Source organism: Erythrolamprus reginae, chromosome 4, assembly GCF_031021105.1.
Source record: "Erythrolamprus reginae isolate rEryReg1 chromosome 4, rEryReg1.hap1, whole genome shotgun sequence".
NCBI classification, from domain to species: domain Eukaryota; kingdom Metazoa; phylum Chordata; class Lepidosauria; order Squamata; family Dipsadidae; genus Erythrolamprus; species Erythrolamprus reginae.
This window is the reverse complement of record NC_091953.1, coordinates 27313480-27890195: the sequence shown is the minus strand read 5'-3', so window position 1 is coordinate 27890195 and position 576716 is coordinate 27313480. Positions and strand designations below refer to the sequence as shown.

Genomic DNA, 576716 nt, shown 5'->3' with positions numbered 1-576716 from the left:
GTTATTATGTACTGTGCTGTTTTTTTATTATTGCTGTGAGCCGCCCCGAGTTTGCGGAGAGGGGCGGCATATAAATCCAATAAATCTAATCTAATCTAATCCAACAGCACAGGGTGAATTGCCAACAATATGCTGATGATACTCATTGCAATACATTTCCACCCCTGTATATTTCCACCTCTTGTCAATTCAGCGAAGCGGGGGATGTGATGTGCCAATACATGGATGCCGTAAGGGTCTGAATGGGAGTGAAAAGGCTGAAACTCAACTCCAACAAGACTGAGTGGCTGTGGGTTTTGCCCCCAAAGTCCATATCACCTGTCCAGCTTTGGTATGGGGGGGGGAGAAATAACCCCTTCAGGGTCTGCAACTTGGGTGTCCTCCTAGATCTGCAGCTGAGGTTAGAGCAACATCTCTCAGCTGTGGCTAGGGGGATCCAAAGGCTTCCCTGGAGCTGGGGGAGGGTAAAATTGCCCTCCCCTAACCCCCAGGAGGCTCTCTGGAATCCAAAAACGCCCTCCCACAGCCTCTGTGCAAGCCAAAAATCAGCTGGCCAGCACACACGTGCATGTTGGAACTGAGCTAGGGCAACGGCTTGTGTGCCAGCAGATTTGGCTACGTGTGCCACCTGTGGCACCCATGTCATAGGTTTGCCATCACTGCCCTGTATCATTTCAGAAAAACAGTTGCCAATGTTTTCTTTGAAACTTCCAGGATTGGACCATCCATAACTTCTAGAGGCAACTCATTCCATTTATTAATTGTTCTAACTCTCAGGAAATTCTCCTTAGTTCTAGATTGCTGCTCTCCTAGATCAGTTTGCATCCACTGTTTCTTCTCCTCCCTTCAGGTGCTACAAATCTCTAAGGAATTTGCTGTGTTGTTTTCACTTTTTATATATATTTGGCTAGAAATATTTGGAATATCCTTTTGAAAAGCAAGCACGTGATAGCCAGACAACTACTTTTATGAAAGAAATCCATTTTACTAAAAACAAGTATGTAAGTTTGAAATTAACAATAAATAAATTGAAATAATTGAACAGGGGGGGGAGACTTTTATGTGCAAAATAAATAAATATGCATCAATTTTGCCAGTTCAATTTTCATATCATAATGTTCAGAAATGTTCAAGCTACCAATCCCACACCAACTTTAGTAAAATGGAACGCATTTTGCAAGCAAACCTATCCATAAATTGAAAAATATTTCACAAAAACGGGGGCGCGCATTTCATCAGCAAACTAAACCAATATGCCTCAATTTTTCCAGTTCAATTTTCATATCATTATGTTCAGAAATGTTCAAGCTACCAATCCTACACCAGGTTTAGTAAAATAGAATGCATTTTGCAATCAAAACTATGCATAAATTGAAACAAAAAAATCACAAAAACGGGGGGGCACACATTTTATCAGCAAAATAAACCAATAAGCATTAATTTTTTTCATTTCAATTTTCATTTCAATGTGTGCAGAAATGTTCAAACTTGTTTCCAAGTGAAAAAAAACATTCAAAAAGACCAAATATAAATACCTAAAATGATCAATTTGTGGTCCGGGTCAAATAGACCTGGGAACAGTACAAGTGTATAGTGTTTTTGAATAGTACAGCAGGGTTTTAAAGAAGAATGGCTTGACTCCCTCTTCTTTGTAACAACCTCTTAGATATTGGAACACTGCTATCATATCACCCCAGTCCTTCTTTTCATTAAATAGACATGTCCAATTCCTGTAATCATTCTTTCTATGTTTTAGCCTCTAGTTCCCTAATCATGTTTGTGATCGGTTTCCACTGTTGAATTTAGTTAGGGCTCTGATAATTATATTTCGGCAATATTTGGAGAAGTCCAGGTTTCTCATCTTGCATAAGAAGTCATAGCCCCCGGCTTTTCAGCTTTAAAGCAGAACCATTATAATATCCTATAATAATTCAGAATCACTATAATATCCTATAATAATTCAGAACCACTATAATATCCTATAATAATGGTTAAAGCAGAGCCATTATAATATCCTCTAATAATTGAGAAATCCAGTCATGAGGGCATCAGCATAGATTTAGTACAAGATTGGGTGTATTACCCTTCTGTACTCCTGAGCCTGAAAATGAGAGTGATTTCCAAAGCTGGCTGACTCAGTGCAAATATTTCAGCTACCCTACGTTTCTACGTTAGCTGTAGACATAATGCATCGTGCTGCAGAGTTAATGTTGCTTAGAAACAGTTCTTCTCCCCCCCCCCCCGCAACAGCTAGGTAACACATTAATACATACTGAACAGCATACTGAAGCAGAAAACACACTTGAGAAATGTGAGGAAATATTTCTTGATATTCAAATGTTCCTTAATCTTTAATCCTGAATAAAGTAGAAGGAGAATCAACCTGAAATACATGGTTTAAAATTAGTGTTGGGCAAATCGAACCTGCACAATTTGGGTCCGTACTGAATTTTGCAGTGTTCGGCATACTGGACCTGAACCCTTTTTTTTTTTTTTAATTCGTGCTTCGGTTCGGCATTTGTGCCGAGCACCACGAAGTGCCACCGCCTCCTCCTCATCTGCTGAGAAAAGGAGGAGGAGCCGGGCGCCGGTAGCAGCAGAGGAAGGTGAACACCGGGGAGCTGTCGGCCGGTTGGGAGGCTGGGAGGGAGGCACAAAAGGAGCTGGGGAATCCCATGAAGAGATTTCAGGGGCGGAGCTTTGACGTCACGTCTACCGGCAGGTTGCTAAGGACGCCAAGGTGATCACTTCCTGGATTCCATCCTCCCTCCATTATTCTAGTGCCGCCCCTAGAATCCAGGAAGTGATCACCTTGGCGTCCTTAGCAACCTGCCGGTATACATAACGTCAAAGCTCTGCTCCCAGAATCCCATCATTTTTTATTTTTACGGATTTTTTATTTTTATTTTTACAAAAAAGGACGCCACAGCGGCGCCACAAGCAAAGGGAGGTCTTTCCACATAAAAATAAAAAATATTATTATTGTCATCTTGATAATGTTGTGGAGGGCTATGTCTAGATCGGGATCAGGTACCTCAGCACTTATAACTTTGTCAATGGACTGCGGTCTCTTTTCTTCTAGCCACAGAAGAATACGAATGTGGGGGAGTCCACGTTTCTGCCATTATTATTATTATTATTATTATTATTATTATTATTATTATTTAGATTTGTATGCCGCCCCTCTCCAAAGACTCGGCGCGGCTCACAACATAATACACAATGTACAAATCCAATATTAAAAACAGAATAAAACCCTTATCATAAAAAAATAATCACACAATCCAACCGAACCATACATAAATCATAGTAGCTAAGGGGCATTTCAACTTCCCCATGCCTGGCGACATGGGTGGGTTTTTAGGAACTTGCGAAAGGCAAGGACGGTGGGGGCGGTTCTCATCTCCGGGGGAAGTTGATTCCAGAGGGCCAGGGCCACCACAGAGAAGGCTCTTCCCCTTGGTCCCGCCAGATGGCACTGCTTAGTCGACGGGACCTGGAGAAGGCCAACTCGGTGGGACCTAAAAGATATTGGATAACCATTTGTGTGAAGTACTATAGGGCAGTGATGGCGAACCTTTTTTTCCTCAGATGCCGAAAACGTGTGGGCGTGTGCTATCATGCATGCACAAGTGCCCACACCCATAATTCAATGCCTGGGGATGGCGAAAATGGCCTTCCCCGCCCTCCTTGGCGGCCTTCTGGAAGCCTAAAACAGCCTATTTCCCAACCTCTGTTGGGCCCGCTAGGCCTGTTTTTCATCTTCCCCAGGCTCCAGAGCAGTGGTTCTCAACCTGGGGGTCGGGACCCCTTTGGGGGTCGAACGACCATTTCACAGGGGTCGCCTAAGACCATGGGAAAAGACAAATTTCCCATGGTGTTAGGAACTAAAGCTTCTATTCTGGCGCCTTGGAACATATTTTTACAATCCAGCCAATCAGGTGTTAACAGTGGGGGTGTCCCTCTGACCTTCCTGCCAATCAGCTTAAAGCTCTGTTGGGAGAGTTGGCGCTAGACTTACGGTTGGGGGTCACTACAACATGAGGAGCTGTATTAAGGGGTCATGGCATTAGAAAGATTGAGAACCCCTGCTCCAGAGGCTTCTCTGGAGCCTGGGAAGGGCAAAAATACCCTCTCCCATCCCCCAGGAGACTCTCCAGAACCCGAAAATGCCCTCTCAGAGCCTCTGGTGGGGCAAAAAATCAGCTGGCCAGCACACACATGCACATTGGAACTGAGCTAGGGCAATGGCTTGTGTGCCAGCAGATATGGCTCCACGTGCCACCTGTAGCACCCGTGCCATAGGTTCGCCATCACTGGTGTAGGGTGTCCTGGGTTGCTACTGGTACGGTAGATGATGGCCCACTTATAGCACATCAATAGAGGTCAGTGCGCTGTGCACGCAACTTCAGTTATCTTGCGTGTGTCCTTGCGTGTCCCAGCGCATGCGCGGAAGCAAAAAAAATTGCCAAAATCTCTTGTGTGCGTGCATCCCCTTGCAATATTTTGCTTCCTGTGCATGTGCAGAAGCTAAAACATGCTAGGATACGCATGCACACACACAAGAGAACTGAAGCTGTAGCCCACTGGTAGCAACAGGCATGGTGCAGCCCACTGGTAGCAACGGGAATTGCAATCCACCCTTGGTTATGCAGATATTTTCTGGGTCACATGATCAAGAGAAGAGTGGCCTTAAAAGTGGAACAATAGCCAACATTCCAAAGCTGCTGGCCAATTGCTTCTCCTATGAGAATCATTATCTTTTCCTCTGGATTTTCCTCTGGAGCCCTTAGCCCACATCCACCAGCTTTTGAGACCTGATCTTTCTTCTGCTGGCTTCTCCAGCCACACCAAATTTGGCCCCGTGCTGTTTAATTTTCACAGAAAGCTTAGAATTAAGATGCCTTAAACACGATCTAAGTATTGCCCACAAGATTATATGCTGCAACGTCCTGCTTGTCAACGACTACTTCAGCTTCAACCACAACAACACAAGAGCATATAACAGATTCAAGCTCAACATTAACCGCTCCAAACTTTACTGTAAAAAATACGACTTTAGTATTTAGAATTCATTACCGGACTCCGTAGTATCACCCCTAACCCCAAACATTTTTACCCTTAGACTGTTCACGGTTGACCTCTCCAGATTCCTAAGAGGTCAGTAAGGGACGTGCATAAGTGCACTATATCCTATATCCCATATATCTTCTCTTCTATCCCTATATCTTTCTTCTATTCTCTCATTGATTTATTTTATCCTATATTCTCTCTTCTATTCTTTCTCTAATTCTATTTCCTCGAAGGTGTCCTCTATTACCTTCATTGTGTATTATTGTCAAGCCCAAGGTAAAAATGTGAATTCAAAGGCTGGCCTGACACAGTAAAAGAAAAAAAAAATTTTTTTCAAGTGAGAGAATATGCCATGTAGCACACATTCTTTCACACAGAATCTAAAATAACTGAACACAGGAAGGAATTAGAAATCTCTGCATTGGATTTGTCCACATGATTGTCCTTGTGGGTGTGGGGATGGTAGATGAGCTTTTTGACATAGAAACATAGAAGTCTGACGGCAGAAAAAGACCTCATGGTCCATCTAGTCTGCCCTTATACTATTTTCTGTATTTTATCTTAGGATGGATATATGTTTATCCCAGGCATGTTTAAATTCAGTTACTGTGGATTTATCTACCACATCTGCTGGAAGTTTGTTCCAAGGATCTACTACTCTTTCAGTAAAATACTATTTTCTCATGTTGCTTTTGATCTTTCCCCCAACTAACTTCAGATTGTGTCCCCTTGTTCTTGTGTTCACTTTCCTATTAAAAACACTTCCCTCCTGGACCTTATTTAACCATTTAATATATTTAAATGTTTCGATCATGTCCCCCCTTTTCCTTCTGTCCTCCAGACTATACAGATTGAGTTCATTAAGTCTTTCCTGATACGTTTTATGCTTAAGACCTTCCACCATTCTTGTAGCCCGTCTTTGGACCCGTTCAATTTTGTCAATATCTTTTTGTAGGTGAGGTCTCCAGAACTGAACACAGTATTCCAAATGTGGTCTCACCAGCATTCTATATAGTGGGATCATAATCTCCCTCTTCCTGCTTGTTATACCTCTAGCTATGCAGCCAAGCATCCTACTTGCTTTCCCTACCGCCTGACTGCACTGTTCACCCATTTTGAGACTGTCAGAAATCACTACCCCTAAATCCTTTTCTTTTGAAGTATTTGCCAACACTGAACTGCCAATACAATACTCAGATTGAGGATTCCTTTTCCCCAAGTGCATTATTTTACATTTGGAAACATTAAACTGCAGTTTCCATTGCTTTGACCATTTATCTAGTAAAGCTACATCATTTACCATATTACAGACGCCTCCAGGAATATCAACCCTATTGCACACTTTAGAGTCATCGGCAAATAGGCAAACCTTCCCTACCAAACCTTCCCCTATGTCACTCACAAATATATTAAAAAGAATAGGACCCAGAACAGATCCTTGTGGCACACCACTTGTAACCTGACTCTGCTCAGAATACTCGCCATTAACAATAACTCTCTGATGTCTATGCTTCAGCCAGCTGCAAATCCATTGAACTATCCAGGGATTAAGTCCAATCTTCACTAATTTATCTATCAGCTCTTTATGTGGAACCGTATCAAAGGCTTTGCTGAAGTCCAGGTAGGCAATATACACGGCACCACCTTCATCCAACACCTTTGTGACATAGTCAAAGAAATCAATGAGATTAGTCTGACATGATTTGCCTCCAGTAAAGCCATGCTGATTTGGGTCTAATAAGTTATTGTTTTTTAGGTGCTGATTTATCCTCTTTTTGAGTAGAGTCTCCATCATTTTAACTACAACTGATGTCAAGCTAACTGGCCTGTAGTTACCAGCTTCTTCTCTACTGCCCTTCTTGTGAATAGGCACAACACTGGCCATTCTCCAATCCTCAGGAACTTCTCCTGTTAACAAGGATTGGTTAAACAAATCAGTCAGGGGGGTAGCAATGACAGATCTGAGTTCTTTAAGAACTCTGGGGTGGATGCCATCTGGACCCATTGCCTTATTTATCTTTAATCGTTCAAGTTCTTCTAAGACATCGGCTTCTAAGATCACTGGAGCTGAATCCGTACAGCTGGAAGCAATGCTATATCCCTCTATAGTATTATTTTGTAAGGTGTCTTTTGAGAAAACTGAACAGAAGTAGCTATTGAAATGGTCAGCGATCTCCTTATTCCCATTAATGCATGTATTATTCCCGGTACTAAGCTTCGTGATGCCGCAGTTTTTCTTCTTCTTATCATTAATATATCTGAAGAAGGTTTTATCCCCCTTCTTTACAGATTTGGCAATTTCTTCCTCTTTTGAGGCTTTAGCAGCATATATTATCTGTTTCGCCTCCTTCTGTCTCATTTTATATACCTCCCTATCAGCTATACTTCCAGACTCTTTATACCTCCTATAGGCAGCCTTTTTTTCATTGACTATAGCCCTTACATCATTGCTAAACCATAGCGGTTTCTTCTTCCTTTTACCTTTAGTTATTTGTCTTACATACAGTCCAGTGGCTTTTAAGATGGCCTTTTTTAATACAGTCCACTGGATGCTCGCTCCTGCCATTTTATCCCTCCCCTTTAATTCATTATCTAAATATTCTCCCATTGCATTAAAATTTGTTTTTCTGAAATCCAATACAGTACTTTGGTTGCATTATAGGATTGCTCACAATGAGTTTTTACATCAAACCACAAACATAGATGGTCACTGCAACCTAAATTTTCTCCCACCTTGACATCTGAAACCCAATTCCCATTCGTAAAAACTAAATCTAGAATATTCTCCCCTCTAGTTGGTGTCTTAACCAGCTGTGCCAGAGCTGCTCCTGTAAAGGCCTCTACTATATTCTTACTTTTGCATGTAAGGGCACTGGGGATATTCCAGTCAACATCAGGCATGTTGAAATCACCCATAACCACAATATCTCCCTTTACTGCCATTTGGGTAATTTCATCCACCATCTTGTTGTCATATTCCTCGGATTGCCCTGGAGGCCTATAGATCACCCAATTCTAATGACAGAACCTTCTTTATTTTGCATGCAAATCCAGAGAGTCTCTAGATCTTGACACGTATTTTGAATTAGTGTTGTTTTTAGACTTTCTTTAATATAAATGGCTACTCCACCTCCCCTTCTCTCTATTCTATCCTTCCTATACAGTGTATATCCTGGTATGGATATTTCCCATTCATTAGAATCCTTAAACCATGTCTCAGTTATGGCAACCAGGTCCAAATTATCTCTAGATATTATGGCCATTAATTCACAGAGCTTGTTGCTCAAGCTTCGAGCATTTGTGCACATTACCCGAAGAACATTATTTTCGTTATTAGTTTGCCCCTTATCATCAACAACTACATCTATATTATTTGCAGCTCCCTTTTCATAAGCTTCCAAAAACTGCTTTATCCTCATTGGTCGGGGACAGAAATCACCCACATCAGTTACATCTCTGTCCCCTTTACCTAGTTTAAATGCCTGTCCAAAAAAGTTCTGAATTCCTCACCGAGCACCTGGGTACCTCTGTATGATGGATGCAAACCATCCCTCTTAAACAACTCCCTATTAGACCACCTACTGACATCATGACTTACATAGCCAAAACCTTCAGCTTTACACCACTGCCCTAACCACACATTAAACTCTCTGATACACGTTGTTTTATCCTCTTGGCCACAAACCGGTAACACCTCTGAGAAAGTCACTGAATCAGTTATTTTACCCAGCTCCACACTTAGACATTGAAAATCTCTTTTTACTACATTAACATTTCTCTGGGACAAATCATTTGTGCCAAGATGCACCACCACATCAACGTTATTACCTTTACTCACAGTCTTAACAACGTTTGTAATCCGCCTCCTGTCCCTGCTGGCAGTGGCCCCTGGGAGACACCTCAGCACCTTAACCACATCCTTGCTCTGTCCCAAATCAACACCTCCCACAAGAAAATGTGTCCTCTTTTTATTTCTACTAACTGTACTTGATGGTTTGGTGACATTTACGACAACTTCCCCTTTGAACATCCCCTCATTCTCTGCCTGAGGAGATATTACAACATCCTTACTATTTAAATCCGCAAGAACACTATAGGAATTCGATACAGAGAGACCAAAATTGCTATGTTTTTGCTCAACTGCACGCAATCTTCCTGAACCGACAGTTGTCCACACAGCCCTCCTCCTCGGGGGGCGCTGTGGAAGTGGAGGCTGGACACATGGCTGCATTACAGCATGTGGCTGGGACAATCTTTCCACTTCTGACTGCAAGCTACAAACTAAGGACTGCAATCTAGAGATCTCGCCATCTAACCTAGATGTCCTTATGCAAAGAGGGCAGTACCCCAAGTTCCACAAGGTACTACGGAAGACCTGGATGTAATCTTAAGGGACCTTAAGCTGGAATGAAGCATGTTGAATCTAATTTGGCTCTGTTAATAAATATGACTCTACGCTAAAGAAATAAGTTCAGTTATTTTCTCAGATGTCTGAATTGTTCACCTGACAATTATTCTGTATTGGACTGACTGACTGACTGACTGACTGACTGACTGACTGACTGACTGACTGAAGAAAGAAAGAAAGAAAGAAAGAAAGAAAGAAAGAAAGATGTAAAGCTGAAAATAGTGGAAGGAAAGAGGAGGAGGAGGAGGAAAAGAGGGAGAGGGTGAAAGAAAAGAAGAAGAAGAAGAAGAAGAAGAAAGAAAGAAAGAAAGAAAGAAAGAAAGAATCCTCCTGACAGATGGTGTCTGGAGCCCCTTACACAATTTATTTTTTGGTATTTTGGGGAATGGAACGGGTAAAAATAAAAGGGAAATAAATAATTAACCTTTTACTACAGTCTACAGAAAGATATTGCTCACATAACCCCGAAGAGCTAGCATCAAGTATAATTGCAGCATCTCCTTGACAACTATTGGCGCAGTTCCTCTAAGCTTTGCACGAAGTTAACAAATGAGCACCTTAGGAGAAATAGCTGGGGGAGGAAAGAAAGCAAGGAATATGAATATAGATAAGTCACCGAAGGGATTATTGTGCGGTTTATTAATCCCGCTAGTATTTGTTTTAAGTATTTAATCCTTCATTATATTTCTGCTAGCTTTCAAGAACACAGTGTATGGGGGATTTTTTTTTTATTTTTGGTATGAAATTAAAGCAACTTATTAATGTTTGTCCTTTCAAACAAGCTTAATTTAACCCTTAATTTCCCCTGACATGGTCCACTAGCCTCTTTCAATTAAAAACTTTGATTTACTAACCATCTATGTCCCTCATGACAACAGAATAACAGAGTTGGAAGGGATCTGGAAGATCTTCTAGTTCAACTCCAACAGGAAGCTCTATACCACAGGTGCAGTGGTCGGCTCCTACCAGTACCGCTAATTGTGCGCAGCTCTGTGGTTCCGGTGCGTGAGTGCGTGATTGAGCACAATTTTGCTTCCTGCTTCTGTGCAGGTAGCAAAAACTCACACGGGGATGCAAGCAAGGTTATTTGCTAATTAGGATTTTAATCTCTTAGCCAATTTGATAAGGAAAGCTGCCAAAATGGACTGAAAGGCTTGAATTGCTTGTATAAAATCCTGCTTTTCATATAAAAGTGCTTGATTTGAAATTTCACCACATGGATTCTTCCCTTGTTCCTGTTCTGCCGGGCTCTCTGATAGGAGCCTCCCGAAAATTCAAGGGTACAAATTTCAGACACACACACGTTTGAAAATTCAAAACAATGTTCTTTATCACAAAATTCAAAATAAACTAAGCACTCTTTTTGTATTGCAAAGAGCACTCGTCCCAAAACAACTGGGTAGTCTGTACAATTTCCCTTAAGCAGTCATTAAGTACTTAGCTAGCAGCTGTGAAGAAACTACACACGCACACACACATACACGTTGCTCTGCTTTGTTTTCCAAGGCGTGAAAAAGCAACAAAGTCCAGAAAACACAGGATTCCTGACGAACTCCAGTCAGATATTCTTCCACAATGTTCTATTACTATATCTTCTCTTCTATTCTTTCATAGATATATTTTACTATGAGTATCTCCTCTATAACCTTCATCATGTATTTTACTATGTGTATATATATATATATATACCCACTAAAACTCTCATTGTGTATTGGACAAAATAAATAAATAAAATAAATAAAAATAAATAAACTCGGTGGTCCACTATTTCTTCAGCTTCTTTGCAGAGGTGACATTTGCTTTCTGCTGCTGTTTTGTCAAGTCCGGCTTTGTATGCGTTTATTCTTGCGCTGCCATAATTGGTCCCTCTGACTCTTCGTTTAACTTTCCTGCTTTTAGTCATTGCCAGGTCTTGTTGTTATCTGGTTTGTCTGTTTTTGTTTTTAATGTTCTGGCCATGTAAGGCTTTGCCTCATCCGATCTCCTTTTTATTGTTTTGATCTTTCTTGTAACCCAGTTTGGTCTCTCAAGTACTCCAATACAGTAAGCATTTCTGGTTAGCATTTTTGCTGGAAGAGTCCACACTAGGGCCTTGTTTGTTTTGAAAAACAGGAGATTGATTACAGCAGTGTCTCTAAAGATTTTTTTATCTCTCTTTGCTTAACCTCCTTAACACAAACACTTTTTTCATTTGTATTATATACCCCAATGCTGATAGAGGGGAAAACCCAGCCAAGGCAGGGGATAATGATGTTTTAAAAATCTTGTGTCCAGTAGATAATTACTGATTCAAATTCCCAGATCACATCAAGTCAATAGGAACACATTAGCATTTCAAGAGCAACTGCTTGGTTTGCTTCAATAAGTGTAGGGGTTAGAATTCAATTATAAACACAGCAATTCTGATAATTAGTAGTTTGAAAAGGGAAACGCTAGAGACCAACAACTTAAGAAGGCTACATTCCTTTCAGCCCATCTTCATGAAGTCTCTGAATGCATCTGAATGGCAATCGAGGGACCCAGAAGGTTGGACAAGGGCTCCCTTATCTGAAACGATAAGTAAAATTCTAAGTGACTGCTGCTGCTAAATATTTCTTCAATAATAAACAGTCACTTTAAATTCAATAAGCATCTTGAGACTTCTTCTGAAAAAATATCTCTTTCACCAAAAAGTTAAAGAGCATATGTACCAATAACAAATTTCTTGTGTGTCCAATCACACTTGGCCAATAAATCAATAATCAGAACTGCAGAAAAAACAATTGCTGCCAACCTGCCTTCCATTGAGGACCTGTATGCTGCACGAGTCAAAAAGAGGGCGGGGAAAATATTTACTGACCCCTCACTTCCTGGACACAAATTGTTTCAACTCCTACCCTCAAAACGTCGCTACAGAGCACTGCACACCAAGACAACTAGACACAAGGACAGTTTTTTCCGAACGCCATCACTCTACTAAACAAATAATTCCCTCAACACTGTCAGACTTTCTGCTAAATCTGCACTTCTATTCTACTAGTTTTTCTCATCATTCCTATCACCCATTTCCTCCCATGTTGACTGTATGACTGTAACTTGTGGCTTATATCCTAAGATTTTTATTAATATTGCTTCTTCATTGCTTATTTGACCCTTATGACAATCGTTAAGTGTTGTACCACATGATTCTTGACAAATGTATATTTTATTTTATGTACGTTGAGAGCATATGCACCAAGACAAATTCCTTGTGTGTCCAATCACACTTGGCCAATAAAATTCTATTCTATTCTATTCTATTCTATTCTATTCTATAAAGAATTCTATTCTGTTCTGTTCTGTTCTATTCTGTTCCATCCTAAGTCCTACTGGATTGGGCGGCAAAGAAGTCAAATGAATTCAATTCAATTATTCTATTCTATTCTATTCTATTCTATTCTATTTTCTCTTCTTAGGTTCTTACGTTCTTATGACTTCCAGCTGTTTTACCTCCTCCACCCCGTTCTTCCCGATCACATTCCTTAACCTTTTATTTTTTTATCCTATGTCTATCTTGACTACATTAATGCTTTTGATGGCTTTGGCGAGATAATTTGGTTAATAAATGGCATAATCAGGACAATTAGCTACCACTACCAGTATTCTACAATGTTCGGTGCCAGTAGCCATTTATTAGTTTTAATAATTCAATGTGAGGTTCTAAACTCCACTCAAGGACAACAAACTGAAAATCAGGAAAGCACATATATCTCAGTGTGGTCAATACTTGAATAATCCAGAAGAAAATTATTATGGTCTTTTTCTGGAATGCTATTTTCAACCAGCTAGTCCATGCAATTTCTTGGTTGTCTCCCATTCAAGTACTAAACAAGCTTTTTGGGCAAAAATCTAGATGTTTTCCATTCTAAGTTTTTAGAAAATGCAATTTAATTCCTTTAAAATTTTATTCCAGGACTAATAACATGGACCCCATTTAAGAGGATAATGTAAATAGCTTCCCCCCTTTTCCCCACTGTCAAGTCTGCAGCCTTTCTAAGTTGCTTTTGATTTACAAAAGCCAAAACATGCCACATATCATTTCAATCTCCATTTCCATATTTCAAGCGCATGACAGTTTGTTCTTTTTTTCTGAGTTAAAATAGCAAATAATGCTGCTGATTGATGCTATCACTCTAAAAACCAATAAAAGCTTTATTCTGTGTCCTTCACTTCATCACAAACCCAAACAGCATGCAGATACAATTTATCATCACTACTGCTGAAGAATTCACATTCATTGTGTTTCAATCACTCACTGGGAAGCCAATATAATCAGCATGTAACTTGACAAGACATAAAGTAACAATTGCACAAAGTTGTTATGACAAGAGAAGGACTGTGCTTAGACAGGGTTAGGGGTGTCAATGGGTGCCAGATTTGATGACTGTTAAAATCCTTTGCTCTTGATTTTTTAAAAACAGAAAGAGGGATGCTTCATATCAAAAATATTAATATCCCATCACTCTTTATTACCAGAAAAGCTTTTGGAAGTATGAGATGCTAGAATTTCATCTTGAAGCACGGCTGGGGAGAAAAATGGAGCAAGTTGGAAGCAGTGAAAAAAGGAAAGCTTTATTTGTTTATTGTATGTAATGCTGAAATAAAGGATGGTGTCATTGACATAGTTAATTACCCAAGGATATTGTTGAACACGTGGAACAGGCTAAATGTCAGACATGTACATTATAAGCAGTGTGGCTATATGTCCAGTAAAAGGAGGTTGTGCGATTTATTCACATATACCGTGTTTCCCCGAAAATAAGACATGTCCCCATAATAAGCCCAATCAGACTTTTCAGAGCATGTGCTGAAATACCCCCCCCCCCCAAAATAAGCCCCACAACTATAGTACTTAAATGCATGTGCAGCCATTTTCTGCCATTTTCACTGTATTTCACATATACTTCAGAAGAGAAGGATTTAGGGGTAGTGATTTCTGACAGTCTCAAAATGGGTGAGCAGTGTGGTCGGGCAGTAGGAAAAGCAAGTAGGATGCTTGGCTGCATAGCTAGAGGTATAACAAGCAGGAAGAGGGAGATTGTGATCCCCTTATTTAGAGCATTGGTGAGACCACATTTGGAATACTGTGTTCAGTTCTGGAGACCTCACCTACAAAAAGATATTGACAAAATTGAACGGGTCCAAAGACGGGCTACAAGAATGGTGGAAGGTCTTAAGCATAAAACGTATCAGGAAAGACTTAATGAACTCAATCTGTATAGTCTGGAGGACAGAAGGAAAAGGGGGGACATGATCAAAACATTTAAATATGTTAAAGGGTTAAATAAGGTTCAGGAGGAAAGTGTTTTTAATAGGAAAGTGAACACAAGAACAAGGGGACACAATCTGAAGTTAGTTGGGGGAAAGATCAAAAGCAACGTGAGAAAATATTATTTCACTGAAAGAGTAGTAGATCCTTGGAACAAACTTCCAGCAGACGTGGTTGGTAAATCCACAGTAACTGAATTTAAACATGCCTGGCATAAACATATATCCATTGTAAGATAAAATGCAGGAAATAGTATAAGGGCAGACTAGATGGACCATGAGGTCTTTCTCTGCCATCAGTCTTCTATGTTTCTATTATTATTATTATTATTATTATTATTATTATTATTATTATTATTATTATTATTATTATTATTATTATTTAGATTTGTATGCCACCCCTCTCCGTAGACTCAGGGCGGCTCACAACAGTGATAAAAACAATACATGGTAACAAATCTAATACTTAAAATCTAAAATAACAGTTTTACATTAAAAAGTCTAAAAAGGTAAAAAAAAAAACCAATAGATAAAATACATACACACAGTCATATCATGCACAAAACTACATAGGCAAGGGGGGGATGTCTCAGTTCCCCCAAGCCTGACGACAGGCTTGCTTTGTGGCTGCATCTGTTCCGTCATGAAAATCACCCTCACCCCTAGTTCCCATAAACATCAGGCCTTCTATAGTGTGGCAAGCCATTACTGTAATTTATCACCAACGTCTGCATCGGCTTAACAGCACGTTGTTTGCCCTCCACTCTTTGTGCGTGGTCACTCTTTGTATGGCCATCAGCCCTACTGGTAGGTATGGTAAGGGCATGTGGAGTGCGTGTGGCATGGACCAGTGGAAATGGCAGGGATTGGCTGCACATGCGGTTTAGTACCTTGGTTGGGGGGAGGTTATTTTTTGGGGGGACTTATTTCAGTGCATGCTCTGAAAACCCTGACTCGGCTTATGATGGGAAACATGTAATAACCCAAAGAGATTCCCATTTTCACCACTATCGGTGCACTGCTTCGGATGTCCTGCATGTATACGCACATGTCCCTTAGGTACCTCTACCTAAGAACGCCTCTACTTACAAACTTTTCTAGATAAGAACCAGGTGTTCAAGATTTTTTTGCCTCTTCCCAAGAACCATTTTCCACTTACAAACCTGAGCCTCTGAAACTGTAACCAGAAAAGGCAGGGAGAAGCCTCCAAGGGGCCTCTCTAGGAATCTCCTGGGAGGAAACAGGGCTGGAAAAGCTGGGGAGAAGCCTCTGTGGGGCCTCTCTAGGAATCTCCTGGGAGGAAACAGGGCCTCCACCCTCCCTATGGTTTCCCCAATCGCACACATTCTTTGCTTTTACATTGATTCCTATAGGAAAATTGCTTCTTCTTACAAACCTTTCTACTTAAGAACCTGGTCACGAAATGAATTAAGTTCATAAGTAGAGGTACCATAGTATTGGTGGGAGTCGTCTTGGTGTTCCTTGATCCACCTTGTCTACTGTTGGTTTTGGTGTTAATCTCTGCTCATTTGGGTGTTGATTACTGGTGAGGAGACATTTTGGTCTTTTTCTTTCCTTTTTTTGGCTTTCTGATATATATATATATATATATGTAGATTGTTCTGAGTTCGGGTTTTGCCCTGTGTAATATTTTGCATGTTTATGCGACGTTTCGGTGAAATCACATCCACCATCATCAGGCTGAAGTTTCCAAGCTTCGTGCACGAAGCTTGGAAACTTCAGCCTGATGATGGTGGATGTGATTTCACCGAAACGTCGCATAAACATGCAAAATATTACACAGGGCAAAACCCGAACTCAGAACAATCTACATACATATACCCGTGAAAATTTACGAAAACAAATATATATATATATATATATTCGTAGATTTAATATATATATATTTATACACACACACACACACACATATACAGTAGTCCCTCGCTAGACCGCGCTTCACCTACTGCGGCTTCACTTCATCGTGGGTTTTCAAGAAATATTAATGAGAAAAATCATTCGCGGATCTTTGCTGGTTCGCGGGTTTCTGAGGAAGTCAAGCAGCAGATTTAAACAGCCCGCTGAACTCGGATCGGCAGGTTTTTAAAAAAAAAATATATCTAAAATTGTAAATGCTGTATTTAAATACTGTATCTAAAATACTGTGTGGGAAGGGTTTATAAACACTTAAAACAATGAAAACTTACCAAACAATTACAATATAAATACTTAAATAAGTACTATCAGTCGATAAATTCCCCATCGCGGATTTCACCTATCGCGGCCAGGTCTGGAACGTAACACCAGTGATAGGTGAGGGACTACTGTACACACAGTGATACCTCGTCTTACAAACCCCTCGTCATACAAACTTTTCAAGATACAAACCCAGGGTTTAAGATTTTTTGGCTCTTCTTCCAAACTATTTTCACCTTACAAACCCAAGCCGCTGCAAAATCGCAGCATCACAATAACATGGAAGTCTGGAGATGGGGTTTCGAGGACTTCTGTGTTTTTGCGATGCTGCAATTTTGCTGAGGCTCCCCTCGCTGGGAAACCCCACCTCCGGACTTCCATTGCCAGCGAAGCATCCGTTTTTGTGCTGCTGGGATTCCCCTTCTGGGATTCCGCTGCAGCATCACAAAAGCACAGAAGTCTGGAAGTGGCATTTCCCATGGAGGGGAGCCTCAGGGGAATCCCAGCAGCGCAAAAACGGGTGCTTCGGCTGGCAAAATGGGTGAGTTTTGGGCTTACAAACCTCGTCCCAGAACCAATTAAGTTCGTAAGACGAGGTATCACTGTGTATGTGTGTGTGTGTGTATACATACATACATACATACATACATACATACATACATACATATAATCAAAGTCACACACATACTATGACACCAGATACATTCATTGGGCAGAGGCTGGGGTCTAATGACCCCAAGCCTGGTGACATAAATGTGTTTTCAAATTCTTACAGAAGGAAAGGAGGGTGGGGGCAGTGTGAATCTCTGGGGGGAGTTGATTCCAGAGAGCTGGGGCTCCCACAGAGAAAGCTCCTCCTTTAGGCCCCGCCAGCCGGCATTGTCCGGTTGACGGGACCCTGAAAGGACCAACTCTGTGGGACTAACCGGACGCTGGGATTTGTACAGCAGAAGGCAGTCTCGGAGATAATCTGGTCCTATGCCATGTAGGGCTTTTTAGTTCATAACCAACACTTAGAATTGTGTCCAGAAATCAATTGGCAGCCAATGCAGTTCGCGGAGTAATGGAGAGATGTGAGCATATCTTGGAAGGCCCAAAACTGCTCACGTGGCTGCATTTTAGATTTGAAATTTCTGAACACTCTTCAAAGGTAGCCCCATGTAGAGAGCAGTAGTTGAACCTTGAGGTGATAAGGGCATGAGTGACTGTGAGCAAAAACTCCCTGTCCAAATAGGGCCGCAACTGGTGCACCAGGCAAACCTGGGGAAACGCTCCCTTCGCCACAGCCGAAAGATGGTTTTTTTTAAAGTTAGCTGTGGATCGAGGATGCCCAAGTTGCGGACCCTCTCTGAGGGGGTCAATAATTCTCCCCCCCAGGGTAATGGACAGACAGATGGACATGTCCTTGGGAGGCAGTACCCACAGCCACTCTGTCTTGTCTGAATTGAGCTTGAACCTGTTGACACCAATCCAGACCCTGACAGCCTCCAGACACTGGCACATTACTTCCACTGCTTCATTGAGTGGACATGGGGTAGAAATGTACAGCTGAGTATCATCAGCGTACTGGTGGTAACTCAACCCATGCCCCTGGATGATCTCACCCAGCAGTTTCATGTAGATATTAAACAGCAGGGGCGAGAGGATCGACCCCTGAGGAACCCCACAAGGTAGGGACTTAGGAGTCAAACTCTGACCCCCCGCTAACACCGACTGTGACTGACCAGCGGTAGAACCATGGTGCCTCCCACTCCCAACCCCTCCAGTCGGTACAAGATACCATGATCGATGGTACAGAAAGCCGCTGAGAGGTCAAGAAGCACCAAGGCAGAGGATAAACCCGTCCCAGGCCTGTACCATTCTTATGAATGGTATTTAGAAGTTGCTTATATCTACATGCCTGTTGGTGGCCAATTTGTCTGAATGCCAGACTTCCAAGAATTTTCTAGCATTTTTGGAACTGGCTTGGCCTAGGACGCTCACTATTTTCCCAGTTGGAACTATGGTTAATTTTGTCCATGTGTTATGAAATTGAGCAGTTTTCATCATGCAACAATAACAGCTGTTCTGTAGGACAAACCAGCAAGGGAGTAACAGAGAACAGCTATGAACACTAAATAGAAAATTTCATAATATGCAGCTAGATAAGCTAAATTATTTTATTGTAAAGTTGCACTAATAGAAGCTTGCCAAATCTGAAAGTAAAAATGTCTTACCTCCATTTTTAAGTACTTGATCCATTAGGGCAGGTCCTTCTTTTGTCTGACCGTAATCGATGGTGAGGTCCTATCTCTCGTCTGAACATTTTTCCCTAGACAACAACTCTTCTCCTTTCCTCAAAAGACACCCATACATCCCATCACTCCCTGTGCCAGCGATTCCCAACCTTTTTTTTTCTTTTGGCCATGTCCCACCTAACCATCGGATAACTGTTATGTATTATCACAGCTTTTAGGAGACACTTTCTTCCAGAGGTACCGGAAAAAGTCTGCATCTTTGAAGATCATTATTTTCATGTAGGACAATGTTTCATCACATGCGTTGAAGGTCTTAAAGATGAAAGGATAATGACACGCCCCCTTTACACACCCTGAGACCTTGTGGGTCCTTCTTAAACGGGAAGTTTATAGTGAAGGAAAACAGTACACCTCTCTGAACAGTGTCTGGGAGACTTTGGTTGCTGCTGCACAAAAAGTTGACCATCAACACATCAAAAAACTGACAGACCGCATGAATGGAAGGCTTATGACTGTTATTAAAAAGAAGGGTGGCTATATTGGTCACTGATTTTTTTCGAGTGTGCGAATTTTCAGAAATGTCTATTTGTATATTTTGAGTTGTTTGTTTATTATTCTCCCTTTTAACAGATGCAAATAAACAAGATGGGCAAATTTTAATTTTTCAATTAGTTGCACAATAATTATGCACACATAGATATTCTCTTAAGAAAGCCCAGACCTCACTTTTACTTTTTTAAATGTTCAGGTTTGAGGTTTATTAACATTTTGGACTGACTGAGACCATTGTAGTTGTTCAATAATGAAATTAATCCTCCAAAATACAACTTTCGTAATAATTGTGCAAAGAATCTAGACTGTTCATCACAGGCATAACTGTAGGAAGATGTAATAGTAGGAAAATGTTTGCACTACATTGTAGTTAGGCAAACTATGGGGTTTTTTTCTGAGCATCTTCCAATCTTCTGAATGAAATATATATATTTAAAAATTCGTTACAAAAAGAACAATGCAATCTAAACACTTGTCAAACATATTTGTATCTGCTGAAATTGGTGTAAAGAAAAATATTAGAAAAACAAGCCAACTTAGAAATTAAGCAACTCAAAGAAAACAGCCAATTTAAAAATAAAGTAATTTATATGTACAAGGCTGCAGTCAGCAGCAAGATATCTTACTGTAATATAAGAATTTCATGCTTGAATTTAACAGTGAGCTCAATTTTTTGTTTAATGTAATATAATACATACCAAAAAATGAACATAATGAAGAATACTAACTTAATTTTAGCATCCAGTTTCTTTATGTATTATTTTACTCCATTTACTGTATGCCAAAGTGTTAGTACATAACATGTGCATTATTTTTGTATGAGAATAAAACCTAAAAGGTTTAACATATTATCCCATCTGCACCTATTTTCCCAAGTACAGAATATATTTCAAGAAATAAACATTTCAAGTGTCAAATTATATATTTAATTTACAGTAATATCTTATGATTAATTGATTTTCAGCAATATTAAAGAAATATGATCAAACCATGTTCATGCAAAGAAATCTTCAAAAGCCTGTGAACAGTTTTAATGTTTCATACTTCATATAAAATGGTTTAGATATACTCTGCAAAATGATGTCAGTGAAATGTCATCAGGGATGTCATACATTATGTTTTTATTTTATGTAGATATAAAAACTGTAATTTGCACTGCTAAATTCTATGAACCACTGAGGTTACACTGTGTGGGCAATTTTCTAGTCTTCAGAGCCACCTCTAGCTAATGTTTTTCTGATTGTTGTTATCCAAAATTATGGGAATAAAAATACAATATAGCTCAAGAACAATAATTACTAGCTAAAAGAGCTACTAGAAAAAGCACTTAAGTAGAACAGTTTGATAAACACAAACTGTTTGCCTTTGTGTATTGCTGCTGCTTAGAAAAAAAACCCAATACAAATTATAATAAAAAAGCTTAGAAAAGAGTTGGTTTTCCTCTAAAAAATATACCTGCAAACATGTTTTCAAATCACTGTCTCTTTTCATCTTTTCCCAGGATATATATATATTCCCTTGGAATTATAACATAGATGTCTTTGTTAATTTATGACAATGCTCCATTATTCCATGAGATACAATATTAATAAGTTAAATTTTAAATTCCTCACATATACTGCAATCGAATAGGAGGAAAACAGCATGGGAAACCGTAAAATGTGCATGGCTAAACATAAATAGTAACCTATACATTTTGGTTCAAATACAGTTTGGAAAACTGCATATATGACAATAATAGTTTCTCCTCTATTTTCTGTAATTCCACCCAAGAAACAAAGTTCAATCACTTCAATGTAAAACATAAAATGTCATACAAATTTTGAATACCCTGACTGAAATATTTTGCAGCTGATCATTCTAAAGCAAACACATGTCTTATTATTTCAATCTTTCAACTGTCCATGCTTATACCCAAGCACACACACACACAAAAAAATATTGGCTAACCAACAAAGGTACAATAGACTCTTGGTAATTTTTTTCTCATGAGACAATGTAGCATCTTCTAGTTAAGTCTTCAAAAATTACATTGCAATTCCATTACATTTCTTTCATAAACATGCAACTTACTGTGATATACAAAACACTTGGCTCTGAAGAAAAAACAGCTTTATAAAGACAGACTGCATCAATAAAATTTTCTGATTTACATGGTAATAAAACCTGTATTTTCACTAAAGCTCAGATATTAGGTCTAATATTATAACATAATAATTTGTTTGATGAACATAATGTTCAGGAGGGAATATACACATTGACATACTGGACTATTAAAAATTCAATTACAGAATTTTATTGATACAGCAGATTAACAAAAACTAATCAGGAAAATATGAGGATCAGCTTTCGTTACATTATTTAATAACACATTTTAAAAATTAAAATATTAAATTCTTTTAAATGCTCAATGCCACAAGAAGTCCAGAGAAATCTGTTATCAATACTGAGGTGCATTAAAAGACTATTCTTTCACACATCTGCAGCTGGATGTACTGTTTTATCCCACATTGTTTAAAAGCAATTTGGCACCTCCAAAGACAGACAACTGCCAAAGGTAAACACTGAATTAGATACACAAAGAGAATGTATTTTTTTATTTAACAAATAGTGTCAGAGCAAGTGTCACTATTTTGTCAAAGTGATTTTTTTTTCACAGTTAAATGGCAAGAAAAATAAGAATACAGACACTGACAAATATTGCTTGATACCCATTCTTATTTTTTTTTTGTCTTTCCCCCCAAATCAATAGCTCTACCAAACAGTTTGGTACTGATGTGTAAAGCTGTGATAAAAGCTATACAAGCACTTTAAAGTCAGAAATATTTTTTCAAAGGATTATTTACAGACAGGGTTTTTTAGCTTTTTGTCTATATAGCCAGCATACGTTACATTTCACAAAACCCCATAGTTAATGATATAAACATATGTGTGGATTATGCTCATGACATAGGAGCTTCAAAAAGCAGAAGCAGGAAATAGAGTGATTTAATTTCTTCAGCAATCCCATTGTGAGCATCAACATTTCTCTTCAGCCTAAAAGTTTGCAATGATAAGAGAGTGACATTATTTAAAAATGGCAGGAGCATGGCTTTTCATCGCCTTTCCCTTTTAGATGTCCTCCGACGAACCTAAAAAAAAATCAAATATCAAAAATTAGAAGTCTCAATTCTGCGTACAGTCTTCCATATTCCAAAAATACAAGCTGCCTAAACCATACATTGGGTGCAACATCAATAGTGTTGATATTTTATCTAGCTGTTTTGCTCTTTTAGTAGACAATGCATTTTAATCAGCATTGATTCATCCACAAAATGCCTCCATTAACTGGAAGATCATTTAGATGAAGACATTCCATGATATGACCAGACAAAAAGGATTAGGCAGAAAAGCTTACCCCACTAATTGCTAATTGCATTTAGATGCACAGTTGAATTCAATGATATTAAGCACAGTCCAGAGAATGATGATCCTATTGATTGCTAAAAAATAATTATTTCCCACTTTCGCTGCATAGGTGTCCGCGTAGATAAAAGCTGAGAGGCGTAGGTAATGCAAGTTCCCCTCCCACCCACATTTTGTTGTACTACGTGAAATGAAATTGCCTATTTCTTCCCAAAGGAAAATTCTATCACTTTTAAAATAGGGAACTGCCAATCCTGCTTCACTATATTTAGTAATAGCATTTTACTAAACTTTTAGCTTCAACAGCCTCAAGGCCTGACTTATCCATACTACAACTAATCCAATTCACTAACTCCAAGCAAATCTCAAAAAACATCAAGACCAAGGACAAACCAACCTGTACATTGAGTACCATGCTGGCTACATCAAAACTAAGACCCGCAATCCACCATCCAACCTTCAAACCACCATCACCCAAAACCATCCTAACTTCCACTCTACCTTCAACCAAAACCAACCTCCCATAAAACAAAACTTGGTATGCACGCCCCTTACTTCCTCAGTATCAACCATTGCTATTCTTAAATGCAAACTAATGAATTCAAAAAGCATCGTTAACAAAATACCTGAACTCCTTCTCTTACTAAAAACTGCTAAATTTGACATTACAGTGATCCCCCGGTTATTGCGTCCCCGACCATTGTGAATGGGCTACATCGCGATTTTTCAACCCGGAAGTAAAAACACCATCTGCGCATGTGCGCCCTTTTTTCCTATGGCCACACATGCGTAGATGGTGTTCCCCGCCGGGCAGATCAGCTGGGGGGGCGGCTTCCCTGGGTCTTTCCCCTCTTGCTGGCGGGAGGGCGAGAAGCCCCCCCCCAGCACCCGCTCGCCCTCCGTTCGCCCGCCCTTCGCCCGGCCACCCGCCATTTGCTCGCTGCTCGCCTGGCCACCCGGGTTCGTTTGGCTTCGGGACTCAGTTGGGAAGCGGCACGGGTGTTTTAAAAGGTCTCCGCCGGCATGGGGGGCTTCTTAGCACCCCCCCAAACCCGGGTTGGGGGTTCGGGGGGGGGTAGGAAGCCCCCCATGCCGGCGGAGACCTTTTAAAACACCCGTGCCGCTTCCCAGCTGAGTCCTCAAGCCAAGCGCAGAAGTTAGCCTTGAATCCCTTTGAATCCCGCCGCTTCTGCTGGATACGGGCGATGGGCGGGGCGAGCTGCCACAGCCCCTGGCTTCTGCGCCGCTCGTCCCACCCACCGCCCGTATCCAGCAGAAGCTGCTGGATTCAAAGTGCTGGGGTGGGGGGCTGTCCGGACCCCGCCCGCTCAGCCCCGCGGCGGCCCTTTCCCTCTCCAGGCTGCTCCGATGCCCGAGCTCCTTTCACCTGCGGCTCCCAGCCCACCGCCTCGCTGGTTGGCTTCTCCTCCTGCTCAGCCTCGCCTCGGCCTTTGTGCGCGGCTTGTCCCGACAGCCCCCCACCCCAGCACTTTGAATCCAGCAGCTTCTGCTGGATAAGGGCGATGGGGGGGCAAGCTGCCACAGCCCCTGGCTTCCGCACCGCTCGTCCCACCCACCGCCCGTATCCAGCAGAAGCTGCTGGATTCAAAGTGCTGGGGTGGGGGGCTGTCGGGACAAGCCGCGCACAAAGGCCGAGGCGAGGCTGAGCAGGAGGAGAAGCCAACCAGCGAGGCGGTGGGCTGGGAGCCGCAGGTGAAAGGAGCTCGGGCATCGGAGCGCGGCGCCAGGCATTGTTCTCCGGACCCCGCCCGCTCAGCCCCGCGGCGGCCCTTTCCCTCTCCAGGCTGCGGGCGGGGTCTGGAGAACAATGCCCGAGCTCCTTTCGCCTGCGGCTCCCAGCCCACCGCCTGTCTCCTGCTGCCCGGTTTAGCCAGGACACGAGCGGCGAAATGACTTGGAGGAATGTGAAGCTGAAACCGGCCGGTTTCAGCTTCACATTCCTCCAAGTCATTTCGCCGCTCGTGTCCTGGCTAAACCGGGCAGCAGGAGACAGGCTTTGAGTTTTTGGCTGCGGGGGGAGAAGTAGGACTTTCCTAACTCCCTCGCCCCGCAGCCAAAACTCAAAGCCTGTCTCCTGCTGCCCGGTTTAGCCAGGACACGAGCGGCGAAGTGACTTGGAGGAATGGGAAGTCCAAATCGGCCGGTTTCAGCTTCACATTCCTCCAAGTCATTTCGCACCCCGCTTTAGGAGTCAGCGGAGAACGGCGCAACTGTTTTAAAACGATCGGAGCTTTCCAATGAGTCCCGAAGACAAACGTGTCTTCGGGACTCATTGGAAAGCCGCGCGGGTGTTTTAAAAGGTCCCCGCCGACATGGGGGGCTCGCTAGCACCCCCCCAAACCTGGGTTGGGGGTTCGGGGGGTGCTAGCGAGCCCCCCATGTCGGCGGCGATGTTTTAAAACAGCCCCGCCGCCCCCAATCTTCGGCTCCTCGCTAGCGCTGCGGAAGTTAAAAACATAATCTGCACATGCGCAGATGGTGTTTTTACTTCCGCAGCGCTACTTCGCGAAAACCCGCTTGTTGCGGGGGGTCCTGGAACGGAACCCTCGCAACGAGCGGGGGATCACTGTATATTTATCTGCGAAACATGGCTTAAAGCATCCCTTCCCGACTCCATTATCACAGTAGGAGACTATCATGTTTACCGATCTGATTGCGTAACCCATACAGGAGGTGGAGTTGCAATGTTCTATAAGAAATCACGGAAGCTAAAAAAAGGTGCAAGTTAAACACGTACTTGATCTTCCAGAAACTATCATCTGTGAACTGACCTTAAATACCACACTTCGCTTCCTACTATGTTATAGAGCCCCTGATTACAACATCACACTTGCGAACAAGCTAACGTTATTATTAACATGGGCCGCCTCCTACCCAATCCCTCTTATATTTCTTGGAGACTTAAACCTACCACATATAAACTGGACCCTAAACAAATGTACAACTGAACTCATATATTAAACCCTTTACAATGCTATTTCTAGTCTATAGCTAGATCAACTAGTTACAGACAATACTAGACTCAATAATTGACTTGATCTCATCTTCTGCAAGTTTACACTCAATTTACAAACTACAAATAAAAGAACCCTTTTCTAACAGTGATCACAGCATGATTGATCAATATATGACTCAATATATGACTCAAAACTTTTGACTCAATATATGTCCTTACAGAAACCGCCTTGATGGGATACCCAATTATAACTTTAAAAAGGCCAACAATGATATCATAGACGCCAACCTCTCATCTCTTGATTGGCATACAATATTCTCTGACTATAATACTGCTGAAGATTACCACAATATATTTTTGCTTGAAATCCAAAGAGTCATTAAATTATATACCACTAATAATCACCAAAAACAAGAAAAATAAATTACCCATAAAAATAAGGAAGCTCCAATCCAAAAAAAGATCTCTTTGGAGAAAAAATAAAACAGGCTAGGTTATAAACTTTAAAAGCCCTATAAAAATTTGTGTCAGCAAATAAAGACAGAATGTACCAATTATCACATCAATCAAGAAGTAAACCTTCTTCATACGAAGTCCACTTGTGTCTTCTATAATTTTGTAAACAATCAACTCAAAGACTCTAGATCCATCCCAACCCTTAAAGGACCAAATGATAAAGACTATAATGATAAAACAGTTAAAACCAACATCTTTAACACATTCTTCAGGTCAGTCTTTGTAAACAGCAATGGCTCATGCCCAATATGTCCTAGTCGTACCATAATCAACTTCAATGATCTAACACAAATCGATTTTACAGAAGAGAACATTAGAAAGACCTAAAACCATCTCTATCTATTGTTCCTGATGGACTATGTACATATTTCTTTAAAAAAAAGCTGTCCACAATCTTGTCTAAACCTCTAAGCATAACTTTTAAAAAAATGTTTCAGGACTAGCTCCTTACCCAAACTAAGGTCACTAGCCACAATCATACCTATCTTCAAAAAAGGAGATCCAAGTAACGTTGAAAATTACAGACAAATCTCTTTGGGTTGTGTCACTTGCAAAGTCATGGAATCAATCGTAAACCAATCCATTACGCTCCACTTAGAAACTAATAATCTACTTTCCAACAAACAATTTGGTTTCAGAAAAAAAAATTCCTGTAATCTGCAACTCTTACACTGCAAAAAAATATGGACCACACAATTTGATCAGGGTAAAACAATAGATGCAATCTACATAGAGTTTTGTAAAGCATTTGATTCAGTAGTTCACAACAAACTACTTCTGAAACTAAAATCCTATGGCATCTCTGGACCCTTACATGACTGGATAACAGTGTTCCTATCTAACAGACAGCAGGTGGTCAAAATAGGAAGTGCCATATCTAATCCTACTCCTGTCAACAGTGTTGTCCGTCAAGGCAGTGTTTTAGGACCAACGTTCTTCATACTGTACATATATGATCTTTGTGATCACATTATAAGCAACTGTATTCTCTTTGCTGATGATGTTAAACTATTTAATACCATTGACAATGCTGCTGGATCTTGGCCATGTAGCAGAATGGTCAAGCAACTGGCAACTTCAAATCTCAACCAACAAATGCTGTCTTACACATTGGCAAAAAGAATTAGAATACAAAATACAAACTTGGAGGAAACGAACTTGTAGATGACCCTCACTCTGTCAAAGACCTTGGAGTAGTCATATACAATGACCTAAGTGCTAGAGCCCACTATAAGAACATTGCCAAAAAAGCACTAAGAGTTATTAATCGAATTTTACATAGCTTCTTCTCTGGTAACATTGCACTGCTAACCAGAGCATACAAAACATTTGTTAGACCAATTCTAGAATAGAGCTCACCAAGTTTGGAACCCGCCTTGCATATCAGACATTAATACAATCAAGAGAGTCCAGAAATATTTCACAAGAAGAGTCCTTCAACTCCTCCGCTTGCAGCAGAATATCTTATTCCATCAGACTTGAAATACAGTGGTCCCTCGATCATTGCGAGGGTTCCGTTCCAGGACCCCAAGCGATGATCGATTTTTCGCGAAGTAGTGGTGCGGAAGTAAAAACACCATCTGCGCATGCGCAGATGGTGTTTTTACTTCCACCGTCGCCCGCCCTTCGCCCGCCCACCCCGTTGCTCGCGCCTGGGGTTTCCCCGCGCGCGTGCCACCCGCCCGCCCACGCTGTTGCTGGGGCCGCTTCCCAGCTGGGGAGCGGAGCTGGGGTTTCCCCAAGCGCGCGCGCGTTGCTGGGGCCGCTTCCCAGCTGGGGAGCGGAGCTGGGGTGTCCCCAAGCGCGCGCGCACCGCCCGCCCACGCTGTTGCTGGGGCCGCTTCCCAGCTGGGGAGTGGAGCTGGGGTGTCCCCAAGCGCGCGCGCACCGCCCGCCCGCCCACGCTGTTGCTGGGGCCGCTTCCCAGCTGGGGAGCAAAGCTGGGGTTTCCCCAAGCGCGCGCGCGTTGCTGGGGCCGCTTCCCAGCTGGGGAGCGGAGCTGGGGTGTCCCCAAGCGCGCGCGCACCGCCCGCCCGCCCACGCTGTTGCTGGGCCCGCTTCCCATCTGGGGAGCGGAGCTGGGGTTTCCCCAAGCGCGCGCGCGTTGCTGGGGCCGCTTCCCAGCTGGGAAGCGGAGCTGGGGTTTCCCCAAGCGCGCGCGCACCGCCCGCCCACGCTGTTGCTGGGGCCGCTTCCCAGCTGGGGAGCGGAGCTGGGGTGTCCCCGCGCGTGCCGCCCGCCCGCCCACGCCGTTGCTCGCGCTGCCGCTGGGGTCTTATCGGGGCAAGAGGGGGAAGACCCAGGGAAGCCGCCCAGCTTCCAAGCTGGGGAACTCCACCATCTACGCATGCGTGGCCATAGAAAAAAGGCACGCATGCGCAGATGGTGGAGTTTACTTCCGGGTTGAAAACTCGTGAAATAGCCCTTTCGCGATGCTCGAGGACGCGAAACTCGAGGGTTCACTGTACTACAATTAGACAATTTACAACTATGTCGTCTCCAATCTGATCTAACTGTATTTCATAAAATCATATACCAAAATGTCCTTCGTGTTAATGCCTACTTCACCTTCAACTGCAGCAATACACGAGCACATAATAGATTCAAACTAAATGTAAACCATTCTAAACTTGATTGCAGAAAATATGACTTCAGCAATAGAATGATCAATGCCTGGAATGCACTACCTGACTATGGTTTCTTTCCCAAACCCCCAAAATTTTTGATCTCTCCCTGTTTTTAAGAGTCTGTAAGGGGCGTGCATAAGCGCACTATTGTGCCTACCGTCCCTATCCTACTGTCCTTTTTTTATCATTACTTTTTATTTATGTTATGTTTATACAAACTACTATCCTACACATGTTTGACAAATAAATAAATAAAATAAATAAAAGTATGAAATGCATAGTCATTCAAATGAATCTATGTGCAATTGTGCAAAAGCATATTATTTACTCTGATTGAGGACACTTCTTCTTCCTCCATTGTTATTTCTTGAGGAATATCGTGAATGGGGGAACTACTTTGAAATACATCCATCTCTTCGCCAGATTCATTTTCTTTGCTTGCTGTTTGTTTTGATCGTCCGGCTCCTCTAAAATAGAAAGTCGCAAATCAAGGAATCACTCAACACTTTAAGTAAATTTAAAGCAATGAAGAAAGATTTGGGGAAAGAATTACACTATCTTAGCACCTAATAATTAATATTAAAGCCTAATATTAAATTTTTATTTTTGTGAACCTTGTTATACTTACAGGATCACCGAAGTTGGAACATTTTAAAAATTAATTTAAGGAACCCTTTGTTAAATTAGCATCACATTCATACCCTTTCTTCTGCTGAGTGGGTGTAACTTTTGGTGGTCTTCCTCGTCTTTTTTGTGGTGTAGACTGGTTGGATTCAGCTGTGCTTATTTCAGATGATTCAGATCTATTTTGGAAGGATATCCAACTCAGTCACCTTGTCAATTTAAATTTAAAAATAGCAGACAATTGAACAAAGGACTTACCTTTGTTGTGATTTTTTGGGTGCTTTGTATTGTCGACCTTTTGGCTTCTGTTCTATGCTGTCTATCTGCCTTTCTTCCTCCTCTTCCTCCTCCTCTTCCTCCTCCTCTTCTTCTTCCGCCTCCTCCACAGGTTTAACTGGCACAGCTTTTTTTCTCCCTCTTTTAGATGTTTTTACTGCTGATTCTTCTTTTTGTATAGTTCCTGTGGCGGCTTTTGGAGGTCGCCCTCTTCTTCCTTTCTTTGGTGGGCTGTTTTGTTCATCTTCACTTTCTAAGATACTCTCTTTTAACCTCTTTTCCTCTGGCCACTGGGGTTCCTCGGACTCTGAAATAACTGCGGCCCTTTTTCTGCCTCGCTGGCTACTTCTAAGTTTTGATTCTTGTCCCAATTTGCTCAGTTCATCCATGCCCAACTTTTCCTCGGGATCTGTAATCATTTTTTTTCTACTTCTGGGCTTTTCCAGCTCTGACTGAGGAAGAAAGAGAACACCACTTCATCCATCAAATATGTCTAGATCGATCTTACATAAGGAAATACTAACTCATTCTACAAATATGCGGAAAAAACCCACCATTATTTTAATACTCCCGAATTGTATTTCTTATTTATTGATTTATTGATTGATTGATTGATTGCATTTGTATGCCGCCCCTCTCCGGAGACTCGGGGCGGCTAACAGCAACAATAAAGCAGTGTACAATAGTAGTCTGATGTTAGAAATAATTAAAATAATTAATATAAAAAATAATTAATATAAAAAACCAAACATACATACATACATACCATGCATAGAATTGTAAAGGCCTAGGGAGAAGAGGGTCTCAATTCCCCCATGCCTGACGGCAGAGGTGGGTTTTAAGCAGCTTACGAAAGGTGTTTTAATATAAAAACTGGCCAGAAGGGCAGAATAAAAACTTTAAGGAAATACATGTTTTTAAGGCACTCTTTCTAAACCTTCTATTTTCAGATGAATAATCATCAGGCACATCTCTGATTACTTTGATTTTGTATTATTTTAAAAAATAATAATATTACAATTAATGGAAAAGCAATGCTATTAATTCTTACAATTTCAGAATCATCTCTTTTATCATTCTTCTTTCCTGGCAGAGATGGCATCATTGTATAGTCTTCATTTTCACTGTGGTCTAGTTCAGTGCTATCGAGCCTATTATAATTAAAATATGCATAATTATTAAAATACATAATTTATACCTGCTTATATTTTAAAATTGACAACAAATTCAGGGTAAAATACAGGGTAAAAAGTTAAAAATAAAATTATTTTTATAGGTAGTTATTTTGTCAGCTATATAGTTTTTGCCTTAAAAATATCCCTATCATCTTGAAACGGTCAGGGAAGTACTTTATTTATCCTTACATTGTATTTTCACTAATATATACATTGTCATTGTGGAGTACTTTTTGCAACTTGGTTGTTTGCTTCTAGACATTTCATTACCTGAAAGGGTGATCAAACATCCAAATTCAGAGAGCAACTAGGACTCCAAAATTGTAGCTCAACTGGGCAATAAATATTCTCTTCCATTAGAACTGTATTGTTATTACTAAAGTGGAAGTCAGTAATTTATAAAAAAAATTAAGGAAATGTGAGATAGTTTGATGCAGTGGTTATGGTATCAGATAGAAATGAAGAGACCATGAATTCTAACTCTGCCTTTGGCACAAAGCTAGCTGTATGAGTTTGGTCTTAGTGTAAAGGTCTGAAAACTTAAACACCCAAAGAGCCATTTGGGCCCATTTCCCACAGAAAATGCTGGGAGCCACAAAATCTGGGTGGGCGTGGCCAATTTGATGTCAATCATTCCCACCCAATCACATGAAACCCCAGCCAGGCCTACCAAGGTTTTGTGGTTCCCGGTTTTCTTTTCTGTGGGAAACAGACATATCTTTCTCTCTTTTTCTGTCTCTCTCTCTTTCTCCCACTCTCTCTTTGTCCCTCTCTGTCTCTCTCTCTCTCTTTCTCTGATCACTCTGTCTCTCTCTCTCATTGTCTCTGCCTGTTTCTCGTGTGTGTGTGTCTGTGTGTGTGTGTCTGTGTGTGTCTGTGTGTGTGCCTCTTGAACGATTTCCAAAATCAGGCGAAGGTTGGGGTTTTTCCTTGTTGCTGATGTTGTTCTTTCTTCTTCTTTGGGTGCTTTTTACCATGATTTACATCAAGGGACATTTCAGGTTCCCAGATAAATGAAGTTCTTTTATCCCCCTGCTGTAGCTCCCTACTGGCTGAACCCATCACTGGCTTGCCACACCCCTCACCCTCCACTCCGTGTCACTCCTCACCTGGCCTGACAAGGTAAGGGCAAAGGTGGGCAATGGAGACTCACTCCATATTCCAGAGTGGGAGCAAAGCGCCCCTGTACCTGTCTCATCTCGTGGGCGCTTCTTCTGGCCCTTGTTGGTGCTGAGTGCACCTTGGCCACTCGGGGAGAGGCACGACTTGCTCTCCATTCCAAGACACTAGTTACAGCCAATGCGGCTGTTGTTGCCACCTCCGAGCCCACTGTTCTCACAGTGACTTGCACAGCAGAGTTAAATTTAGCTCACTTTACAATGGGGGAGACTCTGGTGACCTTTGTATTACTTACCTTCCTTTGATTCTTCCAGGTGAGCTTGGATTTGAATTGCTACTGGCATTGCTTACAGTTTCCATCCGAGAAGATTTGGATTGAGATTGCTTGCCTGCTGATGAAAGGGGCTTATTAACTGCTCCAAGAACATTGGCTGCTTTGGGCTGTAAAACATAGAAAAAACAGTTTAATCTATATATTCTACGTTATGTAGAATGTGAATTTTATACTTCCTAAAATAAAAGACAAAGCCTCAAAATCTAAATTTGCAAACTCTTCAGTATATCTTAACATAGTTTGAAAAAAAAGTTTTAAGTCACAATTACAGGTGAAACTTGAAAAATTAGAAATATCGTGCAGAAGTACATTTATTTCAGTAATGTAACTTAAAAGGTGAAACATAATATATGAAAGAGGCAAGATAGTTCAAGCCATGATTTGTCATAATTGTGATGATTATGGGGTACATCTCATGAAAACCCCAAATTCCCCATCTCAGAAAATTAGAATACAGTAATCCCTCGCTACTTCGCGGTTCATCTTTCGTGGATTTGCTACTTCACAGGTTTTCAAAGGGGGCCTAAATCCATTGAAAATTTTAAATCCATTAAAAATTCATAAAATTCTTCTACAGTACTATTGTATTCTATTAAAGAAACTGGTAGGATATCACATGTAGTTCCAGCTGAGAAATATTATAGAACGACTGTTTAATGCAAAGGATGGGTTTTAAAAGGATGGTTTTTTAAAAAAAATACTCGTTAAATACATAAAAAAATATCTTTTCTCTACTTCATGGAAATTCGTTTTTCACAGGTGGTCTTGGAACGCATCCCCCGTGAAAAACGAGGGATCACTGTATTACATGTGATCAATAAAACAAGGATTGTACATAGAACAATTTCGGACCTCTGAAAAGTACTGTGGTACCTCTACTTAAGAACGCCTCTACTTAAGAACTTTTCTAGATAAGAAGGTGTTCAAGATTTTTTTGCATCTTCTTAAGAACCATTTTCTACTTAAGAACCCAAGCCTGGAAAAATTTCCCAGGAAATTTGAGAGTGGCACGAAGGCCTGGCCTGTTTCCTGCCATTTCTCTCTCTGGTGCAGTGTATGGGAGGCACGTGCTCCACCTCGCCGCCTAAGAGTCCCTCTTTTCTTTTTTAAGCGTTAAAGTTTTGGAATTTCTTGATTCCCCTCACCTCACCTTCTTTCTTTAGCAGCGACTGTCCTCCTCCTCTTCTTCTTCCTCCTTCTCCCACCCAAATTCTGAGCTTTTATTTCTTTCCTAATGGGTTTGCACTCATTATTTGCTTTTACATTGATTCCTACGGGAAAAATTGCTTCAACTTAAGAACCTTTCTACTTAAGAACCTGGTCATGGAACGAATTATGTTCTTAAGTAGAGGTACCACTGTATAAGCATGCATATGTACTCAGTACTTGTTTGAGCCCCTCTTGCAGCAATTACTGCCTCAATGCAGCGTGGCAAGCTGAAGGCTGCTATTGAAGGATCCTGGTCTTCCATATCACTTCAGCAGTGCCACAGGCTGATAGCCTGGATAGATGGAGGGATGGATGGATAGGTAAGTAGATAGATGTGCGCATATTTGTATATATGTGAAAACATATGTATATATATGTGTGTCTGTATCACATTTCTAGCTATAAAATTATGAATGCATTAAATTAAATTCAATATATTCCCTTAAAAGGCAAAATAATTAGATGCTTTATTTCAGAACTGAAATTACATGTGATCCATGCAGCAAATAAGTAGTCAAGATTTCCAAGTGTTTCTACATCATTTAAATGTACTTATGTCATCAACATCAGCAGTTCAGCAAGACACTGTTGAATTCAAGCAGCATATATGTTCCTGCAATATATAGTACATTACTAAGAGGCTTTCCTGAAGATCTGGCTTATTTCTTAAATATCTGTTTGATACTGATGCCCTTTAGTTTTAATCCCTGTCAATATTCCCCATATACTATGTATGAAATCAGTTTCAGCTCCACTAAATCATTACCAGGTGAAATAATGTAAAATGACTATACTAATCAGAATATTAATAGAGTATCTGAAGCTATGCCCTCACTATATTTTGAAAATCAATATCCTCTTAGGCTTCCGTCACTAACATCTTTCAATCTTTCTATTGTTCGAAGATTTCCAGGTTTTTTTTTAATGACATGTAATCTCTGCAATGCAGTATATGTGGAATTGCCTTTGAGTGAGTAGCTAAATATTAACATTAAAAACTAAACAGCTCTCATTCTAATAAATAATTTCAAAATAACATTATTGTAAGAATTTTATTTTAGTTAAACAGAATTATTTTGTGCAGATCCTAAAAATATACAAATGCCTACCTTTCCTGGAGTAAAAAATGATTTCATTTCTGGAGGCAGATAGTTTTTGGTATTACTGAAATTCTGCAAGTAAAGGAAAAATAAAAGATTCCAGTTTAAAGATTAAACTGAGATTGAATAATCAATATGCACTTGCATAACCAATCATAAAACTGATATAACATTTAATTTCATAATTGATGTACAATTAAGGGCAGAATTACACAAATGAAAATTATAAATTGCTTTTGACACTTTAAAAAAAAATTTATTCCATGAAAACTTTTGTGAACTATGGTTTATTGAGATCCAGTTTGATGCTAGGGCAGGTCAAAGCAAGGAAATAGGATATCTTTATTTCCAGTCCTTTTTAGGCTTGAAAGCCAATTAACATATTTTTCAGAGTATAAAACGCATCGGAGTATAAGAGGCACCTAGATTTTAGAGGAGAAAACAAGGAAAAAGGTATTCTGAACAAAATGTTGTAGAAATATATTATTTAACAAAATACTAGTGTAGCAAAATACTTTTTACAATCATGTATACTTTTTACAACCGTGTACACTTTTTACAACCATGTACACTTTTTACAAACTTCAAACTTGACAGCTTTAAGACTTGTGGACTTCAACTCCCAGAATTCCTTCTCCACACATGCTAGCTCAGGAGTGGGAGTTGAAGGGCAAGTCTTGCCAAGTTTGAAGACTCTTGCACCCCTAACGCCTAACCCAGGGGTCTTCAAACTTGACAGCTTTAAGACTAATGGACTTCAACTCCCAAAATTCCTCTTCCAGTCATGCTAGATGGGGTAATTAGAAGGCAAAAACTCCCTTGTTGCATGGCCTGTTTTGCATAAACGGGGCATGTAGAGGGTTTGGGAAGCCTGCAGAGAGCTCCTAGGGGGTGGGAGAAGGCAAAAATGCATGTTTTTGCTTTCCCCCACCTCCTAAGAATGATCTGCAGGCTTCCGAAACCCTCTGGGTGCCCCATCATTGCGAAAAACGGGCCCATTTTTTGCAAAAATGGGACACAGGGGTGGTGTTTCGGGAGGCCAAAAATTGCTGTATTCAGTGTATAAGATATACCAACATTTCCACCCTCTTTTGGGGGGCAAAAGGGTGTATTTTATACTCCAAAAAATATGGTAAGTGACTTGGGGCCAATAACTCTTTTTCTGCCCTTCTTGAAGGATCTCTGTTGTAGAGAATATAGGAGGTAGAAGCATTGGCTATGTATGCTGTTTTGATTTGATTCCAAAGAAAAGTTTAATAAAAATAAAATAAACTACATAACACATTTCATGTCACATTAAATTCATAATCCTTTGGGTTACCATACTATTCACTTTAAAAAAACACAGTATTTAACATATAGTTCCAATGAAATTTGTAAGAAAAAAAGCACCTTACTTTGTCAGGTTGAGTGAAATATCGAGCTGGTAATACAGGGTCTTTGGGAGATTCCAAACTATATGTTGTGCTCTTTGACATGATGATGTTCATTGCTATATCACATACTGTATAAAGTTTCTGAAAGAAAAAGTGTGATTTTGTATAAAGTCAGAAAATATTTTAAAAAGACAGGAAAAGGCAAAAGGAACGCCATGTTTGTATAAAAATTGAACATTAATATCAAACAAAATAAACTTACCTACATCAGAAATATGTTATACTATGCCTAATAAAAAAGCTTTACAATTGTTTGGAGAATTACAGTACAGTGTTCCCTCGATTTTCGCAGGTTTGATTTCGCGAAAAGTCTATACCACGGTTTTTCAAAAATATTAATTAAAAAATAATCTGTGGTTTCCCCCCCCCTATACCACGGTTTTTCCTGCCCGATGACATCATATGTCATCACCAAAATTTCATCCGCCTTTAATAAATATTTTTTTAATAAACTTTAATAAATAAACATGGTGAGTAATAATCTAAATGGTTGCTAAGGGAATGGGAAATTGTAATTTAGGGGTTTAAAGTGTTAAGGGAAGACTTGAGATACTGCTCATAGCCAAAAATAGTGTATTTACTTCCGCATCTCTACTTTGCGGAAATTCGACTTTCGCGGGAGGTCTCAGAACGCATCCCCCACGAAATCGAGGGAACACTGTATTTATAAACAGTGTATAATCACACAACTTAAGACAATTTCTACTGGTTATCATAGAATAGAATATAACACCTTTCATAGGACCTATCACAGATATATTATATTAAATTCTGTTTTATATCTTGTATTCTTGGAAAGGACCAACTATGCAGAAGTCCAAATTTCTGAATAAAAGAAAACTAATTATTATTGTATAGTCACTGTTCAGTCATTGTAGTCAACTGACATACAGTCAATTTCATTGACCTAGATATTCACTATGTCTATATAAATATGAGCAATACTCAATACAACTTACTTCATTCATTTTTGTGTCTTCAGGTCCTTGAGCATCTTTTGTCTGTTTAATATTTTCCACCATTTTTCTGATAAATGCATGACTATTATTTTCATTTTTAACCATTAATATTTCTAGTATGAACCACAGACATCTGAAGAAACATAAAATATAGATGTCAAATAACCAATTGATTTTCCCGGAGAATAAATAAGGTACTGAATCTTGAAAAAACATAGTTGTACTGAAGGTTTAATAAAAAATATAAATTAATAGGTTAATATATGGACATATTTCATTTTAAATACATTCTTACTCTTTAATATCTTTCAGTTGTTCAATGTCTTGGATTTTGACATAATCAGGATCATGTGCCAGAAGATGGATAGTGTATGGAACAACATACTCTGGTAGAAGAGACAAAAGTTTCTCTGAAAGTGTAAATTCAAGAAAAATTATAATATTTGGATGTATCATTATAACAGTAATCAAAATAAAAAATTACATTAAATATACATTGGATTATAGAATACAGTGATACCTCTACTTAAGAACACTTCAACTTACAAACTTTTCTAGATAAGAACCGGGTGTTCAAGATTTTTTTGCCTCTACTTAAGAACTATTTTCTACTTAAGGATCCGAGCCCAGAAATATTTCCCAGGACATTTGAGAGCGCTACAAAGGCCCGGCCAGTTTCCTGCCATTCCCCTTTTAATCCTGGCGATCTGAGCTGCCAGAGGAGCCTTTTGGTGGCGCTTACGGAGGTTTTGGCAGTCCAGAGTGAACAAAGCATTTTCCTTTCTCTGGGCGCTTGGACAGAGAATAAACCTCTGCTAGTGCCCACAGAAAAGAAACGCTCCCTTCGCTCTGCACAGCTGAGGAGTCACCACAGCGAAGGAAAGGCGCCAGCTACAAAGCGAGTGAGCGAGAGGAGAGGGGAGCCCTTCAGCATGGGAAGGAAGAGGCAGCAGGTAGCAGCAGCAGCAACCAGTGTATGGGAGGCAGCCTTGCGTCGGGTGTATTGGAGGCATATGCTCCTTCTAGCTGCCTCAGAGTCCTTTTTTTTTTTAAGCCTTAAAGTTTTAGATTTTTCTGATTCACATCACCTCACTTTCTTCCTTCGGCAGCGACTCTCTTCCTCCTTTTCCTCCTCCTCCTCCCACCTAAATTCCAAGCTTTTATTTCTTTCCTAATGGGTTTGCACGCATTATTTGCTTTTACATTGATTCCTATGGAAAAAATTGCTTCTACTTAAAAACCTGGTCACGGAATGAATTAAGTTCTTAAGTAGAGGTACCACTGTATCTTCAATTGCATTAAATGAAGAAACAGTCATTATGTGCCAAAAATAGTTCAAGTTCAAGGAAAGTTAGTCTGGTGGATATATAGCTTCAAAGCACAATCAACATGTATTGAAACTCACATACATGTTCTAATTTAAACAATTTCTTGGTTTAAAATTGAAGTATGCCATGAAGTTTCTAGAAAGATGGATGTATTTATTTAAGCCTCTCAATTGCAATCAACAGAATCTGATGCAAAAAGCTTGAAACCAAGCTATAGAAAAAAATTGTAACATACCACCTATCAAGGTGGATGAAAATACATACATGGTTTAAGAAAATGATAAAGCAACACCTATACTTAAAACCAGAAATATTTTTGTTAGGTATATTATCAGAAAATTATAATAAAGGGATTACACTTTTAATAATATAGGTACTGACACAGCAAGAATTGTATTTGCATAACATTGGAAAAATAAGGATACACCTACAGATGAAAGTATAATTAGAAAAATATTAGACTGTGCAGAGATAGATAGATTGACAATAATAATAAAAGATAAGGAAGAAACAATATTTTTTAACATTGGATTTGTTTTATCAATGGTTAGTTAAAAGAGGGAGAAATTAAAGGATGAAAGATTACTGATGTGCATAAGTAAATGATGTAAGAATTTCATTATATATAAGTAGACAATGGTATTATTATTATAGTTATTATTACTATTATTACCATCAGTATTATCATTAATACTTTGTATAAGCAAATTGATTTGGACAATACACTTTAAGGACACGTATTTCAAAGAGAAATGTATAAATAACATTCAAAATAATAATAATTAGCAGTCTGAATTGGGGCTAGAAGCAAATCAAGACTCAATGGAATCAATATAAAATTGTTATTTCACAACCACATTCTTTCATTTTGGAAAAACATTTAAGGCAAACTGTATTGGTACAGAAAATAAATTTAAATACCAGGAAGACATGGTGTTAACATTGAACTTTATTCTGCTATTGTTCCAAGATTTCTTACCACTAACTGCTGCATGCTGCTTTAGATATTCTCTTCTCACATTTATGTTTTTTACTAGGCACTGTCTAGCATGAGCTCTTCTCTCCTTTACTGGGTCCTTAGCACAAAGTGCGCAAATAGCCATATATTCCAGTGGTAACCTGAGTCTTGATAGGCCTTTGTGAAGTTTCTGAGCAAATGCCTGTCTAACTTGGTAACACTCATCCTAAAAAGAAGAAAAGAAATTTTATATAATTATGACTCTTCAATAGCACTTTTAGGAAAGAAAAAGCCAAACTGCTTACTACAGAAATTTGAAATTTATATATAATAAGCATAAAGAGCTAATATTAATTAGAAATAGTGTTGGGCGAACCCATCGAAGTTCAGGTTCGGCGGGTTAAGCCAAGTTCGCCAAACCCGAACCCCAACCCTTCTGGCCCCACCCTCCCGTCTTCGCCGAAGCAGCCCGCAGCCACCTGTCTCCTTTTATTTCTTACGGAAAAGGCTCGGACACCGCAGCCGTGTCTCTTCCGTAAGCCGAGCTTTTTCCATAAGAAATAAAAGGAGACAGGCAGCCACGGATTGCCCAGGGCAATGGGCACAACAGGGGGAGAGAGCTGCGCCACCTCCGAGCCTGTCAGCTTGCTTGGCGACGTGGCTGATTTCATTGGGAGGAGGAGGCGCTGCTCTGGCTTCGGGTCCTACCCGCCTTTCTCCTCCCCCTTTCCCCGACGAGGAGGGATTGACAAAGGCATGCAGCAGGTGAAAAAAGAGGAGGGAGATGCCCGTCGCCTGCCAGCCTTCCTTCCCTGCGTGGTCTCTCTCCCATACACACACCACACACCTACACACATGCACCCTCTCTCATACACAACTTTCTCTCTCTCTCTCTCTCTCACACACACACACACACACACACACACACACTTTCACACACATATTTACACAACACTCTCACACACACTCTCTCTCTCTCTCTCTCTCTCACACACACACACACACACACACCTTTGAAAGCCACCAGCTGGGAACCCACCCACCCTCGTCTGTGGGAAATCTATACCGCCCCTCCCTCTTTGTGCTCCAATGGTCCGGATTTCTTCTGCCCCTTTAAAGCCCTCCTCCTCCTCCTCCTCCTCTTCCCGTCTCCCACCTTCCTCCCAGCCTCCCGACCGGCCGAAAGCTCCCCGGCGTTTGCCTTCCTCCGCCGTCACCAGTGCCCGACTCCTGCTCCTCTTCTCAGACGATGACAGCTGGACAGCGGCGTGGAGGCTGGGAGAGTGGGGGGGGGATTCCATTCTACCTGCCACTGCCGCCTCCCCTTTCCAAAGAGCGCCGGGGTGGACTTCAACTCCCAGAGTTCCTCAGCCAGCCAACCTCACTTTAAGACTTTGTGGACTTCAACTCCCAGAGTTCCTCAGCCAGCTTCGCTGAGTCAGAGCCCTCCCCGCTCCCCCTCCCACCCACCGTGGTGTTTGAGCGAACGCCGAACCTGAACATGGACTTTCGTTAAAAGTCCGGGTTCGGGTTCAGTATGCCGAACACCACAAAGTTCTGCATGGACCCGAACTATGCAAGTTCGGTTCACCCAACACTAATTAGCACCCATTCTTTCAATTTTCTTACATTGATAGCTAATGCACACAGCTGATATTGTTCTAATGCGATGATTTCATGATAACAAGGTTCCTGTGCCAGCTTAACAATAGCACTAGCAGCAGCTAGTCTTAGACGAGACATATCAGGTTTGCTGAAAAATAAATAGAAGATATGGATTAGTTAGTATAGTACTTATTGAAGTAATTTGTGCTTATTTCCTTGTTGCCATCACTAGATATACTAAACATAATAATCATATCTATCTTTGAACATGCATATTTTAAAGGGTAATGAGTTTAGAAGATATCTTGTTTAACTGAAATATGCATAATGATTTTGCCTTTCCATCTTCTCTGCATTTATTAAGATGAATCAAAAAGTTTCCCATCAATCACAATATCTAATTTCATCTCCTTTAAAATGATTTGTTTTTGAGATTATAATGGCAATTAGGATTAGAATTTCCACTGTTAAGCAATATGGTTAACTTAGCTACAGCAGTACCAGCCGCCATCGTAATCCGAAAGCCACACAGGTAGTTAAGTGAGGACCAGTGTGACCATGACACAGGAAGAAGTGAGAATCTCAGGCAAGCAGGTCAATAGATAAGATTGGTAGGTGTGCAGGTAGATTTATGGGTAAGGTTGTTGAGAAGGTGGTGGCGCTCTAGCTCCAGCGGTCCTTGGAAGAAGCCGATTATCTAGGTCCTCAACAGTCAGGGTTCAGGCCCTGCTACAGCACGGAAACTGCTTTGTTCGCGTTGATGATCTCTGGCGGGCCCGGGACAGGGGTTTATCCTCTGTCCTGGTGCTTCTTGACCTCTCAGCGGCTTTCAATACCATCAACTATGGTATCCTTCTGCGCTGGCTGGAGGGGTTAGGAGTGGGAGGCACTGTCCTTCAGTGGTTCTTCTCCTACCTCTCCGGTCGGTTGCAGTCGGTGTTAGTGGGGAGTCAGAGGTTGACCTCAAGGTCTCTCCCTTGTGGGGTGCCTTCCCCCCTGCTATTCAATATCTACATGCAACCGCTGGGTGAGATCATCTAGGGGCATGGGGTGAGGTATCATCAGTACTCCATGTCCAGTCAACGAAGCAGTGGAAGTGATGTGCTGGTGCCTGGAGGCTGTTAGGGTCTGGATGGGTGTCAACAGACTCAGACTCAACCCTGATAAGATGGAGTGGCTGTGGGTTTTGCCTCCCAGGGACAATTCCATCTGTCCGTCCATTACCCTGGGGGGGGGGGGACTTATTGACCCCCTCACAGAGGGTCTGCAACTTGGGCATCCTCCTTGATTTCAGTTTACATTAGAGAACCATCTTTCAGCTGTGGCGAGGGGGGCGTTTGCCCAGATTCACCTGGTGCACCAGTTGCGGCCCTATCTGTACCGGGACTCACTACTCACAGTCACTCATGCCCTCATCACCTCAAGGTTCGACTACTGTAATGCTCTCTACATGGGGCTACCTCTGAAGAGTGTTTGGAAACTTCAGATCGTGCAGAATGCAGCTGCGAGAACAATCATGGGCTTCCCTAGGTATGCCCATGCTACACCAACACTCCAAAGTCTACATTGGTTTCTGGGCCCAATTTCAAGTGCTGGTTATGACCTACAGAGCCCTACATGGCTTAGGACCAGATTATCTTCGGGACCGTCTTCTGCCTCATGTATCCCAGTGGCCAGTAAGGTCCCACAGTCGGCCTTTTCCAGGTCCCGTTGGCCAGATAATGTCGACTTGCGGAACCTAGGGGAAGAGCCTTCTCTGTGGTGGTGCCAGCCCTTTGGAACAAACTCCTTCCAGAGATACGTACCGCCCCTTCCCTCCTTTTTGTAAAGCTTTAAAAACCTTTGTCGGCGGGCATGGAGGCCGTGAGTGATGAGATTGTCTCCGGCCGATATGAGATATGATTGGATTGGATGAATGTGTGTGAGTGTACACGGGGTCTTTTAAAATGTTTTAGTAAGTTTTCATATTTTATAGTTATTAAATTTCTTATATATTGTTATATTTAATGTTGTACGCTCCCTGAGTTGCCTCAAGAAGGGCGGCATAGAAATTAATTAATTAATCAATCAATTAATTAATTAAATAAATAAATGTGTTTTCATTTCCTGTATTATTCAAAAAAATGTTTGTAATGTTGCCTTAAAAGTATTTAGATACCTAATTCTCCCTTGTTCAGTTAGATCTCCATCACTGTGCAAGATTGTTGTTAACAGTCTTAATGTAGATTTTCCTGATTTATTGTGGCTATTCTTCATTCCTAGTAACCATCGAACCATCATCTTAATTGCCTGCATCTGAAATAAATGTTAACAAATAATCAAGCCAAATTTTATCACACTTATTGGATCATTATAACATCTCAAGAAATTTTATCTTGAACAGGGGGTTTTTTTGTTCTCCAAAAGCATTATAAGGAAAAATATAACTTGGCAAGTGAGAAAATTTCAAATTTATATTTTCCTTAACCAAATTAAAAGGTGATTCATGCACATTGTTCTCCTTTAAAGGAACTGTTAACATTCTCCAGGGACTCTCTACTTTTATCACATCATTAGGAAAAGATCTGGAGAGCCTTAAAAACATGGTTCTTCCCCAGTCTTTGCACTGTTGGGTGTATAATATCTACTTTATGATCAGATTTGTCTGATCTGATCATAAAGTAGGGCTAGGCAACTGTTTTCTTTTAATTTGGAAGAATGTTACAGATTCCGTTATAAAATTCGCTTTGGAACTTAGATTTCAAATTGAGACAGTATAATATAATATTTGGCACTTTTGTGAACAGGGGAGAGTTGTAGTATTACTTCATAAACTGCTAATAGGAACAATTGTAGTTTTCTGTACCTGCAAATTCCATTGTATTATAAGGCTCTGCAGATTAAAGCTAAGCCAATCCACAACTACAGGATAAAAATTACATTACTCCGCATTATACTTCTAGAGTTACGTTTTTAAATGTCAGCCATCTAACTGCAAAAGGGATAATGTCTAGAAATGTTTTCCTTAACAATGACTATATAAAAGTGAAATAGAAGAAATGCATGCAAACAAACATCAAATTGATATGTTAATAGAGTATCAATATGTATTATATCAATATTTTAGTATACACAAAGTTGCTTCATTTTAATCCAAAAAGTAAATCAAAATGTGCTACTGTTATTACATCATGTTTTGAAAATAAGATTGAAACAGCACTTAATTATGAAAATATAAGTTTTTAATTAGTATACCTTTACAAGAGTCTCAGGAGAAACTTCTTCATCTGGCACCCATAGCTTAGTTGTTTTTTTTCCTGGCGTCTGAAACAAATTATATCAGTTGCTATTTTAGTATCATAAATGATATTTATACATTCTCCCTTGAAGACCACACAGCAAGGTTTACAGATAATTCCAAGCTTTTTTCAAAGTCTAAGAACTGTCCAATCATCTCCATAATATGTAAGCAGTCTCAATCAAAGCTGTTTTAGAAGGTGGGTATTTCAAGGACCAAAAAATTCTACTTTGTTCAGCTGCTTTGATAGTTTTAATGTTAGAGCTCCTAGACCTACAATAATTGTTATTGATTATAATAACTATTATTTTTTTGCAGCATTGCAGTATTATTTCTCTAGTTCATCTTGTAACACAGCTTTAATATTGATACATTATAGTCTCTAATTTAGGCAGAAATCAAAGTATTAAGGTGTTTGGTGTGAACATCTGCCCTTAAATAGCTTAGCATTTCTTTTTGGTTGGAGCAAACCAGTAAATATTTTAAAGATACTGAAACCTTACTAGGCTTTTTACTTTGATGATGAAAGTGAGTTTATTTTATTAAATTAATGATATTTGCATTTGATTTTTTTGGAATACCTTCTGAACAAGTTAATCTTAAAAAGGCTAATCCTCACTTCCTCCTAAAAGTAACAGGAGCAACAGAATATTACTTTTATAAGAAAACAGTGGATGGTGAAGACATGGAGTTTGCTGTGATGGAGAAACTAACAACTTTAATTAAAGAAAAAATGCTGACTGGTTTTAATACTGGATAGAAACCCCTTTTGGACTATTTCACAAAATAGAAAAAATGAAATTATGATATATGATTTTGATGGCTGGGAAGAAATAAAAAAATTAAAGTTGTGTTGTCACTTTAGAATAAGAGGGCAATTTGAATTTATACTTATAACTGATGTAAAAAAATCAAAAGTCATTTCTTTTTTCATTCTTCTGGCTTTGTTCTTTCTTTGCCTTTTCTCTTTCTGTAATTATTAGTTACTATGAGTTTTTATCTCGTTTAAAAATTCAATAAAGTTATCATAAAAAATAATATGGTATGTGAGATAATGTTCAGAGAATCTTAACCAATCTGGTGCCCTCCAGATAAAGTAGAAGGGATAACAGACATGACCAAAAGAACTGGTACTCTATTTTTAACCAAAGAATTCACATTTGACATAGAATAAATTGAAACTGACACAAATAAATGGCATCGATCATACTTTATTCATACAGCAAGCTTTTAATATATAACTAGACATATTCTTAAAAATTGAGGCAATAATTGCAAGCAGGCAATTTCTGAAGCTCTGAATAAGATCTCTACACTTCCCAACCAACAATATGTTCCACTCTCCTTCCACCTGCAAACTGTTCCTGTTGTCTTAGATTTGATGGCTCTTCACAACTGTGAGTTTCAGCTCTTTCCAAACATGTTCAGATCAGGGCACACAGCAGTATGCTTTAAAACACTCCAATGTTTAATTTTCAACTTCTTGGATTGTATTACAATTGTAGTCTTGGATGGTATTTTGGGTCAATATCCTGTCGGAAAAACTATGACTGAAAACTGGGCATTACGTTTCAAAATGCGGTGATAATCTTCATTGTACCCAGAAGATTCAAGGCACCCAGTGCTGGAGCAACCAATAACATTATGGAGCTTCTTCCAAATTTCATAGCAGGGACGGCATTTTCTTTACAACCATTGTTTTTCCCTTCTGTGAACATAAAGCTGCTGTGACTTACCAAAACGTATTAATTTTATTTCACCTCTCCAAAGGACATTGTTCTAGGATTGTGGGTTGTCAACATGCATTTTATTGGATTCCAGTCTGGAATGGGGTTTGAAAGTGGGGCGTTCCCAAGTTTGAAATTGTTAGTACTTGATGCATAGTTCTTGATCTTACAGTCAATAGCTTCTGTCCTGGAATTTTCCTTTGCTCTTACTCCTCCATTCAAACTATCCTTCTCTTCTATTGGGGATCAATTTTTTTCAGATGGCCATATCTAAAGAGGCAGATTACCATCTAAATCTCTTGATAACATTAATAACTGTGGTCAAAGGAACAGGAAGCTCTTTGAAAACAGTTTTGTAGCCTTTAACTTTACTATGCTTACTATTACCTTCTTCCTTTCCTCCTCAGATAACTCTCTGTTTTTCTTTCTCTTGTCCATGTTCATTGTGTTGCACACAATGACAAAAACATCTGAGTACTTTTCCTCATACAAACAGGCTGAATGACTGATTATGAAATTGAAGATACCTGTGACTGCAATTAAAGAGTCCATTAAGAGATCATTAAAACCCAATGGTGTTTTCATTTGTAAGGGTGCCAATAATTTAATCATGTTCATATTATTTTAATGGCAAATAGTATGTTAAGTTTCATATTCAAAACAAAGTGTGCCCTCAATGTCATAAAGAATAATATACAAATAGTTGTGGCAGTTTAAATTTACTTCATAGGAAATTGAGATTCTTTGGAGGAATAATAATAATAATAATTTATTAGATTTTTATGCCGCCCCTCTCCAAAGGAAAGTGGAAGATACCAATATTTTTGACCATGTCTGTATGTGAAGCCAAAACAATATGAAGTAATCAGGTGGTGGAAAGCTGGATTACAATAGATGGTGTGTGTGTGTCAAATTGGATTTCTTTGAGGGCCAATCAGCACTGTCGTTCTCTTCTGTGAGCAGGGAGGGAGGTGTTGCGACCTAAGCATCCTGCAGCACTTTGCTGGCCAAAATGGGGCATGAGGGTACACACAGCCACCCGAGCCTCATTTTCGTCCGTCATTTCCTGCAGCAGTCTGCCGGCCAAAAACAGCTACCTGGAAGTGTTGCAGGGCCTCCGCATGGCCTGTTTTTGGCCAGCAGAATGCTGCAGGAGGCCAGGGAGGCTGAAAATGGGCCATGCAGGGGCCACATGCCCCCCCAACACATTTTGGCTGGCAGAGGCACCACGGGCCAGTCCTTTTATATTTCCAGGCCAGTACCACAGGCCTTGAGTTTGACACCCCTTAAATAGATACTACTATAAGTTCACATTACTTAATATCATAGAGTTTATATACAAAATGTGTGCATCTATTTTTCTAGAAAAGGGGAAGAAATTGAATAAATAGGAGGAAAAAAATCTATTTTATATTTCTCAAGGAACTTATTACATTCTTCATTACCCTTCACAAGTTTACATTTTATGTAAGCTGAATACTAACCTAAGTAATCTTAGTATGTTGAATATACTAAGAACTGTATAGCTGTTTTTCTCTTGTTAAATGCACACAATATAATGTACAGTTTAGAGATATTTTATTATTTTTCACTGGGTTTTTTTTACTGCAAAAAGCAAAACAATTCTTACCCTGTCAGTCATTAACAAATCTTTAACTATAAATGTAGCCACCAAAGATTTCAGTGGAGCAGCAAACTGATCAGGTGCCAGCAAGGCTATGTGGCCAATGGAAACCAGTGGTGTAATCAGATGTTCCAGATTACTTGGATCGAGACTCTTATGTAGTGGCTAAAATATATAAATGATGGTAAATGTTAACATCAATATGCCCTTAAAGAGGAGTCAGCTGCAAGCATTTAAACATTTCAAACTATAAATCAAATTCTTCAGAATTTTCTACTATAAATGCACTATAGATATAAAATTAAAGACACAATACCTCAAATATCTGTGCGAATTGTGTTTCTTTACTGGAGAATATTGCATGGATGCAATGAATGGCGTACTTGGCCTGTCGAGGAGGACCTTTTTTAGCTTTATGTTGCAAAACTGGAAGCAAAGCTCTAGAGTTTTAAAAAAAAGCATAATTAATACTATATAAGTAGTTTTGTTTCATGAACTTGAACTATTGTATATTTAACTTGAATCTTTGTGTATTTAATTAGAATTTTGGTACAATAGGCTCTGTTTCTAACTATACGGGACTTCCTGCATTTGCAAACCAAAACTTCAAAAACCATCATACATAAGTACATAAATCAATTAATGAATGTAGGATGTATGAATCTGTTTGTTTAGTTTTTAACTGTGGGTTTTTTAGAATGCAATTTTATGTAGATTTCTAATATGCAGAAAAAGCAATTGCTGCCAACCTGCCTTCCATTGAGGACCTGTATGCTGCAGGAGTCAAAAAGAGGGCGGGGAAAATATTTACTGACCCTTCACATCTGGGACACAAACTGTTTCAGCTCCTACCCTCAAAACATCGCTACAGAGCACTGCACACCAAGACAACTAGACACAAGAACAGTTTTTTCCCGAATGCCATCACTCTACTAAACAAATAACTCCCTCAACACTGTCAGACTTTCTACTAAATCTGCACTTCTATTCTACTAGTTTTTCTCATCATTCCTATCACCCATTTCCTCCCCTGTTGACTGTATGACTGTAACTTGTTGCTTATATCCTAAGATTTTTATTAATATTGCCTCTTCATTGCTTATTTGACCCCTATGACAATCATTAAGTGTTGTACCACATGATTCTTGACAAATGTATATTTTATTTTATGTACACTGAGAGCATATGCACCAAGACAAATTCCTTGTGTGTCCAATCACACTTGGCCAATAAAAATTCTATTCTATTCTATTCTATTCTATTCTGTTGTCAGCCACCCTGAGTCTCAGGAGAAGGGCCGCATAGAAATCGAATGAATGAATAAATAAATAAATAATAATAAAGGCACCCTGAGTCTCCGGAAAGGGGCGGCATACAAATCTAATTAATAATAATAATAATAATAATAATAATAATAATAATAATAATAATAATAATATAAATAAATATAATTTGCTCCAGTTTATATGCCTTTCCAATCATAATGACTCTGTATCCAATATTGCACTTGCACATGGACAGCACCTCTCTTCCCGATTCTGTACAAACCTACTTTAACAAACCTGAATTGCTCAGGTTCCAAATCATTTCTTCTAAACCATTTTTGAAGCATCCACAATCCTAGTCTATAAAAAGCTCGTACATGCAACAATGCACTTACATTTTAACTACAATATCTAAAATCTGTGACAACATATCTAATTCCTAAAAATAACTTCATACAGAGGGAAATATTTCCTTCTTTTTAATTATCATCATTCTTCAGCATTAAAGACAATGCAAATTCCAGGAACAGAAGCATTAAGCAGTTAAAAAAATACAACGGTAAAGTGAAAGTTTCAGGACCCTCATCTTTCAAGAAAAACATTTAGGAATGCTACTATAAGTATACTTAAAATATACTTATTTGCTTAGTCTTCATCTAATGAGTGATGTGCTGGCCTAAACAACAGGAAACCACTTTAGTCTAGCTCCCTGCCTTAGGCTTGAAAGTCGTCTAGGTGACTTTGGGCCAATATGAGCCGGGGTGGCGCAGCAGGTAGAGTGCTGTACTGTAGGCCACTGAAGCTGATTGTAGATCTGAAGGTCAGCGGTTCAAATCTCATCACCGGCTCAAGGTTGACTCAGCCTTCCATCCTTCCGAGGTGGGTAAAATGAGGACCCGGATTGTGGGGGCAATATGCTGGCTATGTTAAGAAGTGCTATTGCTAACATGTTGTAAGCCGCCCTGAGTCTAAGAAGAAGGGCGGCATAAAAATTGAATGAATGAATGAATGAATGAATGAATAAAAGAATGAATGAATAAATAAATAAATAAATAAATAAATAAATAAATCACTCTCTCTCGGTCCAACCCACCTGACGAGGGAAAGATTATGTATGTTCACTGCCCTGAGTTATTTATAAAAAATAAATAAAACAGGACGGAATTCTAATAGAGTATAGAATTAACTCACGATCTGATGTGTAAAAAATTCTCCTCAATTCTGCTTCCTGTGTTCTTAAAAATCTGCAATGCAGCTTCAGCTACTTTTTCATCCTCCATTTTTAAACAGGCCAGGAGTGATTCAAATGTTTCAGCTGAATGGAATGAGATAGGGTGGGTAAACGAAAGAACCTGCAAGAGTAAGATTAAAATGGATTTTTAAATCATTCTTATGTTAACCTTGCCCGTGATGGCAAACTTTTGGGCACTCCATCCGGAAAAGGTTAGCCATCCCTGACCTATGCTGATATTTCATTGAATCAGTCTTGACAATTTTAACCTCTTCAACACATTATTTGGCTCAGTCTTTGTAAACAGCAATGACTTATCCCCAAAATTCATTAGTCGCACCTCAAACATTCAAAACAACTTAACCCAAATAGGCTTGACAGAAGACAACGTTGGAAAAGCACTATGCGACCTTAAACGTTCTCTATCAATTGGGCCTGATGGTCTATGTGCATACTTCCTAAAAAAGCTCTCCATAGCCATAGCTGAGCCAGTAAGCATAATCTTTTTAAAAATCATTCAGGATCAGCTCACCACCAAAGCTATGGTCGCAAACAATGGTAATCCCCACCTTCAAAAAAGGAGATACCAGCCTAGTTGAAAACTACAGACTAATCTCACTATGCTATGTCACATGCAGTCATGGAATCAATCATAAACCAATCAATTACCCTCCACCTAGAAACTAACAACCTACTCTCTAACGAACAATTTGGTTTCAGAAAAAAAATTACCTTGCAACCTGCAACTCCTTCACTGCAAATACATGGACTACACATCTTGATCAGGGCAAATCAACAGATGCAATTTACATTGACTTCTGTAAAGCCTTTCACTCAGTGGTTCATGACAAACTACTTCTAAAACTCAAATCCTACAGCATCTTAGGATCTCTCCATTGTTGGATAACTGCGTTCCTATCAAACAGACAACAAGTTGTCAAAATAGGGAGCGCCATATCTAATCTTGTTCCGGTTAAAAGCAGCGTACCCCAAGGCAGCGTACTTGGACCAACACACTTCATGCTCTATATAAATGACCTTTGTGATCACATTACAAGCAGCTGTGTTCTCTTCGCTGATGATCTAAATATTTTCAACACCACCGATAACACAGCTATTCTCCAGGAAGACCTTGACCATATGTCTGAACGGTCAAACATCTGGCAACTCCAAATCTCAACCCAAAAATGCTCTGTCCTACACATTTGCAAAAAGAATCAGAACACCAAATACAAGCTGAATAAACAAGACCTTACAGACAACCCTCACTCCATAAGACCTTGGAATACTCATATCAAATGACCTAAGTGCCAAAACCCACTGCAACAACATCGCCAAAAAGGCCTCAAGAGTTGCTAACCTAATCCTACATAGCTTCTGTTCTGGTAATCTCACACTATCAACCAAAGCATACAAAACTTTTGCCTGATCGATCAAATACATCCCAGCTGCCTAAAACCCACACTTAACTTCAGAATTACTTCCTTTTCTTGTCCATCATTTCATGAAAGTCACTATTATTATACTTAGTTTTTTCTAAAAGTAAAAAAAGATAAAACAGAAAAAGTATTGCAATAGTGTTTTCTATAGAAAAAATTACCTTAAGCAATTCAAGACCTGCTCTGATTGCCAGATCAGTAGGGACACCTTCATCTTCATCATCTGCTGTTCCGTCTATGGATTTGTTTACTTGTTTAATAAGGGCACTAATAAAGGAAATGATAAAGAATCATGTTGGACATTCCATTTAAATGTGATAATGTGTAAGCAGTATATTTGAGCCAGAGACATTTTTCCTTTAATAAAGCAATAGCACGTATTTAAGATATACATTTTTCTTCTCATTAATACTGTTGTAATCATTCAGTTATGTTATGCTTAGTAAGATGCTGAGTGATAGCATCTGTTTTCTTTAATTTTCTTGTCTGGTATGAAATAAGGTGTCATTACAACCAAATTCAAACATCTTTCCATAGTAAATACAGTCTCTAGCAATCAGCAACCAAATGTTTTTCTCTTTCTTGATTAAGCTTTTTCTTCCCCTTCGTACTTTGATAATAAATGAAATAAGGTTAGGAAAGGAAAGTAAGGAATCAAAAGCCTTCAATTAATGTCAAGAATACGTTCACCCCCCAAATTTTCCCAATACAGTGATACCTCGTCTTACGAACTTAATTGGTTCCAGGAGGAGGTTTGTAAGGCAAAAAGTTCGTAAGACGAAACAATGTTTCCCATAGAAAACAATGTAAAATGGATCAATGAGTGCAAGGGGGGAAAAAATGCAAAACCGGCACTCTGCTGGGCGCTGCTGCCTGGCTGTCACCTTTTGAAACAGCCAGGCGCTTCTTGCCGTTCTCCTGAACGCCGAACCCGAAAAGTTGGGTAAAAGTTTGGGTTCGGGAGGCCGCCGAGAAGCGCCGCTGCCCGGCTGTCACCTTTATCGGCTGAACCCGAACACCGAACCCGAACTTTTGACGAACTTCCGGGTTTGGCGTTCACGTCAGCGGGTTCGTAAGGCGGAAAAAGTTCGTAAGAAGAGGCACAAAAATCCCGAACCCCGGGTTTGTATCACGAAAAGTTCGTAAGACGAGGGGTTCATATCACGAGGTACTACTGTAGTTTCCTTCTCTAATTACTTGGGTTACTTTTTGCCACATCCTATAACACACATTACAATATAAGATTCAATGGAGAGAACACTACAGCATCTTAATTTAAGCACTTTTATAGAATGTATTTTCTTGGTTTAATTTTATTTTAATTCCAACATAAGTGAAAAGAAATACCTGATGGATTCGGTGTCAATGTGCACAGGAGCTATCCTCTCTAAAAGGAACCTAATCATTTCCAAAAAAGGGTTTGTAGGTTGCTTGGGATTGCCTAACTTCTTTGTAATTTCACGCTGCAATAATAATTAGGAGCACATTAGAAAACAGACAATTTAATAAGCCCAAATATTGCAAGTTATATTTTAACATATATTCTTACCACACATCCTTCAGCTTGCTTGCATGAACAAGTTGGGCTAACAAGCATTTCCAACTGGTGTTTTATTTTGTCGTCATCTTCCAGAACTTGAGTGAATTTTTTCATGAAATCCTGTGCTTTGCCAGGATCTGGCAAATTTCCTTTATGGGAATAAAAAAAGTTCAACAGAAAGCTAATAATCAAATAAAGCTTTTCTAGTATAAGTGGCATCATTTACTGATAGAATACAACATAAAAGTAAATCAATAGAAGGAACAAAGCACATATATGTATATAAATTATATCTTAATTATTTAGCTATTTCATAAAGTGACGTGTAAACAGTTTCATAGAGTGTAAGACAAGAAAAAGATTCTTGTGCTTTTAAAGTTTTTGCCACATAGCAAGCAGAAATAAAGTTCCATGCTTTGGGTTGTATGTGATTGAAGCAGCATGAATACGTAAATAAAAAAGATGAGAATGGATTATACAAACAGAAAATATATTTTGTTAGATTATAAATAATCCCACAGCCCTGTGGGCAGATGGGGCAAGCTATCATAACATTTAAAAAATGCTGAAATACTTTTTCCTAGCAGAATTTAACTAATGTATTGCTATCTAGTATTTCTCTGCCATTGTTAAAAAATACATAACAGATCTACATAGCTTTAGCATAATAGATCTACATAGCTTCATTATATTCAAATCTGAACACAATGTTGAATATCTTTAATAATTCCAAACAAACTAAGGAAGGCGAATTTTCAATTAAACCAATCAAAAAATGAATCTTATTAATGTTTTAATATATTAATGTACTAGGTTGCAAGACAATATTTTATTCAACTTGCTTTAATCCGTTTCAAAGGTAACTTGCTCAGGAAAAAACAGACTAAAGCATCAATATATAAGTAATATTTTCTCAAATATTAAGCTTAAAATATAGAAAAAAACTTACTTGTTATTACCATCAGTTTGGAAAATATAGCTTTACTGCTGGCATCTGACTGAAAATTTAAAAAAGGTCTTCAATGACAAGCTTTATAAAGCAATTCAATACTTTACACATTTCAGTAATAGGTAAGATAATTCCTTTATATTAATATATATACGTTATACAGAACTAGAAGTATGTCATAATTTAATTTAATCTATTGTATACAGTGTTCCCTCAATTTTCGCGGGTTCAAACTTCGCGAAAAGTCTATACCACGGTTTTTCAAAAATATTAATTAAAAAATATTTTGTGGTTTTTTCCCCTATACCACAGTTCCACCTTTAATAAATATTTTTAATAAACTTTAATAAATAAACATGGTGAGTAATAATCTAAATGGTTGCTAAGAGAATGGGAAATTGTAATTTAGGGGTTTCAAGTGTTAAGGGAAGGCTTGTGATACTGTTCATAGCCAAAAATAGTGTATTTACTTCCAAATCTCTACTTCGCGGAAATTCGACTTTCGCGGGCGGTCTCAGAATGCATCCCCCGCGAAAATTGAGGGAACACTGTATTTTCAAGTGAACCAGACAATTGTGCATTTGTAATTTATACAACATAAATTATTTTTACTGAAATTTTGAAAAACAGTTTTTAGCTCAAGAAATAGCAGAAAATATATATCGTATTCATTAATAATTTTTACATCATTTCAACAGACGCCAACAGTCTCACCTTTTTTATAAAAAGTAACAAAAGCAAACAATAAAACATGTATTTATTTAAAGCAAGATGCATATGTTACGTATACAATGCTGAAAAATTACACCAAACCCCCCCCCATCTTGAACTGAATCTTGACTTTTAATAAGTATACCTATGTGGTTTACTTGGCACCATTATGGGAGTAGTTTGCCTATGACTTTTTCTGAATGACAGCCTATAGCCTTGGAGTTTCCCCAACCAATCCTGCTTAGTTTCTGAGATTAGCAAAGGTCAGCTAGGTGCTGCCACCTATTGAATCAAAGGCTTTTAAAAATGCTGAAAACCATGGTAAAATTTCATTAATGTCACTGATGGGAAACACAGGAAGAAATATATAAAACAATACATGGATCAGATGGATTTATCATACAAAATGAACCCAAATAAAGTTAAAATTCTGACAAAAAGCAAAACCTTTCTGCCTAAGCAGTGATTCTGGATTTTCCAATTCTGGGAACTGACATTTATACATCTTAAAAGTTGCCACGGTTGAGAAACATTGCCATGAAGCATGCTACTGCACCTTCTAACCACTGAAGATCTACAGCTAGTTAAAGAATTCTGATTGACAGGATCCAGAGCCTTCTCTGCTGTTACCCAACCCTATGGAATATTCTTCCTCCAGAGCTGAGGCTGGCTCCTACCCTCCTAGCCTTCTGAACAGGAATTAAAATATGGCCCTGCTGTAGAGCATGGGGAGCTCAGAGGAGGACATAGCCGTTCGTTAGTCAGAGCACCCCAATTCTGTTTTTAAATTAATTTTAATAGTGCTTAATCATTATCCTTTTCTATGGAGATTCTCAGTCATCCAGGTCATGGTTGTCCCAAAGATGCCTTTACAAGTGACAACTTTGTAATTCCTCCATTTCGCTTCTCATCCAAGGAGCTTCTTGATGACCGCCTTCTGCTGCACGAATCCCAGCGACCAGTTAGGTCCCACAGAGTGGGTCTTCTCCGGGTCCATTAACTAAACAATGCTGCTTGGCGGGACCCAGGGGAAGAGCCTTCTCTGTGGTGGCCCCGGCCCTCTGGAACCAACTCCCCCCAGAGATTAGAATTGCCCCCACCCTCCTTGCCTTTCGTAAGCTACTTAAAACCCACCTCTGCCGCCAGGCATGGGGGAACTGAGATACTCTTTCCCCCTAGGCCGTTACAATTTTATGCATGGTATGTCTGTATGTCTGTTTGGTTTTTATTATAATGGGTTTTTAATTGTTTTTAGTATTGGATTATTATTATATGCTGTCTTATTGTTGTTGTTAGCCGCCCCGAGTCTTCGGAGAGGGGCGGCATACAAACCCAATAAATGAATGAATGAATGAATGAATAAATTAATTAATTAAATGTCTTAAAAGAAAAACAAAGAATGTCCAGTTGCCTCTTGAAAGAGCATATTTGGGGTAATCGTTATCATTGTCTACTTATATAATTTTAACTTTTATATATTCTTTTTATATTTTAACATTTTATTGTACAGTGCCCACAGCCCCTCTCTGAGGAAGATCAGCAACTCATGAATATGGAAAACCAATCAATCAATCAATCAATCAGTAAATAAATAAACAAATACGGAAAAATACCAGCATTGTTAAAAAGTATTTAAAAACAGTTTGAATTGAAAACCCAGTTTTTCCTACTATGAATATTTCTAGAATAAAAAAAGTATAATGATTTATTATTTATTCACATATATTTATTTATTTCATCAAATAAATTTATATACTAATCTATCTCACAGTCATGACTATGGGTGGCATACTGTAAAACAATCCATTAAAAGAAATATAAAACAACAATTAAAAACAATATAAATACAAATATAAATAAAACTGTGAGGGAATGGACTAACATTCTACAGTGTAATCATCTCACGAGCTCCCTATAATTTTTGAATCTCCAATGTCAATAGCATAATATATATGGTAAAGCAGAGGTGGTATTCAGCAGGTTCTGACCAGTTCTGGAGAACTTGTAACAGAATTTTTTAGTTCGGAGAACCGGTAAATACCACCTCTGACTATTCTCTGTCTCCTAAATCCCAACTGATCTGGAGGAAACGGGGCTTTTGCAGTACCCTTCCTCTGGAGTGAGGTGGGAATGGAGATTTTACAGTATCTTTCCCCTGCCACGCCCACTAAGCCATGCCCATAGAACCATCAGTAAAAAACAAATGTGGCAACCAAGAGGAAAAAAGATGTGTAGATTATCAAACCTGGAAATCAAACATGCAGCAATAGGAAAATTAATTACACACACACACACACACACACACACACACAGAGCAGTAGTCTAACTAAATTTAAGCAAGAAGGGCTTCCATATATTGCATGGCACATAATAAGGCAAACTTATTTAAAGTAGGGTTTTAAGCAGTAAGGTAAATATGAAAAAAAAATCAAAATAGTATACTTTCAGTAGTATGTTAAGATACTACATAATAAATGAATTTTCATTCTACTAAATAAAGTTCTAGAGTCAAAAATATCTTGGGACTCTGCAACACAAATGCAACACAATTCTAATAACTCATTGAGTTTTTTCACACTCTTTTTAGCTGTATATATTGTACTATTACAAAAGCTCAAATAATCCCCCACCCCCACCCGGAAAAATGATGGCTATGTAATTATGGTGGAAATTAACTCCTTGATTAACTGGGGATGCTGGGAACATGCTATTTAGTCAGAATACCGTAGAGCGATCAATTTACAGTTTAGCTGATATGATCAGTAGCAGAAAGCTGTTGGGATTTGTTATAATATCTTGCCTAACCAGATTGGTATTAAATTTCTCAAAATGTTAAAGTTTAAATATACTGAGGAATGTACTCTGTTTTCATATTTTCTGCCAGTAGAAAAAGATAAAAGATACTATTTCTAGTGCAATTTTTAATGTTTTGGGAGCATGAGTTAACCTGCAGAACTGCCTAACAATACAGACCACCGTAAAAAGCCTATAAATCCTGAACTTGTAATAGGAAAGGATACGTCTACAAAGTCTTACAGGGGATTAAACATAAATGGGGTAGTTTCTTGAAATTAAATTCTATTTCTTATCAGAAAAAAACAGACAAAATAAAGCATGATTATCTGTCAAAATTCTGCATGATCTGCTTTAAAGACTTTCAGAGATAATTTAGGTAAACTACTTCATGGATTCTGCTGCTTTAACAGGCTGTAGGACATCAAATATTTTTGACATTTCTATAGCCCTTGATAGGCTCAGGAACATGATAAATGTGAAAATATTCCACATATTACTTTTCATCTTTGAATCCATAACAAATCTCCTTAATGTGAGCTAAGCAATATATTTCAACATCTATGATTCAATGTGTAAACATACAAATGCATATATGTGCTTTCACAAATTAAAAATATCCTACTATGACTTGACATCATCTGACTGTAAATATTCTTAACACAGAAATAATACATATCAGATTCAATATTAGGAAATAAAATGAATAAGGACAGTTTTATTTTACTGCTGACGTGTAGATGAAATGTATTACTCTGAAACTAATCCAAGATCTGTTTCAATCATATTCTCAAAACTTATTGAAAATCCTTGTTTAATGTGTAGTTCTTTATGGAAATTCTGTAGACACTTTCTACTGGATTATATTAAAGTTCTAATATAGCATCCCAATTATTATTATAAACAGTGGTAAAATTCAATTTTTTAAAGTACCATTTTTGCAGGCATGGCTTGGTGGGCATGGCAGGGGAAGGATATGGCAAAATCTCCATTACTTCCCCACTCCAGGGGAAGGATAGATAGATAGATAGATAGATAGATAGATAGATAGATAGATAGATAGATAGATAGATAGATATTTATTTGTATGCCGCCCCTCTACGAAGACTCGGGGCGGCTAACAACAATAAAAAAGACAATGTAACAAATCTAATATTAAAAAATAATCTAAAAAACCCCAATTTAAGAGACCAATCATACAAACAAGCATACCATGTATAAATTCTATAAGCCTAGGGGGAAGGGAAAAAATTTCAATTCCCCCATGCCTGACGACAGAGGTGGGTTTTAAGGAGCTTGCGAAAGGCAAGGAGGGTGGGCGCAACTCTGATATCTGGGGGGAGCTGGTTCCAGAGGGTCGGGGCCGCCACAGAGAAGGCTCTTCTCCTGGGTCCCGCCAAATGACATTGTTTAGTCGATGTGACCCGGAGAAGGCCAACTCTGTGGGACCTAACTGGTCGCTGGGATTTATGCGGCAGAAGGCGGTCCCGGAGATATTCTGGTCCGGTGCCATGAAGGGTTTTATAGGTCATAACCAACACTTTGAATTGTGACCGGAAATTGATTGGCAACCAATGCAAACTGCGGAGTGTTGGTGTAACATGGGCATGCCTTGGGAAGCCCATGATTGCTCTCCCAGCTGCAAAATCCCCATTCCCTCCCCACTCTGGGGTCAGCCAGAGATTGTATTTGCCAGTTCTCTGAACTACTCAAAATTTCCATTATCGGTTCTCCAGAACCTATTGGATTTCACTCCTGGTTATAAATCTGAACCCTGATAGTTTTCAAGCTACAAGAGTTATTGAGACTGGATTTTCTGTTGCCAACGATGCAGTTCAACAGCACAATGTCACATGACTGCATTGCTTAGTTACGGCAATCCCAGCAGTCCCTATTGCTGCTGTTAACCAAATCCCACTGATTGTTAAGTGGGGGGCCCCACATGATCCAAGCCATTATCAGACCCGGGTTTTAGTAAGGTAAAGGTCTGCCTCCCCTTCAACGTCTTCTACCCACCTATATTAAAATATCCTCAGCACTTCTCAGCAGTGACACTGGGACTGAAATAAAGGCCAGAATGTCAGCACAGCCACCACCAAGGATTACTACCTCAACTCCCACACCGCAGCCGGTCAACCAAGCACCACAGTGGAAAGTTCTAATCATCCTGTGCTCTGCATGTCCTGCCATGATCAGCTAACTTTCTTTGTCATTTTCCTATTGCTGACAAAGAACATCTGACCTGGACCAATGTGAGGCAGGTGTTGGCCATGCCAAGTTTTCTTCCCGACATAGGCAGTGCTGTTCTCCAAATAGTGCACATCATTCTTGTAACGCTTTGTCAGGCTTTTGAGGCCTTCTGAAACCTCACAAGAAGACTGCACCTACCATTCCCCAAATTGCCAGTGTTGTTCTTGTAATACTTCAGAAAGCCTTTGTAAAACTTCTACAGCCTTCTGAAAAATTAGAAGGATGGCATCCATGATTTGGAGAATGGAAGGTGCAAATATTGCTTGAAATTTCAAAAGGGCTCAGAATCTTACAAAGCAGACAATTTGCCAAGGGCTGCCATGGTGCAGGGTGACCAAAAGAGTAGAGTTGGGAGGGTGGGAATAGTAAGGTGCTGTAGTTAAAGGGTCTCTGTGGTTCTAAGTATGGGCCGGCTTTGATTACATGACCACGACTGTAACTTCAGAGACTGGGTATAAAGTTCCATGCATTCGGCATCACCCTAACTTGAAATAGTCATAAATGAAAATTTATGGACTTTAAAGGGACATTTCCTATTTTATTAGTGGCAAAATGCTGATAATCAGATGAAAGTTATAGTGACAACAGTCCAGCTACATGTGAAGAACCCCCCCCCAAAAAATTATATATGGATTAAGCCATTTTTTAAAAAATAAGTTTAGTCTAGTGTGGTGATGGCAAACTTTTTTCCTTCAGGATCTAAAAGTGCTTGTGCGTATGCGTGCGACAGCACACACACACACGTGCCAACACTCATAATGCAACGTTCCCACAGGCCCTGCCCTTGCGCCTGCACATATGACACCCACGATCCACATGCCATCATGCTTAGTTCCAGGAGGCTTCCTTGAAGCCTCCTGGAACTAAAAATGAGCTGCAGGGGGGGACTGCCACATCCCCCACACTCTGTTTTTGCACTAGCAGGCTTCCCTGAAGCCTCCTGGAACTAAAAACTGCACCTCCCATGTCCTACATGCACGAGACCCCCCTCCGCGACCCCCCCATGCATACATGACCCCCATCGCACCCCCACACATGCATGTCTTCCAGCAGAGACCCGAAAATCAGCTAGCCAGTGGGAAGAGAGTGGGCATGTGCAGTGGAGCTGACCTGGAACATCGGCTTGCTTGCCTGGAGAGATGGCTCTGCGTGCCACCTGTGGCACGCTTGCCATAGGTTCGCCACCAGGTTTTTCTCCAAAGGGTGGGAAGGGAAAGAACAGACAGCTTGAAAACTGGTATAGGTTTTCTTAAGCTGGCATTATTTCTAGCCATTTACACATGAGAGACAAGCAACTGAAGACTGGAGTGTAAAAAAAACCCCTATTTTATTTAGAATTTGAACCTCTTATCTTCTTGGTCCTACGTTAAAGTTTTTTTTAAATATAGCTTGGCTGTTTGAAAATAATTCTTAAGACAGGTCTTTCAAAGAAGATCAGGCCATACCAAGCAGAAAAAAAATGCAACATATCAATATTCATTGAAACATAATATATTGGGGGCTGGTTTGTCATTCCCTAATGATGAGTGCCATATTATAAAGCATCTCTATTTTATAGCACAAATTGGATATGCTTACAAAAGGTCTGTGAGAGAAGCCTTGTTTATATAAAAATGGCTTCCATGGAGAGAATATCCTTTATCAGAAAATAAATAATTCCCCAGGATGCTCTTGCTACTGCAGAGAATCTTATATTGAGATGAACGTCTTTGTTGAAGAGAGATATAACATTGGAGGCAGAGGTGTTGTTTTACATCATTCTATGTAATTTTCAGGGCAAGGACATCAAAGAGACATTGGTTGCAATTTGCTGCCTAGATTTTTACCTGTTTATTTATTCATCTGTAAACTGCCTTAAGGATGAAAAAACATGATATTAAACTAAGTCAAAAATATAAAATGGGCTTAAACGAATTTCCCACAAAATTAAGTACACTAAAATTATTTCAAGTATTTAGGACATATAGCACAGTTTCACTTACATATTATCATTTTTTTAAAAAATCAGAAAGTATTCCTTCTGTCATTGAAATAAAATTCAAGCTGAAGTCTTGAAAATATTAGTGACATATAAAATTTCACAAGGAAATGAACCTACCTTTGTTTGTTTGATTAAATCAACCAAATCTTTTACTTGAAGCCGCAGTAAATTTTGACATTTCCACATTTCATTCAATGCCCTAATCATAAAAATAACAAAGTATAAGCAATAAGTCATCTTTGCAACTGACTAGAACTTATAAATTTCGTAAGTGAGAAACTCTTCCTGTTGTTGCTAAGCAATGTGGTCCCATGATGTCATGCTTTACAACTGGACTGAAATCCAGTCCATGTTTTCAATGTAACTTGAGGACTATATGTACTACAGATACTAGATAAAAACACACTTGTCCTTAATTTCATTCACTACCAAACTCTTTTTAGATGTTGTCTGGTAGGTTCAACATATGTTGAATTGCTGCTCCCATAATACTGTAGCTAGTGATATAAAACCATGTACAAGAAGTATTATTGGGTCCGAGGATTCTACTGCCAAATAATAAATACTACCATCTTTTGGGGCTTATAAATTTAACTAGACAAGAAAATAATTAATAGCTTTAGGGTTTTTTAACTTACAGGCAAATATGATATCTAGAATCAACTAAAGGTTTTGGAACAACGTGGTCCTTAATTGAGGACTACCTATAAGGCACTTATGCTACCAATTATGCTACCAATTAAAGAATAATAATAAACAGCTGCTATTTTAAATACATAAGTGAATTCAACTGAAATGAAGAAGTGGGCTATATGAAAGTGCATGTGTTCACTGTTGCAACATACCCCCCATTGGCAAAAACAGATTTTCCATCTACCACCGTTTTCTACCACTTGCCTCCTTCCAAATCTATGCATAACTAGTAATGTTGAATAGAAAATTAAAGAGGTGGAAAGAGATTTTTTTAAAACTTGGAAAGATAAGGGCACGATGCGGATATATTATACTTTTCATGAAGCATTTTATTTACTAATAAGAACTAAAAATTTACTTCCAAATAGAAAATATAAGAAACAATTGAAAACCAAGATGAAGGCCTTTGTAAAAGTAATTGGCTTTAATCTATATTTGTCTTAATGAAAATTATCAATTATATTTGCAATGAAAATATTTCATATCTGTAACTGAATACATACTTAACAGCATTAGAATCAAGTGTTGCGTAAAGATAGTATAAGCATTTCATTCTTTCATTTGTTTCCAAATTGTGTGGAACCATATACTGAGCAAAGATTCGTTCTACCAGCAATCTAAAAAGAAATTACCAATAACAAGTTTCAGAAAAAAATATCAAAATTAATCTTAAAGTCAAAACGTAGGACATGATCAACTGCAATGGGGACAATGCAATGGAAGTGGTTGAATAATAACAGATCCCACCCACCCCTATTCCACCCCATGTGTCTTGGTTTTAATGGCTGATTTAACTTTTTATGTTTTAATTGTATATGTGATTATAAGCTGCCCAGAGATATCCTCAAGTAAGATGGGCAGCCGGTAAAATTTATAAACAAACAAACAAACAAGATCAATTTGATCATTTTCTTTATAGAAGAATGAAAAGAATTCAATTAAGATTTAATTGAATTATATACATTCTTTTATAAAGAAAATGATTAATCAAAATTTACAAAATTGAAGCAGCTATATCCCACTAAATTATTTTGCATGCAACAAATGAATGAATTTTAATTTCCATATGTTTTGTTATAAATACATATCATAGCTACAGTAATCCAGTATTGTTCGGGACCTAGTTCGGGCATAAGGGAAATTGCATTAACTTGTAGAATTTGCTTGTATAAGTTACAGCAATTTTCAACTTAAATAGCATGAAAAAGGGATTGGATAAAATTAACGGATACCAGTCAGCAATGGTTATTATTCTAGTCCTAATGCCTTAGGGGCCCTCATTTTTCCCATTTTCACTCAACAATTAAAATTTATTTTTTCTAAATTAGCCACACTTCTCAAAGATTTTAGGAGTGAATAAATTTGGGTTTTTTAAAGCTATTGTCAAATAATGATTTTATTGAATTTCAAATTCTGACTTATTTCAAAATCATTTCAACAACAGAGTTAAAATACATTATAGAGTTGCTTCAAACGTAAATTGAAAAATAATATAAATTTATAACTCTGATATTACAGCACACAAGCTCCGAGTTTGGACAACCTAGTTAATACAATTAAAAACCTTAAAAATTCTATTGTATAATTCAGGTGTATTGATTTAAACAAAGATTGTACATAGATTTAGAACAGCATTATAATATCTCAGAGCATATCATGAGTCCAGAGATTTACTTTAATAATGTCTAGTTTCTAGAATTCTAAAATAGGTGATCATGCAATGTTCAGAATAAATAAATGAAATGAATTAAATGACCTCCTGACCTCCTAGAATATTTCTTCCTGCATTATATCTCACTTTTTCTTTTTTGTCATTGTTTTCCAAACTTTGGGATAGAAGTTTCTTTTTTATGTAAAAAACTGAAGCTAACTTACCGATCATCAATACTGTTTTGGTAATATATATGTAATAATTTGTCCTTAATCCAAGCAATTTGTTTAGCAGCTTCTTTTCCAGCTTCTGATTGTAAAGAATATTTCTTGTATATCTGTGCAAGTCCCATCATAGCTTCTTTTCTCACCCTCCACTAAAATAATAATATATAATGAGAGCCACCCCAATGTTTATTTAAAAGGTTACCATAAACATTGAAAACATACAGCAATATTTTTACTATGTGCATAAAAAGAATCATGCAAAATGGCCAGTTTCAAAGTACATTTTCTAAAAATTGTTCATTTCAAGGTCAGCGCATCAGTTTTGACCAATAACAACTTTTTGCACATCTCTGATAAAAAGTTATTTTCAAATGGATCAGTTTTTCAGAAAAATAATCTTTAATACATATGGAATGCACAGCATGCTGAGTAAAAAAGAAGGCAGCGCGAAGGAGTCACCACAGTAAAGTAGTTTATTCCCTCTCCAAGTGCCCAGAGAAAGGAAAACACTCCGTTTGCTTTACTGCCAAAGCCTCCTTAAGTGCCACTGAAAGGCACCTCTGGAAGCCCAGAAAAGCCAGAGATTGCTGGGATTAGAGGGAGAATGGCAGGAAACTGGCCGGGCCTTCGTGCCACTCTTAAATTTCCTGGGAAATTTTTCCGGGCTCGGGTTCTTACATAGAAAATAGTTCTTAAGAAGAGCCAAAAAAATCGTACCACTGTATATTAAATGATAATGATGATGATGATGATGATGATGATAATAATAATAATAATAATAATAATAGTAATAATAATAATAATAAATTTATTAGATTTGCATGCCGCCCCTCTCCGAAGACTCGGATAATGGTGAATTGAAAACCAGATTAGAACTAAAAAAAAACACGGAGTATAATTAGAGTGGTGATTGTACCTGCAGATACAATCATGTTACATGAAAAACGTGAAAACATGTGTTTTTTATACAGAACTAACAACATTGGACAAGATATTAGTGGGGACTAATGACAAATGAATTAAGATACTATACAATTACCTATTAAATTATAAAATGGAAGAAGAAGTTAAAGAGACAATGATAGTATTGGCCAAAAACTTTGGATATAATATAGACTTGGATAAATGGCAAAAGCTGTGGGATAGAAGCAGAAAACAGACAATGGCCACATCATAGAAGGAAAATCTCTATAAAAAATTCTATAGGTGGCATCTGCCCCTGGCAAGATTGGCTAAAATGTTTTAACAATATGTCCCCAAACTGTTGGAAATGTAAACAAATATCTGACACATATTACCACATGTGGTGGTCCTGTAAAAAGGCAAGGAAATTTTGGACACAAATCCATACGTGATTAGAAAAAATGATCAGACAACATATAGATTTTAAATTTTGTTTTTATTAGGCATTATATCAGACGGCTATGATAAAGGGACAATATATCTAATATTACATATCTTGATCGCAGCAAGACTTGCATATGCAAGTGGAAGAACAAAAACAGCCCCCTCAGAGGATGAGCCAATAAGGAAGATACTAGATTGTGCAGAAATGGACAGACCAACACTAAAAATAAAAGATGACGGAGATACATAATACTATTCAACATGGAATGTATTCTATCAATGGTTAGAAACACGAGGTAGAAGTTGGAGTGTGAAAGAATCAGATTATGTGGACATGGAAAGAGATATTATTTTTAATATTGATATAGGAATGTATTAACATGATATATAAGTTGACATATTAGAATATGATGATCAGAAGCTATTGTACAACACTAGCACTATTTAAAATAGTATACAGTGATCCCTCGATTTTCGCGATCTCGTTCTTCGCGAAACGCTATATCGCGATTTTTCCACCGATGAAGTCACTCTCTTCCTTCCTTCCTCATCTTTTGTTTCTCTCTCTCTTTCTCTATCTTGCTTCTTCCTCTCTCACACTCTCTTCCTCCCTCTCTCATCTCTTTCTTTCCTTCTCTCTCTTTCTCTATCTCTCCCCCTCTTGCTGGCGGGCGGCGGGCAGGCGAGCGGGGGCATCAGCGAGGAGCTGGGGTTTCCCCTTTGCGTGGGCGGCTGGGAAACCCCGATCTTCGTCTGCTCGCTGCTGCTGCGCCGAGCAGATCAGCTGCTGGGCGGCCGAAGGAATCTTCCCTGGGTCTTCCCCCTCTTGCTGGCGGGCGGGCGGGCGGCGGGCATCAGCGAGGAGCCGGGGTTTCCCCTTTGTGTGGGCGGCCGGGAAGACCCAGGGAAGGTTCCTTCGGCCGCCCAGCAGCTGATCTGCTCGGTAGCGCAGCAGCAGCGAGGAGCCAAATCGGGTTTCCCCTTTGCGTGGGCGGCGGGGAACGCAAACTCCACCATCTACGCATGCGCGGCCATAGAAAAAAAGGGCACGCATGCGCAGATGGTGTTTTTACTTCCGCAACCCTACATCGTGAAAAATCAATTATCGCGAGGGGTCTTGGAACGGAACCCTCGCGATAATAGAGGGATCACTGTATATGTTATTCTATATGTTATTTGTTTTATAGTAAGTGGAATGCCAAGACAATTGCACTGATTTAAGTATATTTATATGTAAACAATAAAAATATATCTTTAAAAAATGGTGCAAAACCCACAACTGTCTTGCTTAGCAACAACAATGTTGGGCTCATAGGTGTAGGACTGACTGAATAAAAAGTGTCCATGCAGATTAGAAAATCAAAGTATATGAATATACTATTGAAGGCCTTAATAATAAATGAATTTTTAAAAAACAAATGTAACAAACTGATTACTCTTGGATTAGCGGTCCATCAAAACCAACAAACTTACCCGTTTGTCAAGTGTTCGTTCTCTCACAAAATTAAGCAGATTATCATTCACAAGTAGGAGATCTTTCTTAGCAGCAGTAACTATTGATACAATAACATCATGCCTAATAGCTTCTTCAGGGTCATGAGATCTCACTTTAAGATATTCTGTATATAATACATAAAATATACATTGTACGTAAATTACGTATTAATTGAAATGTAATAGCATTAAGGTGAATATTTGCGATATACACTTATGAAGATAATTCCTCTTAAAAAGAGTCATATATTATAAAACACGCCATCATAACCATTTGCTTTTTTCTCTAAATAAAATCAAACTTAGTTGTTGTATTATTATGAATAACAATGTCACTAATGGGAAAAATAAATTAAGCCACTCGGAAGGAATTATAACAACAAGAATCTATTAAATAATTTGTGTTGCATGGTAATTTCCATCACAAAGAAAACCAATAGATCAAACCACCATATTAAATCATTATTTCCCCTCTCTCTGATAGATGTTTAAATTTATAGCGCCACAATTTCTATCTTAAGACATGTGGTACTTGTTCTTTCATGGGATTAAGAATTCAGCACTGCAAGCTACTTTTGCTGATTACCAGCTGCCAGCAATTTGGCAGATCGAATCTCAGTAGGCTCAAGGTTGGCTCAGCCTTCCATCCTTCCAGTCAGTAAAATGAGGACCCAGATTGTTGGGGGCAATATGTTTACTCTCTGTAAATCGCTTAGAGAGGGCTGTAAAGTATTTGCTTATTACTGAGTGACACTTAGTGACAGCATTGCCAGTCCCAATTACCATTGTTAACGAAGGTGTGTATACACTTTCATTGTAATTTGACTAGATAAAATAACTAAAAGACAGAAATTATTACCTGGTTTATTTTTAAAGAATAAATTTATGACAATTTTTTAGTGTTTGAAAAATGGAAGTATATTTATAAAGTGATGATGCAATATTTCCTAATATTTATCAGTTGGATTATTAGAAAAACAGAAAACTGACAGCAGAAAAAGACTTTGTGGCCCATGAAGTCTGCCCTTGAATTTATTTCCTTTTGGTTTTATTTTTAATAAATTTATTTTTAAATTATTTTATTTATTAATGTTCTTATTTAAAGGGCTAAAGTGAACTGTGTGTCATAAATTGGCATGCTTTAGTTTTAGAAAATAACAAATAATCTTGAAGAACAAGTCTGGGTAACATCTATGTAAGAAAAATCTATAGAATGGATGGATAGATGGCGACAGACAGACAGACAGAAATAATGTATTAAAACTGTGTCAAACCTGAACATCTGATTGCCTTAGGGACAGAGACTCATAGGGAGAAATAAAACTTGTAGAGGACACTAAGTATGACTTAAAGCACACTCTTTATAAGTATTTTATATTTTAAAAGTATAGTTTTTTCACCATAAAACTAAAAATAGAAGAGAATTTCTTTTACTATGAAATTTATTGATACCTGTTAGATCTTTCGCTAGATCCGGATGGTTCATAAGGCAGTGACTGGCAAATTTCACACATTCAAGACGGATAGGTACATGTATATCATTAAATCTGTTTTTAAAAAATTAAAAATTTTAATAACATGTTGTCTCTTATTTCAGTTTTCACCAAACTATTGTGTACAAAGCTTGACCAAAAGATGCATACAGAGTATTTCAATATTAGACAGAACTTTGCAAAAGAGGACCCAGAAAAAAATTATCTCTTTTAAGTTCTGTGCAAAAGAATACTGTGTTTCCTCTATAATAAGATGTGTCCCGATAATAAGCCCAACAGGGCTTTTCGGGACATGCCTTGAAATGAACTCCGTCTGAAAATAAGCCCCCCCCCAAAATATTTTTCGGGGAAAGGGGGGAACTGCCTGGAGCTACTCTTTCTCCGGTGACATTCTTTTGGCCGGGAAAGCAAGAGCAAGAGGCAGGTGCGCACTTCAGCAATTTGAAACGCGCTCCTACCAGCAAGGAAGAGGAAGTAAGCATATGGTAGATCCCTGCCTCGTCGTCTCCTTGCAGGCGGGAGTGTGTTTCAAAATGCTGCCAAAGGCAGCCTAGAGCAGCTGAACCAGTCCAGCAAGAGGGAGACGGCGGTGGGAGGCGGAACTGAAAAGGCAGCAACAAGGTCATCTGCTTCTCAAGCCCTGCACTCATATGGGCTTTTGTTCTTTGAAACGCGCTCTTGCCTGCAAGCCCACAAGTGCAAGGCTTGAGCAGCAGAAGTTTTATTGAATTCGCAAGACTTCTATTAGAATGGACCGGTCTGTACACAACGCTGAGAAACACAACGGAGATACCTGTGTCAGGTAGAATGATCTTGCGGCCCACCCCGCCTCCTGCACCCTCCCCCCCAAAACAAGCCGTCCCCGATAATAAGGCCAGGAGCATTTGGTTGTTTTCTTCAGGCATTTTATTACCAAACTAGGTAACATCATAGGTGCTAGAAGTTAGTATTTCTCTCACTAGTCGCTTGATCTATCAGTGTTGATGGGAATGGTCTTGGTGGTTACTTGATTAGGCTTTTGTTTGCTATTAGCTTGTCTCTCTGCACTGGTAGTTCCTTGATTGGAGTATTGTTTACTTATTGATTGTTCATCCCTGCTCAACTGGGGTGTTGAGTTTTTGCTATATTCTGTTCCTCTATTATTGTGATATTATTATTTTTCTGTGCTTTTAATTTGCAAAACACTCCAAATTGCTGGAGAGTGTAAAAATAATAAATAATAAAATAAAATCTGTACTTTTTTAGCCAAAAATTGTGAACTAGAAATCCAGTTGACATTTTAACCAAAATAAAAACATAATGGAAAAGATATACATATGTGTATTTCTTTCCATTGTTTTTTAATTGTGAAATGTATTTGTAACCTAATTGCAATTCGACTAGTGAGTTTCTAATGTTATCTTTGAAAAGGATATTATTAATGAAATGCAATATATCAATTGAATTATACAATGCTTTGGTATTTAATTCTGTTGATAAATATCTACCTTATTCCATATAATACAATAAATTGAAAGACATTTGCTATGTTTATATATTTCGTGGAGCTTCACTTTGTACCAAAGATAGTTGTCTGAGCAGTGATAACTCATTGAGTCAGTAAATGAACGAAACAATCATTGTGTGTTTTGTCTATTTCTTGCTTTCTTTTCCTTTTTCTGGCATTGTGCCAGAAAGGAATAGTCAGTATCTCAAAGCATTAAAAATATTGAAGAAACCACAAAGCCTACTAAGTCGCAAATGCAAAAAGAAAACAAATTATTTAGGCTAAATAAATCACAATTTCTTCACTGACTTCATTTATTATATTAACCAAAACCAAGCAAACCACATGATAGTTTACTAAAATGTAGAAGCCCAAAGTTTACAGTCTAAAAACTACTATAAATATGTTGGATCATAATCATCATCTATGGAAGCACAAATGCAGTTTAATTCTTTCTTAGGATACTTAAGAGTAAGCAGGATAATACTTACTACTCAAATTTATGGCTAATATTAATATTTCTAAATATATTAAATGCTGAATAATTACAATACATTAAAATTAAATTACAATTTATTGTGAAACAAAATGAAACAAAATATACCTTCCCAAGTAGCATTGCCAAAGAGGTTTATTTTGAGATGCCAGTTCCGAATCTTTTGCTCCAAACATTTTTGCAAGAAGTTTTACAACCTGGAGTCGTTCCTCATTGTCATTGCTCTAGAAAATAGTATTTTTTTAAAGTATACAAATCTACACAAATAAGCTTCAGAAAATTGCTTCCTCATACACTAAAACACTGATGGAAGTCCGTTTTTCTGAACTTCCAGTTTGCCGTTGGGCTGTTTTTTGCTTTCTGGGACTTCAGGAAGCTTACCTGAAGCTTCCAGAGTACAAAAAACCATCCAACAGGTAAATCGGAAGTTCAGAAAAATAAACTTCCAGTTTGCCCATTGTGCTGTTTTTTGAACTCGACGCTTCAGGAAGTTTCCTAAAGGCTCCGGAGTGCGAAAAACAGCACAGTTGGCAAACTAGGAATCTGTTTTTCCAAACTTCCATTTTGACTGTTCGCTGTTTTTTGCACTCCAGAGGCTTCAGGGAAGCTTCCTGAAGCCCCGGAGTACAACAGCTTTCCTGTACTATTTTTCCTTCTACTCTAAGCAACTTTGTGATGGAAATGCACCATTTTGTTGATTTAAGTTAGGGCTATCAGATCTGGATTGTAAATAAATTTGTTTTGTTTGCTGGTAGTTACAAGGAAGGACAGCCATTTAACACTGGAAATTAAGATAATAAAGTGTATATTTGTGTTACTGAAGGATAGTTAAAAAGAGAAAAGCATTAGCATTTACTGGGATATTAAAACATTTCTGAAATGTATAGTGAGGGCTGTTCATCAGAAAAAGGACTTTGAAAGAGTGGCATTCTCTACAGAATTAAAGTTCTTATTGAAAAATGGTGCATCGTCCATGCTCACTATACAGATTTAAATCTTCAATTAATAGCGATGATACTTTTATCTTAAGTGATAGACGTACCTTAAGTTTAAACTCAAGCTGCGGCAAAACTGAGAGTAAAAGATGGCTATCAATGTTATATAGCTCCAAAATTAAATCAAAAACATGCTCTGAGAGATCACTGATGGATGTTTTTCCTAGCATAAGCACTTGATTAAAGAACTGTGAAAGAAACAGAACAGAAATCATAAATTTTTTATATTTATTTCAGAACAATTCTAATTTTCTAAGAAAACCAAGATTTACTATTAAAAATTGTCATTTTCACAATCACATTTAATCCCACATTACTTCATTCATTAAATTGGAAGCTAACCTTTCATCTATTTCATCTGTGCAATTAAATTAATTACAGGAAAATTAAAATATTAATGGTAATAGGTATACATACTTAAAAAGCTAGTATCCACTGGATTCTGTACATACTTAAATTCACAATCAAATAACCTGACATTTAAAAATCTAAAAATAACTATAAATGTATAAAGATTCCTAATGGATCTTCAAAAATAAGATACAATTTGAAATAAAATGTAATACATTTCTCTATCGCTAGTAGATCAATAATATAAATGTCACTTATTCATGCTGAAAGATTATGTACATATTACAATTTGAAAAATCAATTATTTTTAAAATTACTGATGTTATTAAAATAAATGCTTCCTTACTTCAGAAGACATGCAAGCCTTTGCAAACTGTAATGTCTCTTACGGTAAAAACTCCACTTTACATAATACAGATCTATTCTATGAATTATTTTGAAGTACAGTACTGTACTTTGAAATGGTTTTCCTAGACCAATTCCAAATCAAATAGCATAAAAAAGAGTACGAGAAAATTCTATTTCCAAAAATGCCTGACTTTCAAAAGATCATCTCCATATATAGATTTCACATGGATTAGAATAAAATATGAAAAGCAATTGTCATTTTTTGTGACTAGAACTACTTGGAAAAGTTCAGCTGCAACTAGAGATGACTGCTAGATACATCTTTTATCATTCAGTTCATAGAATGGCTAGAATTCAGTCTCCTGGTTTCCAAGCCAGCACCTTTTACCACTATCGCAAATTGGCTCTCAGTACTAATTGCATATTGATTATCAATAAATGAATACCTAGTTTCATGCTTCAAAGCTATCTGTTATAGAAAGACAGTTAACAGAAACATAAGATACTAATTGGATCTGACAACCGATGTAATTAGCTACTGTTTGATTTATGAATTATGTAAGTTCTAAATAAGAATAGTTATTATTATTATTATTATTATTATTATTATTATTATTACTACTATTAATTAGATTTGTATGCCGCCCCTCTCCGTAGACATAGTTAGCTATGGTTTGATTGTAGAAAAGTCCTAAACTATTCAATTTGCAATACAAAGATATATTGACACTTATGATATATTATTCAGTTTCTTTCTACATGGTCATTTTAAATTACCACTTACATTGGTAATGTATGGTTCAATAGCCTGGGCTGTTCTCTTCAGTAAAGCCTTTGCCAAGTCATATGCTTGTTTGTTTAAATTCTGAAAAGTATATTGGACACAAAATTATATGTTTATTATAAAAATGTTATATTCAATGCAAGTAAATCAACATACCGGCAATTGCCTTTTTTTCCAAAAAATTTAAAGAACAGGATTGGTAACATTGGTTAAATATATTACAACTATAAGAGATTGCAACCACTATAGATTGAGTACATAAAATACAAATGTACATTACAGTTAATGTTGTGTCCAACTTTTAAAGACAGAAGCATTCAGGCTTCAAATCTCACATGTCATCTATTCCTTCAGGATACCCCAGAGGACAACAGGAAGTACATTTGATTAAGATGTACAATATTCCACTGTCAATCATCCAGTTTCATTTTTATCCTTCCTCCTCTGTTAGCCTAGCGCCAAATTTTTATTATTCACCATCTCACAATCTGATCATTTGAACCCATTCCTATTAAACTTCGTGTATTCTAAGATAATGACAATATTCTACAATTTTATTTTCATACACAAATAAATATGGCATATTCACAATTCAGACTGTCATTTTTTTTCATTTTAATTATAGTAAGCATCTAGGTTTAGGTTTATTGGATTTATATGCCGCCCCTCTCCGCAAACTCGGGGCGGCTGACTTGTCTTAAAATAAAACTGGTCTTAAAATAAAACCTATAATGCAAATTAATTAAAATGTGTCCAGATTCACTGTTCCCATGCTTTCTCACTTCTCTCCCACTCACTGCTATGGCAATAACAATATACTTCAGGTTTTATTTAGGCAAACTTTAATAATAATAAAAGTAACTATTTGATAGCAAAAGAGAATGAATGCAAGTATGAATATAATTTATCTAATGATCCTCCTCATAACATTCTTTTGTTTCATGCTTTAGAGACTCTCTAAGAAATAGGGAGCTAATTGGCTAATTTCACTCTTTCAAATAATCAACCTACTCTTTGTGTTAATACATTGAATAAAATAGGCGTTGATTGCTTACCTGAACGCCTCTTCTCGTACGGTGAGCGGGTACAGCAGTCACATGGGTTGCTCATGTCCAATCCGGTGGAACTGAGCCTAGTATTAAAAAAGCTTGCCGGATCCGCCCCTTCCCCAGAATTCGCGAATCCATAGACTAGGCTCAGTTGTGAAGCTCTGTAGTGTTCAACTCTCATTGTTAGAGGAAAAAGGATTATAGAAAGGTGAAGAAGACACATACAAGGGCGGGAAGTGACTGCTGTACCCGCTCACCGTACGAGAAGAGGCGTTCAGGTAAGCAATCAACGCCTATTCTCCGTACTGAAGGAGCGGGTCCAGCAGTCACATGGGACATACCCAATAGATGGTCCCTAGGGTGGGATTAGATTGCTATCGTGGGAGATAACGGATTGGAGTACCCTTCTGCCGAAGGCAGCGTCCGCCGAAGCGTAAGAATCAATCTTGTAGTGCCTGATGAAGGAATTTGGCGAGGCCCAAGTGGCTGCTTTGCAGACCTCCTCCAACGGGGCTTGAGTCGCCCAAGCGGCCGAGGTGGCTGCGCTCCTGGTGGAATGCGCTGTGATGTTCCTTGGAACTGAGAGGGAAGCCGACTCATAGGCCTTAGATATAGTCCCTCTGATCCAACGGCCTATTACTGTTGAAGACACTTTGGCCCCCATGACTCTGGGATGATAGGCTACGAAAAGTGCTTCTGACCTCCGAAAGGGTCCTGTGCGTTGGATATAGATCCTCAGCGCTCTGATGAGATCCAGGGTGTGCCATCTAATTGCCAAGGGGTGATCTCGTTGGAGGCAGAAGGAAGGTAGGACAATATCCTGAGATCTGTGGAACATGGAACTGACCTTGGGTAAGAAGGTGGGGTCCAGTCGCAAGACTACCTTGTCCTGATGGAATTGACAAAGGTCCTGCCTGATTGAGAGGGCAGCCAGCTCCGAAATGCGTCGGGCAGAGGTAATAGCCACCAGGAAAGCTACCTTAAAGGATAGGTACCTGAGGGACGCCGATTTTAGGGGTTCGTATGGTGCCTGCGTGAGGGAATGGAGAACCCGTGGCAAATCCCAGGATGGATACCTGTGGACCTTGGAAGGTCTGAGGTTGGCTATGCCCTTGAGGAATTCCTGAACTTCAGGGAAGGATCGGAGAGGCTGTCTGCGGGGACCCCCTAGGACAGATGAAATGGCTGCCAGATGACGCCGGAGGGTGCTGGTGGAAAGCCCTTTATGGAAGCCTTGCATAAGGAAGGAAATAATTCTGTGTATGGGGATGCACAGAGGGGATAGACCTTCCTGTAGACACCACTGGTGAAACTTGGACCACGTGTGGTCGTAGATTCGATTGGTCGAACCCCTTCTGGCCTTTAAAATGACCTCCACCGAATCGGGGTCATGACCACGCAGTTCTAAGTCTCTCCTGATAACAGCCAGGCGGTGAGGTGGAACCACTCCGGGTCTGGATGAAATGAGGCCCCCTGCCGCAGCATATCCCCCGAAACGGGGAGTCGCCAAGGGTCCTGGACGGACAGCTGTTGGAGGTCCGCGAACCAAGGCCGGCGGGGCCAATGAGGGGCGATTAAGATTACTCGGGCCCTCTCGGTGAGAACCTTGTGAATCACGTCCGGGAGAATTGGAATTGGAGGGAATGCGTAGAGTAGGCCTGGAGGCCCTGGACTCCGGAGGGCATTGATTGCTTCCGCTCCCGGGGATGGAAATCTGGAAAAGAAGCGAGGGAGTTGGGCGTTCACATTGGTCGCGAAGAGATCCAGGACTGGTAGGCCGAATCTGAGGCTGATTTGATGGAACAGGTCCTGATGGAGGTTCCACTCTCCTGGGTCTATCGTTGCTCGAGATAGCCAGTCCGCCTGGACGTTGAGGCTCCCCGAGATGTGGTCGGCTAGGAGCGACCGAAGATGTTTTTCCGCCCAAAGGCCTAACTTGAGGGCCTCCCTCATGAGAGCTTTGGATCTCGTGCCCCCCTGTCTGCAGATATGGCTTTTTGTGGCAATGTTGTCGGTGAGAATGAGAACGTGCCGGTTGGGAATGCGAGGAGAGAAATGCTTCAGAGCCAGGGAAACGGCTCTTAACTCTAGCCAATTGATTGGCCTGGAAGCTTCCTCCGGGGACCACGTGCCCTGGGCTATCATCCCCTGGGCGTGGGCGCCCCATCCCGATAGACTGGCATCTGTGGTGATGACAAATTGATCCGGGCATCTGAACGGGGATCCTTTGTCCATGGCCGGAGACTTCCACCACTTGAAGGATCTGCGAACACTTGGTGGGATGACAATGCGCCGATTTGAGTTGCTGTGCCCCGATCTCTGAAAGGGTAATAGGAGCCACTGGAGTTCCCTAGCATGAAGGCGAGCCCAGGGAATGATGCCTATGCATGACACCATCTTCCCCAAAAGGGAAGACAGAGTTACTATGGATACAGAAGAATTAGATAGAATGTTAGAAATTAACTCCCCTATACTGAGTTTTCTCTCAGGAGAGAGAAAAACCTGGGAAGATTCTGAATTGATAATGGAACCCAGGTGAGAAATGGATGTGGAAGGTTGGAGGTGACTTTTTTCAAAGTTGATGGAAAAACCATGGTCCTGAAGGACTGACATGGTGACAGAAAGGTCTGTTTTCACTTTCTCTAGGGAGTTCCCATGAATTAAAATATCATCGAGATAACATAAAATGTGAATGGGAGACGACCGGATATAGGCCGCCAGGGACCCCAAGAGCTTTGTAAAGACCCGAGGGCCGAGGAAAGGCCAAATGGCATCGCCCTATACTGGAAATGCCTGCCTTGAAAGGAAAAACGTAAAAACTTCCTGTGGCATTTGGCTATAGGAATGTGAAGGTAGGCCTCAGTGAGGTCTAGGGAGACCATGAAATCTCCGGGGTGAATGGCGGCCAAAATAGAAGATAAGGAATGCATTTTAAACTTCCTATATTTGATGAATAGGTTTAGTTTCTTTAAATCCAAAATAGCTCTCCAACCTCCAGAGGATTTTGGAACCATAAATAAAATGGAGTAAAATCCTAGGCCCTTCTGACCGGAAGGAACCGGTTGAATGGCTCTGATGGACAATAGATGAGAAATGGCCTCCTCCATACGGTTACAATCTGAGGAGGACCTGGGAGAAGGGCAGGAAATAAAACGTTTGGGGGGAGGAGAAATAAATTCTAAAAGAAGGCCAGTTTGAACAGTGTCAATGACCCAGGGGTCCTTGGAGGTGAGACGCCAATTTGAGGCGAAATGAGCTAGGCGGCCCCCTATGGGAATAGAGGGAAAATTACCATCTAGGTTTTTTTGAAGCCCTGTTAGAAGAAGCTCCCCTTTGGAAGCGAAAACCTCTACCCCTGGAGTTCCTACTTTGGGAACGAAAGCGGGGGGAATACTGACCTGGAGATCTCTGATAGGACGCCGCTTGATCTTGCTGGCGCCCCGGGCGACGAAAGGACTGCGTTTTGGTAGCCTTTTTTGTGGTTGGACCCAAAACTTTCTTCTTATCCGTGGTTTCCGTGAGGAGAGGATCCAGAAGATCACCGAAAAGAAGGTCGCGCTTTAAGGGTCCCTGGGATAACTGCCACTTCTGGCGTACTCCCGCTTGCCAAGGGCGAATCCATAGGAGTCTCCTTGCCGTTGTAGAAGCTGCAATAGACTTAGCAGAAAATCTGGTAGATTGCAAGGTGGCATCAGCCACGTACTGGGCAGCTGCAAAGACCTTGTTGAAGTCTTGTTGACCTCTCAAGTCATCGGGAGGAATATGCTGTTGAAGTTGGCGAAGCCACAGCAGCGTGGCTCTGGAGAAAAAGGAGGCTGCTGCAGAACTTTTAATGGCCCAGGAATCTGCCGTGAATCCTCTTTTGAGCATTTGTTCAATGCGCTTGTCCTCTGGGCGGAGGACTTCCTCCGCCTCTCCCGGCACAGCCGCTGCCGAATGAAGGATCTTGACAGGTTCATCCGGTTTGGGAAAGGATAGAAGCTCTTCATAGGAAGAGGAAAGTTTGTACAACTTCCTGTCTTTAGTTGAGGGATTAAGACTAGAGGCTGGGAAATCCCACTGTTTGAGTAAGGCATCTTTAAACAATTTAGGCATAGGAATTACCTCGTTATCCTCCTGTTCCTCAGTGAAATAAGGTAAATTCTCCTCCGGGGGATCAGTGGAAGTGGAGGCTTGTTTCTCCTGGGCCGCTAATCCCGTAGAAATCCTAGCTTTGAGGAGGAGAGATTTGAATAATTGAGAAGGGAAAATGGTAATTGGAGAAGGAACCTTTATTTGGGATTCTTCATCATCTGATAGCCCTTGGAAAGGGTCCTCATCATCCTCCATATCCTCATATTCGTCCTGAGAGGAATCTGAATCATCCTGAATAGGAGCCCTAACCGCTGGGGAAGAACCCAAGGGGCGGGAGGGACGAGGAGGAGGAGGAGGTAAGGGAAGCTCATTGATGGAAGAGAGTTTGGCATCAATGGCCTTAGACAACACAGCAAAAATAGATTGGAACTCAGGAGGTAAATTAGAAATATCAGCAGGAATGGCAGAAGAATCCCTAAAGGCCTGGGAGGATCCTGGCTGGGAGGGATCTTCAATAATATCTGGTTCCTCTGGCCCTATGCCCCATAGGTTAGGTTGGGGTCTGTCTAGGTTAGGCTCATCCAGAGATAACACAGGGACCCCAGAAGGAGGTAGACTAGAAGCCTCTGGGGGGTCTTGACTACTGAGTACTTGGGCCTGCACTTTTAAACGTTTTGCTGATTTGTCATGGATTCTTTGTAGGGCTAGGTCCCTTCTCTTCTCGGCCCTGGTGACCTTAGTCGAGGGGCGGGCCCCAGGAGAAGAGGAGGAAGAGGCCTGGGGGATACTAGTAATCTCATCGCCTGTAGGCCTGGCCTCTCTGGGACCTTTAGTTGTGCCTCTCTTGGGAAAGGAAGCCATAGTCTGAAATTAAACAGAAGACAAGGCTGAGCCAATAACTGAATAGAAAGGGAGAAGAATTTTAAGGACTTCCCAAGAGGAATGGATCCTGCTTCGAGGCCTCGAAGCTGCTGAGACGTGAGGACAATCTGGGCAAACCCAGAGTTCGTGCCCCCAAATCCAGCGGGGCCAGCCTCCCTAAACTTTTCAATTAAGTAAACCAAGGCACTCTGGTTGGAGGCTTAGCCGGTGGAGAATTTAGCCTGGGACCCCCAAGGCCCGCTCCGGGATCCACGCGGTGGACTGAGGCCTACGCGGCTGGCAGGAGGCCAACACGAGAGGCCTAGTTTAAAAAGGGCGCGAAGGCCTTCGCGCCTAAAAATCGCTCCGAATATGCCTTAAAGGGGAAGCGATCGACTAAGTCCAGGAGACTAGAAGCCGTCTCACTCCGCAGGAGGTATATTTTAAGCCCTTTAATATATATGCAATAATTAGAATCAATAAGGCAATCAATTAATACTTGCACTAGAACCTCCAGGCCAAGGGATTAAAGGAATCCACAAGCGGCCGCGGGGATCGTACACGGCAAAACCGCCGGGGGAAAACGAAACCGCAACTTCTCCAAGGGAAAAAAGCCGAGCCGCAAACGGCTGGCGCTATTAGTGCAAGTAAAACAAATAAGGATAAACAGTCTTACTATTTTTGAAGGAAAAGATCGAAGGGAAGGTGTTAGAATGTTGAACGAATGTTGAACGAGCTATCACAATACAACCGCAGGATATGCGAACTGAGCGAATTCTGGGGAAGGGGCGGATCCGGCAAGCTTTTTTAATACTAGGCTCAGTTCCACCGGATTGGACATGAGCAACCCATGTGACTGCTGGACCCGCTCCTTCAGTACGGAGAAAGGTAGAATAGAATAGAATAGAATTTTTATTGGCCAAGTGTGATTGGACACACAAGGAATTTGTCTTGGTGCATATGCTCTCAGCGTACATAAAATAAAATATACATTTGTCAAGAATCATGTGGTACGACACTTAATGATTGTCATAGGGGTCAAATAAGCAATGAAGAAGCAATATTAATAAAAATTAATAATTAATAATTAATTAATAAAAAGGTAGCTGCAGTATATTTTGCCAAGCATACTATGTATCAATGTACAATCTTTTTATATTAAAATATTAAGTCTTACCTTATGTGCAGGGACTAGATTAACTAAAACTGTATCCAAAAGCTCTTGAGATACTGTATCACCTTCACAAATGATCGAACTCATCAGATCTACCATATGCATATGAACCTTCTGGTTATGACCATTGCTAAAATGAGAACAGTGTCAGCTCAGCAACATAATGTAAGTTATTATGGCCCAACCTAAATTAGAATTAGAATTTGGATAATGAACTATTTCTTTGAGACTGCAAAACCACAATTCTTATCTGGCCCTCAAAAGCTTTCCTACTTGCCAATCTCTTTTCATTGCTGTTTCCCCTGCCTGTCACGGCAAAAGGCTGCATGTGCCATGTTTTCCATTCTGACCAAACATTTAAGAGTCCGTCCCAAACACAATGAACATCAAGCTCCCTGAGAGCACAGCATAGGACAACCTCATTCAAATCCACCAGTAATCCTAACAATATTATTTCTACCTTGTTGCTAGTAACAGTCATTTCAGCTGTATTTAAATTACTGGCCAGAAGAGGTCTTAACTTGTATCCTAGAAAATCCCACTTAGTCAAGATTGCAAGGCAAGTACAGTGATACCTGGTCTTACAAACTTAATTGGTTCCGGGACGAGGTTCTTAAGGTGAAAAGTTTGTAAAACGTAACAGTGTTTCCCATAGGAATCAATGGAAAAGCGATTAATGTGTGCAAGCCCAAAATTCACCCCTTTTTCCAGCCGAAGCGCCCGTTTTTGCACTGCTGGGATTTTCCTGAGGCTCCCCTCCATGGGAAATGCCACCTCTGGACTTCCGTGTTTTTGTGATGCTGCGATTTCGCTGAGGCTCCCCTTGCTGGGAAACCCCACCTCTGGACTTCCGTTGCCAGCAAAGCGCCCATTCTTGCGCTGCTGGGATTCCCCTGAGGCTCCCCTCCATGGGAAATGCCACCTCCGGACTTCTGTGTTTTTGCGATGCTGCAGGGGAATCCAGCAGGGGAATCCCAGCATCGCAAAAATGAGCGCTTCACTGGCAACGGAAATCCGGAGGTGGGGTTTCCCATGGAGGGGAGCCTCAGGGGAATCCCAGCAGCACAAAAACGGGTGCTTCGCTGGCAATGGAAGTCCGGAGGTGGGCCATCCCAGTGGCGGCGGTGGGTTTGTAAGGTGAAAATAGTTTGTAAGAAGAGGCAAAAAAATCTTAAACCCCGGGTTTGTATCTTGAAAAGTTTGTATGACGAGGCGTTTGTAAGACGAGGTATCACTGTATTGTGTGGGTTTGAGAATGTTACTCATCCATGCAACTTTTTTCACCTCCATGTCAGTGGTGGGTTGTTACTAGGTAGAGCCCAGATATACAAACAGGTAGCAGTGGAAGGCTCTGCCCACCTGCCCCAAATGCTTCTGCGAACTGGTAGTGGCAGAATTTGCAACTGCTCCATGCTTACACATTTTAAGCCTACTCCTAACACTCAAAACTATCTTTCACTCCCATCGTGTATTAAAATTGCTGTTGAAGATATACTCACTTGATTACAGAAAATAACGTTCTGTACAGTTGCGTAAAAATTTCATTGCTATCTTCTAGTTCAAAGCATATGTTGTAAGATTTAACCCATGCAATATTCTATTTAGGAGAAAAAGATACAGTAACTATAATTTAATAAAGAATGGGCAAAGTCAGTACTGAATAGCTTTGCATCATAAATAGAGATCTGTTTCAAATATACATAAAATGCTATTGTATTTTATGCAGAATAGACATTTGACTGACTAAAACTTTAATGAAACTAAGATGAATATGAATGATAATTGTTTACATTTACCTCTAATAAATAAAAATATCTGTTGAATTGTGGGCTTTTTGTATCTTCTAATCCTTTTAGTTGTCTTGTGATGAACATAAATATATCCTGGAGGGAAAAATATAGTATATGTTTATCATTTAAAGTAAATACTTCCTGCATAATCGTTCAATTCAACTGAAGAAAAAAAGTCACTACACTAGTGAGCATTTAAAATATTTTAACTAACCCTTCCTTTTTATAATCCAATAGGAACATCATTCAGGATATTGCAGGACCAATTTCCATTCTCCTTTGTTGATTTTATTTTTGAAGAATTATTATTTTTTCAGTTTCCCAAGTTTGCCATTCCTCCCCCCCCCAACTACCACCAGATTAACATATTCCAAGCCACAACCATATATGGCCTTACGTTGGATATACAGTGGTCCCTCGATCATCGCGAGGGTTCCGTTCCAGGACCCCAAGCGATGATCGATTTTTCGCGAAGTAGCGGTGCGGAAGTAAAAACACTTCCACTGCCGCCCGCCCTTCGCCCGCCCACCCCGTTGCTCGCGCCTGGGGTGCGCGCGCGCTTGGGGACACCCTAGCTCCGCTTCCCAGCTGGGAAGCGGAGCTAGGGTGTCCCCAAGCGCGCGCGCTTTCCCCAGCAACGCGCGCGCGGTGGGGACACCCTAGCTCCGCTTCCCAGCTGGGAAGCGGAGTTGGGGTGTCCCCAAGCTCGCGCGCGCCGCCCGCCCGCCCGCCCACGCTGTTGCCGGCTCCGCTTCCCAGCTGGGAAGCGGAGCTGGGGTTTCCGCGTGCGTGCGTGCCGCCCGCCAGCCCACGCCATTGCTCGCGCCGCCGCTGGGGTCTTACGGGGCAAGAGGGGGAAGACCCAGGGAAGCCTCTGCCCGGCGGGGAAACTCTACCATCTACGCATGCGTGGAAGGGCACGCATGCGCAGATGGTGGAGTTTACTTCCGGGTTGAAAACTAGCGATATAGCCCTTTCGCGATGCTCGAGGACGCGAAACTCGAGGGTTCACTGTATTAATAATGTAACATTGTTCATGGATTTTGTAAACAACCAAAGTGGACATATAAGCACTGTTTGCAATATGTTCCAGTACTACAACAAAAAAGCACTATTTGAGAAAATAGAAACTGTAACTCAAGCAAAAAACCACCTTGGAAAACGATTCAATGATTACTTTGGAAAGATTTGTTGAAATCTTCTCTCAATTACAGGAGGGAGGGGGAATAAACTATTGAATCTACCACAGGTCACTTAAATTAGTTCATGTTTAAAGTATCTGGAATTCTTCAAATAATTCCCAAAAATATTCCAAACAAAAATTATGTTCAATGTGAAGACATTTGTATTTGTTTCAACATATCTTGATCTGATAAAGTAATCCGTAACAAAGAAAATTAATAGCCAATTATCCTTAAGAGTCATCCAATTGAAAAATTGAATTGATTTGTTACCAACAGCTATATTCAGCTTTATTTATCTATATTATAATTTCAATAAATATTTGAATGCATATCAGTAATTTACAAATATATAACCTTTGTTAATTTTTTCATTCATATTTTAATTATTTTATTCATATTTCTCAGAAAATTCAAAGCTATTGTTATTACTAATAAAGTAGTATTACTACAGTATACTGGTTACCATCTAACCAGCCCTCTGGCATAGACTATTCTCATTAATCATTTTTAGAATATACAGGTGTGAGACTTCGATACTACACCTATTTAAATATAAACCACCTGCATCAAATATTTTATAATGAACAAACAAAAATAGTTTTATAATAATGTGTAATAATGTATAATATAATAAATGTATACAAATTAGAAAGCATGTGTAAACATATGATAATGTACTTGTAAAATGGAAAAAATTAATCACGGAAAGCAGCAATGATCAGATGTTTTACTTAATAGTACTAATAAATAAAAAGTATAAATTCATTGCTTTTGTTCTTTTTGAAATAAAATAGATAAACACTGTTCTGCAGGAGCTGGGCAAGAGCTAACCACAACAAATACTAATGTTATTACTTATATAAAAATTTATATTAATTTTATTCCTACAATCCCTACATATAAAATACTAATGTACATTGCCAAAAAAAGAGGTAAAAGATCAAAATCACTGATCCGTTCAATTAATCTAAGTTAGACAAATTAGACATTGTATCATATGAAAAGAATAAACATAGAAACATAGAAGACTGACGGCAGAAAAAGACCTCATGGTCCATCTAGTCTGCCCTTATACTATTTCCTGTATTTTATCTTACAATGGATATATGTTTATCCCAGGCATGTTTAAATTCAGTTATAATTGGAATAGCTTATGTAAAAACGCATAAAATATATTGTATTTATGAATCTATAGAAATTACCCATTATCAAATTTCTTTAATTCACAAGAAAATGTCTTAAAACAACATTTTCCAAACACAACCACTAGGCGGCTTTATTTCAAAACCCTTGTTCATCCTAGCATACCATACAAGTCACTATTGTTAATTCAAGAGAAGAAAGCAGGAATAAGGGAATAAGGTACAAGAAAGAACTAATAAGAAAATGGAACAATAAATGAATACGTAGATGAGAAATGAAAGACTCATAATACTATAGGCATGGTATCCTTCTACATATCGTACACTATTTTGATGAACATTATATGAAGTATTATTTTGAAATTCCTTTGCACATCAATTTTCTGTTCCTTTTTTTAAAAAAGGCTTCTGAGGTTTCCAGCAATTAAAAAAACCATACTTCCAATTCTACAAATGTACAGGAAAGTGCAGAAATCTTTTCTAATTGGAATCAAGGGTTGAAGGTAAAGAAAACGTTTCAGTCAAGCACAGTGAAGTTTCTTTAGATTCTTGATAAGATCCTAACTATTGTAGGAAACCAATAATTGCCTAACAGTAATCAGATTGTCTTAATGTAGTAGCAAATCTTTGTTTTATCTACTAAATTGTAATTTATTTGAATATCTGAACTTACTCATAATGATCAATTACAAAAATTTTAAAGCAGGATAAAAAATATTTGCAAATTTAAATTAGTGCTAGCTACATTTTGTCACGTTTGCATTTTTATTGTTTTTAGCTTTGCAGTTTGTTTCCTCAATCCATTCTTCTTGCCCACCTTGTTAAGGGCAAAAAGAAACATTGGCTTAAAAATGACACAAATTGTGCAACCCTTACTAATATACTTCCTTCTCCCTTTTTTTTTTTCATTCTATCTCCCTATTAATAAATGTTCCCTCTGTGGTTTGTTTCTTTCTTCTTCGATGAAACTCTATAAGGAGAGTGAAAACAATTTAAATAGGCTGTACTAAGCCAGAATTTAAGCTTTAATTGGCTGCTTTCTCCTTTTTTGAAAAATCAAATGTTTTTCTGTCTCTCTCTCTCTCACACACACACACACACACACACACACACACGCACATCACCAGAAAATTTAAGTGCCTAATTTAAATCCAAATAAAGAGCTCAATTTCCTCAGGAATACAGTTGATAAACTACCCCCTATTCTTATTAAGTTAACCTTTATTCCTATGGAACTAGCTTTTCTTAATGGCATGACATGTAGAAGGGCTCCAAGGTGGCTCATACATTATGTCATTTTCTATAAAAAATATTAATAATAATGGCTACCAAAATGTCTGTTGGCTCCCTATATTTCACTAACTAGAATCATCTCATTATCTCAGCCTTCTGTCTCCTATTGTAATGAATCCGATCAAGTTGGTCAAAGCCCACTTTCTACCAATTGACCACCAGTTTTGGAAAAATGGTGGGAAACAGAATTGAATAATGATTAGCCTCTCAGTAGTATGCAAAGACAGCCCTTCAAAAGGAAGGAGAGAATAATAAAGCTAGAAGAGATAGTTTAATTTATTTGGAAGTCAACTGAAATACTTAACTTCATATACAGTTTATCTGTTTACAGTTTAATCCGGGCCCTGGGCTCAGGCTATTGCTACTTAATGCCAGATCGGCTGTAAATGAAACTTCCCTCATCCAGGATTTACTCCTGGATGAGGAGGCCGACCTGGCATGTGGGACTGAAACCTGGCTGGGCCCAGAGGGAGGAGTTCCTCTCTCGGAAATGTGCCCAGCCAGGTTTCAGGTGTGACACCAGCCGTGACCCCAGGGAAGCGGGGGGGAGGAGTGGCTATTATAGCCAGGAAGACCATCAGTCTGTGTAGGCTCACTGTTCCTCAGATAGCAGGTTGTGAGTCCCTACTTGTGAAGTTGGACGTAGAGGTACAGGTGGACTTGTTGCTCACGTACCTGCCTCCCAGCTGTGTTTCAACAGCCCCGCCTGTGCTACTCGAGGAGGTAGCCAGGCTGGCGGTGGAGTTCCCCAGACTTATTGTCTTGGGGGACTTTAACCTGCCATAGCTCGGCAAATCCTCTAGGTTGGCACAGGAGTTCATGGCCACCATGGACCTGACTCAAGTAATTCAGTATCCAACTCACGCGGGGGGATAGGCTCTCAACATGGTATTCCTCACAGGGCAGTTGAGTAATGATCTAAAATTAAACAAAGCCTAGAGACTTTGCCTCTGTCATAATCAGATCATTTTCTATTGCGGCTTGATTTTAAGGCTCCAATCCTCACCCACAGGGAGGCAGAATCGACTAGATGGTTCTGCCCCAGACGCCGGATGGACCCAATGGGCTTTCAGAAGGCGCTTGGGGTTTTACTGGATTCGCTTGTACGCAGTTCGTCAGAGTCCCTTGTTGCTGCCTGGAATACAGCGGTAGATGGGGCTCAAGATCAAATTGCACCTTTGCGACCTCTCTATGGTAGTAGACCTTGGAGATCTCCTTGGTTCACTGAGGAACTCTGGGGGATGAAACGCCACAAGAGATGTCTAGAGAAGCGCTGGAGGAGAAGTAGATCTGAATCTGACTAAACACTTGTAAAAGCTCATAGTGGATGATCAGATAGTGGATGATCACTAGTGGATGATCAGATATGTCTAAATTTGGGGCTGGAAACACAAGAATGACACGATTTACAAAGTGGTGATTTACAAAGTGGTGATCAGAACAAGAAGATGTGTGTATAATGTCGCCTTGATTGTGTCTGCGGAATCTCACCCAGCCTCCCTGTTTAGGGTGACTCGTCCCCTTGTTAATCAGGGGGTAGTTGATGAACCCTTGCAGGGTAGTGTTGAGGACTTTAACAAGTTTTTCGCAGATAAAATCGCTCAAATCCGGACAGACCTCTACTCCAACTGGGATGCAGTGTCGGCTGACAATGAGTCAGTCGAGATGACAGGGGCCCGTCCTAGTCCATGTGTGTGGGAGGAGTTTGACATGGTAATACTTGATGATGTGGACAAGGCCATGGGAACTGTGAGTTCCGCCACCTGTTTGTTGGACCCGTGTCCCTCCTGGCTGATTTCTGCTAGCAGGGAGGTGACATGGAGCTCGGTCCAGATTATTAACGCTTCTTTGAGGGAGAGTCCTTTCTGGCTCCCTACAAGGAGGCACTTTTGCGCCCCCTCAAGAAGCCTTCCCTGGACCCAGCTCTATTTAACAACTATCGTCCTGTCTCCAACCTTCCCTTTATGGGGAAGGTTGTTGAGAAGGTGGTGTCACTCCAGCTCCAGCTCCAATGTTCCTTTCATGAAGCCGATTATCTGGACCCTTGACAGTCAGGATTCAGACCCAGCTACAGCACAGAAACTGCTTTGGTTGCACTGATGGATGATCTCTGGCGGGCCTGCGATAGGGGTTTATCCTCTATCTTGATGCTCCTTGACTTCTTCGCGGTTTTCGATACCATTGACCATGGTATACTTCTGTGCCGACTGGAAGGGCTGGGAGTGGGAGGCACCGTTTTACGGTGGTTCTCCTCCTACCTCTCTGGTTGGTTGGAGTAGGTGTTAGTGGGGAGTCAGAGGTTGGCTTCTAGGTCCCTCCCTTGTGGGGTATCTCAGGGGTCAGTTCTCTCAAAAATCCTATTATTACAGCGATCCCTCGAGTTTCGCGATCTCGATCTTCGCGAAACGCTATATCGTGATTTTTAAAAAAATATTAATTTTTTAAAAACCCACTTCCGCGTTTGGCTTCAGGACTCATCTGGGAAGCGGCGCGGCTGTTTTAAAAGGTCGCAGCTGGCCTGGGGGGCTTCCCACCATCCCCCTAACCCCCAACCCGTGTTCGGGGGGTGCTGGGAAGCCCCCCAGGCCGGCTGCGACCTTTTAAAACAGCTGCGCCGCTTCCCAGATGAGTCCTGAAGCCAAACGCCAAAGGCGAACTTCCGCGTTTGGCTTCAGGACTCATCTGGGAAGCGGCGCGGCTGTTTTAAAAGGTCGCAGCCGGCCTGGGGGGCTTCCCAGCACCCCCCCCTAACCCCCAACCCGGGTTCGGGAGGGTGCTGGGAAGCCCCCCAGGCCGGCTGCGACCTTTTAAAACAGCCGCGCCGCTTCCCAGATGAGTCCTGAAGCCAAACGCCAAAGGCGAACTTCCGCGTTTGGCTTCAGGACTCAGCTGGGAAGCCGCGCGGCTGTTTTAAAAGGTCGCAGCCGGCCTGGGGGGCTTCCCAGCACCCCCCCTAACCCCCAACCCGGGTTCGGGGGGTGCTGGGAAGCCCCCCAGGCTGGCTGCGACCTTTTAAAACAGCCGCGCCGCTTCCCAGATCAGTCCTGAAGCCAAACGCCAAAGGCGAACTTCCGCGTTTGGCTTCAGGACTCAGCTGGGAAGTGGCGCGGCTGTTTTAAAAGGTCGCAGCCGGCCTGGGGGGCTTCCCAGCACCCCCCTAACCCCCAACCCATGTTCGGGGGGGTGCTGGGAAGCCCCCCAGGCCGGCTGCGACCTTTTAAAACAGCCGTGCCGCTTCCCAGATGAGTCCTGAAGCCAAACGCCAAAGGCGAACTTCCGCGTTTGGCTTCAGGACTCATCTGGGAAGCGGCGCGGCTGTTTTAAAAGGTCGCAGCCGGCCTGGGGGGCTTCCCAGCACCCCCCCAACCCCCAACCCGTGTTCGGGGGGTGCTGGGAAGCCCCCCAGGCCGGCTGCAACCTTTTAAAACAGCCGCGCCGCTTCCCAGATGAGTCCTGAAGCCAAACGCCAAAGGCGAACTTCCGCGTTTGGCTTCAGGACTCATCTGGGAAGCGGCGCAGCTGTTTTAAAAGGTCGCAGCCGGCCTGGGGGACTTCCCAGCACCCCCCCTAACCCCCAACCCGGGTTCGGGGGGGGTGCTGGGAAGCCCCCCAGGCCAGCTGCGACCTTTTAAAACAGCCGCGCCGCTTCCCAGATGAGTCCTGAAGCCAAACGCGGAAGTTCACCTTTGTCGTTTGGCTTCAGGACTCAGCTGGGAAGCGGCGTGGCTGTTTTAAAAGGTCGCAGCCGGCCTGGGGGGCTTCCCAGCACCCCCCCAACCCCCAACCCGGGTTCGGGGGGGTGCTGGGAAGCCTCCCAGGCCGGCTGCGACCTTTTAAAATAGCCGCGCCGCTTCCCAGATGAGTCCTGAAGCCAAACGACAAAGGCGAACTTCCGCGTTTGGCTTCAGGACTCAGCTGGGAAGCCGCGCGGCTGTTTTAAAAGGTCGCAGCCGGCCTGGGGGGCTTCCCAGCACCCCCCCGAACCCCCAACCTGGGTCTTCCCGGCCGCCCACGCAAAGGGGAAACCCCGGCTCCTCGCTGATGCCCGCCGCTCGCCCACCCGCCAGCAAGAGGGGGAAGATCCAGGGAAGGTTCCTTCGGCCGCCCAGCAGCTGATCTTCTCGGTAGCGCAGGAGCAGCAGCGAGGAGCCGAATCGGGTTTCCCCTTTGCGTGGGCGACGGGGAACGCAAACTCCACCATCTACGCATGCGCGGCCATAGAAAAAAAGGGCGCGCATGCGCAGATGGTGTTTTTACTTCCGCAACCCTACATTGCGAAAAATCGATTATCGCAAGTGGTCTTGGAACGGAACCCTCGCGATAATAGAGGGATCACTGTATTATTATTATTATTATTATTATTATTATTATTATTATTATTATTATTATTATTATTTTCTATTATGTTAAATATTAGTTTGGCAGCACTAACTTTTGTCTAAACTTTCAGCTTTTGATGTTGCATGTGCCTGGTACCTCAATTTCAAAATTCTACAGTTCTATGCAGCAGCCGATTCATATTAACAAGGAATGGAACATGAAAAAATATAAAATCTTGTCTATGACCTCCCCTCCCCATTGAGAAGTCATCAATTATTTTTAAAGGGTCTTCTTAAATCCATTTGCCTTGTTTTCCAAATTGTGTAAATAGATATATTTATATAATTTATTTTTTGTCTTTAAAACAAATTATACCTAGAGTTGCAAATAAATTTAATGTATTAATTAGGAGCTGATTAAGCAATGCAAGCTTTTGATATTACTTGATAAAGGTAGTATTTCGATTTTTTAAAATACTGTTTCTAAATAGACAGGATGTTAATGCAGTAAGTTATAAAAGAAGTTTCAAGAGAATTCTTGCATTCTGCAATTAATAATACTCACTGTACATATTTGATATGTATAAACAGAATCTGCCAATTTACTACCTAAGAACATCTTTAAATATTATTACAGTTTTTAAAAAATGCTTTATTATTTTATATTATCTAATTAAACATTATCTATTTGCTTAATAATTACCTAGCTTTAAAGTCACTAGGAAAATAGAGCAAAAAACAGGAACCCATTTTTAAAGACAGTCAGAGACAAATATCAAAGAAAGGTTGAGATGAATAATGATCATGCTGCGCAAAGGACAAAGTTTTCATTATTAATATAATAGAATTCAGCTCATCTGCATCTTGGAATTATTGCTTTTGGAATACATGAAAAAAGGAATTTCTGCTAATTCCTAACTAAACATAAATGAATAATGTTCCCATTTATATTCTGTCATAAAAGATTTTACTTAAATTAAAATTTAAAAAGACAGAACTCTGATGATCATTTTTAATTTTATAGCTTCCTTGCTGAGGGAGGATTTGACCACCCATTATTGAAAATTAATATTAGGAATTTGCCACAAGTAGCATATAAATATTTGCCACAAGTAGCATATAAATAAAATCAGATATGCTAAATACTATGATTATCAGATATGCTAAATACTATGCAAAAATCTACCAAACTGAAAATACACATCACAAAACATATAATACAGAGTTTCATATGCAATTGAAAATTATGATCTAGTAGGCAATTTGCTTTCAATTGTTTAGAAATAAATATAAAATAGCATTGTTACACATCCAGATTACAAAAAGTTAAGTAAATCATACAACTTTACCTTAAGTTTATCAGGTGAAGTATACGGTGCTTCAGGAGCATATATTCTAAAAATATCAGCAAGACAACATGCAACAAGCAAGCGCACATCTTTGTCAGGATGCTTAAGAAAAAAATCAGAAGCAAGATGTAGAGCAAGATTTAGGTACAGCTCTTTTTCCTCTTCAGAGTCCTGGTCCATATCCATAAAGGTTTTTACAACCATCTGCAAAAATAATGTTTAAAATTTAGCAATATATTCTAAACAAAATATATCATTCATACATACATACATACATACATACATACATACATACATACATACATACATACATACTTCATGTTATCTTCACCTTTGCTTGCCTCTTCTTCTTGTTCCACTAACCATTCATAGTACCATTTCCTTTTCCAATTAATTTGCATGCATGACGTGGCCACAGTAAATCAGGCACAGTCTTGTGATTTTGACTTCTACGATATATCTGGTTTTATACGTTTTAATACTTCTCTGTTAGTTACTCTGGCTGTCCATGGTGCATGCAATAATTTACACCGGCATCATAGTTCAAAGACATCAATTGTTCTTTAATCAGAATGCACACACACACACACACACACACACTAAGAAACTCTGTTTTACCTTTAATCAACTATAACATCAAAAATGCCTTCAATACTTTTTAGTTATATATCAGTTTATATTTCCGTATTAAGAGGTAACTGATATATGCATCTGAAATAAAAATATAGTTTATAAACCGAAGATTAAAATAAATGGTGAAGCACACTGGTGCTAAAAAAATCATGTCTATCATATTTTAAGATGCTATAAACTCATGCTGAAAGACTGAAATTGTAACAAAAAAAGTCTAAAATACATCAGAAAGTGTTAATAAGAATTTGGTTTCAGAAGATGATTTGCTTTTTAATACTCATATTTTTAATATTTCTTAGCATAGTATGAAAGGTATTAATGTACAGTAGTCCCTCACCTATCGCTGGTGTTACGTTCCAGACCTGGCCGCGATAGGTGAAATCCGCGTTGGGGAATTTATCGACTGATAGTACTTATTTAAGTATTTATATTGTAATTGTTTGGTAAGTTTTCATTGTTTTAAGTGTTTATAAACCCTTCCCACACAGTATTTATTTTAGATACAGTAGTTAAATACAGTATTTACAATTTTAGATTTTTTTTTTTTTTGAAAAACCTGCCGATCGAGTTCGGCGGGCTGTTTAAATCTGCCGATCGACTTCCTCAGAAACCCGCGATGAAGTGAAGCCACAGTAGGTGAAGCGCGGTATAGCGAGGGACTACTGTATTCCACTTTAGACTGATAGCAACCATCACATTAAAAAACTCTAGGTTGATCATTTTGCTACAACTCTGAAAGACAGCAATGAGATTCAGTTTCAATCCAAATTTTAAAAAGCAGCCTAATTTGATGGAATCCAAACGTCCATGTCTATCAAACAAACTCAGTAAAGGGTTTTAATGTTTTGGCTTGTTTCTTTGTCAAATCTGGAGATTCTTTTAATCAGGAGGGTGCAAGAAGAATCCAAAATGCTACGGTATCACATTCAATTTCAGATAAGTGATACTTTTGTTTAAGATTTAAACAACCAATAACTCTGAATGGTTGAGGCTGGAGTCCTACGCTAATATCTATAGTCCTAAAGATATTTACTACTTTAAATCCAGTGTTGTCCAATCAATATATCATCCAATATGACCCTGATAATTAAGAATGTCACTGACAAATCTACCTCCTTAGAATATTATGACTATTATTATATATTTACAAATATAACTACTGAATGTTCATGCAAATATTCAGTTTATTTTTTAAAAGAAAACAAAATAGAAGATATAAATAACTTGAAATGGCTTCTTTTAAAACAAAAATGCCTACTTTATTTTATCAAAAAACTCCACAATACAAAAATCACAGCCACACAACACTGCCCCATACAAAAATCCACTACTACAAATGCCTGATAGATGGCCCTTTAGCCTGTTTAAACACTTCCTAAAACAAGTCTGTTTCACTGCTAAACAGCTCTACTTTAAAATGGATTTTTCCTGATGTTGAACTATTATTTAGTTATCAATTGTGCAAGAAATGAAATGTCATTGAATCATAGAACTTTCCTAGTATCTGCAATGTTCTAATCTTTTCATCATTCTTACCTAGAATTATATTTTATAATTGTCAAAATTGCATAACTGCTCCTCCCAAAAAACAAAAAACCCAATCAAGATGGAAATTATATGATTCCTTTCCTTCTCCAACAGAAGACTTCTCTTCCACAAGAACTATTGTAGCTATGACATTTTGCATTTAGATGGGGATGTGATCCAAGGATTGACTAAATGGTGGCAAAATGAGATACAAGTAGAGGTGCAAGAGATGGAAAATACAGTAGAGAATATAAGGAAAATCAAGACTACAAGAGTTAGGGAAATGAGAAGGAAAATATTACATAAGTGGTATTACCCACCCGTTCAACTTGCACACTTTCAGCAGAACGTTAAAGGTATCTGTTGGCATGGGTGCCAAGATAAAGGAGTGTTTATGCATATGCTCTAGGAATGCCCAGTGGTGCAGCACTTTTGGCAAAAAGTGCAAGAGGATATTAATAGGAAGATGGACGATTACTAAGGAAATGGCAGTATTAATAAAAAGTAGTGAGATGGGAGAATACAGAGAAATAAAACAAGCAGCGATAGAAAGCACTCAGGCGGTAATAGTCTTGGGGTGGAAAGATGCAACAAAATGGACAATGCAAAATTGGTATAGGTATATGGTGGACCACATTCAATTCGAGATTATGGATAAAAAGATGAATTCGATTAATGAAACTGATTTGCAACAGCTGATGGGGCGATGGGACAAGGTAAGACGATATATGGTGAGTAGGATCCGAGACCAAGCTATAAGAAACAAGTTGGAATCACTCTAAAATATGTAAAGAAATATTTCACTCTTGGGTTTAAATGATTTATACAAGAAATACCCGCAACTGGTGGTGGGGTATGATTGATTGTCTAGTGGCGGGATCACTGAGCACATGTTATATGTTATATGTTGTGTGTGTGTTTTATATTATAAAAATCAATAAAAATATTAATTAAAAAAAGACATTTTGCGTTTATTTAAATAAACTTACTTTTCTGATCTATGTAGTATCATTTTAATGCTATACTGCTATCACAAAAAATATAAGAGGAAAAATAGATTTCTCCTCTTATCTAATTAAAAATGATCAAGGATGTTTCTAATGTTTACTTAGCAATATTGAATAAAACTTAAACATTAAGATAGAGAGCATGAGGCAGTTTAAAGGTTGTCAGAGAGAAAAGATGCATTACTTATTTTAGGAAGGAAAATGATAATCACAATTCAGTTTAACAAGCAACTAAAAGATGCTTATAAGGAATTTTGTTTCATTGAATTAGTTCTCCTAACTTATCAGAAAAACATCAACAACTTATTTACATGATTAGTCTTTTCTGTTTGAGGATAAACAATTTCACACACATCCAATTTTGGGCTGTCTAAATAAACATCATAATATATTATAAACTACCCACTCACTTTTAATCTTCGTACCATTTCTTCTTTTGAAATTTTGTCAGATATTTCTTTAACTCCTGGAGGGTATGTAATTTTTCCATCATTGGCTCTTGTTTTTGAATGAGCCATAGTGCTGTTTTAAACCTAGTAAAGAAAAAAATAATAATTAGATATAGATCACAAAATATCAAAACACAGACAAAATAGCCAATAGGCAACTGTATGTGAGTAGTTGTATATTATAGCATACATTCATAGTTTGGCTTTAGAATATCTTGCTCCATGTAGAACCTGCCTGGTCCATATACATTTGCAAGCAGACAATGTTTAGAATCGCACATAATCTCCTATAAATGCAAGGGGATCCTATTCCTTAAGCAGTCTTGCTCTGTTATTGCTCCCATATTATGAAACACTTTGAGCAAGAGATTAATCTAGCTAATCCCTATTAGCTTTTGGCAAAATGTTCAAAACTGTTTTATTTATGCAAGTACATTAAATACTGGCAACTGATTATGTGAGCATCTATTTCTTCCTATAGCTAGAAGTATATTATGTTGATTTTATGTGGACTTTGCATTTTACATAAACCACCAGGACTGTGTTTAATCTAGGCATATAGAAATACAGTGGTACCTGTACTTAAGAACTTAATTCGTTCCATGACCAGGTTCTTAAGTAGAAACGTTCTTAAGTAGAAGCAATTTTTCCCATAGGAATCAACGTAAAAGCAAATAATGTGTGCAAACCCATTAGGAAAGAAATAAAAGCTCGGAATTTGGGTAGGAGTAGGAGGAAGAAGAGGAGGAAGACAGTCGCTGCCGAAGGAAGAAGGTGAGATGAGGAGAATCAAAAAAATCCAAAACTTTAAGGCTTAAAAAAAAAGAGGGACTCTTAGGCAATGAGGAGGAGCATGCGCCTCCAATACACCCGGTGCACGGCTGCCTCCCATACACTGGCTGCTGCTGCTACCTGCTGCCTCTTCCTTCCCATGCTGAAGGGCTCCCCTCTCCCCTCGCTAGCTTTGTAGCTGGTGCCTTTCCTTCGCTGTGGTGACTCCTTGACTATCCAGAGCGAAGGGAATGTTTCTTTTCTCTGGGCGCTGGCAAAGGTTTATTCCCTGTAGAAGCACCCAGAGAAAGGAAAATGCATCGTTCGCTCTGGACTGCCAAAGCCTCCTTAAGCACCGCCAAAAGGCTCCTCTGGCAGCCCAGATGGCCAGGATTAAAGGGGGAATGGCAGGAAACTGGCTGGGCCTTCGTGCTGCTCTCAAATTTCCATTGAAATTTTTCCGGGCTCGGGTTCTTAAGTAGAGGCAAAAAATCTTGAACACCCAGTTCTTATCTAGAAAAGTTCTTAAGTAGAGGCGTTTTTAAGTAGAGGTACCACTGCACCTTAAATAAATAAATCCAATAATTATTTGCAAATTATTGTACAGGAATTTTGCAATCAACTGCATAGCTGAAATACAATTGCAACATACCCATTAGACAACTTTCTATTGAACAATTATCTATTTAATAAGGTTTTCTTAGAAAAGATGTAACCAAAGCTTTACATCTCAGCAAGTGTATCTATTTTTCCCCAAAGAAGATTCAGAAAAAATAAAATACTTCATAATTATTCTAATACTAGATATTTATCCAAAGCTGGGTCTAAAAATTTATAACATTGAATTTAGTAAGAAAGCAATTTTGATGAGAGCATAATTATAAATAAATGTTAAAATATATCTGAAAATAATATTCCAACAATCCTTTCTCAAATGTTAACATTTGAGACTTTCTCAAAAAAAAAAGAAGTTAAATAATGATAAACGTATATACTGCAATAGAGACTAAAGGAATTTCAGCTACACATGAACTATTACTTCCAGGAATCTATGAATTTATATATCCAGAAATTAATATGCTAGAATAAATAAGCCTACACAAATTTCTCCTCTCCCTTGCAAACAAAAACTTTGTGGGGAGGATAATTTTCAGGAAAGGGTCTTGAGAAGAATAGAAATCCTCTACCCAATTAAAAGAATGGCTGACATGCTATAGTGCACATTGACAAGTAATTACAGTGATACCTCATCTTACAAACGCCTTGTCATACAAACTTTTCGAGATACAAACACGGGGTTTAAGACTTTTTTGCCTCTTCTTACAAACTATTTTCACTTTACAAACCCACCACCGCCACTTGGATGCCCTGCCTCCGGACTTCCGTTGCCAGAGAAGCACCCGTTTTTGCGCTGCTGGGATTCCCCTGAGGCTACCCTCCATGGGAAACCCCACCTCCGGACTTCCGTGTTTTTGTGATGCTGCAGGGGAATCCCAGCAGGTGAATCCCAGCAGCGCAAAATGGGCGCTTCGCTGGCAAAAGAGGTGAATTTTGGGCTTGCACGCATTAATTGCTTTTCCACTGATTCCTATGGGAAACATTGTTTTGTCTTACAAACTTTTCACCTTAAGAACCTCGTCCCGGAACCAATTAAGTTTGTAAGACGAGGTATCACTGTATTGTAAAGTAACAGTTTGAAAGGAGAAGATTCTTGTTTACATGCATTTTCATACTCTCAGCCCCACCCACCCCAAAAAAGAGCACATGCAAAAAAGAGTGGAAAAAAGTAATATTGTACTCTAATAAATTAGAATAAAAGAGAAATAAATTTAAAATGTACTAAAGTCTCACTCAAATAAACAATGTTTATAAATAGCCACTACAATGTTCCCTTGACTTTTGCGGGTCCGACATTCGTGAAAAGTCTATACCACGGTTTTTCAAAAAATATTATTTAAAAATACTTCTCGGTTTTTTTCTACACCAGTTTTTCCCACCCATGACATCATTTGCTAATAAATAATTATTGTTAATAAATAATTATGTTAATAATTATCAGGATCATTAAGTATCTTCTTCAATGGTGAGTACCAGTAATAATGGTGAGTAATAATCTAAAGGTTGTTAAGGGAATGGGAAATTATAATTTAGGGGTTTAAAGTGTTAGGGGATGTCCTGCGATACTGTTCATAACCAAAAATAGTGTAATTACTTCCACATCTGTACTTCACGGAAATTTGACTTTCGCGGGCGGTCTTGGAACGCATCCCCCATGAAAGTCAAGGGAACACTATATATTTCTTAAGAAGAGTTGACTATAACACACTTATACTTTAATAAACCATTTCTCAATATTTTCCCTTAATTTTCAGGCCTCAAAACTCTCTGCATCATAACAACATACATCAAAATTTCATAATTCACAATTCACTTCTAAGATGCACAATTCACATGTGATTCGTGTGAATGATACAGCAACAAAGCAATAGGTCAATTGCTGAGTCATGTGTTTAAAATTTGCACCACTTAGAATACTAGCAATTTTTTATAAATCACAATCTCTCACAGACCCCTTTATGATTTCTCTTAAGAACCTACAGTTCCATGGATGACCAATTGAAAATGGCAGCTTTAATTCTATCAAGCATTCACAAAATACATCATTTAAAGAGTCGCCCTGAGTCCTGGAGGATTGGGTGACATAGAAGTCGAAATAAATAAAATAAATAAATAAATAAAATAAACATACAACCTTTGATGTTGCACTCACATACATCAGTATTTCACAGCCAAATAAAAATTGGAAAATAGCACCTAACGGGAAGTAAATAGTTTCCATAATTTCCGAGATGCCAAGACCATACACTGCATAATAGCTAAGTTGTATTTACAGAAGTAAAGTAACACAATTTCACTTGAAAATAACAGGGAAGCTATTAAGAATGATTTCTCATGGCTGTATATATCCAACTTTCTGTGTTCCTCCAATTTTCTTGTACAATGCAAATTTTTAAAAGCCTTTTAGTATGACTTAGCTTTATAGTACTGTGTTTCCCCGAAAGTAAGACAGTGTCTTACTTTCTTTTTACCCCCAAAAGCCCCACTACGTCTTACTTTCGGGGTATGTCTTACATTGGAAAAAAATTGAAAGGGTCGCGTTCCCAAAGGCATCTCCCCAGAGTCCAGAAGGGCAGCCGCGGGACAGGAGTCTCGTGAGCCCTTTTCCAAGTTCAACCTCAGGGCTCCAAGCGGCGTGCACGCGTGGAGCCACAGACGCGTGTCGGGGAAGCGTGTGTCTGGAGGGGAGGAGCCGCTCTGCGCAGTTGGGCAGCCCCACCTGCCTGCTGGAAAGGAGGCGGGCGAAGGAGGGCGCAGCTCCGGCCGCTCGCCTCGGAGCTGGTCAGCCTCGCTGGCTGCTTGCAGCCGAGCCTCGGCAGGACTCGGTTGCTGGGACAAGCGCCTTCGCTGCAAGCCGCCGCCCGCTCGGCTCACTTCGGACCAGCGCCGTCCTTCGCTTTGCCAAGCCGGGGAAGAGGCGGTGGCGCCGCGGTGAGGCGAAGGTGAGGGGGGCGCGGGGAGCTTGGAAGCGACGTCATCGGGTTCCCCCCCCACGGCAATACCCCCGTGTTTCCCCGAAAGTAAGACATATGTCTTACTTTCGGGGTACGGCTTATATTAGCCGACCCCCCTGAAACCCCCGATACGTCTTACAATCGGGGGTGTCTTACTATCGGGGAAACAGGGTATTAAATGCAATGTAGTGTGGTAGCAAAATAATGATTGTGCAGTGATTCAAATTCAGTTCCAAAAAAGTACTCAAAACATTTGGAAATATGGACAAAGCACTCGTCTGCAATTTATTACAACATCTGTGTGTTTTCTTGGAACTTTATGGCAGCAGTAGAGAGAAAGTGCTGATTCTTAGGACATAGTACAGATTCTTGAAAACATTGACGACAGATGCTTAAATTCAGTCATGTATTGTCTGAAGCATCTTTACTGAATTTAAGGTTTTGTACAATTCCCATATTTTAAATAAGGCCCTGTATTGATAATGGTGCTCTGCATAGTAAAACCTCAGTGCGATGATAGTATGGGAGTGTGGAGGTATGCCTCTGTCAAGTCTACTGATTTTAAGATGTCGTCTTCCCGGATAGTCCCCAAGGATGGACTCGGGATCCCATTCATTGCTGACAGATTGTCTGGATGAGGGGATTGATCTACAGAGCCCTCTGGTGACCAGGTTGGGAGGCTGAATTGATGCTCATCCCTAGCTGTCTCTGAATGTCTGGGGGAATGGAGGATTTTCTTGATCTATGTTTGTACGTATGTCTGCTTAATAATGGGGGTTTTAAAATATTTTAAATTTTAAATTATTAGATTTGTTATGAACTGTTTTATTGTGTTGTGAGCCGCCCCGAGTCTATGGAGAGAGGTGGCATACAAATCTAATAAATAAAATAAATAAATCATGCTAGTTCTCCTGACTGAGAGCAGGAGAGCCCAAGAACAGGCAATGACATTGTCCTTTCTGCCCAGGGACCAAGTCATAATTGAAGTTATGCCCCGTTGCCTCTCTCCGTGGCCCCAGTTTTCAACTTGTCTTGCCCTAGAGAGAGGCTTTTTTCCAGACTGGACATTGAAAACCCATTCTTAGACTCTGTCAACTGTGGTCAGCTAATCACTGCTAGTTGGACAGCAGCAGAAACAGCAGGAGCTTCACCTTGCATTCCTGCAGCCTGAGTTCCTCTCCCAATGCTGTCCGGTTATGCTGGCCAATCCAGATCATATGGCAATGCCGATGATCTAAAAGCCTCTCAGCTGGGAATTGTGGGAACATGTGGGCTAATCCCAGCTTCTGGCACAGCCGCCGACCCATGCAGCAATATATCCATGACCCAAACGGATTGCCAGGCTTCGGAGGGACTCTGTATGTCGAGCCATGGTCAACGCAACCTAATTTGGTCTGATAGCCTGCTGAAGCCTTGTTAACTTTTGTGATTTTTAATTATTAGATTTGTTATATATTGTTTTTGTTGTTGTTGTGAGCCGCCCTGAGTCTATGGAGAGGGGTGGCATACAAATCTAATAAATAATAATAATAATAATAATAATAATAATAATAATAATAATAATAATAACAACAACAACAACAACAACTGCAGCTTGGAGCGCCTTTCCCTAGCCATTTAACGTGATAGCCAACCCAGCGCTAAAAATCTTGCCATTGGCAATCACGCCACTCCAAAGAATCCCTGCCTTTGTATTCAGGACATACTCTTCTCCGCTCTCAATGGCGGAGTGTGACTCTGGTGACAGGAAAGACTCAGCTGGACACTCCCCAGCTCCCCATTATCAAGGGAGCTGCTAAATCCAGGTTGCTTCAAAGAGGGCAGCAGCCAAAATTAAATCCAAGGCTCTCAGACCCTCTAAGCATTCTTGACGCTTCCAGGTGCTTGAAAGCTCTGGAAAAGCAATTCTTAAGAGCAGCAAAAGAACATGGCAACCAGGCAGCTTCTCCCAACAACTATGAATCTTTCAAATCAGCCACAGGCTGCAGTTCCTATTGAGTCTCCACCAGAGGGAGCAAGGAAACTTTCTCCTCCTAGCCCTGCAATCTGACAGAAGGGAAAAGAGCCTGGATCCCTTTGCCTACATAGCAGCAGCCAGAGCACCTGAGATTTTTGGGAAATCCCCTCCTACAACTACCTTTACCCACCACTGCAGCTTGGGGCCCTACCCAGGGCTCAGTCAGGGGCCGGGGATTTCTCAGGAGATGAGACTAATAATTTCTCAAGCCATCTCCCAAAGTATTGCTACAAGCTTGCAGCAATATTTTCACCCGGATTCTCTTCCTCCAGCAGGACCTTCCTAGTCTGACCATCCTTCATTGATTCCTTCAGCCAGGGGCCCAAATTTCACAGCCCATCTGAGAAAACCCTGGACTCCTCCTGGGGTGATAAAGGTGGCAAGGAACTTGAGCTGTCAAGAGGATGAGGATATGGTGCCGGAAACACCGGCATTTACCGGAGTCTTCCCTCCGGCTCTTTTAAAGCCCTTACTGCATAAGGCCAGACCCACCACCAAGGTGGGAGCCCAGTCTCCATCTCCGGCAGCTCCTCATGATCCTTCTTTGAAGGTTTTTCCACAATCCTAAATTGATATTGGAAGAGATTTATTTATTTAATTTATTTATTTATTTGTTTGTTTGTTTGTTTGATTGATTGATTTTATGCCGCCCTTAGATTCAGGGCGGCTTACAACATGTTAGTGATAGCACTTTTTAACAGAGCCAGCCTATTGCCCCCAACAATCCGGGTCCTCATTTTACCCACCTCGGAAGGATGGAAGGCTGAGTCAACCTTGAGTCAGTGATGAGATTTGAACTGCTGACCTACAGATCTACAGTCAACTTCAATGGCCTGCAGTACAGCACTCTACCTGCTGTGACACCCGTTAGATCCCCACTCCAACCCTTTTTGTGGAGGTTATCCAGAAACAATGGGACTTTCCTGGGGCCTTCTCCACCCCAACCAGCATGACAGGCATTTTTTCAATGCTGGCCCCGAACTGTCTGATCTTTTGCAGTTGCCCATGGTTGATGGGCCAGTCGCAAGCTTGGCTTCATTCACCTCCATTGTGGCAGGGGATTTGACTCACCTACGCAAGACTTATAAAGTTGAGGTAAGGGAGGTGAAGGTGGATACGGCTGCCTGGTTCTTTAACTGCACTTCACTGATATGGCTCAGGTAATTGCAGTTAAAGGTACCACCATAGGATGCTCGTCTGAATCAAGACATCAATAAAGTGGTGGCTGCCACCCAATTTTCTGCAGACAGGGCACCAAGAGTGGTCAAATTTGCATCCCGCATCCTATCTACCTCTGTTGCATCAAGGAGCCTGTTATGGCTCTGCAATTGGCAGGCATCCACTAAGTCAAAGTGGTGGTTAGCCTTCCCTCCATACAAAAGGTCCATGCTATTTGGGAAGGTGCTACATCCAAGTTTGATTAAAAATAAGGACAGGAAGGCCATGCCTGGTCCACTCAAGAGGGCAGATTGCAGGCCTTTGCCCTATTACTCCAGATTTACCTTTCAGTCCTTTAAAACTGATGTCACTCTGCAATAGAACTTTGGTACACAACGCCAGGATAGCCACTTCAAGGGGGTTGGGCCTCGTGACCACTCCAGACAAAGCTTTCAAAGCCAACAGCCCTTTCATGGAGCAGGAAGTCACCCTTTCCCTAGAGCCAAGTGACTGTCAGACCAACCCTCCCATTGGGAACAGATTGGCCCTCTTTGCCTCTCAGTGGGAGGAGACTACCACAGGCAACTGGGTACTCAATACAGTGAGGTTAGGCCTCACTCTGGATTCCTCTCCATGCCCCCAAACCACCTTGTGTGTTGCCGTCTCCAAAACCTCCTAAAAATGACACCGCATGGAACAAGCTGTCCAACACCTATTGAGCATACAGGCCACAGAACTGGTTCCTCTGGACCAAAGGAGACAGGGGCTTTATTCTATACTCATGCCAAAGTCTTGCCAAAGTCTTCCGGTGTTTCCCCAAAGTTCTGGCTGCACTGGCAGCCCACCTCTGATCCATCCCAATGAGGATGCAGTGCTAGCTGGATGACATCCTCATCCAGGCATCAACTCTATCACGATCAACAGAGAATGTCCGAACAATAATGTGGGTACTGCAGGATCATGGCTTCTCTATAAATCTCAAGAAAAGCCATCTAGTGCCAACCATCGAATCCTGCACATGGGCGCAGTGATTGACTCCGAGGTCCAAGCTTCTGTCTCTGTCTCTAAAGCTGTGGCTGTACTGACTCAACCTCTGGAGAATGTGGCCTCGTCCATAGTCCCCTGGTCACAGCTACATGCCAGGCCACTGTAATGGCTTCTACTCCTGTTGCAGCGGTAGAGCAGGAGCAACTTGTTGATCAGGATTCAGGCTCCTCCCTCAGTTTTGCTGTCCCTCCTGTGGTGAACATCACTGGTCCTGTCCAGGGGTTACTTCTTCAGAGAGCAAAACAAGTTCGTAGTGACATTGGACCCACCTGCAAATTCATATGGCCCAGGGTCGTTAGACACAGACAGAGTTTGCGAACAACAATTGGCTGGGGCTGCACCACTTCCAGGACATTGTTCAGGGTCATGTCCTGAATTTAACCAACAACTTAACTTGAGCTTCACTCAAACATATCTTCAGGGAGATCTCCCAGATCTGTACACATCTCCAGCAAATGTTCAAGTACTTTGCTTCTTTACCAGATTTCCAATTCTGGGAGCGGAAGGGACCAATGCTTTGCACAACCCTTGGTCCAGGGGACTCATTTGCCTTCCTACCCTTGCCCCCCATATCTGTTGTCATCAGGAAAGTGCTTCTAGAGAGGGCAAAGATTCTGCTGGTGGCTCCGCAATCGTCCAGGCATCCATGGTTCGTAGACTCAGTGAGTCTGTTAGTGGCCTGGCCCCAGATGATCCCTCGGGAGAGGATTTCCCTCAACCGGGGGGTCCTAACCCATCTTGGGCTCCAATTGTTCCAGCTGACCGAGTGGCAGTTGTGGGGAAGCTCTTGAGGAAGGACGAATATTCCTCTAGGATAATCCAGACCATTCAGGGCTCCAGAAAGCTGTTGACTTCCAAGATTTAAATGCTACCTGGAGGTTTTCGCCGCTTGGTGTTTGAAGAGACCTACTGACCTTTCGACAGCTTTGGTGTCCCAAGTCTTAAGACTTCCTCTAGCATGGTCTGGACAGGAAGCTGTCTCACAACACCATCCGCAGGCAAGTGGCAGCCCTCTCCACAGTGTTGGCCTGTGAGAACTGTGACTCCTTTTTTCATCATCCAGTGATCAGAGGGGTAGCTAAATTATGCCCATTTATGGTCCATAGGTTTTCCACTTGGGACCTGCCTACAGTACTGCAGGCACTCGCATCAGAACTGTTTGAGCCACTAAGGACAACTACTCTCCATTTTATGTAATTGAAAATCATCTTTTCGATGGTATCACCTTGCCCAAGTGAGTTTCGGAGTTAGCAACCCTGTTGTTTAGAGACGACCTCTGCATTTTCCATGCAGATAAAGTGGTCCTCAGAATGAATTACTGCTTCATCCGGAAATGGTTCCTTTGGAGTCAGGAGATTATCCTGCCTAATTTTTGCCCAGGGCTTTCCTATGCTCTGGAAAGACAATGGCATACATTGGATGTCTGCAGGGCTTTCAAATTTATATCAAAAGGATGACCAAAGATAGAAAGACAAGTCTCTCTTTTATTTCATTTTAATCACTACTAGGAGTGCAGCCACGATGGCAGCCTCGGCAACCCAAGCCTCCATTGAGGAGATGGAGTTCTAGTCCCCTGTGCCTAAAGGCAGGAAAATGGCAGGGATCTCGGCTCTGTCCCTCTGAGCCGGATTGAGGTAGCTATGCTGGATGGACTGGGGGAGCTAGCCAAGCCAGTCACTGTTTTGCAAAGGCTTACGTGAAGAATCCAAGGAATGAAACTGTCTTTTGTTTGAAGGAATGGTCTTTCCACATGTCTCCTCTGAGCCGAGACTAAGTCAAAACTGGGCATGTGTAGGCAAAAGAGGTGTGACCAAAAGACTGACTGACTCAGTCTCCGAGCAGAAGAGCAGAGTTAATGAGCCAGGGTGGCGCAGCCCGTAGAGTGCTGTACTGCAGGCCACTGAAGCTGACTGTAGATCTGTAGGTCAGCGGTTCAAATCTCATCACTGGTTCAAGTTTGAATCAGTCTTCCATCCTTCCGAGGTGGATAAAATGAGAACCCGGATTGTGCGGGCAATAGGCTGGCTCTGTTAAAAAGTGCTATTGCTAACATGTTGTAAGCCGCCCTGAGTTTAAGGAGAAAAACGGCATAAAAATCGAATAAATAAATAAATAAATAAATAAATAAACCCATTCCTCACTGGAGAAGGGAACGTTTTAACTTGAATGAAAAGTATTACATTTGGCAGAAGACAAACACTGAATTGTTATAATTAATTGTTCATGTCATAATACTCAATCATACTGATAAAAACTGAAGCTTTGCTCGTATGGGGCAAACCACATTATTGAAATGGTGACAGAAGCAGCCACAATACAGGTATAAGTATGTCGTGATCAGTGCAGAATGAATCTCACAAAAAGGAACATAATCCAAATTCACACTATTCAAAGTTACATAGAAAATAAGGAATTGGTTCCATCTTGATAGAAATAGACAATGAAAAAAATTAAACAAGCTTTTATATGTATATTAATGAAATATTACAGCAAAGAATAAAAATAATATTTTAATTTTAATTTATGACTAATAAATTTATTATTAATAAATTAATAAATACAAAGTAGTATAAAAAGCAAAATATAATCATCTACTGTAGATTCAGGCATGCTAACAACTCCTCTTATTTTAGCATTGCTATGGTCATGTTCGTATTATTCAATTATATCATTTTTCCCCTCCAATATAATAAGCCTCTTCTTTTTTTAAATTAAGTGTTTCATTATTCAAATTCACACAATTTGCCACCTATCTATATAACATGCAACGGGCACATACATTTTAACAAATCACAGAAATCATATTAGCACCCTGCCCTGTCCAATTTATCCTTCTTGGAAGAGTAGTTATGCTATACTTTATTATAAAACATTTTAAGATTATCAACATTGATATCATTTTGTTTCTGTAGAATTATCTTTTGCAACTTAAACATCTCAAAAGTCAATTACAATTCCTCTAATCTTTAAGAAAGTTGAACAAGTGGGAGTTATTTAATAACATGCTTGGTAACATGTCTTCCAGATCTTGCAGAAGTAAATTTAAATTGTCCACAGCTGAAAAGAAACACAAAGAGGAAGGGGAAAAAACCCAAACCAGATTAATCTTATCTTTCAAGTATTTCTAAATTCCTTAGACAGAATCAATTCAACACTGATTAATTTCTCAAACTAGAACCTTAAAATCAAGTTCCAAATTTGTTTTATAAAACAATCTGTTATACATTTTTATGCCTACAGATCAAAACTAAGATAAAAACTTGTGCTGAGTGTATGTTCTGAATTTTAAAGAAATTATTTTTATTTTATTGGTTAATGCTTCCTTGCCTTCAGGCTGTCACAGGGAAAATTGTGGAGTATTCTCTCATCAGCCTTTGCACTGGTTGCAAAAGTTGTGGCTGCCTTAAGGGGAAAAAACTGTAAAAGACTGATGCAAAATATACTTCAGAGTAATGTTGGTGATTAATAGATACATTAAAATGTTTTATAAGGCATCCCGTTTTCCCCTAACAAGGTACACAGGGGAGAGCCAAGAAATTATAGGTTAGTCAGCTCAACATCTGTTCCAAGCAGAAAGGGTAATCAAAGAAAAAATAATGAGGTACACAGAACAGGCCTCACAAAAAAGTGGGGGGGATCATAATGGATTCTCACCAACCTTCTAAAAACATTTGTTAAGGGTCAACAGGAGGTGAGGTGAAAGTAATATCCTACTGACATTGTATATTTGGCTTTTAAAAAAATAATACTGATTCAATTCCACCTGAATCAAAGCCTCCTGAGTATACTTGACAGTTATGGAATAAGAGATCCTTCCTTGTATGGATTGTTACTGTAAGTGTTTAAAAAACAAAAAGTAAATAGTAGGACTAAATGAGCAGTTTGAGCTCTTCTCAAAGGAAGGGAGGAATAAAGCTCTTCAAGGTTTTACATTGAGATTAGTGGTTTTAAATTTGTTCTTTCATGATCTTGATTTAGAGCAAGCTCACAAATCTACTAGCAATGCCATACTGCCACATTCTTCTCCTTCTCTACTTTAGGTTTTGCCAATTCCAGGCACAGAATTTGTTGCTCCATGACACCAAGGCAGCTAAATGGCAGCCTGAGGATGCAGTGAGCATTCTTGAGCAGCAAAAAAAATGGCTGCTATGTCCCTCTCTCTTACCAACCAGGTGGATATATTTCTATGGACTGGATAGATTTGGGCAGTGGGCGAGGTATGGCCCACAAACCACAGATTGCCAACCTCTTTACTAAACTGACAAAGTTTTCAAATCCTATAAATTATTTCAAGGTGATGAAAACCACAGAAGAATCCCTATTAACTGGAAAAATAGCAAAAGAAATAGAAAATGCAGTTAAATGTCATTTTAAATTGAAGCATATTGGAGGAAAATCCTAATTTTATACACACATACACATCCTTTTAAGGGTTATAACTAATTAAAAAATATATTTGACTCACACAAAGTAATTCAATAAAGATGCAAAGCAGATAATCATACAAAAGTTCATTAAAATGCTAATATTGTAAGGCTTTTATATAAATAAAAATGCATTCATATTTGAATATTGTGTATAGTTGTATTTATTTGGAAAAGTATATACCAAAGTTGGAAAAAGTACAAAAGAACACAGCCAGAACGATGAGAAATTTGACCACCTTCTATGCAAGAAAACGTTGCAAAATATAGTTTTCAGCTTGGGGAAAACAATCAACACAGAGAGAACATAATAAAGGTGTACAAAATAATCCATATCATGAAGAAATTGGGCAGATGCAAGTTTTTCCCCTTATTTCAAAACCCCTGGACCAAGAGTCATCCAATGAAGCTGAATGGTAGATTTAGAATAATAAAATGAAAGAATTTCTTCCATGAAACCAGGAGTGAAATCCAGCAGGTTCTGACAGGTTCTGGAGAACAGTAGCAAAATTTTTGAGTAGTTCGGCAAACTGGCAAATACAACTTCTGGCTGGTCCTAGAGTGGGGTAGGAATGGAGATTTTGCAATATCTTTCTCCCAGGAGTGGGGAGGGGATGGAGATTTTGCAGTATCCTTCCCCTGCTATGGCCACCAAGCCATGGCCCCATATCTGGTAATTTTAAAATGTGGATTTCACCACTGCATGAAACTCATAAAATATAAAAATGGGCACTAACTTGGACTGAATAAATACAAGGAGGATCGAAAGAAAATTTTGTGGCTTGAAAGCAAAATTTATTTATTTATTTGGATTTCTATGCCGCCCTTCCCCGCAGATTGAGGGCAGCTTACACAAATGAGAATAAAATACAGTACAAAATATAGCAAGAGAAACCCAACCTAAAACTAATATTAAAACCCCAAAGATATAAAAAGAACCAGGCATTCACATTCATTCTAACTACAATCATGCAATCACAGCCCCAGGCTTGCTGGCAAAGGTAAGTTTTTAAAACCTTAGGAAAGGCCAGGCGGGTAGGGGTGGTGCGGATTTCTGGTTGGTTCCAGTGGGCTAGAGCAGCCACAGGGAAGGTTCTTCCCCTAGGCCCCGCCAGCCGACACTGCTTAGCTGACGGGACCTGGAAAAGGCCAATTCTGTGGGACCTAACTGGCCACTGGGATATGTGAGGCAGAAGACAGTCCCGTAAGCCAGTGTTTTTCAACCAGTGAGACGTGGTCAGGTGTGCTGCGAAGCTCAGCTTCCGAGACCGGAAAGAAAGAAAGAGATAGCAAGAGAGACAGAGAAAAAGAGAGAGAGAAAGAAAGCAAGAGAGAGAGAACAAGAGAGGGGGGAAGGAGGGAGAGAGAAAGACAGAGGGAGGGAAGGAGGGAGAGAGAAAGAGAGCAAAAAAGAGAGGAAGGAAGAGAGAAAGAAAGAGGGAAGGAAGAGAGAAAAAGAAGGGAAGGAAGGAAGAGAGAGAAAGAGGGAGGGAGAAAGAAAGAAATAGAGCAAAAGGGAGGAAGAGAGAGATTTTTTTTGTCCAAACTTTTTTTAGCCCCCCCCCCCCCTCAATGTTCCACAGGATTTTGAAAATATGAATAATGTGCCGCGGCTCAAAAAATGTTGGGAAACACTGCCGTAAGTAACCTGGTCCTAAGCCGCGTAGGGCTGTAAAATGCTGCCAAATGCAGGTTGTAGAACAACTACAGGAGGTGGAGGTACACTATGTGTCTATGTGAGCAGAGTGAAGGCGTTTAGCTGGCCAATGAGAGAACAAAATGGTGAATTAATATACCATAGGCTTTCTATGATCCAGGAGGGCTATTCTAATATTCTTACATCTCCAGGAAACAAGCTGTTCCCTAACAGTACTAGTCTGTAGCATCTGGGCCATTGGTATGCTGCTATCAAAAAAATGACTTCAATTTAACTATTACTGCTGAGGAATAAGCTAAATGAATATGGAAACAAGAAATCAGAATTCTTTTGCACCTTGATTTATTGGGAATGAACCGTAGTTAAATATAAGCTATTTCTCCCTGCTAGTCTGCCTACTAATCACTGCTATCAGTTTTACCAGCCAGTTTTTTTTAAAGTTAGCAATCTGCTCTTCAAAATTTGGCTTTGCTGTACAGTTAACCAGCATGTCTTCTTAGAGCTTCTTCTCATTTTATCTTTGTCAGTTGGGTAGTGCTTTATTTGAAGAGACTTTAAGCAAGACATAATTTGTTTTCCATTCTACTTGACTCCATTATTGATCATTTAGGAAAATATCTGCTCTAACTATAAATGAACTTTCTTCCAGTCAATTAAATCAGCTCCCTCCAGAGATTCACACTGCCCCCACCTTCCTCGCCTTTCGCAAGAGCCTTAAGACCCATCTATGTCACCAGGCATGGGAAGCTAGACTATGCTCCCCTTCTCTGACCATTAAATGTTATGTGTGGATGTGACTGAGTTAATTGACTGCTTTTTAATGTAATGGTATCTTAGTTTATAGTTTTAACTAATTAGATTTGTATACATATTGTTTTTTGTACTGTATTCTGTGAGCCGTCCCGAGTCTTCGGAGAAGGGCGGCATACAAGTCTAATAAATAATAAAAATAATAATAATAAATGTTCCTGGTATTATGACCAGTTTCTAAGCAGTCCAATTTCATCACATGACAAATCCTAGACATAATTTATGATTAAATAATATCTTATAAGATCTAATCCACATATATTTATTGTATTTGCAGAAATTTAATGATATCGCCTTATATTTACATTTCTCAGGCAATTTCATAATCAGTCTCTCACTTTTCTACTTCTATCCATTTCCTTTAGCACTTCTATTTTACTAAGTAACAGAGAGATAGTGATAATATTAACACCACCCTATTCAATTCTTAACAGTTTATCATATACAGTACATAATCCCAATAGACAACCTATGACCCATTGGGTCATCTTTTGAGAGAAAGGTAGTGCATCTGATATGACCAGAATGAAATTTTCCCATCCAATTCTAGTTGTCTCCCCACTTCCTCACAATATTTGGCATCATATCTTGATCATGATATCTCCCCCTATCTTTCCACATGACATAATTAGGCTGATCATATATTTTTTTACCCCAATGCTGGATATTCCTGTCATCATCGCATAAGAATAACTATATTATGCAACTATGGGTATGCCATAGTGGGAATGTTGGAATAAAACTGGAATGAAGATGGTAGAAACTTCTATTTAACAATAGCAATGAGTTTTAATAGTATATAATGTGTTATTTTAGCTTCAGGAGTCCCTATTTTCCTATTCTCACTTTTACCCCAGCATTTAGAAACTATTCCTTTCTAAATGTAAGTATCCTTGTAATTTTGATTTTATATTATAGCATCTCCCCACCACTACCACAGACACAGGGTTAAGTCCAAATAAAGTTAATGGAGCTAACTTCAGATTAAATATGAATAGAATCCTAGATTCACTGTGATTCTCAATCTTAGACTTTCTAACCATTTTTATCAGAACTGCTACTTCTATTTAGCTAATGTCATTCAAAGCAAATTTAATGTCCTTTAAGTATGTATTTTCTTTCTAGCTGGATATTCTTCAACTCTAATAATTTCCACCAAGTCAAGTGACACGTTGCTTTATAAATTTTTTTATTTCAAGTCCAAGATATCATTAAAATTCATAATGAATAGTTGATACTTTATAAAACATTTTAATTTCTTAATCAATACCATTTCTCTCTCATCGTTTTCTGGCAAAAACATCATTATGCATTTGTGTGTGTGTTTGTTTGTGTGTGTGTGTCTATACATGCATACTTGCCTTGAGGCTTTAAAAAAATATTGTATTGTAATTATGTTTTTCCAAACTTCATCACAAAGACCAATTCCACTGTAATAAAACTGGGGAATCTGCCATTCTTCAGATGTTGCTGAATCCCAGGTCATTGGAGAATAACAACATCTAGAAAGCTGTAGATTCCCCAACCATAACTATTGGCTTTCTTTAACCAAATTCAGTAGCATATTTTATACATCTCATAATGCTGCTATAATTAAGACAAGGTATAACTAATCGTAATACAGTACAGTATAATTAAATGGATCTTCCACTTTGAGCCTCATATCAGTCATTACAAGAACTCACTGTCAGAAATGTTATAGTCACAGTGAAATCTAACACTTCTGTTATATATTTTTCCTTTATACTTAGGTAAATTTAAAACAAACAAGCACAAGGCTACACTGTATTGTTTCAATAAGTAACAATTGCTGAAAGACAAATTGTAAGTTTACAGAAATACAGGTGACCTTTGACTTACAGCAACTTCCTTAATGGCTTTTGAAGTTAGAACAGAACTTTTAAAAGTGACTTATGAGTATTTTTCACATTTATTGTGCGCATGACCATGCAGCATCCCCATGATCACATGACCAAGATTCAGATTCCTTAGCAACTGACTCCTGTGTATGATAGTTGCAAGGTCTCAGGGTTTTGCAACCTTCTGGAAAGTAACAATAATCGGAAAGCCAGATTCACTTTAATTGTGTTACTAACTTCACAATTACAGTGATTCACTTAACCAATGTGTCAAGAAAGGTAAAAAAAAAAAAAGGGCAAAACCCACCTAACAACTGTCTTGTTCAGCAACAGAAATTTTGGGCTAATTGTGGTTTCAAGTTGTATAAAGGAAGTGCAATGAAAATAAGAATGGCAGGAATTTGGTACTATATACTAAAAAATAAAGTGTTTTCAATTATACATTTTTTAAAATATTCTCTTTACAGTATGTTTGTTTGAAAACCCTTTTTTATCTGTGATTGCCATAAAAGTCAATACAGGATTTTGGCTATGGCAATGAGAACTTTGCACGATTAAATCTAGTGTGCTAACTGTATCTCTTCCAGAGTGGTTTAGATTTAGCAACAGTTATCCAGGTTTAAGTTACAATCTGTTTCAACTAGTATGACTTGCTACATTTGGAGTTACAGTACTCTTCAAAAGTATTTGGATGTTGCTGTTGGTACAAAACGTGTCAATTAGGGATGATACTAAGAACATAATTATCTGGTTATGTTGACACTAATGCATTATAATATCTCTTGGCTGGTATTTGTATTTCATTTTTTTCATTGTGTTTTAATTGTTTTTATGATTATTTACTGCCCAGTGTCATTCAGAAGGGTCGCTTTTCAAGTCAAGCATAAATAAATAAATAGGTAACTGATAATATTATGATCAAATAGACAGACTGATAATTGTTTACTAGACACAATTTAAGTTTTTAGAATTCACCATTATCATTCTAAACTGTTTAGAGATTGATTAGTTTACAGAACATTTTCCCTGTTACAAATTTGTCTGCTTATTAAGATCTCCAGGAGAGCTCTTTTGGTAACATCTCCACTGCCAGGTGTCTGACATGCTTTGCTCCTACTCTCAGATTTGGTTTTCATTCTTTCAGGATTTACAAGATTCAAACATTTATCTTTTTTACCAGGTTTTAAATTATAATGCTACTTTAGTTTTTATTTTTAAAATTAGTATTAATCTATGTTTTTATTTTTTTATGTTCTGCCTTGAAATTAGTTTAACTACCTAGAATGTTTCTAACAGCAGATGCATAACAAATGCACCCGACCGGAAAAAAGGTATCATTAAAGTTTATATCTGTTTAACAGGATAGCATAATAAAATGCATAATAATAATAATAATAATAATTATTATTATTATTATTATTGTTATTGTTATTTATTAGATTTGTATGCCGCCCCTCTCCGAAGACTCGGGGTGGCTCACAACAGTAATAAAACAGCGTGACAATGTAAACAAATCTAATATTAAAAAACATCTAAAAACCCCTCATTTAAAAATCATGCAACACACGCATTCCATACATAAAACTATAAAAAACCTGGGGGAGATATCTCAATTTCCCCATGCCTGGCGATATAGGTGGGTCTTAAGTAGTCTGTGAAAGACAAGGAGGGTGGGGGCAGTTCTGATCTCTGGGAGGAGTTGATTCCAGACGGCCGGGGCCGCCACAGAGAAGGCTCTTCCACTGGGGCCCGCCAGACGACATTATTTTGTTGACGGGACTCGGAGAAGGCCAACTCTGTAGGACCTAATCAGCCGCTGAGATTCGTGCAGCAGAAGACGGTCCCGGAGGTATTCTGGTCCGATGCCATGTAGGGCTTTAAAAATTATAGATAAATTCTCTACACATACATATGTATGCACTTGCATACCATCATGTTTTGTTTTTGCATGTAAACAAAATTTCAACCAATATCTGGATATTTTTACCAGAAAAAACTTGATATCTTTACAGAAAATATGAAAATACTAAATTATTCCATTCTTACTAGATAATAACAGAAAGAGAAACTAGGAAAAAACTTAATATGGTAATTCAACTAGATTTCTAGTTCAAGCAAGTAACATTATGAGAAAAAAGCAACACATCAAATTTATAAATAATACAGTTAGAAATAATTGCAAAACAAACAACCAGACTGTACCTCAATATTTAAAAAGGAAATTATTATATTGCTAGCTTCAAGGCTTTAGCAAAAGCATTTTAAAGATTTCTCTCTCTTTTTCAAAATAAAATACAATATCTAATAAGACTTCAATAAAATAACGGGTTAATAGAAAATAAAGGTAGACTGGACAACTGAAAACTAATCTCATCAGCAATTAAGAATACATTACAAGGATTTATGAAAAGTCTTGGAAAGTGAATGCCATACAACCACTACTAAAAAGCCTTATTTCTTGTTGCAAGAGAAAGAAAAGTTCCATTCACACAAGCTCCTCCACAACTGCAGTTTCAATTCTGTTGTGTTTTCTCTGCCAGGGTGATACAACAATTCTTACTATAATCACATATGTATCAACTAACAATAGAAAGGGAAGAAAAGCACAAGAAGCAACATTCTTCTTCACAGGTAATCAAAGAAATGCAGGATATATGTACAGTCCATTCTGTAAAGATTTCTACGCCATTTAAAAGATTTCAAAATATTCTGTAAGCTTTCTAAATTAAAAAAACCCCATCAATTATCCTAACTTCTGAGGAATTTTGAAATCATGCATTCATTTATGGTTTTCACTATAAATTATTGCTAATTAGCATACAAGTCTACACTAAATAGAGGGGGATTAAACTCTCCCAAAGATCAAATTTCTTCTTCAAAGTCTTCAGATACACAACATGAAGTCAGTCCTCGATTTACAACCATAACTGAGCCCAACATTTCTATTGCTAAACAAGACATTTGTTAAGTGAGTCTTGTCCCATTTTACAATCTTTTTGTCACCTTGTTAAGTGAATCACTGCCCCTGTTAAGTTAGTAAGTGAACAGGTGTTAAGTGAACCTATTTTCTCCAGATTTTGCTTGTCAGAAAGTCGCAAAAAGTGATCATATGATCCCCACACACCGCAACTCCATAAAATATAAGTTTATTTGTTTATTGGACCAATTCCCGAAGGACTCTGGGCGTCAAGTGTCTGAATTTTGATCATATGATCACAGGGATGCTGCGACAGTCATAAGTGTGAAAAACAGTCATCAGTCACTTTTTAGGTACCGCCTACATTTAAATTTAATTAGTTGTAATTGAGAAGTGTCGCTAAATGAACTGTGGCACCACCTGCATAGGTCCTTCAATAATGGGTACCATAGGTTACACACATACTATGGACAGAGAGAAAACTCATTTAACCCCCCTGCAATTTATCACATAGTTCACTACTCTCATGGGTTCATAATCCAATGGTAAATATAATGAGCACACGGCTTCAAAAAATACAGAAACCACTTAAGCACCTTAATAGAACCGCAAAGCACGCAGCCATATACACTAACTTTGAGTTAACAAGTTATGACTCTACATTATATCTCGCCGAATACTTCTATATCCCCACAAGCTCCCAATTCTTCAAACTGAATTCCATGAGTTTATTTAAAAGCACAACCACAACTACAGGAACCAGCATCCCTAATTTTACTTCGGAATGCTCAGCAATGCCATCTATTTGCTCCTCTCCATAAACAATGAAAAGGGATCCTGAAGGACTCAGGTTTTTTTTAAAAAAACCCTTCCTCTTTCCAAGTCCCCTAGAAGAGGCTTTTCTCCCAATGCTTTTTAAAACATCGATACCTCCCCCATCCCCACTCACCCCCAAAAAAGTGTGGAGGGCCTTCTTTTTAATCATTGAGCCAAATCCTTACAACTGCTACATTAAAAAAAATAAACCCAGAAGAAAGATTGGTGTGTGTGTTGTTTGGCCACTTTCCCTCCCTGTTGGCGCTTCCTGGCAAGTAATAGAAAAGAGATGCCTCCCAGTGCTTTGGGGGTAAGTTGTGTGTGTGTGTGTGGTTTTTCCACACAATGCTTTAAAATATTGATACCTCCCCCATCCTCACCCCCCCCAAAAAAGTGTGGAGGGCCTTTTTTTAAATCATTGAGCCAACTCCTTACAACTGCTACATTAAAAAAAAAAGCCCAGGAGAAAGATTGGGGGGGGGTGTTGTGTCACCACTTTCCCCGCCTTTCCTCACCCTTTGGCGCTTCCTCGCGAGTAATAGAAAAGAGATACCTCCCAATGCTTTGGGGGCAAGTTGTGTGTGTGTGTGTGTGGTTTTTCCCGCAATGCTTCAAAATTGCAATGCTTTAAAATATCGATACCTCCCCCATCCTCACCACCACCCCAAAAAAGTGTGGAGGGCCTTTTTTAATAATTGAGCCAACTCCTTACAACTGCTACATTAAAAAAAACCAGGAGAAATATAGGGGTGTGTGTTGTGTTGTGTGGCCACTTTCCTCCTCCGCCAATAATAGAAGAGATGCCTCCCAATGCTTTGGAGGCAAGTTGTCTGTGTGTATGTGTGTGCCCCCCCCCCCCATGCTTTAAAATGTCGATACCCTCCCATCCCTGCCCCCCCCAAAAGTGTGGAGGGCCTTCTTTTTTAAATCATTGAGCCAACTCCTTACAACTGCTACATTAAAAAAAAAAAAAAAACCCCGAGGAGAAAGATTGGGGTGTGTGTTGTGTTGGGCGGGAGCGGCTCCGCGAATAATAGAAAAGATGCCTCCAATGCTTTGGGGGCAAGTTGAGTGAGTGAGTGAGAGAGGGAGAGAGAGGTGTTTGTGTGTGTGTGTGTGTGTGCAAGTAACGGGGGAGCGGCTAAGTCGGGAGCCCCTTTATTTTCCCTCTCTCAAGTCTCCAACAGGCCCCAGCCATTGGCAGCGGGCTGAGCAGGAACCGGGGTCTCCCTGCTGGAGGAACTAGGCCAACTGGGACACGGGCAAGACTCCAGGGCTGTCCGGAGCCATCCAAGTCCTTTCGCAGGGGAAGAAAAAAAAAAAAGAAGCGGCTCCAGAGGCGGGCGGGCGGGCGGGCGGGTTGGAACGAAGGGGGGCCGATTGCAGTTAGCGCCACATTTGAGGGAAGGAAGCGTCTGGCGCTGCTGGTGCTGCCGCTCCACCTCCTCCGCCGCCTGTCTTCCTTTAAGGAGGCTTCAAACGGAGACTCCCACACACTCACCGCCCGGGAGGACCAGGCGGAGGGAGGGGTTTTTTTCTCCCCCCCCCCCCGGAGGAAGAAAAAGGCTCTTCGGACAAGGTCAACCGCCCCTCCCACCCCGTCCCCTCGTTACTTGGCGGCGGGCGACTGAAGCCAGCCCGCACAACAAAAACAACACCCACCGCCGCACCGCGGAGGAAAAAGGGCGGCAAGTTCAACATGCTCGCTATATACGGGGATGGCGGCGCAGAAAGGAAAACGGTGTGAGGGGAATAGCGGGAGGGAGGGGGAGAAAAAAAAAAGCACTCGGGCCACAACCCGCCTCGCTTTCCGGATGCCTGAACAACCCCGAGAAGCAGAAGAGGAGGCGGGGACGTGCAAGGGGGCGGGAGGGGGGGTCCTGCAAGAAGGAACCTCAGTCTTCCCCCTTTCCACGCTTACCTTTCCGCGGCTGACTTCGCCGTTTTCTGCTCCTTCCACCGAGCGGAGACGAGGCAGAGCGAGCCTCTCCCCCCCCTCCTCCTCCTCCTCCCTCTCCGGCCCGCCGCGTTAGGCTTAGGCTGGAGCAGCCGCCGCTACCGCCGTCGCTCGCCAACGCAGCCAATCGCCTTCCGCAGCTGCCTCCCCCCCCCCCTTTTCCGTCAGCTTCAAAATGGCGGCAAAGGAGTCCTCCGTTCCGCTAGACCCCGCCACCGAGCAGCGGGGGAGAGGAGAGGCCGGCCTCAAAGTTTAAGGTTGCAGCGACCCCTGCAGGATCCGAAGGGGGGAAAAAGGCGCAAAAAAAAAAAAAGAGCGGGGAGATGAAAGAACGCAACGCGACCCCTCAACCCCCAAGCCGCCGCCTCCCCCGCCATAAAAAATAGCGGGAGAGTTTTTCCTTTCCTCCTTCCGAGTGAAGAGCAAATAGTGCCGCAAAAGGTGGCGTTCCACGGTAGTACTTGGTAGCGCGTGGAAAACTTGAGAACTGGGTTTGTCGCCCTCACAGAACGGGATTTGAGGGTTAATATAGGAAGTGGGTGGACAAAAGAAGAGGAAACCGGAGTTATGAAGTCTTTTAGGACATTCCGTAACATTATTTGGGTCTCAGAAATCTGACTTGGAAACCAATCTTGCTCCTTAGGATGCGGATTATTCCCTGAGGCATAAGATTGCGGTGTCTTTCCTTGGAAGTACAAAATGTTTCATTTTCCTTCACTCCTCCACTCGCAACCGAATACCCTACAAAACTAGACTTACATTCACACTCTAAGCATAGCCCATAAAATCATCTGCTACAACGTCCTTCCTGTCAACGACTACTTCAACTTCAACCACAACAACACATGAGCACACAACATATAAAAACGTAAAGTAAACCGCTCTAAACTCGACTGCAGGAAATACGACTTTAATAACCGAGTAGTTGATGCATGGAGCTCACTACCAGACTCTGTAGTATCACCACCTCACCCCCAAAACTTTACCCCTAGACTATCTACTGTTGACCTCTCCCAATTCCTAAGAGGTCAGTAAGGGGTGTGCATAAGTGCACCAGCATGCTTCCTGTCCCCTGTTCTAACGTTTCTTTTTTTCTTTTATTTTTTACTAGTATGTATATGAATACAGTATTATTATATCTTTACATACCTCCAACATGTATTTGACAAAAACAAATAAATAAAATAATACCTGAATAGATATCACTCGGAGGAAGGGAAAAACCTGTTCCTCTACTCCGAAAATGCAGGGCAGAAAATAATAGATTTAAGTAAATTTGTGAGTGGAATCAACTTTCTAGGAAGGTGGAAGTTGAGATGGAGGCTAGACAGACACCTGTCAAAGATGTTTTAATTTTAATTCTTGCAGGAGTAGATTAGAGAAAAGGCTTCATGATGTCCTTTGACTCTCATTCAAAGGAGAAATGTAAATAATCACGTTAGTATTGTTTACATTTATTTCGTATAAATGAAACGTTTGTAAACCACCCAGAGTTGTTGGGAATTGGGAGGCATGTAAAATTAATTCATAATGACAACAACCTGCAGATACAATTGGAAGGTGGTACCAATAGGAACAGGTGCAATCCCCAAACATCTGGAGCTTCATTTGAATACCATCCACCTTGACAAAATCACAGCTAGCCAGTCAATTGCAAAAGACACCTTTATTAGGAACAGCTCCCAAGACCTTTAACATTATCAAACATCATCCTAACAGACAGGAAGCAACAGGTGAAGCTAGGTAAAATCACATCAGATACCTGTACAATTAGCACAGGGACACCCCCCCCCCCAAGGCTGTGCACTCTCACCACTTCTCTCTATATAGCAATGACTGCATCTCAAATTATCCGTCTCTTAAACTATTAAAGTTTGTAGATGATACAACAGTGATTGGTCTCATTCGAGACAACAATGAAACAGCATACAAATGGGAGGTTGAACTAGCCTCTAGTGTTGTGACTGGAACAATCTGGAATTGAACACATTGAAAACCATAGAAATGGTGGTAGACTTTAGGAGAAACCCTCCCATTCTACCACCTCTTACAATACTAGACAATACAGTATCAGCAGCAGAGACCTTCAAATTCCTAGGTTCTATCATATCTCAAGGCTTAAAATGGTCACCTAACATCAAAAATCTCATCAAAGAAGCACAACAAAGAATGTTCTTTCTGCATCAGCTCAGGAAGCTCAAATTGCCCATGGAGCTGCTGATACAGTTCTACAGAGGAATTATTGAGTCTGTCATCTGCACCTCTATAACTGTCTGGTTTGGTTCTGCAATCCAACAAGACCAACACAGACTTCAGAGGAGAATCAGAATTGCAAAAAAGCAAAAACAAAAAAACACCAATTACTGCCAACCTGTCTTCCATTGAGGACCTGTATACTGCACAAGTCAAAGAGAGGGCCATGAAAATATTTACTGACCCCTCGCATCCTGGACATAAATTGTTTCAATTCCTACCAGCATAATGACACTATAGAGCACTACACACCAAGACAACTAGACACAAGAACATTTTTCCCCCGAACACCGTCCTTATGATTTATATTAATATTGTTTCCTGATTTCTTATTTGTACCCTATGACAATCATTAAGTGTTGTACATTATGATTCTTGACGAATGTATCTTGTTTTCTTTTATGTACGGTACATTGAGAGCATATGCACCAAAGACAAATTCCCTGTGTGTCCAATCACACTTGGCCAATAAAGAATATTCTATTCTGTTCTGTTCTGTTCTATTCTATTCTATACAGAAAAACACTTGTCTATTCTTAAACACCACCATATAAAAATCCCTGCAAAGTGCTTAAACATCACATATGGCTTGGAAAAAGATTAAATAGAAGCTAATTTATTTAAAACATTTATATGACTGCCCAGTTAAGGAAAACAATAAAAACCAGAACTAAAAACCATAACGTCAAAACAAAAGCCAGCATCTCAGTCATCTCCTTGGGATGCCAGCAACCAACATCAAATATCTTCACAGATGGCAAAAGCCCAATTGACATATACACTGCTCAAAAAATAAAGGGAACACTTAAGCAACACAATATAACTCCAAGTAAATCAAACTTCTGTGAAATCAAACTATCCACTTAGGAAGCAACACTGATCGACAGTCAATTTCACATGCTGTTGGGTACACTCAACTTTGTACAGAACAAAGTATTCAATGAGAATATTTCATTCATTCAGATCTAGGATGTGTTATCTGAGTGTTCCCTTTATGTTTTTGAGCAGTATATAAAATGTTCAGTCATAGGTGATTTTGAGTGTTCTGGAGATTGTCTTCTGATGTCAGAATAGTTTGTCTGAGGTTTCTGGAATGTTCTGTAACAGAACATTTTAAACATCCCTAGAGCTCAAAAGTACAAGTCTACCTTTTGTCTGGCACAATGCTTAAAAAGAACACAGCCGAACTTAAAGAGATGAGTAAGATGAAGTTTTGATATCTAGTCTTATTACAGACTGCACTATGTAAAAGAAATGCTCTGACATTCTATTGTTACCTCCACTATAGCTATGTAGTGATACATTTCTAGATAGAATATGTAATTGCTCGAAGTTACAGTGACCTTGGAAAATTGCTTTATGACCCATAAAGCATTGTAAAATGTTGCACTTTCTCCATCCCTTGTGGTCATGATTCCTTTAATGAATACCATAAAAACGCTAAAAATATTGGATCTTTTGATGAAATTGAAATTGAAGATTGACATGATGAAAATTCTGGTCCCAAACTCATAAATCTGAACTATCTTTTCTCATACTCTCATATACTCCAACGTTTTTATTTAGCAATTTGTGAAAATGTATTCTACCCACTTTCAGTTCTGAAATTTTGGTCACTGGGCTTTTTAAGCTTCATATAGATCCTAGATGTTCCTTGTTTATTCAAATTCTATTGTATACATTGGTAGGACCCATGTGTAGTTGGAAAATATTCCATGCCAAAAATATGTGGAATTAATAAAACCCAGATTAAGGTGAATGCATATTTAAGTAATTCCTATATTAGGCAAATGAAGCATAAGGGTTTGATTAGAAAAAATGTGATTTGGGTAAATCTTCTGTTAGTCAAATTTTATTATTGTATTTCTTTAGGATCAGGATATCTAACTTTGTTATAAATTTTATTCTGCAGGTATATTTGTAATGTAGTTATGATTGCAAGCACCTAAGCATTTCATTCTAATTTAGATCTTAAACATATTTTCTTCGGAGCAAAAAGCCATTAATTTGGGGATGTTTGCTCCCAAGAAAGATGGTATGCATAAAGTACATTAGTTTGATTTAGGACATCTTACAAGAGCACTTGTTTTTAATGCCTGAAAAAATGCTGTCTGCTTCCAAGTGAGTTAAATCCAAATAAAATATACTGAGTTTAATGGCATGTTCCCCAATAGATGTACATAAAATGATGTAGAGTGCTATTCCCTTCTGAAAGCACCATTTCTTGCTATAATTCATAGGCACTGTAATTCACAGGGATTCGTGGAATTACAGTCCCAGCATATCTGGAGAATACCAGTTGGAGAAAGCTACTTTAATGACATTAAAAGATTATTAAAGAAACTGGTATAAAAACGAGTAAGCTATGGGCATCTGTGGAATAATAAGCCATCAGTGAACGTTTCTTTATAGCAGTTGTGATGCTATTTACAATGTCCCTTACCTTCAGCATTCATTCTGTTCTGTGAAAAATTAACCTCTAGACTCTAGAGCAGTGATTTTCAACCTTTTTTGAACCGCGGCACATTTTTTACATTTACAAAACCATGGGGCACATTGAGGGAGGGGGACGGCTAAAAAAAGTTTGGACAAAAAAATTCTCTCCCTCTCTTCCTCCCTTTCGCTCTATTTCTCTCTCCCTCTTTCTCTCCCTTCCTCTTTTTTCTCTCTCCATCCCTCTTTCTTTCTCTCTTCATTCTTTCCTCTTTTTTGCTCTCTTTCTCTTTCCCTCCCTACTTCCCTGTCTTTCTCTCTCCCACCTTCCCTCCCTCTTTTTCTCTCTCTCTCTCTTGCTTTCTTTCTTTCTCTCTCTTTCTTTCTTTCTCTCTTGTTCTCTTTCTCTTGCTTTCTTTCTCTCTCTCTCTTGCTTTCTCTCTTGCTCTTTCTTTCTCTTGTTTTCTTTCTCTCTCTGAGCTTCGCGGCACACCTGACCATGTCTCGCGGCACACTAGTATGCCACGGCACACTGGTTGAAAAACACTGCTCTAGAGAATGAAAATAAGTCAGCTTTCACTAGATCAGTTCTGTCCTCCTAATTAAAGAAGGTCACTAAATAAAGTTTTTTAAAATTTTATTTTATTTCTTTATTTTAGAAAAAAATTATATTGCTGCCTACTCACCCTTGGTGACTCAAGGGAGCTTACACAAATATAAAAACATCATACAAAAATAATAAAAGAAAATAATAAAATAATTTTAAAAATATGAAATAATAGCCCACACACATTCCGCCGACAACACATGTACATAAAATCCATTTAATGGGCTCCATCCTGCTCTGGCTTCCCCCGGCCCACTGGAAGAACCATGTCTTTAGTGCCTGCAGAAGAGTGTTAGAGTGGGTGCCAATCTAATCTCAGAATAGAATAGAATAGAATATAGAAAAGAATAGGATAGAATAGAATAAATAGAATAGAATATAGAATAGAATAGAATATAGAATAGAATAGAATATGGAATAGAATATAATATAGAATAGAATATAGAATAGAATAGAATAGAATATAGAATAGAATAGAATATAGAATAAAATATAGAATAGACTCGAATAGACTAGACTAGACTAGAATAGAACAGACCTGGGCAAGGGGCAGCCCGCGAGCTGCATCTGGGCCGCCCGCTGTCTGTGACCGGCCCGCCTGCTATCTGTGGCCGCACAGGCACTGTTTTTCCCGCCCAACAACTGATCTGTCTCAGGGTGAACCTCTGCACCCCGCCATGGGCAGGGGAGCTAAGCACTCCGCCGTGAGCTTTAAAGAGAAAGGCGGAGGGAGGGCGAGGCAAAAGTTCCGGTTTGAGCAGTGCCGCAGGAGTGTGTGTGTGTGTGTATTCTGTGGGGGGAAAGGGGCAATTGCTCCTGTTGCCTGGTGATGGCGCTGCCCAAACCGGAGCTCTTGCCTCGGCCTCCCTCAGCCTTTCTTTTTAAAGCCCGCGCTCAGCTTCCATCCCCAGGCAAGAAAACAGCTCTTTGCCTGTCACCGCAGGGAGAAATGAGAGCAAAAAGGGAAGAGAAACAAATGAGAGAATAGAATAGAATCGAATATAGAATGGAATAGAATAAAATATAGAATAGAATAGAATATAGAAACGAATCGAATATAGAATAGAATATAGAATAGAATATAGAATAGAATATAGAATAGAATATAGAATAGAATATAGAATAGAATATAGAATAGAATAGAATATAGAATATAGAGTAGAATATAGAATAGAATAGAATATAGAATAGAATAGAATATAGAATAGAATAAAATATAGAATAGAATAGAATAGAATAGAATATAGAATAGAATAGAATTTTATTGGCCAACTGTGACTGAACACACAAGGAATTTGTCTTGGTGCATATGCTCTTAGGGTACACAAAAGAAAAGATAAATTCATCAAGAATCATCAGGTACAACACTTAATGATAATTGGGGTTCGGGGTGGATTCCCATTCCCACCGCTACTGGTGTGCTGCGCGAGCAGCTTCACTTCTGTGTGCACGCATGCAGGTCTCAATGTGTTTTTGCTTCTGTACATGCGCAGGAAGCAAAACCTCACAAGGGGATGTGCAGGTGAGATTTTGGCACCTTTTTTTGTTTCTGTATATGCGTAGAAAGCAAAAAATCACCGAAATCTGAAACACCCGTGCATCCATGCCTCTCATGCGCAGAAGCAAAATCACACTGGGACAGCTGCACACATATGTCGTGCAGAATGCAGCTGCGAGAGCAATCATGGGCTTTCCCAGATATGCCCATGTCACACCAACACTCCGCAGTCTCTGCATTGGTTGCCGATCAGTTTCCGGTCACAATTCAAAGTGTTGGTTATGACCTATAAAGCCCTTCATGGCATCGGACCAGAATATCTCTGGGACCGCCTTCTGCCACACGAATCCCAGCGACCGGTTAGGTCCCACAGAGTCAGCCTTCTCTGGGTCCTGCCGAAAAAACAATGTCGTCTGGCGGAACCCAGGGGAAGAGCCTTCTCTGTGGCGGCCCCAACCCTCTGGAACCAACTCCCCCTGGAAATCAGGACTGCCCCCACCCTCCTTGCCTTTTGCAAATTCCTTAAAACCCATCTCTGCTGTCAAACATGGGGAAATTGATTCCCCCAGGCCGTTTCGTTTTATGTATGGTTTGTCTGGGATGTATGATTGTTTTTATATTAAGCGTTTCAAATTGTTTTTAATCATTGGATTTGTACTGTGTATTGTTGTTGTGAGCTGCCCAAGTCTCCGGAGAGGGGTGACATACAAATCTAATAATAATAATAATAATAATAATAATAATAATAATAATTTCTTTTTCTCCACAATCAGGATGTCTGGTGTGTTATGTTTCAGAATTCGGTCAGTCTGAAGTCAGAAGTCCCACAGTAGATGAGCAAGCAAAACTACTGTGGGACTTCCGACTTCAGACTGACCGAATTCTGAAACATAACACACCAGAATCCTGATTGTGGAGAAAAAGAAAGTATGGATCATCGACATCGCAATCCCAGGGGAGAGCAGAATTGAGGAGAAGCAGCTAGAGAAATTAGTGAAATACGAAGATCTAAAAATCGAGCTGCAACGACTCTGGCATAAGCCAGTGAAAGTGGTCCCACTGGGCGCAGTGCCAAAGGATCTCAGTGGACATTTGAAAACCATCGGAATTGACAAAATCTCCATCTGTCAATTGCAAAAGGCCGATTTACTGGGATTGGCAAACATAATTCACTGCTACATCACGCAGTCCTAGGTGCTTGGGAAGTGACCGACTGGTGATGAAATACGAAATCCAGCATAGTGATCTCGTTTGCTGTGTTGTATTGACATAATAATAATAATAATAATAATAATAATAATAATAATAATAATACGAAGGAGGACAAAAGCTGCACATGCAGTGCAACTTCCGCTACCAGTGTGCCGTCCATATCCGTACCAGTAGCAACCCAATACTGCTCTGGTAAAAATAAGCAATCAAATCATATTAGGAACCAGTCAATATAAATTGTTAGGATACAAGCATACCATCATTAGTGGGAGGAGATGAGTGATTGGTGACATCTGGGGGAATGATGTTCCAGAGAGAAGAAGCCACTATGGAAGAAGCCCATCTTCTGAATCCTGCCAGATGTATATCTCTAAGGCAGTGGCTCTCAACCTTTCTAATACCACGACCCTTATGAATCCCACCACTGGATTGCAGGTACTGCCATTGTAAATTGGTGCAATTGTGTTGTCACACCTTACAACCATATCGCTTAACGAAGGTTTCCAGTCCGAATCACCATTGGAAAGAAGTATTGTAAATACATAGGCAGCAGCTAAGATGAAACTATAATAGCAATAGCATTTAGACCAGTGTTTTTCAACCTTGGGCGTTTGAAGATGGGTAGACTTCAACTCCCAGAATTCCCCAGCCAGTGTTGCTGGCTGGGGAATTCTGGGAGTTGAAGTCCATCCATCTTCAAACGCCCAAGTTTGAGAAACACTGATTTAGACTTATATACTACTTCACAATACCTTTACAGCCCTCTCTAAGCAGTTTTACAGGGTCAGCATATTATCTCCAACTATCTGGGTCCTCATTCTACCCACTTCGGAAAGATGGAAGGCTGAGTCAACCTTGAGCCTGGTGAGATTTGATCTGCCAAATTGCTGGCAGTCAGCAGAAGTAGCTTGCAGTATAGCATTCTAACCACTGCGCCACCGTGGCTCATAAACATCCAAAATTGAACATCAACAGAACCATCTCATGGACTCTGGCCAACATTCTTATCCCCATAGTCAATGATACAGCCACATCATCAAAGTCTTATGAAAGCCTTTGGGTTTCATAAGGGTTCAGAGTAGTTTTGTCTCTGGGAAGATGATGCTCCAAAGGGCAGATATAACAAAAAAGGCTCTCTTCCTGGGCTCTACTAGAGGGCATTCTAGAATAACAACAACAACAACAACAACAACAATAATAATTTATTAGATTTGTATGCCGCCCCTCTCCAAAAACCTGGGGCGGAATGGAGAAGACTCATAGCCTGCTTCTATTCCTGGATCTGATGGGATGATTATCTAAAATAGGAGAGAAACTATTCCTCAGATAATACAAGCCCCATGCTATGAATTGCTTTTTACATTAAAAAAAAACAAAACTTGTAGCTAACAAAGTAAAGCATAGTTTACATTTGATTGCCAATTTTGATTTTAGTTGCTATTTTTTTTCAAATCCTCCTAGTATATTTTCTGCATTGGTTATAGATATGGTGAAAATATTTGTCTTGAAGTGTAGTCTACTCCATAGTCTGAAGCTAATTGATTTAATTACATGAAATAGATAGGATCCTAACAGGAAAGTAAACATCCTTCACAAACCAAAGTAAGATCACAACTTATACATAGAACGTGATAAGTTTCCTTTCTAATCTTTTCAACAAACTACGTTCAGAATTATCATGTTGAATAAATAAATATATATAAATACGCAGTATGCAGATAGAATTGTATGTCCTTTCCAACAGAGATTTGATTTCTCCAGTAGTCATTGATTTGACATTACAACAGCAAGGGTTTTTATTTTAGTAGGGGCTGCCTTACCATAGTAATTAATTTAAACAATGGAGTACAGTGGATAATGCAGATTTGAATTTATACATAATAAATTATAAGTGCTTATTTTTCAAGCTCAAGACAGCTTTCAATAGAATAGAATAGAATAGAATAGAATTGTATTGGCCAAATGTGATTGGACACACAAGGAATTTGTCTTGGTGAATATGCTCTCAGCGTACATAAAAGAAAAATATACATTTGTCAAGAATTATGCCTATTGTGGAAATACAAAACCCCGGGGAAAATTCTACTTCTTGAGTATGGAAGGAATTGTAGGGAAAAAGACTATAATAGAAATAACAACGGCAGTTTTAGGGAAAACGGGAAAAATAAAATGTGTAAAATATGTATAAAATGGAAAAGATAGTTATTGAATTCAAATATTTTGTAACTAATGATAAAGAGTATAGGAAAGAAATATGTTACCACTTAAAGACTCTGTAATAATGATAGTCAACATAATACAGTAGTTGATCTTTTCTTTTCCTTTTCTCTCGCTACCTTTTCTGTCCTTGTTTCTTTTCTTTCTGTTAAAAGTTCATTTATGAGAAGTTGGAGATATTTTTTTTCCTCTTCTATATGACCGCTTCATAAATGTCTGTGCTTGTTTATTCTGTATGCTTGTTTTATATGTAAATAATCAATAAAAATATTTTTTTTAAAAATGTGTAAAATAAACGAATTTATGCGGGACACAGCAAAGACCCCATACAGTATAGCGCACCTTGTTAGAATTAAGTTCAACTGAGTTTTAAGGTATTTACAGTACAGTACTTCTCTGTAAATCTCCTATATATGAGGAATTTTCTAAAGTGAGTTCGGAAGCTGCCCGGGAATTAAGCCGTTTGTAATTCGGCTAAGTAAGACATCTGAGTTGCAAAAATGAGGACAAACAAATACTGTATAGGTTTTTGTACCTCATTGCTGCCAATTGGAGATATCCGAATTTTTTAAAGTGATAAATGTTATTAACACTAGGTGGTATAACACACAAAGCATTTTCCGGGGAGGACCTTATCTATGGAGACCTAGAGAGCTATCAAGAGATTTATTTTTTCGAACTTACGACCGTTATACCTGCTACGTCAAGGTCGATAAAATACGACAATGTTTTTTTTTAATGGTTGCATTTTTTCTAAAAAATTTGCCCCACAACTTTCTAGTATTTTGGCGCTCGCACGGGTTCTGCTCTTTACTTTTTCTTCTTCTATGATGTCATACTTAACGCCGTAGGAATCTCGGGAAATGTATTTTGTAGGCCACGAGAGCGGCGTAAAACGCATGCGCGGAAAGCTAAGGAAGCCACCATTTTGGACGGAGCCGATTCGAGGCTGTCTTGGGTTTCGGGGTTGCTTTGGCGGGGGGGCGCCTCGCCGTTCCCGCTTGACCTCCGTAATGCTTGGCGAGCGCGCGGCCGATTTGTTTTGAGGTTAGTCTGCAGGTGCGGATAACAAGTCGCTTTGGGAAGAGGGGTGCTGAGGGAAGGACTGCGAGGAAGCCTCTGATTTGCACGACCTGAGGGAAGAAGAACCGGGGTGGCAGACAGAGATGCTTGTTTTTCTGTGTGACGCGTGTTTACGGAGAGGCTATAATACCTGTCCGCCTTGGCCAGTCTGGTCCTCTTGGACTACAGCTCCCATTGCTCCTCCTAGCTGTGTGAGGGAAGTCGCTTTGCCGTGGGGGATGAGACTTGTAGTCCAGAACCTGCGAGTGGCAGAAAGTGGTAGTAAAGCCCTTCATTGGGGCTGTGCTTTTATAATAATAATAGTAGTAGTAGTAGTAATAATAATAATAATAATAATAATAATAATAATAATAGTAGTAGTAGTAGTAATAGTAATAATAGTAACAGCAATAATAATAATCAGCAATAATAATAATAATAATAATAATAATAATAATAATAATAAAAACAGCAATAACAATAACAACAGAGTTGGAAAGGACCTTGGAGATCTTCTATTCCAACCCCCTGCTTAGGCAGGAAACCCTACCTTACTTCTGACAGATGTTTATCCAACATCTGCTTTAAAACTTCCAGTGTTTGAGCATTCACAACTTCTGGAGGCAAGCTGTTCCACTGATCAACATCCTGACAGTCAGAACCGTTGATCAGTGGAATCTGATCTATCTTTTGTACCTGAGCTGTAATGCCTCGAATGAGGAGGGGCAGGATTGACATGACACCTTCCCCTTCAGTGATGTTGGAGCACCTGATGGGGGGGGGGAGGTAGATGACATGGCCTCCCAAACAGGTGCCCTCGTGAACAGATCATTTGGAGGGGCTGACCTCCCAAAATCTGAATTGTGAGTCTTAGGTAGCACATGGGCCCTTTTAGAAGAATCCCAGAGGGATCTTGAAGTTTTAGTGGACAACCATTTAAATATGAGCCGGCAGTGTGTGCAGCAGCTGCCAAAAAAGCCAACACAGTTCTAGATTGGATTAACAGAAGGAAAGAATCAAGATCACTCGAAGTGTTAATACCACTTTATAAGGCCACTTGGAATACTGCATTCAGTTTTGGTTGCCCCAATGTAAAAAGGATGTTGAGACTCTAGAAAGAGTGCAAAAAAGAGCAACAAAGATGATTAGGGGACTGGAGGCTAAAACATATGAAGAACGGTTGCAGGAACTGGGCATGGCTAGTTTAATGAAAAGAATGGAGTGTCCAGCAAACCTGGAAAACAGGGAAATCAGGGAATTATCAGGGAAATCGTCGGTTCAGGAAATATTGGGATTATAAGGGAATTTGTGAAAAAAACAATAAATCGGGGGGGGACGGACCAAACTGTATTAAAATGTTTAAAAGTAAGAGAAAAATCATGTAAATTTTTTAAAAAATGAATCAGACTGTCAGGCAGAGTCAAGCAAAAGTGAGCATAACTGTGGCAACAACTTGCTTCGTCAGCTACCAATATTTCTCCACCGCATAGCTATTTGGTATGATGTCATCTATCACTGCGCCTTAACTAGATTGCAAGTTACAGGGAAATGTCAGGGAAATATCAGGAAATTTCAAAATGCTTTCTTCCTGGACACCCTGAAAGAAGGACCAGGGGAAACATGATAGCAATGTTCCAATATTTCAGGGGTTGCCACAAAGAAGAGGGAGTCAGCCTATTCTCCAAACACCTGCGGGTAGAACAGGAAGCAATGGGTGGAAACTAAATAAGAAGAGAAGTAACTTAGAACTAAGGAAAAATTTCCTGACATAACAATTAACCAGTGGAACAGCTTGCCTTCAGAAGCTGTGAATGCTCCAGCACTGGAAGTTTAAAGAAGATGTTGGATAACCATTTGTTTGAAGTAGTGTAGGGTTTCTTGCCTAAGCATGGAGTTGGACTAAAGACCTCCAAGGTCCCTTCCAACTCTGTTATCATTATAGAAAAAGACAAGGCTAAAACTGTATGACTTGGGATCTTAATTCTGAAGTGGCAAGGTGTTACTTTATTTTGAAGATGGCTGTTGTGTTTTTTTCAAAATAAGCTCTTAACCATTTTGTCGTTGGGCCTCAATTTCTTCACAACTCTTATTTTCCACCCAAACCAATTGAGAGTTAACATAGGTAGCAAATGTGTCATAGTGTGTACTTGAAATTCCCCTAAGCAGTTTGTAACTGAAGAATATGTTTCATCCTTAGGCTCCTTTTCACAACCTCTCACTAATTTTACAATAACATTATTTTATTAGTAGGAAGTATATTTACATAGAAGAAAAATAGATTGGCTATAATTGGGTGCATCCTCAGTTCAACATGTTTAACTTCAATCATTGCATGAGTAATGTGCGGTCAAAACATGAAACATACTTGATATAATACTTTAAATATATTTTATTGTTTTTAAGATGCTTCATGCTGCGCGCAAGTCAAGATACTTTGAAAATCAAGATGTCTCAATAGCTGAGCCCTCTTCTAAAAGGATGAAATCTACAGAAGAGCCCTATGGTAAATCCTATGATGAATTACAAAGACTTCATGAGGAAATACATATTAAAAAATCCCATTCTGGCTTTATTCCATTGTCGCTATCTGATGATGATGGTGAAGAGGAGGAAAGAGAGAGAGAGAAAAATGTAAAAGTGTTAAACTCGTTTAACCAAGTACCTCCTGGTCAACCACCAAGATCCACACATCCTTCAAGTTTATTAAACAAATCTGAATTTAAAGGAAATGAATATTCTTCTGCTACTAACAACAGCAATGTAGCTCACAATGGAGGTAACAACAATTTCATTAGTGAACATAAGAATGAAGGGAAAATGGAACTGTATAGCACAAGCAAGGCATTTATTGGACCCATGTATAAAAGTGAAAGTAACTGTGAACAAAAGCAAAAGTATGTTGAAAACAACTGCCCAAAGAAATCAAATACTATTACTGATAGAACATCTCAGAAAGAAATAGTGCAAGCTATCTCCTGTGATATGCCAAAAATTGAAGATGAATTGTCACAGTTTTACAGAGAAATTGATCAGCTTGAAAGTAATGAAAGTTGTCCAGATACTCATTTAGAAGAGACAGAAGCAAATTCACCTTATCCACCACTGGACTGTAGTAAATCAAATCAAGTAATGCATGTAAAATCTCAAGAATGGTCTCATAAGACATTAGATGAGAGTAATGAGGAACAATATTTTTATAATGAATCAAATACTTATAGAACTGGCAAAGACATTTGTGATGATCCAAATGGTCACAGAACTGGCATGGAACAAAGTGAACATGGAAGAGATGCATGGGAAAACAAACCACCATGTAATAAACAAGATTTTAGATTCTGGAATGACTTTGTACCTCAGTTTAGGCAGAGTGGCCAACAGACCCATCCATTTGTAATTCCTTACAACCCACCGACTCCATTTACTTCTCACTTCAATTTTCAGAATTCTAATTCCTTGTCGCTTTGTTCAGATGGCTTCAATTCTTCCAATACAGAATGTAAAAAAATTAACACGAACAGTTCAGAACGTGATCAAAGTAATCCATACAGTAATCACTCTAATCATAGTATGCATACAATCAGAGATGAATGTAGTGTACCCGATGGATATATGTTTAATGGTTTCTGTGAAACTCAAGCAAATTGGAAAAACAGTACAGCTCACAATTTTGAGGAGTCAAATAATGTTCCCCAACAGCATCCCCAGGACAAATTATATGAATTTAAAAAGCGGATTTTAATGTTAAGAGGACTTCCAGGCTCTGGAAAGACAACCTTATCTCGGTAAGTGAATCATGAATTTATTTTAAGAATAAAATGTAATTTATGTCCTAGACTTCCTCTTCTATACTGCTGCTTCCTCTTAATCTCTTCTACTTCTTATTCCCTCTATCTCTAGATTGAAGTCAGGACTTTTTCAGTGGTTGGCCAATGGTCTTAAATTATTCAAAGTGTACTTTTTTATTAAGCTCAATTATAAACCTATTAACATTTTAGAAACAAAAACACCTTGTTTTAACTATTCAAAGATTGTGAGCTTTGGACAATTTCAGATCAGCTAGATCTTCTGTATTTCCTTTTTGGTTTAAAATGAAAAACATGAGAGCATGAATAAATAGATGTGGAAAAATGTAAAAGATAAAGACTGTGTAATTCCCCTTCAATAAAGCAAAATTTAAAGCTGTTGAAATAGAGTTTTCAGTTAACCGTGTTAGTATTAGGTTTACACAACTTTTAACTTCCAGCTAAGAAAATGGGCTTTTGTGGACATACAGTGATGGATTCCACAAAATGCCTTTCTGAATCTTACCTGTAAATCATGTTTTCTTATGATTAAACTACATTTAATGGTTATTTCTTTCATTAATTAGAATATTCTATAAAATTTGGGAAATAATTTGAATTGAGATAGCTATAAATATGTTTTAATGTAATAAGCTACATTCTTTTAATCGTATGTTTAGGGAAATAGTTCAAAGTATTTTGTTAAATAGGTATGAGCTAGAACAAATGGGCTGGTTTCTAAAAGTGTTATAGAAAGACCATTTTGAGGAACTTCTTAGAAAGTTTGTATTAATAATTTTAGCTTAGTCTGCATGAGACACATAGTTACCTAAATTAAACTATTAATGTTCAATGGATGTTTATTGTTTATCTTTATGCAGCCTAAATTTTTTTTAAATGTTGTGGGTGGATAAAAGGATACTTCTGAATAATGATGATTGGTAAATTTTAAAGTGATTTTGCACTTAAAAGCAATAAAAATGAAACTGTTGGTTTAGGAACAATAGAAAATAATTGTTAGTGTTCTTAGGTTAGCTTCTTTCCATCACAGAAACTGAAAAATAGATAAAACAGCATAAATAATCAAGTAATTAAGTTATCTGATATGGAATTGAATAAATACTTTCTGAGAAAAATCATTTGTGAATGTATTCTTATGAAGAAAAAATAGGTAATGAAAAATTAAATTTGAGAATGGTTGTAGTCCCAAGATACTGTATCTGTCAAAAATATATTGGAAATGTTTTACTAAAATTTCAGTATAAGATTTTCTATTTTTCCAAACCATAATTTGGCTATGTGGTAATAGACTTTCTTTTTGTTCTTTTGACAGTATTCTCCTTGGTCAGAGTTGTAATGGCATTGTATTCAGTACTGATGATTACTTCCATCAAATCAGTGGGTGTTGGAACTATGATGTTTCTCAGCTTGGTGCTGCTCATGAGTGGAATCAAAATCGAGGTGTGAAAATATTAAGATATGTTAACGTAGAAACATTTACGATGAACTATGCACTTAAAATGATATTCTAAATCTAATTTGCAACAGATTCATTGATATATGCATAATATCCCCATAAGCGGTAGGGAATTTGAATTTTTAGTATGGTTCCTTACTATTTTTCTCTTTTATGGGAAGTTTTGGTGAATGAAAACTCTCTTGTGCCTGTCGTCTCTATAAGTGCAGACAAATCTAAAACGTTAAGAGTGAAAGCAAACCAAGTTAAGCTTACTATTTTTTCTTGCCGATTGTACTTTTCGACATGATCTGTAGATTTTTCTATATGAACAATCAATTGACCATTCATGTATAAATGCAGATTTGGGGCATTTTAAGATATTAATGGGAAGGTTGAGGCAATGTGGATGATAACTATACATACAATGTAATGGCTATCAAAATATTTTGCTAGAGCTTATGAAATTAGAAAACATTTATGATATTAATTATACTTCAGAACTTAAGAGTTAAATCAAGCCAGTGACTAGTCTAGCAATGTTCCCTCTAAGCTGTGCGGCCACACAGGTAACCAGAGAATGGCGCATGGCAGTTTCCAACTGCCACACACCATTTTCTAGTATCAGAGGCTGCGTGACTGCCAGCCCGTGCACTTGACTAGAGAACAACACACAGCAGTTTCCAATTGCCACGCACTGTTTTCTAATGTTAGAAAGGCAGTTGTAGTTTAGTCTGTCATTCTGTGCCAATGCATAATCAACCAGAGATATTCAAACAAGAACAGGAAGATGATAGGCCTCTTCAACTTTTATTCTCTCAGGAGAGTTTCAAAAAATTGGTTGTTTTAACTGCCATTTATTTAATTGAATTCTTATGTATTGCAGCAAAAGAAGCTATGGATCTAGGAAGATCCCCAATTATTATAGACAACACAAATACACAAGCCTGGGAAATGAAGCCTTATGTGAAAGCGGTAAATAAAGCAGCCACTTTTAATGAAGATTAACTTTTCTGTGTTAATATACAAATCCAATTTCTATAAAGAACCGTTGTACCTACCTGAACGGTCTTCTCGATGCCCTGGAAGGAGAGTCCAGCATGAGAGTCCAGCATGGGTTTAGCTCAAGTCTTATTGGTAGGACTGAGTTTCAAATTAACATAAATAAATAATAATTAGGTACCGCCCCCTTGCTGCCCCAAGTACCCAGTTTTAAAAAACGAAAAGATGTAAAGGTAATGAACTTTATTAACAACCATAATAACATAAGAAACAGTATCATCAAACCAAAACTCCCATGGTTCTTCGGGAGGGTATGGACTCTCCTTCCAGGGCATCGAGAAGACCGTTCAGGTAGGTACAACGGTTCTTCTCCCATGCCTCCTGGAAGGAGAGTCCAGCATGGGATATACCCAAGGTCCAAGGTTCAGGGAGGGAGATTGTGAACCATGGGTGGTACCTCCCCGCACACCTTCTGGAGTACCCTTCTGCCAAAAGCAGCTTCAGCTGAAGCGAAGGTGTCCAATTTGTAATGGCGAATAAAAGTTGTGGGTGAACTCCAGGCCGCGGCTCTGCAGATATCTTCAAGGGGAGCTTGTGACGCCCAAGCTGCTGAAGAGGCCGCACTCCTTGTCGAATGAGCCTGTATACCACTCGGTGGAGTCCTTGCGCTCGCCTTGTATGCCTCAACTATACATAGTCTCACCCACTGGCTGATAGTATTAGAAGATACCTTGAGGCCCAGTTTGCTAGCACTAAACGAAACAAACAAAGCCTCAGTCTTGCGTGAACTGCCGGTACGCCTGATGTAAAGCTTCAGTGCTCTGCGTACGTCTATCTTGTGCCATTTAAGCTCTAAAGGGTGAGTACCATGAGCACAAAAATCCGGTAACACCAGCTCTAGAGCCCTGTGAAAGTGAGTGTTAATCTTTGGAAGAAAGGTGGGGTCCAGACGTAAACAAACTCTGTCTGGATAAAATTGACACAAGTCTGATCTGACCGACAGGGCGGACAGTTCGGAAACCCGCCTTGCCGAGGTGACTGCCACCAAAAAGGCCGTCTTAAAGGAAAGGTAACGCAATGGAACAGTTCTCAACGGTTCAAACGGTGGTCCCGTGAGGGCCTGAAGGACCAAGGTCAAGTCCCATGTGGGAAAACGACGAACAGGAGGGGGATGCGTGTTGGTAGCCCCTCTGAGAAAATCCTTAATCCAAGGGTGACTAGTTAAAGGTCCCCCATCGTCCCGCTTTATAATGGTGGCAAGCGCTGCGACCTGACGTTTTAGCGTGTTTGGCGCCAAACCTTTCTCCAAACCCTTCTGCAAGAATTCCAGGACAGGGATGACTGTGGAATCCTGTGGTCGAAGGTTCCTGTCATCGCAGAAGGAATGGAAGGCTGCCCATGTTGCCTGATAAATTCGGACTGTGGAAGGGCGTCGAGCCGCTTGAATAGTCGCGATAACATTCTCGGGAAGGAGACAGCTCCTCAACCTGTCCCCTTCAAATGCCATGCGGTTAAGTGAAACCATTGAGGTTCCGGGTGGTACACGAACCCCTGGCTGAGGCATATCCGGTCGTCCGGTATCCTCCACGGTGGAGAAATGGACAGTTCTCTGAGGTCCGCAAACCACGGTCTCCGAGGCCAATGAGGCGCTAGCAAGATCACCTCCGCCTCCTCCGACAGGATCTTCCTTACCACTGATGGAATGAGTGGAATCGGGGGGAAGGCGTACAGTAGGACCTTTGGCCACTGAAGATGTAGTGCATTGACTCCTTCGGCTCCCGGAGTTGGAAACCGGGAGTAGAACCTCCGGAGTTGGGTATTCTGGGGGGTAGCGAAGAGATCCACCACCGGTTCCCCGAACCGACGCGAGACTTCCTGAAACAGGTCCGGATCGAGCCGCCACTCCGCCGGGTCCAGTTCCTGGCGACTGAGCCAATCCGCCTGCTTGTTGTCCTCCCCCGCGATGTGCTCTGCATGGAGGGAGGAAAGATGAGTCTCCGCCCAGTTGAAGAGGAGGACCGTCTCTTCCATCAACCTGAGAGAGCGCGTTCCACCCTGGTGATTTAAATGCGCCCTGGTCGCTACGTTGTCCGTGCGTACAAGGACGTGGTGACCTTCCAGTAAGGTGGCGAAGGCCAGCAAGGCCAAGCGGACAGCTCTCAACTCCAAGAAATTGATGTTTATTGGACATAGCTCCTGGGGGCTCCAGAATCCCTGAGCCACCTGGGACTGGATGTGAGCCCCCCACCCCAGCAGACTGGCGTCTGTGGTGAGGATCGTGTGATGGCATGGTCCGAAGGAAGTGCCCTGCCGCAGTGCTGCAGATCTCCACCAACGGAGAGAGAGTTGCAACTCGCGTCCCACGACGGTTAGACGGTGTGTATGGCTCAGTCTGCGACGCTGAAACGGGAGCAAGGTCCACTGGAGCAGTCGATAATGGTAACGGGCCCAAGGGACAATGTCCACACAGGATACCAGGGTCCCGAGTACCTTTGACAGGAAAGACAACGGCACCGTTCGGCTCTGCTGAAGGCCGCCTATGAGAGAACAGATGCGGTACTGTCTCTCCGGAGATAGATACACTCTTTGAGAGACCGTATCTATCACCGCACCCAGATGAATGAGTCTGGTGACAGGAGCCAAATGGCTTTTTGGCATGTTGATGGTAAAACCATGACGCTGTAGACAAGACATCGTGGTTCGTAAGTCCTTGTGCGCCCTCTGGCGGGTTGGAGACAGAAGTAAGATGTCGTCCAGATATGCGAGAATCCGTATAGGTCGGGACCGCAGATCGGCCAGTAGTGCATCCAGTACCTTCGTAAAGGTACGGGGGGCCGATGATAGGCCAAAGGGCATGGCCCTGTACTGGTAATGGACGTTGTGTAGACAGAATCGAAGGAATTGTCGATGGTACGGGTGTATGGGAATGTGCAGGTAGGCCTCCTTTAGATCCACTGAAGTAAGCAGGTCCCCTGCCCGAACAGAGGCCAGGATGGAGCGGAGGGAGGCCATCTTGAACCGTCGGTACAGAATATACTGGTTGAGACGTTTGAGGTTCAAGATGAGCCTGCAACCCCCGGAGGCCTTGGGTACAAGGAACACCCTTGAATAGAATCCCGTACCCTTGGAATTGTCCTGAACAGGTTCGATCGCCTGGATTTGTAAAAGGTGGAGAATTTCCTGATCTAACAGAGACCTCCTTTCGAAGTCTCTGGGGACCGGACAGGCAGTAAAATGGTTTGGAGGATCGTGTAGAAACTCGATCTTTAGCCCCTGCGAGATAGTGGCTAAGACCCAAGGGTCTGAGGTGGTAGCTCGCCATCTGTCGCTGAACTTTTGTAGCCTGCCCCCCAAAGGAATGTCGTCCAGGCAGTCACTTGGCACGTCTGGCGTTCCGTTGTTGGTATCCCCGGTATGGGCGTCTCGTCTGGGAGAAACCTCTGCCTCGTTCCTGGGAATACTGTCGGTCATTCCTGTAGGATGTGGAAAAGGCCCCCTGCGAGTAAGGTCTGGTCTGCTGTGAAGGGGCGGACCACGAGTCCCACCGAAAGGACTGCCTACGGGAGTACGGGCCAGCCCTGCGGTCCTGGCGGCGGAAAGATCTTGGGAGGACCTTTCTTTTATCCTTATCCTCCACCAGGACAGGATCTAGAGCCTCCCCGAACAATTTTGTACCCTCAAAGGGAGCAGAAGACAGAGTCCACTTGGACTTGGCATCCACTTGCCAGTTCCTGAGCCAAAGCAGGCGTCTTGACGCAATGGTGGAAGCCATAGCCCTGGAGGCAAATTTCGCGGCATGCAGGGTGGCATCTGTGGAAAATTCCGCAGTCGCGAGGAGCTTATTCAAGTCCTGCCGCAGTCGAGTCTCTTCAGGAGCCAGTCTCGCCTGAACTTCCTGAATCCACATAATGGACGCCCGACTGAAGAAGGAGGCCGTGGAAGCTGCTCGAAGAGCCCAAGCGGCCATCTGGTGGGTCTTTTTGAGAAGAATTTCCGCTCTCCTCTCATCCGGTTTCAAATTGTCCGCCGTCTCTGAAGGCACAACCGTGCGGGAAACCAAAGTGGCCACCGGCTTGTCCACGGGGGGAAACTGGAGCAGCGTCTCCATGCTGTCATCAAAAGTATAAAACCGGCGTTCCAGGTTAGAAGGCCCTTGCGCCGCCGCCGGATGTTGCCACAGGCGCTTGACATTTTCAAGGAAAATCTCCAATGCAGGAACCTTGTCCGATTCCTTAGCGGGTTCCTTGCATAGAGCAGCCGAGGTGCGTGGCCCGTCTGAAGACTCCACTAAAGGCGTTGCTCCTGGTACATCTAAGGCTTGCTTTGCCTTGCGCAATAAAACCCTATACAAGGAGGGTTTAAAAAGTCCCGCCACTGCTGGCTGCTCTGGAACAGTGAATTCATCATCTGACAGGCCGTCACCGTGGTCACTGTCCTCCTCAAAATCAGTGTGGTCAATGGACACAGAACCCAACCCAGTCGGGGGCGGTGGTGCTGACCAAATGTCTCTGGGCTGGATAGGCTGAGAGGGAAAGACATTGGCCCGTTGTGTTGCCGCAGCTATGCCCTGCGTAAATGCATTGGCCACAATGTCCTGTATGGCAGGGGCAAAGGCCTGCCAAGCATCTGCATTGTCTCTAAGCCCCGCTGCCGTGGGGGTGAAGGTAGATGAAGGCACATAACACGGTGTCTGTAACTCCCCCTGAGGCAGTGCCTGGCTATGAGAGGATGAAGGCCTCTCAGGCCTTGCTGCAGTTGATGGCAATGGAGGAAGGACCTGCCTGTCAGGGGACCAGTCCCTCTCAGTTGCGGTGCCCTGGAGACCCATGGAAATAGCTGGAGGAAGAGGCTGGAAAGGGCCTATGGACAATCCACCTACGATGGGGGGGGACAAGGCCGCCTCCAAACGCTGCTCCAGGGCCTTGATCTTCCTCTCAGCCTCACGAAGAGAGGAGCTTGACTGGGAGGACTTACTCCTAGGCTTACTGGCCTTATCCTTCCCTTTGACAGGTGTCTGAACTGGCTGGGCCTGCTCCTCCCCACTGGCAAGTTGGTCAGCCATATCTTATTTCGATATGGGGCAGCGTACTCACGATTAAGCACAAAACACAAGGCAGCTCAAGACTGTTGACAGTATTAACAAGCACTCACTCGCATGTAAAGACATGCAGGCAGGCTGGACAGCTAAACGGGCTTTGATTGGCTGTTAGCCACCCACGTGACCTTGTCAACTGTCTCTGGGCAGATTTAGAGCCCTGACAACTTGGCCAGCTGCCCAGTTCGCGCCAATTCAACGGCAAAAAAATATTTTTGCTGCCTGGCATGAAGCCAAAGCATACAAAGATGGCAGTTTATGAGGGCTCACAGAACTTTTGGCCTCATAGGGCACCTCGCCAATCTAAAAAGGCGGGAACAGCAGTTTTAACAGTAATCGAGCCCTTGCGGCTCGCCAAGCCCTCAATCAGCTGTTCGGCGGCTGTAATGGCCGCCGCGACCTCATTCCCGGCCGGGAACCTTCGTTTCGCCGCGATCTGCCTCGTTGCGGCTTGAGAAGCCTCCCTCCGGCTTGAACAGCTGTTCGGCGGCTGCAATGGCCGCCGCGGCTTCAAACTCCGGCGTCTGAGGCTTCCGCCGCCCCCGACAATGGGGAGGGACGGACCCCCCCCATCTGGGGTGAATGGGCTGATTGGACCTTCAGGTCACAATACTATATAATAAAAAAGCCCAGTTGCTCCTCGGTGGGCAGTACCCGCGAAGAGAAGAGGCCCCAAAAGGAGAAAAGGTGGGGGTGGTGCCCGCGGAGGGCAGAGACCCCATCAGAAGAAGTTGAACCTATATAAAGACAAAGGGAAAAAAATTACAAGGTTCAAGAAAAAACACAATTTAATTAAATTACATTACTTATACTCAACCTAAAGGGAGAGAAAAAAACTCATGTCCTTAACCTCGACTGAGTTTTTTAAAACTGGGTACTTGGGGCAGCAAGGGGGCGGTACCTAATTATTATTTATTTATGTTAATTTGAAACTCAGTCCTACCAATAAGACTTGAGCTAAACCCATGCTGGACTCTCATGCTGGACTCTCCTTCCAGGAGGCATGGGAGAATGTTTTAATCATTTTTGTCATACATTTCATCCATGTGTTAACTAAATCTTATATATATATAAATCTCAAAAAAAAAAACCTTAAAATTTTACTGGGATAAAAATCATTATGTAAAATATGCTAAAAGTGAAGTAGAGTCTTATTATACATGTTGTCTTAAAAGAAATTCCATTGTGCATAATAGGACATTTCCAATTTGGTATATACAGGATTTATTTATTTATTTATTTATTAGATTTGTATGCCACCCCTCTCTGTAGACTCGGGATTGCAGACAAGATCGGCGAAACTATTATTTGCTATTCCTTTTATAACTAATTCTTGTTTGCTTAGGCTCTAGAAAAAGGCTACAATGTGGAATTCTGTGAACCAGATACATGGTGGAAGTTTAATCCTGAAGAACTAGAAAAGTAAGACTTAAATTATACTTCACTCATTTAAAAAAAAATGTATGAGACTTCCATCTAATACTTCATTAATTTCCATTATTGTCCTTAAATATGCAACTTGAAACACTTAAAAACTTTTGTATAAACTTAAAATAATCTTTTTTCCTGCTCCAAGACTAATTTCTTTTCTAGGCTTTGTGAAATAGAATGATATTAAGAATGAATAGAATGTGCTTTCACTTGTATATTTTATTAATTTTTAATTATGCTGATGCTTGTAATTAAGTAAGGTGGATGAGTTCAGTTACAGTAACAGCAGCAGCAATGGGTGCATCTTTGGAAGTCAAGAGTCAATACCAACTTCTTGGTATACAATCTTAGAACTACCGTTTCCTTTTACACTTATAGAGTTTCATTCGCAATCTCCTTTTGTTATTTAGTTGTCCTGATTCCACAAATTCCCTACCGGGAATAATACATGCATGGAGGGCAATAAGGAGATCGCTGACCATTTCAATAGCTATTTCTGTTCAGTTTTCTCAAAAGACACCTTACAATATAATATTATAGATGGATATAGGATTGCTTCCAGCTGTACAGATTCAGCTCCAGTGATCTTAGAAGCCGATGTCTTAGAAGAACTTGAACGATTAAAGATAAATAAAGCAATGGGTCCAGATGGCATCCACCCCAGAGTTCTTAAAGAACTCAGATTTGTCATTGCTACCCCCCTGACTGATTTGTTTAACCAATCCCTGTTAACAGGAGATGTTCCTGAGGATTGGAGAATGGCCAGTGTTGTGCCTATCCACAAGAAGGGCAGTAGAGAAGAAGCTGGTAACTACAGGCCAGTTAGTTTGACATCAGTTATAGTTAAAATGATGGAGACTCTACTCAAAAAGAGGATAAATCAGCACCTAAAAAACAACTTATTGGACCCAAATCAGCATGGCTTTACTGAAGGCAAATCATGTCAGACTAATCTCTTTGACTATGTCACAAAGGTGTTGGATGAAGGTGGTGCGGTGGATATTGCCTATCTGGACTTCAGCAAAGCCTTTGATACGGTTCCACATAAAGAGCTGATAGATAAATTAGTGAAGATTGGACTTAATCCCTGGATAGTTCAGTGGATTTGCAGCTGGCTGAAGCTTAGACATCAGAGAGTTATTGTTAATGGCGAGTATTCTGAGCAGAGACAGGTTACAAGCGGTGTGCCACAAGGGTCTGTTCTGGGTCCTATTCTTTTTAATATGTTTGTGAGTGACATAGCGGAAGGTTTGGTAGGGAAGGTTTGTCTATTTGCCGATGACCCTAAAGTGTGCAATAGGGTTGATATTCCTGGAGGTGTCTGTAATATGGTAAATTATTTAGCTTTACTAGATAAATGGTCAAAGCAATGGAAACTGCAGAGCCCAAAGGGTGGGGGTGCGTGGGTGGGGTTATATTTGGTGTATAAGATGCATTGAAGTTTTTACTCTCTTTTTGGTACTATACGGTACTATACGGTAGTATAAATCCAATACAGCGATCCCTCGATTTTCGCGATCTCGTTCTTCGCGAAACGCTATATCGCGATTTTTCCCACCCGATGACGTCACTCTCTTCCTCCCTCTCTCATCTCTTTCTTTCCTTCTCTCTCTTTCTCTATCTCTCCCCCTCTTGCTGGCGGGCGGCGGGCGGGCGAGCGGGGGCATCAGCGAGGAAGACCCAGGGAAGGTTCCTTCGGCCGCCCAGCAGCTGATCTGCTCGGAAGCACGGCAGCAGCGAGGAGCCGAATCGGGGTTTCCCCTTTGCGTGGGCGGCGGGGAAACCCCGATCTTCATCTGCTCGCTGCTGCTGTGCTGCCGAGCAGATCAGCTGCTGGGCGGCCGAAGGAACCTTCCCTGGGTCTTCCCCGCCGCCCACGCAAACTCCACCATCTGCGCATGCGCGGCCATGAAAAAGGGCGCGCATGCGCAGATGGTGTTTTTACTTCCGCAACCCTACATCGCGAAAAATCGATTATCGTGAGGGGTCTTGGAACGGAACCCTCGCGATAATTGAGGGATCACTGTATATCAGTGGTACCTTGTGCTAGGATACTTGGCAGCAGTTAAACAAAGGAAATGAAGAAATATTTTAGTGCAACAAATAAATAAACAAACAAGTGTCAAAGTATTCAAGAAACTATGTAGCAGCAGCTCCCAACAACAAAAAAACCTAAGTTTATGTTCCTTTTGCTCTCTTCATTTTGTCTATTTAACAAAATCCTTGTTGATACCTATTTATTTCTTAAGATACTTATAAATATGCAGGAAATTGTCACGTTTTAATACATTTGTTTGGAATTAAGCTATATATTCACAATTAAGCTATATATTTAAGACAGACAAAATGCTGCTATCTTTTTGAACATCTTTTATGGTCAAAATCACTGCTCAATTGTTATTTTCCCACATAAATATATATTGGCCCTTGCAATTTTTTTTGAAGAACACAAACTGAAGGCATTCTAGGTAGCATTCCAAGATTATCAGATTTTTATATGTTTAAATTATTTTCTTTTATAGGAGGAATAAACATGGGGTCAGTCGTGAGAAGATTGTGCAAATGCTGGAAAGATATGAATATCAAATCTCGATACCCATTATCATGAATTCAGTGCTTCCTTTTCATAAAACTTCACAAAGACCATATTTACAAAGAAGACAGAGGTGGGGAGACTGTTCAGTCTCTTGGAATACTTTTAATGAGCGAGAATACATTTAAGGTCAATTTTCTTTATCAGTAATAGTTTGCCGTTTATACACAATTAGTACAGTTAAATCTATGGAAGAGACTTAATTCCTTGATCTGTTTTAAATATGCAGTTGATTTCTTTTGTTACTAAAATAGGTTTAATGCAGATTGAATATCTTGGAATTATTTATAAAAATGTAAATGTTTAATATTAAAATGTAAAATACTTTCACATTTTATATTTGTACTAATCTTGATTTTATTGAAACTTGCGATAATCACTGATTTTTAGTGCAACGTTTTACTTATACCACAAACTGCTGAGCAGTTTCTTTTTCTCAATAGAATATCATGGATTTTTAATAAACAAATAACAATGGGGTAACTTTTATCATGGGAAATACATTTGAACAATTCTTTTTTCTGCTTTTAGTAGCATTTCAACTTCTGCATATCTATTAATAACAGTTATGTTATTAATGAAGTTTATCAAAAACATTGACATTCAGCTGAAGTTCTTATGTTTTTATTTTCTGATCTGTACAGAATTTTATCTGTATAAGTTGCAAAAGTGGTGGCAAAATTCTGCAGTTAAAATCTGTGACTTTGAATATCAGCATGCAGCATGTGATTTGTATCTTTATAAATCAGTTCTCACATATAACTTTTTTTATCAAATTCTAAATCCACCCTATTATGGTATGTTAAATAATGTGCCTTTTGATATGGGTACTTAATTTTCTTGTGAAGTAATTAATACATTCAAATATGTTGAAAAAGTGAAACTGGCATTAGTTACAACATCATTTTACATTTGTTTAGGATATAATGTAAACAATATCTACTTCATGATATGTTTGTGGCTGAAATCACAAAAAGTCTGTGCTAAGGCCACGTAATAATTTGAATGCCTGTTTTCTTTCTGCATGGTTTTTGTACTACTGCTTCAACAATCCAATGTCAATGGACTTAAGTATTAAACCGGGCTCCATTTCTCCATGAGAACCTTTGGAAGTTAAAGAGTAGCATGCCCTGTAGAAAAAATTCTTATAAGTTATTAAGAACTGTTAGTAAAATAATTCAGCTTTCATGACTAGATTTTTTAAAAAAAATAAAGTTATGCAGGACATAATATCCATGCTCAGTGATGAAATCTACAAAAATAAAGACATTTATTAAAGCAGCAGCCAGAAATACAATTTAAACATACTTTCCCATAATATTTCTAGATAATCAAACTATTAACGGAAATATTCACTTTATCTCTCATGTCTTGGCCAGAAGTGGTATTCATCTGGTTCGGACCAATTTGCTTGAACTGGTAGCGAAAAGTTTAACTGGTCTGCCGAACCGGCAATACAGTGTTCCCTCGATTTTTGCGGGTTCGAACTTCGCGGAACGTCTATACCACGGTTTTTCAAAAATATTAATTAAAAAATACTTTGCGGTTTTTTCCCCTATACCATGGTTTTTCCCACCCGATGACGTCATTGTCATTGTCAAACTTTTGTCTGCCTTTAAAAAACATTTTTTAAAATAAACTTTAATAAATAAACATGGTGAGTAATGATCTAAATGGTTGCTAAGGGAATGGGAAATTGTAATTTGGGGTTTAAAATGTTAAGGGAAGGCTTGGGATACTGTTCATAGCCAAAAATAGTGTATTTACTTCCGCATCTCTACTTTGCGGAAATTCAACTTTCGCAGGCGGTCTCGGAACGCATCCCCCGCGAAAATCGAGGGAACACTGTACCTCTGCCCCCCACCTGGCTGGTCACCGCTCATCCCACCCACTCACCCCACCCACCACACCTTTTATATGTTGCCTTTGCCACACTGCCCAGCTAATTGCCTCGTCTCTCCTGTTCTGCTCACCAAAGGTAAGAATGCCACCCGTCATCTTTCACCTCAGTTTGGGGACCCAGGGACGTGCTATTCCCCGAAACCCTGGAGCCTCCAACCGCTTGCCAGTCACCTTGGCTAGGTCAGGGAATGCACCATTCTCTGGCTTTCCCCAGGGGACCTCTGCCCACGTCACCCACTCGCCCTTCATCTCAGGTCAGGGACAGGGGATGTGCCAGTCACTGGCTCTGGCCTTCCCTGGGGCCTCTGCCCACATGCCACCCGCTTGCCCGCCATCTTACTCACTTTCATCCGTGCCTTGGTGAGGAGGTGGCACAGGACACGAGGAGGCTCGGCCATCTTTCGCGAGAAGCCTCCAGCCACCAGTAGTTTTCAGCTGCGTTCAGAGCAGCTCTGCTGTGACGCCATCCTTTTGGTGCAGCAGGCTGTTCTGGTCAAGTTTGGCTGCGAGCGGCACCAGCAGGCACATATCTCATCACACGTGGATGAGTCCCTCCAGTGCAATGAGATGTGTGTCTGTTTGCTGTGTGTATGAGGCCAAGGAGGAGAGACAATCAGGTTGAACACTAGAAGACTTGGACTAATTTTTCTGCTGGTTATGTGGGTGTAGTTTGATGGGTGTGGCTTGGTGGGGTCATGTGACTGAGTGGATGTGGCCAATTCAAAGTCACTTATTGCAAGGTACCACCCTGCCTTGCCGGGAGTGATGTCGAGTTAGCCACTTCTACTCAGTCATGACTCCCACCAAGCCAAACCCACAGAAACGGTAGTAAAAAAATTGAATCCCACCCCTCGGAGTCTAGACTGATATGTTTATGAATCTACTGACTCAAACTTACAGAAAACATTTACTTACATGATTTTGAATGAAACCTTCAGCCTTCACCAGGATATCCATATGATGGAATAGTGGTTCCATTACACTTTACCCTTTGACAGTGAACTCAAATGTAGGATAGATAGATCATTCTGCACCTACAGAACTCTTATAACAATTTCACCCTCAGGTCTGTGAGCTCAAACTTCCAAATGTTCACTAAGGACCATGTTGGTTGGGAAGGGAAAAGAAATCAACACATCTCTAGGGCACCCAGGTTGATGAAAGGAACCTCATAATATGGATGGAATAGTTAATAGTGAGAATACAATATTTAAGTGATTTCCCCACAGTCATATTCAAAAACCCCAAATCTGTTTAACTACATGGTAATATCTGGCAATATTATCTACTGAAGTGCAGTTTGATCTCTTATTTTTCTCTACAACTACTTTTTCTACTTTTTTATTATTTATTATAACTCTATACAAATATGACTTTGTTTCTTGTGTTTCTTTTTCTTTTAAACGAAAAACACATAGAGGATTGGAGAATCATGCAATGAGACTCGAAGTCCAGATTCAATTCTGGATATTTATTATTTTTTGTGTGTCCTAATCTTTAATGTATTGAAAAATATGCATGTAAATACTACTAAATAGAAATAATTAAAAGATATTTTGGATAATTTGCTGCTTAATTTCTTTGCTCCATTGCCATTTTCTTTTTTTAAGTAGAAGAGGTTCTTGTAAAAATTAAGTTCAGTAAGTTTAATTAAACTTTGCATTTAACAATGTGTGCTTATAACTATTAGTCAGTGCACCAGTATTTTGCAAGTTAATAGTACATATTTTATAATTAGTAATATGAGAATATTGCCTTTGTTCATCTCAACATAGTTATGTAATTCATCATGATATGCAGGAAACCAGATAACTTTGGGGCCAAGATTCAGTAACAATTATGTAAACAAAAAGGACAAAAGCATTCCTTAAGGCTAAAAAGCAGGTAACATTCAGAAGAAACTAAGCTTGACTCTTTCCTGACTTACTGGGGAGCAAGATAAGGAGAAACTATGAAACTTGCAAGATTCTGTTGGTATAGTCGTGATGGCGAACATGGGTGTCATGGGTGGCACGCGGAACCCTATCTGCTGGCACACGAGCCATTGCCCTAGCTCAGCTCCAACATTCATGTGTGTGTCAGCCAGCTGATTTTTGGCTTGCGCAGAGGTTCTGGGAGGACGCTTTTGGCTTCCAGAGAGCCTCTGCATAGGACGGGAAGGGCAATTTTACCCTCTTCTGGCTCCAGGGAAGCCTTTGGAGCCTGGGAAGGGTGAAACATGAACCTACTGGGCCCACCAGAAGTTGGGAAACAGGACGTTTCTTGCCTCCAGAGGGCCTCCGCGAGGTGGGGAAAACTTTCCATCCACCCCAGGAGTTGAATTATGGGTGTGAGCACTCATGCATGGGTGACAGTGCGCACACACGTTCTTTCGTCACCCGAGGGCAAAAAAGGTTCGCCATCACTGCTATAGTCTATCTGAATAAAATGCAGCTGTAGTATTATTGTGTTTTCTGATCTGGTCTACCACAAAAGCCTCATGATGAGGACGTGACTTTTCCTTTCAGAAGTAGACATTATCTATCCCCAATTTTGTACTTGTTCCTTATAGCAGACAATGAGCTCCATTTTTTTCTACTTTTGTATTAATCCTCATCTGAAATTAGTTGGGGGAAAGATCAAAAGCAACATGAGAAAATATTATTTTACTGAAAGAGTAGTAGATCCTTGGAACAAACTTCCAGCAGACGTGGTTGGTAAATCCACAGTAACTGAATTTAAACATACCTGGGATAAACATATATCCATCCTAAAATAAAATACAAAAAATAGTATAAGGGCAGACTAGATGGATCATGAGGTCTTTTTCTGCCGTTAGTCTTCTATGTTTCTTCTATGTTTCTATCTTTCTTCCCACAAACATGAAATAAGCATATGAACAAGCAAGGCAGTTTGAACGGATTGGGTTACAGCTTTTAAAAAAAAACAGTAGGAAAACATAAATGTGTATATCTCAGTGCATATGAGGGAGTTGGGCTGGGGAAACTCACAAGCCACATTTTGGTTCTCAATGCTACTTAACAACACTACTGTTAGGTGTTCGGGGTCTGGGCTTGCTGGCAACTTCCATCAATCAGCTGAGTGTCAGGAAGTAGATAATCAGTGGCTTGTGCTAAGCAGGCTCTTCTGCTGTTTGCTGCGAGGAGGTAAATTGCTAGGAGGGTGGCTGGGTGGGGCTACTTTCGATGTATAAGATGCACCCAGGTTTTCACCCTCTTGCGGGGTAAAAAGGTGCGTCTTATTCTTCGAAAAATGCAGTACATGTTTTCCCTCATTTAAGAAGCACATAGCTTGGATGGAAGTCTTCCTCACATCATGGTTATCAGTTATAGTACAATAACCTATGTCATCTGGGGTGCTTGCAATTTTAGTTGTATATCGGTTCCTGCTCCTTTTCCGGCATGTTAGTTTGGCCTTAATTGTTCACATTCTGGTGGATTACTGCAATGCTCTATGTATGACACTATCACTGATTTTATTCCAGAAGTAACTATTAATTTATTCAGGGGGGATATAGACTTTACAGAACCCTCCAATTATTTACTGAGATGCTTTTGCTTTTGACATAAACTATTTGGAAGGATATATCTGACGGACAGTCAAGGAAGATCTTAATGCATGTGCTAAAAGTAAATCTTCTCTTGCAATTATTTTACAGGTAGCCCTTCCCTGCAAATTTGTGAGGACCTACTGTTATACCTTTTTTATACCTGTTGATAATATGGCTTTCCTTACAATATTTTACTGAGTGTTATATTAATGATTATTTTTATTTTTCTTGTTTATAATTAATGTTACTTTTATATTGTTTTAGTTTATAGGCTGTATTATGGAATCCAAATTATTTTATTGTAAACTGCTTTTACGATTCACAGTATGAAGAAAACATTATATGCACTTAATTTATTTCCAGTATTTGTGCCCTAACCCTACAGGTAACAATAATATATATATATTTGAAAATTGAAATACTTCATAATGTAATGCAATTAAGGTATACAGTAATGTATTTTGAAGTTAAACATAACTTTATTTCAATCCTGCCTTTGTAAAATATGATGAACACAGAGGGTCCTTGAAATAATGGAGCTTGGCCATTATGTTTTCATGTGATGATGGTCTTGAGAAGCATCGATCCTCCCAACCCTGCTCCTCTCTGTGACTCATTAAACAAAGGTGTGGGTCATTGAGTGAAGCATGGGATGCCTTAGAAGTGAGGGAGGTCCTGGGTGACTAGCACAGGCACAGTTTTCTCTGCTCCTCAAAGGTCGCCCTAACCCTTGAGACACTCTGTGTGCCGCTTCCCACTCCTTGGGTCCCTATAGGCCTTTCCCCAGTCCCACCAGATCCCTGTTGGGCTTAAAAGGGGAAGAAAATGCCTAAGTGAAGACTTCAAAGGACCCTCCCCCTTCTCCATTAACTTCCACAAGATGAATCAGATGGCCAGCATTTCCAAAACCATCGTGCTCCCCAGTAGCAAAGGACGATGCATGTATTAAGTTGGTGACTTCTATGAATTAAAAAAAAGGGGAATCCTGAATGTGCATTGGGAAAATTGAGGTGCACCAAAATATGGGAGGAAAGGTGACAAAGGGGAACCATGGGTAGCTCTTGTTTGGCTTCCTGTATAACCAAGTTATTTGCAAATTGAGGGTGAGCATGCATGCATACAATTTTTTTTAAAATAAAAGCAGATCCACACTAATGTTTCTAGCAAAGGTTTTGGGAATGGGGAATTTTGCGTGAAAGATAACTTAATAACAGTTGTTAAGTGACCAGTCATAATTCAAGGATTACCTGTAATTTAGAAATGGAATAGTATAGAAGCTTTTTAAATGAAACATTAAAAAGGAAATAAAACAGCTATAGATAAAGTAACAAATTGTACAAGAATCAATACATCTTTTTAAAAACGTGGAATTGTGGGAGATATCTTAAGGCAGGACAAAGTCACTTTTAATTTTTATTTATTTATTCATTTTGTTGGAGGGAGCACTTTGTCTTTTTAAACAATTGGCTTCGAGGAAATGGTTGTTGAGGGTGGTCCTGATGATCTGAAAAATAGACAGTGCCAATTACAGTACTCATTTTGGAACCAGAAATCAAATGCAAAGGTTTAGCATGCAGCTTAGTAATAGTACCTGTGAAAATATATAGGAATAAAACAGGTGAAATAGTCCCGGTTTGCTTGTGCCTGCCAGTCATTGGAGAGCCGGTCACAAAGGCAGCGTAAGGCTCTGCCCACTTGTCTGGACACTGCCATTTGGGTACTTTTACCCTCTGCACATGCCCAGAACGATTTGACCATGCACAGACGGTAAAAGAACCCAAATGGCAGTGGGTGGGTGGAGCCATACACTGCCTTCGTGAATGGCTCTCCGATGACTGACAACCATGAACGAACAGGGAGCACTTTATCCCTCGAATAAAGGATTATTACAGACTGATTATTAGAGAACAGAGAAATATGACTGCAAAAGGACAGACGTAAGTTTAAGAAACAATCATCATTCCAGTTTTATTCTGTTTTAGTCAGACCCTGCCTTGAGAATACATCCAGTTCTAGGCCCCACCAGGCAAGGGCTCCCCGTCGCCACTGCTATTGGTGGGCTTCCTGTGGAGCTCTGTGACCCCGGCGTGCGCTTGCGCACGTCGGCACAAGATTCAACTTCTGCACATGCACCAGGTGCCAAATCTTGCACAAAGACACCATCCTCGTCTGCATATATTAATTTTGAATTTAACCAGTATAGTGTAGTGTAGTGTATAGTGAAGATAAGAAAACAGGATTCCAACCGAAAAACTAATTAGATAAAATATTATTTGGCCCAGGAGAAAAATTAGTCTCAAAGCTGTATAAACATCTTCTTAATTCCAAAATGATAGAAGACCAGGTCAAAGGGTCTATGACAGCATGGGCAGAAAATTTCGGCTATACAGTGTTCCCTCGATTTTCGCGGGTTCGAACTTCGCGGATAGCCTATACCACGGTTTTTCAAAAAATATTAATTAAAAAATACTTCGCAGTTTTTTTCCTATACCACGGTTTTTCCATCCGATGATGTCATATGTCATCGCCAAACTAATATTTTTTGCAAATAAATAACAAAAAAATAATTATTGTTAATAAATAATTATGTTTATAAATATCAGGATCACTATTCAATGGTGAGTACCAGTAATAATGGTGAGTAAATTGTTGTTAAGGGAATGGGAAATGGTAATTTAGGAGTTTAAAGTGTTAAGGGATGGCTTGTGATACTGTTCATAGCCAAAAATGGTGTATTTACTTCCCCATCTCTACTTTGCGGAAATTCGACTTTCGCGGGCGGTCTCAGAACGCATCCCCCGCGGAAATCGAGGGAACACTGTACCATTAATATAGATGAATGGGAAAAAATATGGACCGTTAATTACAAACTAACAATATCATCCACATATAAAGAAAATATTTATAAAATGTTTTACAGGTAGCATTTGCCACCTGCTCGACTATCCAAAATGTATCCAAATATATCACCAAAATGTTGGAAATGTCAAAAGAAAATCGGAACATACTATCATACATGGTGGACTTGTCCAATGGCCAAAAAGTTTTGGAGTAAAATTAAAAATTATTTAGAACAAATAACCAATTTACAAATTACTCTGAAACCAGAACTATATATGTTCAGAATTATTAGGTAAAAAATATCAAAAGAGGATCGATACTTAACAATACATATAATTACTGCGGCCAGAATTACCTTTGCACAAATATGGAAATCAAGTAATATCCCATCAGCATTAAATGTAATAAATAAAATTTATGAAATCGCTGAGATGAATAAAATGACAATGGAAATTCAACAAAAAGACAACACAGAATTCTACCAAACTTGGAATAGATGGTGCAATTGGGTTAACAAAAAAAAAAACACCTTAAAACCTTAAACATCCATAACAGTCAAATATATTGTTTTAGCAATCTTGTTACTCCTTTTTTATTTTTTAATACTAGATATAAGTGTGAAATTAGCACTGTCAAGATTTTTATAAATAATATAGAAAATAACAGTTAGAAAGCTGTAGTAGCAATGCCAACAAGTAGGTTGGCAAACTTACAAATCATTGAATGTTTAAGTTAGTCTTATGTTCGTATAGGTCATGTTTTGTTTTTGTTTTTAATTTTCGTTTATGTCCCTATTGTGAATTTTTTCTGTTTTGTATTTGTTTTGTGTTTTAATGTTAATAATTAATAGATATATTTTTAAAAAACACTGATTAATAAGATCAAGGTTATGTCCCCTATCAGGTAAGTATGATTTTTATGAACAGTGATTAATAATGCAGTCCTATATAAGTTAGTTCAGAACGAAATCCCATAGTATTCTTTAAAAGGAGGTTAATTTCTCTATAAATTTACAATACTGTATAAATATTAGGCCTTATTATTGCCAATGCCACCATGTGTAATGCAATGTTTTGGATTTTGAGCAGAATGAGAGAAAATGAATTAATATATGTGGCAGAATAAGGTGCTAAGAACCACTACTCTTTATTTATTTATTTATTTATTTATTTATTTATTATTTGGATTTGTATGCCGCCCCTCTCCGAAAACTCGGGGCGGCTCTTCCTGCTACCATGAAGATCATAAATAGAAAATGCAAGTTTTGAATTACTCCCTATACACAGAGAGAAAAATGCTAGATAAGGAAGAACAGTTTTAAATTTATTTTCAACCCATGCCTCACTGGGTCATCATATCAGAGATCTTTGCTTACCTAAAAAAAGAAACAGAATGACCAAGGGTGGGCAAAGAAGCAGTGGGATCAGCAGCAACTTCCTGCTGGTTTCCTCATTGAGTTTCCTAGAGGGAATCTGGCAGGAAACATCAGAAATCTTCCCTTATCCTATCCTACCCAACAAGCAGGTAAGTGGCTATAGTTTGGTGGGGGAGTGGGTGATTACAAGACAAAATGTTGAAAACAAAAGCTATCTACCTACTTACCTACCTACCTACCTACCTATCCATCCATTTATCTATCTCTATCTATCCATCCATCCATCCATCTGTTTATCTATCTATCTATCTATCTATCTATCTATCTATCTATCTATCTATCTATCTATCTATCTATCTATCTATCTATTTGATTTCTATGCCCCCTTTCTCCTGAGACCCAGGGAGGCTTACAACAAAACAAATACAAAATATGTAAGAAATTTAACATTTAAAATACTAAAAAAAAACATGAAATCTAACAGAAAATCTAACAATAGTCATATTCTAAAACCCTAATTCAGTAAAAAAAATCATCCACATTTCCTACTAACATATATTATTAATTCAATAATAGGTCAGGTAGATGTTAAAATTCAGTGGCCCCAAACCTGTCAGCAGTGGTGTGTTTTTAAGGCTATACGAAAGGCTGGGAGGGTGGGGGCAGTATGAATCTCCGGGGGCAATTGATTCCAGAGGGTAGGGGCTGCCCCAGGGAAGGCTCTTCCCCTAGGCCCTGCCAGGCAGTATTGCCTGGCTGACAGGACCTGGAGAAGGCCAACTCTGGGACTGACCAGCCGCTGGGTTAAATGAGGCAGAAGATGGTCCTGCAAGTAATCATGCAACCTTAACAGCAGCTCAGCAATGCAACAGCAGCCAGTAGCACTTAAATAGCTACAACTTTTAAAAATGTCATTCATTCCTTCAGCCGTTGGGTTCTAGATTTTGGATGCATTCTGCAAATTAGTCCATTTGAGGTCTCTTGATTCAAAAATTGTTACTCTATCATAGTTTCATCTAGTTTAAAGTCATGATGGTTTTAGTAATACTTTAGCCCAGTCGTGGGATTCAAATGTTTTTACTACCAGTTCTTTGGGTGTGACGTGGCTTGGTGGGTGTGGCAGGGGAAGGATATGCTAAAATCTCCATTTCTTCCTCATCAGCTGGGACTTGGGAGGCAGATGATAGATGGGGGCGGAGCCAATCAGGTGGTATTTACCGGTTCTCCGAACTACACTTTACCCTCTTCTGTTCTAAGTTTGAATCTATCTCCTTGGTATATATTTTCATCTGATTGCAAATAGAATTGTGGGTTCTATTCAGGTGAAGGTATGAACAGCTGATTAGAATCTTGATTTTGCCAGAGAGACTATACACAGAGGGAGAGAAAGACACAACCATAAAAACTGCGTGTGATAGTTTAGCATATATACTGGAGCTTTTTACAGAGTACAAGAATTTCTCTGACAAATTGGCAGTCAAAAATCTGTCACAGGAAATCAAGTAGAGAAATGAAAGTGGGAATAAATACAGAATGTATACTTAATTGTCTGAAGAAAAGAAGAACCATGCTAGCTGAGACCTAATGCCAGTCTGTTTCAACATGTCTATCCTATAGTGTCCATGCATAAGTTCAGTTATGGAATTCTATATGAAGGGATGCATAAAATTAGTCAGTTTGTATCAGCTAACGTATTTTATGTGTTTTGTTCTTCATTTAGGGATTATCCATAAACAATTTGAGAATAAGATGAGGTGAGGTCAAATAATATTAATAAAAATATTATAACGTGTTAGACTGCAGTGGTTCCCAACTTTCCTAATGCCGTTACCCTTTAATACATTTACTCATGTTGTAGTGACCCCCAACCATAAGATAATAAAACTATTAGGAAACTCCGGGGTGGGTTTTAATTTACCACGCTGCCGGTTCGCTTCCTCCTGCACTGTGTAGGTGCACCAAGTGGGCACATGTGTGCTTTGCACACACGCATGCACAGTGCCCATTTTTAAAAAACCAAATGCAAAAAAAGAGAGGCAAAAACAAGATGGTGATGCATGTACAATGCTGGAAATTCGGCTTCTGCACATGCTCAGAAGTTTCCATGGTACAGATTTTTTGTGTGTGTGCAATAGTCTATTTGCATGTAGTTGGACCCGCCTCTAGATGGATAGAGGAGTGGTGTCTCAGTTCCTAAGACCATCGGAAACGTGTTTTCCAATGGTCTTAGGCTACCCCTGTGAAAAGGTAGTTCAATCCCCAAAGAGGTCTCAACCCACAGGTTGAGAACCACTGTATTAGAGGAAGAAAATGATAACTACTCTTTCCTCCCAGTTATGTATCTTTTCAGGCGAAACATGATTTCAAAATGACACGAGTAAAACTATAAAATGAAAGAATGTAAATTAACCATTTTTTTTCTCCAGACAGAAATACACTTTCATGATATTCTATGGATTTTAGTGCAACTTAAAGATATAGATGAGTTCCAAATTTTAGTTAAAAGCAGATTGGAGCAGTTTGGTCTTTGATACCTATTTTAAAAATACACACTAGATACTACATCTTACACACTAGATACTACAGGCATCTTTAATAGTGCCACGATGAAACCATAATCAGAGAGGATTTTTTTCTTATGTCTTCCACAACTAATTAGAAAAAAGTCATGTATTCTATATTACAACTTGAATACATGTTTATACTATTATTTTCTGGTTAAAAATGTCTTCTCGTGTAACAAAATATATGATAGAAATGTTTCATGCTAGTGAACATATTACCAATAGCATTAGCATTTAGACTTACGTATACACAGCTTCATAGTGCTTTACAGCCCTCTCTAAGTGATTTACAGAGAATCAGCATATTGCTCCCAACAATTTGGGTTCTCATTTTACCGTCCTTCGAAGGATGGAAGGCTGAGCCAACCTTGGGCCTACTTATGTCAGTACAACATTCTGTTCTGTTTTTAAGTACATACTTTGATTAAATACCTTCTGCTCTTATTATCTAACATTTAAGTAAAAAATATTTTCTGTGGCACTTTTGAATAATTAGAAAAATGTTATGAATCTGTTGTGTGATTAAAGCTGAATCACTCCATAATTGTCTTAAGGGGATGCTCTTGTTATTTATGTAATTAGTCATAAGGTGTATGTTTGCACTAAGAACATTCTTAATAATTTGTTCATATTTAGTTCTTTATTCTATTTAGGGAACTGGATGTAAAGAAGAAACACAGATTACACAAGATAAAACAAAAAAAGAAACGAAGGAAGAACAGAAAAGTAAAAAATGCTGTTATTACATCAGTAGACATAAAATCAGATCAACACTTAATTCCAAGTGATGGGGATTTATCACGAAGCGAGCAAGAAAATTCAGAAGACAATGAACAATTAGAATTAGTGACTGGCAATCCAGATGAAACTAAAATTGATTGTGAGAATGGCTCAATGAAACATAATCATTTACAACTTTCTGAATTGCAAAAAAAGGGATTCCTTGATTCTGTTATGGTAAATTCAATGTCTTTAAAGAAGTCACTAAAAGCAAATATTACTGAAGATGTGTCGCTATCAGTTACTCTAAATGAAAATATAGCTAGCCAATTATCCAGTTGCCATTTATCAAATGGGATCAACAGCATATTGCTTGCAGAAAGTGATAGTAACACTTTAGATCATAATCAAAATTCATTTCAATCCGATCAAAATGATGCAAGAAAAAATAGTGTATTGACTGATAAAGAAAACAAAAATACATCTGCTGAAAACTTGGTCGAAGGAAACCAAATATTAAGCAATGAAAAAGAAACAAATCTTCCACATCCATATAGAACTTCAAAAACTAATGAAATGAATTCCTGGGCTTTCTTTTCTTTTGATTTGGTTGATGAACAATTTCAGACAAAGACAGAGAAAAATGAATCCTGTTTGACTTGGCCTGAGGATGTATCTAAAATGTTTCAGCAAAGACCAAAAAAGGTTAAAAGGCCTAAGAAGATGCTTTCCGATGCAATAACAGAAATAACTGATTATAATTCTAGTAAGGAATTCGTGAAAGAAAACAGTGGAAAACTCCTGCATGAAAATAACGATACAACAAACAGTCCTTTATCATTATTGCTGATGGAAAATAAGATATGTGATAATGCTAGTGAATTTGTCAGAGAAAGTGGAAGGAAAACCAGTTTCACAACTGATGAATGCATATTAGCTTTACCAAAGAAAAAAGAGAAATATAAAAGGATTTTCAAATTGGCCCCAAGCTTTGATTTACCACGGCATATTCCTCTTAAAAAGAATCAGAATGTGCAAAACAGTATAGATACAGTAATAGAGAGAGATATTTCAAATGAAATTATAGAAAAGAACAAACAATGCTGTGAACTTGAAGCATCCAATTACCAGGTAGTAATTGAATTTTCTGATTTTAATATGGAACTTCCCTCACACAATGGTTCCAATCAACTGGCAGACAAATCTGTGAATATTTCAACAAAAGAATCTGATACTCCAATTCATGAATGTACTTTAGTTTCATGTAAAGCTCCCTCACCAAGTGAACAAGAATTGTTTGAATGTGATGAAACAATAGAAATCAAAGAGAAGAAAATTTCAGTTACTCAGCCAGATATTTTGGATTCAGTTAAATTAATTACTGAATACCTTACAAACTCTATGGCTGAACCTTTTGAAAATATGGAAGTGATTAATGAAAGTGAACAAAAAGTAAATTCTCAGATCAAAGATGTTCAAGATTCCCCACATACAAAATCCAGTAATTTGGAGCTTCCTTTATCACTAAGATTTGTACTTCAACTAGTAGAACTTTTCGGTTCTCCAGGAGTTCCTTTAGGTAAATTGTTAGCTAAAATAAAGTTGAAAAAAAAGTAGAATTTCATATTGTTTAATTTTTTAAAAAAACTCAGCAGTTTAAACTTTAGCATGCATTTTTAGCATTCATTACCATTTTATGCAGAAGTTAATTTTATTGTTTACTTTGGGGGTATAATTGTCAGTTTAAAAAAACTTAAAATCCTATTTTGATGTTAATGATTAGGATATACACTACCTCATAAGTGTAACATCATAAAAATCATGTGATCAATTTTTAGATTTCAGGCTTTCTAATTTTCAATTTAAATTATTTTCTGTGTATTTAATTAGTTTGCATGTTTCTTATAATGTCCAGTAAAATGGGCACATCAGTTCCACGTTTGCTTAAATGATGCCATAATTTTTGGTTTTCAAACATTTAATTCAAGTGAGAAGATTGATATTTTAAAAATATTCCAGCCCTCAATGCCTTTTCTCTTTGAGAATGTTTTATAAATATGGTAGGACTGTTCAAACTATTCTGGGAGTGTTTTGTTTATAGGAACAATGTCAACGTCACTACAACAAATAATTTTCTTGTTGATATTCCTTATTCTGGTCACATGATCATACTATTCAAATTGTCACCACACTGACAATAGATTAATGTTGCCAGTTAATAATATTAGAACTTTTAAATGAGGTTCTCTAGATTTTTTCCCACGTAACTTTACAAAGGATACTACACAATATCACCTCTAGCTTATTAATCTTTTTATAATAACATGTAAATACTGTACTATGATTCCCCTCATGCTATGTTGCTTTGACATAAAAACTGTGAAAACTAACCAATTGAATGAATCTTTGGCTTCTACGTTAAAATTCAGTTTACTACAACTGGATCAACTGCTTCTTGGCTGAAAAGAGAGTGTGAACAATTGATAAGAATAAAAACACCTACTGGTGTTATTGTCATTGAGATGCCATCTTGCAGTTGCCTAAATCAACTTTGATCCAGCAAGCACAAAATCACAACTGAGCTCTTGTCTAGCTGTTGGCCATTCTCTCTGCCAATGATCCCTATTTCAAATATTAAGAAACAGTTAATAATAATAATAATAATAATAATAATAATAATAATAATAATAATTTATTAGATTTGCATGCCACCCTTTTCCGAGTTCTCAAATTCATCATTTTATCCAAAGTGGAACAGCAATAGCAACAACTGGTCTCTAAAAGCAACTGAGCCAAACCATAATCACCATTAATGCAACACTATTCTTGCTATGTGGGACACGGTGGTTCAGACACTGAGCTTGTTGATCGAAAGGTCAGCAGTTCAGCGATTCGAATCCCTAGTGATGTTTTATGGGGTGAGATCCCATTACTTGTCCCAATTTCTGCCAACCTAGCAGTTCAAAAGCATGTAAAAAAGTGCAAGTAGAAAAATAGGGACCACCTTCGGTGGAAAGGTAATAGCGTTTCATGTGCCTTTGGCATTGTCATGCTGGCCACATGACTATGGAGACATCTTCAGACAGCGGTGGCTCTTCTGCTTTGAAATGGAGATGGGCACTGCCCCCTAGAGTCGGGAACAGTTAGCACATGTGCAAGGGGAACCTTTGCCTTTACCTTTATCTATTATTGCTATTGATGTGGATTGCAGTTGATTGCTCTTTTCAGTCCATTATCTAAGATGAAAGGGCTCATAGAGCCTTAAAAAACAATTATCTCTGTCCCAAGGAAACTGCCAAAAGACCTCCAACTGTTTGTTTCAGAATGAATGTGCTGCCCACTCCCAAATGGTTCTGGTGGCTTCCCAAAAATTCTAAACATAAACAAAAGTTGCTTTTCCCAGTCCAAGTGTGGAAAGAACTGTTGTAAGTTGAGGACCACCTGTATTTCATACTTGACTGCTGCAATTATATTGTAACAAACATTTTCTATCCCGGATTAGATACTTCATTTATGCAGTTCCAAAGCATCAGGCATATAAACTAATGACCAATTTCAATAAACAATAAATGAAGTCATATTTTATTTCCATTGCTCCCAATATATCTCAAATAATTAAAAAAACTTTCTAGTTTTCATTGCATTCATTATGAGACCCAATTTTAAGTTAATAAGCCTTAAGTAAAAAAGTGAAATGTGAAAGTGTGAATCAAGCTTTAATAGCTGTTATCTTGCACATTCCATGTATGCCATTAATTGTAATATCATAATCAGTGTGCTCTTCGGCTTGATTTGCAATCAAATGATTGTCACACCTATTTAATGTAAACTTTCAAACCTATGAGTAGATTAAAAACACTTTGTATGATCTTGTTTTATAGATATTTTATTGCCAGATGATTATGTAGTTCCTCTTGATTGGGAAATATCAAAGGAGATCTATCTACAGTGGAAAACATCTGTGGAGGTATGGCCATTACTCCCCTTTATTTTATACAAAATATTTGATGGATGTTAGTCATGTTAAATTATACCTAGCAATTTATACAATGATACACATCAGTTATTAGATAATAGCAATAGCACTCATGCACCACTTCACAATGTTTTATAGCCCTCTCTAAGCGGTTTACATAGTTGTCATATTGCCCACAACAATCTGGGTCCTCATTTTACCCGCCTTGGAAGAATGGAAGAGTCAGTCAGGATCAAAGGAATCAACTCCCGGCAATTTGAGAAGTTAGGCTGCAATACTGCATTCTAACCACTGTACCAACACAGCTCCCGAAAAATTGGATGTGATGTTCAGGTCTTACTTTGCTAAAGAATGGTTTTTTCCCCCTGTGGACAAAAGAAATAAGATACATATAGCATTTTCCTTTATATTTTATTGCAGAAGAAACAGGAAAACCTACTGAAAGAGAATGTACTTGGTGAGTACAATTTTGTGACTTTTTAATCTGATTTATAATCAGCAACAAAATATTTGTCATAATACTGTACACTGTAATTAAAGTTAAAGTGGTGATACTGCATCAATGTGTACAGCTAGGTAAGCAAGCGACCTTAGATTGATGCTGGGAACTGGCAGCCCTGTCCTGCTCTTTCTAGAGAAAAAATCCTGAGCAGAACAGAAACAAAAGCATGTAAAATCCTTACGCTAATTATACTGTCTCTTTATCTGTAGTTCCTGCTGCTGCTCTCCAGGATTCAAATAAGGATTGCCATGAAAGACAATATTCAGAGATAAATCCAGATATGCCTTTGGAAGAGCCATCATTGCTCTGAAAAATTGTTTCGAACTACATAATCCAAGCACTAATGCTAGCCTTTCTGAAATTTTATTTAAAAACAATCAACCTTTTTTGTTGCAGAAAGGTAATTTCTTCCAATATTTTGATTGTTAGCTCAAAGCTTTGACCCATTTTGAATATGCAATTCATATTCACCCCCATAGAGTGAGAACATGTTTGCTTCTGGTTTTGCTAATCTCAATTTTTGAGGTGAACTTAGAAAAAATGACAGGATAAAGAAAAAAGAAATGAAATGGTTTGTTTTAGAATATTACCAAGAGTAAAAAATGGCTTTACCAAGAGATCAATATTATTACTGTGGCAATATAGCAGGCTCATATATTTTTTAAAAACATAATTGCTGAAGATGTATATTATTTAATATTGTTGATTACCCATAGTTCAGTGTAAATTCAATAGTGATGGGAACTTTTTTTGGCTCGGGTGCCAAAAGGGTGTGTGGCCACGCAATAGCATGCACACCCGTGCCCACACTCATAATTTTTATTTATTTATGCTACCCACTCCCTAGGAACTCTGGGTAGCTTACAACAAAAAATAAACGTCCAAAATACTAAAAAAAAAACCCTATAAAAACTGTTTAAAAACAATTAAAATAAAACAATGAAAGACATATGGTTGGATCTCGATGGTTATAATCATCAGATCAACAACCTCAGGCCTGCCGAAAAAGCCAGGTCTTCAATGCTCTCTGGAAGACCACAAGTGGGGATAGTCCAGATCTCAGGAGGTAGCTGGTTCCAGAGAGTCGGAGCAGCCACAGAGAATGCTCTCCCTGGTGGCCGTGCCAACCAACACTGTTTAGCTGACAGGACCTGGAGAAGACCAACTCTGTGGGCCCTTACCAGTCGCTGAGAGCTATGTGGAAGAAAGCGGTCTTGAAGATAGTCTGCAATGCACTGCCCTCACCCCGTGCATGCGCACAACCCTGCACACTGCCTCACCGCGCATGCACACAGGCCTCACTGAAGCCTCCAGCTCTATGTCAATTTTATTGAATTGCAATTGTTAATATAGGAATTGTACTTTGGGTGGATGAGATAGTTGTAAGACTTTAATACTTAGGTTTGATCTTTCACTATATATTTTTATTATTATTATGTTACAGAATGTGCTTGCTTTTTGGCTTTACCTTGGGTGGACTCAAATTAACAACCATCTAGAATAAAAGTAAACCTCAAGAATCAGCAAACGTACAAAGCATCAAACTTTTTGAATCCATATCCGAGTCACCTGCTGCTTTTGAATTTCATTTTCAAATAAAATTGTGAAGAGTGATTGTCATTGTTAAAAGGCAACATGAAATAATGTGACTTCAGCTGTTTAAAGTCATGTATATTTATTTATTTATTTATTGGATTTGTATGCCGCCGTTCTTCGAGGACTCAGGGCGGCTCACAACACATCAAAACAATATATGACCCTCCCTCCCGAATTAAGAGATATATCATCCTTCAGATGGACATATCTGGCTTAAAGTCTGTCCAGCATATTCCTGAAAATAACCAGTGAGGGGAATTTTTCCCTATGAATTACTGTGTAACTCTTCACACCATTAGAAAAATTCTGTTAATATTTAACTGGAATCCGCTTGTCGTTATAGTAAGATCATTACTGTATTTTTCAGAATATAAGGCACAGCTGAGTATAAGACTCACCTTAGTTTTGGGGGAGGAAAACAAGGGAAAAAGGCCTCTGCTTAGCAGCAATTTGCCAAATAGCAAGCAGCACAGATGATATATACACTGTATTTCTGTGCATGTGTGCCTGACCCATGGGGATAGCAAAGAATTGGAGATATGTACATTATGGCAGTATATTAATCCCAGAAAGTTTTCTTAAATGTAATTACATTAACTCCACCTAATTATTTAAATAGATCTACTCCAAAGAGGACTAAATGAGGGTTTAACTCAGCTGCCTTAGCTTAATACTAAAACAGGACACTGTTACATTTTAGATTACTGTATACTTTTACAGATCTTTAAAATTGATGTGGCTTTCTGGAAGTATTATCTGCTATTTAAAAGAAGATACAATAGCACTGGGCCTCCTCAGGTCAAGAATTTATTTTAAAAAGCTTCTTCATTTTGTTAAGTTAATAATAAAAGAGTCTTTAAAAAATAAGTCTAATAATTTGAACATTCTATAGGCATTTATAGTTATTGACTTACCTACTTGCAGCAAAAAAAAAAAAAAATAGCCAGTTTCACCAGTTTGATCTCTCCAGCAATTTGCTTGTGCAGCTTTAGTTTCACTTTCACTTTAGCATGTGGACTTCCTGGCAATTTAAATCAATCAGCTGAGTGTGGGGAGGTAGATAATTCAGTGACATGTGCTAAGCAGGCTCTGCTGCTGTTTTCTGCAAGGAAGTAAATTGCTGGCAAGCAGAGACCAAAGTGGGGGTGCCTGGGTGGGGCTACATTTGGTGCATAAGATGCACCCAAGTTTTCACTGTCTTTTGGGGGGTAAAAAGGTGCATCTTAGAAAAATACGGTATTTTATGTCTTGCACCTTGTTCCTACATAGAACAAGAAAACAAGTTATAATGGTCTTCTCCTTTGGTGCTAGCTAGAATAATATCCTATGCCCTTCAATAAGCATTTTACAATGTTGGATAGACATGTCCTCATATATCTGCATGCCGCCTCGAGTCTTCGGAGAGGGGCGGCATACAAATCTAATAAATTATTATTATTATTATTATTATTATTGTTATCATTATCATTTTGTTTCTAATCCCAAGATTATCCTTATTTATTTATTTATTCAATTTTTATGCCGCCCTTCTCCTTGGACTCAGGGCGGCTTACAACATGTTAGCAATAGCACTTTTTAACAGAGCCAGCATATTGCCCCCACAATCCAGGTCCTCGTTATTGCTTTTCTATCGCTTTTTTTCTCCAAATCCTTCTTAAAATGTGGTATACAGAACTGGACACCATGCCAAAGATAGGATAGAGCTGAATTATTTATTTCTGTTATTTGTATACTATGTTTCCATTAATTTAATCTATGAGTACAAAAAGTGGTAAATTCCAACTCCTATAATAAAACATAACACCTATGTACACAAATAAAGCTGCAACTTGATGGGCATTTAGTTGTACAGTAGTTTGTTTTCAAGTTAAATAGTACATAGTATATTGTTCTGGTACAATGCAAAGTACATAAAGAGATAACTGGCTACGTCATTATAAAAACAATAAATAGAACTCTAACGGAACAGAGAGGAGAGGGAAGGGGGGGAAAGGGAAGGGGGAGAAGTAGCTGCAATAGTTAAATGATACTGGATAACTAGAAATATTGAACAACTGGAAAGGAAAAATAAAGCAACCAATGTAGTATAGAAAAATAAAAGATTGTCAAACTAAACAATTCTATAAATAAATGGAATTTTTTTTGATATGTCTGTTTAAAAATAACGTATATTTTTCTGTTCATACATTGTAATTTAATTGTTCATAATCACATTAATAAATGTGAAGCAAAATACAATAAACACCAGTGTCGCAAATATTCTACTGTCAAGAAAAGAGCCAATATGAGAACATATAATTACTATCTAAAACTCTTATATTAATCATTTGAAAGTCAGATAGTAATATTTCAAAGTATTTTCATCTCCAAAATAGTTTAGAAGAAATTACCAATTCTGACTAAATGAGTATCATATTACACCACTAACTACATTTATCTACTACAACAAATATAACAAAATGTTTTAAGTTCATTAGTCCTGAGTAGTAGGAAACCCTTTGTTTGTTTTTCCATCCACTCACTCAAAACAATCCAATTCCAGATACTGTATTTGATAGAGATAAGTAACTAAGCTCATCTATTGCAAAATAATCAGTGGATATTTTAAAATATTGTATTTACATAGAGTGTAAGATTTTTGGAGGTAAAAGACTAATTGATCTATATGGGGGGGGGGGAATAAGCCCTAGGATTAAATGACACAAACAGCATACAGATTAGTTGTGCAAACTGAAATGTACAGAGTAGAGCAGTGTTTCCCAACCTTTTTTGAGCCGCGGCACATTATTCATATTTTCAAAATCCTGGGGAACATTGAACGGGGGGTGGGGGAGGGGCGGCTAAAGAAAAGTTTGGACGAAAAAAATATCTCTCCCTCCCTTTCGCTCTATTCCTCCCTCATTCTCTTCCTTCCCTTCTTTCTCTCCATCCCTTTTTCTTCCTCTTTTTTGCTCTCTCTCCCTCCATGTCTTTCTCTCTCCCTTGCTCTCTCTCTGTCTCCCTTTCTATCTCTTTCTTGCTTTTTTCTCTCTTTCTTGCTCTCTCTCTCTTTCACTGCCTCTTGCTATATGTCTCTTTCTTTCTCTTTGCCTCTCTTTCTTTCTCTCTCTGTCTCTCTTGCTATGTCTCTCGCCCCTGGCTGCTCGCTGCTGCCTTCGCCGAAAGCGCTTTTGTCCCGGGCTCTCAGCCAGGGGGCTGCAGGAGAGGCGGCGAAGGCGATCTCTCTCGTTCTCCGGAGGCTGGAGAAAGTGATTTTCAATGTCGGGGGCGCGGGCCGGCATGCGCTCTCCCCATCCCCCTGCCGGCTTACTTTGAATGGGGCAGGGGGATGGGGAGAGCGCACGCCGGCCCGCGCCCCCAACATTGAAAATCACTTTCTCCAGCCTCCGGAGAACGAGAGAGATCGCCTTCGCCGCCTCTCCTGCAGCCCCCTCGCTGAGAGCCCGGGACAAAAGCGCTTTCGGTGAAGGCAGCGGCGAGCAGCCAGGGGCGCGAGGGGCCTAGAGGCGCTGGGGGCGGCTGCGGCTTCGCCCTTGGAAAAGGGTGTGCGGGGGGGTGTTTTGGGGTGCGCTGGCGCAGGCGTGCGTGGCCCGGCACCCTCCTGCTCCCACTGCCCTCCCTCCGGGCCCCAAAGGACATTGGTTGCCTCCCCCGCCAGGGAAGCTCCAGCTGGGCGGGGCGCTGCTGGTGCCTCCGCCCTGGAGCTCTTGCCACCGCCATCCCCCAGCTACTACTTGGTGCCATTGCTGATGGCGCCCTCCTCCTCTTGCTGCCGGTGCGAAGAATGAAGCTCTCCTTTTTTCCCGCCTTCCTTCTTTGGGGCAGGAGAGCGCCAGCAATAGCGGCATCGGAAAGTAGCCGCACCGGCAGTGCCCCGCCCAGCTGGAGCTGCCCTAGGAGTTTGGCGGCACACCTGACCATGTCTCGCGGCACACTAGTGTGCCGCGGCACACTGGTTGGGAAACGCTGGAGTAGAGAAACAATCTGGGTGACTTTTTATAATGATCGCCAATAACACATTCAAAATTAATTTAAAGAAAGATATCAGTCGCTGCCCGAAGGCGTAGAAAGTGACAAATAGATACCATAGGCAATTCAGGCAAATTGTTCAGGCAATTGCTTGCTTAGGCAATTGCTTGCTAATTTGGCTATGCTCTTCGGTGGCGCCTTTTTTTTTGGAGGGGGGGTGGTTTATAAAATTTTCTTTATTTTCTCCAACATACAATAAAAAACATATGCAATAAAAAACAGAGTCAATGCCTAAAGTAATAACTCATGATATTTCTTTGTTACAATAAACATTCAAAAAGAAAGTTTAAATATCTAAAAATATTTTTACTAGAGTAATTTGCTCTTCTCTGTTAGATTAAAGTTAACTACTGATCAAACACATATCCTCTACTAAAGTGATTTTCTCTTCTCTGCTAAATGTATTTATTTATTTGACTTCCATGCCGCTCAATCCAGAGGGACTCGGGATTAAATGAAAATTATCTACTCATCAAACATATATCCTCTACAAATAACGATATTGTAAAATCTATGCTCTTATCTCCCTTTTTGTATGTACAGGTATATTAAAACACAGATATCTTCACTCAATATCCAATTTATTCCTTTCACCTTTAGGTTAAATCCTTATCCATTGCTGCCTTCGGTGGCTCCTCCGTCTTTCCGCCTCAAAAACAAAACTCTCTTCGCCACCAATCATACAGTCATAAGTGGGAGGAAAATGGTGATAGGAATGATGAAAAAACCTAGTAGAAATAGAAGTGCAGACTTAATAGTTTGACAGTGTTGACGGAATTATTTGTTTAGTAGAGTGATGGCCTTCGGGGGAAAAACTGTTCTTGTGTCTAGTTGTCTTAGTGTGCAGTGCTCTGTAGCGACGTTTTGAGGGTAGGAGTTAAAAAAATTGTGTCCAGGATGTGAGGGAAGATAGACGATAGATTGAAGTCTAATGAAAGAGAGAGAGAGAGAGAAGATAGATAGATAGATAATAAATAAATGCCAAGCGGCCGCCTCTGAGGGGGACGAGAGGTATCCACTGCACTCCTTTCGTTTTCGCCTGGCTCCTTTGGCGCGGCCCTCACTCTGCTCTGAGGAAACGAGGGCGGAGCGGAGCGGAGGAGGCGGCGCTGCCTCATCTCAAGTCACGCGGCCGAAAGGGCATTGTAAATACCAGGTGACTCCGTCGAGAAGCTCAGCCCGTCGGCCGGAGATGAAGAAACTGCAGCTGGTGCCGCCTCGTCGCCGCTATGGAAGATAGCCTGATCCGTGCCTTCGGGGGCCTCAGCCTCCAGCAGCCCCGCCGCGCCCAAGGCGGGCCCCGCGGTCGCCGCTTTAGCAAAAGCCTCTATTTGTTGCGCGGCCTGCCCGGCTCCGGCAAAAGTACTCTGGCCAGGTAAGCTCGCCTCACAGCTGCAGCCCTTCCCGCGCGTTTCGAGGGGTCCCGCCGAGTTCAGGTCCGCGGTGGAGGGGGTGGCTGAAGGAAGGAAGGAAGGAAGGAAGACAGCGAAAGGAAGGAAGGAAGACAGCGAAAGGAAGGAAGGAAGGAAGGGCTCGAAGGACAACTTTCGACGGTCTCCAGAAGCTACTCGACGCCTGAGGGGGTTGAAGGCGGCGGCGGCGCCTTTGCGGGGAAGTCCCCTCACAGCCGAAGCTGCCTAGCCGGAGTTGATAACGAGGCAGGCGTTTAAGTAGCTGGAGTGCCCTTCCGCTTTTGGGGGTTTTTCCTCCCTTAAGTGTGTTATCTTAAACTTAAAGGAACAGCAATGCTGGGGGTGGGGAGAGCCATTAATGGTGACCAAGGGAGAACTCGAAGCCAGTCAGGAAAAGCAGAACAATAGGAAGAGTGGGTGAGGGGAAGGGTACTTTGCTCTCCGACTCCTGTGTATTTTGAGTCCATTTTAGGTCTGCACTACAATTGATAAGCACCAACAGAAACCCTAAACGTGATGGAGAACTAGTAGATTCCTCCAAAGCCATTCCTTTAATTCAAAGGTACATAATGCACAGGCTTTATACAATCCCATACCTGGATCCAGAAACTGGCTGAAAGAAAACAAGGTCACAGTAGTGTCAGGTTACACTTTGTTTTGTTTCTTTTGTCATGTTAACCAGGCTAGTCTATCATATTCAATTGCCTGCCACATTATTTTGCAAAAGTACTTAGCTATTTCCTATAATGAAATCTGACTTCATTATCTGTTATGAATTAATATGTTATATTTATTAACATATAATATTAATATTTTTTGAGAAAAAACTAATAGAAAAAAAGAGGGCCAAAAACACACACCATGAAGTGAATAATAGGAATTTACAAGCAAATCAAATTGGCTAAAGTGAAATTTATTAAAATGAACATTTTCAACATTAGATCTATATAATAATTGCGGTTTCAATATGTGGTTTAAGAAATTGCAAGTTATATTTGAAATCCAAAGAATATATGAACAGCAGTAAAATCAATATATTATAAATCACAAATCATATAATAAGGAAGCAGTGGGACCTAGGTGGGTTGATGAGAACGTCCACCTTTTCAGCTGAAATGTGTGTCCCGTTCGTTCTACAAACTCTGGAACTTGTTTGGCAAAGTTGCACCGGTGTGTTTGGGTTGCCCTAAGATGGTGTCCGACTTTTCCCCAGGCTGGATCTTTGTTAGAAATAATACCTGTTTTGCCTGTTGTGATTTTGGACAAGTGATTGTGAGAATGCCCTGTGAAAATGGAATGTTTATTCTTTCCATTATATACAATACTTATATTGTATTGAGCCCAGTGAAATTGGTTGATATAGCAATAGAATTTAGATTTATATACAGTTTCACAGTGCTTTACAGCCCTCTCTAAGCGGTTTACGGAAAATAAGCATATTGCCCCCACCAATCTGGGTCCTCATTTTACTGACTATGGAAGGTTGAGTCAACCTTGAGCCTACTGAGATTTGATCTGCCAAACTGTTGGCAGCAGGTGATCAGCAGAAAGAGCTTGAAGTACTGCACTCTAACCACTGCACCACTAAGGCGCTTATAATATATTTTCTGCATGTTTTTTAAATTTTAAATTGGCAGCTGAATCCTGTCAGAACCACTGTTTTCTCTGCATGGAGCAGCTACTTTGTCATAAATACTTTATACTGAATGCATATCGAAAGGTCACTGTTTGTATACAAGGAAGTGTACATTTTATCATGCACTAATAATGCCTGTCAATTTCAGACTGTTTATTTTTTTAATTCTGGAAAGTTGAAGTCCTTCACTTCTGTTTTAATGGTTTCAATTCTGCGAAAGTTCCATAATTGACCCTTGTTTAAATTCTTATTTACTAAATTGAAGGAGCATAACAAGCAGCAGGTTTAAAAGATAAGCAACAGGAGTATGATAAATAGCTGAATTGTAATATTGGGTCTATTTAATATTAATATTGGGTCTATTTAAGAAAAAACAGTCCTCAAAAATTATTTTGCTTTATTGACTGAACAAAATTGATAATTTTGATAATAAAACAAAACCAAGCAGCACATACCAAACTGATGTTTCAGTATTATGCAAATATTCACAAATTAACCTAAATCAACAACTGCCATATTTTTTGGAGTGTAAGATGCTTTGAAGTACAAGACGAAGCTACCTTTTTTGAGGAGGAAAACAAGAAAACAAATCTGACTCTACCTCTGCCTTCCAGCAATTTACTTCCTTGCAACAATCAGCAAACAGCCTGTTTTAGTTTCACTTTCAGTTTCAGAAAGCCTGATTAACACAAGAACAAAAAATGCCTTGCCTGCAGCCTGAAACAACCTGTTTGTGCTAATCGGGTTGTGCTGAAGCTAAAACTGGAACAGGCTTATATCGTAAACATGAATTGCGTTCGGAGACTGATTGGCAACCAATGCAGCTCACGTAAAGATGGAGTAATACAGGCATACCTTGGTACACCTGCTGCATTCTGCACCAGGTGAAGTCTCTGAACACTGTTCAAGGGTAGCACATTGCAATAGTCAAGACGAGAGGTGATGAGGGTGTGAGTGACTATGCGGAGCGCCTCCTGGTCAAGGTAAGGCCGCAACTGGTAGACAAGATGAACTTGTGCAAAAGTTCCCCTACATTGTAAACAGTGTCTGAGGGGGAAATTGCTTGTGACCAAAGTGGTTTCCATGCTGTAATCGGGTCTCAATCCAAATTAAAATGGGTCTAGATAATCCGCTTCTTCTAAGGTCCACAGGAGTTGGAGTGCCACCACTTTCTCAGCAACCTTCCCTACAAAGGGAAGATTGCAGACAGGTGATAGTTATTCAATGAGGTTGGATCCAGGGAAGGCTTCTTGAGCAGGAGCCTCACAACCCTTTCAAAGGTTGCGGAAAAGACACCTGGTTCAAAGAAGCATTGACTATCACTGTAGTCAGCCTCGTGTCACCTCCCTACTGGCAGAGATCAGTCAGGAGGGACACGGGTCTAACAAACAAGTGGAGAGGCGCTCATTGCTCCCATGGCCTTGTCTGCTTCATTAGCAGTCACAGGCTCAAACTCCTCCCACACAACAGGACTAAGACTTGCCTCAGTCACCTCTCTTGACATTGCCCTATTGAAGTCCAGATATACCTGAATCTGAGCGATTTTGTGCAACAGAAACGGAAAAAAATCCTCAGCCCTACCCTGTAAGGGAACTTCCGTGCTCTCTACATCAAGAAGTGAGCAGGTCACCCTAAAGAGGGCAACAGAGCAAGAATGTGTGGATGCAATAAGAGCGGAAAAATACACATGCTTTGCCGCCTTTATCGCCACTAAATAAGTCCTAATATAGGCTCTTAGTAGTGTTCAGTTGGACTCAAATTTACTGGCCCTCCATTGTTGCTCTAGATGTCTCCTGGTGTTTCATTTCCCAAAGTTCCTCAGTGATACTAGGCAGATACTAGGGACTCAGCCGGATTGCAGACAAGAGAATCAGGTATCACTCCAAGCTCCCTCTGGAACCTGAGCAGGTCCATTAGGCACCTGAGGTGGAACCACCTAATCGGCTCTGCCTCCCTGCAATGAAGGATTGACATCTTAAAGTCAAGCCTCACCAGGAAATGATCTGACCATGACAAGGGGAAAGTGTCTATACCTCTTAAAATCAATCATGTACCCACTGCCCCGAGAGAAAAACCAGGTTGAGTGTGTGTCCCCCTTTATGAGTCGGCCGCTCAATTACTTGGGTCAGGTCCATGGTTGTCATGGAAGCCATGAACTGCACTGCCCCTGAGGACTCACTGAGTGACGGTAGGTTAAAGTCCCCCAAGACCATCAGTCTGAGGAACTCCATCGCCAACTTGTCTACTGCTTCGAGTAGCGCAGGCAGGGCTGTTGCGACGCAGCTGGGAGGTAGGTACATTAGCAGCAAGCCCCTAGGGGTCCAACTTCAGGAGTAGAGACTCACAGCCTACTATCTCGGCTGCAGGGATCCTGCGAGGATTAAAGGTCTTCCGGACAATAATAGCCACTCCTCCACCCCTTCCCTGGTGTCGCGGCTGGTGCAGCACCTGAAACCCATCTGGGCACATCTCTGAGAGGGGAACACCCCCCCTTGGGGCCCAGCCAGGTCTCAGTAATGCACACCAGGTCCTAGACATCTTATTATCACAAACTTTTTAGTCAAAGCTCCTTTTGGAACAACTGCAGTTTCAAGAGACCTGATTTCTTAGGAAGATTGGAGAGGCATGACCTTACACTAACCTAGCTTTTTTGATATCAGCCATGGTCACTTTATTGTCATAAATGAAGACAATATATCAGTCTTGCAAGACCTTTTGAATAGGAGAAAATTTCAACTGGCATTGTATCCTTCAAATACAGAGTAAAATTTGCCTCAGAAATCCAGCAGAATAATCTGAGTGTACTAAACCATTCTTTAAGAATCATTTACTAACTATATTGCAGTTATCTGGGTTCACAAATATATGCCCAGATAACACTTTAACTCAACTGATATGTTTTGGTTTTCCTAATGCTGTGTATCTGAGGCTATTGTTTTCATCTCCCCACGTAGAGTAGCCATGCTGATTATTTACTCTAGTATTGTGACTTAAGAATTGTGAGATTTCAGTCTTCCAACTTGATGCGTTTCAGAAATGTTTGATTTCAATTCTGCTTCTGACAAGACATGCAGAAATTACATTGAATAGCCTTTTGGACTTGTAAAAGAAATTACAAAGTATAGTTCTTTTGAATGTACATTTGTCCTGAAATGCGGGACCATCTGCTTTTGTCAGTTAATTTGCAAATATACTGTACTGTATTTTTCTTTCCATTGTTTCTAGATGTGCCAGGATTTATGGCAACATTATACCCTGGTGTGATATATACCCAATGCATCAAGTTAATGTATAGAACAGTACAGAACAATAGGATTCTTTATTGACCAAGTGTGATTTAACACACAAAGAATTTGTCTTTTTTTGCTATATTGTTTAATTTGGAACTCTTGCTGATCCGAGATAGGCTGCTGACCTTTTTATGAACAAAAGTCAGTAATAAGGACTACATTCAAAATGCTGTACATTTTAGATCAGAATCATCCAAGTTAAGTTATTTTTACACTAATTGTGTACAGAACAAATACAAACACGGTGATTCAGAAATTTATTTATGCCTCAAATACACTATAACCCACCACAATTCCAAGGACTCTCAGTGCCGCACAAAAATGAACACATTCCATAACAATACAGAAACATAAAATGATTGAAACACCCAAATAATTCATGTCAGCAGGGCTGAAAAACTTCATCTTCAGCTTTTTTCTAGAAAAACAACCTTTTGAATGGTTACCACGTTTTTTCACAGTAATAACAAGGTAGCAAATTGGACAACCTCTGATGGCAACGGGAGAGGCGCTTTAGATTGTACACCTCTGCTCTGCTATATGTGGCTGTAGTTAATTGTAAATATGCATTTGTTTGCTCAAGTAATTGCAAAAATCAAAGTATTGCATTTGACAGTTGCACCAAATGGCATTTTCATACATTTTTCTCTTGTGACATCACATTGTTAGATCCAGTCATGATAACCAATCAGCACTTTTTTCTTTTCTTGTCAGCCAACTGAAACGTGAATTTCCTAATGCAGTCATTTTTAGTACTGATGAGTATTTCATCATGGAAGATGGCACCTATGAGTTTGATCCTGATTGTTTGGGAGACGCACATGAGTGGAACCAGAAAAGAGGCATGTATGACTGGTTTTCCTTAACATTCCTCTTTATCTGCTCTATCAAAGTTGCTTTCTACATGTTGATTAGAATAAAGCATCACATAATAGAATTAAGAACAGAGTAAGCCTAATTCTGAAGTGACAATTGATATGCTTACTGTTTAAAGACTTTCTGATATGGAAACTGAACACTGATATTTGGTATGGCTGGGAAAAATTGACTTCCTCTGCCAAGTCTATAATAACTTCTAATTAACTTAGAGGGTGATATTGAAAAATGGGTAGAAGTAGATGAAAAATAATTCCCCCCCCCCCCAATTTTTTAAAATTGTAGGACAGAAATGGCCATCTGGAAACATGAGCCTAGGACAGAGGCAAAAAATATACTAGGGTTTGAAGGAATATCTGGGTCTCCTTTGGCTACCAGCAGTGAAGGGCTACCAAAGTTTTTACTACCACTGTGGGCATGGCTTATACAGGACACCCTACATTTCCTTTCAACATCTTTCAGTGCAAATTGGGTTCACTGAAGTGGAGCTCCATTTTTACACCCCACTGAATCCCCCCCCCGTCGGGGCAGTAGCCCACCCCTGCCTACCAGTATACATTATCTTTGCACTCTTTTCTTTCCAATATAATTCAGTTAAACCAGTTAAACCACTTAATACAATCATTTCCTGCTAATTCCTGGGAAAGCAACTGATCTGTATGGAGTCAAGCAACTTATTAGACTTATTTTTGCAGAACCATTGATCTAGATTGCAGTGAAATTTAAATTCCACATGCTGAAGTGAAAAAACATGCAAAAAGATGTAATGTATTATTTTGGTGTCAAACTCTTACCTGATCATAATTTGTCTACCTCAGCTACAAAAATACTGCTTATATCTTGTTAATCCTAAACATGAAGCTAGCCAGAACAGGAAGTATCTGAATTCTTACTTGCTGATTTTAAATGCAATGACAATAGTTTTCTAGTTAAGATGAATTAGAAATTGCAGATGATGAAAAAGCTTCTGGATAATTCCAGCAAGCTGAAACGTGAGGAAAATAGGAACAATGTGAGGATAAAAAAATATAGACATAATGCTAGATTTTCTATTAGTTTATATGTAAATAGTTATATAGATATAGTATGTAGTTTAAATTTAATCACCTTAGCTGAAGAAAAATATACGAAGGGTACATTTACTTTTATCATTTTTGTACATGGCATATTTCCATTGGATGTCTTGATTAGAATATGAAAGCATTATAACCAAGCACAGTTAATTTTTTAAAGCAATAATTTAACTGGTCATCCATAAGAATTTCCAAGCCAATATGCCTAGCGTTAAAACTAATATATGATCATAAAATTACAATAGGTAAAAAAATTAAAATAATTATAGTAAAAAGTCTGATATTAGTGGGATTTATAAAATGTACAGTCAAATTTTGTTATTTTTATAAACAACTCAAGGCAGTGAAGATACCTACTGTCAGTTCTTCCTTTTATTTTCCCCACAACAACAACTTTGTGAGATGAATTCAGGTCAGAGAGAGTAAATGGGCTAAGGTCACCCATCTGGTTTTCATCTCTGAGGCAGGACATGAACTCATGGTCTCCCAGTTTCTAGTCTGGTGCCTTAACTATTAGACCAAATGGACAAATAGAAGTATTTTAATGCAGAACAGAACAGGAAAAAAACCAGTGCCAATTATATTTCCCTGAAGAGGCCTCATAATTTAAAAATATCACTACTCAGTAGCAGCACTAATATAATGGGTCCCGGTGACCCCACTTTGCCATGTGTATTAAAAGTCAGGTCTGATACTTAAGTGTTTGGGATCTGATTTATCAGATTGGCCTTTCACTTTTGTCTAATATCAAATGGCAAATTGTTGGGAATCCGAGTTGCAAATATAGTTCCTGTCCTTGCAGCTCTCTAACTAGTGAGATTTATTTACTATTATTCATTATGACAGTACAGTGATCCCTCGATTATCGCGTGAGTTACGTTCCAAGACCTCCCGCGATAATCGATTTTCCGCGATATAGCGGCGTGGAAGTAAAAACACCATCTGCGCATGCGCGCCCTTTTTCCATGGCCGCGCAAGGGCTTGCAGGTGGAGGCGGGGAGCGACGAAAGTGCGGAAGCCGACAAAGATTGCTTTGAATGTCGGCTGCCCCCGCCCCCCAGCACCCGCCCGCCCACCGTTCGCCCGCCCGCCCGCCATTCGCCCACCCACCCGCCCGCCCGGCCGGTCGCTCGCCGCTCGCCCGGGAGGAAGAGAGTGTGAGAGAGGAATAAGCAAGATAGAGAAAGAGAGAAAGAAAGATGAGAAAGGAAGGAAGAGAGTGAGAGAGAGGAAGAAAGAGAGAGAGAGAAGAGTGGAAGGAAGAGAGAGAGAAATGATAGAAAAAAGGGGAGAAAAAAAGAGAAATGAGAAAATGATTGAAGCAGAGAATGACAGGAAAGAAAAAGAGACAGAGAAGTGACTCTTGGTGATGACGTATGACGTCATCGGGTGGGAAAAACCGTGGTATAGCAAAAAAACCCGTGGAGTATTTTTTAATTAATATTTTTTGAAAAACCGTGGTATAGCATTTCGCGAAAATCGAGACCGCGAAAATCGAGGGATCACTGTAGATGACTTTTCTTCTATTAAAGCTCAATTTAGCTTTTCTGTATTGCAATAATATTATTATATCCATTTTTAATGGGTTCTTCCTTTTCTGTTTTAATTTTGTAGTATTGTATATATGGCATATGAGAAATAAGCTGAATGTATCACGGCAAAAAAAAATGAGATCAATAAAACTCTGCTTCTTGAAAGTCCTTTGCTGATTATATCTCATAGTTATTTGTACTGTAAATAACCAATATTATTGTTGCAATCAATCCCCCAAACAGATTCTCCTAGCTCAGTGATTTGCAACTATGCTAAGGCCCTGGAAATCTCAAGTTATTTTATTATCTGAAGGATTTAATACAATTATATAGATAAACAATACCTAATTTCACCTACTATAAACTTGTAATTTATTATATTACAGCACGTAAAGCTATGAAGAAAGGGAAATCTCCAGTTATAATTGATAATACCAACATCCATGCTTGGGAAATGAAGCCATATGCAATAATGGTTTGTAATATGATTTCTTTGTAATTCTTAATAAGTGCGGGCTCAAAAGAAATCTGTAATCCTATTGTTTTCAAATTAGGGAAGAAATTTGCAAGAATCTGTAATGTCCATAATGTTTGCAAATACCATTTTTCTCCTGCTTTTGAATTCTTGTTCAACTCTTTGTCCAACTCTTTGAACTGCATTCTTCAACTCGGCAATATTGCAGCTATAATACATTGGATGGGATTTATGGGCATCTGGAAGGCAATAGATTTTTAAGCCATCCAATATAAATCCAGCCTCTCTTTTTTTAAATTACATTTTGCTCTTTTTGTTAAAATTGAGAACATTCTCAGGAATCATGCAATTTAAAGGAACGTTGCTTTATGTAGCTTATAGTTTATAGTTCCAGGTTTCATGGAATATTTGTTTCTAAGCCAGTATAAACCTTGCAATCAATATGAAATTACCTTAAATTGAGCCAAATCATTAGCTCATCACATACTTTCTGATTAATAGCTGTTCTTTTAAAATACATATTTTTCTGGCAATCTAAGCTCTTTTAAGGGAGATACCAAGGACTTTATGGAGGCAAAAGTTCGTCCTTTTAATCGTGCTACAGACCATCTTTCAGTTTAAAGCAGGTTGTAAGAAATACTATGCTTTCCTTCTGATGTGTTAACATTAATGCTAATTTAGCATTCAAATAATTTGAGTGAAATACCAGTTGAAGATACTTAAGGACATAAGCATAGTCTAAGCTCCTTAGTATTGCATTTCACTCAATGGCCAACCAGATGCATGCCAATGTTCCTTTGTACTTGGTATCTGTCCTCAATGGATTTAGCTATTTCCTTTTTAAAGCCATCCAAAATAATAGCAATCATGTTTCTGTATAAGGAAGTACCGTACTTGTTTTTGTCCGTTTAGTGATATTGTTGATATTAAAAACTAGATGCTGTCTGGCACACCAATTGAATAGAATCTCTGCCCCTCTTAGTAATAAAAATGTGATTCTCAGAAAATCTGCTAATTCAAATTTCCACTCATTTTTTTAAATATAGTTTTGACAGCACCTACAGTATCAACAGGTAACTACTTCAATATTCCCAGCTCACAGCCGTCTGTTTTGAGAGCAATTGAAAGACTACTGCATGTCTAACCAGCTTTGCTTCTTTTCTTGAAAAGCAATATTTTAAAGTCCTTGAGATAACTCATTATCAATGTTGGAATTATTTTTGTTTACTGTCTTATTTATAATGCATTGATGATGAAAAGTCTTATATAATTAATGGTGAGTAGTGACTAGTTAGAAAAATCATGAAAATCATACTGAAATTTACTGACAAAAACATTAGGAAAGTATATTCATGCTTGAATAAATAATTCTGAGAAATACAATAAATATTAGAAGATGTGTGTGGCTTACAAAACATATTTTGCTTAAACTTCCAACAAAACAATCCTGCTTTGTTTGGCAGAGTATAATTTGTTGTACTTTAATAAAACATTTCAAGTATTCCAGTCATTGAAAACACTGGGAACTTCTCTTGTTTTTCATCCCAGGAATACAAGGTTAGATGGGATGGTACTCAAAAAGAGAAACACAACTTGCAAAAGAATTTGGCATTTTCAAAATGTTAACAATACATCTCAGAAGGTCATGGAAATAATTATTCCTTATAGTTATTTTTTATAGATTAGCCCTCCACTGTTAGGCAAGTTAAAGAAAAATGATTTTTTTAAAAGTCAGTCATCCATTCAGGTTGCATTTTGCTGGACTGTCTCTGTTACGTTGCTGCAAAAAATGCTTCTGCTTAACCCTTGCATGGACAGTAACATCAACATTGGAAAATAAACAACAAAAATTTAATAAAATCTGTATATAAATGTATCCTGAAGCTCAACTCAATTCAATCTCACTCAAAAGAATACAGAATAACCATATCCCTTGAAGTACATTCAAACATGCCAAAATTCCCACTCTGGCATTCATAGCAATGTCTATATTTGCAGCCTAAGTTCGCAACACTGGAAGTTAATCGGCTGTAGTGTGCTTTGTCCTGAAGCCGAGTTTGCCATAGGTCTGCAATCCTGAACGATGTGCTTAGGTAACAGCAAATTTGATCCAGTAGTTCTGATGTCAACCCATGCAAATCAAAGCCAATACCAATACCAATTTATTTATTGGATTTGTATGCTGCCTCTCTCCGAGGACTCGGGGCGGCTCACAATATAACAAAACAATATAAAATATACGTATCTGAAAAATCCAATTAATACAGCTAAAAATTTTTAAAACTCTAATAACAATTAAAATCATTCATTCCCATTCACACAGCAAGACTTACTACATTCGTTTGCCTGGGGGCTAGGATCTAATGGCTGCAAGCCTGGCGGCACAGATAGGTCTTTAAATTTTTGTGGAAGGCAAGAAGGATGGACGCAGTGCGAATCTCCGGGGGAGCTAATTCCAGAGGGCCAGGCCCCCCACAGAGAAGGCTCTTCCTCTAGGCCCTGCCAAACGATATTGTCTAGTTGACGAGACCTGTAGAAGGCCGACTCTGTGGGACCTAAACAGTCGCTGGGACACACGCGGTAGAAGGCGGTCTCGGAGATAATCTGGTCCGATGCCATGTAGGGCTTTATAGGTCATAACCAACACTTTGAATTACATCTGGAATTACAATTGGCAGCCAATGCCTCCTTGTAGGGAGCTGGAAAGGACCCCTCCTTCAAAGAAGCGTTGGTAATCTCCTGGACCCAGCTCCGTGTCACCTCCCTGCTGACTGAAACCACCTGGGAAGGACCCGGGTCCAATAAACAGGTGGTGGAACTCACAACCGCCATGGCCTTGTCCTCTTCATCAGGTGTTACCAGGTAGAACGGGCCCCTGTCATCTTGACTGACTCATTGTCAGCCGACACTGCATTCCAATTGGAGTCAAGGATTGTCCAGATCTGAGCGATTGTATCTGCAAAAAGCTTGGTAAATTCCTCAACACTACCCTGCACGGGTTCTTCAACTCCCCCGTGATTAAGGAGGGAGCGAGTCACCCTAAGCAGGGCAGCTGGGCGGGATTCTTCAGATGCAATCAGGGCGACATTATATGCGCATCTTGTCGCCCTGAGCGCCACTTTGTAAATCTCCATATGAGCTTTTACAAGTGTTTGGTCAGATTCGGATTTATTTCTCCTCCAAGGCTTGTCCAATATGACAAGATTAGTAAATCTAGTTTCTCTGCTTAGAACAGCCGTAATGCATGAGGCAATGCCTCTTACAACTAACAACATTTGTGAGAATGTCCATGTCATTCAGAACTCAATACAATACTCTTTCAATAATTATTTCATGGCTAATCCTTTCAGAAAGTGTTGAGGGAAGGAGTTCAACTTGAATGAGTCATTCCCAGAAAAAGAATTAGGAGGGCCGTTCTGTATGCTGTGGATTCACGTCAAATAAAAAACGTTTTAGGCTACTTAACCAAGTCTGGTGCAACTGTATGAGCTACATTCACATAACATGCTATTTTTAACTTTTATTTATGTTTTGGTGGATTGGTATATGGTATGCAATTTATTTATCAGTGTATTGAGTTTATTCAATAATCAGGTTAAATGTGTTGTGCAACTCAAACCTTTGGTATTTTTTTCTCCCTCACGGTAGAGAAAAATACAGAAAACATTGCTTAATAGACTAAAACATGATAGTGTTTTCTAAAATTGTAGGATGATAACAATTTGTTTGTTTTTCTTTAATCAGGCACTTGAAAACAGATATGAAGTTATATTTCGGGAGCCAGATACCAGTTGGAAGTTCCGGGTTCGGGAATTAGCTAGGTACATTTTAGAAGCAACTTTAGAAAAACGAGGCAGACCGTTGTTGTAATCATTGATTGATTTGAATCCTGATTTAGGCAGGAGGCTTGTCCTGAGAAACAGCATGTAGCAAAGTTGTCTTCTACTAGTCTAGATGGATGTATCTAAATATTCCTGCTTATGTATTGTAGTAGTGGTTTCTTGGATATGCTGCACAAATTGTGGCCTTGAAACTACAAAGACAAATTGCCATATTAGTAGTATATTTCATGAGTCAGAAATTTTTTGTGTGTATAACTGGAGTGTGTACAAAGCTGAAGGGATTAGATGCTGTAGCCTAGAGCAGTGTTTCCCAACCATGGCAACTTGAAGATATTTGGACTTCAACTCCCAGAATTCCCAAATGCTGGCTGGGGAATTCTGGGAGTTGAAGTCCAGATATCTTCAAGTTGCCAAGGTTGGGAAACACTGAATTAGAATAACAAACATGTTCTGAAAATTAGTGTTAAAGTTCATACTGATAATCTGATAACTGTCTTCCTTTCTTCAGTAGATGAATTTTGGTTTTGCTTGTATTGAACCTATTGCCTAGGGCAGTGATGGCGAACCTATGGCACGGGTGCCAGAGGTGGCACGCGGAGCCATATCTGCTGGCACGTGAGCCATTGCCCTAGCTCAGCTCCAACATTTGTTTGTTATGTTTTAATCTCAGGTAACTATTCGACTTCTTTTACTGTTTTGTATTAATTTTTATATTGTACCGCTGTTGTAAGCCTCTGAGTCCTTAGAGATTGGACGGCATAGAAGTCGAACAAACATGCATGTTTGTGCCATCCATCTGATCTTTGGCTTGCACAGAGGCTCTGGGAGGGCGTTTTTGGCTTCCAGAGATCCTCCCGGTGGGGTGGGGGAGGCTGTTTTTACCCTCCCCCCCCCAGCTCCAGGCAAGCCTTTGGAGCCCAGGGAGGGCAAAACACGTGCCTGTTAGGCCCACCAGAAGTTGGGAAACAGACTGTTTCCAGCCTCCACGGGGAGGTGGCAGAAGCTGTTTTCACCCTCCCCAGGCATTGAACTATGGGTGTGGGCACTCGCACATGCGTGATAGCGTGCATGCATGATCTTTCGGCACCTGAGGAAAAAAAGGTTCTCCATCACTGGCCTAGGGGCTTGCTGCAACAACTGGTCCTTTTCCTTCCCTCTAGTCGGTATCCCAGTTACTAAAAATACAATAGTTTAACTTAGAGCCCTTTTCTTCTGTGATTTGGGGGGATTCTTTTATTGAAAAGAACTTTCTCAGTGGTTACAATTTGATCTTATAGGTGTTAGATGTAGCTGAGTTCAATATTAGAAAGGAGTGAATCTATTGGTCTCTTAATCAATATATACTGTAATCATATCTGAATCATACCGATATGCATTTAATGGACTAATTTCTGACTCTACATATAGGAAATTTGCCTTCTGAATCTACCCTGCTATCCCCAAAATAACACATCCCCTGATAATAAGCACAATTGAGTGCATGGCAATAAGGCCAAGCATTTATTTCAGGGTTCAAAAAAATATAAGATAGGGTCTTATTTCGGAGAAACATGGTATTGTATATGTAGGTTCTAGATCTCCCCCTCAAAAAAATCACATACCAGGAAAACTAATGCATGGATCAGGGACAATTAATATTCTCATGCTTTCCTTGACATATTTTTGCATTTGTTTTATAGACGTAATCATCATGGTGTTTCATATGAAAAAATACGATGGATGAAAGATGAGTATGAGCATGATGTCACCTTCCACACAGTGCTTCATTCTGAAGAACCAGCCAGACACGGCAATTCTAGACGTTATTTTTCCAACAACAGAATGAATAGGTCATGAAATTGAAGGATTTTAATGGGAGACGTAGTGGGAGATTTTAGTGGGGTTTTATAGATTTTATCAATTTGTATATTGTTTTAGATTTTTAGAAATTTTCTATTTTTCTATTGAACTAAAGTAGGTCTTAATCCATTTAAACTTGATGGTCCATAATTCTTGCAGTTTTTAAAAGAAAATTATAGAAGAAACAGAAACCATAATCTCGTTGCTTTTTTTACATTTTGGGCTTATTATTTTCTTCATATTTTATATTCACACAAAAAATTACAGGGTGGCACCTATTTAGGTCTACATATATCATGTACTATGTTGATTGTTGGCATTAAAATGCTAACTATGATATGTGAGATATAATTTCCCAAATCCTCATATAGATCAATTCTATAATAGCAGAGCCATAAATGAGTTTCTCACTAAGAGCAAAAATAGGACATGAACCTGAAGCCTCTCCCAAAACCAATATAGATTTGTGAAATCCTCAAAGGTAGTATAGATAAAATGTAATGATATTTAACATAATTGTTTAAATCCTATAGTTTCTGTGATATAGATTCAATGTTTTTAAAATTTATATCCATAGTCTATGGTTTCTTTTATTTTTCTGATTTTTTATTTTTCTCTTTAAAAAACCCCTATTCAGTGTATTATATAAAGATGCAAGATGCTTCATAAGATCCCTATTTTTGAATTCCTGGTTCTGACATTTTATATATATGGTAGTCATTTATTAACAAAATAGTACAGAACAAAAGCACAGCCCCAATACAAGATGCTTCATAAGATCCCTATTTTTGAATTCCTGGTTCTGACATTTTATATATATGGTAGTAATTTATTAACATAAAATAGTACAGAACAAAAGCACAGCCCCAATTTTTTTATTTTTACTCTATAAAAATGGTAACTTTATAGAATTGGTTTTTGTGAAACAACCAAGATACAACTCAACTTTCCTGTTAAGTAATAAATACTTAGATGAGTTAGAAACCAGCCAACATAAATATTAAAAACTAGATACTAAAACTAAAATTACAGCTACTGTTAATATTGAAAGAATAAACTTTTCAGAAGAAAAAACATAAGCTTTTTCACTTCATAGCAAAAACTGGATTCTTTTTCTCTTCATGTGGTTTCTATTTATTCTTTAAAAACAAGCCAGAACATTTTTTTAAAAAAAAAGTTTATTGTATTTTAAGGAGACTAATCTAGCAACCGGTTCCAATTTTAGGAACCTAAAACTCAATGACATCTGTGAAGGAAATCAAACAAGATATAATTAAATATTCCAGAAATTAACAGTGTTTGCATTGAATTTAACTCTTTTATCATGGATATTATGTAGTTTTATTATGAAATTTTGGCTATGTTATCCAAATAAATATACACAGATAATCATTTATTTCATACTTGAAAACTACTACTGGTTTATAAAGATAGACTAGTTTTCAGGGACATATTTGTCATTATGATTTAGAGATCACTAGGGTATCTTTTTGCAGAACTCTTTTCCTGGCAACAAAGAATATTTATTTTCCCAGTGCAATAAATTATAGATCAGGTAAGATTCTGAGAATTTGTAAATATTTTAGAGGAATTTGATGCTAATAATGTGATGCTAATATGATTTTAATATTTCAATTTTATAACACAACATGTCCCTGTTCATATAATTTTGGGCACTAGTCCCTTTGACAACCTCTGATACATATAACACTGTTTAGAATAGTCGTTTGTACAACATCTTTAAGAAAGACAAGAAAAATCATTTTGGGCAACCTTTTATGTATTCTTCTAAGCCATTTGTTCAAAAGCTAACTTTGATATAAGATGCATTGAATATTTGAGATAATGTACATATGGCTTACATATCAGGAAATTGCAATTTATTCTTACTGAAGTGTCTTAAAATGCTTGTTTTGAGCCAAAATGTATAATAAACAAATCTAAACACATTTACAATGTTAAGAGTTTTAAAAGGTAATTTGCACATTAAATACAAACTATATTAACAATGATGTTTTCTTTGCCTCTGTAACATTTCCTACACAACAATGAACTGGTAGTTCTGTTTTCCTTTATAGGAATTAATTTTTTTTTGTATTTCTCTAATGCATGTCTTTTTTTTTTAATTAGTAGGCTGGACAGTGTGATCAGCCTTTAAAAAGTGGCAGCATCAAGTACTGGATATCACATGTGCAGGGTCACCTGTAGAAACAATTCCTCGCTCTTCTGAAAAATTACTTAGGAGAGCTTGAGTATTTATCATTGCAAGTTCCTCATCAGCAACAAAATTGCTTTCAGGAGCAAAATCTGTCCCATTTAACTTTAGTTTGCTATTCTTATTTTCAGTTTTTTTAACTGATGTTTTACTTTGGGCGCAAGTGCTTCGAGGGGGCTGAAATGCTTTTTTTAGAGGTGGTGAAATAAATGTGCAGATTGGCTTCAAAGGTGGAGGGGAAGGGACTTGACTGAGTAGATCCATTGACTTTCGTTTCTTATAGTTCTTTGGAGTTTCTTGAAAATCTGGTGTCGCTTTTGCAGATCCAAGAAAGAAGGATGGTTTTATGTCTGGCTTTCCAATGGTCAAAGGACTTTGGTGTCTTAGTTCACTGTTGTGAATTGTAATCTTTAAAAGACAACAAAAATAGAATTATTGAAGTTATTTTTAGTCACTAAAAACATTTGCATTAAATAATGTCTTTCTCTTTAGATATATATGCTTTTAAAATAACTTCCTTCAAAACAATCTTAGGAAATGTCTCTACCAGACATTTAAATGATCAGTATAAGAAGCAATCCAGGCCTACATGCTCTGGAAATGTGTGTTTAAACTCTTAGAATTCTCAGCAGTGACTATATAAGATTATGAAATGTCCTAAAATATTTTAGTTGAAAATCTGGATAGAAAATCCAATTAACATGGAATAATTTACTTTTGAACAGCATTTTCTTTTGATAAACTTACTGCTTGTTTATTTCCCACATCCGATTTCCAGGGAGGATCCAAGCCACATTCTTTGGAAAAATTAAATAATTGCAAGGGGTCTGGTTTTAGAAAATTCATGAGTTTGTATTGTGCCTCTTTGCTAAAGCAGCCATTGTTCTACAAGACAAAAACAATATTTTTCTATTATAACTGCATTCTGGTAAAATATGGATTATATATTATTATTTAATTTCATATGGCCATCCACTTGACATACAACTCGGAGGAGTGAACAGCAACTTAAAGGACTCAAAGAACACATCCTAGATCTGAATGAATGAAATATTCTCATTTAATACTTTGTTCTGTACAAAGTTGAGTGTGTACAGCATCATGTGAAATTGATTGTCAATCAGCGTTGCTTCCTAAGTGGATAGTTTGATTTCACAGAAGTTTGATTTACTTGGAGTTATATTGTGTTGTTTAAGTGTTCCCTTTATTTTTTGAGCAGTGTATATGGATAGTCCTCACTTAATAATGGCAATTGGGACTGGAATTTCTATTGCTAAATGCCAAGGCTTTAAAGCACCACAGCATATGATCTCATTGCTTAGTGACACAATTTCCAGCACTTAGGAGATGCTATTAATCAAATCATCATGGTCTTTTAAGTGAGAACCTCACATAATCACTATTTGTGAACTTTAGGAGAAGCCCTCACATCCTACCACCTCTAACAATACTAGACAACACAGTATCAATAGCAGAGACCTTCAAATTTCTAGCTTCTATCATATCTCAAAAGCTAAAATGGTCACCTAACATCAAAAAAGCACAGCAAAGAATGTTCTTCTTGTGCCAACTCAGGAAGCTCAAACTGCTGATACAGTTCTACAGAGGAATCCTTGAGTCTGTCATCTGCACCTCTATAACTGTCTGGTTTGGTTCTGCAACCCAACAAGACCAACACAGACTTCAGAGGAGAATCAGAACTGCAAAAAAAACAATTGCTGCCAATCTGCCTTCCATTGAGGACCTGTATACTGTATGAGTCAAAAAAAGGGCCGTGAAAATATTTACTGACCCCTCGCATCCTGGACACAAACTGTTTCAACTCCTACCCTCAAAACATCACTACAGAGCACTGCACCCTGAGACAACTAGACACAAGAACAGGTTTTTTTCCCAAACGCCATCACTCTGCTAAACAAATAATTCCCTCACCACTGTCACTATTCACTAAGGCTGCATTACTATTACTTTTCTCATTGTCTCCTGCCACTTATGACTGTATGACTAACTTGTTGCTTATATCCTTAAGCTTTTTAGTAATATTGTTTCTCCATTGCTTATTTGACCCCTATGACAATCATTAAGTGTTGTACCTCATGATTCTTGACAAATGTATATTTTATTTTATATACACTGAGAGCATATGCACCAAAGACAAATTCCTTGTGTCTCAAATAAAACTTGGCCAATAAAGTATTCTATTCTATATATGACCACAAGCATACTGCAATCAACAAATACAAGGGTCAGTCGTAACTACCACTTGTTCGTAAATTTAAATAGTTGCTGAACAAGTGGTTGTTAAATGAAGTCTATCTGCAGGACTGCATCATTTAGATTCATTTCCACAAAAGGGTTTTGGGAATGTGGAAGGTTGTAGAAAAAAATAATTGATGTAGACAAAACTTACTGAATCAATTGTGGGATGCTGTGTTTTAATCCTCATCTCAAAAAAACTAACATCTGCTTTTTGGATGTTAAAAAACTAACATCTGCTTTTTTAGAAATAAGTAACTTTACCTCAATGGTATTTTTAAATTCTTTGAATCTTTCTTGGAGATGGTTTTCCTTTGGGTTTGAAGAAAATGCAGAAAGCTCTCCGGCAAATAGGGTGGGAATATCCGATTTGAATTCAGGTCTCCACTGAAGATTGGTTGCAGAAATCAGTGCAGATGGAGTGATTATATCTTCGATAGCAAACTGCTTGAGATCTGTACAAATCTGGATTGCTATTATATTATGATGTTCATCTGACAAATATACCAATGCAGAAAAACCTATGTAAAAATGAAATATGCAACTTGTTGGATTTAATATTGCATTTTACATGTTGAAGTTCAAAAAAAAATAAATCCTCTGCTCCCAGCTACCACTGATATAAAATTATAATCTATTTTCAGCAAGAATGCAAGGCAAAAAATAATCATCAAGTCCTGTGATGCCAACTCTTCCCTTTCCCCTATACTGCATTCGGCCATCACTACCCTACTGACCTGCTCTTTAACTGAGTTGCTCATTAAGGATCACCTTGTTTGTTTAGGAATGGACTGAAGAAGCAAATTGTTTTTGCCTATTACCCCCAAATCCATCAAATTAGTATTTCTTAATTTCTACAAAATTGAAAGCTCAATACCACAACTACCACTAAAGAAAAGCGAATACAATTTAAACAGAAACAATGGTGAAAAGCAATACAATAATGAACACCAGAAATCTAGAAAGTGACCCCACTCTTTTTATTCATAACACTGTTGTGGTTTAAATTTTCAGCTGTTATGAAACCCAATTTAAAGAAAGTAAATACAAATCCATGGAATATCACACATTTATTATATGGAGCTTGGTACAGTGAAATAAAATAAAATAAAATATTTCCTGAAACACCATTAAAATATTAGGATTTGTATATGGAAATACTTGGTTTATATTGATGCAGGTCCATGATCACATTAACATTGATTGATTGGTTTATATGATGCCCCCATGATTTCTATTGATAACTAAATTTAGACAGTTTAAATTTGCAATGAATATATATTACGATTAATTTAAAACTTTAAAAGCCCAGTGATTTTTCATCATATAATACATTATTAATGCTGTTTTTATCATTGTTGTTAGCCGCCCCGAGTCTACAGAGAGGGGCGGCATACAAATCCAATAAATAATAATAATAATAATAATAATAATAATAATAATAATTAATAATAATAATAATAATAATAATAAAACTAAGGCAGAAGGTATCCATTTTACCCAGATGATGGGGTGGGTTATTTCATCATTTACGTGAAACTTCAAAGAAATATTACAACTTCCACATTTTAGTTTGGGAGGAAAAAAATGACTTTAAAGATTAAAAACTTGGAACTTCTACATCATTACATTTATATAAGTAATAAGTGTAATTACAATATGTAACATACCTGTTCTTTTTGTCATGCAAACTATATATCCCACCAAATCCACTTCAGAACAAGCTGGTCGGAAGGAGGGCTCCTTTAGTTTACCATATACCAGACATTCCCTTGGTCTGTAAACTTGCAATAGATTTTCTTGAGAAACCTAATAGCATTATGGATAATAGTATCATGAAAATTGCATAAAACCTGTAATTTAAGTAACTCACTTTAGGTCTTAAAGAACACTTACTGGCAGTTGTAGATACTGGGTGTTCTTGGTAGCTGTTAACTGTATATTGTTGGTTTTCAACTTGCCTTTGGAGTGAGATGCACATAACTTTAAAATCCTATATCGTCCTCCTTCCTTTAAGAGGCTACAAACATGTGAGGGTGGGCGCCAGATGTTCAGTATAACTTCTAAAATTAGAATTAAAAATACAGATTGTATTTTGACAACAATATGGTGCATCTTTTAAAAAAATACTGTTGCTGGTCATTGACCATACACTTAGCCCTTAACTTAAAACCATTTGTTTAGCAACTATTCAAAGTTACAATGACCAGTCCTTGCCCAAATATCAGTTTCTTCATGGTGATATGATCATAATTTGAGAGCTTGACAACTGGCATCCCAATCACACAATCTCCATTTGTGACCTTCTTTGCTGGCTTCCAACAAGAAAGTTATTGGGAAAAGCTAGATTTGTTCAAAGACTGTGATTCATTAAACAACTGTGGCAAAAAAGGTCATAAAATCAAGTGTGTTGTGTGTAGTAATGGAAATTCTGGTCCCAACTGAAGTCACCAAGTTGAGGCCTCCCTGTATTATATTCTTAATAAATAAAACTACACATAATATCCATTCATATCTCTGCCACAGAAGATCTTAATTAAATTTACTTTTTAGAAATGTTACTGTTTGCATAGTGCTACAGTTAAACAATCATCGAGGGGACATACAATGAATTCAAATAAACCGGTGATATGAATAAAGCATTACTTAGATACTGTATTATTGCACAATCTACGGTCAGTTTACCTTTCAGAGCAAGATCATATTTACCTTTTGAATTTTCTTTTGTCCCATAATCTACAATTCGTAGCTTGATTATGTTGGATGCATCCCTTCTGCAGGAGCTGTTTTTCTCTTGCTCAGCAGATTCCACAGCTTTCCTGAATTCTGCCTCTATCTGGGCTTGCCTTTTGTCATTGACCATCTGCCTGTGACTATTCAAGGCTTTTAATTGCTCTTCATTGAAAAAACCCTGCAATAAACAGTGGTAAAAATGAAATAGCTATGTAGATCTTAACAAAGGGGAAACATAAAATAAGCCCCATTTCCATTATAACATGAAATATTAAATATTTGGGCATGTTTGGCTATCAAATGTATTTTTACCAGTTAAATCCTATACATATCTATTTAGATGTAGGTAGAATCCAAATAAAAAATAGCTATTCTCCCATCAGTTACAATTTTCCTACTCAGTGAAGTAATCCAAATTTAAAGTATTCTTGGGAGTAATAATCATTATTACTTTCACTGCCATTGTGCATGGGCAACACTAAAATATCCAATAAGTGTTTCTATTCTCATAAATAAAAAATAATAATTCAAATAGCCTTTTTAATGTGGAAAAGGGAGTTTTTGGACTTCTTTTCCAATTAACGTGCCTTTTTATTAACCAATTCATGTTAATCTTGTTTTTAAAAACACCAATCAAAGTTAATCTGACATCAATACAGGATATGTTGATATCTGAGATGCTTCAGTGGGGATTCCTGTACTATGCAGGGGGTTGAACTTAAAATGCTACTTCAAACAATGACTCTAAGCCCCCAAGTGTTTTTGTGCAGCGAATGAATTTAGTTATACACAGGTCCTCATTTTTTGTAACAATGGTTGAAATGTAGCTCTTTTAAAATATTAATTGAAATTTATCTCAATTTTCATCATCACTTTTTTGGGGGGAGTAGGGGTCATTTTGTCTCTATCTGGGCTCCACCTGTGGCTTCTTTGCTTTATCCCCTTTACTCATTGTGTTTGTTTTTTAACTGGAGCTCTATGGCAAAAGGGCAAAAATTTGTAGAATGACTATTTCTTGCATTGTTTTTTTTTTTAAAAACCCCTTACCTCCATATAAGATGGATCAGCAGAATTAGTAATTGCTTCATAAAGCTCTGCACCGTCTTGTAGACCACGTATCTGTTGCCTTGTTAGAGCATGGGATCGCAGTATTCTTTTGCCTTTATCTGTTTTAAAAATTAATGAGACAAAATTAATATGTCTCAAATACCTATTGCTGTGAATTCCCAGTTAACAGTAATCCAACAGAACTGAACTTAAGGTGACTGTTAAACTTTTGAAAGGAATTTGTAACAAATCATGATAGGTTACAAAGAAAGCACCAGCAACTAATTTCAAATTACCATTCTAAATATCATTTTGGTTTTTTCTAAAAACAATAAAAATATATTCAATGTCTTTATAACATTGTTTAAAATCACATCCAAACAAGAACCAAACAGGATCACCCTATTTTTAAACACTATTTAAATATCAAGACTTGGCAGCTGGCATTCCAATCTTGAATATTGCAATACAACTGAGAACATTCTTTCCACTATCTTTTAGGCCTTCCATAACTCTTGATATCACTTCAGTCAAAAGAACAAGTTATCTTCTTTGGCAGATGGCTACTGCTTAAAACAAGGAAGCAGCCAGACAGCCCAGTCCAAATTCAAGTGTTCACTCCAACTGTGGCTCACTTTTTCTCCCTCCAAAAACAGAAACTCCGACCATCTAATTTGTATCCTATACATCTGTGTACTTCAAGTCATTGGAAGTCTGATTACATATTTCTGCATCAAAATCAATTTACAACTTCAGTGGCACATAATTTCCAATCTAATTTGAAATAAAAACACCATTATGGTGGCAAGAATACCGTGTTCATAAACACAGTAGTAAGCCCTTATCTATGGAACCTTGATTTGAACACTGCATACAGTAGGAAAAAAGATGGTGTGCTTTAGTAGGCTTAAATAAAAAATGACTCCGTCTGATATTGCTTCATATTTTATCATAGAAAAGGCAGCGTGCAGATTATTTATTGAATATATGGAAGCAATTTTTATTGAAACAATCTGTCAATATTCTAACTAGGAATAAATTACTTAATAATACAGTGATCCCTCGATTAGCACGGTCTCGATTAGTGCGAAACGCTACAACACGGTTTTTCACAAAATATTAATTAAAAAATACTCCACGGTTTTTTTGCTATACCACGGTTTTTCCCACCCGATGACGTCATACGTCATCACCAAGAGTCACTTCTCTGTCTCTTTCTCTCCTGTCACTATGCTTCAATCATTTTCTCATTTCTCTTTTTTCTCCCCTTTTTTCTATCATTTCTCTCTCTCTTTCTTCCTCTCTCACACTCTCTTCCTCCCTTCTCTCTCCCCCCCTCCACTTGCCCACGAGAAGAAAAAAAGCAACCTCTGCCGGGCAGCTCCCCTTGTGCCCCCGCTTTGTGCCTGCCTCTTTTGGGGATTTTTTTTTCTTTTCTTTTTTGCGCTGGCGGCGGGAGCTGTTGGGGAGGGCTCTGCCGGGAAGGCCTCTCAGCTGCAGAGCCGAATGGGGGCGGAGGCAACAGCGGAGCCCGGCGCTGGGGCCATGCGAGGCTGTTCATCCAGGGGGGCGTGGACTGGCAAGTCGCCCTCCTTTCTCTCTCTTTCTCAAGATCGCTTGCCGCTTGCCTATTGCAGCGAAGGAGGCGAAGCAAGGCTCTAAGCTGCAAAGCGGCAAGCGGCAAGCAATCTTGGGGATTCCCCTTTGCCTGGGCGGCGGGAAGACCAAGGGAAGGTTCCTTCAGCCGCCCAACACCTGATCCGCTCTGCAGCGCGGCAGCAGCGAGGAGCCGAAGATGGGGTTTCCCCTTTGCCTTTACCCCATCTTCGGCTCCTCGCTGCTTCCGCGCTGCGGAGCAGATCAGCTGTTGGGCGGCTGAAGGAACCTTCCCTTGGTCTTCCCCGCCGCCCACACGCAAACTCCACCATCTGCGCATGTGCGGCCATGAAAAAAATGGCGCACATGCGCAGATGGTGGTTTTTACTTCCGCATCCAGTATAACGCGGAAATCGGTTAGCGCGGGAGGTCTTGGAACGTAACCCCCGCGCTAACCGAGAGATCACTGTAATAACAACAGAGTTGGAAGGGACCTTCTAGTCCAACCCCCTGCTTGGGCAGGAAACGTTACACTATTTCAGACTAATTGTCAGCATTCCAAATAACATCCGAGAAATAAATCAGAGTCCAAACCTTGGCCAAGTTCCAATTTATTGAACCCTGTTGGTTACGAATTGTAGTCAACCCAATACTAACTTTTCCTACAGTTCTCCACCCAGGTTAAGGTTCATCCCTTTTCCCTACACAAGTTTGTCACATGGAGCACTCCGGTTCTCTCAACGTCCATGATCCTCCCCTGTACTTCAAGCTGGTGCTGAACCAAAGATGACCCTGAATCTTCTGGAAAGAATGCGTTGTGGCTAGTATCTTTCCTTCTCATGCAACCACCCCTCCCCAATTCCCACACTACTATTCTACTTGTGGCAAACCAAAGTCTTCAACTCAAAACAATGGCTTTGGACTGACACAAATGATTATCCAGTGTTGGAGCATTCACAACTTCTGGAGGTAAGCTGTTCAAATGCAATGAATTGTAAATCTGGTTTACAGTTATGACAGAATTATTATTTTGGAGTGAGAAGGACTCAGAGGAAATCATTTTTAAGAGAGAAACTTTAACATTCATTCTGTTTATGTAACTGCAAGAATTACTTTCTTAAAATCTGATACTTCTTTAACTGTTAATACCATTTAAACATTATTGAATCAGTAATATTACTTTATAATATTCAGCCATGTATTATATGTGGGATATATTTCTATACTTAAGAAATGCAAATTTTCAAAGCCTAAACATTTCACAGTGACTGAGTTCTATTTATAGAGGCTGGAATCAAATATAATTGAGAAAAAAAGAGACATCAGTGCAGTTTTCTAAACAGTTCTGACACACGAAGGTTGAACAGAAGAGATAGTTCGTACAGCAGCTTTCATATTTCTCTATAAATATACATTTTTCTTTTATTACATGCAGAATAACATTCTAAAAATTAAAAATTTAAATGTATATTTTACCATCGCTCTTTTCAAATTTTGCTTGTATTTTTGCCAACAATGTTTCTAATGTTTTCTGTCGATTTTCAGCAAATTTTGCAGCTTCTCTTTGTTCTGCTCGATCATTACGAAATACACAGGACCCTGTTGACAGTTTTTCCATCCACTGAAATAAATATTGGTTGAAAGTTAAGCCACACATTTGAATTAAGATTTGCTTCTCAAATTATGTTTATATTGAAGGCTAACTAATATACTAAATTACCTGCATAGGATAAATCCTTTTAACAATGACATCAATGCAACCAACAGTCCCACCATCACTAAACAATGACGATAAAGGCAAAGAGAATGGCCGAGGATCACGATAATATCCTAATTTTGCATACCATCGAGCACGTCGAGTACTATTAGCTGTAATCTAAAATAAAGAAAAGTTATTTCAGAACACATTGTTGTAATTGTTCTGCTCCAGCTTTGAACCACAAAGAACGCAACATAAACATATTCTATCCAAACCTTTGTTTACTAAATTAAAGACTACTAATGAGCTTTCTTAATAGTTGGCAAACACAAATACAGTATAAAACAGTCTTTGCTGAACACAGGCTGTTAATTCAACTTCATTAACAGCCAGCACGAATCCATGAAATAATAAATCAAGTCTGAGCAAACAGTCTTGGAGACATCAGGAAGCTTATAATGGTTGGCAAAATTCTTCTGAAGCTGCAGAGTCAAGCAGACATTTCTGAATTCAAACCACAAAGGTGAGCAATAACAGTAAGGGGAGCCTGATAGCCATGTAGATTTCTAAACATTTGCACAGAGCAAATGTTAATTTCAGAGAAAGGGAATAAATTAGACCTGTCAATTCTAAGTGCAATAAAAGTAGTCTATAATACTCGTTTTCAAATTGTGTACATTTTATTTATTTACTTGATTTCTATAGCTGCCCTTCTAATCAGTGACTCTGATTTTGCTGAAGATACTGTTTGGTGTCAGGGAAGTGGCTATTTGATCTCCACATGAATGTCGTCATCTGTCTGTTGTAATGGACAGATCCCTATCAAATGACCCTGGAACCACCTTTGCAAGGAAGTGGCCTTACTGGATTAGTCTAGTCCAGCTATCTATAGGACTCTATTTGGTTTCAGAGAGAGTTTAGTTTTCCCCCCAGGATTTTCTTACACAATTAAAGCAATTCGTTAATACTTCCAGGGAGGGTGCATGTATGTGGATACCAAGTGGTGATAAAAATGTCTCTTTAAGAGCGAAGTGATTCTGCAAGTTCTGAAAAATGGAGGGGCACCTGCTATTCGAGACCATTCTTGGACCCAGTCAACCTGGACAGTTTCATCAGTCTCCACCTTTCAGAAAGGGTAGCTAAGATGGTATTCAGCCTCCAGTTTCAGAGAACTCTGGAGGAAGTAGATTATTTGGACTCTTTGAGGATTTAGAAATGGGTTGTGCTGGTCAATGATCTAGTCAAATTAAGGGTGGGGTAGTGCATTCATCCTGGCTCTCCTTGATGTGTCAGGACGCACAATGGGACTGGGCGGCATAGAAATAAATAAATAAATAAATAAATAAATAAGGAAAAAAATCCCTTCTTTTTTATTAAAAAAATTAATAATTTAAAAAAACCAAAATCCATTACTATTAAAACTAAAACAACCAGCAAAACCAAAAACGTAACTATTAATAAAAACAGGTGAGGGCTGGGGGGGGGGTTTCTGTTATTATTTAAGTGCTTTTACCATATGCTTTAAATCAAGAGTCACTTCTCTCTCTGTTTCTCTCTCTTTCCTGTCATTCTCTGCCTCAATCATTTTCTCATTTCTCTTTTTTTCTCCCCTTTTTTCTATAATTTCTCTCTCTCTCTTCCTTCCACCCTCTCTCTCTCTCTTCCTTCCTCTCTCATCTCTCTCTCTTTCTCTCTCTCTCCCTCTTGCTCTCTCTTTTTCTCACTTTCTCTCTCTTGTTTTCTTTCTTTCTTTCTCACTCATTCTCTCTTGTTTTCTTTCTCTCTCTTGTTCTCTCTCTTGCTATCTCATTCTTTCCCCCTCTTTCTCTCTCTCTCTTTCTCACTTTCTCTTTATCTTGCTCTGTCGCTCTCACTCTCTCTCGTTCTCTCTCCGTTCTTCTCACAGCGGAGGCCGGCAAAGGTGATTTTCAATGTCGGGCGCGCTCCCCATCCCCCTGCCAGCCCTCCGGCGAAGGTTTTTCTTATTTTGAATGTTCCGAGCGGGCTGGCAAGGGGGTGGGGAGCGCGTGCACCCACGCGCCCTACATTGAAAATCACCTTCGCCGGTCTCCGCTGTGAGAACGCCTGCCCCGGCTCTCCTGCAGCCCCCTCGCTGAGAGCCCGGGGCAAAAGCGCTCTCGGCGAAGGGACTGCGAGAGAGGCGGGGCGGGCGTTCCCGATACGGGAGGAGCTGCACCCCAAGGCAGGAAGTGGAGGAGAAAAAGAGGCGGATCGTGCGGGCGGGCAAGCAGCAGCGGCGAGAAGCCAGGGGCGCGAGGGGACCGGAGGCGCAGGGGGGGCGGCCGCGGCTCCGTGCGCGCCCTTGGAAAAGGGTGCGCGGGGGGCGTTTTGGGGTGCGCACGCACAGGTGTGCGCAGCTTACGGGGAACAGTGGTCAGGAGTCTTCAATATATCAATCATATCCTTCCAAGGTCAGTAAAATGAGGACCCAGATTGTTGGGAGGCAATACGTTGATTCTGTAAACCATTTAGCGATGGCTGTAAAGCACTATGAAGTGATATATACTGTCTATTTATATACCACTTATATAAGTCTAAGTGCTATTGCTATTTTACTGTAGTATTTGTTTCCCCCCTAAGCATTTGAATCTCGTCAAACGAGTTATCTGTGGTTGTTGATTTATCATATTTAGTTGATATCCCCCCCCAATTGTTTTCATTCTGCAGAATTCACATTTTTTAGTTCAATGCTAAAGGATTTGTAAGCAACTCAAATTATAGACACATATGTTGCACTTCAAAGGGGGGGGGGGGTACCTGACCTGGAGATCTAGAACTCTGAAAGAAAAATACAAAAAGAAGAGACAACTATGCCGAAAAATTTATCACTGTCCATTCCTACAACAATATATAAAAGTCATCTTGAAATATAATCATAGTACAAGTTATAATTGTACCTTTAACATCAGACATTCTGGTGCTTCTAAAGGAGTGCTTGCATCCTGAGATCCCACAAGTTCTGCTCCATGTACAACAATTTTCTGGCCAACTGTAAGTTTCCGCCGAGACAATAGTGATTGAAGAGGAGGATCCAAGACTGCCCTAATTCCATACCAACCATCTGTAACTTCAACAATTGCCACTTCTTTTTTATTGTCCTCAGTGGTGCTTTTGCTGTCAGCAGTGTGAGGCAGCGTTGTGCTAAATGATATAATTTTAGAGATGCACAGTATGATTGTTTTTCCAGCAACATCATCTCTTTCTGTTATTCTTTTGATGGCCGATCGTTGACTTTTATCCACTTCTATATCATACCTTTAAAAAAATGAATAAATATTTCAAACTGAATTTGGATGTTTTTGAGAAGCAATTCTCTTGCTAAGTAATAGAACTTAATTTAAGGAGTAAACAACACCAGTCTCATTTGAAAGCAAAGTGGTAATTGAAGCTATACAGACACACGGTAAAATTCAGAAAAGTCATTTCCCCAAATCTTAAATCTTTACTTTACCTGTACTTTAACTGAAGTAATACTCCTTCTGGTGTAAAACATTTACTGGCAAAAGCTTTTGGAAATGCAACCTCCATAGCTGCCAGCTTCCATACAATCCATTTATAATGGTTATACACCCAGGCTTTGGAAATTAGCTTGGGATCTACACCAGGCGTGTCACACAAAGCCCTGCACAAAAATATCAGAAAATTTATCAAACTATTAGAAGATAAAGCCTGCGTTTCAGGATGGAAAAGACAACAATAACAGTCTCAATTCAACAATTCACTAATATAGAAGCTAAGAAATATCTGAGGAGTTTCTTTGTGTCATCACCTGCATTAATACTTTTAAAGCTGTAAATCACTACAGGCAGCTACATATAAAATCTTATACAATTCTATTATTTTAGAATTTGAAAAATTCTAAAAAATGAAAAATATTTAATAAAAAAGTGTATGTGATACATTTAAGAGAAAATACTGCAGTAAGGATGAACATTATTATTATTATTATTATTATTATTATTATTTATTGGATTTGTATGCCGCCCCTCTCCGCAGACTCGGGGCGGCTAACAACAATGATAAAAAACAACATGTAATAATCCAATTTAATAAGACAACTAAAAACCCTTATTATAAAAACCAAACATACACACAAACATACCATACATAACTTGTAATGGCCATGGGGAAGGAATATCCTAACTCCCCTATGCCTGGCGACAAAGGTGGGTCTTGAGTAATTTGCGAAAGACAAGGAGGGTGGGGGCCATTCTAATCTCTGTGGGGAGTTGATTCCAGAGGGCCGGGGCTGCCACAGAGAAGGCTCTTCCCCTGGGGCCCACCAAACGACATTGTTTGATCGACGGGACCCGGAGAAGGCCAACTCTGTGGGACATAAATGAGAGGTACTTGAGAGAACTCTAAATCAAGTTGAATGGGGGAGATGGAAGAGAGCAGATGTCAGTTTGGATGCAAATTACAAATTCTGTGAATGAGAGAATCCATGCTGGAAATATATTTCAAAAATATTAATGGATTTTAAATGTGTGTGCATGCGTTTTTGCGCTTATGATGTTCGCCCATCATATTTGAAGAGGACCTTGACATCTAATGGGTTATCAGCTGTCCGTGATATGTCCACAGGTAGCTGGTAAGGCTGAAAATGTTCTGCCACATGTTGGGCAGACATGTGGGCACCATTGTTGCAGTATTTGCAGCTCTGGCTTTGCGGAGTAAATCTGCCTCATGTTTGGCAGCCTTGGTGGATCAGCATGCGCCATGTTGATCGACCTTGTGCCAGGGTTTCCCAGGAGGTGGTGTCGATATTGGTGATATCGAGAGATTTGAAGGAGGCTTTTAATGTGTCTCCCATGCGATCACTTTCCTTTAGACTGCTCATCATAGAGGAGTTGTTTAGGGATGCGATGATCTGGCATTCTAGTAACATGGCCTCTCCCCCCCTTGCCCCCCCCCCGAAAATGAAACAATGAGTTCTATGAAAGCTAGCTGGGTGATTTTGGAACAGCCGCTCTCTCTTAGCAAAGCCCAACACACCTCAAAGGGTGGTTGTTATGGGGAAGATAGGAGAGAACATTATGCATCAAGGCTTGAGTTGTTAAAACAAATGCAGAATATAAATCTAATAAGTAAGCAAGCAAGCAAGCATAAGAACCTAATTTACACTGAGCCAAAATATTGATACTACAGTAGCTCAATATCTCTACTGAATAAACTTTTCAACTGGTAGCTGCCATTCAGAGACCAAGTGGGGGTCAAGATTTTGCTTATGACCTATAAGGCCCTAAACAACTTCTTAGCTGATTACTTTCCCCATTAGTGATTTGGTCAATCCCTGAGATAATCAGAAATGTCACGAGAACCACAGAGTTCTATCTAGAAATGCTGAAGTCATTTCTAAATAGGCTTTTAAGACAGGTGTGAGTATATTTTGAAATATTCTCTTTTAAGTATATAAGGTTCCTGGAGTTACTTCTTTCACATGACTGAAAAATATCTTTGCTTTTAACCAGGACTTTCTGTAGAAATGTTACATGGCTTTTGATTCTGGATTTATTATTACATGTCTTATAGTTTTTCAGAGAGAACAATAAAAACAAACTTTTAATTTTAAACAAATAGTTTCTACATTGCCCTGGTACTGAGAAATATATATCTTTCTGGCATTAAAGACATTACTAATTCTAATATTTAATCACATATTACAGACTCATAAATTTCTTAAACATCATACCAAAAGAATTCTTCTTTTCCGACCTTTCCCTCATCAGTAGGAATAATATATCCTCCATCAGCCAATTGTATTCCATGGTCTTCTAGAAAATATTTTCTACTGAAAAAATCCTGGATGAGAAATTGAAAATCTTCTGCATTTGTGCTATTAATTTTTATACATTGCTTGGAAACACCAAAAGCATACAACTGGAAGGATAAAAAGCAGATAGAATATTTTAGTATTATTAAATGCACATATGTTCAGTATATAATTACTAACAAATTATGAATCATACTCAGCATGTTTCTCAAAACAAAAAATTACAACTATGTTACAACTATTTAGTATCTGTAGTACCTTAATATTGACCTCTAGAGACAAAACCTTATAACTTCTTTTAGCTACTTTAAAGTAATTATTAAAAAGCAAAATAATCAGAAAGCAAAAATTCAAAAAAATCAGATCCCTGGAATTAAATAGCTTTGATTTTTAGGTAGGATCTTTTAGAGCACTGTTTTTCAACCAGTGTGCCGCGAGACATGGTCAGGTGTGCCGCGAAGCTCAGCTTCCGAGACCGGAAGCTGAGCTTCATTCTTCGTGCTTTCCTTCTTTGCGGCAATGAGCTTTGGGGCCCAGCAGGAGAGCGTCGGCATCAGCGGCATCAGACAGTAGCCGGGGACGGCGGCTGCGAGCGGGAGCTCCAGGTCAGAGGCAACGGCAACGGCAGCGTCCCACCCAGCTGGAGGTTCCCTGGCAGGGGCGGTGACAAATGTCCTTTGGGGGCCGGCAAGAAGGCACCGGCAGCGGGAGCGGGAGGGCACCGGCAGCAGCCACACTGGGCAATAGCCAGAGGAAGGCGGTGGAGAGCAAGAGCTCCCGGGTTGAGGCACCAGCAGCGCCCCGCCCAGCTGGAACTTCCCTGGCGGGGGCAGCAACAAATGTCCTTTAAGGCCCGGCGGGAGGGCATCGGCAGTGGGAGGGCGCCAGCAGCAGCGACACTGGGCAGTAGCCAAGGGATGGCGGCGGCGACAAGAGCTCCAGGGTGGAGGCACCGGCAGCGCCCCGCCCAGCTGCAGCTTCCCTGGCGGGGGCTCTGGCAAATGTCCTTTGAAAGAGAGAGATAGCAAGAGAGACAGAGACAGAGAGAAAGAGAAAGAAAGAAAGATAGCAAGAGAGAGAGAGAGAAAGAAAGAGAGAGAGAAAGAAAGAGGGGGCAAGAAGGGAGAGAGAAATACATAGAGGAAGGAAGGAAGGAAGAAAGAAAGAAAGAAAGAAAGAGGGATGGAGAGATAGAGAAAGGAAGAGGAAGGAAGGGAGGGGGGAAATATAGCGAAAAGGAGAGAGATAGTATTTTTTTGTCCAAACTTTTTTAGCCCCCCCCCCCCCCCCGCTCAATGTTCCCCAGGATTTTGAAAATGTGAATAATGTGCTGCGGCTCAAAGAAGGTTGGGAAACACTGTTTTAGAGGACTTAGATGCATCTCAGAAACCTAATTCTCATATTATGAAAGAATAGAAAATGACCAAAAAAAAACCCACCCCAAGTTTAGGCATTATGTTGATGGGTAAATAAAACTAAAGCATTCATTTATTTTCATGCATAGAATATGGTACTAGTCATATATGATAAATTATATTATTCATATAGGGACAAACTACAGGTAGCCTTGATTAATTCATTTTCTCTTCTGTTTCTCTGCCAACACTGGGAAAAGGAGACAGAATTTAGAAACTTTTATTCAAGTTTAGCATAACTAAACTTAATAGTTAAATCTGAATCAGGACAAAAACTTTAGTTAATATTACTTGAATCTCCAAATTCAGAACAAAATATGATAACCACATATTATCATTAACAATAATTAATTCAGATTAATCAATATTAGAAGCAAAAATAATATCCTCAGTATTGTGGACAAAAAAGAGTTAATATTATTTGACATTATTCAAGTTCAGAAAAAAATACAATAATATTGTCCCTAATAATTATTATTCTAGATTAATCAAAATGAGAAAGTTTTGTTGTTCAGCTTCAGCACACAATAACTTATAGAATACCACCTTTAAACCATGAAAAAACTTGTATTTTCTAATACAAGTTTCCAGACAAGATGAAATGGAAAACTTTAGTTTATAGGCTCAATTTCTTAAGATTCCCAAAAGGTTGTATAGGCACAAGCAAGATAATTTTTAATAATAAGCCTCTTAAAATATACTGTGCTTACCTGTTCACTAGAATAAAAGTCAGGTAATTTCTCTTTGACTGCAGCTTTTAAGGGAATTCTGCAAAGACCAGAAGATTTTTTTACAAGGTATAGGCTGCCTGGTTGTGGATGAATTATTTGATCTTGTTTCTTTGTAATTCTCATTTGTTGTAGATTTCTGGCATACTGAAGATACGTTGTCATTTTTGTTATATCTGCCAAAGTATTAATGAAATCATAGCTATTTTAATTTATATCAAAAGGTTCAAACTTGCCTAAGATAGCAACACTGATTTCTAATTAGTGCAGATCACATATGGACTATCTATGGCCAATTTATAAGAGACCTATTGCCCTTATTTCAGCATTAGTGCACCAACAAAACCAGTGTTGTTAGTGAATAAGCTATTTCTGTAATTTTTACATATCTGAGTTACTTTTCTAAAAGTGGATCTGTTTTTAAAAATTCATGGTACAAAGATCCTTAATTAATAGGAGAGGTATCATTGGCTAGTATTAAAAATTTTCAGAGTATATAAAATTGCATATAATTGAAATTCCCATCTAGAGGTGGCATTATATAAAAATTAAGAAAAGAAATTATAAGATTATCATGTCATAACAAATCATAACATCTGTGAATTTGCTATCTATAACTTTTGTGTATTTCCATAACTAGAAGTCAAATTGTTATTTTGTATATGGAATGTATCCAATTAGATTACAGCATTCTTTCTATATTTGCTTCAAACTGTTGTTTGTTATAACAACAGATTTAGACAATATCTCTTGCACCTGGCAAGAATTAATAAGTAAAGAAAATGAAACTGTTCATGTTAAACATTGACCATTTAAAAAATAAATAAAATACTTGATGTTAAGTTATTAAGTAGGGATAAAGTAGGGATAAAACAGATATCATATCTAATTTTCAAAGGTCTGCAACATAGAATATGTTCAATTGTATACTGAATTTTTATAGAAATTGTTATGATCATATTACATACATGCCAAAATAAAAAGAATGAGGTATCCAATGTACCTTGAACTATTTTACTACATCCTGAATCCAAAGCTGATGTTCCTGCACAATTATCTTTTTCTGATCCAATGAAGGTTTTGTTAATTTCTTTTGTGTTATATTCTTCCATTCTTTTGATACTTTTGCAACTGAATGAGGGGTGGTCTTTGACATTACTTATTTCACCTTCTGAAGTTCTTGATTTTATTTTAAAAGGAGGCACAAAGATCTTGATAGGCTTTTTCCCTGAATAATGATTGTGTGTTTTGTTTTCCTCACTTAAGATCATTCCAAACTGAGCCAATGGCCTAATTGAAGATCGCTCTGAAAAACGACCAGATTTAGATGCTTTCATAACTTGTCGTGGAATACTAAAATTTGGATTCAGTTTTTCTTGTCGTTCATTTAGGGAACTAAAGAAATAAAAACATTTTTATAAGAATCTGAATAGAATACTAACAAGAATTTTTTAATGTTCCTTTTAGGAAAGTCACACAGTTAAGCTGCCATATATTGCACTCTACTTAAATTACTGGTAATTTACTTATTATAAATACTGAATAATAATTTAGTACTTTCCAGAATGTTACAAAGATTATCCAATGCATTTTTAAAAACAATACCTACTGCTGTGCATTGCCCAAATTCCTTAGTTGAGATGAATGGCTACATGATTATTAAATGAAATGAAAACCAAAGATATTTACTATCTTATTTATATTTTTGTGACTTCATTATATTCTTTTGATGGTTTACATAATACAAATTATATAATTGGAATAAAATTCAGGCAATCAAATAGAACTATGCCTCCTTGAATCACTTTTTCTACAAACTTTCCTATACAGTACTGACTTTGCTACTATGATCTAGGATCGTGATGGTGAACCTGTGTGGCAGAGCCATATTGGAGGACACACGAGACGTTGCCCTATGTCAGCTCAAATGTGCATGCGCGTGCTGGCTGGCTGATTTTTGGCCCTGGGGAAGGCTGTTTCTCCCTCCAGTCGCTTTCCTGAAGCCCCGGAGTGCAAAAAACAGTTCAACGGGCAATCAGGAAGTCCAGAAAGCACACTTCTGGTTTGCCCGTTGGACTATTTTTTGCACTCCAGAGGGTTCAGGGAAGTGCAGGGTGTACCAATTTTTTTACTACTACATTGTGGCCATGGCTTATGCAGGACACCCTGCATTTTCTTTCAACATCTTTCAGTGCAAATTAGGTGCTCTGGGGTGGAGCTCCATTTTCGCTACCCCACTGTGTTCCCCCCTGTTCAGGCAGCAGCCCACCCCTGGTTCAGGGAAGCTTCCTGAAGCTCTGGAGTGCAAAAAATAACCCAATGAGCAAATCAGAAGTGCATTTTTTGAACTTCTGGTTTGCTTTTTGTACTGTTTTCTGCATTCTGGAGGATTTGGGGAAGCAAGTGCAAAAAACAGTACAATGGGCAAACCGGAAATGCAATTTCTGAACTACCGGTTTGCCCATTTTTTCATTGTCCCAGGCTTCAGTGAGGCCTGTGTGCTTGCGCGGGGATGAAGGGGCATTGTATGCATGTGCAGGGTCAGCATGGAGGGAATGTGCATGCGCATGGGGGAGGGAAAGGGTGTGGATACGTGCATGCATGCTAGCACATCCACACACTCCCTTTTGGCACACAAATCAAAAAAAGTTCGCCATCACTGATCCAGGAAATGCAAACTAGTCAGCTATGATTTTTCCAAAACTCAAAATTACTGCTTTAGACCTTTGGGCAAAGTATGGACAAAATATAAATAACTGAAGAAAAATTAAACCTAAAATGAAATGTCTACTCTTACCTAAATGAGCCACAGATGACTGGTTTTAAAGAGATCTTGTTGGATATTTTTTTCCTGTCATTTATTACATCTAAATAAAAATAAGTTCTATGAATAAAATGACATTTAAAAGAATATAAATTTCTATGCTTATGATAAAAATATCAGTTTTAGCAAACTTTTAAAAGTCAGCTAAATATCATGTTTTAAATATCACGAATATTTTTGGGAGAATTTGTTAAGTTTGTACTAATTTGAATAACATTTATCAAGTAGTGTATAACTTAATCACTATGCCTGCTACAAATAACTGGTATTTTGATGTAGGATTGCTTTCCATCAGTTTCCATTTATTGAGAGAAGCTTTTATATAGGTGAGGATAGATGGAAAATGATTATGGACTATTTCTACAAGCAATAGCAAGATCCTTGGAGCACCTAAGTTATGTAACTCCATGCCTGACATAATTGAAAAAACTGTCACTTTTAGATGAGTGAAAAAGCAAGCAGACCTTGGAACATGGTTGTATTTTTTTTAATTATGCCCTCTCTGGCACAATTTTAAAATTAATGTGATTTACTGCTCACGTATCTATATTAAAGATTGTTGTCAGGCCGAAGCCATTGTTTTGAATTGGAGACCTTGGCCTTGCTACAAGTAGAATAGTACTGTGGGAATTGGGGAGATGTGGTTGCATGAGGGGGGAAATTAGTAGCCACAACAAATTCCTTCCAGAGATTCAAGGTCATTGTTTGTTCAGCACCAAGAGGAAGCCCAAGGGAGGATGTTGAGAGAACTAGAGTGGTCCATGTATGAAGAACTGGATGTGGGGACAAGGGATGGATCTTAACCTGGGTGGAGAACTGTAGGAAAAATTAGTATTGATTTGACTACAGTTTGCATTCCAACATGGCTGTTAATAAATTGGAACTTGGAAGAAGGCCAAGGCTTGGACTCTATTTTATTTCTCAAATGCTAATTGGGACACTGACAATTATATTTACTGCTATGGGAACATGGCTTTTCTCAGAGTTAAATGCAAAGGATATATTTACCAAAGAAAAGAAAACACCTCTTCTTGTCTGTTCATGAAAAATGTTCATCTGCCAAAGCTTTGTGATATTGTAATAATATAAAATGGAAATACTATTACCACAAAGATCACTCAATTTTGAGTTGGTTGAAGTTTCTGAATGGATTTCAAAGGCTGTCTTATGTAAAGTAAATTACAATAATCAAGCTGATAAGTGACAAAATCATAAATGTCTATATCAGTATATCACTGTGCCAGAAAAGGTAATCAACTATACCAGCCAGAACTAGACAATGTCCTCTTGGCCATGTATTGCACCTACTCTTCAAGCATCAGCCCCCCCGAGTTATGAGTTATCTGGAGAAACTCTAACAGCCCTTAGTTCTCCACTGTTAACCAGAGATAAGATCCTGCTTCTAAAGTTCGGCTTTGGGAAATAGTTGTGACTGCTGCAATAGTACTAACTTCGCTTCTCCATAGCAGTTTCCCTAACCAGCCCTGTGAAAAAACTGATGATGTTTTTTCAGACTTATGTAATTGGGAGACTTCAACTTGTTATTGCTCAAATTATGAGGTGGTTTGATTCATTCCATAGAGGTCACACAATGTATGGTGTGATTTTTTTTAATCTTAGGGCATTTATTATGTTAACATCTTTCACCTGCTATAGTAATATTACTCTCAAGTTGGCCTGCAATTTTCTGGTACTGTTCAGTCTCCCTTAAAGAGCTGGGACCTTTAAATAGTCTGCCCATATGCCTGATGGACTGTTAGTTTTCAGAGCATGGTCGAGTTTAAGATAAAGTTAAGATGGAAAGTTCAATTAAGGCTTTAGTCATCACTTGGAATGAACAGGTAACAACAACCCTGGATCAATCCTTTCACTTTTTACACTGTAGTCCCTCCTCACATGTCAATCTCCAAAACAAGAAAAATATGCAGGCACTATAAAACAACAAGCAAGAAAAGAAATGGCATGCCAAAGAAGACAAAATGTATGAGTCTGAGATGACTTATACAGACTGAAAAACAATTACCATATGGAGAACTTCTTGAAGATTTGAAATATGATTTACTGGATTTTTCCGATTGATCAAATTCAGGCAGCAGCTTTCTTTTAATAGGCGGTTGTCCTAAAAAAGGTATGTCACATTTCAAAAATGCATGTTCAATAAATACAAATTTCTATGGAATATCTATTTAACTGATTTATTAAATCATGTTTTATATAGATAGCAGGGCTTTCTTTTGAAAATGTGAGGCTTATTATATTCATATTATGTATTGACATATTATGTATATCTATATACATAAAACAGATATTATTTTTCAAAATATTTGTCAATAAAATGTTTACAAATAAACCCAAATTTTAATTAACTCAGCTCCAGATGACTACAGAGATACAACCTTCCATGTTTTTCCCCAGACACACAGCAGTGATTTACCACTGTGCTTTAAAAAAAATGTTTTTCAGTTTCCCAGCCTGGCCTACAAACTTGGCATTTGCTATCAGAAAAAGTAAACAAAAAACAAAAAAAGAGGAAACAATATTTTATACCACACATTCACAATTCTTCACATTAGCATTTTTCATTATTCAAGAAAAATGTAGAATGGCTAAAGAAAAAGGGTCTAGTTATTTGTAGGGGACAGCTGCTAACTTTTTAAAGCATATTTTCCCTCTCAATGCGAGTCCTGCTAATAGGATAAAAAATATAGAGTATTTATAAGAAGCTATTATTGCTATTACTCTACTCTTACAAAACTCATGCGAACACTACAGTGCCAAACCTTTGGCAATATAAATTTGAGACTTTGTATTTTTTAAATAAGATTTTTCTTCACTGAAGTCAATAATTGTGTAGAACACTAATCTGAGTTATTGGCAGTGTGCAGTGTTCAGTACCTTAAATGAATTTTAAAGGTTGAAGAAAGCAAAAAAGTGCTTACCAAATGTGTTTTCTTTTTCCAGACGTCTTTTCCCACTTCTTGTACGTAACAGAGAACGATTAGCTGTCAAGACATATTTTTCAGTATTTCTTTGTACTTCTGAGTTAGTGAAATCATCATCTTCTATGAAAGCTTTTGTACTTTCTGAAGCTTCTACCTCTGAGTAATTATCTGGAATTTGGGAATAAGCAGGACAAAAACAATCCGGGTTCCCTTCTGTTGCATGTTTAGTACTGACCCTACTTTGGCATGGTTGTGTTATTTTCAAAGGTTCAGTTACTTCTTTTGAACATGAAAACCTTCTTTTGAATTCTGCTGGTTGCTTGTATTTCTCAGTAGAAGTGATGCACATAGGTACTTCAACGTTTACCAAGTATTTAGAAGTTTCATTTTCATTCAGATTCTCTCTGCTTTTGCATTTCTCCTTTGGTTTAGATGACAAATTGGCTTCATGCTTCTGTTTAACGTTTGTAATGGGAGTTTTTATTGGAGAATTACGAGTTTGTTGTAAAGTTTCATCAGCAAAGAAATCAGTTGCACTGATATCATCAAATTCTTTTAACAGTCCCATAACATTCTGAACAGCTTTGTGAGAAATCTGTACCTGTTTTCCACGTGCTGTATTAAAATCACACGGAATGCCTGAATGTTCTACGTTTAGATTTTTTCCCCTTTGGGTTATATTTAATCTATTTTCTCTGGGAAATACATTTTTTCTGACAGAATTTACTGTGTTATAATCATAATTGTGATCTGGGTCAAAATTCTGATAACCAGGTAAATTGGACTCAATTTCAGAAAAAAGTAGGGTTGCTTTCTTTAGTGATTCTTTAGATAACTGAACAGGCTTACCACTTGCTGTACTAAAAAAACCACAGTTGTCAGTAGAAGAGTCTGATTTACATTTCTTTTTGTTGGAAGTTCGGGTATCAGAACATATATTCGTTTCAATAAAGTCATCTGAAGCTTTACAATTTAATTCAGGCACAGTTTCCATTGATTTGGGTACAATACATGACAATGTTTGGGCGCTTTCACAGAATTTTTTGGTTACAGGAAACTGGGACAGGCCTGAATATTCTGTTGGAATCTTCTCTACACTCAAATAACTGGAACCAATACAGTCCCCGCTACCATAAACATCAGAACTTCCAAAGGTGTTATCTTTATTTGCTTCAGACTGAGATTCCAATTTATTGAGGTTTTTATGAAGAAAGTGTTGGGCATTTTTTAATGCTTCCTGAGAAACATTAACAGTTTTACCACTTGCTGTTCTGAAACTGAATGCAGCTGGCCTAGTTTTCTGTTTTGAAGGGGAGTCTTTTTCTCCATTAGTTGAGGATTTCTCTAAAGTACTAATATCCAAGAAACGCAAGCTACACTTCGGTGTCATCCAATTTTCATTTTTATAAGTTTCTTCAGATATAGTATTAGTTCCCCCATTAACATCTGACTCAGATGTAGTCACGTTCTTCACTGAATATATCTTATTACAGGTGAAATTATCATCTGAAACAAAATTCTGATGACTTGATAAATTAGGTTCGATTTCAGAAAAAAGTTGTCTTGCTTTATTTAGCGATTCTTTAGATAACTGAACAGGCTTGCCACTTGCTGTGCTGAAAAACATACATTTATCAGTAGAAAAATCTGAAATACAGTTCCTTTTGGTGGGACGGAAGGAATTAAAACATTTGCTCATTTCAAAACTTTCATCTGAAGTTTCACAATTTGTTTCAGAGAGAGGGTCCACTAACATGGACGTAGCACAAGGTAATGTTTGGGCTGTTCTACATAATTCTTTAGTTGTAGGAAACTGTGATATATCCAAATATTCTATTGGCATCTTCTCTACACTCAAGTAACCAGAAGTAATGCAGTTTTTACTGCCAAAAGCATCCAAAGAACTTGCTAATTTATTGCATTCATTTGTTTCAGAGTGAGATTCTAAGTTACTGTAGTTTTTATGAAAAAATTGTTGGGCATTTTTTAATGCTTGTGGAGAAACTTTAACAGTTTTACCACTTGACGTTTTGAAACTGAATGCAGGGGGCCTAAGTTTCAATTGTTTTGAAGTTGAGGTTCTCTCATTAGTTGGATACTTCTGTAAGGTGCCAATATCCAGTAAATGTAAATCACGTTTTGATGTCATCCAATCTTGATTTTTAAATGCTTCTTTCAAAATACTGATTTTTCCCTCTCCATTAAAATATGATTCAGATGTATTTATATTCAAGGTCAGTCCTTTAAAGATCAGTCCACTCTTGAAACCCTGTTTAACAGTGTTCGACAAAGAATCTTCAAAGTTATCTTTAGAATGTCCAATTTCTCTACATTTTTTAGTTCCTTCTCCAAATTTAAAATTCTTTTTAACTGAATCTTCTACACTAGGTTTTATAAGATTATCAGTATTGTTCATATCTTCTGAAAGAAGACGCCTTGCTTTAAGTAAAGATTTGTCAGTAAACGTAATTTGTTTGCCACTAGCTGTATGAAAACCGCCAGATTGCTTTTCCCTGTTTCCAGAGACATTCTTATGGTTGCACCCAAAAATGATTTCAGTCTGATTTAATTCTGTACTCTCTTTCATAGAAGGGATAACTTGTTTGTGTCTAGCATCTGTCTTCCTTTTGCAGTATGACATATCATTTATCTCTTCCTGTGTATCAAAGTCTGTCAAAAAATTAAGTCTGTTACTTTTTTCTGCAAATGTGTTCCCATCAGTAACAGTGTGAATACTCTGTAGAAAATATTGTTTTTCTGGCTTACTTACTTTTTCCTCTTGTTCCAAAATAAAACTTTCTTTTGCACCTGCATCATTCCAAATATTATTTTTTTCACTTTTAGTAACTTCAACTAAGCATGTTAGATCAGACAACGTTTCTGGGAAATTATTGTTACAGCAAGTTTTTCCACAATTTACGAAATGATGTACAGGTAAAGCGTTTTGATTTTTAGTGGATAACAATTCATCTTCCGAGTCATGTACAGAATATTTTTGAATAATTTTCAAGTTTACTTCTGTAGTGCTAGTAATCTGGATGACCCTATCTTTATGGCAGTCCACATGTTTTAACTTATTTTCTGTATCATCCTTTACAAAAGCGATTGTATCTTTTGTGGTACCTTGCATTATGTATTTAGCATTTCCTTTTCTGGCTTTCTGAGGCCAATCAATATCTATTTCTTTCATAGCCATATGCCAACTATTGCATTTCTTTGAACCATCCATTTTTATTTTATAGGAGTTCAATATTTCACCCATTCCATTCATATTGCTGGGTAATTCTGTACCTCTTGCAATCTCATCTTTGCTGTTAACTGAACTATGATTTCGCAGATCAGACTGCAAGGGATCTGAAATAACTGGAACAAAACATTTCTTTTCTTTTCTATTTGATTTCAACAATATAACCTGCTCGTTGCATTGTTTGTCAGTATTATATTTCCCAGTATCTGTATGCTTAAAAGAGGACTTATCATCCACAAATTCCATATCTTTACAATTCTTAGAATTTAATTTTTTATCAAAACATTTAGTCTTGTTAGTGTTATTGCCCATCATACTCTTGTGTTTTCTAAACTGGGTAAATTCAAATTGACTGTCTGTTTCTTCCAATATATTAGAAAGTTCAGTAATTTCAGCTACTTGGCTTGCTGTTAAATTGTTTTTTTCTCCAGAGTGCTGATTTTTAAGTACATTTTGAACAGACTTATTACCATATACAGGAAAACCAATTTTCATATCATCTGAGTAAATAGAGTTTACCACAGAATCAGAAACATGTACATTTAGTTCATTTTGTCCAACTGAAAAATTCTCAGTATTTTCCTGTTTATTTTGACTTGTAATAGCACTTTTTTCTTCATTCTGAAAGTCTTCAAGAAGTTGATCTTCTATATCCTTGAACAGTAATTTGCCTTTTCTGATTTTATCAGCAGATAGCACTATCTGTTTATCAGATGCAGTTTTAAAACCTTTGCATTTCTGGATTTTCCTATGACAAAGACTACTTAACTCTCTCTGCTTATCAGAAGGTGCACCTTCTTTTAAACTTAGTAATGGAGATAGTTTTGTATCAATTTCTTTCTCCAATATCATAGTTTTAGATTGTGATGCTTTCATTGAATGAATACCACTATCCAAAAATTGTGCAGTTAATTCCAAGGTTACTTGCTTATTTTCTGCTTCTGATACTTGCATCGGCACTGTACATTCTTTAATAAATACTTCTTGTGATGAACTATAATTTGTGAAATCAGTCTTTCTGTCCACACAGGTATTGCTGTGATAGATTCCCTGCAATCCTTTTTCAGTTACCTGTGTTTGATAATTAGCAGCAATATCTCTGGAAAGTATTACAGCTTCTTTCTTCATATTATTTTTTAGAAGTAGTGTTGAAGTATTTGTAGTGTTATGTTCAATATTTGTCTTATTACTATCTGTAGTTTCATATAACATGTTAGTAGATGTATAGCATTTTTCAGAATCTATTTGCTTGCTTTCTTTTGTGGAATGATCATCAGCAATTTCTATTTGTCCTGTAAGAAGTTGAATTATAACAGGGATATGAGTTAAAATAATATCAATATAAACATATCCTAAATTTCTGTAGTATAATATTATATAGTATTTTTTTCAGGATGTAAACTGAGAAGCCACAACTTTTGCTTTATATCTGAATTCTAGATTTTTATGCTATATCTGAAAAACTATCAGCTATTAGAACATTTGTAAGTAATAGAACATAACAGTAGTGTTGATTTTTAAAATATATACTGCTCAAAAAAATAAAGGGAGCACTCAAATAATACATCCTAGATCTGAATGAATGAAATATTCTCATTGAATACTTTGTTCTGTACAAAGCTGAATGTACACAACAGCATGTGAAATTGATTGTCAATCAGTGTTGCTTCCTAAGTGGACACTTTGATTTCACAGAAGTTTGATTTACTTGGAGTTATATTGTTGTTTAAGTGTTCCCTTTATTTTTTTTGAGCAGTATATATACCTTTTCAACACACAATTGGGATTCAGTAACATAACGTATTTTTCAGAGAACACCTCTACTTAAGATCTTTTCTAGATAAGAATCGGGTGTTCAAGATTTCCCCCCCTCTTCTTAAGAACCATTTTCTACTTAAGAACCCAAGCCCGGAAAAATTTCCCAGGAAATTTGAAAGCGGCAAGAAGGCTCGGCCAGTTTCCTGCCATTCCCCCTTTAATCCCGGGCATCTCGGGCTTTTCTGGGCTGCCAGAGGAGCCTTTCAGTGGCGCTTAAGGAGGCTTTGGCAGCCCAGAGTGAACGGAGCATTCTCCTTTCTCTGGGCATAAACTACTTTGCTGTGGTGACTCCCTTGTGCTGCCTCCCCTACACCTGGCGTGAGGTTGACTCCCAGAGCGTCTGGGCGCGGAAAGGCAAAAGGAGGCACTTCGCCTCAGTCGGATCAACTTGGCTTCAGCCAAACTGAGGATTCACCACAGTGAAGGAAAGGCGCCGGCTACAAAGCAAGCGAACGAGACGAGAGGGGAGCCCTTCAGCATGGGAAGGAAGAGGAAGCAGGTAGCAACAGCAGCCTTTCGGTCAAAGGAGTGGGAGGTTCCACCCTCTCGTCCACCTGGGTTTCTCTTTGGTGCAATGTATGGCAGGCAGCCTCGCGCCGGGTGTATGGGAGATGCGTGCTCTTCCTCACCATCTGAGTCCCTCTTTTTTTTTAAGCCTTAAGGTTTTGGTTTTTTTTTATTCTCCTCACCTCACTTTCTTCCTTCACCAGCAACTGTCCTCCTCTTCTTCCTGCTCCTCCTCCCACCCAAATTCAGAGCTTTTATTTCTTTCCTAATGGGTTTGCATGCATTATTTGTTTTTACATTGATTCCTATGGGAAAAATTGCTTCTACTTACAAACTTTTCTACTTAAGAACCTGGTCACGGAAGGAATTAAGTTCTTAAGTAGAGGTATAAGACACACCTTTTTCCCCAAAAAGAGAAGGTGAAAATCTGGGTGCTCTTATACTCAGAATGTAGCCCTGCCTACACGTTCCATGCATTGCTTTTGGGTGATTCCAGGCGGTGGGGATCTTCACTTCCACATGGAGCCTGATTCCTGAAGCATCCCAGGAGAGTACATTGAAAGCCTGATTCCCGAAGCAGCCCAGGGAACTCAGTTGAAAGCCTTTTAAATGAAAGCATTTTCAGGTGGCAGATCCCCCACTCTGATTGCAAAAAGGATGCCTGAAAGGTGAGGATCATAGAGGAAAATGTTTCCAGCTGGCAGATCCCTCCTCCCCCAACAGAGGGGAATCTGCTGGTTGGAAACTCTTTCCTCTACAATCCTCACTTTTCAGGCACCAGATTCCCCCTCTTCAATTGCAAAAAGGGTGCCTGAAATGCGAGGATTGTAGAGGAAAGCGTTTCCAGCTGGCAGATTCCCCCTCCCCAAAAATGGAGGGGAACCTGCTAACTGGAAAGTCTTTCCTCTACAATCCTTGTGTTTCAGGCATCAGATTCCCCCTCTCCGATTGCAAAAAGGGTGCCTAAAACGTGAAAATGGTAGAGGAAAGCATTTCCAGCTGGCAGATTCCCTCTCCCCAATAACAGAGGGGAATCTGCTAGCTGGAAATACTTTCTTCTACAATCCTTACATTTCAGGCACTCTTTTCGCAATCAGAGGAGGATCTACCACCTGAAAACACAAAAGATCTCTGTTGCTCGTTATCAAAATCCGAGTGGAAATGAGGACCTCACTAATCCTAATGCTGGTAGGCAGAGGCAGAATTCTTTTTTTCTTGTTTTTCTTCCCCAAAATTAAGGTGTGTCTTATATTCCGGTCTTATATTCTTATACTCTGAAAAATACAGTATTCTTACAGTATTACTTTTTTTTCTAAAATATTTGAAATTACAATCTACTTTTGGAATGGCATATTCAGTTCACATTCCTCTTCATTAGCTCTTAGACTTACAGAAACCTTTCTCCATCCAGAGATGGGGAAGAGGAATTCCTTTATTTCTATATGTTATTTTTACTTATATTGACCAGCAGGGGGCAGTATATGACCAGTTTCATTTTATCTGAAATTTGTCAGTTCTCAATAACTAAGACCCCATACAAAGCTCTGTGGGCTGTATATACCCACTAAGTCTCAATAGAACAAAACAGGTCTCCTGGTAGTCAGTATCTGAAATTCTAGTATTTTTCTTTGTTTTTATAATTAGCCATACTTATTTATTTCATCTATCTGAAAATGACCTTAGCAATATTTAATCAAAATATATACAGTATATTTTAGTAGACTTTTTCAGTAAACAGAAGTCACAGCAATGAACTGAGACATGTATGGAATTTTAAGTATTAAGTCTTAGAGGTTAATATGCAAAGGAATATAAATATTGTACCTTCATTCTTGATTGAGATTTCAGAAAGTTCAGAGATACCGGCTTCTAAATTTGTGCATACTGGCACAAAACAAGTAAGAGATTCATCTCTCTGGGTGGTTCCTTCTTCCCGCTGAATCAGAGAATTGTTTAGAGCATAAATGAATTTTTTGGGCCGCCTTTTCAAACTGGAAAGTGAGCTAATATTTTTCAAGCTTGATTTTGTTTGTTGTCTGTCATCACTAGAACCTTGATTTGAAATATTACCTAGATCGCCTGGAGAATTTTTATCTTTCCTTGAGAAATCAGAGTGTATATTCTGGACTTCTGAGGATTCTGTTAAAGTTCTGCTCTTTAAGAAAGAATTATTCTCTGAAAATTTTACAGAAGAAAACTCCTCATCCTCAGCATGTTTCAATGACACTGAATCTTTCTTAAACAATAAAGGTGAGTTTTCTGAAACGGCTAACTTTTCTGTAGAACTCATCTTACTACCTTGTATTCGACGTGGTGTATTTAATATATATGATTTTAATATTTTAGGACTACTGCATTCTTTTTCTATAGACGATGGACTACCCGGAGAAGTTTTCTTGACCTGTAAGGTAGAAGATGAACTAATGTTCTTCATGAACTTTTTTTCAAGCTGCGTTATTTCAAGACCAGACAAGTCCAACTGAGACCATGGATAAAGCAAAGATGATGGCATATTTTCCTTTCTGTTCATTGCATTCTGTATTTTTGGGACATTTGCATTCAGGTTACATTTAGAAGATTTTAATTTTCTTTCACTAGAAGCCTTAATCATTTCATTTTCTCCTTCAAGTTCATCATGATTCTTTTCATTAAAAAGAGCTTTTTTATTCTTCTCAACTGAGTTAATTTTTTTAAGAAAAACTCTGCTGCTGGCAATGTTCAGAGAAAAATCATTTGTACCATGATTATCTTCATCTTTTGGTACATTTGATGGCTTTTGGTGTCCAACAGGAAATGTATTCTTATCAAAAGATCCATTTAAAAAACTTTCAAGATCTGTAAATAATTGCAAAACAGCAACATAAGAAGTAAAATCCCACTAAAGAAATTGGTAATGAAAATTATATGAGAATTCAATTATAAAATCTAGGTAAAGGCCTAGGAAATGTTTATGTAGTTATTTGTACATTAAAACCTAATGTCCATTTGAAACTAACTATCAGTAAGGGTATGTGGGAACAATTGTGGAAAACAGAGCAACAAGACACAGCCATGGGAACAGGAAAATAAATTATTCTGCAGCAGGAATGTAACTTTGCATCAAAGCACAATTAGTTAATCTGGTAATGTTTTCTATCTAGTCCAGCGTTTCCCAACCGGTGTGCCGCGGCACACTAGTGTGCCGCGAGACATGGCCAGGTGTGCCGCGAGAAGCTCCAGCTGGGCGGGGCGCTGCCGGCGCCCCTGCCTGAGTGTCGTCCTGTGGATGGTCTTGGGCTTCACAGTCGCTTCCTGGTTCCCTCTCCTCCCACCACCTGTGTCTCCCGCCGTCGCCTCCACCAAGCCGTTGCCCGTTGCCATGGGTTCGAGTGGGAGCTGCCACTTCCCTCCGTCCAGCTCAGCCACGCTGCCGTAGAAAGCACAGAGGTTATTGCCACCGCTTCTGCCTCCACTCAGGGAGCCACCGTGGTCACCGCGCCTTTTCCTCTCGCTCAGCTCAACCACGATGGCTCCCTGAGTGGAGGCAGAGGTGGCGGCAATAACCTCTGCACTTTCTACGGCAGCGTGGCTGGGCTGCCTGGAAGGAAGCGACAGCTCCGAGGAATGAGGCGCTGGCGGTAGACACAGGTGGAGGGATGAGAGGGAAACAGGAAGCAACCGTAAAGCCCAAGACCAGCCACAGGACGACTGTCAGCCAGGGGCACCGGGACCGCGCGCAGCCATGGTGGGAGCAGCATGAGAAAGAGAGGATTCTATCCCACGAGGAGACGCCCACCGAGCTGCAGGTCCCGCTGCCGTCGCCTTCTTTCCCTCCGCCTCTTTCTCCTCATGCAGCCTGAGCCCGCCTTTGCGAGTCCGCCCTGGCTTTCGCTTCGCCCCATGATTTCCCCGCAATTTCATCCAGGCCACCTCTTGCCTCCTTTTAAACTGTGGGGAAATCTGCGGGCAAAGCAAAAGCCAGGGCGGGAGAGAAGCACGGGGGTGGGGAAGGAGGAGAGCCCCTCAGCGCTTCCCCTTTGCCAAGCTGCCTGCTTGTCCTCGCGCCTCGTTGCTACCTCCTGCCTTTTTCCAGGGGCCTTTGGAAGGCACCCAGGGAAGGGGGGGGATTGGGGGTGGCTGCAGCGGCTTCTCGTCCTCCTCATGCGGCTGCTAACGCCCGCCCGGCTCCTCTTGCAGTCCCTTCACCGAGCGCTTTTGTCCCAGGCTGTCAGCGAAAGGGCTACAGGACAGGCGGGGCAGGCGTTCTTCTCACTGCTGAGGCAGGATTTGGAATGTCGGGGGGGTGCGTGCGGGCTCCACATCCCCCTACCACCCAGAACATTTAAAATAAGAAAAACCTTCGCCGGCCTCCGCAGAGAAGAAAGGAAGAGAGAGAAAGAGAGAGCAAGAGAGACATAGCAAGAGAAGCAGAGAGAGAGAGAGCAAGAGAGACATAGCAAGAGAGGCAGAGAGAGAGAGAGAGAGACAGAGAAAGAGAAAGAGAGAGAAAGAAAGAGAGATAGCAAGAGAGAGAGAAAGAGAGACAGAGAGAGAGAAAGAGATAGCAAGAGAGAGAGAAAGAGAGAGAAAGAGAGATAGCAAGAGAGGCAGAGAGAGCAAGGGAGAGAGAAAGACATATAGGGAGGGAAGGAGGGAGAGAAAGAGAGCAAAAAAGAGAGGAAGAAAGAAAGAGGGATGGAGAGAGAGAAAGAAGGGAAGGAAGGAAGAGAGAGAAAGAGTGAGGGAGAAATAGAGCGAAATGGAGGAAGGTTTTTTTTTTGTCAAAACTTTTCTTTAGCCACCCCCCCACCCACCCTGTTCAGTGTTCCCCAGGATTTTGAAAATATGAATAATGTGCCGCGGCTCAAAAAATGTTGGGAAACACTGATCTAGTCTACCTAGTAAGGCTAACACTATCCAAAATATTATTAATTATGGTTCATTTAATTACTAGACAAAAATAAACAAATCAATATTGTATCCTAAACAACTACAGTGATCCCCCGGTTATTGCGTCCCCGACCATTGCGAACAGGGTAATTCGCGATTTTTCAACCCGGAAGTCAAAACACCATCTGTGCATGCGTGCCCTTTTTTCTATGGGCACGCATGCGTAGATGGTGCCCGGCAGATCAGCTGCTGGGCGGCTTCCCTGGGTCTTCCCCCTCTTGCTGGCGGGAGGGCGAGCAGCGGGCATCAGCAAGGAGTTTCCCCACCGCCCACGCAAACTCCTCGCTGCCGCCCGCCCTTCGCCCGCCCACACCGTTCATTCTCGCGGCCAGAGCGAGCGCGGACAAGCCGTTCGCTGGCGCTAGCTCTCGCCTGCCTGCCCGCTAGCGAGGAGCCGCCTGCCTGCCCGCTAGCGAGGAGCCGAAGATTGGGGGCGGCGCGGCTGTTTTAAAACGTCGCCACCGGCATGGGGGGCTTGCCAGCACCCCCCGGACCCCCAACCCGGGTTTGGGGGGCTGCTAGGAAGCCCCCCAGGCCGGCGGGGACATTTTAAAACACCCGCGCGACTTTCCAATGAGTCCCGAAGACAAACGCGTTGTCTTCGGGACTCATTGGAAAGTCGCGCGGGTGTTTTAAAACATCCCCGCCGACATGGGGGGCTCGCTAGCACCCCCCTAACCCGGGTTGGGGGTTCGGGGGTGTGCTAGCGAGCCCCCCATGTCGGCGGGGATGTTTTAAAACACCCGCGCGACTTTCCAATGAGTCCCGAAGACAACGCGTTTGTCTTCGGGACTCATTGGAAAGTCGCGCGGGTGTTTTAAAACATCCCCGCCGACATGGGGGGCTCGCTAGCATACCCCCGAACCCCCAACCCGGGTTTGGGGGTGTGCTGGCGAGCCCCCCATGTCGGCGGGGATGTTTTAAAACACCCGCGCGACTTTCCAATGAGTCCCGAAGACAAACGCGTTGTCTTCGGGACTCATTGGAAAGTCGCGCGGGTGTTTTAAAACATCCCCGCCGACATGGGGGGCTCGCTAGCACACCCCCGAACCCCCAACCCGGGTTAGGGGGGTGCTAGCGAGCCCCCCATGTCGGCGGGGACGTTTTAAAACACCCGCGCCGCCCCCAATCTTCGGCTCCTCGCTAGCGCTGCGGAAGTAAAAACACCATCTGCACATGCGCAGATGGTGTTTTTACTTCTGCAGCGCTACTTCGCGAAAACCCGCTCGTTGCGGGGGGTCCTGGAACGGAACCCTCGCAACGAGCGGGGGATCACTGTATTCTAATATTTGCAATAGTGGCAAATATTTGTTTAATGAGTGAAAATCTTAAAGGAAAAAAAGCAAAGTAAGAGTTATAAACTGCTAACAAAGGACAAATGCTCACTGTGGATTTTGCTGTCCATTTCTACACATGAAATTTCAATTCCTGATGAAGATTGCCAATTAATATTATTGCTCTTGAGACTTTTCCCATGTTTGGAGAAAAGACCATACATGATCTAGAAACCAAAGCAATGAAAATTAATTTATAAACTTACATATTAGCTGAAAATTCTCTTAAATTATTATTAGAAAATTCTAATAAAAATGCACATTCTTTACTTACAGTATCAATTATTTCATTATGAATCGTTGTCCCAGAAACTGTATCATTTCTTCTTTCTACAATTCAAACAATATATATTATTTGTAGTTATTTTATGACTCATTAATGGAAATCAATGTTTTATGTCAAATTTGAATTTGATGAGGCTTTCTGAGAATTTTATTCCAAAATACAGAACATATTTAATGAAATAAATAAAAATCTTTCTTCAGATACTTAAGTTATGATTGGTCATTTAGTGACAGTTTGAAGTTATGATACACACAACCAGCCACATAATTGCATTTTGGGAACTTGGCAACTGTTTCACCACAGATGATTATTTGAAGCATCCCAGTCACATGACTACAATTTTATTTTTATTCTTTTGCCAGTTTTACAGTATTTAATTCTTGTTTCTAGCAAAAGCCATCCGCCTGCAAAAATACTAAAAAAAACCTAATTACATGGAACCAACCTATGAACAGTGATTTATGTTTGTAATTCTGCATTCAGTTATAGTCATAAGTCTACTTGTAGGAAACCTATAATTATTCAACTTAACCAAACTTTTAAGAATACATTTGATTTCATATTTATTTATACTCAGCCCTTCATTTAGGAACCCCTATTTCTTTCCACCACAGCTTTGTTAAATACGCTGAACTGAGAGATATCATCTAGCTCCAAGTTATCCAGTAAGCAGTGACTAATGATGTAGTCAAACTGCATTTTTCAACTTAACAAGTGGAATTTTTCCACTTTCACAGTATGCCACACTGATTATATTTCTACCTCTATATTAATAATGAAACATTGTATGGTTAATAATGATTTAAAAGAACATTAATTTTAATAACTGTATTGTATTCATTACAATTGTAAAACTGTCTTTCTCTTATAGCTACTCTGTATTTACTGTTCTTTATCTTCACATATTTCAGTCATAACCATGTTACCTATTATGACAGTTGGAGAAAGTGTAGGAGGTGTTGCTAATGAACTTGTCCAAGACATATCAGGATCTGCTTCTGCTCCCAAGCTCTCAGAAATGCATTTCTGTGTCTGAATCTAAAATATAATGAACAACTGTTTAATCACAGACACAGACACAAACACACATATGGCATTCTCATAATTAAATATTTTAGAATAAAATTACCTCAAAAATCTTGGGTGTTTGTAAACTTTCACTTAATACTGAAAATATGAAAGAAGTTATCATTAGAATGAGCATATATTTATAAACTAATACAATTTTCAGTGCAATAAAGTCATTAATATTTACCATATGTATTGTCTTGTTTTTCTTGTACAACTGGACTGAAGTATAAAGAAAAAAAGTTATTTAAATCCAAAGTCTCCTTAAACACAATTTTAATTTCTATAAATATAAAATATAATGAGCATGTTCATATTCAGCTCATCTAAACAAGGTCAATATGGATAATCTGAGAGCTCCTGATTCTATAGCACTAATGAAGTACAGTTCTTTGATTAATCACTTTAATTTTTCTAAAAGGCAACAATAACTATTATATAATGATTAATTATATAACTGATTAATACTGTTCTTGATAATGGTGACTGTGACATGGTTGTGATTAAAATTAGTTACCTAATTGTTTCTCTGGGCAAAGAATGTTTTCCAAACGCTGTCTTTGTAGGGGGGTTTTTCATTGCTTTATTTGCTCCAGATATTTTTTTCCAGCCCTAACCAGGTGCTATAAATGTACTTAATCTCTTTCATTGTTACTCTCTGAAAATAATGTTTTCCAAGCCCTAAGTCTTTGCAGGTTTTCCCCCCCATTGGTCTAACTTGCTCCAAATGTCTCCTTCCAGCCCTAACCAGGTGCTAATGATGTTCCCAGCTCTTACCGGCTTGCAAGCTCTTTAATTGTTACTCTCTGCAAAGAAGAATGTTTTCCAAGCCCGCAGTCTTTGCAGCATTTTTTCCATTGCTCTACTTGCTCAGACTGTTTCTTTCCAGATGCTAATGATGTTCCCAGCTCTTACTGGCTTGCAAGCTCTTTCATTGTTACTCTCTCAGAATAATTTTTTTAAAGCCCTTAACCAGGGGATAAAATAATATACTGAAGCTGACCAGACTAAGGACGCTAGCCAGATGAATACCTGTAAATTTAACTATAAATGAAAATGATAAAATGTATGTCACAAGATCCATGTCATCTAGATTGTTGTTGATGTGTATGAAACTAGAAATTCGGTGATAGCTGTTACTGTTCAACACATTGCGATTAAAAAATGAGCAGGGATGATTTTGGGTACAATTGTGGAACATTCTGAACAAAAACCTCTGTTTGCCAACCCGAATGAATAGGGCAGATAGGAAAAAAAGAAGAGAAAGTGGTTGGGTCATTCAGTGATTCAAGAATTAATGAAAATAATATGTGTATCTTTGAATATCTGCTTGGAAAATATGTTTCAAATTTATGGATTAGGCATGAGTATCTGTGTGAATGCACATACACAAAAACACACACAAAGATTTAATTGAAAAGCTTAATTGATTTGTTTTTATATGATGAAAGATCAATATGTTAATAAAATTCAATAAAAACATAAGGTGGAGAACCATCTAGCAGACAACAATCGAAACAAGTGTGGTAGGGACTGCAGCACCTAACTTAAGTATATGGGCAACACAAGGAACGCAGTCAACACCGATGCCTTTTTGGTAAAGGAGCTGAACACCTTCTTTACCTGCCATAAGGTAAAAAGACCAGATCCTGCCGGCCTTCTGATTCCCAGCCATTCACCTATTTCTTATGCCTCCAGAAAATCTATCCAAAGTCACTACCCTAATTTCAATATACTAAGTAATTTAAAAGCTAAAGTCTGAGGCACTTGTTGATATGTTGAGTCAATCTGCTGTAGCAGTGAGCCAATTTGCTAGTTTGTTTGGTTAAAGGCGTCAGTCTAGAAACCAAGAGACTGAATTCTAGACAAATTTAGTTGTAACAATGGAATTCTATTTTTGTGTTGCTATAGAAAAATCTATATCTGCATCAGCATCCATAGATATATAAATCAGATGCACCTTGCAATAACACAGGAACTAGAAATATTCATTCCTTCATTTGATTCATCCACTTGTGTTTTCAGTCTAGGCATTTCGCTGAAAGTTTTACCTGTATCAAAAAAATGTAAGCAAAAAACCCTCTTTTAGCACTTGGTAGTTCCATTTTTTTCTACATTTGCCGAATTAAATCTTGGAGGCTACAGGAAGTTAGTTAAACATTTTTAAATCACTTCTAGCCTCACAATTCCATTGCCCTCTCTGCTTATGCTCACTTTCCCCTCTTTTAATAGTTAAATTGGTTTAGCATGGTACAGGATCTAGTAATCCAGGATCTAATTCAGTCAAAAAGAAGTGTTATTCCTTTCCTTTAAAGGCTTTTGGGATTTTAACTATGTAAATTTAAAGCATTCTTGAGAATTAAAACTGCTAATAGAAATGAGATTCTGTCCCAAATATGTATGTCATAATTGTTTTTGTCTTTGACCATAAAATTAAATATTTTTTACCAGAAATAGCAAAAACCATTAGGTAACTAAAATTTATGTGAAAAAATACTTAAGTTAAATATTTGATAGTAATATTTACTAGATGTCTGGCGGCCCCAGCCCTCTGGAACCAACTCCCCCCCCCGGAGATTAGAATTGCCCCCACCCTCCCTGTCTTTCGTAAACTACTCAAGACTCATTTATACCACCAGGCATGGGGGAGTTGAGATATTCCTTCCCCCTAGGCCATTACAAGTTATGCATGGTATGTCTGTGTGTATGTTTGGTTTTATAATAAGGGTTTTTTGTTGTTTTATTATTGGATTGTCACATGCTGTTTTTATCATTGTTGTTAGCTGCCCCCGAGTCTACGGAGAGGGGCGGCATACAAATCCAATTAATAATAATAATAATAATAATTATTATTATTATTATTATTATAATTATTATTATTTATAAAATGTATAGGCTACCTATCTTACCTCAACTTAATCTCTATCTAGAGTCTGTTTTTCCTTTAAGATCTCAAAATAGCAAACACTAGAATCTCTATTCTTTTTATTTATTCTTCAGACCCCACTCTTATGGGTTAGGTTCACTTGATAGTAATTGAATGAATTTGAGAACCCCAGAGGGAATGGGATTTTGTTCCGCTCAAAAACACACCCTAAAGTTCTGTTGCCAGGTCTATTTGACCTGGACCGCAAATTGTTCATTTTAGGTACTTATATTTGGTCTTTTTGAAAGCTTTTTACACTTGGAAACAAGTTTGAACATTTCTGCACACAATGAAATGAAAATTGAAATGAAAAAAATTAATGCTTATTGGTTTATTTTGATCATAAAATCCCCCCCTTTTTTTGTGAATTTTTTTTTCAATTTATAGTTTTTCGTGCAAAATGCGTTTTGTTTTACTAAAGTTGATGTGGGATTGGTAGCTTGAATATTTCTGAACATAATGATATGAAAATTGAACTGAAAAAATTGATGCTTGTTGGTTTATTTTGCTCATAAAAGGGCCCATACTTATACTCTAATAGGCTTATACTCAAGTAGGCTTATACTCAAGTAGGCTTATACTCAAGTATAAGACCATATGATCTTATATTTGAAAATAAAACAATAAGCATCAATTTTTTTAGTTCATTTATATTTTTCTTATGATCAGGAATGTTCAATTTTGTATATCAAACTATTTGGGGGGAAATCCCTTGGAGATTTGTAACCTAAAAAAACTATAAACTGACACGAAATGCTGAAAAATTGGGTGGGGAGGCTTTTTGACCAAAACAAACCAATAAGCATAAATGTTTTCAGTTCAGTTTCATATCATTTTGTTCAGAAATGTTCAAACTAGTTTCCCAGCGAAAAAAGTTTTCAAAAAGACCAAATTTGAAAGATTTTTTTTGTTTCGGGTCAAATAGACCCGGAAACAGTACAAGTGTAGGTAAAATTTTGCCCAGAAAAAAGTTAGCCCCCACATCCCCAAAAATATTTTTATGATGATCAGCAATGTTAAATTTAGTAAATCAATGCCAAAGATATTAAAAATATTTCTGATTTGGAGCCTAAAAAAAAATGAAAATGGTTGCAAGTATTTCTTGGGGGGTGAGGCCTTATTTCTGATTAAAAAACCCAATAAGCATCAGTTTTTTCAGCTCATTTATACTTTTATATTCAGAAATGTTCAAACTACCAATCCCACACCAACTTTAGTAAAATTGAATGCCTTTTGCAGGCTAAACTATCTATAAATTGAAAAAAGTTCACAAAAAAGGGGGGGGCTGCCTTTTATGATCAAAATAAGCCAATAAGCAATATTTTTTTCAGTTCATTTTTCGTATCATTGTGTGCAGAAATGTTCAGACTACTTTCCAAGTGAAAAGAGTTTTCAAACTGACCAAACATAAGCACCTCAAATGAAGAATTTTCGGGTCGGGTCAGGGTGACCCAGGAACAGAACTTTAGGCCCTTTTTTTTCAGCAAGAAAAAGCCCCCCACCCCTCAAAAAAATTCTCATAGAGAGAACCCCTGAAATGATGCAAAGTCATAAAATTTCAAGTTTCAGATATGTAGGGAAATTTTTTTTACATGGTCTCGAACTTTGATTTTGGGTCTCACAGACCCAAACAGAACACCAGGGTTAAATATGGGTCTACCCAGTTGGTACCAGTCATTAGTTGCACATTGGCTTGGTTACTCTGAATTTGCTGTCAATTCCTTCTTATTGGTAGGCATTACCATTTTTGGCAACTTAAGAATTTAGAGAACATAAGACATTAAATCTATGAAACACAATTTACAGAGATTTAGCAATATATATTTTAAATAAAGTGAATGAATATAGAAGATAAAAATACACATTTTCCTGTCCAGTCACGTCTGATGCTAGGGTATGATGCTCATGTTTCTTGGCTGAGGCAGCCAGCTTTGCTTAAGACATTTTCTGTGGTTATGTGCTGGCATGGCTATATACCTTAGGTGCACATAAAACTGCTATCTTCTCACTAAAGTGGTACTATTAATCTATTTGGGTTTGCATACTTTAATAAAACATATGAAATACCAAGTTTATTCTAAAGATACAGATGCTAAATATTATTTTAACAAAACATTACAATATGTTGAAAATGCTTCAGAAATTAAATTTGAGTATTAATTTGGCATATGGGACATTTGGTGATTAAGAAATGAATTCAAGAGAATTTCATTTTCTCCTGACTATGCCACTCCAAGTACAACTGCAATTTACAGAAGTCTTTTGAACCAATGTTTCAGATGTATTCTAGAGGATCTGAATGATCCCTGTCACTATTGTGCTTCATGGCCAGACTACCCCTGAAATACTCCAATGTTTCCTAGTTCAAAGGATTTTTTAAATGATCAACCCCTGTAGAAAGAGAAAGGTTTTGAAGGAAACAAAATGCTCTGTTCCTAGAACAATGAATTCTGCCTTTAAGATGCAAGCAAAAGGTTGAAATATAGATTGTCGATTACATACAAGACCAGTGATGGTGAACCTTTTTCCCCCCCTGAAGCCTCCGGAGTGTGAAAACAGCCCAACAGGCAAACTGGAAGTTTGGAAAACCAGACTTCCAATTTGCCATTTCAGCCATTTTTCGCATTCCAGAGGCTTCAGGGAAATCTCTTGAAGCTTGGGGAGGGCAAAAACGGTCTTCCCCAAGGCCGAAAATCAGCTGGCCAGTGCACACACAGGCAATGGAGCTGACATAGGGCAACACCTCGAGTGCCCTCAGATATGGCTCTCTGTGCCACCTGTGGCATGTGTGCCTTAGATTCATCATCACGGTACTAGACAATATATATCAAGATAAAAAGATACACTATAAACCCAGAAGTGGCTGAAATTGTCTTATATTCTATTGTTTTGTATTTTTATGGAAATGGGGCAAAATCTGTTATTTTATACCATAGTCATTAACCCAACATTCCTGTTTTATACAGACCACAATGTTTGGACTGACACCTAATAGCCCCAAAACTAATCAGTTGTCTAGTTGTGGACCTTTATGTAGCCAGAAGAGGTATCTGCATTGTTAACATTTCATTTTCATACTACATCAATTGTAAATGTTTACAATTTAGGTTATATATTATGTCTTACCTTACCTGTTTCTTCACTGGACTGAGCTGATTTTTCTATAGGAGAAGTAAATGTTTTTACATTTTTATTCCGGTCTTTAAAAATCATGGGAATTGATACCGATGAGTTATTTATAGACAACTTCCCTTTTGGGGTTTTGAAAGTATTTTGATGCAGAATTTTGTGTGAGGGTTGTTCTGTTTTTTTCATATCATAAGGAGGAGCTTCTGAACTGAGTTCTTCGAACCAATTGAGACTTATTGGTCCTAAGTCTAAGAAAAGCAATCAATACATTATTTAATGTATGTTTCAAGTTATGATTTAATGATTATTACTACAGATTATTAATTGGTTCCACTAAATTACTCTTTTGTAAACAACTAACTGCAAGCTTCTCTGTTATCAGCAAAAAGATTCCCTCTTATGCCAAATTACTGGAAGATATTTAGAAAGCAAAACAAAGTCTCCAGGCTAAGGTATATGTTGGTTCCAATTGGGAAACAGTTCAATTGTTGAGGCTGTTGTAATCCTATCCTTCCCAATAAATCTTGCTTGTGATTTATAATAATATATTAATATAATTATGGTTCACACATTAATTATATTTATAACAGACAATAACAGAAAATGGTGAAAAAACCTGGCAGTAGCTACAATGTTCGTCTTAATTATATAACAACAGACAATAACAGAAAATGGTGAAAAAACCTGGCAGTAGCTACAATGTTCATCTTAATTGTATAACAATATGCTGAAATTTTCTTTAAACTCTTTTTCTTACTTGTCAATCTGAAACTGGGGAAACAGATATCCCCCCTCAGACCAAGGAATATCAAAATAATTTCAATCATGTGTCAGAGCAAGTAGGAATATCCACTGTAAGATACATTGTATTATCTATAGAAAATGAACTTGTAACATACTATTTTTCAAGGTAAATCTCATATTTCAAGGGAAAAGTTTCATATAGGCTGCCCCCAGTTTACAATTTGTTCAGCGACTGTTCAGAGCACAATAGCACTGATTTAAGGAACTTACAACCTGCACCAAAATTTGGCTATAATTTGGGCTCTTGGCATTTTATTTGTACTCCCACCTGCCTATCTGACCATCATTTGTGCCCTTTTGGTCCTCTGCTGTCTCCCCATTGACTTTTGCTGCTACAGTGGAACCCCGACATAAGAGCTGCTCTACTTAAGAGCAACTCGAGATAAGAGCTGGGAGGGGAGAGATATTTTTGTTCTACTTACAAGCCCAAATTCGAGATACAAGCGCCAAGGAGCTGTCTCCTGAAGCCAAACGCTAACTTCCGCGTTCGGCTTCAGGAGACAGCTGCAAAGCGGCGCGCGTGTTTTAAAAGGTTGCAGCCGGCCTGGGGGGCTCGGGGGGGTGCTTGCAGCTTTCTTTCTTGCTCTTTTTCTTTCTCTCTTTTACCTTCCCTTCCTCTATTTCTTCTTTTCTTTCTCCTTCCCACCTTCTTCCCTCCCTCCCTCCCTTCACTCATTCCTCTCTTACTCTCCCCTTTCATAAGTTTCCTTGCTTCCTTCCTCTGTTCCTGTCCCTTCCCCCTTTCTTTCTTTCTTTCTTGCTCTTTTTCTTTCTCTCTTTTACCTTCCCTTCCTCTATTTCTTCTTTTCTTTCTCCTTCCCACCTTCTTCCCTCCCTCCCTCCCTTCACTCATTCCTCTCTTACTCTCCCCTTTCATAAGTTTCCTTGCTTCCTTCCTCTGTTCCTGTCCCTTCCCTCTTTCCTTCCTTCCTTCCCACCCTCCGTCCATTCATTCACCCATTCCTCTCTTGATCGCTTAAAGCCGGTCCCTGGTGCAAAAAGGGTTGGGGACCTCTGTCCTACAGGATTGGGTGGCAGAGAAGTTGAACATATGTAAATTTAAAAGTTTAAGAAAGTTTACAAGTTAAGTGAAAGAAACTTCATTATTCATTTATATGTACATGTACATTTCTTCATTAAAAACATGTCTTTCTGCATAATTTAGACTAACTTTGTGAGTTTTTTGAGGGCTGGAACCAATTAAAATTATTTACATTAATTCCTATGGGGAAAAGTCGTTCGAGATAAGAGCTGCTCGACTTAAGAGCCCAGGTCCGGAACGAATTAAACTCGTATCTCGAGGTACCACTGTATTTTCTTCTTCCACTACTGCTGAAGCACATCTGGCCTGGCTGCTCTGCTGTATGCAAAGAAACACACATACACACACACAAACACAAACACACCAAAAGCAGCAAATTGTAATAGTACCTGATTCACTGTATTGTGTTTTGAATATTTCAAACAAAGATGGTTTCTTTGCAGATATATCAACATTTTTCTTTTCCATTGCACTGCTAATACAATTAAGAAAGTCTGCAAAATAAAGTGTTCTTAAAATTATATTGGTAGTTTACCATATTTGACAGAAATTCTATTTCTTTTTCTTCCAGACTGCTTATACAACAAATATCCTCCCCACAAGAAATGCAAACATTTATGGTCACAGCACTAATATCATGACCGAACCAATAGGTTTATAAAATAAAACTGTATAAGTTATAGCTTGTATGAAAATACCAGATGAATTTATTTTGACAAATTATGAGAGCTGGTTCAAACATAAATCTAGGAGTCTATTAAATAAAATCAAATATTAAAAACAGACTATAGGATTTTGTGATTTATGACTAATTCCCTTAATTGTTTGGCAAGAAAGTAAAGACAAAATATAATCAATGAAAACTGTTGACAGTCTTTGTTGTGCAATGACTATACTATCTTTAAGGAAAATTAGTCCAGACTTTTAATTTAAATTGGTATATTGTTTCAAAATTGTCAGTTTATAAGACATTATTCCTATGTAGAATTGTAACATATTTTAAACTATGTAACTTCTATCAATGAGTACTCGGACAACAAATCCAAAAAGATAGAACAAAAGTCCTGCAAGTGTTTTATAGAAACAAACTGTCTGAAAGTAATGATATTATTGGAATAAGCTACATCTTACACTGGACAATAATACTGTAATTTTTCACAGATGGAATCATTGGTCCATATTTGTATACAGTCAATAAATCTAAATATATTCTCATAAGCAAGAAAAAATCTACATAATAATGCTAAGGTGGAAACCAACTCTTGCGATTACCAGATTGTATCTACAGCTAAATCAACAGCTCCAGTAAAGGCCCCATCAGTATATTTAAAATGTTGAAAACCATTAATAGGATTTTCCTCTAATGGGATATATGCTAAAATCTACTAGCAATGCTCCTACCCCACCTGGATTCTGTCAGCTCAAATAGCATAATTTTTTTAGTAAAATAATTAATGGTAACAAGTTCAATATCTGTTCACTCTTGCAGATTTTTTAAAAAAATGCTATTCTCAAACAAAAAAGTTAATGTAAAGTTGATCAAAAGATTCCTGAACCTGGATACATTGCAATGAGGCTCTCGCAAAAGGTCTCAACAAACATATTTTCAATACAATTGTTAATTGATAAATCTTTCCTATATGTAACCTGCATCTGGATAACCAATCTCTCTTCCATTCCATTCCCTTCCCTTCATCTCATTCCAATATAAATCCAATTCCAGTTTATCAACTCTACATAAATGAGTTGTTGCTTGGAAAAGCTTTTAATAAAATGTGTCAGAAAGATGCCATCAGACTGGCAAATGAAATGAATAGAGATAGAATAGAGATCCAAAAAGACTTCCTCATATTCTTTGAACTAGTAACAAATAGCCAGGATTTAACATATGCTTAAAACCTTATGAACTTTGAATTTTTAATATTTCTGCCTAAATATGGGCTAAAATGTGAACTCTTGTCCAAAAAAGTCCTAAAATTAGATGATAAATCAATTAGAGAAATGGGTCAAAAACATTATTCAAAAGCTACATATTTCTATGTGGCAAGAATATGTGAACTTCTGGGATTATCAGTTCATTTGAAGGGGAAACTAGCATAAACAGGTGTTTTAATTAGTAGGATGATAACCATGTATGAATGTGGGAGGTCCTTTCTTATTTACAGAGTAAAAATGTAGGATCTTTGCAAAACAAGCATGAAAGAAGTGTGTCATGGCTTGAATAAAGGAGACTTCTGACCACCTCTGAAAAAAAGTTAACTGAAGACACCAGGTTGGAAAATGGTTACAAACTACAGTATTTCTAAATAGATTCTCCCAGGTGCCATTGTGCACAAATTAATCTCGTTGTTATTTTTCCCAGAAGTGATTGGCAAAGCAAGGGCAAGGTGCATAATGCTCTGGAAGAACCTCAAAATAATGTCAAAGAAATCATTGGTGAATGTCAGGATTCGTGAGACCACCATTAGGAAAATACTGAACAAGAATGGTATGCATGATAGGGCTGCAAGAAGAAAGTAACTACCGGTAATCTATTTTTAGAGTTTGTTTAATCTTCTGGGATTTAGGGCAATTCCTAAATTTATAAATCCTTTTAAATTTTCAACGTGTCTGCATAAATATAAACCTAAATCCAATTGGACAAATTTGCAGAGACTGCCTGTTTTTGCTGCTTAAATGTGCATTTCTTCACAAAGCAGGAAATTAAACTTGAATGCCTATTAAGGTCATCAATTCTATCATTGTTAAACTGCCATCCTTATATTTATCTGGAAGTAAATCCTTCTATTTATATAATATCTACAAATTAAAAGCAAAGGTCACATGAGGCTTGCCATGACTACATAAGTTTTGCAGCACTAACTGGACCCCAGTTTGATGAAATACCCCAATCAGCTGTGCTAGTACAAACACACTAAGCATTAATTTTACTATACGACTAATTTTATTAATAGCTACAAATGTATTTTAGTTTAAGGCTTTTCCGGTGGGCCTGGGACCATGAATGTGTGAGTGTATGTGTGGCTTTTGGGGATTGTAATGTATTTATACTGTTTTATTGTATTTATTGTTGTTACTTATTTTATGTTGATGGTATTTATTGACATTATTTTAAGCAGCCCAGAGTCTGAATGGATTTGGGAGGCAGATAAATTCAATCAATCAATCATCTGCGCTTGACCTACAGCAAAGCTATAATCCAATACTTTATATTTCCCAATTTAGTTGGGACTATTTAATCCATGTAGTACAGTAATTTAATGTACTCTTGAGCATAGTTCCCTCTAAGCTGAGCAGTGAGCAATCGCTCACTTAAAAATCATCATCAACTCAGAGTTTTCCAAACCTGCCCAGAAGCCGAGAGGGAAAGAGTGAGAGGGAAGGAGAGAGCGAGGAAGAGAGAGAAACAGATAGAAAAAAGAGAGGAAGGAAAAGAGAAAAAAAAGAATGGGAGTAAGGAAGAGAGAAAGAAAATCAAAATCTAGTTTGAAACTAGCTCAACTATTTAAGTGGCATTTTGATATTGATAGAGTTGCCCTATTATGAGCTCACTGTTATAGACACACAGTACAGTATTTTATTTTGAAATTCTCTGAGGCAAAACAGGGTGGTTTGTTTGTTTGTTTGTTTGTTTATTATTTCTGTGCCACCCAGTCCCGAAGGGACTGCCGCTCAGACACTATACTTTTCCGCCCACCCCCCCAAAAAATTAGAGGGAACACTGCTCTTGAGTAGCAGGAAGAAGTATTAGATATTAACCTCCTTAACTATCCAGTATAGGGTAAAGGAAAATGCACTGCTCAAAAAAGTAAAGGGAACACTCAAATAACATATCCTGAATGAATGAAATATTCTCTTTGAATACTTTGTTCTGTACAAAGTTGAATGTGCTGACAACAACATGTGAAATTCATTGTCAATCAGTGTTACTTCCTAAGTGGACAGTTTGATTTCACAGAAGTTTGATTTACTTGTAGTTATATTGTGTTGTTTAAGTGTTCCCTTTATCTTTTTGACCAATATATATAACCATAATCATCTTAGGTTGGATCTAGTGGTTATGGCATCAAGCTGGAAACCAGAAGCCTGCAAGTTTCAGCCTTGCCTTGAGCATGAAGCCAGCTGGGCGAGGCTAAGCCGCTTCAGTCCTGGAAAGCAGGCAACAGCCTATCTCCCTTTTTGAACAATCTTGCCAAGAAAACTGCAGGGACATGTCCAGACAGTAGAGGGACATTTAAAAAAACCTGACTAGAAGGCACAGAAATCACAATGTATAAATGTAAATATAAGCATTAATGTTAATGTATATACGTGGGTGTAGACCTGCTTAGAAATGTTAAAAGGTGAAAATAAATTTAAAATATTTTTTTTTTAAAAGAAGGCACAGAAATCTTTATGCTCATCCTTCAGAACGCGCAAACACCAAATAAATGATCCAAAGCGATGCGCCGTCAGTGTTCTTTTCCCTCACATTCCCACCATCCCAGATTTCAAACCCTGGAAGAAAACCTTCCACTCACAGACGTCTCAGTGCCTCTCTTCATGGGACAGCGAGTTTCTTCTGAGCGAGGAAGGACCTCAGAAGAGCAGCCCTGCGGAAATGTAGTTGAGAGCCAAAAAAGAAAAAAGAAATCAACGGATGAAGGAAGGTTTCTCGAGGGCAAGAGAAGAACAAGCGACACACAACCGGGCTCCAATTCACCTCAGAACAACTTCCTCAAAAAAACAAAAGAAGGCGCCAAAACCTCGCCGACGCATGCGCAGTTTCAAAAAAGGAGAAGGAGGCAATCATTTCCTCATATCTGATCCAGTCTCACAATCCGGAGGTTTTTCGTACATAACGAACTCCCTTACCAGCCGAAATAAAATTGGTTTCCCGCTCTTGCCGAGCTCTTGCCTCCATTTTTCACTGGCAATAGCGTGAAGGCCCGAAACTAAGAGAAGAGCCAGCGGATAGATCGTAATGGTTTAATCCAGCCGCACGCAAAGGATTATGGAACTTGTGGTTTTTTTAACCAAAAAGAATTAGCCCGTTCTAGCTCAGGAGTTTTAAGTAGTTTGTATGCAGTACTTAAAGTATGCCTCAAATCACGAAATTTTGATGGTTCAGGGACAGGCACATAGTTTCATTTTTCTCCCGGGAGCTGTTAAGATTCTTCGCCCCCCAAAAGCTGCAAATGTAAGGGGCGTGCATAAGCGCACAACTGTGCCTACCGTCCCTATCCCACTGTCCTGTTTTATCGTTACTTTTTACTTATGTTTATACAAACATAAGAGGGGCGGCATAAAATTTCTATTAATAACAATAAATAAGTAAATAAACTACTGCTATCCTATTATACACGTTTGACAAATAAATAAATAGATAAATTATCCCATTGACATATTCACTTCTTTTAGTTACGGTAGATTAAGTACAATGAGAATCTGATCCTGCAAATCTCTTGTGGAAAAAGTTCACATTATACACAATTAACTGATTTGCTATTTATGTTCTGCCTTTCTTCCAAGAGTTCAAGAAGACACTCCATTCTCCATTTTCTCTCCATGGTTGGTTATCCCAAGGATGCTTTTATAAAAGGCAATTGAACCTTCTTCTTTTACTTAAAAATGTTTCACTTCAGTTCTGAAGAAGTTTCTTGGATGAGAAGCCAAACATTTTGAAAGGAAAAAAACTCAAGAAAGTTCAGTTTTGCTTTGCAAAAGCACCTTTGGACAACCATGATCTGGATCAATGGTCACCAACTGGGAATCCATGGACCACTGGTGATTTGAGAGAAAATTTTGGTGGTCTGCAGAAAAAGTATTTGCATTTTTTATATTGCATTAAATACTATTTGTCTTTTTTTTTTTAAATCATATTAGTGGTCTGCGGGATTTAAAATTATGAATGTAGTGGTCCCTCAGGTCCAAAAGGTTGGTGACCCCTGACCTGGATGATTGAAAATCTCTAGACACTCTGAAGTTGGTTGTACTGTGCATGACTAGTTCAAAGTCACTGGTATGCTTGAATCTGGACGAGTGCATATAAACACACATTTTTATGTTCATGTGACAGAGATTGGATCCATACAAATTATGCTAAGGCACAGTATGATTTTTACATATTGTTTATTTTATTTGTTTGTTTTGTCAAGTACATATTGAAAGTATGTAAAGATATAATATTTATATACATGCTAGTAAAAAGAAAAATAAGAAAAACATTAGATATAATAATATTCATATACATGATACTAGTAAAAAAATATAAAGAAACATTAGGGCATGGGACAGAAGGCAGGCTGGTGCACTTATGCACACCCCTTACTGACTGTCTGCCCATGGACTGTCTGACGGAGTTCTATATAGGGTTTTTAGTTTTACTTTTTTAATATATTAGATTTGTTCTATATGCTTTGTTTTATACTTACTCTGTGAGCTGCCCCGGGTTTTTGGAAAATTGAATTACTGACCTCTTAGGAATTGGGAGAGGTCAACAGTGGATAGTCTAAGGGTAAAGTTTTGGGGGTTAGGAGATGATACTACAGAGTCTGGTAGTGAGTTCCATGCATCAACTACTCGGTTACTAAAGCGTATTTCCTGCAGTCAAGTTTAGAGCAGTTTACATTAAGTTTGTATCTGCTGTGTGCTCATGTGTTGTTGTGGTTGAAGTTGAAGTAGTCGTTAACGGGAAGGACGTTGTAGCAGATGATTTTATGGGCTATGCTTAGGTCATGTTTAAGGGGATGTAGTTCTAAGCTTTCTAAACCAAGAATTGCAAGTCTAGTTTCATAGGGTATTCAGTTGCGAGTGGAGGAGTGAAGGGCTCCTTCACTGTAAAGTTTGAAGTCATTACACATATTAAAATGTAACATTCTGCACCATAAACCTAGTTAACAAATTGCAATGCTTAAGCTAAAACCAAACATCACATTAAGAATTAGCATATTGCATGAGCAATGAACCAAAAAGTATTTATTCAGGGTTAGAACACTATATTAACATAGTTAATAGTGATTTCTTCAGTAAAATCAGAAATTGGAAACTACTGTATATCTTCAATATGATGGCCTCCACAATATGCCTCAGCATTATAGGTTTTTAAAGCTTGTTTTAATTTAAATAGTTAAATATAAAGTTAACATATCACTTTCTTAGTTTTACTGCATTGAGTCAAATTGCCTGCCTATATCGTTTGGATTTCCAAAGCACACTAAATCACATTTTGACCAAGAGAACCAGTACTATTTGAATAAATAGGTTTGTAAGAACAGAGTTATATTGCAACTGGGCCAACAATAGCTGTTTATTGGATTTCATCTCCAAGATTCAATTCATTCAGTTGGAGTAAATATTTCCACACAGTTGTATTATCTTGGAGTAAATGTTTCCACTCCCTGATATTTTGGTAGGACTTAATTTTCGGTAAAGTAACCCTTTAATCTCCAAAAGATCTGCTGAATCCTGTTGTAGTTTACGGTTACCCCCAACTCAGCCCAAAACCTATCCCAGAGAAGAGCCTTCCCTGTGGGGGCTCTGGCTCTCTAGAATCAGCTCCCCCCCCAGATCCGTACTGCACCCACCCTCCTCACCTTCCATAATTCTGAAAACTCATTTATCCTGCCAGGCTTGGACCCACTAGACCCTAGACCCCCTCCCCCAAGATGCCTGTTGTACAAAAGGAAATGAGTAATTTTTAATGTTCCAGGATTTAAGAGTAATTAGTTAAATTAATTGGATTTTAGATATTTATATTGTACATTTTTAATATGTTGTAAGATGCCCTGAGACCTTGGAGAGGGGTGGCATATCAATCAATCAATCAAATGGAAGAATAGATAGATAGATAGATAGATAGATAGATAGATAGATAGATAGATAGATAGAAACATAGAAGACTGATGGCAGAAAAAGACCTCGTGGTCCATCTAGTCTGCCCTCGCTGACAATCCATCATGAATGATTCTTGGTTGCAAACATTTAATGGAAGCGCTTTATAAAGCGAAAGACATTGTTGCTAGTGAGCCCAAACCTGTTAAAACTCCCCCACGCTGTTCAAATTTCCAACGTTACTTTAACACCGATGTAGTCAATGCAAACCATTCCTCAATTAAGCAAGATGGTTTGTTGCACTAGTTAACGAGCGCTAATTGCCAACGGCCCTCCAGGAGCCAATAAAAGCGAGGGAGGCACGAAGCCTCCCCTCAAACCATCTTCCCTCGTCCCAGCATGGAGCGCTTCGTTTACCCGCCTTACGGAGTCTACCAAAATTATGGAAGCAGCTTCACCCCGAGCCAAAACGGGGCCTCGACGCTGCCGCCCAAGCAGAAGCAGCCGAGCTGGAAGCTGAGCAGGTGCGGCGGCATCTCCAATCCCTACCGAGGGGCGCTCTCGGCCCCTCCCGTGGCCCCTTCGGTGTCTTCGCCGGGTTACGCGGACACCTACAAGCGAGCGCAGCTGAAGGCGTTTCTGTCGCAGCAGGGTTTGACCCTGCTGCACCTCAGAACCAACACCAAAGAAGTGGGCGTCCAGGTAAACCCGCGGACGGACGCCGCGGTACAATGCTCGCTCGGATCCCGGCCACTCCAGGCCGTCCAGCCTCAAAGCCCGTCGGGCCGGTTCAGCCGAGAGCGGCAGCTCCCGGGCTTCTTCTCGCCCGTGTTCAACCGCCGCCTCGTCACCTTGTCCGAAACGGCGGAGAAACCGAAGGCGCCGGAGCAGGAGTGCGAGGAAAAGGGGGCGTCCGTTAAGAAAGGCGACGGCGGTGGCGAAGAAAAGGCGGGAGCTGAAGGCGGGCTGCCGGGGGCCGCCGTCGGATACTCAGCCCAGCAGCAGGTCCGAAACGGAGGAGGCGAGGCTGCGGGAGGCCTCGACGAAGAGGGCAAAAGAACCGCCTTCCAGGTGAGCGGCGCGGTGAGTTTTCCTCAGACGTTGCGCCTGGTTGGAAATCACCTTCCGGCCTCCTTCAGCGCCTTGGAAGAAATAGGTTGTTAGCTGGGCTTTAGGATTGCCTAGCTCAGGGGTAGGCAAACTTGGCTAACCCTGTCACGTGAACTTCAACTCCCAGAATTCCTGAGCTAGCATGATTGGCTGAGGAATTCTGGGAGTTGAAGTCCACAAGTCCTAGAAGAGCCAACGTTGCCTACCCTTGGCCTGGCTTAGCGCAGCCTCAGCGGCTTTACTTCAGCCAGTTGGAAATTGAATTCTGTGAGTTAAAAGTAAAACTGACGTGGAGATACGCTGCACTAGCCTTCAAGGCCTGACTTTTAAACAAACCAGTCAACGTGTATGGCCAATACAAGCCAGGATGTAATGTTTGTGTGTCACGTTTCTGCCTCCCCTAACACCCCTGCCACCCCCAAGTGGAGTTATATTCCCAAATTGGGATTAGGAATTGTATAGAATCTTGGTTAAATACAGACCGTTTTTTAATACTTCTGTGCTTTTGGCTACATTTTTTTGAGTTTGGTACTTAGGCTTCTGTTAGTAAGTAGCTTTTCTCTCTGGGGTACTACTGTAATTTTTGGATAGGGTAACTTCACCTCTGAATTGAGAAATGAGTATACAGTTCTTGAGGGTGTCAGAATGGAATGGATATATTTGGTTGTGGGGGTAGAACAAATCTGTATTTGGCCAGAAATAATTCTAATTTAATATTTGGAGAATGTCCATGCTTGCAGAACAATATATAGTGAATGGGATTATTTTATCTCAAATTTCTTCCTTTAAAATGTGTGCTTTAAGTTCCAATATCTCAAGGGTCACCACAATGAAGAGTCAACCTATTCTCCAAAGCACCTGAAGGTAGAACAAGAAGCAATGGGTAGAAAACTAAATAAAGAGAGAAGTAACTTAGAACTAAAGAAAAATTTCCTGACAGAACAATTAACAGCTTGCCTCCAGAAGTTGTGAATGCTCTAGTACTGGAAGTTTTAAAGATGATGTTGGTTAACCATTTGTCTGAAGTAGTGTAGGGTTTCCTGCCTAAGCAGGGGGTTGGACTAGAAGACCTCCAGGGTCCCTTCCAACTCTATGATGGTGATGTTATTTTAGGTAATGAAGTAAAGTAAATACTTATACAGTAATTTAAGAATAACCTTGCAAAGCAAATTAATTACTGTTCATTAACAACTTTCCGTTGCAGTTCTTAGAACAGAAATATGGATATTTCCACTGCAATGATTGCAAGACCAGATGGGAAAGTGCCTATGTATGGTGCATTTCTGGAAGTAATAAGGTATGTTTTAGGAAACATTTTAAAAACTTCCGTTTAAAGTATAAATTTCAGAAAAGGATTCAGTGTCTGGAACTGCATATTAGAAAATGTAACTCTCAAATTTGCAGAATTTTTAAAAGGCTGTTTTAATTGAATGAGAAGAGCAAACTAGAAGCGGGTTTTGTGCAATGTTTACTTGTTAAGTATAGTGACCAAATGCTGGAAGCACCATGTTGTTGGTCCACCGTTCATAATATTCTTCACTTTTGTTAAATATCAGCTATAGTTACAGTACATGTTTTGGATTAAATCGTGCCATGTTAATAGGAGATCATAAAATAAGCTGAATGAGAACTTTAATGTCTGTTTGGCACAATGAGTTTTTGGTTCAATTGTATAATTACATTGATACTACATTTTGATCTGAGACTCTTCCCTCTCAAATGTACCACTTTCATTTTTAGGTATACTTTAAGCAGCTTTGCCGCAAGTGCCAAAAGAGCTTTAATCCTTATAAAGTAGAAGCAATTCAATGCCAAGTAAGTAAGACTCTATATTTAACAACTTCTATGAACACTTTTTTTTTTTAAATGGGGCTTTTTTCTAGCTTAAAATTGCAGTGTATTAAAAAACTATTTGAATCATAATATTGTAATATGCAATATAATTCTCAGACAAATTGTCTTGCATAAATTGTCTTCTTCTACCTCAACAAACAGTGGCAATAAATGTGGAACTTTGAAACTTCTCACAGAAAGGTTATCACGTTGCAGATTTTAGATTTTAGGGCTTAAAAGAAAAACCTTATTAGGAGAGAGTAACTATGAAAGAGCTTACAAGATGGGAACATTGTTAGCACCTAGTTAGGGCTGAAACAAAAGCTTTTTTGGGGGGGAGGTTAAAGCTACATTCAGAGTATAAGATGCACCCAAATTTTCAGCCTCTTTTAGAGTGGAAAAAAGTGCATCTTATACTTTGAAAAATGCGGTATATCATTTGTATGTAATAACTTTTTGTAAAATTATACTTTTGGATTTAATAGATATTTGGGAAGAATTAATAAGTATTTGCTATTCAATAAGAATGGATAATTCAGATGCTTAATTTCCTTGTTCTTTAGGGGCATCAAACTTGCCTTGTGTGACATATCATCAGGTTTCCCCCCTTTGCTAAAAATGGATGTCGTCAGTGCATGACACATCTGGCCTCTCCGTTTGACATCCCAGTTTTTAATAACCAAAACTAACCTGAAGAATTGGATAGAGAACTTCAGAGGATGGTTGTTACAACATTATGAAAAACATAGGATATGGCCATTTTTAAAACTTTCCTTAATTCTGATTCTTATGAAAGCATATCTTTGTTTAATGTTAATTGGCATCTGTGGCACATTTGTGCAATAGGATTAATTTGTATCTTAGTTAATAGAATGTTTTTCATCTTTCATAGTTCAAAAGTTCTAGAGGATCACTAAGTATAATCACAAGAAAAATAAACTGTAGGTTTTGATTTCTTCTACTAATTCAAGTTTGTTATCCTAAGGTCTGTTCAAAGACTCGGTGTTCCTGTCCCCAGAAAAAAAGGCACATTGACCTCAAGAGACCCCACCGGCAAGAGCTATGTGGCCGCTGTAAAGGCAAAAGATTATCTTGCGACAACACCTACAGCTTCAAATACATTGTTTGATCTGTGCATTTTGTGTGCTGAGGTTGCATTTATCTATGCACTTTGTTTCATATGGATTTGACTTTAGGATTCTGACCTGGCAATGGATAATGGACTAATGATGTTTACAATGCTAATACTGTATATATTTGTAATTAATCACTGTACTGCCTAAATAATAAAACTTAAATTCTAATTAAATTGTATTTCCCTTGATGAATTTTTCCCTTAAAAAGAGATGGGAGAGCTGACACACGTAACTTGAAAAAGGTGGAAAACTTAGAGGGATGTTACATGGCAGATTAAATCTTGCAAACAATACTATATCCCTGCAATCTTTTTGTAGAAACGGTGATACAGTGTCAGGATTCTGAATCGTATTAAACATATTGAAGTTTGATGTAGTATACTTTCATGTCTACTATAGCAGTAGTATACTTTCATGTCTACTATAGTATACTTTCATGTCTACTATATGAGTAGTATACTCTCATGTCTACTATAGCATTCTATAAAGAAACATGAAAGTAAGTCTGAAATCACTGAAGGAAAATAGAATAAGTAATAGATTATATGATGGGGTAACAATCAAATGGAATAAAAAACACATAAAAAGTAGTCTTCCTGAATCATTAGATAGCCTTGTCTTATTGAAAAAATACTTGAGCATACTGATAGTTAAATTTACTCCGGTATTTTAATTTAATAAGACATCAGAATCCGAATGTACTACTTTGAATTTTGTGTCACATGTTAAACTATTAACATGTTAGCGCTTTTGTCCTAGGAGGGACATTACTCTCAAAACTAATTTGCAAAAATGACTGAATAGGCCTATATTAGAACAGAGGCATACTGAGTTTCATAGCACTATAGATTTCAACCCAATGTAAAAATAGGAAGAATTTGATAAGATTTGGCCACTTTTCATAAGCAATTGATATTTTCATATCAATTTCAAACAGTGATGCAAAGTAACATGAGTAGTTGCAGTTTCCCCCTATTTCTGTTGCATTTTAGCAAGGAGATGTGGAAATAGATAGTTAAGTAAAGCTTCCATCTTATTTTCAGTGGGTTTTGGGTGATAAAAATAGTAGCAATATTATACTGAAAACTACACGTTCTGAAGTTGCAAACATGGTTCAATTAATCATGATTATGATAGTTCTTAGATATACGGTATGTACATATGCCTAGATTGATATTTCATTTCAGAAAATGATGGTTTAAGCCTGTGCTATACAAGAGCTGGTAAGTAGCACAATGAAGAAGAAACATGAGCTTCATCCGTTCAATTATATTAGGTTTACTAACACTCAGAAACATCTGTTAATCTCTTACAAAGCATTCCTCTAAAGAGAATAGTAACTAAGTGAGTAGGGCAGCACTCAAGTCACACAGTGAAAGAGGCACTTCATGTTAGCTTTCATGAGGGTTAGCTGACACGGACTTGCCACACAAGATTATAAGCAATAAAAATAATTTTATATCCCATTAATACTCCCCAAATTCATATGGTTATGGTAGTAGGCCTTAATCACTAAGCATAAAGCTTGTCTCTCAACTCAATAGGGAAAAAGAAACCAAGATATATACTTAGCAAAATGACACGTTGATTTTATAGTCTGAATATGAGATATACTATTTGAATTCCTGTTTGAATCATTTTTAGGAAACAAAATTTTAAATTGGCTTCTATAATAAAGGTGGCACAATCCAACAGGAAGAGGTTCACACCTATAGAGCCCATCTGCTCAATCGTGGTGTTACAGAATAAGTACACTTACATTTTGCATAACATATTTCTTACAGCTTGATTTTTCCATTACAATTCAAACTAATACCTTGCTTTTCTAATATGTGCTCAAATTAGTGTTTTGAGGAAGGGAGAAAGAGGAGTCCATCAATTTTCATATATTCGCAGAAGCCCTTTCAGCCTGGTTCCTTTCCCACTTGTTTGGACTGTAAGTCCCAGAATTCCAGTATATTCTCTATGTAGAAATTCTGGTATTAGTAGTCCCAACATCTCTGGAAGACGCCAGATTGACAAAGCTTAGCTAGAGAGAACTAGTTGAGCAAGGATACATTAAATTTAAGGGATTTTGTTCAACTTATATTAATTTGTACAGGTTAATGTTTGGATGCATAGTGAGCACATAAATGTTGGATTTAATTTACATGTTGATTCAAGCCCAACTGAAAAAGAACCTGATTTCAAAATATTCTTATAGAATTGCTTCCATATATATATTATAGCATAAACTCATTACAATTTAGTACATTTACACGCTAATGTGTATGTATATAGATATATGTATGTTTGCATGTATGTACACATACATGTATATAGTCTTTTATACTTGAGATCTGTAATCATCAAAATATTAAAAGAAAATTCACAAAAACCTTTAAATGTATTTACAGGGTGAATAAGCGACACACACAATGTTGGAATAAAAGTGTCTCAAATGTGCAAATAACTTACATGCACTTATTTTAACTCTTTACAGCAGTAAGTGCAAAATAAAAAGCGCCAGAAAACATATATTACTAATAAGCAACCCCCCCCACTTGAAAATAGAAAGTAAATCTGATCTGTACTTAATAATTTCAGTGTTAAAATCCAAATGTACATTAAAATTAAAAGATGCATGTACCAGTTCAAAGGAACTTAAATCAGACGTGATATTTTTCTACAAAATGACAACTTATGCCAGACCAGCATTCTTAATATAAATATACATAAAAGCAACTCTCTAGTAAAAAGCAGCCAAAATCTTTTTTTTTAAAAATCTTCATCCATTCATAGGTACTTGGGTCTTAATAACAGACCTCTTGAAATAGGATCTAGTACCTTCCAAGACAGTAGCCTAGCAACATCAAATGTACCTTATAGCAGCTTATTTTTTTCCTCTATCAGAAGATACAGTAATCATATTTAAATACAGTGCACATTTGTAGTCCTTTACAACAACTTTCATATGCAGAGGCTCTCAGCTTTCACAGCAACAGTCTTTCAGCATCCTGTCGCTAGCTTCATTCTGCCCCTTTTTAATAACTTGGTCAAAGGAATAAATGTACAAAACTAAAAAAAAAAAAATCCTCAAGTGAAGGAGAGATTGCACTTTTGATATCTAAAACTATTTTCTAGAAAGAAAGTCTTGCTCAGTGTAGTAGTCTTTGGTATGTAAGGAAGTCACTTCTTCAGTAGTGAATTGCAGTTGCCTTGCAATTTGGGTATGTAGTTCAGAACAAAGGATTTGACGCTACCTTTGTCCTTATATTATGACTGCACTCTGAAAACACTGTCCAACTTTTCTTGGAAAACATTGTAAAAGTAACAAGATTGAGTGTGACTTGACCAACTTTTTGTAAAGCTGAAAATGCACTGAACCATCTCATCCCAGCATGGAAGCAATCCCAGCCCGAAAGAGGTAGGGGGCACCAGACTTTTGTCAGAGACTCGTGCCAGAAACACTGGAATCTGGAAGAAAAGAATTGATCACTCGGTAGCTTTGAGCTCGCCGGATCATGTCCCGAATTTCTATGTTCAGCTCCATCAGCTTCGTACAGATTTCGGTCAGGCTTTGGTTAGAGCCTACCAATGCATAAGTGCCAGATTGCCCTAGTGTTTGGTGCCGGAAGTAAATATTCAGTAGAGTCTGGACTTCATCATCGGAACTGCTTCCAAAAATATCATTCGGCCATAAATTCCTACAATGAAACAAAAATACAAGATATGCTACTGAAATGTTGTTTAATGCATATGAAATCTTATTTCTTTCTTTTGGGGTGGTGGTACTGTATATACATGTTTTGGTTTTTTTCTCCACACCTTACAGAAAAACAAATTCACCTTCAAATTGCAATACAATACAATGTAATATCAATTACCAAATTCTTAATCAAAATTCTTAATTGTTTAACTACTTTGTTTTGATATACATCATTTATCTTGTGCTACGTCCTTTTCTAATTTTGTCATCCGGAAATGAAATCTCATTTCTTCATTTCTGTGGCTAGACATGTAAAAAGGTAAAAACAACAACAACAACTAAAACACCAAAAACAGTATTGTCATAAAACGAAGGGGGAAAACCTTCATGGGCTAAGGAATTAATTACAATATGCACTGCAGTGCATTTAGAAGATTCCTCTTCAAGTTTTGTCTCTCTCTTTTGAAGGAGGAGAAAGAAGCTTTATTATTAGCTAGTAAAGTAACTTTACAATTCCTGGGTTTTGTATAAAGCAGGTTCACTTTCTTATGTGATTGAACCCATTGGGTTTTACAAGATAATGCTTCCGGCAAAGCTAACAGATATGCTGGATTAGGGGTCTTTATATTTTTGTACTTTTGCTTTTGGTACTATCTCATGTATATATTCCATGCAAAAGAAGCTTGAAAAGCATAGATAGTTTAGTGGACAAAACCAGCATGTTCACCACTAAGTTGGCATAACATACTAGAACTTGGTTCCTTTCAACATACAAAACTTAATTTGTGATCAAGACAAGTTTTTTTTCCATTTCAATACAGAACCTTCATTTCTCTAAACAAGGGAAACTGATAATAGACTGTGTTCCAAAATTATAACATTTAAAAAAAGCATATAGAAATTCCTGATTAATTTTTAATTATTTCTCAGTTATTAGATTGAAATGACTCCCTTTAATCTGGATCCATCTATATAAATTCAGCAATAATATTCAGTATTATTCAATAAAAACACACAGTATTTGAAAGCTGCTTTTCAGAGAAAATAAAATATATATAATCTATTCCAATGTACCTGCATTCTCTTATTTGGTGTAAAGCTTTTCCAAGTTCATTGTTTTTCAGACACTCTAGCATAAATTGAATAGCTATTTCTGTAGAAGTGAACATGGGTTCAGAGGTACTACTTTCTATAATCAATGGATCAAGTGCAATGGCAGCACTAGCTTCCTTAAGATTTTTCTTTAAGTCACTCAGCTCTCGTGACATATTTAGCAGCTGTGGAAGAAAAAAAAACTATCATTTTCACCAAGGTACATTTTCCCCTCCCATAAAAAAGATGCAAAATTCAAGAACAGATGAATTAATTAAATTAGGAGGAGCACTACCCATATGAAAATTAATTTAAGAATATATATTGAAATATATACTGCTCCAAAAAATAAAGGGAACACTCAACACATCTTAGATCTGAATGAATGAAATATTCTCATTGAATACTTTGTTCTGTACAAAGTTGAATGTGCACAACAGCATGTGAAATTGATTGTCAATCAGTGTTGTTTCCTAAGTGGATAGTTTGATTTCACAGAAGTTTGATTTCCTTGGAGTTATTTTGTGTTGTTTAAGTATTCCCTTTATTTTTTGGAGCAGTGTATAGTTGGTACATTTTGTCCTGATTATAAAACCAGGGGTGTTTTATAGGGTGTTATAGTGTGTTTTACAAGTTAAAGAATATCATAAACTCATTCCTGCTTTTTAAAAAATACAATAGATATTAATTAAAATAAAATTTTATTTACTGTATTAAACTCAATCAAATATTTGAGTATGAATCCAACTTTAAGAATTTATTAAGAAGATTGTTTTAACCAAAATAAAATGTGCTAAGCATTTAATCATGCATTGTAATTCCACTGTTCTAAAATAAGATTTATATCTTCCACGCTACTTCATGCTATCTTATTATTTATTTTTAGCCTGCCCAGCTTGGCTGCAGATCTACTTCTTTTGTGCCATATTTGTCCAGTTTACAAAATCAATGCATGATAATGACAAGGATTTTGTTCTTCAGCTGGCTTGTTCCAGACCCTTACACCGTGTTATGTTATTGTTTGGGGGCTGTGAGAAAAGACTTCCCTACTCTAATTTTAATACTGAAACTATAGTATTACAGTAAGCTGCATGTAGCATATACGGGCTACTCTTAAATAGGCTTAGGGTAATCTAAATGCTATACAGTGGTACCTCTACTTAAGAACGCCTCTTCTTAAGAACTTTTCTAGATAAGAACTGGGTGTTCAAGATTTTTTGTGCCTCTTCTTAAGAACCATTTTCTACTTAAGAAACCTGAGCCCAGAAAAATTTCACAGGAAATTTGAAAGCGGCACGAAGGCCCAGCCAGTTTTCTAAGGAGGCTTTGGCAGTCCAGAGCGAACAAAACGTTTTCTTTTCTCTGGGTGCTTGGAGAGGGAATAAACTTCTGCCAATGCCCAGGGAAAAGAAACACTCCCTTCACTCTGGGCAGCCCAGAGCGAACAGAGCGTTTTCCTTTCTCTGGGCGCTTGGAGAGGGAATTAACCACTTTGCTGTGGTGACTCCCTTGCGCTGCCTCCCACACATCTGCCGTGAGGTTGCCTCCTGGAGCATCTGGGTGCGGAAAGGCAAAAGGGGGCGCTTCGCCCGGGCCGAATAAACTCGGCTTCAGCCAAACCGAGGAGTCACCACAGTGAAGGAAAGGCGCTGGCTACAAAGCCTTAAAGTTTTGAATTTTTTTTTATTCCCCTCACCTCACCTTCTTCCTTCAGCAGTGATTGTCCTCTTCCTCTTCTTCCTCCTCCTCCTCCCACCCAAATTCCGAGCTTTTATTTCTTTCCTAATGGGTTTGCACGCATTATTTGCTTTTACATTGATTCCTATGGGAAAAATTGCTTCTACTTACAAACTTTTCTACTTAAGAACCTGGTCACGGAACAAATTAAGTTCTTAAGTAGAGGTACCACTGTGTATTTATTCTTCAAGTTAGAATCCAACACTAATCATGGAATTATTAAATGGTATTTCATGACAGAATATTTTCTTTGGAATTAGTATTCTTGCCCTATTTTTGTGCAAAATGGAACAGAATCTAGCCACCTAGAAGTGTAAAATGTAACCTGCAGGTTAAGAATTGTTGATGAGGTGCCTTGACTTCAAACATGAAGGAATTGATGTTTAAATTGAAATACATCTCAATACTGTACAGCCTTTTAAATTTAATAGTACTGCTTTTAGTGAAACCAACTAATATATCATTACAGCCATAAGCTGCAGTCTACAATAACATATTGTTAATTAGTGGCTTGAATGGTGATAAAGTCAATATCTAAAATGTCCCACCTAATTCTAAAAAGAAGGGAAAGAAGTTTAATGTCCTTTAACAACTTCATTTTATGAGATATTTCAGATTAAAAAAAAATATTGATACAGTTTTCCCCACCTCAATTTATATTGAGTAGGCTGTATAAAGTAGGTTAAAAATACAAGGGTAACAATACTGTGTAATCTAAGATTCATAATCCAGAAGTCATGGAGCTAAGCAGAGTCCACACCATGAAGCCACTCCCAGAAAAAGAAACAGAACCACTGAAAAAGAGTGCCTTTTACTCTGACTTTAGGTAATCAGTTAAAGGGATACCATGTTTAATGTGGTTCAAAATCCATTTATTCCAGTCTCACAAAATACAAACATGCAGGTGAAAGGCAGTGTGGTTAACATGTTAGACTAAAATCAAGGAGCTGTAGGTTCTAATTCTTTCTCAGGCATGTAAATTGGATTGGATAAGCTTGAGTTAGTCATTTTCTCAGCCATGAAATGCAACTGAGGGATATTACACTATTTGCCATTATTTTATTCAACATTCCTGTGGGGAGAAAATCAGGTATGCAAACTAACTTTAGCTTTCTCTCTGTATAAAAGAGAAGCAAAATATATATGTAAACAATATTTAACTGTTTTCTTAAAATGAGACATTTTCATAAAATCAACAAAAGGCTTTAAAGTTTTATACATTTATAATTTCAAAAGAGAGTGTTTAATAGACAATCTGGAATCAACTCCCCCCGGAGATTAGAACTGCTCCCACCCTCCTTGTCTTCCGTAAACTACTTAAGACCCACCTATACCGCCAGGCATGGGGGATTTGAGACATCTTTCCCCCAGGCTTATTATAATTTATGTTTAGTATGTATGTGCTGTTTGGTTTTTAATTATGATAAGGTTTTTAGTTTTTTAATATTAGATTTGTGCCATTATAATATTGTTTTTATCGTTGTTGTGAGCCGCCCCGAGTCTTCGTAGAGGGGCGGCATACAAATCTAATAAATTATTATTATTATTAATCTGCAGACCAGAATGTGTTTAGGGCCCAATAAAAATATAGAAGTGTGATTGGCACTAGTTTCCCCATGTTTCTGTAATGACAACAATTATTCAAGGAAAAATTGCTTCTCGTCTTTTCTTACATACCTCTGGCATTGTACTAACTTCATGCACTTGTCCGATGAGTTTACAGTACGACTGAAAAAGTAACAATAACTGGAAATGCAGCTTATATAATCTCTGACACAGTTCCAATTGCTAAAAAAAACAATAGTAGAAAAGAGAGTTGCTATTAAAAGATGACAGCTTGGATTTTTCCGATAATGTGCTTTGCAACAGAAACTAAGAATTCAAGAATTAAAAAACAATATAAAGGTATTATGAGTATCTTATGCTATTTCTACATCATTTGTTTTAATATTTCTTTAGGCTGATGATGAGTTAGAATCCCAGCGACCAATTAGGTTCCACAGAGTGGGCCTTCTCCGGGTCCCGTCAACTAAACAATGTCGTTTGGCGGGACCCAGGGGAAGAGCCTTCTCTGTGGCGGCCCCGGCCCTCTGTAACCAACTCCCCCCAGAGATTAGAATAGCTCCCACCCTTCTTGCCTTTCGTAAGCTTCTTAAAACCCACCTCTGTTGTCAGGCATGGGGGAACTGAGATATTCTTTCCCCCTAGGCTTCTACAATTTATGTATGGTATGTTTGTATGTATGATTGGTTTTAAAATAAGGGTTTTTAGTTGTTTTAGTATTGGATTGTCACATGTTGTTTTTACCACTGTTGTTAACCGCCCCGAGTCTACGGAGAGGGGCAGCATACAAATCCAATAAATAAATAAATAAATAAAGCAGTGATGGTGAACATATGGCACGGGTGCCACAGGTGGCACGCGGAGCCATATCTACTGGCACACAAGCTGTTGCCCTAGTTCAGCTCCAATGTGCATGTGTTTTCTGGGTAAAAGGGTAAAAGTGCCCTCCCCCATCCCCTCAGAGGCTCTCTAGAAGCCAAAAAAAACCCTCCCAGATCTCCCACAGAGGCTCTGGGAGGGGGTTTTTGGCTTCTAGAGAGCCTCAGAGGGGTTGGGGGAGGGCACTTTTACCTTCCCCCAACTTCAGGGAAGCATTTGGAGCCTGGGGAGGGCAAAACACGACTCTACTGGGCCCACCAAAACTTGAGAAAGAGGCCATTTCCGGCCTCCAGGGGGCCTCTGGGGAGTGAGGGAAGCTGTTTTCACCCTCCCCAGGTATAGAATTTTGGGTGTGCACACTCTTTCAGCACCTGAGGGAAAAAAAGGTTCACCATCACTGGCCTAAAATCAGTTATCCTTGATATAATTTTTTCCACTCCCATGAAAACAGTTGCAAGCCATACTTTCTTACTCCCAAGTAATATGGAGTTAATAAGGATGATCTATCTTGTAGGACTTGAAATGCTGAGTCTTATTAAAATCTACGATGCAGAATCTCCTCTTGCATAACTTAGAAACATAGAAACATAGAAGACTGACGGCAGAAAAAGACCTCATGGTCCATCTAGTCTGCCCTTATACTATTTCCTGTATTTTATCTTACAATGGATATATGTTTATCCCAGGCATGTTTAAATTCAGTTACTGTGGATTTACCAACCACGTCTGCTGGAAGTTTGTTCCAAGGATCTACTACTCTTTCAGTGAAATAATATTTTCTTACGTTGCTTTTGATCTTTCCCCCAACTAACTTCAGATTGTGTCCCCTTGTTCTTGTGTTCACTTTCCTATTAAAAGCACTTCCCTCCTGAACCTTATTTAACCCTTTAACATATTTAAATGTTTCGATCAGGTCCCCCCTTTTCCTTCTGTCCTCCAGACTATACAGATTGAGTTCATTAAGTCTTTCCTGATACGTTTTATGCTTAAGACCTTCCACCATTCTTGTAGCCCGTCTTTGGACCCGTTCAATTTTGTCAATATCTTTTTGTAGGTGAGGTCTCCAGAACTGAACTTCTTTTTATTAAGCTAATATTACCAGAATGACTAACATTTCATCTATTTTATCTCAATACAGTGTGCATTACTTTTACAAATTAATTTGACATGAAATGTAAAAACCAGCAAGGTGTACTTTTACTTCAAGTAGTATCAGAAACTACGTTCTGGGATCATAAACTGTAATTTATTGTGATAGGAAACAGTTAATCCATCTATATTCTCCCTTTTCTTCTCTTATATGGCCATGAGAAGAAATTTCAAAGCCTTTTCTTCCATTTTTATTAATTTTATTTTAATGTTTTGTCTTTATCAAAATATTGTGGCTATTCTTATCTATGTGTTCTTAAAACAACAGAATTTCAAAGTATGGGTTATGAAAATAGGTTATTATAAAAATTCTTATGGAAAAATATAGTTTAGACATAATTGTTACAGGGTGAAATATTAACTTTCCCAGTGGCAGAACGCATAGTTGATTTCATTGTAAAACACATAGCTCATTGTGAAATAGCACAATGGGTTCTGGATTGTAATTCATTCATATTTTCATGGAATGACTGACCCTTTGAATAAATAAATAAATTATGGGCTCAGATATTGAGAATAGGTAAATATTTTTATGGGAACTCTTGCTTAAATTGAGCTAAGTAAATTAAAATTAAAACATTTACTCTAAACTATATTTGTTACATGGTTTATTTATGTTCATGGTAATTCCCTAACTTTAAAAATTATAGCAGCTGTTCCTTAAACTTTTCATTTATATAGAACATTTTATTTTCATTGAAAGCCTTCAGCATCACCACATGAACCAAAAACACGAAACTTTGGAACTCTAATATTGTATTAGAATCATTACTCTTGTTTCACTAACATTCCCTCTTGAAATCTTACAGACTTGGTGTAAAAAAAATCTTGTGAGTATTTGATGCTATCGTATGATCTGGACGCAATTTTATTTTGGTGTCCACTCGAAGAAGCACTTATACTAGCTTTAGAGCTTTAAGTAATAGTTTTATCTGCAGACTACAGATTCAGAATGATTGCCTTATAGCTTTTGTAAGTGACTGCAAATGATTACTGTAAATTCTGAAAGTCTGTTACTCAATGTCATATCAATCCATGTGGTTGTAGATTATCATTTGTTACAAAATGATAACTCATTATACAGTAGCTACTTAAAAGTAGTTGAATTTCTCTCTTGCATTATGAACCTATGCAGTGAATTTGTAATTTGTAATAACTAGATATATGGTCCTCCAGATAAATGACCAATTAAGGCTACAAATAAGTCCTCTGATATAAAATAGCTTGCTGCAGTGATGGCTGATGAGATCAGGAAATAAGTAACTTTCTTTAATAAAGTATTCGATTAGTTTGATTTATTCAGAAGAAAAGCAACTGAGTGCTCTGATAATTAAAGAAGGCTAATATACTTTCAAACAAAATTTATATAATAATTGGAGTTAAATGTGACATGGTCAGAATTTATAGGCAAAGAAAGCTCCATTCAAGGAACTTGGGAAACTGTACAGTAAAATAAAATAAAAACAAATGATTTAATATTGATTGTCCAGTGAATAAATAAGAAAGTGAAAAGGGAGAAAACATGCTAAGAGTTAAAACAGTGTATTAGTCCATACTTTAATGGACAAAGAATATGAAAAGAATGTTTAACTTACTGCAAGAGATTCCATTTGCTACACAGCAAGCATGGTACAGGAAAAAGGAAAGGAAAGAAAGTAAAGGGTCAGTGTAATGCATGCAACTGGAAAAGCACAGCCATTCCTACTACTCTCTTACTACAATTAGCAGAATTTATTTTGGGTTGCTAAAGTGATTCAAGATGTATCAACTACACAACATGCATGGCTCAGAAATCTTAATCGTAATTGTCAAATCAATAATTGCAATTCTCTTATAGAGCAGAGTGATCATAAGAAAAAAAAATCAAATCCCATGATAAGATTATAAACTGGCCAAATAATATATACTTGTGATTTCCAAAATCTGCACCAGCAAGATGCAACAGACTGGAAGGAAAAGGTTACAAAAACAGGACATAATATTAGAATTATGAAGTCTACGTTTTCATAATCTTAAAATTTCCGTTTTAAGAAATTTTTAAAAGTTGTGGATGCAAATTGATTAGGCTCTTTTAGTATCATGCAAGTTTCAAACAATATTTAGGCGGGTTGAGGTAAGCAAACATATGAGGTAAGCAAGGTTGTCCTATTTTTGAAATAGGAGGTCAGATCCAGTTATTTGTAGGCTATTCATTGTCAGATGTTTAAACAGCATGCTCTGCCACCGTACTTATTACAGTTTAGGAGGAGATTTCAAGCTCCCTCACATTTTAATTTTAATTAAAAAAAATTTTTTTTTTTTAAAAAAAGATGGTTAGATTTTTTTTTTTTTTAAAAAGATTTTATTCTGTACTTTATTGCATACTATTACTTATAAGACCTAACATAATTAAGAACAATTGTAACAGGTAAAAAAGTTGGACAAGATCTGTAAACTAAACAAACAAAATGTGATATATGTACTTATGAAAACAATAAAAAGAAATTAAAAAAATTAGATTTTCTGTATGTTGTAATCCGTTTGGAGCAATCACAGAATATGCAGCATATACCTTTCTAAAAATAAAAGAAAAACAAAATAATATGATTCATTTTTTAAAAATGCTACCCCCCACCTCAACCTCATCTATATTGTGCTTAAAAGGTTCTGTGGAGCTCTAAAATGTATGTACAATTTTATACTTGCTGATTCTAATAAAAACCCTTGTGTATTGTAGATATTAAATGTAAATGTTAACTGTAGTTAACCTATTTCTGAAAGACGTTTATAAATTGAACTATAATTTTTAATGTATTGATATCTTTAAAATATAAAATAAGATAATGTATAGGAATATATTCTTAGGATAGCTGAGAAATTAAATTGCCCGTAACATTTAAACTGCTGACAAAACTAACTGTATTTGCACTAGAACATGTTATATACCAATCTGAATATGATGCTTCTTTGAAGCATGAACCTAAGTAAGACAGTAGTCCCTCGCTATACCGCACTTCACCTACTGCGGCTTCACTTCATCGCGGGTTTCTGAGGAAGTCGATCGGCAGATTTAAACAGCCCGCCGAACTCGATTGGCAGGTTTTTAAAAAAAAAATAATCTAAAATTGTAAATACTGTATTTAAATACTGTATCTAAAATAAATACTGTGTGGGAAGGGTTTATAAACACTTAAAACAATGAAAACTTACCAAACAATTACAATATAAATACTTAAATAAGTACTATCAGTCGATAAATTCCCCATCGCGGATTTCACCTATCACGGCCAGGTCTGGAACGTAACACCAGCGATAGGTGAGGGACTACTGTTACAGTATTTCTTTTTTCTAATAAAAGTAGCACAAGTCACCTATTTAAAGAAAGCTCTTTCTCAAATATCTATTCAGCTGTCAATAAGGAATACAGTATGTGGGAACAATCTACTCTGGGACCATCTTTCCTAGATCAATGGCTCTAATCTCCAATGACCACCATATAGAACCAATGCTCTATCACTGTAAGAAATGGAGAAAGAAAGCGTCCTACCAAGCAAACATTTCTGAAGCTTTGTAGAAAAAAACTAAGGAAATGAGAGATGTTTATTCCTCCATTGATTTCCTGCTTAAGTGATTTTCTCTTGCTATATATGCACTTCATTTTTGAAAACAAAATCATTAATTAATTTGTTATAGAAAGTAATGTTAATAAATGCAATATTTACACCTATACAAACTAGCTAAAACTGAAGTATTTGGATATAATGACTATGACAACAGGACACAAATCCCCAAATGTATGAGTTTATACAACCATAAGTTCGCCCTAGCACGGAGCCTTAAACACCAGCCTAAAGATGACACAGTAAAAGACCTGAATATGCCAAGACAGATATATAAATCTCTGTCTAAAATATGTAACCCTTCCCTGGTGCAGAGCTGAAGGGATTGGATACTGTAGCCTAGAGGTTAATTCTCTGCCTTACAAGGCAAAGGTTGCAGGTTCAAGTCCCAGTGAGGGTATGGCTAGCTAATGAGGCCAAAATAAGGCCGAAATAGATCTATCTTAGTCTCCCTTAATTTTCAAGTTCAGCAAAAAACATGTGACATATATATATATGTATATGTATCTATCTATATCTATCTATCTATATCCCTGCCTCCCTCCCTCCCTCCCTCCATCGGTTTGTCTGTAACATATTTTTGCTGATAATGAAAAGGAAGGAAGACTAGTATAGATCTATTTCAAGCTATTTTGGTCTCGTCAGCTAGCCATACCTTTACCGAGATTTGGAAAAAATTAACAGAAAAAATTATATATATAAAAATATATAATTTATTTGACACATACAGAATATAGTTGTCGGCTATAAATAAATTAACTGCCTTGAAGTGGCCCTGGGGTGTGTGTGTGTGTGTGTGTGTGTGTTTATGTCGGAGATTCTTTGCAAAGACATTAAAGTTGAGGCAGCTATATCTGTTGAACGGGCTTTCCTGGGTCACCTCTGAGTGCAGGAGACCTTTCGTTACTAATCTCTATACTTCATATGTATATGGACAACCTGAAAAAGCGTTTGAAGCAGCTGGAGGATGGCTGTTGGAAGACAACCAACGCAATTCGACTTTCTGGGTTTTCTTTGAAGACGTTTCACTTCTCATTCAAAAAGCTTCTTGGATGAGAAGTGAAACATCTTCAAAGAAAAACCAGAAAGCCATGTGGCCTCTTGAAAAAGCACCTTTGGGACAACCATAATCTGAATGATTGAGAACCTCCATAGAAATGCCTGTTTCTTTTTCCATTATTGGCATTTGATTGAGATGGGAAGCCACAGCAATTAAATTAATAAATTTCCATGATTTTTAAGATGGGGACTGAAGAAAGAAGGGATTTTTCAATGTTTAAACAAACATGGGAGTATAAATTTATCTTCAGCATGTAGGAGAATAATTCAGAACCTGCTTATATTAAGTTTCGTAGTTGCCATGGTATTAGACTGAAATTGAAACTAACAAAAGGCACACAAAAATCTTCCTCCAGAACCACCATATAGCCAGAGTTTTTATTACCTTTTCTTCTGAATCTCCTGGCTGACAAGTGATAACCCCATCTCTTGAACCCCCTGAAAAAGTTGCCTTGCAGTTTGCCAGCCACTGTTTGTAAAAAACAATATATATGTATATATGTGTTTACATACATACATACACGTACACACCCACATATATTTATATAGGCATTAGCACAGAAGACATAAACTTTCAATTTAAAAAAAATCATACTTTGAGATAATATACATTTAACTGAACTTCTAAATATTTTCTGGAATAAATCTAAGAAAAGATGCATTGCCGTGCTGAATATAAAATTCTTGAATGAAAATGTAGTAGATACTACATTGTAACTTAAATCAAATGTAATCCACATTATGACAACTCCAATCCCTAAAATCTTGTTTACTTCCTAGAATGTTTAAGTTTTTAAAGTTAAAATAATTAATATACAGTATATTCTGAAAGTCATGAATATACATCAGTGTTAACTATGTTCTCCAAGAAATGGCTTACTGATGAACTAATCTCCTTCCAGATTTTATATTTAAAAATAAGACAAAAATCAACATAAGTCAAAACATAACGGTCATGCTTACAGAAAGTGTTGCTTCTTTTCTGTTATTATATGTATCCAAGTATTCTTGTAGTTCTAAGACACTAAACTTTAATTTCTCTAGAAGCCCACAAGAGAGAAGCTGGAAAAAAATAAAGATGCTTCAGTGAACATTGTTTCTTTCAAAGACTGGTAAAAATTGCTCTCATTGAGTAATGAAAATCATCAGGGACAATCCCATAAGAATTAAACTCTAGAATGGTCATGCAGAATGACTTTGTCTCAGGCACAATGCTTCATGTGAGATCAGATGTTACAGAGAAACTGCCTGGTCTAGCTGATGAGGATCAGATTATCTCCGGGACTGCCTTCTGCTGCACGAATCCCAGCGACCAGTTAGGTCCCACAGAGTTGGCCTTCTCCGGGTCCTGTCGACTAAACAATGTCGTTTGGCGGGACCCAGGGGAAGAGCCTTCTCTGTGGCGGCCCCGGCCCTCTGGAACCAACTCCCCCCAGAGATTAGAATTGCCCCCACCCTCCTCGCCTTTCGTAAGCTCCTTAAAACCCACCTCTGCCGTCAGGCATGGTGGAACTGAGATATTCTTTCCCCCTAGGCCTCTACAATTTACGCATGGTATGTTTGTATGTATGTTTGGTTTTATAAATAAGGGTTTTTTAGTTGTTTTAGTATTGGATTGTTACATGCTGTTTTTATCACTGTTGTTAGCCGCCCCGAGTCCACGGAGAGGGGCGGCATACAAATCCAATAAATAAATAAATAAATTCTCAGACATCCTGCTAAAGTTACCTAAAGGCTCATGGAAATTAAGATTTATTTTCTTGTTGGTTTCAAATGTTTCACTGCTCATCCAAACAGCTTCATCAGTTGCAGCCAGTTAGTAGGCAGGAATGTACCAACACCTCCTGCATAGGATCGCCAACACGATTGTCAACGACTGATGACTGATATGGCACAAGAAGAACTCCTCCTGCACCAACCTTTCCTCCTAACTAACTGGCTCCAATTGGTGAAGCTACTTGGATGAGCAGCGAAGCGTCTCAAAAATCAAGAAAATAAGTCCAGTTGTCACGACTCAATCTTCAGACAACTTTACCTGGATGACTGAGAATCTGCCCTGACATATTACAAAGCACTTTAGAAATGCCTGAGGTTGATGTGGGAGCAGTTGGTACATTCCAAGGACTCTTTGCCTGACTAACTTACTCTGACGGATGAATGGTCAGCTTTGGTGACCAACAAAAGTTCTCAAACTAACAAGAAAAATAAGTCCAGGCGACACAATTTAATCTTCAGACTCTAGTTTAGCCTACTTCATGAAGAAAATGTTTTGGAATTTGAAAGGTAGCACTTTGGTGATGAAAGTTTCCATTTATAATGTGACATGGTAATGAGTATAAAAACATATTTTGGTGATTAAGGCATCTGGCTAGAAAGATGAAGTCAGTTCAAGTTCTGCCTTACGCATGAAAGTCAGTTGGGTGTCTTTGGGCCAGTTAATTTGCTATGGAAAGTAATGTTAAGAAATGCAATATTTCAACCCAACCAACCTCACAGATTTGTTGCTACAGTGTTCCCTCGATTTTCGCGGGGGTTACGTTCCAAGACCGCCCGCGAAAGTCGAATTTCCGCAAAATAGCGGTGCGGAAGTAAAAACACAATTTTTGGCTATGGACAGCCAAAAATTACCCCCACGCACCCTTTTTCAAGGAGTCGGGCTTGAAATTAGGGTGGGGAGCGACGAAAGTGCGGAGGCCGGCAAAGATTGCTTTGAATGTCGGCTGCCCCCGCCCCCCCAGCGCCTCCGGCCCCCTCGCCGCTACCGCCCGCCCGCCCGATCCACCCCTCTCACCGGCTTTCTTGGGACACGGGTCCTCCTGCAGCAGCGCTGGCGGCTACGGCTTCTCATCCTCTTCATTCGGCCGGTAGCTGCTCTGAGCGCTTTGAGAATGCCCGCCCCGCCCCCCTCACAGTCCCTTAGCTGAGAGCGCTTTCGTCCCAGCTATCAGCGAGGGGGCTGCAGGAGAGGTGGGGCAGGCGTTCTCAAAGCGCTCAGAGCGGCTACCGGCCGAATGAAGAGGATGAGAAGCCGTAGCCGCCAGCGCTGCTGCAGGAGGACCCGTGTCCCAAGAAAGCCAGTGAGAGGGGTGGATCGGGCGGGCGGGCGGTAGCGGCGAGGGGGCCGGGGGCAGCCGACATTCAAAGCAATCTTTGCGGCCTCACAGAGAGGGAGAGAGAGGGAGAAAGAGAGAGAGAGCAAGAGGGGGGAGAGTGGAAGGTAGAGAAAGAGAGAAAAATGATAGAAAAAGGGAGAAAAAAAGAGGAATGAGAAAATGATTGAAGCAGAGAATGACAGGAAAGAAAGAGAAAGAGAGAGAGAAGTGACTCTTGGTGATGACATATGACGTCATCGGGTGGGAAAAAACGTGGTATAGAAAAAAAACCGCGGAGTATTTTTTAATTAATATTTTTTGAAAAACCGTGGTATAGCCATTTCGCGAAGTTTGAACCTGCGAAAATCGAGGGAATACTGTATAAGGAAAATGGAAAAAAAAGGTGGGTTGGATATGTTTGCCACCTTCAGTTAATTGTAAAAATAATAATAATGATGGGATGCAAATAAATAAATAAAAACAAATAAAATATAATTATGCATTAAAGGCTGTATGCTCCATAATGTGCAACATATCTTTAATTATCCAGGGAACAAATATTCAGGGGAACAGACATGCTGATCATGAAAAGAAATCATGAAATTACTCATCCACATAATTCTAATAAACATGCTGCTTTTGTGTGATTGCTTATGTAAATATACTCACGGTTTCAGCATCTACAAAAAGCGTAGGACATTCTGAACATGAAGTCAGCATCTGGGATGAGCTCACAAACTTTGAGCCAATTCCTCGCAGATTGTCACCGAGATAGCTGGCAGCATCACACGTCAGAAAGCAGAATCTTTTCTGAATATTCTGTAAAGCAGAATTGTATTGTAGAATTTAATGCATCTTAGATAATGCATTTTAAATAATATTCGACTTCTTTTTTATCGCTTTGTATCTATTTATATTGCATTTTTATTATTGTTGTAAGTCGCCCTGAGTCCTTCAGGATTGGGCAGCATAGAAGCTGAACAAACAAACAAATAAATCTTTTAATTTCATACAAAGGCTGTATATGTTAAGACAGTATTGGAGCTTGCCCATTAAGGTTGCAAGTGGTGATGACACCCACCCTCTGCTCTCACTGATACAGTTGTTGAAACAAACATATAGGCTGTTAAGCTGGTACTCAATCTGAGTATTGTATAGGCAGTTCTGTGTTAGCAAAAACTTCAGAAGAGAAGGATTTAGGGGTAGTGATTTCTGACAGTCTCAAAATGGGTGAACAGTGTGGTCGGGCGGTAAGAAAAGCAAGTAGGATGCTTGGCTGCATAGCTAGAGGTATAACAAGCAGGAAGAGGGAGACTGTGATCCCGCTGTATAGAGCGCTGGTGAGACCACATTTGGAATACTGTGTTCAGTTCTGGTGACCTCACCTACAAAAAGATATTGACAAAATTGAACGCGTTCAAAGACGGGCTACAAGAATGGTGGGAGGTCTTAAGCATAAAACTTATCAGGAGAGACTTAGTGAACACAATCTGTAGAGTCTGGAGGACAGAAGAAAAAGGGGGGACATGACCGAAACATTTAAATATGTTAAAGGGTTAAATAAGGTTCAGGAGGGAAGTGTTTTTAATAGGAAAGTGAACACAAGAACAAGGGGACACAATCTGAGGTTAGTTGGGGGAAAGATCAAAAGCAACATGAGAAAATATTATTGTATTGAAAGAGCAGTAGATCCTTGGAACAAACTTCCAGCAGACGTGGTTGATAAATCCACAGTAACTGAATTTAAACATGCCTGGGATAAACATATATATCCATCCTAAGATAAAATACAGGAAATAATATAAGGGCAGACTATATGGACCATGAGGTCTTTTCCTGCCGCCAATCTTCTAGTTTCTAGGTTTCTATTTTCGCCAATATTTTTGCTTCCACACATGCGCAAAAACAAAAAACGGCAAAAATCAACAAAATCTTACTAGCCCAAGCAAGATTTCAGCTATTTATGCCGAAATTTTTGCTTCCGCACATGCACAGAAGCAAAACCCGGCGAAAATCTACAAAATGTCACGAGCAAAAGTGCCTTCAGGAAGGTTTGAGCATGAGAATTAGGAATGTAGAAATTCTGTAAACATTAAATTGGGATTTAAAGAGTGAAAGATAAGGCAATTCTCTTCTTCCAGACACTTGTACTACAAATTATAAGCTTTTTGTATTTACCTAGCATTGATCATATAGGATTCTAGAACCATTGCCTTACCCTAAACAAGGAGGAAAACACATGGAAGGTATAAACAGCACAGGAACCATCTGAGTCACACATTAGCTGGTTGATATGACTACGCCAAGCTTCTTCTGCAGCATCACAGGCAGTAGGTTGAAATGCAGCCAGGATAGCAGAAAAAAATGGGGAAGGTGGAGGTGAAGCAGTGCGGTCACCTTCACCAAAACTGTAACAAAGAAAATCTCAATATGTTAGATAAGGACAGATGATGTTATCTAAAAACATCTTGGTCTTCATACATGTATGATCATAATAAGCTTAATGACTTGACATGAAATGTTTCTTAAACTCTGTCATGTATACCTTTTTCAATTCACCCTGGCATACCTACGAATAAATCTCTCTGCCTCTTGGAGTTTATGTTGCATTTTTAAACATTTCCTGTTAGTTTTATAGGGTGCATTCCAAAAGTAATGCAATTGTTATTTTTAAAGTGATTTATTGAACAGATTTTCACAAACACTTAAAATTCTTCAAAGTACTGTCTGTCCTTGGGCCTCTACACATTTTTTCCAGTGACTCTGCCATGACCGGTACACGCCCTGGAAGACGTCTTCGGGGACCTCTCGCAAGGTCTTCGTCACAGCTAATTGGATCTCTTCTATGGACGAAAAACGGGTTCCTTTCAGGGCTGGGAACAAAAATAAGTCTGTTGGGGTGATGTCAGGACTATGGGGAGGGGGCAGTGTTGGCCCCTGGTGTTTGGCCAAGAACTCTTGGACTTGTAGCGCATTGTGGCAAGGTGCGTTTTTCGTCCATAGAAGAGATCCAATCAGCCATGACGAAGACCTTGCGAGAGGTCCCCGAAGATACCTTCCAGGGTGCGTACTGGTCATGGCAGAGTCGCTGGAAAAAATGTGTAGAGGCCCAAGGACAGTACTTTGAAGAATTTTAAGTGTTTGTACAAATCTGTTCAATAAATTACTTTTTTAAAAAAATGCATTACTTTTGGAACGCACCCTGTATTTTAAGAAATAGTTTTCATTTATTTGAACCATTTTACTTTGTTTTGCTAAGCTGTGAATTTTGTTGTGTGCACTTTTAGTTTATTAAAAAGAAATATAGATTAAAGTTGCTCTCGTGCATAAATATAGATATAAAGAAACAAATATAGATATAAAGAAACATAACCTTGATTGTATGACTGTTGCCTCAAAAGAAGAAAACAAGATGACAACAAAAATGCAAACACCACTCTGTTTGTATCTGAAAAGGTATTTTCCTTTCAAGGAAATACTATATGAAGAATATATATATGCATATACAGTGATACCTCATCTTACAAACCCCTCGTCATACAAACTTTTCGAGATACAAACCCGGGGTTTAAGATATTTTTGCCTCTTCTTCCAAACTATTTTCACCTTACAAACCCAAGCCGCCACAACTGGGATGCCCCGCCTCCGGACTTCTGTTGCCAGTGAAGCGCCTGTTTTTGCGCTGCTGGGATTCCCCTGAGGCTCCCCTCCATGGGAAACCCCACCTCCAGAATTCCATGTTTTTGCTATGCTGTAGGGGAATCCTAGCAGTGCAAAAATGGGTGCTTCGCTGGCAACGGAAGTCCAGAGGTGGGGTGTCCCAGTGAGGGGAGCCTCAGAGAAATCGCAGCATCACAAAAACACGGAAGTCTGGAGGTGGGGTTTCGAGGACTTCCTTGTTTTTGCGATGCTGCAATTTCGCTGAGGCTCCCCTCGCTGGAAACCCCACCTCCGGACTTCCATTGCCAGCGAAGCACCCATTTTTGCACTGCTGGGATTCCCCTGCTGGGATACCCCTGCAGCATCACAAAAACACGGAAGTCCAGAGGTGGGGTTTCCCATGGAGGGGAGCCTCAGGGGAATCCCAGCAGCACAAAAACGGGCGCTTTGGCTGGCAAAAGGGGTAAGTTCTGGGCTTGCACGCATTAATTGCTTTTTCATTGATTCCTATGGGAAACATTGTTTCGTCTTACAAACTTTTCACCTTATAAACCTCGTCCTGGAACCAATTAAGTTTGTAACACGAGGTATCAGTGTAGAAAGAACTAATCTAAAGACTGGGATAAAACACAACTGGTTTGGAGCAGCAATAAAGGTACTGGACTAAGAGTAAGAACGCTGGATTCAGTTCCACCAATGGCCACAGAAGTTCATTGGGCAACTATGGGTCACTCACAGCCAAAGAAAGAAGTTGTTCTTGGGAACAACAGAAGAGAGTGCTATGTATATTGCCTTGAACTCCAGGGAGGGAGGGACCAACCCACCTGGCAAGTGCATATTGGTCTAGCAGCCGGTCACCTTTTTCTTCAGCTTCAGTCATATCGAGACTAAAACTATCACTGTATTCAAATGCTGCTGGGAGTTCATTGGTAGATCCAGATAGATCATCTTCCTGAACTGATATATCTTCTTCTTCTTGGGCACCTTCCACCTAAAGGAATCAGTTATAATGATAAGTATAGCAATTTATGTTACAATTTGAGCTGAATTCTGTTTCAAATAACTTAATGAATGTGCCCCCATGCTACTCCTGGAAACAATACAGTGGTTTGCTCTTGCTTTGTTCCAGAATTATTTTACTTTTAAATTTCTGAGTCTGGCCTAAAGCTCTTGGTAGCGAAGACTAGTTTTGATTACTTCCAAGCTAAGACAAAGTCACTTAGGGGTACTTATAAAGTCAAATAATATTGATACAGCCAAATAAAAGTTCCTTTAGCAAATATGGTCATATGATATGATGCATTTTTTATACAGCTGCATGGAGCTAAAATTATTCATTTGCAAGAAAATTCCAAACATGAGCAATCAAACCAGAAAGTTACTATGATGAATTATTTTCTTTAAGAGCAAAGGAAGGAAATTAAAAACAGGACAAAAGTATACGGAAGGGAAGAAAATACATTTTTTTTCAACTGAAAAAAAATCCTATTTTTGAGTCAAAAAATTTACTGAACATTTTAAAAAGAATTTCCTAGAGAAAAAAACAGAAATCACAAGCACAACTAAGGCAAATCTACTAAACCCTCATTAACTTTTTACTAACTTTTCATAGTTGTGTCCACGATAATAAGCTTTGTTTCATGCATTTGAGACTTACAAACTCTGCATACTGCAATTAGCATTCTCAAAGTAGCCGAAACAAGCAAAAATTGAATCCATTATAGCCAGTAGCACAATAGTACTCCCACATTTAGTGGACAGAATTGAATTCATATTAACTCCCACAGACCACTTATAGCCACTGCTTTATTACAGCTGTAAACATGTAATTCCAATGTTTTCCAGGGTAACTTGAGAAGCTTATATATTTAATTTGGTGTCCCAGAATATCTGACTTTGTTGTGCAAAACTGTAAAGTGTTGTTTTGCAGACCTAAAATTCTTATCCTTTATGAAATATGTATCCCTAACCCCACCCCACCCCATCCCGGCCATTGTTTCTTGAAATTTTAAATCCAATCACCTTTGAATCTTCAGAGACTTGGAGGTTATTCATTTCTGGCAAAGACGTGTTAAAGCTAGACGTTCTTGAACTGAAAGGAGGCGGACCTGAAGCTGCTGCCTCACATGGCGTAGAAAGGGCATCAATGTGATTTGTGTCCTCAGAAGGGGAAAGTGTCATGATCTGTTAAAAAAAAAAGAGAGAGAAAGGGCACATTCCTTCTGCGCAGGCCAAAGCACTGAATGAGAACTGCCCAAAGATTGCTCCTTTATCTGTCCCATACAAGTCTGAGTTTCTGGGAGAGAGCTGACATCATTTCCCCACAAACACTCTTCCTGTAATTTATTTATGATTTTCTTCTGGTGAAAATAATACAATGAATATATATATATGTGGTTTCATAACCACATCTTTAAAAATAAATCCTGACTCCTTGTGAAGGTTTTTATTTTAAAAGAAATACAGTGATACCTTGTTTTACAAACTTAATTGGTTCCGGGACGAGGTTCTTAAGGTGAAATGTTTGTAAGATGAAACAATGTTTTCCATAAGAATCAATGGAAAAGCGATTAATGCGTGCAAGCCCAAAATTCACCCCTTTTGCCAGCCAAAGTGCCCATTTTTGCACTGCTGGGATTCCCCTGAGGCTCCCCTCCATGGGAAATCCCACCTCCGGACTTCTGTGTTTTTGCGATGCTGCAGGGAAATCCCAGCATCGCAAAAACGAGCGCTTCTCTGGCAATGGAAGTCCGGAGGTGGGTTTCTCAGTGAAGGGAGCATCAGTGAAATTGCAGCATCGCAAAAACACCGAAGTCCTCGAAACCCCACCTCCGGACCTCTGTGTTTTTGCGATGCTGCAATTTCACTGAGGCTCCCCTTGCTGGGAAACCCCACCTCCGGACTTCCGTTGCCAGCGAAGCGCCCGTTTTGGTGCTGCTGGGATTCTTCTGCTGGGATTCCCCTGAAGCATCACAAAAACATGGAAGTCCGAAGGTGGGGTTTCCCATGGAGGGGAGCCTATGGGGAACCCCAGCAGCGCAAAAACAGGTGCTTCACTGGCAACGGAAATCCGGAGGCGGGGCACCACAGCGGCAGCGGTGGGTTTGTAAGGTGAAAATAGTTTGTAAGAAGAGGCAAAAAAATCTTAAACCCCGGGTTTGTATCTCGAAAAGTTTGTATGATGAGGTGTTTGTAAGATGAGGTATCACTGTATTCTATTAAAAATAGTGATATGAGAGTATCTGGCAACTTTTGAAAACTGGGCAATTTTTTCCAGATTTGTTGACTCTCAAAAGGTGAAGCAATTCAGAACACATTTACTCACTTAAAGGTTATGGCATCCAATTTCATTTGAAATGAATTCAAGTATAAATATAAATCTTTTCTCATTTTTAAATGCAGTTTAGTTTCCAGCAGCTTGACTTTAAGTACTTACAAGTTCTGATTGTTCCATGATTTGACTTGTTGTAAGGTCCTCCTCTTCCGATGATTCATCAGAGTCTTCATGGTTGATTTTGTTTAGGCTGGGAATACTTCCTGAAAGCTGGCTTTCTTCCAAAAGCTGCATATCACACTTGTCCAGACTGTCAAGAGAACGCCTACGAACTCCCCAGTTGAAATTGTCCATGCTTTCACCCTGCAATCATAGCAGTGCTTTATTTTCTCTGCTACTATACAACAAGTTCTTCCTACCTGACATTAAAAAAAAACATTTATAAGTTTGTGCATTGAAAGGATATATATATGGTATGGCTAGCTGATGAGGCCAAAATAAGGCCGAAATAGATCTATCCTAGTCTCCCTTAATTTTCAAATTCAGCAAAAAAAACCATGTGACACATACAGATAGAATTGTCGGCTATCAATAAAATTAACTGCCTTGGAAATGGCCCTGGGTTGGGCCGAGAGGCAAATAAGGAGCTGTGATGTTCCTTCAATACACCAGGGTGATTCGACACAAAAATATGTAACCCTTCCCTGGTGCAGAGCTGAAGGGATTGGATACTGTAGCCTAGAGGATAATTCTCTGCCTTACAAGGCAAAGGTTGCAGGTTCAAGTCCCAGTGGGTATGGCTAGCGGATGAGGCCAAAATAAGGCCGAAATAGATCTATCCTAGTCTCCTTTAATTTTCAAATTCAGCAAAAAAAACACGTGACATATATCTTTTAATATATACTGCTCAAAAAAAGTAAAGGGAACACTCAAATAACATATGAAATATTCTCATTGAATACTTCGTTCTGTACAAAGTTGAATGTGCACAACAGCATGTGAAATTGATTGTCAATCAGTGTTGCTTCCTAAGTGGACAGTTTGATTTCACAGAAATTTGACTTACTTGGAGTTATATTGTGTGGTTTAAGTGTTCCCTTTATTTTTTTGAGCAGTGTATGTTCTATTTTAAATCCAAAAGTGTAAAACCATAGCTTTTTACAGAGGGAAGTTTAATAATATTATGATCGTCTCCTCTAAAAACTCTTATATTTTCAAAGCTTTAATTTTCAGAATGTTTGAATGGCAAAATTCTATTTATTTTCAAATGTCTGACAATGAAGACTTAAATTTTAAAATCATGAGACATCCTTACACTGTACACACTTACTTACTACTAACTTACAGTTATGACGGAGTTCTACACATATGAAATTATTTGTTCATGCAGTTGTGAAAAGTATTTTGAGTATTAATTTATGTATACTTCCTTTACAATAACAGAAACAATATCAAATCTCAAAATATTTCAGAATTTTGCTCTGTCTGTCTGTCTGTCTGTCTGTCTGTCTGTCTGTCTGTCTGTCTGTCTATCTATCTATCTATCTATCTATCTATCTATCTATCTATCTATCTATCTATCTATCTACAATGATGAGGAACAGAATTAAAATAAAATGGAACACTCAATTTAGCATGTATAATCCAAGATTCCAAAATCAAAAGATCCCTGATTTTTCATTCTGATTTTAAAAAATACACCTAAAATCATTTTGTGTAAAAAACAGATGAACATTTCTTACTTAATAATAGTTTAATATTTAAAAATGTTCTATATTTACATTTTAAATCTAGTTAAAATTGTATAGTGCAATCTTATACTTGCTTCCATAGAAACAAGTTTTAAAAAGATTTAATTGGATTGAACTTCTAATAGATTTTTTCTCCAGTCTTTGATGTGTTGACTTACTTCTAAAAATGGTTTGCTTACTTCTAAAAATGAAGAAATCAAACTTGAGTGTTTATCATTGAAAACATTGAAATTCTTTACAATTAGTTTAAAACATGAATGAATTTGATTAATATCATGTACTCCAATTCTCCTTGCACTTTCTTCCATTTTTGACACAGACTGCACTTATTATTTGTGGTCACTAGGAGTCAAAAACAACTTGATGGCACATAATGTCATTATTTGTGCAAGTGTATTGAAAATTTCCTTTTTGGGAGCCTCTATTAGAAAGCAACATTTTATAAGATTTTAAGATGTGCTAATCTAACAGTGTGGAATTTCTTACAGCATTTATTATAATAATAAAATGAAAATGTTATACTTAGATAGCTTATTGCTATAAATATTTTCCTCCCGCCAATATTTCTTGTCAACTGTCAAGACAATATATCAAAAAATATAGTGCTTCTTTTGCTATTCTCACAATTGCTATCACAGGAATAGAATTTGACAGGATCACCTAGGCAATTGTGCAAAGCTCCCAAGGATCCCTGAAGTGATAAGACAGATCTGGAAAATGCAAACACTAAATTTCCTACTGCCTCATAATAATTATGCAAGAATTAAGCTATATATAATGTATTGTTTTACAAATATCCTGTCATATTTAAACCACAATCAGAATATACAAATAAGTGGGTTAAATTTGATCTTGTCAAACTCATGACTTCACAATGGATGAGAATTGTGGTCTTGCTGTGGATATTATAGAAACTTTAAAACACTTTCCTTTGAATTCTAAAATATTTCTAAATCTGTGCATTAAGTATAAAACTTTCATACATGTAAACAAACATACACATACTGAAAGAGCAGTTCAGTAAATATTATAGGGTACAAACAATGCATTACATTTACTAGCACATGAGTTCAAATAGCATTATCTTACCTGAAGTTCCTGAATAGCAGATATAACAAATAGGAAACAAATAAAGAAAAGCTTGTGTAAACATATTTGATTTAAATATACTTACAGTCATTACTGCAGCTGACCAATTTATTCCTGTATTTCATTTTTAAAATCTTAAAATACTGTAACATTGGTTTGAAAAACAAAATACTAATCGCTTTTCTCTTAACCCAAGTAAATTCATATTCACCTAAAATTAAGCTTAAAAAGTAGAAAGAAACCCTAGGTTTAATTTGTTGACATTAATTCATTTCTACATCTTGTATGATCAGATCTAATAAAGCTACATTAAGAAAATGAGCCAAATTCTATATACACTAAGCAGGAAGACCTAATGTACTCAGAGGGATATGAAAAAGACATACGGTACATAGAATTTTCTTGAAAACCAAATCACAGTTACCTTCTTCCCTGAGACAGAATCTGCTTTTTATTTTTTATTTGTTATGGGCCAAGAAGTTAAAGTCAATAACAGGAAACATATTACAACACCACCTAGCAACATTGCTATTGTTACTGAGCACATTTTTCCATTCTACATACATCCCACTGTGTATCCCGACACCTACTGTCCTAGTTGAAGTACATGCTCAATATTTAGAATACCTAATTATCAAACTCTCATATTGATAATTGTTGGAAAGAAATCTTGAATTTCAGGAATTATTCAGCAGATTTGGCTCTGAGTTTTGCTATCAAACGAAGAAAATTTGTACCATAATTCCTATTCTAATTCCAGATCAATTCTTTACAATTCCTTGCATCTTTTTACCTACAAAACATTATTGTTACTCCAGCAAATATACTTTCTTTAGAATGTTAAAATGTTCAAAATTTAAACATAGTAGAGGGCAAAAGTTGATTTTTATTTTGATGTAATTTATTTTTCAGTTCAGCTCATCAAACTGAAGTAGAATAATATAATTCAAAATCAAACTGCTTGGTGGTGATGGATATGCTTCAGATCTTGATAAGTAGCAAGTATCAGATGCTCTCATCATTGACATTAGCAATAGCAATAGCATTTAGACTTATATACCGCTTCACAGTGCTTTACAGCCCGCTCTAAGTGGTTTACAGAGAGTATTGCCCCTAGCAATCTGAGTCCTCATTTTACTGACCTCGGAAGGATGGAAGGCTGAGTCAACCTTGAACCTACTTAGATTTGATCTGCCAAACTGCTGGCAGCCGGTGATCAGCAGAAGTAGCTTGCAGTACTGCACTCTAACCACTGCACCACCGAGGCGCTTAGTGCAATCCTGCTGAACAAGTTTCTGAGCAGATCAAGACAGCGAATTGTTGCTACTATTCATTCTGTCTCTCATTACCCTCTTCAGGACAACCAAAATCTAATCTGTTATATAGGGGACCTTTATCTTTAAGATGATTTATTTACAGGATTGAGATGAGGCTTTCAGGTGATATTATCACCAATTATTCCTTATTTTATGAATCCCCTTTCTTTCTTACATTCACTGCCTATTTTTCTTTGCAGAAGGGAATAGGACAAGCTTGGCGGGACCCAGGGGAAGAGCCTTTTCTGTGGCGGCCCCGGCCCTCTGGAACCAACTCCCCCCAGAGATTAGAATTGCCCCCACCCTCCTTGCCTTTCGTAAGCTACTTAAAACCTACCTCTGCCGCCAGGCATGGGGGAACTGAGATACTCTTTCCCCCTAGGCCGTTACAATTTTATGCATGGTATGTCTGTTTGTCTGTTTGGTTTTTATTATAATGGGTTTTTAATTGTTTTTAGTATTGGATTATTATTATAAGCTGTCTTATTATTGCTGTTAGCCGCCCTGAGTCTTCGGAGAGGGGCGGCATACAAATCCAATAAATAAATAAATAATAAATATTGTCAGGACACTAAGCAGTGTTCTTTAACACCAAATGCTGATCTTTTCTCTAGTTAATCAGAAACAGTGATTAGTAGAGGGAAAGGATCCATATTAACTATAAAAATATTATTTAGAAATAAAATAAGCATAAACAAGACCATGCAGATTAAATGTTGCTAGCAATCTGCTAGCAGGCCTTTTCAACAACTTCAATAAAACAGACAAGCTTTTACCTGCTGAGACATAATTACATGCCCTCAAGCTCTGTTTTTCTTCTACAGACCACCAGGCTTTCTAAGTGCACTATCTTAAGGCAGTGGAAGCATTAAAGATTTACACAGAGAAAGCTTTAGCTTTCTGGAAAGTCATTGATGAAATTGCCTGCTTTTAAACTTGTTGTGCAATGGGTTTATGTGGCATGCGTTCAGATCTTTAATCAGCATGCCAGGCAGATGGTTAAGAATGGTAAAAATATTGTGTTTTATTTTAATGTATGGAAAACAAACTTTTAGCTTTAATTTTAATAATAGAGGTTAAAAAGGCATAACGTTTGGCAGGTTACCATGCCAAATATATTTGAAGAATTGTGACATTTTACTGCCTTGCATGGAAACAATCTTAGAGCTACTGTTAAAAACTTTCTGAAAATGTTCTTGCAAAATCAAGATTATAGCTACTCAGTTATGCACTTATTAAATTATAAACAGAACGCTACTGAGAAGGGCAAATATGGGGCTTAATCTATGATAGGAGTAAAGATTTTTCCCAAAAAATGTACCGTACCTCGCCATCTTCTAATTCCACATCTAGGAAATCAAAATCTCTAAAGACTCGGAACTGTTGCTCGCTGTTAGAATCATCCATATTCTCTTGTTCACGTCCGTCTTCTGAAGCTACCAGACTAGTTTGGTGCTCAATCAGATCCAAATCTCCACAGGAAGAAAAAATGACCTAAACGTTGAAAAGGGATGATTTTCTTTTAAAAATTCTTCTACAGTTCCTTCCACTAGCCTTAAAACTAATGGACTATTCAGAAACAGTATTTTCAGTACACACCTCATTCCTTCAGAGAGTATTTTTAGAAGACTCTTTTTTATTATTTATGTTGGACAGGTGCCTTCAGATTAAAGTTGAACAAAGACACAACTCTGAATTGTAGAAACCCATCCAATTACTTCCTAATGGCTGAAGATCCACGCAGTCTTAGTTTTATTGAAGCATTTATAGAAACAAGATGCAACTACAAAAATAAGTATTCAAGAAGCTTCATAAAAGGGGCTACTCCCCAAAGTTGTTCAAGTTAAAACACGTGGATTACTTAGAAAGCTTTTTTTTAAATTTATTTTTATTTGCAGAAAATGCAGAGTTGCTTCTTGTTCATAAACTATCAGCAAATAAGCAAAAAAAAGTATGGATTATCTATTTTTCTATTAAAGTTTAACTACTTTAAATGCTGATACTGGACATTTCCTACAGCAGAAATTTGGAGAAAATACAGTCTCATTGCTGTATGCATAATTCCTGAAACAAAAAATAAATCCCATCTCAAAAATTAGGTAATCCAAATATTTCAGATATTTTCATTCTTGCGATGTTATTTACTAGAAATAATATAGATTTGGACTTTAAAAATAAGTGGCATATAGAGTTCTCAAAGAAAGTGTCAGTATAAAATAATTTTAAAAATCAGATAAAAATTAACTCAATGTGTTTTATTACACTGCATTTAATACCAGACAGAAGAATTTGTTATCCAATTGTATGTTCAATAGAAGACATAGAGAGGAAAAGATGGGATGATATGAAAGAACAGGGCAACTTAGTCTTACATGCATTTTTGGCTTAAATATGGTAGAATCTATTAATTTTTCCACAAAATAATGCCCTTCATTTTAAAAAAAAGTATGCGTTTTATTTATTTGAATGTTAGACTGAGTGATCGTCAAAATGCAATACAATTATAAAGATAAAGCAATTAAATAAATCAATGCCTAATAAAACAATAATTTTACAAGAACTTTAGGTGCCAGCCCGAAAGTACATGGCATAAATAACTATATCTTTAAGGCCTTTCAGAAAAGTTTTGATGATGGCTTTTTGAAATGATATCCATGGCGTTGCTGACCACCACTGACACCTCTCATACATGAGGAACACTTAACAACTATAATTTTGTTAAACCTAAAGGATAGACTGTTGCACATGGAGGAGATAATCCTGATTGTACTCAGAGTCAAACCCACGTTGTTGTTTGTATGTTTAAGTCAAGAGTTTGAATTGCATCCATGTCCTACTGGAAGTTAATGCAGCATCCACAACACTGCTGTTATATGGCTAGAGCAGTTCTCATCTGCTGGCATTTAAGATATGCTACAGTCTATGTAAAGTGCATTATCATTTCAATGGTGATGAGGGCCCAGTATCAGAGTCTTCTACTCTATATAAGTTCACAACTGGCACCTCAGCCAAAGATTGCCGAAAGCCAACATGTCCTCCACCTGAAAATCCATAAGTTCAGGAGGAGCAGGTCAGGCAAATGAAAGATAGTATCTTAAACTGAAAATATGAATTAATTGTGCACAAATGGTATAAGAAGAAATATGACACTTACAGAGGGATTTTTGCTCAGACCAACCTCTTGACCACAAAGACTAAGAACATGCACCAACTTTTCTTTTGTTCTTTTCTTTAAAAAAATAAAGGCGAAAGAAGAGATTTTAAAAATAATGTTAGACATATGAATTTTTTAAAATAACAAGACAAAAAGTAGTAACATTTATTTAAAAAATTATAACTCTGGCTCTAATTCGTCATAATTTGAATTAGTTAATTAATCAGTTAATGATAACTTAATATTACTTAATACTACTGGAAAATATTACTTTGGTGCAATTTGGATCTTCTATATTTCAGTACTTGTTAAATAATATTTCTATATTCCCGAACAATAATTAAATCTAAAGTGCATGGAACAAACTAGCATTACAGAAAACCAGTAAGGATTTTACCTGAGAATACTGAGGTCTCTTCCAACTAACAGGCACAAGGACATTGGAATTAGACCCAGAAGATGTTGAAGATGTGCTTCGTGTGACAGGCATTATTCTATGTTTTCCATCACGACCCGAAGGAGTCTGCAGCTCATCATACCGCTTGCCAATAATTGGTGTCTTAAAGCAAAACATCAATAAAAATTTAAAATTTACATATATTATTCCCACTGCGATTCTGAATAGTAGTTGGTTTTAATATTCAGAAATTCTGTTTTTTGAAATTCTTGATTTCAACAAGTTAATAAATAGTATTAGGTAATAGATTAATCTCATAAGTAAGTATGTGGTTTATCTCTGCGCATAATCTTATTAATTAAACTTTGGCTAAATTGCCTATTCTGTTTAATTCATTGAGATATTACTTTATAATATGTAGACTGCTGGCATAGTGGTTAAAGTGCAATACTGCAGGCAAATTCAGCTCACAGCTTTCAACATGGAGCTCGATTTTGACAGGGCTCAAGGTTAATTCAGCTTTGCACCCTTCCAAGGTTGGTAAAATGAGGACACAGTTTGTTTGGGGCAATATGCAAATAATGCTAACATTATAAACTTCCCAGAGAAAGCTATAAAGAGCTTTGGGGAAGTATATAAGCCTGTGTTATTGATATCTTAATTATAGCAAATACAGTACCTCAGAAATATCAAACTGGAACTCTAAAGTTTTCCCAGGCAGTTCCTTGGATGCATTATTCCAGATACAATGTATTTCCATTTTTGAAATATCACTATGCTGATAAGAGGGTAGAACCAGACTTGCTGAGCGTGCAACCACCAATTTAAGTATGTTCAGGGCTTCTCGCCAGTGAATACTCTGTAAACAAATATTTGCACAAATATTCACATACAATTATACACACTGAAAAATATATATAATAATAATTTAATTATAATAATAATTTATTAGATTTGTATGCCGCCCCTCTCCGAAGACTCGGGGCGGCTCACAACAATAATAAAAACAATGTTACAGTGGAACAAATCTAATATTAAAAGAGAAAAAGACATATAAAACATATATCTGTAACATTAAATACATCATAACTGATTGTACTGAATATAGCAAATCAGATTATTCTGAGTCTCAGTAGAAGGGCGGCCTAGAAATTAATACATTAATAATAAAATAAATAAATAATATTTTAAAATTTAACATGTTAAAAAACCATATACTAAATACAGCAAGAAGAAAATGTTAGTAATATTACAAAATATTATCAATGCTTCTTGTTAGGCTTCTACATGGCACAGAATCTGACATCTTAGTATTTTTTATGTTTTCTAAACATGGTACTTTAAGAGAAAGCAATATTTTGGATATTTTGAGAAGATTCTCAGATTTATTTTCCAGAACAATAAAAATAGTAAATGTTCTATCAACTCTATTGATTAGAGTTTATTGTTTTTGTACAATAACAAGTTTGGAATAGCAAGCTGAGGAATATAGTGTCTTTGCTTGTTAGTTCTATTTTCTGTTTTTCTTTATTTTATCATTTTTACCACGTCAGACACATTTACTATTCCAATTTAACATACAAGCATTTACTGGAAACTTTGGTTTTAACAATTTCTGAATAAAGTAACTGTAATGAAAAACAACATACAAAGGATGATTTCATCTTACATGGTTATATATTTTACTAAATACCATCAGGCAGATATTAATACCATATTTTCCCGTAATTATTATATGTCATCTATAGTACAATTTATTGCCATAGTTGCCCATTATTTTGTTCTTCACCTCCTTGCTGCTTAAACAAGTCACACAACTTGCTACATCACAAAGTTATCAGAATCTGCTAGCAGGAAACACATTTTGCTTGGTGAAGTTCAATTATCCTTTTGTAGAAGAGGAATTTAATTGGTACAAAATTTTGTATTGAGTCCCACAATGTACCTGCAGTTTTAATTACACTGTGATTCCTTCAGACGTATATTGCAATATCAAGAAAGAGGTTGGGTAGAGCAGTGATTTTCAACCTTTTTTGAGCCGCGGCACATTTTTTACATTTACAAAACCCTGGGGCACATTGAGCGGGTCGGGAGCTAAAAAAAGTGTGGACAAAAAATTCTTTCTCTCTCTCTTCCTTCCTTTCGCTATATTTCTCTCTCCCTCTTTCTCTCCCTTCCTCTTTCTCTCTCTCCATCCCTCATTCTTTCTCTTCCTTCCTTCCTCTCTTTTTTGCTCTTTCTCTCTCCCTCCCTACCTCCCTCTATGTCTTTCTCTCTCTCTCCTTCCCTCCCTCTCTTTCTCTCTCTCTCTTGCTTTCTTTCGCTCTTGCTCTCTCTCTCTCTCTCTCTTGCTTTCTCTCTCTCTCACCTACAAAAAGATATTGACAAAATTGAACGGGTCCAAAGACGGGCTACAAGAATGGTGGAAGGTCTTAAGCATAAAACGTATCAGGAAAGACTTAATGAACTCAATCTGTATAGTCTGGAGGACAGAAGGAAAAGGGGGGACATGATCGAAACATTTAAATATATTAAAGGGTTAAATAAGGTCCAGGAGGGAAGTGTTTTTAATAGGAAAGTGAACACAAGAACAAGGGGACACAATCTGAAGTTAGTTGGGGGAAAGATCAAAAGCAACATGAGAAAATATTATTTTACTGAAAGAGTAGTAGATCCTTGGAACAAACTTCCAGCAGACGTGGTAGATAAATCCACAGTAACTGAATTTAAACATGCCTGGGATAAACATATATCCATCCTAAGATAAAATACAGAAAATAGTATAAGGGCAGACTAGATGGACCATGAGGTCTCTTTCTGCCGTCAGACTTCTATGTTTCTATGTTTCTTTCTCTTGTTCTCTTTGTCTCTCTTGCTTTCTTTCTCTCTCTCTTGTTCTCTTTCTCTCTCGCTCGCTCTTTCTCTCTCTTTCTTTCTTTCTCTCTCTCTCTTGCTTTCTTTCTCTTTCTTTCTCTCTCTCTTGCTTTTTTTCTCTCTCTGAGCTTCGCGGCACACCTGACCATGTCTCACGGCACACTAGTGTGCCGCGGCACACTGGTTGAAAAACACTGGGGTAGAGTGCTAATTGTCCATTTATTTAACAATGTTAAATAACGAAAGAATAGTGGTAGGTCTTTGAGACTGAGAGACATGGGAAGAAATGAGTGAATAAATACTGGTTTCTACACAAGTACTATGAGCAAAATATACTTACTTGTACATATTTTTCTATGATCTTCAGTACTTCCATGTTAAACTGTTTAACAGGTAAGTTTGATAAGTCCATATAACTAAGAAGACTATAGATTATTTGTAAAAGTGATTGCTGCATGCTAGGAAGCCCCTTTTCCAGCAGCTGTGAAAAAAATTAGAAAAATTCATAATCCTTAAATAAACCATAATAATAATTACCGTAGACAGCTAAAGATTAGAATTTTATATTGTAACATAAAATAGATTAGCCAAAATATGTGAACACATGATATATTGAATTAGGAAACAGATGTTAGGACTGTACACTTTTCCCAATTAATTTCAAAGGGTTCTTCAGATTATATATGAATGAATGCAGCATATGCCTACAAGCAGGGGTCACATTCAAATTTCCTCTCTACCAGTTCTGGGGGCATGGTTTGGTGGGTGTGTCATGTGACTGAGTGGGCATGGCCAACTTAACATCACTCATGGCAAAGTGGGGCGGCACCACCCCACCAAGCCACACCCACAGAATTGACAGAAAAGTTCTAGTGTTCAACCTGGTTGCTTCTTGCCTCTTTCTTATGTTTGCTCTGTCTGTATGAGCCCGAGAAGGAGAAGAGAAGGAGTGGGGGGGAGGGGAGGGGTTGGGCGGGGCCGATCAGTGATGCAATTTACCGGTTCTCCAAACTGCACATAATCGCCGCCACCAGTTCTATAGAACCTGTCTGGACCAGCTGAATTTCACCCCCGTCTACAATTCTTTAAAGGAGCTCTGTCTTTTCCCAGATCACATAGTGCAGATGTGTCAAACTGACAGCATCATGTTGTAGTCACATGATGCATCGCAACTTTTTCCCTCTTTGCTAAACTCAGGGTGAGTGTGGCCAGCGTGTGATGCATCCAGCTTGTAGCCTACGAGTTTGATACCCGTGACATAGTGGCTCTAAAGTTGCATTTATTTTGGACCCCACTTTGACACTCTTTCCCATGGCCCCGAAGACCGGGTTTTGCCAATGGGCCTGAGAAGCCCAAAGTGGGATTGAAGCCATTAAGTGGCTTTTTTCATTGATTTTTGTCACTGGGGTGAGGCTGTATTTTTTAAAATTGTATATTGGATTTGTATTTTTGTAAGCTGCCCAGCATCATTAAGAGTGAATGGACAGCCATACAAATTTTCTTAAATAAATAAATTTAAAACTGCTCCTGCTCCAAGGAACCTGGAGTCTTATTGGCTACAATCATCACTGCCTTCTTTATATTATAAATAATTTCTGTAAAGTGTTGTGGTTAGCTCTGGCCCAGCTCCTGTCCCAAGCACTGTGGATGTGTGGGAGACATCCACATGCTGCAGGCCTCTTTTGCAATCTGCTGATGAAGGCTCCTCTGACCAAGAAGACATGAGTGACAGGGAGGAGGAGAGTGGGGCAGACAGCTCAGAAAGAGATCAATTATCTAGCTCCTCCTTGGATTCAGAACAAGAGTTAATGATACAGCCACGCATGCGGAGAGCGATGCATAGGCAACAACAACTGAGAGATTATTATCAAAGAAAATGAGGCCACCTGTGGTTGGGTGGGGCTGTGGTAATTAGTGAGGCTGCTATAAATAGCAGCCTGTGGGTTTGGACATTGTGGAGGATTATCTGATCATTGTGTTTCATGACTGCTTTCCTGACTTTGACCTTTTATGTGCTGATTTTTCCTCGCTTTGAAACTAAACCAGGGCAAAGTGTGTGTCACTTTGTGAAAGAAGAAGGACTGTGAATTGCCTCACAGCTGCAAGCTAAGTATCACAGGACTGATAAGGGACTTGTATAAATTACCAGTTTGTTTGGAGACAAGTGCTCTTTGCTATGCCAAAAGAGGGCTTGGTTTAAGTGAATTTTCATTATAAAGAACATTGTTTTGACTTTTCAAACGTGTGTGTGTCTGAAATTTGTGCCTGTGAATTTTTGGGAGGATTCTACCAGAGAGCTTGACAGAACATAATGTGTATTTAGATTCAGTGTTGTTCTAAATCTTTCAGGAAATCTATTGTTAGAACTATGAGAAGAAAGGATGAACTAATTAAAACATACCTCAGCAAGATAAGTAATCATATTCAGAGTAACGTCAGTAAATGCTTCGTGAAGGTAACGGCAAACAACATTCACCCAAGTTGCACAATCTCTTGTATAGCTGTGTGTTTTGTAGAGAGTCATGACATGTGCAAGATTTGACAACTTCGGGTTCTTTTCTTCTAGACAGACCTAACAAGTGAACAACAACATACATTAAAAACAAAAAGGGGAAAAAAAGCAGCCCTGGATTTAATAATATCCACATAATATTAAACATAGAGTACCTGAGCAATCCTTTCTGCTATATCCTTGCAGAGCTGATTTGGGCCATCAAAGTGCTGAATTAAATGAGGCAGAAGGCATAAAACATTCAATGGAAATCCTGGCATTAAAAGAATAGAAATAAACATAAGCGTGACACTGTAATATTTTATATGGTAATAAATGAAACTGACTAAAAACATACATTATACACCAAAACTACAATCCATGTCTCTTTTCTTAAATCTGATTACATGTATGTGAAAATAATAATTGGGTACTTTGAGTCATTTATCGTTTCAGTAATATGCAAAATATATTGCTATTAACTATTGCTTATAATAATAATATAAATGTATATTATATACAAGATTTTATATGGAATGGAAAGCGTAGTTTGTAGGTTTTTATGCCCAGGGGAGAACAATGATAAAATAGTAGATTATACTATTCATTTTACTAAAGTAATAGGTTAACTGGGCTTCTTCTTACTTAGAAGTAAAGAGGAATGCTACAATAACTTGGGCAGAAAGCTAAAGGTAAGAAAAGAAAGGCGGTTTTCCTATTCCTTTTTAAATTTTAAATTAGTACCCATTTCATTAATAGAAAGAAGTAGAGATTGAAGTAGAGGAAGAATGGAGAAACTTGGAATATGGCACAATATGCATTTTTTTCATTATGGATGGGTGTCAACAAACTCAAACTCAACCCAGACAAGACGGAGTGGCTGTGGGTCTTGCCTCCCAAGGACAATTCCATCTGTCCGTCCATCACCCTGGGGGCGAGAATCATTGACCCCCTCAGAGAGGGTTCGCAACTTGGGCGTCCTCCTCGATCCACAGCTCACATTAGAGAAACACCTTTCAGCTGTGGCGAGGGGGGCGTTCGCCCAGGTTCGCCTGGTGCACCAGTTGCGGCCCTATTTGGACCGGGAGTCACTGCTCACAGTCACTCATGCCCTCATCACCTCGAGGCTCTACTACTGTAACGATCTCTATATGGGGCTACCTTTGAAAAGTGTTCGGAAACTTCAGATCGTGCAGAATGCAGTTGCGAGAGCAATCATGGGCTTTCTCAAATATGCCCATGTTATACCAACACTCCGTAGTCTGCATTGGTTGCTGATCAGTTTCCGGTCACAATTCAAAATGTTGGTTATGACCTATAAAGCCCTTCATGGCACCGGACCAGATTACCTCAGGGACCGCCTTCTGCTGCATGAATACCAGCGAACAGTTAGGTCCCACAGAGTGGGTCTTCTCCGGGTCCCGTCAACCAAACAATGTCGCTTGGCGGGACCCAGGGGAAGAGCCTTCTCTGTGGCGGCCCCGGCCCTCTGGAACCAACTCCCCCCAGAGATTAGAATTGCCCCCACCCTCCTTGCCTTTCGTAAGCTGCTTAAAACCCACCTCTACCACCAGGCATGGGGGAATTGAGATACGCTTTCCCCCTAGACCTTTACAATTTTATGCATGGTATGTGTGTATGTATGATTGGTTTTTATATAATGGGTTTTTAACTGTTTTTAGTATTGGATTATTGCTATACACTGTTTTATTACTGTTGTTAGCCGCCCCGAGTCTGCGGAGAGGGGCGGCATACAAATCAAATCAAATCAAATCAAATCAAATCAAATCAAATCAAAAAATAAATAAACCCTAACCCTAACCCTAACCCTAACCCTAACCCTAACCCTAACCCTAACCCTTCGGAGGGGGCGGCATACAAATCCAAATAATAATAAATAAATAAATAAATAAAATAATAACCAGGAAGCGTTGACATAATGACTTATGTAATTGCTTAGCCTGTTTCCAAGATTTTGTAATTAGCTATTTATACAAATACATAAATTCCAAATCCAAGTTTAGCTTTCGGGATTTTATGTTCATTTTATTTGGGATAAAAAAATAAAGAAAACATGTATTAGATGTACCTATAGCCTGAGAGGAGTCAACCATGGATACACGCGATACTGGAGTCAGCAAACTGAACAGCTGCAGTGTGAGATCAGTAGTTGTTAGGGAAGTAAAACCTTTGAGCAGGAGTTGCTGGAGCCCTGAGAAGTCTGTCCATTTCAGTTGTCCTTGTAGCTTTTCTAATTTTTCCCTGTTTTCTACTTTATCCAGTGGCAAGTGGACGAGTAGCTTGCTGAGCAGTCTCAGTGCCATGAGATACTCAAATTCGAAATCAGATTCCATCAAAGCCACTGCTCCCCAGAAAATGGTAGCCAGCAGGTTAGTTGGGTTGTTAATATTGGTAGGGTCTGAAAGGCTGTCCTTCAAAGAAGAGGAGCTCCTAGTTTTGGAGGAAAGGCCTTGCTGCGTGCAAGCCTGAATCCTATCCAGAGTAGCGCTGCGAGGGGGGTCAGACGTTCTGTCCACAACCCCAAACTTTTTAGGCACTGAAAAACTCCTCTGATGTCTGCTACGCTCAGCAGTGCCCGTACTGCCACTGGCAGCTCCTGAATTCACATTAAGTTGCCCTGTGCTCTTCCGATTGGCTGTCAGTTTTGCACTTGATGTCAAGTCTGGTGAGGACGAACTAAGAGGAAACAATCATACGAATAAATGATCAATTTAATTGCAGCTGTAATCCTAAGCAGAAATATCTTCAAGGAGAGGTTAAAAAAACACACAAAGCTATCCCTTCCATAGATTTTCTGCTCATTAAACATAGAAACATAGAAATCTGAGTTTCCCAACCTTGGCAACTTGAAGATATCTGGACTTCAACTCCCAGAAAAAGACCTCCTGGTCCATCTAGTCTGCCCTTATACTATTTTCTGTATTTTATCTTAGGATGGATAGGTGTTTATCCCAGGCATGTTTAAATTCAGTTACTGTGGATTTATCTACCACGTCTGCTGGAAGTTTGTTCCAAGGATCTACTACTCTTTCAGTAAAATAATATTTTCTCATGTTGCTTTTGATCTTTCCCCCAACTAATTGAACTCAAAGAGATCATATCACGAAGGGACAAAAACAAAAAGTGCACTACGTAAGCCAGTGTTTCCCAACCTTGGCAACTTGAAGATATCTGGACTTCAACTCCCAGAATTCCCCAGCCAGCGAATGCTGGCTGGGGAATTCTGGGAGTTGAAGTCCAGATATCTTCAAGTTGCCAAGGTTGGGAAACACTGACATAAGCCATCTTCTTTCTCCTCTGTTTTAAGGAGAACACTTTTTTTTTTAGAAAGCAGAGAGTAAAATTATAATGAAACTACTGCATGAAAGATTTAAATGCATACAATGCAGCACTGAGTCAAAGAAAGGAAAGGAAAGGAATTCCTGCGGACTTTACTCTGCTAGTTGTTGCTGATTATACGTGATGCCCATTCCTGTTTCATAGAAACATAGAAGACTGACGGCAGAAAAAGACCTCATGGTCCATCTAGTCTGCCCTTATACTATTTCCTACATTTTATCTTAGGATGGATATATATTTATCCCAGGCATGTTTAAATTCAGTTACTATGGATTTACCAACCACGTCTGCTGGAAGTTTGTTCCAAGCATCTACGACTCTTTCAGTAAAATAATATTTTCTCACGTTGCTTTTGATCTTTCCTCCAACTAACCTCAGATTGTGTCCCCTTGTTCTTGTGTTCACTTCCCTCCTGAATCTTATTTAACCCTTTAACATATTTAAAGGTTGAGCCTTTAAAGGTGTTAAAAGTTTCAAGGTTGAGCCAGTGCTGTCTAAAGACATTTCTGTGATCATGTGGCTGGCATGATGTCATGGAGCACTGTTTCTTCCCCACTGAAGTGGTACCCATTTATCTACTCGCATTTGCATGTTTTCAAAGTGCTAGGTGAGCAATAACTAGGCGAAAACAGATGCTTATACTCGTTGCGTGAACCCGGTCTGTCAACTTTATTTTTCATGCAGCATTCAAGAGTACAGTGATACCTCATCTTACAAACGCCTCATCATACAAACTTTTCGAGATACAAACCCGGGGTTTAAGATTTTTTTGCCTCTTCTTACAAACTATTTTCACCTTACAAACCCACCGTGGCCGCTGGGTTGCCCCGCCTCCGGACTTCCATTGCCAGCGAAGCACCCGTTTTTCCGCTGCTGGGATCCCCCTGAGGCTCCCCTCCAGTGAGGGGAGCCTCCGTGAAATCGCAGCATCGCAAAAACACCGAGCTCCGGAGGTGGCTTTTCGAGGACATCGGTGTTTTTGCGATGCTGCGATTTCACTGATGCTTCCTTCACTGGGAAAACCCACCTCCGGACTTCCGTTGCCAGCGAAGCGCTCGTTTTTGCGATGCTGGGATTCCCCTGCTGGGATTCCCCTGCAGCATCGCAAAAACACGGAAGTCCGGAGTTGGGGTTTCCCATGGAGGGGAGCCTCGGGGGAATCCCAGCAGCGCAAAAACGGGCGCTTCGGCTGGCAAAAGGGGTGGAATTTTGGGCTTGCATGCATTAATCGCTTTTCCATTCATTCCTATGGAAAACATTGTTTTGTCTTACAAACTTTTCACCTTAAGAACCTCGTCCCGGAACCAATTAAGTTCGTAAGACGAGGTATCACTGTATTTTATTTTCTGTTTCTCTTTTTTCCCTCTTTATTCACGCAGCTTTCTATTCTACCAACAAGCTAGTAACTTGACATGACAGGGGACTACATTAAGGTGAAGGTAAAACGTGTTCATGTCCAAAAGGGTTCATATTTTATTATGCTTCACTGCTGGGAAGCAAGGAAGCTACTAGTGTTCCAATATCCAATGTTTTGTAATCACTCACAAATGTCAATATATTCAAATCATTGCAAAATGTAACATAACCGAGGTGGGAAGGCTTTTGACATAAGAGGTGACTTTGCCTCAAGCTGTGGCAGTTATAGTAGATGTTTTATTTCAATTCTTTGAATTCTAATAACTTCTTTGACAGGAGAAGTAAGTGATGCACTTGCAGCTGTTATCACAGCTGAAATCTGGATGAAAGACTTCCATATGGACAGACAGATGGCTAAATATTGTATGCTTTCTAATGAAACAGAAATAATTTTAATAATCATTTTAATAATGGTAATATTTCATGAAAAGAACAAATGATATCCCAAATGGATTTACTAATACCTATTTTTTTACAAGATCCATTTCTTTGAAATGCCCAATGGCCTCAGATGTTGAGATGACATAACATAAACTTTGAACAATATTGCAGAACTTCTACATATAACTGTATATTTTGCATTTGAATTAAATCCTCACTTCTGTGTATATGTGTGTAGTCTCCGAACTTCTGGAAGTGATGAAAGCCAAATGTCAACTGACCTGCTCCCGAGTTGCCATAGGCAGGTATGGGAAATCACGCCTTGCAGCTGTACCAAGGAATTCACACCTCAGTCAAAACAAAACAGATCCTAGTCGCCCCAAGTCAAGACCATCTCCACCCGCAAGAGCCAGAGTGAGTGAGTTCTACAACCCGCGAAATTGCTTCACTGAGGAATGTGACTGGTGACACTCCTTGGGAGGAGGGGGCAACAGGATCAGAGGCAAAGCACAAATTGGGTCAAGTCAGAGTTGGCTTCACTTAGTTTGTGTCAACATGGCGCTCCTAATAAACAAGTGGATTTTACTAAATGGCTTGGGGTTCTTGCTTTTATTAGGGCATCAGTTGGAACCCTGACACCAGACAGCTGCATTCTGAATTCTATAGCCAAATATTTATAGAAAATGTTACATTTAATTGAATAGAAAAACTAATTACCGTGATAAAACTGTCAAAAGATCACTGTTCTTGAGACAATCATACAGAGTATCCACAGTGGCTTCTAATGTAAGAAGGGCTTCCATAACGTAACCCTGCCAAAAATACAGAAATATGATCATATCAGCATATTTATTTCACTTATTTAAAAAATTTCTACAGTGACCCATCTTAAGCTGACAACAATATAATCATTTCATTACTACCAGTAATATGGATTATTAAATTTCTACTGTCTAATCTTAGTTTTCATTAAATATTTAAACAGACTCTAGCATGACTTTTGGAATTAACTGTGAAAGAGATGCTGTTTATGATTAAGTGGTGCATACATTTGATATCTGCTAAGCTAAAATTAAGAAAAAACTCTAGTCCTTATGAAAAGCACTGAGCTAGATCATCCAACAATGAAAGACAACTTCTTATGTTTCCACAAAGACAAGTTAGGATAGTATTTATACCTGAATTTCTTCTCCATGTTCTCCTATAACTTCCACTAATCTTGAAAGCAGATCGGACAATGCGTGGGCTGAAAGTGGCTGTTTTAGAGCCCGAAATATCTGAAAAGAGCGGCCAGCATAATGTCTTGAGGAACTAGAAAGAGCTGTTTGCAATGCAATTTCACTAAGATGCTGCTCCAAATGAAAGCCTGATGAGAAAACCAAACCAGGATCAATGTCATATAATCTCATATATAATACATGAATTTGAATTATATATACAGTGATCCCCCGAGTTTTGCGATCCCGATCATTGCGAATCGCTATATCGCGATTTTTCCACCCGATGACGTCACTCCCTTCCTTTCTCATCTTTCTTTCTCTCTCTCTTTCTCTATCTTGCTTCTTCCTCTCTCACACTCTCTTCCTCCCTCTCTCATCTCTTTCTTTTCTTCTCTCTCTTTCTCTATCTCTCCCCCTCTTGCTCTCGAGCGGCAAGCGAGCAGCCGGGCGGGCGAACGGGCAAGCGGCAAGCGAGCGGCCGGGCGAGCGGGTGACGGGCAAGCGGCAAGCGGCAAGCGGCAAGCGATCTTGGGGTTTCCCCTTTGCCTGGGCGGCGGGAAGACCCAGGGAAGGTTCCTTCGGCCGCCCAACAGCTGATCTGCTCTGCAGCGCGGCAGCAGCGAGGAGCCGAAGATGGGGTTTCCCCATTGCCTGGGCAACGGGGAAACCCCATCTTCGGCTCCTCGCTGCTGCCGCGCTGTGGAGCAGATCAGCTGTTGGGCGGCCGAAGGGTCTTCCCCGCCGCCCACACGCAAACTCCACCATCTGCGCATGTGCGGCCATGGAAAAAGGGGCGCGCATGCGCAGATGGTGTTTTTGCTTCCGTGCCGCTACATCGCGAGTTATCGATTATCGCGAGGGGTCTTGGAACGGAACCCTCGCGATAATCGGGGGATCACTGTATATTGCAAATTTTTATTTGTTTCTGAAATATAAAAGAAGACATTGTCAGGAACCTTTAAATTTTTAATCATAGGGAGGAGGCAAATGCTGGTTAATGTGAAAGTGATTATCTGAAGCATTTATTTATTTGTCTATCAAATTTCTACACCAGCCTACATTTCTACACCAATTTCTACATTTAGGTAATTCTGGGCAATTTACCATAAAAACATAAAAAATGGCATAAATACAATTTAAGTATTTAAACCATAAATATAACAATGTTAACAGACTTAAGGACAAAGTTGAAATTAAGTTATTACACATTTAAAAAAAGATGGAGGGAGCACTTTCACATCACTAGTGACTCCTGAGATCTATATTACTCATCAACTTCTATGTCAATTGACAGGCCCAGGTTTTAACATCCTTGTGCAAAGACAAAAATGGGGTCTTGCCTCACTTCTGGGAGTAAGATGTTCCAAAGGTGATCCACTGGCCAAAATTATTTAACCAATAGTATTTGCAATACAGTGTTCCCTCGATTTCCGCGGGGGATGCGTTCCAAGACCGCCCGCGAAAGTTGAATTTCCGCAAAGTGGAGATGCGGAAATAAATACACTATTTTTGGCTATGAACAGTATCCCAAGCCTTCCCTTAACACTTTAAACCCCTAAATTACAATTTCCCATTCCCTTAGCACCCATTTAGATTATTACTCACCATGTTTATTTATTAAAGTTTATTTTTTAAAAATGTTTTTTAAAGGCAGACGAAAGTTTGGCAATGACATATGACGTCATCGGGCAGGAAAAACCGTGGTATAGGGGGGAAAACCGCGAAGTATTTTTTAATTAATATTTTTGAAAAACCGTGGTATAGATGTTCCGCAAAGTTCGAACCCGCGAAAATCGAGGGAACACTGTATACCTTCCCTGTTTGATCTGATGGGAACGGACAATGTAATTGGGATGAGACAGTTTCTTAGGAAGGCTAGTCCCATGGCACAAAGGGCTTTAAATTTGATAACCTCAAATTGGACCCAGAAGAAAACTATGCAGCTTGCATAGCAGAGGTGTTACATATCTAAGAGTCTCAAAACTATTCATTCACTGCATGAATGCAACATCTCGATATTCTTCAAGAGTACTCCCATGTAAAATGCATTGTACTTCTCAATATAGGAGATAATTAGGACATGAGTGACTGAAACAAAGTTTTATTGATCCAGGAAAGGGCATAACTAGTTTACAACATGAAGTTGAGCAAAGGCCACAACTGCCACCTGCTTCTCGAGCAGGAGTTATGAGTCCAGGAGGAACCTGCAATCATACAGTAGATCCATCGGGGGCAGTGCAACCCCATCCAGGACCAATGATGTTAGCTCCCAGATACAGAGTAACTTATACACAGCCAATCTATCTTACTACTGTTCAGCTGCAGCCTGTTTGTACCCTATCCAATTCCCCACAGCCTCTATGCACCACAAAAGATGGTTTATAGCATAATTCAATTCACCCGGGATGGAGATATATACCTGCAATATACCCTCTCTTCCTGACTAGGTGGGATGGGACCTTTCTATACTGGGTATCATCAGAATACTGATGGCACCTCCTCTTACGGTGATGGATGATCTTACCCAGTAGTTTCATGTAGATGTTAAAAAGGAGACAAGAGAGCAATGAACTTACAAATCAAGGACTGCAAATATACAACAACAATTTATTAACAGCGATTGGGACCAGCTCCATCAGAAAGAGGAGAACCAGCACAACTGTCCCCTCTCTCCAAGCTCCTAAAATTGATCAAAAGAATACCATGGTTGACGAAATCTACCAAGAGGTCAAGAAGATGCAGGATGGATGTACTACCTCCATCCTGCTCCTGCCAGAGGTCATCCAAAAATGTGACCAATGCTGTTTCATTCCCTATCCGGATCTGAAACCTGACTTGAAGGGCCCAAATAATCCAAATAATTAGAGCTGAAGCACAATCATTACTCAACATCTTCCCTAGAAAAGAGAGATGGGAGACTCGATGAAAATTATCAAGAGTGATAAAAGTCCAGTGATGGCTTCTTGTAAAGGGGATGTACAAACACCTCTTTAAATGGTGCCAAGAATCTAATTCTCTCTGTCAAGAATGAATAATCCATCCCTAGGATCTACCCATATGTCACCTCTGTGGTGCTTCAATCAACCAGAAGGGGCATGGATATGAATCATAGGTGGCCATGCTGCTTGAAGACTATCCATTTTCTCATCACCAACCAAATCAAACCGATGCCAGATAAGACTGTTCCCCAGGCACCTCCAATGTACCATGCAGTACATTGAAGAAATGCCTTTAAAACTCTTTAGAGCTTTATGTCCTCTTTAGTGAAGAATTCAATGGATTTATTTAACAAGGTATTCAAGGGTATTGCAAATTTTGTCTCTAAGGAATGCTGGAAAAATCCCTCATCTGAATCCTGAGAAAATCAATTTCCAAATAGGAAATCAATAAAGCAATACAACTAAAATCAATTTTCTACGCTCAAATCATTTTCTATAATTTGTGGCAGTGCTCAAATCATAAAAACAAATCTATATGCCATTGTTTATTTTATTTTTACTAGTGATTGTGAGCAACAATTATTGTGAAAATTGGATTTTGTCCAGCAAAATAAAATTTGGGAAAATTGTTTGTTAAGTAAAGGTGTTATAAAATCAATTGGTTTAGTACCTGATTTTGAATCTTTAAAGACAGACACAACATGACGCAAGAAATTGGTAAGCTGTTCTGCACTTTTTGTATTCTGGTTTTTGGGTGTGATATCTTCATGGCACCAGAGCGGACCAAATGCTCTTAAAAATCAGAAAATTGATATATTTTATTTTGAGATAACAATAAATCATTTTAAATAGCATACCACAATAACACAGTTCACATACATCCTCCTTCAGATGAAGACTGCAAGCCTGTGATGGCGAACCTAAGGCACGCCTGCCACAGGTGGCACGCGGAGCCATATTGGCATCGGACCAGAATACCTCCAGAACCGTCTTCTGCTGCATGAATCCCAACGACTGATTAGGTCCCACAGAGTTGGCCTCCTCCGGGTCCCGTTGACTAAACAATGTCGGCTGGCAGGCCCCAGGGGGAGAGCCTTCTCTGTGGCGGCCCCAGCCCTTTGGAATCAACTCCCCCAGAGATTAGAACCACCCCCACACTCCTTGCCTTTCATAAATTGCTAAAGACCCACCTATGTCGCCAGGCATGGGGGAACTAAGATACCCCCAGGTATATATAGTTAATGCATGGAATTATTTTGTTGTATGGTTTTAATGTGGGGTTTTAGATGTTTTTAATATTAGATTTGTTATATTGTATTATTTGTTGTGAGCCGCTCCGAGTCCACGGAGAGGGGCGGCATACAAATCTAATAAATTATTATTATTAAATTATTATTAATTATTAATTATATTTGAGGACACGCGAAGCATTGCCTTATGTCAGCTCAAGCATACATGCATACACTAGCCAGCTGACTTTCAACTGTTTTTGCTCTACCCAGGCTTCAGGAAAGCCTGGTGATGGCAAAAAAACAGGCCAAACGGAAGTTCACTTCTCAACTTCCAGTTGGACCGTTTTTTGCTCTCCCCAGGTTTTAGGAGGCTTTCTTGAACTCTGGGGACAGTGAAAACTATTCATTCACTGGCACCCAAGCCAAAAAAGGTTCGCCATCATTGTTCTATAGACACAGTTTTGGAAAAGGAAGACATCATTTTGATACTCTTATTAAGAGCAAATGATCATATGAAAAGTTCTGAATTATGTTACCCTCATGCTAAATACTAAGAAGGAAGAGCTTTACAGTCACTATATGATCATAATAGAAAGCAGAAGAATACTCCCTTGAGGTGATGTTCTTTCATTGAACTATGGCTCTTTCTTTGTTTATTCTCACTAAAACTTGCTGTATTATCAGGACAGTTAGGTAAGCCTTGTAATTGTTCTAAGAGACTATTGATGTGCACAATGTATAAATATGTTTATCCCATTTTAATAAGTCTAAGATGAAGATGACAGTTTTAGCCTCTGATGCAAAAATATTTCTCATTTTAGCTAGCTATGAAAAATAAAAATAAAAGATTAATTCAAGAGTCTGCTTTGAATTTCAATTGGGAATGAAGCATTTGAGTGACAGTGCCAATTTTTATTTCATAGAGTGATGCTACATTTTTAAAGAAGCGATCTGCCAGCCAAAAAAGAATTATTATATGTATTCTTCTCTCCACAACTTGAAATAAATTGCTCCAAGCAAATTAAATGCTTTTTACATCAGTTTCCTACACCGGCTTAATACTAATATTCATTTCTGGCTAAGATTAGAAAGAGGGAACCCTCATTGGCATTTGCAAAAACTGCCTGTTATTTGTAAAGCAGAAAATGAGACATCGTGCCTATGTTGTTATACCCAAGAAACCTGTTAACGAAGGATACTTTTTTCATGAATTATAAATTATACAAATTCTTTTAAACGCACACAATACTGCTTTTAAGAAGTAAAATGGGATATTAATTCTGCCTCGATTACCTGGTAGTTAGAAACTCTATTAGTTTGTTTGCCTTTTCATTTGTCTCCATAGTTGGGCCAATGTCTTCTATCTCCTGGGTGATTTGTGGGAGATTTCCACTGCTTCCTCCAAGGCTGATGCTGGAAGAAGTGGAGCTAGAGCTGAGCCCAGAATCCGGCACAAGGGAAGACTGATACTCCCGCAAAAAGTCAAAACCACCTAGCAAAAATGTGTAAAAAAATCTATATAAACACAGAAGTCATATTTTGTTACATTACAGTCACTGTGAGATAGGTCACATAAGTACAAACATATATTTTTTCTTAAACATATGAAAATATGTCACTGAAGAAAAATCTAATATAGATAGATCCAATCGGAACTTAATACAGTGGTACCTCATCATACGAACTTAATTGGTTCCAGGAGGAGGTTCGTAAGGTGAAAAGTTCGTAAGATGAAACAATGTTTCCCATAGGAATCAATGTAAAAGCAAATAATGCGTGCAAATCCTTCCGGAAAATCCTAAACTTTAGAAGGGAGGCGAACAGAGGGCAGGGAGGAGCAGCTAAAGGGGGCGGGTGGAAGAAGCAAGGCTAGGCTAAAGGGTGAGTGGGAAGGAAGAAAGGCAAGGGGGGCGCCCCTCCCTTTTCTTTTTTCAAAAGACACCGTTTCAGTGCCTTTGCAAGCATGCAAAATCTTTACTCCTCCAAGCTGCCCCCCCTTTTTCTTTCTTAAAAAGACACCGTTTCAGTGCCTTTGCAAGCATGCAAAATCTTTACTCCTCCAAGCTGCCCCCCCTTTTTCTTTCTTAAAAAGACACCGTTTCAGTGCCTTTGCAAGCATGCAAAATCTTTACTCCTCCAAGCTGCCCCTCCCTTTTCTTTCTTAAAAAGACACCGTTTCAGTGCCTTTGCAAGCATGCAAAATCTTTACTCCTCCAAGCTGCCCCACCCTTTTCTTTCTTAAAAAGACACCATTTCAGTGCCTTTGCAAGCATGCAAAATCTTTACTCCTCCAAGCTGCCCCCCCTTTTTCTTTCTTAAAAAGACACCGTTTCAGTGCCTTTGCAAGCATGCAAAATCTTTACTCCTCCAAGCTGCCCCTCCCTTTTCTTTCTTAAAAAGACACCATTTCAGTGCCTTTGCAAGCATGCAAAATCTTTACTCCTCCAAGCTGCCCCACCCTTTTCTTTCTTAAAAAGACACCGTTTCAGTGCCTTTGCAAGCATGCAAAATCTTTACTCCTCCAAGCTGCCCCTTCCTTTTCTTTCTTCAAAAAAGGGGGAAAAAAGAAACCCCTTCATCCCAGCAGCAGCTGCTTGGATTCGTAAGGTGAAAATAGTTCGGAAGAAGAGGCAAAAAAATCTTAAACACCGGGTTCATATCTTGAAAAGTTCGTTAGAAGAGGCGTTCATAAGATGAGGTACCGCTATACTAAAACAGAATATGTGTCTAAAATGTGCAGAAAAGGAATCTTTATTATATCCATTCTTTTCTATGTTGAGCACTATAAAGTTATGAAAGTGATGACAGCCAAGCAAAATTGAAACAAAGCCAAAGAACTGGTGTTTGAATACCTGTATAGAAAAATTCAGGCAAATGCACAGGCTGGACTGTGAGCGTCTTGGTTTCATTCATCTCTCTAGTTTGAAGAAGCATTGAGGCTATGGCTTGAAAGTTGCTGTTGCATGACAACACAATCAGAAGATGGAGCAACAGCTTCTTGCTATGCTCAAAGACTTCTGGACGATAATGATCAAGGCCTAAAGAAAACGATCAGGAAGCCTGATTAATTAAGAAGCACAAAAAGTTCATATGCTAGAAAAAGGAAAACGTATTTGAAGAGCCTTTTATTTCGGAAAACCCAAAATATAATTTTATTCTTGTTTATACAGTTTACATGATTTTCGTATATTCTAAAAATAAAAGCTGCAACCTTTCATTAGATTAATCTACTGGTTTAACGATGGACGAATGCATTATTGGGAGACCTGATTGGTTGGGTTGGAGATCACTCTGGAATTATTATTTGACTGATTGCTAAGAATTAATTTGGTACATAATTAAAAAGTTAATTAGCATTAGAGCCAAAACATTTAGTTATATTAATCAATTTGTAATAAAGTATTAACACGTTTGAATAAATCTTGACTCCTGTACATGGGCAGGCATAACTAAATTCTATAGTAGTAATTTGTCACTGTATTTTCTGGGGTTTTTCAAAGATATAGTTTACAGCACTGAAATTCCATAGACATCTCCCATTACATTACAGCAAGCATTAGAGGAATTCCACATCTAATACTCCAGTCTTTGAAGACAGTACTTCACATGACCCATCATCCTAGCAACAACCAAAAATTTAACTCAAACAATAAACATTACACAATCTAAGACTACAATGCTAAACATTAGAGAGAGAGAAAAACAATTGAATCCAGTGATAGGTAAACATAAAAAAATCTCACAAGACAATCGGTTAATTGAGAGGTTATCAAATTGGATTACAACGACGGTGGAGTTGTGACCAAATTTGAGGGATTTACATTTACTCTGCTTTGCCTAGATATAGATGACCTTTGCTAAGTTGGCACTATGTTTGCAAACTTTTCTTTAATAATCTTTGCAACAGTTCCTATCATATCCCCAATCTGTTCTGTGGCATCATTCAAGGGCAGGATTGAGGTATTCCTGTCTAATCTCATTGCCTCTTTCTTCCAAAGATGGCTATTTGGGATTTCTTCCTGGAAGGCATCATGCCAAGTCTTGGTACTGAACTTGGATATGTGCTCCAGGCAGCCTGAGTGCTTTGTCTTGCTTATTTTTGCAGAAGAATGAAGCCTCATGACAGGAAGCTTATAGCACTGTCAGAATGTAGTCTGCCAATTTAATTCTTGGAGAAATGTCATTCGAATTCATATACAGTAGTACTTCTAGATACGGGCTGCTCCACATGCGAGTATTCCAAGTTATGAGCCACGACGGGAGCGAAATTTCTGTTCCACACCCGAGCTCAAATTCGGGATACGAGCCGAGCTTCCACTAGGTGGCGCAAGAATCCTTGATTCTGGTTATCTCGGCGGGGAAAAACAAAGTCTAAAGCCATTTGTTCCAGATATGAGTTGATCGACATACGAGCTCCGTTCTGGAACGAATTAAACTCATATCTAGAGGTACTACTGTATTATTTTAGTGATTTATATCACTTTCAAACTCTGAACATCCCAAGAACCAGTTAATAGTCTGAATAGTATTTCAGGCACTCAATGGTGACTATTTAATAATTTCCCACCGACAGTATAATGTGACGGATGCCATTTTAGAATCAAAGTATAAAAGAAAACTAACTTACCATAATGAAAAGTCAGAGAAATTTCTACCTTTACCCCCCATATGGAATGTACGGTTTTTAATTCTAAAAGGACATTATTGTGGGTATTTCTGTCCAAAAGTCTCTCTCATAATTTATTGCCATTTTTTTCCATAAAATGTAATACTTTTATTTGAGGGAAAAAGTACTCTATTAGGGGATATGAGTGGGCTGGTAGGAATAACACAAAGGAGTACAAAAATAATAATTGGGCCAAGAATGAATGAGAATAATTGTTTAGTGAGGAGATGCATTGAAAAGTTTTGTTAACATAAACAAACTCAATTTCCACTTAAATTTTTGTTTAGTCATTATTTCTTACCTAAAAACAGAGCATGCAACAGCAATGGAAGATGAAGAGCCCAGTCTTCTCTTACACTATGATCTACCACCATTTCAGTCATGAAGATAACAGCAATATTGCATCTAACAAGAAAAGTAAAATTAAGCAATTCAAAAATTGCAATAAGAAGTAGGGAAAAAAGCAGAAAACACGAAGAAGCTGATCACAAAAGACTAAGAATAGGACAGGTAGGTGGCAATTTCTAAGCTATAGTAAAAGTAAAGGAAATAGAAGGATGGTTAATATGAGAAAAGGCACTGATAATTATGTATTTTGCCTTAAATGCATGTCAGTGATTTTTGTCTGCAGTATATTAAGAAAATATTCTCTCCATATTTGGTCCCTCACAATTTCCCACATCTGAAAGGTTAGAGAACTTTGTGGAATAAATTTCGTAGAAGTACAAGAGAAGTACAAGAGGTTAAATGACCCGTTGGTAATGACTTTTAAAGCCCTACATGGCATTGGACCAGAATACCTCCGGAACCGCCTTCTACCGCACGAATCCCAGCAGCCGATAAGGTCCCATAGAGTTGGCCTTCTCCGGGTCCCGTCGACCAAACAATGTCGTTTGGCGGGCCCTAGGGGAAGAGCCTTCTCTGTGGCGGCCCTGGCTCTCTGGAACCAACTCCCCACGGAGATTAGAACGGCCCCAACCCTCCTTGTCTTTCGCAAGTTACTCAAGACCCACCTGTATTGCCAGGGATGGGGGAACTAAAACATCTCCCCCATGCTTTTTATATTTCATGTTTGGTATGTATGTGCTGTATGGTTTTTAGTTGTTGGGGTTTTTATATATTTTTTATTATTAGATTTGTCCCATTGTTACACTGTTTCTTATTACTGTTGTGAGCCGCCCCAAGTCTTCGGAGAGGGGCAGCATACAAATCTAATTAATAATAATAATAATAACAACAACAACAATAATAATAAATGAGAAAAGGAGAAAGTCAAAATGCTATGTCTCAAACGTGTTTCGCTTCTCATGCAAGAAACTTCTTCAGCTCTGAGGCACCCTTGTTAGTGCCAAAATACCCCCTCCCTTCCAACTTTAGGGCTGAAAAAGCTTTTTGGATGAGAAGTGAAGTGTCTTCAAAAAGAAAACAGGAAAAAGCATTTTTGGGGAACAACCATGACCTGGATGACTTAGAATCTCCACAGTCAAAATGCTATGGCAAAATAAAAGTACTCTTTTGCAGGATCTGTTTCAAAATATTTTTTTGGCATTTCGGGAGTCATATTGGGAGAAACACAGAGATATGTATATATTGAAATTCAATACACCAATCACTGAAAATGTAATTTTCAATGTGACTGATCTGTCGAAATCTCACAAAGGTCTGTTTTAAGTACAATGTATGATACCTAAACTTAATTACCAGTAATTTATATCATCTTATCTGAGGGCAGTATTTCTTTATGTTCAGAATACAATTGATCAAACCATATTCATGTGGCAAAATGGATTTATAATTGGAACAGATTCATGAAAATACTGTCTCATAACCTGCAAAGTTGCAGTCTTAAACTTAAAAAGAAGGAAAAATAAAAAGAAGTCAATTAAAATAATGTTTTCATCTCTATTACAAATATAATTTGTAAAGAGAAATAATAACCATGCTATTGGAAGAGAAAAGCAAACACAAGTTTTTACTAAAGTTCAATTGTTTTTAATTTTATTTATTGCCCAAGCCACATGCTGATCTGGCCTGTTGGATAGTATTTATAAAGGAATAAAGATATTTGTAAGGAATTGAATACTTTGCTGAACTTCAAGGAATGAGTTTTGTTTTGTTCTAATGATGATTAAACAATTTTCAAACAAAAGGTAGATGAAGACAACAAAAGAAACAATAACTAAAGTGGAACAGATTTTAAATGATTGTTCTGTTTATACTCAGAAGATAAGATACAATGTTTGTGGGTGTTCTGTTTAAATCAGTGGTCCCCAACGTTTTTTCCACCAGGGACCAGTTTCAGCAAGACAATTTTTCTATGGCCCAGTGGGGGCGGAAAGGGGCGTGGTTGGGGGCGGGATTAAGCATGGGGGTGCTGGTCCTCCCCGCCCCTCTTTCCCGCCATCGTCCTGTGGCCGGCAGAACCTGCCTCCCGAGGCCTCTTGCCCGGCGGGAGGCGAAGCGCTGGAGGGAGGGGGTGGCGGCATGAGGGCCGGCAGCTGCTGACTCCACGGACCAGTGCAACATGCCCCACGGCCCGGTACTGGTCCGCGGCCCGGTGGTTGGGGACCCCTGGTTTAAATTGTATGAGTAAGTAACTGCTTTATTTACTCATACAATTTAAACAGAACGCCCATAACCAGTAGTGGGCCACTAGCCGGAACGCTAAATTGCACTCGTCATTTCGGCTCATAAGTGCTTGCGGGGCCAGTGCGATTTTGCTTCTGCACCTGTGGAGGTAGCAAAATCGCATGCAGGTGTGCCCGTGTTTCGGCGAGTTTTTTTGCTTCCACGCATGCCGAAACACGGGTGCACCTGTGGCTCCGTGCACGGTTTTGCTACCTCCACAGATACAGAAGCAAAATCACCTGGCCCTGCAAGCACTTACGATCCGTGCCGGCGAGCGCAATTTAGCATTCCAGCTAGTAGACCACTGCTGCCCATAACCAATGTATCTTCTGGATATAGAATATACAGCCCCTGACCTATCCATATAATTTCTAATATATTATAATATCCAAAAAGCACCCAAAGTGTTGGTAATGACCTTTAAAGCCCTACATGGCATTGGGCCAGAATACATCCGGAACCGCCTTCTACCGCACGAATCCCAGCGGCCGATAAGGTCCCACAGAGTTGGCCTTCTCCAGGTTCCATCGACCAAACAATGTCATTTGGTGGGCCCCAGGGGAAGAGCCTTCTGGCCCTCTGGAATCAACTCCCCCCAGAGATTAGAACGGCCCCCACCCTCCTTGTCTTTCGCAAACTACTCAAGACCCACCTTTGTCACCAGGCATGGGGGAGTTAAGATATTTCTTCCCCTAGGCCATTACAAGTTATGCACGGTATGTTTGTGTGTATGTTTGGTTTTTATAATTAGGGTTTTTAGTTGTTTTATTAAATTGGATTGTTACATGTTGTTTTTACCATTGTTGTTAGCCGCCCCGAGTCTGCGGAGAGGGGCGGCATACAAATCCAATAAATAAACAAATAAATTTACTTTGAAGGACTGAAACATTTGCTAACACCCACTCTATGGACTTCATGATGTAACTGATCATAGCTTTTATGGCTTCCAAGCAGAGGCCAAAATCATAGTGCAGTCCCCAAGATTAAAAAAATGTCTACTTACTATGTCAGACAAATTTTAGAACTCTTAAGATAGAATGAACAATTAGATGAACCGGTTAAAATATGTTAGGAATCTGGATTTTTAAAATACCCGTATTGTGCTTACCTATGGAGGGGTCCCCGTGGTGTAATTGTTTCTGGAAGGTAGTCAACAAGTGGTGCCCAGCACCCTCCATTAAATGGCATTGGCAAAGGTTGTGGCTGTTTCATTTCCACAATATTCAGAAGCCAACTTGTGTACGGAGAAATGGGATCATCTGTGCAGAAATATTTATTACTTTTCTACATTGTCCATCCTTTTTGGAGCAGTGTTCCAGTAAATGAAGATCAGAGAAACAATGCAGTGCAAATATCAAATCTTATATGATAGTTAAAAGAAAATAATATATGTCTTTTGGTGGATATTAATTACCGTATTTTTCAGAGTATAAGATGCACCCCCCCCCCAAAAGAGGCTGAAAATTTGGGTGCACCTTATACTCCAAATGTAGCTCTCTCTCTTTTTTTTTGAAGCTTTTTTTCCAGCCCTAACCAGGTGCTAACAATCTTCCTGGCTTGCAGGTTTGTTTTCATTGCTATTCCCTCTGAAAAAGTTTTTTTTCCCATCCCTAATGAGTGCTAACGATCTTCAAGACTTGCAGGGTTTTTCCATTGTTACTCCGAATATTTTTTTTTCCAGGCCTAAGTCTTTGCAAGCTTGTTTTCATTGCTATTCCCTCCAAAAAAGATTTTTTTCCCGGCCCCAACCAGGGGATAAAATAATGTGCCGAAGCTCACCAGACTAAGGATTCTAACCAGATGAATACCAGTTAGAGTCCCCTCCCCATTCCCCCCTCACCTCCCACCCCCAAATAAGGTGCATTTTATACTCTGGTGCGTCTTATGCTCCGAAAAATACATTAATTCATTCATCCAACTTACATGTTGCTCATTCTCCCTGACCATAGGTGGCTTACAATAATTAAAAATCAATAAAGATATTAAAACAGTAAGCAATAGTAACATTAATTAAGAACAAGAAAGGTAAGGAAGCAAGATGCACAAGGGTAGGGGAGTGGGGTCTTAGTCTGTTAACCACCTCCAGAATAATGTGTCCTCATTGGGACTCTTTTCCTTGACCCTGCCAGGTACAACTATTTGTCTCATGGTGTCTGCAGCATATAGATATTCATATATACAATGCCCAGGATAGGTGGTCAGCAAGTCATATAGGGTTTTAAAGCAGCACTTTAAATACATCCAGAAAAAAGCAGTGCAGTTAGAAGATATTGGCACAATAGGACCACAAATGTCATCAACAACACTGCACTTACTAGACCAGTGTTTCCCAACTTTGGCAACTTGAAGAGATCTGGACCTCAACTCCCAGAATTTCCCAGCCAGCAAATGCTGGCTGGGGAATTCTGGGAGTTGAAGTCCAGATCTCTTCAAGTTGCCAAGGTTGGGAAACACTGTACTAGACTATTAAATTAGGTTAATACAAAGTGTTTTAAATCATCAAGATAATAGTGTGCATGGAACAACCAGTTTTGGCTGATTGGCAGTGATGGGCTCCTACGGGTATAGTCAGGTACTCAGTACTGGTAGCAAAATTTTGGTCAGGTACACAGTACAAGTAGCAAAAATTTTTATTTTTTTTATTTTTTTCCCTTCTGGGCTCTGGGTATGTTTTTTCCTATCACAGTAAATGAGGTTGAATGTGTATAATTTTAGAAGAGCTGTGAGTGCGTGCGTGTGTGTGTACATACACATAGAGTTTATATAGTAGATAATGTATATTTTTGTGTGCCTGTGTGTAATATGTATGTACACATATGGCATATATACACAGAATTAAATAACACAATTCACAAAAATTAATATGAATCAAATATTAAGACATACTTTTATCATCGTCGTAGGATCCTCCAGAGCTATTGCTGTATCTTGATTCTAGTCGGTTATGTGCTCTGATCACATTACTAAACCTTGCAAATGGGAAAAAACCCCACAAAAAACCCTATTTAAAATCTTAATACATGCTCAGTTTATAATAGCATTATATATCTTGGTGGATGGATAAAAATGTACCCATTCTTGTTTTAAATCCATCTCTCAATTTTTTTTCACCTCTAATATCCATTAGGACTGTGCTCATATTAGTTTAGATTTTTTCCAAACAAAATGTTAGGTTAAAAAAATGTGTATCATTTTTATCTAAAATTTCTGCCTCCATAAATCAGTCTAGAAAGTTTAATCATTTCCAAAAGGATATAACTACCCTGTGGCTGAAAATTTTTGAATTTCAAAAATGAAAAAAGCTTAGTTACTAGCAGAAAGCAGAACTTCTAAAAATGAAAAATATGTATTAAAAATATAATAATAATAATAATAATAATAATAATAATAATAATAATTTATTAGATTTGTATGCCGCCCCTCTCCGAAGACTCGGGGCGGCTCACAACAACGATAAAAACAATATTATACTGGCACAAATCTAATATTTAAAAAAAGGGGAAAAAAGAAAGCTTTTCTATAAGCAATGTTTAGGCACAATACAACTGAGACATTTACAGGTAAACATCTTTTTAAACGTTAAAGCCTGTTTTATAGAATTGTAGAAACATAGAAACATAGAAGACTGACGGCAGAAAAAGACCTCATGGTCCATCTAGTCTGCCCTTATACTATTTCCTGTATTTTATCTTACAATGGATATATGTTTATCCCAGGCATGTTTAAATTCAGTTACTGTGGATTTACTAACCACGTCTGCTGGAAGTTTGTTCCAAGGATCTACTACTCTTTCAGTAGATCCTTGGAAGCTCCAGATAGTAAAAGTAGCTTTATTAGGGAAATTTGTAGCCTTGAAATATTAACAACAAAAGTCTGGGTTTGTTTTCTTCCTCCCATGAATACTTCCATGCCCTCTTTCTGCCATAATATTTGTCTGCATCAAATATCTGTATTTGCTCTTCCTCCCACTCACTCACTCCTTGCTAGGTCAGCCTGAACCAAAATTTTCTCTGGCTTCCTTTCAGTAACTAAGGTAACCTTTTTCTTTGGACTCACACACTAAAACCTCATAATGAGAACTAGGCGCAAATACTTGTTCACTATATAGACAATCAACCTGAATATTAGAAAATACACGTTACCCTTAGTCAAAGCCCATCCACAGTTTTAATCATGAACATATTAACCAAAACCAGCTCTAAGCTGTAATTACATGAAAATCAAGTTTATGTGTATTCCAAGTTCGTCTTTAATTGTTAATCTCAGAACAAAACCACAGATCATAAGATTGTGGTTAATGAGGGTTACCAATACTCAAATTAGAGAACTACTAAGCATTTCCAGTCCAACAAAAGGAAGAAAAAGTCTGAGATGTTTATTACAAACCTGTCATCTGTCTCTTTTAAAATCCTATTGTCTTCAATGTCTGGAAAACTATCTTGGCCAGCTACAACAGTATTACTGCTTGATGTAGTTCCTATACATGTAAAACCAAAAGTATTATAGTACTTTTAAAAATAATCATTTTGAAACCACATAAATACATAAACATACATCCAACCCAATGTATAACTCAACAATCAGCAAGCAACCACTATATTTATTGGCTTATAACATGTTGAGTCATTTAATAAATTAATATATTGCATTTATATTGCATATTATTTCTTTCCATCTCTCTCATATATGCAACTATTTCCAAATTATGAACTGCTGGAATAGATCAGAGAAAACATCTTTTGACCCCCATCCTTAAATTATTTCAATATTCTTCCCTATCATAGATTCTTATGATGATGATGGTGATATGATGATTATATAATTTTAGGCATATATGATTAAAACATATTTCATGCTCAACATACAAGAATAGGCATACATATATAATGCATGTTATAATTAATATAATATATATAGTTATAATTAATATAACTAATTAAGCAATCCAGATCAAATAGCTGTACTGCATGAACTTTCCAGAATCTTGGAACAGGACCTAAGGGTTAACCCAGTGTTTCCCAACCTTGGCAACTTGAAGATATTTGGACTTCAACTCCCAGAAGTCCGCAGCCAGCAGATGCTGGCTGGGGAATTCTGGGAGTTGAAGTCCAAATATCTTCAAGTTGCCAAGGTTGGGAAACACTGGGTTAACATAATGGCAAAGTGCAGTCTGAATAAACTTAGCTGAAAGCATTTGTCTGTGATTATTTTATCCTATACTCTCTCTTCTATTCTTTCTCTAATTCTATTTCCTAAGGGGCATGTATAAGTGCACTATAGTGCCTTCCGACCCCTGTCCTATTGTCTCTCCTATATCCCATATATCGTCTCTTCTATCCCTATATCTTCTATTCTCTCATTGATTATTTTATCCTATACTCTCTCTTCTATTCTTTCTCTAATTCTATTTCCTCAAAGGGGTCCTCTATTACCTTCATTGTGTATTATTGTGTATTGGACAAAATAAATAAATAAATAAAAATAAATAAATAAATTACAATAGATCTAGGGCTAGCTTATGAATATAAAAAAAACTATATCAAGTCTTCAGTCAAAAAACTTTGCCATTTATTCTGAGAAGCATTAAATCTGACAGCAAATAAAAGTAAATATAAATATACATTCTTTGTTCTATAAATATCAAATGTTGGATTCAAACTTATTTAAAGTAGGCCCATTGTGATCAAGAATATTTAACGTAGTTGTTGAAAGTTGATTTCAAAGAGTGCACTCTATTCTACTGTAACTGTGAGGCAGGGATGGGTTTTAACTTACCTCACTGCCAGTTCACTTCCTCCTGCACCGTGTGGCCGCGATGTGTGGCCGCACATGTGCATGCGCAGTGTTGAAAATTCTACACCCACCCCAAAAAACCCAAAACAATATGGCAGCGCATGCGCAATGCCAAGAATTCCAAAAAAGAGGAGGAAAACCCAAAAACAAGATGGCGGCGCAGGCACCATGCTGAAAATTCCAAAAGAATTCTCCCTCAAAAGCCAAACACAATATAGCAGTGCATGCACAGTGCTGGAAACTCGGCTTCTGCGCATGCACAGAAGAACCACCCGCAAATTTATTTATTTATTTATTTTATTTATTTAATTGTATTTGTATGCCGCTTCTCTCCGAGGACTTGGGGCGGCTCATACCATGTTTCCCCAAAAATAAGACATACCCCGAAAGTAAGGCATGTCAGAGGTTTTGCAGAATTTGCTAATATAAGGCACCCCCCGAAAATAAGGCGTAGTCAAGTTTACATACGGTACGGTGGAAAAACATATGGTACCATTCAAAGCTGTTCATAGCGGTACCGCAATAATGTGGCGTCCCCTGCTGGCCCCTTCCATCTCTTTGTACCGTCCAGTATAGCAGACACAGTCTGCTGCTGTCTCACCGCCATTACAGTCTCCACTACAGTGTGTCGACTGTAGTTCATCTGGTGGCCGGAAGCTGCAATAGCGGGAGTATACTGTTATACCATATAAGTGCCATCGTTTGTGTGTGTAGGTGCCATACTGACAGGTACCGTACTGTAATCAGGGTACCGTACAGTACACTTTCTTTGGGGGTGTCAGCTTTTCTGCCTGTGAATTTGTCTTATTTGAGAAATATAAGGCACCCCCGAAAATAAGATGTAGCACAACTTTTGGAGCAAAAATTAATATAAGACAGTGTCTTATTTTCGGGGAAACACGATAGCATATATAAAAAACAGAGCGATAATGTTTTGCCCACCCCCAAAAAAGATGGCAGCATCAATGGACCGGCACTGATTGAATGGCTCTGTGACGTCATCAGCTGTTTGCTACCAGTTCAGGTGAACTGATCCGAACTGTGAGCAACGCACCTCTGTTGTGAGGGCTATAGCTACTCATTTATATCTTGATGAAATATTTTAGTCTGAGAAGCACCAAGTAAGATATAAGAGAGACAGTCAATGTAACACATGCAACTCTGTTCTGAAAGTTCCATATTTCTTTACAATGTCGTATCTCTTTCAATAAAAGTAGAAAGATTTAATTCTTACCAGAAGCAACAACTAAAGCTTTGTTGCTAGCAGTAAAACGATAAAATGGTGGATTGTCACAATGCTGAACTATGGGATTCACAGGATCTGTTTGCTGGAGCTCAAATAGAAGTTCTTCCATTGTTTGGATAGTATTGTTCCGACACAAATAGATGGCAACTTTTTTGATCTGAAGAAAAAGTAGCATTTAGCAGCTTTTATCTACAAAAAAAGGTAACGTGAAAATGTGCACAGTGGACATACAGATGATATTTTTGAATTATATGATAATAATATAAAATTATCTTCCTTGTATTACTTGGCTGCCAGATGGCAGAATAATCTGGAAAGTACCTGAATGGGGAAATACCATTTTGCCCAGAAACTAATGTGTCTAACAGCTATCCAGGATTAATCCCAGAATATGAAAACATACAGAAACGGGTTACAGATAGATTCTGTAATAGAAAAATAAAGGAATCACAACTATATTGTAAAATACGGTAATACCGTCACGTCATTGAACAACTTCTCATCACATAAGATAGAAATGGGGAGTAATTTATGCAAAGGGTTATAATATTGTTTTGAAGTTGATCTCCAAGGACGTCAGAGTACATATTGGCTTTAATTAATGGGATACAGCTATATTTTTGGCTAATTTTGGAGTGATCAGAGAGTTCACAAAAAGACTCATTAAAATTAAACAAAGGCATAGTTTCCTTCAGCTTGACAGGCAGCTGTGTGGATACAAATGTAATAAATAAGTAAATAAATACAATTTGAATTTAATTCTTGATGAGTTTATGGGCACATCTATATTATATTTTTGGCAATAAGGTAGAAGTGGTTTCTTGTTAAACTCTTCCAGGTATGTCTTTCCCAGGCTGATCCTACAGCTCTGTGTTTCCTAAAGGTCTCCCATCCAAATGCCAACAAGATTCATTCCACCCTAGTTAGCTTGAGATCAGTCAGATACAACCAGGTGCTATCCATAAGTTCAGCACACAAAGTTCACTAGAACTTTTAAAAGCTGTTTTTACAGCTTTTTTTTTGTTTAAACTGTAGTATCATCCAAAATTGGTAATTTGTGATCAAATGTTGACAATGCAGTTACTGAGGTTCTACCCTTGTTAAGTTTGGGGTTCCATATTTCACATGAAAATAAAGAGATGCTGAATATTTGGTATATTTTCTCCCATGTAGAGGAAATTTATTAACTTCAGTAGAATAAATTAATACAATTATTTCTGATACATTATTTTGAATATTGTTTTGTTCCATAAGAGTAATACAACTTTTTTTCCCAAAACACTTACGTAAGGTAAAAGAATTGTATCACTGCTAACCCCACATAAACTTATCAGAAACTGCAAAGTTATCCTCAGGTTGTTGCTCCATTTTTCATTATTAGCTAAAGCATTCCAGACATTCTCCATTTCTGGTCCAGGAACTTCATCTCCATACTAAACAAAAATATGAAAAATGAATGTGATCACAATACAGTGAGTAATTGCTAAAAAATAAGTGAAATATAAGACAAACTGAAAAATTATCAATGAGCTAAAGAGACACAGGAGAAATATCTTTTTTGTGCACAGAATCCATTTGAATGATAAAGGTCAAGCTACATTATTCCCTTGCTGGTATAAAATTGGAAAAAATACTGACAAATACATACTGACTGATATTTAATAATCAGACCTTTCCAATATATCATTATGTAGCATTGCACAGATAAAAAAGAATAATAATTATTTATGCAACTTTCAATCCTGGTCTAATACTATGCTATTACATTTCATATTTATAGAGTACTTAGTATTTTCTTGCTTACTTTGGCTGTCATATACATCAGATTATTAAGCACCAATGATGTGGCTTCTGGTGAGCCCCAGCCATTTCCCTTCAAGCCATATGAAACAGTCACTTCTCCATCCTTATCCTTTATTTCATCTTCAGGGGTGGTAGGACTTGAACCTGGGAGAAGAAGTCTGCTGTCTACTAGTTCAATGTTATGAAGCCAGGGTAGCAAGTAGGTGAGCATGATCTGACGCCCATTTGGATGAGTTGTTGGAAATCGTTGACTCACTTCTAAAATTGAAAACAAAAACCACTCTAGGATCTTAGCTTTAGGGGAAAGACAACGAAGCACTTAGTTCTGACAAATATATTTCTTCTGATCAAATGTCAAGAAAGTGAGTTCAACGTTTTTTATTGTAAAGACAGAAGTAGCACATATTTTATTTCCAGCAACTGACAGAGAAGCAGAGTCTTTGTGGAATAGTGATTTGATGTTATAATATGGGCAGGAAGATCCAGATTATGGATCTGCTCACTGGAAAGCTCACAGGGAGAGTTTGGGCCAGTCTCTCAACTTAATCAACTTAATCAAGTTTACTGTTTATTTACTTTTCCCTATTCAACCCATTATCAAACTTAGATAAGATAAATTTCACAAAGAAAGAACATCTAAAGACAAATGCATTAAGAGGAAAACATGAACTTTTAAATAGTTAGTCAAAGTTTCAAATATGTATATTAATTACAATGAAATAAAATAAGACAATAAAAATCCATTTGTTATTCAAGTAGAATAAGAATATTGGAATCATATCTTTAAATCAGTGTGTCCAAGCTATGGCACATGGGCTGCATGGAGCCCTTGACAGATAATATTGCAACCCCATAAGATCATAAACCTGATTTATATATATAAATATATATAAACTATATTATTTATTTTATATGAGGCCCAATTCTTCTCAATGAGGCCCAGGCAATCCAAAAGGCTGGACACCCATGCATTAGATTGGATTTAGTTATACTGTTTTTGGTACAAGAAAACATGCCCCCCTCCCAAAAAGATGTAAAATCATGTCCTATAGTTCTAAGAGTTTACATATATGATATGTTCACAGATCCACAAGAGGTTAATAAATCATCTTTCCACTACTAAAGCTAAAGATATAAATAGAAACTTGTACCTGAAAACAATGGAAGTGTCAGCTCAGGGTACATTCTTGCCAGTTCGTAGGACAGATGAGCTAATGAGACACTGTAAAGTGGTGGCAAAGGACCATGAGTCCCATAAAGAATACTGCCAGGTCTTCGCTCAGCTATTTTCTTGGAATAAATAAAAAGCTTTGTTTCCAAAATCTGGCAGAAGATTAAAAACAAATGGAAGTGATATAGATGATAAATGAATGACGGAGTATTTTAATTTTAATTTTAATGGATTATTCAGATTAATAGTTTCTGCCTATGCTTTTGTATCTGTTACCAAAAGTAAAAGTAGCAATAAGTATTAGGGTTACCATAGATTTGGTCCTCCTTCCCTTCTCCTCCCATAAGGAAAATAAAAGACACAATAAAGATATCAAAGTAAAAAAAGATGCAGACAAATGGCAGGGAGAAAATAATCTTCGTTCCCTCTATTGTAATTTTGTTCTTTTCTGAGAAATTGAAAAAAGTAGAGAGTTTTTCCTAATCATTTTCTCTCTAAAGCAGTGTTTCTCAACCTTGGCAAATTGAAGATATTTTGACTTCAACTCCCAGAATTCCCCAGCCAGTGAATGCTGGCTGGGGAATTCTGGGAGTTGAAGTCCAGATATCTTCAAGTTGCCAAGGTTGGGAAACACTGCTCTAAAGGATACATTATTGTTTCATACTATTATTTTGTTTACTGTTATTTTTTGATGTAAGCCACTTTGAATAATTTTAGAGGTGACAATCTCTAAATATTATAATTAGTAAATAAATCTCACAAATACTAAGATACCAAGCCTTTATTTCTCCAAATTACTTTTTTAAAATGTTTAAAGAAGAGATTCTAAAGAGATTAACATATGACAAGCTGTATGGCACAACTTTTAAATTACAGGGTAAGAAATAATTTTTTTCTTTCAAGGATCACTGACATCTATTTTCAAGAAAAGGGTAGGCCCAATCTCATCCTCACATACAGTATGTTTAGACTGTGTCATCAATGTACCTCGGTAACTATTCTGTAATGCAAGTTTCTCATAGCATAATCTTTAACATACTTCAAGCTCAGAACTGTGGCAGTTTCAACTCATCTTTAGCTCTTCCAGACCAAACATTTTTTCCCATAGATTCAATCTAATAAGTTTGATGGATGGATGATGTGGTTGCTTCACAATCAGAGAAGCAACTGCCCAGTTCTGGTTGGCTGCATGGAGCTCTTATAGGCACTAGATCCTCTCCACTATGCCAGAAACTGTTCTCTATGGCTACTTGGGCATAAATTGCAGGAGACTTTGGTTATCTGACTTCTTCAGAAACATGTCTTTCTAATGCCTGATTGTACTTTTCAATAATGCTTGCTGGTCTAAAGCAGAGCTCTTAGAAATATGAGTTTAGTAAAGTACACTGGAAGTGAATTTAAAAAACAGAGGGAATGACTGGTGGCTCTTTTCCCATTAATTGATAACATTTGAGAGATAAAATGAAGCCAAGGAAATCCACCAGTACTTTTCCTTTATTTATTCTGCATTAAATAACCAATAGATAATGTCCTGCTGAATGTAAAGCAAACGGAGAGGGGCGGCATATAAATCCAATAAATAGATAGACAGACAGACAGACAGACAGACCAACTAAATGTTTTTTTTGTTCTTCCGTATAGATTATAAGATTTTTTTAAAAAAAATATTTCATACATGCCTGCATAAGTTGCATGGAAATTTCATAAATCTCTCTGCTGGTGTCAGACGCTTTAAACAACACTAGATTTAAAAGAGTCACAATGTCAAAAGGGTAGTTCCTGAAATAGCAAACAAAAGTGATTGTTTGAGATTTTTAAGTTTAAATGAACGTTTTCTATTGTTTTCCACAAAATAATATATGCAAGGCAACAAACTCAATAACATAACAGTTATAGAAAACAATGAACTATTTCAAACAAAATGACAATGAATTCTCTTTCTTTTCCCAAAAGACAACTGTATAGCACTAGCACTTAAGACTTATATACTGCTTTAAAGCTCACTCTCTGAGCAGTTTACAATGTCAAGATATTGTCCCCAACAATCTGAGTCCTCATTTTACCAGTCTTGGAAAGATTGATTGTCCAAATGATTGGGTTGGCAATATATAAACAAGCCAACTATGTTTGTTTGTATGTATTAAGGTAATATAATTTTAAATGGATTACTGGGTTCCAATTGGGTAGGGTGATAACTTGACTGTGTTATTTATAAAAAGTAAATACTACTTGTACTTGAACGTGTATGACTGGATAATCACTCTTATCTCCTGAATATCTACTGCAAATCCCACATTTTCACTGTGCACTGTCCTTGATAACTCAAGGGTTGTTCTGCACACTCCTTAACAGAAAAGCAAGTCAACTTTGAGCTGGTTAGGATCAAACTCCAGGCTGTGGGCAGAGCAAACCTGCAGTATTGCATTCTAACTACTGTATCACCATGGTACAGTAATACCTCATGATACCAACTTAATTGGTGCAAGGAGGAGGTTCGTAAGACGAAAGGTTCGTAAGACGAAACATTGTTTCCCATAGGAAACAATGTAAAGTCAATTAATCCGTGCAACCAAAAAACCCCCGCAAAAACCCCGCTTTCGGCGACTGCTGGGAAGCTGCGCGGCTGTTTTAAAAGGTGACAGCCGGCCTGGGGGGCTTCCCAGCACCCCCCCCGAATCCGGGTTCGGGGTTCGGGGGGGTGCTGGCAAGCCCCCCAGGCCGGCTGCGACCTTTTAAAACAGCCGCGCCGCTTCCAGCTGTCTCCTGAAGCCGAACGCGGAAGTTCGGCTTTGGCGTTCGGCTTCAGGAGACAGCTGGGAAGCGGCGCGGCTGTTTTAAAAGGTCGCAGCCGGCCTGGGGGGCTTCCCAGCACCCCCCCGAACCCCGAACCCGGGGTTCAGAAAAATTTTGCCTCTTCTTACGAACTTTGTTCGAGTTACGAACCGGCGTTCGGGAGGCTTCTGGGAAGCCCCGCCGCCCGGCTGTCACCTTTTAAAACAGCCGCGCGGCTTCCCAGCAGTCTCCGAACGCCGGTTCGTAACTCGAAAAAAGTTCGTAAGAAGAGGCAAAATTTTTCTGAACCCCGGGTTCGTATCACGAGTTGTTCATAAGACGAGGAGTTCGTATCTTGAGGTACCACTGTATTTGACAAATAATTCCAAGTTATAAGAAAACAACATATTTACCACTATGTGTGTAAGTGTGCGTAAATATATGCACACACTATGTGTGTACATACAAAGGAGATTTTCAAACATTCTTAATTCATGCTGCTCCTAGGTTGTACAGTGGTACCTTGTCTTACGAACTTAATTCGTTCCATGATAAGGTTTGTAAGTAGAAAAGTTCGTAAGACGAAACAATATTTCCCATAGCAGTCAATGTAAAAGCGAATAATGCGTGCAATCCCAAAACACTCATTTTGCCTTGCGCCGCTGGGAATCCCGCCTCCGGACTTCCATTGCCAGCTGAAGCACCCATTCTTGCACTGCTGGGATTTCCCTGAGGCTCCCCTCGCTGGGATTCAAAGCAGTGCCGGCAAAAATAAAGGGAATTCCCCGGAGGCGGGGATTTCCAGGGAAAGGAGGCTCAGGGGAATCCCAGCGCTTCGGCTGGCAACGGAAGTCCAGAGGTGGGGCATTCCACCGGCGGTGGCTTGGGTTCGTAAGGTGAAAGTAGTTCAGAAGAAGAGGCAAAAAAATCTTAAACACTGGTTTCATATCTCAAAAAGTTCGTTAGAAGAGGCATTCGTAAGACGAGGTACCACTGTAGTTATTTTTTCATGACACCCTGGGGTAGCATTTTGTACTGTCCAACAAATGTTGCTGTTTCCCACAAAATATAAAATACACCACAGCCCATCTATAAGTTTACTGCCGCATCCTGGGATACCATGGTCCAGAATTTGGCAACTTTGGCGTATACTGTATCTAAATTACCAATACTGATACTTATAATGCCACATCTTCTGCGCTTGAGTCAGGATCTTAACAATAACAGTTTGCTTTCCTTCAACATTAAATCATTAAAGCAAAGCAATCTAAGTCATCAATTGCAATAAATAAATAACAGACTAGGTACCCAACAACTGGTGTTCCCTTTCTATATTTTTAACCTAAACAAGCTGATACAGAACAAACAGAAATTTAAAAAATGCTAAGAACTCTGCAGACAGAGCTGAAGATAAAAATGGAAAATGCCTTGCTTTCAAAACTGCATTACTATAATAATATTTTTGGGAATTTATTTTTAAAGTGTATAGAAAGAAAGAAAAATAACCCATTGGAAACATTTAACATTTGCATTGGTAATTTTAAGGAGTCAGATTGTGGAACCAAATAAATAATAAATCCAGATCCCTTGAAAATTATTTCATTTGTTAAAATGATGTCTGTTCTTAAGTATATATCACTACTTGCCAAGTTGATCAGTTAAAACAGCAGTGCACTTTGCAAGGGGTGTGTTTCTGTCTCTGTCATTATTTTAATGGGTATGCATGTATACAGTCCCATTAAAACACGAACATATAATTTAAGTCTATCCTTTTCAAATGTTCTAGGCTAATTTACATTTAATTTTTATACAGATCCTTGCAAGGACCACTTTTGTGCTTTGCTTATTGTTGATACCTGTTTCCACACACAGTTGCAATGGCTTTGAAGCATCCTGAAGCAAGCTGATAGGATCCAGTATAACAGCGATCTATAGCCCAATTAAAGAGGTTGACTTGGTCAGGATTCAACTCCAGCAACAAGACAACAACTTCACAGCCAAGCTGATGAACCTGAAAATGCAGAGAACAGGTAGGGGGTTTTTAAAACAAAAGTAACAAGTGTTTTATATCAACAACTGACAAAAGTTTATTGAGAACAATATTCTCTTGTGGGTGTTTGCCAAATTTAGGGTGCTGAAAACTTGACATTAAGAGGCAAGATTAAGTAACTCAGAGACAACACATGATGTTGGAACACCTCCATTATTTGTTATTGAAGAACGCTCACAATATTAAGCATACAGTAGTCCCTCGCTATACCGCGCTTCACCTATTGCGGCTTCACTTCATCGCGGGTTTTCAAGAAATATTAATGAGAAAAATCATTCGCGGATCTTTGCTGGTTCGCGGGTTTCTGAGGAAGTCAATCGTCAGATTTAAACAGCCCGCGGAACTCGATCGGCAGGTTTTTCAAAAAATATATATCTAAAATTGTAAATACTGTATTTAAATACTGTATCTAAAATAAATACTGTGTGGTAAGGGTTTATAAACACTTAAAACAATGAAAACCTACCAAACAATTACAATAGAAATACTTAAATAAGTACTATCAGTCGATAAATTCCCCATCGCGGATTTCACCTATCGCGGCCGGGTCTGGAACCTAACACCAGCGATAGGTGAGGGACTACTGTATTCTTTTTTAAACATTGTCTTGTTAAATGTTTCCTTTAATTCTTTCCAATCTTTTCATTATGTTTGTTCAGATTGCTCCCTCTTATTTCCTCACCTGCTCTAGTTTTATCTAATTTGGCACTATCCCTATCTACCCCTTTAATGCCATCCCTCCCCTTTTTAAAGCAATCTCTAGATAATCACTAAGAGAAGAAATGAGGCAGTTACCAAAACATTAATGATCCCAGGGAAATAAGTTTAAAAGAAACTTATTTTACTTGCGTGTTTTTGGACAAAAATAAAGTTGGCCTTCTCTGGGTCCCGTCGACTAAATAATGTCATTTGGCGGGTCCCAGGGGAAGAGCCTTCTCTGTGGCGGCCCCGACTCTCTGGAACCAGCTCCCCCCAGAGATTAGAACTGCCCCCACCCTCCTTGCCTTTCGTAAACTCCTTAAAACCCACCTTTGCCGCCAGGTATGGGGGAATTGAGATATCTCCCCCAGGCCTATACAATTTATGTATGGTATGTTTGTATGCATGTCTGCTTAATAATGGGGTTTTTAGAATGTTTTTAAATTATTAGATTTGTCATGAATTGTTTTATTGTCATTGTGAGCCGCCCCGAGTCTACGGAGAGGGGCGGCATACAAATCTAATAAATAAATAAATAAATAAAATATTTGAATATTTTCTCATTTTATGGAGCATAGACCTGGGCGGCTCACAATTAAAAACAAATAAAATAAAAGTGACTCTGGTATAAGAGGAAGGGAAGGAAAAACTCAAAGGCTTCAAGATTCTGTTACTCCATTCTGTAACAATAAATAGAATACCATATTTCTTATGGAATCTGTTTATTCACCTGCCCAATCTCAATGGGCTAAGTGTGGGGGGGTGGGGGTTTTATTTAAAAAAATTGATGAGGAAGTGCTTTTACGGCTGTAAAACACACTTTCTGAGGCCATCATAACTTTGATCGGTCACTAAATGACCAGTCGTAAGTCAAGGATAACCTGTATTTCTTAAGACTACTGCCACTTTTAGCCATCCTCTGAAAACTAGCCCATTCAATTGATATGATTCACAAGAAGCTTTTCAGCAAGATAGTCCTTTTCCATTTGACTCTCAAGAGTGCCTGCAATCTGATGGGTATGTAGGGTGGAAAGACTTGAAACAACAATGCAAACAAATTGATATCATGCTGATCTTGGTGATCTGTCAACCACTACAATGCCTGGAGTCTTTCAAAACAGTAATTCGGATTATTTATTTATTTATTCATTCATTCATTCATTTATTGATTGATTGGATTTGTATGCCGCCCCTCTCTGTAGACTCGGGGTGGCTAACAACAGTAACAAAAAACAGCATGTAATTCCAATACTAAAACAACTAAAAACCCTTATTGTAAAACCAAACATCCATACATATAAACATACCATACATGAATTGTAAAGGCCTAGGGGGGAAGAATATCTCAGTTTCCCCATGCCTGACGGCAGAGGTGGGTTTTAAGGAGCTTACGAAAGGCAAGGAGGGTGGGGGCAATTCTAATCTCCGGGAGGAGTTGGTTCCAGAGGGCCGGGGCCACCACAGAGAAGGCTTTTCCCCTGGGCCCCGCCAAACGACATTGTTTTGTTGACGGGACCCGGAGGTGGTCCACTCTGTGGGACCTAACTGGTCGCTGGGATTCGTGCGGCAGAAGGCGGTCTCGTAGATATCCTGGTGTGATTAATAAATCACACAAAATTATGTATCGTGAAAAGGAAGCAGTTGATTTCATTATTGCAGTAATGGAATGATGACAGTAGATCATTTTGATATGGTATAAGAAAGGTATATAATCTGAGTTTAGGACGCCCTGCTTCTCTCAAATTTAGTTTGGTTCTTGACTTATCATACCTTGCCCCTTAGCATACCTCACAGAGTATGGCCCTCTGATAAAACACAAATTACACTATTTGCACCACAAAGCATACCTCACAGAGTATGGCCCTCTGATAAAACACAAATTACACTATTTGCACCACAAAGCATACCTCACAGAGTATGGCCCTCTGATAAAACACAAATTACACTATTTGCACCACAAAGCATACCTCACAGAGTATGCCCCCCTGATAAAACACAAATTACACTACAGTATTTCCACTTGAATCAAAATGAATTCACCCACACAATAGACTATGTGCAATATAAATAAAATTTAATAGATTTAAAGGTGAGAATCATTGCTGAGTTACTTACCCGTAAATCTTGGCAAGCTAGAATATTATCAAGCCATTTATAAAGATAGCCATCAGGGGAAAGACCCACATTGTCAAACACAGGGCCACAGCACAGCACAGCTGACATGGCCTAATTTTAAAAAAGAACAAGATATGATCCTGTTTACTGAAAGGTTATCAGTTTCAAATTCTAAATGAAAGGCAACATATCAAACAATGTAGTAATGGAGATTAATCATGTAGACTCCATGCTGTCAGTCATGTCTGCAGAAAACATATTTCCAAATGCTACAATGGCCATACTCATACTCTTCATTGCTTTCCTGCGAATGTATAGCGATGCTATTCCTCTTCTGATCCAAAGATCCCTGAGATATCAATTACTTCCTGGGCAAAGCATGTAGATGTTAGGTGTTTTACAAATTGTGTTTTCTAAACCAGTTAGTATGCATGCATGCTGCCAGAATTACCAGTATAGAAAGATGACTGTGTAGTGGATGATTGGATTACATTGGTTTAAATATCTTCTGGCAGGAAGTTAATTTAATTCTTGAAGGACTAGGTAGTGCTGGGTTTAATTTAACACGTTTTAGTATTCTTTTCTCCATTATTACTCTTCCTCCCGAACCAATTAAGTATGATTTAACAGAGTCAATTTTGTATTTCCAAATTAACCTTAATTGAAATATTTAAAATATTGACTAATCTACAAATACTTGAGGGGCTGCCATAGTGAGGAGGGGGGTCACACTGTTTTCCAAAGCACCAGAAGGCCAGACAAGGAGCAATGGATGGAAGCTGACCAAGGTGAGATTCAACCTAGAAATAAGGAAGAACTTTCTGACGGTGAGAGCGATCAACCGGTGGAATGACCTGCCTGCAGAGGTTGTGAACACCCCAACACTGGAGACCTTCAAGGAGAGACTGGACTGCCATATGTCTGGGATGGTTATAGGGCAGTAATGGCAAACCTATGGCACGGGTGCCACAGGTGGCACGCGGAGCCATATCTGCTGGTACATGAGTTGTTGCCCTAGCTCAGCTCCAATGTGTATGCGTGTGCCAGCCAGTTGATTTTTGGCTTGCACAGAAGCTCTGGGAGGGCGTTTTTGGCTTCCAGAGAGTCTCCAGGAGAATGGAGAAGGACGTTTTTACCCTCCCCTGGCTCCAGGGAAGCCTTTGGAGCCTGGGGAGGGCTAAAAATGAGCATACTGGGCCACCAGAAGTTGAGAAACAGATCATTTATGATCTCCAGAAGTTCTACGGGTGGGGGGGGATTATGGGTGTGGGCACTCACAGATGCGCGATAGCACACCCACACACTCTTTCAGCACCCGAGGAAAAAAAGGTTCGCCATCACTGGTATAGGGACTCCTGCACCAGCAGGAGGTTGGACTGGAAGACCCACAGGTCCCTTCCAATACAAACTATATTCATTTTTAAATGATACATTCAAGATTCAGATGATAAAGAACAGATCAGAAAGATGCACCAAATATGTTATTTTGTGGAAATTATTTCACATTTAACCTGTCTTACCACTTTTCGTTTCTAAAATAAAATAATTTAATTTGATGAACATTGACATGCAACGGAAGGAATTATGATTACCTTTAAAGCACAATACTGGTATCTTGTAATCTGATGATTTCTATCGCTATAACGATCCAAAGGTGTAAACATGATGCTGAAAGGTCCAGCCCATTGACTAAACAGGATGAAGAGGTGGTGCCTCAAGCTTTGCTGAGGGAAAAGAAATCTCCTATGATGAACTAAGTGAATAAAAAAGAACATTATCAAAAAAAAGAATATTGTATTGATTAATGAATCAAATCTCAACTGAACAATGTTGCTTGGCGGGACCCAGGGGAAGAGCCTTCTCTGTGGCGGCCCCGGCCCTCTGGAACCAACTCCCCCCAGAGATTACAATTGCCCCCACCCTCCTTGCCTTTCATAAGCTGCTTAAAACTCACCTCTGCCGCCAGGCATGGGGGAATTGAGATACTCTTTCCCCTAGGCCTCTACCATTTTATGCATGGTATATCTGTATGTATGTTTGGTTTTTATAATAATGGGTTTTTAACTGTTTTTAGTATTGGATTATTATTCTATGCTGTTTTATTACTGTTGTTAGCCGCCCCGAGTCTGCGGAGAGGGGCGTTAAGATGCAAAACTGTGTAGCTAAGGAATTATGAGCCGGGGTGGCGCAGCAGGTAGAGTGCTGTACTGCAGCCCACTGAAGCTGACTTGTAGATCTGAAGGTCAGCAGTTCAAATCTCATCACCGGCTCAAGGTTGACTCAGCCTTCCATCCTTCCGAGGTGGGTAAAATGAGGACCCGGATTGTGGGGGCAATAGCCTAGCTCTGTTAAAAAAGTGCTATTGCTATCATGTTGTAAGCCGCCTGAGTCTAAGGAGAAGGGCGGCATAAAAATCAAATAAATAAATAAATAAATAATTATTCCTAAAGCACATTAATAATATTTGTCAAGTACATATTTATTGGAAAGAAAGAGCTCTGAATTTAAGATGATCTCATGTGAAAAAAGTAATTTATTTTTAGATAATATACACAATACAAATAATGTGGTGTGGTGAGAGAAAGATTTGCTCAGAAACAAAGATGGATTTGTCCCTTTTGTACCAGATTGTTACTAACACCAATTAAACAAACACTTAAACAATTAAATTGTTTTATGCATGGGGCAGTCACACAAATTCATTTTCCATTTCAAGAGATCACAGTATGACAAAATTTGAAAACCATTCAGATAATGCATATGAAGACTTTTCAATCTGTAGAGTTTTGAAATTCTAAATATCATGAGTGTCCACTTATATCACAAATATTCTTCAATTTTCAGATGCACATAAGAGTATAGATGGGACCAATGCAGATTGTATATTATGCATGTAGATCCTTCATTCCAAATTGAAATGCAACATGGAGATGCCAAACAGAATAAAAAGATGTACAGTGTTCCCTCGATTTTCGCAGGTTCAAACTTCGCGAAAAGTCTATACCACGGTTTTTCAATAATATTAATTAAAAAATACTTTGCGGGTTTTTTCCCTATGCCACGTTTTTTCCCACCCGATGACGTCATATATCATCGCCAAACTTTCGTCCGCCTTTAATAAATATTTTTTTAAATAAACTTTAATAAATAAACATGGTGAGTAACAATCTAAATGGTTGCTAAGGGAATAGGAAATTGTAATTTAGGGGTTTAAAGTGTTCAGGGAAGGCTTGTGATACTGTTCATAGCTAAAAATAGTGTATTTACTTCCGCATCTCTACTTCGCGGAAATTCGACTTTCGCGGGCGGTCTCGGAACGCATCCCCCGCGAAAATCGAGGGAACACTGTATTTTGAGATATTTACCATATAAGCCAAATTCCTTAATATTCAGTTTTATAATAGAGCTATGGATATTTTAAATATTATGCTAAATTTAAAAATCCTAATGCTTTTTTAATCTGTCTTGCTTTTTCTCATCCTCTCTCACTTTATGTATATGTATATAATTTTGTAATGAATGAAAACAGAAAATCCTTTGTTAGTACTAAGAAAATTCCATTCATTGAACATTTGGCACAGCTGGATTTAATGCTTTGAAAGCAGAAGAGTGATTTAATGGAAAATTTTCAGAGAAAACAGAACTTTTCCGATGCCCCGATTAAGCTACAAAGCTGTAGGCTGATTTAAGAAATGAAATATACTCAACCTTCAAAGAAATCTTTCAACATATATAACCTTAAATAAATTAAGTTCCTGCTATACTAACTTAACAAATGCATGATTCACTTAACAACTATGGTCAAAAAAGTTGTAACACGGGGCAAAATACACTTACCAACTGTCTCACTCAACAACAGAAAGTTTAGACTCGATTGTGGTTGAGGTCTACTTGCATATGAAACATTTACTTATTTTTTTACCCAGCAGTCCTTATCATGCTTTGTCAACCACTCTTTTTTAATCTTAATGATTCTGTACTTTATATAATTATTGTATTACCATACCTGGCACATATTGAATCAAGTTAGCAAGCATTGCACTAAAATGAGCTCTCATGTCCTTGAGAATTTCAACTTCTTTATCATTTTCAGCTTCCAACAACATGCGAGTTAGGTCAACATATTCTAAAAACAATGCTCCCAGTGCGAGGGTATCTCGTTCCAAGGCACCATTCGTACTGTAACAAAGGAAAATATTGTGTATTAAGGCCGTGATGGTGAACCTGTGGGATGTGGAGCCATATTTGAGCGCATGAGAGACATTGCCCTACGTCAGCTCCAGTGCGCATGTGCACCCTGGCCAACTGATTTTTGGCCTTCTGGAGGGCAGGTAGGGGTCATTTTCGTTTTCCTCAGGCTTCAGGAAAGCCTCCGGACTCTGTAGATAGCAAAAAACAGACCCAATGGACCTACCAGACTTCCAGTTGGGACACTGGGTCTGTTTTTTGCCATCCAAAGGCTCCGGAGGCTTTCCTGGACCTGGAAAGGCGAAAATGACCTCCCCACTACCCGCCTCCGGAAGAGAGAAAATCAGATGGAATCTATTTCCCGCCATCCCTAGGCTCTGGAGGCTTCAGTGAGCCCTTCGTGCATGAATGGGCGGGCAGTGTGAGGGGGTATGTGTGTGCGCATGCAAAGGGGGAGGGCATTGCATTATGGGTGTGGGCACACAAGGGCATGCTATCAAGCGTGCACTACCACCCCGAGTCTACGGAGAGGGGCGGCATACATGTCGCCAGGCATGGGGAAGTTAGGCTATTCCTTCCCCTAGGCCATTACAAGTTATGTATGGTATGTTTGTGTGTGTTTGGTTTTTATAATAAGGGTTTTTAGTTGTTTTATTAAATTGGATTGTTACATGTTGTTTTTTATCATTGTTGTTAGCCACCCCGAGTCTGCCGAGAGGGGCGGCATACAAATCCAATAAATAATAATAATAATAATAATAATAATAATAATAATAATAATAATAATAATAATAATATAACGTGCACGCACTCCCTTTTGGCACCCAAGCAAAAAAACTTTTGCCATCACTGGATTAAGGCATCATCCAGAGGAAACCACAAGAGTGCATGACAGAGTAGAATTTACAGTATAACAAAACTGTTATCAAGTATTAAAAAGGAAAACGACATAGGAAAAAGCTATTTTTCAGAGATTCAAGAAATGACTGTGATCAGACAAGTAATTGGCACCATCACAGGGCTTTCTGCTATTTGAAAAGCAGTATCTCCTACCTATCACTTATCACACCAGCATCAGCAAGCAATTCAAAAATTCGCAACAGCTGTAATCGTAAGAGATCTCTGCGCTCACGACGCTTCTTATTCTGTATTGCAAAAAATAAAATAAAATAGGACAATATTAGTTACATCTACCCTCTGAATGTTGGTCTTAAAAATAAAACCTAGCTGAGTAGTATCTGTTAACTATCCAGCAATTTTCAAATTGTCCAAACTTTTTAACACTGTCAGTGACACAGCAAATGGGAGGGGGGTTGTCCTACAAAAATATTCTTGCTGGCTACTAAACAAATCGGATTGAAACGGATGTCCAAGTAGACATATGTTGGTTGAGGCAGGCAGGATTCCCTTGAGTACCATTTATTGGGGGGAAAGGGAGGGTTTTGCCTTCTCTTTCTGCTCAAGATCCCCATGTACAATTGGTGGGCCACTGTGTGATACAGAATGCTGGACTCGATGGGCTTTGGCCTGATTCAGCATGGCTCTTCTTATGTTCTAAATCTGTGCACATTTACACAAGAGGAAATAAAGCATCAGTTATGGTCCAGCAAAGAAAGCACTAATGTACAAGCTGTTAATGACCTAACTGGTTGCTCCTAGGAGGCTCCTGATGCCTTTCAATGGGCTGTGATAGGCCTTTTGAGTTGTTTTTAGATGCCAGCATGTGAACTATTTGCAAACAGCTAAGCCATTCAAAAGGCCGTCAATGTTTTCTCAGATAACCTGCAGCAGCAGCTGCCCACTGTGGTTAATTCTACTCACTGTATCTGCCAAGGTTTGCCTGCTTTTTCAGTACCTGTTTATTTCCCTTTCTCCTTCTAACTTCTATGTTGCCACACACAGTGCTATAGCTAAACTCTATAAAGAGTTGGTTTGTGCAGTTTTAAGGAAGAGAGATAAAGGGACAGAAGGAGAGAGATGAGACCATTCCAAACCATTGCATTTCTTCACCCATAATTTCTAGTGTCAAATAATTAAAAATGTGAACTCCCTAAGAGACAACAGACAACAGTGTCTGATCACTGCTAACTTTCAAATTTCATTTTTCATAGATATTTCTTTTTTATTGGTAGCAACTTTCATTGTGACAAATTAAATGTTTTATGTTGCAAGTATTCTATTTTTAAATTGATTACTACCCGCATGATTTTCGGATATCTTACAAAGGAAATTTTATAAAAATCAATTTATTTAATATTTTGTCCAAAATAGATTTATGAATTAATTTCAATCCTATTTATAACCTGTTAAGTATTTATAGCTTAACTTTATTACTAACCTCTGGTCTTCTCTCTAATGCTTCCTTCATTAGAGGGTGAAGTTCTTCCACCAATTCCCTAAATTAAAAACAAAATAGTTTTCAAAAAAAGTTCTTTATAAATTAAGCAGACTGCTGTTGTAATATGTATGAGAGTATATGAGCCTTCTCCAAATGTATGTTTATTTTTGGGTGTACTGTGAAGAGAAAGTGAATTCTTGAATATTCCCGCATAAACAGATCAATAACCTTGTGATGGCGTATACGTATGTGTGTGTGTGTGTGTGTATGTGTGTATATACTCTGTCTCTGTGTTGAAGGCACATCAAAATGATTAAGTTATTGAAAACGGGAAAATTCTGCCTTAGATAGAGAGTGACGTTTCTATACAAATCTCCTAGAAGAGCAATTCTACCTCTTCAAACTTGAAACCTATCTAATAGATGAGGCCAACAAACTCCAGTTAAACAATGTGGTTGAGGAATCAGAGCCTGTGGCATAGGCTTCCTTTTAATAGTAAATTTATTAAAGTTTTATTAAAGTTTACAATTGCAACTATGGTAAAGAATAATAGAAATTAAGAAGAAAAATAGTGCAGAAAAGAAAGAAAACAAATGGAAATGTTAATTAGATTTTTTTTCTTTTTACAACTCTGTAGTCCCTTAATTACAGGGTAGAGTTGGGGCGACTGGGTGGAGCTGAGCATTTATTGATCGGATGCCCTTCCTGATGCCTATATGGAGTTTGCAGCAGATATTTTTTTCTTTGCGTCCTAAGAGAGAAACATCTGCACTACTTACTTAGGATTGAACTCTCAACCCTCAATATTAATTATAATTACCATGCAATATAACAATTTTACTTTTTAGTGTTCTGCATATTATAGATTATTTAGTAAATAAAATGGCTTGTGCATTAATGTTCAAGATGGATCAAGATGGTTACACAGTTTTCTACTTAATTCAGTATTCCAATAATAGTACATTTTATTACATTTAGTACTAAAGCAAGTCTTCAGAGAGGGGCGGCATACAAATCTAATAAATAAAATAAATTTAGTACAATACAAATACCTGAAAACAAGTGCATTAGTTCTTCCAAAGCCTAGTACAAGTGATTCAGTGATTTCTATGCTTTCAAGTCTCATCAAAGGCACTAGCTGTTTTAATAACACACCAACAGATGGAGTTCCTATAACCTAAAATAAAATGAAAATAATTTTAATGGTCATTAAAAATATAAAAGATTATGGCTAACAAAGTATGCATAGTTATTATAACTGTTGCTAAGGAATTTTTAAAAGGCACATTTTCCCAGGGAGCTTTGTGTTCAAAATAGCCAAGAAAATAAAATAAGCAATATAAATAGCACCTTGATTAAAGAAACTTTTAAAGGTAGTTTAGCAGCAGAACTGTAAATGTGTACTTTTTTCTTTCACATATACCAGTGATGGCAAACCTTTTTCCCCTCAGGTGCCGAAAGAGTGTGGGCGAGTGCTATCATGCATGCACAAGTGCTCACACCCATAATTCAATGCCTGGGGAGGGCAAAAACAGCTTCCCCCACCGCCCGGAGGCCCTCTGGAGGCCAGAAATGGTCAGTATCCTAACTTCTGGTAAGCTCATGTTTCGCCCACCCCAGGCTCCAAAGGCTTCCCTGGAGCTGGGAGAGGGTAAAAACGCACTCCCCCATCCTCTGGAGGCTCTCTGGAAGCCAAAAATATCATCCCAGAACCTTTGTGCGAGCCAAAAATCAGCTGGCCAGCACATCACATGCATGTTGGAGCTGAGGCAGGGCAATGGCTTGCGTACCAGCAGATATGGCTCTGTGTGCCACCTGTGGCACCAGTGCCATAGGTTCGCCATCCCTGACTGTTGTGGTTAGCTCTGGCCCAGCTACTGCCCCAAGGACTGTGGATGTGGGGGAGACATCCACATGCTGCAGGCCTGTTTTGCCCCCGGTGGAATCTGCTGATGAAGGCTCCTCTGACCAAGAAGACATGAGTGACAGGGAGGAGGAGCGTGGGGCAGACAGCTCAGAAGGAGATCAATTATCTTGCTCCTCCTTGGATTCAGAACAAGAGTTAATGATACAGCCACACATGCGGAGAGCGATGCATAGGCAGCAACAACTGAGAGATTATTATCAAAGAAAATGAGGCCACTTGTGGTTGGGTGGGGCTGTGGTAATTAGTGAGGCTGCTATAAATAGCAGCCTGTGGGTTTGGTCATTGTGGAGGATTATCTGATCGTTGTGTTTTGTGCCTGCTTTACTGACTTTGACCTTTTGTATGCTGATTTTTCCCTACTTTGAAACTAAACCAGAGCAAAGTGTGTTTCACTTTGTGAAAGAAGGACTGTGAATTGCCTCACAGCTGCAAGCTAAGTATCACAGAACTGATAAGGGACTTGTACAAATTACCAGTTTTTTTGGAGACGAGTGCTCTTTGCTAAACCAAAAGAGGGCTTGGTTTAAGTGAATTTTCAGTATAAAGAACATTGTTTTGAATTTTCAAAAGTGTGTGTGTCTGAAATTTGTACCTGTGAATTTTTGGGAGAAGTCTACCAGAGAGCCCGACAGAACACTGACATATCCAATCTGATTTACTGCTGTTTAATATAATTGTATCTTTGCAAGAATGAAATTGGAGAGACGTTACTGAATGGTATGTGGAGCTTGGTAATATGGTTTTGGAATAGGGTCGTTCTCAGTTGAAAATGAGATTTTGGTCATTTACCTCATGCCTGGTCTATGGAGTTTGGACATTTACTTTGAAGATAGAGAATTCAATTTTATTTTCTTCAAAACTACTGAATGCTTTTGCTTTAATTTCTTAATTATGATGATTTAAAAATCCCCAATACAGAAAATACATTTCTGAGACCACTCTACACCCTGCCACAACATTCTTTATTATCTCCTGAAGAAGGGGAGAATAAACATCGTGTGAATTGGTGACAAAACAAGAACATCTAACAGAAAGGCCTGCACAGTTAGGGACATTTAAAGTTCTTTATCCCAATATAACAACAGAGACATTCCAAAACCCCACTCATTATTTCAGAAATGATTATCAAGAGATATATCTCTTTCATTATCTTTCACTTGACCTCAAATGCTAACTCTGAAAAGAAAGCCTGCTTTTTAGCCAAAGGTCAAACATCTGAGGCTGGTGCATTTTAGAGACAAAAATGTAATTGGCAGAAAATATAATCCTAAAAGCAAGTGGAATTATATTTTCATACTTCTCTCCTGACAACAGAATGGCTTACAAAGCATAGGTCAAATCAGGGGGAAATCACCAGCCCATTCATTCTTCGTTTGCTTTCCAACTTTTATACCTTGCTCCAAACCTGAGCTGATAACAATGGACTAAAACATAGAATACCAAAACAAACTAGATAAAAACAATACACTGGCCAAGGAAATAATGAGGAAGTGGGCAAAATCATTTGAAGCTGCTTGAAAAGGATTGTAGTATTAACAGTGCCGTACTGGTGGGTGACAATTATGAAGCTGCAGAAGATAGGTTAACTTTTCTGGAGGAATCCATTCAGATGTGTTACACTCTTTCTTCCCTTAGCATAGCACTATCCAAACATTTTAGTGCAGAAACAATAGAAATAAACATGAGAAACCCTCTACATTTATCTTTGTGAATGGGCTACCAGAATTAAAAATATGTCCATATTAGTACAATTTAGGTGGCAATACTATTAGAATAGTTAGCTACAACACAAAACAAATAATATTTTAAAATTCTATGAGTTTTTGCTCATGCCATGAAAGTAGTAACAAAAGAATTATCACTCACAAAGGAAATACTAACAGGGTTAACTGAATCCTAATGAGATAAAGATGAATCAATATACATTTTATGATGCCCATACTGTAAGAAAAACCCAATTTGGGGCTATTTATTTTGAAGAAAGAAATGATCAAAACTGGATGGCAGAAGTGACTTTTGATTCCCATCCTATAAGGATTCCCAAAATCTCTGAAAATCCAACTTTGCTCCTAAACATGGGTTAAGCTGTTTCTTGAGCCACAATCATATTTCTTAATATACTCTAATGTGATCTTGTCCAGACATCATTTGGGAAATTCTAAATTTTATAATTTAAAATGGCTAGATATCTGTAATTGTCTTCTTCAATTCCTCTTTTACAAAATTATATCCTAAAATCTACAGGAAACAGCATATTATATATATGAACAGTTTGGGGACATTGTGCAAAACTGTATAATAACTATAAACATTTTAGTCAGATTATAAATTCTTTTACTGAAATATGTAAATACCTTATTATCATAACTAATGGTGCCATCAGGTGTAGTAGCCATGATCTCTGGTGTAGAAACACGCAGATGTCCAGGACTCATAATGCTGGGTTTAGCTACTCCAAAGCAGAGAATCAGATAGTTTCTCCATAAAGTTACATAATGATCCCCAGTGCTAGGCGTACTTGTTTTCTTTGCATTCACAGGACTACTAGAAATATGATTTAAAATAAACATTTTTCAAATTCAAATATTAAATATACTGTAATTTTGTTCTATAGTTTTTACAATACTATAGAACAATACAAGTCCACGGAGAGGGGCGGCATACAAATCCAATAAATGATGAATGAATGAATGAATAAATAAATAAATAAATTGAGGAAGAAGAGAAGGAAATTAAGACTTTAAGTTCAACCCAGTTATAAAATGAAATTCATTTAAGAGATTGAGTCAACAGCAACTAGATATTTCATTTTGAAATCTTTGAGAGTAACAGCAGGTTAATAGTAAACAACAGAAACTGATCGTCTAACTCAGTAACTAGCCTTACTGTATACCATTGAGCCACACTTTACTGAATGAATGATATCACACTAAGCATAATTCAAAACAAACAACTTGACTTAGCATTTTATATAGACCTGATCTATAAAAGATATTTTCCATTGTACCTAATAGTGGGTATAGCAATAGAACATTTATTTTTTTTTAATTGTTATTTTGATCTATTACATGCTAATAATAAAATCCACCCACAAGTAAAACCAAGAGATTTAGAGACCAGGGGAGACAAAGAAGTCCAGCTTAAATACTTTAAATAAATCATGCAGAAGGGTTAAAATATAATGATTGTTTACAAAAATATAATTTTATATTTGAACCGTTAAATTTATTCTTTAAAAAGTAATCAAACATATGTCATAAAGTACAGTAACTTCTCTGAGATGGTTCAAAAATAAATAAATAAGCCTAAGTTTGAAAACAGGTAATACTAATAGGTAACATTAACAGAACTTACTTTGGATCAACCAAAGGCATGACTAGCTGTAGCCTTGTAAACGCGTAAGGCCAAGCATAGCTAAGAGCTGTAGGACAATGCTTCGGTAAGTTCTCTTGCCTAAGAAAACTGAAAAGGCAGAGAACCCAAGGATCTTTGACCGACTGTGCAAATATCCAGACATGAGAAGGGCTTTTTACATCATAATGGCTATTAACAAGTACTGCATTCCATTCTACCAGCCACTGCAAATCCACATTATGTGTTAGTGGTAACGTTGTCTGTGAAAAGAAATGAAAAGAACGATATCTCAAAAAACCATCCACTTTTCATATTTTCTTTGGTACAAAACTCTGCTAGATATCCAGGCCTCATGTCTGATGACAAGGATCTTCTTGGCTGGGATGGATTTTCTAACATATACAGAACTGACATTACATTTTGTTGATTCAGCATTCTATTTCTGATTTATATACATATTTTGTATTTTAGTAACCAAATGTTCTCCGTCTATCGCATTTGTTTCTTCAGCATTCATATACAGAACAGTTTGTCTTCATCAAAAATCCACTTAATTCATTTACTTGGTTAACTTATTCAAGCTCTGGGCATTTATATTAATCCAATAAGCAGACATTTGTCTGTTCTAATGGAAGATGAAGTGCATTGTAGTAAGATAGACCTTGTAGATAATGGAGTTGAACCTGGTTCTATGGAAGTCTTTGCATGAGAATACAAATAATTTTTGACTTGCAACCAAGATTGGAGCCTGGAATTTTGGACATAAATTTTGGTCATATGTCAAGGAATCATTTGACTGGACTTGTCATTTTATAAAAATGTTTATAAAAATGTTAATGGTCATAGAAAATCATCATTGCTGTCCAATGGTGAGGTTTTTTGCCAAAAAACAACAAAAAGTCCATCACAGTCATGTGATTAAGAGCCAAAGCAACTGGTCATAATTTCAAGCCAGTTGCCAAGATCTCAAAATGTGATCGGTGACTACAACAATCATAACTTTGAGGATCGGTTATAAATAATTTTATTTTTCAAATTTATCCTAAAATGATCAACTGACTGTAAATACCTGTATACCTGTAGTTGCTATTAGATGTTTGATTTTCTGCTAAAAATGAAAAAACAATCTATACAACAATAATTGGAGGCTACAATGTTTATTTGGCATGTATGCTGTATATTGTTAATGATGAGAAAATTACTTACTGAGTCAGAAACAGCCACATGAATAAAACTTTCTAGGATCGAAGAACTTAGCTGGTCCATAACATCAATCATAGGTCTATCATCATCCTGTACACAGGAATTTAGCAACAATTAATTGCATGTCTGGAAATGATCTCTCCCCCTCCTCTCCCCCTCCCTCTCTCTCTCTCCCTCTCCCCCTGTCTGATGGGGGCAGCATTTTGTAAGGTAAAATATGAATAATCATAATCTCTTACATAAAAATGTGACTCAAGTTATATTCATAAGAATTATCAAACTGATCAAAAGTAAACACTTATTTTAGGGCACTATCACCTTCTTTACAGTTTTAGCAAGCACTTACTTATATTTATGCATGTATTCTCTAGAAAGAATGCGGCAGTGAAGTTTATCTTTACTTTCCCAGAGCATTTGGAATTACATTATGAGTAGCTAAACTATTTAAGAAAACATTCTTTTGGCAGAAACTGAAGCGTTTCCTTATGAATTCCAGCTATTCCAGTAATGCTGGGAAGGAAAGAAATAAACTGCCCTACCTTGTTTGTTGAATTTTATTCACGTCTCTGCAAGTGATAAAAGTAAAAGAGATACCATACCCAGTAATTGCATACTAAATCTCATGTGATTTGATGATGTCTTAATCAAATCTGTTAAAATACTCCCTTTCAGAAGTTTCAATGGTTATATAAATGCGGCAACAATTAATACCATAATCATAGCAATGTGACATTCCGTGTTTACGAGACTCTACATGACTATATGAAAAGTAGATTACTTTTTTCTAAGACATCCCAACGACACAAAAATAGAATATTTGGAGCCTTCTTTAACAATTAAAGAGGATAGGGGCGGCATACAAATCTAATAAAAAAATAATAAATTAATAGCTGTAGAACTTAGACTTATATAATATAGACTGATGGTGAGGGTCATCAACCAGTGGAACGGCCTGCCAGCGGAGGTTGTGACCGCCCCAACCGCTCGACACATTCAAAAAGAGACTGGACTGCCATATGACAAGGGTAGTGTAGAGTCTCCTGCTTGAGCAGGGAGTTGGACTAGATCGGTGTTTCCCAACCGGTGTGCCGCGGCACACTAGTGTGCCACGAGACAACATCAGGTGTGCCGCGGCGAGAGGCGGCGGAGGAGAGTGGGCGGATTGGGCGGGCAATGGGGCAGGGCGGAGAAGCCAGGGGCGCGTTTGGCCGGAGGCACCTACTGCCGCACCTCCCTGCCCCTGCCTCCCCACGGTGCCTCCGGCCAAACGCGCCCCTAGCTTCTCTGCCCTGCCCCATTGCCCGCCCGATCCGCCCACTCTCCTCCACCGCCGCCTCCTGCCTTGGGGCGAGCAATCCGGGAGTCCGGGACTGTGTGGCTTTGCGCCATGAGGAGAAAACGGCCGACTTTTCCCTGCTGCCATTTTCTCTTCATGGCGCAAAGCCACACAGTCCCGGACTCCCGGATCGCTTGCTTCTCCGGTCAGCAAAGCCATCTGCCCAGGAAAGCGCCATGCTGGCCGGAGAAGCGAGCGATCCGGGAGTCCGGGACTGTGTGGCTTTGCGCCATGAAGAGAAAACGGCCGACTTTTCCCTGCTGCCGTTTTCTCTTCATGGCGCAAAGCCACACAGTCCCGGACTCCCGGATCGCTCGCTTCTCCAGTCAGCAAAGCCATCTGCCCAGGAAAGCGCTGCGCTGGCCGGAGAAGCGAGCGATCCGGGAGTCCGGGACTGTGTGGCTTTCGGCCGGGCTAACGGGAGGCGGCGCGAGGCCGGGCGCTGGGGATGTCTGGGAGGGCGAGGAGGCTGATGGCTGCTGCGCACTCCACTCTCTCACTCTTTCTTTTTCTCTCTGTTGCTGGCGTGGTGAACGAGAGAGAAAGAGAGAGAGAGAAAAAGGAGGGGAGAGAGAATGAGAGAAAGAAAGCAAGAGAAAGAGAGGGAAAGAAAGCAAGAGAGAGAGAGAAAGAAAGGGGGGAAGGAGGGAGAGGGAAAGACATAGAGGGAGGGAAGGAGGGAGAGAGAAAGAGAGCAAAAAAGAGAGGAAGAAAGAAAGAGGGATGGAGAGAAAGAAGGGAAGGAAGGAAGAGAGAGAAAGAGGGAGAAATAGAGTGAAATGGAGGAAGAGATATTTTTTTTGTCCAAACTTTTCTTTAGCCCCCCCGCCCCCCCCCTTCAGTGTTCCCCAGAATTTTGAAAACATGAATAATGTGCCGTGGCTCAAAAAAGGTTGGGAAACACTGGACTAGATGACCTGCAAGGTCCCTTTCAACTCTAATAATAAATGAATGAATGAATGAATGAATGAATGGATGGATGGATGGATGGATGGACGGACGGAAGAACGAACGAACGAATGAATAAAAAATACCAATACACAGTGCATTACAGCCCTCTCTAAGTGATTTACAGAGTCAGCATATTGCCCCCAACAATTTGGGTTCTCATTTTACCGACCTTGGAAGGATGGAAGGCTGAGTCAACCTGGAATCTAGTGAGATTCATACTGCCCAACTGCAGTCAGCTAGCAGTCAGCAGCCTACAGTACTGCATTCTAAGCAGTGCGCCACCCCGGCTCTTGTAATGTAGGGTTACAAACTAGGAATACAATCTTCAAGATCTTAATACAGTGATCCCTCGATCATCGCGAGGGTTCCGTTCCAGGACCCCTCGCGAAGATCGATTTTTCGCGAAGTAGCGGTGCGGAAGTAAAAACACCATCTGCGCGTGCGCAGATGGTGTTTTTGCTTCCACTGCCGGCCGCCCTTCGCCCGCCCACCCCGTTGCTCGCGCCTGGGGTGGCGCGTTGCTGGGGAAAGCGCGCGCGCTTGGGGACTCCCTAGGTCCGCTCCCCAGCTGGGGAGCGGACCTAGGGAGTCCCCAAGCGCGCGCGCTTTCCCCAGCAACGCGCGCGGGGTGGGGACTCCCTCCCCAGCTGGGGAGCGGACCTAGGGAGTCCCCAAGCGCGCGCGCATTCCGCAGCAACGCGCGCGGGGGTGGGGACTCCCTCCCCAGCTGGGGAGCGGACCTAGGGAGTCCCCAAGCGCGCGCGCATTCCGCAGCAACGCGCGCGCGGTGGGGACTCCCTCCCCAGCTGGGGAGCGGACCTAGGGAGTCCCCAAGCGCGCGCGCATTCCCCAGCAACGCGCGCGGGGTGGGGACTCCCTCCCCAGCTGGGGAGCGGACCTAGGGAGTCCCCAAGCGCGCGCGCTTTCCCCAGCAACGCGCGCGGGGTGGGGACTCCCTCCCCAGCTGGGGAGCGAACCTAGGGAGTCCCCAAGCGCGCGCGCATTCCGCAGCAACGCGCGCGGGGTGGGGACTCCCTCCCCAGCTGGGGAGCGGACCTAGGGAGTCCCCAAGCGCGCGCGCTTTCCCCAGCAACGTGCGCGCGCTGGGAAGCAGAGTTAGGGTGTCCCCAGGCTCGCGCGCACCGCCCGCCCGCCCACGCTGTTGCTGGCTCCGCTTCCCAGCTGGGAGGCGGAGGTGGGGTTTCCCGCGCGCGTGCCGCCCACCCGCCCACGCCGTTGCTCGTGCCGATGCTGTCTTACCAGGGCAAGAGGGGGAAGACCCAGGGAAGCCTCTGCCCGGCGGGGAAACTCCACCATCTACGCATGCGTGGAAGGGCACGCATGCGCAGATGGTGGAGTTTACTTCCGGGTTGAAAACTCGCGATATGGCGTTTCGCGAAACTCGAGATCGCGAAACTCGAGGGATCACTGTAGTTGAAAATAGCTATTAATAACCTGTATTCTGATTTCTCTAAACTTTGGCAACTTTAGAATAGTTGGGGGTTCAATGCTCACAATTCCCTAGTCAGAGGGGATTGAAATCCCAGTATTTTAAATGGCAAAGGTTGAGAAACATTGCTCTACTATATTAAGATCACATTGCTACCTGGGTTTTCCCCAATGTTATATGTTATAAAAATATTAACTGCAATCTATGAAGAAATATTTTTACAAAATCTCATATCAGGAAGGGGCAGTTGCTGACTTGGTCTTAATATGTCTTAATATCAGTGCCCCTTCCTCAAAACCAACTCAGTTCAAAAATCAATATTACACTGTTTCTGGGCCTGAAAAAAAAAATTAGCTGGGTAAAATAGACAATGAGAAGCAGGAAAGATGATTTCAAGCAATGAGCAAATCACCTTTAAAATTGTGTAGTCCTTATTAAGATTGAAAAGGGCTTTCTCAGGTGGGGAATAAAATCTATTTCAAAGCCTGCAGTATAGTTTTGGTATTCTCACTGTTCAAAGGTAACTTTAATAACATCTCTGCAAAAACAAATTTTGCAAAAACAAATTCTGCTCCAACTTATAAAAAGAAACAAAAACAGCCCGCCATGTATACAGTGATCCCTTGATTTTCGCGATCTCGTTCTTCGCGAAACGCTATATCGCGATTTTTCCCACCCGATGACGTCACTCTCTTCCTTCCTTTCTCATCTTTCTTTCTCTCTCTCTTTCTCTATCTTGCTTCTTCCTCTCTCACACTCTCTTCCTCCCTCTCTCATCTCTTTCTTTCCTTCTCTCTCTTTCTCTATCTTTCCCCCTCTTGCTGGCGGGCAGCGGGCGGGCGGGCGGGCAGGCGAGCAGGGGCATCAGCGAGGAAGACCCAGGGAAGGTTCCTTCGGCCGCCCAGCAGCTGATCTGCTGGGCGGCCGCAGCAGCAGCGAGCAGACGAAGATCGGGGTTTCCCCGCCGCCCACGCAAAGGGGAAACCCCGATCTTCGTCTGCTCGCTGCTGCTGCGCTGCCGAGCAGATCAGCTGCTGGGCGGCCGAAGGAACCTTCCCTGGGTCTTCCCCGCCGCCCACGCAAACTCCACCATCTGCGCATGCGCGGCCATGAAAAAAGGGCGCGCATGCGCAGATGGTGTTTTTACTTCCGCAACCCTACATCGCGAAAAATCGATTATCACGAGGGGTCTTGGAACGGAACCCTCGTGATAATCGAGGGATCACTGTATTGCCACTTCTTCAAAAATAGCAAGTTGACTTAACTACACATAAGTTAACTCAGGGGTGTCAAACTCAAGGCCTGCAGATGTGGCCCACAGGGTGCTCTGCAACAGATTTGGCCCATGGGGTCACTCTAGAAATAGTAAAGGACCGGTCCAAAGTACAGCTGCCAGTGAAATAGAGCCGAGGAGGGCCGCATGCAGCCCTTCCTGAGCTCCATTTTAGCTGGCAAAGGGCTGCAGGAAGCTGTTTTGGCTGAAAATGGAGTTCATGAGCCTGTTTCCACTGGCAGAGCGCTTGGGCCACTACAGGCATCCCTGACACAAGTGCCATCAAGCTGGCCACACACACTCTGGCCACACATACCGAGGTCAAACACAATCCTGATGCCGCCCTCAATGAAATCGAGTTTGACACCCCTGCCTAACTCATTTTCGTGCAGCTCAGAAGCTGAAAGGAGCAACTCTTAACTGACAGATATTTCTGGAAAATTTGTAATATTTATTGCCATTATTCTTATTTATCAGGTTCTCATTTTGAAAACCTGCTTAGAGACCACATTTGGAATACTGTGTTCAGTTCTGGAGACCTCACCTACAAAAAGATATTGACAAAATTGAAGGGGTCCAAAGACGGGCTACAAGAATGGTGGAAGGTCTTAAGCATAAAACGTATCAGGAAAGACTTCGTGAACTCAATCTGTATAGTCTGGAGGACAGAAGGAAAAGGGGGGACATGATCGAAACATTTAAATATGTTAAAGGGTTAAATAAGGTTCAGGAGGGAAGTGTTTTTAATAGGAAAGTGAACACAAGAACAAGGGGACACAATCTGAAGTTAGTTGGGGGAAAGATCAAAAGCAACATGAGAAAATATTATTTTACTGAAAGAGTAGTAGATCCTTGGAACAAACTTCCAACAGACGTGGTTGGTAAATCCATAGTAACTGAATTTAAACATGCCTGGGATAAACATATATCCATCCTAAGATAAAATACAGGAAATAGTATAAGGGCAGACTAGATGGATCATGAGATCTTTTTCTGCCGTCAGTCTTCTATGTTTCTATGTTTGGGAAATTTCTTGGTGTTTATAATAGGTTTTAATGTTCTCTGATGTGCCATTTAATATGTTTTTGTCTTTAATCATAAATTAAATGAGTAAAATTAAACTAACTTAAAATGCAATATTCAGATACCCCATGGAATTGATATTTATTTATTTATCCATATGATACCTGCACATTTTCACTGCTGGGGATGAATAGCAGCTTTTAAGAAGTTAATCTTGATCAGAAATGTAATGCATATAGAAATAACTACCCTTCTTGCCTTGCCATGTGGTCCTAATCTGAACTTTTTATAGCTACAGTTTATATTTTTAGAACTCTAAATATAAATCACAAATCTTTGGCTGTCACAGCTGATTTGGCACTCAATGACTCTCACACCCGCAACAGTGGTGAAAACTAGACAAAATATATTGGTTATTGATCTTGGTAGGGATTAATTTTTAAGTAAACTTGCACTAAGCTTAAGTCTGAATTAATAAACCAAAATTTCATTGTTGGGGAAAATCAAATCAAAGTCATGATATCGTCAAGAAGTCTACGGAGAGGAGCGGCATACAAATCTAATAAATACTAATAATAATAATAATAAAGCCATACCTCTGCTTGTCCTAGTGCATGAAATAAAGCACGGACCTCTCTGAGAATCAAAACTGCCAGTTTACGTGTGGCAACTTGGAAACTGCAGAGTAATACAAGGGCAAAACCTTCTACAGCATGCAGTACATTTGAATAAGAACTTCGCTCAGTCTGGGTCCTTTGACTGGATCCATTTGCTATCAGCTGCAATATAAAGCATTTATTAACTCATCCAAATGTATTTCAAGTTTTAGTCTTTAGACTGTTCTAATGTAGAAAAATGTATAATTTGAATTGTAAAATTTGAAATAGAAACAAAAAGGCATTGGCTTGTATTGTCTCCCTGTTCACTGAAATAATAACTAGTTTTCATTCTTATTCTTCAAAGGCAGTACCCTGTGTTATACTAGTCTATGGTTGTAATAAAGATTTTGATTTGATTGCCCTGTGGTGCACAGTATGTATAAGTAACATTAACTGTCTGACATTTCAGCCATAATTGGATTTTCAACACAAAAATTGATATTTGCTTCCTGCTACTATTTAAAATTACAAAGCCCATCATCCATAATTCTGAAATGTTAATATAATTTTGAATTACATAAATGGCCAAATCATGTATTTCATTTAATCTGTCTAATTGTTCTTCTGTAAAATAATTATTGTTATAGAGATGCTATCAAATTTAAACAATTTCAGGATATGTAGCATAACCTATCACAGTGGGACAAATTTGAAAAGCAAAATCCAAACAATAAATAAGTCAAAGACTCAGTAAGAAACGTCTGAAAACACCTAGTCTTGCTACCATTCTCTGTTAGTTGAATAAAGCAGGATTAGAAAATATATATATAATTATAGAAGGAATTAATTGAAAGAAAACAAAGTCATTTGAGGGTACTACTTATAAAACATTTCTTTATAATCTTTTTATAAAAAAATTTCTGTTTTTCCCATTCTTAAGATTATTTCTGATAACATTATTTCAACACAGAAATCCCAAGGAAATGCTCTTCTTTCATTGAAGGCCTGTCTTGTACACAATAAAGGCCTTTTGTGGTTAATTATGATGGACAATGCTTGGGAAGCTTGGGGTTCATTAATTATACTTAATTACTGTATATTAAAATATATAATTATTAAATATAAATACGATGCTTTCCTTAATGTGTGTATCATAGTATAATAATAAAATACCGTGCGGAATAGATATTTCCTCCCATGTTGTATGTATGTATGTATGTATGTAGGTAGGTAGGTAGGTAGGTATGTGTGTGTATATATATATATATGTGTGTGTGTGTGTGTGTGTGGTTTTTTATGATGGATCACCCTGGTATATTGAAGGAACGTCACAGTTCCTTTTTTGACGTTCCTTCAATAAACCAGGGTAATCTGGCATAAAAAATATATAGCCCCTCCCTGGTACAGAGCTGAAAGGGATCAGATCTGATGGCCTAGAGGTTAATTCTCTGCCTTAGAAGGCAGAAGCTGCCGGATCAAATCGTTAGTATGACTTGAGCATATCTTAGTTTGGCCACCAAATGGCTGCTTCAAGCACCTTTCCTGTCCTTTTTATATGGTGATGAAATTTGAAGACATTATTCTCAGGGAGGTTGAAATTCTACATGAAATTTTTGGGGACTTGCTCCCTAGAAAGATTGTTTGTAGGAGGCCACTATCCTTGCTGAAAAAACCAGGTCTGCCAAATTTAGAATCTTCACTCCAATCTGGTAAAGTGAAGGAACCTGTTTAAAAGGCAGTTTTATCTTTACTTTTACAATCTTACCTCTGAAGATCGGACTTTTGTCTGTTCGCTGCTCTTCCCGGAAGTGTGAATTGTAAGCTTCCATTGTGTTAGCAACTGTAACAATAATTTTAAAGATGTATCCAGGAGACTATTATGCACATCATTCACTTCACGCAACAAAAAATTTGTGAAACCAAAAAGAACATCCTCTCTCCAATCGAAAAAATCAACTAGTAGGCCCTGAAGTGAATTTTGAGCAATGTGCCGAAGTTCATCATCCATATGTATACAAAGCCTATGTCAAAAAAAAGTGAAATGACAAATTATGGGCAACTTCTATAGCAAAAATAATCACAGTATCTACTGTATTTGTAACAGCTGCTCATTTAGATCTATAAACCATTATTATTATAAATTTCTTCTCAGTCAACATAGTTTAGTATCTCTAATAACAACATTTAAAGGAATTTGTTCCTGAGCAGATTTGAATAAATTTGTATGTTAAAGTTTTCTTGATATAACTTATCAGAAAGTATTTAATTTTGAAGGAAAATACAATGCAAATAATAGAATAGAATAGAATTTTATTGGCCAAGTGTAATTGGACACACAAGGAATTTGTCTTGGTGCATATGCTCTCAGCGTACATAAAATAAAATATACATTTGTCAAGAATCATGTGGTACAACACTTAATGATTGTCATAGGGGTCAAATAAGCAATGAAAAAGCAATATTAATAAAAATCTTAGTATATAAGCAACAAGTTACAGTCATACAGTCAACATGGGAGGAAATGGGTGATAGGAATGATGAATATGAATAATATCATAAATTTAATCTTTAAAAGTTTAGTAAAGATAGATGATAAAAAAAAAAAATTTCAATATAGTAAACAGTAGAGTAAAGCTCAAGACCCAAACAACGTTCTTAATATTCTAATTTCAACAAAATTACCAAGCTACTTATATAGATAAAAACCAATTCATCTTCATAACAAGGAGGCTTTCAAGAAAGCTACTATTCAAACCCGATTTAAAAAGTAGTAATATTTGCTCCATTTCCTACAGTTTATTACAACTAAGTTCTGATTAATTTTGAAACTTTAATTTTCAAGAAATATCTAAGCTATTAAAAGCTGTAATTTTCTCCCCTAATCTCCAGTATGAAAACAATAGGAGACCAACGTACAAAGTGGTTTTTTTATACTTGTTTCAACTTTTGAATATAGACAAAATGATGCCTGTCATATGTTTTCTACTCTAATTCATACAATTTATTGGGGAATTCTGGTAATCAGAGTTTGTAAGAATTAAAATGCAGAGTATCTGGAAAGTACTAAATTACAATTGATTACAATACTATAGACTGAAAAGCCGGGAAATATTTCGCTTCTAGCTCCAAATATAACAAGGATGATTTCCTTCATTTCTATAAAAATGCCTTACTAACTTTATAAAATTTTATATAACAATATATGGTTTATTTTAGAGTATTCACTATTCTTTCCTCTGGTAATTTAATTTAATTGAAATGAAATTGGATACTGACTCTACCAGCTCATTCCTAGTACTCTTTTTATAATATCATAGATCAAACCTGTCACACAGCGTCTGAATGCAGAGATACAACTGCAAGACATTTGACACTTCTGAAATAGAAATAAACCAAAGCTTCCCAATTTTAGGAGAAGATGCACGTGAAGACAGATATTGGAAGCAGAGTTATTTTAAAAAAATCAGAATTTGCACACTAGCTTTATTTTATTCAAATAAACTAAAGAAGATTGATACAAAACAGAGTTAGGAAGAGAAACTCAGAATAGCAATGGTTGGTAGTGTGCATATAAGCCATAATGACAATATTTGTTATCTGGTTCATAGTTCAGGTTTATTTCAAAAAATCATAGTGTTTGTTTCTTGTCCTGTAGTTGTGTAATGTAATATCACAAGGAGAATTTGGAATGAACTGGAATAACCGATTTGACAGTTGGCACATGCCTTAGAATTTTCTTCAGCTGTTTGTATACAAAGGAGTGGCAAATTATGGCACATATATACTGACATTCATTTTTGTACTGGAATCACATGCCAGAACACATAGGGAAGCACTTGCATCATGATACCCATTTTGTCATTCCGAGTATTATATATGTATGAATTCCTGTTGCAGTATGGCATAAATATGTTAGGATAGGATTGTATTATAATTATATATATCTGGACCTCTAGCATAAAAATGCTCTGTTTATTATAATCCAGGATAGCAGGGCACTAAACCTGCCTAGTCTGCATTCCTGGTAATTACAACAGGGAAACAAAAGGGCTCAATAAACATCCCACTAATAAACAAAGTTTGCATCACTTCGGACAGGAGGTTATACGATCAAAGGGGGAGATTTACATTGCCCGAAGCATATACAGGAGGAGAGGGTGATTAAGGAAGATTAGTTGAGATAAGGCAGAAAGCTTCAGAGAAATTAGGTGTGAGAAACATCTGCTTTTAGGAAGAGTTTCTAGGAAATTGTTTGGTGATATCTGTAGGAATAGGAAGAACTCAAAGATATGTTTGAAGTTATGTTATTGGATGTATCACTTGACATGTATGTGTAATTATCCCCATTTCCTTATGTTCCCAAATAAAAAGAGGTACATGGCTCTATAACCGTGTCACTTCACCCAGAGAGAGAATTTGTCCAAGTTTTCTTTCTAGGATTCGCGTTCGTGAGTGATCCCACACGGCTGGGTTGCACTTAGCCCCTTTTGAGGACATTGTCTTCACTAGGGACTTTGACAGCATCCACAAATTCCTTTCTGATGAATTTCAAAAGGTGCCGATACTATACATGGGGTGTTTAATATTTAATTGTAACTAGCACTGCAAACTCTATATTTAAATGCACATTTTTTTTAAATATGAAAAAGGATATTAGTTAACATCACAATGCTTGACATGAACACAGTTGATTCCTAAGCAAACATTTTAATCTACCAATGTTTTGAGAACTAACACACTGAAGTTATTCAAGGTGTACAGTATACAACAATAGCAATAAAACAGGTACAGTATGCATTTCAGCTAACCTTCAAAACTAAGGAAAATGCAGCCTACCATCAATCCTGGGACCTGCTAGTTTGTTGACATTATTTGCAATTATTACTTTCCAAGCCCCAGACAAACAACAAATATAGAGAATGGTGACACAGATAGATAAGATGGTAATCTGAACCTTAAACTGGCAAATTTATGTTGGTAGATGCTTGAAGTCTGCTTGATGGGTTCAATTCTATGTTTTAAATTTAGCAGTAATTTTGCTTGGCTACCATAAGCCATGTACATTGAGTAATATTAAAATCTCATATTGAAACCGATCATTGTTATGCTTATAAGGTCACTTAGATGTGAAGTAGGGATACATTTTAAAAATTGGAAGGCAATTTTTTTGTGTGTGCTTTGTTATTTTCACACAGAAGCCTAAGCTGATTGCTCACTCCTCATAATCCCTTAGAACAGCTGTATCTTTTCTGGTTGGCTTCAGCAGTTACAATGAGATCCAAAAAAAAAAGTGATTTATGGAATTGCCAGCAGGTCCTACATGCACACAAAACATGTTCCAATGCTCCTTCCAAGATGCTACACAATCCTATTATAGGCCCAGAAATTGATTATAATCAATTTGCAATGTCATTTTTGCCTCTAAAAATTCTTTAATATCTACACAATTTACCTCGATAGCAAGTCAATCAGCTCTAATTTAGACATCCCATCAGGAAGAAGTCGTGGAATAGCAGCAACACAAGTCCTGAAAAGGTCAATTTTTGGTTTTCTTTCGCCTCTGAAAAGAATATGAAATTTACTAATTACTTTTTAATATGAGACAGAGGAAAGAAATATATAAACCACGGGTATCAGACTTGTGGCATCACATTGCCATCATGTTGAAGTATTGCAATGTTTTTCTCCTTTGTGGAGTTTGGGGGGGGGGGGCGTGGCCTGCACATGCGCAGGGCCCCAGTTTGACACTGTGATATAAACAATAGTAAAATTATATATATTTATCTTATTAATCATTCTCCTCAAAAATTATTGCAATAAATATAGTAATTATTTATAAATCAATACAGTCTAGCAAAAGCATTGTGGTACTATTCAATTGCTAGAGTCAATTTTGTCTCAAAATTCAAATAAGATCTTGTACAAAATCAGAGCTACGATGAAAAAATAATTTTACAGGATCACAAAGGAGAGGCTGACTCTATTACTATTTTTAAAAGATTATAAACAAAGGCTATGATTAACTACAATCCTGGAATTTATTGTTAATGTTTCTCAAACTTGGCAGCTTGAAGATAGGTGGAGCACAATTCCCAGAAGTCTACCTATATAAATAAGGTTTTGCTCTTTTTTTAAAAAGAATTAGCTGTAATAAATTCAGTTCAACATCAAATTATCATTTTAAGACTTACGTGATCATATCTTCAGGTTCTTTGTTTAACATTTGTATATTTGTGAGCATCATGCACCGCCCAACTTCTTTATCAAGGTGTCGCAGTATGTTGTCTACCGCTTTTCTTACTTGAGAATAATACATTGACATACCTAGAAAAACATACAATGGAAGAACCTTTTTAAAAAATGTATATCTAAAATTTCAGAAAAAAATGTGAACATGTTCATTTTATGTGTTATCATTAACAAATTATTACAGTGTTCCCTCGATTTTTGCGGGGGATGCGTTCCGAGACCGCCCACGAAAGTTGAATTTCCGCGAAGTAGCGATGCGGAAGTAAATACACCATTTTTGGCTATGGACAGTATCACAAGCCATCCCTTAACACTTTAAACCCCTAAATTACCATTTCCCATTCCCTTAACAATCATTTACTCACCATTATTACTGGTACTCACCGCTGAATAAGACACTTAGTGATCCTGATATTTATAAACATAATTATTTATTAACAATAATAATTATTTTTTTGTTATTTATTTGCAAAAATTATTAGTTTGGTGATGACGTATGATATCATTGGGGAGGAAAAACCATGGTATAGAAAAAAACCCGCAAAGTATTTTTTAATTCATATTTTTTGAAAAACCGTGGTATAGGCTATTCACGAAGTTCGAACCTGCAAAAATCGAGGGAACATTGTATTTTGATCTGTAAAAAGGATGTTCTACTTCACAATTTATTTTGGACTTGAATATTAATGAACCAAATAAAAAATATATAACTTTTAAAAAAAAATCTCTAACAGATAAGTGAAATGCAGAAAAGGAAATTACATGCAGATTATGACCTTAGTATCTGGTGACATTACATTAATGGAAAGATCATAAAATGCGAGTGCTAAAGCAATAGACTCCTTATGTCTACTCCTTAAGCATACTAGAAAGTGACAGTAAAACTTTTATTTTTAAGTCACCGAATATTCCAGGATTTTGATTTACTGATGATATACTTTACTTAAGTCTATGATGATATACTTTACTTAAACCTATATTGTGAATTTCCTGATAAAATTATTTGAGATAAGAACAAGTGCCAGAAAATGCTGAATTACATTGGACCAGCCAAATCCAAGTTGTAGTAGAAAAATGGGAATTTCAGATATCTTCAGGATTTCCCCAAACAATACTATTTGGGATAAAATCAATACCATTAGCTCATAAACGAAACACAGAGATAAAAAGGCAGGTGTTTAAATTTAGAACAAACAGCTGTATCCCCTAAGCTGTTATTTATAAAACTCTGAATAGAATCATGTAAGATTCTTAGAAAAACACTGCTTTGCTTTGTGTTATACGAGTAAGCAGAGGACTTTTGAGGACTTTTAGGATTAGTTGTCTCAACTGATTGTTCAATCAGCTCTAAATAGAGAAACATTTCTAACAGCAGTATTGAATCAAACTTATGGGATGGTGCAGGATCATCTCTTTAATAATACCTATATCCTTAAAACTCTGGAATTTCTATCAACATGCTATAATGAGATAACAGATTTACAACTATCCTTTTATTGTATTTACATTCAAAACATATACAAGTAAAGAACTGACACTACAACTAGTCTAACAAACAGACATTGACAAATCTTTCTTTTAGATTATTTATTTTCCCCCAGTAGTTATAACTCAATATTAATCACATTATGAACAGTTTTTTCATGTGATTCCTGTTTTGATTATATAGATTAATAATTACTAGTCCTATTTTGCCAGAGTTAAATTCTGGAAAAATTTATACAAAAATAAATAAACAGTACTGTACATCATAATAAGTGGGTTATATATTATGTCACTATAGCATTTGCATAATTTTTGGTTGCTACTGGCAACCAGAAATTGTCCCCAGGCAACTAACTATGATTCAACATCCCTCAAGCTGCATTCTCCAAAATAAGCATTTGGGTATATTCAGTTCAACAGTGAAATGAAGTCTTGGGGCCAGCAATGTGGGTAAAATTTGAGTCAAGCTATCATACACATTTGTGAACAGGCAAAAGATATCTCTGATACTTGCCTATCATTTTAGCTTCCTCCTCTGTGAGAGTTTTGCTCAGGTATGTTTTCTTCACTCGTAGTGTGTTTCCTGAAGGCAGTACAGCTCCAGTAACAGGCATTGGAGGCTCTCCATCTTTTTGCTGCAAGCTATCCGCAATAACCAAGAAAGCTCTCAGACCAATATTCATTCTCTGCAAATTTGATGATGAAATCAAAATAACAATTGTGTGGTTAGCATTGATGCGGGACCGACTTCTGCCACATGAGTCCCAGCGCCCGGTTAGGTCCCACAGAATTGGCCTTCTCCAGGTCCCATCAACTAGACAATATTGTATGGCGGGACCTAGGGGAAGAACCTTCTCTGTGGGGGGCCCAGCCCTCTGGAACCAGCTCCCCGCAGAGTTTCGCACTACCCCCACCCTCCTTGCCTTCCGTAAGAGTCTTAAGATTCACTTATGTCGCCAGGTTTGGGGTGATTAGATCTTACCCCCTTGGCTGACTAAATGTTATGTATGTTGCTGTTTAAATGGGTATGATTGGTTTTTTAATATAGCTAACGATTTTAGAGTATTTAATTTTACTTAATTACTTAATTTTACTTAATTGGATTTAGTGTATTGTATTGTATTGTTCTTTTTTATATGTTGTAAGCTGCCCCAAGTCTCTGGAGAGGGTGTGTGTATGTATGTGTGTGTGTATATATATATATATATAAACAGGCAGCATATAAATCCAGTAAGTAAGTAAGTAAGTAAGTAAGTAAGTAAGTAAGTAAGTAAGTAAGTAAGTAAGTAAATAAATAAATAAATAAATAAATATTTACTTTCACCTGATCTAAAGAGATTACACTGAAAATAGCTGGAGATCAATACAGTATCTCCAAAAGATTCCAAAGAACAAATTCTACATGTGAATTTAGATTCCAGTGAGAATTAAAGAGGACTGATAAAGAATACAGTAATATGGAAATGGTTGTGTGAAATACAGTAATGGGGTGCCAAGTCAGTAATTTTAGGTTTCTACCTAGTTACTCATAAAACTAGAAGTATAATAGATACAGAATATTTGTATAGTGTTTAAAAATGTGCTACAATTAGCAAACTGTCCAAATTGTTGCTTTTCCCCTGGTTTTCTCAACACAACATAATCGAGGAGATAATTCAGTAGACATTTCTCTAGTGAAATGTCTACCCTATGGAAGAGTCTCTCATGGAGATCTGGACAGCCCCAATCCTGTTTGTTTTCTTGAAGCTTAAGACAAGTAGGCAAATCTGTAATTAAGAATAATGTGTGAAATTCTTCAGCTTTTGTTTTTTGTTCTTTATTATATCTGCTTTCTATTTTTATTGGTATATCTACCAACAGCTATCCAAAATAGCCATTCAAAATTATCTGTTTATGATGTGGAGTCACATAAATTTCAGAAATAAATTTCTACAAACTACATGGAAGTTTATAGTTTATTATAGTTATGACCTATAAAGCCCTTCATGGCACCGGGCCAGTTTATCTCAGGGACCGCCTTCTGCCGCACGAATCCCAGCGACCAATTAGGTCCCACAGAGTGGGCCTTCTCCGGGGCCCGTCAACTAAACAAAGTCAGTTGGCGGGGCCCAGGGAAAGAGCCTTCTCTGTGGCGGCCCCGACCCTCTGGAACCAACTCCCCCCAGAGATTAGAATAGCCCCCACCCTCCTTGCCTTTCGTAAGCTCCTCAAAACCCACCTCTGCCGTCAGGCATGGGGGAATTAAGATAATCTTTCTCCCTAGGCTTCTACAATTTATGCATGGTAGGTTTGTATGTATGATTGGTATAAAACAAGGGTTTTTAACTGTTGTAGTATTGGATTTTTTACATTGTTTTTTGTTACTGTTGTTAGCCGCCCCGAGTCTACGGAGAGGGGCGGCATACAAATCCAATTAATAATAATAATAATAATAATAATAATAATAATAATAATAATAATTCCATGTATGTAGAGCACTGTAAAATCATGTGCTTAGGCAATGTTAAAGAGCAATGAAGGACTTGATGAATGATACTGATGAGAGTTGATCCCTTATACCAAAACAAAGAGCACTAGATAACACTGACCCACTTTCTTGCTTTTCTCTTAAAACTGTATTATACTTTTTTAAATCTGAAAAGAAAGTATTAATAATCATACCTTACCTCTGGATTTAGACTAAATGCTTTTGCTGGCTTTCCAACACAAAGGAAATCAAATATGATTTCTTTCATTGCAAAATCCAACCGTTCCTGTAGCAAAATATATATTGCATATGAACTTATGAACATTTGTTGCATCTCTAGCATAAATTTGAGTGGAATGATCACAATTTTAAATCAACACAAAATTCCAACTTATTTCAACAAGACCGTATTTATAACAAAACTTTCTACATAAACAATGACTGGAGATTACTGCTTATCTAGGAAATTGTAAAGCAGAAGAAGGTCTAATTGTAATGTATCCTATAATACCTTATCCTGATAGATATTAGATGATATAATTGAGATGTATTCAATCAATTACCAGAATTTAGCTTAGTTTTCAATGCAAGACTTTTCTATAATTCATCCACTTGAAAGCTGAAACACCCTATTTAAGCACATAATTAAAGAAGCAAAACTCAGACATTTAAAGTAGAGGAAACACAAAGTAAAACGTAAAAATAAAACATCCCATCACTTAAAAAGCATAAAAGGTTTTCAAACCTGTGCAATAAACTGTATAATTTTCACAAAAATGTTCAGAGGCATGTCTCGTGGTACCACACCTCGGGAACCTTTTGGAAAAAGGGTTGTGATGATTGTTATAAGCCGACTGTAAAATTAAAAAAAACAACAACATTGTGACAAGTTCATTTCTTGCAATTTAGCTTTATGCTACCTTAATCAAACTTTTGAAAATAGCTTAGAAAAATCCTACAGGAAAAATGCTAATAATGGACAAAATATTTTGTTCCAGATTAAAAGACAGCATGTCATTCTGCCTAGTACATTCTAAAATTTGTTAAAATTGAGAAAAAAGGTGATTCCTTGGGCCAGGAACATACTTTAATACTGATGGCACAGCAAATGCGGTTAAATAAAAGGATAATTCAATAATGTAAATGTGTATTTACCAAACTATAATCCACAAATATGCCCAGGATAAATATCAAAATGTAACTAAGATACTTCATCTCTTTCTTTGCATTATATGGTACAAATTAGACCCTTGGACTATTCTGAAGGTAGCTTTAGTGCTTTGCTAGCTGTATGAGAAAAATTACATTTAAATTAAATATGAATATATAACAATACCTTTGGGTAGTTGTATTGCTTTCACATTTAATTCTAATCATATAAACCCAGAGCAGTCTGTAAAGAGATTCCAGTGCAACTCGAGCCATTTTTGGATCTTTGTTCTAAAAAAATAAAATCATGAAAATACTGTAATCTTGATTTATATTTCATATAACGGCTAAATCTTAAGGTACCTACATTTTCATTCATGGAATCTGAAAAGGGGCATTTTATTTGTAATGGACCTATGAGAACTATTAAGACTGACAAATTGACAAAATATGGATTATGGCTTTGTTTGGGTTCCTGCAAGAAAATTGGGGGGGGGGGGGAAATTACATAGCAGACTTTATGCCAAGAATGATATGAGAGCCAAAGTATTTGGGCTATTTTCTCATGGCATGAACAATCTGGGCTAAGTAATGATATTATAGAGAGAGAATTAGATACAGCATGGTGCATTTTTGTGGAATTGAGAAAAATGAGAAGTATGTAACAGATCTGAATGAAGTAATTTTGTGGAGTGCAGATGAGGAATATACATGCACGACAGAAAAGATGAAGATAATGAATTAAAGGATCAAAATGTATGGTGTGGAATGAAGGGATTATAATATATAGGGTAATGAAAGTTTGATAACTGAAACTGAAGCTAATGCTGTAAATGTTTGAGTACAAGGAGAAACACAAAAAGAAAGTAATATTATGAATGCTGACAAATTACAAGGCTGCACCCTCTAAATGTTAAACCTAGAGAACTGCTAAAATTTGGATAAGTAAAATAATGCTATTTCCTTACATAGAGAGAAATATAGCAATATAACTAACAATACATGTGCTTCTTTCATACCAATTAGATTTGATAAAACTAATGCATGGATATCTGTCTCTTTAAAATAGACAGCAAACATTAAAGATATTTAAAATTAGGATGTTTCTAGCTTGAAATATATATGCTTGAGTTCAACAAATTTTGGAAAGAACACTATTTTTTCACTGTAGCAATGGATAAGACATGTCTTGTCTATTTATCTTAAAAGTGCAGAAGACGTCTTAGTCTCTGGAATCAGAAATATTCTTACTGGCAATAACTTTTAAGCTTTGAATGGATAGATATATCTTCAGGTTTGTTTGTCATTGAAGCCAAGCATCTACGGTAATTCTTAAGTGTGCTGGAAGCCAAATAATCTGCTACACAAACACATTTTCATCTGGAGTGTCCTTTTAAAGCCAGTTGAGCAAACTGACTTAAAGACAGGCAAGATATGAATAGTTAATATCTCTAAGCATAATAACTGGTAAATGACTTTTACATAAAAGTCAATGTTAACATTGAAAAAAATCACTTTAAAATTATAGGTAAAGGAAACTCTATTATATACTGCATATTTAATTGAAATGGTTTTAACAAAGAAAATGGGACCTACCTTTTGTAAAGTAATTTATCCAATCTGTCAGCTTTTATTTTTTATATTATTTTTATATACAGTTTTATAACATTAAGTAGTGGGTGCAGATCATAATGGTCATGAAGTATGAGACAATGTACTGTCAATAAGCCAACAAAATATAACTTGATTTTGTAAATTACATAGGCTGCGTTTATTAAATTTGCTATATCATAATAATTTTTTTTGATTTTGTTTTAACATATGATTTCTAAATCTAGCAACTGTTATTTGTAAATCAAGGTTTATAGCCTAATGTATTGTATGAACTCAAACATTTGCATTTTAGTGAACCATATGATTTAGTAAAATTCATAACAGAATCACATATTACAGTATATTAAGTTTTATGTCCTTTCTGTATCATATTATGATGCTATTATATGCAACTATGATAGATTAATCAGACTTCACCCTAAATGTGCCCAAATAATTCACTTGAAAAAGTAGAAACTGGAAAAAGTTTGGAGAAGGGCAACAGGGAACAAAGTTGTATGATAAAAGATGAAAGAACAGAACATGTTTAATTTTCAGAAGAGGTGTTGAAATAGTACGGTAATATAATTGTAAAATACTGGTTGAAATACAAGGTCAAGTCATGTTCTTGCTCTTTCATGGATGCTCTAGAATGTTTTTTCATGGATGCAGGAGAGAATGTGGAGTCCAGTTCAGAAAAGGTTTAATTGTACTAATATTATGTTCAACCAGTTATCCGGAAGCTGGGTTCTCCTTCACTGGATGTATTTAAGCAGACGTTAGAAAACCAACTGTTGGAGATGCTTTCATTTGGATTCCCTGCATTGAGCAGGAACTGGTACTGAAGCCTAAACAGTTCTTTAACTCTGTGATTCAATAAATATTCTATGACACCACAGTTGTCCTGCTAAGGATCTGTTATTCTCTGTTACATTTTGCTAATTAAAAACAATGCAACTATTTAGCTATGTAACCAACCATCTTTTGGAGAAATACCGCAGAAATGCTCAAAATAAATCTAAGCAACATGAGTAAACTTTTTAGTGAATAATTTTAAATATAGTACAATGAATAATAATATTCAGATAGTATTTATGCAGTAGGACACAAAAGAATTGGTAGCAAGGTTTCGAAATAGGAAAAATATTATTATTTACAGTAAAGCAAATGACAATTTTTAAGCAATGGTATTTTATCCAGCTAAACTTAAAAAGATAATAAACCTGGTTGTTAAGTTTTGGTTCTCACCAATCGTAACTTTATTTGTGATTAAAAGCTGTATTTCAGTCAATAGAGCTGGAGAGCTTAGCCATCCAGATAGCATATAAATATTTATTACATAAAAGGAGGAAGAGTGAGTTAAAAACTCACCAGTCACCTTATATGACCCTTTCTGTTTTCAAATATAGGGAAATCTGGAATGTTTATAGTGGTTTTCTAGATAAAACAGTGATTCTGAAAAACAAGAAGTAGTATCGACAGGCAGGTTTTCATAAAAGTAAAAGAAAAACTTTGTTTTAAAAAAGACCAATCTGGGGATATGTTTAGGACTATACAAAACCCAGCATGAATTGGAGAGACAATCAAATGAAGTTTATTCAAATAACATATTCCTGGCTGAAAGAAGACCCAAGAACATTTACATTGCAATATTTTTTGCAGGTTGACTTGCCTTTTTTATCTCTCAAAGTACAAAGATTGTCACAATTATTTTAACAATTATATTAAGTATTCTTAACAACTATATTAAGAAAAGAAGTTAAAGAAAATAATTATATTTTCCTTTTAATAACCATATCTTTAGATTGCCTGAAGGTTATATGTTTTTAACTGTTTTTATTGTTTAGCATTTGTATTTTTAAGCAGTTCAGTCTACTGGAGAGGGCAGCTATAATCAATTCATCATCATCTTCTTAAATTAAGATGTGGACTTGATTATTTTAAAGAAAGTAATCATATTATATTTACAAATGTACTTGCAAGTACTAGTTTTATTTTATTTTAAAGGTACTTAATTATGACAGAGGTTCTATATCATATAAGTGTATTCTGAGTCAGTATGCTATGTATATTTTATAATTAGTAGAGATATGGGAAACCATGTATTGATTTGCAAGGAAGTCTCTAAATTAAGAATATAAAATTGCACAGGTAGTATTGGTAGATTCACGACACATAATATCCCGAGCTCACTACAAAGCCAACAAAAATGATGTACTAACTTTGAGATTGGACAGGCAGTTGTTGAGAAAAATATGCCATCTATTTAGAAAGAACTGTTTTTGACTGACACAAAGCAGGCAGGTTACTAGAGGATACAAAGCCTAAATAAGAGACAAAAGAAATACAAGATTATTTGAATGACAACAAAGGAGAAATCTAATTTATCAACAGATCCACAGTAAACATTAGAGCATTAGATCCACACTAAACTTTAGAGCTCCATCTCTCTCCTGGCTTATATTAAATGCATCAGCCAGTATAAACAATAATTATAGAATTCAGAATTCAAATAATGATTTTTTTAAAATAAAAAAATTAACTCTTATATTTTTTAAAAGCTTAATTATTATGATTTTTTGTGATAATTCCATTTAAAAGTAGAAATAACTTTACAATTAAATAATAAAATACTTCTATCTAGCACTATCCAGAACATCTGTCCAACATTATGCAGCAATAGAGTGCAGAGTGATGTAACATTACAAGGATAAATTGTAGTAAGCTGAGTCTCAATCAATCAATCAATCAATCAATCAATCAAATAAATAAATAATTGTACCAGTTAGATTTGTTGAATGTTAAGAATCTGCTGTCATGATTCATGAAGCTATTAGAATTCCCACAGAACAGGCAATTTGTATAGACTAATGGGGCCCTTGGCTTTAATGAATACATTAACAAATATATTCATCGTAGTGACAAAAAAGCAGTTTGAGTGCTTCTTCAAACAACTGGTATTTTTTTCATCCCATTATATATAATAATGAGCCACTAAATAAATGTTTTTTCTTAGAACTGTATTTTATTTGGCTCTATTACTGGAAATAACCCAGAAAAATGGCTTGTCCCTTATAAGGTCACAGAAATCTCTAACTTTCCTACAACACTTCAACTATACTATTTTCAGTTAAAAATATTCTTAAAGTTTCCTTTTCAATTAAAATATTGTAATAAGAAATAAAAGATTCCACAATTCACAGGTCAAGTACAAAGGGGAACATGATCCAAAATGCATATTTGGGTAGTTTTTTGTCCAACATTTTGTCCTTTTCCAAATGTTCTACCTTGCACTTTCAGTTTAATGGGTTTTCTTCTTCCCTTTCCCCCTTTTGTTTTGCTTAAAAGCTAGAAAAACAAAGTATGATTTATATGTATTCTGGAGAGTACATTCAGTAGGATTTTAACACTCTCAGTATTAAATGAACAATTTAAATCACAATCTTTCATCATTATTATCAAAATCAAATCAAATATGTTATTACAATTATTAATCATAACCACCCATTAAAATATAAATTACAAAACAAAAGTAAAATTAGTTGAGGTCAGATGATATGGGGTCTTCACTACCACCCAAAAACAGAAGGCAATTACCCTTCTTATGCCTAGGTTAGTATCTCATAATATTAATTTAGTATAAGATTTAGTATAATAGAGAGCTGGGGTGGCACAGCAGGTAGATTGCTATACTGAAGACCGCTGAAAGTGACTGTAGATCTGAAGGTCAGTGGTTCAAATCTCATCACCGGTTCAAGGCTGACTCAGCCTTCCATCCTTACGAGGTGGGTAAAACGAGGACCCAGATTGTGGGGGCAATATGCTGGCTCTGCTAAAAAGTGCTATTGCTAACATGTTGTAAGTCGCCCTGAGTCTAAGGAGCAGGGTGACATAAAATCGAATAAATAAATAAATAAATAAATAAAACTAAATAAAATATTTTTTCTTTATTTTCCCTTTAAGATTGGTGCTCTATGTAACTTACAATATCTTGTGTTCCTTTGATTCTGATATAAATTGTAAAATTAAATACAGTATACTATTTTCAACTTAAACTGTAAATTGAAATATTATAAAATACCTTTGATTTTTTAAAAGTCCCATTCACTTTCAATTGATCTAGTGCCAGGGATAGGAAAACATGGCTCTTCTATGACATGCTAGCATGACTGGCTCGGGTCAGGAATTCTGGGAGTAGAAGTCCACAAGTCATAGAAGAGTCAACTTGGCCTACCCCTAATCTAGCCAATGGACATGATCTATTTAGAGAATCACATCTTATTTCAAGAGTTAGCTATGTGTGCACAACAGCATGTGCTATTGATTGTCAATCAGTGTTGCTTCCTAAGTGGACAGTTTGATTTGATAGAAGTTTGATTTACTTGGAGTTATATTGTGTTGTTTAAGTGTTCCCTTGTCAATATAAATAAAATTGGAACAATGCTAAGATTTTCCACTGCTGCCCAATATTTATTGAACCATTAATGAATGTAGAATCTTCTGTCCATATCTAACTAGGACATGTACTTAGGATATTAAAGATATTTTTAGAAACCCAATGTTTGGGAATAATTAACCCACAACTAAATGAAAGAAAGAAATACTAAGGTCCAGTGCATCACATCTTCATCTCTGCTATACCTTTTCAAAATGAAATGTCTATGCTACTATTAAGCTCATACAAAGTATAATTATACTTAGAAACAAAAAATAAAACTATTGTTTTAACAGAAGTCATTGGCTTGTTTATTAAGGATATCAATTACTTACTAACAAAACTTTATTACTTTGCACTGTTTAGCAACACATCCATTCATTCTTTTAATCCTAATGATAACTATTGGACCACATCATGTAATGGTGTGCATGCTTTTTTAAATAGCCAGAAATCAACAATGACTAAATATAACAGAAATATTGTACATAAAAACAGTTAATGTATATGCTGACCGAGAGGCGCTTACATTAAAAATGACTTTCTAACAAGTTATAGTGAATCTAATAAGATACAGGGAAATAAATAGTTTTGGAAATATTTCAGAAAGCATTTTAAGTTAAAAAAAAAAGCACTTTTCATAACAGATATTAACCTCAACATTACTTACCAGTGAATGCTTCTTTCGTGAAGATAGTTCGAGTGTTGTATCATACAGACTTTCAACAAAGTTCCTCAGACAGGGAACATTCACTTCATTTTTAACAGCCTGAAGAGATGGGGGGGGGGGGGGGGAGTTCTATTTCAGATTTTCCAAACAAGCTTGGATACTCATATAGAAGATAATGCTGCCTACAGTCTATCATTGGCTTAACAAGAGAAAATAAACTTAAACAGAATCAAGGGAAGGCACTGTGGGAAATCATAATTCTAGCAACTCTACTATCTGTCTAAGCTGAGATAGAAAGAATAAACACAATACGCAGTTTAGGAGTTCTTGATCTGAATTTTCCATGAACTTCGAAGTGAAATCCAGCCTCTTATCTTCATCATATCTTAAATAATAACAATATAACACAATTGTAGATATACTTTTAGCCAGTGAAGGAGTACCAAAATTTTTACTACCACCCTGTGGGTGTAGCTTATGCAGGACGCCCTGCAATTTCTTTCAACATCTTTCAGTGCAAAGTGGGTGCTTTGGGGTGGAGCTCCATTTTCGCTACCCAACTGCGTTCCCCCCGCCATCTGAGCAGTAGCCCACCTCTGCTTTTAGCCACCAACCATTTCTCTTTTGGATCCTTTTTTTGGCTATTCTTATGTTTTATTCAGAAATTTCTATTGGTACAAAACATTGGACAGAACACACTGCTAATTTTGAAGTGTTAACACAGGTTGCTTATTTACTACCTTTAAAGCTCTGGGACTCAAGACACTAGCAGAGAACTTCTAATTGTAAGATTCCCATAATTTATTATCATAAGCCACCAAAAGCCCATTTTTCAGTGAAAACTATTCTGCCTATTTGCTATTTGGGGTCAAACATTCTCTGTGGAAGCCCCAAGTCAAATTCCCAGTGCGATGCAAGAACTGCTGTCTATGCTGGCCCTTAAGATGATTTTAAAACACAAACCTTTCAATTAGCTTACAATTGAAATGGTTTATTTTAAACTTTTCTTATTAATTTAACTTTGGTAAAAATGCTACTTTAATTCTGTTTTAATATCAAACTATAGTTTTCGAGTTTTATGTATTTTAACTTATTACTAACTGTTGGATACTATGTGTACTAACCAGGGACTTGGTTGATAGGTGATGGGTTAGTAAACAAACAAGAACTTACAGCAGCTACTGGGACAAGAATTTCAACAAACAAGCCTGCTAATGCGTGTTTGATATCTTTGTCTTTAACTTCAAGAAAATAATGTGCACATTCCTAGAATAAACAAAAATAGAAAATAGAAAATATTTGTATTTTTGATAAAGCTACTACTTTGTTAAATATGCAACATTTTTGCCTTCATTTTACTTTGATAGTTTGATTCAAAAGGCAGTGCAAATTTATGTATGTTTAGTCAAAGGTGCTGCCGCTATTTTCTTACTCCAAATTAAGTACAACAAAATAACAGAGAATAATAATCTGCCAAATAGAAAAATATAAGCAAACATTATGAACAATTAAATGAAAATAGATTTTCAGTCATTATGATAGTCATATCTTATTTTCCAGTTTTCATTTACTGTCTGACATATGAAATAAAAACCACATACAGTGGAACCCCGACATAAGAGCTGCTCTACTTAAGAGCAACTCGAGATAAGAGCTGGGAGGGGAGAGATATTTTTGTTCTACTTACAAGCCCAAATTCGAGATACAAGCGCCAAGGAGCTGTCTCCTGAAGCCAAACGCTAACTTCCGCGTTCGGCTTCAGGAGACAGCTGCGAAGCGGCGCGCGTGTTTTAAAAGGTTGCAGCCGGCCTGGGGGGCTCAGGGGGGTGCTTGCAGCTTTCTTTCTTGCTCTTTTTCTTTCTCTCTTTTACCTTCCCTTCCTCTATTTCTTCTTTTCTTTCTCCTTCCCACCTTCTTCCCTCCCTCCCTCCCTTCACTCATTCCTCTCTTACTCTCCCCTTTCATAAGTTTCCTTGCTTCCTTCCTCTGTTCCTGTCCCTTCCCCCTTTCTTTCTTTCTTTCTTTCTTTCTTTTTTGCTTTCTTGCTTTCTTTCTTGCTCTTTTTCTTTCTCTTTTACCTTCCCTTCCTCTATTTCTTCTTTTCTTTCTCCTTCCCACCTTCTTCCCTCCCTCCCTCCCTTCACTCATTCCTCTCTTACTCTCCCCTTTCATAAGTTTCCTTGCTTCCTTCCTCTGTTCCTGTCCCTTCCCTCTTTCCTTCCTTCCTTCCCACCCTCCGTCCATTCATTCACCCATTCCTCTCTTGATCGCTTAAAGCCGGTCCCTGGTGCAAAAAGGGTTGGGGACCTCTGTCCTACAGGATTGGGTGGCAGAGAAGTTGAACATATGTAAATTTAAAAGTTTAAGAAAGTTTACAAGTTAAGTGAAAGAAACTTCATTATTCATTTATATGTACATGTACATTTCTTCATTAAAAACATGTCTTTCTGCATAATTTAGACTAACTTTGTGAGTTTTTTGAGGGCTGGAACCAATTAAAATTATTTACATTAATTCCTATGGGGAAAAGTCGTTCGAGATAAGAGCTGCTCGACTTAAGAGCCCAGGTCCGGAACGAATTAAACTCGTATCTCGAGGTACCACTGTATTCCTGAAATTAGTTACTACAAAAGCATTATGAAGCACTGAGGTTTCTTTGTAAAAGAAAAAACAGCTTCCTCCTGATATGGAAATTTTCTACCTGCATAAACTGAAGGGAAGCTTCAAAATCTTCCACAGGGTACATTTTAATACGGAAGAATTTCATCCCCATGATTAGACTGATAATGCTTTGAACCATGTAAGGATTCTGCTCCTTATGCCGCAGCTCTTTTAATTCTGCCATAAATTTCTTCTTCACAGCTGGAAATCTAAAAACAGACAAAACAAAAATAAATTATGATAATGCTTCTTTCAAAGTAGATATTTGATAGCAAGACAGATATTTTTTTTACTATGCATTATTTTTTATATACTTATTTTAAATGGTCTTGGCATCAAATGGCACCTAAATTTAAATAAATAAACCTGTTATTCAGTCTGAGGCTCCTCAGGGAACGGCTGGAACTCTGCTGGCTCCATGCTCAGAGGGGGAGGACGAGGAACAGGAGGAGGAGGAGGAACAGGCAGACGGGGAAGAGGAATGTCAGGACGAGGAGGAGGGAGAACAGCCTGAGACCCCCGGGGGGGAGCTCTCCCCAGCAAGTAGCCTGGAGTCATTAGATGAGAACGCACAAGCCATCATAGATATGAGGCAGAGAAGGGCAGCACAAAGAAGGGGACAATTAGCCAGGTATTTCCATCCCTAATAGGCAACAGCTGGGTTTGGGTGTGGTTCTCCTCAGAAAGGTTGAAAAGGCAGGCCTGCCCTTCCTGTATTGTGGAGAGTTATCTTTTGGGAGTCCTGTGACCTTGCTTCGATCCTTGGCGTCTCTGATTCTGGCTTGTGGCCTCGAAGGCTGAAAACTTGGGGGAGGCGTGGGTTTTATTATCTACAGTGGTGTGTGTGCCAGCAAGAAGCCTGTTGTATTGTCTGGCCGTCGTGACTCTTCTGTGAAGCTTCATAGCATTCCAGTTTGTAAGAACAGTTTTTGTTATCTGTGTTTGTTTTCAAAGATATAAAATGACTTTGCTTTTTACCAGCCTGTCTGGATACTCTTTTTAGTTGGTGTTGACGTCTGGGGGAACCCAGACAGAACATAAACCAATGACACATTTTGTAATTTTTTGTAATACCAAAGAGTCTACAACTCCTACAAGACCTGTAAAATACGTTATGGCAAATGAAAAAGAAACGTCACCATCGCATGCATAGAAAATGAAGTCTCCAAATATTACATTCTAAATCAAATATACACAATGCAATGTAAAGTTCTAGATCTCCCAAAGCCATGAAACCCAATTCTTTTCAAAATTTAGCTTTGTAATGAAAAAGAGGTAAAATTAGAACATACTGTAGGTTGTGCTTACTAATTACCAATTTACTGGAGAAAAAACAGGATGGCAAATTATCTGTAGCATTAAAATATGAATTATAATTATTACATTAATGATTAGATTATTAATATTCTCCAAAAAAACCCCATCTAGACTTATTTAATCAAGAACAATCACTAAGAAACAGTGTTGTCACAACACATTTCTCTTTTCAGCTTCCATTTCAAATATCCTGGGGCGGAAAAAGAGGAAGAAAATAGAAATAAAAGAAAGATTAGGGTGGGGAGAGGGGGAACCTTTTAAAGAATTAGTTCATTTCTCTGGTTGGATCAGTCTACTTGTCCTCTGCAATCCATAAGATAGAATCTGCATTATTAAGGGCATTTTAAAAACCTGGGGATGACTTCACATCCATTCTGATTTTGGCACTTCTGAAGAAACACTGCACTTAACTCCTGCTCTTGAGCTTTTGAAGATGGTATCAATGGGAGAAGATTGTAACTTTTACAATTGTTTAACTAGCTGCAGAAACTACCTTCTGGGATCAGATCGCTCTCTACATCAAAACCTAGTTTAATAAAATAAAGCATTTATGAAGTGAAAGGATCTAGGAAAGATTGAAAATGTGCACACAAACACACAAGCTGACACACATAAACAGAGAAAACTTCTCGCTGAAGAATCTGGCTTTCTAAGTAAAAGCTATCTAATATTTTTATTATTTAAATATACTTACTTTGCTTGTGCTAGTACCCCTATTACCTCAGCATAGAGATCTGCAACAATATGCATATTTCCAGTGTTGGGACCTAGGTACCTATTGAAAGTTAAGAAAATATAGAATTTTAAAACATTCATGAATAAATTTTACAGTAGGTTTAGCTTTATATGACTAATACTCTTCAGGTATTCCTATCTTTTCTCAATGGACACACACACTTAAGCTTGGTTTTCACATATTGGATTTTGATTTTGCGTAGTTGAGTACCCAAATGTAGTGGCTTATGGTTTAACTGTATGTCTGAACCTGGTTTAGCATATAAAGAGCATTATCTCCATAGTGTTGAAATATGGCTCAGTATATAAAGAATAGTAAATTTAATTCTACACAATTTCACAAGTCATAAAAATAAAATCAATCTTTATTATGGTCATACACCAGCACAGGGCATGAGAAAATTATAGAGTCAGTAACAGACATGAAATATTTGATTTGCCAGCTAAGTCTTGTTAAGATTCATCACTGTAAGAGCAAAAGAGTAAACCTTCCCTACAATAAAAACTAATCAATTTGAAGTAGGGGAAATGGTATGCCTGCATTACAGAATTACAGAATTACTACTCTCTATACACTAATGACTGCATCTCATACGATCCATCTGTTAAACTACTGAAGTTTGCAGATGATACAACAGTGATCGGACTCATTCAAGACAATGATGAATCCGCATACAGACGGGAAGTTGAACAACTATCCTTGTGGTATGACCAGAACAATCTAGAACTGAACACACTCAAAACCGTAAAAATGGTGGTAGACTTTAAGAGAAACCCTTCCACCCTTCCACCTCTCACAATACTAGACAACACAGTATCAACAGTAGAGACCTTCAAATTTCTAGTTTCTATCATATCTCAAGACCTAAAATGGTCACCTAACATCAAAAACATCATCAAAAAAGCACAACAAAGAATGTTCTTTCTGCGCCAGCTCAGGAAGCTCAAACTGCCCAAGGAGCTGCTGATTCAGTTCTACAGAGGAATCATTGAGTCTGTCATCTGCACCTCTATAACTGTCTGGTTTGGTGCTGCAACCTAACAGGACCGACACAGACTTCAGAGGATAATCAGAATTGCAGAAAAAACAATTGCTGCCAATCTGCCTTCCATTGAGGACCTGTATACTGCACGAGTCAAAAAGAGGGCGGGTAAAATATTTACTGACTCCTCACATCCTGGACACAAATTGTTTCAACTCCTACCCTCAAAACGTCGCTACAGAGCACTGCACACCAAGACAACTAGACACAAGAACAGTTTTCCCCCGAACGCCATCACTCTACTAAACAAATAATTCCCTCAACACTGTCAGACTTTCTACTAAATCTGCACTTCTATTCTACTAGTTTTTCTCATCATTCCTATCACCCATTTCCTCCCATGTTGACTGTATGACTGTAACTTGTTGCGTATGTCCTAAGATTTTTATTAATATTGCTTCTTCATTGCTTATTTGACCCCTATGACAATCATTAAGTGTTGTATCACATGATTCTTGACAAATGTATATTTTATTTTATGTACGTTGAGAGCATATGCACCAAGACAAATTCCTTGTGTGTCCAATAACACTTGGCCAATAAAAATTCTATTCTATTCTATTCTATTACTGGTACATAGAAATTCTTTATTTACTGGGACTTATATAAATAGTAAATTTATGAAGGGGCTCTTACTCTAATATCAAACTTCTCTAAAGGAAGGCTAAACAGTTATTGATTAAGAAAGTGTTTTCTAAAAAGAAGTCCTTAATCCCAAAATTTAGACTCCTACGTTCCTACCTCCTAACTAGGTCACTCTGCCAGAGGTTAACTACTAAACCAAAGTAACTATTGATGTCAGTGTGGCCTAAATCCCTGAGATTTCATAGAAAAGAAAGAGTATGCCTTACCCTTCTTTGTATTTAAAGTGCTTGAAAGCCAAATTAATAACATCATGTACCAAACCATCAATTACAGGATGAAGCTGAATCTGAAAAAGGAATGAACAACCAGTTAACAAAATTCATACCTGAAAACGACTAATGCGTGTATAGCCAACCACTACATGTTTCTGATTTCTTCTCCAAAAGATATTACTCCTTAATTCTGACACACATGTACTATGTTGAGTTTTAAGGATTTTTGTACAAGCACTTATAAATGTGAAATAGGAAACACACCAACAAACTGTAAACCGCCAAACAGAATAAATTTAATTAATTTGCTTTGCATCTTGCTCGCTGACATTTAGAAGTATATTTTGGTAAAAGTATGAAGCTTTCATCTAGAAAACGTATTTAGAATTAAGATATAATTCTTTCTTCCCATTACGTATACAGGAAAAAACAGAAAGACCTTTCTATGACTCAACCTCTTTTAGAAAATAAAGCCTAATCTAGCAGATAAGAAATGGAGAAAAGTGGAAGAACAGAATGAAAACACACCCTGAAAAGCAACCTGGTTTCATTCTCTGCTGAGTACATCAGAGAATGTAATTTCACATTTTTCCAGTTGATAACAAACACAAACCCAAATACTTGATTTATAACTAAAGTGTGAATCCCAGAATCTTAAGATACTATTTACAAAGCAATAAATGTTCAAAATTAATGTTTTCCAGTTTATGTGGAACCCCATAGACATTCTTTCTTTATTTGAAAGGCTTACATACCTTTCCCTAAAAAGTGACAAACATACGCAATTAAAATTAAATATTAAAAAATTCAAAATGACATACCTGTTTCAATACTTCTATTAATACTAAAGAAAAAATAAAATCAATAGCAAGATCTCTTCTTTCCATTAAATAGTCTCGTTGCTGTTCATCACTTTAAAAAAATGAGAAATAAAGTTATCTTATCATACACAAATGAAGTATAAAATTAAACAATTTTTAATTAGTATATTTTGGGGTAAGAAGGTCGAAAATTCATCTGTTTTTAAGGATATTTCAATATCTACTCCTTTCATTGCCTTTATTATTCTCCAATTTAAGAGATTTAGTTGCTGTTGGTTGATTCTCCCTCAAATTTATTTCCTTATTAAACTATTTCTAAACACTCACTACTTCTATACATCTCATGTAAAAATACAACCAATAAGGCAATTGACATAAAACATAGACATCAATAATTACCAGCAGATTAAAGTGGCAACTGAATTTATGTAAGGATGCATTCTACTAACAGGCTACCATGGTCCAGGATTCAGATAATCTCTCCAAAACAAGCAGTTCTAATAACAATAGAACTTAGACCAATGGTTCTCAACCTAGGGGTCGGGACCCCTCTCGGGGTCGAACGGCCATTTCACAGGGGTCGCCTAAGATACTTGGAAAAGACAAATTTCCCATGGTGTTAGGAACTAAAGCTTCTATTCTGGCACCTTGGAACATATTTTTACAATCTGACCAATCAGGCACTTACAGTGGAGGTGTCCCTCTGACCTTCCTGCCAATCAGCTTAAAGCTCTGTTGGGAGAATTGGCCCTAGACTTATGTTGCGGCATTAGAAAGATTGAGAACCACTCAACCACTGACTTAGACTTATGTATATACCGCTTCTCTAATGTGCCAAACATGACATGATGGTTTAGTCAGCTGGGAATAAGCCAAAGTAGGTGTCTATGATTAGATTTACATTTCCTTATACAGTGTTCCCTCGATTTTCGCGGGTTCGAACTTCGCAAATAGCCCATACCACGGTTTTTCAAAAAATATTAATTAAAAAATACTTCGCGGTTTTTTTCCCTATACCACGGTTTTTCCCACCCAATGACGTCATATGTCATTGCCAAACTAATAATTTTTGCAAATAAATAACAAAAAAAATAATTATTGTTAATAAATAATTATGTTTATAAATATCAGGATCACTAAGTATCTTATTCAATGGTGAGTACCAGTAATAATGGTGAGTAAATTGTTGTTAAGGGAATGGGAAATGGGAATTTAGGGTTTAAAGTGTTAAAGGATGGTTTGTGATACTGTCCATAGCCAAAAATGGTGTATTTACTTCCGCATCTCTACTTCGTGGAAATTCGACTTTCGCGGGGGGTTTCGGAATGCATCCCCTGCGGAAATTGAGGGAACACTGTATAGCTTATTCTTCAACTAGGAAAAGCCATCACACAATTTTGGGATATACAGCACCACAGGATTATAGCTCAGAATGCAAGCCACTGATTTTCAACTTCTGCACTTTTTGCACCTTTCCAAGGAAGCATTGATTGGCTCATGGTGTTCTCTGTCTATTCTCAACAGAAGAAATTCAACAAGAATTTAAATTCAACAGGAGTGAAGAGAAGTCCACAGCTAGCTTCATGATGTTTTGACAGGATTGGAGAATGAAGGCACCCTTAAACTAAATACTTTAAAGCTAAATTGTATAAAGAAGCGGGTTTTTGTTTTACAAGTAACCACAAAACATAAGGAGCAATGAATAGTAAAAGTTATCCAGGTGCATACCTTTTGGATTTTGTGCTTGTTCTTGGTCTGTATTCATGAGATTCATCTTCAATGCCGTTTTGTCTTTTATACCAATCAAACAAAGTGCGCAGAATAGAAGGTAGACAATATTCTGAAAGGGAGCTCATTGAACTAATTACCTTTAGGAAAATGCATAAAAATGAAAACATATTTAGGTACAGTCTACTAAAAATCTACTGTAATCTTTAGTCAATTCCCTGTGAGCGAGATTAAGCTGAGAGAGATAGACTGGCTCAAAGTTATCCAGCAGGCTTTCTTGGCTAAAGCAGGACTTAAACTCATGTTATCTGGTTTTCTAGCCTGGAGTCTTAATCACTAGACCAAACTGACTGGTTTAGCAATAGTTTGTTTTGACTGGAATGCAGCATGCCTTTAAAATCTGAATGTAAGAGGCGAAGTTTAAGATTTATAGAAGAAAATGACTGACCCAAATCAGCCCTGATTATTTAAGGAAGAATTCACACAATTGACCAGTATTCCTTTTATTAAATAACTGAACTGGGGGTGGGTTAATTTTTCATACTACCACATCACATGTTGGGTGACTTTATGAAATAAATAAACAAAAAGTATATATATATACATGAAGCTGTGATAAAATTCAGTTGTAAAGATTTGTTTTATAAATCGCATACTGAATGGCTTTAAAAAAAATAGTTTATTAAATTTCACATTTTAAAAAGGGTGAGAAGAGAAGGGGATGGGGGTCAAAAGAAGCAAAGATGATAGGCAAGTGATTACATCATTGTAAAAGTAATTCTGAAACATATGGTAAATTATGAATGATATAAGTAATTGTCTTGCAAAAAGAATTACATTTCATAGCAACAGATACAGAGTATATTTGCAACAGATATAAGTATATGCATATAGTATATATTAACTATTATAATAGACCTTGAAAAAAAAGGAAGAAAAGAAAGAGAGAAATGAGGGAATCAAAAAGGGGGTTTAGAATAGAAAGAGACAACTATAGAAAAAAAGAAAGAGGATAAAGAGAATCTGCATGATCGCAGACGTTTATAGGTTTTGCGACATAATAGTACGTTGGAGTAGTAGGTGTAGATGATAAAAAATATATAAAAAGTTAATATAAAAATAGGTTAAGGTAGAAATAGTTAGAGAAGTAAGGAATTATGTTACAAATATTTTATCTTTAAAGTTAAATTGATTGTTGTCGGTATTTAGATTAATTATAATAGTATCTAATATTTTCATTTAGCGCGGTAAAAGATGGGGTGAGTTTACTAATTTTAACAGATAAAGGATTGATATTTTTTGCTGCGATCCATTGATACCACTTATCCCATATTTTATAAAAATCAGAGTCTTTTTTGTCTTGAATTTCCATAGTAATTTTGGTCATCTCGGCACATTCCATATTTTTAGTAATAACTGTTAGTGTGGGGAATTGCTTTTTTAAAATTATAGTCTGGATCTAGATTCTAGAAGAATGTACACATTTTCAACAATTGAATTATGGTTTATTAACAAATATGGAAAGTTAAAACCAAAACTATAAAAGATCAAATCAGACCATATAATTAAATATTCCTACTCACAAATTACACTTCCAGCTAGTGGTCTAAAGCCAGCCATTAAAAAATATTTGGTCATACAGTATGTCCAATAAATACATAATATTAGAATAATTAAATACATACATAATAAATGTGTTGTCTTAATTTAATTAAGACTATAGTTATTAATACTATTTATTTAGTACATATTCTCCTTTCTTCCAGGAGCTCAAAGTAGATATATTTCATTTCCATGGTGAAATAAAGTGTAAAATAGGTATGGTTGAGAGAAAGCAAGAAAGCTCAGTAAAAATCATTTTTAAATGGTCAATAATAAGGCGGGTAGCAACTCCTACCCTCAAAACGTCGCTACAGAGCACTGCACACCAAGACAACTAGACACAAGAACAGTTTTTTTCCGAACGCCATCACTCTACTAAACAAATAATTCCCTCAACACTGTCAGGCTTTCTACTAAATCTGCACTTCTATTCTACTAGTTTTTCTCATCATTCCTTTCACCCATTTCCTCCCATGTTGACTGTATGACTGTAACTTGTTGCTTATATCCTAAGATTTTTATTAATATTGATTGTTCCCTCATTGCTTATTTGACCCCTATGACAATCATTAAATGTTGTACCACATGATTCTTGACAAATGCATATGCACCAAGACAAATTCCTTGTGTGTCCAATCACACTTGGCCAATAAAAATTCTATTCTATTCTATTCTATAAGGAGGGCAGGGTACAAAAGAAATTAAAAAGCATGAAAATAAAAAAAATTAGACATCAATGTTAAATGTAAACCTAAAAATATTTTTTACAAATCTAAAAAAGAGGAAGGATACGAACAGTAGATGATCCTAGAGCAGGGGTGTCAAATCAAAAGTCGCAATACATCACGGCAGTGTCATGGCAATGTCATGTGATCTATCGTGACTTTTTTCCCTTTCACCAAACAGAGTGTGGGCATAGCCAGCATGTGATTATTTGGCCCCTGGGCCACGAGTTTGAGAGCCCTGACATAGAGGACCATGGCAAGCTGAATATATCACAATACAGAACACTTCAAAATCAGAAACAAAGTGCTCATTAAAACAGGTTTATAGCACAGGTTATCTTCTGACAGATTTTAAGTCCTGCTGTGCACAACCTGGCAATATTATACATTATAGCAGGTGTGGTATCTGCAAGCAGCAGGGAAGTATATAATTGCCCTGTGCATCCTGAGTATTTATGAAACGATGGTGAGTGAGGCTAATATGAATATCTCTGTAGTGGAAGGAAGCACTAAAAACCATATGTTCTGCTGTTTCCAGAGTCCCCAGGGGCATTGTCTCCCCAGGTATGGAATCTTCCTAAATCTATATCAAGCAAATACAGTATAGAGGAAAGTTAGCCAATAAACTTCCACACCTTAACTAATCTATAGCCAACCTATCCCACTATTTTTAGTAGAATGTATAGCTGAAGTGAACCCTCCTGAAATTTTTGTTTTCTTCATATCTCTAGCCCTTTTTCTAGTGGAGAAATCCAGAAGGTTCTGACAGGTTCTGAAGAACCGGCAGTGGAAATTTAGAGTAATTCGGAAAACCAGCAAACACCACCTCTGGCCCCAGAGTGGTGTAGGAATGGAGATTACAAGTTATGCACGGTATGTTTGTGTGTACGTTTGGTTTTATAATAAGGGTTTTTAGTTGTTTTATTAATTGGATTGTTACATGCTGTTTTTTATCATTGTTGTTAGCCGCCCCGAGTCTACGGAGAGGGGCGGCATACAAATCCAATAAATAAATAAACAAACAAATAAATAAATAAATACATTCTACAATATCCCTCCCCCAGCAGTGGGGTGACAGTGGGGATTTTGCAGTATCCTTCCCCTGGAGTGGGGCAGGAATTGAGATTTTGCAGTATGCTTGATTTAGCTTTACTAGATAAATGGTCTAAGCAATGGAAACTGCAGTTTAATGTTTCCAAATGTAAAATAATGCACTTGGGGAAAAGGAATCCTCAATCTGAGTATTGTATTGGCAGTTCAGTGTTGGCAAATACTTCAAAAGAAAAGGATTTAGGGGTAGTGATTTCTAACAGTCTCAAAATGGGTGAACAGTGCAGTCAGGCGGTAGGGAAAGCAAGTAGGATGCTTGGCTGCATAGCTAGAGGTATAACAAGCAGGAAGAGGGAGATTATGATCCCACTATATAGAATGCTGGTGAGACCACATTTGGAATACTGTGTTCAGTTCTGGAGACCTCACCTACAAAAAGATATTGACAAAATTGAACGGGTCCAAAGACGGGCTACAAGAATGGTGGAAGGTCTTAAGTATAAAACGTATCAGGAAAGACTTAATGAACTCAATCTGTATAGTCTGGAGGACAGAAGGAAAAGGGGGGACATGATCGAAACATTTAAATATATTAAAGGGTTAAATAAGGTCCAGGAGGGAAGTGTTTTTAATAGGAAAGTGAACACAGGAACAAGGGGACACAATCTGAAGTTAGTTGGGGGAAAGATCAAAAGCAACATGAGAAAATATTATTTTACTGAAAGAGTAGTAGATCCTTGGAACAAACTTCCAGCAGATGTGGTAGATAAATCCACAGTAACTGAATTTAAACATGCCTGGGATAAACATATATCCATCCTAAGATAAAATACAGAAAATAGTATAAGGGCAGACTAGATGGACCATGAGGTCTTTTTCTGCCGCCAGACTTCTATGCTTCTATGTTTCTATGCTTCCTTTGCCATGCCCACCAAACCAAACCCCCAGAACAAGTAGTAAAGAATTTTGGATTTTCCCCTTCAAATGGATCATAAATGCAGTGCTGGATGTTTCCCCATTCAATTTTTCCTAATCAAAATCTCCAATTGTTAATTCTCCCATAGTAGGAAAAACATACGAAGGAAACAAAACTTTTAGGATTCCATCTTAGTTTTTTATTTGATCTGAATTTGACAATAGCGGCTCACACAATTTTATATCAGTAGAGTTTTTTTCAGCTGCACAAACAAGTCAGTGTCAAACGAACAAGCTAAAGTTAAAAATGAAGAATGCCAAAATAAATGTCCTTTGGAAGACAGAAATTAAAATGATGTATCATTTAATCTTAGGCTATATCTAAAGCTTTAATGAAACTGAAATAGTACTTGTAGTCTTTCTCTCCTTTCTTTTTTTAAACCCTATCCCAAATTCACTACTCAAAATGGGTGAGCAGTGTGGTCGGGCGGTAGGAAAAGCAAGTAGGATGCTTGGCTGCATAGCTAGAGGTATAACAAGCAGGAAGAGGGAGATTGTGATCCCCTTATATAGAGCGCTGGTGAGACCACATTTGGAGTACTGTATTCAGTTCTGGAGACCTCGCCTACAAAAAGATATTGACAAAATTGAACGGGTCCAAAGACGGGCTACAAGAATGGTGGAAGGTCTTAAGCATAAAATGTGTCAGGAAAGACTTAATGAACTCAATCTGTATAGTCTGGAGGACAGAAGGAAAAGAGGGGACATGATCGAAACATTTAAATATGTTAAAGGGTTAAATAAGGTTCAGGAGGGAAGTGTTTTTAATATGAAAGTGAACACAAGAACAAGGGGACACAATCTGAAGTTAATTGGGGGAAAGATCAAAAGCAACATGAGAAAATATTATTTTACTGAAAGAGTAGTAGATCCTTGGAACAAACTTCCAGCAGATATGGTTGGTAAATCCACAGTAACTGAATTTAAACATGCCTGGGATAAACATATATCCATCCTAAGATAAAATACAGGAAATAATATAAGGGCAGACTAGATGGACCATGAGGTCTTTTTCTGCAGTCAGTCTTCTATGTTTCTATGTTTCATATTACAGATTTCTTTCCAATTCCTGTGTATTTTCTGATCCTTGGTGATGGAATTTTGCAAACACTGAGATTTTTCTTGATAAGTGAAGAGTGACCATTTCTTTCTCTGAATGCCTCACCTCTCTCATTTGTTTCTGCTTTTCTCACTTGGCAGATTTACAATGTCAGCTGCCTGTTTGGATGTACTTTCAGTGAAGTTCTGAGTTCATATAGATTTTCACCTGAGGGTAATGGAGATAACCCATAGAGCCCTTCTACAAAGGAGATGGCGGATTATCAAGTTTGATAGACAAAGAAGCAAGTAAATAAATAAATAAATAAATAAATAAATAAATAACCTTTGTTGCATGATTTTTCATTAATGTTTTCCTATTTTTGTCACTGGGTATACAGTGTAATCCTAATAGTCTATTAATAAGATAATTGTTATAAAAGTATTGATTTGAACAACCAACTGCAAGGGTCTCAACATGGTTGTTGAGCATAATATGTATAACTTACAGGTATGCAGCTTCACCTATTAATGCCTAATTTATTGAACAGTGCTGCCCAATGTAATTTAAACTAAATACATAATGTCTCCTTAGCTTTTTAACTTTTTCGGTCATTGGTCTTATAAGTCAGGAAGGAAGGGTGGAATTTACAGAGACTGACTCTTAGAATACAGGAAGGGAGGAACGTCTAAGTCAGCATGCTGGTTACTCAACCCCTCCATTTATTGGAATCACAGCCAGTGTGAGAAGAATCCTAGCTCTGTGTTACTACTGAAAGGGAGTGTACAGATGTACAAATGGGTCCTTGTTACACAAAATGTTCATGTTCTTCCAACCTGAATGAACTACAGAGCATGCAGCTTGAGATACCCACCCTACACAAGCAAATGCCCTGCTAGCAGGGCATTGAAAACAGTCTATACAAATATACTTTTCCTAATTATTTTGGAAGAATTTGAAAAATAAGTCACCTAAAGTATTTTTGCTCAGACTTAAGTAATAATAAAAAAGAGTTATTGAACTGTTAAATCAGAATGTAAATCACTATATATCTCCGTTAAGTTTATTAGTAGGGATAGATCTTCAAATTCATTTGAAGACCTGCTTCACAAAATGATTGATGTAGACCTATGAACCATTCCTGAAAACAAAGGACATCACACACTATTTCTAATTGCTCTATCTGCACAATAATTTCAGAAGTGCTTAGACATTATGGTGTAACCTATATCTCTTACAAAACTTTCGGCAGACCCATCCTTGAATACAGCTCACCTGTCTGAAGCCGACACCGAATTTCGGACATCAACACCCTAGAAAAGGTCCAACGATACTTCATCAGAAGAGCCCTTCACTCCACTACTCGAAACAGAATACCCTACAAAAATAGACTTACAATCCCGGGTCTAGAAAGCTTAGAACTACGACGCCTTAAACATGATCTAAGTATTGCCCACAAGATCATATGCTGCAACATCCTGCCTGTCAACAACTACTTCAGCTTCAACCGCAATAACACAAGAGCACGCAACAGGTTCAAACTTAATATCAACCGCTCCGAACTTGACTGTAAAAAATATGACTTTAGCAATCGAGTTGTTGAAGCATGGAACTCATTATCAGACTCCGTGGTGTCAACCCCCAACCCCCAACATTTTTCCCTTAGACTTTCCACGGTTGACTTCTCCAGATCCCTTAGAGGTCAGTAAGGGGCGAGCATAAGTGCACTAGTGTGCCTTCCGTCCCCTGTCCAATTCTCTCTCCTATATTTTATATATCTTTTCTCCCATCCATATATCCTTCCTCTACTCTTCATTGATGTATTCTATTCTCATATCTCTTCTTCTATCCCTTCCCTGATATTTACTACTACATGTTTTTATTCTCCTTAACTTTCAATTTGTATTGGACAAAATAAATAAATAAATAAAAAATAAATATCGTATCTACTATTCTTCTATTCTAATCTTCTTATACTACTCTCATAATATCCTTCTATTCTCTAATGGATATATTCTATTCCTAAATTTTCACTTCTATTATTTCTCTAATATATTTTACTCGAGTATAACCTCTGTAACCTTCATTGTGTATTGTTGTGTATTGGGACAAAATAAATAAATAATAAATAAATAAATAAATATAAATAAATATTTGTTCTGAGCTTTTAGCCAGATGTAGTACCTCAAAACTTTGCTAAGCACTCCTCCAAATTGTTTGTGCATGCCTAAGTACCAAGCTAGAAATGGCAAGCACAGATCGTAGGCATCTACAAGATCTTGCTCCTTTTGTAGACCACACTGCAGTGCCCACATTATGTGGCCCCAGGCTTCATGTACAAACCTGCAGGCTGATATCACTATGGCATGATGATGATGCTTCTGTCATTGTGGCATGCTTGCCCCAAAAATAAATGTCCATTGCATATATTGTTGCTTATTTAAAACATTAAGATATTATCTCCAAGTTTCAATCTTTACAATCCTTTTCTACAACCAAGCTACCCTAATCTTTGGGTAGTATTAAAACACTATTATCACTCTAGTAATGAGTCCTCCTCCATGTTGTACTTAATTACATCACATGAGGCTTTTCATAGACTTCAGTTGATTCCCTTTGCTACGCACCATTCGCCAGAAATCATTACTGGTACAACTTTGCCAGCAACAGCTGTCTTACAGTTTAATGAGACAGGAAAACTTTGATAGCCATTCAACTGTTGCTAAGGTTATTATAAAACTAATAAACTAACTTCAGTTTGAACAAGTTGAATAAGGTTTGAATATAAAGTTATTTTTAACCAGCATCTGGAATAAAAATGTGCAGTTGTATGTATTATACAAACAGAAAAAGAAAACCAAAAATAAATAAAAGAAGTCAATATGTCAATTTCCAGAACTTTTATGAAATTAATTTTAAACTCAGCACCATTGAAAAACATAAGTCATAGACGTCAAATCAACAAAAGCTTGGGTAGCTTTCTTATATTGCAGTAGAACTTCTATTCCATCATTTCTTTGTATTTATAAACTATGTTGTAATTTTTCCCACTGCATATAAAACATGATAAAAATGTTAAAACAAATACAGTCATAAAAATAAGCATATGACTTCTAAAGTTATTTTTTAAATATATGTGGACATATTGGTATTTTATTTATATTCAAACAGTATATAAAAGATAAAAGTAATGTCATTCAACAAAACAACCTATACAAATTTATCTGGGCAGCCATTTACTCAACAGAAAATTAAGAGATATGTCATTTTCTTCTGCAGAAACAGTAAGTATAAGTTACTGACTCTAATATTTGAGAAATTAGGCAGAAACAACCCCAAACAGGAGTGTCTTATACAGGTAGTCCTCAACTTACAACCACAATTGGGTCTAGAAATTTATGATTAAGTGCTACAGTCATTAAGTGAGGCATAATGTGACTTCACCTGATTTTATTACCTTTGTGGTCACAGTTGCTAATCAAATCACCTTGATTATTAAGTGAGACATCACATGACCATGATTTGCGAGCTTTCCCGCTAGTTTCCTCATTGATTTTGCTTTTCTGAAGCTGACTGGGAAGGTCCCAGATGGAGATCACAGGACTGTAGGGATGCTACAATGGTCATAAGTGGTAAAAACTGGACATAATTCATTTTTTTCAGCACCATCATAACTTTGAATGGTCCTAAATGAATAATCATATGTCAAGGACTACCTATAACTATCTGATTACTCTCTGACATCAACTGAGAATAATTTTTCCCCACTCCTCCATGTATACCGCATTTTTCGGAGTATAGGACGCACCTTTTTCCTCCCTAAATGAGGCTAAAAATTTGGGTGCAACTTATACACTTTATGTAGCTTTTTCGAAGCTTTTTCCCCAGCCCTAGCAAGGTGCTAATGATCTTCCTAGCTCTTACCTTGCAGGCTCTCTCATTGTTACTCTCTCCAAAGAATGTTTTTCCAGCCCTAAGTCTTTGTAGGCTTTTTTTCATTGCTCTACTTGCTCCGAACAAATTTTTTTCCAGCCCTGACAGTCTTCCCAGTTTATTTATTTATTTATTTATTTATTATTTAGATTTGTATGCCGCCCCTCTCCGCAGACTCGGGGCGGCTCACAACAAAGTTCTTACCGGCTTGCAGGCTTTCATTGTTACTCTTTACAAATATGGTTTTTTTAAAGCCCTAACCAGAGGATAAAATAATGTGCTGAAGCTGACCAGACTAAGACACTAGCCAGATGAATACCTGGTAAGCAGATTTCCTCATCTATTTTCCTCCCCCAAAACTAAGGTGTGTCTTATACTCTTAAAAATATGGTATTTTATTTCATCTATTGATGTTTAAGGAGCATTCAAGCACGTGCCACACCATCTTGATGGGATAAAATCTGAAATTTGATTTTGCCATTCCAGAACCATCAGGGCTGGGTTTTTTTTAGAGATAAGCTGAAATGTTTAGTGTTATTATCATGTTATAAGATTTACTTTTGGTTGAGCTTCAGTTTTCTGACAGATGGTCTCATGTTATCCTCAAGCACCTTCTGGCACAATGAATGATTCATAGTGGGTTCTATGAAAGTTAGCTGCCCAGGTCCTGGTGCTGCAGCAGCAAAACAGCTCCAGACCATAACTTTGCCATTACTATGCTTTACAATTGGCATCAAAAAGTCTTGTACGGTGAAAGAAATTGATTGTATTATTAAGTTATATAAAGTAAGAACATTTTAAAGTTTTTCAGAGCTGCAAGTATATGGGCTGAAACAGAATGTTATTCAGCCTTGAGAAAGGTTTAAAGTGAATATTTAAGGTTACGTTATGTTAAGCAAAAGCTGCCAATTTTTAACGTCTTGATGAATTGGCTCTGCAATTGGGGAAAAGTACAATGATATACTATAGGTTCAGTCATGCATTTTCATTTTATAATCAACAATGACTGTACAGTACAGTGATCCCCCGAGTTTTGCGATCTCGATCTTTGCGAAACGCTATATCGCGATTTTTCCACCCGATGACGTCACTCCCTTCCTTTCTCATCTTTCTTTCTCTCTCTCTTTCTCTCTCTTGCTTCTTCCTCTCTCACACTGTCTTCCTCCCTCTCTCATCTCTTTCTTTCCTTCTCTCTCTTTCTCTATCACTCCCCCTCTTGCTCTCGAGCGCCAAGCGAGCAGCCGGGCGGGCGGGCGAACGGGCAAGCGGAGCGGCCGGGCGGGCGGGCGAACGGGCAAGCGGAGCGGCCGGGCGGGCGGGCGAACGGGCAAGCGAGCAGCCGGGCTGGCGAACGGGCAAGCGGAGTGGCCGGGCGGGCGGGCGAACGGGCAAGCGGAGCGGCCGGGCGGGCGAACGGGCAAGCGGAGCGGCCGGGCGGGCGGGCGAACGGGCAAGCGAGCAGCCGGGTGGGCGGGCGAACGGGCAAGCGGAGCGGCCGGGCGAACGGGCGGGCAAGCGGAGCGGCCGGGGCGGGCGAACGGGCAAGCGGAGCGGCCGGGCAGGCGGGCGAACGGGCAAGCGGAGCGGCCGGGCGGGCGGGTGAACGGGCAAGCGAGCAGCCGGGCAGGCGGGTGAACGGGCAAGCGGCAAGCGATCTTGGGGTTTCCCCTTTGCCTGGGCGGCGGGAAGACCCAGGGAAGGCTCCTTCGGCCGCCCAACAGCTGATCTGCTCCGCAGCGCGGCAGCAGCGAGGAGCCGAAGATGGGGTTCCCCCTTTGCTTGGGCAACGGGGAAACCCCATCTTCGGCTCCTCGCTGCTGCCGCGCTGCGGAGTAGATCAGCTGTTGGGCGGCCGAAGGAACCTTCCCTGGGTCTTCCCCGCCGCCCACATGCAAACTCCACCATCTGCGCATGTGCGGCCATGAAAAAAAAGGGCGCGCATGCGCAGATGGTGTTTTACTTCCGCACCGCTATATCGCGACAAATCGAGTTTCGCGAGGGGTCTTGGAACGGAACCCTCGCGAAACCCGAGGGATCACTGTATATACTTTCTTAATAACGGAAACTAAAATAAATTGAAGATAGCAACAGCAGCAAAGCAGATTACTGTAATCAAGTTGTAATTCTTCTGCTTAAGTCATATAAGTAACTATGGAACTGCAGTGCAGACAGGAAAAGGAGATATAACTTACTTGTCTCTAATATAACTTACTTGATCAAATTGTGGATCTTCTCCGTGTTGCAGAGATTTGCTCAATGGTTTTTCCTATAATAAAATATATGCGATACATTATTTATCGTTGTAAAAGGTTATTGGGCTTCTGTTATATAGTTATTTTATGTCAAATGTTCATGAAGTCAATATAATTGAAGATATTTTTTCAGGATTCTGTACACAATGTCAAATATCAAAACATATAATAAATTTGCCACTAACGTAAGATTTATATGCTAGCTTGGGACCATAGTCAAAACCTGTCATCTTTCCTAGCACTTAGTTATAGACCCAGGCTTACAAAACTATTTTTAACTACTGAATCCTAATTTGTTAGTTCATTTACATGAACGAAAAAGCAAAATAGCTCATACTGTGCATATTATTAAAGTATGATTTGGATCCAGAATTATGTACAGACCAGCATTTGAGAAAGTACAATTATCAGTCCTCAACTTTACATCGATTTGTTCATTGACAGTTTCCAGCTATGGTGATGTGAACAAAGGGAAATACAGTCAATGCAGCACACTGTGATCACATGATCAAAATTTCCCCTGCATTTACAATGCAGGGGCACTTCAATTTCCCCCACCTGCCTATCTCCCACCACCTATCTTTACCCATTTTGGCTCCAGCATCCCTAGCTGATCTTTGCTGTTTTCTTGCTCCAGTTGCTGATCAAGCATGCTTGCCTTGCCTTTCATAAGGCAGCAGTTGATCAGTAGAAGGGGAACTAATCAAATTCGCAGACGACACCAAGCTGGCAGGGGTAGCCAACACCCTAGAGGACAGGCTCAAAATACAGAAAGATCTAGACAGATTAACACTATGGGCCCACAATAACAACATGATGTTCAACGTCGACAAGAGCAAAGTCCTTCACCTTGGTAAAAAAAAAACCTAGACACACAAACAGCCTGGGAGAAACCCCGCTTAGCAGTAGTGACTGCGAAAGAGATCTTGGAGTCTTGGTGGATAATCAACTAAACATGAGCCAGCAATGTGCAGCAGCGGCCAAAAAAGCCAACACTATCCTAAGCTGCATCAACAGGGGGATACACTCCAAGACCAGGGAAGTATTAATACCACTCTACTACGCCCTGGTCAGACCACATCTGGAGTACTGCATCCAGTTCTGGTCACCACACTTTAAAAGAGACATTGAAACTCTGGAGAAGGTGCAGAAAAGAGCAACCAAAATGATTAGGGGACTTGAAACCAAGACTTACGAAGAGAGACTGCGGGAACTGGGCATGGATAGCCTAGAGAAAAGGAGGGCCAGAGGGGACATGATAGCTGTCTATAGGTATATGAGGGGTTGCCACAGAGAGGAGGGGGCCGCTCTATTCTCCAGAGCACCAGAAGGCCGGACGAGGAACAACTGCTGGAAGCTGACCAAGGAGAGATTCAACCTAGAAGTAAGGAAGAACTTCCTGACGGTCAGAGCGATCAACCAGTGGAACAACCTGCCTGCAGAGGTTGTGAACTCCCCAACTCTGGACACTTTCAAGAAGAGATTGGACTGCCATTTGGCTGGGGTGCTTTAGGATTCCTGCTCAGGCAGGGGGTTGAACTTGATGACCTGCATGGTCCCTTTCAACTCTAACAACCAACGAACCAACCAACCAACCAACCAACCAACCAACCAACCAACCAACCAACCAACCAACAAACAAACAAACAAACAAACAAACATGAGTCTTTCTTCCCAACATTGTTCATGGCAGTTTCCTCCCAAGACTTCTTCTCAAGATAAGCCAGTGGGAGGAATTGAAGGCAGTCCCTCATCTTACCCATGCTTGGGGTTAGGGGGGAACAAGTCTAAAATGGAATGGGTCCTCAGCTGACAACTGGTGAAATTGGGTTAACAATGGCAATGGAGATTGCCATCACTAAGGGATGTGGCACATGACACTGCAATTTACACCTGCATCACTCAGTGATGGAAATTCCAGCCCCAATTACTATCGCTTGAAGGACTATTATAGTCATATATTATCATCAAAGTAATCGAAAGGTGAGATGGAGAAGTCAGTGGGTTTGATCTTGCAGAAATTACAGAGGAAGGAAAGATTAATTTATACCCCAGACACAATGTTGTAACTAGGTATATTTTGCTCTGAATATTTTACAACAAGATGAAAAACTAGGGAAGGGAAAAACTATTTATTGCTTTACATCAGTGGTGAAATCTACTTAACTTCCCTACTGTTTCGGAAGTGTGTGCTTTGTGAGCGTCAGCTACCATCCCGTGCACTTTTTCACCCTCTGCACATGCACAGAAGGCTTTGTGCATGTGCAGAGGGTTAAAAGCAAGAAAATGGTAATGTCCGGGTGGATGGGCAGAGCCTCGTCCTGCTGCTGCTACTGATTCTCTGAACCAGCAGCGGCGGCTGCTACCGGTACACCCCAACTGGAACATACAGGTAGGATTTCACCATTGCTTTACATTGTTTTTCTTGATTGTTGACCCTGGACTTCATGAAGCACAGTGGACCGATACCAGCAGACGACATGACTCCCCAAATCAACACAGACTGTAGAAACTTTTGCATCTCATTTGGAAACCAAGAACTCAGAGTATGGAGGGAAAACGGAGAGGCAAATACAGCAAGATGCTTGAAGTCTAGTGTGAAGTTTCCACTGTGTTGATTTGGGGAGCCATATCATCTGCTGGTATTGGTCTACTGTGTAAGACCAGGGTCAAGGCAGCCATCTACCAGGAGGTTTTGAAGTACAGTAGTACCTCGTGATACGAACCCGTCATACGAACTTCCCGAGATACAAACCCGGGGTTCGGAAATTTTTTGCCTCTTCTTCCGAACTTTTTCCATCTTACGAACCCACCGCCAGAACGCCGAACCCAGAAGTTCAGCAAAAGTTTGGGTTGCTGCCGAGAAGCCCTGCTGCCCGGCTGTCGCCTTTTGAAACAGCCGGGGGACTTCTCGGCGTCCTCCCGAACCCGAATGCCAAACCCGAACTTTTGCTGAACTTCTGGGTTCGCCGTTCGGGAGAACGCCGAGAAGCCCCCCAGCTGTATCAAAAGGCGACAGCCGGGCGGCAGGGCTTCTCTGCAGCCTCCCGAACGCCGAACGTGGAAGTTCAGCAAAAGTTCGCGTTTGGCGTTCGGGTTCAGGAGGACGCCGAGAAGCCCCCCGGATGTTTTAAAAGGCGACAGCCAGGTGGTGGCGCCCAGCAGAGCGCCATTTTTGTGGGGGAGGGGTTTTTTTCTTGCATGCATTAATTGACTTTACATTGTTTCCTATGGGAAAGATTGTTTTGTCTTACAAACTTTTCACCTTACGAACCTCCTCCGGGAACCAATAAGTTCGTAACACGAGATATTACTGTACTTCATGCTTCCTTCTGCATCCAAGCTTTATGGGGATGCTGACTTCAATTTTCCAGCAGGATTTGGCACCCGCCCACATGCCAAAAGCACCAAAACCTGGTTCAATGACCAAAGGATTACTGTGCTTGATTGGCCGGCAAACTCGCCTGACCTGAAACCCATAGAGAATCTATGGGCCATTGCCAAGAGAAAGATGAGAGACATGAGACTGAACAATGCAGAAGAGCTGAAGGCCGCTATTGAAGCATCCTGGTCTTCCATAATATCTCAGCAGTGCCACAGACTGATAGCTTCTAAGCCATGCCGCATTGAGGCACTAATTGCTGCAGAAGGGGCCCAAACTTAGTTCTGAGTACATATGCATGCTTATACTTTTCAGAAGTTCTATATTGTTCTATGTACAACCCTTGTTTTATTGATCACATGTAATATTCTAATTTTCTGAGATGGGGGATTTGGGATTTTCATGAGCTCTACCCCATAATCATCACAATTATGACAAATCATGGCTTGAACTATCTTGCATTGCATGTAATGAGTCTCTCTCATATATTAGTTTCACCTTTTAAGTTGTATTACTGAAATAAATGAACATTTGCACGATTCTAATTTTTCGAGTTTCACCCGTATGCATCTGTAATATCTAGAAGACATTCTAGAAGACTGTCAGACTAATTATAATCACCCTTTTTAACATTGTGTCCTAAGTAACAATAGCCTTCCTTTGTAAGATTATAGGAAATACCTTGAATACATAGGAGACAGACAAAAGTATTTTTAGTTCTTAAACCAGATTTCTCAGATTTCACTCGTTTTTCTTATCTTACACAGCCTCCTTATGATGTCCCAGTACTAACAAATCCCTTGTTCTTTTGAAGTCCCTGTTATCTGGGGCATGTTTCCTGTTTTAGCTCACCTTTGTATCTTTCCAAGTCTATTCCAAATATATGTTGTCTTTACTCAGTAATTTCATTCCTATCACCTTACCCTATTGTTAATTATTTAGTTCTTGTTCACACTCTAGCGGTTTTACCAGCCTGAATTTCACAGTGAAGCTGTGAAAATACATTATGCCCAGTTGTCAACTATGCGGCAAGTATGGGCATGCCTGCTTTTTTTATTTTGAAGAGTTTGTTCCAAGCAAATCCATTAACAAATTAAAGGGAAACAAATTATGATTATTACTAAGAGTGCTAAGGTTAGATGCCTGTATCAAGATGCAGAAATTGCAACCTGGGGGCTACCTATAACAGGGGTGTAATCACATTGTTGTCACGTGACATATTGCAACTTTCCCTCACTTTGATAAAAAGGGGGTGAGCATGGTCAGTGTGTGATGCATCCAGCCAGCAGGCCACAAGTTTGACACCCTGATCTATAACATCCAGTCTGTATCTTAAAAACATAAGCAACAACTTGGCGGATTGGCTTTCAGCCCATTTAGTCTAGCACGCTTTTCTTACAGAGGCCAACCAACTACACATGGAACCGCACTCTTCTCTCAGTTAGATGCCTTCAGAGGCATCACACCCTATTGCAGTGATGGCGAACTTATGGCATGGGTGCCACAGGTGGCACACAGAGCCATATCTGTTGGAACGCGAGTCATTGCCCTAGCTCCGCTCCAACGTGCATGTGTGTGCTGGCCAGCTTATTTTTGGCTCCCACTGAAGCTCTGGGAGAGCGTTTTTGGCTTCCAGAGAGTCTTTTCGGGGATGGGGGGGTATTTTTACCCTCCCCCAGCTCCAGGAAAGCTTTTAGAGCTTGAGGAGGGTGAAACACGAGCCTAGTGGGTCAACCAGATGTTGGGATACAGGCCATTTCCGGCCTCTAGAGGGCCTCTGGGGGGCAGGGGAAGCTGTTTTTATTATTTATTTATTTATTTATTTATTTATTTATTTACTTACTTACTTACTTACTTACTTACTTACTTACTTACTTACTTACTTACTTACTTATTTGATTTTTATGCCGCCCCTCTCCTTAGACTCAGGGCGGCTTACAACATGTTAGCAATAGCACTTTTTAACAGAGTTAGGCTATTGCCCCCACAATCCGGGTCCTCATTTTACCCACCTCGGAAGGATGGAAGGCTGAGTCAACCTTGATCTGGTGATGAGATTTGAACCGCTGACCTTCAGATCTACAGTCAGCTTCAGTGGCCTGCAGTACAGCACTCTACCTGCTGCGCCACACCGGCTCGTTTTTTGCCCTCCCCAAGCATTGAATTATGAGTGTGGGTACTCACGCATGCACGATAGCACACTCTTTCAGCACCCGAGGGAAAAAAGGTTCACCACCACTGCCCCCATTGCTTCCAGAGGATCTCTAACACTTTACAGGTAACTGTCAACGAGAAACAAAGGACAATAAAGTTCCAGGGACAAACGGAATAGAAGCAGGCAAAAATTCTGGTCTTCTTGAAATTATGTCACTGAATTCTTGTTTTACCCTCCGTGCAATCAACTTTTGCACATCAAAGTTATTTTATGGCATTTTGCAGGATTAACCAAAAGTTGAACCAAGCTCAGTTCTGCCTCAAGATATGGCAGATGGAAAAGCATGATTGCTCCATGCTGAGGAAATGAAGAACAAAGGCTCACAGATGGAAACAGATTAAAAAGGTATAGTTTTAGCTAGGAAAAACCAAGCAGCTTCACAAGTCAGCATAAAGAAATAGATGCACTCTCATAACCTAACGGCTGTTTGCACTATTTAGAACTAATCAGAACAGGCACAAGTAGGAAGAATTGCTCTACTGAAGCAGAACTAAAGATAGCTTCCAGGTTTTGCAGAGGCCCAAAACGCAAAACACTCACAAATGGGGAGATTAAGAGGAGATATCATTGTTGTCATCCCTGGACACAAAGTGCTCATCAATTTCCTTTAAGGCTTCAAACTAGAAATCTGTTCCAGAGAAATATCACAGCACAATTTTAAAATAATGCAATGCAAATATAAAATTTCCAAAAATGAATTACAAGCTATAGTAGAATATCTTTGTAGGGTTTTCCACTTTCCTGAATAAGGGAAAACTGTTTTAGAAATTAAATCTTTAAAAAAGGAAAAAAAGAAAAAAAGATTCTCTTTCAACATTTTGAGAAGAGGAAAAAAAAAATCCAAGTCATTATCCGGCACTATTTTCTCTAAATAAACTATTACTAGCCAAGCGGCAGGTTGTTCACAAAGATTTACAAAAAGGATGTGGGCCATGACCCCGGTTACTTGAATAGGCCGTCTTGTGCCAATTAGTCATTATAGTGGAAATGGCTTCCTGGGAACATGAAAATTTCTCTCTCTATTCAACTCAGAGAAAGGTCAGCCACAGAAGAGCAATCTGCCTGCCTGCACATGCTTTCAGGATTCATTTGATGAACGGGAAGGGAAATGATGCCGATTGCCAGGAACACAGCAGAGGTCTCACTGGGTAACAACAGAGAAATGGCTGGTTCTGTGCCAGGAAGGCTGATAGACGATCATGCTGGTTGCACAAGGACAAGAAGGGAAGATGGTAGAGAATCGAAGTTGGGTTATGCAAGTTAATCTGGTATAGACACAAAGGTAATATTTGGCAACAGCAATCATGAGAAGAAAACATAAAATAAATGTTGCTCATAGGTGAATTAGTTATAATTACTTTGAGTTCCAACATCTTTTCTTATATGTACACTGAAAGCATATGCCCCAAGACAAATTCCTTGTGTGTCCAATCACAGTTGGCCAATACAATTCTATTCTATTACTATTACTATTCTTTATCTGTCTTCCATTGAGGACCTGTATACTGCGCGAGTCAAAAAGAGGGCGGGTAAAATATTTACTGACCCCTCACATCCTGGACACAAATTGTTTCAACTCCTACCCTCAAAACGTCGCTACAGAGCACTGCGCACCAAGACAACTAGACACAAGAACAGTTTTTTCCCGAATGCCATCACTCTACTAAACAAATAATTCCCTCAACACTGTCAGACTTTCTACTAAATCTGCACTTCTATTCTACTAGTTTTTCTCATCATTCCTATCACCCATTTCCTCCCATGTTGACTGTATGACTGTAACTTGTTGCGTATATCCTAAGATTCTTATTAATATTGCTTCTTCATTGCTTATTTGACCCCTATGACAATCATTAAGTGTTGTACCACATGATTCTTGACAAATGTATATTTTATTTTATGTACGTTGAGAGCATATGCACCAAGACAAATTCCTTGTGTGTCTAATCACACTTGGCCAATAAAAATTCTATTCTATTCTATTCTATTCTTTATTGCTATTTTATCCCTAAATATAGTCATTGATTCTCTTCCCATTTTAGCAAAACTATTTTTTAAAATTGAAATTAATGTCTCCTACTGTTCTGTCGGGCTCTCTGGTAGACTCCTCCCAAAAATTCACAGGTACAAATTTCAGACACACACACGTTTGAAAATTCAAAACAATGTTCTTTATAATGAAAAGTCACTTAAACTAAGCCCTCTTTTGGTACAGCAAAGTAATTTGTACAAGTCCCTTATCAGTTCTGTGATACTTAGCTTGCAGCTGTGAGGCAATTCAAAGTCCTTCTTCTTTCACAAAGTGAAACACACTTTGCTCTGGTTTAGTTTCAAAGCGGGGAAAAATCAGCACACAAAAGGTCGAAGTCAGTAAAGCAGTCATGAAACACAACGATCAGATCATCCTCCACAATGGCCAAACCCACAGGCTGCTATTTATAGCAGCCTCACTAATTACCACAGCCCCACCCAACCACAGGTGGCCTCATTTTCTTTGATAATAATCTCTCAGGTGTTGCTGCCTATGCATCGCTCTCTGCATGCGTGGCTGTACCATTAAGTCTTGTTCTGAATCCAAGGAGGAGAGAGATAATTGATCTCCTTCTGAGCTGTCTGCCACACTCTCCTCCTCCCTGTCACTCGTGTCTTCTTGGTCAGAGGAGCCTTCATCAGCAGATTCCACCGGGGGCAAAACAGGCCTGCAGCATGTGGATGTCTCCCCCACATCCACAGTCCTTGGGGCAGGAGCTGGGCCAGAGCTAACCACAACACCTAAATAATTGCTGCACAGAGATGTCTCAAGTCTCTATTTGGCTATTTACCGTATTTGCAAAAAGGGAGGAACATCCTTTCCTCCAACTAAAATGTGTCTATTGAAATTTATTCACTATCTTTCATATTGGTAGGCTAAATACAGAGCCAAAATCTACAGCCACTAAATTTAGTACAAGGGGGGTTTATTCGTTTTCAATGATTCACTGTATTTTGGACTGAAGCAGCTGTTATATAAGAACCAAAGAACACCAAATAAACATATTCCTATTTTAATAAACAATGTCATATTCAAGTGTCATTTTTATATCCTGAACTTTCATCAGAAGAATATACAATATTTTTTTTAAAAAAAGAGGTAATCTAGTTTTTTCACAAAATATATATTTTAAAATATTAAAATTGAAAAGGCTTTCAAGGTCACAACTCTTCATCACAAACGATTTTTAAAAGTCATACGTAATAATTACAGTTTGTGGAGTAATAGGGAAGAATTATGGCATCCCCAAAAGATAGTGCCATGTTTCTTGAACTCAATGGTAAATTTCAAATTAAAGTATGAACTCATCCTTGATTCACAAATATTTTTCAAATTATTCTTTTTTTTAAGCTTGTAGAATTGAGTACAGGTTGTCCTCAAATTATGACTATAATTGAGCCCAAATTTATGTTGCTAAGTGAAACATTTAAGTGAGTTTTGCCCCATGTTTATGGCTTTTCTTGCCAGAGTTTTAAAGTGTTTGTTAAGTTAGTAACAGGGTTGCTAAGTGAATCTTATTGATTTTGCTTGTCAGGAGGTCTCAAAACATGATCACAGAACTGATCATCAATTAAAGCTGAATGTGGGCAAGACTGAAGTCCTGATTTTTTAGCCTGATCATCCGGCGGCTCCTCTTGAATATTCACCTATACATCTACAGGACTGCTCAGTGGTCCCGGTCTTGGTGGCCCGGAACCTTGGAGTCTTGTTGGATGATAGACTGTCTCTGTGCCCCTTTATTGGAGCAACAGCAAAGGCATGCAATTACCATCTTTTGAATATTTGGAGAATCCGCAAGTTCTTAACAATCAAGACTGCTTGCCTACTCATCCAAGTCCTTGTAACATCATGTTTAGACTATTGTAATAGTTTATTGGCAGGCTTACCATCTTGTTCACTACGTCCATTATCCCTGGTCCAAAACAGTGCCGTTCGGGTGGTTCTAAATCTCTTCAGGTCATCTCATGTATTGGCCTCACGTAGATCTTTACATTGGTTGCCAATTTGAGCCAGGACCCAATTTAAACTGTTAGTGATGGTATTTAAAGCCGTGCACTCAAACACATCAAATTACTTGGCGACCTATTTATCTCGGTATACACCACCGAAGGACCTAGGTTCGGCAGGGAAGGGTCAGTTAACTGTTCCACAGCACATACAGCAACATCAAAATTGTGGGCCTTTCAAGATCTGGCCCCATGTCTTCCCTTAGGGCTTTAGTTAGAGGAGAATTTTCTCTGCTTCTGCAAGGCATTGAAGACATTCCTCTGATTCAGCAGATGGAAACATCCTTGTTCTGCGGATCAGCAAGAGGGGAAGACATTGGAGAGGTTGGGAAGTTTTTTAACAAGTTTTGTGGTTTTATTAGTTGTGTTTTAACTAGTGTGTACTGTCTGTCTTTGCTAGCTATTTATTTACTTACTTACTTACTTACTTACTTACTTACTTACTTACTTACTTACTTACTTACTTACTTACTTACTTACTTACTTATTTGATTTGTATGCCGCCCCTCTCCAAAGACTCGGGGCGGCTCACAGCATACAATATAAAACAGTGAATACAGAGACAAATCTAATTAATTAAAAACTACATAAGCTAAAAAACCCAATATATTAAAAATCAATCAAACAAATTCAAATCGCAGCCATATATCACAATTCTCCTGCTGTTATGCCCTTTGTTAAAAGGGCATTACAAATAAATGTTTTTTATTATTATCATCATCATCATCCCAGGACACTGCAACCGTCATAAATATGAAACCAATTGTCAAACATCTGAAATTTGAACATGTGACCATGGGTATGCTGCAATGATCCTGAGTGTGAAAAACGGTCATAAGTCACTTTATCTGGTGCAGTTATAACTTTTTGAAGAGTCACTAAATTAACTGTTGTAAGTCAAGGACTACCTGTACTTTGACTTAATTTAAGCAGTGGCTTTATCATTACTGTTTATATTTATATGCAGGTATAAAATTAACTGTTGACCATATTGAGCCAGGGTGGCGCAGCAGGTAGAGTGCTGTACTGCAGGCCACTGAAGCTGACTAGTAGATCTGAAGGTCAGCGGTTCAAATCTCATCACTGGCTCAAGGTTGACTCAGCCTTCCATCCTTCCGAGGTGGGTAAAATGAGGACCCGGATTGTGGGGGCAATATGCTGGCTCTGTTAAAAAAGTGCTATTGCTAACATGTTGTAAGCCGCCCTGAGTCTAAGGAGAAGGGCGGCATAAAAATCAATCAATCAAACAAACAAACAAACAAACAAACAAACAAACAAACAAACAAATAATATTCTTCTCAGAATTGGAATAGGATGAAGTGCAGTTAATAATCACTAAAGTCATTTATAACTGTATATATGTGTATATAGTCTATAATCAAAACATGAAGACACTCACATTCTTTTGCAATTCTTTACTAACTGATTGCTACAAACTCATTGATAGGCTGAGAATCTCACTGTAGTTTCATACAGTGAAACTACATCAATCCCAGCACGGGGCTACTGTTTTCCTTAGATCTATATTCTACTTCTTCTCTTAAGAGTTCGCCCTGATATTCTTACTGAGTTAACAAATACAGGGTGTTCTAATTTATCCTTCCAATCCAAAGAAGAGGACCAGGAGAAGGAAACATTATCTACGGAAATGCTGCAGACAAAAGAGAGATGATTACCACGACTCTGATCTGAACAATCTGGATGATGGTTTACTAACAAACCTTTGAAAAGCATGCACTGACATGTATGAAGGATCCAGAGTTACTCAGAGGCTAAATAATTTCCACAAAATTTATGAACAAGATAGAAGTCATCTGTTCCATCACATGTATATCAACACATAAATAAAAATGAAAATGAAAAATTCAAATAAAAACCAACCAAATAAATATTTATATAATATACAGTGTTCCCTCGATTTCTGCGGGGGATGTGTTCCGAGACCGCCTGCGAAAGTCGAATTCCCGAGAAGTAGAGATGCGGAAGTAAATACACCATTTTTGGCTATGGACAGTATCACAAGCATTCCCTTAACACTTTAAACCCCTAAATTACCATTTCCCATTCCCTTAACAACCATTTACTCACCATTATTACAGATACTCACCATTGAATAAGACACTTAGTGATCCTGATATTTATAAACATAATTATTTATTAACAATTATTATTATTATTGTTATTTATTTGCAAAAATTATTAGTTTGGTGATGACATATGACGTCATTGGATGGGAAAAACCATGGTATAGGAAAAAAAATCGCGAAGTATTTTTTAATTAATATTTTTTGAAAAACCGTGGTATTCGCGAAGTTCGAACCCGTGAAAACCGAGGGAACACTGTAATTCAAATTAATCATAGCAAAATGTAATAGATTAGCTGCATGGACAGATAACACTTTTTGGAATAAAAGCTGCTTCTGCCACAAGGAGAAAAAAACCCTATGAGAACAGAAGGAAATTTCTAGACAGGTGTTCAGATATCTCTTCCTTCCTGGAGGGAGGGAAGCCTTTGTGGACATGCCAGAAAGGGAAATAGGGATGTCATTTTTTAAAACTGACTGCTATTATTCCCAGCAAGAAAAATTCAAATTTCAACTGAAAGTTATCTTTAAATTTCTTTATATCCTTATATGTATTTGAACCCACAAAGATTCCATTATTAGATAGATGCAGCATTTGAGTACAGGTAATGAAGATGTAACAATGGGAATTTAAGTTTATTCTAAATATTATATTCATAGAAAATGGGAGTAAGATATTTTACTATTGGTATTATCATTGCAGTTTTCATTGCTAAAGTGATCATTCATTTTCTAAAAATAGTTTGAACTATAATGAATAGGTCAGATAATTTTTTTTTCATATTTGGAAAATGATTCATACTAGAATGAAATAAATTTTAAAAGTCAAATTTCCATTTCAACCTGCAATATTTTATTGCGTTTTATTAAGCCATATCTTCCCTCTAAGTAAATTGAATTACTTTTGTTTACTGCTGCAAGGATACTGTGTGCTTCTTATTAAAAAGGTCATCTGTCTCTTCGGAAAAATGATTAACCAAATAGTGGGAGTATATTTCAATGTCAAAAATAACTCTGTACCTTTACTAATAAAACAGAAACAGAATTTTATTCCAACTTATTTGTGACTCAACCAAGGTTTGGGTTTTCAGTGTTTAGAGTTCACATTTTAGTTTCATGGGACATTTAAATCGGAATAAATTTCCAGTTTTGCCTTGGTGATTCATACTGTGTTGAGCAGGGTTCTTGCTTAGAACTTTGATTTTTACTCTCCTATATATTATATGCATTTATTCTTAATTGATTAATGATATACTGGAAAATTATAACTTCCTAGACATTTTGGATTCTTTGTTTATTTATCCATTACTGTACTTCAGTATTTTTTTTTTTAATTGTCTTTTAAAATTGTTATTGTTTGTGATTTTTTTTACCTGTTTAATAAATATATATATATAAAGGAAGGAAATACCCAAAATTTATATAAGTATTCTAACCAGTTAATTTATAATTAACCCATTCACAACCAGTTAAAAATTGACTTCTGTATTTTTTGCAAATGTAATAAATAAATTGGATGACAATTCTTGTAAAAATTTCAACTTAAAGAATAGGATGTTTTGTGGACCACAACTTCAATTGTTATAATGAATAAGGTATAAGAGGAGCTCAAAAGACCCTAACACACTGATAGACTTATTATCAATTTAACTACCACTTTAATATATTTTGAAGTAGACTTTTCTTAATGCAAAATCTGACTTTCTACATAAAAACATAAAGACAGTACAAGAAAGACATTCCTGAAAACATATTTAAAACACCAAATTGAATTTTACTTAAATTCTGATACATACACCCAAACATATCCTCATGAGCAACTGTCAGTAAAAGTATTAAAGATATACAGTGTGTCCCTTGATTTTCGCGGGTTCAAACTTTGCGGAAAGTCTATACCACGGTTTTTCAAAAATATTAATTAAAAAACACTTAGCGGGTTTTTCCCCTATACCACGGTTTTTCCCACCCGATGACGTCATATGTCATCGCCAAACTTTCGTCTGCCTTTAATAAATATTTTTTTTCATAAACTTTAATAAATAAACATGGTGAGTAATAATCTGAATGGTTGCTAAGGGAATGGAAAATTGCAATTTAGGGGTTTAAAGTGTTACGGGAAGGCTTGTGATACTGTTCATAGCCAAAAATGGTGTATTTACTTCCGCATCTCTACTTCGCGGAAATTCGACTTTCGCGGGCCGTCTCGGAACGCATCCCCCGCGAAAAGTGAGGGAACACTGTATCTGATATGAAAGGGGAGACACAATGATTCCCTTTTCTGATAGGCTTCTAGAATGTGAAACATGGTTATAGAGCTTAATCTTCTCCCATTTGAAGTATTACAGGGCACCGCATCTTCAAAAAATGAACACTGTAATTAGTTGATATCAGAGCAGCAAGATTATTAAACTGGGACAGACTGTGTTTTGTTGGCTGTACCACTTTCCAATCATTTCCAAACTCAAATCCAAATGCTGATTTTACCTTCAACGCCTTACTACAGCATATGAAAGATTGCTTTCTTCTATTTGTACCTATCTGAAATTTTGATCTACAGACACCAGGCTTTGAGTACATAAATGATTAAACCACAAGCAGACAACCTTTCTGAAAGTGATATTCTGCTATGGAAAAGTTCTAAGACGAAAGTTGTTTTTAGAGTCTTCTTTAGAAGTCTGCAGAATTATCTGAAAGCAGGAAAAGTACTTTGGATCTGCAGAGGCACGCATACATACTGCATCTGTCAACAGACTGATAAAGAAGCTGTGTCTTTTTCTCAGCTTGCATTGTAGCTCTGTGATTCCAGGAAAATACATGCTTGCGCTAAGGAGGCAGCAGTAGCTGAGCAACCTGTAGCTTAGGTAGCACCTAAAGTGCCCTGCATTTTGACTTAGTTTAATAAGAAAAGGTATATTGCATTGGATGGGAAATGAACACTTGGACAACAAGCTGGCTAAAATGAGTCATTTTATTAAATATTAACAGAAAAATCTGCAGGGGTCGCTAAATGGAGCGGAGTTTCCTGAGCACAACATATTTGGGCAATTAATGGGCGTAACTCCATGCTTGGTCAGGGTGCACCCAGCCCGGAAAGCCACACCCAGTGTGTGGGAGGGCTCACCCCCATGACCCGGAACCGGAAATGGCGTAGGTGAGCCTCAAAGGCACCCCCTTCACACTGCTCCGTCCAGTTAGGCAGCATGAGTTGTGCAACGGGGGTGCCAATCGTCTTACAAAAGATGCCCAATGGAGAACACACAGTTGCTACTGATATCCTTTCTGCCCTGTTTCTGCCATATAGTGACCAAAGATATATACATCCAATTGTTGAATCAAAACCTATTTATAGACAGATGCACCCTGTAACCACAAATCCAATTCACTCATCCAGGATGGAGTAGGCAAAAAAACAACAATCCGTAATAAATGCTCTAGGATTGCAAAAAAATTTCTACTCGGCCCCCACCAGGCAACCTTTAAAAACACCCTGGATTGAGCGGAGGGTGGGTGGGTGTCTGCAGGGCATCGAGCTCGGGAGGCAAGGGAAGCAAAGGGGGCAAGCAGGCTCTCATATAGGGAGCCAGCCCCACCCCCGCTTCCCAGAATGCCCGAGCGGCCAACGAGATTCTGTGGGGTGCTCTTGCGCTGTTGCGTGAGATCACCCCAATTGGTAGGCGGAGATGAATTGCTTCCCACCTGCTGCAAATGTTGGCCGGGCACTAGTTCGCCCGGCCTCTCAATTCTGTGGTGAGATTTTGTGGACATTTGAAATAAGTACCTATTCAAGACTGTGGTTATGGTAGAGAGCTTTAAATGTAAACTGCAAACAATGCCCACTTAAATTATGGCTATGCATGTCATCTGAAGAAATGCTAAGTCCTCTTACAAGCAAATGAACAGAAATGGTGCCAAATAGAACATTTCCTGCAACAAAATACAACAAGAGCTATGATGGCACAGTGGATAGAATGCAACATTGCTGGCTAATTCTGCCCACTGCCAGGAGTTCGACCCTAACTGGCTCAAGGTTGACTCAGTGTTCCGTCCTTCTGAAGTGGGTAAAATGAGGATCCAGATTGTTGGAGACAATCTCTAAATTGCTTACATAGTGCTGTAAAACACTATATATCAGTATATAAATCCGAGTGTCAAGTGCTATTATTTCAGTTTTGCATGCATTACTGTATTTCTTTGTTGAAATAAAGGTGCTCAAGGAATTAACTTTCCCTTCACAATGCTTGCAGTGATGCACCTGTAGTAGTTCATAGAACATGGCATAATAATTTTTTATAAGACAATACAACTGTCATATAAAGAATTGGACATTAAGTAGAAAAATGTAGGTATTTCTGTCTCAGCTAGTTTGCTCTGACCAATCTCAAAAGGTCAGACTGCTTAGTGTTTGAAAGAATAACAGGACAGAATGACAGAATGACAAAGTTGGTCGGGTTCTTGGAGGTCTACTAGTCCAAATCCTTGCTCGAGCAAGAAATTCTACACTATCAGGAGATTTCATATAGACTAACAGATCTGATTGAAAACTGAAAGAAGAACTATCTTAAACAAAAGCAGTGGCAAAATAGTTTTGTAGTATTGCAAAGAAAACTGCATGGAATTGTGAATTTGCTCACGAGGAATTGAGGTTCAACTTGCAAGAATTTACTAAATATTTCTTTGTCACACACATACCTTCATTTTATTATCTAAAGAATAATAATGTTCCTTTCACTCCAACCAACAACCCAAATCCTAATCTCATTATTTAATTCTCTCAAAATCAAACATTTAGTGATAAATATATTTTGATTTTGATTTGAAATAAATAGAAATTTAACATTTCACTGGTTTTCATTCAATGCATTTGTTAGACAACAGTATGATTTGTAAAGGCCAACAAGCAACTAATCTTGTTCTAGTACAATGATGGTGAACCTTTATTTCCTCAGGTGATGAAAGAGCGTGCATGCGCGCTAACACGCATGCACAAGTGCACACACCTAAGATAAGACGCCTTAAACAAGATCTAAGTATTGCCCACAAGATCATATGCTGCAACGTCCTGCCTGTCGGTGACTACTTCAGCTTCAACCACAACAACACAAGAGCACACAACAGATTTAAACTTAATATTAACCGCTCCAAACTTGACTGTAAAAAATATGACTTCAGTAACCAAGTTGTCGAAGCGTGGAACTCATTACCGGATTCCATAGTGTCATCCCCAAACCCCCAACACTTTACCCTTAGATTATCTATGGTTGACCTATCCAGATTCCTAAGAGGTCAGTAAGGGGCGAGTACAAGTGCACTAGAGTGCCTTCCGTCCCCTGTCCTATTGCTCTCCTATATCTCCTATACCTTTCTTCTACTCCTATATCTCTTCTATTCTTTCATTGATATGTTCTATTACTATACCTTCTTTTCTATTATTTCTTAGATATATTTTACTATGAGTATCTCCTCTATAACCTTCATCATGTATTTTACTATGTGTATATAGATATATACCCACTGAAACCCTCATTGTGTATTGGAATAAATAAATAAATAAATAAATAAATAAATAAATAAATAAATAAATAAATAAATAAATAAATAAATAAAATAAAATAAAATAAAATAAAATAAAATAAAATAATTCAATGCTTGGGGAGAGTGAAAACAGTTCATTCCAGCCCCCCAGAAACAGCCTGTTTCCTAGCCAGTAGGCTCATATTTCACCCTCCTCAGGTTCCAAAGGCTTCCCTGGATCAGGGGGAATGTTAAAAATGCCCCTCATGGCCCCTGGAGGCTCTCTGGAAGCCAAAAATGCCTTCCCAGAGTGTCTGTGTGAGCCAAAAATCAGCTGGCCAGCACAAACATGTACGTTGGAGCTGAGCTAGAGCGACGGCTCGCGTGCCAGCAGGTATGGCTCTGCGTGCCACCTGTGGCACCTGTGCCATAGGTTCGCCATCACTGTTGTTGTTGTTGTTGTTGTTTTTGTTGTTATTATTATTATTATTATTATTATTATTAATTAGATTTGTATGCCGCCCCTCTCCGTAGACTCGTATGAGGGCCTAAATCAAATATAGAAAAGTTGAATTAACTACAGTGATGGACCAACTCTTGTGTATATAGCCATGGCTCTAAAATATTCTCCATTTTTCATTTTGACTCTAATCTCTGTGGAAAAATACAGGTTTTTTAGTAATTGAAGAGCCTTGAATTTTTCTGAAAGAAATATATTTTAAAATCTTCAGGAATGAGAAGCATTTTGCTCCCTGTAGGCATAAAGTCTCCTTTCACATAGAATATGGTATATGAAAAGTTCCTAAAAGCTCACAATCATGTTAGAGCCTGTTCCTATATTTTTACAAAATTATTCATTTTTCTCTAATAGATTAATAGATAAGGATGGTATTCTATACAGTAACCCCATACAGTCAAAGAGACACAATGATACAATGAAAAAGTTGTGTGAACTATGTCACAAAAACGCTGACCAAAACTCATTGATTTTTTTCAGCAGGATGAATACAGCATATTCTTCCATTTTTAAAAAGTATTATTTTAAAAATATTTCACAAGCACAGTCATAATCTAGATATTCCTTGGAAAATATAATTCTGCTTTGCTATCTTGTTGTCATGGAATAGGCTTGAATTAACTCTCATACCTGAACCTGGTCACTCTGACTTTTTGTTTTCTACTGATGTTATTTCACATATTTCATTTCCTAAGGCTCCTCAAAGAATCAATAATTTCCACAGGATCAGCAGTCAGGAAGAGGTCATTCAATAAGAGCCTTGGTTCTCTAACAAGGCATTTGACAGAGTTGACCACAAGATAACTGGGAAAACGTTGTGTCATCTGGAAACCCTATGGACCCATTAAGAGTCATTGTAACACTACAGACTTTGTTGGCTTCAGTTAGATCCATCACTATAAGAAAGTGGTTGGTTTACAACAACGGATTTATGGAAAAGTACCATTTTCTATGCTCCAAGATAAAGGCCATATACTCTGTACCAGTGATGGCAAACCTTTTTTCCCTCAGGTGCCGAAAAATCCATAGGCACACACTATCATGCATGGCAGAGTGTCCACACCCACAATTCAATGCCTGGGAAGGGCGAAAACAGCTTCCCCTGTCCCCTGGAGACCCACTGGAGGCTGGAAACGGACTGTTTCCCAACTTCTAGTGGGCCCAGTAGGCTCATGTTTCACCTTCCCCAGGCTCCAAAGGCTTCCCTGGAGCCAGGGGAGGGTAAAAACGCCCTCCCCCATCCCCATGAGGCTCTCTATAAGACAAAACGCCTTTCAAGAGCCTCTGTGCGACCCAAAAATCAGCTGGCTGGTACACACATGCATGTTGGAGCTGAGCTAGGGCAATAGCTCGCATGCCAGCAGATATTGCTCCGCGTGCCACCTATGGTACCTATGCCATAGGTTCGCCATCGCTACTCTATACTTCTGCGCATGCACGGAAGCAAAAAGTTGACTAAATCGCATTCATCTCCTTGTGAGATTTATTTATTTATTTATTTGGTTGGGGTTTTTCTTTGTTTATTTATTTGACTTCTATTTCAGTGTGTTTTTGCTTCCTGCACATGCGCAGAAACAAAAACACACTGAGATGCATGTGTGTGCATGCAAGAGGACCGAAGCTGCACGTGCAGCGCACTGGTAGTGGCAGTAATGGGAATCCACCCTGGTGCTAAATATATTATAGGCAAACTTATTTTTCCTGTAACTATTCAAAAGAATAATCTTGAACCCAGTCTGATGCAATGAACCAAATGTCTGGGTTGTTAAATCTTTGTTAATCATTTTTGTCAACATATTAGAGCAGGGGTATCAAACTCAAGGCCCGTGGACTAGATCCCGCCCATGACACCGGCCTGGAAAGAAAAGAATCAGCCCATGGTGCCTTTGGCAGCTGAAACGGGCTGCAGGAGGACTTCTGAGGGGGCCCTGTGTCTTGTTTTCAGCCTGGACAGCCTCCTGCAGCACTCTGCTGGCCAAAACAGGGCACCTGGATATATATGAGGTCCCCTATGTCCCAATTTGGCTGGAAGGGTGCTGCAGGAGGCCATACAGGCCAAAAACATGGCCTTGTGTCCCATTTTGGCTGCCAGAAGTACTGCAGGACATGTCTGTACCATCTCCCCCCCCCCCAACCCTGCCTACTTGTGGAGAACTACAATGCTGATCCAGCCCTCGAAGAAATCCAGTTTGACAACCCTGTATTAGAGTTATATTCCCCTTATCCACCAAGATGGGCAAGGCAATGCATTTTCCAAGTATACATATTTCCATTCATATTTCTTCTCTTAGTGGAGTTGCTATTTTACAGGTCTTTAATCACCCATAGAAAACATATTGCATTAGTTTAAGAGATTCTAGCAAATTGATTGCAAATTAGTTTTAGTTCATTCTACAATTAAATGTTAATTTTTCTTTGATCTGTCTGTCTGTCTGTCTGTCTGTCTGTCTGTCTGTCTCTCTCTCTCTCTCTCTCTCTCTATCTATCTATCTATCTATCTATCTATCTATCTATCTATCTATCACATTTATATGCCGTTCACTCCAAACAGACTCTGAGCGGCTAACAACAGGTGTAAATACAATATAAGTAAAAAACCAATAAAAACATCACTAAAATCACATATGTTATAAAACCAGAGACTTACCAGAGGTTCTGCCATGATGATGCGGATCTTGCGTTCAGCCAGGGTGGTAAAGTTAACAAATAAACTTTTCAAGACATATTCTCCAGGCTTACTATCTGGATCAACATTGATAGGTAGCATGGTTGGAGGTCCCTTTTCCTTTTGTGTGCCAGAAACAGAAGGGACGGGTGGTTTAATGTATCCGTTACCCACTGGAGATGCTGAAAATTAAAAATGCAATAGATACTTAATAAAACATAATTTAGATTACAAAAGAGTTTCATTCCAATATAGACTATATAATCTTAATAAGCAGCTTGTAAAGGGTAGATTGTTAAAATGCTGAATGGATTAAAGCCTAATATTATTTTTAATGTGAATAGGTAAAGACATTGTAGAGCTGTTAAAATTAAATATTAGGCAGTGGTACCATCTTCTAAAATGCAGAATACAAAGAAGATATAAGCACCCAGAGTCTGAAACTGTCTTACTCAAATAAAGTATCATAGCCAGTTCCATTCCTATGTGTCTATGCATACTACTCAAGAGCATAATGCTCACATATTACACAAATACACAGAAATAAACTAATTATATTGCAGAAAGGAACCTGCAAAGGGGAAGTAAATTTCCCTGTACAATCTTTTCTAACCAATGGTCTCTCTTCTACTTGCTCTCCTAGTATTTCATTAAGAAATAATGATACCATCATATAATGGTGTCATTAAGGTTATATGCAGTTATATCTTTGGAAAAAGTTTTATAAGCAACTTTCTTAATTAGTGCTTGTAATGAGCTCCACGTAACTCAGGGGGAGCTGCTTCCAAAAATGCCTAAGATTTGTCAGGAAATAACTAGTTACAACAAATAGGAACGTAGCAGTGCAGAATGAGTGAAAAGGAGTAATATTAACTCTATGAACCCAGAGAAAGCAGGATTTTAAAAGGCAAAATAAAATATTGTGCTGGATTGAATGTTTACCTAGAATGATAAAATACTGAATATTAAATACTGATAAACAATCAGACAGCTAATCGTATCTGAAAGTTGTATTTAAATTTGGATGCTTCACTCCCACTGGGATGCAGTCTAAACAAGGAATATTTCTTTAAACTGATACACATTTTCATAATAATCCCAGAAGTGAAATATGGTTAGTACATTGCATAGTACTCAATATTAATCAAAAGCAGATTGACTTAATACTCTTTTTCCCCAGTATGTGGATTAAATCAAGCAAATGTAAGAGGACACCACACAAATTAATTTTTTGGTCACTTTGCTGTTGTTTGCATAACCAAAAAAGTAATTTTACTTTTCTGTACCAAGCATTATAGCATACAATTCAAACTTTATCTTATAAGAGATGTTTCCTTTCACCTTCCTATTGTTTTAACATTCCAAATACATATAGTTTTCCTGCTTTATTTCTTCATTCACTTGAGATCGGCATAATAAGCCACCACTTACTCAGTATTGATCATCAATATTCTAAATATTTAAATATGAAAATGTCTTGCCAGTGCAGCCTGTTCTAACATTGCATCTTCATCTTGTATATGTGACAGGTGAGTCCGATATAACAGCATTATCAACAACTGTTACTCTTTAAAGTAACACAGAATCCTTGGACAATGATAGGGCAGATTAAGGTTAAATGTAAACAAAATTGAATTGGTAATTCATATTTTTGATCCCATAATAACTACTTAAGAAATTGTTAGTCCTGTGAATTTATAGTCTTGTTTTAATCTCCCCATGTCAAAAATCTTAAATACTATAGACAAACAAACAAAACAATCAATTTCTTGCTGAATGTTTTCTGGGAATTTATAAAACACATACATGATTTTGAGATTTTTAGGCTATAGATTATCCTTCATCATTTAACTTTATTTGGATTCAAGAAATTTTAATCTGAACTGTTTTTCCACTCAAGGAATACCACAATGGCAACAAGTATTAGTACACCACGTACTTTCACTTTACTTAAACTACAGTTACAGTTTAATTACCGTTAGTTACCATTCTAATTTTATAATTAAAATAAGTTATAAAATTTAAAATATAACATTAAGAAAAAATGAAACATAAATATCTTATTCCTGTAGTTATGCATCAATTAGCTATTTTTCCCCTGGCCAAAAATAAATATCGAAATAAGTAGGTTTGCTGTCTGATAATTCTTCTCTATTCTCAACCCTTTATAACTAAATTTTCTTCCTATATTATAGTCCTGTGTTCTTTATGATAATTAGGATTAAATACAGCAGAGAGGATATAGTACAGTATACACATGACACAAGTATTTGAAGAACTCAAGATTAAAAATTATGCCCTTTCCATAGCTTTTCAAATACACAATAAAACCAAAGATACTGTATTGCTTATAATATAAAGCAAAACCAATGAAGAAAGATATATCAGGAAAAACCCAAACCTCATTAAGTTTACCAAAGGCAGGCTGTATTTTGTTATCTGCCCACATTTATATCTATAAATCTATCTCTCTATATATAGAGAGAAAGATTTGGTTTTAAAATATAGAAAACTCTAACAAGTCAATTTAAAATTCAAACTTATGGAAAGGATTTTTTTACCTACCAAGTCCTTTTATTAAGCTGATCACAGTGGATCGCCGCCAGCAGGCCAGTGAAATCTCCATGAGGATGACAATAACAAAAAATTTCCCGATCATAAAATTTATTTATTTCTATAGCTGGAGGGGGGGAAATTACTTGCTTCATGTTCCCGGCTTGATCATTTTGTTACAGAAGTTTTTATTAACTTCAGATTCAAAGCTAGAATTTTGGGATTTTAAATGACGACAACCTGCAGCTTCCTGATCAGAACACATTTTCCATAACCAAAGAGGTAATTTTTAGCCTCGGTGTATGATGATGATCTACTACTTGCAGAGTAGCTGCCAGTCTATATTTATCCACAAGCACATACTATACTGACAGATTAGCAAAACTACTTCATGCCCTCCAAGCACATGAGACCTGCTTGTATAGCCAGCGTAAACAACTCTTGCATACCAACAACAAATATTATCATACAGACCATAGTGAAGGTAGCATTTCTCCCCAGAAAACTTAGGTAACACTGAGATAACACAGAATAAATGAAAAAAAAACCCTTTGTAACCAAAGATCCTAAATCACATATAGAAACAATACAAAACTGCCCCTACTCTCCTTGCCTTTCGTAAGCTCCTTAAGACCCACCTGTGTCGTCAGGCATGGGGGAACTGAGACATCTCCCCCGGGCATATACAATTTATGAATGGTATGTGTGTATGTATGTGTGTTTAGAAAATGGGGTTTTTAAAATGTTTTTAGTAGAAATTTAGATTTGTTGTAAATTGCTTTTTCACTTTGTTGTGAGCCGCCCCGAGTCTGCGGAGAGGGGCGGCATACAAATCTAAATAAACATAAACAAACATAAATAAACATAAATTCCTTTAGACACAACACAAAGGGCGTCCTTTAACAGTGTCAACAGAAGTGTGAAATTGCACATCCTCAAAGAAAGTTACAGTTTATACTGTGACTAAAATGTGCACATTTGTTGAGGACAAACCCTCCATGCTTATTCCTGAACAGGATTAGAATATTAAACTGGTATGAAATATCAACCCTGAATAGAATTTAATATACAGTGGTCCCTTGACTTTCGCGGGCCTGACTTTTGCGGAAGGGCTATACCACGGGTTTTCAAAACCCATGGTATAGCCCGCATCTGCCCCAGCCTCCCGATCCCTTCCCTTTAATTCTTGGAGCGGTGGTACGCTCCACTTGAAGCCGAGCCTTGCGGGCGGACAAGACCATCCTAACTTGCCTGAGAGGGGAGGAACTGAGGGCATTGTTGGGTCAGGGGCATAGTTCCCTCTAAGCTGAGCAGGTGAGCAATTGCTCACTTAAAAATCATCATCAACTCAGAGTTTTCCAAACCTGCCCAGAAGCCGAGAGGGAAATTTTATTATTATTTCTGTGTCGCCCAGTCCCGAAGGGACTGCCACTCAGACACTATACTTTTCCGCCCACCCCAAAAAAAATTTAGAGAGAACACTGGTCAGGGGGCCATACGCTAATCGTGGGGATGGCTTGTGGTGGGCCCACCACAACCCTCGGGTAGCCTCCACCTGCAGCTCAGTGTCACCTCAAGTACCAAAGGGTGTGGCTGCCTCTTTTTCTGCTGCCATTGCTCACTGCCGTCCGCCGCTGCCACCTCTTCTTCCCCCACCCACCTAAGCCGTCTCCCTTAGTGCTAGCATCCAACCTCCCAGCTGACTGGCCTGGAATCCCTGGCCTGGATTCCTCTTGCCTTGAGCTTCGCCTTCCTCTGCCCTGACTCTGAGCACCAGTGCTGCCGCCGCTGCCATGGGAGACGCCGCCAGCAAGCACAGCAAAGCCCCCAGCTTGTTGCCCCATTGCCCCTGCGGGTTCTGGGGGTAAGTAAAACCAGGAATGGAGGAGGGAGGGGGAGGAAGGAAGAAAGGCAGCGTCTCCACTTTGCGGAAATTTGACCTTCTCAAGCGGTCTTGGAACGTATCCCCCACGAAAGTCAAGGGACCACTGTACTACAATTCACAGCATATGTTGTTCTAAGATGACTTACAAAATGTTTTTAAACCATCAAGAATGACATGAACATTTCCAGACATTTACTGAGGCAGGACTGACTACAAAACTCACATGTACGCAATCTAAAGTTATAAAGAGCAGCATAAAATGAATTCTATGGAAATTATATTAACTATAATGAAAAGAAAGTTACTCCAAAGAAAAAAGGTGATTTTTTCAACAACTGCATCTAAGTTTGAATTGACAAGCTATTATTTATAATAAAAATAACAACAACAAATACACTATGTCAAAAGGAAACATTTATCTTCTCAAGGACTAATTAAAATGAAAAAATGCAAGATGGTTCACATCTGAATAGTGCAAGACTGCCTACAACCTCTCTTCTGCAATTCATAGACTCGTATTTTTCCAACAATGAATCTTGCTATCTTAGGCAGAGATCACAAGGAGTTTCTCCAAACAAACGTGTCAAACAAACTTGCTAAAACTAACAGCAGCTAGCTAATAGTTCACCCCCCACCCACCCTCAAGAGGGAGGAACCAGAAAGAGAAGAAGGGAAGACTTCAGCCCACTGAATTCTGCTTCTGATGATTTTTTTAAATATTTCAAGAAATATACATTTCTCGTCATAAATTCAAGCATAAATCCAAAGGATTTGGGGAGATCCTCTCAACTTTATAGAAAGAAAGTTGAAATATAAATAAATATATAGGTATACAGTGGAACCCCGACATAAGAGCTGCTCTACTTAAGAGCAACTCGAGATAAGAGCTGGGAGGGGAGAGATATTTTTGTTCTACTTACAAGCCCAAATTCGAGATACAAGCGCCAAGGAGCTGTCTCCTGAAGCCAAACGCTAACTTCCGCGTTCGGCTTCAGGAGACAGCTGCGAAGCGGCGCGCGTGTTTTAAAAGGTTGCAGCCGGCCTGGGGGGCTCGGGGGGGTGCTTGCAGCTTTCTTTCTTGCTCTTTTTCTTTCTCTCTTTTACCTTCCCTTCCTCTATTTCTTCTTTTCTTTCTCCTTCCCACCTTCTTCCCTCCCTCCCTCCCTTCACTCATTCCTCTCTTACTCTCCCCTTTCATAAGTTTCCTTGCTTCCTTCCTCTGTTCCTGTCCCTTCCCTCTTTCCTTCCTTCCTTCCCACCCTCCGTCCATTCATTCACCCATTCCTCTCTTGATCGCTTAAAGCCGGTCCCTGGTGCAAAAAGGGTTGGGGACCTCTGTCCTACAGGATTGGGTGGCAGAGAAGTTGAACATATGTAAATTTAAAAGTTTAAGAAAGTTTACAAGTTAAGTGAAAGAAACTTCATTATTCATTTATATGTACATGTACATTTCTTCATTAAAAACATGTCTTTCTGCATAATTTAGACTAACTTTGTGAGTTTTTTGAGGGCTGGAACCAATTAAAATTATTTACATTAATTCCTATGGGGAAAAGTCGTTCGAGATAAGAGCTGCTCGACTTAAGAGCCCAGGTCCGGAACGAATTAAACTCGTATCTCGAGGTACCACTGTATAGATTATCAAGAGCACAATGTATAGAAATTTAGAATATAGGTAAAGAATATAGGTAAATGTAGATCTATCTATAATATAGGTAGATATAGAAAGATATAAAGAATATGCTATAGAGCCGTGATGGCAAACCTATGGGACACTGAGCCATCACTCGTTGCTCTTCCGGGTTCCGGTGTTCAATGGGCAGCTGCTCTTTCAGTTTTCGGTATGCCCGTGCGCATGAAAACCAGCTGACTGGCACACCAGTGATGAAGGAAAAAAATAGTGCAGTATCTCCATCACCTTCCTTAAAGTAATGAACAATTGTGTATAAACTGTTGAGTTTATCTCCATATCTCTCTCTCAGACAAGACTGTACACAAGTATAATTTGTTAACAAAAGTCTATATGGTTACATTTCCTGATAAATTGAAAATATTAAATTCAGTTACTATGTTTTCAGTCACATAAAAAGTATATATAATGCTGTTAGCCATAAAATATTTACTAAGAAATTACTTAACATTGTCTTTCAAATTAGAACTTTCCTGTAAGACAGTGGAGAAAAAAATGTTCCACCATTGTTTTAAATTTTCTATAAATAACTATCTACAATTATAACTGGCAGTTTATAACCAATATAAATAGAGCATCAAAATTTAACTTTACATAAACCAATAATTTTGTTTATGTTATTTTGTCTTGTTAAATGGAAAAATACTTTCAAACATGACAGTAGAATTAATCTTAAATATGTCATAAATTATCTGAAGTACTTTTGTTTAGTTGAATACTGGCATGTCCTTCCTTCTTTTCATTTCATTTCTCTTACAGTCTCTTACAGTCAAATAAGTTTAATAACAATAAAGTTAAAATAATGGAAAATCTCCCATAATAGAATAGAATAGAATTTTTTATTGGCCAAATGTTATTGGACACACAAATAATTTGTCTTGGTGCATATGCTCTCAGTGTACATGAAAGAAACAATACATTTGTCAAGAATCATAAGGTGCACCACTTAAATGATGATCCAGATACAAATAAGCAATCAAATCATATTAGGAAAGAGCCAATATAAATTGTAGGATACAAGCAACAAAGTTACAGTCATACAGTCATAAGTGGGAAGAGATGGGTGATGGGAAAGATTAGAAGATTAATAGTAGTTCAGACTTAGTAAATACAGTAGTACCTCGTGAATGAACCCCTCGTCTTATGAACTTTTCGAGATTTGAACCCGGGGTTTGGGATTTTTGTGCCTCTTCTTACGAACTTTTTTCGCCTTACGAACCAGCCGCCGCGAACGCCGAACCCAGAAGTTCTGCAAAGGTTCAGGTTCGGCGTTTGGGTTTGGCCGAGAAGTGCTGCCGCCCAGCTGTCACCTTTTGAAACAGCCGGGGGGCTTCTCGGCGTTCTCCCGAACCCGGAAGTTCAGCAAAGGTTCGGGTTCGGCGTTTGGGTTTGGCCGAGAAGCGCCGCCGCCCGGCTGTCACCTTTTGAAACAGCCGGGGGGCTTATCGACGTTCTCCCGAACCCAGAAGTTCAGCAAAGGTTCGGGTTCAGCGTTTGGCCGAGAAGCACCGCCGCCCAGCTGTCACCTTTTGAAACAGCCGGGGGGCTTCTCGGCGTTCTCCCAAATGCCGAACCCGGAAGTTCGACAAAAGTTTGGGTTCGGCGTTCGGGTTCAGGAGGCTGCCGAGAAGCGCTGCCGCCCGGCTGTCACCTTTGCAGAAGAGCTGCGGAGCTGTCGGCCGGTGGGAGGCTCAAATGAAGGTGGGGAATCCCAATAGGGAATTCCATGGGCAGAGCTTTGACGTCATGGAGATGTCCTTCCTGGCCGGCTGAAACGTGGACTATAGTTTGACAGTATTGAAGGAATTATTTGTTCAGCAGAGTGATGGCGTTCAGGGAAAAACTGATCTTGTCTCTTGTTCTTCTGGTGTGCAGTGCTCTATAGTGTCGTTTTGAGGATAGGAGTTCAAACAGTTTGTGTCCAGGATGTGAGGTGACTATAAATATTTTCACAGCCCTCTTTTTGACTAGTATAGAGGTCATCAATAGAAGACAGGTTGGTAGCAATTGTTTTTTCTGCAGTTCTATTTATCCTCTGAAATCTGTGTCTGTCTTGTTGGGTTGCAGAACCCAACCAGACATTTATAGAGGTGCAGATGACAGACTCAATAATTCTTCTGTAGAACTGTATCAGCAGCTCCTTGGGCAGTTTGAGCTTTCTGAGTTGGCACAAAAAGAACATTCTTTGTTGTGCTTTTTTGATGACGTTTTGGATGTTAGGTATCCATTTTAGATCTTGCGATAAGGTAGAACCTAAAAATTTGAAGGTTTCCACTGTTGATGCTGTGTTGTCTAGTATTGTAACAGGTGGAAGTATGGGCGGATTTCTTCTAAAGTCTACCACCATTTCTACAGTTTTGAGTGTGTTCAGTTCCAGATTGTTCCGGTTGCACCACAAGGTTAGTTGTGGAAAGGAAACACATAGTTTAGAAACATAGAAACTTAGAAGATTGGTGGCAGAAAAAGACATCATGGTCCATCTAGTCTGCCCTTATACTATTTCCTGTATTTTCTCTTAGGATGGATATACAGTATGTTTATCCCAGGCATGTTTAAATTCAGTTACTGTGGATTTACCAACTACGTCTGCTGGAAGTTTGCTCCAAGCATCTACTACTCTTTCAGTAAAATAATATTTTCTCACGTTGCTTCTGATCTTTCCCCCAACTAATCTCAGATTGTGCCCCCTTGTTCTTGTGTTGACTTTCCTATTAAAAACACTTTCCTCTTGAACCTTATCTAACCCTTAAACATATTTAAATGTTTCCTTTCAAACCTGCCGTAAAACACTTTCAGGTCATCTGCCAGTTGTTGCTTTCCTTCAGCCTGGAAAGGTGGTTTGCCGTACCCAGCGATACAAACAAATACATTCAGATGCCTATAGAAAAAGACTTAATTGAATATCCTGCCTTTCTTTCAGTGAACTCTAGGTGGCAAGCCAATTAAAGCAGATTCCATCCAAATACTATACTGTTACATTGTGGAAATAAGACTTGTCCTACACCTATTTACTGTTGTAAGGTATAACTGATTAGGGTAAAGTGACCAGACGTCCCGCTTTCAGCAGGACAGTCACGTTTTTTGATCATTTGTCCTGCGTCCCGCTCCGTTTGAAAAATGTCCTGTTTTTTCTCCCAACCAGCCCCCTTGGGAAGACGCTGGAGGGAGGGGATTCTGGGCTCTCCGCTGCTGCCTCGCCCTCCCTGCCCCTAATCAAGCTTGTCTGGAGGTCTTTGCGGGGAGGAAAAGGAAGAGGTCTCTGCGCACGAGGAAGAAAGAGTGGGAGGGCCCACCGAGGTGGAGAGAGAGAGTGAGGGAGAAAGGGAGGAAGAAAGAGAGAAAGAGAGAGAGAAAAGAGGAAGGAAGAGAGAAAGAGAAAGAGAAAGAAAGGGAGAAAGAGACCAAGATAAATAGAAAGGGAGGGAGGAAGAGAGAAAGAGAGAGGGGGAAGGAAGGAGGGGGAGAGAGAGAGAGATATAGAGGGAGGAAGAGAGAAAGAGAGAGCAAGAAGGAAGAGGAAGAAAGGAAGAAAGAAAGAAAGAAAGAAAGAAAGAAGGTCGGAGAGAGAGAAAGAAAAAGGAAGAAAGAGAGAGGAGGGAGGGAGAGAGAAAGAGAGGGAGGAAGAGAGAGAGAAAAAAGAGATTTTTTTTTGCATTTCTTTTGCTAACACCCCCCCCCCCCAATGGTGTCCCTCTTTACCAATGTTAAAATCTGGTCCCTTTAGATTAGGAAGATGTCTGAAAGTAGTTTTATATATAATTTTATTTTAAGAAAAGTAATAAGAACTATTACAAACTAATATAGAATAAAAAAGGGGAAAGAGAAAGGAGAAAAAAGAAAAAAACTAAAATGCAGAAAGAAAAAAATGTAGAACAAATGATGTAAACCAATATGTAAAGGAGTGACTTCTGATCTTCCCAAAAGTTATAACTGCTTATAAACTATTTTAGCCTGTCTCTAAAGTTAGAAAATCTTATTTCTATTATCTATTCTGTCTAATCATCAAAACCATAAATCAGTTTATTTTTTCTTATGGTTGTGACAAAAGGCAGGATCAGGGATAATAATTACTTATTAATAAGTAAATAATAATTTTATCATTATTATCATCATATCATCATTAAACATGAAACCCGGTCAACTGAACATTTAAACGTGCATCACAAATGTACTGTATTATGATTATTTCTCCTTTATAAAGTTTCTTGTGCTGAGAGCCATTAGGTAGCTTACAGGTTCAATCTGCATTTAAATCACTTCCATACTTTCAATATGCCACCATTAACAAAATGATTTTTAAAATCTACATTAACCTTAACTAGTACTAGTTTGAAAGTATTCTAGATTTAGCATGCAGTATATTATTATTATTATTGTTGTTGTTGTTGTTGTTGCTGCTGTGGTTATTTATACACTGATACAGACCTGCATTACAACACCTTGGTTTGTGGTCTTATTAAAATTTAGCATCCTAAGCAGTGTTCCCTCTAATTTTTTGGGGGGTTGGGCTGAAAAGTATAGTGTCTGAGCGGCAGTCCCTTCGGGACTGGGCGGCACAGAAATAATAAACAAACAAACAAACAAACAAACAAACAAACAAACAAACAAACAAACAAAAAACCCACCCTGTTTTGCCTGAGAATTTCAAAATAAAATACTGTACTGTGTGTCTATAACAGTGAGCTCATAATAGGGCAACTCTATCAATATCAAAATGCCACTTAAATAGTTGAGCTAGTTTCAAACTAGATTTTGATTTTCTTTCTCTCTTTCTTACTCCCATTCTTTTTCTTTTCCTTCCTCTCTTTTTTCTATCTGTTTCTCTCTCTTCCTCTCTCTCTCCTTCCCTCTCACTCTTTCCCTCTCGGCTTCTGGGCAGGTTTGGAAAACTCTGAGTTGATGATGATTTTTAAGTGAGCGATTGCTCACTGCTCAGCTTAGAGGGAACTATGATCCTAAGTATGTGTAGAAAGTCTACTAACAATTTCTAGGGCTAATTTTTTTCTGCTGCCTTTTCTTTATTAATGTCGGCTTACATGCTTTCTAAGTGAAGCAGTGCCATAGACAGTTTAATGGAAGAGCAGCATTCACTTCCTCACTCAAGGTAAAAGAGAAAACAAATTTTCAGGTGGTATCAAAAGTCACGTCCCCACAGACAACTTATTAATTGTTCGTTTTAAACAATTAGTTATTCGTTTGACGCACGATCTTTGAACATTCCCAAATTCAGTAATGTTTTCTCTGGGAAAAAAAAAACTTTTTGTGGTTGGGCTATGGGTAAAAACCTACATAAAAGCACAAGGACGTGTTACGCAGTTTATATTGAAGAATAACTTCTTGTTAAACTTCATTCTTTTTTGTGATTCCTATATTACTTTCATTTATGCCTCACTAGACGTCTTTAAAACAGGAAAAATAATATCTTGAACATTTTAAATTGCATTTTCAATGCCTTTCTTAGAGTGTTCTAAAACCAGAAAATTATAAGAGTTAAAAAAAACCCAGAAAATTATAAGAGTTAAACAAATACAAGATCATCTTCTGGCAATCCAGATACTATTCTACTTTTTTACACTGTATACTACAAACCTCTGGCCATTTCTTTATAAACCCAACAGAAATGAAAAAAGCTGCAGTTTCTCCCAAATTGTGCCATCCATTGTACCCACCTTTTTAGTTCTTCCTTTAAAGATGCAATTAGGTATTTGCTTCCTTCCACAAGGGTAGGCATTCTCCCCAAAATGAATGATTTTCAACGAACCAACAATTAGCAACCATTCAATGAATGAGAATTTAAAACATGTATTTGTTATTAGTGATGTTTAGCTGACATGAAAATAAAACAATGTGAAGCACTGTGTAAATAAAACAAACAACTTGTATAGATCATCAACAATAAACATCACATGCCCCTTGAGAGCATTTGTATTGGGGCATCACTTTGTAACAGGCACAATGGCATGCTATTTTGACATAATGAATTATTATTCCTGGTATCATGAGGTCAGCTCTATGGTGCTTCAGGGGGGGAATCACTTTGTATGTTCAAGAAAATGCAAGCATAAATTATGAGATTAGACATAGAAACATAGAAGTCTGACGGCAGAAAAAGACCTCATGGTCCATCTAGTCTGCCCTTATACTATTTTCTGTATTTTATCTTAGGATGGATATATGTTTATCCCAGGCATGTTTAAATTCAGTTACTGTGGATTTACCAACTACGTCTGCTGGAAGTTTGTTCCGAGGATCTACTACTCTTTCAGTAAAATAATATTTTCTCATGTTGCTTTTGATCTTTCCCCCTGTGAATGAATGTTTAATTTTATATTGTATATTTAAAGATGCATATATATATATCACCTCTCCTTCTACAGGCATATTCTATGCTTCCAAGAACCCAAAGTCTGTTCTTTCAACAATTCTTAGCATTTTCAACATTTGGGATAACCAAGTGGGAAAATATTATTTTACTGAAAGAGTAGTAGATGCTTGGAACAAATTTCCGTGGTTGGTAAATCCACAGTAACTGAATTTAAACATGCCTGGGATAAACATAAATCCATCCTAAGATAAAATACAGGAAATAGTATAAGGGCAGACTAGATGGACCACGAGGTCTTTTTCTGCCGTCAGTCTTCTATGTTTCTACTCCCAGTTTTGTTTTTAGAATCAAAATCTTCCCTTTATGATTGCTATAGTAATACTAACAAATACTGATACTAATTGTGCTCACATAAAGTAGAATGTTAATTTATCAGGCTTTAAGTAGAAGAAACTTGGATACTATTCATAAGGTTTGTTGACATTTCACTTACATAGAAATTTATGGAAAGAGAACAAACGGAGCCGAGGATGGATGGAAACGTGCTAATATTTCCACTTTAAATTATAGCCATGAATCTACCTCTAAGTACACCTATGAAAAAATGAGTATCAAATATTTCTCAAAGTGGGGCAGGTGAGGTGTTCCTGAGTTTCTTTCTTATGAAATAACTTGTTTGCCCACTTTCACCAGGAAGGCAGCCCATACATAACCCAAGGAAAAGAGGCAGCTGCTTCACCAACAAGTGGCATATGTGCGCTTAGGCACTTTCCAAATCATACTTTGCTTTAACTCCAGATCTTTTCCCAGCCTGACTGACGACTTTTCCAGCTTCTGTTTCATGTAACTCACCTGTAGAGCATTGTAGATCATAACTAAGGCTACAGTATTAAAACTATATTCAGCTGTTTTTTGCTTTGAATAGGTATCCAGGTTAAAACATTTTTCTAAATTAACAGATGCTGAGCTGTTGATCTGCTGAAACAATCAAAACAGTTCAACAGCTGTGCGACTCAAAATAACATGGACAGCAAATTGCTGAACTGCTGCCTTGAAGTTAATGTTGGCATTTTATCCAACAAGAGATCCTATAATTAGGTTTATTCACTGTCGATGAATAATTCATAATAGGTGATAGTTTTACTTCTGAATCCAGAAAAACAACACACACACACAGAGCCTTTTGGATCATTAATTGATACTGTACTTAATAGACATTAATCAAGAAATATAGGATTCAACTTACACTAATGCAATCTTGCCAAAGATAGTGAGCTGAAACTGAAATGAAAGTCAGAGGAAAGCTGAAGAAGACAGGCAATGGGCAGGACAGAAGGAGGATTAGGATAGGAGGCAAGATGGCTGAATGAGTACTGTTGTGGTTGGCTCTGGCCCAGCTCCTGCCCCAGGGAATGGGGAGGTGGATGCAGGGGAAAATTCAACATGTCACAGGCCTGTGTTATTGCCGACAGAATCAGTTCAGAGTTTAGTTTCCTCGGATGAAGAAGAAGGTGGGAGTGACTTGGCAGAGGAGGGCTTGGCACACAGCCCAGGCAGTCAATCTCCCTTATCTTCCCTTGATTCAGATGATGACGTTTTGGACCCACGCAAGCGCAGAATTATGCGTAGAAGAGACCAAGTAAGAACATATTACAGGAAATAAGGGAGGCCACCTGTGTTTGGGCGGGGCTCCAGTAATTAGGGCTGCTGTTATAAATAGCAGCATGTGGGTTTGGCCGTTGTGGAAGAATATCTTATCGGAGTTCGTCAGGAATCTTGTGTTGCTGGACTTTGTTGCTTTTTCACGCCTTTGAAACCAAAGCAGAGCAACGTGTGTGTGTCTCACTTCGTTGGAAGAAGAAGGGGTGTGAAGTTTCTTCACAGCTGGTAGCTAAGTACTTAATGACTGCTTAAGGGAAATTGTACAGACTACCCGGTTGTTTTGGGAAGAGTGCTCTTTGTAATAAAAAAAGAGTGCTTTGCTTATTTTGAATTTTGTGATAAAGAACATTGTTTTGAATTTTTAAACATGTGTGTGTCTGAAATTTGTACCCTTGAATTTTCGGGAGGCTCCTATCAGAAAGCCCGGCAGAACAAGTACCAAGGATAGCCAAGCTCAGGAATAATATTTCACAATTCAAGTTATATCCAAAAAAGCAGCAAGTAATAAAACTGAAGAGAGAAGGGAAAAATGTGTTTCCAAGAGAATCATATATAAGACTTAAATTTGGAAGTAGATGTATAATTCCTTCATACTATGTTAATTTTTAATCTCCCCAAGGAGCAGAAATCAAACATTTATGCTTGACATCAAGAAATCTTGGATATTATGACCAAGGTGTGCTATTGCAGTGGAATTCACAAAGTGAAGACTGCTGCAAAACGAACAAAATATGGAACTGGATATTATATATGGATTTCTAACAACCAATTACACGTGGTCATAAAACATGACTGCATCACTTAGTGGCAGCAACACTGGCAGTCCCTGGTGCCATCGTTAAGTGAGGATTGCAGGTTGCTAAGCAAGGACTATGTTTTGTGACTTCCTGCCAGCTTCCAACAACCGAAGTCAGTGGGGAGTAACAAGTCCCATAACAATAAGTCTTTCCTTACAAGTAGAATAGCAGATGGACAAGAGCTATGAAGTGCAAAAAAATGGCAAGAGAAATGTGACTTCCCAGAGTGACTTATTATTTTCTGACTGCTTTGGGGAAAGTTGTAAGGGACTGAATTATAATCACGTGACTGCAGGGCCAGAACAGAGAGACAAGTGGTCATAAGCAGTAGAGGGCAGCCATTCGCAGCCCTACTGTAACGCTGGGAGGGGCATGTACAGAGGCCAAATCTCGCACGATGATGCGCGGAAGCAAAAAGGCTCGGAAACCGCCAAGTAAGACAGCCGCTGCTCTCCCTGCTGTGCCACTCGCCTTCCATCCCGTCTTATTGTTTCCTTATTTTTTTAATTTTTAATTTTTTTTTACTAACATCATGTATGTGAATATTATTATTTCTAAAGTTTTTCTATTCTTTTATCTCTTTACTGGTATCATGTATATAAATACTATTATATCTTCATGTACTTCCATTGTGTACTAGACAAAACAAACAAAAAAACAAACAAATAAAATGGGTAAAAAAGGAAGACAGGTGGAAAGAAGGAAAGAAAATAAGGTTCACATTAATAGACTTAAGAAAGCTGTATTAATATTGTTAATGGTGGATAGCTGAATAAATTAAAGGTTTATGGTAAAATGGTTAAGTTGTAATTAAGATACAGGATGATGTATATTATTAATGGCAAAAAGACAGTTGAAAAAATGGGGTAGGAAATTTGATACATTTGTAATTGTGGATTGTTAATTAAAACCCTGCTGTTCTGTTCGAAAAAACTCCCTAATGTTATGTTCCCGGGTCTATTTGACCCGGACTGCAAATTGGTCATTTTAGGTACTTATATTTGGTCTTTTTGAAAGCTTTTTTCACCTGGAAACAAGTTTGAACATTTCTGCACACAATGGAATGAAAATTGAACTGAAAAAATTAATCCTTATTGGTTTATTTTGCACATAAATGTGCCTCCCCCCCGTTTTTGTGAAAGTTTTTTCAATTTATGGATAGTTTTGCTTGCAAAATCCATTCTATTTTACTAATGTTGGTGTGGGATTGGTAGCTTGAACATTTCTGCACACAATGATATGAAAATTGAAATGAGAAAAGTAAATCTTATTGGTTTATTTTGGTGATATAATGCATGCCCCCCCCCCGTTTCTGTGAAATAGTCTTCACTTTATGGATAGTTTTGCTAGCAGAATGCATTCTATTTTGCTAAAGTTGGTGTGGGATTTGTAGCTTGAACATTTCTGAACATAATGATATGAAAATTGAACTGGAAAAATTGATGCATATTGGTTTATTTTGCACATACAGTTATTTCAATTTATATAAAAATTATGCTGTTAATTTCAAACTTACATACTTTTTTTTAGTAAAATGGATTTCTTTCATAAAACTAGTTATCTGGCTACAATGTGGTTGATTTTCAAAAGGATATTCCAAATATTTCTAGACAAATATGTATAACAAGTGACAATAATGGCACACAGCAAGGCCGGGGGGGGTGGCCCTTTTGTGGGAAAAATAAACCAATAAGAACCATTTTTTTCAGTTCATTTATATTTTTCTTATGTTCAGGATTGTTCAATTTAGTATATCAAACCTTTTGGGGGGAAATTCCTTAGGGATTTGTAGCCTTAAAAAATATAAATTGAGACGAAATTCAGAAAGGATGGGGGGAGGGGCTTTTTGATCAAAATAACAATATAAGTCTCAATCTTTCCAGTTCAATTTTCATATCATTATGTTCATAAATGTTCAAACTAGTTTTCCAGTTGAAAAAGTTTTCAAAAAGATCAAATTCAAGTACCTAAAAAAATTATTTTTGGTCTGGTCATATACGAACAGAAACAGACTCGAAGTTATGGGGTTTTTTTGCCCAGAAAACAATTAGCCACCACCCCAAAAATATTTTTTGATGATCAGCATTGTTAAATTGAGTAAATGAATGCCTAAGATTTTAAAGAATATTTCGGATTTGGAGCATAAAAAAATAAAAAGTGAAAATGGTTGCAAGCAGCAGAGGGGGTGGGGAGGCCTTATTTCTGATGTTAAAAAACCAGCAAGAATCATTTTTTTCAGTTCCTTTATATTTTTCTTATATTCAGAAATGTTCAAGCTACCAATCCCACACCAACTCCCGTAAAATAGAATGCATTTTGCAAGCAAAACTATCCATAAACTGAAAAAACTTTCACAAAAACGGGGGGGGGCACATTTATGTGCAAAATAAACCAATAAGGATTAATTTTTTCAGTTCAATTTTCATTCCATTGTGTGCAGAAATGTTCAAACTTGTTTCCAGGAAAAAAAAGCTTTCAAAAAGACCAAATATAAGTACCTAAAATGATCAATTTGCAGTCCGGGTCAAATAGACCCAGGAACATAACATTAGGGAGGGGGTTTTTTTCAGCAAGAAAGAAACCCCCCCACCCCCCCAAAAAAATTCTCATAGAGAGAACCCCTGAAATGATGAAAAGTCATGAAATTTCAAGTTTCAGATATGCAGGGAAATTTTTTTACAGGGACTCAAACTTGGCTTTGGGTCACATACGACCCGAACAGAACAGCAGGGTTTTAAATAAAAGGGTTCTTGTTGTAAGATTTCAGGATGATGATGTAGAGTAAAACAGAACAGTAGATGAAATGTGAAAAGGCAATTTGTTTTATTTTCAAACAGAATTTAAACTAAATCAAATTAGTTAAAATATGAGAAAAAGCTGCAATATAGCGGGACAGAAAATATGAGAAATGTATGCAGTAATTTTGCACACCTCAGTTTTATACCATAATAAGGAATAAATGTGCAAAGTTTCATTGAAATTTAAGGTGGTTGAGTGGTTAGTGTAAGGAACTAGGAATTTGGGTGATTAGTAATATTATGCATGTACATAAGAAGAAAATAAGTTAAGATAAAGAAATATATTATGAGAATATTATGGGTTGGAATTGAAACAGAAAGATGATAACAGAATTGATTATGTATTTGAAAAGATATGTAAAATTGAATCGGATAACACTTTGTGCAGAAAATGTTGTTTGTGGGGGGGGGGGGAAACTTTTTACAACAACAACAGTCGAAAACCTTGAAAGACTAAAGCTCTGAACCAAGTGACAGATCTAGATTAGATCCTGCAATATTATTCTGAAGTGCATTGCCTTCGTTTGTAATCAACCTTGAGTTATCTACATCTTTAAGGCTTGAGCTTCAGAATTGAATACCTTCAAATTAAAAAATGCATTCCTAATTTGAAAATATCTGCCAGATGCTTCCATGATGATTTAGTTATTTTTCTCTATTAGAACATGTTTTGATTGCTGTATATTTCAGTTCTCTTTCTCATTCTATTGGTATGGCAAACAGTGTTCCCTCTAATTTTTTTGGGGGGTGGGCGGAAAAGTATAGTGTCTGAGCGGCAGTCCCTTCGGGACTCGGCGGCACAGAAATATTAAATAAATAAACAAACAAACAAACAAACAAAAACCCCACCCTGTTTTGCCTCAGAGAATTTCAAAATAAAATACTGTACTGTGTGTCTATAACAGTGAGATCATAAAAGGGCAACTCTATCAATATCAAAATGCCACTTAAATAGTTAAGCTAGTTTCAAACTAGATTTTGATTTTCTTTCTCTCTTCCTTACTCCCATTCTTTTTCTTTCTCTTTTCCTTCCTCTCTTTTTTCTATCTGTTTCTCTCTCTTTCCCTCTCTCTCCTTCCCTCTCACTCTTTCCTTCTCGGCTTCTGGGCAGGTTTGAAAAACTCTGAGTTGATGATGATTTTTAAGTGAGCGATTGCTCACTGCTCAGCTTAGAGGGAACTATGATGGCAAATATTAGTTTTATTTAAAAATTTAATATAAATGTATTAATGAGAATTTCTTCGTTCTTGGTCTTAATTATTTGTGAAGTGTCTGTACAGAAAGTAGTACAATACATTCCAATTTCCTTAGCCAGGAATGTTAAACACTTGTTCCTGAATAATTTGAATGTCTCTATGAAGGTTTTGGTTTATAGAATAACAAATCAATCTACAGAAAATAATAAAAAGGGAAATGAAAATATAAACTAGGGAAACTCTTCGTGGTTTAGAAAAGGTGAAATGAAATAGTTAAAAATGCATGTAAATGTTAAGATATCTGATAAACAGCATGATTCATAACAAATGTTTTGACAATCCTTAAAATCATGACATTTAATTCAGCTGTCCATGAAGTGGAAATAATCATGGAACTTGATTATTTTTTATACTTAATTAGTAATTTAATGTTAAGCTTTTAACAAGTGAGGTCATTAAATTACTGTACAGCGCAATATGTAATGGAATATATGCAAAGAATGTTTCTGCTAAGAGTAATGCAAAAATTCCATGCTACAACTATCATTTTGCCAAAATTTCTCAAGAGCAATTGCATTCCATCCTGAGAACCAGGTGTACACAGCTGTTGTCTATATGCCTGAGACTGCTTTCATGTAGACATGAACTTTAATCATTACAGTTTGAAATCATTACAAATGATTTGAATAAACCCCGGAATACTGAATTAACCTTGGCCTGTCTATAAGAGGAAAAAATATACATAAGCACCTAATAATGCTGTTGGATAGCAGTGCAAATGGGTTTATCTCTGGTTAGAAAATATATTTTGGATCTTGGTGTCTAAGGTAAATAATTTCATGTATTCGTGGGTTTTTTGACATTTTTATTTTATTTTATGGATATGCAAAATGGCAGACATGTGCAAAATAAATTTTCCACAAACCCATTATCCATGCTCTTGTTATCCATGCTATTGGCCTGGAACAGAACCCCTGTAAATAACAAAGGCCACACTCATATTCACAAGGCAGGTTTTAATTGCATAAATTGAATCTGGTGTTAGCAACTTCTGAACCTCCCAAAGTATTATTGGAATATGTTCTGGAGCTTCTAAAAGGACAATTTATTTTTACAGAGAGCTTAAATGTCACTAAGATAGATAATGGTAATTTGCAAGAATCTTGGTTGAAAAAACAGAAATACTGTAGGCTATTTTAACAGTTCATTTGCATCATAATCCTAAAATGAGCATATTAAACAATAACATGTTTTTATTGGGAATTTAAGTTTAGGGAGCCTTGAGTATTAACTTCTTTGTGCAGGAAATATAATTTATTTGAGGGGATTGTAACTCTATTATACGGGTCCACTTTGGTTTAATAGTCACAGTATAATTAAATTGAGTTGCTTTTCTTTATTATCTATCCTGTGAAGGGCTACCAAAATTTTTACTACCACACTGTGGGTGTGGCTTATGCAGGACACCCTGCATTTTCTTTCAACATTTGTCAGTGCAAATTGGGTGCTCTGGGGTGGAGCTCCATCTTTGCTCTCTCACTGCATCCCCCCCCCCATCCAGGCAGTAGCCCACCCCTGCATCTATCTATCTACTGGTATCCATCCATCCATCCATCCATCCATCCATCCATCCATCCATCTCACCTTTATTATTTCTATAAAATAAAAATTATAAATACTTAAAATGGCAAACATACCTAACACTCCTTTCTTCCTGCTATTATCTCCATAAATCTGGTAATTTTGTCTTTACTCTTGTGCTCACTGATGGAGACTAATCTCCCAATTTGAAAGTCCTCCTGCACCTCCAGCTCCTCCTAAAATAGCAGATGGAGGATGAGGCAAAGAAAACACTTGTCCAATTTGGCTAGAAACTTGTATAATGTCAGGTCAAACAAGGAAATCATATACACAAATGTGTGAATCATATGAGTTTCACACAGAATGTTTCAGACACATTTTTTAAAAGTCAAGACATACTTAAAGTCCTTGCAATATCTTGTGACTATCAAGTGGGGTTGCACTTTAGGACTGCATAGTTTATCAATGGCAATGATGTCAAGTGCCATTGTAAACATAGAACTAACTCTATGAGAAGCATAGGACCGTGTGAAAACATGTAGCATAATAAGGAAGAAGGAACTTGATAAAAGTATAGATAAAAGTCAAGGACCACTAAAATGAGACAAAAGTGTTTTTTGGGGGGGAAACAAATACTGTATGTGTGAAGTTTAGTTTATTAGTTTATTAGTTAAATATGCCAGATATTTTTTAAAAAAATATATTTTATAAAATAATTGATAAATAGAACAAATTAGTATAGGTTTATGCTTTTAGAAGGAATGGAATGGAATGACCCATTTAATCTAAACTTAAGTATTTTTTTCAGGGAAAAAAAATCTATTACCTGGCTATTGCTTGCTTCACAAATTCTGTCTATCCACAAGATTCAGGTCACTTGACAACTCTCTTTCTGCAATAAAGTCAGCCCCAAACCATTTTTACATCTTTCAACACTCTGCCTTTTAGCCACCTCATTTGATCAGCTGATCCTTCAAATAAGGGCTGCAATTAAAGACCAAAAATTCTACATTTCACCCAAAACTATGGATTTGCTTTCCTATGAAAAACATCACTGAACAAACATTTACTCTAATCTTGATTCATCATATTGTCAGGTTTCCCTAACTCATACCCCCCCAAAAAATGTTTACAGACTGAATCTCCAACCAAATGATGCCATATCTGTCATAGCTAATAGTATTTCCCCCTTGGCTGGAATAAGCCAAGTTTGACATGGGAGGAACTTGTTCTGGACTGCATGGGAAAAATGTAGCCATGATGTAAAGTGCTTTTTGTTTTAATGCTTATTTTGAGGTTTTGAGCTGGGTGTTAAATATGCGCAGGTTAATGAAGAAAGGGTTCTATATTTGCATGTTGGCCTCTGATTGGCTGTTCATTCTGGCGGGAGACTTGTTGCCATGTCAAATGGGGTTTGTTACTTTGCGAAACGTATAGTAAATAGTTAGAGACACGCCACTTTCCCTCAGAGAGAATTTCCCTGTAACTTTGACAGCTCTATTTCTTTTGCCTGTACCCTAATACAGAAAAAATAAAGACTGCTAATTCACCAGTTTGGCTAGCTTTAAGTACGTTTCACTGGCGACGAGGATGGGATGAACCTCCGCTATTAATTATTAGCCGGTCATGGAAACTCCGGCTGCTCCCTCAGCTGCCAAACCTCCAGAATTGTTTGATCCAGAAAAGATGACCTGGAAAGCCTATATTTTATTTATTAGATTTGTATGCCGCCCCTTTCCGTAGACTCATTTACGGAAATTTGATATATTTCTGGAAGCAGCGGGCATGAAGGATGCCGATAGTGGCAGGAAGTGAGCGATTTTTTAAAACCATTGCGGCACACAACTGTATGATTTAGCAGAAACCCTTACTGATCCGGAACCAGCAAAGGGGGAGGTTTTGGCTTCTAAACTAGCTAACCATTTCAAACCTATCAAACCGGCGCGAGTCTACAGGCATCAGTTCTCCCGGATGGCTCAGACTGAGGGAGAATCGATCAATCAATTTAACACATTTCCCCCTTGGCTGGAATAAGCCAAGTTTGGCATGGGAGGAACTTGTTTTGGACTGCATGGGAGAAATGTAGCCATGATGTAAAGTGCTTTTTGTTTTAATGCTTTTTTAAATTTTACCTTAGGTATTGTTTTTATTTTGAAGTTTTGAGCTGCTCAGAATTTGGTTCAGGATGGGTAGTCATCTAAATGTTTTAAATAAATAAACATAAATCACATTATTTGAAAGCATTAAGCAATAGCTTTTAAAAGCAAGCTTTTAACAATATCATTCAAATCCATCACTCTGGTGTACTATTAATCTATGTATTCAATAGTATTGTATTTCAAGAGAAGACCTCAAGAATCCATTATGTAAAGATGACTCATTGTTTTAACGCTGGGATATACAAACACATTAATATAAGTGTCAGAATAGTTGAAGATGGCTGAGATAACATCTCTAAGCAAAACTTTTTGATTCAGTGGGTCCTAAATGCTGTATGTGTTTTGACCAACAAACAACTCAGTGTGACAGATTTCTAGGAGTAACTATTTCCTCTGTACATTTTCATTTACATGGAAATGTTTATCCTTGCCACCCACCCATTTAATGCCTCTGGGCATCTTACAAGCTATAAAAACAATACATCTAAAATTAAATCTTAACTTATACTGTATGTTGAAAGTATAACATTAAAGTGTTGTGAAAATAAACATTTTAAGCTCCCTCCAGAAATGTAAAATACCAAGTATTGCTCAGCTACAGGAAAATTAACTTAAGAACAAATTTTAAAAAATAAGATAAGGAAAATTTAAGTCAAAAATGTATACTGGTAAATGCCCAGCTTTCTTTGAAGCATGCGTTTCATTTCTATTTTCAGCCTGAATTTAATTCTAATCTTGTGTTTCAATGAGATTTTGCCTCTTTTTCAAAATGGATTAGTTTTGCAGGGTTTGGCAGTTGGAAATTTTTCTTTTTCTTTTTCATGTATTATATTTTCAAATTACAAATAATAAAAAAGACTACAGGAAATTCAGCAGGTTCTGACAGGTTCTGGAAAATCGGTAGCAGAAATTTTGAGTAGTTCAGACTACTACTGGCTCCCAAGTGAGGTGGGAATGGAGATTTTGCAATATCCTTCCCCCAAGAGTGGAGAGGGAATGGGAATTTTGCAGTATCCTTCCCCTGCCATGCCCACCAAGCACACCTACAGAACTGATAGTAAAGAAATATGAATTTAACCCCTGCTAAACTAGTTCCAATCTCACTTACAATTACCTGGCAAGCATCTCCAATCCTTCTCACCTCTTCTTCACACAGCTATAAGTAAGAAATGAGAAACTTCTGTTTCCAGCTTGAGTTAACAGCTATTAAATCAATTTTTAGAGTATGGATAGAATACTAGATTGCAATTAATGCAAAACAAATGTAAACCTTTCTAGTGTTTCTTTCACAACCATCCTGATCAGTTGGATATTAGCAAAGCTAAGCATGACAGTAGATAAATAGACTACTAGTTGAATGACAAAGTTTGCATTTAAAAAAAAATTGTTCTATAACTCAGGACCTCCCCATGTTCTCCTGTCCAACCTCTCCTTTTTTGCTTCCATTCAATCATGTCTGATTCTTGGAGACTGCCTGGGAAAATCCCTGCAATTTTTTTGGCTATATTTTTCAGCCGTGGTTTGTCATTACCTGGTCCTAAGGCTAAGAGAAAATGACTAGTCCGTCTTCACCTTTAGGCTTTGTGCTTAAAGTGGCACTAGATCTCACAATATTCTCCTGGTAGCCTGATGCCTTAACTACTATTATTATTATTGAAATGGTTTTCATGCCTTTAGTGAAAAGTATTTAATGTGCTACTTGGTAGTATACCAAACAAGTAAAGCAAGCCAGAAGACAGCAGATGAAGACTTCCAACCCCTGTACTTTGACCTGGTACCTCTGTTTGCAAACATATTAATAGTTGTACACCAAGCAAGCATTATTTTAAAAACAGACTGCTACTCAAGCGTGAGCAAGCTCACCAATAGTTTTTTGAACAAGTGACATCAAAGCCTCTCATACCAGAAGCCAGGATAGGGAATTTTGTGGGTTTAACTCTGGTTTTTATGAGTACCCTGGAGTCTACCAAATACTGCCAGAATCGAAAGGTTTAAACATAAAATAATTCCGATCCCAGGAAAGCTGAATGCTTCCATTTACAATCTATTCTAAGTCTACATCCTTCAACTTATTTGAAGCAGCTTTCTTCCACCCACAATTTTTAAAATAACTAAGAAACTTTTAATTTGTTTTCTTATATTTCAAGCAAACAAATCAGAAGACAAGTTTGAATGAATTTATGATTTCATTGATACTCAGTTTTTGTTTATATAACCCCATTTACCTCTTAAATTATCTGGGGAAGAAAAATATTTCATAAAAAATGACAGAAGTTTGATAATAACTAATTTAACTTTTGCAGAGAATTCTGTTGATATTTTTTATTTTACTTTATTTTATTCCTATAGGTGAGACCCTTCTCTGTGGTGGCTCCAGCTCTCTGAAACCAGCTACGTCCTGAGATCCAGACAACCACCACCCTTCTGGCCTTCCGGAAAACTGTAAAGACCTGGCTTTTCTGGCAGGCTTGGGGCCAATTGATTCAATGGCATACCATCAAGATCTGACCATAAATGGCATGTGTGGTTTTTCGTTATTGTCGGTTCTATATTTTTTTAAATTGCTAATATTATTTATTTATTTACTTACTTACTTACTTACTTACTTAGTTACTTACTTACTTACTTACTTACTTACTTACTTATTAAATTTGTATGCCGCCCCTCTCCGTATTATATTGTATGTTTTAATTTTTTTCTGGTTCTGAACCACCTAGAGCAGTGATGGCAAACCTTTTTTTACTTGGGTGCCGAAAGAGCTTTGGCGCGAGCTATTGTGTATACCTGAGTGCCCACACCCATAATTCATTAGTTTTCCCCGCCCTCCAGAGGCTCTCTGGAGGCTGGAAACTGACTGTTTCCCATCTTCTGATGGGCCCCATAGGCTCATGTTTCGCCCTCCCCAGGCTCCAAAGCCTTCCTTAGAATTGATGGTGGGTAAAAACGCCCTCTCCCATCCTCCTGGAGGCTCTCTGGAAGCCAAAAATGCCCTCCAGAGCCTTTGCACAAGCCAAAAATCAGCTGGTCGGCACACACATGCATGTTGGAGCTGAGTTACAGCAACAGCTCGCGTGCCAGCAGATGTGGCTCCGCGTACCACCTGTGGCACCCGTGCCATAGGTTCGCCATCACTGGCCTAGATTCTCTAGGGTCGTGATGGTGAACCTATTGCACACGTGCCACAGGTGGCACACAGATCCATATTGGAGGGTACTGTGCCAGATGATTTTCGGCCTTAGGAAAGGCCATGTCGCCCTCCGGAAGCTTCAGGGAAGCTTCCCTGAAGTTCTAGAGTGCAAAAAAGCCACCCAACATACAAACCAGAGGTTTGGAAAACACACTTCCAGTTGGCCCATTGTGCTGATTTTTGCACTCCTGAGGGTTCAGGCAATCTTCTTGAAGCCCTGGAGTGCAAAGAACAGCACAATGGGCAAGCCAGAAGTATGTTTTCCGAATTTCCAGCTTGCCTGTTGTGCTGTTTTTTTGCCCTCCAGGGCTTCAGGAAGATTCCCTGAACACTAAAGAGTACGGGCAAACTGGAAGTCTGTTTTTCTGAACTTTCAGTTTGCCCATTGGACCGTTTTTTCATGTGTGTGCGCATGCTTGGGGTGGGGGAAGGGGTGTGGTCATATGAACCCATGCTAGCACACCCACACGAACCAAAAAACCTTGCCATCATTGCCCTAGGGAATTGGGCAGCATACAAATTGAATCAATCAATCAATTAAACAAAAAAACAAAAAAACAAACAAAGTTTGATTAAGCTGAATAACTTCTAATTATATTGCTAATGAAAATGATTCAACCGGATAGAAAATACATGCCATGACAATAACTTAATTTTCATTAAAATTAAAAACTGTTTTGCCACCATTTTCATATTACATATTTTAAAATCAAACAAAAATCTACCAAAACTTTTATTTCTCTCTCCTGTCCTGCTATAGCCTCTATTCAAATCAATTAACAATAGGTCAGAAACAAAGAATTAATGCTATGCACAAGAATGATGATTAGAATTATTAGAATGCCACCACTGTTACAATATTATTCACTTTATGGTTAAGAAATTCAGATAAACCTTAAGTCAGTGCCTTTCAATATCACCATATTTTAGATCTGTATTTGAATAATCAGTATCTCAACTCAACTCATACACAAATTTAAAACACAGCACATGCCAGTGATATTTAATTAGCGATATGGCCTCCATAAGCTACATGTTACATATGTAAATGTTCCGATATCATATTTATATATCATAGTACAGTATACAAATTATACATACCGGTAATACAGAATAGCCGTATCCTTCCAGAAAGAATTGCACAATTGTTAGGCAGGTTGTATTTCTGAGGATTAATTTTATTATTGAACAACTACAGAGTTTTTGGTCAATCCAAAATGTTAATAAACCTCAAACCTGACTATTTAAGAAAGTAAAAGTGAGGTTTTGGTTTTCTTAGGAGAATATCTATGTGTGCAAAATTATTGGGCAACTATTAGTGTGCAGAATTATTATGCAACTAAATGAAAAATGAAATTTTTCCCATCTCACTCATTTATTTCCATCTGTTAAAGTGAGAATAATAAACAACTCAAAATTTGCAAATACAGTGTTCCCTCGATTTTCGCAGGGGGTGCGTTCCGAGACCGCCCACGAAAGTCGAATTTCTGCGAAGTAGAGATGCGGAAGTAAATACACTATTTTTGGCTATGAACAGTATCACAAGCCTTCCCTTAACACTTTAAACCCCTAAATTGCAATTTCCCATTCCCTTAGCAACTATTTAGATTATTACTTACCATGTTTATTTATGAAAGTTTATTAAAAAATTATTTATTAAAGGCAGATGAAAGTTTGGCGATGACATATGATGTCATCAGGTGGGAAAAACCGTGGTATAGGGAAAAAACCCGTGAAGTATTTTTTAATTAATATTTTTGAAAAACCGTGGTAGACTTTTCACGAAGTTCGAACCTGCGAAAATTGAGGGAACACTGTAAACATTTCTGACATTAAAAAAAGAAAACACACATCAGTGACCAATATAGTCACCCTTCTTTTCAATAAGTCATAAGCCTTCCATTCATGAACTTTGTCAGTTTCTTGAACAGTTGACTATCAACTGTTTGTGCAGCAGCAACTGTAGCCTCTCAGCTTCTGTTCAGAGAAGTGTGTACTGTTTTCCTATATTGTAAATCTCCCATTTAAGAAGGGCCCACAAGTTCTCAATAGGGTTTAGGTCAGGTGAGGAAGGGGGCCATGTCATTGTAAAGCCCCCATATAGCCCTATAAAGCCCTTACATGGCTTAGGACCAAACTACCTTTGGGACTGTCTTCTGCCTCATGCATCCAAGCGGCCGGTTAGTTCCCATAGAGTTGGCCTTCTCAAGGTCTCATCAGCCAGACAATGTCGTCTGGCAGGACCTAGGGGAAGAGCCTTCTCTGTGACGGACCCGACCCTCTGGAATGAACTCCCTCTGGAGATACGTACCACCCCCTCGGCTCCTGGTCTTTTGTAAAGCTCTGAAGACCCACCGCATGGGGGCCGTGAGTGATGAGATTGTCTCCGGTCGATATTATGAATGATTGAATTGGATGAATGTGTATGACAGTATATGGGGGTTTTAACACTTTTAGTAATTCTATATAATTCTTTTAAAGTAATTTAGATTCCTTTTATATATTGTTGCATTTTTAATATTGTATGCCGCCCTGAGTTGCTTTGAGAAGAGCGGCATAGAAATCTACTTAAAATTAAATAAATAAATAAACAAACGAACAAATAAATCTTTCATCTTTAAGGCCTTTACTTGCTAGCCGTGCTGTGGAGTACTTTGATACGTGTGATGGAGCATTGTCCTGCATAAAAATCATGGTCTTCTTGCAAGATACATGCATTTTCCTGTACCACTGCTGGAAGAAAATGTCTTCTAAAAACTGGCCGTAGGTTTGGAAGTTGATTTCGCGTCCATCTTCAACCTGAAAAGGTCTGATGAGCTCATCTTAAATAATACTAACCCCCTACCTCTACCTTGCTGGCGTCTGAGCAGAAGTGGAGTTCTGTGCCTGTTACTGATCCAGCCCTGGGCCCATCCATCTGGTCTGTCAAAAGTCACTCTCATCTTATCAGTCCGTTAAACCTTTGAAAAATCTGCCGTTTGATATTTCTTGGCCCAGTCTTGCCATTTCAACTAAGGTGTCTTGTTCAGTGGTGATTGGGTTTCAGCCTTCTTTACCTTGGCCATGTTTCTGAGCACTGAACACCTTGTACTTCTGGCCACTCCAGGTAGGTTGCAGTTATTTTTATTTATTTATTTTGTCCAATACACAATGAGGGTTTTTAGTGGGTATATATATATATACACACATAGTAAAATACACGATGAAGGTTATAGAGGAGATACTCATAGTAAAATATATCTAAGAAAGAATAGAAAAGAAGATATAGTAATAGAACATATCAATGAAAGAATAGAAGAAGAGATATAGGAATAGAAAAAGGTATAGGAAATATAGGAGAGCAATAGGACAGGGGACGGAAGGCACTCTAGTGCACTTGTACTTGCCCCTTAATGACCTCTTAGGAATCTGGATAGGTCAACCATAGATAATCCAAGGGTAAAGTGTTGGGGGTTTGGGGATGACACTATGGAGTCCGGTAATGAGTTCCACGCTTCAACAACTCGGTTACTGAAGTCATATTTTTTACAGTCATGTTTGGAGCGGTTAATATTAAGTTTAAATCTGTTGTGTGCTCTTGTGTTGTTGTGGTTGAAGCTGAAGTAGTTGCCGACAGGCAGGACGTTGCAGCATATGATCTTGTGGGCAATACTTAGATCTTGTTTAAGGCGTCTTAATTCTAGGCTTTCCAGGCCCAGGATTGAAAGTTCTGGAATATGATAGCACTGGAGGATCAGGGGGTCCTGGTAACTTCACATATGATTCCTCTCAAATCTTTGGCAGTTAATGAGCATCTTTTTTTCCTCAGCATATTTCTTGCGACCCTGTTGATTATTTGGAATAAAATGTCTGATGGTTCTGTGTTCATGTCCCAATACCTTAGCAATTTCACCAGTGCTGCATCTGTCTGAAAGACTTATTATTATTTTTGATTTTTTTTCAGAGTCAGTTAAATCTCTTTTTTGGCCGATTTTGGCTGAGGGAAAGACATTGCTGAATAATTACGCACACCTTGATATAGGGCAGTGATGGTGAACCTATGGCACGGTGCCACAGGTGGCACATGGAGCCATATCTGCTGGCACGCGAGCCTTTGTCCTAGCTCAGCTCCAGCTGATTTTTGGCCCGCACAAAGACTCTGGGAGGGTGTTTTTGGCTTCCAAAGAGCCTCTGGGGGGATGAGGGAGGGCGTTTTTACCCTCCCCTGGCTCCAGGGAAGCCTTTGGAGCCTGGGGAAGGCAAAACACATGCCTACTAGGCCCACCAGAAGTTGGGAAACAAGCCATTTCCGGCCTCTAGAGGGCCTCTGGGGAGAGTGGGGGAAGCTGTTTTGGCCCTCCCCGGGCATTGAATTATGGGTGTGGGCATTCAGGCATGTGCGATAGCATGCGCCCACACTCTTTCGGCACCCAAGGGGAAAATGGTTCGCCATCATTGATATAGGGTGCTAATCTCCTTAGGCCATACCCTCCCTCATTACACATACACATCACCTGATATGCTTACATCCAATAAGCATTCAAGTTTATACGGGTAAGAGGTGGAAAACATGCATTAAAATGATTATACGGTCAAAATACTCACTCGCTTAATAATTGTGCACACAGGGTAAAAGTGGCTAGAATCTGGTGCCATTCAAGCATGCTGACGTAAAGTAGGCATGGACAGGACACATTTCTCAAATGAAATTTCACTTTATGAAAAGAATCAAAGTAGACAGACTAGAGGCTTTAATTAACTTCACATTAGTCGTGCACATTCTTGACATTCACTGAGCTTTATTACAAAGAATGTTTCCTACACATAAAAAATAGAACACTTTAATTACCATCAGTAATAGTGACCTCTCTGCAAACATTGCATAGCTCCAGTCTCATTTGTTTACACTGTGGATCTCCCTCATTTGGTGTCAGAATCCCTTACCAGAAATATAATGGAACCAATAAAACCACAAAGTGTGTGTGGGGGGTGTGGGGGGTGAATACTGAATAGTTTATTATATCAGAGGAGTCCATCCTTCCTACTCTATTAATTCAGTAAATATGTAAAAATATTAAAGATGATTTGTCATTTCCTCCTGTGTTTCTCCCCTTGGGAGAAAAACAAAATATGTCAAGTGCTGCTATTCAGTTGAAGAGCCATCCTGCCCCACAAAACGACAAGTCACAAAACCAAGCACAAACATTTAAGGATGGTATTTACATTTAACATTTAAGGATGGTAAACCCCTGTCCTAATGTTTCTCTTTTACTAGTATCATGTATATAAATATTATTGTGTAGTATCTTTGCATACCACCAATATGTATAATAATAATAATAATAATAATAATAATAATAATAATAATAATAGTAGTAGTAGTAGTAGTAATAATAATAATAGAAACATAGAAGACTGACAGCAGAAAAAGACCTCATGGTCCATCTAGTCTGCCCTTATACTATTTCCTGTATTTTATCTTACAATGGATATATATTTATCCCAGGCATGTTTAAATTCAGTTACTGTGGATAATAATAATAATAATAATAATAATAATAATAATAATAATAATATACTACCACCAATATGTATAATAATAATAATAATAATAATAATAATAATAATAATAATAATAATATTTATTAGATTTGTATGCTGCCCCTCTCCGAGGACTCGGAGCGGCTCACAACAGGACAATATACAATGTACTTGACCAAACAAATACATTAAACAAAACAAATAAATAAATAAACTAGAACCAGGCCACTCTGCTCTTTTCTAGATTCAGGAAGATGAACTTGAGAGGTTCTTTGGAAAATCCCAGCAAAACCAGGTAAGAACCGAAATCCTACCTTCCTCCTCCAAGAACGATGATTACAACCACAGCTATAATTACAACCGCAATTATGATTTGCTTATGCAAAGTACATCATGGGAGCCTTCCCCCCCCCCATAAGCCATCAGCCCCCAAGGCAAGGATGCTACTAGCAATTCTGTAGGAGGTGGAGAATAGGGGGGGGGGGAGGAAAGGGGGGGGGGAAGGAGAAGGAGGAAGCTCACTCACTATTGCTCCAGGATTTCAGCAGATACTTGATACTGATTTCAAAGAAGCCGGAATCCTGCTGGCTGGCCATGGTTGCGGCATCCGAGGGAAGATTTTTCTCCAAGCGAGCAGCTCGAGCGGCAGGTAATTTTTTTGGCCGGCTGAGATGTGACTGTCACCAGTTAGTGATGTCAACGGAGGGGTCAGGGGAGGAAATGAAGTCTCCGCAGAGCCTCTCCTTCCGCTCCTGAGGGGCGCTTCGCTCCTGCAGAGGCGGCGGTGGCGGCGGCTGCTCCCTCGTCCGCGGACAATGAACGGAGCAGCCTCGTCCTGGGCTCATCCTTCACCGCCGCCTCCCCATCGCACGGAGCCCCGGGAGGGGAAGAGTCCAAACAGGCGCCCCTTCCCTCACCATCCACCGGCGGCTGACGACGCTGCTGAGGCGGGGGCTACTGCTTGCCCGGACGCCGCCGTCTCCTTCTTATATATAATATATATTATAATAATAATAATAATAATTTATCAGATTTGTATGCCTCGGAGGAGAGGAGCGGTCGGAAGGGAGAAATAAAAACACTCCTTCCTGCAACACCCCCCCCCTCAAAAACCCTCCCGGCAGTGCAGGGCGGCCCGGGCGATTGGCCCCCGAGAGCAGCTTCCAAGGGGCGCGCGGGAAAGATGGGAGCTCAGCCCCGTTTGGTGTTGTTTTGATGCCAGCTACTGCTGCCGCCGCCTTGTCAGCTGCTTCCCCTCCCAAGAACAACAACAACGCCTAATTCTCGACAACTGCATCATGCTGCGGTAAAGCCCAAACTGCACCCATCCGAGAGGGTTGCAGTGACGGGGCCTCTTTTCTCCTCCTTTCCTTCCCTCCGCCTTCCCCCCCCCACCCCCGCCTCCAAAGGTTTGGCCCGGCGCTTCCCCTTGTTTGGGTTCTCTCGGCACCAGACCCAGTCGGAGCTGCTGCTGCTGGTACCGTTTTGTCTTGGGTCGGATTTTAAAGAGGCAGCAGCCGGGGGGATAAACGGCTTGCTGTATTAAAAGCCCCTCTAGGTTTGCCCCCTCATAGAATTCTTTATTATTCTATTAAAGAATAGAATAAAATTCATTATGGCCAAGTGTGATTGCACACACAAGGAATTTGCCATTGGTGCATATGCTCTCAGTGTACATAAAAGAAAAAAGATACATTTGTCAAGAAGCATGAGGTACCACACTTAATGATTGTCATAGGGGTCAAATAAGCAGTGAGGAAACAATATTAATAAAAATCTTAAGGATACAAGCAACTCATTACAGTCAGAATAGAATGGAATGGAATGGAATGGAATAGAATTCATTATCGGCACACACAAGGAATTTGCACACACAAGGAATTTGCCTTTGGCGCATAGGCTCTCAGTGTGCATAAAAGAAAAAGATACATTTGTCAAGAAGCATGAGGTACCACACTTAATGATTGTCATAGGGGGCAAATAAGCACTGAGGAAACAATATTAATAAAAATCTTAAGGATGCAAGCAACAAGTTACAGTCAGAATAGAATAGAATAGAATGTAATAGAATTCATTATCGGCCAAGTGTGATTGCACACACAAGGAATTTGCCTTTGGCGCATAGGCTCTCAGTGTGCATAAAAGAAAAAGATACATTTGTCAAGAAGCATGAGGTACCACACTTAATGATTGTCACAGGGGTCAAATAAGCAATGAGGAAACAATATTAATAAAAATCTTAAGGATACAAGTTACAGTCATACAGTCATAAGTGGGAGGAAATGGGTGATAATACATTATTCCATGGCTACAGCAATAGCAGTAGCATTTAGATTTATATACTGCTTCACAATGCTTTTACAGCCATCTCTAAGCGGTTTACAGAGAGCCACCATATTGCCCCCCAACAATCTGGGTCCTCATATTACCAACCTTGGAAGGATGGAAGGCTGAGTCAACCTTGGATATGGCTAAGCTACAACATCCCTTTTTTGTACCGAGTTGGCCACCTGCTTTAGCGGGAGAAATGAACATTGTACTGAAATCAAAGGGACTTGACACCCTTTTTAGACCCCCCTTCCCGCTTCCAAATTAAGACATGTTTTAATTTAATTCAATTTATTTAACTTCTAAGCCGCCCAATTCCTAGTGGACTCATAGGCAATATAAAACAATAAAATATACAGCATTAAATAACATCTGGGGGATGGGGGGAATTTCCCCCCAGGGAAGCTTCTGATGCCTGGGTAGAGTGAAAAACAGGCCTACCAGGACCACCAGAGGTTGGGCCAATTTCCAGCCTCCAGTGGGCCTCTGGGGTGGGAGGAGAGGCCATTTTCAACTCCCTCACTGGCATTGAATTAAGGGTATGGGCATTCACAATTGCACAATAGTGTGCACTCACACTCTTTTGGCACCCGAGGGGAAAAAGTTTCGCCAACAATGGTCTAATCTGTGGGTCCCGCTCCTACCTCCCAAGCTCATTCTCACATCTCATTACAGAGGCAGAGCTCCAATCACTTACATTGTGGCCACTGTCTTGACATTTTTGATCTATGCTGCAAACATTATTATTATTATTATTATTATTATTATTATTATTATTATTATTATGTCAATACAACACAGCAAGCACCTAGGACTGCGTGATGTAGCATCGAATTATGTTTGCCGATCCGAGTAAAGTGGCCTTTTGCAATTGACAGATGGAGATTTTGTCAATTCCGATGGTTTTCAAATGTCTGCTGAGATCCTTTGGCACTGTGCCCAGCGTGCCAAGTACCACTGGGACCACTTTCACTGGCTTGTGCCAGAGAAATATTATTACAGTATTATTATTATTATTATTATTATTATTATTATTATTATTATTATTATTATTATTTAGATTTGTATGCTGCCCCTCTCCGGAGACTGAGCGGCTCACAACATCCCTGGCTCTTAGATATACTCTTGCAAAATTGGGACATTGCCCATTTGCAGTCATTCCTTATCCATTTTTAATTACCCTTGAAGAATGCTGAGATATCTCAGCTGATTTTTCAGGTGGTCCAAACACAGCCATTGACTACTGAATGGGCAAAATATAATTATTGCTACATTTTAAATAGTGTCATTGGCTCACTGTCCATTTCCAAAAACATTTCCAATTTTGACAATAGCTCTTAATGGCTGCTGTCTGTATATCTGTTCCTAAATTTTAAAATTTAAGCTTGCTCTTGTTGCTCCATGTTCTAAAATTAGACTTATTAGTGAACAGGGAAGAATCTGCTCCTCTCTGAATGGCTTCCTTGGTGCCAACATTGATGTATAATTCAGAACAGAATGAAATCAGATCAGTTTTTAAAGGTCTTATGCAATTTCCTGTCTCATTTTATATTTTAAATTATTTTAATTGATGGCTACAACCTGATCTAGAAGCTTTCAGATGGAAGTACAAATATATTAAGCATATAAAATAGCAATTACACTTCAGATTAAATATAATATTATTTAAAACTTCTAATACGTTTAGTAAAATTAAAATGGAAATTTACTATATTGATGGACATTGTAATTTGAGGAGAATAAAATGCACAATTATATTTAGAACAAAAAAGTGTCATTTTCTATTATAATTTGACATAGGACTAGGGATTTTTCATTCATTTTTAAATAACAACCTTAAATACTTAATTTATTTAACCAGCTCTGCTCCAAAGTTTACATTACTTGTTAATGTCCATTTGTCTAGTGTCCTGTGATCAAAATATTTATAATAGAATTGTTCTCATATCATCTGCCAGCATACTACAAACAAGTACTTTCATAACACACAAAACTGCCCATGCATGTTATGGTGTACATTAACTGCCTTGCTCTGGAATTACCAGTTGAAATGCAAATCAGCAATACTACCTGTATGACCTGAAAAAAGGAACTGATCTGCATATTTTCTACCTGCAAAAACATCAGAAAAAGGAAAATCTTCAACCTCCTTCCCAAGAAGACCAAAGCTGATGAGTGAGGAATTGAAATACTATACCAAATATTAGGATGGATAAAATGTAGGATTCAAATGCAGATACAGTATTTATCTCATTTGTTTTTTCCTGTGAGAAGCATGTTCCTCTGCTGCCCCCAAGTGGCTTCAGATGTTGGAGCAGCACAAGGATGAGTCATTAAACTATAGTATGCATAAACAACCACTTTACCATGTTTTCCTCTCGTCTATTAACCAGCACAAAAGTATGCCAGAGTTTAGGTTTACTTCTATACCACAATAGTGAATTATCAGTTTATATCCAACTTCTCCTGTCAATATCTAATGTATCGCAAAAACTCATTGAGAGCGAAAGGTTTACTCTAAAAAATTATTACAGAGGAATAAAAAATATCTATTCTCAACTGAAAGGCAAGGAGGAACACTCTCCCATTTAAAAACAATGAAGAGCCACGAGCACCCCTCGGCTTATAACCTAATATGTAACAGGTTTGAAACTCTCTGTACAGTGATACCTTGTCTTACAAACTTAATTGGTTCCGGGACGAGGTTCTTAAGGTGAAAAGTTTGTAAGACGAAACAATATTTCCCATAGGAATCAATGGAAAAGCAATTAATGAGTGCATGCCCAAAATTCACCCCTTGTGCCAGCCGAAGCGCCCGTTTTTGCACTACTGGGATTCTCCTGAGGCTCCCCTCCATGGGAAACCCCACCTCCAGACTTCTGTGTTTTTGCGATGCTGCGATTTCACTGAGGCTCCCCTCGCTGGGAAACCCCACCTCCGGACTTCCGTTGCCAGCGAAGCACCCGTTTTTGCGCTGCTGGGATTCCCCTGCTGAGATTCCCCTGCAGCATCACAAAAACACGGAAGTCCAGAGGTGGGGTTTCTCATGGAGGGGAGCCTCAGGGGAATCCCAGCAGTGCAAAAATGGGCGCTTCGGCTGGCAACGGAAGTCCGGAAGCGGGGCATCCCAGTGGCAGCAGCTTGTGTTTGTAAGGTGAAAATAGTTTGTAAGAAGAGGCAAAAAAATCTTAAACCCCGGGTTTGTATCTCGAAAAGTTTGTATGATGAGGCGTTTGTAAGACAAGGTATCACTGTATTTAAAAGCATTTCTATTTTTTTAAATTAAGGATTAAACAAGGAGTCTGACTTTTGCACAAATTGTTATACTATAAATCTCTGTCACTCTCCACATTAAAGAAGAAGAGTTGGGCAGATCACCAGGAGGGTTCAATATATATTGCTCAAAAATATAAAGGGAACACTCAAATAACACATCCTAGATCTGAATGAATGAAATATTCTCATTGAATACTTTGTTCTGTACAGAGTTGAATGTGCTGACAAATGAAATTGACTGTCAATCAGTGTTGCTTCCTAAGTGGACAGATTGATTTCACAGAAGTTTGCTTTACTTGGAGTTGTATTCTGTTGTTTAAGTGTTCCCTTTATTTTTTTTTGAGCAGTGTATATTTGTTCAGCATATATTTCTAGATCAGTGCTTCTCAATTATTTTCTGTTATGCCCCCTCCCAGGAAGAAGTAAACATTTTACGCCCCCCACAACTCTCTGAAGTGACTGTAACTAGTATTGTGACCCGACCCACCCGAACTGCCACTCCAAAATTGTACTCCACTACAAGACGCACCTCCTATGTGACACTTGTACCCGTACCTCCATCGCATTCCTCGGTGTTGCGTCCAGGGGAACCAGTTTTAAAAGAAAACATCTCAGGAGTTTGAGAAGTTTGGTTGAACTCGCAACATGTTTTCTTTTAGAACGGGCTGCCCTAGACATAACAGCGAGGAATGCAAAGTAGGGACCAATATAAGTGTCAGGTAGAACACACATCCTACTCCCTGCAGCAAAAAAAACTATGTTCCCCAGAGTCACGCACACCCCTGGCATCACTCCGCATCTCAGCAGCCCCCCCCCCCCCACTATTTGAGAAGCACTGTTCTAGATCCATTGAACATTAGGCTCAGCCTGTCTTGCTCTAATTTACTAAGATTTCCTTGCTTTTAGTAATACAGTGGTACCTCTACCTAAGAACGCCTCTACTTAAGAACTTTTCTAAATAAGAACCGGGTGTTCAACATTTTTTTGCCTCTTCTTAAGAACCATTTTCTACTTAAGAACCCAAGCATGGAAAAATTTCCCAGGAAATTTGAGAGCGACATGAAGGCCCCGCCAGTTTCCTGCCATTCCCTTTAATCCTGGCCATCTCGGGCTTTCCTAGGCTGCCAGAGGAGCCTTTCAGTGGCACTTAAGGAGGCTTTGGCAGTCCAGAGCAAACAAAGCATTTTCCTTTCTCTGAGCGCTTGGAGAGGGAATAAAACCTGCCCCCACCCAGAGAAAAGAAACACTCCCTTCACTCTGGGCAGCCCAGAGCGAATGGAGCATCTTCCTTTCTCTGGGCGCCACCTCAGGGAGTCCCTCTTTTTTTTTTTTAACCCTTAAAGTTTTGGAATTTTTTTTTATTCCCCTCACCTCACCTTCTTCCTCCCACCCAAACTCTGAACTTTTATTTCTTTCCTAATGGGTTTGCACACATTATTTGCTTTTACATTGATTCTTATGGGAAAGATTGCTTCTACTTACAAACTTTTCTACTTAAGAACCTGGTCAGGGAATGAATTAAGTTCTTAAGTAGAGGTACCACTGTACATATATTCCCTCAATTTACTCACATACACACGCCAATGAATTATAGTCTGAACTGAAGCTTATCTAAATACCCTTTTGAAGCTGACTCACCTCTGCTTGTTTAAGTAATTGTGGGCAACTATGAAGTCAAAATAAAAATCAATGCCAAACTAAATTTCTTAGGACTTATTTCAAGTTTCCTTCTTTATCTCTTCACAGTAAGCCTGGTAATAGTAAGAATGAGACCAGTATCTGGCCACGTGTTTTAATTCTTCTGAGTCCTTCACTAAGTTTGTCTCTTCCAATTATTATTGTTAATTGCATTTCATTTTTGTCTACAGAAATAGATAAAGTAACTGGAAAATCTGTTATTCTATTGAGCTTATTTTTGAATGCTTGGGCTTCAATGTACAAAAGTAGCTTTGAGGCACTGGATTAAGGATATCAATATCCTTAATGTTATGCAACTGGACCTAGTATCTCTTCCCAATATTATATTTCTCATTAGTTCCGTTATCCTTGTCAAACCTGCTAGATATTCAAACCAAATTATAATATCCAAATATAGGAACGCAGTCTCTTTGGCATGATTTAATGTCTGCCTCATTTAATGCCCATGCAGCCTTTTTAGAAGGGTTAAAGATTAAAGAGCATTTCATCTGAGTTAAGGCTTTCTCTATGTGGGGAAGGAGCTATTGAAGCCATCAATTATGTTTATTATATTGTCCATTTTACCTTGATACACATTTAGTCTTGACCAGCTTACACATAAACAAATTATCCAGGCATCCTGGTCATTTACCATTTTTATGTTAAGATACAGTACATGTGATTCTGTTACTTGAGGCATAGCCTAATGATGGTTTTATATGTAAAATGCAAAGTCAAACAATATGTTTAGCTTTATAGTTGCTACTGCTCTGCACATATGTAATCTGTTTATTACAACTTTTATTACATCATTGTCATTGAGTACAACAAATACTCTATTTTTAAATATGCATAATTTTCAAACCCTACCATCTTCCAAAAGCTACAAATATGTTCCTGTCCATAGTATGTCTATATATTAGCAGATGCCTCCTCTGTGGCCCTTGGAATAGTAGGAAATAGAGGAATAAGTTAGGATTAGTCTCTATTGAACAAATAGTTGCAATCCTTGCTTCGAGTTGTTCAATAAACTATACAAATGAAATCCTGGTGATCAAGAAAAGGGGAGAAAATAAATCTAATCCACATGTTCACTGGGGAAGAAAGGATAGGAAAGGTAGGTAGATATACAGTATCTGGTCTTGGATAGGGTAGCACTGCCCCAAACAAATCCAGTATGTAATTTAGGGTACTCTCTTGGACTTTCAACTCCTGTTTGAGGAGGTAGCAATCAGGAGAGTTTTTAAGCAACTGAGGGGTTATGCGCAAATTATGCCCTTTCCTGGACCAACAATGCTTACTCACAGACATTCATGCTTACTCACAGACATTGGGACCAGATTATCTGATCGTCTCTTGCTGGTCACATCCACCTGATCCACTAAAGCAGGCAGACAAGGAATGTTGCAAGACCTGTCCCTTAAGAAGATACATCTGGCAGGACCTAGAAGAAGAACCTTCTCTGCGGTGGCTCCCTTCCTCTGGAATATCATCCCTTCAGAAATTAAACTGGCCCCCACTTTGAAAATTTTTCGTAAGACCCTGAAGACTTGGTTTTGCCACAGGCCTGGACAACTCGTAGTGAGATGGAGCCCATCCAATGGCTCATTTGATTGTGTGTTGTCACTGGGAGTGGGTGGGGTTATTGTCTTCTATTTCTATTTTATTTTTTTCTTTAGATGTTTTTATTGTTTGTAAGCTGCCTAGAGTTGCTGTAAGCAAATAGGTAACTATAAACATTTTCTAAATAAATAAATTATGGCTAGACCTACCACAAATCCTCCATTGTCTTCTATCCATTACTGTGCTTTCTGGAGTATAAAGCACTTCAGAGTATAAGTGTCCCCATTAGTTTTTGGGGAGGAAAATAAGAAAGAAAAATTCTGCATTAGCCTACCAGCACCCATCCATATTCATTTGGCTGGTGTCCTTGCAGCAAACAGCAAACAGCCTGGTCAGCTTCAGCATTTTATCGCAGCCTGATTTAACATGAGCAGCTGATTGGCGGTTGAATCGGCTTCCTGGAATACTGGCAATCAGCTGTTCCAGGCTGCAGGGACCGCTAAGGCACATTGCCACTGATCGCCAGTTCCATGCATTGTATTTTTGGCCTCCGCACACCTCGTTTTCTGCCATTTACGGCCGTTCCAGGCTGCGGGGATTACCATAGGCCATTGCTGCGGATCGCTGCCTCCCCGTGTCACATTTTCAGTCTCTGCATGGCCATTTTTGACATCCACTCAATTCCCGCCACCTGGAAGTGGCTGAAAATGCAATGCACGGAAGCCAAAAACAGGGCATGAGAAGGCCAAAAACAGGATGTGCGGAGGCCGAAAATTGCCAAAGAGTGGGGGCCAGCAGGTGAGCATGGCTTCAGCAACATTCGCTGTATAAGATGTACAGACATTTCTACCCACTTTTTGGGGGGGGGGGGTAGAGTGTCTTATACTCTGAAGAATACAGTAGCTAAATTCTCTATTATTTTCTCTATGTATCCTAAGACGAAGTTCCTTCATTTTCTCAGTGGAATAACAATGACCCAGCTGAGCTCCGTTTTCCCTCTGAGAGAGAACAGAGGCAAAATAATCCTGCATTACCACTTAACCACTTGCGCAGACATTTCCACCCACTTTTTTTGGGGGGGGGTGCGTCTTATACTCAGAAAGGTATGGTATTTTTATTCTCAGGCTATATAAACAAACACACACACATGCACATACGAAGTGCTCAATTTGCCATAATTAGGACTGAAAAAAATCATCATTAGGCAAGGCCTCACAGGACTGTACTCAATATTATGAACTTTTTAGCTGTGATTGTTAATTGAATCATCATGGTCATTAAGAGAGACAGCACGGGGTTGTGTCATGCGATGTCCCCTGCCGGCTCCCCCACTGACTTTACTTGTCAGAAACCAGCTGAGAAGGACACAGATGGCGATCATGTGATCCTGCTGCGACCATTGTAAATGTGAACTGGTTGCCAAGTTTCCAAATCATGCCTTATTATTTTTTATTTTTTTATTTTATTTTATTTTTTTATTATTTTTTATTATTTTTTATTATTTTTTATTATATTTTTTTATATTTTTTTATATTTTTTATTTTATTTTATTTTATTTTTATTTTTTTATTTTATTTATTGGATTTGTATGCCGCCCCTCTCCGAGGACTCAAGGTGGCTCACAACATATCAAAACAATAAACAATATACATATCTTAAAAATCCAATTAATATAGCTAAAAAACTTTTAAAAACTAATAACATTTAAAATAATTCATTCCCATTCACACACCAAAACATACTATACTCGTCGGCCAGGGGGCTAGGGTATAATAGCCCCAAGCCTGGCGGCACAGATAGGTATTTAAACTTTAACAGAAGGCGAGAAGGGTGGAGGCAGTGCAAATCTCTGGAAGGAGCTAATTCCAGATGGCCGGGGCCTCCACAAAGAAGGCTCTTCCCCTAGGTCCCATCAAATGACATTGTCTAGTTGACGGGACCCGGAGAAGGACGACTCTGTGGGACCTAAATGGTTGCTGGGACTCAGATTATGGGGATACTGCGATGGTTGCAAGTGTGAGGACCAGCCGTACGTCACTTTTTCAGTATCATCATAACTTTGAATAGTCACTAAACAAATGGTTATAGGTTGAGAACTAACTGCATGTACAATTCCACATATACTTATATATACGCTTAGATACTGACAGTCCTTGACTTATAAAAGTTCATTTAGTGACCATTCAAAGCTGTCACTACACTGAAAAAAGTGACCTATGACCATTTTTCACACTTGCAGCATCCCTTAGACCAGTGATAAGGCAAGTTGGCTCTTCTATGGACTTCAACTCCCAGAATTCCTGAGCTAACATGATTGGCTCAGGAAATCTGGGAGTTGAAGTCCACAAGTCATAGAAGAGCCAACTTTGCCTACCTCGCCTTAGACCAGTGATAGCAAACCTTTTTTTGCTTGGGTGCCAAAAGGGTAGGCATGCGCACAATAGCATGATGTGCGTGCCCACACCCATAATGCAATGCCCTCCCCCGGTGCATGCACACAACCCCTGCACTGCCTCCTCCTGCACATGCACACAGGCCTTACTAAAGCCTCCAGACATCCGGTAGGCCCTTTCGGCTGTTTTCACCAACCCCAGAGTTCAGGAGACTTTCCTGAAGCCTGGGGAGAATGAAAATGGCCCAAAAGAAGGCTGAAAATCAGTTGACCAGCATGAACATGCACGCTGAAACTGACATAGGGCAATGCCTCACCTGCCCTCAGATATGGCTCCACGTGCCACCTGTGGAACCCATGCCATAGGATCGCCATCACTGCCTTAGACCCATGATCAAAATTCAGATGCCTGGAAACGGGCTCATATTTATAACAGTCCTGGGGGATCATATGATCCCCTTTTGCAATCTTCTGAGAAGCAAAGTCAATGGCAAAGCCAGATTCATTTAACATGTTGCTAATTCAAAAATGGCAGCGATTCAGTTAAGAAATGTGAAAGAAAGGTTGTAAAATGGAGCAAAAAACTCACTTAACAAATGTCTCCCTTGGCCACAATTGTGGTCATACGTCAAGGTCTACCTGAAATTATGCAGACTAGAACTGGTCCAGAAGGTCCATACGTGATTTTCCACTCTGCACATGTTACTGAAGCAGGTATAGTGAAAAATACCTGATTCAGGAATCAGGAAGTTTTATATAGCAGAGCACACCCAAATCACCTGACTTCAAGCAGTACAAGAATGGTATATCATATCAGTATTTAGTTAAAATGTTGTAGATGTCTGCTTATGGTTAACAATTTAAGCAAAAAATGCAAAATCACTTGGAATATTTTTTGGGGCAGAGGGGAACTCCCAGAGCTTTTAAAATGTTTGTGCATAATGTGTCCTTAAATCATATCTGCTTTCACTTAAAAAATTTAGATGTGTCCTTTTTAAAACAAGAACCCCAAATCTTTGATATCAAGCCTATATGAATCCTTAAATGAGATTCTGAATTAAAATCAATTTGACTTTCTTATGTATTTTATTTACTTTTGAAAAAATATTGTTGCACACATGTAAAAATATAGGTTCTTAATATGCTTTAGAACTTCTCTATCTATACCATGAACTTACAAGCAATCAACATTTTGTCTTTACTATTTTAAAGCCATAATTCACTGTTCCTTATTTAATTGAAAATCTGATTAAGAAACACAAATCCACTTGAGGATTAAATATACCCATTACTGCAAACGCTTCCTAGTTCAGTGCAAAATAAAGATTTAAAAGCATGTCTTTCAGAAGAATGGTGTCTTTTATTGATAAGAATTGGAACTTGATACAGTAAGAACTATCAAAACTTCATGAGAATAATTAAAAATAGAAACTGGTTGTTCATGCTTTCTTAAAAGCATTTTAATATCCGAAACCTCTTTATTTAAAAAATGCTACGATATAGGAAGCAAAATTATATTTATCAACAGACAAGTTTCAAAGCAATGAGGTGATTCAGTTCAATATTATTACTGTATGCTACCGTGATTTGGTGTTTTAAAATATGCATCATTTATGTGTAATAGATGTTTAGAAATCTCTGTATTATTCAAACATTAAGAAAACATTAAGAATGTGCAACAGCAACTTCCTGACATGTCCTACCTGGAAAGAGTGGAGGTCTTTTCTTAGGGCGTCTCGGATGGATGGGTTCTAAATTCCTAATATTTCTTTGATACTTTCCTTTAATGTCATTTCTGAGGAGTTCCGATGGTAGACTACTCCGCCTTAGTTTATAATCAGCTTGGTATGAAGTTAATTGACACTTAGTTCTAAAATGAAGATCACTGTCACCAATTGCCATTGCAGCACATATATTAAAACGACTACTCAATTTCTGGAAACAAAACAGCTACGGAAGCAGAGTTGCAGATCAATCAAACCTTTTACTGATGAAAAGCAGTCCCCAACCATTTTTAATGCTTAGCCCAGCACTTGTTTGGTAAGTTTAGCAAGTGTGAATAGGCGTGGGCAGAACTGAGTGTAGAATTACCACCAAGTCCCTCCTTTTAAAAGTCAAGTACCTCAGGGGAGGAGGCATAACAAAACCATTAATGCAAAGAGAGACATGTAGATTACCAACAAGGTTACCTGACTAAACTCATCAGCTCCCATTACGCAGAGTAAAAAACTGGTTTTGAAAAGCTGATGTAATTCATGCTTCACTGTTCATGTTTCCCTGTTTACTGACAGATCAAACACAGAGATGTGTCTCAGTAAACGTAGGAGCTCTGCAATTTAGTATGTGTTGTTATTTGCTTAAAGATCAGATGTGACCAAGGCATTTATTGTATTTAACGTGTATAACTGAACAATATAGCTGTTTTCAATCTACTGCTTTCATAAATGCACCAGTGTGCCTTCCGTCCCCTGTCCTAATGTTTCTTTTTTACTAGTATCATGTATATGAATATTATTATATCTTTGTATACCACCAATATGTACTTGACAAAACAAACAAATAAATAAAAATAAACAAGTCCCATAATGCCATCCTTAAACTGAATTTATTTAATGAGAATGACCAGATTAATAATCCCACAGATGGGAATATGTCAAATTAGGGAAGATGACAGTATATTATTTATTTTGAGAATGTTAACTGTTTTGACACCTATACATTAAAAGATATTTAGGTTTTATAACATATTTCAAATCTGCAAACCTGGAACATACAAATCTAATAAATAACAATAACAGGAGTACTTTTCTATAATAACTTAATCCATGTATTGAAAAATACAGCATTGCAATTTATTAGGTTAAACGCATGCTAAATTTAATGAAACCACAGCTGCAACTTGCTAATGTATCATTTTATCAATTTCAATATATTTATGTTAAATAAAATTAAGCTCTTCTCTCCGACATTCTGCATTTCTATAATGATGTATCATACGTTTAACTAGATTGCCTCCTGAAGCTTCTGTTGAAGCAGAGATGTGGAGCTAAAGTTTATTTTAAAAAAACGCATGCAAGTGTTGCAGATGGTAAATGAGTTACTTTATTTCTATGCAGTATTATAAAAACAATCCTGTTAATAAGCTGCAATTCTTCAAAAGCTACACAAAACCTGTGTACAGTATAAGAAATCTTGCATTAATTCCATTTCTATTCTTGTTTTCATCCATCCTTCGGCATCATCAACAAACTCCCTAGATACCCTGGGGCAAGTTCTTCAGTTAATTGAAGTACAGATGGTAAAGTTTCAACAAGCTTTGTTTGCATAGCTAAAACTTGAATAACTGCTGCACAGCTTTGTAAACATGTTTACACCTGGACAATTTTTCTGTTTTTCTCTATTTCTTGTTTTTCATTTCTTGCCTCTGATTTAATCTCTCCAAAAGCAAGTCTCCCTTTTACAATTAAAGAGAGATATTGAAATAATATCATTCAAATCATCTTTTCAAAGCTAAATAGCCCGAAGCATTGAGTTTAAAAGTAAATCCTCTGCAAGCTAAATGAAGTGACAACTTATATACCTCCTGACTTTTCTGTAAAGTATAGTTGGCTTTTTATATGTGGAAATATATGTCCAGCTATGTATTATGATGCATTTTTCTTTTATTTTGATTTATTTATTGCTGCCTGCCTCGAACCTTTATTTTTGAATAGGTACAGTTCAAATAAATAGAAATGTCAAAATCCAAAATGCCAGTGTTTGAATATTTTATTTGTAAATTTCCCTAGAACACAGTGAAGGATCTTAAATGCCAACCAGTTATTTGACCATAATCCAATCTACAGTCTCCTATGTCTATGGTAAAGGCATTTTTCAATCCTAGGAAATATGAATGTCCAAGAGTCTAGTAAACCATGAATTATGAAGATCGGGAGTCTGTTCCATGTAGAATTCAGTATGCTTACTACAGTAATTTGTAAAATTAGCATAGTATAAACTGCAGTGGACATGCTGATTCAGAAAGGGAAAAGACCCCTGTGTATACTCAAGGATTATTTGGCTTTAATCCTGCACTCTCAGGCGATAAAAAAGAAACTCCACCTCACCTTCTGGGTGCGGTCATATGTCTCTTTCGTCATCTTTCCTGCAGGCTAAACATACTTAGATCCTCTAACCTTTTCTCACACAGACCCTTCACCAGATGGTGCAGTGGTTAGAATGCAGCATTGCAGGCAAACTCTGCTCACTGCCAGGAACTCGATCCTGACCAGCTCAAAGTTGATTCAACCTTCAATTCTTCTTAGATGGGTAAAATGATTACCCAAATTGTTGGGGGCAATATGCAGACAATGTAAATCACTTAAAGAGTACTGTAAAGCAGTGATTTTCAACCTTTCTTGAGCCGCGGCACATTTTTTACATTTACGAAACCCTGGGGCACATTGAGCGGGGGGGGGGGGGTGCTGCTAAAAAAAGTTTGGACAAAAAAATTCTCTCTCTCTCTTCCTCCCTTTTGTTCTATTTCTATCTCCCTCTTTCTCCATCTTTCTTTCTCTCTCTCTCCATCCCTCTTTCTTTCTCTTCCTCCCTTCCTCTCTTTTTTGCTCCCTTTCTCTCTCCCTTCCTACCTCCCTCTATGTCTTTCTCTCTCTCCTTCCCTCCCTCTCTTTCTCTTTCTCTCTGTTGCTTTCTCTCTCTCTTTCTCTGTGTCTTTCTCTCTTGCTTTCTTTTTCTTGTTCTTTCTCTCTCTTGCTTTCTCTCTCTTGTTCTCTTTCTCGCTCGCTCACTCTTTCTCTCTCGCTTTCTTTCTTTCTCTCTCTTGCTTTCTTTCTCTCTTCCTTTCTCTCTCTTCCTTTCTTTCTCTCTCTGAGCTTCGCGGCACACCTGACCATGTCTCGCGGCACACTGGTGTGCTGCGGCACACTGGTTGAAAAACACTGCTGTAAAGCACTATGAAGCAGTATGTAAGTCTAAGAGCTATTGCTATTGTTATCTTTGGAGTTCTCATCTGACTTTACTCCTTGAATCTCTTTTTTTATTTTTAAAACTTTTATTTCCTTTTAAAAGAAACCATGTTTCAGAAGTTCTCTGTAATCTTATTACATCAATATTTCTTATTTTGCCAATTTAGAAAATGTTTTATATCTAGCACAATATACTCGCAATATAATATTATCATTACCCACTCAGAATTATTGCACCAGGAACCTTGTAATTTTGCAGAACTTGACGGTTTTATATAAGCTGAACATACTCTCCAAAGTCTTTTTCATTGCAATGAAAACATCTCCTCCACTTCCTCTTCAGTGATAAATAATTTTTTTATATTTGGAATTTGGAATCTGTCCTCGTGATTTCAGTCGTCTGACTGCTTCACGCAAATGCTTGGGTTGCAGAGCAGAGGTGGCGATTCTCCCCACTTTTCACATACATCTAATGCCTCTTCGACTACTTCTCCAACGAAGACTTTATAAATTCCTGACATAGTAATAACAACGTTCTGAGACACGGAGGTTCCAGTAATTGACTGGATCAGTCGTTTCCATGGGGAAAGAGGACCGTCGATACATTTCATACTGATTTAGCTGTTCTTCAGAAAAAGAGGAAACCAGGATTATTTTTTTAATCTCATCTTCATCAACTTTTTTTTTTTTGTCTTTTTTCTCCTTTATCTCTATTTTTATTTTCTTGGCTGCAATATATTGTGACGTAGAGTCCTCTAACTCTCCAGGTATCAATTCACATGCTTCTTTGCATTTAATCTCTACAATTTGCACTTCCTCTTTGATGTCAGCCAGTTCTTTCTCCTATGCTCTTGTTAATACATTTCAATATACAGTGTTCCCTCGATTTTCGCGGGGGATGCTTTCCGAGACCGCCTGCGAAAGTTGAATTTCCACGAAGTAGAGATGCAGAAGTAAATACACTATTTTTGGCTTAACACTTAACACTTTAAACCCCTAAATTGCAATTTCCCATTCCCTTAGCAACCATTTAGATTATTACTCGCCATGTTTCTTTATTAAAGTTTATTAAAAAAATATTTATTAAAGTTGGACGAAAGTTTGGTGATGACATATGATGTCATCGGGCAGGAAAAACCGTGGTATAGGGGGGGGAAACCGCAAAGTATTTTTTAATTAATATTTTTGAAAAACCGTGGTATAGACTTTTTGCGAAGTTCGAACCTGCAAAAATCGAGGGAACACTGTAGTATTTGCTTTTTTAGCCACACTGTTGGCTCATCTGACTGGTAAGGACACCCAGATTGTGTTCACATATACTAACGAAAAACCAGGTCATTCTATCCTATGTTTTATGTCCTAAATTTCCCTACCAACCTGCAGAATTTTATTTCTGTCATCATTCCAGTCCCAATAATGAGTGTAATTCTGGCCCTGGGCTCAAGTTGTTGCTACTCAATGCCAGGTCGGTGGTAAATAAAGCTCTCCTCATCCGGGATCTGATATTGGATGAGGAGGCCGACCTGGCTTGTGTGACCGAAACCTGGCTGGGCCCGGAGGGAGGAGTTCCTCTCTCTGAAATTTGCCCAGCTGGGTTTCGGGTATGGCACCAACCTCGACCCCAGGGAAGGGGGGGAGGAGTGGCTATTATAGCCAGGGAGAGTCTTGGCCTGCGTAGGCTCATTGCTCCAGAGGTTGCGGGTTGCGAGTCCCTCCTGGTGAAGTTGGACTTAGGGGTTCAGGTGGGCTTGTTACTCACGTACCTACCTCCCAGCTGCGTGTCAACAGCCCTGCCTGTGCTACTCGAGGAGGTGGCCGGGCTGGCAGTGGAGTTCCCCGGACTTATCGTCCTGGGGGACTTCAATCTGCCGTCGCTCGGCGGTTCCTCTGGACTGGCACAGGAGTTCATGGCCACCATGACAGCCATGGACCTGACTCAAGTAGTTCAGGGTCCGACTCACGAGGGTGGGCATGCACCCGATATGATATTCCTCTCTGAGCAACTGAGTAATGATCTGAGATTAAGGGGCTTAGAAGTGTTGCCTTTGTCGTACAGTGATCTCTCGGTTAGCGCGGGGGTTACGTTCCAAGACCTCCCGCGCTAACCGATTTCCGCATTATACTGGATGCGGAAGTAAAAACACCATCTGCGCATGTGCGCCATTTTTTTCATGGCCGCACATGCGCAGATGGTGGAGTTTGCATGTGGGCGGCGGGGAAGACCAAGGGAAGGTTCCTTCAGCCGCCCAACAGCTGATCTGCTCCGCAGCGCGGAAGCAGCGAGGAGCCGAAGATGGGGTTTCCCCGTTGCCGCGCTGCGGAGCGGATCAGGTGTTGGGCGGCTGAAGGAACCTTCCCTTGGTCTTCCCGCCAGATCACTTGCCGCTTGCCGCTTGCCAGTCCACGCCCCCCTGGATGAGCGGCCCCGCATGGCCCCAGCGCCGGACTCCGTTGCCGAACGCCGAAACCGGAAGGGGCGAGGTGGGGGGGGGGAGAACGGGAGGCTCAGCATTCCGTCAGTCGCAGCGCTGGCTGTCAACTTTTCTTTTTAGCACTGGGGAGGCAAGTCAGCTCCTGCCCAGTTTTAAAAAGAAAAGTTGACAGCCAGCGATTGTTCCGCTGCCGCCAGCATGGCCTGGCTGGCAGCGGAAGATGTAACGGAGCCCACGGGGGATTCGCCTTCCTCCCACCCGCAGCCGAGACTGATCGTGGGCTCCTTCGCAACCTCGGAGAGCTTCCAGGGCATGAAAGCTCACGAAAACCAGGAAGCTCTCCGAGGTTGCGAAGGAGCCCACGATCAGTCGGCTGCGGGCGGGAGGAAAGCGAATGCCACGGGGCTGGGCTCGGCTCCCCCCTCGGCTCCCCCCCTTACCAGCCCCGCCGCGGAAGGCTCCATTCTGTTCCCTGCCGGCCCGATTGAGCGGCCGGCGGTCTCCATTCAGGGAACAGAATTTAAAAAAAATTATTTTTTAATATTTTATTTTTTTAATTAATATTTTTTGAAAAACTGCGTTGCAGCGTTTCGCGCTAATCGAGACCGTGCTAATCGAGGGATCACTGTAGTCAGATCATTTCCTACTGCGGCTTAACTTCCTGGCTCCAATCCTTCCCCGCAGGGAGGCGGAACCTATTAGGAGGTTCCGCCCCAGACGCCTGATGGATCCAGAAGGCTTCCAGATGGCGCTTGGGGTTATTCCAGATACACTTGTCCACAGTTCGGCAGAGTCTCTTGCTGAGGCCAGGAACAAGGCTGCAGGGGAGGCTCTTGACCGGATTGCGCCGTTGCGAACTCTCCGCGGCACTAGACCCCGTAGAGCTCCATGGTTCAACGAGGAGCTCCGGGTGTTGAAGCGCCAGAAGAGACGTCTGGAGAAGCGATGGAGGAAGAGTAAGTCCGAATCCGATCGAACACTTGTAAGAGCTCATATTAAGACTTACAAAGTGGCGCTCAAGGCGGCAAGATGCGCGTATCATGCCGCCTTGATTGCATCAGCGGAATCCCGCCCGGCCGCTCTGTTTAGGGTAACCCACTCCCTTCTTAATCAGAGGGGAGTTGGGGAGCCCTTGCAGAGTAGTGCCGAGAATTTTAACACGTTTTTCGCAGATAAAATCGCCCGGATCCGAGTGGACCTCGACTCCAATTGTGAAACAGAGTCGACTGACAATGAGTCAGTCGAGGTGACTGGGGCTAAACGTCTTTGTCCATCTGTCTGGGAGGAGTTTGACTTGGTGACACCTGATGAAGTGGACAAGGCCATTGGAGCTGTGAGTTCTGCCACCTGTTTACTGGATCCGTGTCCCTCTTGGCTGGTTTCGGCCAGTCGAGGGGTGACACGGAGCTGGGTCCAGGAGATTGTCAACGCCTCCTTGGGGAGGGGGTCCTTTCCGCCCCTTTATAAGAAGCCTTCCCTGGACCCAGACGTGCTTAATAACTACCGTCCAGTCTCCAACCTTCCCTTCATGGGGAAGGTTGTCGAGAAGGTGGTGGCACTTCAACTCCAGCGGTCCTTGGATGAAGCCGATTATCTAGGTCCTCAGCAGTCAGGATTCAGGCCCGGCTACAGCACGGAAACTGCTTTGGTCGCGTTGATGGATGATCTCTGGCGGGCCCGGGACAGGGGCTTGTCCTCTGTCCTGGTGCTCCTTGACCTCTCAGCGGCTTTCGATACCATCGACCAGGGTATCCTTCTGCGCCGGCTGGAGGGGTTGGGAGTGGGAGGCACTGTTCTTCAGTGGTTCTCCTCCTACCTCTCGCAGTCGGTGTTAGTGGGGGGTCAGAGGTCGACCCCGAGGTTTCTCCCTTGTGGGGTGCCTCAGGGGTCGGTCCTCTCCCCCCTGCTATTTAATATCTACATGAAACCGCTGGGTGAGATCATCCAAGGGCATGGGGTGAGGTATCATCAATATGCCGATGATACCCAGTTGTACATCTCCACCCCATGTCCAGTCAACGAAGCAGTGGAAGTGATGTGCCGGTGCCTGGAGGCTGTTGGGGCCTGGATGGGTGTCAACAAACTCAAACTCAACCCAGACAAGACGGAGTGGCTGTGGGTTTTGCCTCCCAAGGACAATTCTATCTCTCCGTCCATTACCCTGGGGGGGGGAATTATTGACCCCCTCAGAGAGGGTCCGCAACTTGGGCATCCTCCTCGATCCACAGCTCACATTAGAAAAACACCTTTCAGCTGTGGCGAGGGGGGCGTTTGCCCAGGTTCGCCTGGTGCGCCAGTTGCGGCCCTATTTGGACCGGGAGTCATTGCTCACTGTCACTCATGCCCTCATCACCTCAAGGCTTGACTACTGTAACGCTCTCTACATGGGGCTACCTTTGAAAAGTGTTCGGAAACTTCAGATCGTGCAGAATGCAGCTGCGAGAGCAATTATGGGCTTCTCCAAGTATGCCCATATCACTCCAACACTCCGCAGTCTGCATTGGCTGCCGATCAGTTTCCGGTCACAATTCAAAGTGTTGGTTATGACTTATAAAGACCTTCATGGCACCGGACCAGAATATCTTCGGGACCGCCTCCTGCCGCACGAATCCCAGCGACCGGTTAGATCCCTCAGAGTTGGCCTTCTCCGGGTCCCGTCGACTAAACAATGTCGTCTGGCGGGACCCAGGGGAAGAGCCTTCTCTGTGGGGGCCCTGACCCTCTGGAACCAGCTCCCCCCTGAGATTAGGATTGCCCCCACCCTCCCTGCCTTTCGTAAACTCCTTAAGACCCACCTTTGCCGTCAGGCATGGGGGAACTAAAACACCTCCCCCTTGCCCATGTTGTTTTGTTGATTGATTGACTGTGTGCCTGTTTTTTATATATACTGTTTTTATGAGATTATTAATTTAAATTGTAACTAGATGGGTGGGCATTGGATGTACTGTACTGTTTTTTTTATTATTGTTGTGAGCCGCCCCGAGTTTGCGGAGAGGGGCGGCATATAAATCCAATAAACCTAAACCTAAACCTAAACCCTTGTTCTGGCAAGTCTAGACCTGGAAATTTGACTCTGGGAGGCATTAAAACAATAAATATAAAAAATCATTACTTAAAACTATTATATAGTAGATATTTAAAACATTAAAATTATAAAAGTAGAATTAAAAAAGAAAATTATAATAGACAGAGCAATGTTGATAATAATAGCATCACCTCACAGATTCTTCAAGTTCTGGCATAACGAGATCTTGAAGACCTTCAAAAGCTCAGGAATGTTGGGGATGATCTCATCTCAGGGTGGGGGGGAATTCCATAATATTAGCACCACAGCAGAAAAGGACCACTGTCTAGGGCTGGCCAAATATAGCACCCAAGATAACAGGATGTGTAACATGCTAATTCTACTGAACCTGGTGGGATGAGCAGATGAAACTGAGAAGCGTGATCCCACAAATAACTTGATCCGAAGCTGTGTAGGATTTTAAAGGTCAACACCAGCACTTTAAATTGGACCTATTAACAATGCAGCTCATAAAGTGTAATGTGTACACTACCAGAAACATACAACAGCTTGCACCACTGCATTTTTCAGCTGCAAGTGAAGTTTCTAAATACCCTTCAGGAACAGCCTCTGCTGAGTACATTGTAGGGCTCCTTAATCCAGGAATGCCTGCAGCTGGTGCAAAATAAGAAGTTGCAGAAAGACCCTCCTAGTCATAACTCCACCTGCTCCTTGGGCATGAGTTGTGAGTCCCAGAAGACACCCATATTGTACACAGAGTTTATTTGGGATACCACAATCCTATTCAGTACCCGAGACAATTTACGCCTAGAATACAGGGCCTTCAAGCCCCAAACTTCCTGGTCTTGCCAGGATTCAGTTGAAGCCTGTTGTTCCCTATCCAGACCTTCACAGTCTCCATACATCAGGATAGAGTATTATTATTATTATTATTATTATTATTATTATTATTATTATTATTAATAATAATAATAATATTAATTTATTATTATTATTATTTAGATTTGTATGCCGCCCGTCTCCGCAGACTTGAGCATTGCTTAATTTACTAGGGACAGAGATATATAGTTGGGTATCATTGGCATATTGATGATACCTTAACTATAGTGATGGAGAGTTCACCCAGGGGTTTCATGTAAATATTAAATAGAAGAAGAAGCACACTGAATTCAGCAGCACTCCAGTCTAGAGAGTCCAAAGGCAGCTTATTTCTACTTAACAATCATATATATTATATGCTGTTTTAATTGTATTTCATTTGTTTTTAAGTTTTATGATGTACATTGCCCAGAGCCACTTGGGGGGGTGGGCAGCTGTAGAAATCAAATAAATAAAATATCTCCTTTCCGAACTACTGGAATTGACTCTGGAGAAAGGTGGTAAATCACCACATCACCATGCTGCCCACCTAAATCCTCTGAGTCAATTTATAATAATATCATGGTTAATGGAGGACAGAAGGGAAAGGGGGGACATGATTGAAACATTTAAATATGTTAAAGGGTTAAATAAGGTTCAGGAGAGAAGTGTTTTTAATAGGAAAGTGAACACAAGAACAAGGGGGCACAATTTGAGGTTAGTTGGGGGAAAGATTAGAAGTAATGTGAGAATATATTATTTTACTGAAAGAGTAGTAGATGCTTGGAACACACTTCCAGCAGACGTGGTTGACAAATCCACAGTAACTGAATTTAAACATGCCTGGGATAAACATATATCAATCTTAAGATAAAATACAAGAAATAGTATAAGGGCAGACTAGATGGACCATGAGCTATTTTTCTGCCATCAATTTTCTATGTTTCTATGTAATGGTATCAAAAGCCAGAGAGATCAAGTAAGGTAAGGATGGTGTCTGCACAGTTAATAAGTATGCTTTCATCCAAACAACTGACAGACCTGCTGAACAACTCAGGGCCCAAGGCACTCCTGATACCATCCCCCAGTTAAAATGGGGCCAGTTTGTGGGGCTGATTTTTCTAGCCATCTGTAGATTCATCTAACGATAGTTTCATCCAGCCCATATCTCATTATTTTATGGAGACTTTAATGAAACACTCTCTCAAAAGTTTACAAGGTCTACATATACTTTACTTTCTGCATTTTTCAGAGTATAAGATACACAGGAGCATTTTTGCTATTCCCCAGGACCCTTCTCTGCAGGCGGGGGTGGGTGGGTCTTTGGGACAGCAAAAATGGCTGCATTCAGTGCATAGGATGCACCAACATTTCCACTCTCTTTTAGGGGGAGAAAGGGTGCATCTTATACTCCGAAAAATACAGTAATTTAGGCACTTTTGGATTTTGGGATGAAAACTAACAAATTAAATACAGTGGTCCCTCGATCATCGCGAGGGTTCCGTTCCAGGACCCCTCGCGATGATCGATTTTTTGTATTGAGAAAAAGAACTTAGAAGTAATGATTACTAAACGATACAACAAGAAAACAATATTTTTCCCAAAGAAAAGAGAATAAAAATATTTTGAAGCACCATACATTTTCTATCATAATTTACTTGCAAGTTCCAGTAAATTAGATTAGACTTATTTCTAAGTATGTACAGCACTGTAAACTTTATCAATAGCATTGATTAGTTGTCAAATTATTTACACGTGTTAAATAAATACCCTGTAAGGCCAAGCGCTTATTTCAGGGTTCAAAAAATATAAGATTGAGAAAATATAGATCTTGCTTTAGGCATAATTTTTAATTATAGCATGTTATGTAAAGGCATTCGGACAGTACCAGTGGATTTTCTGCAACTGAAATCACTTTCAATAAAATAAAAATATGCTTATCTGTCCAACCAAATTCAGAAAAAAAATTGAACATGGTCCCCATGCTCTTCTGTTTGTATTGTAATTAATTAGAAATACACAATAGAATTCTTAATTTTATCACAATAGGCATGTATTTAAGCAACAAGTACCTTTCCACACTTTAAGCAACAAGTACTGTATTGTTGCTTGGTATTTAAGCAACAAGTACCTTTCCACGTTATGCTTGGTTAGGTTATATCTTGCTACCAAATAATTATTACTGATGAAATGTCTTTTAAAACACCTTCAGATTCACTGTTAGCAAATTACTTTCAATACTATTATTCATATACTGTATTGTCCTACTTAGAGTTTCTACATTCAAGTTTTTTTTTCTTGTTTCTGTGTTCACAACCTGGTGTTAAAATGTTTACCATTAATGTTTTAGAAACTGGAAAATAGAAAAGAGTTTCTAATTTGGAACCTTTTCAATTAGTGCACAGAAGTTAGATTAACATTAAGCATCGAACAGAGATAAGGCTGGGTTTACTTGTCATTTATTTTTGAATAATTATTGATATTGATCTATTAACAGGAATTCTATTAATAGCATACACATGTCAAAAGAAAACAAAAGCCAATTTTATCTATTAGTTTTAAAGATGAAAGTAACCCTCTGAATTATTACTTTTTTCTCCAGATGTTATTTTTCCTACCTGATACTACTTCACATTCTTTGAGCAATAAAATTTAATAATCTGCTGATTATAGATGAATTTAGTCATATGTGATTTCCATGACAACATACATATCCATTAGAGTCAGGACTCCATTGGATATGTACCGTATGTTGGTATAAAACTGGATGAATACAAATAGAATAAAGACTATCAAATTGGTTCTTGCAAAAAGCTTCAGAGCTGCAGCAAATTACAGTAGCAAATTTATTTAGGAATTTTAGTAAAGATTTCCTTATTAGACTGACAGTTTCAGCTGAACTGGCAAAGGAACAAGAATCATTTCCGGATATGTTCTCTCATGGAAGACATACAATCTTTTTAAAAATGTCCTTGGCATTGTTCCACAAGGTGAGTTAATGGAGGAAAACATCTAATTAAAGAGGGAAACAGCTTGAAATATTTCAACACTATCCAATGTGTACTTAACAAACGAAGATGTTTACAATGGATGAATATTATTTAAATATTTTTTTTAAAAATGATAATATTTGAATGTCAGCTTATTTAAATTACCTAAATAGGCAATACAAGGGAGGGAGGGAGGGAGGGAGGGAGGAAGAAAGGAAGGAAGGAAGGAAGGAAGGAAGGAAGGAAGGAAGGAAGGAAGGAAGGTAGGAAGGAATTTGCAATTGCAGTTTAAACTGACAAATCAATAAAATATCCAAAAAGAAGATGTCATATTTTTCGGAGTATAAGATGCCCCTAGATTTCAGAGCAGGAAAACAAGGGGAAAAAATATCCTGAACAAAATGGTGTAGTAATAGAGTATATTATTTAATAAAATACCAATGAAGTAGAATACTTTTTACAACCATGTACACTTTTTTAGCGCTCTCAAGATATTGCTGAATAACAACTTTGATCAATGATAAAAGAGACCTAAAAGGAATTAGAGTTTATAAACATATGTGACCAAATGTTACAATGCTCTTGACACATAATTTTTCCTCAAATGGCACTTAGTCTGTTATAGTAGCTTGATTAAAAATACTATAAATTGAAAAATTATTTGCCTCCTTTCTGGCCTGCTGTTTGGAGTGACATTTGCTTCTTATCCTTATTTTATATTTTCTGCAATTGCATGTTCTGAGTCATAAGTCTACTATCCACTGGATCATTAAAATGCAATTTTTGAACAGTCATCCTTGACATTCAACAGCTTATGGAACAGACGGGGCATAACTAATAATTATTAGTTTTAATTAACAGAGAATATGAATATCTCTCCTAATAGCTCTTTAGGAGCTTTGCTGTGTCAAAAGTGAGTATCTTGATGTTTTTCAGACTCACATCTGCATTTGCTGCCTGTAAGGACAAGATGTTGAGGTCATAGACTATATACAAATTGTGACTACCAATTAAAGAATTTATTTAAAAGTTGCATGGAAGAAAATGACTAAAATTTAGGACTGCTGCATTTTTTTTTTTTACTAAACTCTGCAGTGCATTAAATAAAATTTGTTCAATCTACATCTGTCTCCTGGGGCCATATCACTGTCAATCAATATGCAAAATGATATTTCTCTATGCAGGCTATTTCTGAATTTCAGGTTCAGAAGCAACAGCCTGTTAAAAATCAGTTCCTTATGAACAATGGCACCATAAGTCCTTCTGTACTGATGAACTGAAAAATTGTTCAGCTACCCCCGGTTGGTAGAAAAGTATTCCCTTCTCTAACTGCTAACCCCTATATTGACTCTACATGATATTGCATCTGTAGTCACTGGATTTTCTTCCAGTGTAGCAAATCCTAATAGATATTACACATCTTGAAACTGCCCTTCAACAATTTGGAATAAGGCTAACCAGCACACATTATTTTAGATATAAGAGCATTATTATACTAACACCTATATTTTTAACTTCCTTCCTTCCTTCCTAATAAAGTGTTATGAAGTTCTTTCTATCATTAGCCACATTTTAAAACTTCCAGACAGGATGGTTGATCTTTTTCTCCTCAAATGTATTAGTAATGCATTTGCAGATAGTAATAAAATTTGCACCAGCCCTGTTCAAGATGACCCAATCCCTCCTGGGTAGGGAGGAGTGGAAGGAATATCTACAGGATTTTGGTGAAAACTATCTCAGGCATATTATTTATTAGACTTGTATGCCACCCCTCTCCGAAGATTCGGGGTGGCTCACAAAACACAATACAAAAACAATATGTGTACAAATATAATAATTAAAAACTATAAGCTAAAATACCATTACATTAAAAAGCATTCAATAACTCAATCACATCCACACATAACATTTAATGGTCATAAAAAGGGTGCATGATCTAACTGCCCCTTGCCTGGTGACATAGACTGAGGTTCTTGCGAAAGGCAAGGAGGGTGGAGGCAGTGCAAATCTCTGGAGAGAGCTGATTCCAGAGGGCTGGGGCCAGCCTATTGGTGGGTTCTGGCTGTTCTCTGAGCAGACAGAGGTCCGTGGAGATAGAATCGGGTGGAAAACGCGAGGCAAGCTCTGGCGACGTATGATCATCACCCATGGCCTAAAGTCATGTCACCGGTGGCAGCCAAGCGATTAATTGAAGCAGATGGCTAGGAGGTAAGCGGAAACCAGATTTGTGGCCTGATGGTGTGCTGGGGCAGATAATTAGTGCAGACAGTCAAATGCCCCAGCTGAGGCTTGGCGGCTTTAAAGTTCCAGCGTGACTTTGTGAGTTGGAAAACAATTTGCATGGACAAATGGACAAATGGACTCCCTCGGTGCTCCGGCAATCCTCTGCAGCCACCTTGGCCTCCCATGATGTTAATTGCTGCCCAAAGCTCTGGGGACCTATCGTCCCAAAGACAGACTGGGGTGATCCCTGACGACGGTCAATGCCTGTTATCCTAGAACTGTGGGAGCGAACAGTCCCAAAGGCAGACCAGGGCAAACCCTGACAGTTAATGCCTGTTGTGCTAGGCATGAAAGCATGCCTCAGCAGGAGCCGAGGCTCAACTGCAAAGTGTCCAATGGAATAGCGCTTACTCTTCCAAGTCCAGATACCAGAATGCAATTTATCTCACTCACAAACAGGAAGTCCAAGATTCTGGAAGGGAAAAATGGTAGCCGCATCTGTCCAGTCTGAGGACCGAATTGAAATTGGGTCCTAGGAGAGCGGATCCAGCAAAAAGTAACAGACCTGGTCCTCATTCTAAGTGGACGAGGATCCCTTCCATCCTGAATGATGGCTCCACCCATGATGGAGAATCATGTGTCTCATGGATGATTAAGGTTTCTCAGGAGTTGGCACGTACTTAGATATGAAGGTACAGCACTACATCTGATATGCAATTTGGTATCCTCTTGAATTCTTCAAACTTCAGTCTAGCTCAGTGCTTCTTAATTATTTTCTATTAACCCGCCCCCCAGGAAGAAGTAAACATTTTGTGCACCCCCAACATTCCGCCGGAACGATTGTTTACAATATTTAGCATGTTTTTTCTGACTACTCAAGCAGCTTTTTGCTGAATACTCAAGCGGCTTATCAGGGTAATGGGGGTGCAATGTGTTTAAGTGGTGCCTTAATTTATTTGAGTTCATGCTGTCCACTGCCAACATTTTTAGACACAGTAAACATAGTCACAGTGAAATCAAGCGCTACATGCGCTTCATCATATTTCCTTGTCTTAGATTTCGGGAGACTTATGTTTGTCTCATTATCTTCGTCTCTCTTCTCCTTTCTTTTCCTCCCTATTAAATATTTTTCCGTGGTGTCTCTTAAGGATTTGTTATCTGCACTTCACATCTCCTGCTTGGTACTGTGGTTTGGTGCAAAAAAACCTCTACTCCCTGCGGCAAAAAAAAGCACATTTCCCGGGGTCACACGCCTCCTGGCATCGCTCCGTGCCCACCCCACTATTTGAGAAGCGCTGCTCTAGCTTGAAAGATAGCCCCATTCTGGCTGGCCTTCTTGAAAACCCAGCTCTTTCTTCAGGAGAAGAGTTGTTTTTATTTTGTTGGTTAATTTTTGTTTTTCTGTTTTAATCTTATGTTAGCTGCTCAAACTTCCAATTATGATTTAGGTAGCTATATAAATTGATTGAAAATAATAACACTTTTTTTCTTTTAGTTGCTGAATGATAAAGTTATCTCTCTGTGTGGAATCCTGTGGATCTCTTTCTGTGGATTAATTAACAAGCAGAGTTAATTGCAGCTGCAGAGTTCTATTAACACACCTCTCCCACCACCTAGGGTGGAAAATGGAGAGGAAAAGTTGTGAAACCAGTTCTGCAAGCTCAAACTACTTCCCTGATTGAATCTTGTACACTAATTTTGTATTTTATATGTGCTATTTTAGGAGCAATATGCTAAAGAAAAAAATACCATTAAAAAAAAGAACGAAATATAACATGAACAAAAGACTTCATCACATTGCTAATGAATCAGATTAAAGAAGCCTAGTATTTAGGAGGATATATTTTCCCCCACTTCAGAAAGTAGTGGAACTATTTTTCTTTCCTTTAATAAAGACTTCCATGGAGAATATAGTATTAAATCATATGTGACAATTAAGCCATCTGTCTCAGTTTTGTTAATTCTGAGAGGAGACAACTTATTTCTGATTAAATCAACTGGACATATTTTACTCATAATTGTGGCACCATCTTCTGGTCCCTTTGTTGAAAAATTGCAATGTTGAGCAACTAAGCAGTTTAACAACAGAACCATTTCCCAACAGCGACCACAGCATGATAAACTTCAGTCTCAACTTAAGCCACACTATGAACCACCAAAATAATACAACACCAAAATTCAATTTCAAAAAAGCGAACTACGAACTCATTGAAGCCCACCTCTCAACATTAAACTGGAGAACTCTATTCTCTGAATGCTACACTACTGATGACCTCTACAACACATTCCTACTCAAAATGAAAATTATCATCAGACTTCATGTACCTCTAACATGTACCATAAACAAAAAAAATAACCTCCCCATCTCAATAAGAAAATTACAAACAAGAAAAAAAATATCTCTGGAGGAAAAACAAAAAAGGACAAGTTTCCAACTTCAAAAGCCGATATAAAAGCATTTGCAATCAAATAAAAACAGAATGCCTTAACTACTACAGCAAAACATTTTCTACTGCGGCTTGACTTCCTGGCTCCAATCCTTCCCCGCAGGGAGGCGGAACCGATTAAGCTGTTCCGCCCCAGACGCTTGATGGATCCAGAGGGCTTTCAGAAGGCGCTTGGGGTTATTCTAGATACACTCGTACACAGTTCGGCAGAGTCTCTGGCTGAGGCCTGGAACAAGGCTGCAGCGGAGGCTCTTGACCGAATTGCGCCGTTGCGACCTCTCCGCGGCACTAGACCCCGTAGAGCTCCATGGTTCAATGAGGAGCTCCGGGACTTGAAATGCCAAAAGAGACGTCTAGAGAAGCGATGGAGGAAGAGTAAGTCCGAATCCGATCGAACACTTGTAAGAGCACATGTTAAGACTTACAAAGTGGTGCTCAAGGCGGCAAGATGCACGTATCATTCCGCCTTGATTGCATCAGCGGAATCCCGCCCGGCCGCTCTGTTTAGGGTGACCTGCTCCCTTCTTAATCAGGGGGGAGTTGGGGAGCCCTTGCAGAGTAGTGCCGAGGATTTTAACACGTTTTTCGCTGATAAAATCGCTCGGATCCGAGCGGACCTCGACTCTAATTGGAATACAGAGTCGACTGACAACGAGTCAGTTGAGGTGACTGGGGCACGTACTTGTCCACCTGTCTGGGAAGAGTTTGATCTGGTGACACCTGATGAAGTGGACAAGGCCATTGGAGCTGTGAGTTCCGCCACCTGTTTACTGGATCCGTGTCCCTCCCTTGGTTTCGGCCAGCAGGGAGGTGACACGGAGCTGGGTCCAGGAGATTGTCAACGCTTCTTTGGGGAGGGGGTCCTTCCCGGATCCCTACAAGGAGGCACTTGTGCGCCCCCTCCTCAAGAAGCCTTCACTGGACCCAGCCATTCTCAATAACTATTGACCAGTCTCCAACCTTCCCTTTATGGGAAAGGTTGTTGAGAAGGTGGTGGCGCTCCAGCTCCAGCGGTCCTTGGAAGAAGCCGATTATCTAGGTCCTCAGCAGTCAGGATTCAGGCCCGGCTACAGCACGGAAACTGCTTTGGTCGCGCTGATGGATGATCTCTGGCGGGCCCGGGACAGGGGTTTATCCTCTGTCCTGGTGCTTCTTGACCTCTCAGCGGCTTTCGATACCATCGACCATGGTATCCTTCTGCGCCGGCTGGAGGGGTTGGGAGTGGGAGGCACTGTCCTTCAGTGGTTCTCTTCCTACCTCTCTGGTTGGTCGCAGTCGGTGTTAGTGGGGGGTCAGAGGCCGACCTCTAGGTTACTCCCTTGTGGGGTAACATCTTTACATCTCCACCCCTTGTCCAGTCAGCGAAGCAGTGGAAGTGATGTGCCTGGAGGCTGTTGGGGTCTGGATGGGTGTCAACAGACTCGAGCTCAACCCGGATAAGATGGAGTGGCTGTGGGTTTTGCCTCCCAAGGACAATTTCATCTGTCCGTCCATCACCCTGGGGGGGGAGTCACTAACCCCCTCAGAGAGGGTTCGCAACTTGGGCGTCCTCCTCGATCCACAGCTCACATTAGAGAAACATCTTTCAGCTGTGGCGAGGGGGGCGTTTGCCCAGGTTCGCCTGGTGCACCAGTTGCGGCCCTATTTGGATCGGGAGTCACTGCTCACAGTCACTCATGCCCTCATCATCTCGAGGCTCAACTACTGTAATGCTCTCTACATGGGGCTACCTTTGAAAAGTGTTCGGAAACTTCAGATTGTGCAGAATGCAGCTGCGAGAGCTATCATGGGCTTTCCTAAATATGCCCATGTCACACCAACACTCCACAGTTTGCATTGGTTGCCGATCAATTTCCGGTCACAATTCAAAGTGTTGGTTATGACCTATAAAGCCCTTCATGGCACTGGACCAGAATATCTCCGGGACCGCCTTCTGCCGCACGAATCCCAGAGACCAGTTAGGTCCCACAGAGTTGGCCTTCTCCGGGTCCCGTCAACTAAACAATGTCGTTTGGTGGGACCCAGGGGAAGAGCCTTCTCTGTGGTGGCCCTGACCCTTTGGAACCAACTCCCCCCAGATATCAGAGTTGCCCCCACCCTCCTAGCCTTTCGTAAGCTCCTTAAAACCCACCTCTGTCGTCAGGCATGGGGGAATTGATATGTTCCCTCCCCCTAGGCTTATAAAATTTATGCATGGTACGCTAGTGTGTATGATTGGTTTTAATTTGTGGTGTATTTTAAATTAACTTAAAATTAGATTTGTTTTACATTGTATTGTTATTGCTGTGAGCCGCCCCGAGTCTGCGGAGAGGGGCGGCATACAAATCTGATGAAACTTAAACTTAAACTTAAACAAGAGGAAAACCTCCTACGCACCAAATCTAATAAAGCTTTCTACAACTTTGTCAACAATAAACTCAAAGACTCTAGACCTATCCCACCACTCAAAGGACCCAACAACAAAGAATACCATGATGATTCATCCAAAGCCAACCTCCTCAACTCTTTCTTTGGCTCTGTCTTTGTTAACAGCAATGGCTCATCCCCCAATTTCATCAATCGCACCTCAAACTCCCTCAACGACTTAACCCAAGTAGACTTCACTGAAGACCGAGTTGAAAAAGCATTACGTGACCTTAAACCTTCTCTATCAGTCGGACCAGATGGTCTATGTGCTTACTTCCTAAAAAAGCTCTCTTCTTAACCACTAAGCATAATTTTTGAAAAATCCTTCAGAACCAGCACACTTCCTAAACTATGGTCGAAAGCAATGGTCATCCCCATCTTCAAAAAAGGAGACCCCTCTCTTGTAGATAACTACAGACCAATTTCACTATGCTGCGTCCCATGCAAAGTCATGGAATCAATTATAAACAGATCAATTACTCTCCATCTAGAAACTAATAATTTGCTCTCTAACAAACAATTTGGTTTCCGAAAAAAACTATCCTGCAACCTGCAGCTCCTCCACTGCAAAAATATATGGACAACTCATCTAGATCAAGGGAAATCTACAGATGCAATTTATATTGAATTCTGCAAAGCCTTTGATTCAGTGGTCCACGACAAACTACTCCTAAAACTCAAATCCTATGGCATCTCAGGATCCCTCCATAGCTGGATTACAGCATTCCTGTCAAACAGACAACAAGTGGTCAAAATAGGAAGCACCATATCCACCCCCGTCCCAGTTAAAAGCGGTGTTTCCCAAGGTAGTGTACTGAGACCAACGCTCTTCATTCTCTACATCAATGACCTTTGCGATTACATCACAAGCAACTGTGTCCTCTTCGCCGACGATGTAAAACTCTTCAACACCACTGATAACACAACTACTCTGCAAAAAGACCTTGATGCTGTTTCTGAGTGGTCTAACACATGGCAACTCCAAATCTCAACTAGCAAATGCTCCGTCCTACACATTGGGAAGAAGAATGTGAACTCCAAATACGAACTGAATAATCAAATTATCACAGATAATCCCCACTCGGTTAAAGACCTTGGTATACTAATAACAAAAGATTTAAGTGCCAAAGCCCACTGCAACAATATAGCCAAGAAGGCTTCAAGAGTTGTAAACCTAATCCTACGTAGCTTCTGCTCTGGCAATCTCACACTACTTACCAGAGCTTACAAAACTTTTGCCAGACCCATCCTCGAATACAGCTCATCTGTTTGGAACCCATATCGCATCTCAGACATTAACACCCTTGAAAATGTCCAGAGATACTTCACCAGAAGAGCCCTTCACTCCTCCACTCGAAATAGAATACCCTATGAGACTAGACTTTCAATCCTGGGCCTAGAAAGTTTAGAACTAAGACGCCTTAAACAAGATCTAAGTATTGCCCACAAGATCATATGCTGCAACGTCCTGCCTGTCGGCGACTACTTCAGCTTCAACCACAACAACACAAGAGCACACAACAGATTTAAACTTAATATTAACCGCTCCAAACTTGACTGTAAAAAATATGACTTCAGTAACCGAGTTGTCGAAGCGTGGAACTCATTACCGGACTCCATAGTTTCATCCCCAAACCCCCAACACTTTACCCTTAGATTATCTACGGTTGACCTATCCAGATTCCTAAGAGGTCAGTAAGGGGCGAGTACAAGTGCACTAGAGTGCCTTCTGTCCCCTGTCCTATTGCTTTCCTATATCTCCTATACCTTTCTTCTATTCCTATATCTCTTCTTCTATTCTTTCATTGATATGTTCTATTACTTTATCTTCTTTTCTATTATTTCTTAGATATATTTTACTATGAGTATCTCCTCTATAACCTTCATCATGTATTTTACTATGTGTATATAGATATATTCCCACTAAAACCCTCATTGTGTATTGGACAAAATAAATAAATAAAAATAAAAAACAAAGATAAGCTCACTGAATGGCCTGTGTAGCAGCATTACAATTTTAGTTCTCAAATAATCCCTCAATGCTAAATCAGAAAGAAAATAAGTTATATTACCAAATCTAGTTATGTCCTGTCCTAGGGTGAACGAATTACAACTTTTGTAGGATATTTCATTTTATTGCATTCTTACACTTTCAAAGGTTAGGGTTAACTTTTTCCTAGCTAGGTTCAGCAGCAACAGCAGCAATAGAGTTGGAAGAAACATTGGAGATCTTCTAATATAACCCCCTGTAGAAGCAGGCGTCTCTACACCAGGGGTCTCCAACCTTGACAACTTTAAGGCTTGTGGACTTCAACTCTCAGAGTTCCTCAGCCAGCAAAGCCTTAAAGTTGCCAAGGGAGACCCCTGTTCTATACCATTTTAGACACATGGATATCCAGTCTCTTCTTAAAAGCCTCCATTGATGGAGCACCCACAATATATTGCTTCTTCCAGATAATTGCTATATATGAATTGTATACATCTAAATCTTATTCAGATTTCGACTCCTTATATTCAATAAATATTTCCATTCTGATATTCACATAGGGCTTTACAGAAATAGCAACATATACACACAGGTTATAATTGCAATTGATATATGTATTCACACTAGAGCAGAGCTTTTAAGAGCTATGGAAATTTAAAAAAAATATTAAAAAGTTATTCAACTAGAGTTATACAGTATATACAACAACAGCCATCTGATTTCAGTTGTAGACTCTTTTCTAATGCTGCCTATGTTTTCCATCAAATTCATAAAATTATTATCGTCCCTATAGCTTAACCAAATCAGTTTCTCAATAATTTAACACGTTAACAATGAAATGCTGAGGGTATTCTATCATTTCTGATCTATTCACCCCTAAATATTTTTTTGCAACTCTGTAGAAATGCAATATAAACTTGTATATATAGAGAGCAAACTAAGAAAAAAACTCAATATCACATTTCTTGGGAATAAAGTAGCCCAGTGAAAATTCAATCCCTTGTATCGCCATTCGTCAATGCCAACAACATTAGATGGATGGGCTGCTATCTGACACAGCATAAGGAAGTTTTTTTTATTCCAATGCTGTATTAAAATAAATGAAAATGTAATCCAGTGTATTATCTTTTTTTTTTTATTTACCTTTTTGCTTCTTTTTATATCTCTCCACAACAGATTACTGAAACAATGTTCCATATGGCCAGTTTCACTGTTACATTCTTCCACTGCCCACTGCTAAATTCAGCTTATGCAAGCCAAACTGCATTCATTAGATTTAATTTCAAAAGAAAACCATCTGGCACAATGGAAACTATCATTGGACTATATTCAGTTTTAATATATCAGAACGTTCTTTTGGAGCATATGCATTAATAGATCATGTATTCCAAGGATCAATTCCAGGATATAAGCATTAACGGTACGTTGATAACTAAAGAAAAGGTGATTTGTGCATTGTGACATCAGAATGCAAACCCTCTTTTTTATAGTTGGATTTGAATATCAGTATGTAAATCATCAGGTTTGTGCCATGGTGTCCCAGCTCATGTTTCAGCCTCCTCTGTGAATTACCTATGCACCAGGGGCTAATTAATTGAGCTCATTCTCACTTGCGAGGTGGACAAAACAGGAGGCTGTGTCTGTGTATTTCAGAATAGATATTTCTAAAAATCCATTTGAGATACGACTCCAGGGCTGTCAAACTCACGGTCCTGTGGGCTGGATGCAGCATGTGCCGGTCACGCCCTTTCCCAGTTTAGCAAAGGGAGGGGGGAAGTCCTAATACATCACGTGATGACACCATGATGCCACAAATTTGACACCCCTGCTCTACTCTGTGTGTGTTTGTTTGTTTGTTTGTTTGTTTGTTTGTTTGTTTGTGTATGTATGTATGTATGTATGTATGTATGTATGTATGTATGTATGTATTTATTTATTGGATTTGTGTGCCGCCCCGTGTTATCAGCATAGTATGATCAGATCTTTTTATTTAGCTTAAATGAACAAGAGATTATTACTTTGATGAGAGAAGAGCCAACTTTTCATTATATATCAGTCCTTTCAAGCCTCTGCATCTAAAAATACTTGACTTCAGATCCCTGAATGGCAAATATTCCTTAGGGTTTACTGTAGCTGAAATCAATAATAATCCATTATTTAAAGATGAAAGTGTTCTTTGCATTCTTCTCTCATTTAAAGAAAAAATGTATCAAAGATAAATATAAGTGATCATATGCTAACTTCCTTAACTTGTAACCATTTGAGCATAGTGAAATACACTATACATATATTCGATGGCATGGGGCGAGTTTTCAGCAGTATACTGACGAGACTCAGCTGTACATTTCCACCCCATGTCAGTTCAGTGAAGCTGTGGAAGTGATGTGTCGGTACCTGAAGGCTGTGAGGGTCTGGATGGGGGTCAACAGGCTCAAACCCAACCCTGACAAGACGAAGTGGCTGTGGGTCCTGCCTCCCAAGGACTATTCCATCTGTCCGTCAGTTACTTCGGACCAGAATACCTTCAGGACCGTCTTCTGCCGCACGAATCCCAGCGGCTGATAAGGTCCCACAGAGTTGGCCTTCTCCGGGTCCCATCGTCTAAACAATGTCGTCTAGTGGCCCACAGGGGAAGAGCCTTCTCTGTGGCGGCCCCAGCCCTCAGGAATCAACTCCCCCCAGAGATTAGAACCGTGTTTCTTTTAGAATTTATCTCCTCTATACTGTAGTCATTGGAAAAATTAATCTTGTACTCATATTTCCCTATAATGCTATTTAGCATCAAATTTAATTGACTTGTTTGAAGAAAAAAGGCAATGTAATGTTACATTAGAGGAAAAAAATAAATTCTTTTATAATATGCAGTACTGTATTTAATACAGCATAATGCAATAGCTAGATCTGTTTCTGTAGTCATATTCCTATAGGATTATTTCCAAAAAATCTACACAGTAGATAATAAAAAATCTCTGAAGAATTTCCTTTTTTTTTTTTGCCGTGAGCCATGATTCATTTTAATCGTACTGTTTAATAAGCCAACAAATGGGCCTCCTTAACAAACACAGTTCTGAATCCTAAGCAATGATTTACAAGTCATGGTTACTATGTTTGCATACCACGCTAAGCTAAAAGTAAACAATCATATAATGATTTACCAGAATGTACAAATCTAGAGATTGTATATATGCTTTCCCCCAAGCATGTTACCTTATCTCTATTATTTCTTATATCTCCTGAACAAAAGATATTAATCCAAAAAAGAAGCAAGCAAACACACAACTCTATATCTGTCTGCTATCACTATTTATCTTTATGAACTCTTTTTTTCTTTCCGTATTGTAATTAGAGGGAGAAAGGGGGAAATGTAATCCCTGGCCATTATAAAAACAGTCTGATCCTGAATACAAACATGTAAAGATTCTAAAATTAAAAAATGAATAGCAAACTTCCTTTTTCTCTCCCATTTTAATCGTATCATTTAATAAGCAACTGGCAAAGGAGGAACCAAAAGGACAAAATTAGAACACAAAAAGATTGCCATCTGATTCCCACTAAACAAGGGTACAAAATATTTAACTGTCTTTGGTACTTGTAATAAGAAATTTGAGTATGGGTATATCTATTAGCTTCCAGCCAATTAGTCTTTATGAGATTTTTGAGTCCTGTTTTTTATGACCTTTTGAATATATTTTGGTAATTAATTTGCGCAATTATTTTAAGGATTCTGTTTCCCAATCTTTAAATGCCTTTGTGACAGCAACCTCTATGTTTGAACTGTCTCTAGTAGGGATATTTGGGCTATTATACTTCCTCAGATGGAATTCAAATGGATACAGGTAAATGTAGTTTATTCTGTTTTGGAGGTGGAAATCATATGGCATCTGTAATGTTTTTAACAAACTTTGGGTTTCCGTTTTGTTTCCATCCTACTAAATTATCTTTTCAGTTTTGAACTGATCACAATTGCACAATTCTTTTCTAATTTTAATTTTTGAATCTCTTCCATTCCTAATTCATAGTACAAAGAGGCAAATGCTCTATCCCATAGGTCTGAATATTTCTTAACTCAAGACCTTAATTTCCCTATTAATGAGCATAATATATTAGCATAATATAAATGCAATGATAATTTATTGTTAAAACTAAGTTATCATCAGTATGTAAAATTATTTCTGCTTATATTTAAAAATGTGAGCAAATACATTATAAAGTACATATCCATAACATTGTCATTCTAATCAAACCAGAGGCTACATATATCTAGAGCTGCACAATTAATAAATGTAACCTTTTATAATTTCTCAATTAATCAATCAATTATGTGCATACCTTTTTGAAGGAAAAGAGCATGGTGCTGTTTTCTGGATGACAATAGGCAATAGAGTCAACGGTTCTTTTAAAAACAGATACTGTATATTTAAAATTTTTATTTGGCTTTCTAATCCATATGTCTTGAAACTCTCTGACACAGTATTTAAATCATTGCATTTTTTCTCTAATAGAAAGCTAATTTAAGCCCTTAACAGCAGCTTTCTATCAATGTCATTGTAGTTCATTAATATTCTTTACTTTTGCATACATAATGTATAGTTGATCAAAATGATTTTATGGAGCTAGTCAGAAGATATTGTTGTTTATGAATGTTTGGCATACACATGACCATTTAAGACAAAAACATGTAAATAATTCCTAATCTTAGCAGTCCATCCATTATTCAAAATTTCAGTTATTTTTGTGTTCTTATATGTAGGTCACCATGACATCACCCTTCACTTCCTTATCTTAAATAATTAACTATGTAACCAATTTTACTTTCAACTGTTAGATTATTTGATGTGACACTGTTGCATCATGATCTCTACACAAAGTTCAGTATTTAGCTGCAGTTTAATTGGGTGAAATCCTCTCAAAACTGTAAAAGTATTATTTAAGCAGACAGGTTGATAGGTCATACAGCCAGCCTGGCATTTAAGCCTTAGGCAAGTGAATGGAATAACAGATGAGGTACAGAACATTTGACTTTTAAAACACCACCTAAACTAATCAAATTTCAATTGTTTGCCATTATTTTTTATATACCCCAGCAAGTATGATTGAGCATCCAGAAAATATAAGGCTCTCGTTTTAAGATTTTATAGGTAGCAAGATTGTTGAAACTTGGAAACAATTTTATGTTTAAAAAACAATGCATAGAACAGCAAAGCAGGAGGGTTATATTGCAATTCCCAAAGTATAAGATAAATAAAAATAGAGGTTTCTGCTTTAAATCATCAACTATCTAAGTGTATACCAGAAACAAATTTAATTTTTAGTCCCAAGAAGTTTTTACAAAACAGTAAAAAGGCATAATAATTTCGCTTAACTTATGTTGTACAACAATTTGGAAATGGTTTACCGCTGCTTTTTGTGAATTTTTAAAAACATTTCAGTCTAGTCCTGGAATTTTCCAGTGGTTTTTTGTTAACATTTTCCCCCCTGATTATCCAAGGTTGCCATCTGCTGCCATCTGCTGTTAGCAAAAACACGAGGCAACTCCACAACCGACCATGGTACTTTTCATGACTGCTACCAAGGACTCAGTATTCAAAGATAAAAGAGGAACAAGAGGAACATTGCTTCATTTACAGACTATTTATTTCTATATAAAATTTGTTTATATTATTTAATAATGTATTAACAATAAATTCTAATGGATTATATACAGTGTTCCCTCGATTTTCGCAGGTTCGAACTTCGTGGAACGTCTATACCACGGTTTTTCAAAAATATTAATTAAAAAATACTTCGTGGTTTTTCCCCCTATACCACGGTTTTTCCTGACCAATGACGTCATATGTCATTGCCAAACTTTCATCTGCCTTTAAAAAACATTTTTTTAAATAAACTTTAATAAATAAACATGGTGAGTAATAATCTAAATCGTTGCTAGGGGAATGGGAAATTTAATTTAGGGATTTAAAGTGTTAAGGGAAGGCTTGGGATACTGTTCATAGCCAAAAATAGTGTATTTACTTCCGCATCTCTACTTTGCAGAAATCCGACTTTCGCGGGCGGTCTCGGAATGCATCCCCTGCGAAAATCGAGGGAACACTGTATTCCTATTTCCTTCATGAGGTAATATAGCAAGTCCTCATAAATAAACCAGTTATTATATTATGTAGAATCTTCATTAGCTAAAATATGATTAGGTTTGCTATGTAGATGTGGGCGTTTTGATCTAACAAAAACAATTTACCAAAATCAATAAAGTTAAAATAAATAAAATTCAGCAATAAATCAATATTCTCAAATCTTAAACACAGCAACTATCAGATATACAATTGATATAACTGATCTAACAATCAGATCCTCAAGTTTAAATTAAGGAAACAAAATAATTTCATAAAGATGGGATGAGATGAGGTGGGAATGGTTTTGAGATTTGTTTCACAAAAGATTTCTTGGTATAAGAAAATGTCCAAAGAGTACAGACCTCAATGTCAGTTTCAAAATCACACAGTAAGCCAAATTACTGATCCATCTGTTCTGGCATGTTGTCAACACTACCTGGCAACACTTCCACGATTTTACTTGCCAGAAATTTAACCAGGGACTTACAGTATGTGCAAACTGTATACTCTACTGGTAAATTACAGCCATTTGGGGTTTCTCTTATCAATTCTTCTTTTTCTAAGCTAAAAAGATCCAAACATAACCTTTCTTCTTGGAATTCATAATTAATTTTTCTTTGTATTCCATCTATATTCTATGTACAATTTAGGCAACTCATGCATCATAAAGTACACTAATACATTAAAAAAATCAAATTATTAAAACAGATGTACAAAAATGTTAAAATTATATTAAATATTTCAATTATTTAAACATGCAAATTTTATAAAAGTAAGTTGCTCCAGATCCATACTGAATATTTTTGGGTTTTTCACTGTATATTTCAGTTCTTTTTTGAGATGCAATAACCAGAATAATACAGAATGTCAATATGATTACATCATAAATGCAAAAACACCATTAGCAGTTTTTTTTGTCTTTTTTCAACATATTCAATTGCTGCTTTTAAAGGAATTGAATAAGCTTCAAAAAAATTATGTCATTAAATTTCTGCTAGGTCTATAATAATAATGGTTTCCACTATTTTTATAGAGCAGCATTATCTTATATTCTCTTTCCAACAATGACATAAATACATGAGAGACAAACACAGTGCTTCCAAAAGTGTTAGTTTCAGAAAACAATACTTTACTAAAAAAGTTACAGAAAATTCAATACCACTAAAAATACAGTTTTGAAGATGAGAATCTCATTCTAGTTCCAAAATTCACCCCAAAATCAAGGCAGAAAGAGAAATATAATAGAATATGTATGGTCTGTCAAGCAGCCTTATCTTTATCCACTGCAATTAAGAAATGTTATGGGTTAGTGTCTAAGCTCTATTCTGAAGGAAAAGATATAAATAGGGATGAGCTCAGTAGCCTTAGTATGTCACATAACAATGTCAAAATAATCTTACCAAGTATAAATCCAATGAAACCTGGTCCTCCCTCTTATCAGTTTATTTCTATCTGATTTGTCAAGAAAAGCTGTTCTTGTCATCAGAGATAGACAGGGAGATTAATAATCTAGTTTTCTAGTTTTGCTGCAAGTAGCAGCAAAAAAGATGCAGTGATTTTTGATGCTACTTGCATTACCTTCTTGCGGATTAATATAAATAATTTAATGCCCTGTTTATTATTGGCAATTTGAATGTTTTAAGTGTATTTCTTGATATTTCAGTGAACGTTGCATATTGTTTACTTGATTACATCATGCAATTGTTCATAAATTATTTTGAAATATTTACTACATTACATAAACATCTCTCAGGATGTTGTACATTGTTTTGAGTATAAATTGATTATGAGACCTCAAAAGCTTTTAGATGTTCTTTGAAAATTTTAAGATATTAATAATGTGTGCAGTTTTCTGTGCTTATTTCATCACTGCTATATACTTAAAGCATTTTTTTGTTTAAAACTATTTTAATATTTTTGAAAGGTATATAAAAGGCCAATTTTATATTATTGCATAAGCATAAGCAATAATATATGAATGATACTTCTTGATTTAGAAACTGATATCAATAAATATTTGTTAGATTGCACTTAAAATCACAATTTAATATCAAATATCTGTTAGACTGTCATTTAAAATCACAATTTAACCTTTTAAATCACAATAAAAATATATTTTTTCTTTTTGTAAAAAAAAATTACACCTAGACTTCTCAAATAAATCTTTAACATATGGGGAAATTAATTGCAGGTTTATATTAAATACTTTACCGTAATAGCTAACCATTTGGTAATGAACAATCACCAAAGTTCTTCATATCCAAACAGATTCAAGCAATTTGGTAATACTGTCTCAATTTTTAATTTTATTTCTTTGTTGTTGTTGTTTTTAAATATTTTAATGAAAGTGTTTTTTACATCATAAGCTGTTGCTTATGATGTATACAAAAAAAAGAAAATAATACATAGAAAACAAAAAACAGAACAAAAAAGAAAAAAAAAGAAAAACACACACATATATACACACATACATACACATACTGTATAACTACAGCATCTTACAACTCGGCATACTTAAATCAGAAAGAGAAAAACATCACAGTTCTATCATAACCTCCTTTCATACATCAATACTCATAGTTTTATTTCTGTGTAACTATAACATTCATCTCATAATAGCTATATTGATAATAATGTTGTGTTATTTTATAAATGGGAGGTAAGAAGTGAAGAAAGGAGCTATGGGCTTTCCTATGGTGCCAACTTGTCTACGGATTTTATTCCCTTAGAGTAGTTCTCTTAATTCTGTGTCTGCTATCTTTCACTGCCCTTTTCATCCAAAAAGTATTTTGCATTATTAATTTTTAACTTCATCTTTATACTATTTCAAATATTTTATTATTATTGCATTTATTTCATTTTTCTATTTTTAATTTTTATCATACCCTGGGAATGAGTATTATGGTACAAAATAGATTATTCTATATGTATTGCTTTAACAAGAAAAAAGAAATATTTCAGCCGTTTCTGTCCAGTAACCAGACATGTAACTACTGCTTGAAATAAAATCTGAAAATAAAATAATATTTATATAGAATTTGTTATTATTATCTATGTTATAGTCATCATTTCTTAACTTGGGCAGCTTTCTGAGCTGTGGTCTTAAATTCCCAGAACTTTTAAGGCGGCAAAGAGGTTGAAACTTTGAAGTTAAGGGAAAGATATTTAATTTAGTGAGACTTCTATCAACTTGGATGCAAGTAATTTTGGTAATTCCCTCTCCAACTTATCCTTCTTCAGTTCATTCTTTGCCATAATTCAAATAAGATCCTAACCTTCTGGAGTAAATTTCAAGGCACTCGGGATGTAAAGCTCTTTTCTTCTGTTAAAAGCCTTCACTAGATAAAGTATCATTCTATCAGCAAAAAGATATCATTTTGGATATCATCCAAGGCTTTCAAATTGCATGCAATGAAAAATGATGTCATTTTTGGATCAGACATTTCATCCATTAATTATTTAATAAAAACATTACAAGATGCCATTAGTACAACTGACATATATACAAGCGTTCAGAGTTATGACCATGCCTGATTAACATAATAACTATAATAAACCACAAAAGAAAGCAGTCAGTAATGCTGTGCAGAATTGTCATTGATTCAGTATGGTGTAATGTCATTAGAAGTAGCATTTAAAATTCTCAAATAAAACATACAAGAATAGATTATCATCAGATTCATTTATGATTCTTATTCTTTTTTCATCCTCCAATAGCATATGACCACAATAATTTTTTACTATTTGGATTTAAATGTGGCACTTCTTTTTTCATTTTAATTTGTATAATCCCCACTTCCAGGAGCATGTTTTAAAGATTAGATATCAAGGAGAAATGCAGCTGATTGAGATAATTGTACAGTTCTGGCTACAGTATAATACAGGTATTTATCAAAGCTCACATTTGCACTACATTACTCAGTAACCATAAACAAGCTATTTTATCCATTCTATCTCCAAGATGAGACCATAAATATAAATTACTTTGTAGAAATACAAGCAGTCAAATGTTGTGATTGCTCACAAGATGACATAAGCACCTTGAAACTGATACCCATTTTTTCACCTCTTATATTGGCTCTTTTTCCTCTTTCCCAACAGAACTACAAAGTTGTCATATTATGTTGTCATATGCCATAAATGCCGCTACACTGTCATATGCCACAAATGAAACGGTCAAGGCACTAATTATTATATTTTTCATCTGTTAAATATAAGCTCCGTTAAATCGATAATTTCAAGTATCTTAAATGTCTTAAATAAAGCTAATACAATACATAGTGATACATAATGATAATCCAATTATACTTACAGGGTAGGTGGAATCAGACACCTGCCTTATTCTTTGTATTAAAATATTATCTTACAGTCTTCTTAAGTGCCCATGTTTATTTTTCTACAACAAAAAAGATAAAAGAAGCATAATTTTGCTAAACATTTATTCTCTGTGGCTTAACAAAAACTAGTTAAATTGAAAAAGAACTAAATAAAGGTATTTTCCATCTTGAATATTTTGTAAATCTTTCTCATGAGTAGTGTTTTGTGCGAATCTTTCTGATTTATAAAGGAGAAAAAGTGCATAAATAACATCAAAGTTTTGTGTTTATTTCATTAGTTTCATCACCCAACATGCCACCTGCCAATATGAAAAACTGATCATTCTCTTGGATTCAATAGCTGGTTCTACAATTTTTAGAAGCAAAAATTATGACCAATGATATTGGTAATCAATTGCCAACCGTGCTGAATAAGAATTATGATCCTTTCCTCCCTGACAAACTGCTTTAATTGTAACATCCAACACTTTTGCAGATTTTTCTTTTAAAACATTCAGTCTAGACCTTGAGTTGACCATTCCAAATTATTGTAGTTGTTCTTTGTCAGTGTCTTCTTGTTATAATTGGGATCATGTCTGTGTAACTACTACTTGGACTTCACTTTATAGTCAATGAGGGCATATTATCCAGGTGCTGTAGCAACTAAAAAAATTAAAGCATTCTTACTTTCATGTTTGATAGTATGAGATTATTACTGTGGAACAGAATAACTAATACCAAACAGTATCAGTAAATGATATGAAACAATATCAGTAAACCCTGACAAGATTCACTTTTGGCTCATGTGTTTACAGAACATTTTTCCAGAAATTTGGAGAATCATTCTGACCACCTCTGAGACAATACCATTGTTGTCAGTGAATCATGGCTTTTGCATTGCTACTATGCTAAGAATCCCATTTTTGCCCAGATTTTTTTCTGATGGTAGAGCCATTCTGTTTTGACAAGACAAAATGTTTCTATAGTTTATGTTTACAATTTTATATTGCACTCTTGAAGTGATAAAATAGCCACTTTGGGAGGATTCATTATTATTATAAATCTTCTCAATGTTAATGTCTCTGTTTATTGAGTGGTAGAGAGCCATACTTTTCCAAATACAGTAGTTTAATAAACTAAATTTATTAATTGAATCTAACATCAATTACTTCTACACAATCCTTGGAAGTTCCTTTTAAGTGAGACATGACTTGGCTCTACAATCTGGTACAGTAATCCCTCACCTATCGCGGGAGTTACGTTCCAGACCTTGCCGCGACAGGTGAAATCCGCGATGGGGAATTTATCCTCCTTCCCACCAGCTCCGGATGCCTGGAGGCGAGCAACGGCCGGCTAACCTTCCCCCCCCACTACTACTTACTCTGTTCTTTGCAGCAGTTCGGCCAAATGTTGTGTTTTTTGCCTTGCCCCGGCTGTAAAGTCCCTGGTGAGCTGCCCCGGCTGTTTCTTTTTTTCTCTCTCTCTCTTCCGCCCTCGAGCACTTCCTCTTCCGCCCTCGAGCCCAGTCTGGAAATCCCCGCCGCGTCGCGTTCCTTTCTTTTTTTTCCTTTCGGCACTGGCGAGGGGGATTGAACGAGGGGACGGGCCTCCGCCGGAGCTCAGTCCCCGCCCCGCTCATCATTTGGGAGTCCCGCTGGGGGATTCTAGCGCTTGTTTGTGTGGTAAAATCATTCAAATGAAGCTGACTTCAAAACCCGCGATGAAGTGAAGCCGCGGCAGGTGAAGCGCGATAGAGCGAGGGACTACTGTAATAGCATTATTGTGTTGAGAGGAACCAACATTCATGTCAATTGTATAGGGCAGGGTACACCCAAGATGTCAGTCCTGTGTGGTAGTCCTGTCAGAAAGCAATCCCAGATGAACTACTACTATTTTATTGTAAGATTACCTTAACAGAATCTTAAGGTAAAACCTCTGCATTTTCTCCTGTCATATATTCCGCCCAAGAAACTAGGAGAGTACCTTTTGAGATATTTGCCATACCCACATTCCTGCTGCATACTAAGTTACCTCTTATCTTGACATTTTTCCTGGTTGATGTTCTTCTCCTTGTCTTACAAGATCATTCCCACAATATGTATCACTACACCCGGTCCTATTTATCTTATTAATTAAACTGAACTGGGGGGGGGGAATTACTTTACAGTGGTAAATCTCCTGGATGATTTTGTTAATGCGGTAAAAGAAACATGTATAAACAGTGATGTTATTTGTTTCTTCTGATTTCTTTTATGTGTACCGCATCATACATGAAAATTTGAAAACATTCAGTGGGAAAAATATTCAAAAACTCAGCAAATTCAAAAGATGAATTCTAATTCTTCAACACAATTGCATAGAGTACTGATAAAATATTGCTTATGTCAAAGATATTTGTTCTGAAGTGGGATACATATACAGTACACAAATTTTCAGTCTATATATAAGGATGTACAATAAAATGCACAACAATAATAAATGTTAAACAAATGAAAGCTAATACAATTTTAAAGGCACGCATGTGCACCAAGTTACTGCTTTTAATGGAATCAAAGAATAACATTATTCATTCATGAAATGGTAAGAACTATTGATGTTAAGTGTGATCAATTACTCCTTTTATCATCTTAATAGCTACATTGAGTTGCTGAGTAAAAATTAATTGAAATATAGGACTACAGCACTCTTGATGTTAACTTTGCCAAAGTCTGCAACATTATAAATCTAATACTTCTTAAAGCAACCAACACAATAATTTGGAAAAATTAACAAATGCAGACCCTGACCAAAATTACACCAGCTTTACACTTTATATGCATTGATTTTTCTATTGGCTATAAATACTTTGCAACATTCAACATCTCTTGCTTCCAAATATGACCAAAATCAGACCCAGTCTAGACAAGAACACTTTTAAGATTACCCTATTTAGGAAAAGGCATTAAAATATTATTAGAAATGGCTGGTGAAGTCACTTCCTTCTCACTGTTTAAATATAGATTAAACTATTTATAAAGGCGCACAAGTAAATAAAGTCCCAAAATAAGTTAACTGGCACACATATGGCCAGTCTTTTTCTCAGGCTCAGCTTCAAACCAAGATAGGGCAGCACTGGTCACCCACAAAGACATCCAATCGGTCCTCCTTTTAAATATCAAAGAAATAAACAACCACCTGGACGGGAGAATGCTGTGAGTAAATAACGATTTTTCAAAGCAATTCCCGCTCGTCCCCAAAATCATTTTTAAAAAAAAGAAAAGGAAAGAAGCACCCCTTATTTAAAAGTAAGCAGCTGCCAAAAAAGCCAACACAGTTCTAGGTTGCATTAACAGAGGGATAGAATCAAGATCATGTGAAGTGTTAACACCACTTTATAAGGCCTTGGTAAGGCCGCACTTGGAATACTGCATTTAGTTTTGGTTGCCACGATGCAAAAAGGATATCTAGACTCCAGAGAAAGTGCAGAGAAGAGCGACAAAGATGATTAGGGAATTAAAGGCTAAAACATATGAAGAATGGTTGCAGGAAGTGGGCATGTCTGGTTCAATTAAAAGAAGGACCAGGGGAGACATAATAGCAGTGTTCCAGTATCTCAGGGCTTGCCACAAAAAAGAAGTCAACCTATTCTCCAAAGCACCTGAAGGCAGAACAAGAAGCAATGGGTGGAAACTAAGGGGCGTGCATAAGTGCACCAGAGTGCCTTCCATCCCCTGTCCTATAGTCTCTCCTATATTTCATATATCTTCTCTTCTATCTCTTCTATCTTTTCTATACCTTCTGTCTCTTCTATCTCTTCTATCTTTTCTGCTATTCTCTCTAGTTATATTTTACTCCTATATTTTCTCTTCTCTTCTTTCTTTAATATATTCTATTTGAATATATTCTCTAAAACCTTCATTGTGTATTATTGTGTATTGGACAAAACAAATACTGTAAATAAAAATAAAAATAAGTGCACCAGAGTGCTGTCAGGCCACCTTACACAGTAACAGCGATAGGGATATGGATATGGGAGGAGTGTCCTAATGTTTCCCTTTTATTAGCATTATGTATATAAATATTATATCTTTGTATACCATCAATATGTACTTGACAAAAGAAATAAATAACTATCAATAAAATAAACAAGGAGAGAAGTAACTTAGAATTAAGGAGAAATTTCCTGACTATTAGAACAATTAATCAGTGGGACAGCTTGCCTCCAGAAGTGTGAACACTCCAGCACTGAAATATTTTAAGATGATGTTGGATAACCATCTGTCTAAAGTAGTATGGGGGTTTCCTGCCTAAGCAGGAGGTTGGACTAGAAGACCTCCAAGGTCCCTTCCAACATTGTTATAGTTGTTGTTATCATTATTATAAAAGGGAGACTTAGAATTAAGGAGAAATTTCCTGACTTTTAGAACAATTAATCAGTGGGACAACTTGCCTCCAAAAGTTGTGAACACTCCAGCATTGAAAGTTTTTAAGAAGATGTTGGATAACCATCTGTCTGAAGTAGTGTAGGGTTTCCTGCCTAAGCAGGAGGTTGGACTAGAACAGTGTTTCTCAACCTTGGCAACTTGAAGTCCAAATATCTTCAAGTTGCCAAGGTTGGGAAACACTGTACTAGAAGATCCAAGGTCCCTTCCAACTCTGTTGTTGTTGTTATTGTTATTATTATTATTATTAATCAAATTTGTATGCCACCCCTCTCCGCAGACTCGGGGCGGCTAACAACAGTAATCAAACAATATAAACAAATCTGATATTTAAGTTAATTTTAAAAAGAAACCCCAATTTAAGAGACCAATCATACATACAGACATACCATGCATAAATTTTTTATAAGCCATGGGGAAGGGAATATCTCAGTCCCCCCATGCCTGACGACAGAGGTGGGTTTTAAGGAGCTTACGAAAGGCAAGGAGGGTGGGGGCAACTCTGATATCTGGGGGGAGTTGGTTCCAGAGGGCCGGGGCCCCCACAGAGAAGGCTCTTCCCCTGGGACCCGCCAAACGGCATTGTTTAGTCGACGGGACCCGGAGAAGGCCAACTCTGTGGGACCTAACTGGTTGCTGGGATTCGTGTTGTTGTTGTTACATTACTATTTTGTTGTTACATTACTATTATAACAATACATTATTATCATTATCATTATATCATCATCATCATCATCATCATCATCATCATCATCATCATCATCATCATCATCATTTTAAAAAGAGAGACGGGCTTTTGCTATTCTTGGGTATCCCAGGTGGGACCAAAAAAAGCAAAGGCCAGAAGGGAAAGCAGGAGAAAACCTGGGCGATACACGTGGGGCAAGTCTTTCAAAGGAGGAGTTGTCACCCGAGGAGAGGCGCAGGCTTATCACGGGATAAACAGGGCACGACAGGTGGTGCCTGAAAAGCCAAGTCCAAGAAGAAAGCGGCGCCTTTTTAAAACTACACACACACACCAGAGCGGAGGGCACCTGCTTGATTGCCCACGGGGGAACTTTTCCTCCCAGAGCTCCCAGCCGGAGGAAGGGAGAAGCGGAGGACCGCCGACAGCCCCCCCTCCTCCCCTCCTCGCTTCCTAGGCGCGGCTCTCCCCCCTTTCGCCCCCCCCCAAAAAAAATCCTCCCTCACCCGCGCGCTCGAGTGGAGTTTCCGCCGTGTGGACGCCGCCACGAGCGGGCAAACCCCTTGCCCCGCCGTTTCATTCCTCACTCACCCCGTGGCAGGCTGTCGGCGGCGGCGGGGATGGTGATGGAGGAGGAGGCGAAACAGCCGGTCCGTCTTCCTTCCCTCCCTCCTGTCAAGTGGCGCCTCTTCCCCACCCTTCCTTGACGTCGCCTGGAGAGGACCCGCCCATCACAACCCCCGACTCCCTCCCTTCCTCCTCTCACCTGGGTCCTTCGGCCCCCTTTTGTCGTCACGAGGGCGCGGGAAAGGCGAGCGGGCGGGCGCGGGAAACGTGTGTGTGTGGGGGGAAGCGGCGCGTCTTTGCTTCGGCCTGAGGTAACCCCGGTTTACAATCGCGTCCGTCCGTCCCCGCGCGCGCGCCCCTTCTGCTCTGCCTCTGTTTTTGTCCCCCCCTTCGCGCTCCTGTTTGGCCGCCCGCTCGCCCGCTTCAAAGTTGAAACGAAAGAACAAAGGAGGCCGTGCCGTTCCTTCCAGAGAACGCTGGTTTATTGCCCTTAGAGCCCGTCGCTTGCACGTGGCGCCCTGTGGAATAGAATAGGATTGTTTATTGTGGCCAAGTGCGATTGGACACGCAAGGAATTTGTCATTGGTGCGTATGCTCTCAGATTTAAACTAAACGTCAACCGCTCCAAACTAGACTGCAAAAAATACGACTTTAGCAATAGAGTAATCAACGCCTGGAATGCACTACCTGGCTCTGTGGTTTCTACTCCTACCCCCAAAACCTTTAACCTTAGACTATCTACAATTGACCTCTTCCTCCTTTCTAAGAGGTCTGTAAGGGGCGTACATAAGCGCCCCATTGTGCCCACCGTCCCTGCCCTACTGTCTTCTATCATTACTTTTTATCATTATTTATCCAATGTTTTATTTGTACAAATTACCATCCTATAATTGTTTGACAAATACATAAATAAATAAAAAATTTAAAAATCAATTTGTCAAGAATCATGAGGTAACAACACTTAATGTTGCCGCCCCAAGTCTTAGCCGCCCTGAGTCTTAGGAGAGGGGGGTGGCATACAAATCTAATAAATTATTATTATTAAAAATGATTGTCATAGAGGCCAAATAAGCAATCAGGAAACAATATTAATAATAGAAATCTTAAGGATACAAGCAACAAGTCATAAGTGGGAAGAGATGGGTGATAGGAAAGATGAGAAAAAGCTAGGGACCCAGGGGAAGAGCCTTCTCTGTGGCGGCCCTGACGCTCTGGAACCAGCTCCCCCCAGAGATCAGAATTGCCCCCACCCTCTTCGCCTTTCGTAAGCTCTTTAAAACTCACCTCTGTCATCAGGCATGGCGGAATTGAGATACATCCCCCGATTATTGCGTCCCCGACCATTGCGAACAGGGTAATTTGCGATTTTTGAACCCGGAAGTCAGAACACAATCTGCGCATGCGTGCCCTTTTTTTCTATGGGCACGCATGCGTAGATGGCGCCGGGCAGATCAGCTGCTGGGCGGCTTCCCTAGGTCTTCCCCCTCTTGGCCGGCATCAGCGAGGAGTTTCCCCACCACCGCCCACGCAAACTCCTCGCTGCTGCTGCTTCGCTCGGGCCGCTTCCCAGCTGAGTACTCAGCTGGGAAGCGGCCCGAGCGAACGGCTTGTCCGCAGCCTGCCTGCCCGTGCGCCCGCGGCTCGCGCGCCCTTCTCCCGCCCACGCCGTTCGCTCGGGCCGCTTCCCAGCTGAGTACTCAGCTGGGAAGCGGCCCGAGCGAACGGCTTGTCCGCAGCCTGCCTGCCCGCGCGCCCGCGGCTCGCGCGCCCTTTGCCCGCCCACGCCGTTCGCTCGGGCCGCTTCCCAACTGAGCCCTCAGGCTTGAGGGCTCAGTTGGGAAGGTGCGCGGGTGTTTTAAAACGTCCCCGCCGACATGGGGGGCTCGCTAGCACACACCCCGAACCCCCAACCCGGGTTTGGGGGTGTGCTAGCGAGCCCCCCATGTCGGCGGGGACGTTTTAAAACACCCGCGCAACTTTCCAATGAGTCCCGAAGACAAACGTCAAACTTCCGCGTTTGTCTTCGGGACTCATTGGAAAGTCGCGCGGGTGTTTTAAAACGTCCCCGCCGACATGGGGGGCTCGCTAGCACACCCCCAAACCCGAGTAAATGGATGTTAAGAGAATGGGAAATGGTAATTTAGGGGTTTAAAGTGTTAAGGGATGGCTTGTGATACTGTTCATAGCCAAAAATGGTGTATTTACTTCCGCATCTCTACTTTGCAGAAATTCAACTTTTGCGGGCGGTCTTGGAACGCATCCCCCGCAAAAATCGAGGGAACACTGTACACAGGTCTTCAGTGGAAGGCAGGTTGGCAGTAATTGTTTTTTCTGCAGTTCTGATTATCCTCTGAAGTGGATAATGTGTCTGTGTCGGTCTTGTTGGGTTGCAGAACCAAACCAGACAGTTATAGAGGTGCAGGTGACAGATTCAATGACTCCTCTGTAGAACTGTATCAGCAGCTCCTTGGGCAGTTTAAGTATCCTGAGTTGGCGCAGAAAGAACATTCTTTATTGTGCTTTTTTGATGACATTTTTGATGTTAGGTGTCCATTTTAGATCTTGAGATATGGTCAAACCTAGAAATTTGAAGACCTCTATTGTTGATACCGTGTTGTCTAGTATTGTAAGAGGTGGTAGAATGGGAGGGTTTCTCCTAAAATCTACCACAATTTCTACAGTTTTGAGTGTGTTCAGTTCCAGATTGTTCCCGTCACACACGAGGCTAGTTATTCAACCTCCTGTCTGTATGTGGTTTCATAGTTGTCTCGAATGAAACCAATCACTGTTGTATCATCTGCAAACTTCAGTAGTTTAAAAGATGGATCATTTGAGATGTAGTCATTGGTATATAGGGAAAAGTGGTGAGAGCGCACAGCCTTGGAGGGGCCCTGTGCTAATTGTATAGGTATCTGATGTGATTTTGCCTAGCTTCACCTGCTAATTCCTGTCTTTTAGGAATATAAACAGCAGCCCTGCTCCAAAGACTGGCTTGTGGGCGAAAATGCGATTCGACAATGCCCAGGGGGAGGGCGGAGAACATGACCAGTTCTTATATTTTTATATTACTCTGTCTTTGAAGTGTTGATGGTAGCATTCTAATGCCTTGCACCAAATCCCATAATCCCAGCATTCCCGTGAAGAGGGTAAATTAATCTGTCCAATTTATCTTTCCAGATCACAAAGTAAATTAAACAGAACCAATGAAACATCAGACACTTCTCAGCACTGGCTATCCTACATACTGAATTTGTGGTTAGATCATTCATATTTTAAAATACCACTGTAGGTTATTCTCTGGTTGATTTTCAAATGATTATATTGGGATTCCTGAATCTTTAAAGTTTAACCTCTTTATTCTTGCTAATATAAAAGAATTCTATGGGAAAAGGACAAAAATCTCAGGAAGAAATATCTGAATATAAAGAAGAACGTAAAATTAAATTAAATTAATTTTATTGTAATTAAAATTTAATTTAATTTAATAAATTAAAAGTTGACAGTATGTTGTTACTGGGATGTGCTATATTTTGTTTATTTCCAGTTTCCTTTTGCTCTGTTAGCCCTCAGTGCTACCTGATAATCGCCAGGCTATAAAGTTCTATAGATTTCAAAAATACAGAATAGAGGATGCCACAAAGCTGCAAAAGACAGAATTTCCTGCAGGGAGGAACTTTACTACCCACCATAAAAGCTCATGTTGCATGTACTTTATGGGCTGTAAAAAGTCGGTTAGATGCTTGCCTAACAACCTGAAGGAAGTAGCAAATAGGGAAGTGTGCTCTTTCAATTATGTTTTGCATTTTCCCACTTGAAACTAAGCTGTCAGAGTGCATTTACCAACCACGTTTTCCTATTTTGCCATTTTTATTTTTCCAACCCAACAGAACAGTGGAAATAAATCATGGAAAAGGACTCAAGATTTGCCTGTATCTCTCAACCGGTACCATTCCAAAACAGAACAGGGCCAGGTTTAGTGTGTGGAAAGAAACTAAGAAAAGATAGATCTTTTTTTAAAAAAGTGGAGTTTGCCAGACCAGGAGCTGTGCAGAAAAACTCCAAATTTGCCAATGCATCCTTCTGGAAAAGGAACTTACAACCATAGTTCCCTCTAAGCTGAGCAGTGAGCAATCGCTCACTTAAAAATCATCATCAACTCAGAGTTTTTCAAACCTGCCCAGAAGCCGAGAGGGAAAGAGTGAGAGGGAAGGAGAGAGGAAGAGAGAGAAACAGATAGAAAAAAGAGAGGAAGGAAAAGAGAAAGAAAAAGAATGGGAGTAAGGAAGAGAGAAAGAAAATCAAAATCTAGTTTGAAACTAGCTCAACTATTTAAGTGGCATTTTGATATTGATAGAGTTGCCCTATTATGAGCTCACTGTTATAGACACACAGTACAGTATTTTATTTTGAAATTCTCTGAGGCAAAACAGGGTGGGTTTTTTGTTTGTTTGTTTGTTTGTTTATTTATTTATTATTTATGTGCCGCCCAGTCCTGAAGGGGCTGCCGCTCAGACACTATACTTTTCCGCCCCCCCCAAAAAAAATTAGAAGGAACACTGCTTACAACAGCTTGCAATACTGAGGATCTGCTAATCCCCCCTCCCTCACTTTCTCTCCTCCCTCTCTGTCCTCTTTCTCCCTCTCTCTCCTTCAGTCTTTCCCCTGTTCAAGTGTCCCACAGTAGCATGTACTGTATGCATTCTGCTGCCTTGTGCTTTCCAAATATGCATATATGCAGATATAGATGCAACATGTGAAAAGGCAGAAGCCACAGAAGCATATAAAGAGACAACAGGTATTTACTAACTCTGTATAATCCTTGAAGAGAAAGTTTGTACACAGCCTGTTTCCCCCCACCTCTCCCAACACATCTCTTTGTTACCTAGAGGCAATACAAAAACCTCTTTGGCCTGCTGATGTAACAGGAAGCTGTGCACATGCATTCAGCATGCTTTCTTTTATTTAAAATACAATATAAGATGCAATCCAAGGCAACCGTAACCTACATTTGTAATAAGAGCATCAGAAAAAAATACATTGCTAATAAAGCTGAAAGAAAGACTGTGTATACAATGTAGAACTGCTGATTCAGTTCTACAGAGGAATTATTGAGTCTGTCATCTGCACCTCTATAGCTGTCTGGTTTGGCTCTGCAAGCAAACAAGACAGGTACAGACTTCAAAGGATAATTAGAACTGCAGAAAAAACAATTGCTACCAACCTGTCTTCCATTGAGGACCTGTATATTGCACGAGTGAAAAAGAGGGCGGGGAAAATATTTACGGACCCCTCGCATTCTGGACATAGATTGTTTCAACTTCTGCCCTTAAAACAACTCTATAGAGCACTGCACACCAGAACTAGACCAAAGGACAGTTTTTTCCCCAAATGCCATCACTCTGCTAAACAACTAATTTCCACAACACTGTCAAACTAAGACCTTATTACTATTGTTCTTCTCATCCTTCCTATTACCTATTTTCTCCCACTTATGACTATAATTATGGTGCTTGTATTTTTATTATTTATATTGTTCTGTTTGTTTCCTAGTATGATTTTATTGCTTATTGGTAACATATAAGTATCACTGTGTTGTATCTTATTCTTGATGAATGTATTTTTTCCTTTTTTCCTTTTATGTACACTGGGAGTATATGCAGACAAATTCCTTGTATGTCCAAATACATTTGACCAATAAAGAATTCTGTTCTGTTCCGTTCCATTCCGTTCTATTCATTCTATTCTATTCTATTCTATTCTATTCTATATTAACATCTACAAAACTTGGCAAAAACAGTTCTATCAGGTATGTCAATGTTGTGTTGGACAGACTTTCACTTCTTCATTTCTTAACACAAAGAAATTTAAATTTAGAAATATTAGTACATTATAAGTGATAAATGCTGTTAAATAATTGAATGCTTATCAGCATCTGACGATATTAAGATTACCAAACCCAGAGAAGAATTGTTTTACATTTACTAAGTGTAGTGTTATTGTAAACATAGTATTAGAATGGATACTGGGGAAGAGGAATGACTTGGTAAAACGAGGGTTAGTTAGAGGGTTCAAGGGGTAGTGATTTCTGACAGTCTCAAAATGGGTGAACAGTGTGGTCAGGCGGTAGGAAAAGCAAGTAGGATGCTTGGCTGCATAGCTAGAGGTATAACAAACAGGAAGAGGGAGATTGTGATCCTGCTATATAGAGCGCTGGTGAGACCACCTTTAGAATACTGTGACAAAATTGAACGGGACCAAAGACGAGCTACAAGAATGGTGGAAGGTCTTAAGCATAAAACTTATCAGGAAAGACTTAATGAACTCAATCTGTAAAGTCTGGAGGACAGAAGGAAAAGGGGGGATATGATCAAAACATTTAAATATGTTAAAGGGTTCAATAAGGGAGGGAAGTGTTTTTAATAGTAAAGTGAACACAAGAACAAGGGGGCACAATCTGAAGTTAGTTGGGGGAAAGATCAAAAGCAACATTAGAAAATATTATTTTACTGAAAGAGTAGTAGATCCTTGGAACACACTTCCAGCAGACGTGGTTGCTAAATCCACAGTAACTGAATTTAAACATGACTGGGATAAACATATATCCATCCTAAGATAAAATACAGGAAATAGTATAAGGGGAGACTAGATGGACCATGAGGTCTATTTCTGCCATCAATCTTCTATGTTTCTATGAGGGTTTCGGGGTAAGCATATGAATTCAAACACATTGTCCAGCCTGGACTACTTCATTAAGCAAATGGAAATGAACTTAAAAGAGTCTTAAGTTGAAGAATAAGATGTTCCTCTTAAAACTACAGATGGAAGAACATTGCCTATTTTGAATTTGTCTGCCACATGATACACCAAGTATTTAAAAAATCCTCTAGGACCATGATGGCAAACTTACAGCACAGTTGCCACCGGTGGCACATGGAGCCATATTAGAGGGTACACGAGGCATTGCTCTATGTTAGCTTCAGCATGCATGTGCGCGCTTTTCAGCTAATTTTTTGCCTTCAGGAAGGCCGTTTCACCCTCCGGAGACTTCAAGAAAGCTTCCTGAAGGTTGCAGAGTACAAAAAAACTGCCCAACAGACATATCTGAAGTTCAGAAAATGAACTGCCGGTTTGCCTTCCTTGAAGGCTCCGGAGTGCAAAAAACAGCACAACGGGCAAACCAGAAGTCCGTTTTTCTGATCTTCCAGTTTGCCCGTTTGACCATTTTTTTCACCGCCCCAACCTTCTGTGAGGCCTGTGCGCATGCACGGAGGGAGGAGAATTGTGTGCCTGCGCAGGGGCAGTGTGGCGGGTGCGCATGCATGGGGGAAGGTATTAGCACATGTGCATGTGCTAGCATAAGCATACCTCCTTTTGGCACGCAAATCAAAAGCGGTTCGCCATCACTGCTCTAGGGCAGGGGTAGGCAAAGTTGGCTCTTCTATGACTTGTGGACTTCAACTCCCAGAATTCCCTGAGCCAATCATGCTAGCTCAGGAATTCTGGGAGTTGAAGTCCACATGTCATAGACGAGCCCACTTTGCCTACCCCCGCTCTAGGATATCAGGACAAAACTGGTGCTACATCTGGCAGGGTTTCTGCAGCTTTTCTAGTAGAGCTTTATTTGTGTTACACAGCGCTAATAGCAGATGATCATCAGATGGTAGCATTCTTTTTCTGCTATCCTTGGATTATCTTTTTTTTTTTGCAGCTTAGATCTGCTAGATGACACATATCAAACTCAGCACCATGTTGTCTTCACGTGACATTTTGCAATGTTTTTCCTCTTTATAATAATTAATAATAATAATAATTTATTAGATTTGTATGCCGCCCCTCTCCGAAGACTCGGGGCGGCATACAAATGTTTATGGAACTGGGGTGGGCGTAGTCTGTGCATGATACGTGCTAGACCTATGCAGGCTTCATAGATAAAGATAGAAGATTATATGGATTGGTTAGTAGCATAATATTCTGCATAAATAATTATTACTGCCACTGGACTTATACTGAAACATTGTTCAGCGAGAAGGAAAAAAGCAAGAATATTAGACAGGCTTTGCACTATATGGCAAATTTAATTAAGACACAGGAATACTCAGGGATGAGTTAAAAGGTAAAAACAAATGCAGGCTGTTAAGAATATTGATTTCTGGGACCTTCTTTCCAGAACATTATGAAATATTGAAGAATGCCATGTGCTTGCTCATTAGAGATTTTCAAAATGTGGTGATTTTATCAACCCACGTGTACAAGATTGTGCTAGCATGAACAGGCAACTTTTTACATGATTAAGTATATCACATATAATGAAGAAATGGCTTGGTAAAGAATCATGTTTCCTTTATATGCTTATCCATTATTATTTTATTTATTATGCAATGGCTCAACAATCAATCTCTGTTAAATGAGAAAACTGGATTACTTTTTGCATTTACCGATAGTTGAAAGAACTAAAAAATTGGTTTATAATGCTAACTGTTTCCCAGCCAGAAAAAATTAGTCTGCAGAGATTTCTGAAATTTGGCTATTGCAAGTTATTTTGGCACTCAGCTTTAGCAAAGATACCGTTTTACTCCTAATTTTTCTGCTAATAACAGCTTTATTGTGCAGTTCTTACTCTTATATTTATGGAGAAGATTCTCCTCCTCTCTCCTTGAATCCAAATGAGCTTAAATGGAAAGGTAGAATTATTAATAGTGTGCAGAATTCTCTTGTCACTGGCCGCTGGGCAGACACTGGACTGAATCCAGATTTATAGATCTGTAGTGGTTGTTTAAAAGTAAACTGAGAGAGTTTATATTCTGTTGCCAAATGTTCATCTCTGCATTTGTGGCAATACTTGAGTAATTTGAAGTAAAGTGGTACCTCGTCTTACAAACTTAATTCGTTCCGTGACCAGGTTCGTAAGTAGAAAAGTTTGTAAGGAGAAGCAATTTTCCCCATAGAAATCAATGTAAAAGCAAATAATGTGTGCAACCCCATCTCAAAAGTCAACCCTTTTGCCTTGCGCCTCTGGGAATCCCCGCCTCTGGACTTCCATTGTCAGCCGAAGCGCTCGTTCTTGCATTGCTGGAATTCCCCTGAGCCTCCCCTTGCTGGGAAACTCCACCTCCGGACTTCCATTGCCAGCCGAAGCGCCCGTTCTTGCGTTGCTGGAATTCCCCTGAGCCTCCCCTTGCTGGGAAACTCCACCTCCGGACTTCCGTTGCCAGCTGAAGCGCCCGTTCTTGCGTTGCTGGAATTCCCCTGAGCCTCCCCTTGCTGGGAAACTCCACCTCCGGACTTCCATTGCCAGCCGAAGCGCCCGTTCTTGCGTTGCTGGAATTCCCCTGAGCCTCCCCTTGCTGGGAAACTCCACCTCCGGACTTCCGTTGCCAGCTGAAGCGCCCGTTCTTGCGTTGCTGGAATTCCCCCGAGCCTCCCCTTGCTGGGAAACTCCACCTCCGGACTTCCGTTGCCAGCTGAAGCGCCCGTTCTTGCGTTGCTGGAATTCCCCTGAGCCTCCCCTTGCTGGGAAACTCCACCTCCGGACTTCCATTGCCAGCCGAAGCGCCCGTTCTTGCGTTGCTGGAATTCCCCTGAGCCTCCCCTTGCTGGGAAACTCCACCTCCGGACTTCCGTTGCTACCGAAGCGCCCGTTCTTGCATTGCTGGGATTTCCCTGAGCCTCCCTCACTGGGATTCAAAGCAGCGCTGGCAAAAACGAAGGGAATCCCAGCGAGGGGAGCCTCAGGGGAATCCCAGCAACGCAAGAACGGGCGCTTCGGTAGCAACGGAAGTCCGGGGGTGGGGTTTCCCAGCTGGCAATGGAAGTCCGGAGGCTGGGCATTCCAGAGGCGGCGGCTTGGGTTCGTAAGGTTAAAATAGTTCGGAAGAAGAGGGGGGAAAATCTTAAACACCGGGTTCGTATCTCGAAAAGTTCATATGAAGAGGTGTTCGTAAGACGAGGTACCACTGTATTCACAAATATGAAGTTTTGGCAGAGGCTGCCTAAAGCAGGGGTTTCCAACCTTGGCAACTTTAAGACTTGTGTATTTCAACTCCTAGAATTCTAGGAGTTGAAGTTCTCAAGTCTTAAAGTTGCCAAGGTTGGAAATGCCTGGCCTAGAAAACTCCAGGAGCTGTTTTATGGGATCTGGTTGACTTATTTCTTTGCAAGTGTCTCATGCTACAAATACCTGAAAGGCATTCCAGGGCTTATCTATCCTTGCTAATATAATGCTCAAACATTCTGTGACATGCATAATAGTTTCTGTGTTTAGAAAAAATATTGCCCGGATATTTTGGTAGAGATTCACAGATTCACAAGAACAACGAAAGCTTGGTGGCTCCACGAGTCTTTAGAGTCGTTTGCAAAAATAAGTATAGCAAACACAGATTCATTCATACTATAAACTCAATTGCCGTTTCCAACCCCAACCATAACAAACTTCGATCACCGCCTGACCTATCCATACTTCAATAATCTCATTAACTCTGGACAGAGTTCTATCTGGGTTCAGCTTTCTCCAATACAGAAAAAGACGGCATATGTATCTTAGATTAGATTACATTAGATTTATTGGATTTATATGCCGCCCCTCTCTACAAACTCGGGGCGGCTCACAACAATGGTAAAAACAATACATAATAACAAATCCAATACCCACCAATCCAATTACAATTTTAAGCTAAAAAATTCATAAAAAACAACCCCAGAATCTTAAAAAACAAGCACACAATCAATCTAACACCAAAACAACATGGGCAAGGGAGAGGTTTCAGTTCCCCCATGCCTGACGGCAGAGGTGGGTTTTAAGGAGTTTGCAAAAGGCAAGGAGGGTGGGGGCAATCCTAATCTCAGGGGGGAGCTGGTTCCAGAGGGTCGGAGCCGCCACAGAGAAGGCTCTTCCCCTGGGTCCCGCCAGACGACATTGTTTAGTCGACGGGACCTGGAGAAGGCCAACTCTGTGGGACCGAACCGGTCGCTGGGATTCGTGCGGCAGGAGGCGGTCCCGAAGGTATTCTGGTCCGGTGCCATGAAGGGCTTTATAGGTCATAACCAACACTTTGAATTGTGACCGGAAACTGATCGGCAACTAATGCAGACTGCGGAGTGTTGGAGTAATATGGGCATACTTAGAGAAGCCCATAATTGCTCTCGCAGTTGCATTCTGCACGATCTGAAGTTTCTGAACACTTTTCAAAGGTAGCCCCATGTAGAGAGCGTTACAGTAGTCGAGCCTCGAGGTGATGAGGGCATGAGTGACTGAGCAATGACTCCTGGTCCAAATAGGGCCGCAACTGGCGTACCAGGCGAACCTGGGCAAATACCCCCCTCGCCACAGCTGAAAGATGTTTCTCTAATGTGAGCTGTGGATCGAGGAGGACGCCCAAGTTGCGGACCCTCTCTGAGGGGGTCAATAATTCCCCCCCCAGGGTAATGGATGGACAGATAGAATTGTCCTTGGGAGGCAAGACACACAGCCACTCCGTGTTGTCTGGATTGAGTTTGAGTTTGTTGACACCCATCCAGGCCCCAACAGCCTCCAGGCACCGGCACATCACTTCCACTGCTTCGTTGACTGGACATGGGGTGGAGATGTATAACTGGGTATCTTCGGCGTATTGATGATACCCCATGTCCTTGGATGATCTTGCCCAGCGGTTTCATGTACATATTAAATAGCAGGGGTTCTCCATGCCCAGCCAGTACCATAAATGTGTCCCTATTGGGGATTAACTTAATGTACTAGTTCCTTGTGATTCATAGTGGAGAGGAAACAGCCAGGTCTTACCTATTTCCCCAACATAATTAATTAAAGTGTGGCTTCAGTTTTTCTGTTTATTTTCCAGCTTTTGCTTACTATTAAACAAATGTTATACGAAATTTGTCTGATTTCTACTGGGGAAATTTACCCAAGTTAGAAAAGGCTCATTTTAATAGTGCAACTATTTTGTCACCATCTTGGCCCTTTCCCCAAGCATTTAGTTTAAATTTAGCTCACATTTCTTCTGCCATGTTGACAATGATCATGAATCATTTCCATATTCTAAAAAATATTACATTCCACTTGGCATTCTTCACACCACAGTCTTAACATTCTATGGAATTTACGGAAACCGTATTTTTATCCAATAAGTCCTTGCTCTTTAAATATTTATAGACACATTGTTCTAAACTGCCTAAAGTTTTATTTTGAAAAATGTTGATTAATCCCTTAAACAAAAACAAAAAAATACTGCATTCTTAAGAGTCAGTCTGCAAAAAACCACCTTGTGATTTATGACTTTCTGGCCTGTATTGTTGGATTTAGCTCCAACAGCAGAGAGACCAGCTTGCATCACAGCAGGTATAACCGACAAATGTTCTGCATTTTTGCAGTGTTCTTGTGAATACCCAAGGAGCCATCGCTTGAAGAGAAAGCTTCTTCTCCCAAACTCATTTCTTTATATGTTGTAACAGAATGGAAATATCTGCTAGGGAAGAGTCAGTCGCTCTTATTAATTCCTTTGTGATCTCTTGCCTACCGAACCTTCACAAACAACATTTCTTATCCTTCGGTTCCCCCATTGTTTTCCCATCATTCCATTCTTTGTCTGTTAGTCACAGCACAATAGAAGCGGCTACTACTACAGGGCTCAAGTATCAATGCTTCATTCAATGTCCCACCTCTCCATGCTTAGCAGGTTCCAAAGAAGAGCATAAAGCACGAGAGCTACAGAAAAGTGGGCATAAATAACAAATTGAAATAAAAAAGCAAATAGCCACCTTCAGAAGAAAAAAATGGATTTGATTTCTTTGTCTGTTGGAATAAGATAAAACAAAAATTGACAAGCATTTGTATGCCGCCCCGAGTCTACGGAGAGGGGCGGCATACAAATCAAATCATAGAAACATAGAAGACTGATGGCAGAAAAATACCTCCTGGTCTATCTAGTCTGCCCTTATAATATTTCCTGTAATTTATCTTAGGATGGATAGATGTTTATCCCAGGCATGTTTAAATTCAGTTACTGTGGATTTACCAACCACGTCTGCTGGAAGTTTGTTCCAAGGATCTACTACTCTTTCAGTAAAATCAAATCAAATAGACAAACAAACAAATAAATTAACATTGGTTTATCATACAATCCTGCTAAATGAAAACGTAGTTTCCTTTGACTTCTCGCTCTACCCTTTAGTGCCACCCTCTGCCACCAAGTAAACTTCTCTCCATTATAGTAAAATTATTATTCCTGTTAATGTATGATCAGAGCAATCTTTGTTTACCAAGGTTGTGCACACACAAAAACGTTTAGACTGAGATTAACTACTCAGACACACACAAATATACTCATTTGAATTAAAGTTTACTTTGAGAAATACCACATTCCTATAAACCAGACGTGGGCAAGGGGCGGCCTGCAGGCCGCATCTGGCCCGCCCTTTGTCTGTGACCGGCCCGCCTGCTATCTGTGACCGGTCTGCGGAGGTCGGAGTCCGCTCCAGTGCGAGGATGAAAGAGCTCACCGCATCTGCCGGGACTCCTCCAGTTCCTGCTTTCCTGATGAATCATGAGAAAAGCAGGAACCGGAGGAGTCCCGGCAGATGCGGTGAGCTCTTTCATCCTCGCACTGGAGTGGACCCCAACCTCCTAACGAGAGCGGCGGAGCACAGAAACCATGCAAACACTCCAGCGCAGGGACTGTGGTGCACCATGTTGCCGTAAAGCAAACAATTAGGGGTCTGTAGAGTGGGTCTGGGTGTTTAGGTCAGGCCAAGGTCTGGGTCTTTACAGTATTGGGTAAAACTGTATTAATTATATTAGTCCGGCCTTCTAAAACCATCCAAATTTCTCATGCAGCCCCATGGCAAAATTAATTGCCCACCCCTGCTATAAACAGTCCAAAATCATACACATAGTAGTCAGAACAACAATCCAAATATTATCAAATACATAGTCTTTCTTACCAGTTGTCTTTGTCATAATCAGTAAACCAAGATATAAGCCTAAACACATTTTAGCTATAATATATAACTACAGTACAGAGAGATTGCAGAGAAAATGCAGGGCAAATCTAACAGTGAGTAGCTTAGACCAGGGATAGGCAAAGTTGGCTCTTCTATGACATGTGGACTTCAACTCCCAGAATTCCTGTGCTAGCATGATTGGCTCAGGAATTTTGGGAGTTGAAGTCCACAAGTCATAGAAGAACCAACTTTGCCTACCCCTGGCTTAGACAAAGAGAAATAGAGAGTGACTCAGAAATAGGCTATAAACTCTAACTCCCTCTTGTGGCAGTCTGCAACACCTGCAGCCAATATATTCACTAGAGTCCTAACAATGCTTAATCTCTATCTCCTGAACAAACATGATGAGCCACTCCATTCATTTCCCAAATAGACTATTGTACTTTTCTTGCTTTTAGTTATTTCCCTACAGTCTCTTTCTATAATATTCTGCTGCAAAAATCATTAATGTTTCCAATGGGTCTGATCATGTGATGGTCTTCCTTAAATCTTTCTACGGCCTTCTTATCCATTCCCAGAACCAATAAAAGATCTTTGCCCCGTCCTTCACTGCCATCCTTTTATCTTTTTGCCCATAAATCCAGATGCACTCCTGACTAATAGTATGTGGGGCCATGCACTTTTCCTCATTTTCTGAGTGTCATTGCTCTCTCTCTCTCTTTCCTCCCCCATTCCTCATTCTCTCCTTCTTCCTAATCATGCAGCGGCTTCCCAGGAAGAAATGATTTGACTTTGACAATTAGAGCTGAGATAGCTTTAGAAAGAAGGCTAAGGATTTGGTTAATCAATGTTCATCTTTTAAGCCACATACCCAAGCAGACATGCACAGACATGTAAATTCAAGAGATAATTGTAAGTCACTCCGCAAGCAAAATTAGACAGACTCAACATCTGCACTTCAGAAAAAAAAATGTATTGAAGCTTTCATTAGCTCTTGCTGCTACTGTTCTGTGCACAAATGTCTGTTTGGCAGCTTTTTTTTTTTTGAGCAAACGGGAAGAAGGAGAAGAGGAAGAAGAAGAAGAGGAAGAAGAAGGAGAAGAAGGAGAAGAAGAAGAGGTAGGAGAAGAAGAAGAGGAAGAAGAAGGAGAAGAAGAAGAGGAAGAAGAAGGAGAAGAAGAGGAAGAAGAAGAAGGAGAAGAGGAAGGAGAAGAAGGAGAAGAGGAAGAAGAAGGAGGAGAAGAAGAAGAGGAAGAAGAAGGAGAAGAAGGAGAAGAGGAAGAAGAAGAAGGAGAAGAAGAAGAGGAAGAGGAAGAAGGAGAAGAGGAAGAGGGAGAAGAAGAGGAAGAAGGAGAAGAGGAAGAAGGAGAAGAGGAAGAAGGAGAAGAAGAGGAAGAAGAAGAAGAGGAAGAAGAAGGAGAAGAGAAAGAAGGAGAAGAAGAGGAAGGAGAAGGAGAAGAAGAGGAAGAAGAAGAGGAAGAAGAAGAGAAAGAAGAAGAAGAAGAAGAGGAAGAAGAGGAAGAAGAAGGAGGAGAAGAAGAAGAGGAAGAAGAAGGAGAAGAAGGAGAAGAGGAAGGAGAAGAAGAGGAAGAAGAAGAAGGAGAAGAGGAAGAGGAAGAAGGAGAAGAAGAGGAAGAAGAAGGAGGAGAAGAAGAAGAGGAAGAAGAAGGAGAAGAGGAAGAAGAAGAAGGAGAAGAAGAGGAAGAAGGAGAAGAAGAGGAAGAGGAAGAAGGAGAAGAGGAAGAAGGAGAAGAAGAGGAAGAAGAAGAAGAGAGAAAGAAAGAAAGAAAGAACAGTATTTGTATTCTTTTGAAATATATACTGTATGTAACAGAACCTGAGCCATGAATGAATATTTTAAAAGCAATATTTTAAACTGGCTATTTCACCGAGATGCTTTCAAAGATATAATATTATGAACCAAAGATAACTAGCCTTTCTCTTATATTCATTACTAGCTATCTTTTCATTATTTGTATGGATCTCTATGGACTGAATTCATTTTCTACTACTTTTTACAACAGGATTATAATAGAATATAATTTTAGGCAAGAAGGCTAAGTAGTTCTGAACAAATTATTATTTAAATGCTAACCCTAAGGTATATAATAAATAATTTCTTAACATCATTAATCATAAAGGATTAACATATTTTAATTCATTCATTTTCCATATATGTTGAGCCTCCAATTTTCAGAATGAGTATGTTGGCTTGGAATGTTCCAAAAACCGTATCTCGTCTGGAGAAGAAAGGTTGGGAGAAAAGAACCTAATTGAATATATTTCAAGAGAAAAGCAAAGGAGAAGTGGGAAAATCAGGGTAAAATATAATTAAAATGTCTAAAAACATACTGAATAAAATGGGGATCTTGCTTTTACCCTGCAAAAGCCCCTAAGCAGATTCCCAAACAGGGTAACATCCCTTCACTTTATCTTTCATATACTTTACATAGGTATAGCTACTGAATTCATACAACATGCTTAACCTGATCACTGCATTAACAACTTTTTGAAACATGGAACCACTGCCCAAATTATTAAGCAATAAAATACCAAATCAAGCTTAATTTTTTATACAAATATTTCTGTGCTTATCTGGTCACACACAGTCTCTCCATTATGCCAACTCACTCATTGGAATTGCTTTCCAGAAGATAAAGGCTGGTATCTCAATGTACTCCTTTCATTTTAAAAACATCAACTTCCTTGTGAGCTGCATTTCCTGAGCTTTCATTTTGCGAGGCATACAGAAAGTTATTTCCGCTGATGTGAATAGGATTGAGTTCTTATTAAACATCTCTAACATTGTTTATAAAATGCTGAAAAGCGAGGACTGGAAATGGAGTTGGAAAAACATATACCTAAATGCCCTGAAAAAGTGAAACTTTATATTGAGGAATGCTCATTCTTACTATGGTTTAAGTCAGATTAACAGAGTTGCAAGGGACCTTGCAGGTCATCTAGTCCAACCCCTTGCCCAAGCAGGAGACCCTGCATTTGCCTCTACCTAGGATTGAACTCACAAATTCCTGATTGTGAGGCAAGAGCTCCATCTCAAAAGCTTTGTTTACTCTGATCTTTAGAATGTTATATTTCTAAAAGAATTCTTAGAAATCATTTTGTCTCTCTAAGTGGTGTGTGTGTGTGTGCGCGCGCGCACCACTTTCTCATTGTCACTGTTGTTAAGAAGTGTGTAGAATCTTTGAGTTATCAAAGACATGCACAGAGTAAAACGTGGGGTTCCAGCAGATATCCAGGAGACATGAGTCATACATGATATAGGCAAATGATTTAGCTTTACTAGATAAGTGGTCAAAGCAATGGAAACTGCAGTTTAATGTTTCCAAATGTAAAATAATGCACTCGGGCAAAAGGAATCCTCAATCTGAGTATTGTATTGGCAGTTCTGTGCTAGCAAAAACTTCAGAAGAGAAGGATTTAGGGGTGAACAGTGCAGTCAGGCAGTAGGGAAGGCAAGTAGAATGCTTGGCTGCATAGCTAGAGGTATAACAAGCAGGAAGAGGGAGATTGTGATCCCGCTGTATAGAGCGCTGGTGAGACCACATTTGGAATACTGTGTTCAGTTCTGGAGACCTCACCTTCAAAAATATATTGATAAAATTGAATGGGTCCAAAGACGGGCTACAAAAATGGTGGAAGGTCTTAAGCATAAAACTTATCAGGAAAGAATTAATGAACTCAATCTATATAGTCTGGAGGACAGAAGGGAAAGGGGGGACATGATCAAAACATTTAAATATGTTAAAGGGTTAAATAAGGTTCAGGAGAGAAGTGTTTTTAATAGGAAAGTAAATACAAGAACAAGGAGACACAATCTCAGGTTAGTTTAGGGAAAGATTAGAAGTAACATGAGAAAATATTATTTTACTGAAAGAGTAGTAGATGCTTGGAACAAACTTCCAGCAGACATGGTTGGTAAATCCACAGTAACTGAATTTAAACATGCCTGGGATAAACATATACCCATCCTAAGATAAAATACAGGAAATCGTATAAGGGCAGACTAGATGGACCATGAGGTCTTTTTTTGCCGTCAATCTTCTATGTTTCTATAGGACAGATACATTAAAGTGTATAAAATAGTGTTTACTTTAGAAATATCATAGTCAAGTTAAACAGTCGGTCATACACATTCAAATCAGTAAATACAATGCACTAATATTACAAGCCCGTATTTTTCTTACATATCAAACATATATTACAGCTTACAAATACATCAAACTATTATCAAATAACACAGAGCTTACTACATCTGCCACAATGAATCAGCAGAAAGAACAGAGAGAGAATCATGCTTCTGGCTCCCTCTTATGGCAATTTGCAATATTACCTCTTAAAGTTATAGTACAGTGTTCCCTCGATTTTCGCAGGTTTGAACTTCGCGAATAGCCTATACCACGGTTTTTCAAAAAATATTAATTAAAAAATACTTTGCGATTTTTTTCCTATACCACGGTTTTTCCTATCCGATGACATCATACGTCATCGCCAAACTAATAATTTTTGCAAATAAATAACAAAAAAAATAATTATTGTTAATAAATAATTATGTTTATAAATATCAGGATCACTAAGTGCCTTATTCAACGGTGAGTACCAGTAATAATGGGGAGTAAATGGTTGATAAGGGAATAGGAAATGGTAATTTAGGGGTTTAAAGTGTTAAGGGAAGGTTTGTGATACTGTTCATAGCCAAAAATGGTGTATTTACTTCCGCATCTCTACTTCGCGGAAATTCGACTTTCGCGGGCCGTCTCGGAACGCATCCCCCGCGTAAATTGAGGGAACACTGTACTTCAATACAAACAATCATTAATTGTTAGCTTGTTTATATATTGCAAACCCAACTGTTTTGTACAGAGTACTAACAACTGTGACTCTCCTTCTCTCCCACCACCCAGAACCTTTGGGTTTTGCCAGCATATGTAATGCCCAGTATATTCACTTGCTCTCTTCCTTCCTGTAAAAAGGTGATCTCATTATTATTTGAGTGAGATGAGATTATCCAGAGGCATGGGGTGAGGTATCATCAGTACGCAGATGATACCCAGTTGTATATCTCCACCCCATGTCCAGTCAACGAAGCAGTGGAAGCGATGTGCCGGTGCCTGGAGGCTGTTGGGGTCTGGATGGGTGTTAACAGACTCAAACTCAACCCAGATAAGATGGAGTGGTTGTGGGTTCTGCCTCCCAAGGACAATTCCATCTGTCCATCCATAACCCGGGGGGGAATTATTGAACCCCTCAGAGAGGGTCCGCAACTTGGGCGTCCTCCTCGATCCACAGCTCACATTAGAAAAACACCTTTCAGCTGTGGCGAGGGGGGCGTTTGCCCAGGTTCGCCTGGTGCACCAGTTGCGGCCCTATCTGGACCGGGACTCACTGCTCACAGTCACTCATGCCCTCATCACCTCGAGGTTCGACTACTGTAATGCTCTCTACATGGGGCTACCTTTGAAAAGTGTTCTGAAACTTCAGATCGTGCAGAATACAGCTGCGAGAGCAATCATGGGCTTCCCTAGGTATGCCCATGTTACACCAACACTCTGCAGTCTGCATTGGTTGCCGATCAATTTCCGGTCACAATTCAAAGTGTTGGTTATGACCTATAAAGCCCTTCATGGCATCGGACCAGAATATCTCCGGGACCGCCTTCTGCCGCACGAATCCCAGCGACCGATTAGGTCCCACAGAGTTGGCCTTCTCCAGGTCCCGTCGGCTAAACAATGTCGTTTGGCGGGTCCCATGGGAAGAGCCTTCTCTGTGGCAGCCCCGACCCTCTGGAACCAGCTCCCCCCTGAGATTAGAACTGCCTCCACCCTCCTTGCCTTTCATAAACTCCTTAAAACCCACCTCTGCCATCAGGCATGGGGGAATTGAGACATCTCCCCCGGGCCTATACAATTCATGTATGGTATGTTTGTGTGTAGGTCTGCTTTAATAACGTGGTTTTTTAACATGTTTTTAAATTATTAGATTTGTCATGAATTGTTTTATTGCTGTTGTGAGCTGCACTGAGTCTACGGAGAGGGGCGGCATACAAATCAAATAAATAAATAAATAAATTTGCCAAATGTATTTTCCTAGTTTTACAGTGTCATGGTAACTCTTTTTGGCTGGCACTCTGGTGTTGCTTAGAAGAAGCACTCGAGAAATGTTTCAGCAACATTTCCCACCACTGTCAAATAAAAGTAAGCACTCATAATTCAAAAGAAAGCATAAATGTATGTCCGTAGGCTGCTATCCCAAAATTTGGCATTATATAGAACTGGATGTGTGCGATATCTATCAAGAGGAGCTGTCCAACGTTTAGAGCAATGCTTTCATCCAATTTTACACTGTTGTCCAGAGTATGTTTTTCTTTTCTTCCTATATATTGTATCTTAAGGGTTTTTTAAAAATAATCTTAACAATAACAATCATAATGTAAATGTCACAGCTTTGTATTTGTGTAAATACACCACTATCATACAAAAGGGAATAGTAGGAAAGGAAACACTGTGCTAGTGTGTGATTGAAAAAAATATGAACAAGATTAATCATAAAGGTTATGCAATTTTATATGCAAAAATGTAAATTTTATTTATTTATTTGTTTGTTTTATCAAGTACATATTAGGGGCATGTAAAGATATAATAATATTAATATACATGATACTAGTTTTAAAGAAAACCCCATTAGGACAGGGGATGGAAGGCACACTGGTGCACTTATGCACGCCCCTTGCTGACCTCTTAGGAATCAGTAGATAGCCAAAGGGTAACATTTTGGGGGTTACGTGATGATACTACAGAGTGGTAATGAGTTCCATGCATCAAGTACTCGATTACTAAAGTCGTATTTCCTGCAGTCGACTTTGGAGCGGTTTACATTAAGTTTGTATCTGTTGTGTGCTCGTGTGTTGTTGTGGTTGAAGCTAAAGTAGTCATTGGGAGAAAGGGCGTTGTAGCAGATGATTTTATGGGCTATGCTTAGATTACTGAAAGAGTAGTAGATGCTTGGAACAAACTTCCAGCAGACGTGGTTGGTAAATCCACAGAAACTGAATTTAAACATGCCTGGGATAAACATATATCCATCCTAAGATAAAATACAAGAAATAGTACAAGGGCAGACTAGATGGACCATGAGGTCTTTTTCTGCCGTCAATCTTCTATGTTTCTATATTATTTTACTGAAAGAGTAGTAGATGCTTGGAACAAACTTCCAGAAGACGTGGTTGGTAAATCCACAGTAACTGAATTTAAACATGCCTGGGATAAACATATATCCATCCTAAGATAAAATACAAGAAATAGTATAAGAGTAGACTAGATGGACCATGAGGTCTTTTTCTGCCGTCACTCTTCTATGTTTCTATATTATTTTACTGAAAGAGTAGTAGATGCTTGGAACAAACTTCCAGCAGACATGGTTGGTAAATCCACAGTAACTGAATTTAAACATGCCTGGGATAAACATATATCCATCCTAAGATAAAATACAAGAAATAGTAAAAGGGCAGACTAGATGGACCATGAGGTCTTTTTCTGCCATCAGTCTTCTATGTTTCTATATTATTTTACTGAAAGAGTAGTAGATGCTTGGAACAAACTTCCAGCAGACATGGTTGGTAAATCCACAGTAACTGAATTTAAACATGCCTGGGATAAACATATATCCATCCTAAGATAAAATACAAGAAATAGTAAAAGGGCAGACTAGATGGACCGTGAGGTCTTTTTCTTCTGTCACTCTTCTATGTTTCAGACCCAATATATCATTTCAGATAAATGGTTGTCCAGTCTCTTCTTAAAAACTTCTAGCGATGGAGCACCCACAGTTGTTCCACTGATTTGTTATCCTCATCGTCAGGAAATTTCTCCTTAGTTCTAGGTCATTTCTCTCCTTGAATAGTTTCCATCCATTGTTTTCTGTTGTGCCTTCTGGTACTGTGGAAAATAGGTTGAGACTCTCTTTCTTGTGGCAGTTCCTTAGATATTGGAGCTCTGCTATCATGTCGCTGCCTGTACAATAGATTCTAGATGAATTACAAATCACAGAACAAAACAATCACAATAACTTTACTTAATCTAGACCAGCGTTTCCCAACCGGTGTGCCGCGGCACACTAGTGTGCCGCGAGACATGGCCAGGTGTGCCGCCAAGCTCCAGCTGGGCGGGGCGCTGCCGGTACTTCCGTCCTGGGGCTCCTGCTCGCAGCTGTCCCCCGGCTCCTGCTCAATGCCGCGGTTTTCGGCGCTCTCCTGCTGGGCCCCAAAGAAGGAAGGCAGGAAGAAGGAGAGCTCCATTCTTCGTGCCTTTTTCCCGCCTTCCTTCTTTGGAGCCCAGCAGGAGAGCGCCGAAAACCGCGGCATCGAGCAGGAGCTGGTTGACAGCTGCGAGCGGGAGCCCCAGGACGGAAGTACCGGCAGCGCCCCGCCCAGCTGGAGCTTCTCTGGCGTCGACGGCAAGTGTCCTTTGTGGCCCGGCGGGAGGGCACTAGCGATGGGAGTGGGGGGGCACAGCGGCCGCAGGAAGTCGCGGGGAGATGGCGGCGGTGAGAGGGAGCGCTCTCTCTCTCTCTCTCAGCTGACTGCAAGCGGGAGCCCTGACGGTGGCGGTTGGACGTGCTGCTGGACGTTGTACATGCTGGCGCTGCGGGCCTGGCATATACGGTGTCCAGCAGCATGTCCAGCTGCCACCGTCAGGGCTCCCGCTTGCAGTCAGCTGAGAGAGAGAGAGAAAGAAAGAGAGACATATAAGAGAGGCAGAGAGAGAGAGAAACAGAGACATAGCAAGAGAGGCAGAGAAAGAGAGACAGAGCAAGAAAGAGAGGCAGAGATGAGAGATAGAGAAAGAGAGACATAGCAAGAGAGGCAGAGAGAGAGAAAAAGAAAGAGAGACATAGCAAGAGAAAAAGAGAGACTTAGCAAGAGAGGCACAGAGAGAGAGAGAAAGAGAAAGAAAGAGAGACATAGCAAGAGAGACAGAGAGAGAGAAAGAGAGAGAAAGAAAGAGAGATAGCAAGGGAGGCAAAGAGAAAGAAAGAGACATATAGCAAGACAGTGAGAGAGAGAGAGCAAGAGAGAGAGAAAAAAGCAAGAAAGAGATAGCAAGAGAGACAGAGAGAGAGAGCAAGGGAGAGAGAAAGACATAGAGGAAGGGAAGGAGGGAGAGAGAAAGAGCAAAAAAGAGAGGAAGAAAGAAAGAAAGAGGGATGGAGAGAGAGAAAGAAGGGAAGGAAGGAAAAGAGAGAAAGAGGGAGAAATAGAGCGAAAGGGAGGAAGAGAGAGGGTTTTTTTGTCCAAACTTTTCTTTAGCCCGCCCCCCCCCCCCTTTCAGTGTTCCCCAGGATTTTGAAAATATGAATAATGTGCCGCGGCTCAAAAAAGGTTGGGAAACACTGATCTAGACAACCAAAAAAATGCTCTGTCCTACTACACATTGGCAAAAAGAATCAAAAAACCAAATACAAGTTGAATAAACAAGACCTTGCAGACAACCCTCATTCTATAAAAGACCTTGGAATACTCATAAAAGAGCCGGGGTGGCGCAGCAGGTAGAGTGCTGTACTGAAGGCCACTGAAGCTGATTGTAGATCTGTAGGTCAGCGGTTCAAATCTCATCATCGGCTCAAGGTTGACTCAGCCTTCCATCCTTCCAAGGTGGGTAAAATGAGGAGCCGGATTGTGGGGGCAATATGCTGGCTCTGTTAAAAAGCGCTATTGCTAACATGTTGTAAGCCGCGCTGAGTCTAAGGAGAAGGGCGACATAAAAATCAATCGAATGAATGAATGAATGAATGAATGAATGAATGAATGAATGAATGAATGACCTAACTGCCAGAGCTCACTGCAACAACATCGCCAAAAAGGCTTCAAGAGTTGTTAACCTAATCCTATGTAGCTTCTGTTCCGGTAATCTCACACTACTAACCAGGGCATATAAAACATTCGACAGACCAATCCTTGAATACAGCTCAGCTGTCTGGAACCCACAGCGCATTTCAGACATAAACACTTTAGAAAATGTCCAGAGATGCTTTACTAGAAGAGCCCTCCACTCCTTCACTCGCAACAGAATACCCTACGCAACTAGATTTACAATCCTAGGTTTAGAAAGCTTAGAACTACGTCGCCTTAAACACGACCTAAGCATAGCTCATAAAATCATCCTTCCTGTCAATGACTACTTCAGCTTCAACCACAACAACACACAAGCACACAACAGATACAAACTTAAAGTAAACCGCTCCAAACCTGACTGCAGGAAACTCTACTTTAGTAACCGAGAAGTTAATGCATGGAACTCACTATCTGACTCTGTAGTATCATCATCTAACCCCCAAAACTTAAGACTATCTACTGTTGACCTCTCCAGATTCCTAAGAGGTCAGTAAGGGGCATGCGTGCCTACCGTCCCCTCTCCTAATGTTTCTTTTTTACTAATAGCATGTATATAAACATTGATATATCATTGTATGCTACCAATAAATACTTGACAATAGATAGATAGGTAGGCAGGCAGGCAGGCATGTAGGTAGGCAGGCAGGTAGGCAGGTAAGCAGGTAGGCAGGTAGGCAGGTAGGCAGGCAGGCAGGTAGGCAGGCAGGCAGGTAGGCAGGTAGGCAGACAGGTAGGTAGGTAGGCAGACAGACAGACAGGTAGGTAGGCAGACAGGTAGGCAGGTAGGCAGGTAGGCAGGCAGCCAGGCAGCCAGGCAGGTAGGTAGGCAGGCAGGCAGGCAGGCAGGTAGGTAGATGGACCAGGTTTCTTCATCAGCTTCTGCCTGTAAAGTTATTTCCCCTGCACTGAAACATTTTGGAAGAGCAATATTTTATGCTCTTTGGAATGACAAGACAGAAGGGCCAAATTGACCGTAGGAAACTGATTATTTTAGAGTTAGGAGGCTCTAACTAAGAAGGTTTTTGGTTGTAGTCTTCTCTCTTCCAGGCAGCCTGTGTAATCTAGTTAGGTCCCAAAGAGTTGGCCTTCTCCGGGTCCCGTCAACTAAACAATGTTGTTTGGCGGGACCCAGGGGAAGAGCCTTCTCTGTGGCGGCCCTGACCGTTTGGAACCAACTCCCCCCAGATATCAGAGTTGCCCCCACCCTCCTTGCCTTTCGTAAGCTCCTTAAAACCCATCTCTGTCGTCAGGCATGGGGGGAATTGAGACTTTCCCTTCCCCATGGCTTATAAAAACTTATGCATGGTATGTTAGTATGTATGATTGGTTTTTAAATTGGGGTTTTAAATTAACTTAAACTTAAATATTGGATTTGTTTACATTGCATTATTATTGCTGTGAGCCGCCCCGAGTCTGCGGAGAGGGGGGGGAATACAAATCTGATTAATAAATAAAATAATAAATAAATAAACAGATGATACCGTGGTGAGTTACCATTGAATGAATGCCTACTGATCCAGGAAAGGTTGTCTCTAGGGTCCCAGACAATGCAGGGTAGAGACTCTGCTAGTCATGATTTCCACCTGTCCATGTAGGATTGGGTGAATCAGGAGAACTGGCATACCGTGCAGTTGCTCATTCAGTCATAATGCCACATAGAACTAGAATTATGCAAGTTAATAGAATTATCCAGGAACAAGAACCAAAGAGCAGCTGTGTTTGAGGGCTGAGCATTAACCTGTACCAACCTTTCCAGTCCATCAAAGACATTAACTGCTAGACCAAGGCTATCCATATTTTCAGAAATGCTGAAGTCTTACGAAAAGAACATGTGTTTAAATACCAGAAATGCAATCTGTACATTTCATTATTGTACAATGAGAACATTCTGCATTTCTTTCTCAAAATAAATACAGATCAACTGGCAGATTGCAAAGGGCAGGAATATTAACACTTATAAATGATTAAACCTGAATGATTTTTAAAAGAAGGGAATATCAAGGGTGGGGGGAGTATAGATTAGATTAGATTTATTGGATTTATATGTCGCCCTTCTCCGGCTCACAACAATGGTGAAGAACAGGTGAAGCTCTAGTGGGGAGGTGTCAGGCTCCATCAAGCGGGCGATGGCCCGGAGCCACCAAAATGAGAGAGAACTAGGGACAGGGATTTTCGGTGGCTCCATCCCGGTCATCACCCGTTTGATGGATCCTGACACCTCCCCCCCAGCGCTTTGCCTCCTGCTGGGCAAGAGGGCTCGGGAGGCAGGTTCTGAAATGAGAGAGAACTAGGGGCAGGGATTTTCGGCGGCTCTGGGCCATCGCCCGCTTGATGGAGCCTGACCCCCCCCTTCCTGTGCTTCACCTCCTGCCGGGCCAGAGGGGTTGGGGTTCGGCAAAGCTACCCGAATTCCGACAGCAAGTTCGTCGGAACCTGCCAAACCCGAACTTCAATAGGTTCGCCCAACACTACTGATGAGATTACCTAGTTTGGTAATGAAAGGTCAGCAAGAAAACAAGTGAGCTCAGATGGCACCAAGGACCCTAAAGACCACCACCACCTCCTCCTCCTCCTCTTCCTCTCAAACTCTGCTTCCTTCCAGCTCTGATGACATTATCAACTTTGGTAATAAAAAGTCAGCAACAAAACAAGTGAGCTCAGAGAGCACGAAGGGCCCCTAAAAGAAATACGTCTGGAAGCTGTTCCAAGTTTCTGAAAAGATGTTGCCTGTGCTGCAATATTTGTTGGAGACCCCACTTTTTCTCCCCCTCCTCTCTGATTCTGGTTGGGTCTTTACAGGCAATCCCTATTACCCCAGGGTACCATATTTTTCAGATTATAAGATGCACCGGTGTATAAGACACACTAAGATTTCAAAGAGGGAAGTAAGAAAAAAAAAGGTTTTGTCTTTCCTGGCCTCAGGAGCACTCTGCAGGCCTCCAAAACCTGTGCCCATTTTTCACCCATTTTATGTGAAAAAACAGCCTGAAGAGGGTTTGGAAGGCCTGCAGACTGCTTCTGGGGGCTGGGGAAAGGAAGAGGTGCCTCTGGTTTTGCCTTCCCTGGCCCCCAGAAGCAGTTTTCAGGCCTCCCAACCCTCTGCAGCTGTTTTTCACCCGTTTTTGCAAAAAAACCCAACAGCAAACACACACACACAAGGGTGCATAGAGAGCTTGAGAGGCCTGCAGAGTGCTCCTGAGGCGGGGAGAACATAATAATAATAATAATAATAATAATAATAATAATAATAATAATAATAATAATTTATTAGATTTGTATGCCGCCCCTCTCCGAAGACTCGGGGCGGCTCACAACAACGATAAAAACAGTATTATACAGGCACAAATCTAATATTAAAAAAAACTAAAAACCCTATCATAATTAAAAGCCAAACAGCACATACATACCAAACAGAATTTATAATAAGCCTGGGGGAAAGGTGTCTCAAATCCCCCATGCCTGGCGGTATAGGTGGGTCTTAAGTAGTTTACGGAAGACAAGGAGGGTGGGAGCAGTTCTAATCTCCGGGGGGAGTTGATTCCAGAGGGCCGGGGCCGCCACAGAGAAGGCTCTTCCCCTGGGGCCCGCCAGACGACATTGTTTAGTCGACGGGACCCGGAGAAGGCCAACTCTGTGGGACCTTATCGGCCACTGGGATTCGTAGTTACTTACTTACATCTTTGAAATCTTGGTGCATCTTATATACTGATGCGTCTTATAGTCTGAAAAATACACTACATCACGGGGTGATAGGGATTGCACGTAAGACCCAACCTGCAAAAACCGGGGACATTTTTGCCTTTCCCCAGACCCCAGGAGCACTCTGCAAGCCTCTATGCATCCTGTTTGTTGCAAAAAAACCCAGACCATTTTTTGCCAAAATGGGATGCGGGGGTGGTGCTTCAGGAGGCCAAAATTGGCTGCATTCAGTGTACAAGACGCACCAACATTTCCACCCTCTTTTAGGGGCAAAAAGGTGTGTCTTATACGCTGAAAAATACAGTAAATAAAGTGAACAGGAAACAGCAAGCCCCTCTCTTCTCTTGAAAGTGGTTGGGCTGCCCGCAGTTATAAAAAGAGGTGCTTCATTCCATTTGCAGCAGCTGTTGCCTTACCAGATGTTCAATGCCTCTTTCACTTCAGGCTGGTGCAATCCTCAGCAGATCAAATCACCATGAAGTCTCCCCCTCTTTGAGACAGCAAGCTTCATTTTAGTGTCCAAACCTGTTAAGGAAATCTATAGGACAGGGCAGTATAATGGAATGACCTCCATTCTGCCCTCTTGTGTCGTATGGGAATATTGCAGCTTTCTTTGGGAAAAAATAAGGCTATTAATTGATGATATAATAGGGCAAACAGTCCCTTTGTGGTTGGTTGGGGTATTGAACCTGACAATGGGGAAGCTAACGCAATGTACTGGAAAATTTTTAAGACTTGTGGACTTCAACTCCTAGAATTCCTCTGCCAACAAAGCTGGGAATTGAAGTCCACAAGTCTTAAAGTTGCCAAGGTTGCAGACCCCTGAGCTAGCTAGAGGATATATTGCCCCTTGGTGGCTCAGTTGGGTATTGCAGGGTTCCTGACCTCTCCAAGTATCATATCACCCCCTTTAAGATATGATCCATAAAATCAAGATAGACCAGGAGAAAGGGGGCAAAGGAGATTTATAGATTGGGTGGTTGGAAGACAAATGGAAGGAAGTGTAAGGGGGAGGACCAGCTGGAGAGGCCCCTTTTCTCTCTTCCAAAAGCAGGATAGAGAATAACAAGAGTTGGAATGGGACCTTAGAGGTCTTCTAGTCCAACCCTCCACTCAAGCCGAAAACCTTCAGGCAAATGGTTGTCCAATCTCTTCTTGCAAGCCTTCAGTGATGGAGCAGCACTCACAACCTGACTCCAATTGGGATGCATTGTCAACTGACAATGAGTCAGTTGAGATGACAGGGGCTGTTCTAGTCTACCTGTTTGGGGGGAGTTTGACCTGGTAACACCTGATGAAGTAGACAAGACCTTTGGAGCTGTGAGTTTATTGGACCCATGTCCTTCCTGGTTATCCACGGCACCACCTTCACGCAACACCTTTGTGACATAGTCAAAGAAATCAATGAGATTAATCTGACAATGATTTACCCTCAGTAAAGCCATGCTAATTTGGGTCCAATAAGTTATTGGTTTTTAGGTGCTGATTTATCCTCTTTTTGAGTAGATTCTCCATCATTTTACCTATAACTGATGTCAAGCTAACTGGCCTGTAGTTACCAGCTTCTTCTCTACTGCCCTTCTTGTGGATAGGCACAACACTGGCCATTCTCCAATCACCAGAAACATCTCCTGTTAAAAGGGATTGGTTAAACAAATCAGTCAGGGGGGCAGCAATCACAGATCTGAGTTCTTTAAGAACGCTGGGGTGTAAGCTATCTGGGCCCATTGCCTTATTTGTCTTTAATAGTTCAAGTTCTTCTAAGACATCCGCCTCTAATTTCACTGCAGCTGAATCCCTACAGCTGGAAGCAATGCTATATCCCTCTATAGTATTATTTCGTAAGGTGTCTTTTGAGAAAACTGAACAGAAGTAGCTATTGAAATGGTCAGCGATCTCCTTATTCCCATTAATGCATGTATTATTCCCGGTACTAAGCTTCGTGATGCCGCAGTTTTTCTTCTTCCTATCACTAATATATCTGAAGAAGGTTTTATCCCCCTTCTTTACAGATTTGGCAATTTCTTCCTCTTTTGAGGCTTTAGCAGCATATATTATCTGTTTCATCTCCTTCTGTCTCATTTTATACACCTCCCTATCAGCTATACTTCCAGACTCTTTATATCTTCTATAGGCGGCCTTTTTTGCATTGACTATAGCTCTTACATCATTAATAAACCATAGCAGTTTCTTCTTCCTTTTACCTTTAGTTATTTGCCTTACATATAGTCCAGTGGCTTTTAAGATGGCCTTTTAAAAAAAAATACAGTCCACTGGGCACTCGCTCCTGCCATTTTATCCTTTCCTTTTAATTCACTATTTAAATATTCCCCCATTTCATTGAAATTTGTTTTTCTGAAATCCAATATTTTGGTTGTAGTATAGGATTGCTCACAATCAGTTTTTATATCAAACCACAAACACAGGTGGTCACTGCAACCTAAATTTACTCCCACCTTAACCTCTGAAACCTGATTCCCATTTGTAAAAACTAAATCTAGAATATTCTCCCTTCTAGTCCTGTCTTAACCCAGCTGTGCCAGAGCTACTCCTGTAAGGGCTTCTATTATATTCTTACTTTTGCATGTAAGGGCACTGGGGATATCCTCGTCAGGCATGTTGAAATCACCCATAACCACAATACCTCCCTTTACTGCCATTTGGGTAATTTCATCCACCATCTTGTTGCCATGATCCTCAAATTGCCCTGGAGGCCTATAGATCACCCCAGTTCTAGTGACAGAATCCTTTTTCATATTAATAATCATTCATATTTTGACAGCAGCCAGGATTGTTTATGCGCAATGATGGAAAAATAAAGAGACCGAATGAGGGCATGATCATTTAAAAAAATTATGAATTGTGCAAAAATGGATATGCTTACAAGGAAACAGAAAGGAAAAGAACGATCTGATTATTACAAAATATAGAATAAATGTTATGATTAGCCAAAAGAAAGAAATGATAAATGAAATAAAATTACATCGGAATATCTAGTACAGTGGTTCTTAACCTGGGGGTTGGGACTCATTTGGGGGTCAAATGATCGTTTCACAGGGGTTGCCTAAGACCATGGGAAAAAACACTGGAGCAGTTATTGTCCGGGGCGCCCGTGTAGTCCAGCTCCACCTCTTGGATGAACTCCGAGGAAAAGAAAAGGCCCAGCCCCACAGCCAGGAAGGCGAGGCCCAGCGCAAAGAACAGTGGCAGCACCGTGCCAGCCGTCAGCAAGGGTTGCCAGGCTGGCAGGCGCTGCTGGGTGAAGGCCGTGTTGTCCCGCCGATTCTGTGGCTGAGGCCCCTCCGAGAAGCCCCGGCTGACGTTGTAAGAGCCAGAAGCCATGCTGAGTGTCTTCCCTCGCCCGTCGATCCGGCTCCGTTGGTCCCCGAAGCTGCGGACGGCCCTCCGATCGCCCGAGCCCGGAAGCCGCCAAGCCAAGAAAGAAGAGCAGAGCCGAACAGGTATACAGGTATAGGTGGGCGGGGCCGCGGCTGGCTCTCGCGCGGCTCAGGTGAGGAGGGCGCGGGCTCGGACTAGTGGGCGGGGATGCCGCCGCTTGGGCTCGGGACTCGCCCCCCCGCCTCACCTCCGCGCCCGCAAAAAAGGTGCGCAAGACTCCCCGTCCCTCCGGATTCACCTGCGCTTTTTTTCTTTCCCGGCGCGCAGTTGAGGCCGGAGGGGCGGGGAGTCTTGCGCACCTTCTTTGCGGGCGCGCAGGTGAGGCGGGGGGGCGGGTCCCGAGCCCAAGCGGCGGCATCCCCGCCCACTAGTCCGAGCCCGCGCCCTCGTCACCTGAGCCGCGCAAGAGCCAGCCGCGGCCCCGCCCACCTATACCTGTATACCTGTTCGGCTCTGCTCTTCTTTCTTGGCTTGGCGGCTTCCGGGCTCGGGCGATCGGAGGGCCGTCCGCAGCTTCGGGGACCAACGGAGCCGGATCGGCGGGCGAGGGAAGACACTCAGCATGGCTTCTGGCTCTTACAACGTCAGCCGGGGCTTCTCGGAGGGGCCTCAGCCACAGAATCGGCCGGACAACACGGCCTTCACCCAGCAGCGCCTGCCAGCCTGGCAACCCTTGCTGACGGCTGGCACGGTGCTGCCACTGTTCTTTGCGCTGGGCCTCGCCTTCCTGGCTGTGGGGCTGGGCCTTTTCTTTTCCTCGGAGTTCATCCATGAGGTGGAGCTGGACTACACGGGCGCCCCGGGCAATAACTGCTCCAGCTGTGCCCAGCTGACCAACAGCAGTGACCCACGATGGGTGCCGTCGTGCAAGTGCGGGCTGTACTTCAAGCTGCCCGCCAACTTCTCGCTGCCCATCTGCCTCTACTACCAGCTCTCCAACTACTACCAAAACAACCGACGGTACAGCATCTCCCGGGACGATGAGCAGCTCAGCGGGGTGGCCTGGGCCCTGCGCCACCCCAGTCAGGAATGCAAGCCTTACCAACGTAACCACAGGAAGGTGCCCATTGCGCCCTGCGGGTCGATCGCCAACAGCCTCTTCAACGATACCTTTGAGCTCTACCGCCAGTTGCCCAATGGCTCTCTGGCCAATGTGATCTTGGATAAACAGGGCATCTCCTGGTGGACCGATACCAACGTCAAATTCCAAAACCCAGAGCCGGTCAAAGGCAGCTTGTGTGATGCCTTCAGCAACACGACCAAACCTCCCTTCTGGCCCCGGCCGGTCTGCAAGCTGGACCCCTATGACATCAATAACACGGGCTTTGTTAATGAGGAATTCGTCGTCTGGATGCGCACGGCTGCCCTGCCCACCTTCCGGAAACTTTATGCCCGCATTCGCCACAACTCCTCGACAGCACTGCCCGAGGGCACGTACTACCTGAACATCAGCTACAATTACCCTGTGCTGGGTTTCCATGGAAGCAAGAAAGTCATCCTCAGCACCCTCTCCTGGATGGGGGGTAAGAATCCCTTCCTGGGCATTGCCTACCTGGTCCTGGGCGCCGCATGTATCCTGGGCGGCATCCTCATGACTCTGGTCCATTTCAAGTTCCGGCACCAGAATGAAGATGAAGATGATTAGGAGGCTAGGCCTGACTTCTCCTTCCGAGGACTCTTTGGAGATGTTCGACATCCCATCATTCCTTAGGTCAGGGGTCTCCAACTTTGGCAATTTTAAGACTTGTGGACTTCAACTCCCAGAGTTCCTCAGCCAGCTTTGCTTTGCTTGCTGAAGAACTCTGCGAGTTGAAGTCCACGACTCTTAAAAGTTGCCATTGTTGGCTGAGGAATTCTGAGAGTTGAAGTCCATAACTCTCAAAATTGTTAAGGCTGGAGACCCCTGCCTTGGGTGGCATGATGTAGGGCTGGGAGATGCTGGTGAGGTTATCCAGATAGCTGAGAGCCAACATCTGAAGAGCCATCAAGCTGAATGGGGCTTCGGAAAGCGGTGAATAACCAGACGTCAGTGGGAAGTGAGATTGATGCTTTTCAACACATGAAGAATGAATTAAGACTATGGTGTAGCTTTCCTTGAAAGGAAGGGTTCGTAATTTTCAGCTCCATAATTTTTCAAGCTGGTGAAGTTGATTCTTGGGGAAACGGCATGGGAGGAATGGGGTGCCATTCTAATCATTTCTAATCATTAAAAGTTTGATATGAAGGGTGCAGCTACAACACAACATTGTTTGGGGGAACCCTAAGAAGGGAGTTCTCCCAGACTATTGTTTAAATGTGAATATCGGAAACTATCATCTATCTTGGATCTTAGATTTGGCCTGTTTGTAAACACTGGAGGGGGGGGATAACCCAGCATTTGTTGTTTGTACAATGTTTACTCATGGTTAACTATATTATGTGTTGCTGATTGCCTGAGATCGTATTGAATGTTTGGGATAAATTCAGTTGGCTAATTCAGTGATTTTCAACCTTTTTTGAGCCGCGGCACATTTTTTACATTTACAAAACCATGGGGCACATTGAGTTGGGGGGGGGGGCGCTAAAAAAAGTTTGGACAAAAAAATTCTCTCTCTTCCTCCCTTTTGCTCTATTTCTCCCTCTTTCTCTCCCTTTTTCTCTCTCCATCCCTTTCTTTCTCTCTTCCTTCTTTCCTCTTTCTTGCTCTTTCTCTCTCCCTCCTTCCCTCCCTCTCTTTTTCTCTCTTGCTCTCTCTTGCTTTCTTTCTCTCTTGTTCTCTTTATCTTGCTTTCTTTCTTTCTCTCTCTCTCTTGCTTTCTTTCTCTTGTTTTCTTTCTCTCTCTTGCTCTTTCTTTCTCTTTCTCTTGTTTTCTTTCTCTCTCTGAGCTTCGCAGCACACCTGACCATGTCTCGTGGCACACTGGTTGAAAAACACTGGGCTAATTTACAGTTAGTCTATTGTGCAAATCTAGCCAATGAGAAATGTATACAGTTGTCCTAGACTTACATCCCAAAATTCCTGTCGCTAAGCTGAGACAGTTGTTAAGTGGTTTGCCCCATTTTACAACCTTTCTTGCCACGGTTCTTAAGTGGATCACTACAGTGGTTAAGTTAGCAACATGCTTGTTAAGTGACTCCGACTTCCCCATTAATTTGGCTCATCTGAAGTTTGCGAAAGGGAACCACGTGACCCTGCAACCCTCATAAATATGAGTCAGCTGCCAAGCATCTGAAATTTTGACCACGTGACTGGGGAGGTGCTGCAACGGTTGTGTGCAGAAACAATTGTAAGTCACTTTTTCCAATGCTATTATAACTTTGAACATTTACTGAATGAACTGTTGTAAGTCAGGTACTACCTGTAATAAAGATTATCACTTTATTATTATTTAGGTCTCTAGCAAGATAGAATAGAATAGAAATAACAAGAGCTGGAAGCGACCTTGAAGGTCTTTCGGTCCAACACCTTGCTTAGGCAGGAAACCTGAAACATTTCAAATGGTTATCCAATATCTTAAAAAAAAAAAAATTAAAAAAAATTCTATTTTTTCATAAACTTTGCACTGTAGATATACCATAATGTATGTATGTTTGGTTTTTATATTAATGGGTTTTTAATTGTTTTTAGTATTAGATTACTATTGTACACTGCTTTATTGTTGCTGTTAGCCGCTCCGAGTCTCCGGAGAGGGGCGGCATACAAATCCAATCAATCAATCAATCAATCAATCAATAAATAAATAAATAAATAAATAAAATCAAAAACATTACATACTTGTTCATTTATTCAAAGTGCCATAAACAAATGTCCTAATCTTGCACCTTTTATACTTTTATCTCCCATCTTTTTTTCTATATTTCATACTTCTCCCCTCCCTCTATCTTCCTCTCTTCCCTCTACCTTCTTTCTCCCTCTCTCCGTCTTTCCTATCTCCTCCTCCCTCTATCCCCTTCCTTTCTACTTCAACTTCCTCCCTCTTGTCTTTCCCTGAGTACTTTTCGCCCTAATCCATTATGTGGTTAACAGACCAGCAATTCAAAACCTTGACTTCATTCCCACATCGGTGCTATTCTTAAACTTACAGCTTCCCTTTATCCAGATTTAAATATAGTATATTCTTCTAGGTACATCTGCTATAATCTAATGCTCTTCCTTACCTCCTATTTTTGTCACTTGGGCAAAGTGACCAGATTTTAACATTGGTAGAGGGACACCATTGACGGGGGTGGGGGTCAGGGTGTCTTGATTAAAAATTTGGTCTATACGGAGCAAAAAAAAACCTTTTTCTCTCTCTTTTCCTTCCTCCCTTTCTATCTATTTCTCCCTCCCTCTTTCTTTCTTTCTCTCTCTTCCTTCTTTCCTCTACTTCTTTATCTTTCTCTCTCCGTCCCTCTTTCTTTCTCTTTCTCTTCCTTTCTTCCTTTCTCTTCTTTCTCTCTTTCTCTCTCTTCCTCATGGTCTCCTTCTCTCTCTCTCTTCTTCCCTGCCTTTCTATTTCTCTCTCTTCCTCTCCCTTTCTTTCTTTCTCTTTCTCTCTTCCTCTTTTTTCTCTCTCTTCTCCCTCCCTTTCTCTCTGTTTCTCTCTTGGTCTCCCTCTTCCTTCCTTCCTTCCTTCCTTCCTTCCTTCCTTCCTTCCTTCCCTCCTTTTTCTTTCTCTGCCTCTCTTTTTTCTCTTTCTCCACCCCTCTCTATTTCTCTATCTCTCTTGCTCCTTCCTTCCCTCCTTCTAGCTTTCTTTCTCTCCCTTCCTTCCTTCTCCTTTTCTCTCTTTCTCTCTCCTCCCATTCTTTCTTTCTCTCTCCCTCCTTTCCTCCCTCTCTTTCTTTTTTCTCTCTCTTCCTTTCTTTCTCTTTCTCTCTATTCCTTCCTTCCTCTTTCTCCCTTCCCTCCCTTCCTCTTGCTCTTTTTCTTTCTCTCTTCCTCCCTTTCTCTCTCTTTCCCTCCCTCCCCACACACCACACTTTAACAGTAGGCTGCGCTACTGAAAGTGCGATCCCCTGGGAGGAACTTTGCTCGGGAATAGCGTCCTGAGTGCAGACTCTCTCCTGTTGAGACAGGGCATAGGAGACGGGGAGGGGTATGATGGGCTGACACCCTCCCTCCCACATCCCTCTCTCACCCTCCCCTCCGCCCCCGAGAATCCCCTGGCTCAGCGCAACATTTCCCAGGAGGGGGCAAGGCAGGCACGGGAGGGAGAGGTCTGTTGGTCTAGCTAGAAAGCCAGTCCACTGACCTCAAAGGTGGACATTTCCGAGTCAAGTGCTGCAGGGACCAAGACTGCAAGGTCAAAGGCCTGGTTTTATTTCTCCAAAGCTCCTGGCAGCTCCTGTTTCTCCCACAAGGCATTCCCTGCACAGCCGGCAAGCTGCCTAGCACCATGTTCATGCGGAGGTCGGCAGGGGTTTGGCCAGCCATGGGGGGCCGCGGGAGGGGCACAGGCGGAGACGGGACACTGGACAGCACAGCAGAAACACTGGCCACCGCCACCGCTCCAGGTGCTGTGCCCGTGGAGGAGATGCAGGCACGAAGGGCAGCCAAGCGGCTCCGGAGGGTGGTAGCAAGCGGGGTCTCGCAGCAGGTTGGCCACCTCCAGGGTGCCCCCGCCACCCCCTGGACCCTGTGAGGGAGGCAGCCGCAACTTATAATAATAACAACAACAACAATAATAATAATTTATTAGATTTGTATGCTGCCCATCTCCGTAGACTCCTTCTTATGGACGAGAAGGACGAAACTCTCGGTCAGCTTGGCAACTCCTTGGGACACAAGTGGGCCAGTCTGGAAGCGACGTTGTACGGGTCCAATGCTTCGGCCATGTGCCCTGCTCTGTGTGCTGCAGCTCGATTTGCCCTTCTTCACGGCTTCCAAGTTTTTTCCTGGCACCAGCAAGTAGAATCTGCCAGGAAAAAACTTGGAAGCTGCAAAAAAGGAAGCTCAGCTTCCACGCTGCCCAAAAACCACCAATATGGAGGTCCAGCAAACTCCAGTCAGCGGCTTCTTTCAAAAAATCAGAACTTTTTAAAAATGCTGCAGGACATGGGGCAAATTGCCAAAAAGCATGACTGTCTCACCGAAAGCGGGATGTCTCGTCACCTTACGCTTGGGCCTACCACCTTTCATTTTCAATTTTCTTTCTAATTATTTGCTATCATAGCTCCCTCTAAGCTGAGCAGTGAGCAATTGCTCACTTAAAAATCATCATCAACTCAGAGTTTTCCAAACCTGCCCAGAAGCCGAGAGGGAACGAGTGAGAGGGAAGGAGAGAGAGAGGAAGAGAGGAAGAGAGAGAAACAGATAGAAAAAAGAGAGGAAGGAAAAGAGAAAGAAAAAGAATGGGAGTAAGGAAGAGAGAAAGAAAATCACAATCTAGTTTGAAACTAGCTCAACTATTTAAGTGGCATTTTGATATTGATAGAGTTGCCCTATTATGAGCTCACTGTTATAGACACACAGTACAGTATTTTATTTTGAAATTCTCTGAGGCAAAACAGGGTGGGTTTTTTATTTGTTTGTTTGTTTATTTATTTATTATTTCTGTGCCGCCCGGTCCCGAAGGGACTGCCGCTCAGACACTATACTTTTCCGCCCCCCCCCAAAAAAAATTAGAGGGAACACTGTTCGCTATTGCTTATCTTCCAAACTTATTCGTTACCTCTTGTACTTCTTAATTTTAAGCCATACTCCTCCCTTTACTCAATTTATATCTTAACTTAATATTATCCAATATCTTCCAGTGTTGGAGCATCCAACAACCTCTGGAGCAGGGGTCCCCAGACTTTTTACACAGGGGGCCAGTTCACTCTCCCTCAGACTGTTGGAGGGCCAGACTATAAAAAAAACCTATGAACAAATCCCTATGCACACTGCACATACCTTATTTAAAGTAAAAAAACAAAATGGGAACAAATACAATATTTAAAATAAAGAAGAAGTAATAAGTAATTAAGTAATTAATAATTAAGTAATAAAGTAATGTATACTTCTTTATTAGCAAGTAAATTTAAACTTAAATCAACAAACTCCCTCCATTTCTCCTTCCTTCCTTCCCTCCCTCCTTCCTCTCCACTTCTCTCTTCCCTCTTCCTTTTCTCTCATTTGTTTCATTTTCCTCTCCCTCATTCTTTCCCTCTATCATTTTCTAATTTTTCTCTTTCTCTCTCTCTCTCTTTCCATCTCTCCCTCTTCCTTTCTCCCCCTCTCTTTCTCTCCCTCTTTCTCTCTCTCTCTCTTTCTTTTTTTCTCTCTGTCCCTCTCTCATTTTCTTTCTCTCTCTCTTCTCCTTCTCTTACTCACTCTCTTTCTAATGCTCCCTCTTTGTATGTCTCCTTATTTCTCTCTCTCTCCCTCCCTTTCTCTCTCTCTCTTTCTTTTTCTCTCTCTGTCCCTCTCTCTTTCTCTTTCTTTCTCTCCTCTCTCTTTCTCTTACTCACTCTCTTTCTAACTCTCCCTCTTTGTATCTCTCCTTCTTTCTCTCTTTCTCTTTCTCTCTTTCTCTTTTCTTTCTCACACTTTCTCTCTCCCCCCTCTATTTCTCCCTTTATCTCTCTCCCTTTCTATCTCTCCTCTTTCTTTCTCTCTCCCTCTATTTCTCCCTCTTTCTCTCTCTCTCCCTCCCTTTCTCTCTCTCTCTTTTCTTTCTCTTTCTCTTTCTCTCACTCTCTTTCTATCTCTCCCTCTTTGTATCTCTTCCTCTTTCTCTCTCTTTCTTTCTCTTTCTCTCTCTTGCTTTCTTTCTCTTCTCTTTCTCTCACTCCCTCTTTGTATCTCTACCTCTACCTTTCTGTCTCTCCCTTTCTCTCTCCCTCTTTCTCTCTCTCCCTTTCTATCTCTCTCTCCGTCTCTTTCTCCCCCTTTCTCTCACTTCCTTCCTTCCTTCCCTCCCTCCTTCCTTCCTCTCCATTTCTCTTTCCCTCCCTCTCCCTTTTCTTTCTTTTGGTCCACTTCTCTCTCTTTGCTTCTCCGGTGGGCACCGCCTCCGCGCCCTCCCCTTCGCTCTGCCCCCACAGCAGCTGCCATTGGTGCAGCGACAGTGGCGGCTCCTCTCGGACCAGGCTCCACCAGCGGGTGCCGCTTTCCGCACAACTCCAGCCTTCTCCCGCCCTGACCGGCACGGCCACCTCGCTGCTGACACAGGTGGCGGGGACCACCCTGTCCCCCTTCAGGGCCTCTTTGACAGCCATTCCCAGCAGAGGCGCCATGTCTGCCTTCCCAACAGCTCCTGCCACCAGCGCGCAGCTCTTTTCACCTGAAGCCTGGTGTTGATGCTGGAGAGCGGGCTTTGGGCTCTCGGCATCAGCGGCTGCCATGGGGCCATTGTTGTTGTTGTTGTTGCGGCCAGCAAAGCTGCTTTCCCAGGAGAAGCGGAGAGAGAGAGAAGTGGAGGTATGCTCGTCTTGTGCAATGGGGGGGTGGAGGCGGGGGATGTCAGGGGTTCGCAAGCAGCCACCTCCCACACACACACACTTAGCCATGGCACACTTAGCTGTGACTTTCAGTGGAGTTTTTGAATCACCAATTTTCTGAATCTCCCGTCCACACACCTCGGAGGAGGAGGTGGGGAGGCAAGAGGCGGGGAGGAAAGCAGGCCTGCAATTGGCCCCTTTCTTTCTCACCTTTAGGGACAGGAACTGTTGCTGCTCTGCCATAGGGCAGCAGCAGTTTCTCTCCCTAAAGGCGGCAAAGAAAGGGGCCAATTGCAGACCCGCTTTCCTCCCCGTCTCTTGCCTCTCAACCTCCTTCTCGCTCAGCAGCCGACCGCGGTGAGTGGACAGGAGATTCAGGAGCTTATTATATCGATCGGTAAAATCTTGTGTGCTGCTGCGGGCCGGTTAAAATACCTCAGCGGGCCGCATCCGTCCCACGGGCCGTAGTTTGGGGACCACTGATTTAGAGGGGGGAAGAAGTCTGAAATTCATATGTTTATGTTTTGTTTTTAATTTTCTTTTGTTAACATCTGATTGGCTATACAAGGTTTTCTTGGTTTATAGAAAAATGTATAAAATGTTTATAGAAAAATATATAAAGAAAGAAGGAAGCACTTTGGCATAAGTTAGAAATATAATTAGTGTTGTACTTTTTGAAGGAACATTAAGGAGGGAATTTAATTAAAAGAAAAGTATGTACCTGGATGACAACATTATTAAAAAAACTTTTGCAACTTTTTTGATGATTGATATTAGTTACTGACAAAATACCGCATTTTATTCAGGGAAAATTGTATTGTTTAAATGTATTTCGAGAGAAAAATTTAAAAAAATCTAATCTAAACTTTCTAATCAGCACCCCTGTATTTTGTCCTTCTGAAACAAATTTTAAATGGAAATGAGAAGAAGTAGAATAATTTACACACAAGCAAATAAAAGCAATACAAAATTGCGTTCTTTGATGTCAGTTTAATTTTTGTTAGACTTTCCACTTGCAACAATGGGGTTTTTTTTGTCATGGAGACAAGAATCCAGTAGATGGCAGCAGTGACCACTGTAGAGAAAAATTGATTGGCAAGTACAATATTTTTAAAAGTATTGATCCTTTTGTGTTGTCTGAAATGGAGTTTTGAATAGAGCAAAATTTATACCCATAAAAATAAATGATTATGTGGATGATCACGCCTCCTGAGGAACAGAAAACTGAATTGCTATTTGTACATCTCATTTTTCATTTTACCATTTTGATTCTATTCTGTTACTTCCACTATAACCTACAGGAGACATTTTTAAACTGCAACTTTCTACATACTTACCTAGGAGAAAACCTCATTGCATTTAGAATTACCGCTAAACACATGTGTATAGTATTGTTGATACTCAAGCTGTATAATGTTGCAGTAAAAGCCAAACAAAGTTTTCCTGTGCCTTCCATCTTGTATCAAAGGAACGTCTTCCTTTTGCAGGGAAGATAATTCCCCTAAACATCTTTTAATTTGTCATATTAGATTAGAATGATAAAACACAGGATAAAAGTCAAGACATTGGCATAAAAACAAATCACCCAAAAATTGAATTTGCTAAAAAATAGCAATTGAAATAGTTATGTGTGGTATTTTCTAAGATTGAAAACGTATTTCAAGACAGATAATAAAATCAATTAGCATGTAAAGCAACATGAAAAAACACATTCATCTAAACTAATACAGTGATACCTTGTCTTACAAACTTAATTGGTTCCGGGACGAGGTTCTTAAGGTGGAAAGTTTGTAAGATGAAACAATGTTTCCCATAGGAATCAATGGAAAAGCGATTAATGTGTGCAAGCCCAAAATTCACCCCTTTTTCCAGCCAAAGCGCCTGTTTTTGCACTGCTGGGATTCCCCTGAGGTTCCCCTCCATAGGAAACCCCACCTCCAGACTTCTGTGTTCTTGTGATGCTGCAGGGGAATCCCAGCAGGGGAATCCCAGCATCGCAAAAACAAGTGCTTTGCTGGCAACGGAAGTCCGGAGGTGGGGTTTCCCAGCGAAGGTAGCATCAGTGAAATCGCAGTATCGCAAAAACACCAAAGTCCTCGAAACCCCACCTCTGGAGCTCTGTGTTTTTGCGATGCTGCGATTTCACTGAGGCTCCCCTCGCTGGGAAACCCCAACTCCGGACTACCGTTGCCAGCGAAGCACCCGTTTTTGCGCTGCTGTGATTCCCCTGCTGTGATTCCCCTGCAGCATCACAAAAACATGGAAGTCCAGAGGTGGGGTTTCCCATGGAGGGGAGCCTCAGGGGAAACCCAGCAGCGCAGAAACGGGTGCTTCGCTGGCAACGGAAGTCCGGAGGTGGGGCACCCCAGTGGTGGCGGTGGGTTTGTAAGGTGAAAATAGTTTGTAAGAAGAGGCAAAAAAATCTTAAACCCTGAGTTTGTATCTCGAAAAGTTTGTATGACGAGGCGTTTGTAAGATGAGGCATCACTGTATTTAATAACGTGTTTTCCTAGATTTGGCAGAGTAAAAAGAACGGGGTAGAGGTTTATACATAAATATATTTCTTGCAACATCAATTCCCAGATTTCCTTGTCTGCAAAACCATTGATGAACAAAATGCAAAAACAAATTTTAAAAATGAAGACAAAAACTGGGGAAATAGTCTGAAAGGTATGACCATAATCCTCCTAAACCAATCTACTCGTGGGATTGCTTTCATTTACACAGATATAGGAATGGAGAATAAAGAATATACATAATGAATGAAATTACTTGGCAGGAGGTGCAAAATTTTGAGAATTAGATTCATGGCAGAGCTAGGATAACATACTATAATTGACTATCCATATAATGGGTTTGGTTTCAAACCTTTTTCTTGGTATTATTTTCAGAAAGACAGACCACTTTCCTCTAACCATCATGATTGATCTATGGATTTTAACACCAGAGGGGGCTGTTATAATTGTCTAGTCTAACCTTTTACACATAATGCAAAGAGCTAAACACATCTGCCCCTGCCTTTATTTATAGCTCAAGTGAGATTCGGTTAAAATAGAAATACGAAAACTACTGTCACACTAATGAAGGAGCTTCTTAAATATTATTAGTCTTGGTGCCAGGTATTAGATGCTTAATATACCGTCTGTGAGCCCCTTTCTTTGTTTTTAAGGTTAATTTTTCTCTGCTGCTTCTAATCGTCTCAGGATAAAGAAAAAAGGTAAAGACGTCAAACCACACAGAGTCTTTAGGTAGGTCAAAAAAGTCATGACAATGGTTAGAATCATGCAAGAAAAATCCTGCCTCCCTTTTTATGTGGCTTATACACAGAAAGCTTGGATTCATTGTTGGATGGCACTATAAGGGGAAATCACATTCATCATCATCAGGCTGAAGTTGTAAGCTTCGTGCTGCTGTAAATATAGTTATAAACTATATTTACAACAGCACGAAGCTTACAACTTCAGCCTGATGATGGTGAATGTGATTTCACCGAAACGTCGCATAGACCTGCAAAATATTACACGGGGCAAAACCCGAACTCAGAACAATCTACATACATATACCCGTGAAAATCTACGAAAACAAATATATAAATATATATATATATATATATATATATATAAATGTATCACATGTTTTTTGCTGAAATATATATATGATTTCTATGCCACCTCCTGAGACTCAGCATGGCTTACAGCAGATTTATGCAAAACACATTAGAAATCTACAATAAAAACTACATTTCAAATACTGTCTTAAAACCTCAATACTTAAAATTAATCAATCACATCCATTCATACATACATTCAATCATTGGCCAGGACTAGATATTAGCAGCTCAGTGTTGGCAAAGGTGGGTTTTCAGAACCTTACGGAAGGCGGGGACAGTGCGAATCTCTGTAGGGAGTTCTTTCCATGGGTCTGGGGCCGCCACAGAGAAGGCTCTTCCCCTAGGTCCCGCCAATCAGCATTGTCTGGCTGATGGGACCTGGAGAAGGTCAACGACCAGAGTTGGCCTTCTCTGGGTCCCGTCGACTAACCAATGTCGTCTGGCTGGTCCCAGGGGAAGAGCCTTCTCTGTGGCGGCACCGACCCTCTGGAACCAGCTCCCCCCAGAGATTAGAACTGCCCCCACCCTCCTTGCCTTTCGTAAACTCCTTAAAGCCCACCTTTGCCGCCAGGCATGGGGGAATTGAGGCATCCCCCCCGGGCCTATACAATTTATGTATGGTATGTTTGTATGTATGTCTGCTTAATAATGGGGTTTTTTAAATGTTTTTTAAATTATTAGATTCGTTATAAATTTTTTTATTGTGTTGTGAGCCGCCCCGAGTCTACGGAGAGGGGCAACATACAAATCCAATAAATAAATAGATAGATAGATAGATAGATAGATAGATAGATAGATAGATAGATCGATAGATCGATAGATCGATAGATCGATAGATCGATAGATCGATAGATCGATAGATCGATAAATATTAAATATTAAATATTAAATATTAAATATTAAATATTAAATATTAAATATTAAATATTAAATATTAAATATTAAATATTAAATATTAAATATTAAATATTAAATATTAAATATTAAATATTATTAAATATTATTAAATATTATTAAATATTATTAAATATTATTAAATATTATTAAATATTATTAAATATTATTAAATATTATTAAATATTAAATAATAAAAAATAAAAACAATAAACAATAAACAATAAACAAACAACAAACTAACTAACTAACTAACTAACTAACTAACTAACTAACTAACTAACTAACTAACTAACTAACTAACTAACTAACTAACTAACTCTGTTTCCAAATGTAAAATAATGCACTTGGGGAAAAGGAATCCTCAATCTGAGTGTTGTATTGGCAGTTCTGTGTTAGCAAATACTTCAAAAGAAAAGGATTTAGGCGTAGTGATTTCTGACAGTCTCAAAATGGGTGAACAGTGCAATCAGGCGGTAGGGAAAGCAAGTAGGATGCTTGGCTGCATAGCTAGGGGTATAACAAGCAGGAAGAGGGAGATCATGATCCCGCTATATAGAATGCTGGTGAGACCACATTTGGAATACTGTGTTCAGTTCTGGAGACCTCACCTACAAAAAGATATTGACAAAATTGAACGGGTCCAAAGACGGGCTACAAGAATGGTGGAAGGTCTTAAGTATAAAACGTATCAGGAAAGACTTAATGAACTCAATCTGTATAGTCTGGAGGACAGAAGGAAAAGGGTGGACATGATCGAAACATTTAAATATATTAAAGGGTTAAATAAGGTCCAGGAGGGAAGTGTTTTTAATAGGAAAGTGAACACAAGAACAAGGGGACACAATCTGAGGTTAGTTGGGGGAAAGATCAAAAGCAACATGAGAAAATATTATTTTACTGAAAGAGTAGTGGATCCTTGGAACAAACTTCCAGCAGACGTGGTAGATAAATCCACAGTAACTGAATTTAAACATGCCTGGGATAAACATATATCCATCCTAAGATAAAATACAGAAAATAGTATAAGGGCAGACTAGATGGACCATGGGGTCTTTTTCTGCCGTCAGACTTCTATGTTTCTATGTTTCTATGACCTGACCAGTCACTGGAATACATGAGGCAGAAGATGGTCTCATTGGTATCCTATGCCTTCTTGCTGAGTAAACTTGCTTAATGTCAGTAAACATGCTGGGGTTTTTTGGTGTCTGGAGAGCCTCTGCAGGAAGGGAGGGAAGGCTGTTTTCACCCTCCTCAGGCTCCAAGGAAGCCTCTGTGGACTTGGAAAGTCAAAAAACAGACCTACTAGGTTCAACAGAAGTCAGGAAATGGGCCATTTTCTGCCTCCAGGAGGCGGGGGAGGCAGGGGAAGATGAAAAATGGGCCTGTGGAGCCTACCAGAAGTTGGAATGGGAGATGGGGATCATTTATTTATACTCAAGACCAGTGTTCCCTCTAATTTTTTTGGGGGGTGGGCGGAAAAGTATAGTGTCTGAGCGACAGTCCCTTTGGGACTGGGCGGCACAGAAATAATAAACAAACAAACAAACAAACAAACAAACAAACAAACAAACAAACCACCCTGTTTTGCCTCAGAGAATTTCAAAATAAAATACTGTACTGTGTGTCTATAACAGTGAGCTCATAATAGAGCAACTCTATCAATATCAAAATGCCACTTAAATAGTTGAGCTAGTTTCAAACTAGATTTTGATTTTCTTTCTCTCTTCCTTACTCCCATTCTTTTTCTTTCTCTTTTCCTTCCTCTCTTTTTTCTATCTGTTTCTCTCTCTTCCTCTCTTCCTCTCTCTCTCCTTCCCTCTCACTCTTTCCCTCTCGGCTTCTGGGCAGGTTTGGAAAACTCTGAGTTGATGATGATTTTTAAGTGAGCGATTGCTCACTGCTCAGCTTAGAGGGAACTATGCTCAAGACTCATTTATACCGCCAGGCATGGGGGAGTTGAGATAGCTCTTCCCCCTATGCCATTACAAGTTATGCATGGTATGTTTGTGTGTATGTTTGGTTTTATAATAGGGGTTTTTAGTTGTTTTTTATTATTGGATTGTACATGTTGTGTTTATTATTGTTGTTAGCCGCCCCGAGTTTGTGGAGAGGGGCGGCATACAAATCCAATAAATTATTTATTATTATTATTATTATTTATTATTAGATTTGTATGCTGCCCCTCTCCGTAGACTCGGAGCGGCTCACAGCAATAATAAACAATATATAACAAATCTAATAAAGAAACACTAAAAACCCCATTATTAAAAGCAAACATACAAACAAACATACCATACATAAACTGTATAGGCCCAGGGGAGATGTTTAAATTCCTCCATGCCTGACGGCAGAGCTGGGTTTTAAGGCGTTTACGAAAGGTGAGGAGGGTGGGGGCAGTTCTAATCTCTGGGGGAAGCTGGTTCCAGAAGGTCGGGGCCGCCACAGAGAAGGCTCTTCCCCTGAGTCCCGCCAAATTATGCACACGGTATGGGGCATGTTGGGGGCATTGAATTATGGCTATGGGCGTGGGATAGCGCACGCGCAAGTGCTTTTAGCACCTGAGAGAAAAAAGGTTCGGCTTCACTGGGCTAGATGGTCTGGCAGCTCCCTATAAAAGGGCTGGCTGTCAAACAGAGCCTTTGCTAGGTTGTAAATAGTTGCCAAACAAGCCACTTCTGTCTGCCTTTTCCATCCACTCTGTCTAACACCTCTGTTTCCTATGGTTGTGGTGCTTAAGTTATTCTTTTGCCAGCCATGTTTATATCTGCAGTCTACCATAATTGGACTCATTTTAGCAATTTTATAACAGATGGGAGGGGGGAATTGCACAGAGTGAAGAGCTGGGGTGTTGCAGTGGTCAGAGTGCAGCACTGCAGGCTACTTCAGCTAACTGCTAGCTGTAGTTCAGTAGTTCAAATCTCACCACCGGCTCAAGGTTGACTCACCTTTCCATCCTTCCCAGGTGGGTAAAATGAGGACCCAGATTGTAGGGAGCAATATGCTGATTCTGTAAACCGCTTAGAGATGCCTATAAAAGCACTATGAAGCAGTATACAGTGGTATCTCTACTTATGAACTTAATTCGTTCCGTGACCAGGCTCTTAAGTAGAAAAGTTTGTAAGAAGAAGCAATTTTCCCCATAGGAATCAATGTAAAAACAAATACTGTAATGTGTGTAATTGGAGAAGCCACAGGGAGGGTGGAGGCCCTGTTTCCTCCCAGGAGATTCCTAGAGAGGCCCCATGGAGGCTTCTCCTCGCCTTTTCTGGCCCTGTTTCCTCCCAGGAGATTCCTAGAGAGGCCCCACGGAGGCTTCTCCCTGCCTTTTCTGATTACAGTTTTGAAAGCTCCGGTTTGTAAGTAGAAAGTAGTTCTTGAGAAGAGGCAGAAAAATCTTGAACACGTGGTTCTTATCTAGAAAAGTTCGTAAGTAGAGGCGGTTCTTAGATAGAGGTACCACTGTATAAGTCTAAATGCTGTTGCTATTAGCTACAACAACATTCTTATCTCTGGGACTCTAGGGCATTCGGTCTGCCCCTGGGTGAGAGTGACTGAGGGTTGTCTCCAGTTGGGAATGGTGAATTGATTGTCCATATGTTGGACTTGTGGATGCAGGGGATGGATGTTTGGCTTGCTTTTGTGCAGGGAAAACCCAGAATTCTCAGATTCGGGTTTTCCAAGATGTGCCAATATGGCATCTCTAATAAAATAGAACTTTGAGAAACTTCAAGCCTGACAGTTAAATTGGTAGGGATGTAAGTAGTATCCACAGGATGGCAGTGTTAACTGCCAAGGATTTTCCCAATCCTAGACATTAATTCCTCTTTCTTAGTCATTCATATTTGTAGCAAATAGAGGATTAGAGGTAGCTCTTATCTTTGCCCACACATTTAACCAAGTGAGAATTATTTATGAATGACATAACTCTGAAGGGCTATAACAACATGTGGAGAGCATCTTCTTCTCACTTGCTTTAAAGTTCATGTTTTCAATAGTATCCTCATCTGTTTGATGGAATTAAACAACTATTGAACAAATTGGCAACTTTTCGCATTGCTATACTCTTTATTCAAAGGAATTCAAAGGATTCTTTAATTCTTACTTTTACTTTTATCTCTTATTTTTAGATTTTTTAAAAAATGTGCTTTTATGGCCATGCCTATAAATGGTAAAAAATAGTAACACAGTTTACACATTTTGCTAAACCTTAAGATGTTTGCAGTTGGTAGGCAATATGATATTTAAGTCATGATTTAAGGCTTGATAGGTTGCACAAATTCAACCAACTATTTCCCCCACCCCAGTAAATTATAATTTAACAATCCATTACTTGATGTGATGTTTAAGCAGTTCTGATTACAATGAAGTCTACAAGCAGAGACTGATCTAAGGAGAAAAACTATTCATAGTCTGCAATGCTTTATTACACGGGAATATTTCAATCCCATTCAAATGATGTGTGCTTAATATTGATTTGAATGAGGATATTTCTGATGTTTTTTGTACACCGTGTAGGATGGAAGAGAAGGAAATTATTGCAGCTCCTTCCTGTAGAGGTTTTCCCCTATGGTGGAAATTAGGATCCGTTTGTGAACATTTATAGTGTCAACGAAAAATAAACAGTCATTAACGCTCCTCTCTTTCAGCGTTATATTTTTGAAGAACTCGTTGCCAGAAATAAAAGTTCTCATACATGCCAGTTTTTCTCATTTTTCATTCTTTACTGTGCTGTTTAATGGGAAATCTGGGGGTAATGGATTCAAAGTGCATTTTCTCTAATATCTACTGTGTTGTTAAAGAATCCCTGCAGGTCTAAACGGATAGACTAGCACAGATGCTATTCTATAAATTGAATCTTACATTTCTAAGTTAAAGTTGAATCATGAAACATCAACTTCTTCTTTTCAATGTGATATTAGCTATATTCACACAACATGCCCATCCACGATTACATGACCTCTGGTTTAGAATAGAATAGAATAGAATTCTTTATTGGCCTAGTGCAGGGGTAGGCAAAGTTGGCTCTTCTATGACATGTGGACTTCAACTCCCAGAATGCCTGAGCTAGCATGATTGACTCAGGAATTCTGGGAGTTGAAGTCCACAAATTCTAGAAGAGCCCACTTTGCCTACCCCTGTCTAGTGTGATTGGACACACAAGGAATTTGTCATTGGTGCACATGGTCTCAGTGAACATAAAAAGACAAGTCATAGGTTACAATAAGCAATCAGGTAGCAATATCTATATAACTCGTAAGGGTACAAACAACCAAGTTATAGTCATGCAGTCATAAGTGGAAGGAGATGGGTGATAGGAACGATGATAATAGTAATGCAGCCTTAGTAAATAGCTTGACAGTGTTAAGGGAATTATTTCTTTAGCAGAATGATTGTTATTGTGTCTAGTTGATTTGTTGTGCAGTGCTCTATAGAGTCATTTTGAGAGTAGGTGTTGAAACAATTCATGTCTAGGATGTAAATATTTTCACAGCCCTCTTTTTGACTCGTGCAGTATACAGGTCCTCAATGGAAAACAGGTTGGCAGTAATTGTTTTTACTTCAGTTCTAATTATCTTCTGAACTCTGTGTCTGTCTTGGGTTGCAGAACCAAACCAGACATTATAGAGGTTCAGATGACAGACTCAATAATTCCTCTGTAGAACTGTATCAGCAACTCCTTGGGTAGTTTGAGCTTCCTGAGTTGGTGCAGAAAGAACATTCTTTGTTGTGCTTTTTTGATGATGTTTCTGATGCTAGGTATCTGTTATGTTTGGGTGTTTTCACTCATGTCTGACATCTACAGGGGGCACAGTTATTCCTGATTGGCTGGCCCCTTTGACAGCCCAGTGTAAAAGGAGCTGTCAAACAGGACCTCAGCTGTTGCCATCAGCTGAGAATCATGTGTGTTAGCTACCGCATTTTGGCAACCTGTTAGCTTGTTATGAAATAAAGAGCTGTTAGCTCTTTACTACTCGTTCACCTCAGTCATTCGGCCACAGTTCCGGGAACGGAACAGTGTCCATTTTAGGTCTTGAGATATGATAGAACCCAGAAATTTGAAGGTCTCTACTGTTAATACTGTGTTGTCTAGTATTGTGAGAGGTGTAAGGAAGGAAGGGTTTCTCCTAAGGTCTACCACCATTTCTACAGTTTTGAGTGTGTTCAGTTCCAGATCGTTCCGGTCGCATCACAAGGCTAGTTGTTCAACTTCCCGTATGTATGCGGATGCATTGTAGGCTTAAATGAGTCCAATCATTGTTGTATCATCTGCAAACTTCAGTAGTTTAACAGATGGATCATTTGAGATGCAGTCATTGGTATCTCCCCCTGCCTATGTAGTTTTTTGTGTATGATATGATTGTATGTATGTTTTCATATATTGGGGTTTCTTGTTTTTTAGAATTTTTCAATGTATTGTTGTTATTTTAGATTCTAACTATTAGATTTGTCATTATATATTGTTTTTATCATTGCTGTAAGCCGCCCCGAGTCTACGGAGAGGGGCGGCATACAAATCTTGTTAATAATAATAATAATAATAATAATAATAATAATAATAATAATAGTAGTAGTAGTAGTATAGGGAGAAGAGAAGTGGATAGACCACATAGCCCTGTGATAATTGTACAGGTATCTGATGTGATTTTGCCTAGCTTTACCTGCTGCTTCCTGTCTGTTAGGAAGCTTGTGATCCTACTTACAAGTGTGTTCAGGAATTGATAGCTAATTTACTTTAGTTAGAAGAATGTCCAGTATGATGGTATTAAATGCTGAACTAAAGTCTACAAAGAGGACCCTTGCAAATAAGTCCTTGGAGATTCAAGATGTTGTAGGATGCAGTGCAGAGCCATATTAACAGCATCATCTGTCAATCTATTTGCTCGGTATGCAAACTGCGGGGAGTCTAACAGCAGATCCATGATGGTTTTCAGGTGGGACATCACTAGCCTTTCAAAGATTTTCATAACTACAGATGTTAGAGTAACCAGTCTGAAGTCATTCAGTTCCTTAATGGAGGATTTCTTTGACACTGGGATGATAGTGGAGCGTTTGAAGGAAGAAGGAAGATAAACTTATTTGCCCAGGTTGCTGAACCATATATTCACGGGTTGAATTACACAACAGACTGAGTTGCAAACTAGGCAGCTGCATCATGGTTTAATCTGTTCTGAAAATCCAACCACTGAATAATGATCCCTCTGGCTATCAGTCATATTTCTCAACTTTTGATAAAGTTGTGGATTAATATTTTTTTGATTAATATTTATTTGGGCTCCAAAACTAAGCAGATTGGTACCTATTTAGTAAGTAAATGGGAAGCCCAAGTCAGAAAGTCCAAAGGATGTAGACTCAACTGGGAAAGCAAAAAGACATTCAAGGCCATTTCAAACCACTTTTTTTACTGTTGCCAAGGAAACTACATTTATGTGTGCATATAGTCACCTGGAATTGAGTTCAGCTGGAAGGAACTGTTATTTAATAGAAATAAAATAAGATAAAATCTGGTTAGGTTGCAAAGCCATCTCATACTTGAATGGTCCCATCTATCCAAGTGATGTATTGTATTAAAGCATTTGGCAGACTGTACTAAATTGTATAAACATATGATGTATGTATATGGAGAAGGACATGCAGGTGTTGGCCCACTGGAATGTATACTGTGCTCTAGATGGTATCATTCCCGCTAGTCCTTTGCAAATGGATATACATGTGTTAGCTGCTGACCACCACATAATGCTATGATTGGATATATTTTGCATTAGTTATAATGTGGTTTGAGTAAAAATAAGTAATATGTTTTATAATTTGTGAACTGCTTTTTAATGAGCCCAACATTTATAGTTTATTCAGTAAATCGTGGTTAAACAAATATGCTTTAGTAAAGCAAAGGTGAAAAAAAAGCAAATTCCATGCTTAGCATGATCAGAAAGGGAATTGAAAGTAGGTTTGCGAATGCTGGCTGGGGAATTCTGGGAGTTGAAGTCCAGATATCTTCAAGTTGCCAAGGTTGGGAAACAGTGCCCTAGACTACTTGGAATGTCTGTATTTTTGAGATTGTGATAGAAACAAAGAATAGAAACAAAGAATGCCTGTTGAGGTGTGTCAAGAGGATATTCAGAAGCAGGCATTTTGGGAGTAGTGAGGGGCGGGGGTGTTCCCCCCTTTTTGTATTTTGAAGGCTTATAAAAACCTGGTGGTACCCATAGCCCTTGGATCACATGATTTAAAAATTACACCACACAAAGGAATGCTGATGGATGTTCTAATGGCATTATTTATAAGTATTTTATACAAGGAGGAGCATCATTATGTTTTAGAATATCAATATTAAGTATAAACATTTATGTAGCCCTATACATTCAATTAAGTTGGTACAATGTGTTGTTAAATAATACATTTCTAAGTCTAGTTCATTAGTCATCTGACTTTGTGTCTGATGTCAACTAAACTGTATTTTTTTCTTCGACAATGGTGCTCACACATGTCTGCTTAACATGTGGCAGAACATTTTGTGCCTGTATAAGCCTTACCAGCCATCTATAGACAGCCCACAACTTGTTAGATGTCAAGGTCCTCTTCGAACACGATGGACGGAAATCATCATATTTTTTTTCTTCTCTTTGTGATCAGAGTGGAATTTGTAGTGAGCTGTATGTTACCCAGAATGACTCTAGAAGCTCTTGAGAGATTTCAAAACATTTGCCAACAATCCAATTGATACATATGAAATATCGTCTTATATGGATAGATAGTTTGCTAATGTGAGATTGAGGTTGTAGAACAAAAAGAAGCACATATTTATTAATTAATTATTTATTTATTTATTAGATTTGTATGCCGCCCCTCTCCGCAGACTCAGGGCGACTCACAACAATAAAAAAAAACAATATACAGAGAACAAATCTAATATTTAAAATCTAAAAAACCCATTATTTAAAAGAACATACAACACAAGCATACCATACATAAAACTATATAGGCCTGGGGGAAATGTCTCAATTCCCCCATGCCTGACGACAGAGGTGGGTTTTAAGGAGTTTGCGAAAGGCAAGGAGGGTGGGGGTAATCCTGATCTCTGGGGGGAGCTGGTTCCAGAAGGTCGGGGCCACCACAGAGAAGGTCTTCCCCTGGGTCCCGCCAGACGACATTGTTTAGTCGACTGGACCCAGAGAAGGCCAACTCTGTGGGACCTAACCGGTCGCTGGGATTCGTCCGGCAGAAGGCGGTCTCGGAGATATTCTGGCCCGATGCCATGAAGGGCTTTATAGGTCATAACCAACACTTTGAATTGTGACCAGAAACTGATTGGCAACCAATGCAGACTGCGGAGTGTTGGTATGACGTGGGCATACTTAGGGAAGCCCATGATTGCGCTCGCAGCTGCATTTTGCACGATCTGAAGTTTCCGAACACTCTTCAAATGTAGCCCCATGTAGAGAGTGTTACAATAGTTGATGAGGGCATGAGTGACTGTGAGCAATGACTCCTGGTCCAAATAGGGCCGCAACTGGTGCACCAGGCGAACCTGGGCAAACACCCCCCTCGCCACAGCTGAAAGATGGTTCTCTAATGTTAGCTGTGGATTCAGGAGGACACCCAAGTTGCAGACCCTCTCTGAGGGGGTCAGTAATTCCCCCCCCCCAGGGTGATGGATGGACAGATGGAATTGTTTTTGGAAGGCAAAACCCACAGTCACTCCGTCTTATCAGGGTTGAGTTTGAGTCTGTTGACACTCATCCAGACCCCAACAGCCTTCAGGCACCGGCATATCACTTCCACTGCTTCGTTGCCTGGACATGGGGTGGAGATGTACAACTGGGTATCATCAGCGTACTGATGATACCTCACCCCATGCCTTTAGATGGTACTCTGTCTATTTTCCCTGCAAGCAAATATAAACCAGTAGTTCATAAATAGCTCATTTTCTTAACAAGCTGGGTCCAACCTTCAAACTTTGAAGCATCTAACCTTCTATCAGAATCTTTGTTCAAATCAATTGCAAGAAAAATTCAGCAAATTAGTGAACACAATTGTAGGTGAATTAGCCAAATACCTGGTAGTATTGGCTTGAGAGCAGTAGACTTGTAGAAGTCAATATTTCCACACAGGTTTATATGATTTTATTGTATGCCTTTAGAAATGAAACATAGAATAGAATAGAATTTTATTGGCCAAGTGTGATTGGACACACAAGGAATTTGTCTTGGTGCATATACTCTCGGAGTACATAAAAGAAAAAGATACATTTGTCAAGAGTCGTGTGGTACAACACTTAATGATTGTCATAGGGGTCAAATAAGCAATGAAGAAACAATCAATATTAATAAAAATCTTAGGATACAAATAACAAGTTACAGTCATACAGTCCTAAGTGGGAGGAAAAGGATGATAGGAATGATGAGAAAAAAATAGTAGAAATAGAAGTGCAGATTTAGTAAAAAGTCTGATAGTGTTGAGGGAATTATTTGTTTAGTAGAGTGATGGCGTTCGGGGAAAAAATGTTCTTGTATCTAGTTGTCTTGGTGTGCAGTGCTCTGTAGCAACGTTTTGAGGGTAGGAGTTGAAAAAGTTTGTGTCCAGGATGCGAGCGGTCATTAAATAAAACATCTGTAAGATGACATGATATTAATACACAGCAATTTCATTCTTTAGTGTTGTGGTTGGCTCTGGCCCAGCTCCTGCCCCAAGGAGTGTGGAGGTGAATGTGGGGGAGACATCCACACGCCACAGGCCTGTTTTGCTCCCAGTAGAATCTGCAGACGAAGTGTCCTCTGACCAAGGAAGCGTGAGTGACAGGGAAGAGGGGAGTTTGGCAGACAGCCCAGGAGGAGATCAATCATCTGTATCATCCCTGGATTCTGAACAGGAATTAATGACACATCCACGCATGCATAGAGTGATACATAGGAGACAACAACTGAAGGATTATTACAAGAGAAAATGAGGCCACCTGTGGTTGGGTGGGGCTGCTGTAATTAGTGCTACAGATAAAAGTGCAGCCTGGTGTTTGAGCCTCATGGCAGTTTATCTGATTCATTGTTTTGTCAAGATCGTGGTTTTTGTGCTGTTCAAGATTGTGTGTGGACTCTATGGACTTTAGAATTGGACTCAATTTCCCAGTTATTGGGTGAGCAATTGGACTGCATTGAACCTGTGCCTTGTGTGTACCAGAAAATCCCTTTGACATTTAAAAAGGGAGCTGTTTCTGTTTTTCTGTTTATAAAAACTTTTGGGTTTTCCTTTTATCGTGTGGTGTGTGTCTTCCTGGACTAATTACCCTGTAATTACGGGTGGTTGAGACACGCTGGCAGAACATTTAGATATGGGAAAGCAGGATTGTACATCTTAAGCCATCTGTCATTAACAAATATTTAATGAGACAGAAGGTGAAAATTACTAAATAGAACAGGACATCAGAGTTGGAAGGGACCTTGGTAATGTATGAGATGTATTTCTATTAACTGTACTTTACTGTAAAACATCCTGCATAGTATATGAAATATATCTTTCAGAGATATTGAATGAAACAGTCTGTTCCCCCCTTTGATATTTGCCTGGCACACTCTCCCCTTTTAGAAATGCCGAGACTTATACTCCATAATCTTTCTTCATTGGCTTGGTACATATAAGTTTCCCTAAATTGCTTTGCTATGAAAAGGTTATGTTTCCACAGAGTAGAATGTTAAGAAATTACATCAGCCAAATGCTGAAAAGGGAACAAAACTCAATGTGATGGATATTCTGCTACTGAGTCTTTAGTCAATAAACAAAGATGTTTTAATTATAAGTTACTGTCCAAATGTCATCTAATCCAGCATCTCCAAGCTGGCTATTGAAAAGGATGAAGACAGTGTTGACTCTTTCCAAAACCTCCTCACTTTCTCTGATCCTGGTTCTTCCATCTATACAGTGTTCCCTCGATTTTCGCGGGGGATGCATTCCAAGACCGCCCGCGAAAGTCAAATTTCCGCGAAGTAGAGATGCGGAAGTAAATACACTATTTTTGGCTATGAACAGTATCACAAGCCTTCCCTTAACACTTTAAACCCCTAAATTGCAATTTCCCATTCCCTTAGCAACCATTTAGATTATTACTCACCATGTTTATTTATTAAAGCTTATTAAAAAATATTTATTAAAGGCAGACAAAAGTTTGGTGATGACATATGACGTCATCGGGTGGGAAAAACCGTGGTATAGGGAAAAAACCCATGAAGTATTTTTTAATTAATGTTTTTGAAAAACCGTGGTATAGACTTTTCACGAAGTTTGAACCCGCGAAAATCGAGGGAGCAGTGTACAGTATATCATAACTGAGGGTATTTATGAATTTGTCTGATTCTAGACATTTAAAAATCAATACTTCTTGGTTTAGGATTTGTAGAATCAATGATCCCCCAACCCTTATGGCTGGGTGGCCCAGTGGGTGCATGGGAACCAATCCATGCAAGAGCAGCCCACTGCTCGTGCAAGTTGAGTTCTGCACGTATGTGCAAGCCTGCCGCTTGTGCAAATCAAGTTGTGTGCACCTGTTCACTGACCAAGGAGAGATTCAACCTGGAAATAAGAAAGAACTTTCTGACGGTGAGGGCGATCAACCAATGGAATGGCCTGCCAGCAGAGGTTGTGAATGCCTCAGTATTTGACATATTTAAGAGGAGATTGGATTGCCATCTGACTGGGGTGGTGTAGGATTCCTGCTTGAGCAGGGGTTGGACTAGATGAGCCGCTCCGAGTCTCCGGAGAGGGGCGGCATACAAATCTAATAAATTATTATTATTACAAATCTAATAAATTAGGTTACCTGCAAGGTCCCTTTCAACTCAACTCAACTCAACTCAACAAATAAATAAGTCTATGGAGAGGGGCGGCATACAAATCTAATTAGATAGATAGATGGATAGATAGATAGATAGATAGATAGATAGATGATAGATAGATAGATAGATAGATAGATAGATAGATAGATAGATAGATAGATAGATAGATAGATAGATAGATAGATAAAGCCACTAATAGCCTGGTTCTTAACAGGCCCCATCTCTGTAGTGGATCAAGTCCCAAGTATTGGGAATCCCTGAAACTAAGTAATTTTTGAATTCCATTTAATGCAGCAGTACTATGCTTATTTATTTGGAAGTATGCCCTCCTGCATGTTAAACTGTTTTTCTTATGTTAAACTCCATAAGAAAAAACTCTAAATATCTAGGTATCATTAGGGACTCTGAACATTTCAAAAAATACATTTGCACAACATTATAAATTAACTCTGTATAGTTCCTTTCTAGCACAGGCATAACATAATCAAATCAACATCTATTATAAATACGTAGAGATGCCTGTCTGAGCTGGGTATGACTATCAGATAGCAAGAAAACATTTTTATATACTTTTGCTCTTTGCTTGTTGGACATTGGATTTTTGAGCCCAGACAGACATAAGTTACAGGCTAGATAGAATGGACAAAATGATAAGCCTCAAAGGTTAGTTTAAAAAATTGCATACATTTAAGGATGGATGAAGTGATGTTGGTAAAATGAAAATATTCATGCCAATTAATTGCACTTAGCAGATGGCAGGCTCAGCCTGGAAGCCATCATAACTATGTCATAAATTTATTTAGTGCTGTTAAAATAGAACTCATATCCACAAAAATCATGCTTGGATTTAGTTATAGAATCAATTACTTTTTGCTCAGTGTTGCCTGATTTCTTTGTGCCACACAATACTTTCCGCATTTCCATTTGAGTAGGCCATGGATCCTTTCAAAGATATTTTTACACTCATTATGTAAAAATAAAATCATTCTTTTTATACTCTTATAAAAATAACCAGCTTAGAAAATCCTATCATATTTTCTAAGCAACTAAAAAAAAGAGAGAACGCCAAATAAATATCTTGTTATGTCTTACATTTTACATTTCTTTGAAATTCTATAGAAGCAACATGCAATTAAATGAGATTTTTTAAAATATCTGAATGGATGTTATTAACAAGTTACTCATAGGTGGATGCTTCTATGTGTGAGAAGAGAAAATCCTTGGATTACTATTTGAACATTGACCATAAATAATACAGTACATGCTCATACACTAATATTTTTCTGGATTTTTTTTCAAGCATATTTATTTATTTAGCAAAAATTTTGTAGTCATCCAGTTCACTCTCAGTGACTCTGAGCATCTTACAAAGATAAATGAAGCTGCTTTCATAAAATTGTATTGAGATTTCATTTTCTGCAGTTTCATTTTCCCATTGTTTCTTTCTTCTTAGTGGAAAAAGACTGATGATACAATAATATTTGACTGACAGTGGTAGGAACTGTCAATCAGAAATCAGACTAATATTGTCTGCTCTGACTAGCTGTAACTTCCTGGATGCACTTATCTGGAGGTGGCAAAAACTGAAATTCTTTGCAAGGAACATTCCTATCATTGAGCTCTGACCTTTCCTGTAAATAATTTTGCTATTGCAAAATTCCAATTTTGCAATTTCTGTTATGAAAGTGTTATAAGAGCACAACTGTTTACGGAAACAGGAAATTGAATGTCTGCTAATCACCAAAGGTCAAAATGAGTAATTTCTTCTATTCAAATTATATCGGCCACTTTAAAAGATGGAATTGTAAAAGACCATGCTAAAGAGATAAGATATTTATTCAGCATTACATGTAAATAATTTCTGTAACCTTGAATAAATCAGGTTGCTATAAAACACATTTTTCTGTTATAAACAAGCACATAAATTCTAGAAAAGGAGACTGGTACAATATTTTTCTGCTGAGCCCAAGAAAATATTTGAGGAAGAAAATACATTAAGTACAGCCACTTATTTATTAGATTTCTTTCTAAGGTCGCTAATGTTACCGTATTTGATAATTTGGGATTTGGGATTACTATGTTTTTTATCATGATATATATTCTAGTTTCGTTCAGATTATCGTATCTGAGATAAACAGCACAGCACTAAATCTTATCCCATTTTGTGCTATTTTGTACCTTACAGAAGTTTCAAGTTTGTTGAAACTTCTGTACGGTACCATTCCAGCATGGCACACATGATCATGAGATAAGATTGATGCATGCATAAAAATATCATTAATATTATATTAAATATTCATTGACCTGTTGTAATATACATTAAGTTACCCCATCTGCAGCTTCTGTATATGATTAAGGAGTAAACCTCCAATTTACTTGTACATATGATGTTGAAACATTTGCAAATAAAAAGCCATCTCAGGCAGCATGAAGGACTTCATAGTTTGACCCTGAGCTATACACTCTTTTCTTGGTACCTCATCTTTCTTAAGAGCCAACTATATCCATTAGATAGATCACAATCAATTTCATGCATTTTTAGGCTCACAAATTATTATTATTATTATTATTATTATTATTATTATTATTATTATTATTTATTGGATTTGTATGCCGCCCCTCTCTGGAGACTCGGGGCGGCCTACAGCAATAATAAGACAGTGTACAGTAATAATCCAATACTAAAAATGATTAAAAACCCATTAATATAAAAAACCAGACATACATACAGACATACCATGCATAAAATTGTAAAGGCCTAGGGGGGAAGAGCATCTCAATTCCCCCATGCCGGGCGCCAGAGGTGGGTTTTAAGTAGCTTATGAAAGGCAAGGAGGGTGGGGGCAATTCTAATCTCTGGGGGGAGTTGGTTCCAGAGGGCCGGGGCTGCCACAGAGAAGGCTCTTCCCCTGGGTCCCGCCAAACGACATTGTTTAGTTGACGGGACCCGGAGAAGATCCATTCTGTGGGACCTAACTGGTCGCTGGGATTCGTGCCGCAGAAGGCGGTCACTGAGGTAATCTGGTCCGGTGCCATGAAGGGCTTTATAGATCATAACCAACACTTTGAATTGTGACCGGAAACTGATCAACAACCAATGCAGACTGCGGAGTGTTGGTGTAACATGGGCATATTTGGGAAAGCCCATGATTGCTCTCGCAGCTGCATTCTGCACGATCTGAAGTTTCCGAACACTTTTCAAAGGTAGCCCCATGTAGAGAGCGTTACAGTAGTCGAGCCTCGAGGTGATGAGGGCATGAGTGACTGTGAGCAGTCCAGATAGATAAACCAATTACCCTGGAATATAACATAAATTGTCACTAGGAATTTCCCCCCCAGATTATTGTGTATTGAAAGAGCTTTCAACATTGTTCCCATGGTTGGCTTCAAACATTTGCTACATCATAATTTGTTTAATCATGTTTTGGGATGAAGCATAGTTGACTGACTCACATAAAATGCAAAATTATAAACTATGCTTCATCGAATAATCCATAATTGATTGTAATATAAAATAAATTACCGGTATATATCATACTTTACACACCACATCACTGTGTATGCTCTATAACTTGAATCAAAACCCAATAGCGAGCTTATAATATTATGGCCATGTTTATTTATTTTATTTATTCAATTGTTTATGCTGCCCTTCTCCTTAGACTCAGGGCGGCTTACAACATGTTAGCAATAGCACTTTTTAACAGAGCCAGCATATTGCCCCCACAATCCGGGTCCTCATTTTACTCACCTCGGAAGGATGGAAGGCTGAGTCTACCTTTAACCAGTGATGAGATTTGAACTGCTGACCTACAGATCTACAGTCAGCTTTAGTGACCTGCAGTACTGCACTCTACCTGCTGCGCCACCTTGGCTCTTTTATTATTATTATTATTATTATTATTATTATTATTATATCACTAATATTATATATATTACTAATACACTGTGATATCACTAATATTAGAATTTGCACCATATTGACTGAAAGGTTTGATGTAAATATTTTGTGAAATTCTCATATGGCAAACAGACTTTGTGACAGACATTATTCACTGAAATATCTTCAGTTAATTAAAACAACTGTAAAATAAGCACTTCATTTCTAATTAAACCAAATCATTTTTCATGTTCAAAATGTTTTCTATTGAACAAACAGTATTTTAAATGAATATTTCAGTGTGCTTTTGGCTAGTGTGTACACCAATTTTCTATGAGCAGATGTTTTCAAAATACTAATTACAGTCCCAAATTAGGATTAACACATCTGGGCTGGGAACAAATCAGATCTCTACTATATCGCAGCAAAGAGATCCATAAAACTGTAACTATTTGCTACCATCTAGTGGTCATCTGATTTTTGCAGCTTAGATATGCTAGAAAAGGGGTGTCAAACTCAATTTCATTGAGGCCCATGTCAGGGTTGTGTTTGACCTTGGGGGTGGGTGGGCGTGGCCAAAGTGGGCAACCCAGCGTGATGTCACTCATGTCGGGCGCACCTGGAGTGGTCCAGCGAAAATATTTTCACTGGCAGAGGGTTGCAGGAGGCTGTTGCAGCCTAAAAGTTGCGCTAGCACAACTTAAAGCTTTGGGAACTGTTGTGGTTAGCTCTGGCCCAGCTCTTGCCCCAAGGACTGTGGGGGTAGATGTGGGTGAAACCTTCAAATGTCACAGGCCTGTTTTGCTGCCGACAGCTTCGGGCTGCAAATTATCCTCTGAAGAAGGGAGTGACTGTGAGATGGGACCTTCAGAGGGGGGCCTGGCAGGCAGTCCAGGAAGAAGCCAGTCATCATCTTCCTTATCTTCAATAGAATCTGATGAGGAAGCTGTGATAGACCCACGCATGCGTAGAGCTATGCATAGAAGAGAACAGCTTCAGAGGTATTACAGGAGATAATAGAGTCCACCTGTGGTTGGGTGGGGTTCAAGTAATTAGGGCTGCTGTTAAATGGGCAGTGTGCCGGCCTCGCTGTGTGGAAGATTATCTGATCGTGCTTGTGGAGTTTGCATTGCCGTTCTGGATTTTCCCAGGACCTTGTGTTTGGATTTCAGGACTCTGACCATAAATCATAGTGAGTTTACAACGTCTGAAGAGGAGTAGCTGTGACGAATGGTTAATGGACTTGAGTTTGTTGTTTTGGATATTTCACTGCATTCAAGTTTGTTTGTTTTTAGAAGTGAGCCCTTTGAATTCAAAAGAGGTTTTTCTTTTATTTTTCTTTGGATAAAGAAACTATTGTTGCCTTGTCCTCTGTGTGTGTGTCTGTTTTTGCTACTTTTACATTTAATTGAAGGCTTGTGCCAGGAGCCGGCAGAACAGGAACTATGGTACAATCAGTATTGGGTTCTTACTGATACGTTGGAGGATACCGCACCAGTAGTAAAAATAGAGCTGTGCACGCAACACTGGGTGGTTTGTGGGCACGCACGTGCGTCCAGGGGTGGATTACTGCCGTGCGGCGGGGGAACGGCGTGCGGTAGCAAAAATGGAGCTCCACCCCAGAGCACCCAATTTGCACTGAAAGATGTTGGAAGAAAATGCAGGGCGTCCTGCACAAGCCACGCCCACAGTTTGGTAGTAAAAATTTTGGTAGCCCTTCACTGCACGTGTCCCAGTGAGGTTTTGCTTCTGTGCATGCACAAAAAGTAAAAAGTTCATGAGGGGACACTCACGAGAGAGAGATTTCGGCAGTTTTTTGTCTCTGTCAAGAGCGGAAGCAAAAAAAATCACCGAAATCTCGTACATGTGCATGTCCACTTACAAGATTTTGCTTCCTGCGTATACGCAGAAGCAAAATCTTGCTGGGACGTGCGCGCACCCTCGCAGGACACCCGGAGCTACATGCACAGTGCACCAGTAGCAGTGGCAGCGGCAACCCCCGCCTGGGTACAATGTAGTTGATGAATCCCAGCTAAATAAAACTTCTAGGGTTATTTAAATCAGTGATCGTGTCAGGAGAAAAGTCAACACACATTTGCGTGAAATTTGCATATAAACAAGAAATTTAAAATAATGTTCAGATTTAATTAGAAAAGCAATGATTTTTATTGGTAAAAATGTCTCCCAAGCCATAATCTTTAAAATGTATTTCCTCCATTACGGTAATATAGCAAAAAAGTTACAAATAATCCTAAACATACAGCCACAATGGAGCTCAAATTTCTTTTGCTAAGCTAGGCAGTTATTAAGTGAGTTGTGCCCCCATTTATGATTCTTTCCCCCCCCACAGTTATAATTTATTTATTTATTCAATTCTTCTGTAAGTTTTTTTAAAAACTTTACATTCACTTTTGACATCTTTTTATATTGTGAAAAACTATTTAAAGCTTATTAGAACTTATTTAATTGTACTACTTATTTAAAATCATAGCGTGGCTACAAAAGATAAAAAAAGAGTATTGGTCCCCATATGTTAATTAATAATTAGCAATACTCCTGAAATAAACCTGAAACACTTTTTTGCTGTATTACCGTAATGGAGGAAATACACTTTAAAGATTATGGCTTGGGAGACATTTTTACTTATAAAGATAATTGCTTTTCTAATTAAATCTGAACAGTATTTTAAATTTCTTATTTACCGTATATAATAATAATAATAATAATAATAATAATAATAATAATAATAATAAACAATAACAACAACAACAACAATAACAATAATAATAATAAAATTTTATTTACGGTCAAAGATCATCAATATAATATTAATAATATTTACTGTATATGCCGCTCAGTCCAAAAGGACTCTGAGCGGCTAACAATCAGAATAAATACAGCAACAATAAAAACAGTTAAACTCTAATAATAAAATTCAATAATAACAATACAGTGTTCCCTCAAGTTTTGTGGGTTCAAACTTCGCGAATAGCCTATACCACGGTTTTTCAAAAAATATTAATTAAAAAATACTTCGCGGTTTTTTTCCTATACCACGTTTTTTCCCACCCGATGATGTCATATGTCATCGCCAAACTAATATTTTTTGCAAATAAATAACAAAAAAAATAATTATTGTTAATAAATAATCATGTTTATAAATATCAGGATCACTAAGTGTCTTATTCAATGGTGAGTACCAGTAATAATGGTGAGTAAATGGTTGTTAAGGGAATGGGAAATGGTAATTTGGGGGTTTAAAGTGTTAAGGGATGGCTTGTGATACTGTCCTTAGCCAAAAATGGTGTATTTACTTCCGCATCTCTACTTCGCAGAAATTCGACTTTCGCGGGCGGTCTCGGAATGCATCCCCCGCGGAAATCGAGGGATCACTGTAATATAAAAAATATACATTTAAATCACTGCAGCTATTAAATGAATCGTGCAACTATTAACAGAATCTGGCTTCCTTCATTGACTTTTGTTGGATCACGGCATTCACTGGTAACAGCCGGGGACACATCTGATTGGTGGTTTGCCGAGCGGGAATTTCCAGAGCTTCCCATTGATTGCCGCATCTGACATCTGCATATAAATGAGCTGTCAGATCACGGCTGAGGCAATTTTTGCCTATTTTTTTCATGTTGTTGGTTCTTCTTCTAATTCTCACTGTTGTTCTAATAAAAGAGGTTCTCCTACATTGGCTCGCCTTGCTTTCATAGTGTTCAGGCATAACAACTTTGCTTGTTGGAAGATGGCTGGGAAGATTACAAATGGTGATCACGTGATCCCAGGAGGTACAACTGTCATAAATACGTATCAGTTTTCAAGCACCTGAATTTTGATCACATGACATGGAGATGCTAGAATAGTCATGAATAGTGTTGGGCGAAACGAACCCGCACAACTCGGGTCCATACCGAATTTTGTGGTGTTCGGCATACTGGACCTGAACCCGATTTTTAAAAAAAATTCGTGCTTTTGTTTGGCGTTCGTGCCCAACACCGCGAAAGCCACCGCCCGACTGTCATCTGCTGAGAAGAGGAATCCAGGAAATGATCCATGGAATCCAGGAAGTAATCACCTTGGCGTCCTTAGCAACCTGCCGGTATACGTGACGTCAAAGTTCCGCCCCCGGAATCGCTTCATGGGAGGGATTCCCCAGCTCCTTCAAAGGGAGGTCTTTTCACATAAAAATAAACATTGTTATTTTTACGAAAAAGGACGCCACAATGGCGCTGCAAGCAAATGGCGGTCCTTTCACGTAAAAATAAAAATGTTTATTTTTACGTGAAAGGACCACCCTTTGCTTGCAGCGCCACTGCAGTGTCCTTTCACGTAAAAATAAAAATAAATAAAAATAAAAAATCTGTAAAAATAAAAAACGATGGGATTCCGGGGGCGGAGCTTTGACGTTACGTAGCGTTCGGAGTTCGGGTTCGGGTTTGGCCGAACTTTATGCTAAGTTCATCCGAACTTGCCGAACCCGAACACCATTGGGTTCGCCCATAACTAGTCATGAACAGTCATGGGATTCTCCCCCCCATGTGGGGGGACTCCGTCTGGAGAGTGGAAATGGCCCAGGAATAGCACGGCAATAGATTTCAGCTTGGGAACGTCACGATGGGCAGATTCCCAGCCCAAAATTCGCCATTTTTTTGCTTCTGTGCATGCGCAGAAGAAATAATAATAATGATGATGATGATAATTTATTAGATATGTATGCCACCCCTTTCCGAGGACACGGAGCGGCTCACAACAACAATAAATACAATAGAATACAAATGCAATATAAACTACATTTATATTATTAAATATATTATTATTATTATTAAAACTACATTTATATTATTAAATATATTATTATTATTATTAAAAACTAGCAATTCTAAAACAATCACACCAATCTCATATGTTGAGTCAGGAAAGGTGAGGGGAGAAATTAATCCCCCCATGCCTTTTGGTATAGATGGGTCTTCAACATCTTACGGAAGGCAAGGAGGATGGGGGCAATTCAAATCTCGGGGGGGAGTTGATTCCAGAGGGCTGGGGCCACCACAGACAAGGCTCTTCCCTTAGGTCCCGCCAGACGACATTGTTTAGTCGACGGGACCCGGAGAAGGCCGACTCTGTGGGACCTTATCAGCCTAAATGCCTGCAAAAATAGCCCAAATCTCACTTGCATTCATAAGATTTTGGCTGCTTTCACAATTTTTTGCTTCTGCACATGCCCAGAAGAAAAAATATAGGTGAAAATAGCTGAAATCTCGTGAGATTTGGCTTACTGCGCATACGCAGAAACCAAATTTTGCACGGGGCATGCACATGCACATGTCGGGAATGCGCTTGCCTGCGCCGGGCGCTGAGGACTGTCCGGTTAGTATGGTAAGTGTCTTCCCAATACTGGTCATTTAAAAAATCAGTCATAAGTCACTTTTTCCAGGGCTGTTGTAACTTAGAACTGTCACTAAACGAATAATTGTAAATTGAGGACAACCTATACTTATTCTGGAAGATGGGATAGCTTTGTGAAATGTCAGATAATAACAATGTTTGAAAACTAAATAATTTTCTCCATCAATATTATAAACTCAAGTGCAAAAAGGTAATTGGCTGATTGTATTTTGAATATTTTATCATTTATATTATTTTATACTAGCTTTTTAAAATCTTAGTAGTTACTTCTTGATCCAATTAGCAGTAGTAGATTTATGAATTTGGATTTATAATTAAATAAGTAATTCAAATATATTAAGGTGACCTGGTAGGCCTAATTTCAACTTCTAAGGTATGTTTAATTTGGACTAGTGTGTTAAATGGGGTTTATAGATTTGTAAATCAAAGTAATTTGTTTTTATTGCTTAATATCAGCTTATCAAGAAGGGGTTGGTGAAATATAATATTGGCATAATAATAAGTAATGAATTTAAATGTTTGTGTTTATTTGTTTTTTAAATTGATAAAGTATACAACTTTTATATAGATAAGTTTAGATATAAGGGGTTTTAGTTTGTTTTGAGAATTTTACTAGAGGGAAGAAGGCATTATGGCTTTGATTATAAGATTATAAGATTCGAAGGATTTAGATTTTACACATAGTTTAAGGTACATTAAAGATGGATCTAGTAGTTAGACATTAATTGAGATTTATCTGGATGACGAAATTAGAAAGAAAGGTATAAGGGGGAATGATGATAATCGAAATTAAATAGACGGGATTTAAGAATGTATAATTTGATTATACAAGATGTACTAGTCAAAAACTATTTTATTATAACAAAAGAGAAAGTATATGATTTTTTGTATTATATGATGTGGAAGAAAAAAATAAAAAAATTTACTCTGGGGGAAAAAAAGTGCAAAAAGGTGTCTAACCATGATAACCCTGAATCATCTGCATTTCCAAAATAGCAAACTGGCTCATCCGGAAATATCCCAAATCCATATTGGAACAAAAGCCAGTTCAAAGGCAAACAATAGCGATGCCATCCAAAAATAGCAAAGGTACTTATTATGGGACTATTAGGTTGGGTTGATAAAATTGTTAATGTTAATAATTCCAAAATCCACCTTAATTAACTTTAATGGGGATTTTGGAATCATGCATTTTACATGTAGAGTCCCAAGGTCATGTACTACATCTCATAAAAGGGCACACCTTTATTCTAAAGGCTAAGACAATCTCCAGAGGGTTAACTGTCAAGCAAACATTGACAGCTATTCCATCAAAGTACTATGCTCTCAACAGTCTTTACTTACTTAGAATCTTTCGCGTATGAAGTATGCTCAATGAAAACATGAAAAAAAAAACCCCACTCTCCAGATATTCTCTAATCAGGCTGTAATCTCATGATGATAGAAAAGCAAATCAAAATTGGTTTGTATTAATAAGTAATAAGTAACATGAGACATGTTTTTCAAAAGGCATCCAGACATGTCCTCTATTAAGACATTGTCATTCATCTTGTTTTAAGAGTAAATGTGACAGGGTAGCTAGCAGCATGAACCAAGAAATCCTGGATTCATTTATCAGCCACAATTTCAGTAAATTGCTGGAGGTAAGCCATTGTTCCTTTTGGCCTTAGCCCATCTGTCAAACATGGAAGTAATAATAATATCCACTTCCCTTAAAGGAATGTGCATGGGGCATCCAGATAAAGCAATTAAAAGTTGTGGACATTTTAAATGCTTTAGATGTGGCAACAGAAAATGTTGTTGGCACCTTAAAGGCAAAGGCATTGGTTATCACCTACGGTAGGTGTTTTTTGACAATTGGAATTCATTTTTTTCCTGAAACAAAAGCTTAGGTCATAATATGTGTGTTATTTCTCAAAAGTATTTAAGCATGCAGTTCTGCATTTTATAATACCTAAAAACAGTGAGGTTTTTTTGGTCAATGCAATATACACTGCTCAAAAAAATAAAGGGAACACTTAACCAACACAATATAACTCCAAATAAATCAAACTTCTGTGAAATCAAACTGTCCACTTAGGAAGCAACACTGATTGACAATCAATTTCACATTTTATTTATTGATTTTGTCCAATATACAATGAAGGTTTTAGTGGGTATACACATAGTAAAATACATGATGAAGGTTATAGAGGAGATACTCATAGTAAAATATATCTAAGAAAGAATAGAAGAAAAGTTATAGGAATAGAACATATCAATGAAAGAATAGAAGAATAGATATAGAAGAAAGGTATAGAAGTTATAGGAGAGCAATAGGACAGGGGATGGAAGGCACTCTGGTGCACTTGTACTCGCCCCTTACTGACCTCGTAGGAATCTGGATAGGTCAACCGTGGATAATCCAAGGGTAAAGTGTTGGGGGTTTGGGGATGACACTATGGAGTCAGGTAATGAGTTCCACACCGACAACTTGGTTACTGAAGTCATATTTTTTACAGTCAAGTTTGGAAAGCTTAATATTAAGTTTAAATCTGTTGTGTGCTCTTGTGTTGTTGTGGTTGAAGCTAAAGTAGTCGCCGACAGGCAGGACGTTACATCATATGATCTTGTAGACAATACTTAGATCTTGTTTAAGGCATCTTAGTTCTAGGCTTTCTAGGCCCAGGATTGAAAGTCTAGTCTCGTAGGGTATTCTGTTTCGAGTGGAGGAGTGAAGGGCTCTTCTGGTGAAGTATCTTTGGACATTTTCAAGGGTGTTAATGTCTGAGATGCGATATGGGTTCCAAACGGATGAGCTGTATTCGAGGATGGGTCTGGCGAAAGTTTTGTAAGCTCTGGTAAGTAGTGTGAGATTGCCAGAACAGAAGCTACGTAGGATTAGGTTTACAACTCTTGAAGCCTTCTTGGCTATATTGTTGCAGTGGGCTTTGGCACTTAAATCTTTTGTTATTAGTCTACCAAGGTCTTTAACCGAGTGGGGGTTATCTGTGATAATGCTGTTGTGCACATTCAACTTTGTTCAGAACAAAGTATTCAATGAGAATATTTCAGTCATTCAGATCTAGGATGTGTTATTTGAGTGTTCTTTTTATTTTGTTTGAGCAGGGTATATGGGTTAAACCTCTTTCTGCTTCTGATGTCACTTCACGATCACTCTGGAAATTACATATAATCTTACTTTGTTCAGTAACCAGTAGCAAATGTGCTGATTGAGGAACGCAAATAACTGTCCAGACTGCTGTATTTTGCACCAGCTGTTGCTTTCAGATGACCTTCAAAGGCAGCCTCGTGAAAATAGCAATAACAATAGCATGCCATAGTGCTTTACAGCACTCTCTAAGAAGAGTTACCTTATTGCCCCCAGCAATCTGACTCCTCATTTTACCAACCTCGGTAGGATTAAAGTCTGAATCAACCTTGATCAGATCAGAATCGAACTCCTGGATGTGGACAGGGTCCGCCTGCAATACTGCATTCTAACCACTGTGCCACCATGGCTCATCGTAGTACACTGTTCCCTCGATTTTCGCGGGGGATGCATTCCGAGACCTCCCATGAAAGTCAAATTTCCGCGAAGTAGAGATGCGGAAGTAAATACACCATTTTTGGCTATGGACAGTATCACAAGCCTTCCCTTAACACTTTAAACCCCTACATTACAATTTCCCATTCCCTTAGCAACCATTTACTCACCATTATTACTGGTACTCACCATTGAATAAGACACTTAATGATCCTGATATTTATAAACATAATTATTTATTAACAATAATTATTTTTTTTGTTATTTATTTGCAAAAATTATTAGTTTGGTGATGATGTATGATGTAATCGGGTGGGAAAAACCGTAGTATAGAAAAAAACCGCGAAGTATTTTTTAATTAATATTTTTTTAAAAACCGTGGTATAGCCTATTCGCGAAGTTCGAACCCGTGAAAATCAAGGGAACACTGTAGTTCATTCAGATATGATGCACTGAATAAGGATGGATCTCTTAGATTAAATAGCAGTTATCACAATGTCTTTGACTTATATACTGTAACAGTGGTAGGTTGCTCCTGTTTCGGGCAAGTTCTTGGAACAGGTAGTGCAGGCTGCAGGAAGCTCCACCCACCCACCCGGGATGCTTCTGCACATGCGCAGAAGGGTCACACTCAAGCGCATGCACAAACCAGTGGCAAAATTATTTACAACCTGCCACTGTACTGTACAATATCAATCACTGTTGATAATTGTAGCATATTAATTTGATTGTAAAAATAAGATAAAATTCTTGCTTTAGGACTTTTATTACTTTATTAGGTAGAATTTAATTAAAGTCACCTTGAAAAAATTCTACTCAGTCTTGCTAGGTTTGCAAATTTCATGTGTTCTTATCTTGGGTCTTATTTTACCATTTTTTTACTGTTTTTCCTTTTTTGATTGCATCATTAAATATCCAACAAATAAATAACAGTTGGCCCCAATATAGTTCCCCCAGGGGAACCCACTGTTTACATGCCTTCATTTATTCCTACTCTTCGCTCAAATGCTGGGCGAAAAACATTCAGCTATTTGTTACAGCAAAACATTCACTGTCGCTTAGAATTTAAAATAATACATTTTTGCTGAGTAAAATTAGGGGTAGGGAAAAATCAATTTAATTGAGACTAACATAGGAATCCTTAGAGGAGTTTATTATAAACCTAAATGCCAGATGGAGATGTAGGATTTGTGATATGTTTGGGTAGCAATTTGAAAACATCAGGGTTTAACAGATGAGACGTGTATCAATCTGTTTTCTGGTTGTGGGTCAGAGAGCTGTCAAACAAACATTATTGCAAGGAAACTCTTTGCCAACCTACAGAATTCTTAATTATTTCTTGCTCCACTACCACAGCTACATCATCTAAATAAATGTTCTCGCTACAAGGAAACAGAACAGAACAACAGAAAAAAAACGACAAAGGAAAGAAAATGAATGGTAATTGTTTGTTCTTGCCAAAATGAGCCACTGAGAAGGAAAGTAAGCCTTAAGCAACGCAGAAGGGGGAGAAGGGTGGAATCTTTTAAAACCTTCCTGACTAAATTCACTCAATGAGCACAGAGCGCTTTGGGGAGGAAAGTGAAAAAATAAGAGAAATAAAAGAGAATGGAAGGAGAACAATGGAACAGGGGAAATCTTGCAACGACGCAACCTTGTCTTGGTACTAATCCCATTTGTGTCAGCATATTTAATGCCCATTGTTATTGTATTTGGGCCAGTTCTGTAATTATTTGAAATGATGCAGAGGATCAAGTTGGTATCGGGGGGGAAAAAAGGGGGATCTACATTCCAGTGTTCCAGCAGATTTTACACAACCAAAAGAATATGGTATACAGTGATACCTCGTCTTACGAACTTAATTGGTTCCGGGAGGAGGTTTGAAAAGTGAAAAGTTTGTAAGACGAAACAATGTTTCTTATAGGAATCAATGGAAAAGCGAGTTTTCGGAGAGGGGCGGCATACAAATCCAAATAATAAATAAATAATGCGTGCAAGCCCAAAACTCACCCCTTTTGCCAGCAGAAGTGCCCATTTTTGCACTGCTGGGATTCTCCTGAGGTTCCCCTCCATGGGAAACCCCACCTCTGGACTTCCGTGTTTTTGTGATGCTGCAGGGGAATCCCAGCAGCGCAAAAATAGGTGCTTCGCTGACAATGGAAGTCCAGAGGTGGGGTTTCCCAGCGAGGGGAGCCTCAGCGAAATTGCAGCATCACAAAAACACGGAGGTCCTCGAAACCCCACTTCCGGACTTCCATGTTTTTGTGATGCTGCGATTTCGCTGAGGCTCCCCTTGCTGGGAAACCCCACCTCTGGACTTCCCTTGCCAGCAAAGTGCCTGTTTTTGCACTGCTGGGATTCCCCTGCAGCATCGCAAAAACACGGAAGTCCGGAGGTGGGGTTTCCCATGGAGGGGAGCCTCAGGGGAATCCCAGCAGCGCAAAAACGGGCGCTTCGCTGGCAACAGAAGTCCGGAGGTGGGGCATGGGTTTGTAAGGTGAAAATAGTTTGGAAGAAGAGGCAAAAAAATCTTAGACCCGGGTTTGTATCTCGAAAAGTTTGTATGACGAGGGGTTTGTAAGACGAGGTATCACTGTATTAGCATATTTAGATACAACATATTAGAATAATAAAACCAAATACAGAACTTTTTTTTAATCAGTTGATAATCTATCATTACAAAAGGGGCATTAATCCATAAAAGCATTCAATTTGCAAAAATGCATACTGGGCAATATATTATTTAGCCTTCAAAAATATACGTTTCAATTTCTACTACTGATCTATCATGTTCAGTAATTCCCTTGGCTGAAACTTTCTACTAAAGCACTATTATATTTTTTTACTCATAGAAGCATTCTGGGCCAGTGGTGGGTTACTCCTGGTTTGGTCCAGTTCTGCAAACCAGTAGCGGGCGGTAGGGGAAGCTCCGCCCACTCATCCGGAACTCTTCTATGCATGCACAGAAGCATCACACGTGAGCGTGCGTGTGAACCAGTAGCAACGAGTTTTAGATCCCATTACTGTTCTGGGCGTTTCAGAAGGTTTATTACTTAATATTGTTGTTAGTTGCGGAGTTGTGTACTTCCTAACAATTGCCATAGAAGTGATGTAGGCAAAAATGTATATTGTTTTGTAATCTGAAACCGAAATCAAGGGTGGGCAAATTTATTAGTTGAACTTAAACACCTTGTTGTGCATAGACATTTTTTGAAAACATACTTTTCATATATAAATCCATAAAAATACATTTTGACATCTGAAATGCTTCAGAAAATTCTCCTCCAAGCATGTTTATTTATTGCACCTTCCCCTAAAGGTATCATTTTAATTTTATGTACAAACAATTGAATGTATTCTCCTTAATAAATATAATCAAAGCTACAGAAAACATAATAAACATGGTGAAACTGACTATTTTAGTTTCACTCAACAATAACTAAATAATAGGGTAGCTGGAATGATCAAAGGGAAAGAAGCTTTCAGTTGTCGATGTTTCTGCCTTTCTTATGTTGGTAGCATTAAAAGAAGGCCTGAATCTATAACATAGTAACATTATTAACAGCAGGCTATGGCATAGTTAATAGGACATATCTTTTTTTAAAAGAATATTTTTTATTGAACATCAAGTGTTGTGGTTGGCTCTGGCCCAGCTCCTACCCCAAGGAATGTGGAGGTGGATGCAGGGGAAACATCAACATGTCATAGGCCTGTTTTATTGCCGACAGAGTCAGGGAGTGAAATTTCCTCGGAAGAAGAAGAAGGTGGGGTGACTTGGAAGAGGGGAGTTTGGCAGACAGCCCAGGAGGAGATCAATCATCCTTATCATCCCTGGATTCTGAACAAGAATGTATGAAACATCCACGCATGCATAGAGTGATGCATAGGAGACAACAACTGAAGGATTATTACAGGAGATAAATGAGGCCACCTGTGGTTGGGTGGGGCTGCTGTAATTAGTGCTACATTATCTGTAGCACTAATTACAGCAGCACCACCCAACCACAGGTGGCCTCATTTATCTCCTGTAATAATCCTTCAGTTGTTGTCTCCTATGAGCAGCCTGCTGTTTTAGCCTCATGGCAGTTTATCTGATTCATAGTTTCGTCAAGATCGTGGTTTTTGCTGTTCAAGATTGTGTGTGGATTTTCTGGACTTTAGAATTGGACTCAATTTCCCCATTATTGGGTGAGCATTTGGATTGCATTTAACCTGTGCCTTGTGTGTACCAGAAAATCGCTTTGACATTTAAAAGGGAGCTGTTTCTTTTTTTTCTGTTGATAAAGACTTTTGGGTTTTCCTTTTATCGTGTGGTGTGTGTCTTTCTGGACTAATTACCCTGTAATTATGGGTGGTTGAGACACGCCGGCAGAACAATCATGTATCCCAGCGACCTTCTCCAGGTCCCATCAGCCAGGCAATGTCATCTGGGGGGGCCTAGGGGAAGAGCCTTCTCTCTGGCGGCTCCGAGCCTTTGGAACCAACTCCCTCCAGAGGTTTGTACTGCCCTCACTCTCCTGGCCTTCTGGAAGGCTTTAAAAACTTATCTGTGCCAGCAGGCCTGGGACTGCTGAACTTTAACATCTGGCCCCGGCCCTTAGCATGACTGTGGTGTGAATGAGTAGGGTTGTATATTTTTACATTTGGGGTTTTTTTAGAATGTTTTAACCATTGGACTTCCAATTTGTGTATTTTATGTTGTATATATATACAATCTTTCCATATTAATTTGCATCAATTTTACATCCATTTGTCCCTCATTTTCAATTAACAATTAATTATACATATATTTCCCTCATTATATATATTTCTATTATACTACACAATATTACAGTCATTTCTTATATGTCAATTCCAATTCATTGCTCCTTTCTTACTTTGAGATTACTCTTTCTTAACCTTTACCCCTGTGATCTAGCCATTTATACCGATCATTCCATATCTTATAATATTCTAATTCTTCTTTATTTTGTATTTATTTATTTTGTAAGACTGTCCATTTCTGGGCACTCTAAAAATTTTAAAATCACATTTTCCTGTTGTCCAAACAGTGATAAACACTCACAATGAAGTATACAGTGATCCCCCGGTTATTGCGTCCCCGACCATTGCGAACAGGGTAATTTGCGATTTTTGAACCCAGAAGTCAAAACACCATCTGCGCATGCGTGCCCTTTTTTCTATGGGCACGCATACGTAGATGGCGCCGGGCAGATCAGCTGCTGGGCGGCTTCCCTGGGTCTTCCCCCTCTTGCTGGCGGGAGGGCGAAGCCCCCCCCCAGCACCCGCTCGCCCGCCCTTCGCCCGGGAAGTTCGCCAGGAGTCAGCGGAGAACGGCGCGCCTGCTTTAAAACGATCGGAGCTTTCCAATGAGTCCCGAAGACAAACGTCAAACTTCCGCGTTTGTCTTCAGGACTCATTGGAAAGCCGCGCGGGTGTTTTAAAACGTCGCCGCCGACATGGGGGGCTTGCTAGCACCCCCCCAAACCCGGGTTGGGGGTTCGGGGGGGTGCTAGCGAGCCCCCCATGTCGGCGGCGACGTTTTAAAACACCCGCGCCGCCCCCAATCTTCGGCTCCTCGCTAGCGCTGCGGAAGTTAAAAACACCATCTGCACATGCGCAGATGGTGTTTTTACTTCCGCAGCGCTACTTCGCGAAAACCCGCTCGTTGCGGGGGGTCCTGGAACGGAACCCTCGCAATGAGCGGGGGATCACTGTAATCCCAAATCCAGGAATCCAAACACAGTCTTGAATACAATCAGGAAACAACAATTCACCTTGACGAACTACGATCAGATAATCTTCCACAACGGCCAAGCCAGCATGTTGCTATTTTATCAGCAGCTCTAATTACTGGAGCCTCACCCAACCACAGGTGGCCTCTCTTATCTCCTGTAATATGTCTTAAGTTATTCTCTCCTATGCATAGCTCTACGCATGCGTGGGTCTGTTATACGTTCCTCTGTTGAATCCAAAGAAGATAAGGAAGATTGATCTCCTCCTGGGTAGTCAGTCAAGCCCCCCTCTTCCATCACACCCACACTTCCTTCGTCATTGGATACTTCACTAGATGTTTCCCCCACATCCACATGCACATTCCTTGGGGCAGGAGCTGGGCCAGAGATAACCACAACACCCAGTAGGCTCGTTTTTCACCCTCCCCAATCTCCAAAGGTTTCCCTGGAGCCAGGGAAGAATAATAACGCCCTCCACCATCCCTCTGGAGGCTCTCTGGAAGCCAAAAACGCCCTTCCAAAAGCCTCTGTGTGAGCCAAAAATCAGCTGGCTGGCACACACATGCACGTTGGAGCTGAGCTAGGGCAACGGCTCATGTGCCAGCAGATATGGCTCTGCGTGCCACCTGTGCCATAGGTTCGCCATCACTGTTACATAGGATTCCTGCGTTGAGCAGAAAGTAAGATTCAATGGCCCTTCCAAGTTTATGGTTCTATAAAGAGAAAAAAGAGCAAGCCCCAAAGTTGACATTAAATTCTCTCAATCACCCTCAATAGTTTGGCACAGGATCAGCCCTGCTGAAATAGTTGTCAATTAATTATTCACTCAACTATGCAACATCCACATCTGTTGCCACAGCTTGATGCTTCATAATTTTAGCAATGAATTGAAGTCCAAAATGCTTTTTGTCCACAAATGGCCACGAGGCCGTAGGCACAGTGCTTTATGAAACCCTGCCAAGCTTGAGTTAAAAACACACATACGGGCTAATGGTTTGCAGAGAAGAATTAGAGCTTGATAGATTTTAGGCTTCGTGGAAAAATGGAATTAACAGCTACAGAAACATACGTGAGTTCGTTAGCTGGCAAAGGGCTCATTAAAACCACACGCTGTGTTTCCTTTCAGGACACAGCTGTGCCTATGCCAAACTGCACAAGAAACTGAACTCCTGCCTGAAGCTAACAGCTCTGGTGTCCTGCATCATCCGAATGAAGACGCAGCTCTCTCCCGAATTCCTTCCAGTGTGAAAATTACAAATGAGAAGGGGAAAAGGTCAGTCTCAACAACTGCCTGAGGAATTGTGGCTTCTTTTGAACCCTTGTACACAAAGAAAGTCGCATATAGGATCCTTCACACGTGTGCCACAAATGGCCCTCATGAATATCAATCTGAGGGAAGTGATAAATCCAACCAATTTTCTACCCGACGAGTGATTCTCATAGCACAATATAAATATGAATGCTGAAACTCAGTATGTCTATGACTAAAACACTTAGGGGGGAAAAGGTAACTAAGATAGATGGATGGATGGATGGATGGATGGATGGATGGATGGAAGGAAGGAAGGATGGATGGATAGATAGATAGACAGACAGACAGATAGATAGATAGGTATGAGGGTAGATTGATAGGTATGAGGGTAGATAGATAGATAGATAGATAGATAGATAGATAGATAGATAGATAGGTATGAGAGTAGATAGATAGATAGATAGATAGATAGATAGATAGATAGATAGATAGATAGATAGGTATGAGGGTAGATTGATAGGTATGAGGGTATATAGATAGATAGCTAGATAGATAGATAGATAGAGATAGATAGATATAGATATAGATAGATAGGTATGAGAGTAGATAGATAGATAGATAGATAGATAGGTATGAGAGTAGATAGATAGATAGATAGATAGATAGATAGATAGATAGATAGATAGATAGATAGGTATGAGAGTAGATAGATAGATAGATAGATAGATAGATAGATAGATAGGTATGAGAGTAGATAGATAGATAGATAGATAGATAGATAGATAGGTATGAGAGTAGATAGATAGATAGATAGATAGATTGATAGATAGATAGATAGATAGATAGATAGATAGATAGATAGATAGATAGATAGATGATAGATAGATAGGTATGAGAGTAGATGGATGGATGGATGGATGGATGGATAGATAGATAGATAGATAGATAGATAGATAGATAGATAGATGCTGAAATGAATGTGTGTGAGCCTTGGAGGAGGCCATTGGGAGACCCAGGATTGTTTCCCCACACCCACTCTGGGTTTATGTTCTGAGATGAACTGATTCCAAAGAAATGAGCTGTATGTGTGTGGAGAGGGCTGATTTACTTATTTATTAGTTTTCTTGTTAAATGTATATCTATGCTTCTTGTGAGTTGGGCTGGATTGAATTGTCTAAAGCAGGGGTATCAAATTCGATTTCATTGAGGGTTGGGTCCAGTCCAACTCACAGAAAGCATAGTACTGTAGTATTAAAATCAGCCATTGCGTGAAGGGCTGCTCGTCTTTGACGCTACTGGTGCGCCCTCCGTGGCCCCACCTCCGGACTTCCGTTGCCAGCGAAGCGCCTGTTTTTGCGCTGCTGGGATTCACGTTTATTGAGTTGTAAATATCTCTCACGCTGTAACACATCATACATAATTGAATAAGAGTGAGGTTTCATATTTTCTCAGACCCTCTCATTGTTAAATTTAGGTGATTCCGGGACCGCCTTCTGCCGCACGAATCCCAGCGACTGGTTAGGTCCCACAGAGTTGGCCTTCTCCGGGTCCCTTTGATGAAACAATGTCGTCTGGCGGGACCCAGGAGAAGAGCCTTCTCTGTGGCGGCTCCAACCCTCTGGAATCAACTCCCCCCGGAGATTAGGACTGCCCCCACCCTCCTTGCCTTTTGCAAACTCCTAAAAACCCACTTCTGTCATCAGGCATGGGGAAATTGATTTGCCTGGGCCGTTTCCGTTTTATGTATGGTCTGTATGAGATGTATGATTGGGTTTTTTTTAATATTAACGGTTTTAAATTTGTTGTAATCATTGGATTTGTATTGTTTCTTGTTGTGAGCCACTCCGAGTCTTCAGAGAGGGGCGGCATACAAATCTAATCAAATGAATGAATGAATGAATAAATAAATAAATAAATTCCACTATGTTAATTTGGGGGGGGGGACCCTGCAGGAGCATCTGGCAGAGACTTTGTCTTCCCATAGCTGTCTCTGCAAAAGACCCTGAGAGCAAAACTAAATGTGAAGGTGCTAAGTGAATCACTTGGGCTCATGTGTGGTTGGCTCTGGCCCAGCTCCTGCCCCAGGGAATGTGGATGTGGATGCAGGGGAAACTTCAACATGTCACAGGCCTCTGTTATTGCAGACAGAGTCAGTTCAGAGTTTAGTTTCCTCGGACAAAGAAGAAGGTGGGTGGGAGTGACTCAGCAGAGGAGGGCTTGGCACACAGCCCAGGCAGTCAATCTCCATTATCTTCCATTGATTCGGATGAAGACATTTTGGATCCACGCAAGCGCAGAATTATGCGTAGAAGAGACCAAGTAAGGACATATTACAGAAGATAAGAGCGGCCACCTGTGTTTGGGTGGGGCTCCAGTAATTAAGGCTGCTGCTATAAATAGCAACATGTGGGTTTGACCGTTGTGGAAGAGTATCTGATCGCAGTTCATCAGGAATCCTGTGTTGCTGGTTTCTGGACTTTGTTTGTTGATTTTTCACACCTCTGAAAACGAAGCAGAGCAACGTGTGTGTGTCTCACTTCGTTGGAAGAAGGGGTGTGAAGTTTCTTCACAGCTACTAGCTACGTACTTAATGACTGCTTAAGGTTAATTGTACAGACTACCCGGTTGTTTTGGGACGAGTGCTCTTTGCAATACAAAAAGAGTGCTTAGTTTATTTTGACTTTTGGGATAAAGAACATTGTTTTGAATTTTCTAACGTATGTGTGTCTGAAATTTGTATCCTTGAATTTTCGGGAGGCTCCTACCAGAGAGCCCGGCAGAACAGGCTCATATAATTAACAAATAATAATAGCATGCAAGGCACGAAATTCCCAACAGAATCTGGGGTAAAAGTCGAACTCAATATTACCTGCTTGGGATATAAGAGAAAGAGAAGACCAGCTCCCACGTAGAACATTGATCCATCTGCCAATCAATAAGCCAGTAATGAATAATAATAAAGGCAGAGAGTATCCATATTACCGTAGTTACATCATTCAAATCCACCAAATAGTTTCCCCTGTGGTGCAGAATAGAGCTTTCAGTCTCTTGTTTCTACGAGGATAATGCATCACATTTTTTTCTCAGCCTACCGTAATGGTAGGAATGCGAAACTTTAGATATACATTATTTGAATTGTCAGGGGTGCGTGTGTAAATTTTGTGTTTCTTCAGACAGCGTAGCTGCAGCAGTGTTACAAAATGGCATCTGGATAGTTCAGTGGATTTCAAGCTGGCTGAAGCGTAGACATCAGAGAGTTATTGTTAATGGCGAGTATTCTGAGCAGAGACAGGTTACAAGCGGTGCGCCACAAGGGTCTGTTCTGGGTCCTAGTCTTTTTAATATGTTTGTGAGTGATATAAGGGAAGGTTTGGTAGGGAAGGTTTGCCTATTTGCCGATGACTCTAAAGTGTGCAATAGGGTTGATATTCCTGGAGGCATCTGTAATATGGTAAATGATTTAGCTTTACTAGATAAATGGTCAAAGCAATGGAAACTGCAGTTTAATGTTTCCAAATGTAAAATAATGCACTTGGGGAAAAGGAATCCTCAATCTGAGTATTGCATTGGCAGTTCTGTGTTAGCAAAAACTTCAGAAGAGAAGGATTTAGGGGTAGTGATTTCTGACAGTCTCAAAATCGGCGAGCAGTGTGGTCGGACAGTAGGAAAAGCAAGTAGGATACTTGGCTGCATAGCTAGAGGTATAACAAGCAGGAAGAGGGAGATTGTGATCCCCTTATATAGAGCACTGGTGAGACCACATTTGGAATACTGTGTTCAGTTCTGGAGATCTCACCTACAAAAAGATATTGACAAAATTGAACGGGTCCAAAGACGGGCTACAAGAATGGTGGAAGGTCTTAAGCATAAAACGTATCAGGAAAGACTTAATGAACTCAATCTGTATAGTCTGGAGGACAGAAGGAAAAGGGGGGACATGATCGAAACATTTAAATATGTTAAAGGGTTAAATAAGGTTCAGGAGGGAAGTGTTTTTAATAGGAAAGTGAACACAAGAACAAGGGGACACAATCTGAAGTTAGTTGGGGGAAAGATCAAAAGCAACGTGAGAAAATATTATTTCACTGAAAGAGTAGTAGATCCTTGGAACAAACTTCCAGCAGACATGGTTGGTAAATCCACAGTAACTGAATTTCAACATGCCTGGGATAAACATATATCCATTGTAAGATAAAATACAGGAAATAGTATAAGGGCAGACTAGATGGACCATGAGGTCTTTTTCTGCCGTCAGTCTTCTATGTTTCTATGTTTCTATGTACGTTACAAGCAGCGTGTCGTCATTGAGTTCCTCACAGTGGAGTAAGAAACTGTTGGGAACATTCACAAACATTTTTGTACCGTTTATGGAGAATCTGCATTCGACAGAAGTACGGTTAGTCGCTGGGCACAGAGGGTGAGGCAATTAGAAGATGGTTCGGCAGAACTCCAAGGCTTCGTGACCAGAACAAGGAGTGGTACCAACAGGGCATATATGCCCTTGTGTCTCGCTGGAGGAAGGCCATAGAACGGGATGGAGATTACATGGAAAATAGGGAGTGTAGAAGAAACATCATTCTTTCTTGTGTGTAAGTTTAATTGTATTCAATAAATAATTGTTGGGGGGAAAACCGTGGTACATTACGTTCTGGGGGACCCTTCTAGTTTGATGCCTTAAACATTGCCCCAAACTGACTTCCAACTTATGTTATGTATAGATCCATCTATTATTTGAAAGCTGGATTTGCACACTGCCAAGGTTGGCTCTGAGAAATATAAATTAAATACCTTACTGTTGTATCACTTCTGCTGCTTAGAACAACAGAAAAGGTAACCTAAAAATGCATTGGTTCCCTCTTCACTAAACAGAGCTCATGTTCTGAGACTGAGGGGGAGAGACCGATTTGTAATTTGATGGGCAATTGTGTGGAAATTATGTGCTGCGAAATAGACCATGAAATGTAACACAGATAGCAATGTTAAGGGAAAAAGTTACTACTTGTCATTTTCAGAACTACTCCTTCTGGAACATAAATGGCTTCCGGCTGATTTTTCATTCTGTGAGTTCACTTCTAAATTCCATCAACCCATGCACACAAAGACTTTGTTCCTCAAACAATTTTTATAACGAGTGCTATTAGGTATAGATGTAAATATGCTAATCTGGGGATTGGTAACCCATGGTCTGCAGCCTGAAGAGCATATGCTGATTCACACGCTACAGGCAGTTCTAAGAGAAAAAGGTCTTAGCTCAATACAAAATTGAAAAGTCTCACCAGTACTGGCTTCATTGGGCTTTAATAGGCTTAATTTGATATTGGAAAATATTTGGAAATTTGATATTGGTACCGTCTTCTGCTTCATGGATCCCAGCGGCCGGTCAGGTCCCACAGAGTTGGCCTTCTCCAGGTCCCGTCAAATAAACAATGTCGCCTGGCGGGGCCTAGGGGAAGAGCCTTCTCTGTGGTGGCCCCGGCCCTATGGTATCAACTCTCTCCAGAGATTCATACTGCCCCCACCCTCCCGGCCTTCCACAAAGCTTTAAAGACTCATCTCTGCCGTCAGGCTTGGGGCCACTAAATTTAACATGGCCAATGAATGAATTTATATGTATGATAGGGTGAATGTAAGCGACTGGTTTTAAGAAATTAGGGTTTTAGGATGGTTTTTTTTTTAAGGTTTAGATTTCTAGATGTTTTGTATTTTTCTTGATGTGAGCTGCCTTGAGTGTGAGGAGAAGGCAGCATAGAAATCTAATAAATAAGTAAGTGAATATAAGTAAATAAATTAATACATTATAAATAAATAAATTGGAAAATATTTTGAAAATATTTTTTAAGACAATGCAGCCCTTTGCAGCTGCAATAGATTGACTCCTTTGATCAGTGTAACCAGAAGTGGTTCCTACCAGGTGCAGTCTGGTGCACTGCTCCGGTATTGGCCCACCGATGATGCAATTTTGGTGCGATAGCTCCGGTGCTGTTTTTGCTGGTCCGTGCACACCACCATCTTTTTTTTCTAATTTTAAGTTATTTTCTTTGGCTCTCTGAGCATGCAAAGATGTAAAACTGAACCTCTACACATGCACGGAAGCAAAAATGCACTAGGGTAGGGGTAGGCAAAGTTGGCTCTTCTATGATTTGTGGACTTCAACTCCCAGCATTCCTGAGCCAATCATGCTAGCTCAGGGATTCTGGGAGTTGAAGTCCACATGTTATAGAAGAGCCAACTATGCCTATCCCTGCCCTAGGGGATGTGTGCAAAGCATTACGAGACGCACACAGTGCACCAGTAGAAAAAGTTAAGAGGATCCCGCACCAGAGCATAACCATATGTATTGCTGAAGTTTAATACAGGTAGTCCTTCTCTTATAACCCCAAATGAGTCCAAAATTTACATTACCAAATGAGACATTTGTTAAGTGAGTTTAAGGTCATGAAAGGGGATCATATGATCCTGCAACCGTCAGTTGCAGAGTGTCTAAATTTTGATCACATGATCAGGGGGTTGATGTAACGGTCGTAAGTGTGAAAATGGTCATAAACTACTTTTTTCAGTGCCATTGTAACTTTGAACGTAAACAAACTATTGTAACAGTCACTAAACAAACTGTCGAGGACTACCTATATAGGTAGTCTAAAGTTGGATAATAATGAATTAGTTCAATAAAGAACGTAGTTATAACAACTCTAGTAATAGCCCCCCAGCAACTGCTGAAATATTCAGCAAAAGGGAGAGCTCAACAATTTTATGGATTTAAAATCCCTAAAATCCATCCAATTTAAACTAAAAAGCAACTGGAAACAAGTGATGATTTTCCAATATGGTTATAATACTTGTCAGCTTTAATGGGTTTATTTTTACTTGGGGTCTTAGAAAGTAAGGACCATGTTCATTAAATGGGATGTTAATGTTAATAATCTAGAAAGGAAATCTGCATTTAGAAAATACATGACATGTTTAGTCAGGTTTGATAAAATTATATTTGGCTGAGGAGGAGAGGAACATACTTTAAGTTATTCACTACGTTGACCTCTTAGCTAGTATTGGAAATAATAAACATTTTTAGGGCCGGAATTTGCCTGAAGGTGCCTGAGAATTGCAAGCTGCCCCACCTGTGCTCAAATATTTGCCATCATTTTTATATTCATATCATAGAAACATAGAAACATAGAAGTCTGACGGCAGAAAAAGACCTCATGGTCCATCTAGTCTGCCCTTATACTATTTCCTGTATTTTATTTTAGGATGGATATATGTTTATCCCAGGCATGTTTAAATTCAGTTACTGTGGATTTATCTACCACGTCTGCTGGAAGTTTGTTCCAAGGATCTACTACTCTTTCAGTAAAATAATATTTTCTCATGTTGCTTTTGATCTTTCCCCCAACTAACTTCAGATTGTGTCCCCTTGTTCTTGTGTTCACTTTCCTATTAAAAACACTTCCCTCCTGGACTTTATTTAACCCTTTAACATATTTAAATGTTTCGATCATGTCCCCCCTTTTCCTTCTGTCCTCCAGACTATACAGATTGAGTTCATGAAGTCTTTCCTGATACGTTTTATGCTTAAGACCTTCCACCATTCTCGTAGCCCGTCTTTGGACCCGTTCAATTTTGTCAATATCTTTTTGTAGGTGAGGTCTCCAGAACTGAACACAGTATTCCAAATGTGGTCTCACCAGCATTAATGGGAATAATTCCCATTCGTAAAAACTAAATCTAGAATATTCTCCCCTCTAGTTGGTGTCTTAACCAGCTGTGCCAGAGCTGCTCCTGTAAGGGCCTCTACTATATTCTTACTTTTGCATGTAAGGGCACTGGGGATATTCCAGTCAACATCAGGCATGTTGAAATCACCCATAACCACAATATCTCCCTTTACTGCCATTTGGGTAATTTCATCCACCATCTTGTTGTCATATTCCTCAGATTGCCCTGGAGGCCTATAGATCAAATGAATGGGATGCCAAATAACATCTCTCTCTCTCTCTCTCTCTCTCTCTCTCTCTCTCTCTCTCTCTCTCTCTCTCTCTCTCTCTCTCTGTTTTCATGCATCTGCATGTACATAGCAGTAATCAATAGTACTTGGGGTAATGAGAATGAAACAAGGACATTTGTGGTCAATTAGCATATGTGACTTCACTATTCCAGACATTTTGTTAATTGGGTCGGTGCCTTTATAGGCCCACAGAGACCAAATGCTTACTTTGCTAGCTCTTGTGTTCAATAGGTCAACATACTTGAAAAATATTCTTATTACATTATGCCAAGAGTAATTTAGACAGTTACTTTTTTTTTGACACCATTTACAAAAAGTATGCATTTGTTTCTGCTTTGCTGAGCGAAACCAAACCAAAACAGACCAGTTATAAAATAGTGTAAACTGCGACCATCTGATCGAGAATTTAATGTAATGGTTGGGGTAAAAAAAGCTTGATGCCTTTTGTTTCTCTTGTGCAATGTAATCATGTTCTCTGAATTAGTGATATATCAAAATTTAAAACAAACAAACATCCAGTATGGTTTAATGGACAGAAATCTCAGTGCAGAGGGAAATAAAATAAACGTAGAATTAAAATATATGTACAACCTAAAACAAGTTTCATCTCTGCTAGTTTCTGTAGGATAGATGAGGTGGGAGCTCGTTATGGGACTTGGATCAATCAATAACCTATCTAATTTGATGTACACATTACTTTGGTGATGTGTACCTTCCGTATGGGTTCTGTTGAAATCTGGAATGGGCAGTTGTTGCCAACCACAAACAATTTTTATGGCGTTTCATGTTGCCATCTGTTTAGAATGTTAGAATTTTATAATGTGCAATGATTGCTTTCCAAAATGTGATGCCCTGTTGTGACAATAATTCCTAGAATTTCATTTCAACTGTCTGGAGGGCTAAAGGTTGGAGAAAGTTTCAATGATCCATCCAATAATATATATGGGAGGGGAGATGCATAGAGACGGAATAGATATATGCACAAAGAGACAATAAAATTTATAACACTATTTAAAATTGTTTAGAAGTAAATGGATAAATACCAATACAGTAGTACCTCTACCTAAGAACGCCTCTACTTAAGAACTTTTCTAGACAAGAACCGGGTGTTCAAGATTTTTTTGCCTCTTCTTAAGAACCATTTTCTACTTAGGAACCCAAGCCCGGAAAAATTTCCCAGGAAATTTGAGAGCGGCACGAAGGCCTGGCCATTTTCCTGCCATTCTCCCTGGGTTTCTCTTTCTGGCGCAGTGTATAGGAGGCAGCCTCACGCCGGGTGTATGGGAGGCACGTGCTCCTCCTCGCTGCTTCAGAGTCCCTCTTTTTTTGTAAGTCTTAAAGTTTTGGATTTTTTTGATTCCCCTCACCTTCTTCCTTCGGCAGTGACTGTCCTCCTCCTCTTCTTCTTCCTCCTCCTCCCACCCAAATTCCAAGCTTTTATTTCTTTCCTAATGGGTTTGCACGCATTATTTGCTTTTGCATTGATTCCTATGGGAAAAATTGCTTCTACTTACAAACATTTCCACTTAAGAACCCAGTCACGGAACGAATTAAGTTCTTAAGCAGAGGTACCACTGTATTATGTTGCCGGATTGGTGGCATAGCAGAGCCTTCCGGTTGTGCCATGTCAACATTACTTTGTGTGCTTTAATTTTTTGTTGTTATTTGCAAGCTACTTTGGTTTCTATGGAATGCTACCATTATGGGTTTTACCTGATTTTCCACTCTGTTCCCTAAATTGTATTCGCAATTGGCTTATTGTTGTGCATTTTCAATATTCCAGTTGGGCTATTAAGCGCAAAAAATGCTAGTTGCACAAAGTATTTCATTCCTAGCGTAAAAGCTGGCATGCTTGCGTTTGAGAAGGAAAATGACAGAGAATGACTTGCAAAGGTATTCTCATTTGACAGAGAAATGCTTTCAGACAACCTTGACATGCAGGCAGGGATGGGTTCCAGATTCTGCTACTCCCAGTTTACTCAGGGATCGCCACGCAACTGGGTGCACATGGCTTACACTGGCTGCCGATTAGTTTCCGGTCACAATTCAAAGTGTTGGTAATGACCTTCTGCCGCACGAATCCTAGCGACCGATAAGGTCCCACAGACTTGGCCTTCTCCAAGTCCCGTCAACTAAACAATGTCGTCTGGTGGGCCCCAGGGGCAGGGCCTTCTCTGTGGTGGCCCCAGCCCTCTGGTATCAACTCCCCCTGGAGACCAGAACCGCCCCCACCCTCCTTGCCTTTCGTAAGCTATTGAAGACCCACCTATGTCGTCAGGAATGGGGAAATTAAGATACCCCTGGGCTTATATTGTTGATGTATGGTATAATTGTGCTGCATGGTTTTAATAATGGGTTTTAGATTTCTTTTAATATATTGGATTTGTCATATTGTTGGGTTTTTGTTCTGTTTTTTTGCAAATCTTTTTATTGTTTTATAGATACATATATCACAATTTGTTTATACAGTTTACAGGTCTTATCCAACTTTTTTTACCGGTTACAGTTGTTATATGGATAATATTAACTTAATACTATGCAATGCAAAACAGGGTAAAAACATTCAAATGGTATTTTCATTTTTTTTTTTTAAGGTTTGTACTGCTATTTTGTATAAGGTTATACAAATCTTTTCCTTTGAATCCACTCGTGCCAATTGTTCCACATGCTTTTAGTTTCGTTGATTCTGTTTCCCTTAAGTAGGTTTGTCAATTTATCCATTTCTGCACATGTATATATTTTTTCTATTATTAAATTTATATTGGGGGTCTGTTTGTTCTTCCAAGTTTGCGCAATTGCAATTCTTGTAGCTGTATTTATGTGAGTCACTAAAAAAAGGGTTTGTTTCGAGTAAGATTTTTTCCAAATTCCGAGGAGCATCCCCTCCGGTGAGTACTCTATTTCCTCCTTCGTGATTTCCTTTAACCATTTGTAAATTGTTTCCCAAATTTTTTGGATTTTAGGGCAGGACCACCACATATGGAAGAAAGTTCCTTTTTCTTTATTGCATTTCCAACATACATTTTGTAGTGCTGGATAAATTTTGGCAAGTCTTGCCGGTGGTAGATACCACCTGTAAAATAGTTTGTAATAGTTTTCTTTATAGGCTGATGATAGGGTGATTTTGGTTATTGTATTCCATGTTTTCTCCCATTCTGCTATATGGATTTTTCTTTGTAGGTTTTTCTCCCAGGCTACCATTGGATTTTTAATCATCTCTTTTTCTTTCTCGTGTTCTAGTAAAATCTGGTATAGTTTGGTTATCTGTTTTTCAGCGTTTCCTGTTAAGATCTTGTCTAGAGTTTGGGTGGAATTTGCTATACCTGGTATTTGTTTATCCTTATTATATCTTGATTTTATTTGTATATATGTCCACTCGTCCATCCTATAATTTTGTATTTCCAATTCTTGTTTAGTTTTAAGTTCTCCATTTGGATGTAAAATATCTTTATATTTTATGGTCTTGGTAGGGTCTATTAAATTCGGATATACTATGGCTTCCATGGTAGATAGCCATCTAGGAATTTTGTTGTAAAATTTTCTTTTAATCTCATACCAGGTTTTAAGGAGAGATTTTCTTATCATGTGTTTGTTAAAGACAGTTTGTTTTTGTTTATCGTCTTTCCATAAATAGGCATGCCACCCCAACTGTAGATCATGGCCCTCAAGTACCAGTATTCTTTTATTAGTAAGATTAATCCACTCTTTTAGCCATGTTAGGCACGCTGCAGTGTAATACTGTTTCAGATCGGGGAGTCCTAATCCTCCTCTGTTTTTGGTGTCTTGGAGGTATCTGAATTGAATTCTGGGTTTTTTATTTTGCCAAATAAATTTTGAAAAAGTTTTATTAATCTCTTTAAAAAAAAATTGTTCGATATTAATAGGGGCAGTTTGGAAAAGGTAGAGGAATTTGGGTAAGATGTCCATTTTAATCACCACGATTCTACCTAACATGGATAGTTGCAAATCTTTCCATTTTTCTAAGTTTTTATTAGTTTCTTGTATGAGTTTGTTATAGTTATCTTTTTTAAGAGATGAAGTTTTATTTGATAGTATTAGTCCTAAGTATTTAATTTTTTTTGTGGTTTGTAGATTTGTAATTTCTTCCAATTTTTAAATTTGTTTTATAGTCATATTCTTTGTCATAAGCATCGTTTTTTGCTTATTAATTTTTAGTCCTGAGAGTTCCCCACAAATTTCTATTTCTCTGATTAATTCTGGGCCAGATCTTATAGGATCTTCTAGGAAAAGTACAATATCGTCTGCGTATGCCTGTAATTTGTATTCTTCGTCTTTTATCTTAATTCCTTTTATTTCATTATTTAGTCGAATTTTGTTTAGTAGTATTTCCTGGGTTAATATGTATAACAAAGGGGACATTGGGCATCCCTGTCTTACCCCTTTTTCTATTGAAATTAGTTCCGTCATGTCATTGTTGATTATTGCTCTGGCTGATTGTGTTGTATAAGTATTTTTAATGATATTTTCGAATTTGGTTCCCAGTTTCAATTCTTTAATTATAGCTATTAAGTATTGCCAATTGACGCTATCGAAAGCTTTTTGTGCGTCCAGGAATGCCAGGGCTACTTGCTCTCCTGGATGGACTTCACAGTATTCTATGATATCTAGGACTGTCCTCGTACAATTTGAGATTTGTCTGTTAGGTAGGAATCCGTTTTGGTCCGGGCTGATTATTTTATTTAATATATTTTTTAATCTTTCTGAGAGAATTGCCATAAAAATCTTGTAATCCGCATTTAGTAAGGATATTGGTCTGTAATTTCTTATTTTTTGTTTGTCCAGGCCTTCTTTAGGTATCATTGTGATATATGATTCCCTCCAAGTATTTGGGATTTTAGCTTGTTCCAGGATTTCGTTGTAAATTTCTAGTAGTATAGGTTCAAATAATTCCTTATTATATTTATAAAATTCTCCTGGAAGTCCGTCTGGTCCTGGCGTTTTATTATTTTTTTGTTTTTTTTAAGGCCAATTGAATTTCCTGTAGAGTTATTTTCATGTTTAAAAGTTGTTTATCTGGCTCTTCTATCTTTAGTATATTATTCTCATTTATATATTTGGCAATTTTAGTGCTTTCTACTGATTCCTCTTTATATAAATTTTGGTAGTAATCTTTCACTATTTCTTTTTTCTGCTGTTCATTGTATTGTAATATTCCGTTTTTATCTTCTAAGTGATAGATTAGTTTATCGCTTCTCGCTTTTTAAATTTTTTGCGAGAGCCATCTACCCGGTTTGTTGGCCGATTCAAAGTGTTTTTGTTTTAAATATTTTATATCTTTGGCAAGTTCTTGTTGTTCTAAAGTATTTATTTTATATTTGGCTTCTCTTAGTAGGTTTATTGTTTGATTATTTGTGGGGTCTTGTTGGAGGATTTTTTCCAAATTTACTATTCTATTTGTGTGGTAGTTGTGTTCTGCTCTTTCTTCCTTTGATTTTTTGGCTGCATATGATATTGTTATTCCTCTCGTGTATGCCTTTAGTGTGTCCCACAGTATTTGTGTTGTAGTGGGTTGTTTCCTATTTTCTTCTAAAAATAATTTTATTTCTCTGTTAATCATCTTTATATATTTCTCATCGTGTAGTAAATTTGTGTTCAATGACCATCTCTTATAACCTTTTTTTGTTCCTTGCCAAGTTATAGTAATCGGATTATGATCTGCCCAGGTGTTAGGTTCTATTTCCAGGGATTTTATTGATTTATGTAATCTTTTGCTTAGCCAAACCATATCTATTCTTGATAATGAGTGGTGTGGTCCAGAGTGGAAAGTAAATTGTTTGTCTTTTGGATGTCTCACTCTCCACATATCTGTTAAATCTAATTCTTCAGTCATTTTATTAAACGTGTTTGGTAATGTGGGTCTTTTCAGTTTACTTTTTTCCCCTGCTTTGTGGTCCATTTTTGGGTCTACAATTCCGTTGTAATCTCCTACCATACAAATGTTTATATAATTGTTGTTTTTATTGTGAGCCGCTCCGAGTCTCCGGAGAGGGGCGGCATACAAATCTAATAAATAAATAAATGTGCGGAAGCAAAAACCAAGATGGCGGCGCCTACAGCACCACTGAGAGAAGCAGCTCGGGGCATGGCAGGCCTGCGTCGCTGCCAGTTCCAGCGACCCAGGCCGCCAAGTTATTAACGGTTCTACAGAACTCGTCCGAACCTGTAGGAACCCACCTCTGCATGCAGGGATGTCTGTAGGGTGGGATCTACAAAAGTAAAAATGGCAGTCCAGTGGTGTGATTGAAGCCCCATTTGTTTTTTACATGCCTTGATCAACCACGGGTGTCATCTTCACTTTTAGGACCATGCCCTCAGGGCATGCTATGTTTCACTTTGCTCACTAATTTCCTCAAGAATAGGCAAAAAATATATTTAAACAGTCTGAGATCGATTTTTCCAAGCAAAATTGTGATCAGTAAAGGTTGAAAAAGCCCATTTGCATTGTTACCATTGGAACTTGGCCAGACAATGTGGCAAATCACAAATCCTTTTGAGGGTTATGTAAGCAGTAGATAACACAATATGCCATCAAGAACATTAACTATTCCTTTTTAAATAGTATTAAATTCCTTAAGGAAAGAATTAAAAACGGTCCTCACCTGTCCATTGAGCTCAAAAATTCTGTTCAAGCTAAACTCTCTCTCTCCCTCTCTTTTTCTCTCTCTCACTCTCTCTCTGTCTCTCTCTCTCTCTCTCTCCTTTCCAAAACATGCAGTCTTCCCCTTCCTTTGTTCTATGTTCTTTTGGGGAGTAGCCTGACATTCTTGCTTTGGGAAAAAAACTCTTATGGTGTGTATCATTTCCATTTTTATTATTCTGCTTGCTTCATTAGTAGCTGAACTCTATCTGTACTCTTTTTGAAATTCCCTGCTTCCTGGATATTTCTTTGAATGCTCTGTACTCCTTCTCTCACTGAACTGAATGTAGCATATTTCCCAAGGATGATACCTGTTTTACATCTCTGTTATCTCACAATCTGTTATTTAAAACCGCTGGATACCGGGTGCTTATTTGATTGCCATATTTGCTATTCACTTCAAATATTCTTTAACAAATTGTATGAACTGGTTATGAATTCTGGATTCATTTTTGAGCTTCCAGAACACATAAACCACTTCAAAAACAAAAAACAACCCATAGTTTTTGTTCTGTAGAGTGAATTTTGTGGGAGGCCCCAATATATTACACTGGAATGTCAAAAGAAAGACTTTAGAGAGGAAAAATATATAAAGATTTTGTATCTTATTCATGCATTCTGACATGTTCCGCTATGCTCCATTTCTAGATATCTGTCACATGAAAGCTAGTGGTTTCTTTTTTCCCCTCTAGTGAGTAACATCAACATTACTTTGTTCTTCATGATTTTAAGTAAGGAGGTCACTTTGCAGAAAAATAAGCAAAAACTTACAGCTGATGCTACTGAAGCAATTGATCTTCCTACTCCACATGTCAGTTATAACTGGAAAGAAAATTTATGTCCTGAATGCAAGCAAGAGTGGAAAAATTTCCAAAACTATACCCAATTTTTTGAATATCAGATTTTATTAAATCTAGGGATGGTCATCTTTCATTTCAAAATCCTGCATAAAATGGGTGTAAAGTTATTTTTTCATCACTGTTGTAACTGGGAACAGTTCTTGTCCAAGGAAGTTGCTTAACTACATGTACAAAATTTTGAAATGTGAATGTTAGTTTTATATTAAACTTGGTAAGGTGATAAAGTCTGCCTAGTTTCAAGCAATCAAATGAAAGAAAGAAGAAAAAGAAAGAAAGAAAGAAAGAAAGAAAGAAAGAAAGAAAGAAAGAAAGACCATCACTTTATGTATTCAGTTAAATTAATGGTGAATATCTCCGGGACCGTCTTCTGCCACACGAATCCCAGTGACCGGTTAGGTCCCACAGAGTTGGCCTTCTCTGGATCCCGTCGACTAAACAATGTCTTTGGCGTGTCCCAGGGGAAGAGCCTTCTCTGTGGCGGCCCTGACCCTCTGGAACCAGCTTCCCCCCGAGATTAGAATTGACCCCACCCTCCTTGCCTTTCGCAAACTCCTTAAAACCCACCTTTGCCGTCAGGCATGGGGGAATTGAGACATCTTCCCCCGGGGCTATACAGTTTATTTATGATATGTTTGTATGTATGTTTGCTTTTAATAAGGGTTTTTAAGTGATTTTTAAATTATTAGATTTGTGTACATTGTTTTATTGTTGTTGTGAGCCGCCCCGAGTCTGCGGAGAGGGGCGGCATACAAATCTAATAACAACAAGAACAACAATAATAACAATAACAACAACAACAACAATAATAATAGTCTATCATTATTTAGTTATTCCATGTTTTCTCTTGTTAGTACTTTTATTATCTATGTGTATACATTAATATTCTCCCTTCCTCTTATTTCTATCTCTTATTCTAACTTTTAATCATATCATCTTTTTATTAAAAAATGTTTTCTCTCTATTTTACCTAACTTCTAATCATGCCACCTACCTAAAAAGGGAAAGAAAGAGAGACAGAAAAGCAAATCAGAGCAACAAAAATGAAAAATAAGGTCAATCTAATCTTATCACGACTGCATTATACCCATTCCATGCTGCTTATAGATGTGTCAAGATATGCATTTTCTCAGTCATCCATCCTTCATCAAGGCAGCAAACAGAAGGAATCGCTTTCTTTGCAGCTTCAGACCCACATCAATGGTTTCCAAGGTGATCAGATTTCATAGCAGATCAATCAGCTTTATAAATCCCTTTAATGGCTCTTGCACATGGCAGTCTGCTTCTGATTAATTAACTACCCATCCTTATTTTTTATGCAAATTAATTGGCCACTAAGTTTGTGATTCTAAGCATACCTATCTGAGAGAAAGGCATAATTAAAATAGTGGTGCGGTTCCTCCCCCCCCCCAACCGATTTCATTCTTAAGATTGTAGGATGTTAGAGTTAACATCCAACAACAGTCCTGCATTTTGTAGAACAAAATCAATTGATGGAAAAGTCAAATAAAATGTAAGAGGGATTTGTACTTATCCAGTTTGGTACACTAGTAATAAATCAGAACCTCAGAAACATGGAAGTGATGATATAAATGCGGCTGCATAACCATTTTTGAATGCACAGCTTGAGTGCATGAATGGAGAAAAACAAATACATTAATGGAAACACGTACACTAAGAGTACACTGCTCCTATAATACTTTTGATATATAAGTCATGATGGATAATTTGTAGCACTCCAGATGTTTGTGGAACTACAGGAAAAATAAGGAAAAATAGGAAAAATAGGAAAAAAATAAGGAAAAATAGGAAAAATAATTAATTATGAGGGTTTCTGGGAGTTTTTCAGTAACATCTAGAATTCTATGGGTTGCCTGTTCAATGGGACCTCTACTTAAGAATGCCTCTACTTAAGAACTTTTCTAGATAATGTTGTGGTTAGCTCTGGCCCTGCTCCTGCCCCAAGGACTGTGGATGTGGGGGAGACATCCACATGCTGCAGGCCTATTTTGCCCCCGGTGGAATCTGCTGATGAAGGCTCCTCTGACCAAGAAGACATGAGTGATAGGGAGGAGGAGAGTGTGGCAGACAGCTCGAAGGAGATCAATTATCTAGCTCCTCCTTGGATTCAGAACAAGAGTTAATGATACAGCCACGCATGCGGAGAGCGATGCATAGGCAACAACAACTGAGAGATTATTATCAAAGAAAATGAGGCCACCTGTGGTTGGGTGGGGCTGTGGTAATTAGTGAGGCTGCTATAAATAGCAGCCTGTGGGTTTGGCCATTGTGGAGGATTATCTGATCGTTGTGTTTCGTGACTGCTTTACTGACTTTGACTTTTTGTGTGCTGATTTTTCCCCGCTTTGAAACTAAACCAGAGCAAAGTGTGTTTCACTTTGTGAAAGAAGAAGGACTGTGAATTGCTTGACAGCTGCAAGCTAAGTATCACAGAACTGATAAGGGACTTGTACAAATTACCAGTTTGTTTGGAGACGAGTGCTCTTTGCTATACCAAAAGAGGGCTTAGGTTAAGTGATTTTTCATTATAAAGAACATTGTTTTGAATTTTCAAACGTGTGTGTGTCTGAAATTTGTACCTGTGAATTTTTGGGAGGAGTCTACCAGAGAGCCCTACAGAACAGGTAAGAACCGGGTGTTCAAGATTTTTTTGCCTCCTCTCAAGAACCATTTTCTACTTAAGAACCGGAGCCTGTAAAAATTTCCCAGGAAATTTGAGAGCGGCACGAAGGCCCGGCCAGTTTCCTGACATTCTCCCTTTAATCCCGGCCATCTGGGCTGCTCCCTATCCATGCTCCCTATTTGTTCTATCCCAGCCTGTGCAGCTTGAAAACAAAGGAGGAATCTATGCGCTGATATTTCAAATCAATCTTTTTATATAGAAAGTCTCATTTATTCAAGCCAAAGTCATGCATGTGAGTTCATCTTGGCAGGTTCTCATTGAGGGTAATTAAGAGATAACAGTTCCGTGGTTAGGGTGCTGCTTAAGATCAAAGCTCATTGAGAATTCCTTCATGAGATAAGGAGTCTCCAGTTTCACAGACTTACTTTTACAGCTTCCCATCATTTCCACAGGCAGTGCACTTTTACTCCAAGGATTTTAGCAGGAAAATAAAAGGTGGTTAGCGTAACCTGGCTAAAACCTCAAACATCATCCGACTCTATTACAAAACATTGAAAGTCCACACCAAATTACCCATACACCACCCTTAAATACTGTTTTGGTTAGCTCTGGCCCAGCTCCTGCCCCAAGGAATGTACAGGTGGATGTGGGGGAGACATCCACATGCTGCAGGCCTGTTTTGCTCCTGATGGAATCTGCCGATGAAGCCTCCTCTGACCAGGGAAGCATGAGTGACAGGGAAGAGGGGAGTTTGGCAGACAGTCCAGGAGGAGATCAATCATCTGTATCATCCTTGGATTCTGAACAAGAATTAATGACACATCCATGCATGCGTAGAGTGATGCATAGGAGACAACAACTGAAGGATTATTACAAGAGAAAATGAGACCACCTGTGGTTGGTTGGGGCTCCAGTAATTAGGGCTGCTGCTATAAATAGCAGCATGTGGGAAAGAATATCTGATTGCAGTTCTTCAGGAATCGTGTGTTGCTGTTTTCTGCAGAGCAACGTGTGTGTGTGTGTGTCTCACTTATTTGTATTTGTATTTATTAGATTTGTATGCTGCCCCTCTCTGAAGACTTGGGGCAGCATACAAATCTAATAAATACAAATACAAATAAGTGAGACACACACACACCTTGCTCTGCAGAAAACAGCAACACATGATTCCTGAAGAACTGCAATCAGATATTCTTTCCCACATGCTGCTATTTATAGCAGCAGCCCTAATTACTGGAGCCCCAACCAACCTTCCTTGGAAGAAGAAGGGGTGTGAAGTTTCTTCACAGCTGCTAGCTAAGTACTTAATGACTGCTTAAGGGAAGTTGTACAGACTACCTGGTTGTTTTGGGATGAGTGCTCTTTGCAATACAAAAAGAGTGCTTAGTTTATTTTGAATTTTGTGATAAAGAACATTGTTTTGAATTTTCAAACGTGTGTGTGTCTGAAATTTGTACCCTTGAATTTTTGGGAGGCTCCTACCAGAGAGCCCGGCAGAACAAATACCTACAGGGAGTGGTTAACAATTCCCTAGAGTTACAAACTAGAGACTACTTCCTTTTCCCATGCAAGTATTCTTGTCTTTTCTTAATCTTCTAAAGCGGGCATGTAGCTCCTCCTCCTCTTCTTCCTCTTCCTGTAAGTCAGACTCTACTGTCATTGGCATATCTGCCACCCCTGGTGATCCTTCAGGTTGATCCAGGTCTATTTCTCCCTCACTCTCACTCTCTGCATTAGCTGGCAACACCACTGGCCCAGGGTACCAAGACAGAATAGAATAGAAGAATAGAATAGAATTCTTTATTGGCCAAGTGTGATTGGACACACAAGGAATTTATCTTGGTGCATATGCTCTCAGCGTACATAAAAGAAAAAGATACATTTGTCAAGAATCATGTGGTACAACACTTAATGATTGTCATAGGGGTCAAATAAGCAATGAAAAATCAATCAATATTAATAAAAAATTTAGGATACAAGCAACAAGTTACAGCCATACAGTCCTAAGTGGGAGGAAAAGGATGATGGCCTGGGTCATCCTCCTCAGAATCTATCATTGCCAAGTTTGACGAGGAGCATTCACAACACTATCCCACTTATGTCATGTCTATGATATTATTTATTGTAATGGTAAATTTTAAATTATGTTGAGCGCAGTAGTGAAAAGATGGTTTATACATATTGCAAAAGAAACAATCACCAAATTCTGTATCAATTGACTGAATTTATGTTTTGAAAAGAATCCCAGCTGCCAATTGTTAAAACTAATTTTGATCTAAGATCTTGAAGAGAAAGTAGCATTAACTGATGTTTTCCCCCACAGATTCCATTGTGACATACCCCAGAATATTTAAGTTTAAGTATAGAATTAAACAGTTGTGTGGCATTTGTTAACTACAGGTGATAACTTAAATGGAAATTTCTGGGTTCTTTTTCACACCTCCTACTTTGGTACTTTCTTCCCACTATGAAATATTACATAGGTATCTACAAGTAACCATGGTGATAAAAAAAAAGATGAGACATATGTACAATAATGTCACGCTGCAAATCTTACCCTGTTGAATGTTCATCCTGACATTAGAGCTTAAGTTATGGAGTTTGCAATGCCAGGCATTTTTATTAGTTATTGCCTCTTGTTTCTATATATATTGTGGAATACACTAGCTCTACAACAACAACAATGCCACACGCATACACCAGAGGTGGATTTCAACAGGTTCTGACCAGTTCTGGAGAACCGGGAGCAGAAATTTTGAGTAGTTCGGGGAACCAGTAAATACCACCTCTGGCCGTGCCCCCATCTATGCTCTGCCTCCCAAGTCCCAGCTGATCAGGACGAAATGTGGATTTTGGAGTATCCATCCCATGGACTCTCCTTCCAGAGGCATGGGAGAATACCAAGAACATTCAAACATCAATCAAATATACAAAGTTATTATAATGGCTGGCTTAAGGGAAAACACACATAAGATGCTTTTTGGGCCCATTCGGTCTCAAAATTAGCTTTAAAATGTGAAACAATTGAAGCATCATAAAGATCTATGAGGAGCACAACTTTAGAAAATATGAACTTAAAAAGTCTCAAAGAAAGAACTTCTGCAGACAGCTCATCATCGCTATGAAAATAATATTTATGTAATTTTAACAGCATAATAATAATAATAATAATAATAATAATAATAATAATAATAATAATTTATTAGATTTGTATGCCGCCCCTCTCCGAAAACTCGGGGCAGCTCACAACAATAATAAACAATGTACAAATCCAACATTTAAAAACACAATTTTAAAAACCCTTATAATAATAATCACACAATCCAATCAAACCATACATAAACCAAGTAGGGGAGGTGTCAATTTCCCCATGCCTGGCAGCAAAGGTGAGTTTTCAACAACTTACGAAAGGCGAGGAGGGTGAGGACAATTCTGATCTCCGGGGGGAGTTGGTTCCAGAGGGTTGGGGCTGCCACAGAGAAGGTTTTTCCCCTGGGCCTTGCCAGATGACATTGTTTAATCAATGGGACCCAGAGAAGGCCAACTCTGTGGGACCTAATCGGCCACTGGGATTTGTGCGGCAGAAGACGGTCCCGGAGGTATTCTGGTCCAAAGCCATGTAGGGCTTTATAGGTCATAACTAACACTTTGAATTGTGACCGGAAACTGATCAGCAGCCAGTTAAGGGAAATTAATTCCAAATGTAGCTGAGAGTATCCGGAATTTTTTAAAGCAGATATTGATACATTCACAACAACGTTCAATAGGATCCCATAGTGTTGTGATTCCGTCCGAGGCCCCTCAGGGAACGGCTGATCTTCTGTCGGTTTCCTGCTCAGAGGGGGAGGATGAGGAACAGGAGGTGCAGGCAGACGAGGAGGAGGAATCCCAGGCTGAGGAAGAGGGGGAACAGCCAGAGGACCCCGAGAGGGAGCTCTCCCCAGCAAGCAGCCTGGATTCCTTAGAGGAAAATGCACAAGCAATAAGCGATCTGCGACAGAGAAGAGCAACACAAAGAAGGGACCAATTGGCTAGGTACTTTCAGCACTAAAGAGGCAACAGCTGGGTTTGGGTGTGGTGCTCTCTGGAAAGGCTAAAAGGCAGACCCACCCTTCCTGGCTTGTGGAGTATTATCTTTGGGAGTCCTGGGACCTGGCTGTGATCTTTGGCGTCTTGGAATTCTGGTTTGTGACTTTGACTACTGAAACCTTGGGGGGAAAAGGTGGGGGTCTTATGCTCTACAGTGGTGGGTGTGCCAGCAAGAAGTTTGCTGTATTGTCTGGACATCAGGACTCTGCTGTAAAATCTCCTAGCCTGCCTGTTGGGAAGAACAGGTTTTTCTCTGTGTTTATTTTTCAAGCTATAAAGTACTTTTGCTTTTACCAGCGTGTCTGGCTGTTTTTTCCAGCTGGTGTTGAGGTCTGGGGGAACCCAGACAGAACACATAGCAGGACAAGACAATGGGAAAAGGTATTAATGGTGGCTGGGAATTCCTAGAAAAAGAAATGTAAAAGGATAATGGCAAACTATTCTAATGAGGAGAGAAAGAAAGAAATAGAGAGAGAGAAATGTACAGAAAGGGTTTAGTAATGCTCTGAAAGTATAAAAATGATACATGTGGAAAATGGAATGTGGATCAGGTCATAAACAGATAGCCTGGAACTCCAGACCTGATATCCGAAAATGAAAGCTTGGAATGAGCTAAGGTTGGTGAAGGATGGTAAGAATACCAATTAGGGCTTCTTCTTCTTTTTTTAGCCATGTTCAAAATAAAAAGAAAGGCATTAGTGTACAAGCTGCTCTGTGAAGGAGGCAAAATGCTAATAGAGAGCAAACAGCCAGTGTTTAGATTCTGTTTTTTCCATCAAAAGTATCTGTTCCACCAGGAAATGGGAAGAGTAAAATAAAAGAGCAGGATTGAAGCATGAGACTGATAAAAAATACACCAGAGAATACTTTTTAAAAAACTTTTTTTTCCTTAGATGCTGAAAGTGTGTGTGAGAGCACTATCGTGCATGCGCGAGTGCCCACACCCATAATTCAATGCTTAGGAAGGGCAAAAACAGCTAACTCCTGCCACCCGGAGGCCCACTGGAGGCTGGAAACGGCCTGCTTCCCAATTTCTGGTGGGCCCAGTAAGCCCGTGTTTCTCCTTCCCCAAGCTCCAAAGGCTTCCCTGGAGCTGAGGCTCTCCCCCATCCCCCCAGAGGCTATTTGGAAGCCAAAAATGCCCTCCCAGAGCCTCTGTGTGAGCCAAAAATCAGCTGGCCGACACACACGTTGGAGCTGAGCTAGGCCAACGGCTCGCGTGCCAGCAGATATGGCTCCGCGTGCCACCTGTGGCACCCGTGCCGTAGGTTCACCATCACTGGTCTAGATCAACATTCTAGAATAGGGAAGGAATTATGGTAGCTAGTGGCATGAGCAAAACCTATATAAGAAATCCTGAAGACCGATGAAATGCTAAATGACTAGATTTCACTGAGATCATATGCACCAAATACAAATTCCTTGTGTGTCCAATCACACTTGGCCAATAAAGAATTATATCTAGATGAGAGGTAATATGGTCCCAG

General features: G+C 39.1%; 8 protein-coding genes and 1 pseudogene across 16 annotated transcripts; 5 read left to right on the top strand and 4 right to left on the bottom strand.

The window, feature by feature from the left end:
- Nucleotides 1–20655: 20655 nt before the first annotated feature.
- Nucleotides 20656–118563, bottom strand: PDS5B (PDS5 cohesin associated factor B). 2 transcript variants are annotated; one of them, XM_070749890.1, is made up of 35 exons: nucleotides 118373–118563; nucleotides 95365–95487; nucleotides 91788–91991; nucleotides 82507–82593; nucleotides 82210–82307; nucleotides 80714–80840; nucleotides 73553–73633; nucleotides 72117–72257; nucleotides 71183–71298; nucleotides 69052–69146; nucleotides 67579–67724; nucleotides 64756–64907; nucleotides 63384–63497; nucleotides 62305–62386; nucleotides 54453–54501; nucleotides 53513–53652; nucleotides 53311–53426; nucleotides 52125–52230; nucleotides 50485–50645; nucleotides 48345–48468; nucleotides 48035–48193; nucleotides 44635–44703; nucleotides 43559–43695; nucleotides 41425–41548; nucleotides 39817–40021; nucleotides 37805–37919; nucleotides 37510–37642; nucleotides 36512–36631; nucleotides 35124–35186; nucleotides 32767–32912; nucleotides 31229–31328; nucleotides 30160–30629; nucleotides 29979–30080; nucleotides 29606–29744; nucleotides 20656–22883 (listed from the first exon to the last, which is right to left on the bottom strand). In XM_070749890.1, the coding sequence occupies exons 2-35, from the start codon at nucleotides 95470–95472 to the stop codon at nucleotides 22848–22850; spliced, it is 4365 nt and encodes a 1454-aa protein (XP_070605991.1). In that variant the 5' UTR covers nucleotides 95473–95487; nucleotides 118373–118563; the 3' UTR covers nucleotides 20656–22847. The 2 variants fall into 2 exon arrangements, with proteins under 2 accessions (XP_070605991.1, XP_070605993.1); XM_070749892.1 differs by having other exon boundaries at nucleotides 37805–37895; nucleotides 118373–118479.
- A 10933-nt stretch (nucleotides 118564–129496) lies between these two features.
- LOC139166411 (NEDD4-binding protein 2-like 2) lies at nucleotides 129497–145386 on the top strand. Its single transcript, XM_070749888.1, has 6 exons — nucleotides 129497–129675; nucleotides 132094–133472; nucleotides 134806–134933; nucleotides 135815–135903; nucleotides 142371–142447; nucleotides 144979–145386. Exons 2-6 carry the CDS (start codon nucleotides 132094–132096, stop codon nucleotides 145175–145177), a joined length of 1872 nt encoding a protein of 623 aa, XP_070605989.1. The 5' UTR covers nucleotides 129497–129675; the 3' UTR covers nucleotides 145178–145386.
- Nucleotides 145387–150513: 5127 nt separating this feature from the next.
- On the top strand, nucleotides 150514–164123 carry LOC139166410 (uncharacterized). 2 transcript variants are annotated; one of them, XM_070749887.1, is made up of 7 exons: nucleotides 150514–150886; nucleotides 156438–156471; nucleotides 157935–159580; nucleotides 161883–161968; nucleotides 162398–162434; nucleotides 162689–162879; nucleotides 163924–164123. In XM_070749887.1, the coding sequence occupies exons 1-6, from the start codon at nucleotides 150844–150846 to the stop codon at nucleotides 162787–162789; spliced, it is 1947 nt and encodes a 648-aa protein (XP_070605988.1). In that variant the 5' UTR covers nucleotides 150514–150843; the 3' UTR covers nucleotides 162790–162879; nucleotides 163924–164123. The 2 variants fall into 2 exon arrangements, with proteins under 2 accessions (XP_070605988.1, XP_070605987.1); XM_070749886.1 differs by lacking the exon at nucleotides 150514–150886 and having other exon boundaries at nucleotides 156264–156471.
- Nucleotides 164124–169103: 4980 nt separating this feature from the next.
- N4BP2L1 (NEDD4 binding protein 2 like 1) lies at nucleotides 169104–186088 on the top strand. The gene is made up of 5 exons (XM_070749889.1): nucleotides 169104–169479; nucleotides 175157–175284; nucleotides 178310–178398; nucleotides 182143–182219; nucleotides 183920–186088. The coding sequence occupies exons 1-5, from the start codon at nucleotides 169334–169336 to the stop codon at nucleotides 184074–184076; spliced, it is 597 nt and encodes a 198-aa protein (XP_070605990.1). The 5' UTR covers nucleotides 169104–169333; the 3' UTR covers nucleotides 184077–186088.
- On the bottom strand, nucleotides 185660–235348 carry BRCA2 (BRCA2 DNA repair associated). 2 transcript variants are annotated; one of them, XM_070749874.1, is made up of 27 exons: nucleotides 234939–235348; nucleotides 230808–230912; nucleotides 228575–228820; nucleotides 224478–224568; nucleotides 222705–222739; nucleotides 222579–222616; nucleotides 222376–222487; nucleotides 221438–221493; nucleotides 221216–221330; nucleotides 216725–217735; nucleotides 209326–213867; nucleotides 208410–208505; nucleotides 206360–206429; nucleotides 204566–204957; nucleotides 203545–203738; nucleotides 201339–201526; nucleotides 199098–199268; nucleotides 198544–198901; nucleotides 195647–195802; nucleotides 195403–195547; nucleotides 192331–192449; nucleotides 191260–191461; nucleotides 190447–190613; nucleotides 190221–190359; nucleotides 188815–189071; nucleotides 187042–187179; nucleotides 185660–186702 (listed from the first exon to the last, which is right to left on the bottom strand). In XM_070749874.1, exons 2-27 carry the CDS (start codon nucleotides 230884–230886, stop codon nucleotides 186250–186252), a joined length of 9570 nt encoding a protein of 3189 aa, XP_070605975.1. In that variant the 5' UTR covers nucleotides 230887–230912; nucleotides 234939–235348; the 3' UTR covers nucleotides 185660–186249. The 2 variants fall into 2 exon arrangements, with proteins under 2 accessions (XP_070605975.1, XP_070605976.1); XM_070749875.1 differs by lacking the exons at nucleotides 204566–204957; nucleotides 206360–206429.
- A 3142-nt stretch (nucleotides 235349–238490) lies between these two features.
- ZAR1L (zygote arrest 1 like) lies at nucleotides 238491–242482 on the top strand. Of its 2 annotated transcripts, none has more exons than XM_070749863.1 (4): nucleotides 238491–239301; nucleotides 240545–240637; nucleotides 241081–241155; nucleotides 242159–242482. In XM_070749863.1, the coding sequence occupies exons 1-4, from the start codon at nucleotides 238630–238632 to the stop codon at nucleotides 242300–242302; spliced, it is 984 nt and encodes a 327-aa protein (XP_070605964.1). In that variant the 5' UTR covers nucleotides 238491–238629; the 3' UTR covers nucleotides 242303–242482. The 2 variants fall into 2 exon arrangements, with proteins under 2 accessions (XP_070605964.1, XP_070605963.1); XM_070749862.1 differs by having other exon boundaries at nucleotides 238575–239313.
- Nucleotides 242483–243571: 1089 nt separating this feature from the next.
- On the bottom strand, nucleotides 243572–476570 carry FRY (FRY microtubule binding protein). 5 transcript variants are annotated; one of them, XM_070749879.1, is made up of 62 exons: nucleotides 476549–476570; nucleotides 394487–394686; nucleotides 374053–374106; nucleotides 362517–362656; nucleotides 360789–360879; nucleotides 359962–360041; nucleotides 358027–358107; nucleotides 356056–356224; nucleotides 354528–354620; nucleotides 353355–353453; nucleotides 350472–350573; nucleotides 346844–346947; nucleotides 346253–346361; nucleotides 345707–345793; nucleotides 343555–343726; nucleotides 341498–341630; nucleotides 340759–340866; nucleotides 337072–337327; nucleotides 335304–335486; nucleotides 328678–328764; nucleotides 327472–327731; nucleotides 326472–326661; nucleotides 323243–323367; nucleotides 322191–322248; nucleotides 320906–320997; nucleotides 319671–319843; nucleotides 317257–317417; nucleotides 315665–315775; nucleotides 312657–312811; nucleotides 309708–309807; nucleotides 308009–308180; nucleotides 306859–307115; nucleotides 306341–306487; nucleotides 305043–305211; nucleotides 302402–302492; nucleotides 300902–300984; nucleotides 299124–299274; nucleotides 295689–295792; nucleotides 293574–293759; nucleotides 292015–292213; nucleotides 290160–290281; nucleotides 286509–286696; nucleotides 286048–286142; nucleotides 282263–282870; nucleotides 280350–280447; nucleotides 280084–280254; nucleotides 278023–278163; nucleotides 275488–275667; nucleotides 274809–274970; nucleotides 274412–274486; nucleotides 272584–272751; nucleotides 267264–267464; nucleotides 265850–266011; nucleotides 264652–264818; nucleotides 262386–262575; nucleotides 260837–260986; nucleotides 258039–258137; nucleotides 257461–257544; nucleotides 254013–254030; nucleotides 250504–250614; nucleotides 247072–247274; nucleotides 243572–245995 (listed from the first exon to the last, which is right to left on the bottom strand). In XM_070749879.1, the coding sequence occupies exons 2-62, from the start codon at nucleotides 394604–394606 to the stop codon at nucleotides 245737–245739; spliced, it is 8904 nt and encodes a 2967-aa protein (XP_070605980.1). In that variant the 5' UTR covers nucleotides 394607–394686; nucleotides 476549–476570; the 3' UTR covers nucleotides 243572–245736. The 5 variants fall into 5 exon arrangements, with proteins under 5 accessions (XP_070605980.1, XP_070605977.1, XP_070605978.1 ...); XM_070749876.1 differs by lacking the exon at nucleotides 476549–476570 and adding an exon at nucleotides 438797–439069; XM_070749877.1 differs by lacking the exon at nucleotides 476549–476570 and adding an exon at nucleotides 426384–426523.
- LOC139167119 (transcription initiation factor TFIID subunit 11 pseudogene) lies at nucleotides 442318–448419 on the bottom strand (annotated as a pseudogene).
- A 31237-nt stretch (nucleotides 476571–507807) lies between the features above and the next one.
- On the top strand, nucleotides 507808–511205 carry TMEM30B (transmembrane protein 30B). The gene has a single exon (XM_070749860.1). It carries the CDS (start codon nucleotides 508024–508026, stop codon nucleotides 509104–509106), a length of 1083 nt encoding a protein of 360 aa, XP_070605961.1. The 5' UTR covers nucleotides 507808–508023; the 3' UTR covers nucleotides 509107–511205.
- The last annotated feature ends 65511 nt before the right edge of the window (nucleotides 511206–576716 follow it).

Bases quoted from the DNA above. Each gene is read 5' to 3' on its own strand.
- PDS5B (XM_070749890.1), bottom strand. From the start codon at position 95,472: ATGGCTCATTCAAAAACAAGAGCCAATGATGGAAAAATTACATACCCT. The intron at 43,696-44,634 runs GTATACTAATTA...CATTTATTTCAG, and splicing joins CTCCTGAGACTCTTGTAAAG to ATGCAGGCAATTAAGATGAT. The intron at 37,643-37,804 runs GTAAGAATGTAT...ATGTTTCTTCAG, and splicing joins CAACTGAAAGATATTAAAGA to ATGTCTGTGGTTCATACTAG.
- LOC139166411 (XM_070749888.1), top strand. From the start codon at position 132,094: ATGCTTCATGCTGCGCGCAAGTCAAGATACTTTGAAAATCAAGATGTC. The intron at 134,934-135,814 runs GTGTGAAAATAT...TATGTATTGCAG, and splicing joins TGAGTGGAATCAAAATCGAG to CAAAAGAAGCTATGGATCTA. The intron at 142,448-144,978 runs GTAAGACTTAAA...TTTCTTTTATAG, and splicing joins AATCCTGAAGAACTAGAAAA to GAGGAATAAACATGGGGTCA.
- LOC139166410 (XM_070749886.1), top strand. From the start codon at position 156,356: ATGGAATTCTATATGAAGGGATGCATAAAATTAGTCAGTTTGTATCAG. The intron at 156,472-157,934 runs GTGAGGTCAAAT...TATTCTATTTAG, and splicing joins CAATTTGAGAATAAGATGAG to GGAACTGGATGTAAAGAAGA. The intron at 159,581-161,882 runs GTAAATTGTTAG...CTTGTTTTATAG, and splicing joins TTCTCCAGGAGTTCCTTTAG to ATATTTTATTGCCAGATGAT.
- N4BP2L1 (XM_070749889.1), top strand. From the start codon at position 169,334: ATGGAAGATAGCCTGATCCGTGCCTTCGGGGGCCTCAGCCTCCAGCAG. The intron at 169,480-175,156 runs GTAAGCTCGCCT...TTTTCTTGTCAG, and splicing joins GGCAAAAGTACTCTGGCCAG to CCAACTGAAACGTGAATTTC. The intron at 175,285-178,309 runs GCATGTATGACT...ATTATATTACAG, and splicing joins TGAGTGGAACCAGAAAAGAG to CACGTAAAGCTATGAAGAAA.
- BRCA2 (XM_070749874.1), bottom strand. From the start codon at position 230,886: ATGGAAAAGAAAAATGTTGATATATCTGCAAAGAAACCATCTTTGTTT. The intron at 189,072-190,220 runs GTATGTTACATA...ATTTTTACATAG, and splicing joins TTGCATGACAAAAAGAACAG to GTTTTTCTGCATTGGTATAT. The intron at 187,180-188,814 runs GTAAAGTTACTT...TTTGTCTTGTAG, and splicing joins AATTTAAAAATACCATTGAG to AACAATGGCTGCTTTAGCAA.
- ZAR1L (XM_070749862.1), top strand. From the start codon at position 238,630: ATGGAGCGCTTCGTTTACCCGCCTTACGGAGTCTACCAAAATTATGGA. The intron at 240,638-241,080 runs GTATGTTTTAGG...TTTCATTTTTAG, and splicing joins GCATTTCTGGAAGTAATAAG to GTATACTTTAAGCAGCTTTG. The intron at 241,156-242,158 runs GTAAGTAAGACT...TGTTATCCTAAG, and splicing joins TAGAAGCAATTCAATGCCAA to GTCTGTTCAAAGACTCGGTG.
- FRY (XM_070749876.1), bottom strand. From the start codon at position 438,995: ATGGCAATTGGTGACAGTGATCTTCATTTTAGAACTAAGTGTCAATTA. The intron at 274,971-275,487 runs GTACTGTATTTG...TTTTGCTTTAAG, and splicing joins TCCAGTTTGATATTTCTGAG to ACACCAATTATTGGCAAGCG. The intron at 258,138-260,836 runs GTGAGTATATTT...ATTTTTTTCCAG, and splicing joins TTTTTGTAGATGCTGAAACC to CTTCTCTCTTGTGGGCTTCT.
- TMEM30B (XM_070749860.1), top strand. From the start codon at position 508,024: ATGGCTTCTGGCTCTTACAACGTCAGCCGGGGCTTCTCGGAGGGGCCT.